A 459,759-nucleotide genomic window follows, 5' to 3' on the forward strand; every position below is an offset into this window, starting at 1 on the left:
CTACTAGATGCTGATGGAATCTCTGTAGATGTGTTTGTGATTTCGAAACAATTTGGTGTTATTCATTAATTTAGACAAAACTTCGGATAAAACAAATAATTTCAGAAAATTAAAAATTTAAGGTTATGCAAAATCATCGAAGTGGTACTGTCAACTGTCAACATTGAAGTGGCTAGAGTCACGTTTAAGAAAGTTAAAATTTACTACTCCAGAGCGTCCCGAAAGTGTTTTGCAGTACGGAACTGTCATGGAACACTAAAAACGCACTTTTCTGGATGTCAATGAATAAAAAACGAACAACTTTCAGATGGCGTCATCTAAAAAAGTAATTGTTCATCTAAACTTAGTATGAAATATTCTAAATTGTGAAGAAACAGTTCAGAATCTATTCTGAAACTTTTGAAATACAAGCGGTACTCAGAAAGTAAGTTTTCCTATTTCTCTGTCGCCTGTACATGGAACCATCGTGAGACAGAAAGTCTTCGTCGTTGCCAAACGCTCACCAGGGGACCGCCATCTCTAGTTCAGGTACTTCTGAAACCATCCCCGTACGAATTAATATTGAAATTGATTATATCTATCTAATCACATTCCCTCTCAATTTTCTTTTTGTCCTTACCCCACTCTTCATCATAAAAAATTAGTTACTTGTAATAGAACAATTGAATATAATAAAAATATTAATGATTTTTGACAAAAGCAAGCATGAAGGTAGCACATATTTATTATTTCCATTATCTACTCTACTTTGGTGTAAAGTAAGAAATTGCAAAAAACATAGAAAGAACATGCTGCATGGAGGAATTTGCGGAGTTTTCGTGTCATAAAAAACCTAAATAGAGGCACAAAATATCAAAAAAATGCATGATTTTTTTCATTGCGAGAAACCAAAAATCCTTTTTAGGTACAATCATCTATTATGTGAGTATCTGGTAATAATTTGAAGCCAATCGGTGGGTCCCTTTTCTCGGAAGTCCAGCCAGTGTTAACATCGAGAAGCCGCAAAGTCAACAAAATAAAAATTCTTATGAAATTTGTCAACTTCGTTCTATTTTATTAACATAATACAACTTGTGTACTCAAATTCAAATTGTAATTATTTCAAAGTAGTCTCAGCGCAGTATTCCTAAAGATTAATAAAGTTTTTGGATAGTTTTAAATTTTCGAAATCTATTAGTTTGTAGAAATTCTTTTTTGTAAATCACATCTTCAGTAAACGAAATTCTTTTGTTGTATTTTTTGTTTTTTAGAAATTAATACTTAATCAAACACGAGGAGAGAGTCTGAAGCACCCAAAATTAAAATTAACATCAAACTAAACTTCCTTCATGGTAATTATTTGGGTTATAAATTCCCTGTATGGGTTCTTCTTGTCATACAAAAGTGGAAAGCTCCTGAGACTGTCTATCATTGTTCCATCATCTCAGGGACATCGTTGACTTTCAGACATTGTTATTTCCTTTTTTTTATATCAGTAAAACATCACGGTGGAAATCAACGCAATTATTTGAATAATATTTTATAACCAAAGAACAAGTATGTTTTAAACAAAATAATGCCACCAATATAGACTGACCTAACCTAATCTAACCTATTTTTTGCTCATAACCTCACAAAATTAAGGAATTAAACTGAGAAGTTAGTTAGTTTAATTTTAATTTTACTGTTAATTTTCTGCATGAACTACAAGTACCATTTCGGTGGCTTTTAACTAGGTAGGAATTTAGTTTATTAGTTCAATAGAAATATTTAATTTTGGCTGTATAAAGTCTGATAATTAGACGTTGTGTTTAATATTTTCAATAAAAATACGTCTTCTTCTTATTGAAAGTTATTCTAAACATAAACATGATATGAAAAAAATTAAAAAAAAAATGCAATGATGTTTGCTTCTCACCTGAATTACTGATGAATACCATCTATTTAAAATTAAAATACTATGAATTCATCAAAAGTTTAAAAAACTTAACCTTGATTATATTCTCGTAAACAAAAAATTATATCCGGTTCTAATATCGCTATTAATTAATTTTTGCAAGACAAATTTACCCGTTTTATTATAACAAATTAACAAATTATATACATACTCGTATTTTTTACGTTTGAGTTAAGTAAACATGGAAATAATTCATACATGCAATTACAATATGTATTTAATTGAAGTTTACAGGATTTTTTCGCCAGTTTTTGTATTAATTTAAATGTATATTTTTCGCATGAAATTATGGACACCTTGGAGCCATTTCTATAGCACCAAAAGCATTGATATTTTATCAGCTGACAGTTTATTATCAAAAATTAGGGAAATTGCAATATTTATTGGTATATCAGTGGATATTGCTTGTCTGTCGCTGCTGCCAGAACAATCGAGGTATGAAGCAACGTTTATCAATCATTTATCAAAATTTTGTAAATAATACTCGTAATTCTAATAATTGTACCATTAATATTCATTTTTATATTTTTTAAATCATTGTAAATTGATGTTTTAGATCGTTTAATATAGCATGAATTATTACCATCCAAGCATGGTAAGTTGACTTACAACCTGACGCCAAGGACAATCGATACGTTTTGGTACTTTTGGTACATTATTCAAAACAATATCAAATTGCGTTGTTTATAATCTAGGGAGAAGAAAAAAAACTCTACATGTCGACTATAATATTTGGAATAGATATTTCTATGGAATTTTATATAAAATTTTATGATGAAGAAAAAATTTTTGGTTTAAACCCTCGCGCTTCGTATAGACCTGAACATTACGCCAGACAACGTACAGATCAAAACACTTATTTATATGGGCATACGACACCTACGTCGAGTCGTAAATATTCGTTTGAAGATTTGTTAGGTGTGTTCCTTACGTCTTTTTTTCGATTTTTTTTGTGTTCATTATATGTACATAATAACGAAATCGAATATTTTATACCACCAGTTTCGTTATTCAATAGCCACACCTTGTATATTAAATACAAATCATTGGAGAAAGAAGAATAATCCAACCAAATGTGAAGATATGCATTTGGTCATGGTCCAATATATTAGCCCCTTTAGAGTCATTAGAGGAAATGCTTGCAATCTCGTTTGCAGGTTTGAAAGAATCAAAACAACACAGCAACCTTGGATGCATCATCTTACCAATAAAAAAGGACGATTCATAAACTTGACTTTCCGTTTGCTGTTACCATTCACGGGTGACGTTTGCCGTTTGACGTTGGTAGCAAATTCTACATTGTATTCATGAATTTGACGTTGCTGTCAAACTAAAAATTTTGTTATTCTTTTTGACGTGTGTTCTGCTTTTTGTTCTCGTAATATTTTTGTGTTTTTGTTTGTAATAAATTATTTATGGGCGATATTATGGAAAATAAGGAAGAGAAAACAAGCAAAGCCAAAATATCGCCATAAACAAACAAACATCAACATCACGCTCTAACGTCATTTGTCAAAATCACGTGACAAACGGATGTGATTGGCTCTTTTCTTTTACTACCAAAAGTTGTTACGATTGGCAGATGGGAAAATATAAAATTCGTTTATGTTGAAAGTTACCAACGGCAGACTTATCGGCAATGGCAAACGGAAACTCAAGTATATGAATCGACATAAACAGTTTTATTGCATTGCAGGTACCATTTAAAGAAAATTCAATTGAAACAACTGATGAATTAAGAATTATATTTACCTTTTCCATTCAGATCATTTTGAAATAACTCCGATCCAATAATTATGTCTTTTTCAGTCCCAAATCATTATTAAAAATAAAATGACTCCAAGTTTAGAGTTTCCATATAAAAGACTGTATTGTAGTGTGCAAGGATTTTGAATGGCATTGGAAAGCACTTTACTATTCAACAATTAAAAATGGATTTACGATATACGTCCGTACGGTATTCGATTAGATATTCTTGACTCGGCTCCTTCGTCGCCTCGTCCATAAACATCTATCTCGTATCGTACTAAATCACTTCTCGGACTTATAACCATTTCAGTACGAATTATACTTTTGACATACTTCGTATAAGATTAAAAATACGATTTGTAATAGTTGTATTTTTAAGAATGCTTTTTGTTTATAAATTTAATATGTTTAGACCTTTTTGTAGTGCAGTATCAATTGATTTATGTAGAACCTATCGGACAAGCAGATATTCGGGATGTCAAAAACTTACATTTTAGGAAGACGTTTCCTGATCTAAGTTATTAGTAAATTAGTCCTACATCAAAAGCAAATATAAAATTATATAGTACAACACTTCGACTACTTAGTCAAAAAATAGGTAATAAAGTTTAAACTATAGATCCGATGAGGATATCATCTCGTATCTAAAGATCTGAGCAATACTTAAAAACACCGTGTACATGTTAATTTAAACACCCATTTTTTGCAATCAGTTTAACTTAAAATGCAAAACTTCCATGCTAATACATTTTAGAAGAATTTGGCGTGAAAATTATCAATAATTATGGTGAGGAAAAGTGCAATTCCACCCAAAAAAATTTGCTAAACGTCAAGATTGTGAATGTAGTGGTGTTTTGAAAAAGCTTGTGGATTATCCTCGCAGTTCGATTAAAAATAGACTTCATCGAAAAAAAATTTTTTTGTTTGGCTTCAAATCATGCACAAAGTGAATCTTGAAAGCTTTCAACCCAAGTTACTTTCGTAAAATATTTCCTAGTGGTCCTATTTACTCAGAACTACGAATTTGGATTTTCTCTAATCAATGCTTCCTTGTACAACTAATTTCTTCGTTTCGGTGTCTCACGAGATGTACATGATCAATAAGAGTCGGTAGTCGGAAAACTATCCAAACTGAACAAAAAGGGACGATCAGCTGGGTAATGGGTTGTTAAGTAAAGTAGTGTTACCAAATCAAAGTTCTGATCATCTTGTAGCTTATTAAAAAAATTACACCTATATCTCAAAATAACATTAGAATCCCATTTTGTTATTTTCCGATAAAATAGCTGTTGATTTAAATTTTGTTATTGTTTAAGCTCTAGTCGTTATCTCAACAACATCGCATGGAAAAAGTTAAATTACAAAAATATTTAGGATAATCAAAAAATTGACATAAAAAACGAAACTATTATTATATCTTCTTCATTTGCCGTGACTGTTTTAGATCGTTTTTGATTTCCGGAACCATTAACGAAGATTTGATTTATCGTCACAAACTATTTCTTAACTACGGCGATAAACCTACATCTCAAACTATTCTAAACGCATGAACAGATTTTTTTGTAAGATCATTGCTGCAAAGCTGCTCTCGCTTTGGCTGTTTATTTCGGTTCTCAGGTTTACTATTCCATTTCTGGTACATTTCGATATTTATTTATGATCTTCTTTAAGTTAAGCTTCAGTCCTTTATCCCGTCAGACTAAAACAAGTCTATGAGCCTCTTTAGTTCTTCAAACGAGCTGGTTATTGAAAGAATATCATCAGCCTAACGTATACTGCTGATATAAACCAAGATCTCGCCATCAGCGTTCTTAAAAACTTGAATACGTCTTCAGAGCACAAATTAAAAAGAATTGGAGGTAGAATGTACCCTTGTCTAACTCATATTCTTATTTCAACCCCATTTGGTGATCTACGCGAACGCTACCGGTGTCTTGTCAGAAGATATTAGTTTCTAATGCTTATACTTCTATATTCACTACATTTTGTTGATTTACGCTCCAAAGGATCTTGCTGCGATACTGGAGAACCCCGCTGATCCATTAATACCACTCCTTTTGAAAAGTATGGAATGTTGGATGGCTGTAGCTATCAGAGATCTTCGTCTTCTATATCAATGGGCTCCCAGGTGTAGTGCTCTGGAGTTTTCACACTTTGGTAGAATGTGTTTCGTCTTCTGTGCAACAAAATCCGCATGCCTGGAATGACAATCAGAAAAATCGACTTCAAATTCTCGATCAGCTTAATTGTTTCTGAGTTTCTTACTGCACTTTATCTATACTCTAATTGCTTATTTGTTATTGCGCAGTTTATAGCTCTGAACATTTCGTCTTCGGTGATAATAGTAATTGCAGTTGCTACTGATTCGAAGATAATTAATAATTAAAATTAATATATACATGATATGATGTATTAGCAAGGATCTGAACACGGCGTTTTGAAAACATACAGTCTGTGACTAATTTAGTCTATTTCTTAACAGTAACAATAATAGTCAACAATGATATGTACAAAGTGTTCTAGTAAAACCTAGTTATACATTAAATGATTTTATTTATGCACAGGGTGAAAACTCGATTTGTAGCTTTTTGATTTTGTCTATTTAATTATTTTTCATATCATAAACATCAAACAAACATTCTGTTAAAAGAACTATGTAATACTTTGAGTTTCTATTATTTTCCAAGTACTATTTAGTGGTTTTTTTTGCATCAGTCTACCGAAAACCACAAATAACCAATCAACATACAGTTTTTTGCTTTATAGCTCTATCAGAGATGGGACAGTCAGAATAGACACGAGCAGCATAATTAAAAAATAAAATAAATATTGGCATTAGCATACCAGTTGAAACAATGATCAGTAGTGATCAGCACGTGAACATCCCGGGCGAAACGCGGCGCGGCATCGTTATTGGTTCAAATCAGTGGGACCATAATATACCACAAAGAAAAAACCGCGTGGGAGGGGCGAGCGCCGCATCTCTAAAGATGCCGTTAGATCAGGCGTAACACAGGTACGGCATCGTACTGTGTGAGATCGTAGCATTCAAAGGGAGCTGAAAATTTAAAGCTCTGTCCATTCCAATACATGCTTAATGTTGACCAAGAGCAGTTACTTGATACTGATCGTGATGTAAGTACATCTATATTAAATGAGATACAAGAGGAGGCATCTACAGCAAAAAGTATATCAAACTTAGCACCAAATACAATCCTAAAATCCCGTTTATGTCGACTGATAAAACAAATCCAGAGTCAGCTATTGTCAATACTTCTACCACCTCGTCCACATCAAAATAAGAAACAACAGCAAAAGAAAATGTGAACTGACACAACAACGATGAGTCAGAATATTCAGAAGAAGAGTCATTGTGTTTGTTCCTTCTGACGCAGGAAAAAATAACGAAATGTGGTACCGAGAATGTTCTGGTTCTGACAACTCGGTTGATTTCGAGGTCTGGCTATTAAATAAAGACAGGAGCAAAGTATGAATCTCAAGTTTCTCGATAAATTGAAAAAAACATCGACTGAGTACTATAAATTGTTGCTAGAGGCCTTTCTCCAGCTCGTGCGCGTGTTTTTGAGTTGTGTAAGTGCTTTAGTGGAGCGGAGATAACAAATCAAAATTCAAAGGACAATGTTGATAATTTTTTTCGACAATAACGGTATCGTGATGACTGAATGGGTTCCAGAGGGTCAGACTGTCAACTAGACTTAATATTTGTCAGTTTTGGCAACACTGCGAAAACGAGTTCTGTGAAACAGTAATTGGCCAGAAAGCATATTCTGGTACTCGAACATCTCCCGTACTCACCAGATTTGGCACCGTGCGACTTTTTATTTGTTTCCGAAGATAAAACTTGCTTTGAAAGGGACCCAATTTGAGTCGATGGAAGCTGTAAAGGAAAAAACAGCAGGGCTCCTAAAGGCACTCACCCAAGAAGACTTCCAGTACTGCTTCGATCAATGGAGAAACCGAATGGAAAGGTGTGTGGCGAGTGGAAGGGGAGCATTCGAATATAGAATAATTTTTATAATGAAATCTTTTTCTGTAACCAGTCTCGTTATTTAATAGCCAGACCTTAAAGTTGATTGTTTATATGAAAATTTACGCGATTAAGTGGGATTTTATACTGACATAGAAGTTTTTGATCTCTAATAATTTAGTATATTCCATTATACCAATGGCTTTCATTTTCTGAGAGCGATTCTGCTTTATCTTTAATGATAGTCAAGTGAATAAGTATTTAGTTTCTAAAAAAAATGTTCTAAAGTATACATAAATTTGCCTTTTATTGAATTTTTTCTTTAGTCGACTCAAATTCCGACCATCTACTTATATCTTTAACAAACATTCAGTTTATACTGACATTTGTATAATTTTCATTGACCTAGGCTACTATCGACCGCTTTCACGCTGTTCATTAAAATACATCTGACATTAATTTATCCGCATATTTATAATGATATGTATACATATAATTATTTTAACATTTTCAGTCTTAATGTCACGATGGCGTTGATTGTATATATTGGAATATTTTAGTTAGTAGTACAGATAATATCAATATATGTGGTGTAAAAAAATATATCGCTGAAGATGATTTCGTTTCGATTGGGATTATTTCCACTTCCGCCATTTTGAATATTGATAGTAACAGATGCGAAACGAAATCTCTGTTTTTGGAATTGATCTTCTCGCTAACCGTTTCTAAAAGATCCACGCATTCCTCCTAAAAAGAAACAGAGTTTAAACATTTATTTGTCGTATCGACAGATCAAAGCAAGACTTGAGTCAAATATTTTCATTAATTTCCCTCAAAGAACCATGATTCAAACAATAGCTATGCCTCAAATAGTTTGTCTATTTTTAAAATTAGCAAACCGAGGTGGTTCTTCCCTAGGTAGAACAACCATCCTTAACTTAATGGTAAGTGAAAGTAAATGAAGCTGTAGAGCGCTGTTACTTAATGATCACGTCCAAAAAAAAAAAAACGCCAGCAAACATAAATAACTTTGAAAATCGTAATTGAAAAACGTGGGTGAATTTAAAATAGAGAGAAATGTTTCATTGTCAAAAAATTGTTACAATTTGTAAAGAAAAACTAAGTTGATTTCAATTGACAAGTGATTGTGCATTTTTTTGTATTGTAAAATATTGAGCCTTTAACTAATTCTGAACGTGGAGTAAGCAATTTAGTTTACCAATTAGGAAAAAGGAAGGAAGAGTCAGAATTTTTAATCTTTTAAAGAAGTCCCTGCAGTGAAATCCAGAAGGGAATGGTATATCAAAGAATTATCTACAACAAGCTCTAAGAATTTTATACATTCAACGACGTCAATGGTGGTGTTATTTAGTACAAAAGGCTGCAAAATTTTGGTTTTAGAAAAGTTGAGACAGAGAAAATTAGAATCGCACCATGATTTAAGGGTGTTTAGTTTAGTGTCGTGAGGTCAAGGTTGCTCCAAGAGAAACTAGTGTCTTCTGCAAATAGACATATCACTTAAAAGCATTTATACCAATTTTTAAAGCACTTGGTTGGTTGGTTACAATGTCGAATCAAAGCGCTGTTTGGAGGTGTTTAGATCAAATAAAAAATTATTTTGGATCGATTTGTGACTATGGATGAAACTTGTTTACTTCATTACATATTTGAGCTCATATCACTGTACATTATTGTAGATATTAAAGAAAAGAATCGTGAAGAACCGACTAAATTTGCAAGAAAAAACATCTTCCTCCAAGTCAAGTTAATATCTACCTCATTCTACCAGCAACTATCTTCAGAACTGAAAGAGAGCTCCACGAAAAGAAATATCAATAGAATCAGCAAAGGATCACAGTTACAGAAGTCTATTTTAACGCTATAGTTCTATGAAAATGACAAAGAAATGTTAAGAAAAAGCGTTAAACTGATTTTATCACAAACAGGACCTCATAAATAAAACAAAATTTGTGTGAAAAGTCTTAATATATTGTACTTTATTCTGAATACATGAAAAACCACTACAGTAAAAGCAAATTACGGAGCAAATTATTTTTTGAAAGCACATGGGAAGTCAAGTGATCCTTATAGTATTTTTTCGAATCAATTAAAGAGCTGCTGGAAAGGGAATGGAAAGTAATGTCGCTATATTTAATTAATGATGAAATAATCTTTATTATTAACAGCATATTGCCATGTAGAGGGCAAATTTTCATTGTTGAGCCGATAAGAATCGATTAGTTCTTGATTTAAATATAATAACATCTAAATTGTTTTAACAATAAAGATCTGTACTGAAAAAAACCCGTCCACGGTCGAAGCGATGCTATGAAATGCCACTGAGCTATAGAAATTTAACAATGAAAAACTTTACACCCTTCGTCAAGGATTTAATATTAATATAGAGGGCGCAAACTTTCAGGGAACAGAAAAACTTGTTAAAAAAAGCACCCTAATAAAAGTTAATAAAGTCTATGAAAATAAATAGCAAATATAAATAAAAAATAAGCACAATCACAAATATAAATCAAAGTCAAAATAAGTCAAACGAGGAAAATTTATTCGATCGGGATGATATTCTAATTTTTTATTAGATAACTATTAGATAATTTTTTTTGTACTCTAATAGTTCATCTTATATATTAAAAAAATTGATGATTTCCATTCCGAGTCCGTTCAGGCGTTCTACCCAACCGATTTGCTTAATTTTTTTTTTCAATGAAAGGTATTGATACACAGATCAGCCAGCAACCATCGGATTCCATCTAATTTTCACCATTCTCAAGTTATACTCAAATGCGATTTCCCCCTGTTCATTACTTATGGGAGTTTTTCACATACACACGTTCTATCCTTAATATCTCAGGTTCTATTCAAGATAGAGACTTCGTTTTGGTTTAAGAACACTCGCTGAAACACCTTCTTTCTTTTGAGTTGTTGAACACTTAAATCAGTTGAGTTGGAGAGGAGCTAGGCGCGGACATTCAATGTGGAGTTATGGATTTTTGTAGGTTTTTGGCAATTTTTCTACTTTCAAAGATCTATATCTCAAGTTCTAATACAGCTACAGAGTTTGTTTTGGTTTGAGAACACTCGCTGAAACACCCTCTTTCTTTTGAGTTTTTGAACACTTAAATCAGTTGAGGTGGAGAGGAGCTAGGCGCGGACATTCAATGTGGAGATATGGATTTTTGTAGGTTTTTGGCAATTTTTCTACTTTCAAAGATCTATATCTCAAGTTCTAATACAGCTACAGAGTTCGTTTTGGTTTAAGAACACTCGCTGAAACACCTTCGTTCTTTTGAGTTTTTGAACACTTAAATCGGTTGAGTTGGAGAGGAGCTAGGCGCGGACATTCAATGTGGAGTTATGGTTTTTTGTAGGTTTTTGCCAATTTTCCTATTATAATGATTTCTGATACTCATTTAATGGGTTCGATGCAAGCGAAGCCGCGGGTAAAAGCTAGTTTAATTATGAATTAACAAACCTTCTCCTTAGCAAGAATTTCTGGTGGAGACAATTTACTATAATCGATGTCTTCGGAGAGTTTTCCAGAAAGAATGACGTTTTCTTTAGTTGCATTAAAGAACTCCAAAGTACAAAGTGTCTGTAAACAATGAAATATAGTGAAGGATTAGAGATAATTACATTGGTAAAAATTTATTTACTAATCAAATAAGCATTTAAATTCGTAATGGATATCAAAATAATTTAGGTGGTTCTACAAATGGTGCTAGTTTAAAGTATGATTCAGTTCAACTCCTTATTATCTACGTATATATTTATCTATTAAAAGTAAGTTTGAAAAATAAACACAGTGAATCCATTCCTTAAATTTTCAGAAAATACCTCTAGAAACATTAACGTATTCATAGTATATTATAACATATAATTTTTGTTGTTGTATCATCAAAATAAAAAGATCTAAGAAATTAGAAACTAAAGACCGAATATCAAAATCACGTTTTATGTAGGTTCACTTTCCAATCATAGTAATGAAAAACAATTACTTCAATTTCAAAATTTATCAATTTGGTTTTTCATAACTATTCTAGTTGATTTAAATGAATATATCATGAATTTTTGCAGATATTAAAAGTTACATCAAGTGTGACAGAACTACGAAGAATTGTCCAGTATTTGAATTGAGATTTGGAAGTTTCAAAAAGTTCATTCCTAAGTTTTGTTTGGTGCGTTTTACGTTGACATAATCTATAAAATAAGAATTTATACAATTTTTTCGACGAATATTTATGTTATACTTCTTGCAGATTTTGTAATATTTTCCCGTAACGGGAAATTTTCGTGTTTTTTTTGTTTATTTGGTACTAAGTGGGTTATTTTGGAACCGTTTACATCGCCAAGTTTTAACTTGAACAGCTCATGCCTTCTACAAGCTCCCACAATTCATACTACTTACCAAAATGACTTTTTTATATTTAAATGCACATTACATTAAAAACACTCACAATTACACTGCCTGACGCGCGTTTCGATAACCAAGTTATCGTCTTCAGAGACTAAAAGTAAATAGTTTACCTTCAGTCTCTGAAGACGATAACTTGGTTATCGAAACGCGCGTCAGGCAGTGAAATAGTGAGTATTGGTGTAAACAGTGTGTTCATTATGAATATCGCCAACAGCTTAGTTAAGATTTTCTTACTTTAGAATATAAATATTTAGCATCGGGGGCTTTTCCAATGAATTGCTTTATTTAATTTGTTTACAGCTTTTTATGCTGAACCTTTTTCTTTCAAGTAAGGCCTATAATTAAGAATATTTGGATACGTCTATTTTATGTTTGATAGTGAAGATTTGGAAGTTGAATAATGTGTCCATAGACTTGAAGGTATCAATTTTTTAAATAAAAACAACTCATCAATATAAATTGTTACCACGTTTTCTGTAAAGCTGCTAGACTTTTTTTGTATTTCTAGACCATAAATTTAGAGTCAAATTTATCGTATCGAATTTTTTTAAATATTTTCGGCTCTTTTGTGACCTGGACATTAATAACTTTCAACAGCGGACATTTCCATTGGTTTAAAAAGCAAAAAAAAAGTTGAATGGGTAAATTTTGTTTAAATGGTAAATTTCAGTCAGGTAGCAATAGGTGATGTTTTCCATATATCGAATGTTGCATTTGTTTTTTTCATAAACTTGCACCTTGAAGTAGGTCCTAGACTATCAAGCGACTTGATCAAATTGATTGTATCAAGCCTGATTGATAGTTTAAAAACCCATTTGAAGCAACAATTGACGGTGATTGATAACCAGTCATTAAACCACCGTCTTTTTTTCTTTGTTTGGTTTCTCTCCTTCACAGCAACCTATGTTAAGGCCAGGAAGCCCAAATCTACATTTGATACCATCATACGCTCCACACTCCTCCACTTCTCATCTTCGTCTCAGAGTTTTGATCAAAAGATTGAATATTGAAGATTTAATCAAGCCGCTTGATAGTGCAGGACGTCCTCAATGAACAATCTGTATCATTAAAGTGATAGTAATACAAATTTGAAAAAATATAGGAGTGGAAAAATAACATTTTTTCACAGTAAAGTGAAATTATACCAATTATGTGAATGAAAATGAATGTAAAGAAATACTTTAATCATATTATCCAGCTTTGTAATTAATATTCTGTTCGTTTCAATTCCAAGTATTTTTGAATCCTCGTCTGGTTAGTTGCCTCGGATAAACGCCTGGCAACTAATCCTTAGCCTCGTGATAAAAAGTATGATTTTAGTGCTTCGATAAAGAAATAATTCGGTTGAATTATAATAACATCTTAAAACACCCTAGAAATTGAAAAATAAACTCAAACTTACCCCATTAACGGCCTCCTCTTCAATAATATTTTGTAAAACTCTAACAATATCTTGTACAACAATTACCGTGTGATTCTTGTTGAGCTCCTTCTCATCCACTTCGCTGTATCCCAAAAAGAGGAAAACACCCTGAGGTAATGAGTAATCGTTCGGCATGGGTTTCATGCAGATGAATCTACAATATATATTATACAACGTGGTTAGATAAGTGTTATTTTAGGTACGTACGACATTTCCATCTACTTGGATAAAGATTTAGGTTTGGTAATGGAATCCTAAGGCATCTAAATGAAATTAACCAAAATAAAAAATTTGAAAATACGAAAAAAAAAAAAAGAATTGATCGAGTTATTTCGCTGTAATAAAATATAAATTGTGAATGAAAATATATATCAAAGCTACAAATAACGAGTTTATTGATTAGATAGTTGATAGGAAGGTGTATACAAACCTTCCGGAATAGCATAGACACCTTCCCCGGAAAGCTTGAAACGCCGGAGCCGCATGATTGTAGTACGCAAATTCAGTCTTGCAGGGCATCCTGTCTATGCAAATGGTTCTACAAGTCAGTTTCTCGCCAATTTCACATTCACACACGTCTGAACATTCAAATTCATCTTCGTGGTAAATCTGAAACACAAATAAAATTTGTTATCTTTATACAATCGTTTGGTTGGATGGTTTTACACCATAAGTTGTTCTACTTATTATAAAGTTATGTTACAGTTTATATTTAATTAGAACATGGATTTTCGTTCTAAAAAATAGTTTATATAACATTATAAAGTTCTTCCTCATCCGTATATTGAGTTATACATTCACACGAGACCGTTGAAAAGGCAAAAAAAAATCCATTTATGTTTTATTGTCGGGTAGTAACCGGTGAAAATTCATTCGAATAATAGTAGGCATTCATACTATGAAATGAGAACAGGTTTTGTATGGAATAAAAGCAGAAATTACGTAGTTTTAGTAATAAGTTCACTCGTAACCAACAGACGGATAAATCTACTTAATTCGATTAAATTATACTGGATTTTCCATATCTGTGTTTTTGGGATACCTGGGCCGTTTCAAAGTCGTTTGTTTGTACACGTATATAAAGTTTCTAGGATTATTGTAACTGAAATTTATTCTGTTTAAAAAAAACGATATATTTTTGCTTTATTCACATTAAGTGAATATACGAGGGATTATCAGAAAACAACTACATACTGGATTTCCCATATCTGTGTTTTTGGGATACCTGGGCCGTTTCAAAGTCGTTTGTTTGTACACATTTATAAAGTTTGTAGGATTATTGTAACTGAAATCTATTCTGTTAAAAAAAACGGTATATTTTTGCTTTATTCACATTAAGTGAATATACGAGGGATTATCAGAAAACAACTACATACTGGATTTTCCATATCTGTGTTTTTGGGATAACTGGGCCGTTTCAAAGTCGTTTGTTTGTACACATATATAAAGTTTGTAGGATTATTGTAACTGAAATCTATTCTGTTAAAAAAAACGGTATATTTTTGCTTTATTCACATTAAGTGAATATACGAGGGATTATCAGAAAACAACTACATACTGGATTTTCCATATCTGTGTTTTTGGGATAACTGGGCCGTTTCAAAGTCGTTTGTTTGTACACATATATAAAGTTTGTAGGATTATTGTAGCTGAAATCTATTCTGTTTTAAAAAAACGGTATATTTTTGCTTTATTCACATTAAGTGAATATACGAGGGATTATCAGAAAACAACTACATACTGGATTTCCCATATCTGTGTTTTTGGGATACCTGGGCCGTTTCAAAGTCGTTTGTTTGTACACATATATAAAGTTTGTAGGATTATTGTAACTGAAATCTATTCTGTTAAAAAAAACGGTATATTTTTGCTTTATTCACATTAAGTGAATATACGAGGGATTATCAGAAAACAACTACATACTGGATTTTCCATATCTGTGTTTTTGGGATAACTGGGCCGTTTCAAAGTCGTTTGTTTGTACACATATATAAAGTTTGTAGGATTATTGTAGCTGAAATCTATTCTGTTAAAAAAAACGGTATATTTTTGCTTTATTCACATTAAGTGAATATACGAGGGATTATCAGAAAACAACTACATACTGGATTTCCCATATCTGTGTTTTTGGGATACCTGGGCCGTTTCAAAGTCGTTTGTTTGTACACATATATAAAGTTTCTAGGATTATTGTAACTGAAATCTATTCTGTTAAAAAAAACGGTATATTTTTGCTTTATTCACATTAAGTGAATATACGAGGGATTATCAGAAAACAACTACATACTGGATTTCCCATATCTGTGTTTTTGGGATAACTGGGCCGTTTCAAAGTCGTTTGTTTGTACACATATATAAAGTTTCTAGGATTATTGTAACTGAAATCTATTCTGTTTAAAAAAAACGGTATATTTTTGCTTTATTCACATTAAGTGAATATACGAGGGATTATCAGAAAACAACTACATACTGGATTTCCCATATCTGTGTTTTTGGGATACCTGGGCCGTTTCAAAGTCGTTTGTTTGTACACATATATAAAGTTTGTAGGATTATTGTAACTGAAATCTATTCTGTTTAAAAAAAACGGTATATTTTTGCTTTATTCACATTAAGTGAATATACGAGGGATTATCAGAAAACAACTACATACTGGATTTTCCATATCTGTGTTTTTGGGATAACTGGGCCGTTTCAAAGTCGTTTGTTTGTACACATATATAAAGTTTGTAGGATTATTGTAGCTGAAATCTATTCTGTTTTAAAAAAACGGTATATTTTTGCTTTATTCACATTAAGTGAATATACGAGGGATTATCAGAAAACAACTACATACTGGATTTCCCATATCTGTGTTTTTGGGATACCTGGGCCGTTTCAAAGTCGTTTGTTTGTACACATATATAAAGTTTCTAGGATTATTGTAACTGAAATCTATTCTGTCAAAAAAAACGGTATATTTTTGCTTTATTCACATTAAGTGAATATACGAGGGATTATCAGAAAACAACTACATACTGGATTTCCCATATCTGTGTTTTTGGGATACCTGGGCCGTTTCAAAGTCGTTTGTTTGTACACATATATAAAGTTTGTAGGATTATTGTAACTGAAATCTATTCTGTTAAAAAAAAACGGTATATTTTTGCTTTATTCACATTAAGTGAATATACGAGGGATTATCAGAAAACAACTACATACTGGATTTCCCATATCTGTGTTTTTGGGATACCTGGGCCGTTTCAAAGTCGTTTGTTTGTACACATATATAAAGTTTGTAGGATTATTGTAACTGAAATCTATTCTGTTAAAAAAAACGGTATATTTTTGCTTTATTCACATTAAGTGAATATACGAGGGATTATCAGAAAACAACTACATACTGGATTTCCCATATCTGTGTTTTTGGGATACCTGGGCCGTTTCAAAGTCGTTTGTTTGTACACATATATAAAGTTTGTAGGATTATTGTAGCTGAAATCAATTCTGTTTTAAAAAAACGGTATATTTTTGCTTTATTCACATTAAGTGAATATACGAGGGATTATCAGAAAACAACTACATACTGGATTTCCCATATCTGTGTTTTTGGGATACCTGGGCCGTTTCAAAGTCGTTTGTTTGTACACATATATAAAGTTTGTAGGATTATTGTAGCTGAAATCAATTCTGTTTTAAAAAAACGGTATATTTTTGCTTTATTCACATTAAGTGAATATACGAGGGATTATCAGAAAACAACTACATACTGGATTTCCCATATCTGTGTTTTTGGGATACCTGGGCCGTTTCAAAGTCGTTTGTTTGTACACATATATAAAGTTTGTAGGATTATTGTAGCTGAAATCTATTCTGTTTTAAAAAAACGGTATATTTTTGCTTTATTCACATTAAGTGAATATACGAGGGATTATCAGAAAACAACTACATACTGGATTTCCCATATCTGTGTTTTTGGGATACCTGGGCCGTTTCAAAGTCGTTTGTTTGTACACATATATAAAGTTTGTAGGATTATTGTAACTGAAATCTATTCTGTTAAAAAAAAACGGTATATTTTTGCTTTATTCACATTAAGTGAATATACGAGGGATTATCAGAAAACAACTACATACTGGATTTTCCATATCTGTGTTTTTGGGATAACTGGGCCGTTTCAAAGTCGTTTGTTTGTACACATATATAAAGTTTGTAGGATTATTGTAGCTGAAATCTATTCTGTTTTAAAAAAACGGCATATTTTTGCTTTATTCACATTAAGTGAATATACGAGGGATTATCAGAAAACAACTACATACTGGATTTCCCATATCTGTGTTTTTGGGATACCTGGGCCGTTTCAAAGTCGTTTGTTTGTACACATATATAAAGTTTCTAGGATTATTGTAACTGAAATCTATTCTGTTAAAAAAAACGGTATATTTTTGCTTTATTCACATTAAGTGAATATACGAGGGATTATCAGAAAACAACTACATACTGGATTTCCCATATCTGTGTTTTTGGGATACCTGGGCCGTTTCAAAGTCGTTTGTTTGTACACATATATAAAGTTTCTAGGATTATTGTAACTGAAATCTATTCTGTTAAAAAAAACGGTATATTTTTGCTTTATTCACATTAAGTGAATATACGAGGGATTATCAGAAAACAACTACATACTGGATTTCCCATATCTGTGTTTTTGGGATACCTGGGCCGTTTCAAAGTCGTTTGTTTGTACACATATATAAAGTTTCTAGGATTATTGTAACTGAAATCTATTCTGTTTAAAAAAAACGGTATATTTTTGCTTTATTCACATTAAGTGAATATACGAGGGATTATCAGAAAACAACTACATACTGGATTTCCCATATCTGTGTTTTTGGGATACCTGGGCCGTTTCAAAGTCGTTTGTTTGTACACATATATAAAGTTTGTAGGATTATTGTAACTGAAATCTATTCTGTTTAAAAAAAACGGTATATTTTTGCTTTATTCACATTAAGTGAATATACGAGGGATTATCAGAAAACAACTACATACTGGATTTTCCATATCTGTGTTTTTGGGATAACTGGGCCGTTTCAAAGTCGTTTGTTTGTACACATATATAAAGTTTGTAGGATTATTGTAGCTGAAATCTATTCTGTTTTAAAAAAACGGTATATTTTTGCTTTATTCACATTAAGTGAATATACGAGGGATTATCAGAAAACAACTACATACTGGATTTCCCATATCTGTGTTTTTGGGATACCTGGGCCGTTTCAAAGTCGTTTGTTTGTACACATATATAAAGTTTCTAGGATTATTGTAACTGAAATCTATTCTGTCAAAAAAAACGGTATATTTTTGCTTTATTCACATTAAGTGAATATACGAGGGATTATCAGAAAACAACTACATACTGGATTTCCCATATCTGTGTTTTTGGGATACCTGGGCCGTTTCAAAGTCGTTTGTTTGTACACATATATAAAGTTTGTAGGATTATTGTAACTGAAATCTATTCTGTTAAAAAAAAACGGTATATTTTTGCTTTATTCACATTAAGTGAATATACGAGGGATTATCAGAAAACAACTACATACTGGATTTCCCATATCTGTGTTTTTGGGATACCTGGGCCGTTTCAAAGTCGTTTGTTTGTACACATATATAAAGTTTGTAGGATTATTGTAACTGAAATCTATTCTGTTAAAAAAAACGGTATATTTTTGCTTTATTCACATTAAGTGAATATACGAGGGATTATCAGAAAACAACTACATACTGGATTTCCCATATCTGTGTTTTTGGGATACCTGGGCCGTTTCAAAGTCGTTTGTTTGTACACATATATAAAGTTTGTAGGATTATTGTAGCTGAAATCAATTCTGTTTTAAAAAAACGGTATATTTTTGCTTTATTCACATTAAGTGAATATACGAGGGATTATCAGAAAACAACTACATACTGGATTTCCCATATCTGTGTTTTTGGGATACCTGGGCCGTTTCAAAGTCGTTTGTTTGTACACATATATAAAGTTTGTAGGATTATTGTAGCTGAAATCAATTCTGTTTTAAAAAAACGGTATATTTTTGCTTTATTCACATTAAGTGAATATACGAGGGATTATCAGAAAACAACTACATACTGGATTTCCCATATCTGTGTTTTTGGGATACCTGGGCCGTTTCAAAGTCGTTTGTTTGTACACATATATAAAGTTTGTAGGATTATTGTAACTGAAATCTATTCTGTTAAAAAAAAACGGTATATTTTTGCTTTATTCACATTAAGTGAATATACGAGGGATTATCAGAAAACAACTACATACTGGATTTCCCATATCTGTGTTTTTGGGATACCTGGGCCGTTTCAAAGTCGTTTGTTTGTACACATTTATAAAGTTTGTAGGATTATTGTAACTGAAATCTATTCTGTTAAAAAAAACGGTATATTTTTGCTTTATTCACATTAAGTGAATATACGAGGGATTATCAGAAAACAACTACATACTGGATTTTCCATATCTGTGTTTTTGGGATAACTGGGCCGTTTCAAAGTCGTTTGTTTGTACACATATATAAAGTTTGTAGGATTATTGTAGCTGAAATCTATTCTGTTTTAAAAAAACGGCATATTTTTGCTTTATTCACATTAAGTGAATATACGAGGGATTATCAGAAAACAACTACATACTGGATTTCCCATATCTGTGTTTTTGGGATACCTGGGCCGTTTCAAAGTCGTTTGTTTGTACACATATATAAAGTTTGTAGGATTATTGTAACTGAAATCTATTCTGTTTAAAAAAAACGGTATATTTTTGCTTTATTCACATTAAGTGAATATACGAGGGATTATCAGAAAACAAATACATACTGGATTTCCCATATCTGTGTTTTTGGGATACCTGGGCCGTTTCAAAGTCGTTTGTTTGTACACATATATAAAGTTTCTAGGATTATTGTAACTGAAATCTATTCTGTTAAAAAAAACGGTATATTTTTGCTTTATTCACATTAAGTGAATATACGAGGGATTATCAGAAAACAACTACATACTGGATTTCCCATATCTGTGTTTTTGGGATACCTGGGCCGTTTCAAAGTCGTTTGTTTGTACACATATATAAAGTTTCTAGGATTATTGTAACTGAAATCTATTTTGTTTAAAAAAAACGGTATATTTTTGCTTTATTCACATTAAGTGAATATACGAGGGATTATCAGAAAACAAATACATACTGGATTTCCCATATCTGTGTTTTTGGGATACCTGGGCCGTTTCAAAGGCTTTTGTTTGTACACATATATAAAGTTTGTAGGATTATTGTAACTGAAATCTATTCTGTTAAAAAAAAACGGTATATTTTTGCTTTATTCACATTAAGTGAATATACGAGGGATTATCAGAAAACAACTACATACTGGATTTCCCATATCTGTGTTTTTGGGATACCTGGGCCGTTTCAAAGGCTTTTGTTTGTACACATATATAAAGTTTGTAGGATTATTGTAACTGAAATCTATTCTGTTAAAAAAAAACGGTATATTTTTGCTTTATTCACATTAAGTGAATATACGAGGGATTATCAGAAAACAACTACATACTGGATTTCCCATATCTGTGTTTTTGGGATACCTGGGCCGTTTCAAAGTCGTTTGTTTGTACACATATATAAAGTTTGTAGGATTATTGTAGCTGAAATCTATTCTGTTTTAAAAAAACGGTATATTTTTGCTTTATTCACATTAAGTGAATATACGAGGGATTATCAGAAAACAACTACATACTGGATTTCCCATATCTGTGTTTTTGGGATACCTGGGCCGTTTCAAAGTCGTTTGTTTGTACACATATATAAAGTTTGTAGGATTATTGTAACTGAAATCTATTCTGTTAAAAAAAACGGTATATTTTTGCTTTATTCACATTAAGTGAATATACGAGGGATTATCAGAAAACAACTACATACTGGATTTCCCATATCTGTGTTTTTGGGATACCTGGGCCGTTTCAAAGTCGTTTGTTTGTACACATATATAAAGTTTGTAGGATTATTGTAGCTGAAATCAATTCTGTTTTAAAAAAACGGTATATTTTTGCTTTATTCACATTAAGTGAATATACGAGGGATTATCAGAAAACAACTACATACTGGATTTCCCATATCTGTGTTTTTGGGATACCTGGGCCGTTTCAAAGTCGTTTGTTTGTACACATATATAAAGTTTGTAGGATTATTGTAGCTGAAATCAATTCTGTTTTAAAAAAACGGTATATTTTTGCTTTATTCACATTAAGTGAATATACGAGGGATTATCAGAAAACAACTACATACTGGATTTCCCATATCTGTGTTTTTGGGATACCTGGGCCGTTTCAAAGTCGTTTGTTTGTACACATATATAAAGTTTGTAGGATTATTGTAACTGAAATCTATTCTGTTAAAAAAAAACGGTATATTTTTGCTTTATTCACATTAAGTGAATATACGAGGGATTATCAGAAAACAACTACATACTGGATTTCCCATATCTGTGTTTTTGGGATACCTGGGCCGTTTCAAAGTCGTTTGTTTGTACACATTTATAAAGTTTGTAGGATTATTGTAACTGAAATCTATTCTGTTAAAAAAAACGGTATATTTTTGCTTTATTCACATTAAGTGAATATACGAGGGATTATCAGAAAACAACTACATACTGGATTTTCCATATCTGTGTTTTTGGGATAACTGGGCCGTTTCAAAGTCGTTTGTTTGTACACATATATAAAGTTTGTAGGATTATTGTAGCTGAAATCTATTCTGTTTTAAAAAAACGGCATATTTTTGCTTTATTCACATTAAGTGAATATACGAGGGATTATCAGAAAACAACTACATACTGGATTTCCCATATCTGTGTTTTTGGGATACCTGGGCCGTTTCAAAGTCGTTTGTTTGTACACATATATAAAGTTTGTAGGATTATTGTAACTGAAATCTATTCTGTTTAAAAAAAACGGTATATTTTTGCTTTATTCACATTAAGTGAATATACGAGGGATTATCAGAAAACAAATACATACTGGATTTCCCATATCTGTGTTTTTGGGATACCTGGGCCGTTTCAAAGTCGTTTGTTTGTACACATATATAAAGTTTCTAGGATTATTGTAACTGAAATCTATTCTGTTAAAAAAAACGGTATATTTTTGCTTTATTCACATTAAGTGAATATACGAGGGATTATCAGAAAACAACTACATACTGGATTTCCCATATCTGTGTTTTTGGGATACCTGGGCCGTTTCAAAGTCGTTTGTTTGTACACATATATAAAGTTTCTAGGATTATTGTAACTGAAATCTATTTTGTTTAAAAAAAACGGTATATTTTTGCTTTATTCACATTAAGTGAATATACGAGGGATTATCAGAAAACAAATACATACTGGATTTCCCATATCTGTGTTTTTGGGATACCTGGGCCGTTTCAAAGGCTTTTGTTTGTACACATATATAAAGTTTGTAGGATTATTGTAACTGAAATCTATTCTGTTAAAAAAAAACGGTATATTTTTGCTTTATTCACATTAAGTGAATATACGAGGGATTATCAGAAAACAACTACATACTGGATTTCCCATATCTGTGTTTTTGGGATACCTGGGCCGTTTCAAAGGCTTTTGTTTGTACACATATATAAAGTTTGTAGGATTATTGTAACTGAAATCTATTCTGTTAAAAAAAAACGGTATATTTTTGCTTTATTCACATTAAGTGAATATACGAGGGATTATCAGAAAACAACTACATACTGGATTTCCCATATCTGTGTTTTTGGGATACCTGGGCCGTTTCAAAGTCGTTTGTTTGTACACATATATAAAGTTTGTAGGATTATTGTAGCTGAAATCTATTCTGTTTTAAAAAAACGGTATATTTTTGCTTTATTCACATTAAGTGAATATACGAGGGATTATCAGAAAAAAAATACATATAGTTAACGTTCCCAAACTGTTTTTTATTATTTACATGATAAAATGCTTGGAAAATTGGTTTCTAGTAAACAGTGATTCTATTTAATGGTACTTTATAGTGAAAAAGCTGGTAACAGACAATAATAAACGAATCAATCAGGCAAATAGGTATCTAAAACTGCTATAAGGCAGAGAACGAAACCGAGTAATGCAATATATTTAGTATAAAGCTGTGTTAGCGTGCAAAATCTGGTTTCCGACATGTTGCCATACATTAAGATGTGCGTACATTAAGCCAAACAAATTATGTACAGTCCCATATATCATAATGTCTAGCAATTTTTCCATAAAGAACAACACTTGACCACATTGTTTCGTAACCACCAGCAAACACCTAGTCCACTAATGGCAAAAAACCCTCTACATTTCGAAACCCGAGGGATTATCCGGAACTTAGTTAGATCAAAAACTCACCATTGTGCAAGTTTGTAAGTGTTATATAAACGGCGAGGGAGGTTGCCATACTTTGATAGAGAAAGCTGAAGTTACCATTCACATAGAATATTTTTGACCAAGATCATTTCAGATTGTTCTGCATTTTGGTAAAGACTTGATGAGTACAATATGCAAACTTCTCCTTTTCCTCTTTTATTTTCTATCTGTTATCAACAAATACGTTTTTATTTGACTTTTGCATTAAATTATCTTCGTATCTTTTAGATGTACATTCAAAAAAATGTTTGATATAACAATTTGAACTAGAAACCGGTATCGAAAAAGCCTTAGAACTAATTTTAAAGCAATCAAAAGTAATCTGGTTGAAAATATTCTCAAAATAATGATAAACAGTGCGGAAGAACTATGAAAAAACCATAATTAGAGACGATGAAGAAGAAAATATGGTAAGCAGTTCATTCATACTTCTTTTTAATATCTTCACTGTTAGTAAAACGATTCTATAAAAGTAGAATAAAATGCTGAACATAAATTATATAGTCAATATTTCTAGTGTGAGCTAAAGTCGACTCTGTAACCTTTGTGTAGCGTTGAAATATGGATTATACTGTATAACCGCAAAGTCCTAATTGCTGGCATCAGTTAACCGTTGATGTAGTGAAATTGGAGGTCATAACTTCGAGTTAATTTAATCTTTTGTATATTTGACTTGGTGACGAAATTCGATTTAGCTATGCTTCATTTAGTTATAGATTTGAATATATTTGAGAGTAATATAGTTGATTGTATGACTTTGAAGAGAAAATTGTATGTTTGAAAGATAGATATCAAAAATACCCTACAAAGGAAATTTTTCGCGAAAACTTCTTGGAGTGATTCAAAATAGAATATATGAGGTTGGCAACTAAGTACTTTCACTTTTCATTGATAGAGAGCCTTGCTTTAGTTTTCGTAAAGGAAAGAAACCTGCTACTCAAAGTTGAGCAACGCTCTGGTCGGCATACCGATGATGACCAAATCGATGTCATAATTGAAAAGAATCGTTTTAGAGGTTGCATATGCACCTTAAACGAAATGAAACCCACCCTTTCTTAAAAAGAATCATCACTGGTGATGAAAAATGAATCGAGTACCGTAAAATCATGGAGCATACAAGATGAACCACCAAAACCACATCGAAAGCTGAAAAACAACAAAAAAGTGTTTTTGAGCTGCTTCCAAGAAACCAAACGATCAATTCTGATATTTACTGTCAACAATTAATGAAACTGGATGAAGCAACCAAAGAAAAACGGCCAGAATTGTCAAATCGGAGAGGTTTAGTGTTTCACCGTGATAATGCAAAGCTTCACACATTGGACCTTGGCTGGGGAGTGATGCCACATCCTCCATACAGACCTGATCTGATTACCATTTATTTCAAAGTTTCCAGAATTCTTTGAATGGTCAAACTTTCACAAATGACGATGACCTTTAATCGCACCTGGTTCAGATTTTTGCCGATAAGGAACAGAAATGTTATGATCGCGGAATCATGTAGCAGAAAGAATGATTGCAAAAGGTCATTGAGCAAAATGGAAAATATATAAATGATTAAAAACTATTCTTACATTACTTTGCTGCTAACCATAATACGACATTTAAAAGAAATACAGAAGATGGATGAAAATAAACCAAACATTCAGTGAAATGTTGACATCTTCTGTAATCAATTCCAAGTTTGGTAATGTTTAGACGTACCTAAGGAAATAGGCAGGAATACCTTAGTTTACCTATTTAATTAGAGAGTCAACACCGACACAATGATTGACGAAATTGATAGAAAAAGAAACGAAAATAAGATTGGACTACTGGGCACAAAAGTAGAGTTAAGACAAGAGAAAATATCACTAGAAAACTAGAAATAGAAGAGGTCATTAGCAAGAGATTTGCATTAAAAATTTGAGCTGAGATTCTGATAGAAAATTGCCTCTTGAATGGACATGTCGAGAAACTAAAACTGATGAAAAAATTAAAGATTCTGCGGGCTAGAACACATTTGTCAAATACTTATTGAGTGTACAGATTGAGGGCTCAACTGGGAGCATATTGGACCAAACGACTTACTTAAACTAAGCCCGGTAGATGTCCTTAATAGAGAGTCTTCCGAAACTGTGTGAAGGAATGGCGCAATGATCGAGTTTCAGTAAAATGTCATTCCAACAAGTATACAAAATCATAAATATATTATAGAATAAAATTATTTTTAAATAGATGTGCATTAAAACGTATTTGTTGTGAAGAAGGTAGATATTGGTTAGATAACTCACCCTTTTGAAAGTTCCTTCTGGTATATAATGATTGGGAAACTGTGGTCTCTGAACAACGCAAGATTCTGTAATAAAAAAATCAACGCCATATAAACATGATTTTTAAATAGCATACAGTGCTTCAATTTCATTTGTAGTAAATATAAGTTTAGAAACGCTGGAAAACCGAAGAATCATTTTGTGAAAACTGCTTATTTTGACTATTTTGAAGAACAAGTATGTAATTTATACTAGCCGTAATTGCCACTTTGATTATTGTTATTTTTACCTTGTTTGAATAAATGGAATAAATTTAATAACTCGAAATTAATTCATTCTAATTATCTGCTAAAGCAGGGGTCTCTAAACTTTGAAGCCTTCGGGCCAGGATAATTTTTTTCGTTACATCCCAAGGGCCAAAACAATAGTCGGTGAAAAATCACAATTCCATAAATCTCATTAGTGTTTTTTTGTTTTTGTTTCATTAGTTGGGATTAATTCTATATTTGTTATTTGTTAGTTAATAAATATGCTTAAGTTTAGATATTTTAGTTGAGTTTTCTACATCATCAAAGTTTTACCTTGCAATTAAATTAAGTAATTATTACTCTGTGTTTTCATTCTATTCCATTCAACTTATCACAGTATATAGTGACATATTAGTCTTAAGCTGTCGCGGGCCGGATCTGGCCCGCGAGCCGTAGTTTGGAGACCCCTGTGCTAAAGCACCAAATTTGTGGATCAAATTTGATAAAATAGACCAAGATAAATGATCTTCCCCACTTACCTGATAAAGAACAAGTTGAACGACTTAATAATGGACCTTAAATTGACAAAAACAGTCATTTCTAGAATTGAAATAAAATTTTCTAATCTCACATCTCTACAAATAGATTTACTTTGGCAAATTCATGATTCTACTTGTTTGAATTTTCATATATAGTAACAAAATGAAATTAAAATGTTTTTTACACACCTGAAATTAGTTTATTTCATACATACTTATTAATTTGCCTATGGGAGGAGTAAGGACTCAAAAACAGTGTCTTATTGAAGGACAATTAGTCCTTTAAAAACAAAATATAATACATGCTGCTCTCGTTAATAGTTACCACATTGTATTTTGTGAAGTCGTTAGGGTGAATTTATACCACAAAGAAATTAGAGGCTTGAATATTCGATGGACCTCAAATACAATAGCTCTAGCACTCTTCATATGACCCAGGAGGTAAACCTCGATATAACGTCATAAATGTTTGGAATAATTTGTTTCAAAATGAAATTTTTTGTTATCTTCCTATAATTAAGCGTTTTTTTGCTCAAAAAATTGAGTTGATAAATTATAGTTTGTTAAATTGAAATATCATAATTCTTAATATAAGAATAAAATTACTGATGAGAAAATTAATTCTTATATCGGCCTAAGCAACCATCACTTCACTGCAACAACTTTTTTTGATTTTTCTAAGGCTTTCCATTGTTTTAATCATAATAAATTAACAATTTACAGTACTGCAGTTGGAGAATGTGGAGTGCCTCAAGGCTCAGTATTATGGCCTATTTTGTTTTTTACTTGTTTATAAACGACATCGCCCATCTGGACCCACAGGTTTTAAGCTTAAACTTTGTTGTATATAATTCTTTGAAATGGACGTCACATATCTAAAAAAATTAACTCTACTTGTTTTGCGCTAAGATCAGTTTCTAAAGAACTAAATTTATCCACCTCTATAACAGTTTTTTATGCCCAATTTGATTCGTATCTTCGTTATATCCTTCCCTTTTGGAAAACGTGTTGTGCGACTCAATTTGAGTGAATCTTCAAACTACAAAAATAGTTTTTAATTTGAGACTGCGTCGAATACGTACAGTTGAGCTGTTTAACCTTCTAGTGAAAAATCTATGCAATTTTGTATGAATTGAATATGGTTACATTGTGTGGTCGCAATTATAAATGAATTTAGCTATACACACATTAATATCTTTCGCGAGAAAAAATTCTAAACGTAAAATTAAATGTCGACCGTGTTTGCATGCCACATAAATATATCATATATAACTATTTTCTACATATAGAATTTTGATTCGCATTGAAACCGTCGTTTGGTATAACAAAAAATGTGTTTATAGAATGATATTTCAGTTTACTTTGCTTGGGCACGCATTTCGAGCTTTTAACCTTGTAGAGGGAATATTTTTTTATTGCATAAATTGCCAAATGACATTTAAGATTGATCGCAAATAAATACTAATATCACGACATTCTTAAAATGGAATCGTTTAAAATCAAAGCCCAAATGATCAACTACAATTTTTTTGTAAATTATATATCGAATTTAAATTACTTTGATGTTTCGTTTATTTCAATATAACACAGTACCTCCAACTCATCTTACGACTATGTCTTTTTGCCTTTTATTTAAGCAGGATTCATTTAATCGAGCACTAAAATTGCCTATTACTGTTTGACAGGTATTTTCTGTAATAGCTACCTCTCCTGGAGATAAAACCATGAATAATTTCCAAAGCTCGTGGCAGAAATCTATTGGACGTGGTCGAACCATTTTATTTGGTTATAATCATTAAATTTATTCAGTTCAGACACCAAGAAGTCGTCTAACATCTGCACATAACGCTCTGAATTCACAGTAACTGTGCTTCCTCTTTCATATTCAAAAGGTAAGTGCCTACAATTCCTAGCTCTGACATCACATCCCCTACGGTCATTTTAGGCTAATGTGGGGGTTTCTTTTGTTTGTATTTTGGATTAGTTGCACTCCAGTGGCGGCAACATTGCTTGTTGGCGTGTCCATTAAGATGGAAATCAGCTTCATCCGAAATCAAAATATTGGTAAAAGTTGAAAAGAGCTCATTCATTTGGTTTACGAAGTCAAGCTTCTGATCAGCATCCTGAGGCTTTAATTCTTGCACCAATTGAATTTTGTAAGGGTACAACCCCAAATCTATGCACGTTTAATGTAACAGTACTGTCTACATCTTCGGCCATTAATGAATATCTTGGAGGCCCGGATTTTGATTTATCTAGTATTGATTCGGCTCTTCAAACTTTTCGATCAAATCAGTCGAGTGCCTGGCGCATCATTTAAGTGACGGACATTGCAAATATTGGAGAATTTCATGGGGGTTCAATTACCGAAATACCGTTTTCGCAAAACTCACGCACGCATAACACACGCCCGCCCCCCGATAAACGCTCTATAGAGACTGAATTCCTACCGATTAACGTACCTTCCGCATCCCTCCAAATAGCTCTTTTCACACAATAAGCAATACAAAAGTGAATCTTCTTTGTAGGCACTTTGAACAGAGAAATAATAAAGAAAATCTCTACAATTTTTTTTTATACGATACAAGAAAATGCAGTTTCCACTAGGTTAGATCCAGGTGTACTAGTAGATATAAAATTTGACCTTTGAAACTTCGTTATTACCATTACAAGAGTGTAAACTCATTACGTAGATAGTTAAACTTTCTTTTGTTTTTAATAAAAATGTAGCACACAAAAACTATCGATAAACATTCAATAGCAACAGTTTCTATTCATCAAGAAAATAGAAAACTATATAATGCGAACGAAATTCTGAAATTTGGAATTCAAACTATTAACTTACTTGGTGGCATTGTGGTAGTCGTAGTCGGAGGTTTGGTTCGCCTTGTCGTGGGTTTGGTCGTTGTAGTCGTGGCAGTGGTGGTCGTCGTAATGGTACTTGTACTCGTAGTACTAGTTGGTACAAAAGCCTGAGGAGGTGGAATAAATTCCGCAATTGTATTGAGTCTAGTATGCATAGACGTTTCCGTCGCCGAGATGAAAATTTTATTATGGTTATTGTATTGATGAATATGTGTAGGACGGTGGTGGACGAGAGGAACCGACGTACTTGGAACCGTGGTTGAATGCTTGGCCTGCTCCAAATTCTTAGCCATGTGAAAGTTTTTCTGCGATTCAACTATAGACAAAATGACGGAAATATTAATAATACACCGAAACTCTTACTTAAACCGTCTGACTCAATTTCTATAATCAAGTTTTCTGTTTGAAAATCAACAAATATAAAATATTTATATTCATTTATCTATGGGTACTAGCTTAAGTATCGATGGTAGTGAGGTAGTACAATAAACAAAGTTCGATAACTTAAACATACTATATATACATCAACAATATTTGCGACTAAATATTTTACTACGTCGCGCGAGCTGAGTCTCTAGAAACGGCGTAGCTTCGCTGAGATCTGAAATCAGAGCTCGAATGTCGAGGGGAGGATTAAGTGACATTGACGTGACTGGAAAAATAGAAATAAGTTCATAGGACATGTGATAAACACATCCCATACACATGGAATTGAGGAAGTCATAATCTAAATATAAAATTTTGTTTCTCACATCCAATGAAACAACCTTACATGAAAAAAGTTGTTTGTCATAGTTACTAAAGAGTAATTTATGACAAAAACCTTGATTGACTTCCACTTGGTTCGATCTAACATGTATTTCAAAGCTCTTCTTCTCTTTTTATTCATTGGTATCCTATACACAGCGACCTAAAAGATCTATTGAGTTCTCATTCTTGTTACGAAACTGGGAAACTCAGTTTTTACAGCTGATCTATTAAACCCACCTCTTTTAGAATATCTAGAATGTGAGCTGTAGCTTCCAGATATCTTCTATTTCATACGCTCCAAGGTGTGGTGCGTATCTTCTAGAGCAAGGAATAATTCACCTATCTGTACTTGGGGTTTTTTTGTTAGGTCCTTTCCTATTATACGTTCTATAGAACTGTAAATTTTCTTTTGCTATCCCGTTTTTGCATTTACGTCTCTGTTTTTCCGGAACAACGAGATTTCCTTAAGAACACTTTTCAGCCATTCAAGATGTCCAAAAACTAGTTAAACATACCAATTGTACAAATTTTATATGCAAAGTCCTATATTGGGTCATAGTTTTGAATTTTACATACAAAGTTAAACTTTCTTTGAACGAGATTTGATATACTTTGATCTTGCCAGCTTTGAGGTTTTGTGTGGAGTTGGCATATTTGACATAATTTGAAACATATGAAAAAGCCATGGAAACATCCTTAAGGATGTATGCTCAAAAATATCTTGACAGAGACCTTCTCCAAAAGAGAAATTTTGAAACGATACTGTCAAGATTTGATGGTGGTTAGTGGTTGTGAAAGAAGACGATGACAGTTACCACCGAAAAGAAAATGAATTCTTGGTTTTAGGACATAGTTTTCAGGCTTCTTAGTAAGTACAAATACCATGTATATCGAAAGAGTTGTACCAGTGTTTATACCACGATGACTTTTACCTCAGAATAGATTTTAGATTATGGATCCTAGATCGAGTAGTAGTTACTTTCCACAATAATGGTCTGGTGTAGTGAATTTCCACAACTCTCGCTATTATGACACTTAAAAAGGGTATTTCCTATATACGACGGATCGTTAAAGTCAATGTATCATGAATGTGTTCGGTGGGATCGTGGAAAATCAAGTGATTGATCCCTAATTTTTCAATAGTCACTTAATTGGACGAACATTCCTGAAATTTCTAAAAACGGTGTACTGGGATCTCTTGGGAAAATTATCTAAATCCAAAATATCCAAATATAATTAAAAGTTCCTAGAATCAATTTATGAAAATCTCATGTAAAATATGGTACCTTTTGCTAAATTGTCTCTATTTTAAGTATATATTGAATTAAAATTAGGTTTCATAACATATGAAAAATTGATGTTTCGGTTTTTCTGATAATATTTTTAAACGTCAATTTTTTACCTGTTATGAAACCTAATTTTGTTCAGAAGATAATTAAAGTCAAGACAATTTAGCAAGAGGTACTATATTTTACATGAGAGTTTTATAAATTGATTCTAGAAACTTTTAATTATATTTTTCTATCTATATATTTGGACATTTTGTATTTAGATAATTTCCCCAGGTGATTGCAAACGCCGTTTTTAGAAATTTCAGGAATAATCGCCCAATCAAGTGACTATTGAAAAATTAAGGATTAATTACTTGATTTTCCACAATCCCACCGAACACATTCATGATTCATCGACTTTAACGATTCACAGTATATAGAAAATTCCAATTATCTAAATTCAATATGTCCAAATATATTGATAGGAAAATATTATTAAAAGTTTCTAGAATCAATTTATGAAAATATAATACCTTTTGCTAAATTTTTTTGACTTTAAGTATCTTCTGAATTGAATTTAAGCTTCATAACATGTAAAAAATTGATGTTTCGATCTATCTGATAATATTTTTAAACGTCAATTTTTTACCTGTTATGAAACCTAATTTTATTCAGAAGATAATTAAAGTCAAGACAATTTAGCAAGAGTTACTATATTTTACATGAGAGTTTTATAAATTGATTCTAGAAACTATTAATTATATTTTTCTATCTATATATTTGGACATTTTGTATTTAGATAATTTCCCCAGGTGATTCCAAAACGCCGTTTTTAGGAATTTCAGGAATGTTCGCCCAATCAAGTGACTATTGAAAAATTAAGGATTAATCACTTGATTTTCCACAATCCCACCGAACACATTCATGATCCATCGACTTTAACGATCCACAGTATATAGAAAATTCCAATTATCTAAATTCAAAATGTCCAAATATATAGATAGAAAAATATTGTTAAAAGTTTCTAGAATCAATTTATGAAAATATAGTACCTTTTGCTAAATTGTTTTGACTTTAAGTATCTTCTGAATTAAAATTAGGCTTCATAATAAGTAAAAAAGTTGATGTTTCGGTCTTTCTGATAATATTTTTAAACGTCAATTTTTTACCTGTTATGAAAACTAATTCCAGACAATTTAGCAACAAATACAGGCGCTAATAAATACGAAAATTTGTAAAATATAGTCCATGTACAATGAGTTTTAACGTTTACATGTTTGGAATAACTGCTGCTGTTGCCATTAGTCATTTCTAACATGCAGATCGATTAATTGGTTAAACTGTGTGTTATACAATGTTAGATGTCAGTGATAAAACTTCCACCATTTTATTTTTAGATTTTCCTTAATCAATAATGTAGTATGTTTTCCGTCTTGAAGTGAAGTAATTATTTTTTCTAATGGGGGTAGGAAATTACATAGAACTGGAAACAATAAAACAATAAAAGGAAAATACTAATGCTACAGGTAATACGATAAAAAAATACACTTAATAATTGTTTCTAAAATAGAATTTTTTTCAAATGAAGCTATAGAGTAGGAAAATCGGCGTTTTTAATGCTATTCTAAGTAACATATATCAAGTTGCTACGTACCAAACTTTAAATATTTCAATAAAAATATTAGTTAACTGTTTGAAAATACCGCGCGGATTGATTGATGTAATTTTTATATGAAATTTTCTACTTTGCTTTTTTGTCAGTCTATAATAGTATTTTTAATTGAATTAACTTTATTTTACTACGATGTTTTGTAAAAATAATTGGTTTAAAATCTTACGGTTGGTAGATCGAATCTCATTAAGAAGTCAATTCTTCTTGAAAAATTTTTACTCAACTACTCAAAGTTTTTTTTTTAAATCGCACTCAAATAAAGTGCATAAAACATGAAATTGTTTTCAAGAATTATTTGAACAATAGATTGTGATAATGTTAGAATATATTTTGAACATATAAGGCTAGAAATGTTCAATGAAAGCTGGTGATATTACTTTCCAATACTTAGCTAAAATATCCGCTCTGTATAAAGTCAAAATTCATCGTCATCGATACAAAGTCGTATAAAGTGTGGGTTATACAGATGTCAAAACGCTTTCCAATAATCGGCATAACTCTGGCAACTCTGTCAAAAAGACACATGCTCGTCGAGTAAGCGCGTTTGCAGAATGAATAACCAATATCAAGTTCACGCTTCAAGAAAGAGTTTTTTTTGTATCTGTCTACGAGCTTGTATTACGAAACTATGACTAGCGATTTACAACAACAATTTTCGAGATCGTTCAAAAGTGTGGGAGGAGTACCAGAAATTCTTAAAAACGGGCTCCGTTGCCGACGCCCAGCGTTCTACACCACCGTTATTTGTACCAACTGACGAAAATATGGAAACGTTTTTTTTGAAGAAGAATTAAATCTGCCTGGGGTGTGTGTGTGTATGGGGAGGTTCGTGGATCCGTACTATTTTGATGGCTACCTGACGGGTTAAAGTTATCTGTAAATGCTCGAAGATTTACGTGGGAAAATTAACAACGATCTAACCCTCGCGATCATCTGTCATTTCATGTACCTTAATGCTCATTTTGGAGAATGCAGGTGAGGATTCGTTGAGTGGCCCACTAGGTAATGTGATCTGACACCTTCTCGTTTTTGCTTGAGAACTACGCACCCTTCCCGACCTCCGAAATCAAATTGAAAAATTTTAAACTCTTTGAAGACAGCTTGACATGCCTTGCCGGATGGCAAAATTCCGATTTTTCATTTTTTAGTACATTTTACATAGATTGCGTGATTTTTAAATCGTTTTTTGTTAATTTCATATTAATTAATTAACCACGTATTTCTCTTAATTCCTTTGACACTATAAAGCTTGTACTTGCTTTGAAACCTGTGTAAGGCTTTTATTTCAAATATAATTTTTGCTAAACTCTGCAAGCTAAAAGTTTTCTACAATTTAAAATTTGTTTTCGAACTTGTTCAGAAATTTTTGTTCTTATTTTTAAAATACGCATAAAAAGTGTCTGAACTTGGGTTTTTAAAGTTTGAAATATGTTGAACATTTTTGGATATTAGAGTTATACGTTGCTTTCACGAAAATTTTTCTATCCTTAATACATGTATCATAGTTTATTTCTCGTAAGTTATGTGCCCATTTAAGTTCTCAGTATCCGGGAAACTTCATCAGAACTAAGAAAAAAGTTATTTTTCATATAGTATACGTCTAAATAGAAAAAAATCTAAATATCAAATATTATATATTAAAAGTTGTATACAAGGTATTTTAAAAAATAAGTTTTCTTAATAGTAAACGATTCATATTTCTTTTAATATCGGCAAGTTATTTTTTAAGTATGCAGAAATTTTTATGAAGAATAACTTTTGATATTATTAATAATAAAAAAGTTCTCCATTGGTATATTACGAATTTATGTATGCATTTTAAAATGACGTGAAGTAAAATTCGTCTTCTTTTTCATCTCAAGTTTTATTAATTCTGACTAAGCTAGGATTTCAGACAGAGCTCGAACAACGTCAAATTGAATATTGATTTGTGAATTTGCTGAATTCAATAATTTTCTGAAAAGAAATAACAACACTCAACACACCGCAATTCTCAAGTAATCGATTCCCCGATGATGAACACATAAGTATTCGAAAGCTAGATATTCAATCATTGATTAATCGAGAATTGCGGTTGGTTATGGAATCTTCTCTTTTAAAAAACATTGAATTCATCTGATTTAAAAATCAAAATTCAAATTGACACTTGACATAAATGTAGAGTTTTGTTGATTCCTGTTGCGATTTAAATTGATGCTATGCTTTTATTGGTTAGACTCTACTAACCTAACTTTCTTTCTTCAATGAATGCAATGGTGACATCTATAAATTGCTTTATAAACATTTAGTTTCGTCTTTTCTGACATTTCGTTGTACGTACAGCTTTATCTATACATTAGGATTAAAATCACTTCAATATCTACAATTAACTGTGATTAACTGTGGGATGTAACATAAACTTGGCTTCACCTTAATTGTAATAAGAGGATCTGCATCTACCTTTTGCACAATCCCATCACGCTGCCAGGAGCATTTTCAGATCATTATGAGAATCGTTAATTCAACATTTTTCTGTAATCTTAACAATAATCCCAGTTATATATACTGTTACGAACTCATCTACTGACGTAGATTATGGTGCCGGTCCTGTTCTATTACGTTAATAGAATTTAATGTTTGGTGGATGCGGCGGGCTATTCTTACAAGGGCCATTCACATTTTTTTTAAATACGGCGGTAATTTATTTATATTGTTTTGATATCTTATTTACAGTATGTTATGGCCGTTTTTATAGAATCAATTTCCATGAAGGTCGTTTTGTATGCTTACAATCTAGAATTAGATATGTAGGATGTAATTAAATAAATAAGTATGTGAACAATAGGATAAGTGTTGAGTAATAAGTCTTAGGACATACTTTAGTGAATAGTTAAGTGTATTTAAATGAAGCAGAAAAGCATTACAGCACTTTTTCTACTGTATATATAGAGGATCGTTAAAAAGTAAATGTTGAGATTTAAACAGCAAACTCTTATGTTAAATACGTTAAAAATTAGTATTCATAAAAGTTGCTCGCACTGTGCATCTCTATCTAACAATAATGACATTCAGATGTCAAATGCAAAGGTGAACCAAATCTGAGTCGGAACGAATAAAACTTGAAACGACTTCAATTTAATTTTAGAGAACTATCTCGACGAGTTTGTCCACTGCTAGCTGAAGTTTTATACGAGAATTGTTATTTTTATATTCCAATGGACTACAAATGCTCTAAATTTATCGACGTTATGCTTATAGCAAACTAGAAGAGATTATGGTCGCTATAAAGTTTGATTAATTTCTCGTTTCGAATTTTGTAGCTACTTCAAAATTTAATAAAGATATCATGAGAGTTCTTATAAACCTGTATAATATATCTTCTGGTGCAGAAATGTTTGAAATTAATATTCATCTGCTTTTATATGTTTCAATAATTCTAAAAGTTCAGTATTTCACATTGAAAAGTATAAGTATTTTTAAAACGACAGGATATGATTTAAATTCATAAATTGTATGAAAAATATTAATATTTGATTATAGGTTTAGACCTAGCAAACGAATTAATATGGTAATAAAAAAGAAAGAATCATATCAACTATGCCCGTGCGACAAGTCGTATTAATGAGACCTCTTTTCTTTCGCTAGCAAGATCTAAACAACTAAACTATATTACCAAACTTGCTTTGACACGATATACCCATTCATCATCAATAAATATCGACCATCTTGTCTTATAATTTTATATATCTAATAATTATCTTGTCTTTATCTTGTCTTTATCTTGTCTTTATCTTGTCTTTATCTTGTCTTTATCTTGTCTTTATCTTGTCTTTATCTTGTCTTTATCTTGTCTTTATCTTGTCTTTATCTTGTCTTTATCTTGTCTTTATCTTGTCTTTATCTTGTCTTTATCTTGTCTTTATCTTGTCTTTATCTTATCTTTATCTTGTCTTATCTTGTCTTCATCTTGTCTTTGTCTTGTCTTTATCTTGTCTTTATCTTGTCTTTATCTTGTCTTTATCTTGTCTTTATCTTGTATTTATCTTGTCTTTATCTTGTCTTTATCTTGTCTTTATCTTGTCTTTATCTTGTCTTTATCTTGTCTTTATCTTGTCTTTATCTTGTCTTTATCTTGTCTTTATCTTGTCTTTATCTTGTCTTTATCTTATCTTTATCTTGTCTTATCTTGTCTTCATCTTGTCTTCATCTTGTCTTTATCTTGTCTTTATCTTGTCTTTATCTTGTCTTTATCTTGTCTTTATCTTGTCTTTATCTTGTCTTTATCTTGTCTTTATCTTGTCTTTATCTTGTCTTTATCTTGTCTTTATCTTGTCTTTATCTTGTCTTTATCTTGTCTTTATCTTGTCTTTATCTTGTCTTTATCTTGTCTTTATCTTATCTTTATCTTGTCTTATCTTGTCTTCATCTTGTATTTATCTTGTCTTTATCTTGTCTTTATCTTGTATTTATCTTGTCTTTATCTTGTCTTTATCTTGTCTTTATCTTGTCTTTATCTTGTCTTTATCTTGTCTTTATCTTGTCTTTATCTTGTCTTTATCTTGTCTTTATCTTGTCTTTATCTTGTCTTTATCTTGTCTTTATCTTGTCTTTATCTTGTCTTTATCTTGTCTTTATCTTGTCTTTATCTTGTCTTATCTTGTCCTCATCTAGTATTCATCTTGTCCTCATCTAGTATTCATCTTGTCTTCATCTTGTCTTTATCTTGTCTTTATCTTGTCTTTATCTTGTCTTTATCTTGTCTTTATCTTATCTTTATCTTGTCTTATCTTGTCTTCATCTTGTCTTCATCTTGTCTTTATCTTGTCTTTATCTTGTCTTATCTTGTCTTCATCTTGTCTTTATCTTGTCTTTATCTTGTCTTTATCTTGTCTTTATCTTGTCTTTATCTTGTCTTTATCTTGTCTTTATCTTGTCTTATCTTGTCTTCATCTTGTCTTCATCTTGTCTTTATCTTGTCTTTATCTTGTCTTATCTTGTCTTCATCTTGTCTTTATCTTGTCTTTATCTTGTCTTTATCTTGTCTTTATCTTGTCTTTATCTTGTCTTTATCTTGTCTTTATCTTGTCTTTATCTTGTCTTTATCTTGTCTTTATCTTGTCTTTATCTTGTCTTTATCTTGTCTTTATCTTGTCTTTATCTTGTCTTTATCTTGTCTTTATCTTGTCTTTATCTTGTCTTTATCTTGTCTTTATCTTGTCTTTATCTTGTCTTTATCTTGTCTTTATCTTGTCTTTATCTTGTCTTTATCTTGTCTTTATCTTGTCTTTATCTTGTCTTTATCTTGTCTTTATCTTGTCTTTATCTTGTCTTTATCTTGTCTTTATCTTGTCTTTATCTTGTCTTTATCTTGTCTTTATCTTGTCTTTATCTTGTCTTTATCTTGTCTTTATCTTGTCTTTATCTTGTCTTTATCTTGTCTTTATCTTGTCTTTATCTTGTCTTTATCTTGTCTTTATCTTGTCTTTATCTTGTCTTTATCTTGTCTTTATCTTGTCTTTATCTTGTCTTTATCTTGTCTTTATCTTGTCTTTATCTTGTCTTTATCTTGTCTTTATCTTGTCTTTATCTTGTCTTTATCTTGTCTTTATCTTGTCTTTATCTTGTCTTTATCTTGTCTTTATCTTGTCTTTATCTTGTCTTCATCTTGTCTTTATCTTGTCTTTATCTTGTCTTTATCTTATCTTTATCTTGTCTTATCTTGTTTTTATCTTGTCTTTATCTTGTCTTCATCTTGTCTTTATCTTGTCTTTATCTTGTCCTTATCTTGTCCTTATCTTGTCTTTATCTTGTCTTTATCTTGTCTTTATCTTGTCTTTATCTTGTCTTTATCATCTTGTCTTTATCATCTTGTCTTTATCATCTTGTCTTTATCATCTTGTCTTTATCATCTTGTCTTTATCATCTTGTCTTTATCATCTTGTCTTTATCATCTTGTCTTTATCTTATGCATCGCAGAAGAGGCTTCCCGAGGCACCTTTAAGTATGACACGGACGAGGGATCAGATCACTAACGCCTAGCTACGCTACTGAGTCGACATTCTAACTTTATAAGACGATAGTTACTGCTTATGGGTGGAATATTTAACAATCGAGAGTAAGAAAAGAGAAAGAAAGGGTAGGGTATTGTACACCCTATTAACAAAGTACGTTATGAATATTGCGAATTTTATCATCTCTATCGAGAACATAGAAACCGTCCTGAAAGATTTTTCGAATATTTGCGGATGTCTATTGGAAAATTTGATTTCCTTCAATCAAGAATCGAGAGAAATATAGACCGAAAAAGAACTTGTAAGATGCCAATCTCTTCTCACGAGAAGTTACATATAATATTTATTGGATAAAAAAGGAAAATAAACATAAGCTTTGATTATGTAAATATGTAGATATTTGTTGTAGGTATTTATTGATTTTGATTGATGTGTCTTGAGATGCTTCCAGAAACTGTTAAATTTGACAGATGCGGGTGACAACCAGTCGACACCTCGGCGCTATCGCCTGCCACCTATTCAAGTATAACAACTAAATGTCAAAATAATGTAGAATATATGCAGGTTAAAACTTGATAAAATCTTATAAACAATTTGTATTAGGTGACTTGAAAGTTGTTAAAAACCTTTTGTGATGACTTCAATATATTTACTTTGACTGAAATGCGCACGTGAAACGTAAAACAAAGCGTTCATATTGGTACAATTTTATTATATTTTTATTTTATTATGTATTTGTCGCAGCTTACTAAAAAATTCAGTCAGCGTAACTTACCTACACATGGATTGACCCAGAGGAGTCTCTGCCAACCGAGACATTCGTACAATTGTGTCATGTCCGTACCTTTGCAGGCACAAGTCGTCCTTAGATCCGTACCTAAAATTCCCAAAATAGCCGTTCGACATTCAATCGGCGATCCGGCACATTTTTTCGTCACGGCGTCAACAGCACAAGATTGCTCGTAATACTCCAACTTCGATCTGAAAGAAATAAAAACAAATGAAAACTTGATATAAGGAGTGATTTTCTTACAACTTTTCCTTCCAAGTTTTTCTCTTCAAAAAACTATAAATGTGTAAATTGATTTGTTAGGTGCACATTTGAATTTTATTTAACAGATGTTACGGGATTTTTATATTTATCGCACTCAAGTTATTTTCTCTTTTCTAACTCAGCTAAAGGTTGAACAGTAAGTAGCAGGCCAGGGGCGGCTCGTGCCAAATGGTCAATCATCTGTAATTACAAGATACAATAATTTTTCAATCGATTTATTAATAAAAAGATACTCTCGGTTTAACTCGATAAAATTTATGATTTACGAGATATGTAGATTTTTAAATTGTTATACATGGCAAGGAAACCGTAAAGAGACACAGTAATCATCCATTAAAAATTGATAATATTCCAACGTATAATTTAGAAAATAAACTAGAGTATTAGTTCTGATTTCGCAACTTCAAATGCTTATAACTATTAAATTAACTATTAAATTAAGAAAAGAGATTCTCGTGTCTTCTCACTTTAATGGATCCATATTTCTGTGAAATTTTGGAACATCCATGCTTCTGTGCAATATACAGTTTCTTATGGAGTATCTTAAGCCCGTTTTCAAAGTGGGCTGCCAATAATATATGTCCTTTAACTGATCCAGTGCTATTTTTAGTGGTTAGGTTAGGTTAGGTCGCTGATATTTATTACTCGGTCAATAAAAAGCTTAGTGGATGTAAACTCATTTTTAGGTTTCTTGCGAACGCCCCAGTCCTTCAACCGCCATTTTAGGTTTGTTTTTCATCTTTAAGAACGACCAGTCGTCCTGCTAGAATGACTAATTTCCACTAAATCATTCATATCACTTGTAAACAGTTTTCAAGTACTACCATGGACAAATTTGATAATTTATTGAGCTTTTTTGGCACTTAAGGACAGACTAAAAATTATCCGACTCTATAGACTATAGTAGAGGACTGAAAAGCTGTAATGTATTGAAACTTGTCACTGCTTATTTCAACACATAAGGGCGTTAGACAAACTAGTTTAAATATATGCAACATAAGTAATTAATACTAGAAAAAATCATGCACCGTATTTTTATTACATCTCGTATAAACCTAACTGAATTATCATTTTGATTATATTAGAATAGAGATTACGTGTTCCAAACAGGGCAGTTACCATTATACTAAGGATTATGTTTTGTATTCCAGCCGACTTAAGTATCGTTTGTGAACCATCTCCAGAAGGGTCCTTTTGGCTGATACAAGAACCGTATATAAGTGCGCAAAAATGTCATTTAAACATTTCCAATAACTGTTTAATGAGCGGTTCATATTAGCATTTGGAACAAACCTATTGAATCAGGACAATAGGAAAGATTGTGGAGTGAAGAATATTGTTAAACTAGATTCACAAATTCAATTGCGCTATTTATCCAAGCCAAAGTTTGTTTTCACGTTTATAACTAAAGTTTTTTTTTTAATTTAAAACCGGCTTTAATGTACAAATCAAACCGATTTAAGTTCTATAGAATGTTTTACAAAAAGATTCAATCAACAACGAAAACCGACAAAGTTAACAAAGCAATTTACCTTATTTATACCGAAAAGATAAACAGACACTTTCGATTTTAACACCTCACTTCATTCAAAGTTGGTTTGTTGTCGAAGATTGTGAACTAATCTCTAGATATTCGTGAGATTTAGAGTATTCGATTACTTTGTCGACTTAACTTTTGTGTTGAAGTTGAATTCTTACTATCCTCACTAAGAATAGCGTCGATAGGGATTTTGTAAGAATGCGGTACTGTCTCTATCCATTTTTGAAACGCAAAACATTTTAAACATTATAAATATTCATTCGGGATTGATGTACGATTTCATTATCTACTTAGATGTTATAAAATCAACCATAGAGTTGTTTAAAACTCATCAAATTGCAAATTTACTGGGTTATTTCTACTACGAGCCTTTGTTGGAGGTTCTGTTCTTGTTCACTTCTCTTCAAGGAGTTCCTAGTAACTGCCCTTCAGCAATAACTATTCTGTTGGACCTTAAATGGTTAAGGTAATAAAATAAGGACTGTTAGTCACTCCATAACAGGTAAAGCAGAACAGATCCGATCGTATGTGGTAGTATGCGTCGTTGACGTTAAATTTGTTACCTTTAAAATCGGCGTAGGACATTACATGTTATTCTAGTATTTTCTGGATATATCGTTGTGCCCTAAACAAGACCCAGATACGAACTGAAGATCAGTTTTTCTTTCTAAAACAATTCCGTTCTGAACAGCCCAGAAATTTCAACCAAAAGTTGTCAGTTTTCCAAGGAAAGTCAGCGCCAAGGATATTGGGCATAATTTTTTAATCAATTGCTAAAAACGTGAACGCAAGTGAAGTCAGTTGCACTTGGTGATATTTAGCACCACCATAGTTGATTATACAAGGAAATGACAGAGCAAATGCAGTTCGCGAATGTTTGGTAATAGTTGGATATCGAAAACTATTATACTTAGGTCATGACCTCAAAAGAAATCAAATTGTTTAAACTGGTTCAAAACGGGGATCAGCTCTTTGCCAACGTCAAGGTGACAATAATACATCGAGTATTAAAAGTAAATGTTGCACCTAAACACCAATGGAATGTCGATTTCGCATACTTCATCGTCTATGGAAGTTCTCAGTGTCTAAGTAATTGGGTAGACTTGCCTCTAGATAGTGAAACATTAATTTTTTTTCAATAAAACAAAAATAATCGAAGAAATTGGATTAACAATGAAACGACAGAAATTTATGTGAAATGAGAGTACCGGAAGATATTCCAGTATTATCAAAAAATGTGATATTGTTCATTGTAATTATATCTTCAGTTGTTTTCAATATACCTAATCGGTTTCGAACTTAAACTTGTGTGTTTCACACAATTTCAATTATAATGATTATCCGTGAGCGGCCCTAAAAAAAGTTTAAGTTTATATGAAATTCTAATGGAAATTATCAATTTTGGTACGCTACTGCTTATTTTTCAGCAACTTTCTAAAACTCTCTAATACAAAATTGTTTTAGTTTGAGCGCAAAGCATAATCTCAAAGTCTTTGTATTTGTTCTGTTTTCTCAAAGATTATGCCTTCCCTTCAATATCTCAAGTATTTTCAAAGTGAAATGTTGAGAGTTTACCTTTCACTAAAATGTAAGAATAAAAATTTAATTAGATATCGAGTAGATGCTTTAAATTATATTGAAATCGATATCAACTGTCGTTTCGATAGAATTTTTGGCAAAACTAAAACTAGAGAAAAAATGTGAACCAAAAACGTTACTAAGACCCATAGTCCAGTTCAATTGGCTTAAAAAAATATTGTTTTTGAGAAATGATTGAATTGAATAGTGTGACATGTCTTTGTTTTGAAGTAAATAGATAATGAAACATTAATGGATGTGGTTTAGTTCTTTAGAGTTGTTTAGTTCATATAATCACTTACCTACATTCTTTATTTTCTTTGCAAACTTCTGCTAAATGAAGACAAGATGGTTGAGGAGACTCTTCAGTTCTTTGTGCACACACCGGATGAAGTTTCTCTTGTGCAATCAAACAAGCATCTTGTTTGTTGTCAGTTTTCCTGGAAAAAAGGAAAATCTCTTTTTCACGTTCAATTTAATTTAACAACATGCTTTACATATATACGATTACTTATATAGGGTGAACCATAATTTATTATATTGATCTAGCGTATTTCTTGGGAGAACGCCCTTCTTATGTATATTACCATTTAGACAATAATAATTTGTGTCCGAGGGTAAATTTAATTCAATCAAGGGTTAAAATCTTCGAAGCAATTTGCACGACTATCAATAAAAAACAAAAAGGGTGGTTAGGGCGTTGGTTATCTTCAAGCAAAAGTTCAGATGCTTCAGCGATACTTCGAATAAGTTTGTTTCGAATATTGAAGTTGGACGTGAAACATTTCTTAGTGCAAAAATTGGAAGAACAGAACAAGCGTATATCTTGTCATAGTGCCAACGAGAGTTTACTCGTTGTTTAAAACAGGTTTCCAAGGAAATCCATCTTTCGCAGAAGAGATAATTCATGCCTTTCATATTTATGGTTTTTTTTTAAATGGGGATATGTGAGAACTTTCGTCCAATGGATAGGTGTTATATGTCGTAGAGTTTTTCAAAATCTAACAGCCACATACAAGGAATGCTAATGGCGAGATTATTTTTATTCCATTGTACGTTCCTTATTTTGAATGAATGTTTTTCATAACCTGTATATTACATTAGAAATATGAGTTACTGCACTCAGTTAATTAAACAAGAAAAATAAGTGATATTTTCAGGAAATAATGACCTGGTAGTACAGCTTCGCTTGTATTGATACATGTAAACATTTGATTACATAAATAACAAGTACAGATAAACAAAAAATATTTATTATACACAAATCTACAGTCTACAACTGTTGAACTAATTTTCTAAATAGCTTCCGAAATTTTGTAGATACTTGTTATAGAGTGGCACAAGTTTTTGTGTGTCTTCTCCATATAAAGTTGCGGCCTGTGTCTTCATCCATGTGTTGATATGCTTTTTCTGTTCGTCAATATTGTGTCAACTTTTGACCACCAAGACAAGATTTTAGGAGAGATAATAGTCGCTAATAGCAAGATCCAGGTTGTATGGAGATTATCAAAAACGTTCCAATCAAATTCCTGATGTTTAGTTTAGTCACATTCGAAATGTTCGAACTATGAAGTCGGACATTTTTATGGAGAAAAACCAGAAAATTTTGGCAGTAATCCTCAGAACTTGTTCTATATTTTGCAGCAGTGATCTCAAAGTGAACGTGTCCATAGATTGTGATGATTAATCAATTAACAAAATGCATTTTTAGGCACACTTCGTTGCCGACGAAGTGTGCCTAAACGCCTTCTCGTAGATTTGCCGATAAAGTTGGTTTTCTGTCTTTAGAAAACTTAATGTAACAATCAAGCACAAGAGATTAAACCATATTACATTCGAGTGCTGCCTGCAGTGTGGAGATGTCCGAGGATATTCATCTTGAATTTATTTAGGTTGTAATGTCCGGGAATTACGTGTCTTGGTAGTTGATTCCACAGGATTGCACTTCTTCAAAGGAAAATAAATTGACGTTCCGGGTGTCAGCTAGGCGAACCTGTCGAGTAAGTCTCGCGAAAACTGCTCTAGGTGGGTTGTCGTTGGGTAGCAAGGGAATAGCATCTGCCGTAATAGTATAGGTAAAACAGAGTGACGCCAGCGACAATTCTCCTATATTATTTTACATTGGACTGATTTCACAAGCGGCGGGATTTTTAATCAAGGCTGGCATAATAAAAAAGCACTTTAAAGAACAAACGGAACTTATATTTTGGATATACCTCGTAAAATGATATATTGTTCGATTCGATATAATATTGATTTTGAATATACAGGCAGTGAAGCGTAATAATAACAATTTCCAATAAAACTTACGAAATGTAGGTCACAACGGACGCAAATTATATTTATCAGTGGCAGAGACTGAGTGGAATGTAGAAAATATCAGCAGAGAAAAAATATTATAAATCAACAACTTATATATTTTCATCAATTTCAGTAATATAAAACTTTTCTTGTTTACTTTAATTAAAATATTGTAGGAGTCAAGTGACGATGTGATCCATGGAAATTTGTTATTTTGTATATTTCAGTAATACGAGTGGAAACTTTTTAAAAATAAATTCAGCTTTTGAAATCAGGTACGATTTATATAATTTATCTACTTCACTGGCAGCATTACCACGCCCCAACCTCTAATCATTTCAATATTGAAGCATTATGTTTAGGACATAATAGGCATACAAAAGACAGCCCATCAATCACTGTTACCGTTGAATCTTGTCTATAAAACACTTTTTAGTGTATATAATAGATGTTTTTTCAATCTACGTGCTTATACAATTATGCGTTCAACAGAAAAATAAGTGTGTTGAAAATAATTTTTTTCGAGAAGGATTCGATTAAATACATTTTTTTCTACGTCCGTTATAATATTCACGTTTTTTTTTCATTCATTCATTGCATTCTTAAAAAATGTATTTTCTGAATCGGTAAAAAAAGTGAAAAAAAGTACCGTAGCGGTTCATTTTTTCACGCTTTTGTGTTAAAAAAAAGTGCCACAACGGGTCATTTTTTAACGCAATTATAAAATTGTTTTATCTAAATAATGGGGTGTGAACGCTTTATTTCTCATTCTTCGATGAATTGTCACACTTTCATTTCTTGATATTAGTTCGAGAAAATCCGCTTTGTGTCTAATTAAAAGGAGTGTATTATTATTATTATTATTATTATTATTATTAGTGATGGAGAGTTTAAACTGCACACCAGAAGATGTTATTGAATCGGCAATTACAACGACTACGAATCTTCTCCCTGAGAAATCCAGGAAACAGTATTTAAAGGAACGTAATTCTTTTATGGAGTGGCGTAATAAAAAAGGTATAAACAGCTCCACAGAAAGAGTGTTACTAACTTATTTTGAAACTAAATCCAAAATGTGGAAGTCTTCAACACTTTGATCGACTTTAATTCAAAACTGAAAGACACCCTAATGGTAAATAACGACGTAGACATCAGTAAATACTCCTCGAAACTCATTGCATATTTGAAAAATGAATCAGTTGAATATAGACCTAAGAAATCTAAAACATTTGCCCGTGAAGAAATTAATAAGTTTCTGTTGTAAGCTCCAGACGTTCATTATCTCATGCATAAGGTTTGACAGTAAAAAATTTTAGTGTAAGCTTAGATATTATTTGTAACATCTTTCAGGTTGCTTTAATATCTCAGAAGCTCCGCGGAGGGAGGAATTATATAAAATGTAAGTGTAACGATATTAATAATACCGGAAATGCTTTAATTATCACAGTAAATTGATACAAAAACTCATGTTCAAAGTCGATTTACTGTTATGAGTGAAATATCTGACAATTTATTAAACTTGGTAAACATTTAAAAAAATATGAAAACCAACGACCCACAAATATCAAAGCAGATCATTTCTTTTTGCAGTATAGAAATGGAAAATGCAAAACCCAAGTTATAGGTATCAATACTTTTTCAAAAATTCCCTCGCTCATGACATCTCTTCGGCGTCTCTATTAGTGGATTCCGGTGGTGATATAATTCAACTAAAGAAGCGAGGTGGGTGGAAATCCAACACAGTTGCGGGGTTTACGTAGACGAATCAATAACAAACAAAATAGATTCGGCAGTGAAAATTTTAACGGAAACAACTAGTTCGACTTCAAGCAATATTGCAACAATCCATTAAGTACTAATACAACTATAGACGACGTAATTTCTTTGAACTCGTTAAATGTTGCCAATTCAAGTACCAATAATAATGTAATTTCTTCTTCAGTTCGAATTAATAATGCTCACAGTTGTACTTTTAATAATACTATTACAAAATAAAAATTGATAAAAGTTTTGTCGATTTTTTTTTGAGTCTACGTACGTAGAAAAATTTTTGTATGAAACTCATGAGTAAAGTAACTTTCCTTCACTCGTAGGAATTGCTGGTCAAACCATCCTACTCGTAAGAGAAAGTATTACTTTACTAACTTGTTGTATAAATAATTATTTATGCAAAATATCTGAGGTGTTTTATTCTATACAGGATGCCACTAGAAAGGTAATAAGTGAATCGGTACTTAGGTGGAGGTTATTTAAAACCTAAACGATCAATTATCCCGATTTTTGAATAATACAAATCATCTGCAAAAGTTGATTAGCATACAGGATGTATCCTTATTGCAAAATAACTATAAACTTTTTATTTAGTACACCCAGTATATATTTCAAGTTTTTCATCATTAAAATGGCTTTGTAAACTAAAAAAAAAACATTTTTTATATCAGTTATGTCCTAAATATTTTCCATACTATAGCCGAATGTGAATCTGCCAAAAAGTGGTAAACCAAGAATTTATACCCGAAAAACAGCAAAAAAACTGGTAAAAAGTTACGTTATTTTATACATTTACACATTTATGTACTGCTACAAATCTTATTTTAGCAATAGATTTAGTAGATTCAGGTAAAGATTAATTAATCCAGACTTTAGTAAGGTTACGTTCGACTAGATGTAGGTAAATCAAAGACCATTCAGGGGTCCAGTCTAGTCCAGATTAGCACTAATCAATTCAACTTAATCCAAACACGATAGATAAATTTGGTCTGGCTTATAATATTGATGGCTTTCTACGGCAACTTCATCATTTAAATAGATTAACTATGTTGTAATAAAATGTGGCCTTATGTGTGATAGTCGTTGAAGCTTTTGGCGATATATTGAAAGTAGTAACAATAATAGTAAAAAATGTATTAGAAAACACAATAAACAATGAAAGAACAACATTTGAAGATAAGCTTTGAATAATGTGACAGATGGTTCACTCAAAAAAACGATATGAAAGAGTCGAATAGTTCATTTTGAAATGATGTGTGCAATGTAATAACAATTTTATGAAAAATTTTGCTTGTTCTAAAACTCTATTAAGACTGATTTGGATATTTTTCACATATTTATGTAGGAAATACAAATGAAGGTAGATTAGCCAAGGAAAAGCGAAAAGGGAGACCAAGAAGGCAGTGGATCTGTCAAATAGAGGAAATAAGACAAAACAAACGCAAAACTTTTGGAGGAAATCAAAGAAGAAGAAATTAAAGTCTATGGAGGCGTAAAAATAAGACCTAAAGAAGAAGACAACTATTTTTCAAAGTATGCGCTTGTGATTTATATAGATATGAAAATAAATTTTGATATAGCCTTTGACCCATCAAATATCCATTGAGCTTAAACTGTTCAGAGACTCACAACAACTGTATTCATCGTGTTACTTAGTTGTTCTGTGAATGTTGGGAATTCTTCCAATATAAACTGACTTATCTAGAGTTATACGTCGCTCATTTTGAAATCCCATTTCAGTTATTGTTTAACAACGCTGCAGAAGAGCTCCGGTGCACAAATGGTTAGCTTGTTTGGTTATTTTAACTGGTTTGTCGTGCGTTAGTAGATGTCCAAAATGCTTTGTCGAGAAGAGCTTCAGGTTGAAAATAATTTTATGATATGTTATTTTTTATTAAAAAGTATGATCTTTTCAGTTATTATTAACAATTTTCGAATAAAACAGGCTTAAAAATACATTATACTTACTTGCAAAGACAGAATGCTATTTCAACATTCCAATGAAAATCTGGTTTGCTATAGAACTTCTGCAGAGCTTCCATGCATGAATTTCTGTTGCAGCGTGAGATGTCGCAATGGTGTAAAATTGGATTGAGAAGCATTCGGCAATGGTAATAATTATTACAACTTGTTAAGGCCGTATGACATGTACTTTGGAATACTATTTTTTCTACTTCGTTGAAATCATCTGCACCTGAAACCAGATTTTGGATCAAAATCGAAATCTGGGAATGCAAGGAAAAACACATAATAAGTTTATTTTGTGTTGTTTATGAAAACTTTGAAAGATCTAGTTTTCATGTAGAAAGATAAGTGATATTGAATTGTGTTTGAATAAATTTCAGTTTTCACGGAATTACTAACTTCGACTACTTTGTAAATGTGATTAACGTCAATCAAAATAATCGATAAAGGCATAAGATTGTGGACATTGATCAAAATTACAAATGGAAAGGTTTATTAACTTAACTAAAACTAAAGCAAATAGAAAACGGTAAAAATAAGAGAGGTATTTATTTTTCCTCTAAATATGAGCTATTGATGTTTTGTTCATCAATTTTGTACTTTACTTCATCTTCATCTATCAATTTTGAAGAATAAACAAGATGTCTATACATAACGTATTCTGTTTTTTTATTCCACAGCTTCACATATACAAACTTTCTAATTTGTATATTTGACATCAACTTTTCAAAAATTGCGAAATTAATTTATTACAAAAAAAAATATATTATACCCCATACCCTTTTGAAACCAATTTATAATCACGAAATGGTGATGGTGATGTTGTCTTCAGTGGTTGTAACCTACTTTTTCTATTTCTAAAATTTGAAATTCATCCTTTTCTGACTGCTCAGTTTTTGTATGAAAAACAAATCAATTGAAAATGATCCAGCAAAAAAAATTATGTATATTTATTTTACAGAAGCTTAATTTTCTATTAAAGTGGAACTATTTTCATTGTTTGTGACAAACTTTTCAGGAAATTAGACAATTGATAATTTCATTAATTACTGAAAGTATTCAATCGATTGCGATAGTGATGCAAAATTGATTTTCTGGTATTCATTTGATGTAATTGTAGATGCATACAACATATTTATTGAGCTTCAGTATGAGTGTCGTTGAATGTGAGGAATTCAAAAGAAACTAAACTACAGATCAAGTTCCAATTCCGCGTGAGTGAAAATTTCGCGTTTCCAAATAATCAAATCCCTTCACGTCTTTCACAGTATATAGTCCTCGAAGATTTAAAAATACATCTTGTTTTGCAATAAAACGAGAAAATATCAAATTGGTTTCATTCGACTCTTAGAAAACTGTTTGAAATTGATATAACTCAAATGCAGATTCTTCAGGCTTATTAAAAGAAACAAGTTATTGTCATTGTGTAGAAGATGAACAAGAGGAATGCTTTGAAATAAAAGAAAATCGAAAAAATTGAGTGGAATGAAACACAACAGAAGAATTGTGGTTCCGGTGAGAAAAATCGGGAGATAAAAACTAAAAATACCATAGATTATGATAAAAAATCATGGGTTATGAAGAAGATGTTTAAAGGATTGTCAATTGAAGGTCTGTGAAGATAATCTATATATTGTAGTATTCTACAGGTAACTACCGCCATCTCTAAGTCAGGTCAGGTACTTCTAGGACTAAAATGCTCAAACTAATAGCATTGTTAGGATTCTAATTTAGTTCATGTTGATTCGATTTTGTCCAACGTTCTATTTGATTGCCATGAAATGTTTGCTTCATAACCAAACTACAAATCAAATCGGCCACTTTATGCGGGGCGTTAGATCCATTGCCAAATAATTTGCTTCAATTTTTCAGCAGAAAATAATTTCTAGTTCATTTCTGGTATTATTTTTTCTAATAATTTCATTATAAACAATGTTATATCCTGGATTTTCTGTTATGATTGACTTTCCGTTCTATTTTTTTTGTTGTATACTCTTAATATGGAAAACGATGCTTCACCCGTTCGCATTACAAAATTGCATGTATTGATATTTTTTTCCGAGTTTGCAGCATATGTTTCCAATTTTTTCTAACACTGACTCATGACTAGTTTCTTACTCATTTTCCGGATTTTCTACAATAATTTTTAGTTATTGTGTTATTTCTATTAAATGAAATAACTTCCAACTCTAGACTTATTTACTTGAAAATAATACAAAATGTCGATTTTCATGGTTTTTTCTTTTGAATCTTCTGAGACTCCCAATAAATGTTGATTTTACTTGAAGTATAACTGAATATATTCTTTCTTTCGAGCTTTCTTGTTTTCATTGTTTTTTCATGTTGTGAATAGCTCGTTAGAAATTAAAACTCAACATAGGGGGGGAGACAAATACATCTTCTCGACATCATAATAAATATAATTATTTGAAAAAATGAAATTGCATCAAATATGTTAACAACTGTGTGTGTATTTCATTTTTGGGATTATTTTAGAATAGTTTGTTGAGTTAGTACAAATTTTGTGTAAAACAAATTTAGTATTTCTATTGGATAGAAAATTATAATGTAAAACACCGTGAATTAAAAAGTGCGTAATGGAAACAAGAACAGGTGAATGTCATTCTCAATTATTAGTATCAATTGGAATCAAATTTCAATAATAATTGCATTACCATTGCAAATTACAATTACATTTAATATTGATAACTGATAATGTTTGTTTTTATATGGGTGTCTACCAGTAAATTTATTTGCAAATCCTGGTAGTGGATTTTTCTAGATTTTCACGTATTTCAGATCTGTTTCAATGGAAGAAATAAATATTTTTGTTGTTAAATTATTATTATTATTACCGTATACACTTGTTGCAGACTAATTTATATATTGCTATAAATAAAACATTTTTAATACCTTTGAATTAATTTTTTTTATAGAATATGTTTAAGAAAGTTTGAAATAAAGAAATCGGATTGATGATACATTTTTAATTGTATATCTAACGTTGAGTTTGTCAGAAAAAGATGTGAGAATCCTACGGAATTACAAATTGCATGCAAAAAATGTTATTGGGTACCACAAACACAAACATGAGAGTTACAATACTAAAATAAAAAGGAGAGTATGGTTAAAAATATTTATGGATGTTACAGACCGTTTTTCAATATAAGGGTTTGAAAACTTATTATCAAAATAGAATACGTGGAAGAAACAGGAAATAATAAATAATATTAAGAAGAGGTTACAAAAATCTACTTCAAACTTTCATCCAGTACAAAAAAAGTCCACTTAATATTAATACTATTAATCAATTAACATATGCAATAATAATTAGAGATTTGGGATCACGAAAATGTTTTCCTTTAGAGAAACAATGCAACTATTTTAATGAAAATGACTTTGTCTTGTCACTGTTACATGAAAAAAAATATTTTATGTGGTATTGTCCATTGTAATTGTCTAAAAAAGGCAAATAGACTGAATACTGAACTAAAATTAGTGTTATAGTTGATATAGTTGATACATTTCATTTGATCTTCTATGGGTAGACCTTTTTTTATTTCTTATGTACGTTTTCTCAAATTAGTTTTATCTAGATTTTATTCAAATTGATATTTTATACAACACACGTATGATGATTGTGGTTATGAAGTTTTCTTTTATAACAGAAAATTTTTATTTCATTATATTGAGATACGAATATCAGAAAAGGACAAACTCAAGACTTTATCCACGATGTTAAATGGAAAGTTCAAGATCAATATAAAGATCAAAATAAAGTTCGCAAACTACAAATGGAGCTGCTTCAGGAGTATTTGGACCGACACCAAAAAATTTACCTTGGCGAGTACCTTGGAAAATGTAAGAGAGTGAATTTGGTACGAAATACCCCATAGTGGTCAATTCTATGTATCAATACAATGAAATCGAAGCTACAGGAATGTTTTACTCATAGAAAATATCAATTAGGTTTTTAGGATTTGGGTTTGGGTCCTTCAGAAATTAATGAAAATATTGGAACCAGAAAATTAGCCAAAACGTCTTTAGATGGCATAGGAAATTGCAGAATATACAGATAGCGGATTCTTCAAAGACTTAAAACTAGAAAATATCTGATTCTCGATAAAAATATGCCAAACCTTCTTATTTTTTCCCTCAAGACTTAGGATGATGAAGAAATTCAGAATCACATAGTTTCGAAATGCCGTACCATCACAAGTTAAAGTCTTGTAACTAGAAAACAGACAGAATTCATTTTAGAGGTTGCATTTTAACTTCCCTCTAGCTCTATATGTAGTCAAAATTTAAAGCAAGTCTGAGTAGATTAGAGGTATAAAGTATAAAGGTCGAATTAATGAGATTTTCGGAAAATCTGGAGAAGTAGATAAATTTTTAGAATAAAAAATCTATGAAGAGAAAGTCATTGAGATGAGCTTTTGATACTGGTACATGATTTGATTGTTGTAGATCTATATTATCTCTAGAATAAGTGGATTTTAGATTTTGAAAGATGTATTCCTATACGAAAAATGGCATAAAACACTTTTATTTTTATAATCAAAATAACAAATCTTGAATTAACAAATAATCATATACTTTCATACCCAGCTCAAGTTTTTATTGAAATAGTGACATGATTAACTTCACCTCACATTTAATTTTGTTAATAGTTTTCAAAACTCCCTTGTATTGTTCCCTAATAAATAAAATATTGTCTTATTATACATGTAACATCCGAGGGATTCTGTAATTAAATTATTTAAACTTTATAATCTCTCCTTTATATATTAGTAAAATTAAAGGGGATACATACTTGGTAATTTTTGATGATATATAAAGTTGTCTAAGGGTTGATCGTATTCGGTTTCTTCCGGGTATTTCCGCATGAGCGTAGACGTTCGTTCTTTGTTCTTTAAGACGCTCACGCTGATGTGGTCGTAGCCAGCGTGAGCCTCTTGACCGTTGACCGCGTCAACCAGCGGGTTTTCAACTATGGCAATGCCTAACTCGTCGTCAAAGGAAGAGCCGGATGCGAAGAAGGACGTATTGTCAGAGGAAGCTGTGAAATGACCTTTACTGAAATGTTCCGCCTGTTGTTTTGTTGTGTTTCTTTAATTTTGTATTATTTTTGTTTCAAGTTAGGCTAACATTAAAGGCAGTTTTCTGTTGTGTTTGTAGTTTGAACGGTGTACATCAATCGCTTTCAAATGATAAAAAAAACAATTAAATTCGACTCCGCATTGAATCGAATTTCGAGCTATAAAGTAGATTCAGTGTCTAAAGGTTTTATTTTCATTACAAAAACTCGAAAAAAGCTTTACAATGCCATTTCACACTGTAAATTTGCTACAGGATCTTTAGATGTTTAAATATTTGTGAAAAAAAATCATTTCACAAATCGAAGAATTTGATATTAACTGTACCATTTTATTTGAGTGTTTTTACTACACCAAAGTTTTATTGGAATAAATACCCATGTAAATAAAAGTCAAAAGAGAAAATTCTTTATTTGTGTTGTACTCTGCCAGCTCCGAACAAAAACCGGTTTAATTAATAAACACTGCATCTATACTAAACACCGAATGCAATTTATATTCATCAACTTAATTTTCTTGAAACGGGAGAAATTAGGGGAATCAAATTCATCATAATTAACAAACACAATAAGTTTCTCTTTTTCAGAAGTGAAAACTGACGTGCGTGATAATCACGAGGAGATTTTATAGATTTTTTCACGTTTTGTTTCCACAACACAACATAGTAGATTTATTAGTGTTAATGAGAACATTAAGAGTGATTAAGTTTTTGTAAATTTTGAGAACGATCGTTTGGAGTAAATGAAACTCCAGTCATCGATTACAATATTGGAAATTATACGAGCAAAAAAGCAATAAAAGATCCTTATCAATCTGGTAACCTAATTGATTAAAGGGGAGAAATTTACGGATGTTTATAGTTGTAAAAATTTTATATACAGAGCGAAATAGATAGTTTATAACAAAAATAATAGAAAACAGAAAAGTTTAGTAATAGACATCGAAAACTGAAGAAAAGTTTACCTAGGTAAAGCGAATAGGCAATAATAACAATTCAACTGAACTGGAAAGTTGATTAGATAAGTTCAACGATAACTTGATGAGTAGGAAATTGAATCAACTGAAACAGCGCAGGGAACATTCAAATGGAAAAATAAAAGAGGTTAGAATAGACTGTGCGAGTTGATCATTGTTAACAAGCAGAAATAACATTAACTGAAAAGTAGAAATACGAGATGGAACACAAAATTCTGAATTTGTAGACGGAGCTATTGAAATAACAAAGATAAATTTACTAAGAAAGGTGAACGAAGGCTCTTGATGCAACTGCGGTATACCAGCGGTTGCTGATGATAAATACACTCCAGTCGATATTTTTTCATAGTGTGGAGATGTGAGTCGAAACTCTAGGAATACAGAAGTATCAAAAATACTATCCTACATGTTTATGGAAGGTTTCGGAGCCAGCCATAATACTGATTGCTGGAGTTATTCTGGTGAAACTTCTCGCTTTAGAAAAAAGGGCAATATTCCTCAAAAAAGCAGAGATTAACACATGAAGAAACGACATAACACAATCGCAAAATATCAATGAGGAAGATAGATAGGAAGACAATAGGGCGAAGTTGGTATTTATAGTCTGAGAATCACAAGAACTTGAGAATATCCCCAACTTTTATCTATTTGTATTCTCCTTTTTCTTAATATAAGTTGAGTATTCTGTTTTCTTAAAACTCATTCACAATTCTATCTTTGTATATTCTTCATCTAAACTTTTTTGTTATAAATTATCTTTATCCTGGGCGATAACAACCCACTTATTTCAAATGAGCTGATTCACCCACATTGATCCTGGTAAAAATTATTTATTATTTAGTACATGAACGGTAAATTGGCGATAACTGGCACGATTGGTCATTTACCATTCGCTAGTGAAGTAACCTCATACCTAAATGAGGAGGAGAATGTTGATAGTACGCTCAATCAAAGTAGTATTCCACAAGGTTCAACTTCAGAGCTACTTGTACAAATGAAGTCGTTCGGATACCCTCACTGCGATGATGCTCTTCACACGTTATTCAACGATGGAACGATGGACAGTGAACAATGAGATATCGCAGTCGCAAATCAGCGAACTGTTTGCCGACAATATCGCGATGAGGCTGTTGAGAAATCTGGTTTCTCAATTTACTCAAAAGGGAACCTTACATGAAGTAATGTGTTAAAGTTTACTTTTAAAGAAGCAGCTAGTATTCCAAACCTGGAAGCCGTTGATGGATATAAATTAGTAGATAGTTTGTAAATTATAAATGAGATTTTTCTGTGGGTACTTGTACTTGTACACTTGTACAATTGGGAATAAGAATACATTCCAATATTGAATCTACACGTGTATCTATATGCTAATCACATATATATATAAGATTGAGTGCTGGAATTCTCAATTTATCTTGTAATGAGGAATTATTATCATTCTAATCTACACATCTACTATGATTGCAGCTTTATAAACTTATTTCATATTTTCTTTGGGGCTTTTATGAAAAATCATCCTATTATATCATCACATGATAAATATAATGAAAACGTGTGTTGAAATATAATCAAAAAATCATCATGGATAGAGTCGTATTTCACGTCTTTTTGCGCCACTCATCCTCATAAGAATATAAAGTGGAAAATGAGATAAGGAACGAGAAACAATTTGAATGCATAAGACGTTCTCTAAGTATATTATATTGGCATTTTTACGTCTAGACAGTTGCTGGACGTTTTGATCCAAAGAATAATTTCGTTGTTTGCTGGTTGCAATAAATGAAATATGCACGTTACTTTTCGAAAGCCGGAAAATGTACAATAAGAAAGAGAAATTGAGTAGCGGAATCATTCGGTTCTTGTAAGACAGCGCCAACAAGTTCTTTATATTACTTTTCATTTATGGTGGAATGAGCAAAATTAGCAAACAAAACATAATTATTATTTCGTACTGCGAAGAGCAAAATATCAAACATAGAGAAAGTACCATCAAAACCAATATAAAGCAACAAAAGGAAATAAATGTAACAGTGTGTAAATTCAACGGAGTATGACTGGAAATGACTCATACCTTGTTGTGATTCAATACACGTTCTAACAATTCGTTTCTTGAACTAAATGTTATGGTTTTTACACTATTTTTCTTTGTTTTTACCATCCTGGGTGTTAAGATCTTTTTTACTTAACTCTTTCATTGGCTTTTTGGTCTTTCTCTGTGCTGGTTTTGTAATGGCTTCCATTCTATTTTTTTTCAACTTTGCTCCAACTTTCAAACCTAGTAATAGTCTCTTCATTAAAAATTTCTTTCTTCTTTCTATCATTTTTTATTGTTAGATTCATTGTTTGTCCTCCACTGTTGTCCTTATCACTGTTCTATAGATATTCATTTTAGTACGTCTACTGATTTTTTTGTATAACATTAGAGTCCCGGATTCATGGTATGCTCGGAAGCCTGCTGGAGCCTGAGTAATTTCATTGTCCATTATGATTGTTAACTGTTTCTCCCAAGTAACTTCATATACTTAGTGTCCCCTTCATTTACTTGTATTTAGTTTTAACTTCAAGAATGTTTCCTTCGGGTTCTTTACTTCTTTGTCTTCATCTTCCATATGATGCGAATATACGAAAACAATTCTTCAATATTTTATATAAAAGAACCAAAAAAGAAAAGGTGAAGACAAGACAATGAACGGTAGAAATACGTGTCATTTAAATGTGTCAAATTTGAAAAATGTATGTACAAAGAACCATAGGTTTACCTTCCATCTCTGAAGACGATAACTTGGTTATCGAAACGCACTGTGTAATTTTTAGTGTTTTTTAATTGTAGTAAACAGTTTTAGACATCTTAACTCAAGATAGTTACCAAATTAACACAGAAAAGAGGTAAGGATCTGATTAATCACAAGTTATCAGGATTATATTTATAGAAAAAATAATTCAGTTGATTAAAACATTAGTGAAAAGTGAATATAAAATTTTGTAGATTCAGAAATAAAACGAGATATTGATCAGTTAAATATATTGTACATAAAAACCACGTTGATCTTTTCAAGTTTTTGAAATCGTGAGCATGCACAAAACAGTTTTACAATGAGTGTTATTTATCGATTGTTGTACACGTTGAGAAAAAATACTCTCACCAGTACTGTCCGTCTCATCGTCGATCTCTGAAGAGGTCTGCACATAAGGGACGAGAGATCCTTCTACCAAGTGAGAGTCAAACTCTACGTCTGCTACGCTTGCATGTGTGCCAAGGATCGAGCCTATGTCTGTGCCTGTGCTTGAGCCTGTGCCAGTGTCGCTTACACTATCTGTGCTAGTACATGCGGAAAGTTACTGACTATAGGAAAAGCTATGTTGATAGGCCAGGCCGCATTTTTAATTCGTGCCACATTAATCACCAGATTTAAACTAAGAAATGGGAACGTAAAATTGTGAAAACTAGATGAAATCCATTCTTTGGACACAAATACAAGAGCTCATCAATGAAATTTAATTTTTTTTCTATTACAATGATCTTATTTTTTTTATATACTTCAGGTTATTGTTTTTCAAGACAAGTTGTATCTATGAATTAAAAGATAACCTTTAATGACTTTTATATCTATTTTTCGAACAATAGGATGTCTGTCCTATGTTATCATAACATTATAATTATTAGATACAAGTGTCTCATTTATTTTTTGTTGTTTTGGTCTATTGGAATATACAGCCTGTATACAAACAATAACATAATGACTCTCAGTATAATTAAGGTGTGCGGACTGGCCTATTTGGCGTAGGGCCAAGAGATAAAGGGGGTTGAGACTTGTCGCCGGGCGATGAGAAACTCACAAAATAAACTTATCTAACGGTCAATATCAAAAGGTTATCTAAAGGCCTCGGTTTCTAAGGCAGGCGTGGACCGGACACAAGAAGTAAATCTCATTAGGATAGCAGGAAATCGCCGTTTTTGTTTTTTGGCCATTCGAGTCAGGTATATCGATTTCTTATCCAAACAGAGTTGGTTTTTACATATCTAAAACCTGCATCTAGTACTCAATCAATATTCATGAATATAGTTGAAGTTATTATAAGCCTTACACTTGATCGTGATAGTTGTATAAGTTCTAGGTAATATTCTAATTTTTATTCTGTGCCAATTTCTTACGAAAAAGTTCAATTTTCATGAAGCAATGTAATTAAAACGGGCCAACTGGAATGGAGATGTAATACTTGAGGAAGCTGAAGAGACAACACGTCAGTTATTGCCTGCTAAGTCTAGTGAACTTCATTGAAAAGTATCTGGATTGGAAACGAAGAATGAACACACTAATTGTACATCAACACTGATGCGCGTTTCGATAACCAAGTTATCGTCTTCAGAGACTGAAAGTAAACTGTCTTTTCAGTCTCTGAATACGATAACTTGGTTATAGAAACGAGTGGCAGACAGTGTAATTGTGTTGGTGTATTGAGAGTGTGAACAATGTGTTCAATATGAATATCACCAACGGTTCCAAACATTAATATTGAAGACAATAGATGAGGTAGTCCTGCTATCGGTTTTCTTGAAGACAAAGTATACGTTCAGTTGAACAAGTACTCTGTACTGAAGATTTCTAAAATGTAAACATTCATTGTGTGTAGAGATTCTTCCGATTGAGATAAGGGAATGAACAAATATCGTTCTTACAAATTTCACTACATTCTAGAGCGAATATTATTACGGTGAATGGCAGAAATAAAAACATATTTCATAAAATCAAAAAAGCTTCATGGTTGAAGCCGAACCTGTGAAAACAACTTTATTCTATTAGGTTTTATTATATTACTCGAGGTAATGCAGTCGACTATATGGGAATAGGCAAATTCAGATTCAGATAAGACGTGTTTATCATCGGACCCTTTTTTCGTTACCCTCAGCGCCATCTCTAAAATTAAACGATAACACCAATTGCCTGTTAATAAACTCTCGAAAATGTGTATGGAGAATAATAAAGGAAATTGATAGTATTGTAAGCTATAAAAGAAATGCGGTCTTCAATCTAAAGTGACCTAAGCTATAATTTCGGTAAATTGTTTTTGAGGTAGACTGTTAGGTATCGATTTAAATATTAGATACTCTTCGTGGTATTAAATTGATTCAAATTCAGTTATCCATGATTGAATCTACACTATTGCATTGACATTTAGCTACACAATATTCAAGTAGGTAATTTACCCTTTGTTTCCAAGACTTTTCTCTACAGAGTGGTCCCGTGTGGTTGTTGGTCTTTCTCCGAGCTTTTGTGATTTTTTGTGATTCCCAAACATTCTTGACATATCTTTCTTATTCATTATCCACTTCAGGTGGCCATACCATTATTTTTTCAATGTTTTCTTATATTGGTTTCATTCATTCATGTTAATTTCATATTTGATCCTTTCTTAGTTATTCTACATTCACTGAAATTATTTTGAGCCTCTCTTAAGACACAGGCTTGTACTACCAGAACAGAAGGATCTGTGTACCTATAAAGTTGTTTTTTATCCTCTTTGCCTTTATATATACCTTTCCTTCCCTTTGTATTCTACGAGGATATATTGAAAAATTCTTAGCCTACTATAGAACCAAAATTTCAATATTAAAATATTTTATTACTCAACATATTCTCCCCTTAATTGGATACATTTATTACAGCGAACATGCAACGTCTCTAGGATGTTTTATTACCTCCTCGTTGGAAGAAAATTTACGATCATTTAAACTTTTATTCAGTTTAGGAAAGAGATGATAGTCGGACGGAGCCAAATCTGGTGAATAAGGGGGTGTTCTAGTAATTGAAACCCTAAATCAGGAATTTTTTGCATGGCAATATGAGATTTGTGTGCAAGGGCATTGTCCTGCAAAGACAAAACACCTCTTTTCTCTTTAATTTTTCCCGTAGAGTGGTCAGTAATGTCGAATAGTAATCTCCAGATATTTTTCAACTCTTATCCAAAAAATCAATCATGATTACTCCATGGCAATGTCAAAAAACTGAAACAAGAACTTTTCCAGTAGATTTTTGGACACAAAACTTCTTAGGTCTTGGACCTTAGAAGACCCAAGTCTCATCGATAGTAACAATTCGGTTTAGGAAGTCTACATCGTTTTTAAATCGAGCACAGATCGAACGCGATGCTTCTATGCTTGCACGCTTGTGGTCAACATTCAAACATTTGGGGATCCATTGCAGCAATTTTTCCCATGTCCAAATTGACGTGAACTATATGATGAACGCGTTCGTATGAAATATTCAGTGCTTCAGATATCCGTTTTAGCCCAATCGACGGTCTGAGAAAATAATTTCATGAACTGCTTCGATATTTTTTGGGGCACTGATACAGAAACTGGCCTTCCCGATCGGTCATCATTTTCTGTAGAAAATTTACCTCTTTTGAAGCTTGAATTCCAATCTTTCACGGTCGCATCCGAAAGGCATTGATCATAAATGGAATTAAGCATATCTTCGTGAATCTGCTTACCTCTTAACCCTTTTAAATACAGGAACTTGATGATGGATCGATACTCCAATTTTTCGATTTTCACAATTTCAGTGATCTTTTTTTTTAATTTATTGCTGCGTAACTCTGGTTTACTTTTTTGACATCAAACTTTGCACTGGCACTTCTAATAATTTATTGTTCTTTGCTATGGTAACGCAACATTTTGTTTATGCATGGAACTGGTCTAGGCTAACTAGATATCAATACATCCTCGTAACATTTATTTCTATTAGTAATTCATTTCACTCCCTTTGATTTTATATTCTTAACTTTTCCTAAAGTAACCCTAGTCAGATTAATGTTTCATTGGGTTTCCTTATTACCAATATTTTTATTATCTCGTTATTAATGCTTATTATCATTTTATTTAATTTCATATCCAAGGATTTTGTTTTTTTTTTGCTTTTTGATAAACAGCACGACAATATGATTAATGTACTGCTTCTAGCTTCAATACCCAAGGTAAAATTTTGTTATTTTTCAATTTGCTTGCTTTAGCCTTTAGCTATTAATTACGATGATATATAGTAGTGAACTCAAAAGTTTTTCTTGTCTAAAACATTCATTGTTAAATAGTTTGATTACACTTTACACCTACTGTTATAATTTTTATTGAAGATAGGTTTGGATGAGTTTCTGTGGTATATTTTTGTTTCGTGAATCTTCTGTGTCTATTTCTTTTGATCCCCATTCAAAAACTTTTTCTAGATTTATAAATGAGTTCTTAGTTTGCTGTATAACTTGTTTTCTGGTAAAGATGTGGTCTTATATATTTTATTCTTCTCCAAACCCCACACTAAATTATTGTAACTGCGGTTATATTTATTTCCTTAGTTGTTTCCAATATTCCTTCATATGCTTCTAGCACATTACTCAGGAAAATTGTATTCCGCTACTGTTGTAATGAAATCTAATTATCAATATGCTATTCTGTATATCGTTGTCAGTAGTTGAGCTGCAATTCTTTCTATAGTATTCAACATTTCTTCCTCTTATTCACACGTTTTTACTAAATCTAATTTGCTTTCTACGAAATACACGGTGTGGAATTAAGAAAGGTCTCAACCTCAGCCCACCCGTTTCTGAGATATCACCATTAAAAAGTGATGACCAAAATTTCTAGATACTTGAAAGTATGGAATTTTCGTGCACTCGCAAAGGATTAACCACGGGTATTTTTTCATTAGTCCTTTGCGAAAATTACAGAATCTCAAGTTTCTAACATTACTATATTTTGAAGATGATATTTGGGAAAGTGGTGGGCTGTGGAAATTCTGTTATAGGGATGACCCATCTCAATTTCATACGAGCAATCACCTGAATTCTAACGCATGAATTTAGAAATTAGAAAGACTCTGTTTATTCTACTTAAATTCGGTGCATAATCAATTTGATTTCATGATTTTAGAAACCATTTTCTTCATGTTTCTAGGTAAGACATAATATGATGTAAATACCACTTGAATAGATGCCGAACTACAAAACTATATTATTATACTTTAATATACTTTGTATATTATTATTATTTCTATATTTGAAAGTATTTTATTTCTAGCGTTTAAAACTATCTCTTAAAGGATATTAAGACAAAGTTTAAAACCATAAACTAATGATTAAAGAGTCTTTGTTTCAAGTTATTAATCTAAATCAAAGAGATAGTTCATACTAAAACATAGAACTTGAAGTTAGACACATTTTGGGAGAATAGAAAATCGGTTTATCGACAAAATTTGAACTAGTTCTATTTTTGTTAAACTAATGCCGTTCTCCTGGAACAGAGATTTATTTCTTGTCAGAAATAGGATTTTGATTAATACTGACCAAAACCGTACAATACGGTTTTGATTAAATAAAATGAGGATTATTGAAAAATAGGTACTTTTTCGTAATAAAATTGAAATATGATTGAAAAGTAAACTCATAAGTGGAATAATAAATAATGAAGCTTTAATACAACTGAATCCATACCAAGTTTCTTAAAAAAAATGGATTTCAACAAGAAATATCGATTTTTGAGAAAAAGTAGCTACTTTTCATGGAAATTTAGTAAAGGAAAAGATGCAAAAATGCAGTAATTTGAATATTAAATTGATAAATTTGTTCAATTATCCTTTATATAATTTTAGTCTTTCATTTAATATTAATATACATAACAACTAATTTTCATAATATGAAATAAAAGTTTCGGACTGAGAATACGTCCATTTGTTGATAAATGATGTTTAAACATATCTAATGTCATCGTTAACTACATTTTGAATATTTCTTCTTCAATAAATGTGTAAATTTGTCTAATTACGATGATACCCATCAGCCATGAATATCTACTATCAGTTATTATGGGAAATTATACTTATCCAATTCATTATAACTGAAATTGAGACAGTCATTTAAAAAAATATCAGGGTTTATTCTTTGTTTCCAACTATTAGCTCTACCTTTTAGAAAATTATATCATTAGCCTAATGGAAAAATAATCTACTTAGATTATCATAGCGAGAGTACAATGTTTTGTATTTATATTGAATGGAAGAGGGATTCAAGTAAACAAATGGAATAAATAACACAACCGAAAAGATTTAGTCGGAAATGGAAATAAAGGGAACCGAAACAGAGTTTTTTTGCGTTAAGTTACTAGCGTCTAATCATCAAACTGTTCTATCCACCAATTTGAAATCAATGTGATTAGTTGCGATTTTTATATTTATAGGTTAGGTTAATTGATCGGCTATACAAGTTAGTCAAGTACTTCGATTCTTCAAACGTCACTGGGCAAAATGTAAAGCTCGCCCGTTTGTTCTCTCGCATGTGAGAGAATGAGGCATTCACCGATGACTGTACATGTACCAAACGCATTTCGAATTATCAATGATACCATGAAGATGGCGTCTTAGATTACCGTTCAAATACCAATCATCAGTCGAATTCTGCCTACGCTTAAATTGATTGCTTTAATAGACTTGTTATGTACGCTGTGGCTTGTCTCATGCCAGGTGTTCCCATCCCCGGAGAATTTGTCTTTCAAGCAGAATACTCAAGAGATGCAAAATCTACAATCACCAGTTCTTGTAGTATTCTAGCACAAGCCTACCTGTATAGCATACTTCGTATTGAAAAACGAAGGTCTGGCTATCAAATAACACGATTGGTTACGAAAAACGGTTTTATTATAAAAATTATTCTACAATCGAATGCTCCCCTTCAATATACCCCCATCCCTTCACCATACACCTTTCCATACGTTTATTCCATTAATCGAATCTGTGCTGGATGTCTTCTTTGGTGAGGGTCTTTAGGAGCTCTGCCGTTTTTTGCTTTACCGCTTCCATCGGCTCAAAACGGGTTCGTTTCAATGCAGATCGTTTTCTAACCTTTCAAGAAAATCTGAACAGACCAGTTTTGGTTTGGTCAGGAGTCAGGCACCAACTTCGCACAGACTTTTGTCATGTGTAATTCCTCGAGTAAAATTTTTATAACCGTTTTTTTATCGGCGTTTACAGCCTCGGTAATCGTTCGAATGTTCAATCGACGATCTACACGCACAATTTGGTTGATTCTGGTCAGCGTTTCCAGAGTTGAAACAGTCACTGGGCGACTTGGACGCTAGCCATCTTCAGTGCTCTCTCGGTCCTCACTAAAGCGCTTACATAGGCCATAGGCCTCTTGCAACGATTTATACCACTCAGTCAGTTATATATGTCTCAAAGTCTATTTTTATTGGCGGTCACAGACGTCATTTTGTCAGTGCCTGTTAAAATAAATGCATATTTACCAGATTTTTATACCGCAAGTTACACCAGCTTATAAATACTTGATTTTATACAGTCGTCCTCATGGTTTCGAATTGTATCTTCAAAAGGAAGATCCAGTAGGACTTCGAGGGTTCTTGTTGGAGCCGCACGTATTGACGCTGTGATACTAAGACACGTGAAGCGTTGAATTCTGCTCAGCTGATCTTCGTATTATGCTTACATCACATTGATGCAACTATAGATCTGATTGATTAATAAAATAAACAGGTTTATAATTCTCTATAAACAACTATAGACAGTGAGTTTTACAAACGCCTTCTATTTGCGAATTTGTGGCCGTTATATTCACCTGATTTAGCACCATGCAATTTACAGCTCTTTCCCAGAAAGTCAAGATAAAGTGTATCAAAGCTATAAGCCTTCAAAGGGGAAGAATATCAATTCAATTTTTATATCAACGTTTTCAATAAATGTTTCATCGTATCATTTGGTTGCGCCTCGTTGCACAAATGAATTCGGATCATTTTAGGCCAATGTTTAGGCACGATCGCGCTGGTGCTCGACCTGAATTTTATGATGAGATAAAGCACAGCCGCATCCTGATTATAAACTATGAGAATATTCAGAAAAGATACTTTTGCGAACCACTCAATAAACTGTTTAAAGAAAAATATTCTGCATCCAAATTCTTGATTTTCTTTAGCATTTCTATTGTTTGATGATTTTATTTCACATTAATGAATTGGATGATTAAAATATTTTGAATAACAGATTTTTTGAACAGCTTGAAATAAGAACGACTAGAGGTCAAGCATATTTATTTCGGAATGTTGTTTTATAATTTGCAATTGATTCGTTCCAGAATGTTTAATCACTTTGGGTCAATAATTTGAATGACGGATAGAGTTACTTTGAGTTATCTATACCATGTATTACAATGGGTAACAGTTGGATTGTATATTTAATTAAAGTTGAAATGGTTAGGGCATCATGTACAGCGGAAGCTCGTCAATATGTTATCCAATCATAATATTAGTAAAGCAAGAGAAAATAAAAGCGATTAACAATCGTAATTATTTGCAGCTTGTTTAAAATATGTTTTTTTATCAATTGTGGTTATAAGATATTATTAGTTTAGTTCTGATTTTTAATTCTCTTAGTATCGATTTATTTTTGAAAGAGAGAGTGGCTACTTGTGATGGAGAGTATTTTCTGGTTAATTTTGAATTTTCTCTTAGAGGATTATGACGAGAATTCACTTGTAATATGAGTTTTTCATGCATTTGTGACTCTTGAAATCAAATTTGACGTATTTCCCACCAAAAACTTATATTATTCAAAATTTTAGTACATTCAAGTAATTGTATATTTTTAAATTTGCATATTACAAGAAATCGTTTGAAGGATAATTGAATAAACTTACCTATAAGTAATTCTGCTTTTAGCTTATAAATAAATGAAATTTTTTTTTGTCAACATTTTATGGTAAGTTCAAAATTATACCGGGACAAATCCCTGTTGATTCAATCACAAACATTTTTTCATCACCTAAACCGATGATAAATAAAACTGGACAAGATATACTTGAATCCGGTTTTATGAAAAAAGTTAATTAATTCCTAAAAAAATTCACACAGAATTAAAATCACTCCGTACATAAATCCTTTATCGTTATATGTATAAATTGGATGGCTCATGCATAGTGCTTTGTGTACTTAATAAGGATATCTAACGAAAGTTTACAGAAGGGCTCTACTTTGAATTTTCGTTTCTGTCTATTCAATTTTTGAATAATAAATTTGTTTCCACCAATGTTTTCAAAACTAGAATGGACAATGAAAACAGTGGAAGCAATAATTTGTCCTTCGTATGCGAAGAAACTGAAACATTTAATATAATAAATTTTATATCAAAAACAGAGCCAAAAGCAAAAATGTCTAGTATGTGGTGGCTCACACATAAATGATCACCGAGGAGATATTCTTTCAGAGCGGGCCTCTGAACTGAACTTTGCAGTACTCAATACGGCCTCCAAGAGAGGCAGTAGCGACTCAGTATTTTCGTAACCAACGGATTTGCAGCAAAAAGTCTATATTGGAAAGTGTCCGATGCAGAAAACATGTCTGATCATAATTAGATTCTCATTGCACTAGGAGATCCAATAAAAAAGTGCGAGCGAAATCTAGGAAAAGCCGAAGACGGGGATTGGAAAATAGACGATTTGTAAGAAGAATGGGACACAGAATAGAAACTGAAGTTGACACAAACGAAGATAATATCCCCCTAGAAGTATGGATTGTGTTATCACTGATGCTTGTGTCAGGATTTTAAACCAAAAAAATTCACAATTGGTAACAAATAACTCGTTTACTGGTGGACATAAGAAATTCTCTTGTTCCGGAAAGAGTGTCTTAGAAAAAAAATAGATAGAATAAACAGTAGAGTTTATCAGATATAGAGAAAATAGAAGCTAGAACAAAACAAAGAAGAGAGAGCAATTTTAGAAAAAACCAACCTTAAAGCAAAACAAAATGCTTGGAAAAAAATAGTGGATGAGATTGAAAATTATATTTAGGGCTCAGGGTATAGAATAGCAACAAAATCTTTGAGACATAGACCACCTACTAGTTTATCGGATGAAATTGTGATTGAGAAGCTAATAAGCTTTTCGCAAAGCCCAGAACATAAATTGGAACCCAATAAGTATTCCGGTAAACTTCAGAAGAGTTAGAAAAGGTATGTAGCTTGATAAAACTTGAGAAGTAACTACAGATTTCCCAAAAATATGGGAGAAATCGAGGCTGATACCACCAAAAATCAGTAACAATATCCTACAGACCTCTGTGTTTGCTTGACTGTATGGGAAAGCTTCTTGAACATCTTATCAAGGCAAGAATTATAACGAATTCAGCTCCATGGTTGGGGTTTGTACAAGCGCTCCGAGACTAAATAATATAATCAAGTCTATAACATTTGGTAAAAAGCTACCTTCATAATAACAGCTCTTGATTTGGCAAGAACTTCACATGCAAATCATATGTGGAGTACCACAAGGATCCATCTTAAGTCTATTGGTGTATCTTGGAAATTGTATGATTAACGTTGAGGTAGGAGAAGCATTTTTCTTATTACTATTCGATCCTGAAAGGCAGTAGACGGCAGAAGTTTCACTGATGTTGACAGTAATTGAATTACCTACATAATCAAATCATAAATTGGGTTGACCATGTCACAAGATGGAGAATACTATACTAGAAAGGCGTCCCAGGGATGAAGCATACAGAAAAAGGAAATGACCACCGTCGCAATGGACTTACGATTTCAGTGCGAAAAATTTAAACTGAATCTGATCGCTTAAAAAAGTGCAACATAAAAGCTAAACATCAATACAAATATACAGGCGAATTTAGTAAAAATAATACTGTTATTAGTTGTAATATATTGATAGAAAAGCTTCATAATTTATATAAATGTAAGTAGAGCCACTCTATAAACATGAGAGTAACTGAGTGATGGTAATAAAGTTATTTCAGTAATAACTAGTTTGTATCTTTTAGTAATCCATGGATATACAATTTTAATAACAGAGATTACGAACGATGATTTTCCGATGAGAGAGCTAAAGCTGAATTCAAAGTTAACGAATTCCGAATCGAGTTTCGTAAATTAAGTACTTCATTAATCGCGAAAATATTTTACGGCCATATCAGGAAATAAGAATTCCGAGCTTAGTAGTCAACAAACAGAAAATTTTCGAGAACACTGGCAATTTTTCAGATGTAACGATAAATCTAACTCAGAAATTGAAAGATTGATCTCAGTTTTTGATCTACAAGGTACATTTTCAAAAGTTTTCAAAAGCTTAGGAAGGGGTCAACTTAGGAAAAAAAAACGAAAGCTGAAGTTGGTGTAAACCTACACTTTCGGTTAAAATGTTTCTGCCTACCCTACAATCCAATTATAAATTCCATAATAATACACTTCAACAACTGATTTCTTTATTATTCTTTAATTGTGATTCATTTCCTTGGTGTTTATGATTGCAGTTTAGTCTCAGTGAGACGGAAGAACATTCTGTGTTTATACTTATGGGACCAAGACATCTTTTTCACAACCGCTGAAGATAAGCGCATTCTATTGATGAGTAAACGTGATCGACGACTCAGGAGTCTAGAGATAAAAGCTCAGATCAACGAATCTGAAGATATTTCTCCGAGTACTGCCACAGCGAAAGTGAGTCTGGTTTTTTTGGAAGCGTAGCAGTATATCAAATAATATAAAAATTGGACGTTCGAAGAGGGGGAGAGAGTTTTATAGAGTGAAAAGTCGAAGTTTGAGGTATTTTGGTCTAAGAAAAGTTTATGCGCAGCTCAATAGAAGAACGGATGTTAGATCTGTGTGTAATCTCGACACAGCGGAAGCTCAGTGATGGTTTAGGGATGTTTTTGAGGAAAAGTGACTAGAGACCTGAGATAAATTGGACGGATACGTTCTGGTCAGCGTCTGAACGACAAAAAATTTATCTTCCATTTTGACAACGATTCCAAGCATTTCTTTCAAGCTGTGCAACGAGTATTTGACAAAATTGAAAAGGAAGAATCATTGAACTTGTTTAGTTAGTTCTTTAGCTTCTTTTTCAAGTTATCATGAACATGCATTAGAGTGAATATTCCGTCTCATCATTAATAATCTGTCATATATGTTAGAGACGACTCTTATTTACTCAAAGCAACATAATTTTAATTTAAAAACTACATTTATTTTTCTTTCATCTTTTAATTCTAAATGATGTTGTTGTTTTAATATACAATGTTTAATAATTTATAAATTCAAAAGCACATGAAGTGGTTTAAAACTGTACAAGAATATAGATGATTCTATGTTTATAACTACGTAGACAATAAAATAATTGGATCTTATACATAAGTAAAACATAGGAAATGAACTGATGCTTTAGTCGTTACTTTGTTTCTATTTGAAGCAAACTCATTACGGAGGGAATGCGGAAAAAGGAATTTGTTTCGAGAGTATGAGGTAGAAAGAGGAATTGTTATATCTATGGTATCCAATTGAAATACTTGTTGTAAATAAACAGAATGGAGTCGAAGTTCAAAAAACAGTGTAAAGTTATGGGTTTAATTTTGTACTTCAATGAAGAGAATATTACTATATAATTTGCACTTTAGTATGGGGTGTTATAACGTGAACCAGCTGGTATTTTTACAGATTTATTTTTGCATTTATGAAGACATTAGATCAATATGATATTGTTATAAAACTGTTGACCTAAATAACCAATTATAACTAATCAAAAGTTTTATTTCCTAAATTTTTCGCAATCGATTTTGGTTTCAATTCTATTTTAATTTTTCTGTATAGGATTCAAAGCAGATATCCTGTTTTCTAGACTGAGGCATGAAATTTTACCCTCAATTTCCTCGATAATTTTCTTTTTTGCAATGAAATTGATTGTTTTGATATGATTTGTGTTCTCAATTCTATATTCATCTATATTTATTTTAATCAGATCACATTACCTTGTTCGGTTTTTTTCTTTTTATTTTCTAAATAACGAAAAACTGCCAGTGGTATCCCAGATATGAATCAAACAATTATTGTAAGTATGCTTATATTGGAATTTCTACCGTTTTTTGACTTTGTTTATAGTAGTCTACGATTGTACCTAATATACGTTTTATTACTAACACATCTGGTATATATATTCATTTGATATCCTTGTGAAAAATGTGATACGATCCATGAAAAATCTGTTAAACCTTGCATGCATGTAACAGCGAATGGAAATATGTGAATAGATCGATGGTTTCAATTATAGGCTGGTCAAAGTTATACATAAATTGCATTTGAATTTTTATAAATATGTGTATAGAAAGTTCTAGTAACAACTTATTATTTTGCATGCCTTTCCTCCGTATTTAGGATCCAAAAAGGAATTGATAATGAATTTATGGTGGAATTTTTCATTTCATATCGTTATTTATTTGTAAAAGAATCCGTAATTTTTAGGTACTCAACAATCGGTTCCAGTAGGTTTGTTTTTATGTTTTAGTCACAATAATTAATTTAATTGAGTACGATAATTTTCATGTGAAACTTTTGAGCTTTAAATACCTTTTCGCTCGGCTAAATTTAATCAATTTTATTTTGACTAGAAAAAAATTATTGAGTATGCAATACTAGCATCCAATAAAGCTTTTTCATATCTGACTGTCGAAGATGTTGTCTGTGTTAGCTTTTTGCTGTCAAATCAATTATTCTTGGGTCCTTAACGAATTTAAATTTATGCGCTTGCTCAAAAAACATTGAAAGTACTAATCTGTTCGAGGTACTTTAGCTAGCGTCAATAACGAAGCATCCTGATAATTTTTGAAAAGAAGGCGCGGTTAGGTTGCAAGAAGTGCATATTTATTATCTGATATTTTAGCTTGAAATCGAATTTATAACCATAATTTCAATTTGTACCATGATTAGAATTATTCTGTTTAATTCTACAGAATCATCAAAAAAATTTGTAGCATTATCAAAAGCGAATTCAATTGACGTATCGAAAGAAAGAAATGTTTGAAAATAAATTTTTATATGGTTATTTATTGAATGCATTTGTGAGATAATTGAAAAGAGAGTCAAGTTTTGGAAATGTGGGAGAATATATTGCATTATAGTTTATTTATTGATATTTATGGAGGCTTTTTGTCTATTCACAAATTGTATACAATATTAATCAAGTCGAATATATCTTTGAAGCTTTAGGACACACCGGAGAGAGTTAAAATTGGTCGAGCATATAAATTAAGAATCTTTATGGATCTAATAATAATAAGAGAAACATATAAACAGGTTTTTATTAACTTATTTTCATTTTCTTCGAGTGAATTTGCCAAGTATTAGTAAGTAAGTGATATTTGTTTTTCTGAGTATCTTGGATCCTGTGTGGGAAGCAGATTGAGCGTCCTATTCTAGAAAACTAGTAATATATTAAATAATAACGATTTCTTACACATTCTTTTATTGTATATATCAAATGACCAGCCTATTATACAATGGTGATAGTACAAAATACAAAAAAATTGAACCATGCAATATTTTACGACCGAGAGGGCAAAATAGACGATTTAATAACACTTTTATACTAATCGCGAAAAAACGACTATCAAATTCGGATAAATCTGGATTTATAGTGGTTTTATAAATAGAACCGATGACGCTTCATTGATTTGTGATGTAACATTTTCAACTTGTGGATATCGAAAATTGAAATATACTGTTCGAAATGATGAAACAAAATATGATGTACTTTTTCACGAAAAATATTTTCAGAACTTCAAATCTCCATTCTATTCTTTCTATACAATGTTAATCTTAATAAAATATCCAGCACTGTTTGTATTAGTTTAAATTTCAGTCAAACAAGTTATGTGTATATTGCTCCAAACAGTTTATGATTCATATCTACTAGTATAAAAGTCTTGCTCAATTAGCTACCAGAAAGTTGACATACCAAGAACTTTTGTTGCAATTACTTATGATGTTTAATACAAAGAAAACGAAACAGATCCTGTTTTCTGCTGGAGCTTAAATTATAAAAATGTCTGTAGTGGCTCAAGGATCTGGAAACAACGCATTAACATCAAGTTTTATTTGAAAGAGCGGTCTCCCTACAGATCTTTTTGACTTTAAAAGTTTTAAAACATAGAAGCAAATAAAATGAGACAATCACATGGGACTTATCCACAATTATCAGAATATTTACAATGAAATTTTATCCAAATTAGAACCGGAAGCGCCAGAAACCAAGATTTATTTTCTGATTAACCAGTTCTTTATGCATATGTTATTATTATTTTATTATATATTTTAGCTTATGCTGCAAATATTCTGCGGACAGACACATGGACGGATTGCTGGAATCTCTACATAAGTTCTCTCCCCTGTAATATTAAGATATAAAAAAGTGCCAATGAAGTTAACGAAATATGAAAGTATGTCTATGGAGATAATGTAGTAATTCTCAAGACTGTGATGTAACTGGTTTAAAGGAAGTACGTTCAAAAAGTGGACGAATTTGTTTGGTGAATTAGACGATTAGTGTACGAAACGATATACGATGAAAGAGTCCTCACAATGGGACGGCGCTCTCTCTATACGATTTGTGGCTTCACCGTTCCTAGCATAGAAAGGGCACGAAAGTACAGATGAACGCCATTTCGAAACGAGCCTATCAGAGATGTTACCAGTCACGAATTCTCCAAATTTTATAATGTAACTTGTTTTGGATTACTGAGTTTTACTTCTTAAATGTCTGTTTATCTGTCACATTTGCCTGGCTCGCCAAATTAACATCTTGCGATTTGTGGCTTCAACGTTCCTAATATAGAGATGGCAACGACAGAGCAGTTGAAAGCCATTTCGAAACGAACCTATCAGAGATGATACTAGTCATCAATTCTCCAAATTTTATGATGTAACTCGTTTTTGATTAGCGAGTTTTACTTTTTGAAAATCTGTTTATCTGTCACATCTGCCTGGCTCGCCAAATTAACATCTTGCGATTTGTGGCTTCACCGTTCCTAATATAGAGATGGCAACGACAGAGCAGTTGAAAGCCATTTCGAAACGAACCTATCAGAGATGATACTAGTCATCAATTCTCCAAATTTTATGATGTAACTCGTTTTTGATTAGCGAGTTTTACTTTTTGAAAATCTGTTTATCTGTCACATCTGCCTGGCTCGCCAAATTAACATCTTGCGATTTGTGGCTTCACCGTTCCTAATATAGAGATGGCAACGACAGAGCAGTTGAAAGCCATTTCGAAACGAACCTATCAGAGATGATACTAGTCATCAATTCTCCAAATTTTATGATGTAACTCGTTTTTGATTAGCGAGTTTTACTTTTTGAAAATCTGTTTATCTGTCACATCTGCCTGGCTCGCCAAATTAACATCTTGCGATTTGTGGCTTCACCGTTCCTAATATAGAGATGGCAACGACAGAGCAGTTGAAAGCCATTTCGAAACGAACCTATCAGAGATGATACTAGTCATCAATTCTCCAAATTTTATGATGTAACTCGTTTTTGATTAGCGAGTTTTACTTTTTGAAAATCTGTTTATCTGTCACATCTGCCTGGCTCGCCAAATTAACATCTTGCGATTTGTGGCTTCAACGTTCCTAATATAGAGATGGCAACGACAGAGCAGTTGAAAGCCATTTCGAAACGAACCTATCAGAGATGATACTAGTCATCAATTCTCCAAATTTTATGATGTAACTCGTTTTTGATTAGCGAGTTTTACTTTTTGAAAATCTGTTTATCTGTCACATCTGCCTGGCTCGCCAAATTAACATCTTCCGATTTGTGGCTTCAACGTTCCTAATATAGAGATGGCAACGACAGAGCAGTTGAAAGCCATTTCGAAACGAACCTATCAGAGATGATACTAGTCATCAATTCTCCAAATTTTATGATGTAACTCGTTTTTGATTAGCGAGTTTTACTTTTTGAAAATCTGTTTATCTGTCACATCTGCCTGGCTCGCCAAATTAACATCTTGCGATTTGTGGCTTCACCGTTCCTAATATAGAGATGGCAACGACAGAGCAGTTGAAAGCCATTTCGAAACGAACCTATCAGAGATGATACTAGTCATCAATTCTCCAAATTTTATGATGTAACTCGTTTTTGATTAGCGAGTTTTACTTTTTGAAAATCTGTTTATCTGTCACATCTGCCTGGCTCGCCAAATTAACATCTTGCGATTTGTGGCTTCAACGTTCCTAATATAGAGATGGCAACGACAGAGCAGTTGAAAGCCATTTCGAAACGAACCTATCAGAGATGATACTAGTCATCAATTCTCCAAATTTTATGATGTAACTCGTTTTTGATTAGCGAGTTTTACTTTTTGAAAATCTGTTTATCTGTCACATCTGCCTGGCTCGCCAAATTAACATCTTCCGATTTGTGGCTTCAACGTTCCTAATATAGAGATGGCAACGACAGAGCAGTTGAAAGCCATTTCGAAACGAACCTATCAGAGATGATACTAGTCATCAATTCTCCAAATTTTATGATGTAACTCGTTTTTGATTAGCGAGTTTTACTTTTTGAAAATCTGTTTATCTGTCACATCTGCCTGGCTCGCCAAATTAACATCTTGCGATTTGTGGCTTCACCGTTCCTAATATAGAGATGGCAACGACAGAGCAGTTGAAAGCCATTTCGAAACGAACCTATCAGAGATGATACTAGTCATCAATTCTCCAAATTTTATGATGTAACTCGTTTTTGATTAGCGAGTTTTACTTTTTGAAAATCTGTTTATCTGTCACATCTGCCTGGCTCGCCAAATTAACATCTTGCGATTTGTGGCTTCACCGTTCCTAATATAGAGATGGCAACGACAGAGCAGTTGAAAGCCATTTCGAAACGAACCTATCAGAGATGATACTAGTCATCAATTCTCCAAATTTTATGATGTAACTCGTTTTTGATTAGCGAGTTTTACTTTTTGAAAATCTGTTTATCTGTCACATCTGCCTGGCTCGCCAAATTAACATCTTGCGATTTGTGGCTTCAACGTTCCTAATATAGAGATGGCAACGACAGAGCAGTTGAAAGCCATTTCGAAACGAACCTATCAGAGATGATACTAGTCATCAATTCTCCAAATTTTATGATGTAACTCGTTTTTGATTAGCGAGTTTTACTTCTTGAAAATCTGTTTATCTGTCACATCTGCCTGGCTCGCCAAATTAACATCTTGCGATTTGTGGCTTCAACGTTCCTAATATAGAGATGGCAACGACAGAGCAGTTGAAAGCCATTTCGAAACGAACCTATCAGAGATGATACTAGTCATCAATTCTCCAAATTTTATGATGTAACTCGTTTTTGATTAGCGAGTTTTACTTTTTGAAAATCTGTTTATCTGTCACATCTGCCTGGCTCGCCAAATTAACATCTTGCGATTTGTGGCTTCACCGTTCCTAATATAGAGATGGCAACGACAGAGCAGTTGAAAGCCATTTCGAAACGAACCTATCAGAGATGATACTAGTCATCAATTCTCCAAATTTTATGATGTAACTCGTTTTTGATTAGCGAGTTTTACTTTTTGAAAATCTGTTTATCTGTCACATCTGCCTGGCTCGCCAAATTAACATCTTGCGATTTGTGGCTTCACCGTTCCTAATATAGAGATGGCAACGACAGAGCAGTTGAAAGCCATTTCGAAACGAACCTATCAGAGATGATACTAGTCATCAATTCTCCAAATTTTATGATGTAACTCGTTTTTGATTAGCGAGTTTTACTTTTTGAAAATCTGTTTATCTGTCACATCTGCCTGGCTCGCCAAATTAACATCTTGCGATTTGTGGCTTCAACGTTCCTAATATAGAGATGGCAACGACAGAGCAGTTGAAAGCCATTTCGAAACGAACCTATCAGAGATGATACTAGTCATCAATTCTCCAAATTTTATGATGTAACTCGTTTTTGATTAGCGAGTTTTACTTCTTGAAAATCTGTTTATCTGTCACATCTGCCTGGCTCGCCAAATTAACATCTTGCGATTTGTGGCTTCAACGTTCCTAATATAGAGATGGCAACGACAGAGCAGTTGAAAGCCATTTCGAAACGAACCTATCAGAGATGATACTAGTCATCAATTCTCCAAATTTTATGATGTAACTCGTTTTTGATTAGCGAGTTTTACTTCTTGAAAATCTGTTTATCTGTCACATCTGCCTGGCTCGCCAAATTAACATCTTCCGATTTGTGGCTTCAACGTTCCTAATATAGAGATGGCAACGACAGAGCAGTTGAAAGCCATTTCGAAACGAACCTATCAGAGATGATACTAGTCATCAATTCTCCAAATTTTATGATGTAACTCGTTTTTGATTAGCGAGTTTTACTTTTTGAAAATCTGTTTATCTGTCACATCTGCCTGGCTCGCCAAATTAACATCTTGCGATTTGTGGCTTCAACGTTCCTAATATAGAGATGGCAACGACAGAGCAGTTGAAAGCCATTTCGAAACGAACCTATCAGAGATGATACTAGTCATCAATTCTCCAAATTTTATGATGTAACTCGTTTTTGATTAGCGAGTTTTACTTCTTGAAAATCTGTTTATCTGTCACATCTGCCTGGCTCGCCAAATTAACATTTTGCGATTTGCGGCTTCACCGTTCCTAATATAGAGATGGCAACGACAGAGCAGTTGAAAGCCATTTCGAAACGAACCTATCAGAGATGATACTAGTCATCAATTCTCCAAATTTTATGATGTAACTCGTTTTTGATTAGCGAGTTTTACTTCTTGAAAATCTGTTTATCTGTCACATCTGCCTGGCTCGCCAAATTAACATTTTGCGATTTGTGGCTTCACCGTTCCTAATATAGAGATGGCAACGACAGAGCAGTTGAAAGCCATTTCGAAACGAACCTATCAGAGATGATACTAGTCATCAATTCTCCAAATTTTATGATGTAACTCGTTTTTGATTAGCGAGTTTTACTTTTTGAAAATCTGTTTATCTGTCACATCTGCCTGGCTCGCCAAATTAACATCTTGCGATTTGTGGCTTCAACGTTCCTAATATAGAGATGGCAACGACAGAGCAGTTGAAAGCCATTTCGAAACGAACCTATCAGAGATGATACTAGTCATCAATTCTCCAAATTTTATGATGTAACTCGTTTTTGATTAGCGAGTTTTACTTCTTGAAAATCTGTTTATCTGTCACATCTGCCTGGCTCGCCAAATTAACATCTTGCGATTTGTGGCTTCAACGTTCCTAATATAGAGATGGCAACGACAGAGCAGTTGAAAGCCATTTCGAAACGAACCTATCAGAGATGATACTAGTCATCAATTCTCCAAATTTTATGATGTAACTCGTTTTTGATTAGCGAGTTTTACTTCTTGAAAATCTGTTTATCTGTCACATCTGCCTGGCTCGCCAAATTAACATCTTCCGATTTGTGGCTTCAACGTTCCTAATATAGAGATGGCAACGACAGAGCAGTTGAAAGCCATTTCGAAACGAACCTATCAGAGATGATACTAGTCATCAATTCTCCAAATTTTATGATGTAACTCGTTTTTGATTAGCGAGTTTTACTTTTTGAAAATCTGTTTATCTGTCACATCTGCCTGGCTCGCCAAATTAACATCTTGCGATTTGTGGCTTCACCGTTCCTAATATAGAGATGGCAACGACAGAGCAGTTGAAAGCCATTTCGAAACGAACCTATCAGAGATGATACTAGTCATCAATTCTCCAAATTTTATGATGTAACTCGTTTTTGATTAGCGAGTTTTACTTTTTGAAAATCTGTTTATCTGTCACATCTGCCTGGCTCGCCAAATTAACATCTTGCGATTTGTGGCTTCACCGTTCCTAATATAGAGATGGCAACGACAGAGCAGTTGAAAGCCATTTCGAAACGAACCTATCAGAGATGATACTAGTCATCAATTCTCCAAATTTTATGATGTAACTCGTTTTTGATTAGCGAGTTTTACTTTTTGAAAATCTGTTTATCTGTCACATCTGCCTGGCTCGCCAAATTAACATCTTGCGATTTGTGGCTTCAACGTTCCTAATATAGAGATGGCAACGACAGAGCAGTTGAAAGCCATTTCGAAACGAACCTATCAGAGATGATACTAGTCATCAATTCTCCAAATTTTATGATGTAACTCGTTTTTGATTAGCGAGTTTTACTTTTTGAAAATCTGTTTATCTGTCACATCTGCCTGGCTCGCCAAATTAACATCTTGCGATTTGTGGCTTCAACGTTCCTAATATAGAGATGGCAACGACAGAGCAGTTGAAAGCCATTTCGAAACGAACCTATCAGAGATGATACTAGTCATCAATTCTCCAAATTTTATGATGTAACTCGTTTTTGATTAGCGAGTTTTACTTCTTGAAAATCTGTTTATCTGTCACATCTGCCTGGCTCGCCAAATTAACATTTTGCGATTTGTGGCTTCACCGTTCCTAATATAGAGATGGCAACGACAGAGCAGTTGAAAGCCATTTCGAAACGAACCTATCAGAGATGATACTAGTCATCAATTCTCCAAATTTTATGATGTAACTCGTTTTTGATTAGCGAGTTTTACTTTTTGAAAATCTGTTTATCTGTCACATCTACCTGGCTCGCCAAATTAACATCTTGCGATTTGTGGCTTCAACGTTCCTAATATAGAGATGGCAACGACAGAGCAGTTGAAAGCCATTTCGAAACGAACCTATCAGAGATGATACTAGTCATCAATTCTCCAAATTTTATGATGTAACTCGTTTTTGATTAGCAAGTTTTACTTTTTGAAAATCTGTTTATCTGTCACATCTGCCTGGCTCGCCAAATTAACATCTTGCGATTTGTGGCTTCAACGTTCCTAATATAGAGATGGCAACGACAGAGCAGTTGAAAGCCATTTCGAAACGAACCTATCAGAGATGATACTAGTCATCAATTCTCCAAATTTTATGATGTAACTCGTTTTTGATTAGCGAGTTTTACTTCTTGAAAATCTGTTTATCTGTCACATCTGCCTGGCTCGCCAAATTAACATTTTGCGATTTGTGGCTTCACCGTTCCTAATATAGAGATGGCAACGACAGAGCAGTTGAAAGCCATTTCGAAACGAACCTATCAGAGATGATACTAGTCATCAATTCTCCAAATTTTATGATGTAACTCGTTTTTGATTAGCGAGTTTTACTTTTTGAAAATCTGTTTATCTGTCACATCTGCCTGGCTCGCCAAATTAACATCTTGCGATTTGTGGCTTCAACATTCCTAATATAGAGATGGCAACGACAGAGCAGTTGAAAGCCATTTCGAAACGAACCTATCAGAGATGATACTAGTCATCAATTCTCCAAATTTTATGATGTAACTCGTTTTTGATTAGCAAGTTTTACTTTTTGAAAATCTGTTTATCTGTCACATCTGCCTGGCTCGCCAAATTAACATCTTGCGATTTGTGGCTTCACCGTTCCTAATATAGAGATGGCAACGACAGAGCAGTTGAAAGCCATTTCGAAACGAACCTATCAGAGATGATACTAGTCATCAATTCTCCAAATTTTATGATGTAACTCGTTTTTGATTAGCAAGTTTTACTTTTTGAAAATCTGTTTATCTGTCACATCTGCCTGGCTCGCCAAATTAACATCTTGCGATTTGTGGCTTCAACGTTCCTAATATAGAGATGGCAACGACAGAGCAGTTGAAAGCCATTTCGAAACGAACCTATCAGAGATGATACTAGTCATCAATTCTCCAAATTTTATGATGTAACTCGTTTTTGATTAGCGAGTTTTACTTCTTGAAAATCTGTTTATCTGTCACATCTGCCTGGCTCGCCAAATTAACATTTTGCGATTTGTGGCTTCACCGTTCCTAATATAGAGATGGCAACGACAGAGCAGTTGAAAGCCATTTCGAAACGAACCTATCAGAGATGATACTAGTCATCAATTCTCCAAATTTTATGATGTAACTCGTTTTTGATTAGCGAGTTTTACTTTTTGAAAATCTGTTTATCTGTCACATCTGCCTGGCTCGCCAAATTAACATCTTGCGATTTGTGGCTTCAACGTTCCTAATATAGAGATGGCAACGACAGAGCAGTTGAAAGCCATTTCGAAACGAACCTATCAGAGATGATACTAGTCATCAATTCTCCAAATTTTATGATGTAACTCGTTTTTGATTAGCGAGTTTTACTTCTTGAAAATCTGTTTATCTGTCACATATGCCTGGCTCGCCAAATTAACATTTTGCGATTTGTGGCTTCACCGTTCCTAATATAGAGATGGCAACGACAGAGCAGTTGAAAGCCATTTCGAAACGAACCTATCAGAGATGATACTAGTCATCAATTCTCCAAATTTTATGATGTAACTCGTTTTTGATTAGCGAGTTTTACTTTTTGAAAATCTGTTTATCTGTCACATATGCCTGGCTCGCCAAATTAACATCTTGCGATTTGTGGCTTCAACGTTCCTAATATAGAGATGGCAACGACAGAGCAGTTGAAAGCCATTTCGAAACGAACCTATCAGAGATGATACTAGTCATCAATTCTCCAAATTTTATGATGTAACTCGTTTTTGATTAGCGAGTTTTACTTCTTGAAAATCTGTTTATCTGTCACATCTGCCTGGCTCGCCAAATTAACATCTTGCGATTTGTGGCTTCAACGTTCCTAATATAGAGATGGCAACGACAGAGCAGTTGAAAGCCATTTCGAAACGAACCTATTAGACTAGACAGTCACGAACTTTTCATATTCTATAATGAAATATATGTACGTTTAATGGAAATTTGAAGCGTTTCATTCTTTGTAGTTGATACAAATTAAAGTATAGTAGATCGTAATATAAAATGAATGCATTGTTTGGCCTGAAAATCGATATTGTCATCTTATATCCAGTCCGTAGTACAAATTGTGATTATTTGTGATGAAATATAATAGTTAGTTTTCTCAATTTGGACGGAGAATTATTAAGAAGCAAGCAATCGTCAGTTCTTTATCTGTCGATTAGAGCAACTATCCATCTTCTTAATCACAACTTTCCCATAATTTGGAAACAATGTTTGAATTACCTAAGAGAGTCATAAAATTATAAAGCATCACAGTATACCATTCATCAATATTTTTAGAAATGTCATCGGGTCTAATCTTAAAAAAGTGGAAAATCAGTATAAACATTTAGTAGTTCAAATTAGTTACAGAATAGTAATTAGAACGTTGTTTGTTACACTGATTTTTGTATTAAGAACCACTATAAATCGATATCTATGATATTATTTCGCACTTATATAAAATTAGGTACTCTTCAATGTTCGAAATATAATAATCGAATTGATGTAATTGAAAAAAACTCCCCAGGATAACAATGATAATCCTATTGTCATAGTGCCTATTGGTAAGTGATTATTATACTTTCGTTAAAGGTTACGGAACACAGTCAGTGAAACTTTGAACTCACCTACGCAAGGATTGTGATTAACCATACTAAAAATCCTGTCGCATCTCTTCTTCATTTGATTATTGGGACATATACAACCGAACATTGGAGATTTTCGGAGGTTGGTCCAAGCTTGGTAGCATGAATCTCTGAAATGGAATAAAAATAATTATAAGTGATTATCAAATAACAATGGGTTAACTATCACAAAGATGTGTCTTTTTTACAATAGGTGGCGTATAATGTATGGCACCACTGTGTTTGTGAACATGGACGTTTGTTATTATTATATTATTATATTTATATGGAAATCATGATTTCAAAAAAGGACTTACTCGTCAACAAAGACTGTTTACAATTGGTTAGCAGAATTTCGTCATGGTCAAGTGCCTGTTAGTGATGAATATCGAGAAATTCGGCCAAAAACAATTTTTATTCCGAGAAATGTCAATGCTCTGCGCAACATGATTTAAAATTAGGATATGACTTACAGATTGATAGTGGCGTTTCTAAAGATATCGCAGACTGCGAAATACAATCGATTTTTTATGACCATTTAGTTATGAAAAAGATATATTCTAGATGGATTCCGCATGCCATAAAGCACGTCGAACCACCGAATATTTGAAGGAAAAAAGCATCAAAGTGATTTCTCATAGCCCGTATTCACCCGACATATAACTTAATGACTTTTTCTTGTTTCTCACTGTTAAACAGAAGACGCGAAGACAGTGATATTAATAACGTCAAGAAGCTGTTCAATATTTTCAAAACCTTGTATCTACGATATGATTTTCAGAGAGGAAAAAATGTTTCCAGAATTGGTTTGATTGTATGCAATGTATATCTCAATTGAAAATTCGATTATTCAATCGTAATGTTAATGGTCACCTCAAAAATAGATCTTAATGCATTGCTTTGAAGCTATAGGGATGACATTTGTATCGACAAATATTAATTGTGCATTTTGTGCATTTGTATCTTGAGTTCTGTTTGTTTCGCATACTATGATTAATGCTTTGATGAAGTATAACTGCATACAAGTTCTTCTCCAAACATATAGAAGTTAGTTTCAGGCACAATAATTAATTTTTACTATAATATCTATCTTCCTTTCTCTAAATGGCAATCCAAATACCATTTACACACCGGAGGAATTGAATAAATTGCTTTAAGAAGATAAAATCACCTATTCTTCTGACCAAAGTGATTCCTATATAGAAATTTGAAAATATTTCAATAGTGTTTTGCATTAATCATATCATCTAGCCTTTTGACAAACCTCGCGCAAAACTTTATATCCAATTATATCCAACTGTCTTGTATATACAGCTGATATTTCCACATACAACAACATCTGCAGATGACCATGCTGGGATAGCATTTTATAAGAACACAGCTACCTTTTCTGCTCTGCATATATTTTTGTTATCAACGATAATAACAAGCTACCAGAAATAAGAAACACAATTGCAAAGGTTAAAGATACAATTGCCTTCGTGAATCGCAATATCGGAGGAAATTGCCACCAAATCTTTCAAGGATCTGTGAGACCAGATGGTCGGAAAAATATAAGAGCATAAACAATTATCAGAAAGCTTCACTGACATCGCTAAAGCACTAGAACATCTATCCGTGCAGTGACTAAACCAATATACGTCGTAGGCTTACACATAATCGCAAGATACTCTGCAATCTTGGAACTCGTTGTAAACGTTTTATAAGGAAAAAGTATGGATTCGGTTATGGTGAAGAAACATGTTGATAATATTCTAGATGTTATCAAAAAAGATCGACAAGATGTCGAAAATTCTTACTCTTACGATTTATTTAAAAAATCACTTGATATCGCAGAGAAAGTAGGGGTTGAGTTGTCAGTACCACGAGTCACTCCAAAGCAAATACACAGAAGTAATCCAACATCTGAGTCTGCAGTTGAATACTGGAAGCGGTCAATAATCATCGCCTATCTTGATTCCTTATCTTCGTCTTTGAATACACATGCTTTTGCTTTAACTTATCTTCATCCTTCAAGCATGCTCATGAGATTTCAAAAATAATGCAGAATCTTTCATAGCATTCTATGAGTTGGGTGATGTCTCTGCAGAATTAAATTTGTGTTTCAATATGTTCAAGAAAAAGAATTTAGCAGAAGACCAATTAAAGGAAATTGAAGTAGCTCCACTTTTAGAGGAAGCTAATGTTTTTTCCCTGCAACAAGGTAGGCACTGCTTATATTAAGTGCTTTCCCATCCACTACTGCTACTGTAGAAAGATCGTTCAGTACGAAAGGTGAAAACCTGGCTCAGGAGTACAATGGGTGATGATAGATTTACTGGATTGGGTTTGATGAGTGTACATCGAAAATTTTTGAAGGAAAATCATGCATAGTGAAGAAAATTTTGGATAAATTTAGTTTTAACCCAAGAAAAATGTTATTAGTCTAATTTAAGTATAATTAAAATCTCAAAGTTTTGTTTTTATTCGCCCTTTTTTTACAATGTGAAGGACCATGGACCATGACTTGACTTCCCTGTTATGAATCCTGACTACACCCATGTGCTATTTGTTTGTTCAACTGTGATATTAAACGAGCATCTTCTGCAGGAAAAATAAAATGGATTCATCTGGACTAACGACTAGCTTGGAGAACAAACATATTAATCAAGAGAAAGCAATTGGGCATAAAACTCAGTAAAATATTCTGGTTAATAGGTCTAAGATCAAGAGCGTGCTACTACTACAAAGTTACACTGAAACCCATCTGGAGCTATGGTATTCAACCATAGGGTAGTGTAACCAACTTAAATATAGTGATTATAGAAAGATTTCATTCAAAAGTACCCTTGTAAATGCTACATGGTATGTATCTTACAGGTTTTAACCTTCAAATTTAGTCAATTCCTCCAACCTTTAGTGAGTCCTCCCACCCAGCGAGGATCTAGAAGATATCTTCCGTGTTATCTGCCCGACAGATTTTAGTGTCATAGTAGTATGTTGTGTGGTTATTCCTCGATTAAACTATTGTCTAGATCTTAACGTATCGGGTTAATTTTATCGAATTATCAAAAAATATTCTAAACAGAAGTTGGCCTAAATATGTTTGATGCTATAGGTAAAAAATGGTACTAACGGGTCATTTATTTCGTCGTTCATCGGCACCATCGGCAGTTGCCGAAAGTTACCTCGAAGACAACGTAAATAACAAGTTATTACGAGGAAGAAAAATAGACTCATAATATATTCTTGTTTTTCCTTATCGTTGTAGATTAATATACTAGAAGTGAATTTCTCAGTTTTGAGCGTCTGACTAGTGATTTTCAAGTATACGTACGGTTAACATTAGTTTAGAGCTTAAGCTGAATAAGATAATCAGTATAAAAGTCAAGCACCGTTAGATGACATGATTACACAAGCATCTATTTTTCCGTTTTCTTTACTAGACTATAGTTCAGTACGTGTGTTTCCGAGATATAAAATTTTTAGATAACAATATGCTGATGTTGGCATTTTCGTTGTTTTAATGTGGGTAATCATTGTGAAACCACGTTGAGAGTACATGATGACGCCATTGTTGAAGTGCTGTGGGTTTCTGGACATAATGTGGTTATGTTTGAACGTAATTAAATCAAAACTTTACGCTTAATTTGCTTTCAGTTGAAATAATACTAATGTTATTGAGGAATATGTCTGTTAACTGGTATATTGATTCACAAATAATTTTATCATTCAACTATTTAGACAATATACAAAAAGTGATAAAAAATTATGTACCAGGTGTTCCAGTATAATATACTATTTCCTTTTATTATAAATGAATGTTGGTTAAAAATTTTTTTTCATTGTTTCTTTAAGTTGGGAATAGTATTCCCGTTGTTTTAATTCGTTTAATATTTATTTTTATATTCTTAACATTTCCATTATCATGAAAGTGGATTATTTTTTTATTAATGCGTTTAACGTTGTCGAATCCAAAGTAATTGATGGATTGATTATGATATAAGCAATCGAGACTTAGAATTGACCAACTAAATGTTCCTCGACATCCAATAAATAAACAATGTGCCTAAACGAAGACTTCAGCAGAAAGTAGATGCCGCTCCTCAGGCAGTACCGTTTTTAAATACGCTTTTTGTGATGATATATCAGCAAAAACGATGAGTCTTTATTTATAAACAATGCCAAACATAAACAGTTCTTATATGATTATAAATAATACCTCATAAAAAATTTCAAACTTTTAATACGTCAGTTGAAGAATTGAACTTTTCTCCTTTATATTGAGAATGAACAATTTATTGTAAGTTCTGTATTATTTTGGACATAGTACAAATAAAATTTAAGAGATTAATCTCCCATCCAAACATTACATTTCAGATTTTACTAAATAATTAATAGTTTTTCAGATAGTTTCTTATTGTAGGTTCATTAATAAAGGTGGTAGTTGATTCTTCTTTCTATTTCTTAAAGTTAATTGAGAGGTGCTTAATAAACTCATTGTTGCACATTTCGCACATTGCTTGATGTTTTTTCAGTTGTAGCTAATCACTTGTGATATGCGTATGACCGATTTGAGCTTCTAGTTGTGATAATTTGTACCAGCTTCGTGAAAGCCATGAGGTTTTTAAGGATTTTTGTTTTATTGCTTCTGCTAGAATATCTGATTCATTACGATTGGCAAGACTTTAGTCTAAGAATGGCAAAGATCCATGTCACAAATATTTCGCAATTGCAAATTAATATTGGAGAGATATGTATTGAATAGGATTATTTCCTTCATTGCCTAATGGTAGTTCTCCAATCTCTCCATGTGACATTTGGAGCGAATTCATACAATAGGCACCCAATCAGATTGTTATAGTTGTTTAACCAGAAGGTCGGTAGAAATTAAAATAATTAATTGTAACCCACGCTTAAAAAAATGTGTAATTCGAGGCAATTAAAAAACACGTCCCGTTAGAAACGCAACGCTATCAAATAAAAAACCTTGGTACTATAACTAAAGATTATGTAATGTCAAGGTACATCATATTTTGTAAGATATATACGAGAATCAGTTTTATTACATTTATTACATTTCCAAGCATTGGAATACTGGATACTTTCAATCAATACATGGTGACCATACCACAACAATGATGATATTGCATATATTTAGTGTTATGCATGGTAAATTTTGGAAATTGGCTGATCGAAATGGAAGGTATGATGAACAACAACTTTATGGAATTTCTACAAAACAGATTAATCGTGGCTTAAAATTAACCTTATCAATTTTTAACGACCTTTGGTAAAACAATAGTCTCAAGATGTATAGTGCTGAATTTTGTACAACTTTTCTGACATAATTGTAGACGTTTAACTGCTTAGTCAAGTTTACAATATAACCAATTGTGCAATCTATTGATGCCTTTGCAAGTACCTAGCTAAAGTACCTTTCACTAAATTTAAATTTAAGAATAACTGAAACAGAATTTTTGATAATCAGACATGAGAAAATTTCTTTGAATGTTTGATCAATGTGGATCCGAGATCTGGGATTCACCAAAAAACAACGAATCTAAGACGGGAATATGATAAAACGATAAAACTTAACAATATAGGGGTAGTTGGATGAATTTCGAGCGGTTTCACTCTTTTCGAAAGCAGATAATTCCGAAGTAACTATCAATGAACTAACGATTCAACTAATCAACGAAATGTATTGAATATTCACAAGTTCTGGTTCAGAGTTCTGGTTCAGAAGGTACAAACAAGTTTTCAAATATTCATAATTTGAAAGGATTACTATTTATGCTTAAAGTATTGGCAATAATGCATTGTATATTAGCTTTTATTGTTTAATCGATTAAACCTGGATTCTATAATAGATTAAATTTATTGTGGAAGTTGTATTTTGTTACATAAACTGTATATCCCATTTCCACTCGTCCTTTTTGTTTGTTCCACAAATTCGCTTATGTTTATTCTATTTCTATAGAACCGCCTAATGAGTAATAAATAGATGGTTCACCTGTCATCCATCCGGCATCTATTATCTCGCACTTTGCAGTTGGCTTTGAAGTCCTCGTACAATTTAATACATTTATGTTCTTGTTGGCAAACTGATAAAGCGTGATTACATGTTGGCAGGGCATCAACTGGATACGGATCTTTCTCTGCAACAAAACGAAACTTTATTTATGATTAAATCACTATAAAACTTTTCTTTGAATCGTTATAATATATAAGAAAAAGTTTAGTCATATTTTTCCCGATCAATCATTGAATATTATTCATTAACACTTAGAGTACTGTAGAATACATAAGAAGATTCCCAAAGAGAGTGGTTCAATTGAAGCGAAAATGATAATAATTTAAGGAATGGGGTGATATGTTTAATATTCTAGTTTACAATGTCAAAAAAATGAAAAATAGAAATAAAGGTCCTGAAAATATGAGCGAAAGCGGTTAGGAATTATGTCTAGAAAAATGGTTTTGAAGGATTTTCGAGCAGGTAAAGAATTGTTATTGTTATTAACAAAATAAGGTGAAAAGAAATGGTATTTAATATCTAGTTAATAACTCAAAAAATGTTGAAATCTAAACAATTTTTAAAAAAGGTCATTGAAGATGAGGAAATTTTCGAAAAAAAGTCTTAGCAACCGGAGCTCTATCTCCGCAGGGACTTTTTTAAAATATTAAAAACTGTTTCTACCTTATTCATCTTTGAATCAGCATTTCCAATTTCAAAAAAGACGTTGCACGGCTATCCACTTAGGAACGCGGAGCACGACCTTTACCTACTTACTCCACGTTCAGAATTAGTTGAGGGCTCAATGTTTTACAATGCAAAAACTGCATAGTCACTTGCTAATTGAAATCAAATCGATATCTTTTCCCGCTTTTCGCAATATTTTGAGGGCACATTTACCTTCTACTCTGTATGTCATGACATTTTACATATTGGTTTAATTTTTGCTATGGACTTATTTACGACTTATATACTAATTACTATCTAGTACTATAGCCTATAATTTTGTTACCCATTGTGGTTTTATTCTGTACTCGTATATTGAAATTTTATTTTAATCGTATCTTTATTCAGTTATTTTTAAGTTTGTTTCACAAGATTTTGTTTACAAATTGTAATAATTTTTTGACAATAAAGTATTTCTCTCTCGGTTCATTATTTATAATTTTAATTTACGGTTGAAAATAGGGCTCCGCGGGGCTGTTACGGTTTGCGCGCGCTGCCGCTACAAAGAGTTCATAAAAAATAATTTTCTTAATACATAAAATGTCATTCTTGAAATTTGAAAAATATTCTGTCATCTTCTTAACTATTTTTCAAAAAGTTATTCAATTGGTAAGATTCATAAGATCTTGGGATAAATGTTCATGAAGGTCTTTTAATTTGTTAACTATAATTTTTCATGATTATTGGAAAATTAAGTCTACGCCTGTTTTCACATTGAACAAGGGCAGTAAATAACGTAGAATATGAATTGTTCATGAAATTGTTTCAAGCAAATTGAAAGTCTTAATAAGTTTGAACTTTTTCTGTTTTTGTTTAGAGAAAATTATGATTCGAAAAAATGTTTTCTTATTGTTAAAAATGGTGTTTTCAATATTTCGATTATTCAAATAATTGGCCAAGAAATAAATTATAATTAACATTTTTAATTAGTTTAACAAAAACAATACTTTGTAAATTAGTCCAGTCGTTATAGCGGGTTGGCCTCGGAAAATCGACATACCCAGAATATTACATTGTAAAAAAATGAATTCAATCTAAAAGTTGATAAAAAACGATAATTAAACATTTAGCAATTATTTGAAACCTTAATATTATGATTTTTTTATCAGGACTACCAGCTGACCGCGCGCTCTATCTCGAAAACAGTTCAATGTATAAAAAATGTTAAATACAATAATATTATGATTAAATGATAATACAAAAGTTGTAGAGAATTGAATTATCTACAATATTGATATACAAATACCGAAAAACCCATAGAAATCGAGATATTTGTAAAATACGTAAAAATTTTTGTGACCTTTGAATCTTGCGACAATCCAATTATACATGAATTTTGAAAATAGTTTGAGGATGCCAAAAATACAAGGTATTACGTGGTAATAAACTGGGTATGTCGATTTTCCGAGATAGTTACCTAATTTGGCCTAAAACGACTCGACTAAAGTGTATTATAAAAATATAACTGAATCGATTCATTCAAAATTAATGATAACAATTGAAGATACTTTATTTTATTTGGAAGTATATTTATTAACTAACGAGTTTCTAGCTTGTTATTTTGGTTCAGTCTCAAGAACAAAGTGAAATATATTCTTTGTAACTCGTTATAGAAACTCTATCAATATTTCAGATGTACATGTTAAAGTTATGTATCTTTTGTATCGATAAGTTGAAACTTATTACCCTATTTATGAGTTTTTCACGTACAAAACGTGTTTTATACTTCAACGAAAAAATTTTCACTCCTTTTGTAGTTGCTATACGTAAAATTAGTCTTACTAGGTATGTAAAATAGAATAGAATAGAATATTTCGATTTGGAACTACTGGTTTACAAGTATAATTTTGTGCTAGTTCATTTTGTAGAACCATATCGTTGACATATTTATTTCCTTTTGCAATTCTTAAGATTTGGCAGATTATATTGTGTTAATCCACTTAGTGGAGCTAGTTCGTTATCATAATTTCTATTATTTGCAATTCCACACATATATTTCATAATTCTCTAAATATAGCACGTCCTTATATCAATTTTTCTATTTAAACAAATCTTTTTGCAGTCCCCCTTTTTTTCTCTTTTTCTAAGTGCTTTTCCTGGCAGTAAATATCCTGATTCCGAGTCAGGTCCTTGTCCCTATTAACACCCCACCAAGTGACAACATAAACAAAAGAGAACCTTCCTCTATTGCCTTTGTTACAAAGAAAAAGATCCTTATCTGGTCATCGACGACGCTACGTTGCTAAATTCATGAGGCGTACTTGTAGGGCGCGGATGTAGGAATATGATATTTATATAAATACGATTTTGTAGTATGGAACGATTGTTTTGAATCAATATCGATTATGATAACAGTCAGTTTTTTCGCAGATTTCACGAAAATACATAAATACATAAATTGAATCCTTTAAAACTTATTTTCCAGGAAATTATTCACCTAAAGGGCTGCAATTCTGTGAAAAACACTGAACGCAAATCCATGCTATCCATGGGATCAGAAACAAACCGTTCATAAAAAGACTTTTAGCTCAATTCTGATTCGCCAGACCTGTTCTTTATTATCCCAATTTTGAGTTCTTTTGATGTGGGTACCTGCAAATTAAACCAAAGTCGCAAATATTGGAAGCTATAATGACAAATTGCAATTAGAGTAGATCAGTTTCAATCCAAGCTATTGGAAATAACATTGTAAACTAGTCCATGAACAATATTATGGTGAATTACTTGTTAGAATAATTATTTTTTCACTGGTTTTTCATGATATTGTTAGGGGAAAATTCTTATAGTTCTTGGACGTCATCGAAAGTTGCAAACAAATCGTGTATTTTTGATAAAAGTGTATGAAATACCATCCATTGAGTGTCAGAAATTATTCATCATTCAATAGAGAATGAATGAGTACCCTAATTAGAACTAATGTATGAGTGAACAAGACGTAGATGTTCACACACAATTTGCAGTAGAAAAATCTTGATATAAATGGAGAAATGGAAAAACTAGCAGCGGAATTATGGAAGATATGAAAACCTTGGAATAAGTTATTGCAAATGAAAAAAGCAATCCAAAATTATGAATTGAAATTTATAGAAAGACATACGTAGACTAAATGAAGAATACCCATATGACAAAATAAGTTTTAAAGAGAGATGTTGACTTTAAATTATATATAGTGTTCTCAAGTTAAAAAAAATTGATTGAGAGTGAATTCTTGGGATCTTGAACTTAAAATAAAAGAAGAATTCAGTGTTTTTTGGATATTTCAACAATATTATATGAAGTAATACTAGGAGTTGATGTGTTCGAAGGAGGATTACCAGTTGATGACAATAATTATGAAAGATTTCGAAGTGATGTGCTTTGATAGTTGTATTAAATAATGTTTAAAGGGCTATTCCAGATTTACCAATTAATATTTTAACAATAATATATACCACGTAATTGTTTCTTATCATGTTTCATTATATTGCTTTTTATTTAATAACTCCACGGTTTCATAATTAATCTTTTTAAACAAATATATTCTAGTATTTTCACAAAATTTGAGCACCACTAATTTTTCAATTATGTCTTTGTGTTTGTACTCTTAATGAAATTTAAAGTTGATATAAAATGTATGAATGTAATTAGATAATTTCGTGAAAAAGAACATTCATTTTCAATTAAGTTCGATTAATTTAGTCTTTCCGATGCTTGTAAACGAATTTATCTTCTATAAATGGCAAAAATGACATAGCATACATTAATATATTCTTTCCAGAATCAATTTTTGCATCACAAATGAATGCCTCCTTTGGAGAGGCAGTATAATCAGAAGATTATTCCCCAGGTATGCGTAGATTTTAGATTTACATCATCATCTTTATATAAAACACTCTTCAAGTTACTATCTTTGATGTTAAGTGAGTATCAAGCCTTTGACTAATCAATTTGATTTTTTTATGGTGGATAGTAATGCTAGGAGGGTGACGTTTGAGAGAACGATTGGGATACGGTCCCGAAAATTCTGACCGAGTTTTTGGACTCAGTTGTCACTGGAGACGAGCCCTGAGTTCACCAACTGACATCAGAAACAAAATAATCTCGTCAGTGGACACTCCTAAGCTTGCCGAAGTCGCCCGTGTAACAACCGATCTCATCAAACTCCCTTATGGCCCAGACTTGACTCTCAGTGACTATTCTTCAGCTATCTTCGCAGCGCGGCGACAAATTTCCACGACTAAGACATATAAAAGATGGTACACGGCAGAAATGCATTGATTTAAACGACGATTATATCGAAAAATAGAGTGAAGTCGAAGTTTTCCAAAAATGTTTTAATCAATATCAATAAACATGTTTTTTTATTGTGAAAAGTCGTTGGGAAACTAATTTAATGGACAAGCATCGTAAATGAAATAGATTGAGTTGTAGCATCCACCCTATTTGTCAAAGATGTCTTCTTTGAACTTCCACCTTATTGTTCCAGCTTGATTAATTAGGAAATCCGCTGGAACGAGGGTTTTGGAAGTATATTGAATAATAATATCTCATTCAAATTATTAAATTGTATTTTTTCATAGGACTACAAAACTTATTGAACAATCAGGTATATCGGGTAGTAAAAATAGAATAAATATATGTTTCTACTACTCGCAAGATGATACTTTTATTCCAGTCTCGAGTAGCAAAACCAAATATATTACAGTTTCATACAAAAATAGATACTTCAGCAATGACAAAAAGTTTGTGTAAGTTGGAAAACGTTTATTTTCCAAATTTCCCATTTCAGCAAGAAAATTCCGTATATATATGCAAGTTTTACTATGTTAGGGAATAATAGATTGTTGTCTGGATCCCAAGCCTTGTATAAACGTGAAATTTCTTGGCATTCCAACCAGCGACAGCGGTGTCGTTAACAGTCTCTGTTCCAGTCACGTAAGAATTGGTTTATATGGTGATAATTTTAATTTAAAATACTTGTATGTATTCTGATTTGGGCGAAATATGTAAATTATGGATGCGAGTAAAAATAAAATAATAAAAAATAATCGAAAATAAATAAGTTCAGTTGTAATTAATACGTGGTGTGATTTGAAAATTAAAAGACTTCTTCAATTATCAGGTTTACCTAGAAAATCGACGCATTTCAAATTTTAGGTTAGAAATGGTTTTCATTGATATAAACCGTGAAACTGGTCCTGTTAACAAAATCCTGAAGTTTGGCGAACGCGCCTATATATTTCTTATCTAAATTATGGTTTTGTAATGTATTGTTTGTACAAGTTATTTACATAATATTTTTCTTGAAGGAAATTTCTGAAAAGTTCTTTTCGTTTGTTTACGATATACCAGAATCCGAATTATCTAGACAGCCGTTGGATATAAAGAAGCGATCGTTCAGTGAATAATTTGATGTTGTAGTGAACAGGATCACGATAAAAAAAACGGTAAATTTGAAAATTTATATAAGTGTTCCCAACTGAAAATTAATAAATACAATTTTGAAACAATATCTAGCTTTAATTATCTAGGAATAACGTTGGGACAAACAACCAGAGACAATATAAAGGAAAGGATACAAAAAGAATGTGGAATAAACAGAATATTAAAAAGCAAAAACATAACTAAACAAAACAAAATAAAAATGTACCAAACCCTGATAAGACCAGTAATCACGTATGCGATGGAAACAACAGTAGTTAACAAAAAGAAGAGCTTAGAAGAGAGGAGAGAAAGATAATGAGAACTATAACAGGCCCAAGCAAAGAAAAACGAGAAGGAGATGATGCTAGAGTTAGATACATAAAAGTACACAGTCTCAACTGGGCTGGGCATATAATGAGAAGAAAACCAATTGAAATGAGAGAAGAGACAGGCCGAGAAAGACTTGGAGAAACGAAATAGAGGAGAAGAAACCGAAAGAAATAGAAAATAATGACAAAAGCAGTTAAGACAAACGATGAACTATGAAGAAAACAAAAATAGAAAATGAAAAGTAAACGAAAAAGGATTTTTAAGCGATAAAAGCGATATCCATAATCCAAAGGATTGAAAGAGTTGATAACGATAATCGTGCCAGTGTTTAATAATAAGTTAGTGCATAGTTAAGTGTATCGTTAAGTGTTAGTAAAGAGTTTAGTGGATAGTGAACAGCTTAGTGTATTCGTGTTAGTGTATAAATACATTCCGTTAGTTTGTAATTTGTAATAAATTCACCGTTCCGTTTAAAAAATAAATAATATAAAATAATACAATAATTTACACAGGGTGTATAACAATAGAAAAAGGTTATGAAATATCGTCAAATTACTTTAAGATTATTCATGTTAGAGGGTAACGCTCAAAAAATATTCGTTTTATGTATTTGAGGCTAATACAACAACCATTAATTCAATTAAAAGCACTAAACTAGAAATAAGAAGTTAACAAAATGACATAAATGTATGGCAGCATACATAACTCACTCAAAGTTACTTTCTATTCTATTTAGGTTCTACTCTACTTTATCTTAACCACTTTGATTACGGCCTTCCTTTACATCTTTGATTGCATTGTAGCATGGATAAGGACACTATGTTTTCGTTTGCTTCCCACAATTGCCACAGTCATTTTATTTTTTGTGGTTTTATCCTCTCAACTATATTTTATCCTTCAAGTTAATATACTGTTTGTATTCATTTTAATCGTTTTGATTGTTTCTGTGCCATATCGAACTTTTCATTGTTTTGTGTATATATTCATTCACTTCTGAGTTTTATCACTCTCTTCGTCATTTTTTTTTAATTTTTCATACTTGATGTTAATCACTATAATTTTGATAATAAATATTTCCGTTCAATTTTTGTAATTTTTACTTATTTTAATTTTATTCTGGTAATATTTTCTGTTTGATTGAATATTTGAATTGACTCGATTCGATTTCTTGGTCAATTCGGAAAATATTATAAATTAATCTTGTAGATTTGGGCTTTTTTGTGATAATTTGGAAATAATCTTTTGAAATTACAGAAAATCACATTTCATTAAAAAATTATCGGTTATTTGGAAAGACTTCTTCCAACAATGTAAAGATTCTACACATTGTACTAAAACAGTGGCGATGGTCTACGAGTCGTTGTTCGAAGATTTTATCTATGAGAAAATTATTTTAGTCGTTCGACAATTGTCATTTGTCTCTGGTTTTTTGAACCCCAAAAATTATTTACCCCCCTTTAATGACTGTCTACAATCAATTCTCGTGCGCAGCGTAATTAATAGGTTACTGAGGTTTGCGGTTTCCACATTTTTAGACAATTCATCGCACAAAAAAGTAAATTTGAAATTTCCACCAAAAATTGAATGCGACTTTCGGAAACTGTGATCTATATCTCGTTCTGGATCAGAATCCGTAATCAGCCGATAGGTGATACACCTGAGATAGAGCTATAGTTTTCGAAAATTTTTAATATGTTCGTGATAAGGGAATATGAAAAATACATGGTATCAGTGATTCTAATATTTGGCGGAAGCCCATATTTTCAAAATTTTGGCGGAAGCGCAGATTTTAAGTTAAAAATAATTTATTATTCCCTGACAACTTAGAGTATGTGCTAGGAGATTGTCTTCTATCAAAACAAACCAAACAAACAAATTTATCGTTGAAGATTGTCTTTTATGAAATAACTTAATTGAAAAAACTCATTTTGATAGAAAATCTTTCTGGATCCATAATTAAATATGAATATTTTGGAAGGAGTTCACTTTGAAATCGATACGAGGTTTTTGATGACTGATGTATATTCCTACCAAAGTAACAAAAGATATCATAACATCTATGAGTTGTATTCTTAAAAAGCTCTATTGGAGCTCTTCAAAATTCGAAGCTAATATACTTTAAGTTTATTTAGATTGAGTAAAGGTCTTTAAGACAAAACCAATTATTAAAACAGTCATCCCGTGGTTGAAATTGGAATGAAAAGAAAAAAAATCGAGTCAGTTTATTTTCTAGACTAAAATAACTTGAGGATATGATGTAGGAAATTTTTATATTCATCAATAGATAGCCTTGTTCGAATTTTAGTTACCCTTCTCATACTTTTTTCAAGAGTATTGACCTTACGTATATAATTTATTCCACTTACCTTTTTTCATGACGAACACGCAAGGGTGATCGAAAAGAAAATCTCTAAAGGAGTTGCACTCCGGGTCCACGTGAGGCTCTCGACAAAGACACGTGGGCTTGAAGAACGGAAATGCCTGAAGAGTGCGAAGGGCTGCTTGGCATTTCGTTACGGTTACGGTCGAACATGCAACTGTAACAAAAAATAGGAAAAATTCATATACGAGGAAAACTATATAAATAAAAGATTTATTGCCTACTATGCAGAGTGAGTTTTATGTACGGAACGCCTCATTTATCTTGGAAACGGCCGGTATTATGGTGGTATTCAAGTTGTTGTCAGATCTTTCCTTTTTCCGGAAAAATAAGGAATTTTGTTATTTCAAATGGATCACCCTATATATTTTTCACTTCTCGAAGACCTTAAGAAATACTCATTATTTTTCATTTGATGTTTCCTATACCTAAATACCATAATTTCGGGGTTACATTTGCGTTATTTCCGCCGAAGTTAAAATAACAATAACAAATTTGACGTTTCAATAAATTATTATTGTTGAGTTTTATTGAAAGTCACAATGGATCGTTTATCTGAAAAAGAACGAATTGATATTTCAATAATATTAGGCGTATAAGTCAACCAGAAACGTATAATATCTTTAATGATTTATATCCTAACCGAAATCTCATAACAAGATCTACTGTCAATAAATTAGTAAAAAAGTTTAACGAAAATGATTCAGTAAAAGATTTATCCAAATCAGGGCACAGAAAAACTGCATCAACTTTTTCAAATTTTAAGATGTTTGTGTCCTGTTAGAAGACGATCCACACTTGAGTACTAGACAAATATCCAGGAAACTTGATATTTCGCAAACATCCGTAATGAAAATGATAATGAATTCCATCCATGCATAGTAACGTTGGTTTAAAATTTGTCAGATGACGATTTTGATAGACGTGAAGTTTGCTGACTTAATAATGGAAAAATGTTACAGTCAAAACGATCCAAATGTTTTAAGTAATGTTATGTTTTGCGATGAGGTAACTTTTTGTATTAATGACATAAATGTAGATACTGGTCACGTACCAATCCTCGTTGGATGCATGAATCCCATACTCAATATCCCTAAAAACTGAATCCATGAGCTGGAATAATAGCGACAAAATAATTGGTCCTTTTTCCATTTAGGGTAACTTAAATGGTCCGGAGTATTTATTCATTGGAAAAAAGTATTATACCTGAATTGGCTCGGATATTTCCAAAACCAAGTAAATATTTTTAATTACATTTGGAAAAAACTTCATTTTTAGAAATTTCCAGACAATAACAGTATCCCTAATGACAACAAGATGGTGAATCATCTCAGTATGCAAGTGTGGTGAGGTATTACCCACAAGATGAATCGTAAGGCGTGGTTTTATCGAATGGCCCCCGATATTACCATATATGAATCCTTCAGACTATTTCGTATGGGTCAAAACCTGCCAATATTCAGGAATTAAAAGATAGGATTACAACAGAAATAAGAAGAATTGAAGAATTGCAAAGTCTTAAAAATCGCATGGCTTGTTGTATCGAAGTAAATGGACAACATTTTGAGCACCTGCTATAATCCCCTTCACTGTATGTTTTCTAGAATTCGTAATTTTTCTACTTCACAAATGTGGATCTACTTCTAACATGACACAAACATTTAAAGTTGTTGCAGGTTTTCTGCACCATGATTTGGATAAATATTTAAATGCGCCAGTTTCGTTAAAAAAATAGTATTTTTGATAGTTTCCTCCTAACCAAGATACGTGCAGCGAGGCTACTGGAACGGAGCCTAGACTTATTCGTGATTGAATAATTGTTTTTATACATTGATGGATTTTTTTGCAGTGTTGATTCCCTAGACAATAGCCGATCTTTCTTACTCCTAAGCCAACTAACCTTTTGGCCAAGATATGCGCTCTTTGTTTTTTTTTAAATCGTAACAATCCCAGAAGGTCAATTTGTGTTGATTCAATGTTTATTTTAGCTCAGCTGTTTCAAAAATATCAGAAACAAAAATATTCTGTTTATAAACTTTGTCACCCAACTAAAAAATTCAACATTTCATAATCAACGTGAATTGCTCATTGGTTTAATTGTTTTCAAAACCTATGTAATGCTTTCATATTTATCTTTCATAGAAAAAAATCAACAGTGGCAATTGGATCGTGTTTAGGTCACCTGAACCATATACGATTTTAATCTGTTAATCATCTGAAGTTTGTTTTGTCAATTCTATTTCAACCAAGATTTCTTTTATATTGTTGTTACTTGCCGCCTCAAAAACCTTTTTTTCTTGACTGGATTGAGCTTGTCTGTGGTATAACAAAGTGCACCTTCATGAAAGTGTTTGTGGATAAAGAAAAATCAGAGAAAACTTCGGCGTGTATTTCTGGACTACTCTAAAAAGTTCTTTCTTCATATAATGAAAATATAAATATGGTACACTTTCTTCCTAATATATTCATTCATTGCTGTCCAAGAAAGTTCGCGATGGAATTTAACCAAGAAAGAATCTCCATTTCCTTCATCTTCATCTTCAGGAAACTAGCCTAGATACTCTACTATTGAAACTTGAGGTCAGCGTCTATGTAATTCGACAAAAGCCGCTCTGAGATTGAAACACGATAGACCTTGAGGTTGTAGTCGTTTCATATTGAAGATACTAACTGAAGATACCCTGGACGGACATAATCATCGACGAAATACTAAGACACATTGTTCGCAACAGAAAGCTGAGACAGAGACGCATTTCAAAACGTGGTCGCCAACCATTAATGAGAAGACGGCATCATATCAAAGCTATTAAAGATGGTAGGTAATTATGTTGAGCTCGAGGATCCAGATTCCTGACTTCTCTTGTTTTTGACAAGCTCATTGATGTCAGGTATCATATTCGTTGCAGTTATTTTAAGAATTGATTGGAGATGTTCGTTCGTCTTATGCGATGTTTGTTCTTATTTATTTTCATGACGGAAAACATCTGCTCACATAGATAGGTGCTACCAAATGTGCAGAGAATGCGAGCTTCATTCAAAATAGATTGAAGATCTATCAATTCCATTTGCAAATCAAATGTCGCCTGTGAAGCTTAAATATTGGATGGATCGTTGATAATTGGAAATTTTGTGAAAGTCTTCAAAACGATTGTTGAATTCCGTAATGAAATTTTGCAGAAGCTGAGAATATTCATCCAATTTTCTTTGGTTTACTGTACCAAATGATTTCAAATGGGGGAAATGGTCCAAAATTTGATTTTTTACAGCCTCAACTTTGTTTCAAATGATTGAATATATGAATACACTTGAGTGGCAATCAGATTTTTACCCTGTAACTTCCTATTCAGATCAGTCAAGTGTTTATTCATATCTACCAAAAAGGCGCGCAATCAATCCACCAGTCGTTGTCATAATCAATTGGTTTGCCTTTTTCTAACATAAAAACTTGAATAGGGTCACGTGATGCAAAAAATCTTTCTAAAACTACTCCTGGACTGAGCCAACGAACTTGTGAGTGAAATAAGGGACATCAGAAAACTTTTTGTCCAAATCTTGTGAAAATTGCTCGAACTGTCGGTGATTTAGTCCTCTGCTCCTTATGAAATTTGCAATTTTAACTATAGGTTTATGACATGTCTAGATTCCAATGATTCCTGATGAAATATACAGTGAAGTCCCACAATATTCCCTGATGTGTTTTGTTTTGATTTAGTTACAACTCTCGAATGTTTGCCAGCCATGGCAGGAGCGCCATCCGTAGTTGTGCTGCTAAGTATATTCCAGTCGAGTTCATATTCTGCTATTAAATGCTCAATCGCATAAATATCATTTGCTGTTGTAGTACCTGTCAATGGAACGCACGTTATTTCAAAGTTACTGTTAGTGCCTCGTATAGAAACAGCAAGTTTAGTTGTATCAACAGTATCAGTGCTCTCGTCCAGGGGCCGGAAGCGGCCCGCGGGCCGTATCTTTGACATGACTGATCTAATTGGTGCAAGTTGTTGAAACTTATTCGATTTCACTGCTGTTAACTAATGAATTTCTTGATTTCTGACCATCTTAGTAATATTTTTTTTTCTTTTTGGTACTATTATAAATAAAATCATTAAAGCTTCTCGTAATGATAATGATATGTTAATGGTTTAGTCTTTGTTCCAATAATTTATTCATCAAATTTTGTGATAGTTTCTATCTGCTTCTATCTGCATTGAGGCTATCTCCCCTTTAAAAATTAGTCCATATTTTATCTAGACGAAAACCCCTGAAATTGTGCGCTAATAGCCAAAAGCGGGTGAAGACTGATTCGTTTGGCATTTCGCAAGGTTCACGGACGTACATGTAAATAGAACAGACATTTGCTTCCGTGAAGGATAGTAACATATATCACGAAATGGGCTTTAGCTATTCCCGATTTTTACAAACCATTTCATTTGATAAAGAACAACCGCACCGGATAAATTTGGAATTTGTAATGCCAGATTTGTTTTATCACAGATTAATCACAGTAAAAGAAATGGGCTTAATACGATAGAGTGATAATTAGATTTTTCTGAATTTCAGAAATTATATGTAAATATAAATCTACTTGAGTGTAAGGATATAAATTTTAGAGTACAGAATATCACTAAAATTACGAGAACAGCTGTATCTGATTCGTAGCGCAATAAGTGTAGATGAAAATGTTCTGGAAATGAGCTACTGGGCAAGAATCTACAAAAACAGAAATGAATTAGAATTGGAGTAGGTAAGTTTAGCTTTGCACTAACAGAAGAAGTTTTCGGAGATTTACTTTGGTTCCTCGCAGAAACGACAAATGCTGATACTATCTTCAGATAATAATTCACCGGACAGATCTAGTGAGTATGTAACTCACTGAAAAAAGAAATCTCTTCGATTGTTTTAGACCTGGGGTATTACTTCAAGTTTACATAGGAAGCAAACTAGCGTAGACACCATCAATAGCAAATGGATTAAAGTATAGGCTTGTTTCAACCATGAGAAATTTGGTTTCTTGTTTAATTACAGATAACGGAATCATATTGAGGGTGAATTAGATTTTATTGACTTTTCTAATATTCAAATTTTCTGTCTCAAAAGCCAGCGATTCTTCTTGAATGGTCGGAATGTTTATGTGTCTTTGGAAGTCGTTTTCCAATTATCTTCAAATATATTTGATTGAAATCTTTGCTCAATCATATGCGATAGTGCTAAACTTCATTGAGAAAAGTTCTGACCTTCTCACTGTTTTTATTCCCAGTGACTGGCGTTATAAGAATAGATACCAGCTTCACTTGTTGGTCTAGAATTTGCTGTTACTTGTCTTGGTTTTGGCATGAGTTCTGATTGAAATGAAGAGTTTTAACAAAATAATGGAAATCATAGTAGTATTAGATAGTTTGTCTAAGAGAATTTTCAAGTAACAGCCTCAAGCAATCTCTGCAACACATGTTTCAAAATTGAAGACGCCACGTTGTTTAGTATTTGTTTGGCAGCCTTCAATAGTGAACGTTTTCAATGAAATTGTAAGCGTGGAAAAAAATTGGTCATAGTTATGTGATAGAAAACTTTTATTCAAAAGGCCTTAGCCCAACCAATATAAAAGCTGAACTAGATTCTACTCTGGGTGAGACTACTCCTTCATTATCAACGACTACAGAAAGAAAAAATTATCAACAGCGAGTATTATGCCATGTTTGAGCGAAGAAATCAAACAAAAACGGCCACATTTGGCTAAACAGAAAATGTTGTTTCATCAAGACAATGCACTTGCTCAAAAATCCGTTATTTCAATGGCGAAAATTGAGGAATTAAAATTTGAGTTACTACCTCATGCACCTCATTCACTAGATTTAGCTCCCTGGGATTATTTTCTGTTAACAGTTTAAAAAAAATGGTTCGGTGGTCATTGTTTTTTCTTTGTTGTGCCAGGTACACATGGGACCATCCTCGTAGTCATACAAACATTTTATTCCTTCCGGAAAAGAAGGATCCTACTCAGAATGACATCTCTGAAGGATGATAATATATTTAAAATAGATTTATTGTTATTTATTATTCACTCCATCCATATATTATCGGCTTACCTACCAGCTATTTATTTTCAATCAGATATTTAATTCGATCTACAGAGTTCGTTCGAACATATTTTAACTTTCAGAAGGAAAGGATTTATAGTGATCCAGAAAACCGTTATTTTCCAAGTAATGTACATGTATAATGCGAAGAGCTTGAGGCCCTGTTTTTGAGCTTTTTCAGATGTCGTAGGAGCTCTTCGGGGATTTGTAAAATTCAAGTGGAATGCATGGTCCGGGATTATTTTAATTTATTTCAGTTTTGAGTTTCTAACTTTGTGTAGGGATTCTGTACTTAATGGGAAGCCACATATTTTATCTTTCATTCATAAATATTACTTCGCGTGAATAGTTGTACCACAAAATTATTCTGGAAATAATGTTTTTACTGGAACAACAAATGAATTATTCAAAAGATTTTATTGATGTTTTTTTTATGCAAGACAATCCTCATCATATCTAGGTAACAGGTTTGTTCGATTCGAAAATTAACTATTTTGGGATAGTATTTGATTAGTTTTTCTGCTTTTGGAGAACATTATCTAGTAATATGTTTCTGTAAATTACGAGCGCATTCAATTTTCTCCTATTGATGGTTAATATTATTTAAGCTTAAATGGAAGATTTATAAGATATTAGCCAGAGAAAATAAGAAGCGGCTTTACATGTTTTAGATACATTTTAATAGAGAAACAAACTGAATATACAGTTTCCATTAATAAAAATATGAATATACAGTGCTTTTCAGATAAAAGTATCCACCTTTAATAACTTTTGTAATACTGGTATTTAGAAAAAATCCAAAAACACGTCAATTTATGTTGGAAGGGGCAAGCATTATGGCTTATTTAAACTTACTGGAAAAGCCACCCACTCACCCCTAGCAGCATCCCCTTTATATTTTAAATTACTTGTCATATTTTTTATGTAAAATTTGGATACTCCCCTTTGAGCTGATTTCAAAAATGTATAATACTTGTAGGTTAAAGTGGTTAGTTTATGAGATAAACAATTTTTCTTTTAAGAGCACAAATTTTACTTATTATTTACTTTCACCTTATTTGCCTGTACTAAAATGGGTTGTACAACAGTTCAAACTCTTTAATCTTTTTAACTGTGCTATTTATTCTACTTAAAAAATCCAAACAACAAAAAACTCTACTTTTTATCAAAGTTTGACATTGTCAACTAGAATTTGTAGTCACTATTGATAGTGTAATTTGATACATTATTTATTTTGTTTCTCTGAAATGGTTTACTTTTTGGAAGAAAGAATTGAAATTGTAGGTTTATACTACCAAAATAATAATTGTGCAAGAACTGCTGCTAGAATATTTAACGAATTACATGACGGAAGACATGCAACTCATAAGTATGTAATTCAACTGATGGAGAAATTTACCACAACAGGGTCTGTTTGCAATAAAGTGCATAAGCGAGAGGGACTCGTAAATAACGAAGCAATCCAAGTGGCAATTTTAGGGCAAGTCAGCTTAGATGCTCAACAACCCTAATCGTTGTCAACAATAAGTAGAGCGATCGGTGTTTCATCTTCTACAGTTTTCCGAGTTCTACATAAATTCAAGTACCACCCATACAAAGTTAAGTTGGTGCACGAGTTGAATGAAGATGATTTTGATCGTCGTCTATAGTTTTGCGAATCAATGACGCAAATTATTGGGCTGAAAGTGATCCACATATTATGCGTGAATTCCATACACAACATCCCCAAAAGTTAAACGTTTGGTGTGGTATCCTAGGTGACCACATTGTCGGACCTTTCTTCATCAACGGAAATTTAAATGATGAATCATATCTTGAGTTACTCAGGGAAGGGGTTGACCCACGTTTTACAACAATAATAGAAAATGATGATAACCTTTCCGAAGATTTACTGGTATTTCAATAAGACGGAGCTCCCCCACACTATGCTATGCCTGTCCGACAATTTTTAAACGAATCATTCCCCGCTCGTTGGATAGGTAGAAGGGGGCAGATGATGGAGTGGCCACCTAGGTCACCGGATTTAACACCCCTAGACTTCTTTTTATGAGGGTATTTAAAAACAAAAGTTTATGCTACCCAACCAGAATCTCTGGATGATTTACGAGAGAGGATAGAAAATGAATGTCGACAATTAAATCCAGCCGTATTAAGCAATGTCAGAGAGGCATTTCAAAATAGATTATACCATTGTATGGAAGTGAATGGTACTCATTTTGAACACTTATTGTAACTTCATAATAAATAGCACAGTTAAAAAGATTAAAGAGCTTGAACTGTTGTACAACCCATTTTAGTACAGGCAAATAAGGTGAAAGTAAATAATAAGTAAAATTTGTGCTCTTAAAAGAAAAATTGTTTATCTCATAAACTAACCACTTTAACTTACAAGTATTATACATTTTTGAAATCAGCTCAAAGAGGAGTATCCAAATTTTGCATAAAAAATATGTAAAGTAATTTAAAAAAATGAAGGGGATGCTGCTAGGGGTGAGGGGGTGGCTTTTCCAGTAAGTTTAAATAAGCCATAATGCTTGCCCCTTCCAACATAAATTGACGTGTTTTTGGATTTTTTCTAAATACCAGTATTACAAAAGTTATTAAAGGTGGATACTTTTATCTGAAAAGCACTGTAAAGCCAATTCTCTCGTAAATAGAAAGTTTGATATTCTACCATCTACCGATCTTATCATAATTAGTTGAGATCTGTGTCACTTTATCTGTTTGATAATGAAAAATATTTTTGTCGGAGCGGTCATGGAGAAGATTTCAAATTTTCAAAATTCATTGGAGTTTGATATTTTTGATATTTAAAAGAAAAACACCGATACATAATTCAGATAAATAACAAACCGTGAATATATGTATTCTAGAGAAATCTTTGAATTTCTTCACTTTAAAGGCTTTAGTTTTAGGTCGCTTGTAATTAGAAAAATTAATTTATGAGAGAAGTAGAGATATTATTTCCCGTTCCTTTATATCATATATTAGTTATATTTATTGCAGTTAATTTCTCAAATTTTTCTATCTCTGCTATGGTTTACCTTTTACGTTTTCACGAATATCTGTTAACTAATATTTTGACATTATTTTCTTCCACGTATTACACTCATTTCAGTTTTTGTGCTGTAACAAAACTTGTTATATTCGGTCTGCAATCTATACTTGTCTTGTTCTTTATTGGTTCTTCTTTCACACCCCTCTTCTGTGTCCATTTCGCAATATATTTTCCTAAAAATGTCCTTTTCCTATCGTTTTATCTGTAGTTAATTTGATTTCCTACCCACGTTTCATAAGTATCAGTCAGGCTCTGATTATTGTATTATTAATTTTTGAATCAAATTTTTTAGAAAGTATCATCCTTCAGTATTCTAGTTTATATACTATACTTTCTGTTTCTTCATACGTTCTATTAATTTTTTGTACTAACTCTAAAACTTCTTCTTCTAACCATATTGCTTAAAGAGTTATTTGTAAATGCGGGATATTGATTATAATTATTGAAAATGCTTTTCGTTGTCGTTATTCTTATTATTTGATTGATTGATTGATTCTAAATTTTTTGGTAGTTTGAACTTTCTACGCTATTTTGATTTTTGTCCATTTTCGCACTATAATATTATAAGCTTGCCTCAATTGAATTTATTGTAATTTAAAAATGAAATTCAGTCTTATATTTCGCAAACTTATCCGTGTGTATAATTCTCAAATTCCTTCATTTAATTCTCTAATTTTCAAAATTTCTTTTTCTTTTCTTGCTTTCATCATCCCTAAAACTACTTATTTCCTCGAGGCCAGTTTCATTTGATTTCTCTTTTAATGGGCTTTCTATAGTTTCATTTTCTAATTGCGTATTCTGCTTTTTGATGTTTATTTCGACTTGACCTTCACTTCCATTCAATAGCTTTTGAAAGTATGAAAAATCGTGATTTCAAATCGTTATCGAGTCAACTATAGTAATAATATAAATACTAATAGCTATACGAGTAATTTTTTATCGTTTTCAGTTGATCAAACAAAATTCGCAAATTTTGTAACTTTGAGGTATATATTTCGAGTCGTAACTTCTCGATTTATAACTCCATCGCTGGATTTACCTTTCTGTTTGGTGGAAAACCAAGTTAACGTTTTTAATTATGCATATTTTGAGAGTTTTAAAGTCTTTTAAACGAATTTCACGTTGGTAAGTTAAGACAAAAACAAATATTAAAATGAGAATTAAATTATTTGAATAAAATATTTTATGGAATAAGCTTTAGATAGATTTAGGCAAGATTATTTCTATTTTGAGATTATTCTGATAACGGATAAGTTCAAATACTATTCTTTAGTTATTATTAAAAAAGAGAGAACCAGTGAACGTTGTCATTTCGAAAACCATGAAGAGTTCTTCACTCTTCAATAATGCATCAACTCCACATAGTTTGAGGGCTGTTACTAAGTTTTGAGATATGGCGATGTTAAAACTGACATCGCCATTTTACAGTTTTTATACACCAGCTAAAAGTTATTAATTCTTATTTAGTTAGGAATTAGTTAGCCAGAAAATTTCTGCCCCATCTGGTTTTAGGAATACGTAGGTAACTTCGTATGAGCAATAACAAAATAATAAAAAATGACAACTTTTTTGCCTTCTTTAGTTTTTTTTCGTTAGTTTTTCTCATTTTAGATCAATAATAATCCCTTAACTTATTTTTATCCTAAAATCCTTGATGAAGTTCGGAAAAAGACTTGAAAACATGATAAAGACGTCGCCCTGTTAGGAAAACATTCATCTATGGAAAAAATCAATCTCCAGATATTCACATGTGTTGAAAAGTTTTTATTAAGTCCGTCACAACATATACATAATTTTTATACAAGGGGAACCAACAAATTTTGTCGATATTTTTAGAAAATACCGAATCGCATCACTATTTTTATTTAGTGCTTTCACAAAGTTTTTCATAAGTTCCAGTTTAATGTAAAAGGGAAGAGAATAATGTTTTTTGGATTTGTCGAGGCATTATATTTCTAGCAAGCCATTCATCTTCCACAGACACGAGTATTTGGTAAATATAATTTGTGAACCCAATAACAAACAATTTTTTCGTATTTATTTACACTATTTTTATTCGAGGGGTGCATTAATAAATAGTTACTCTTACGTTCTTAATTTATTACACATATATCTATATTATTTATAATAATTCACTTATAAATATCACTAATTCGTTCTAGTCACTACAACTAACTGTGCTCACCCAACTCCTTTTATATATCCTAAATAGAATTCTACAAACTTCTAGAACAAGAAAACATAACAAATGAATAAAGAGACTTTCCTAGGAATTATTTAAAAGAAATACTGTAAATAAACCGTCTGCTACAATGAAAAGTTCTAAAAAGAAACATCAAAGGCACATCCGTCAGTTATAAAAATATTAGGCACCGTGTAAATTTGCCGAATTTTAAAATTCCGTTGAAGCTGGACAGGATCCATTTCACAAATACGCGAATTATTCTTTTATGGACATACACATTGATTCCTCATAATTTACTATGAATCTATTTGATTAATTGCTTCTAAAACTCCCAGAATATCAAAGAATATCAACATTATTCTTTTCGGAAAAAATCCCAGTGAACGTTTTCAAACTGTCACACAATTTGAGAATGTGATTGTTGATTAGAATTTCTTTTAGATGTAGCATCAACTAAATTTATTGATTTGTATCCTGTAATGATCAGTAATCATAAAAACGCCCCTATTACATCATTTTAAGTAGAGAAGAGTTTTTCCATTCATACATTTTTATAACTAGATAAGAGGCAGAAACATTTAGTGGTTTAATGTTTTCATGAATAACAATTTGCTTTATGCAATATCATAAAAAATATAATAAATGCATGTTTAGGTTGAGTTTAGTACATACATATAAAAAATTAGAATATTTTCTTAGCATATTTTGTGTTTTTTTTCTATTTACATATTTGGATTTCCTTACTTATATTAATAGAGATTCCTGGGAACCAGTTCCGATTCTGATGCATTTTCATTTAATTTCTCTATATTATAAGAATAAAATGAATCATATAATGATTTTTTAATGACGTTGTGCTCAATTTATGGACAAAAAACTACAACTGCAATTAGTATTAAATGGCTCACGTAAGTGATTACGAAGTAAAAAACATATCTACGTTTTGTAAACGAGAATGATTGCTTGTCAAAAAATATATGTAGAATCTCATATTTTATCGCCTAACATCATCATTTTCATATTTTTACGATGTCGGATCTGACAATCATATTTTTAATGACATTTGACGCGACATCGTTAAAGTTGTCCCTACAGGGCGATACTCCAAATGCAAATACAGGGTGATGTCAAATGTTTGAAATGTTTTGTTGTAGTGTGTTACTCTTATGTGCAATTAGTGACATATATGGTACAAATCTAAGTGTAAAATGACAGTTGATAAAGAAGTATTAAGGGGAATATTCTTATGAAGATCCAAGTTTTTTCAATTACAAATAACCTATACAAGAGTTCCCTCTCGTTATATTTTGTTTATACTACTTTAGTATAATAATTTTTGATGATCTAAACTGTATACAAACTCACATTTATCAGAAAATACCGCAAAGAATAAAAAGTGTCACCTTCAATGTATTTCCTTGAATTATCGATTTAGTAAGTATTGTTAGAAAACGAGCTTGAAGAAAAAGACTTATTCGATTGCGGTTAAACCAATTTTCCTGACAGAATCAAAGAAGGTGTCCAGTTTGATTTAACTCAACCAGGAATGTAAACAAGAATTTAGCTGTTCAGTTGGAGATGTTCTCTTTTTATCGGGGTGAAATTGCATTACAGAAACAGCACTAAGAATTTATTTGTTAATAGATATTGGACTGCGACATAAGTGAGAAAAATAGTATTCTCTAATAAATTATTTCAATTCTCTGCTTTGATAGTATTTAATCAGAAAATGATAGACAGTATTGGAGTTGGCATCTACGAATTGAACAAGCTTCAGAAACAAAATGAGGATCATTCTGAATTGAAAGAAGTTCAAGCAGAATTATTTACTATAAAACAAGTTTCTGCACAAAAGATATACTAATCAAAGTTGTTGGTTGTGTAAAAAAAAGAAAACATAGAGAAAGAAGCTTAATCTTAGACTCTAGATCTGAAGAAAAAAATGTTAAGAAAACCGACCATTTGGATAATGGAAAAAAATGTTCAAATTCAATCATTATGATTGAACATCAAATTAATAATTGATTGGAAGGTTTTTTACTACAAATGCCGAATTGGGAGTGAAACAGAGCTGAACGTTCGAAAGTTATCAGCTGGAAAGATTTATTGTCATCTTTTGAACCGTTACAATCTAATTTACATGCATAAGGCAGTATAAAAGGATCTCCTTAAAGCGTTTTAAACGATTCTGACTCATAGACCAGGAGATTTGAGTGAATTTCATGATATGCAGACAATGATAACAAACTCAGTTATTTAAAAGATTTGATTCACTTGTAGAAAGCCTTTATCTAACGATTCACGAAAGTTGAAATAACTTTCTGAGCGTAAAATTTCGTACAAAAAGTATTTCTGAAGGAAATATCATTCTTTGGTTTGAGAAAAAAGTGGATTAAAAGCTCAAGCTGGCCTTGATTTGAAGATTGCCCAGGAACATGCGTCTTCAAGACACTTATTAAGCAAAATCAAAAATTACTTAAAATAAGCTCATTTAACTAACCTAACCAATTTCAGAAGATACTGTTTTAAAGAGAATAAACAAATGAGATAGATAATGATTATACAAGGTAAAATTTTACATCCTCAAACATCAAATTCATCATTTCACTTCAGGACTTCAGTGGTGTATCTAAATTTGAAGTCTGGTGATACACTGAGTAAAGTTATCGAAATATTTGGGGTATAAGTTTTCCCTAAAGAGAAGATTGAGTTGTCGGGATGTTGCATGGTCCGGGGCTGTATATCCTCACAAGGAGAACTGTCGAAGGCACTTTTAATGCTATGAAGCATGAGAGTATTCTACAAGAAGAAATTTAATCACTTAATGGTGGGTGAGTTGGAGATAATCATACTGAACATACTGTTTACTGCTAGCACTGTACCAACAATTACACTGTTCCACGACCGTTTCGATAATCAAGTTATCGTCTTCAGAGATCGAAAGTAGTTGGGGGTGGGGTGGTGTAGTGGTAGCTGTGATCAGTAAATTCAGTAGCTAAGACGATATCAGAATGAAAAACCTTCTGAACTTATATATATATATTATACCAAGGAATGTTGGCGTTGTGTGAATAGATGGTTCAATTAATATAAGTCGGAATTTATGATTATTGCAATCGATTCCGTAAACGGAAATATGCAAATTCCAATGCCTAGACTAGTCAAAGTTTGCTGAGAAATTTAGCTCTACCTCTTACTAATTCCTTTGGTGATATGTGGATTTCGAAGCGACATGGATGAAAATCTTCGTCGATAACCGAAAGATACACAAGAAAATCTTATTAGCATTTTATTTTTCATAGGATAATGAACAGAGAGGGTCTATTGCATCGACGTTCCATTTTACAGTTTTATATATGCATGAATCTTCAATTTCCGCCTCAAATGAAGTGCAAAAGATGCGTAGCTTTGACAAAGATATGATATCACTCAATAAGTCGTATGACTGACACACAGTTGGAGTCGTTGCCATTGTCAAATCCATATGACGTTTATGAAGTACCAACTTCCAAGAAACTATGTTTGAAATTTTATGACATTTCGATTAGTCAGAAAAAAATGACAACCATTTAAGTGAAGCTAATTTTGTTATTTCCAAAATGATAGATTCAAAACAATTTCATGCGTAATCTATCATTGCTTCTTGATGAAAAAAATTCAGTACAAACTCAGCAATGGCTTCAAAAGTGTTGTACGGCCTCAAGAAAAAGAACAATTTGTTAATGGTTTGCTAAATTTGAACATGGTCATGCAGACACTGATGATGTTGAATATTCTGATCGCCCAATTGAGGTGGTTACTCCAGAAAATCGTAAATTGAAATTGTGTGACATAGCTGAGACCGTAAAGATATCAAAAGGTAGTGTATTTACAATTATGCATGAACATTTCACCATGAGAAAGTTTTTTTTCGTAGTGTTGTTACAGTCGATCAAAAACAATAACGTGTTGATGAGTCAGAGCAGTGTTTGACCGTGTAACCACGTGATAAATCAGATTTTTACATCGATACGTCACAATGGATGAAGCATGGATCCATCACTTCATTCCAGAATCAAAACGATCATCAAATGTGTGGACTGAAGTCAGTAAACCACGTCTAAAGCGTCCAAAAACAAAATAGTCAGCTGAGAAAGTTATGGCTCCAGACTATATCCAAAAGGGAGAGACGAAATAGTAAATACTACATAAAGTTGTTGGAATTGTTCGAATGCGAAAATCAAGAACAACCGGCCTCATATGTCGAAGAAGAAACCATTGTTTCACCAAGACAACGCACCAGTTGATGGTAACGATGGTTAAATAGAGCGAATTACACTTCGAATTGCTTCCTCATCCACCATATAGTTCAGATCTAGCCTCTAGTGACTACTGGCTATTCGCTGGTCTCAAAAACATATTATTGAAATAATTGTACTGCTCTTGAAGGAGATCACATCGATGAATAAAATCAATTTTTGGCAAACAAAAATTATTTATCTCAGTTAATCACACGACTTATTGAGTGATGTTAAGTACGAAGAATTCTGAAAGTTTTCTGACTGGTTTTCCGTCGCTTAATATTTTATTCGTCTTGCTTTTACGTATCGTAATTGAAAAAGCACACGATAGCGTTATTAATTTGATCGATAATTCCATCTTGAGTTCTAGTGATTAAATAATAGGAAATAAAAGTTAATCGAATTCAGATTCTCGTGGCAGTAATTGCATAGAAGCGGGTCCCATTACTTGCTTCAGAAACTCCACAAGCATAAATCGTGTAACAAATAGCAGTGCATGTTTTGTTTGCAACGTACCTGATTGTATGTAAGCTAATTTAATTTCGAATGTTGGCCGAATGTATATTTGGATTATAATATTGATGTACACGTATATTTTGTTTTGATATTCATGGAACAAACCAGGAAACATCTTAACATTACATGGCGGCAATAATATTTATCATTGTTAGCTGTAGTTATGGGATCATATGTGAAAATATAATACCGGTGGACTACTGGATTGTATTTCCCTGATTAAACTTAACCTCAAATTTTTTCACTTTTGTATTCCGATTCAATATAGCCTTCGAGTTATGAAGCCCTATTCACTAATAAAACTTTTTGAAGACTAATTGCACTAATTACACCCATGGTCAATATATATCTAGGATTTAAATAATTATAAAATATGATTGTTATCCAGGATCAAGTTAATCACACTTATAACTATAAAAATAGTGTGATTGAGGATTCGAACACTCGGTCCGACAAATGCCGAAAGTGTCAGCAAATATCAAAGACAATTCAACATGTAATATTTACTTATAGTGTATTAGCTAATACCGACTATTTGTACCAACAATTTGCAATATCAGTCACCAGAAACTGGTCTTCTTAACATTTATGGGGATGGACCCAGAAGTACCTGGTCCGATCAAGGCGGTAGCTGCTTGAAACATACCACTGTAGGAGAAAGTACACAATATATATGTTTGGAATTTGAAGACGCCACGTTGTTTAGTATTTGTTTGGCAGCCATCAATAGTGAATTTGTAAACATGGTCATCGTTGTGGGATACAATAGTTTTATTTGAAAGAACTTAGCCTAACCATTATGGAACCTCGACTAGATTCTACTCTGGGTAAGACTGTTCCTTCGTTATCAACAGTAAAAATATTGGGTAGCAAAGTTTAAACGAGGCCGTACCAGCATTGCGGTGGTCGACCAAATGAGGTGACAACTCCAGAATTGTTGAAAAAATACATAAGCGGTACTGGATGATCGTCAACATAAACATAAGAACCATTAAAGTAATGGACTGAAAAGGTAGAATCGGATTCAAAGAAGGCAAGTACCGTTCCATCTGCAGGCGTGGGTTGATTGTCATTGACTATTGACAGGTGACAAATATTAGACCCGACATCGTGGTGGTGGATAGAAGAGTCAATTCAGTGGTTCTCGTCGACGTAATTATATCAAACATTAATAATATTATCAATAAACACTAGGAAATCAGTCAGGTAGATCAGATGTGGCACTGAGAAAATATGGAAATAGTCTCAGTCAAAAATACCTTCGCCGACATCCAGAAGGCTGCGATATTAGATATTTCACACACAGTGCGCATGTTCATTATGTGAATCGAGTCTAATGCTTTTGATAGTCTGTATCTGGGATTCGCGAATAATACCAGCGCTTAGCTAAGTAGTGCATAAGTACATGTTTTGTATGGAATGATTTCATTCATCTTCATCTATAATGAAGTGCTAAACTATGTATGGACGCAGAAAAAAGATGAACCTCTACCCCGATCTTTGTGACTACAATACAGTTTGTATGTTGATTCATTTCTTTTCCTCACATTTTTGCTTTTTCTTTCGCAATTTGCGTAGTATTGTATGAACCCATTTGATTTCTATGGCATATAAAGTATTGTTTTATTCATAGGATTGTAACTTTTTGAAGAAAAATTATGATCATTTACCGTTATTTTAGTTTCAATTATTTGTTCTGTTAGTTTTTATTTTCGTTACCATTCTCAAAGAAGTATGTAATAAAGCACATCCCACGTAATTTTCACAGTGTAATTTATCACCTTTCTTAAGATCAGAGTTAATACAACTTTTTAGCACTTTTGAGACATATCTCTTTTCTTCTATACTATATTCACGTATATAATTTAAACTTAAACTGGAAAAAGTTAGTTGTAATTTGAGCGTCTCTGATATATCGATCTAGATTTCATAATAATAAATTATTGGGGAAATTGCGAGAGGATCCCATTACAAGAAATATGGAAGACTTTTATACGTGGAAAATTACGACATAACGACAACGGGACCCAATTTTTCCACGTTGCCATAATTTTAGTTTTAGAGGAATCAATGACGTACCTTAAGGATATTCTAGTCGCTTTATGTTTGCCAGCAGACGCTATCAATTTTGATAAAAAATATAATATATTTAAAAATGAAATCAAAAACAATGTACAATAAACTAAAGGGAATATAATGAAATGTTCCGTTTTTATCAATACTTTTAATTGTAATAGTACGCCTTCTTGTGGAATATAATTTTACTGCTTATATCAAATCAAGTTTTGATAACACTATACAATCACAAAATTTGAAAAGAATCTTGTTCTAAAGTTGTAAAAAAAGGCTTACATAGAACGACTGTTGTATAAGGTACCACTTATACATTTTCTTACTCGACCTTAATAATACCCACTAATCACGGCATTGATTAATGAATTTATTAACCACCGCCGTCAGATTCTTTCTTGATTTCGCTATTTTGAAACAAAAAATCGGTTTTCATAATTTAAGCATGTAAAACACTACTAAATATTTCCAAAACTGTTCTATATACTTAAAAAATAATAATAAAATTGAAATTGCCAGAGCAGACTCGAACCCTAGACCTGCAGTTTGAATGCTGGGAGCATTAACACTGATTTATCAGCGACATTGAATGTGTTTATCGTATATCTCTTTCGTACCATGGGTTTAAGAACAATTTATGATTTTAAGTATCTCTAGAAACAATATAAGTTTGACTCAAACTTGTGGACATTATTTTTTGTGTGCGTATATTTCTTTATTTTTGATATTTTGTATTAAATTGTTTGTTAGAAAACAAAATAAAAAGGATATACCAGAAATTAGAGAAGTTGCCTCATTAAATTTATTTCCAGAAAAGTCAAGGAAAGTATATAATATGGCATATGAATTTTGGCAAAAGGAATTATTAATAACTATGAATAGATACGATACTCTTGCAACATTAGATATCCAAAATCAGTGAAACTACATGTAGTATTTTTAAATGAACAATGATATTTTGTATGAAGTATTTGTTAAAATAAAATTTGAGTAACAAAATTCTTCAGTAGTCGTGGATAAATTATATTAGTTTACTCGCGTATAATGAATTATTATTCTTCATTATACACTCGTCAATAGTATATAACTATTTTTGTCTTCAGGGTTATTAAGAAACTCTTAAATGCATTTTATTTTTGGTCAAAATATAGATTTTAATCGAAGTTTCTCATCAAGTTTTACAAAATTTTGTAATTTGGTAATAGCGTTGGTACTGGTATTTCTTCAGTTCCATTGTCAGAGTATTTGTTATTTATAAAAGGGGTTTCAGCGAGAGCTGGTAATAAAATTAGACTCTAGTAAATACTTACATCCCGCAGTTATTCTTGGATTTTCATTAATTCAATTCAATAATGGAAAAAGAAGCATCAGCAAATATTGCTTGTCTGTTGTTACTGATCCCATTAAAATCATGTGAGAGGTATGAAGAGCCGTATACTCCCAAATAAAGACTGATACTGCAGTTTGAGTAACCGTGCTTTTAGCAAAGTTTGTCGAAAAATCTGCTGTATTGAAGTTTCTATCAAGCTTATGATGTGGATATTCCGTGCTGGAATACATCCTTTTTATAGAAGAAATTGTAGATAATCCCAAACGTCCTAGATAAGAATAAATCATTGATAGTTTGATTTAATTCATGGTAATAATTTTCTATATTTGTGGTTGAATACAGGATATTTTTTTACTTGAATAAGATACACCGGCTTACATTTTAACCTCCCAAGGATCGTGAATTGACTTATAACTCAAAGGCACACCACTTTGATAATTGTTACAAGCATCCTTCGAAACAGTGTCAAAATGCATTGTTTCCAAGAATGAAAAATTTGCTTACTCCTAGCATTTAAGGATAATTTTTACGAAAAGTTTCGGAATCAAACTGCGGTCTATCCATCAAATCTTTGTGTACGTCTTACAACTGGAAGTAACATAGTTCGTATAAATGATATATTTTAAGGAATTACATGTTGACAAATAGAACTTAGTGAAGTTTTCATAGTTATGCAGTGTTTGAAGTTGTAGCTCTATACTGAGATCTTATGAAATTCTTAATAATAAAAATGAAGGCGAAGGTTACAAAGCAAAACAATATTTTCAATAAATGAAATTTTGTGGATACAAGGCTTGTGAGAATTGAGATATATATATTAAGAGCGATACAAGAGTGCTATATAAGTTTTGAGCTATGGAAACACTTTTAACGTGTCAATTCGCTTCGACTTTTGGTAATGAAGCTCTATCTTGAGCTACCATATTTCGTTGGTTCCCTAATTCAATCGTAGTCGGACTTTGCTGTTGTGCCAGAAAATATCGTCATGTGACATACCGTGAGATTGAGTCATACTTGACTGTCAAAAAGATCTGTTCAAAAGACTTCGAAACTAAAAAGGAATCGATTGTATGAGTCTTTGAAGACGAACCAAATCCAAGTTGTTCGTACACGAAGCATTTCGAAGGAAATTGTCGTCTGGTTTTTGGAAATAGCTGGACATTATTTATTTTTTTAAACCATCTTATATCCCAAGGGCCAATTAAAAGATAGGGAGAGATACATGAGAGTTAACAATTGAACAATGGTACATCTAAATAAAAAAATCAGGGAAACCAATCGCCGAAGACGAATCATTCTACACCACGACAATGCGAGTTCTCACACATTAGTTGAAATAAAAACGAACTTGAAACACTCTTTGTTTGATACCCAATAATTTCTTAATACAAAAGTGTATTCATCTGATAAAGCCATACCTAATTATGAATGTTTGTTTTTGTTTGTCCTTCTCAAAACTTGAGAAGCAACCCTCGTATAACAATCGATGATTATTAATAACTTAAGTTACTCAATTACTTATCGATTCATCGATTATTAAATACCAAATTGGTTACGATTATAATTTATAATTTTACTGTCTAAAGTCAATAAGATAAAATTTATTTCAATCAATATTTGAAAGTATATTCCCAACATGAAACTGTGAACGCCTAAAAAATGTCGTTGTATTTTGTTAATTCGAATTCATCCTATAGTGACAACTCAATCGAGTCCATTAAAGTCGAATGCAACATTTGAGCACGGAGCATCTCTCTATTTGACATCGGTCCCTTGGTCTCGAGCCTGATCACCCATAACGGAATTCGATTACTTCACCATAGGCTTCGGTTATGTTTGACCTACACGAACCGAACACGGTTTACTCAGTTGTCTATTGAATATATGTTGTTGTGTAGTTTGAGCATGAATTGTCCCTTTGATATCTCAGTTTAATGATATGTACAACTACGTACTATATATTTTATGCTGAATTATTCGTAAAAGGTAGAATGTAGAAGCACATCAATTTATCTGGAACACATAAATATCCCACGAGGAATTGAACAAAAATTATTCTACGATATTGAAATGAGGTTTACAAATGGAAAAATTGTTTGGCGTTTCTAATTACCTACTGCAAAAAACTTTTCGCTCAATTATCTTAAGATAGACCTTCAGAGTAGCGGAATAGCTATACATTAAGTTAAAAAAAAAATAATATAAATCACATGTGACTTTGTAAGAAAATAGCTGCTTACTTCAAATGTGTTGTACCACCTACTGTATAACTGTCAAAATTCAATATCTCAATTCAAATATATAAACAAAACTTTATGGGACAATGTGTATATTATAAAAAATTTGCCATTTGTTATTGGTTATAATCATTTTTAGACGAAAATCTGATTGGAGAATGTGATTTATTTCTTTTTATGCCCTGAAATGGAAAATTATGAAAACCTAGGAGCAAATTAACAGGAACTGCTGGAATTAACAAGAAATTGAGCTGTGGATTCAAAATACGAAATTACTAACTGGTAATCTCGATTACATTACTGGAGGCAGTGCTATTTCATGGATGTGAATCGTGTATCATTATTCTAGACATAAAACAAAGAAAATTGACTTTAAAAACGGACCAACTCAGATGGATTGAGACAGAGAGCCGATAAAAATGACGATTTTAGAGCTCAATTTCGTGAGAATGGATGAATACATATAGCTTTAAATTTTTTTCCATAGTATGCATCAAACATACAGAAAATGAATTGACAACGAAGATCGTGGTATAATATAATCCGGTAATTCTGGAATCCTTTGACAGAGTTTGTTGGAAGGTGGAAGGCTACAGAAAAGAGATAAAGTTCTTACGTACTGAGTAGTTGGCGTTAGTCAGCAATTTGAAGTTATAGTCCGGGCAAATTAGACTAAAAAATAAGAATGAATTTACCTAAATTCCCACCAAGCTGAAAATCGGTAAAATTATTTAAAGTATAATTAAAAATGAAATTTGACAGTTTTCCATCATTCCCGTGTATGGAAGAAATTTTGTTCATAGTCGAAGGTCAAAAAAAATAAAGTTTTTTGCGATTTTTAGTGAAACGGTAAGTTTCATCATAAAAATACTTCAGATAAAAATTATAGATCATAGAATTATCTACAAAAAAGGTGGAAATACTTTTTTCCTATAAGTCACTATTTCTGAGATATAATGATTCAAAAAGTTGTAAAAGTTGTGATCGTCGTTATATACATGATTACGCCACGTATGTACATAAAAACCAGGAAAAGTTCAACATCAATCGGAAATCAATTTATCAAAAGTTATCTACTTTTGCAAAGCGTCAAAATTATGTTCAATTTTTAAGCGCAATTTACTGGGGGGGGGAGGGGAATAACTAGATAAGATTTAGTCCAAATTCTGCAGTTTTTAAAAACAATAATTCAATTTGACAAGAAGTCATTACTAACCGCATTCGCTTTCTTCTTTCTAAGTACTTCTGAAAAAACTACCTGCTAAGATAAGTTTCGATATATATGTTTCGTTAAAAATACTGAAAGTGTTTAATATCGCACATGTTTAATTGGCTTGTCTTTCTCCAACCTCAGTTGCAACAAGAAGAAGAAAAAGAACAAGAAGAAGAACAAGAACAAGAAGAAGAACGATAAGATGAAGACTAAGAAGAAGAATTTGAGAGTTACTACTTGGACGATCAGATTTCACAACTTTTTTGAATTTAAATCACTTTAATCTTTTCAATCTGTGCTAATTTCCATTGCTTTGCAATAGTATCAAATTAATAATGATCACAACAGACCCGTGAAATAGTCTCACGAGGGAAACCACGTTAAAAACAACGCGCTAAGTAAACTACCTCATAGGTGGCGTGGAAACGTGTGCTTAGTATGAAGATTACAGCTTTTTGTTCATTATATCTCAGAAACAGGGGCTCGTAAGGAAAAAAGTATTTACACGTTTTTTGTAGATAATTTCATGATCTATAAATTTTGTTAAAAATATTTTTATGATATTTTTATTTTTTTGCTGAAAATCGCGATAAACTCATTTTTTTTAACTTTAACCTCGAATAAAATTTTGTTCATTCACGGGAATGATGAGGAACTTTTTTTTAATTACATTTCAAACAAATTTACTGATTTTCAGCTTGATCGGAATTTATGTAACTTCGAATGTCTAAATTGACCGGACTATTACTGCTTTTAGTGAGTCGCTAGACGGTGTTACTTAGGTTTGAGCAAAGTCCTCTAGATATTTATGTGAGTTTGATCAATAACATTGAGCATAAATTTAGTCTTATCACACATCAACAATGTATTGGACGAATGTGTATTACTTTATAGTCCAGAAGCCGATTTGTAATTTGATTGAAAGGAATAAGGAACAAATTAAAATCGAATAAACAATTTAAGATGAAAATATCAGAAAATGTGAATTTTTTTAGTGAACTTCGTAATAAATTTGCTCTAGTTTATTTTTACTCTCTATGCTCTGTCTTGGAATGATTTCTGTAACTTTCCTCTCTTATTAGTCTAATTACCCAGCTTTCGTCGAGAAAGGAATTTAGAGTTCGTTAATTTCTTTTCTTTTAGATAGTTTCTTGAGAGGGTTGCTCACTAAAGGTAACTTTATTAAGAATGTCTGTGCACAATTTCACTCCATTTTAATATTTTTTAGTCTCAGGTAAGATACGAAACGTAATATAACTAGTTTTAATAATTCTTACATTAAGTAAATTCTAGTTTGTTGCTAAAAATTTTTTTGTATTTGTTACGGAGAATATTTTAATCAATAAATAATCAGTATCACTTCAATTCGAGTATATGGGTGGTAAGTTGATTCAAAATCCGATGTCAAATGCAATCGATACTTTTTTGATAATTTCCACGTAAAATAAAATATTTTATACTTCAGATTTTACCATTTTTTTTTCAAATGGAACGTTAAATTTTTAGCAGGATAAATTTTCATTCACCAATGCGGAAAATGTCTCAAGATTATGGTCCTTATCGTGAAGATCCCTTATTCGAGTATTTCCTTCAAAATTTACTTTGGAAATTACGATAATCTAATTTTCAACATGAAGAAATGGTCTCAGTTTATAATTTCTCAAGTTCTACGACCCTTAACTTGTGGAAAAATATTAATATGAAAAGTTTTAACCAAGACACGTAAAATTAGCCAGAACGGTTTCATTACGTTTTTTTCTTTAAACAATTTCACTCTATTAAATTTATATAATAATAAATAACACTCCATAGAATAGGTTTGCAGGCTTAGTTAGTCCTTTTTGTCATTTTTATCTGTTATATCTACATACAGGATAAGAAAAACGTTAACATCAAAATCCATTACTCCAATTTAAGTTTCTAGTTAGCTCCCGAAGGGGAGAAATTTTCAGAAAAATTATTGGGATACTAAACTAAATAGTAACAGAAGATTTATGTAACGAAAAGAGTTGAAATAGGTAACTGAAAGTAGGAAGTGCACCATATTTTAGAAAATACTACAAATGAAAAATACAAGACAAAAAATAAGAATATTTAAAGCGTGAATTCATCAGTTATATATTTGTGAAGAAAACAAACAAATTCAAGCGCCAACAGCCAGTGAAACTATTGCTGTGTGTTACTAGAAATTATTTTATTGATATTTTGATAACCGATTGTGTTTCTCTACTAAAACAGTTTGGATATCTTTAGCCTTTGAATTCCAGTGCTTATAAAATTAGCGTGTACGGAGATGTATTGATATCTAGTTAGCCTAGACCAGTTTTATGCATAAACAAAATATTGCGTTACCATATATTACAATAAATTATTAGAAGTGTCAGTGTAAAGTTTGACGTCAAAAAAGTAAACCAGAGTTACGCAATAAATTAAAAGGAAAAAGATGTTCACCGAAATTGTGAGAATCAAGCCATCATCAAGTACCTGTTGTATTTAAAAGGGTTAAGAGGTAAGCAGATTTACGAAGATATGCTTAATACCCTTGGTGATCAATGTCCTTAATATGCGACCGTGAAAAATTGGACTGCAAGCTACAAAAGAGGTAAATTTTCCATTGAAGATGATGACCGATCGGGAAGGCCAGTTTCTGTGTCAGTCCCCGAAAATATCGATGCAGTTTATGACATGATTTTATCAGACCGTCGAATTGGGCTAAAACGAATACTGAAGCACTGAATATTTCAAACGAACGCGTTCATCATATAGTTCACGTCAATTTGGACGTGAGAAAAATTGCTGCAAAATGGATCCCCAAATTTTTGAATCGTGGAAAATGATCGCGAAAAATTGTGGAATGAAGACGACAATTTTTTGAAAAAAAGGCAACTAATTGAAGGATTTGTTATTGCTAGAAAGTATTGGCGGAGAGAAACAGGAAGACGGTTTCAGTCTAGGAATCATACGCTTAGCTATATCTGCTTAGCACAATAGGAAATCACAGTGAATAAAGTAAACGAAGTATTCGAGTAATGGTTTCTGAATGTTTATTAACAGGTTTTCAAGTAATAAACAAAATGAAATGGTTTATAGTATCTCATACAAAAAGTGGATTTTTGGAAACACGATCTTTGTATCAACGAAAACAATGATGTGGACATGAACCTAGATCTCTGTGGATTGTGCTTCAAGTCCGTCTTGCAGCTTGTGGAAGACCTTCACCTCGTTTCTCTTTTCTTAAGACAGCGTCGTCGACGTAGCATAATATATTTATTGATCTTTGTCCCATCTTGTATCCTCCAGAAACTTTTTTTACGTTATTAATTATTTTATCCATAATCAAATCGAACAAGAATGGGTTCAGACTGTTTCTCGTGGAACTCTCGTTAGTGTTGGAGCTTGTTCGGTAAACCCCTGCTGAGTTTTGATCTGTGTTTTGTTGAGCTCTCCTATTTTTTATCCAATTTACGGGTGCCATGTTTTCTAGGAGTATATTAATTATTGAACTCTATCAAATGGTTTTCTGGGATCGACAAAAGAAAGATACATTGGTTTGAGGATGAAAATTGCGTCTATTCTCGATGTATTTTTTCTAAAACCTTGTTGTTCTTTCCTTATAATTATTTTATTCATTACTTTTTTTGGTTGGCAGTTTAATCACGCTATTTAGCAAATATATTGTTTGCTGGATCCTTTTTTTCCTTTTTTGTATTTTGGGATTGTGGGAGATCATTCAATTGATCTTCGCTTTAAATGTCACAAATTTATCACAAATATTTGTGAAATATTCAATAAAGCAATGATAAATAATATATAATGAAACCAATATCTTGAATTACATATCTTATACAGTTAGAAATATATAATTTAGATAACTTGGAATCGAATGTTTCCATTTTTAGTTTATTAGGTTATGAATCATTCAGTTCATTTGAATTATGGGATGGAATGGAGATTCTGTAGTATTGATACTTCTAGTTATAAATCTACCAATTTTTACGGAACATTATAAATAATGAGTAGAACAGTATAAATAGAATACATAGAACATAAGGTATATATACTTACATTGAGCACTTCACTGTAAAGCTAACTCAAAAATTGCGATTGCAATTTAAATTGCAGATTCTCACTCAAGATAGCTTCAGCGTTTCCGCAAACATCATTATTTCACAGTTGATATTTCAATAATATTCAAGTTTGCAAAATTTTTATGGAACGAGAATCGTTCATGTTAACGATGGCACTCAACCCAGTTTCTATAGAAAATTTCATATTTGTCATTTTTGAGGTACTGCGATTTTAACTAGTGAAGAAAATATAGTTAATCTTTATAAACAAAAACTAGTAACTAAAGTGCGGAATGTGGTAAATGAATATGAATGGGAAGATTTCTGAGCCTCATAATAATAAGCAAATCAATTTTTTCTTGTACAGATCGAAAAATATACTTCTAATATTTCAAGAAGTATGAAGCATCAGTTTTCTTTGTTATTACTATAATTATGATATTTCATGAAACATTGTCCTAAATAGAATTCATACGAAGGATGAGTTACAGTACAGTATTGGTAATCACAAAAATTAATTACATTTTCTGCCAGTATGTACAAGTTTTCCTTCTTTAATGTGGAAAAACTTGGAAAAACCATGCAGCGTTGGACACGTTTATTCCACTCAGATATTGGGATAGTCTTCAGTCGTTTACAACCACCTGATTGTTTTCTTATGTCCCAAAAAACTTCTCTTCAGATGGGTTCACAATTTGAGCAATAAGAAAAGATAGGAGGACTCACTTCAGGTGGAAAAGGAGATTTAGTAAAAAAATCTTCAATTTAGCTAAAAGATGATTTATTGTAATTGTACAGATCTTTTTCATTCCTAGTACGTCAATTAAAATATTATGTTGACTCAAATTCAACTATTCTTATCGTTAATTGACATTTCCATCAGTCCTTGCAACGTTGGTTGTTGGTTCATTTTTCCATTGACCATCACACTTCTGAAAATGTCTTAAACTACTGAAACATCCGTTCTCTTACCGAAATAATTCACAGGTTTGCTAAGATGCCCAGTTTCAGTCAAAAAGAAGGTTTCGTAATCAAAGAAATGTTTAGTTTAGTCAAAAACTGGTTTATTACACTTGTAAGGACCTCTTTATTGATAAAAATTATTATATTGACTCAAATTGAAGTTTTCTTATCGTTATTTGACATTTCCATAAGTCCTTGCAATGTTAGTGGTTGGTTCATCTTTCCATTGACTATCACACTTCTGAAAAAGTCTTAAACTACTGGAACATCCGTTCTCTTACCGAAATAATTCACAGGATCGCTGATATGCCCAGTTTGAGTCAAAAAGGAGGTTTCCTAATCAAAGAAATGTTTAGTTTAGCCAAAAACTGGTTTATTACACTTGTAAGGACCTCTTTATTGATAAAAAATATTATATTGAGTCGAATTCAAGTCTTCTTCTCGTTAATTGACATTTCCATCAGTCCTTGCAATGTTGGTGGTTGGTTCATCTTTCCTATGGCTATCACACTTTTGAAAATGTTTTGAACTACTAGAACATCCGTTCTCTTACCGAAATAATTCACAGGATTGCTGAGATGCCCAGTTTGAGTCAAAAAGGAGGTTTCGTAATCAAAGAAATGTTTAGTTTAGCCAAAAACTGGTTTATTACACTTGTAAGGACCCCTTTATTGATAAAAATTATTATATTGACTCAAATTGAAGTTTTCTTATCGTTAATTGACATTTCCATAAGTCCTTGCAATGTTGGTGGTTGGTTCATCTTTCCTTTGCCTATCACACTTTTGAAAATGTTTTGAACTACTAGAACATCCGTTCTCTTACCGAAATAATTCACAGGATTGCTGAGATGCCCAGTTTGAGTCAAAAAGGAGGTTTCGTAATCAAAGAAATGTTTAGTTTAGCCAAAAACTGGTTTATTACACTTGTAAGGACCTCTTTATTGATAAAAAATATTATATTGACTCAAATTCAACTGTTCTTATCGTTAATTGACTTTTCCATCAGTCCTTGCAATGTTGGTGGTTGGTTCATCTTTCCTTTGCCTATCACACTTTTGAAAATGTTTTGAACTACTAGAACATCCGTTCTCTTACCGAAATAATTCACAGGATTGCTGAGATGCCCAGTTTGAGTCAAAAAGGAGGTTTCGTAATCAAAGAAATGTTTAGTTTAGCCAAAAACTGGTTTATTACACTTGTAAGGACCTCTTTATTGATAAAAAATATTATATTGACTCAAATTCAACTGTTCTTATCGTTAATTGACTTTTCCATCAGTCCTTGCAATGTTGGTGGTTGGTTCATCTTTCCTTTGACTATCACACTTTTGAAAATGTCTTAAATTACTGAAACATCCGTTCTCTTACCGAAATAATTCACAGGTTTGCTAAGATGCCCAGTTTCAGTCAAAAAGAAGGTTTCGTAATCAAAGAAATGTTTAGTTTAGACAAAAACTGGTTTATTACACTTGTAAGGACCTCTTTATTGATAAAAATTATTATATTGACTCAAATTGAAGTTTTCTTATCGTTAATTGACATTTCCATAAGTCCTTGCAACGTTGGTTGTTGGTTCATTTTTCCATTGACCATCACACTTCTGAAAATGTCTTAAACTACTGAAACATCCGTTCTCTTACCGAAATAATTCACAGGTTTGCTAAGATGCCCAGTTTCAGTCAAAAAGAAGGTTTCGTAATCAAAGAAATGTTTAGTTTAGTCAAAAACTGGTTTATTACACTTGTAAGGACCTCTTTATTGATAAAAATTATTATATTGACTCAAATTCAACTGTTCTTATCGTTAATTGACATTTCCATCAGTTCTTGCAATATTGCTGGTTGGTTCATCTTTCCTTTGGGTAACAATGGGTAAGATTGCTGAGGTGCTCAGTTTGAGGCAAAAACTGATAGCGTACGTTTGCTCTAAATTAACGTCACTCACCCAATAGCACTGACTAGGTGCAATCTTGCGAATCCGAAACGAAATTTTGAAGTTCGAATTTTATTCACTTTAAGTAATCAAATAGATTTAAATTCTACACACTTGTCAAGGATCAATGAAAATACAATAATTTAATAATTTTACCGTGAACAGCAACAAAACTTTCATTCCCGTTGAAAAAAACTCGGTGGCTGTATATAATTATGATTAAAAAATATTGACAATCTGTACCTTACTTCAACCGATATTTCCATACCAGATTATAATTAATGTTTTAATTACGATATCGAAAATTTTAGATCGCTGTAATTACTTAGGAAGTAATTTGTTCAAAGATAATTTACACTATAAACATTGGCGTGTACTTCATAGTTATGATCTAATAACATCAGGTATCTAATGAAAAACTGTATGGGCGACTTGTAGATTTATGATGCTGAAATATGAACTGATGATAATGACTATAAAAAGAAAATCTTGTAATCATTCTGATTAGATATAATAAATTTTCGGGTTTTCGAATCATTTATACATTTTTAGAGTTTACTCATAACCTACGTTCCTACCAATTTCGAACTCCTTTCTATTATATAACAAAGTGGTTTTTTATCGTTATAATTGATATTAAATTTGTAAAAATATGATATTGAATAGTAGTGATGTTCAGAACACCAAATAATTAAATTAGAAGATGCTGATACAAGATTGAGAAACAAGAGAAATGTGGAACGAGATGGAAAATGTGGTATAAAAAAAAAGGAAATTGGCAAAATTCTCCGTAAATCGTTTTTCGCCAAAAAAACTTTCCTCCTGTGGACATTCATTGCAACATGTGCGTACATTATGCAGAGAATTTAAAGACGCACTTACAGATTTGGATGGAATACATCCCCCTTACAGCCCAGACTCGGCCCCTAGTGATGACTATCTTCCCGGAACTAGAGAAAAATTTGGGAAGAACGCATTTCACAATCACAAAAAGATGGTAAGTAGCATGCCAAAATCTATTGAAAAATATCCAAAAATAGAGGAAAGTCAAAAATGTCTTATTCTTGGAAACCTTATCTTATGGTCAAACTTCGTAAATTTCTCCGTGTAGATGAGAAAATTTTGGAAAAATCAATTTAGGTTTAATAATTCCACGGTTGACATATACCTACATTTTGTTTTATTTAATATTTAAGTGAGAAATACTCAAAAATTTACGAAAATCATATAAAATAATCATTTTAGATACATTCTGCACTCAAAATCTGAATTTCCACATTACTAAGCAACAACAGACAGCAACTTCTTCAGGTGTGGATAGATTTTAGAAATCAGAGTGTAAAAATATACTTTTTTGTTTGAAGAAATATAAGTTTAGTTGCCCCTGATGGAATATCAAAAAAATAAGATGAATAAAGTCTTATAATAGTTTCAATAATTTTTGAGATTCCTTTTTGTATAATTGCCCATAATTTGCCCTTAGCTGGTAGGGTGCAGTTTTATGATTATATTTTTAAATTTTTCAATGTTTAAGACGGTTAGTTTGGAATCTATTTCTTGAATAGTGACTTCCAATATCTACCAAGTTGGGTTTTATAGCTGATTTTCAAGCACCTCCAACCCAAAATAAAGTTTTCTATTTTCTCTATTTATAATTCTGCTATTATCTTTTGCACCGCCTTCCAACATAAGACGTCGTTTCTATATCAAGACAGCGGCAGAGCATATGCTCGATCGTCTCTTCTTATCCGTTATACTCATAACAACAGTTGTCCGTTGTGTCTCCCCATTTCTGTGCCAAGAATGCAATGCCCATTGATCGCCCATTATTGATTCTTAGCCAAATCGCTTTTGATTTACTTATGTTTGATCATAGGTCTTAATGCTTGACTCTGATTCCTGGATCAATTGCATCTTCTAGCAATTCCATCGGTAGTAGCACTGTTGCTGTCTCTTCGGCATCCTCTTCCTTCGTTCTACCTTAAGCAAGGCTATCCACCCCATAGCTTCCTTCCTAGTACCCAGGTAGCCAGCAGATGCTTACTCTGGTGTCACGAATCCGACTACTCATTATCACTTTTGGTTTCATCATTTTCTACACCATTGTTTTTAAGGCTGCCTGGCTGTCTGAGTAAATTGCTGCTTCTATTTGATTCACCATTCCCTTATCACTATGGCAGCCTTCTCCATTGCGTAAAATTTCGGTTCAAGGAGATTCCATCCAATCTATTGTTAATACGACTTTTGGAAGTGAAAATACGTCGACATCTGTTCCATATTTTGATACTGTGGAAATTGAAATTAAATTATCCTTTATGATGGATTTTTCATCTCATTCTTCTCTTGTATGAATGTTTATTGTTATCCTTTTCTTGAAGTTCGTTTGGTATCATAACCTCAATCGAATAAATTTCCCCTTCGATATATTCTCTAAAGTAAAATCCTCTTATGTTTGTTTTAATTTTTCACGTATCTCGCACTAATGCTATACCCCGGGTATCATTTTACTTGCATGAAAATTTTCTCAAGAATATTCAGTGCAGCCTTTCCCCCGAAGCATAACTCTGTAACTCCGATGTGGACCGTTAAGCACTACTTGCAATGCAAAAGACATCAGCTAACTTAATGAATGGTATTTCTTATTCCTAACGGGCACACAGTAATCACCCGAAAACATGGTAAAGAATCTTTTTTATTTTTTCATTAAAACATCCTGGTCTCAATTAACAAAAAACTGGTTGAGAAAAAATTTAATGCTCTCGTGGAAACTTTTCATTTCATGCTCATATCATGAATGTGATATACAAATCTTCTATTCAATGATATAAAGAAAATTAAAAAAAAATGATTCATTTTGACTTTTGAATAAGGAATAATAGAAATAATTCACTAAAATTCCATCAATGATAGATTGAAGATTATGGGCATAATTTCAAAATCATTCATAATCTTACAAGGTTTTCCAGAATTATTTGCCATATCTAAGTTACATTTTTTAAATGTTTCATTGCATATTTGGAATCAGCTTGACAATAACAAGTTCAATACCCTGTACAATATAATAAAAATTCAAGAGTGAAGACTGTTGCAGCCAAAGCATCCGAATAGTTGTAAAAATTCTGCAAATTATTTATTTCGTCGATATTCATTGAATCTGATAGGAAGCGAATGAAAATGAAACTTTCATGTTTTTTTTTCAATGAATCATCTTGTAATTTTTGTGAGTATCCGAAAATACTATCAAGATATTTCTCTTTTTATCAAACATATCCTATAACTGCAATTAGTTTAAAATATTTTAAGCTAAATTAGAAGATACTCAAAATCAATATATATCATCACAAAAAAACATGTAAAAAGGTCTAGAAAGTGAAAAACTGAAGAAAATGCTATATATATATAGTTTTCTCTGTGGGATTGTGGTAAAATTAAATACCGAAGTGTACTGACTCTAATATATTTTCGAGCTCTCGAATACTTATGTATTCATCGTCTGGGATTGAAATTATGGTCAAGTTCAATAAAAGAAATATGTAAAAAATTATATTATTGTTATAAAATATGCATAGAAATATAACAATAATATACTTTTATACTTATATATTTACTTGGTCATAATTTCCGTCACAGCCTATGAATACGTAAGTTCATATAAGCTCGGAAATACATAAGAGTTAGTACACTTCGGTGTTTGACTTCCCGCTAACTAGTTTATGAGCTTTCTTTATTCCAAATTTTGGAATACGTTTTTATGATCAAAACACAATGTAAAAATATGTATAAGAATGCTTAGAACTTGTTATAAATACTAGAAATATTCTGAACACGAATAAATAACAATTTCACTCACCAACTTCCGGACCGCAAACTCTTGGTATAATTTCTAAGATGGCGGAACAAGAAGCATCTTCGAAGCAGAATTGTCTAGCTAGAAGACAATTCAATATGGCTACTGTAGTTTTTGTATTAGGCCCTGGAATAAAAAATATTATTTATTATAAATATATTTCATAATTTCATTTATGGATACAGGATATAACTCTCTTATTTATATAACTTTTCTGTTGCTATAATTATTACATTTTGGTTTTATTTCATCACGTCACGTTTATTTATGTTCTACTTGTTTATTTTCTTCCTTTTCCAATCAACCTAATCACGCGATTTTCATTGTATTTGTTATTGACCACTACGTATGACTAGAATTCATCAAAACTTTTTTCTACGTTTCTTTAATTGCCGCGTTGATTACCTTTATCCATTTCATATGACATGAGTTGTAATAACAATCAAGAACCGGTTAGAAACCAACAGTTTTACAAGTTTTTTTTTTTAGTTTTATAGTTAAAAATTTCATTCTTTTCGAACAAGTCGCTTTCATTTATCAATTTGTGACAAACCTTTAGATTGTTGAATACTCGGTTCTGGTCCTACGAAAGTTTTGGTCTTGTGTTCAAATTTTGAACTACTCAGTCTTATTTTGGTCTTACAGACCTAGAATGTAACACCGCAATAACAATATTTAGAAGATACCTTGTAGAAATTTTTTAAGGCCACGAGGTGACTATTTTCAAAAATGGTTATGGTTAATGCTCTGTCGGATGTTTTTAATATTTTATGCTTCCATCTCGTTGTTTTCCTCTTTATATACCTTTAAAAATTTGTTTGATTTATTTTTTTTTGTTGTTATTTTGAAGTCACATTCCTCGGACTAAAAGTCAAATTCACGTTTCTATTTTTAGTACGCTCTTGTAGGGTAAAATGTTTTATAAAAATTGATCTAATTTGACTTTTTATAACCAAAAAGATGGTGTTGGAAAAACTCAATTCCGTATATTTTTTTAGCTACTACATTTTCTCAACACAAAAGTTTCATTCCACTTCAATGGTTGAAAATATCGTGGAGAAATAGAAGAGTAAAAAGTCAACGTCTCAAAATTTTATCACTCCCAATATATTTTACACGTTCTCGTTGTGTTCTCGTAGCTTCAGATAAATTCATAAACAAACCAAGTCCATATTTCAAAATTTTTTTAGTTCAACAATAAAGCATCTTTCTGAGAATCAGTAGTTTATTTTATACAACAGAAAAATTTATATCGTTAATGAAGTTATTACTATAAATCTACGTAGCCAAGATATAAAACTTGATAAATAAAAAGTCGAAGTTAGTAATTGTTGCTTTCTTATTAATTATATTCATAATTTTTAACAAAAATAATGAGTTATAATATATATATATATATATATATATATATATATATATATATATATATATATATATATATATAATATAATTGTTTTAGAGCTTGCGGCCCATACAAGGGGTGATTCAATTTTTAAGGGGGGCATTTCTAAAATTGATTCGACCCTTTCGCTCTTTAAATGCAATGCTATATTCCAGTGCCAAATTTAATAATTAGGTAAAATTACAAACTGGTCAAATAAACTCTTCTACTGCAGATAAAAGGCTCTGCGGGAAACCCCGGACTTCTCCATATTTCATAGTTACTAAATATATTAAATCGAAAAGCAAATAAAACTCTTTTCGATGCAAAAACGATGATATTTTTTTTATTACCTTCAAAGAGTCCAGCAGTATTTTGGCTCCAAAAATGTGAAGTGACTCATATCATTATCAATCATTTGAATATTCTATCTTTTGGTTTAAAAGAAATCGAATACATCAATTCAATATAAGGGCTGTACCCCTTTATGTTAAGTTTCGAGACTGAAGCTAACCAACTTAAAACCTAATATAACAAGTACTTAGTGATTTTTTTTAAAACCTATTTCAAGTTTATAAATTTCGTATGTGTGTTAGATAGGAGGAGCTTAAGAAGAATCTTAAGCACAAAAGCGAGACACTAGCTTAGATAGAAATATCTGACAACAATACTAATACAAAACATAACAACCGGCATATCACAAAATTTCTAAACAACAGAATCAAAACTCTTCTGTAGCTTCTTGTGTATAAATTATATTCTGATTTTGATCATTGAGATAAGATTTTCTACATATTCACACATCTGTTTCACCGCTGGTTGAAGACAGTTCATAATAATTTCAGTTACTTTGGAAAGGTCAAACAAAAACATTGAGAATATAGATAATTCAAGCCCGACTGTCCATTTGAACGGCCATCAATTATAGATGAACCAATTAAATAGTGGTTTCCAGTTATCTCAAAGCAAATATTGACTATATATTTTTTCTGACGTCCGTCTCAATTGAGCCCGTGGTTTTACAAATACGAATTTGGAGTCCTAATTTATTATTTGTTATTATTCTTTGAATCACAAGACTACAAATATATATCCATTAGAAATTAGATTAGTAGATTAATCATTTTGTCGATATTGATATTAATCTAATATCTAATGTTTCGATCTTATTGGAACTCTTCAGAACTTTCTAATAACCTCTAGTTGTGCATTCCCTGGTGCATCCAATTTAGAACCGTTAGTCACGAATTTAGAGCTGTAATCGCCGATAATATGAAACAACCTCCTCTCTGATATTTGATATTTATATGAAAGATAGCAAAGAAATTAATTGTTTTCTCTTCCAACGAATGACTGACCAAGTTTTTCGGTTATTAACCTCAAAAATTACATCAGAGAAGAAGTTGTAATGAGTAGTTTCCATCTCTAAGATTACGAGATTTTGTAAAAATATGTACGTGAAGATAAAATTTGAGTTGACTCAAACGAGCTGATTCTATATTTCTACTAATAAATTTTCTATATGAATTTCTTATTTTATTATGAATTTTTTACTGTTTTCGCAGAATATTCACACGAATGTTTCCAGTTGATGATTGGTCTAGACTTCTTATCTTCTGCTTCTTTACTAAGTCCAAACTTATCAATAAGGTCTTTAATATGCATCATTTTCCAGTCACTTAACCATTCTTGAATCCGTTGCACTAATCATTCAATCTTGATTATGAAGAGGTAGCTTCCTCAAACAGGGCAAGTAGTCAGCTGTAAATTATATACTACAGTTGCTCGGATTAGCTTTCTCAAACATTCCTTTCCCTTTTTCTCCCTTAAAACCCATAAAATATATTATTTGCTCAAAATAAGAAAAAATATTTTCATCATAATTCAATGAATTCCATTTTCAATGGTAGCGAAACTATTTTCTTAAGAAACATAGATACTATAAATTTATATTGAGTGATTGGTGTGTTAATTTATGATCAAGTATGCAATTTATTCACCACGATCCTTATAATTAATTAACGCGTTAACCGTGTATATTTATTATAAATAATAGACCGCTTGTCTATAAACTTTTGCCTTATATTGTATTGTAGATTTATGTTGAGTTTATAGCTAATTAAACTTCTGAAACTTTCTATGAATTTAAATCAGAATGTTGCCGGAAAGAGGAATAATTCCATAATCCCATTTACTGGATTAACTTTCAAAATATTGCATAAGAAATATGAAAATCAGATTAACCAACCAAAAGTTTTTCTGCATTTCATTCATATATTCCAATCATTTATAGACAGTAATTGTTCCATTCCTAAAAAGTTGAAACATATGTTGCATATAAAAACAAAATAGAAGAAACACATTTAATAAATACCGAACTTCCTCCACCTGTCCCACCCTCAGTTCCAAGAGTTAAATTTTAGTCGATTAACTTTATTATCAACTTCTGGAAAATCCTATTCGTAGTGGTACGCGAATATAAACCAGCGCTAAAAGATGGTTACAGTACGAGTTGGTTAGACGTTAATTAGTATTTAAATTTCGTAGTACACATATAAAACTAGTTTATATTCCGGCAAATCAAATATATTTTACTTGAATGTATAAATGAAACTGAGAACTTCGCAAATACGTTATTGATTTTACCATTGGCTGAAAACATTTGGAAACAAACATTCATGTTGCAGTGGCAACGAACATGTTTTGGATTTTCTGTTATTCTCTTATTTTCCCAAGTCTAAGAACAGAAAATAATCCGAGGGGGCTAAATCTGGCGATTTGGGTGCATGAGGTAGCAATTCAAACTTTAATTCATAAATATTGGCCACTGCATTAGCAGATGTGTGAGTTGGTGCTTTGTCTTGATGTTCTCAACAAAATTCGGACGTTTTTGCTTGATTTCTTCGCTCAAACGTTGCAATAATACTCGCCGTTGATGGTTTTCTCTTTTTCAACATAGTCAATGAAAATAATTCCACGTGCATACCAAAAAACCGACGTCATGATCTTACTTGCAGATGGATCGGTCTTTGCCTTTTTTGGAACCGGTTCTCCCTCTTCTGTCCATTGTTTTAATTGTTCTTTGGTTTCGGGTGTTCCAACCATGGTTATGATGTGAAAAAATTCGGCTTAATTTGATTGATTACAAATTCACTGAAAACTTTCATTGATGGCTACCAAATTAATACTAAACAACGTGGCGTCTTCAAACTTGAAACATAGAGATTGTATAGATTGTATATTTGTTCTGTTAGTGATACATAACTAAGTAATTTTCTCCGAAATTCTGTTGTCTTATCCTCCCTTTTTACAGCTACTTGAAACCTTCCTAAAAATTCTCTAACTTTCCTCTATAGTCTATCTGCATGAAGGAAATGTCTACTTGTAGTTTTATTCATTTTATTTTGTCACTTAGTGTACTTGTTGATCTGTAAAATGAATTTTAGCGAAGTACATTGCAACTCTCTTATTAAAAAGTGGCCCGCGAGCCCATCCTAATAGCGCAAGAGGAAAATCTTGGTAAAGGGTCGAGTTCCCTTGCTCAGAATTTCCCGCAGATAATTATATTATTATACGGTAAATGGTTTTATTTTGGTGATGTTAATTTTTTTGGCACAATCTTGAGTTTGTGAGAATTTCGATCATACAACGGTCTCAAATACAAGGAAATAAAACGAAGAGACAATCGATTACCGTTGCTATTAATGTGGTTAAGGATGAGACAGTGAAATGAGAATTGAAATAAAGGCATCCCAATCGAAACATTGATAAAATTGTACGAAATATGACACAATCAGAAAGTAACACTTGAGAGAAATCAGTAAATCAAACAGTACAAAGTGACTTGAAAGACAGATATAAAAGTAGAGGAAGAGAAATATCAAATAGGTAGAATATTGAAATAAAGAAAAAGACGAAATAAAAGAAGATTAAAATACTTATTAGGAATAGAAGAGAAGGAAGTCCTAATTCGACAACAAAAATATTTTATTATCGATTATAGAAAATTGATATCAATCGATATATTTTTGCTAATATCCATTACGATTCCAAGAGTGGGTATAATATAAATTTACGGGAGTTTTAGGGATTCTATAGAACTCATCAATTAATGATCTGTGTAAATTCGAGTACAATAGGCAGCTGATGTTTAAAAGCACACGTGTTTATGGTTTACAATGACTCTTTGTTGCTGATTGTCCATAGCAATGCCATTAGATTGATTGAAGGTAGCATACGATTACGAAAATTGTGATTCTGGGTGATCATTTCAGTTAGAAAAACACTATGATTCATTTAATTATTGTTATCTCTCACTTTTTTCATAAAAAACTACGTTTTTCAGTTAAATCGAACCTAAAAACTTAAAACTACGATAGCATGTAGAATATTTATGTGAAAAATGTACTGCACAAAGATATAAGGATCAAAACTTCATTCAACTGGATAAGTTTAGTGTTATCTACAAGAATTTGCAAAACACTAGATCGTTTTCTTATTGTAAAGTCATTTCCAGTCATGATGAATGGAATAAGTTATGTGAGACGGGTTAAATAGCTCCCATAAAGCTAAATGGTTTCCTAACTTTCCTCTTTACTTTTTAATCAGCTCCTTCAAGCCATAGGCTCCATGTAATTCATAACTTAAATAAAATATACTAAATGAAATTCCGAGTTTTCAGTTATATGATTTATAAACATAACTTATATCAAGTTTTTTTTTCAAATTGAACTTTTTGAAATTTTATTGGAATTTATCTGAAATATTGCTGAAATATCGCAACGGACTATTCGTAGTTAGTTAAAAGAAGGTGATGTTATTAAGTCCATCTCCTTCGTACTTAGTGCAGACTCAAAAAAAAAGAGCTGACCGAATTTACAGACTAACTTACATCTAAAATTATCAATTTGTGAGTACAAATATTGCATTCATAATAATATAAAAAATTTTTTCATTAAACAAGCAGACAGATACTCGTATTTGCTAAAAGATTCCTATCAAAAAAACTTGAATGTCAGGAAAAAAAAAGCCAAAGAATGAACCCGGATAAAGAATGAAATTGAATCGCTTCATTGTTAATGATTATTCTTCAAAATTGGAGAAAATCTTAGACTGCACCAGATTTAATATATAAAAAATTATATATCTGCTCAAAAATCCAACTGTGTACCCCAAAAAAGACTGAAAAAGAATTAATTTGGTATCAAAAGAACATGGTGAGAGAGTAGCTATTATAAGCTGAAGTAATGCAACAAGAACAGTTATTCCCCAATGATTTCCTTCAACAGCAAACGCAAGGATCCATAATGGGATAATACTTCACCTACAGGCTCTATCATTGAGATGACACCGAAAAGCTCGATGAGAACTGCCACATTCGTAAAATGGATTCATAATTTTGCTGAATTGTACCATGTGGAATGTGCCTGCTTATTTTTGATGGCATGGAACTACACCTCGAATACGAGATTTTTGATGCTGTTAAAGAACATGACAACTCTCGATTCAGGCCATTTGAAGAGTATGGGATCAGGAGGTGCTCGTGTTTCCAAGCCAAACTAACAATAAAGATATCTTTTATGGGATCATGCAATGACTTCAAATATTTTTTTTGGTAATCAGCAATTACAATCAACACATTGTATATCTCAGTTTTACACAAATTTCTGTTTTGTTACTTAACTGCGAAGTCCTATTTCATCTCTTGGTTAATTCTATTCACTTGAAGAGTAATCATTTCCTAAATTCAGATTATACACCAATATCCATCCCCCTAAACTCTAGATGTTCCTTAATTTTTCTTTTAGTACATCCTCCCTCGTTTTGTTGCTGTCTGCATGGCAATATGGGTACTTATCCTAATGAGGGTGGTTTTTAATGAAGCGCGACTCTACGAGGGGTTGAAATGAAGGTTCTCTTCCAGTTCGAGGACTTCAAGTAGATTACGGAAGCAAATTCCAATACAGATATTGTTCAAAATCAATATTTAATAGAGAATATTGTATAATAATGAGGTGGATTTACGTAATGCTCTCCATTTTAGATCAATAAATTTTTAGATTAAGTTGTAATTAATGTATGAGAGATTTCAATTTATGTAAAGAACAATAAAAACAAGGCGAGAGGAAGAATATACGGCGTTGCATTCTGATCTACCTCAAAGTAATAATGAATCAAATATTTACAGCCCTTAGGGAATGAGAATAGAAATTCGACAAATTGCTCCGTTTTGGAGGTGGATGCAATTTAACTATTTCAAAATATAAAACAATCCCCCATTGAACTTGAAGTATATAGTTTGTGAGCACTGAAGTGACACCATATATTTGGATTGTGGATTATAGCCATCAATTAGTCTAGATTTAAGACCAATGGGTTCGAATTTGTCACCATTTATGAAGAAGAAATAAATAAATAAATTCAGGCTTTGTACATAACGAAGAATAGTTTTTATTGGGACATGACAAACGCAAACGGATGTGAATGGTTCTTTTCCATTCCTGTAAACGATCGATGGGAAAAGATAAAATTAGTTTAAGTTGAAGTCACCAACGGCGTCAAACGGCAACTATGAAGGGTCTTATGTGTTTAAATGCTTTTAATTTTGTCAAGGCAACGTCAAACCGAAAGTTAAGTTTATGAATCGGTCATTACTTCTTGTTAAAACCGCTCGAATGTATTTCATTTGGGGTTTCATAAATACATAAAGGAATATATAGTAACAATTTTATTCATTACATCAAACCGTTAAATTGGTTTTGAAATGGTAATAAATCACTGATAATCTGGTACATTAATTATAGTCCGAGAGGGAATACAGTTTAGCTTGAAAATCATTAAATGATATATGCGAAATTTGTTTGCTCTTAAAACAGATGAAACTATGAAACTTTAAAGCGAAAATCCTCCTGAAATAATCTCGAGGTTTCAACTTTTGAATTGACTTATAAAGAATTATAGAAAAAGTACAGTTATTGGCAAATTCTACCAGTTAATTCTTGTTGAAATGAATCTCTGTACAGTGGAAAATTCAGGTAGCAATCGTGGTATTCATAAGTTATTAGCATTATAATTCCAAAAGAGTTATACTTGTATATACCAACAAATGGATATGAATCATGATAACTTTTTTTATACCTATTTCAAAAACAAAAAACTCCGAAATCCTTTTTAAGATGAAAAGTCGAATATTAGTAAAAGAAAGCACGTACTTCATATATTGCCAAAGTTAACACAAACCTAAAATATATCTGTAAATCCCAGCTCAAAGCCGAAGCGCTTTTCTCTCTAGTCATTTCGACGCTTTTGAACCACTTCCAACTAATGCGATATATTTGATATAGCAATTTTTAAAACTATTTTATTTATTATATTAAGTATAAAAATACAGGTTTAGTTTAGAGAAATAGTTATACTAACTTATCGATAATTGTTGGGCCCATCGAAGAACTGTCCAAGGAAAGTACATAATTAAAAGACAGATTCTAACCCTGAAATATGATTGACTGAATATAGTTGCTTCTTCTAATTAGGTAATAGAAAAAATAATCAGCGTCAAAATGACTGTTGTGGGGTGAACAATCGATTCTCTCGTTTGTACTTGTGCTAGTTTTTCTTGATTTTTTCCGATCGTTCGGTTGTTTTGTATTTTTTTTTGTTTTATGATGCTGAGAGTTCATTATAGATACTATTTAGATCGATTTCAGCGACAACTGAGTATTTTTGCAGTTTTTTAGTCAGTCTACAAATAAGCTTCCAAGAAATTCAAACAATTTAGAACACTTTCTTTTGAAATTATTTTCCACTGCTGTTTTTTAGTTTATCTAACACGAGTAACTACTATTAAAGGGTTCAAAGTGGAAACCCAGTGACAGCTGAAAAGTGTAAGGTCAAACTTGAAACTTCAGGTGGAGTTCCTGAGGTTCCTGAAGTCCCTGTATTGAAAAGTCATTCACACCATTTGTTGGCTTTGAGCTAAGAGTTGTTGGTGGTTCCAATAAGAGAAGCGCTCGAAACAGTGGTCTGTTCAAATGATCTAAGACTGTTATTGACTATTTAGACAAACATGTTGGTATATATATTGAAATTATAAGAGTTTTATGAAGGAAATTCATTAATATATAGACATAAATAATGAAATTACAAAAAGAACGAGAACAAACAACAAATAACACAACACAAACAAACGAGAGACCGACGCCAAGTTTTTGAAAGGAGGGAATAGAAAAGGAAACAGAATTCTCCCTTACACAGGGCATTATAACTGGTGTCCAGACTTTCCAATATAGTGACTTCAGATGAAAAGAGTTTTAGTGTAAATCCTGTTCATTATCCACCAGTTTCCAGCATGCTTCTCCATTTTTCAATTCCTCAAGTAACATGACTTTAAGAAGGCATTCCGCCATGAAATACCTTACAAAAACTAACTTAATTATGTAAATGCAGAATGGCCATTTGAAATCCTACAATAATTTTTTGTTTTTCACATATTACAATGTTGAATATCATATAAAGATATATTATATAAAAGTTGAATATTAGGAAATGATTGTGACGTGACCAGGTATATATTTCAAACTTCAGAATGATGAAAAAGGCCCTACATTTTTGCGTGAACACGCGACCAGATTATAAATGCCACTTAGTAAAATAATTTTCATAACCGTGTTATTTTATTGCTGTTTTTCGTCCCTGGATCAAATTGAGAGTTGGTTAAATCGATTGGAGCATGTAAAGGTGTTTGAGTACTATGAATGATATAATTATCCGGAAATTGAATTGGTTCATCATTCGAAATTCATCAATTAACTTCACTGTAACTATTCTACAGTCACTTCCATTCTTTTTCTTATTTCTCAGTTCAATATTTGTTAATATAACTTCTGCTTCGTTCCATTATAAAGAGTGTTCCAGGACTTGATGCAAAAAATTCGTGAAAGAGTAGATGACGCGAGGGACAACCTGTACAATCTGAAGATAGCAAAAACAAATAGGTACTCTTTGTTTTATGGTTTAGAAGATACGTAGATTTTTAGATCGTTGTACATGCCACGGAAACCGTTCGCCATAAAGATACATTCTGAACAAAATGATCATAAATTGTAATTATTTATTGAAAATACTTAAGTATTAAAACAGAATCAAACATTTCTAATTGAACTGCATACTGTTACTTACATAAGGAAAAAATTTAAATGTAGAAAAATTTAGACTACAGTCTATTAAATGAAGAGAAACTAAAATAAAGGTTTGAAGTGGGCATCTTGCATTTCAACTCACTTCTGGAGTCTACGGATGATATTTCTTTGAACTTAGAAACATTCCAAGATTCTGTCTTATTTCGTTTGTTGACCGGTGTTTTGTATACACCAAGCTTTTAAGATATTCCCTAAAAAATAAATCCACTGTAATTAATTCAGGTAAACGTGGTGGTCATGCAAATGGACCTCTCCGAATGTTTAGCGGAATATCACATATCATGAGTGGGAAATCATTTTGAAGAAATTCTCAGTATCGCTGACCATTCAGTTTAGATATAAAAAAAACATTAAATCATTACACACTATTCCTGCCTACACCTTAACTCAAAATCGATGTTGATTCTTTGTTTGAATTGTATCGTAAGGATTTTCATCTGTCCACAAATGTGAATTATCGGAATTGGTTTCCAATTTATTATCAACTCGATGTTTATCTAAAAACCAACGAGCATAGGCCAATCTTCATCCACTTCCATGGTATAAACATTCTGGATATGAAAAACTCTACAAACTTATGGAAAATGGAAAATGGATCTGCAAATGCGATTTCTGAATAAATAAATGAAAATTTTTTGAATAGTTCATAAATTGTTCAACCTTTTTTGAAGGAAATGGAAACAAGGTTTTTATATAAAATTACGGAATTTGTAGCCCATAAAAATTGTAAGAGAGTTTTGTACCCCCAAAACCCCCAAACTTTACAATCAAATTTATATTGTGACATGATAGTTGAAGAAAATGGTTCTTCTGAGAATATTACGAGATTTTATACATATATAAGTTATACTTAATCACCCCTCGAGTAGAGATGAGAAATTTTATTATTGACAAAATGGAAGATGTCTTAAAAAACCTTCCAAATAAAGTAGATCTTCCAATTTTACAAAAAAATTGTTCTTTATGGATTTTTATTACTACTTATATTTGCAAAGTTAGGGTGATTAACACTAAAGGGATGAGATAATTACAACTGAAACATTTTTCCTAAAAAAATCGAACATGTTTAGAAAGTTATAAATTTTAATTTTAGAGAATTTGTTTCATTTGTTCACAACTTCGTTTCAACAAATTGTTAATTCGTTTAATGATTTTATTATTTTCTCAATTATGGTGAAATGCTTGTAAACATTACAAAAAAATTCCCTTTGTGCATTGGAGTGTAATGGAGAATTGAGAGTTGAGTAATCATGGAAGTGGTGTAGAATGATAGCTGCTCAATTAGATAATGGTCACATGATGGTTTGCAGAAAATTGAAGCAATGGCAGTATCATCCTTATCACCTATCATCAATTCCAGAATGAGTACAGGAAAATTATTGTAAAAGAATGGGATTTTGGTTCTAGTTGTTGACGGATAATAATCGAATTATCAATTTCATTAATCATAATTCCTTCACCGAAGATAATTTCAATCAAAATATTATTACAAATCATCATAATGCACTAATTTTTTTTTGTTAGTTCAAATTTCAAACGTATCGACTTTTTCTGTAGTTTTGTTAAAGGACGCATTGAAATCATCGACAAACAACAAGTGAGACTTCGGCTCATTTTAATTAGAAAATATTCATGAGCTCTTGAAACAAATATTAATTTCCCACTTTAAATAATGAACTCAATTTATGAACTACCTTTCCATTACACCTTGTATAAACTTCACTTTTTATTGTTCGAGACACATTTTTTGTGGAAAGTAATTCAGTAAGGAAATAACCTAAAGCTCGCCCCTTTAAATATCCACCTTCTTTTCATGCGAAAATATGAAAAATTAACATCTCAGGTCAACTACTCGCGTGACTGCGACATTGTGAATACGACGACGTGCCATTTTCTAGCAATTTCAGTTGCTGTTTGGTACATAACAAAAATACGCAGAATATTTTTAAACATATGCTTACTGGGTTTGTGAGCTTTTGAGGCAATCTCAAGACACTTCCTCTGAACGTTAAATGCACTCTATTAGTCAATATTGAATTTGGGGTTATGTAACTTCAAACAAGCGCACTGTCTACCACGTAACATTCAATAACTCAAAGTTGAAGCTTTTTGTCGATTGCTAAAAAGAAATGTTATAATTGTGGCTCATACTGATATTATTCGAATATTATTAAAATTTGAATTGTAGGCTATAGATTGCATTCAATTTTGGTGGTAATAGTGAATAAGTCACCAACTACCCCAACTTTCAATAGCGTCTAAATAAGTTATAGACACCAAAGTCAAATTAAATTTAGTCTTTGGTTAGTTATAAGTACATCAATTTTTCCCTTCAAACGATGTAAATAATTTCAGAAAATTAGTTGTATTATTTTTCGTTTTATTATGAATCAGATAGTACCAGTAGTTCTATTCCAAACTTAATTGGAGAACAATCTCGGACGTAACAACAAATATCTGCTCGATTCAAAAGTCATTCGCCAAACAACGTTAATTTTAGCTCGATTCGGTGTTTACTGAATGTGCCTTTGTACCACGATCAAAGAACGTATAGGTCAACTCCAAGAGGGAGATCAGTGGTTGTGATAAAGCTCAGGCAATTCACCGAAATCATGCTACATATACGCAATGCACGAAAGTAAATACTTAAAAAGGCTGAACACTCTCTTACAGATTTTCTTTAATATATTTGTCGCGTTTATTCTTCGTTGAATGATTACTTGGTAAATTACGAGGATCTTTGGACATTGCAAAACAGAAAAAGAAGATTTTAAATGTATTCCAAAACGATATTATTTATCTTTACAGTATCTTCAACTATATTCAGCTTACGGGACTTTATAATTCAAGTGAAACGATTTGTTTCTATATATGTTAAAGTAAAATGGATAAATCGGGGATTGTATAAAATTACCGTTTATTATACATAATTATGACTGAATTTGGTAAATATGAAAAATTATTTTATATTTATCAAATTTAGTTTATAAAATCCTCAACTCGTAATGGTGAATGTGATAAATATCATGAATCATTGGCAGTGTTCGTGATTTTTTTGATTTAAATCAGATTTTTTTCAACAAGCCTTAATAAAATATAATTGAAGTAAATTCCATGTCAGTAGCTACGCTAGTTATTACCTAACCTAAACTTTTATTGTTTCTTTTGTCCTTTGAAGTGGGATGGAAACTAATGTCTTCCTCATTGCAGGCTGTGGAATGCCGTGAATTCGTGTGGGGACTCTCAACTCACCAAACCACCCTCCTTCAATACGCAAGGAAGAGTCGGAATGGGGTTTTACCCCCTTACATGAGCTATCCCTTACTCACTCCTTATTACTGCTTTTTCCATCTCCCACGTTTTCTGTGTTCGTTTTCTTTTCTCATAACTAACCTAACCTAACCTAACCTAACCTAATCTAACCCTTTTTTTGGTTTGGTTGGAAAAAGTCCTCCAAAGACCTCTGGGAAGGTTTCCCAGTTGTACTGGATTTGTCCACTGACCGGACGCCTACCAGATAAAAACCCACCCCTTTCTCCACCGACGCATGTCCACGGGAATATTACTAAAAACCAGTTACCTAAAATCAAAAATTTGTAACAGCTTAATAAATAAATAAAGTAAATAAATAAAATCTAAACCCATGTGTATAAATAAAAAAATAAATTGAAAAAAAGTTAAGAAGTACCTAACCTAACCTAATCTAACCTAACCTAACCTAACCTAACCTAACCTTACTTAACCCAACCACTGTTTGTTTTCTTAGTATCTATGATATTAAGTAATTTGGAATTACAACGCTGAAGCATACCGGCCATTATTCAATGTTTTATATTTTACGAGAGGGTAGAGAAAAAATTTCTAGATGCAACAAAATTAGAACTATGTACTTCTGGAATCATGTGGTTGTCACGTGCCAAAGAGTTGCGCAAAGTGATCGAATTAGTTAGGGACTTTATCACATTTTCCATTACGAGTTGGGGATTATTTATAATCACCGGTAATTTTGTATAATCACCAAATTTATTACTATTACCTCTACGATCAGAATCTCAATTAGGTGCTAAGATATTTTTTCCATTTATATAAATTATATAACTTTCTGTTTATTTCCTGCTTTAAAGATAGCCTCGTGCCAATCAATTCTACGTTTGTCCAGTATTTCCGCTACTGCATCAACCCTGGTTTTTAAGTGAACTCTTGACCTTTACCTTGAAAGCATTATGTTTTAGTTTGGTATACCATTTTTGCTGCATGGCATGTTACACAGAGTCGACTTTCCAGTAGAAAGATATAAACCACTCTTAATTTCTTCAACTGATTTTTGAACTCCTCTCTCAGTCATTGAAATGTACACTTACAAGAACTATATAATGTTTTATGTTCATTATGCTTGAATAGAAACAAGGATAAATCAAAATAGAGTCTTATATAATTAACAGCTTTATGTTTGTGAAAAAATTTCTTATGTACGGTACTGGAATCGATGCTCTTCACATTCAAAATAAACATTATTGTATATGCCATTCTAGTAAAAACTCTTTTAGGTTTTAGTTACAAATACATGTATATTTTGTACCCAAATATAAGTTAGATAATAGAATACTGAATTGTTGATAACTATCGAATTTCCCCAGCGCTTTCATAACTTCCTTGCGTCTTGATATAAATCTTTTAAAGGTTGTTTATAAAACAACAGGACCGATCGGTGTAAGCTGTTGAAATGCCTCATACATATTTATATGTAGAGTTGGAGAATACAGAAAACAGACAGAAAATTTCGAAGATATATAGGTAATGTACTTTGGATTTTCTGAAAATTGACAACTTGTTTAAGGAAAAAAATTTGCAAGGGAAAGAGCTGTTACCATATAATTCCAAATTCAAAAATTCCATGTTTTATTTATTTGTTCTATAATTTTTTTCCAGTTTCCATTATCTCCGGTGATGGAGGAGTCAGATGTTTGCTTACTATTTTACTCAAAAATTATATATCAGTAAGGTTCTATTCTCTCATTCTATATCTTTTTGGGGTTGAAATCAAATGTATTGAGGAAACAATGTTCACAATCACATTTAGAACTAGTAAATTTACTTGTTTTCTTACATATACACCTGATTTTTTTTTCAATCTCTCTGTTATCAAATCATGAAGTTACATAATTTTACATCTACTCTGTTTTTTTAAGGAAATAAAGAGTTAAATATCTACAAATTACATATATAGAAACATTCTGCGGATTATTTGAGACAATTTTCTTTATTAGTATACGAGGTGTGGCTAGTTATATAAAACATTTTATTCTGATATTATGTATATTTATTCAAAAGACAAATTTCAATCTTTTTTCACCAGTTTCAGTTGCAATTCTTCCAAGTTTCATGGGAAATTTGGCAAAAATCCGCTGCTTTATTTTATTTACGGCAAAACAAAAAAACGGTCCTTATACAAACGAAGGCCTTGGCTACTTTAGTTTGTTTACATACTCGGTTGACATCGCATTCGAAGTAGTAGACTTCATGTTACACAACTGACAGTCGTTAAGTTTTGGCGCATTTGGCGCATTTGGCTATAGTGACGATAGTATCGTTTCTTAATAACCACACCTCGTATATTATTAGATGACATTATAGGTCAATACTCTTTCTATATACTCTATCAATAATATAATCACTTCCCATAGCTTTATTGTGGCTGTTACTGAATTTTTTCGATCCTTAGTTTATGCCCATTGTAAAGATTTTATTATACTTCCTCAGAACTCCTCCATCTTTCCAAATCTTTTGTCTCTTGCCTCATTATTTCAGTGGTACTATGTACACATAAAATAAATATTTAGAAGAATGTCGGTGGGAACTTTCTGAAGCAATACTACCACTCCCTCAAGACCAAACGCTTTTTACCAAAAAATTACCCATTTTCCCCAAAAGTGTTTATCGTAAATTGTGGTAAACACTAAAATCAATTAAATAAATATTTCTTGAGATCCTTCGCCCCTCCCAATCGTCATAACTTTCTTTCAAATCCTTTACGAAACACTTTCCTGGAAGAAGCAGAAAATTCAATGAATAACATTTTATTGTAACGAATTCCGACAGAGAGTTCAAAAGTAATGAATACGAAATCGGTATTATTTATCATAGAATGAAATGGCCGGAGGAAAGGAGCTGGAAAATGATGATAGATGACGGCAAACACTTTTGTTAAAGAAATTTTCAGCTACACAATTCGATTGAGAAATATTTATGGGGCTCTGTATCGGTTAGAGCTTTTTCCTTCACCGTTGAAGGCACTTATAAATTTTCTATAAGCTTACGTACTTTCCGCTTGTCTTAGGAGATTTTCATGTGTGCAACGATTCCTTCGATTCCAACTAGTGAGGACTTTTTTAGTAATACCATTGAATTTAATTTTGAATTTTCTCCTTAATCGTTCAGAATATTTAGTTTGTTCTAATATTTTGTACTCATTTACTATACGGGGTGTCCCACGACGAGTTAAAACTATCTGTATATGGCAAAATACTTATTCTAAAATCATGACAATTTCTACGTTTCGGTTTTCGAATACGATTTTTTAACCAAAATATTTTCCAAGAATTCTGACTCCTGGTTCTACCGTATACATGAATTTGCATTATTTTTTATCCCTGAATGTATTAAAATAGAAAAAACCGGGTGGTTCTATTTAAAAAAATGAAGAAATTTGATATGTATGAGGTTCAACTTTGAACACTTTTTATACAAGCCCTGTATAAATTTAAAAATTTCTCAATATAGATTCAAATAAGTCTAGCCTTGCTAAAAGCAACCGAATAGAAACAATTGTCATTTCTTTAAGGGTATACTCGTAAAAAAATAATTTATAAGGGTCTGCAATTTTTTCTGCAATCTGCAAATTTTTTACAAAAAAATTAATAACTCAAAAAGTATGCATTTTTCGAAAAAAGTTTTTAGACAAAAGTATACTGAAATTTCACGTAAATATCAAAAATGTTTTAATATACAGGGTGTTCTATTTAAAATAACAAAGTTAAGTCAACTTCCGGTAGAACTGAAAGTCGGCCATGAAGTATTTTGTCATATACGGATAGTTTTAACTCGTCTTGGTACACCCTGTATTTGCCAGGATCAGTATCTAATGGAATCAAGAGCTCAGAATCATTTTATCACATATACAAGCATAACAGTGGTATTTTTAAATCTCTTTCTCCACACTTCAAGTTTATACTTTTCTCACTTCTTTTCACCATAACAAATTAAAACTATCGCAATTCTATTATATAGTGAAATAATAATAAAAAACTACTGGCTAGTTTCGACGTTATAACGTCTCATCAGAGCAGTTTAACAACCCTAATTCGGCATTAAGACCCGAACTGACATCAAAGAGCGTCGCTATTTGGTTCTTGTAGTTAAACATTCCCCAGCGAACGCTAGCTGGTGCCATCCTCACTTCGAACTTCAAACCACTGGTCAGGTGGAAATCTAGCGTAGTCGGCAATTATTTATATCCTTTATTTTACACTATATTATCGGTGACTACTCTAGATTTATACCTGACCAGTGGTTCGCAATTTAAAATTAGTTTTTTTAATAATTTTTGATAGATAGATAAAAATTTTAACCTTTTTGACTACTTTCAGTCTTCATCTTGGTTAGTGTACGTACTCGTACCTTGAATATGCCCCCATCACTGACTGACTTAGCTGAAGCATTTGCAAGATTACATAACGTAGTGCATATATCTTTGTATTTTCTGGAGAAACCTCGTATACTTCAAAATATCAATACTGTGAAAAAAATCTTGTATCACAACCGTTTTCACGAACTAGTTTGATACGTAATGGGAGCTGAAATTAGTCTCTAAACGAGATATGAGTTTCTCTATTGGCTCCAATCGATTAGTTCTTATTAAGTAGGATTATGTGTTCCGGCTTCGGAGATTGCAGAAATTGTAATAAATAATTTATTGCATTAGAGACATTTTATAGATTCTGTACAATAAAAATGTTTGAAACCGATTATGATCAAAATGGAAAGTATCTGAATTGTGAAATGCTACTTGAAGAATATCCATTCTTGTTCCTTTCAGTTTCATTGCGTTCTTCAATATTCATTGATTGGAATTTATGAGCGAAAGAATAGAATAGACAGTTAAATGTTCTTATTTCTAGAAAGAAGAAGAAGAAATCTTCAGTAGACGTATGGATGCGAATATTGGAATCTTGTGGTTTTTACAGACATACAAATAAGTGAAGTGAAGCAGATGAAATGAAAGACTTTGATTAGGATATAACAGGAATAAATCTGTGGAGAATCAGAACATACGAAAAGGATAAAATATATTACGGTCTTTATAATTAGAAGGAAATTAAGTTGATATGGTGATATTACAGAATTGTTAGAAGATAATATTGACAGAAAAGAGGACGTTAAAACCTACCATGGGGTACAAAAATAGCCAGAAAAAATTCATGAGGTGATTGCTTGTATAAAATTACGATTGGTCGTTTCTATAACTAAGTTACATCAGCCTACCCACTTTACAGGTATAACCCATACAAAGGAATGTGTAATACTAAGTTTTTTTACTCAGCTCAGCTCTAAAGGTCTTCTGTCTTGAGTGTCCTCAAGTTCCTTCGGTCCTTCATTACTTATCTTCACTCAATCCTTCCTAACACATCTATATCCCTCTTGACTTCTTGTAATAAATTTTTCTTTGGATTTCTCTACCCTTCAGGACCATACTCACAATTCTTTTCTATTTTATTCTGTCAATTTATTCTCATCTCGCCGATATATCTGATTTGACTGCTCTTGGAAGGATTTTCATCTAGGTTCGTAAATAATGTTTTTACTACGAGATAATCAAATTGATCAACTATTTCAAAGTTATGTTATTTTAAATTTGTTTCCCTCCTGTAACTTCAAGGCTCATCTTCAGGTATTTTGTTTTCTCTTCAGTTATATGTCAGTCAAGCTTTTTTGCTTCATCGACAAATTTACTAAAAACATTTTCCATTTTTGTCTCTCCTATGACTAAATCATCGACCAATGCAATGCACTATGGCGAAAGATGTTACTTTGTCTTAATACTATTCTCTTTGGAGATATAAACCTCACAAAGTGATGTGGAATATAAGTTTTTTAACTAATTTATGGAAATTTAGAAACTTTGAAAATTTCATGCATTCGCAAATGCCTAAACATCAGGATTTATTCAACCATATGTATTACTATGAAGTTAGCAGCGCTTAGACTGAGTTACTTTCCTGATAAAACTTCAAGTAATCCCCTACGAAACGTCACTGGATTTATTATCAAATTTTTGGAACTTTATCGATAGGAAAAGGACCAAATACTAAAAATATTTGCTCTCATGACGTTTTGTGAGGGACTGAGTTACTTTCCTGATAAAACTTCAACGAAACGTCACTGGATTTTATGCAAATACTCTTTTTCTACATAGGTAACTAGTTCGAGTTCAAATGAACGGATAAAACTCTTTCCAATCAAGGTAAGGAGGAAAAGTACGTGTTCTAAAGCCTCTTTTGTTAGTTGCCGAAATATTCCAACGTAGACACCTCCTTTGGGAACGAACCGAACCAATCAAATTCTCAAAGAGATTACGAACACCTCGTAGAACGAGGAATCGGAAGTAATATTTATTGATCATTCGAACAAACATCACATTTATATTTTTTCGGAGTATATTTATACGTTTTCCTCTCACAATCAGACAAAATAAATAGAAATACTATTGTCTCAAATCCTGTGTCGATAAGTATGAGGAAATAATGAGGAATTGTGTATCTAGTTTAGTCAAAAAGAGTTTAATGTTAAAAATAGTTGGGAAAATCGGAAAATCTTGGATGATTATTCATTCGATCTGAGGAATTATCATATTAAGTGTTATAGCACAATCAGCAATATTAACATAAATATTTCATCCTTTTTTCATTATATACATGATCGCATTACTGCTGTAGCAAAAAATTTGAGAAAATAAATCAAATATCCAATTCTTATCATGAAAAAATGAAATTGATAACAGATTCTAAGGGACAAAATAAAAACTCAACATTTTTCCTTACCATATATGCGAGGAATATTCCAACAACTATCGAATTATTTCACTAAACTGAAATCTAAAATAATGTTACGAAATTTCGCGAGATGGGTCCTTACGCCAGCCCTGTCCAGCTACAATGAAATTTTAGAATTTGGTGAAGGCGGATATGGCGGGATTCGTTTGATGTTTGAGTGTAAATAATTTTTTATAGCAAGCGGTGTATTTACACCGTTTCTTTTGAATTAGTTCCAGGAACGTCTATTTATTTGTTTGTTTTATTTTTTTTTGTTGTAAATCTAGGGAATTCTTTTGGGATAAATATATAAGTACATAATGTAGCGCAATTAGTTAGTTTTAAATAAGTAGTCGTAGTGAAAAGAACGAATCAAAGTAAAAGTAATCGCAGAAATTATTTAAGTGAAATTTATAAGTAAATTAAAAATGTTAAGTGTATGTAAAGTGTGTAAATAAATTAAGAGCTTGAGAGACACTGTAATTCATCTCACGAAATGAAAGAGTGTAAATAAATACGAAAAACGTTAGGATAATCAAAAATAAGAGTATTATTATATATCAAATATATTATATATCAAAAATAGTTTGAAAGGTCATCAAAGCCATAGTAAAAATTGCTTAGAAAAACACAAAATATCTTAAGAAACTAATATTCAATTATAAAAGTTAGTAGTACCATTAGAAGTTATTTTTCGCACAGTGCGAATTATAGCGAATTAAAGTCGGAAATTCTATAAGATATTTATTAACGTATCTAGCTTTTTGAAGTACTGAAACATTTTAACCTATCTAATATTAGAGCTGTAACCTATTAAACAGAAACTCTCTATATAACGAAGATGTTTTTAAAAAGAATCCAATATCGACTTTGAATATCCGGATTCTAATAATACCTGCAGCCTGTGTAAAGAGTGGAATGCAGCAATGAAAGCGATAGGAAAAAATGTAGTTAATGGAAACTGGAATGCTGGAGAGTTAAAACGTCTTTATCTTTATAGAACGTAAACTACTCTTGTAAAAACATATTAAAGTATGCTTCGCTAATATTACGAATATTGTATATTATCGTAAATCATTCCTTAAATATTTATTATTCTTTATTCATATTTTGTTATTCCAGAATATATTACCAAAAACGTCTCCGATAAAGTAATGATTAGTTTATTTTTTTAGATTGAGATATTTCCTGATAGAAGTGTGAGTCCTAGTCCAAACCAGGTAGACAAAAAAGGGCAAAATTTCAGAAATTTGGATTATACAATTTTGATATCTACATCGTACGGATAAATATACAATTAAATTTAGTTAATCACATTTTGTTTCCATTGGGAACGTTCAAAAAATTAATATTCATTGGTAGCCATCAGTTGTTACATCTTCCTTTCATTTTCTTCCAATGTTGTCAAAGAGATCAAGCTCAAAATTCCAGAAATCTATTCAATAAATAAATTCAGTTTACTTGCCCCCCAATTTCTCGATTTTCTCTCAGTATCTTCATCTCGCCTGTACTAACTGTTGATTTTCCTCGTTTTTCTTTCAAGTTCATCCATTGAATTCAAATCGAATTCTCCATTGATCTCTTCCAGTGCACAGACCTTTTGCTAACGATTTTGGAAGTCATCATTTTTCGAGACCCAAAGTCTTAAGCTCTCCACTCTAAAATTTATGTTATTTTCTGATAGTTTACTGGTCTCCTCAGCGTAGATTATCCATTTTGCCCCGAGAACTTGTTTTAAAATAAGAATACAAAATAGAGACGCTTTGGTCTTTATCGAATCGAGTCAAAACAAAAATGTTGCAGTACATCTTTGTCGTCTTGTTATATTTGCTTGGTCTAGAGTCCGCAATCGAATTTCAGATTTTCAGCGACAAAACAAGAGGACTGAAGCTATAAATAAATATGAGGATATTTCAATGGCTTTTGATAGGGTTTGACGTGCCAACCTTCTTAATAAATTGAGATTGAACTGTTTCTCATTCTAACTTATCGGGTTCCTAGAACACACCTTAGAAAAGTTTGAGGTCAACGCTGGTTTTACCCATCATGTCACCAACTTTCTCCTGTACATCAACGATCTACTCGATAAAACTGCAAACCCGATCTATAACTTCTAATCCGTATCTAAATCCGTAGGGAGCAACAGATCATCACCATCAATATCGATCTTGAAAATATTTTGGGTGGGGTAGAAGCAATCTTCTTGGGATTAATTAAGCAAGGACCCAGGATAGGATGGCACTGCAGCTCAGAATTTGGTCCGGTCTGGACATAAAACATCACCATCACCGCAAACTCGCTTGTTGGGAGTTGAGCTATGTCCAAACCAAAAATAGTCACGTGATCGAAGCCACTTTCACAAAAATTTGAAGCCCTTGAAGCCCAGAAGTTAAAAACTCTTCTGCAAGTCCCAAATTAGTCCATCTTTGCAGTATTGCTCGCATACCCTCTGAGGATGCTCGACTCAATACAGAAGGGAGCAATTCGACTTATAAGCGACCAGATTTGACCAGAAGCTTGGACAGATTAGAACATAGGAGAAAGATCTACAGAAGCTCAAGATCATTATCATCAGGGTAGGCACTGCTCGAATTCCTCGTATATAATGGGGTTCGCCCTATTGTGCTCAATTTTTACTTAAAAAATGAAAACTACACCCTTATTTATTCACCAAATGGTACTAAAAGTGAAAAATCGTTGGCTCTTCATGGCACATTTCCAGTTACAACTCATTCGTACCTCGAGTGTGATATAATGATGGACTGTCTTCTTTTAATGTTACGTAGGTGGTTGGATTTAAATGGCAGACCATATTAATAAATGTTAATGTTAAGTAACTTATATTATCTACATTATGAAGAAATTTGCATACAATACTTTTTATACAAGCTTGTATATATGTTTTATCTAATATCTGTTACCATTGCTACTAAGTACTAGTCATTGCATTTATTTCAAAGTCAATATTTGAATTTGAAATTTATTTGAAGTACTAAAAGTATTTTGATGTATTAAATTCAGAATTAATTATCTCGTTATTTTGATTTTATTGTACAATTCCAATTCATGTAATCGATTCTGTTTACATGCGACTAACATTTACATTTTATTCCATTTTCCAATGTCTGTGACATTCATGGATTTACGCCGGGAAGATTCAATTGTTGTAAGGTTATCTTTTATACAGTTTGTCCACGTAAGTTGGCGGCATATTCATTCAAATTCATTCATCAGATGTTGAATTTTTTCAGTCATATAAGAGGTTTGTATAAAAATGTGATTTTTGTTCTAGAGTACATTTCTTTTTGACAATATCGAAAATTGTTATAGAGAAAAGATGTTTAGAATTAAAAATAGCTTTCAAATAATCACCATTGTTTATTTTCATTGAAAAAATATTTTTTTCTACATTTTCTCTGCGATTAGTTGGACATTTATGCATAATTAATTTAGGATGCACTGGATGATAATTGTTTTTAAAAGTTTATTTAGAATTGCTTAATCAAATTTATAATTAATAAATGCAATGCATTAATGTGCAAACTTAAATTTCCACCGTAATCGTAGAGAAAATGTAGAAAAAAATTATTTTTTCAATGAAAATAAACAATGTTGAATATTTGAAAGCTGTTTTCAATTCTAAACATCTTTTATTTATAACAATTTTCGATATTGTCAAAAAGGAAGTTACTTTACTCTAGAGCAAAAGTCACATTTTTTGACAAACCTCGTATACGACCGAAAAAATTCAACATCTGATGAATGAATTTTAGGATTTGTACCATGGCAGAACTTTTTATGAGATATAACTTTTTTTCGTAAAATTAATAAAAGTTTCCCATATGCCGCTAACTTACGTGGACACACTGTATGTTCCCTAGTTTCCAAAATATATTATGGGCGCTTATCATTTTTATTCAGAAAATGGTAATTTGATGACGACAAATACCCTCAATAAATATCATTTCAGACGACTCGTGTAATATAAATTGGAAACAATTTCTTCAACTTCGAAAAGTAATTATATTGAATGATGACTGATTCAAATTAATATTTTTGAATGAATTTCGGAAAGACGAATGATTGTTTTTGGTTTTCAAATAGGGAGTAAGCGCATCAAGAAAAATTTTATGTAATTTATCTTGATAATAGGATCGAAAATTGGAGATTCGTTTCAGGCTGTTACGTGAATCGAAGTTTTCTTATTAGATAAAAGGCTTTAGTTTTAGTTCAAGCGTTCAAAGTCTTAATGTGCTAGTAGCTCAAAAAAAGTTTTCATCCAAAACGCTATTGCCAAATCACATCCTCTTATTATAGTAGTTTCACAGTGTATAATCATTTTAGAGCTTATACAGGGTGTTCCAAGACTTGACTGAAATGAAATTGCAAATAAAAATTTTATTGAGTTTCAATACTATTTTTAGGGATGTTTCACGACAAAAAGTTCCTTGACACTTTTCTTTAGAATGTCTACTGTCATAAAATTTTGTAAATGCCCTAAATTCTTTTGGACACATAGTGTATATATCTAAGAGAGTTAAATCAAACGCATGAAATAAAGTTACGTTATATTTGTTCTAGGGTACAATATACAACAATTTGAAGTATGTTTAGATCAATTAATCACAAAAAATGAGAAATTTCGATGCATTGTATGTAGGCATCGACCATTAGAAAAAATATACAGGGCAGTTAAGAAAGGTGACTTTGAGAAAAAACTGTAAAAAATGCACATTTATTCAACCAGTAATAACAAGCTACTTGTAATGTGAACATTGTTCAAAATGAGCGATAAAAATGCCAAAACAATTCGAATTAGTTGCCGTTTTGATTAATATGTAGCCACAAACTACGTAAAACGAACTTATGGTCCTCTATGATGGCAATACTGATGGGTGTGTCATTAGGTCGCTTGTGGTTCTCATCCAAACTATATAAAGTGACTTAGTTATGGTCATAGAAGAAAAGAAATTTTAATTTACTAAGCAACTACCGGTATGTTCATTAAACACTGCCTGAATTACCATCTAAAAACTTGCAGCAACTGTTGTAGTTTCTAGAAATGCAGAGCACATCCTCTGCGAGTGCGAAGCTCTATATCCACAAAGACACGAGACTTAGATTCACTAATTGTAAATCCGTATAGTCCCCAGACAGGTAGCTAACTATGTGAAAACTGGTAATTAGCCCAAGACACATAATATATTAATAGTGTAGTCTTCAGGTCCTACTTGATCAAATCTCCTGATCTGTAGGAAGTAGATACTGCACACGTTGACTAAATAACTTCACATTGATGTTCGTTGGTCGGTGAAGATTCTTGACTTCATGCAACTATTTGGTTTGAAGAAAATCGAATTGTACAGACATGGTGTCTCATTTTGATAAATTTAATATGTAATTTCCGGGAATACAGCAGATTATTTTGGTAGAATTCACGAAAAAAGTTATGACGAAAAATAATTTTATATTTGTTCCAAGTTGTGAGGAACATTTTGTTGTAGAAGTAAAATCTATCTAGCAACTTTGAATTAATTAAAAGAGCGTTTATTTAACCTGGTTAATAAGTTAAATAGAACAGAATTTCAATTGGAATTATTTGATTTGCAATTGGACCCCTGGAATGGTTGTTGCCAGAAGAACGATATCCTAGCTTGTGGTAATTCACTGGTCTCGATGTTTGGTAGTATATATCTAAGCCAAAACAACTTTCCAAACATAACCAAAGTGTTAATAGTGAAAGAGAATCCTCATAGTTTCCTCATTTTTTTTTCATTTTTCAAATAAAACAGAGTAATAACGGAAAGCATTTTTTTGGTTGCCATATCCATTAATGTTGATGAAATTGCATATGAAGTATTTCATAATGTGGCCCTTGAGTGGTACTTGAAGTTTTAAGCCCTACTTTATATCACATCAAATTACGGATTATTAACACCAGGGCAAAAGCTGCTTCTGGAATTTGGTGTGTAGTAAGATACTTTAATATTTATAAATGTAATTATTAAAATGGTACTCTATTAGGCATTTTATATATTTCCAAAAAAATATAGAGGCTTATTATTTCTAACATTATTTCGACCTCTTTTGGCTTCCGAAATATTGGTGATTAAAAAGAAACTGATTTTGTGATTATTTCATATTGACTGAATACAATTTAAACGCCTAAATTCCTATCCTTTGATTTTGCTTCATAGTAATAGATTCTAATACCGAATTAGTTTTTTTTTCTATAATGTGTTTGCTTCGGTTGTAGCGGAAATGGCGTTCTTTGTTTTTGATGTGCTTTTCGATTCAAAAACAATAGAGCGGTTATTGAACATCAAAGATGGCGATTCAGTTCACTTTGATGTCGAATAATTCTATGAATTTTTTGCTCCTGGGCTTTTACCTCTGCTATTATCGATTATATCCGCAAAAAGTTCAAGGGATTTGTGATGTCTTATCTCCTTCTTAATGTTAACCAATCTTACGGGAATTTGTTAAAATGGAATTTTGTACTTTTATCGAAAGATGTAATGAAATCAGTAGAGAAATTTTGTTCAATTCATGGAAAGCGATTCTGATTTATAATGGAGTTGAACAAAATAAAAATTGATAAAAGTTTTGCCGAATTTTTTTGAAACTAGGTACGTAGAAAAATTTTTATATGAAACTCGTGAATAGAGTAACTTTTTTTTAGTCTTAGGAATTGCCAAACCGTCCTACTCGTGTTAAAAAAGTAGTACTTTACTCACTTGTTGCACAAATAACTATTATTCATTCTATATCGAATGTCAAAAAGCAAAAATTGTAAGAGCAATTGCAAACATTAAGTAAACAGTTTGAATGAATCAATGAATGGTGGTAGATTATTTTATTTAATTGAAATAAGAAGTTTCTTGAAGTTTGGTGTGGTAACAATAAGTTTATGAAGACAAGTCTTCAAAAAGAAGATGTTATTTCACAGAAACTTTACGTCTTTAAGGAACTTTAGAATCTTAGAAAAAATAATTCTGACAAAAGTTGTTTAGAAAAAAAAAATTTCCAACTTCCATCTGCTTTGCTGGTAGTTTGAGTTCGATATTTGAAACTCCATATTGTCTAATTTTTTGCAATATTTTGATACATTGAACAAATCCGATAAGTTTTCATTTCATTATTCGTTTTTTATCTTATTATGATCGTAGTCAGGACAATAGGAAAAAGTTTATCATATAATTTTGTGGAAAAGTTTCGTGGAAGTTCGGAAAGAATAATTCATAAGCCTGAGGGTGATTTTGAATGTTTACGTAAGAATTAAATTAAATATAAATTGAACAAGAAAAGAAAAACGATAAATCTCTTTAGTCCTTGTATACCTTACTATTTGTTAGTTACTTACTTTGGATAATCATGTAAAAGAAACTTTAACTCTCACAGTATTTACTTTTTATTTTCATTTTGCTGCTTTTATGATGGGCGAATTTCGCATTTTCTTTTGAGTGTGAACTCAGATTGGACAAAAACGTTTATATTTATCTAGGAACGGGTATACTACCACCAAAATAATAATTATTTGGTTCTATCTACACATGATGAGATAACTTTTGAAGTAAATAAAGATAATATAAAGGAATATAGAGAAAAATAGCATTTGTGATAGAACAAGACAAGATCAGTATCCTGATACAAGATATAGATGGAAGCGAAACAGTTTTATTGTAAAAAGACAGATACTTTTTACAAACTGATAGAGTTTATTCGAATGGATGATAGGTATCTCATGAAAAAATTCAAATTTCAAAAATCATTTATTATTGGTTGCAAAAATAGATGGTTTTCGAGTATTTGATTCAGAGCGGTCTAGTCTATTCATGGACATCTTGATGAATAGGTCGCGTGACTGTCATACAGATGGCGCTGCCATTGCGACATCTATTTACGTGAAGATCTTCTTTTAATGCTTATCCATTAATGGATGGTAGCGACCACATTTTTCATGGTTTCTCTATCTCTAGCGGTAAGGATGAATGTCTGAATATCGCAACCTTGACATCCTCTTCCGTCCCAATCTTCTCTTACCTTCAATCTTGCCCTCGACTATCAGCTGAAGGAATTGATATTTATGGCGATGACGATGTTGAAGAGTTCACGGTCTTTATTGATACGCCTGAGAATATCCTCATTCCTCACTTTGGCAGTCCATGGTATCTTCAGGATTCTAAGATATACCCACATTTCGAATGCCTCTAATTTGTTGATGTTTTTGACCTTAAGGGTCCAACCAAGTGAAGATACTTTTGTTATTTTGAAAACATTGGATTCAAAACAATTTCGTGTGTTAATTCATCATTGCTTCTTGATGAAAAAAATACTGTATAAGCTCAGCAGTAACCATCTAAAATAACAATTTGTTATTGGTTTGCAGAATTTAAACGGGCTCGTATAGACACCGATGATGGTGAATTCCTAGTCGTCCAATTGAGGTGGTTACTCCAGAAAACATTAAAAAAGTCCACAAATTGGTTATATCCAATCGTAAATTGAAATTGCTTGAGATAACTGAGGCCTGAGGATATTAGAAGCTTACAATTATGCATCAACATTTGTCTATGAGAAAGCTTTTTTCGAAGTGGGTGACGCGTTTACTCACAGTCCAGTGTTTGACCATGTTTATACGTGATAAATCATATTTTTTGCGTCGATATGTGACAATGAATCCACCACTTCACTCCGGAATCGAAACGATCATCATCTAAGTGGAATGCAGCCGGTGAACCACGTCCAGAGGCACAACAGTTAGCTGGGGAGGTCACGGCTTCTCCAAAAGGGAGAGACAATCAATAGGAACTATTCGAAGAAAAAGCCACTGTTTCAACAAGACAATCCATTTGATTCTTAAGTTAATGGCACTGATGGTTAAATTGTAAGAGTTACCCTCCGAATTGCTTCCTCATCCACCGTATAGCCCAGATCTAGCTCTCAGTGACTACTGGCTATTCCCTGATTTGAAAAAAAATGCTTGTCGGTAAGAAATTCACCTCAAATGAAGAAGCAATTGTTGAAACTGAAACCTATTTTGAGGTATTGCTTTTGAAGGAGATTAAATTGACGAATAAAATGGACTTTAGGCAAAAAACTGGGTTTTTCTAAGTTAGACACACGGTTATTTTAGTTATTTAGACATCAAAACTATATTTTTAAAATTGGGAAAGACAATCATGCCAATTAAGAGAGACATATTAGAATATACGGTAACAAAAAAGATGATCAATCAAGCAAACGTTTGGGAATTAATGGATGAATGTTTCTGCAAACGCTAATATTTAGACGATATCTGTTCAAATAATAATAGTAAGTCAAACAATTTGTGCAGTGAATCAATTTTCAACAGGAGTTTATATTTCCAATCTATTGCTTGCTTAACCGAAAATTTATTTAACAAACACCTTTGTTAGCATCGACCCCATTTCAAAGTTTAATATTCTTCCATATTTCCATAATATATGCGGAGAATTGAGCCCCGATATCATACATAGCCTAGTAAATAATTCTAGTATATTAAAATTTTCATAAAAAGTACGTGATCATTTTTATAAGTGAGTTGCTTTGTTCGGTAGACTATATCGATTATGAGTTATATTTAGAAATGTATAACCGAAAGTGGCAATTGTAGTTGACGTTGAATGAATTTAAAATGTTTTTATGTAACCATATTAAATGTAATATTGAATATCCACAGGGGCAATATTTATGAAAAGTTTCCTCAATATTTATTATTTTCTTTGCCAAATGGTTTCATTCAAATGTGTTGAGATTGTGGAATTTTTCTTGCGCTCCAGTAAAATTTTTTCATAGCAATCAACAACGTTTTTCTATGGATTTCCACAAATATGAAACAAAATTGGTATCACCGTCCGAAGTTTTCAGCATTTCTAGACTAGAATATCTTTTTGAAAGTACATCTTGGATTACACTTGATGATAACTCTGTCTCCATCATAAAAGCTTCTTCAATCACTTGTCTTATAGTATCTTGAACTCGCTGCTTGGTGTCTTTACCACATAAGGCGAAAAGTTTCACCAAACTTTGTTCATATAGCTCAGATTCACTTCATTCCAAACTGCGGTAATGCAGATTGTTGTTGTCTTTCTCCATTTTTTTCTCAAGTTTGGTGACAAAAACATCACCTCTACTTCCAATTCCCGCGGTGATTCCAATATTGGTGGATGATCAGGTGCATTGTCAAGAAGTAATAAAACTTTTGGAGGTAGTCCATTACGATTGCAGTACTCTTTGACATCTGACCAAAAGCTGTTCGTATACTAGTCGGAAAAAAACCAATTTGAAGTCGCCAGTGGCATTTTCACCCAAAAGAAGAGTCAATCGATCTATGGCTGTTTTAAAATCATTTGCCTGTCTCTCTTCTTTGGAAATAAAAGTTCAGGATGGCATATTTTTCCAATAGAGACCGATTTCATCTACATTAAAGACGGTGAAAGAAGGAATTTTCTTTCGCAGTAAAGAGTTGTATAGCTGGGTAGAAAATCCGGATGCAGCTGCTGTATCTGTGCTTGCTGCTTCGCCAGTTATACGAATGTTATACAAAATCAATCGCCTTTTTGATTTTTCCAACCAGCCATTGCTGGTAACAAAAGATGGAGCAGAACAGCTTTCACCTTCTTGCTGTTTATGGTTTAGATACCGGAGCATCTTTTTTATTTATATCTTCAATCTAAATAAAATAGCAGGTCACGTACGAGCTTGCCGCTGTTCTCTATCCTCATCTCCAAACTTAAACTTCCACGTTCTTTTCTTGAATAATAAATATAAGTACATTGATTAGCATATGTCTAGAAAATGAAAAAATCTTTAAAGATACGAGGTACTTATGGCGATCATGCCATGGGCGTCAAATACCAATCACTTGCGCTAAATAACCAATCAATGCGTTCGCGTCGAGATCAGTTAACGCGAGTTTTAAAAACCTTTTGAACAAGCTGTAATCCAAGAAGGCATCACCAGCTTAAAAAACGAGTCAAATAGGCATCTATTACATCTTTACCTCAATTTTACATAACAAAAATAGTACAAGATCGTAATAAAACAGAAAACTAGTAGTATAAAAAAGTTATAACGAAAACTTGAAGATAATTTAGATCTGGAAGTTGATTTTCAATAAAGAATACAGAATAAATGAAAAACGTTGGATGAAAAAAGTGAAACGCAGGCTTTAACAATAAAATATTTGAGGTAAATTAACAAATTCGACAAGATCTGGAAATCATGTCACTCATGGAATTCTGTGGCAAAGACAATTAATTTGATGAGGTGATTTACAAAGTATAGAAGATTCAAGACCACTGAAGAAAGTATGGGAAGCAAAATCAGACAAAAATAAAAAAATTGGAAAGACCTAAAGCAACATGGGACAAAGTAATTGGTTAGGATAGGATATTGTGTTTGCGGAAAAGTTAATCTGAAAATTTCTACGGAAGGTTTCACGCCACGTATCGCTTGAAAAACTTTGAAATTAAGTACTAACGACATAGCGATATCAATTATTAGAATTTAATCTAAAAGAAATGTTTAAAGTATAGTCGAAAATTTCTTGCAAATAAGCCAAAAAAATTGTTAAAGCCAAGGAATACGAAAGGCTATACTTCTAATAATGAGGATTTTTTTAGTGTGATTGTTGAATGGGTAGATTTGAAAACGAAATTTCTTTGTATCATTGGTGACAGTTATATAACAAAAGTTAATAATAGTTGTATCATACTTTCGATGATGGTATATATGAAATTGAATTTGAAAATCCTTATAAAGATAAATGAAAAGATTATACAACGGCATTTAACCGAAGTTCACCCCTAAAATCCAGGTTTGATTAAATAAACAACAAATCATTCATACGTACAGTCAGCTTAACACAGATGTGCGCGCTTTGTGTTTGTTAACGAATTTTTATCCGGTTTTACAAAAGAGGAATTATTGGTGTTGAGAATGAAATAAAACATTCCATTGAAATTGAATCTTGTTTTATCTAAACATCAATAGAAAAATTGGAAATTTAAAACAACTATAATCATTTTCTAAATTTATTCACACAATAATCAGTTTAAAACAATCGATTTGTCAACCCTACAGAAGTGTGAAATAATACCTTCTCTATTAAAAATGAGAAAATACTTCAGTTGATAATTTTTATTATACAAAAATGCTTATTTAGGACTATTTTGTATATTACTGAATTTTATAGTTTCTCATAGAACTCTAAACAAATCCCATGTTTTTTTTTATCTGTTCAACAGTGTTTTTAATTCAATTCAGATTCAGATTTTAACTTTTTAAATACAGAAAATCCATCACATCAAACAATATGCTTTAAACATCGGTAGTATATTAAATCTTTACTCGGATCAAGTGAAAAGCATTGTAGTGACGAACGTACAAATGAAATTTACACTCAAAAACATGGAAAAGAGAAATTATTATGGAATCACAACATAAACAACAATCATCTCACCGAAATGAAGAGGAGAATTTCAAACAACTCGTTTACGCACCAGTCCAGAAGAGAAATCAAGCCCGGGTTAAGTACTGATTATGAAAATAACATAACTTGAACCAATTTTCATTAAGTGAATTATTATTTATTCCATATTGAATCTTTACCACTTCAAACACCATTATTAAGTAATTTCTGATCTATTTTTATTTCAAATGTTGTATTACCTTGTATTGTATTCATTCCTTCGGCGATAATTTCATTGGATTTTGAGTTAATTGCAGATTATTCAAGCTAATAATCCATAAATTGGATTAAATGTATTCTTAACAAAATCCAAAATTACTAAATGTTGCCTTCCTGTTGTGGATCACTGTAAAAATCTGGTCCTAGCAGTCGACTCTCGATTTACTTGGAAACAGCAGGTCTGGCTATAAATTATTAAACATTATCACTGAGAATCTGATGCAAATTCTATTATCAAAGTATATAGAGTCCCAATTCCCCCAAAAATTGGATAAATCTCTGCTTCCAAATCAAACCTCAACCTTGCAAACTCGGTACATAATACAGCTTTAGGTTTTTGTCTAGGTGTTTTTCGATCTTGCCCCATAGAAATGAAATATGAGGATAATAAGCCTCCACTTTGGATTAAATGATAGCAATTTCTTCTTTCTTATGCTGCCATGAATATCTAATGTCTTCAACCGCCAGATCTATTTGTACCAGCAATTTAAGCACATTGTCATAAATCTGACTTCGAAAGATTACAGTTTCAATTTAAGCCTAATTACAAAGACATCCTGAATGACTTGGAGCAAATCTCTTTCGGACTTTAATTCCTTATGGAAGTTAAGCTTTATTATAAACTGTATATTGATAATGTGGGCGAGTTTCATCTTTGCGACATCGAATGGTCTGTCCTCAATGTAAAGTTACAGTTGATGCACAGATTGGTACATTCGAGGTCTGTTTTTTTGCAGCTACATGCTTATGCACAGGTCTCTACTGTGATCTGTTGAACTCCAATTCTAGGCATTTTTGTTAGGAGGAGTATTTAGACTATTTCTATGCAACAATATAAAACTGAGGGATATCAAAATCAAGCAAAGTAACTAAGATGAACCTTAATCTCTGTAGACTATAATGTTGTTATCGGAACACGCGACAAATAGTGAAATTATGAGTGTTGGTGAAGTGGATAGTGTAAACAGTGTTTTCAATACCAAAATTAAGTGGAAAAAGTAGAAGAGCTAACAATATTAAATGAAATTAATGAGAAGATACTGAAAGTAAACAAGTAATAAAACAAAAAACATGGGAGTAGAAAATCAAAGAGATTGATTACAGAATACAAAGCGCAACTTGTGCATATCATCTTTAAAACATATATAATTCCCTACTTTTGTTTAAAAAAGCTTAAAGTTGATGAAGACATGAGGTGGAGGCTGATTTTAGGAAACAATTTTTAAAAAATGGACACGTACAGTTTCTAAAGCTGCAGGAAAAAGTAGATGAATCAACAAAGTACAGGAGGTAATAAGACACGGGAAAATACTGTGAAGACCTTGGTAACGCATAAAAGAAAGGGCAAAAATGATCCACAGGGATAAATTGAAAGTAAAAATTGGTTGTGGTCAATCGTTTATGCGAGTATCCATAGATTCATTTCGAATATCAAGTTTCAATTACCATCTAATGCTCTATGATTAGTCTTTTTGTTAATTTTGAATAAATTCTTTAGCTTCATTCAATGAAATATCAACTAAATAATAAGTATTTGGTATATCTCAAAATATGTTTGTATAATTGGTACAATAATTCTTTGTTTAGATTCATACGGTTGAGATTATTCGTGTAAGAATGAATTTATTTTCGTCAATATTATCTACTGAATATAACATTGATATAATAGCATTGGGGCTCCTCAATTTCTATGAAATCTTATATTTTCGTCATTATCTGATCCAACCATTAAGTAAAGATACGTTATCATTAGTACCGTTGTCCAGTAAATAACATTATCGATCAAAATCTGTCCACAACGCAGAATCTTCGATATTTCTTAATATCATGATTATTACTGCACCGCATTTCATAACTAAGAGCTCTTATTGGATATAAGAACGTATACAAAGCAAATTAATAAAATTTGTCAAAGGAAACTAATAATATAAAGAATATTTTCATAATTGGAGTTAAAGCGGGCAGTAGTTCGCATAAATTTCCAACTCCCATAAAACTGTCTAGACAGGATATAACGTTCTAGGGGTAAATATTCACGAAGAAAACATTAATTACTGGAATTTCCCTCAATGCTGAGTGTACTAATTGATAGTTTTCAAAGCGAACCAAGTCATAAATTCCTGCTGACCGATCGATATTTATGTAGTCAGACGTTATAGGTACTTACTTTTGTTAAATGCATTAAAATATGATCCTCTACTTGTCGGAACAGAAATAACTAAATGAAGATAAATATAACAAATCATACTTTATTTTTGGTATCAATTATATACGATCACGGGGAAATTATTCCTTGATGTGTACTCTAAGTATATGTATATATTGATATTTTCATTGCAATGTTTCTCTTCTTTATTCATATGATTTCTATTCGTGGGTTCAATTGATAAACACCGTTTCTTACGCTCTTAATTTATATTAACACTATATACTACACTAATTTATAATAATTTACTTATCACTATCATTTAAGTAACCGAAATAATTTATTTCAATTTCTTCGATTACTTTGCTAATTCGTTCTATTCACTACGACTATTTATTATAAACTGCGCTGAACGAATTTACTTATATATCCAAACGATGTTCTTGAGAATTCTAGAAAAATAAAGAAACAAAACAAATAAATAAATAGGCCTTCCTATGAACTATCCCAAAAAAACAATGTGAATAAACCGCTTGCTATAAAACTGATATAAAAAAACATCAAACGGATTCCGCGGTTTATAAAAAGTGAGTCAAAGGGGACGCCCGCGTCTTCATCAAATTTTAGAATTCAAATACATCTAGGTAGGACTGACACAAGGGCGGAGACACGTTCGTAACATTATGTTTATAAAACGTCTTTACTTAACGTCTCTTATGATCTAAAATCATTTTTAAAGACAGGTGTTCATATTAATCATGTTATAGCCCAATTAGATTTTGAGGAAACTGTCCTAATCAAAATTGACATAAATATTTCATTATTTTTTTGTTATGTACATGATTCTTATCTAAACTATCAGATCCTGAATTAGATGCTTACCTATTCGAAAAGCAAAAATTGTATTGAAAGAAAATAATCATTCGGGAAAATCATAATGAACATATTCAGAAAAGGATAATCATCAAAACATCTCTCCTTACTATATGTTCAAGGACTTTCCCCCAGATACTTGTACTGATTGCGACGCTGTATACATAGGGCAGACATCTCAGTCATTAGAAAATAGACTGAAAGGTCATCAATATGATACAAAAAATAAAACTGCATTAAAGAACCCCGAAAAAAATAATAAATTCAATTATAAAGATTCAAAACTTATTGAACCGGAATCTAATACACGAAGAAGAGAATTTTTAGAAATGGTTCACATTAATAAGAACGAGAAAGGTATCAATGATAAAAAAGACTTTAATAATTAAAGTAAAATCTATAGCTCTATTTTGTAAATTTTGATATAACTACAAATAATTTAATTGATGGCTGAGGTCTATTGACTAATATTAATAAGCAAATTGTCCGTCAAATTTTTACCTATTTTTAAAAATAAAAGAAAACTAATTTTAAATCAGAAGAGATCAAGACGATTTAGAAAATAAAACACATCAGAAGGTCTAAGAAATATTAATGTATTTATTCATCTAAACGTCTCATTCAAAAATAAAATTGGTGTTTAGTGGAAGGGTTGCAGATAAATGAGAATTTGCAACTTAAATTTGTGACGTGAAAAGTCTCGCTTCGACCCGACATCAATTTGTCTTGTCACAATAATGTCTTGTCTTGAATATCAAGATGACAAGGGACAAAAATAAACGATGAGAATCCAAAAATGTCTAGTTCTATGTCAGCTTTTTCTGTGCGAGTCACCCGACTTGATTTTTTATTTGAGAATTGGTGAGGACTTTCGTCAGAATTTTTTTCCATAATTGATTTTTACTGATTTTTTTTAAAGTGTTTTTAAAAGCGCTTGAAAAAACAATCAATAAATAGTTGTAGCATTATTCATTTCACAGGAATCCGCGATGAATATTAGAAGGTTTTGAAAAATGCAAGGACGTTAAGCTAACATCTACATCAAATATAAACGCTACCTCCCATTATTCACAGTTTCAAAAGGAGACCTTTAGCATTGTTTACCTTTAACGCGCAATTAAAATGGTTGGGGAGCAATTTTATGTGTCAATATTTGTTCAATTAATTAGTTTCTAATGGTTTGGTCACGGAATAATGCTGCTGCTTGGCTTGGAATGTAAATTGAGGTTGGTATTTGGAGTAATTTCATTTTGCTCCATATCAAAAATTAATATTGGCACTTATTATCATTGGAGTATAAATATCATCAAATTAATAGTATGAATAATGAATTCCAATATTATTGACTCATTTATGAGGTTAAGTTGTACTGTTTAATTCTTACAAACTGTTTGAGACACTCAAAATTTGAGAAAACGTCGTTTTCAAAGATTAGCATGTACAGTAGAGAATGACTTCTTAGAATTCGCTTAAGCAGCATTTTTGGCCATCGTCTCCAAGTCGGGTTCCAACTTCAATTCGGTAGACGGTGAGGTACGTCTGATGAAAGACTGCCGACGTTTACAGCTGCTTTTATGTAAAAGTTTTTATTTGAGATGTCCGCAGATAATTACTTGAAAGTCAGACGGTGACCGGTGTCCGCCAAAGCTTGGCAGGAATTTCTTGTATCGGACACAGGTATCTGCTGTGGCGCTTAACCTGTTAATTATCCCTCAAAAAATTTAGAGTATGTTTCATAGTATTACTGTGGGATTTCAGTTATCTTGGTAGAAGCAATTGTCAATTTACAGTACCATTTATATTGGTTTCAAAGTTTCAAATTTTTTATAATTGAATATCCTCATCACCTCATATACTGCTTCAAGAAGTGGTATTACTGACAGATTTATGGGCTTTATCGGATTTGATAGACCAATTTTTTGATCGCTCTAATGAAGATGGAAGGTTGATTGAATTTGAGGACTTATTGAGGAGTTTGATTATTGTAAAATAGAAGTTGATACTTTTGTTTGAATAAACAATGAAAAAATTCAATTGCACATAATGTCCTGAATGATTTTTTAGATACTTTAACATTAGTAATGGCGTAGAATCAAACAGCAAGGACAGTAACTTTCCAGTATTAATGATTCGAGGTAATGTGTGAAAATTTATAGGATCATTGTAGTAGAAGTTTTGTTTATAGATATATCAAGTAGAATTCTTCTTCACTAGAATCCTTTATGCCTATATTAAGTATTGGCATTCCATTCCTTCGGATCAATTGATATCTCATTAATGTATTGTATGTTGTATGTTGTATTATTTTCTCCTTTCGTCCTACTTCTTGTACTATTTTTTGCAGTCAAATTTCTTCTTCGTCAAGTTTTGCTTCTGTTTTTTTTATTATGCTTTGTGGTATTTTTCTTTTCACGTGTCTATACCAGTTTAAACATTTTCCATCTATTTTGTTTTCAATTGGTTCCAATTTAAGCTCTTCTATAATCACATCATTTCTTATCCTATCCTTTGTTGTTTCATCTCTGTTGGTACTATTCTAGTCTATGTCTTTTCCCTTTCATGTTTTAATGTAGATACTGTTATATCGAATTCCATTTTCTTTTCATGTCTTCGCCTTTTGTTCCGAAAAGTGTCTTAGTGAAATCACAGTATATTTGATTGGCTTTTCTTTTTCTGTTCGTTATCTCTATATGTGGTCTATTCTTTGTCCTTTCATTATTAAATCTGCCTCATATTTTCTTTCTTCATTTAGTACAATTTTTGTACATTTATTATTTCCGTTCTTTTATATTTATCTATGTCTACTTTTTCTTCCAGTTTTTTAAATGTAGTTTTTATTACTATGATGGTTTTAGCTTCCTTTTAAGTAAAATTAAAGATTCATGAAACTGCTAGTTCATTGAAGTTAGACTATTAACAACAGAAGACTGCATATAAGAAATTAAAAAGGTTATTAGAAAGAGATTTTGGTTAAAAGAGATAGTCCAGGACTTCCGCTAGCCAAGCAAAGCAAGATCAAGGAAAACAACAAATTTTCCATAATGAAATGTGTGAATGAACGTGCATTGTTTAATATTTGCCTACTATAGCATCAACTTTGTCATGGCCACTACCTGCTTCAACTCTCTCGTCATCTGCTTCATTATCGCTTTTATCATTTTCATAATATCTTGATCTATGAAAAAATGTCACGCTAATACTTTAATATCTTATTTTATCGTGTTTCCAATTTATTTTTAGTATTAAGGTCGTTCCGGTTTCTGTTGAGAGAGGTTTTAATGTATTTCTTTAATATTACTAATTAAGAGTTCTCTTTACAACATTTTGCACGAACTCTCTCTTTCAAAACTTTTTCTCATAATTTTCCGGTTAGATTTTTCGAATATAATCCTCTTGCGACACTTTTGGGGTCACTCAATCAAACAAATTTAATATCTTGGAACGACATGAGAAATTTTAACATTCTGTTTCGCGAACCAACATTCTCAATTAAAATTCCTCCACCGCAGACCGAATTTCATAAATTCATTTTTGTGGATCATCGTGTTGTTTTTGAATTTTGTTGAAAGCCTCGAATTATTCATCAAATAATTTGCTTTTGATAATTAAATGACCCAATTCGTGGTTTTTGCTTTTTTGTTTGTATATTTTTCTCGGTATAATTGGTTGTAAAAGTTATGTTGTTTGAAACGGGAAAACACCGGACTTTGAGCTGAGAGAAATTAACAAATATTTCATACAAATATATCAGAATCATTTCCAGTACGGTCCAACTTTACGGATGATATGATACTAACGATTTTAAGTTGAAAGTTATATGCATTATTTTTAGGTTCAATTACCACAAAAATTTTTTCCTACGATCACTTATGAAAATGATAGATTGCACACTCATTTTTACCTAAGAAAGTAGCTTATTTCACACATGTACTAAAAAATAACAAAACATACATGTATTGAAATGCTTCTTTTCTTAATGTTATATATGGTCTCGAACTATAGAGGGAATACGCGAATATAATATGAATCTGGCTGAGTGCTGAAAGGCAAAAGGCCAAATTTAAAAAGATTGAAGAAGTAGACAATATGATTTTTTGAGGTTATGTTAGTGTTTATAATAAAAATTGAAAATTAGTTGTGATTTGTATTCAAATACGTACTAGTGTCTGCAAGATAATTTAAACAGTAAAAATTAAGTGTTATTACTATTTCTGGGTAATGTATAAAGTAGTTGAATGAAAATTTATTTTCCGTAGTGAAGGAAACAGGTAAGTTAAAAGATTAAAAATTATATTAAGAAGGCTGTAGTATTAATTATTAAACTTTTTCCGTTCTTTAGTTATAAAATATTTCAAAATCATTCTTTTCGTTTCTGCATCTCTACTATTACAAAATATTTTTAACTTTTAGCACACACTGATATTATTGATTTAAAAAATACATTGCGGAGAAAAATAGTGTACACAACTCGTTGGAAAGTGTATTTCGCACTCGTAACGTTTCAAAACAGTAACTAGTGTATCACTTTCCAAACTCGTTATTTATATTACTTAGAATTTTACAGTTTCTTTACTTGAATGATTGATGTTTGTTTCGTCATGGTAACTCAAAACCGTGATACATATAAGGTGAACTTCCGAATTCCCGAGGGAGGCATAATATGGGGGTGAGGTTAAATAATTGATACAAAGCTTATCACGCGACAACAACTTCAAATCCTCAGGATTGTACTTAGAGGAAATTATAATATTGCAGGACGACGACATTCCTCTATCTGTTATTGCAAAATTATTACAAAATTTATCAAATTTTTGAAATTTATACAAAAATGAACTTATCAATCATACAACCCGCAAAATTATATTCTCCTTGTTCCTTTTCAACCTCTTCTATCTTTATAATTGTGAACTAGACTCATAAACCACAGATAGATGAATATTTGACACCTATTTCCTCACATTAATTGCAATAGTACAGCTTCAATTGGCCAAAAAACATCTTGAAGAGGATCGGATGCGCCGCTGCAAGTTTCCATCTCCATTCTTCGGGAGACGTTTCGTATGCAAGCCAAATAAACCCAATATAAGAGTTGCTTTTCTGCTTCAGGTTCAGCGGTTGGTTACAATCTGTTAGTTTGATTGTGTTAGGCTTTGGAACCAATCGCTGAAGGTTTCAAACCGGAGAGCTTTGAGAGTTTCCTCATCTTTTGGTGTTATGAAAGTTCAATGGCGGTTTTATATGTGTAAATTCTTAGGCATCGATTTAATCATGTCGTAACTTTTAATACCAGTTTCTAATGATGACTGAAATTGCTTTACTTTTTTGTAATCATTCTCTCTTCATTTACTGATGACGCAATACGTTTCCTAAGTGCGATAAATATGAAAATCGTGGATTGTTGAGGCAATATTGGAAACAACAGTTTGAAGCAGCTCTGGTAGCAAAAATAATATATGAAGATAAAGATACAGTCAATGAGCTAACGATACAGCGTTAGCTCAATCGATTTAATAGTGGAGACTTGACTATTGAAGATTGTTAGACATTCCCATGCGTGGGATATTGAGGTTAAAAGGAAAGCAGTAGAAAACCAATTTAGTTTCAAGACTTGCCTATCATCGCACTTCCTTGAACCCTCATAGATACCATATATTTTGTCGTGTGAAATTATGAAGGTTCAGTGCACTTCGAAATCATTTCAGATGAACAAATTATCACTGCCGAGATTTATAGTGGACAGCTAATGCGAATGTATGAGGTTTTATTGGAGAAATATTTAGGTTTGAATAATTGAAAGCAGGTTCTCTTACAACAAAGCATTTCCAAATCAGATCGAAGTGCGAAATTTTGAATCCAAAAATGCAGTACGACATCATTTTACTAAGGTTTTCAAAGAGCTTCCTAAATGTTGGGTTAGATCTATAGAATTACAACAAACAAGTCTTCTTATCTGTTAATTATGTCCAACACATAGTCGATATTTGTGGTACAAGAATCAAATTTGGACGATCTTAGTTTCTGAGAGGGCTCTATATATGTTTAAACTGCCCATGTGAATTAAAATGTACTATTCTTTACTTTAATTAGAATGTTAATTGAACCTTATTCATAAATCGGCCTCGCATATGTTCTTTATAGTTCAGGAGTATTTTCAGAGAGAAACATTTATTCATAGACTATAATTTTACTTATCGAAAATGAGTTCGGAATCAATGGATTTTGAGCTGGTTTTTTGAATATTGCCGGCCGTTTCTGAGCTCGCAAATGAAGATAATCTTAAAGTAGACATTAAAACGAACAAAATAAAAAAATCATGTTACGTAATGAGGGAGAAATTTCCTCCTTCATCACTCACTTAAAAAAAGGCTTGCCTGACTCTGCCCGCCAAAAAAATATTGGTTTGCGTAAATTTTTTGTGAAACAGGATGAAATTTTCTGTCCAATACACTTTAGCCAAATCATTTCATAACATAAGAAAGAAATATTTTTGAACTATAAATTACATGCACGGTATGAGAGAACTTTTTAGATTGACAGCTCCTGAACTATTAGTTCTCTAAATCATTCATCAAATTTATTATTAACAGTTCAACGTTTTCTGATCTTATTATGGGGTTAAGTCCCATTTATTTTCCTGTTACATAGCTATATCATATGAGGTTTTTCATTATTAACGTCATCTGTTAATTGGTTTATCAGCTGAAGAATTCCCACCGAAAGCATATCAATTAATTACCAACCGGTGAGATAACCTCTAACTTCATACCTTTCGCACACCAAGGATCAAAGAGACTACTTTAGCATGATTACTTTTGACGTTATTTATTAGTCGAGAGGGTACACATGTCGATTAATTTTTAATGAACAACGACTGGCCGTAATTTTCAAAGTAACCTAGTTACATACGAAATAACACTCGATTTAACAAAGGGGTTTTAACACATGCTATGGTTTTACGAAATTGAACTATTGCAATTAATTTCGTCCTCCGGAGTACTTTGTAATGGTTATTGAATATGAAATTAACAAGCAAATCTGTCTGCCTTTATAGAGGCTCTATTAATAATCACTGGAACATTGCAGATTTCTCTACGAACGTTATGTTGTTACAGAGAGCAATCGATAAAGTTCGCGAATATACGAGTTCCGATAAGAAACACAGAAGACTAGGAAGATTCAAATAAAGAGATTTATAAAGATCTGTAAGAAGATTGGATGAAAAATAAAAGCAGTATCAGTAATATTTATACGAATAAGATCAAGGCATTTCATATATAACTTTGCGATCGAATAATCACTATACAACAAGACTTTTTGTCTTTCCATAATAATAACAGATCAATATTTTCGCTCATGTATACTTTAAATAGAAGCATTCATAGAATCCCGCGTAGATTTTATCTAAACAATTGAATATCAAAAAGAAAACAAAAAATTCTGCTCTTCGATTATAGATTATCAACTTTGTTTTCGAAATCATTTTTGTGTGAATAGTTTCTGATATATTTTTGAATGGAAAATAAGGTAAACGAGACAACGAACTTTCTAACCAAATGCAGCCGTTTTCTTTTCTTAAATCATCTAATTAAATGGAAATTCGCCATGGATTATTTCATATTTTTTAAGCCATTCGATGTGAATTATACCCAAAAATTGGTTGCTATGATTTTATTGACAGAAAAACTTTTTGGCGCAGATTTGTCTTTCAATATTTCAACTACTGTTTGGTCTGGGGTTTTTGATAGATCCAGATGGTCCATTTTAAAATTTCACAACACCAAACGCCAAAGATGGTATTAGTTGTCGTTTATAACTAGAAGCAGGAAGCTTTCACATACCAAAGTTGTCTTTTGAAATGGAATTCATTGAAGTGAATCTAGATCAAAGTGTCCTCTATGATTTCAAATCTCGTTCATTCTAAAATTTTACAACGCCAAATGCCAAAGATTTCATTTATTGTCGCTTATAACTACAGGTGGAAAGCTTTCTTATACTCAAGCAAACGTGGTTGTACAGACACCGATGATGGTGAACGTTCTGGTCACTCCAGAAAACATTTAAAACACTACTGGATATTCCCTGATCTCAAAATAAATGCTCGTTGGTAAGAAATTGAGGCCTATTTTGAGGCAAAAGGCAATCCTTCTGCAAGAATGTCATCGAGAAGCGTTGGAAAGATTGTGTTGATCTTGAAAGGGAATTTTTGGCAAAATCATCACCTTTTGGAAAACGAAAATTTTATCCCTTAAAATTTTATTCATCTTTATGAAAATTATATAAGAATGCTTCCAAACTAATTATTAAATGTGATGAAAATTTACTCCTTAAGTTCGATAGTCTAACCAGACGCAAAAAGAGTTTATTTAACATAAAAAAGATTGATACTGTATAAAAGGGTAAATTTGTTAATTAATGAAAATAATATACATATATAAATATATATTTATTCAATTTATTCATTTCATATACATTTATTATAACTAATCGACGAAATATTTTACATTAAACTTTTTACAATAGTCAATTTCAGATGTGCAACCACGTGTTTGTTAGATGTTCCGGCAATATCATCTACACCTCTTTCTGCCATAGTTATTTGAAAATACTTAGAGTTCACTTTAGCGGAACACAATGATAAAAATTAAAACTTCACAATAACAATATTAATTATTGATATTTATAATAAAAACAGCAATATAAATATGTCGACACTGACAAATTAGAAAGTTGCGCATCATAGGGTGCGCACCAAAAACGTAACGAGGTCATTCATCGATAGATTTTACTCCTCACATTTTTCTCATACCGGGCCCCTTATATATGCAAATCGATTCTTAAGGAGTAAACTCCAATAAGAATTTCACTATTTCTTGCTTTTTCTATCTACGACTGGCCGTTATTATATGAATTCTTTTGGGATAAAATTAACTGAACAAATTTGATACCATTGAAATTGATAGTGTAAATTTTTTATGGTATTTTTGAGGATTTTTTTGCTACCAATTGTTTCCAAATATAAGCTTAGTGTCATAGCTTTGTCAAATTTTGAAAAGATAATCTTTTCACACACGAAAAGATAGTACACGCAAGTTAGCGAGAGAAACAATGTACTTCCAGTAAGTAAATTGAAAAAATTCACTGATTTATTGACCTACTCTCGTATATATATACTCCATAGATCCATAGATGATCCAAAATTGAGGGCGAAATCGTATACCATGTAAGTAACCTTATAGTTATTGGGAAATTTCCCAATCCAAGTTCTCGTTAACGTATACATTGTTCGAGTAATTGGAAACTGTTACCCATAACAACAAACAAAGATGATGTATGAACTCTACTTGTGTCTTATCGGACATTCATTACCCAAAAAGTGGTTCTCAATTTTATTTGCTAATACCAAGACCCATTCTATAGATCGAAATAACCGCCACATAACTTTACTGGAAACTCTCAATTAGACATTTCTCATAACCGCTCCAATTGATATATGGTTAGGTTAGGATATAGGAAATAATAAACGAATTCAAAAACACATGTGTGCTAGAAATGGAATATGAAACAAATAGAAATAGTGGCCTTTTCACCCCTATCATCCAACTGGAAAGCATCCAGACAAGAAACCCAGGCTAGTAGCATAGCAACTGTTAATAATTAATCAAAAGTAAAATGAGAATGTATAAAATATAATTTGATAGTATATTATTCGTTTCTATTGAATACACTGTTAACACCACCATTACACCAACACTCACACCTTCAGTCTCTGAAGACGATAACTTGGTTATCGTAATGCGCGTCAGACAGCGTAATTGTGATTGTTGGAGTAGTAGTGGTGTAAACAGTTCCAGAAATTCCAACTTAGATATAATTGGTTTGGCGGAAGATTCATTTTGCATTGAAGAGCATTCGCTTTTGCTTGAAATCGCGTGACATTGATCTTTCAGTTTTAAAGAAAAGAATAATCGAAGGGACTCAAATCCGGTAAAAATGACGGGTGAAGCATCAAATCGTTAAGAACACAGCCGATGAATGGGCAGAAGTATACTGTCGTTTATACTCGTTTGAATAAATCTCCAAATTATTCAAATGTTCATCAAATATACCAGTCATGATAATCCTCTCAAGAATTTCCCATAGATCATTCAAACGTTGCAGAAGCTTGATAGAGCTAGAATTATAGGATATTTAATTGCTTTAATCCTGATCCTATGGGAAAAATACCATTTCTGTACCATCCGGGATTATGAATTCGTTTTCACTAACCAATAAACGAAGTTAAGATCAATCTGATTATTCTGAATATGTTAATTTTGATTTCTTCGTTCTAGTCTGTTGCATATTCTCTAAGCACTAGCATAAAGAGTGAGATGGTTGAGGCATACTACAAATATTCTGGAAAATGGATAGGGTCATTAGAAAATGGGAAGGAGGTAAAAAAATAAGAGGAAGCCAAAGGAGAAATGGTTGGATGCAGTGTTGGAAGACTTCAGAATGGTAGTTGCAAATCAAAATGCAAAAATCCAGAATCGCAGTCCATCGAGAAGAATGGTAAAAGCAGCTGAAGACTTATAAGGATAAGAAAATGAAGGATATGCCCTTGAAGGTCTGTCGATGGGAAATGTCTTGTTTTGATACTTGAACATTTTGTTACAATTGTGATTTTTTAGAAAACTGATTAACAGGTTTAACAAACTTGGATTTTTCTCACTCTGTATATTTAAATCCAAAAAAATATATCTCGATATTTGCTTTTATGTCAAAAGTAAGTAAGGGATAAATTAACCTCTGGAAGTTGATTAAAATTTCAATGCCAGCCCTAGGGAGCTACAGTCCCAGAAGCATCAAGTTAAACATATTCTCACTTGAACTATCAAATAGAGCCAGCGATCCGACAAACGTTTCAGCTTTACAGACTGAATCAAATTATGCAAAAATTGTGAAATGATACTAAGTGTTGGGACGGAGTGTCAATAAAAAAGTTGTTAGTTTAAAAATGAAAGTATAAGATGAATTAATAGAAATCATTTGAGACGTATAAAAAATTTATTTTCATCGTTACGATAAATTTCATCTTGGTTCAGATTTGAAGTTGGGGATGAATCTTTTTCCATCATCCTTTTTATTCATGACACTTTGCACTGCGACTCTAGTATTTACTAGAATGACTGGTTCTTTCCATAAAAAATTTTGGAAATTATGGACACACCATTAATCTATTAACAACGCAAATAATCAAACGTTAACGCTCTTCAACGAACAGAATTTCTAAATCAACAAAATCATGAATCTATAGTAAAGATCTGTCATCAATTGTCATAATGAAAGATTATATGAAAACAATTGTGCCCTTACAATATTGGGCCGACATTTTGTCCCAGAGAATTTCTAATAATTACTAAAATCATTCAAAATCCTTACATATATATTGGGATCTGGTATTTTAGTACGGTAATAGGCTCGTAAACATGTCTTGTTTGTTGCTGTTTACTGTTTGTTTTTTCCCTTTTCAGTGAAATTTTCTTAGTCTAGTTGTTTATAGCAAACATTAGTCACGTGTCTCAATAGTTTTAATTATTATGTCAGATAAATAGATACAAAATATTGTGGGTAACATTGATACATTGATTTTGAAGAAGAATTAGACCCATTTCAAGACAGTGATGATAGTGATATAGATAAAAATTATATACAACAATCTAGAAACGATGATTCTTCAAAATGAATTGAAGATACTGCATTGGAACAAAATTTAGATGCTGCGTTTACTTCTGCAGATGAAAAATTCAAAGAATACAAAGTTCCTAATAGTAATTTAGGAGTTGCGTTTGACTGGACTAGAAGAAAAACAAACAATTCTACTGTATAACATAACAAACAAGTCTTCAGAATTGGATACTGTGATCAAATTATTTCCTACAAGCTTGGGGGATGTTGGGATTATCTGCCTGTTCCAGAAAATTCGAGAAAACGATGTGTACGATGAGCTGGCTTCAAAAAAGAAAAGAGGATGAAGATTACTTTCCAAATTTGCTAAGTATAATTCTTGATTACGTTGTATATATGCAATAAAAAAGAAATGTTGAATTACAATGATTTATTTTGTTTTCTTTTTAGTGCTTCATTTGCAATAATCAATAGATAACATGATAATTTATTCGAATATATCTTCTTCCCGTCAAACTAAATCGTCAATAAATATTTTGTGCTGGAAAAATCGTATAGAAAGAGTTAAAAAGAGTGAAAAAAAGTCAATAACAAGGTAATGGGAATGAAGAAACTTTTAAGGGTATAGTCGTGGAAAGAATAGAATACATTGAAGAAAATCATGGAATCAGATAAACTAATTTATAAATAAGGGTTATTTTCAAATATTGATTTTTCAATTTTCGATTCACATTAGTTCACACAAATCGTTGTCGTTTCTAAGCATCTTTTTGAGTATCTTTTTAAAAGCCTATAATTTGACCTTCTTCTCGACACAGTGTCCATCAATATCAAGCAATTGTCATAATATTAGAAGAAGTCTGCCGCCTGCCTTGATAACTCCTCCAACAACAGTTGTAAAACGTCGACGTTGTAGTTGCAATCACCGCAAAAGAGACAATGGTAGTTGCTGAGTTTTATATCGGGGGTGTAAGTGAGATGATCATATCCTAAGTTCGATCATCATCGTCAAGCAAAATGCCCTTTTCTCAAAGTCTAGCAATTCGCTGAAGAATTTACCAACGAAAACCGATCAGCATCGTTACGTCTTACAGAAACTTTCCATTTCAGAGACTGTTGTCTGAGCCCTTTTGTCCCCCATTCTTCTTCGGTAGTCTTTTATCTGACGCAAATCTTTTCGCCATCGAACTATCCTTGACGATTCGGTTATTGCCGTCTGTTTATTCAGTTTTTTGTGTTTCAAACCACATCAAAAACGTTTTGTGAATGATTAACAGCAACCCCCCTTTCGTGACTACTCGATAAAAGGAAAATTGATTTACTCTGGTTAATTCAGCTATTCTTATTATGATTGCATTATCCGATTGCTGAATATTTTCCTTTTTTCAAACATTCTAATATATTTAAACCTGTCTTTATTATTTTTCTTCATTGTTCTCATTCGCTCATGGTCCAAAAACCGCCGTATTTGTATTTATTTAAAGAAATTTATGAATTAAATAAATATCATCTAAATATCATTTATCGCAGACTGTCTAGCAGGAATATTTCAAAGAAATTATGTACATACGCCTTCAGCTTTAGCCAATAGAAATGCATTTATGTTTACGATTCGATTTTCATTGGTAAACAGTAGAGATGATGAGTCCACGTGGACTGACGATTTGTTAGAGGTTAACCGAATTTTATACAGGGAGTAAACATTATTTTTCATTTCTTAATTTGGTATGAGTGACGTGCGTTTTTATAATTGTCTTCTACTATTGATATTGGAAGATCTATACTAATCACTATTCGGAAATATCATTCAACAGATTTTTTTATCAGGATCCGTATTTTTAATGGAATTTTAGAGAGATAGGAAGCAACACGAACAGAATTTTTTACGTCTTATTGACCTATGAACTTCTGTCAGTTATTTCAAACACATAACTATCCACTGACATTTCCACTCAATACTTTTCCGGTATGTACATAATTTTCCAGGTCGACGCTATTTTGATCAACGATGCGGATCAATTGATTTCCATAATTACGTTTAAAAAAATACCAGCCACGCCAACGGAATTGCTCCACCTTCAATAATAAGTAGAATATGTTCGGAAATCTACGATACTTTTCTTTTTATTGAGAAACTGCGTAATTCCAAATTTTTAAAATATATATTTGATTTAAGTGTTTAGAAAAACAATACGAATTTCTAGTTATATGAAATAAAAAAATCCATTCTTCCATTTCAAAATGAATAACATACATTCTTCATCATCTGGGAAACTTACTTCCTCTTATGATGAATAATATACGAGGTATATGAATAATAACAGTCATATTGTTCTAAAGGCGTCATGTGAGATCACATAAACGTTTTGTTATGAAATGTTGGGCCATAAAATTTTATTATAATAATTTTTTTTGATATTCAGCTGCCATTGTTTTCTTACATATATCGAAAAATTTTGAGTTCCTTGGAACTCAACTGAATAGAAAATGTTGAGGGAGATATAAAACACATTTATTGTACATTATTCAGAGTCCCAAATGGGTGCAATTAAATTATTAAACATACATTTGGTGGAATAGTATAGGACCTTCCTCGGTTTCCTGTATTTTTCACAACCTTTTTGTCGTAAATACTTAATTTTTGTCATAGCAATCTCATTTTTTTCCACATGATTAATTTTGTATCCTATGTCATATCAGTGGAGTATTGATTTCATGTTTTTCCAATCAAATCGATTTCATGTTTTTCCAATAAAATCGATCATTTCTTATTAGAGCGTCTATCAATAAGAAGAAAAGAAAATGTAAGAATCTTTAGAGGGGCAGATGCGGACAGTGACCACATTTTAGTAACCGCAAAAATAGCACTGAATATTAAACAAATAAAGAAAAATAAAAAAATTGGATATTAAAAAAGAACTTTCAGGCGAGAAGACTCATAGATAATACGGAAGAAATATGAATAAGAATTAGAGAGAACCCTAGTAGAATAACAGAGCTATAATGTAGATGACGAATGGAAACATTCGGAGAAAACTTTAACGAAAGAAGATATTAAAAATAAACCAAATAAACACCAAAAGCTAAAGACTGATGCAAATAAAGACAAATAACACTAGTCACCAAATATTAGATCGGGTTTGTAGGGAGGATGATCAAGTTTTTTCTCACCAAACGCTCTGATCAGATTTTGACGTGGATTAGACGCATATGGACAGGTATTATCTTCATGCCTTTTTTCATCATAACCAGCCATGTCGATCCAAGTGAAAGTACTGCTCAAAAGATAATTTTGAGAACAGGAAGCACAACTTCCAATAGCTTTAACGTTGTGATATAATTTATTTCATACACTTCATGAACATTGAGACTTAATGTCTGGCCAACCGACTTTCGATACATTCTAAAGTGTTTTCTCCATGTACCAATCTATAGCTCGACGATAATAATTTTCTATTCGAAATAGATGTTTAGAAGGAATGATGCTAATAACGACGACACAGTATTAATCCTAATATAACCATTTATGTACTAGATATATATTCTTATATGGTCTGAAGTTTCACCATTATATCAACTTGCGAGAGCACTTTCGCTGTTAGATGTTGAATAAACTCAAAATTACTGAACCATGGTAACTTTCCTACACAGGAAGTCTAGTTAACAGAGATAATGCTGTGTACCTCAATCTGCTTGCTTCCTGCATGTCCCTCAAGAGAAAAGACTACATCGTTAGTTAATTTACGATAAACTCCGTGAATATCTAACTAATAATAAATTGAGTATGTTGTTGGTAATATTCGTTTATTGTCCTCATTCCCAAGACACGTCAATGGATTAACGCGATTAGTTGACTTTACTACCAGTAGGTATACAATGGAATGTTACTGATGATACTCTCGAATGTACTTCTAATCTCCACGCCTCAGAAATTCATATTGTCGCTTATGAATAGTACATTGAATTTATTTCAAATGACTTTCTGTCCTTATACAAGGCTGGCCGATCGGGGATGAAATGGTAAGGCACGGAGCGAATGATTAAAAAAACTAACTACATATAAAATTAAAAGATAAAATAATGAACGAGTGATAGAAAAACATAATAGTAGAATAAAAAAATAATTGAATTATAATGGAGGAAGTGAAAAACCAGATACCAGAAGAAGATCAATAGTTAAAAAAGGTCTTCAACCAGTTTTCCAGTTTCGTTACTCTTCCTTCAGAGTAGTACAATCAATCCGAGGTTTCTCCATCTTTTGTTTGCCATTGCACGTTTTTTCTTTGGAATCATAGTAGCCTTCTGCTCCACCGACGTATTACTCATTTCTTTGATATTTCATTCTTTGAAACATTTCTAGCAACAATCAGTAGTCGTTTGGCTCCGTTTGGAGAATATGCTAAGAGAAAAGCAATTAGAAGTTCAATTGACTATCGTTTTTATCATATTAAGAGACAGTACAATACTTTTGAGGATACTCATTTCCTTGTCTAAATAGAGTCGTTTTTTCGTAATTTCATACATAAATTGGTACAATAATGTACAATAATAGACACTGTTGATTTATTTTCCTTCTTTCATATAATCTGTGGATGATGTTATGAAGTTTATTTAAGCAGTTTTCAATCACTAAACGGTAAATAACATAATTTACTCATACACTTACTATTCGCTAGCACTTAGACACTAATTTATTCAAATATACCATTTGGTTTACTTTTCACTATTTCGATGCGTTCAATATGACATCAAATTGTTTACTATCTAATTCTGCTGTTTAAGTCTTGTTTTATATACTATTATTACAAACAAGCAAACAAAAATGCCTTTTTAGGAATCGTTTCTGTAAAAACGCATTACAAAATATAAGCTGATTTTCCAAGAAACAGATAACCAACACTTCCACCAAACTCTAGCTTTCACGACAAATTGAATTTGCCTATATTATTGGCCAAGCTCATGACTATATGGAGTTTGTGACTCCAAAAATACAGACGACTTTAGACGGCTTTCTCTGATACCACCATACTTAGATAACATTCGTTTTGATTTAAGTTTGTTATTATGGATGCATAGTAATACAACAACAGTTTGTTGTTATTTTTGTTTTTGTTCTGATGAAGTGCAACAATCTTTAGATTTTTGATGATGAAATAATTATGTAGTATAGTTAAGATGTTTATAATCTTAAGCAATGTCATTCAGCAGTTTTCCATCACTCTCCTCATATTTTCTTGATAATTATCGGTGCTTCTACGGCTACGTTCAAATTACTTGATTGTTTTCTTGGGGCAGCTCCACCATAATACTTTTCAAACCAAGTTTCTGTAATTTTGGTTGACCAACAAATTCAACTTTTAATTATTTATAAATTCGAAAGTTGTTCAATTCAAAATATCCTAGTTAAGTAACTTTCGGAGCAAATCAGACAAATATTTCATAGTTATTGTTTGGAAAATAGTTGAAGGAAAAATATAACGATATATCCTTCAGACCGGAAATTTGAAATTACTATGGAATATGGGATTTTGAAGCAACAAAACTATCTTCGTTTCTCAGAATATTTGAATAGATTGTAATTAGCATATAACGACTCCACTACCACCAAACTAAATTGAAAAATGTGATAATCGATTAAAAAATGAGAAAAAAAATGTAACTCATCATCAGTTAACAGCAAAACCGCTCTCTCTTATTAATTAATTTTTTACGACATTAACAGAGGCCAGATACAATCCAGAAAACGAATAAAACTCTTTTTGTTCTTTCCATTTCCTCATCCTCGTCTTCTTACTAGTGTTCATGTATTGAACTGTCTACCAACGCAATTAATATTTTTTTTCTCTGCTGGTAATTAAAGGGATCAGTGCTGGAGTCAAAGGGACTACTCCAAAGTGTGAACTCAATCGATTTAAATTAATTCACGAATTCAAATATCAGAGTATTCGATTTCCTCTCTGTTTATATATCTCATTTGACACGGTTTTCATTGGTTTTCGATCTTTGAAGCGGATTGCCATGTAGAAGTGCGTAATACGTAATATCATATTTCAAAATACTCTTCAGTTCTATAATTACATTCTATATCTATCAAAAGCTACCATGCAATGCCTTTTATGTGAAGTTACAAAGAAAGAAAACGAGAAAAATGAATCCGGTCAAATAAGACCTTCGCTTTATTATAGATTTTCAAGAAAATAGATTTTTACATATATATGATAACATTGAAATTATAAAAAAGTCCTTATCGATCTCAATTATAATACAAAATAGATTTAAGAAGAGGAAGAAATATTTTGTACGAATAACAGAGTAATTTCACTACAATATATCAACAACAACAAAGTTGCCATTAATTTTGAAACTCACCATCATGAGAACTCTAAATGTATATATTTTATGTATATATATGTGTGTGTCTGATCAAAACAGACCTTTGCGTTTGTATAGATTCACAAGGAAGTGAAGTTTAAAATGTTTTCCAAGTATTCTATTACAATGAAATTATATATTACCTTATAAATCCTATGTACACAAAAACTTTTCGCAGAAATAACTAAGTTTCTAGAATTTTGTAGAGAAGCGATGACTCTCATGAGTTTAATTACATTTTCTACACCTTTAACTTGATTTCACGTTCCTCGCGGTCTGTTTTATACAATATTGTTAACTTTTCTCATTCAATTCCTTTTTTCTCCTCGTTTTTTCTTACTAGTCGTGTTAAATGGTGAAATAAGTCCACTTGTTTGCATTATACTTCTTGAAAGTACTTTGTAGATTGGTCAATTATTAGCTTCCAATATCGCTCTTCTGGGGCCAGTTCATCATCAATCCACACATTAACTTGATATGATAGAGATTGGAGGAAAAGAGGTTTGCGTACACAAAAAATATGGACTGACATAAAGATGATTTAATAGCAAACAGATTTTGCCATGCCTTTGAAATAAGGTTCCCAAGGAGCTGCGGACGCTAGAAACGCAGTTAGACAGGATTTGGCGAAACTACCGTGTAGTTTGGTCCCCCTTTTTCCCAGTTACTTCCCGACGAGCTCTCTACAACATTCATTCTTGTCTTGGTAGCCGTGAAAGATGGAGCTTCCATTTGATTCCTACTCCAGGTATGAATTAGGCTCTGTGATTCGTTTTTTGTGTGCAAAAAATATTCCTTCGGTGATATTTAATTTAATCTGCGTGATGAGTATGGGAAAAAATATAAGAGTGTGCAAATAGTGCAAAGAATTCAAATACGAATGTACGAATTCCATGAACAACAACTTTCTAGCCGGCCATCGTTTTCGTACGAAATGATTCTCAAAGTTGAAGAAGCAATGCTGAGAGATCGAATGGTGAAGGTTCTAATCCCTGTTGTGTCTTGCATTCACAACATTTTGAGACCGCTTAAGATATTTCAAGGTTTTGCAAGATTAATCCCGATACTGCTGACGGATGACAACAAACGGCAACGTGTGGAAGCTGCCTGCAAAGTTCTCTATAACTACGAAACCGATTGTGAGAAATTTTTGGACTTGGGTCTACTATCTGACACCTAGAATAATTGAGCATGGCTTGCCAAAGCCGAAGAAGTTTAAGCAAATTCTGTCTACTGGCAAAGTGGTGGCGAGTGTCTTTTTTGGAGAGGAAAGAGTTGTTGTTGTTCGAATTTCTGCCCACTACTATCAGACGTTGAAGCACTTTCGGAGTACGATTCAAAACAAGAGGAGGGACTTGCTCACAAATGGAGAGCCTTTGCAACAGGATAATGTCTGAAACATCTCTTTCAGCTCAGATCTGGTCTCTAGTGAATTGAAAACACTACTTGGGTGGGATGCATTTCATAACCGACGAAAAGCTACCAGAAGAGGGTTCAAGCTAACTCTCCGGAGCATCGGCAGACTTCTAAGACTCAACCATAAAGAATATGGCAAAGTTTCACGTAAAATGCAGATCTACTCAATTTCAATTCGCTTTTTCTTAGAAACGTTGAAGCTTGGAGGGAATTTTTGTGAATAATTGAATGATTCCATGATCTGTACTGTTTTTTTCAAATTCTTTTTGTCATTAAATTTGACGTTCTGCTTAAAAAATTGATATATACCCTTATCTTGCCCAGAATGTATAGCATTTATTATATGGTTTCATTTAAAAATCATTTTCTCAGGAATATATGCAAATTATTGAGAAATACATGGAAAGATTCTGATTCAAATTTCAAACAATAAATATTTCAAGCTTATCAAAAAATGGTAACATGATTTTCCATACTTGAGTACGACTAATATAATCGAAATTAAACTTGATAAGAACTTAAAAACACTAAGAATAGAAAAATACTCAGTATTGTCAACTGCATTCAACGTACGTCACTGTTTTCTTCGAACTTGTAATTAAACTGGAGCAATTTCTGTGTTGAAATTGCATCAGTGTTACAGTTTATTAGGATTTCGGCTGAAGGCAATCACAAACATTTTATTCCAATTGCGCAACTGGCAGCAGTAATTCAACCTTTTTTCATCGAAGTGATTCAATTATTGGTTTATTTTCATTCTTTGATCGACCGATTCGACTCGTCGCTTACTACGATATGGCTACCCTCAGATTTAATTATTTGAAGTGGTGAAGACAAACACAATCATATATAGTGTCAGATAATTTTTATTTACTTAAATTCAGAACAAATGAAAAGAAATATTCAATCAAAACTTATTTTCGAATGTGGTTTTTGATTTAAAACTCTTCACGTATACCTATGATTCCCTTTGTTGGTAACTTTAGAACCCAAGAAAAGTTATGAAAACATTTCTACGATTCTAACTATAGTTCCTTATGGAAGTAATAGATAACTTGATATTGAGTTAGAATAATTGCAGGATCTGTACACAAATTTGAATGTATTAAGAAATTCGTCGTATCAGGCATTGTCATTTTTGAATTGGTTCACGACATTGTTTAGCGAAACTCAAAAAGTACATTTATAAGTGTTGATTGGCCACCAACTAGCGAGAATGAAGGTCAAAACCCACTGGCAACATGCCACGCCACCCCTCATTTTATTCTATAATATTCTGATATTTATTATACAGTTTTTCTATAAACCTAATGCGATCAAACTTTTCCTTAGACTGTAATACAAAGGCAAAAAAAGAGTATGCAGACGTCTTAACAAGCGTCGATTACATCTGACAATTTTGAATCATCCTACCCGGAATGGCGTGGCGTGGCGTGGCGTAGGGTGGCATGTGGTGGACTGATACGCACACAATTCAATTGACTGGATATTCACATATTCGACACGTGGCGTCGGATTTCGACCTTTACGTCCTCTTTACCTTCTTTTCTTTTCTTTGCTTTTTTGTTGGTTTGTTTGTGATTCAATCTCTTACATAAAATTGATGTATATTTGTTAATAATATTTTATTATATCTAGTGTAAAAACATATATTATTTAAGCTGTGTAAACTTAATTTTTAAGCCGCCAAAAGAACTGGGTCAATTCACAACCTCTTCGAGTCGTACGACGCTCAATTTCAAGAGTAAAATCAATACCCGACTACAATATTCATTGTTTGTCATAAATAAAAAATGGGCCTTCACGAAAAAGTTGTCTCGTAAGAAATTTAATGAAAATAAATAGAGATAAAGTATGTATTATCTTATTTTTTAAAGGGAATTAAATAATTCCAAATTACTGTAAATTACAGTATCATTCTTGAAAGAACACAGCAAATTATTATTATATTACTATTATTATTGTTATTATTATCATTATTATTATTATTATGCACTACTGAGCTTAGAGCCAACAAATTATTAATTGCAAAATAAAAAAATATAAAGAATTTGGAATTTATTTTAATTTCGGGAACAGTAGCTAACTTGCCTAATACCATTTTAAATGAAATTAATGATCAACTATATGATAAAGATCCCATAGAAAATCACGGAATTAAATTGATTAAGCTTATCTTAAAAAAGTACTTTAAGGTGCGAATTCATCACGAAACGAATAAAAAAATCGAAAAAATTCCACGAATTCGTCAACACCTAAACAAAACTGTTCTTTTCAAAAACCAGTAACGTTTCTTTTAACTTTGTATTTCAATTTTGTTCATAGTTATTCCAAATTACAATGGTCTACAAATATTTGTTACTTTAAATTTTAAATTAAACTATTGTCAGACATCCAATATTATCCATTTACCATGAGAAAATAGATTTTGTTAGTTTTATACACTTCTGGTTAGCATTAGCATAATTTACGTCTACATTTAATTTAGGATATTATTTTTAAAACTACCCTAATACATATATTTTGAAATATTTAATTTTCTTTGAAACTAACTATAGTACATTCATGTGTTTAAATTATTTTTTTTAAATTTAATTTTTTACATTTCGCATGCTACGCCTATGTTCGAATAAGGACACAAACAAACTGTCCCTAAGTTGGCTTCATCGTTCTCCGCGTATTGTGTGTTATGATGCTAGGCCCATCTTTTATTATTCGTCCATGGTCTATAACATATCCCCCGACCATGCTATCCAAAACATATATAACATTTAGAAACGCTCATTGTCCATGATATAACATTATTTGTCTTCAATGGCACACTGAAATCACTAGTTCAGTTTGATAATGACTTCAAAACTTACTTCAGAAACCTTATCCAAGAATCTTGGCGCGGTATATGGAGCGAGAGTACGACACACAAAATCCATCGCTCTATTTCTCATCTGCCCCTACACTTTTTGAGTAGGAGAGAAGCTGTGATAATAAAAAAAATTTTAACCACACACAAACTTGCCGTTATTCGATATTGTCAGAGAGTCGTCCGTTTAATCTGAAACCTAAACTTAAGAGGACACTCTGTATGGGGCCATCCATAAATTACGTCACAGAAATTTCAGGACTTTTTAACCCCCCCCCCTTGTCACTGGTTGTCAAAATTTTAAAACCCCCTCCCCCCTGATGTGACGTCACACATTTTTCAAATTTATATATTTATTTAAAAATAATCAAAAGAAAACAGTTATTTTTATCTTTTTCTTACTTTTATTATATAATCTTTGATAAAATTAACATAAAGAAGTCAAATATTTTAGAGAACAGAAAAACAAACGACTAATTAAATTATGCGTGATGAATTTTGAATTTTAACATGTGATGTCACAAAGTTTTTGACCCCCCCTGCCCCTTGTCATACTATGTCACATTCCGATGATACCCTCCCCCCCCATTAACATGTGACGTAATTTATGAATGACCCCTATCAGGTAATATCAAAAAATATAATTTATGTATTGTGATATATTTTCTAGTAGTTTTTCAATCATATTTTGTTTGTTTTGTGTGATAACGCTGTCGAGGCACGTTAAACCGAAATAATAAAAAAATTTAATGGTATAAAAATAGGTCAGCTAATTTCAGAAGAACCCAAAATAATTAAAAAAGCAAGAAATTATGGAATCCATAGGTAAATTACATTTCATTGGTTTCTATTTAAACATAAATTGGGTCTTTCGAAGTTGTTACGTCTTTGTGTACGTCAAACACATCATCATTTTAACACGTTGGCTGCCAACTAGAAAATAACTCATAATTCACTTCTCCTGAAGAGTGTTTTTTACATAATTCAAATAAGAAATAAAAGTTTTTCTTTTAAATCGTACATTTTCTATACCTTTAAGTGATAACTTTTTGTTTTAATTATTATTTTTAATGATTTAATGCGATTAAATGGAATTGTGGAAATTGCCTTGGCAGTCAACGTGTTAATTTGAAATCTAACCTTAAGAAGACCTAACCAAAGTACCAGGCGGTATTAGATAGTCTTCTACGTTATCTTTATATTTTTTGTTAGTTTTGTGTGCCAATAAGTAGCGCTGTCGAGAAATGTTCAACTGAAATAAAAAATAGCAGGTTTTGAACCCGACGTGGACATTTGGTTGGTTAGTATAAGTTAGGTAACTATAGGTTTAAACCAAAACAAACAATTATACACGTTAAGAGATCTCCCAAAATTTAACAAACATCATTAGTGATTCTTTTGAGACTTTGGGGCTGCCTGATGAAGTTTTAAAAACATGGTAGGCGTACATTTCGATTTGCACCGATCGGACGATTTTTTGATGTTAGAATCTGGTGATCCTTTTAGCACAAAATTTTTAAGTTACGTTCTCAAGGTGACCAAATATTGAAAACCAAAAATTTGTACCGCAAAGTAATAAAACACATCTTATAAAGGTTTCTAATTACTGTACCATAATACAATAATTTTAAGCGATTTTTGGCTTCAGTGAACATGAAAGTCGGAAGAGAAAAGATATTAGATAGACAAACTTAGGTCAGTTGTATGGGAAAAAGAGAAATGTATCCTGTATGATAAAAAACTACACAAAAACGACGACTTCAATGAAAAAATATTTTTTAACAGGTACCTAACTGTGTGATCGAATTTCATTAGTTCTTTGAGTATTTGATCATGATTATTTCTTCAACTTTTCACTTTTTTCATATGTTTTTCTCGATAAATCGTCGTTTCGATCTGTTTCAGTCTTCACCAAACTATCTATTTATATATAAACAAATAAAAATATTTATTTCTTTTATTTCGTTTTTAAATTTCAAAACCTTCTTTGTTTTCCAAATAGCCCCCATATGAATTGAAATATATACATTTTATTGTATGGTTTTTACCAAAAGTATAGACACAACTGAATTATTTCCTGAATCACGTAACTTATTTTTTACGTTATTTGTAATTCAGACGTAATCGACACTTAACCAGAGCCACCCTTAAAACAGGACACGTCTCACACATTTTATCCAACATTATCTCAACCATGCGTTTTATTTGGAAAAAGAGAAAGAAGGGTTTCGACAAAATGGCAATTAGAGAACGATATGAACGTTATACGATTTGAAAATCGATTTTCTTTTTTTAACATTTGGTTAGCAAAGTTGGAATGATTGCTTACTGAATAATAATACCATCTTTTAGAAAGGAATAATACGCTTAATATTCAATTTGTGTTATGTGAATTTATTTTAATATTAATTTGGAAATCTTGCCGCACAAAGCAAAATTCTATGAATCCTAAAAACTCGAACGAGGTTAAAAGGTTTGTGGCATATCGTAATTATTACAAAGGATTAATTTCGTAATTCGCAGAAAGCTCTTTGCCATTAAATATATAATATCAATAAAGAATTCACAATTCGATTAGTCGAAAGATTATAACAACTCTTACATCAGCCTTAATTGCTTCTTCAATAAGTCTGAAAGTGATGTCGGATCTTTATTTTTAAATGATTAGGCCGTAACATAAATTTTGTAATTCACCGCACTCATAATTGCGCTGATATAAATTTTTATAAGAAATATTTTTACTTCGCTCTCATTTATTCTTACAAAGTGTTAATAGCTTGCTGACGTCACCAGCGCCGATCGAGTTTCGCACGCACATCACGTTGTTTTGTTTTACCATCCTCTCGTGTCGTGTCCTATCAGTCGTATTTTTTGTCAAGATGTCTTGATCGTCAAAGGTTCGTTATAGATTTTGTGAATGAAGTATTTTTAAGTATCCTTAAATGAAAAAATTACGGCAGTTACAGTAAAAGGAAAATTGTTGTATTAAGTACAAGGTTTGTTGTAAAGATCATTTCTAGATAGGTAGCTAATTCAAAACTTAAAACTTACAATACAGGATAGCTTGACGTATTATTGTAACAATAATGTGGTAGTTTTAAGGTTTTACTGATTCCCATGACATATTCTTTTTTTTTACCAAAAATTTTATTATCGAAGTCGAAATTCCTCAAATTAAATGCAATATATTTCTTTAAATTATAACAATTAGTATCTTAAAATTAATAGGTTAATGCAGCAGATTTTAACAATTATAAAATCTTTATTTGTGGCAAAATAACTAGTTTTGCGAGGGGATCTATTTGGGGTAAGTTGTTTAACGAGCCACGAAGCTCCATTTTATCAACAAATAAACCCTATTTCATAACTCTAGCTCTAGTCTTTTGTCAAACAGACCGGCCGCTCTTCTACACAATCGGCGCTGATGACGTAGTCCTATTTGGTACGGATCTCGGGCGGTCTTAAATATATCTTCGGAGCTTTGTAAATTTTCTAATATTAGTCCTATCGACTTAAAATAAACACCATTACTCTTGTAAAATGGAGATACCTTTATTTTCGTTAGAAAAAGAATATACTTTTTGTTTCTAATGTTCCAAGCCCATTATAAAGTATCCAAACTTCATTAAACAATTCATTTTAACCACAGATGCTTCCAATACAACATGTTCTTTAATAATAATGGTATTGATCTACACATAGCAATTGCAGCTTGAGCTTTCAATAAAAGTGAAATAAATAAACCAATTACGTTATAAGCTCCTAATAAATTTTCTATTTTTAATAATGGATGAATACAATTTTGTAATACAATATGTAACAGCAAACGTGAACTATGCAAATTGAAAACTCGAAGATTAATCTATAAACAACTCTTCTATCTTAAAAAGCTGAAGAATTGCCATCACGAAAACCTCTAGTTTTGAATCACTTGGAGGCATACAATCCTACATTTTGAAGATGAAGCTGTCTTACAGGATTAGAAACAGGTTGAAATTTAGCGTAGTCTTACACAACTTCGATTTAGGATCAACGTTGTAGAAGCTTGGTAAGTTCTTGATTGAATTTGAGATTCATTTGAAATATAAGTGGAAAACTGCATTTTTAAGAAGTTCACTGATTAAGAGTTTGCAATGTACCACAAAGGCTCGAGCAAGAAGAAGAAATACAAAAGATCTTAGAAAGTTATCATAATGATCACAAGTTCAATCATAAAAAATTGTCAAGAATGTTGAAGAAGCGAAACAAAACCATGTCACCAAAAGGAATTCGTCGTTACAGATACAGTAAAAAAACTATCGATACTTAGGATACTTAGACACAATAGGCGCTTTTGTCGAAAGTAATAGAGGAGTTGGTTACTTTATAACAATATTGTCAAATAGAGAGGGTCACAGACAATCGCTAGAGGAATACTCAACAAATTCTGCAACTACAAATATAATAAATCTCTTTGAGATGCGCCATTCATTCTTAACGTTCCCATATGACTTGGTAAATATTCAAACAGAATTCATACTTCACAAAATTGCTTTTTATTATCAACTTTTTATATTAAAGTCCTAGAATTCCGTATTGATCATTATCTGAACTAACCCCATCTATTTCCATTAAAGTTATTCACATTATCTAGCAATATCTGTAATGCTGAAAAGTTTAATCGGTTGTTAAAATTCTTGTTTTCTTGGAAAGCTTACCAAACGAAAAAGTTAAATTGCTATCATTAATTTGAATATTTTCACAAGTTGTGCAGACTTGGTATCATTAATGCCGTTTATTTCTGTAATATTCCATTATTAATCTCTTTGATCTATAAATTGATATCATTTTTGATATATTAATAAGACGAGAGATATTTCAACAAGTAGTGACTTTTCTCAAAAGTTATTTTAGGCTACTATCCGACTAAAGCAATTCAACAGCGATACGATATTACCAGCGTATACTTTGCGTGTTTAAACCACGATTTATATGAATTATATATCCACCAAGTTGGATTATCCAACTTGATCATTACTTCTGTTGAAGGCACATCCATAGAAATAAAACCACATTCGATTGGTTCCTTGAAAATGAATCACTCAAGTAAACATACTACTTGACCTGGGTATTCACAAGATATTCTTGGAAAATGACTGATGTATTAAAAGGCTAAAATTAGAACTATTGATGTAGAGTTTTGGGGTTAATCTTTATACTCGAATCTTTGTGGATGATTGAGTAGTGATTTCGCAAGACAAAACTAATGATATGACATTCGCTTAATATTGGATCTACCTATAAATATCTGATGATGAGTAATGGATTGTAGAGTGAAGCTCAAAGAAGAAGGGCAATAAAGTTCCCTAGCGGTATAATTTGGAGTAAGAACAATACAAAAAGATCTATAATATCATTGTGATGAATTCCTTAATATACAGTTTAGATTGGTGGCCATCGAAAATAAGAAGAGAAGAAAGAACGTTGCGGAAAAGATTTACATTAGAAAAAAACCTTCAATGGACGATATAAAAGATAAACAACGGGTTTTGAAAAGACATATACAGAAAATGATGGAAACCAAGTGATGAAGAAGCCGGGAGGAGGAATACATGACGAAATCAAAAAAAAGAAATTACAGGTGTGAACTAAAATGGTACAGAGGGCTGGAGATGATATTTCGAAAGACATATCATAGTAAAATATATACATTTGGTGATAAGGACTATAAGAAGTAACTGTTTTTCATAAATATCGGAGAGAATTTAATTTTATATACAAAATGATTACTGAAAAGTTCATGTATAAACTCCTTTACTAGATTTAAATGTTTTTATTCACACCAACCTACGTTATGTTATTTTCTCCCTTTGTTTGTTCCCATGTATTTCTCGATTATTTTCACAATTTTCGTAGTTATAGAATTGGAGTTATCTGTCGGATGTGCCGGAGGATTTTGAACTCATATCAGAAAAAATGTAATAACTTGGGATATTGAGTTATAAAAAAAGTTCTTTATGAAATTGGACAGTTTTTATATGATTTTTTTATTAAACCTACTTGACTGTAATATCGTGAATTATTTCTTTTAAGGCAGCTATAATAAAATTTTTAAACAACAATTAGAATAAGTTCAATAAAATAATATTGATTTGGGAATTGCAAAAAAGTTTTTCTATAATAGCTATTTGCCAAATAATACCAATGAAAAATTATCAAATAAGAATTGTGATACAACCAAATTGAAGGGGAAATGTTTGACAAAATCATGTATGTCTCTATGCTGAGCTGAATATTTTTCTCAAGTATGAGAACAAACTATGAATACTTGGATCTACTGCACTAATGGTACCTTATTGAGATGTTGGAGCACGTTGTGCCTAAACTATATGTGGCAGCTCAAGCTTTTAAATCACTTGAGGTAAGCAGTCTAACACTTATACACTCAAACTTTCAAGCAGTTGAGCACGTGCACTCGAGTGTCAAAGTACTCAAACAAAAACTGAACCTTTCAAACATTCATACACACAATCATTCAATCAATCTAATACTCATTCACCCAAGCAATCAAACAGTATATTACTGAAGCATTTCATTTCTGATTTATTCCACTTCCTGCATCTTAAAAACACTATTTCCATCTTTCCATTTACTTCTACGTGAAGCGATATTGTCCACTTCCTCGAATAGAGACTTGAAAATAATGTTATACGATGACCAAAATTTTCTTTTCCTTCTTATTCCATTCATTTAAAGATGCTAAATATCAAAAAACTTATCAATATCTTTCCAATACTGACTTTTTTCCAATGACAATCTCGTATTCCCATATCTTGTTCTTCCGTTCATTCTTAATAGTCCAGCAGTTACTTTCAAGTTTTTTAAGTTGCCCAGTCTACCATTTGACTCTATTTCTCTCTCAGATTGTGTTCTATAAGCACAAATACTATAAACAGTTTACTGGTGGTGTAAACAGTGTGTTCAGTATGAATATCGCCAACGGTTCCAGAAATTCCAAATTATATTGGTTGCAAAAATGTTCTCAAATCAAACAAAATTAAATTTACTGCGGTTCCAATCGCTTGATTACCCTCTCGTGAAAACTGGATATTCACAAACTTCAAAGGAATACCCTGGAGAAAAATTTTGAGGTCCAATTAAAAAGTGATTGCTGACAGTCTATTTTGAAATTAAACACAAATATTTCAATGGAAAACACATTTTTAGGAAAAAAATATTAGAGATAGAAACTTATTGATCATGGAGATAAATTTCATGTTATTATTTGGAAAAAATTGGGCTTCGTTAGAAAAAAGAAAACAATCGTTATTAATATACTTATACCTGATTCATGTTTTTCGGCATAAATCTTTTCATTGGAATCTATTTGTAACGCAATTAATTACCGCAACTAACAATGGCTTCATAGGGGGTCAAAAGCACGAGAAAGGTGAATTAAAAGAACTAATTTATGAAGGGCCTTGAAGATGAAAGCTGCAAAGCCCGAACATTAATCATGATAATAAGTTTAAGTGAAGTTGAACTAAAAGTATGTCAATTTACTCCTCGTTCATTCTATCTCTCGAAAGGGTCCATATTAATAATTATGAGAATGATTAGGATAGTAATTGCTGAAAGTATTACCAACTCAAGATTGAATAATAGTAAAGTAAAAAACTGTACTTGTTGAATTTCTTTTTCAAACTATTGAATTTGGTTTTAGTTTGGTCATTTTGCTGCGACATATGCAACCAACAACAAGTCCACAATCAGTTTTTTATATTTTTTACCTTCGATCTTCCACCGAGCTGGAACACTTTTGAATCGGAATCAGTTAATAGATTTCGTAGCTCACTCAAAACGTGCAAGTATTAATTTTCGATTTGCTACGATTTCGAGTTGTGAAAAAAGACTGCTAGTTGTTAACGAAGCTGTGTAGAAGAAGTCTTGGCAAACTGAATAAGATCCTTGAATAAATGTCCATTCATTAGCGGTCTTTTTTCATATATTCAAAACTAATTTAGCCTCTTACTAATTTCAAGCAAATTTTGATATATAAAACTTAACTTCTCCTTTAAGATCGTTAACACTGGATCGTACAGTACTACCCTTTGTTTATTTTCCTGAAGCAATTGCGTAAGAGTATTTTTCTTTTCAACTGCTTTGAAGTTTAAAATTCGAATTACGAGCTCACTCTTAAATCGACTTTTAATTTTGATTAAAAACCTTTCGGCAACAACGGGAACAGGCACGGGCTGAAAACCACGTTTATAACATTTCCTCTGTATCTGGCGGTTTCCGTTTATATTTATTGTTTCTACCTTAATAAAGTTTTAAATGTGAATATGTAACCAGTAGGGTGGAAAATTCATAGAGTTACGAACGGCTTTCTATTTTTAATGAGGTTTTTCCCTACTGAAATCCCATGTGTTTTAGGAAGTATATGAACGCGTATTCAATATTCATAAAAACATTTTTTGTGTATCGATTAACGTGATGAGAATCAGGAATGTGATGGGAATAGTTACTAAAAGGAAAGATCGAAATGATAGTCCAGTGGACATAGATTTTTACTTCAGATTTCCATCAAGATGCATCGATTTGCTTGAAATTTTACCAGTAGATGATAAATACCTTAAAAAACAAAAACTACCCTATGCCGATAAGTGGTTTTATTCTTGGGGTGGCAAGTTTTTCGTTAAAACTAACCATAGAAATCGACTGAAAAAGCATTCTAAGAACAAATCACTCTATATAGTTCTTTCCAAAAATCAATAATTTTTCTATTTGATTAAAATTTTGATTTTTTTACAAAAAAACCATGTCTCAGATTTTTTAAAATTGAAAATTAAATAACTAGAAAGCGGTCAATTTTACGAAAAAAATGTATTGAATGTTTTTCAGAGAATTTTAAAAAACCATTCAGATAAGACTTTATAAGTTTTTTTTTAACTTAAAATAAATGAGTTATGACTAAAATAATATAGAATCTACCTCTAATGTTGCCACCCTAATCGTAATAAAATGTTTTAAATTCAATTGAATATAAATAATAGCATTTCTAAATATTTTTTAAATATTGCCTTTCAAAAATAACTTGAGGCTCATTATAATCCATTAAAATGCAAAAAACCCTACGCCACAAGAACCCTTGCAAGTTATATTTTGCAATAGATAACAAGGATGCGGGGCATCATGTGGCTGCTGGAAAATTTAATTTTTTTCTAACTCAACTTGCAATAGATGGTCTGGTGAAGGTTGTCAGTACAGTGGTCCAATAACTGAAGCAGAAGAGGACGAAGACGGAAACACAGATAGAGATAATGGTGATTGTTAACTTTTCTTTATTTTGTACATAATTTTTTCAAATTCATATGTAAATACAATACATTACATTAAATACATGAAAAAATTATATTGAAATTTCTTTTCAAACAACAATCTTCACAAAATTTAAATTTTTTCCTATGTAAAGGATGAAAATATGCTAAATAATCATTTACAAATCAAGCACTACAAAAAATACCAATTTAAATTTGTGACAAAGGAATATTTGAGTTTAATACAATGAAAAAAATACTTTTAATATTAATTAAGTAAGATAAAGTACTATAATGGTTTTTTCTTCAATTGCCTCATAAGAGAGGTTGAGGACTGAACTTGCAAGGGATGTTCTAGTGAAAGTTCTCTGTACAGTGCTCCAATAACTGATGAAGAAGAGGACAAAGACGGAAATACAGATAGAAATAATGGTGATTGTTAACTTTTCTTTATTTTGTACATAATTTTTTCAAATTCATATGTAAATACAATACATTACATTAAATACATGAAAAAATTATATTGAAATTTCTTTTCAAACAACAATCTTCACAAAATTTAAATTTTTTCCTATGTAAAGGATGAAAATATGCTAAATAATCATTTACAAATCAAGCACTACAAAAAATACCAATTTAAAGAAATATTTGAGTTTAATACAATAAAAAAAAAATACTTTTAATATTAATTGAGTAAGATATTGGTTTTTTCTCCAATTGTGTCATAAGAGGGATTGGTTTTTAAGGGTTGAAATATATTGATTAGAGGTTGACAAACATAAATAGTATATATGTAATATAGTATGAAATTATAATAATTTGCATAGGATAGATTTTGAAGTGAAGGTTAAATAGAACTTAATTCCAAAATTTCACGTAAATCCAACGTTTTGGTGGAATTCTGAGGTGATACTATATTTTTACCGTTGTTTACTGGACTATAATGTCGAAGTTAATTATTTCAATTTCAATCTTCATGCGTAAAAATATTTGAATAGTTCTTCATGTAATTCGTGTTACATATCGATTGTTGCTAGTCATATTGACAGTCAAAGTCTCATTTCATCTTTCAATACCACAGACTTCATCCTTCCGCGATTTTGTTTAATATGGAATAAATAATATTTTTAGAAGTAACGCATTGGAAATACTATAATTCTTGTCGTTGAAAACATTATATTTAACACAATAAAACTATCTTTTTCCCCTAGTCCGCATATTACACTGAACATTTTATTCTAACCGGTAATTTTTCACAAGAGTCATACACGAAGTCATAATTAATTCCAGTGACGTCTTGACGTGAAATATTAGAGCTATTATACATTGAGGAATGTAACAATACATTCAAGAGTCGCAGATTAAGTTCATAAATAATTAGGAAAACTTGCAAGAAACTGTTAGACTTGACAAATACCAGAGTCATATCCATAAGTCAAAATATTCATGAAAGGTCACTGCACGAAGATCGTTAGAGAGAAAATGAACTCTCCTCTCTCGTTTATATAATTTTTATTCCTATTTGATCCTTTTTATATCAAAACACTTTGTTTCAAATATATAAATAGTACAAAAAAGCAAAAATTACTTTTGAAAGATTCTAGATGAATTGATTCACATTGATTTCGTTCAAATCTGGATACTATAGTGTCTAAACAGTGTTAGTGTCCTTCTAACTTAAGCATGTATACTTCCTGAAATTATCGCTGAAGGATTGGAAGGCTGAGTTTAGGACCAAGAGCTCAGCTCTCCTTGAAGACAATATTGCATGACCTTTGCAGATCCCTTGATCTGCAGTATCACCAGATGGATACAAGAATATGAAAATTCAGGAAAAGAGGTTGATCTGGATGTAACCATTTATAGGGAATAAAAGGACCTTCTGCTCAATAGTAGATAAAGGATAAAACAGTTAGAAATATCTGAAAATGAAACTATTAACTATTGTTCGTTGGATGGAGCTATACAAGACAAAGGTCTTCAATATACATGACGTAAACAAATATTTGGATTGTGCATATATAGAAAATGACGAATATGTGACTGTCGAAGAAGACATCGAATGAAAAATAGGATGAATATAGAAAGAAATCAAGAAGGTATAAATTAGAGTGGTTAAATTCATAATTAGAACCACCAGCATTTTCACAAAGTTTGCTTCTAGCTAAACACCTTATATCATAACCGTAAAGGAGATTCATAAGTGCCTGACCTGAAGACCTCTACAATTTGATCAGGCTTATCCCGAAGCTAGAGCCGAAGCTTTCACGTCATACTTTGCCGAAATTATCGTCACCATTGTTGCCTTTTTATCACCAAAAGGATGGATCAAAAGTACCTGGTCTGACCTAGATCTGGCGGTAACTGTATTGTTAAGTACACAATAAATATAGCATATATTTCAAGTTTGTAAACATGGGAAGAATTGGTCATCGTTATGTGATGCAATACTTTTATTTTAAAGGCATTACCTCAACAAAATAACAGCCGATCTAGATTCTACTCTGGTTAAGAGTGCTCCTTCGTTATCAACAGTGAAATATTTTGTAGCAGAGTTTAATCGAGGCCATACGACCTACGAAGACATACATTGCAATGTGGACCAAATGAGGGGACGACTCCAGAAATTTTGAATAAAATTCACAAACCGGTACTGGAAGATCGTCGACAGGAAGTGCGTGAGCTTGTAGACATAGTAGGTGCTACGTTTGCTCAGAATGGAACAAAAACAGCGTCCATCACTTCACACCCAAAGCAAAACAATAATCAAAACAAAGGGATGAAAAGGGAGAACCGGCTCCAAAGAAGGCAGATACCGTTCCATCTGCGGACAAGGTCGAGGCGTCGGTTTTTTGGAATGCCCGTGGGTTAATTTGCATTGACTATTTTGCAACTACTCACTACAACTATAATATTGCTCTACAAATATCCCTAGTTCTGAGGAAGTACTAAGGATTATGATGAATATAAAAGATTCAAATAAGACTAACACCAATATAAAGTATCAAATTCAATAGAAATAGATTCTAATATAATAAGTTTTTCATCACTAACACCAAAGTTTAAAAAAAAATAACGATTGTCGTGACAAAACTCCTTTAAATATATAACCTCTAAAAATCTGAAAACGACTTAAAACAACGGGAATTGTAAAGCTACAGCCCTAAATTAGATGTAAGAAAGACAAAACTGCAAGACGATCTTTCTCTCCATCAATCAAATTATTTCTGCCCTCTCGCATCCATCAAATTATTGAATTTGATATTTTTCTTAAAGAAGAAATGTGGTTCGTCGTCATTATTTTCATGTAATATTAAACCAGCCCGCTTTTAAATCTATAACAATGTAAATTTTAATAATAAATCATTCTCGTAAATCATTGTACTCTTTAATAGTGTAGCTAAAAACTTTAATATTGAATTTTCAATTGTATCGAGATGAAACATCCAATGTTTTTTCTAAGACAATTAATAAAATTAATCTCGGCAACAAGAATTCTGACTAGTTAACTTTTAAGAAATGTAAATCCTATCCAAAATAGTCAGTTATTGATTTAGACCATATTAAAATTTCGAAAGTACACTACTTACGACTTAATAATAATTATATGTTTTTGTCTTCAAATTGTAGAAATTTTAATATTAGAATACTCTTCATAACCATAATTAAACTAAGCGTACAAAGTGTGAGAACGGAAACCATCTATAATTATTCCAGAAAAACGTTAAACAATATTGGGACTTACATGATTTTTCTAACAAAAATACCCATCAATCTAGTTATCTGTCCAGTTTGTTTCCATATCATGTCATATAAAGAAACTTTGTGGTCCTTATTTACAGTTTCTACAAAAATAATATGTTCCAATGCAATCTAGGTTGAGTTCTTCCTTGGTACAAAAGGATCTGATTGCAAATCCAGTCGATGTCTCTGTTCACAACTGAAAGTATATTGAAGCTCCATCAAAACAGAAAAAAATTCATAGAATCCTTCGTTTTCGTCACCCTATTTATACAGTGAACAATATCTGTTACCTAGGTCCTATTCTAATGTTTGTCGTATTTCTCAATCCATTAAACTGTTTTTCAACAATGGGGTAAATTTATACACACTGTCTTCTACTTATTTAACTTATTCAAGCAATTAACTAGACTTAACTAACTTATATAATAATAATTATATTCTACATTTATAATTTACTATCCACTACTTTTCCAATTTATTTAAATTCATCGGTTACTTTTCTATTTTGTTCCGCTGCTAACAAGCTCGAATATATATAAGAAAGGAATTTCTAGATTTCTAGGAAGTAAAAAACTAACAAACAAATATAATAGCCTTGCTAGAATTCAAAATAAACAATGTAATCAAATCGCTGTTATGATAAAAAAACAATACAAACGTTAAAGAATCGGCCAAATTTTAGACTTAATTATAACCTAACAGTACCGGGCTCATGATACATGTCGTGGACGAAGTCGTAACATTACTATGGAGGATTACGAGGCTGTTTTTGATTTTAAAGCAATAAATCTCAGGACAATACGTCCGACGAATAAGGCAAGTCTGGTGAAAATCAATGAAACCTTTCAAGAAGCTAAAAACTGCATCAGTATGCATCAATAGTGATTGATATTTAGTTCGATCCTTTCATTCGAACGGTTAACCGACGATCTTGGAGGATTAAGGGGAGTACAAATATCAAGATCCTGCATGCCAAGGAAACATTTATTACGAATTATCACACATGTATAAAACATGGAACTGAATGAAAAAATATGTATGGATAGAACAGAGTTACCACACTAAGCTGTAGAATTGTTGTTGCTCAAAGGTTACCACAAGTACGATAAAAAATTAGATCAATACTAAGTGTTAGACTTTGCAGTACCAAACTTCCAATTAGTTTGGAATAGTTCCAAGGAATATGGATAATATCTGAGGAATGATAACTTTCATCAATTTTTTAATAATGCAGTTTTTGATGGTAATATAACATTAACCAAAATCGTACCTTCTTTTGCACGTTATGGTTTTATTAAAATCGATTTTATACTCACATACAGATAATCTTTGTTCTCCAATACCAATTCATTACATCAAAAACAAAAAACAGTGTTTTTATAAGTGATAATGATTGTGGATAGCATATAAAATGAGAAAAGCTAATTGATTGGATTGTTCACCGATTTCTAATATACCTTAATATCTCAAAACTCGAGATCTGCGAAATATAACCTAAATATGTCTCCCGATGCACTGCGTAAAATATATATCTAAAGTTTCTGCTGCTTTGGACAGTTCGGCTGAACCAACCTGCCTTTTAGCTATTCATCCTGCATTGATATAACAGAAAGTATAAAAGAGAAAAGTCGGAGTTTCTTAAGATGCGGCAATCCACCCCTCTGGCTCCTAAATAATCAGTCAAATTGAACTTCCAATGATAAAGCGATGTTCTACGTTTTCGGTGAAGTTTTTTGTTCATGTCATCCCTTAGGCTCTTTACAAACCGTTCTCCGGACTTTTTATTGTGAATCTAAGGTTATACATAGTTTTGAAAGCTGCCATTTCCTGAATTAATTGGAGAGCCACTTAAAAATGTTAAAAGTCTTCGTACGAATTTATTTTTTCTGTAATTTTTATTTGTACAGCGTACGCGTCTTTTGTACATTGTGTTTAGTTTATTTCAAAACATTGAACAAAATTCTCTGGAAAGTTCTTTTAATACTTGTAAAAACTGGTCCAAATAGTTATTGTTTATAACAAGTTTTACAAGGTGTGTAACCCGAAAATGAACGAATAGATATTAAAATTTCTAGAAGCAAAAAATTTCAGTGATAGATTATCCCAATCGCTTCAATTTATGGTTAATGCAGTTAAGAAAATAAGAATCAATGCATTCAATATACGATTATTTGCACAATCGTGATGAAAATGATTAAGACTTCCAACGATTTTATTTACTATTTACTCAGTTTTAGTGTGGAAAGTGGAGATCCTAATTTAAAAAAGAACCTGATCAATTTTAAAGCAGATATCGCGTATTTGACAGATTTGTTCAAAACATTTAATGACCTTAACATTTACATGGATACAGCCCCAATTTAATAAAAACTAATAGTGTTCAAAGAGGGTTCAAAAACTTGGTTGCAGGTATCAACAAAATAAAACGAGCAGATAGAATATCAAAGAACAGAACTGGCCATCAAGTACATCCCTCTCATTTAAATTATATATATTTTTTATTATATTACATTATATCATCAAATAATTAACCCTATCGAGCAATTAATTCTAGATTTTTTTTGGAAAACACTGAAACAACGCAAATTTCCATGGATAGATCTAATTTTCACTTTTCGAGATCTAGACATTGGTAGTTATGTAGTCTACCGGATTCAGTAAAGGTCCATGAAACAAACAAAATTGGGAACCAATGCTTTAGACCAGAGTTTCCCAAACTTTTTTGTACCACGCCCCCCTCTGGTTATTTGGAGTTTAAAGTTTAGACGGTAATATAAACAAATCCGCCAAAAGTTATGGCCTCCATTGGGATCCACATATTAACTTCCGAAAATCATGTTTTGCACCTAATTTGACAGTACTAAAAGACAACATTCACTTGCTCGTAATAGTCCCACATTATCTTAACTATATACGAAAGCTGTTTTTTTTCAACCTCCGATCGCTCCATGTAGAAGAAAGCGGGCATGCGATGTAGGCGAATGCGAAGTTATCGCACTACACACTCCGCTACTGTTAATATTCAGGCGTCAGTCGGCGTTGTGCTTCAGCCACATAAACATGTCAGCCACTATTGATGCTCCCGCCAATTGTGATTCGTTTTCTACAGGCTGAAGGTAATAGTGCAGCAGAAATCCATTGGTGAATGAGTCGTGTGTATGGGAAAGACTTCATGGTTGATGGTGTCGAAAGTTTAAGGAAAGCCTTGATGATCTGTACCAAAAAGTATTTTGGTGTATTTATGCAATAAATATATGGAATAAAATCAGTTTTGTATCGTTTCCAAAGGTTAAATTCCAACGAAAAACTTTCTCTGTAGTATGTTGCTTGATGATAAAATTATTTCCGTAATATCTAAACCTATCGTAAATAGGAAATTATGATACTTTTTATTTCCAATGATAATATTAATTTACTCGTTCTAAGTGTAATCCTCGCTTAGTTAATGGAAGGTACACGTAGCTAAATCGAGCATAAATAGATTAACCATTTGCTATTGTTAAATATTTAAGGAGCCTGAACGGTAGTGACTGACAGGCTCGGCGACGTCAAGGGGAGTATCAGTAGCATTGGCTCATTGACCAGATATACCGTCACATAAATTTTACACGGTTCACGTTTATTGTAAGGGATGAAATCGATCCCGGCGCCCCAATTCTTCTCTTTATCTACCATTTCGGTAAGTAGACAGAGATGCATTTAGCCAAGCAATCGATGAAAAATTGAACTTACTGTGAATACGGTTTGTTGAAATACGGAATATATTTGTTTTTGTTTTTAAACAATTACATCAACTAACTATTAACATTAAAATTATAGATCTTATAAGATAATCTTATAGATTAATTGTAAACTGATAGGAATCATTTAGAAGCAGAAAAAAAGAAGAGAAAAATGATTAACAGAAAGAGCCAGCTAGATTAGATTTGACTTATTAATTTATTGTGTATCCTGAACTGTTTACCAGTGAGGCAACGGTATTTCACCGTAAGCTGTTTGACTATGCGGCTTATCTCTTCTGGGTTTAAAAATCTTCAGTGTATGTCCTTCAACTTTTGTTTATGGATAACCCCGTATTTACAGAGAAAGTGGGTTTCTTGCAGAATAGACAAAAGCTGTCGGGAGTATTTCCAATGGTCTTCAGATGCTAGTTCACCAGACACTGTGAAGTTCATATTTGCTTAATTAAAAGGACTTTTCCCACTTTTTTATGACCACGAATTGATGGCTTTCTGGAAAACCCATAAACTATATCAAACTAACCTTGTTGTTTGCTCTCAGTAAGTTCGAAGATCGGATGCAGTACCATACTAACATTGACCAATTTATAAGAACCAAGTGCTTGAAGGGATAACTATAATTTGTAAAAAGGGCAATACGCTCGACATGACTAAATCAAATAACATATTATGTTAGTTCAAAATTTTATTATAGAGTAGTTGAGACAATTTCTTGTCAAGTTCTAATTGAACTTTGTAGTTTATCGACAGTAACTTATTTAAATGTAGATATCGTCAAATATCTACGAATCTGACTCAGAATATCGGAAAATAATAGTTTATCTACAAATATATATATAATAAATGCGTTATTATGAAGAATATTGACAATTCTCAGCTTTGTCAAAAGAATACTTTTCACAATTCTATGGAATAATGTTATTCAATCATCAAAGCTTGAAGTCACGAAAAAATCAAATCTAAATGCCTAATTCTGGCGCAAGTAGGTGTTGCATTATGTGAATTTCCATCTAAAGTTTTGTTAGTTTCACATATAAAATGAAAACTACGTTTGCTTCAAGTGCTTTACCTAGTACAAGTACTATTTTCAACATATTGGAGTAAGTCACATGCACAACAGAAAATCTGCTACCTCCAGAATCAAAGAGGAAATTTATGTGTTGGCAGTCGTCTCAAAAACCTACTTCTTATTCTGCAAGTTCTCATAATTCTGTTTACACGATGCTAAAAGCATCCTCAATATTCGCTATAACATCCATGATTGGAAACTTATTTGCAGCTGCAAGTTTTCCTAAAATAGCAAACCGAAGGCTATCGATTGATAAACAAGGACTTTTACACCAGAGAAACTGAATTTTTTAGAGAAGCACCAAAATATCCAGACCAAAGTAAGTTAACAATAATATTTTATCACTTCAGAGTAGATACCAAAATTAATTTCTTCGACCTTGATATCTAATATATTTTTTGTATGCTTGTAAGAAATTATTCTAGAACTATATAACACATAAAATTTTTGATTTTTGTAAGTACCTATGATAAGTTGTCATTCGTAAGAATTTCTTATGAGAATATTTTACAGCTTCAAGAATTTTTAGGCTCAATCAGCTGATTCTACTAATAGTGTCAAATATAAATACGAATCAATCATATCATTTTATTTATTCGTATAATTTTATGTTTATTCCACTCATATCCATATTTCATGACTGGTCTATATGGAAGTTTCCAATTAACTTCGTTTATCATCTCATTTCAAATCTACTCCAAGAGAAATCCAATTATACTACAATAATTTTTTGCCTCTTGGCATTTTCTGTACCACAATACTGAGATTTCCACTTTTTTATCTCGTTCCTGCGTTAAAATTCATCGATCACAATTAGAAAAGATGTCCTCGCTTTTGATCTCTATGGGGTTGCAATTCATCTTCTGCGTGTCTGTTTCTTCTAGTCCCAATCGATTAAACGTTCCAAGAGCGTAAAATACTGTTCCTTTCAAATTGGATATCATGATTGCATTTGAATGATTCACAAATAATAATATAATAATGAACATAGAATAGATTAGTTCATCTGACAAAACCATCATTTGTAGGGCTGATTTTCTATATATTCAAAAATATTTGCTATAACTTCACATGCAGATCTAATTGATAGACTGAATAACAGAAATCACACATGGTTAAATCAGGCGAATAGAATGGCTGTTACCTTATTTTCACTTGAAAACTCAACATTGCCTACAGTCTATGGCGATGGATTATCATAATTCAACATTGACCCGCAAATATTGACTAACTCAAGAACTGCAGGTAAACTGTGCTCAATTACTAGATAACTTTCATGGAATGTCTCTTGGGTAAATAATAAGTGATCTGGGTGAATGCGTAGACGAAGTTAGAAGAAGAGCCTTGTCCAAAAGTGCGTTGCTAAGAATAAAATATTGAAAAGTAAAACGAAAAACTCCGAAATGGATCTGGTCCTAACGTTGACCTTCCCACAGTTCTCTTAAGGCTCAGAATCTTAGACCTAAGGAGCGCAGATGTATCAATATATGGTGTTACAGGATATTGCTCAGAATTCCTTGGATTGCGATGAAAATTAGGAATTAATCACAATACTATCATCATTATGCATAAAAAAGTGATACAATGTTTTGGACACGTAGCCAAAAGACGAGGTGTCGATATAGATAGGATGAAATGGAGGTCGATCGCCCATGAGAAGATCTGATCAAATCAAACAAGTCATAGACCACTCCGTATATTGCAACAATAGGTTTAAAATAAGGAGTCATGACCCGCATGACTGAGAAAACGAGCTGAAAGAATGTGAGAGTCCATTATTATTTTTAACATTTCTAATGTTTCCTGCGCGATTCTTACTCACCCTGCCTTTTAGGAATCATTAAGCGCTTCTGGTTAGGTTAGGTTAGGTGACTTGTGACTTTTTATCACATAAATATGATAGCAGCGACTTATCTGCACTCAGAAATCATTGTTTAAGGATGTTGGTTTTCAAAAATGTACTATTTCTAGATGTAACTTCTCTATTTTCGTAGTATTTCAAAATATACAGAAGTAAATACCAAATTACAAGACAAAAGAAAATTGGAGGAAGGTTTCAGTGTTTTGGAATATGGAGGGTAGAGAGAAGAAGAAGTATATATTTTGGGAGAAAATATCTGTATATGCTAAGTACTGGTTTAAAAACCTTCAAGAATAGCTCTGGTGTATGATCCTATATAGGATTTTACGAGGAGCCCAGTATAGGTCCAGACTTGGGCCGAGTTTGTACAACTCTGGCCCTAGCTTGGAAGCCGTTATTGGGTTAGACTTGGTGGGACTCTGTGATGATAACATCGCTTGGTGTGCAAGCCTGGATCAAGCCTTAAACATTTTTTATTGTTTTTTATTCATAACAGGATTTTATTCATAAAAAATGATTACTTTTGATGTTAAGATATCTATTATGGATAATATATTAGAACAAAACCTTATATAGTTATTCAAAGTTCTGCCAAACCTGGCTGACTGTAGGATGGTCGAGGTCAGGTTATCCAGAGTTCAGCCAGGCTTGGGTGAATATGGAATGGCCAAGGATAAGTACCCAGACTTCAAACAGGCTTGGGCCATTATTGGTTTGCCAAGGCCGGGTTTCCCAGCGTTGGCCCAAGCTTAGCCCCGTCCTTCAAGTCTGATGGCTCCTACATTGGAAAAGGGTATGGTATGAATGTAACAGTTTTAAATGAATTAAAGTATGCCAAGCTAAACAATATGATATCAGCTTCGATTCCAGCAGTTCATTACTGCAAATTTCGATTTGCGATATACAAAATAATGGTAGTATCCGAAGAGACATTTTTCATATATCCAGATTGTTCTTTTCTCCTGTAATCTCCATTTTCTGAAGTAATTCCCAAGTGGAACATTTTTATCTGGTGAAAAAATAGAAAAATATTGCAGACTTTGAAATAGTAGTTTTTTCAGCGAGTTTAGATATGATGGCGGTATGAACAATAGACACGAGCTGTAGAGTTATTTTGATCTATAACCCAATTAAAAAAAACTGGATTTCATTTAATTATGACAATTTGTTTGTATTTGAAGGGTTTTGTGAGAAAAGTGCAGTTGTTGAATATACAATTTGATTTCGGTACGGTTCTTTTCTATGTTAATGTTCGAAATGGATTTAGACTTATTAAATTTGAATGAGTTCTTTTTGGCAATAAAGAAGGCATATTATATACTCTATATAGACTACATCGAACCAGGAAATTGAAACAACATAAAATAAGGAGAAATTTGTCATTTTGATATTTTTTCGTAATACATTTAATTAGTTTAATTAGTTAGTTCAATGTATCGGATATAAGTAATTTAAATACATATATTTCAAATTACTTTATTATAAATATAGCTTATCATAATCATTTTATTCAACTACGTATATTTGTAATGCGATATACAACTGTGCAGAGAATCGATATTTCATGAGGAACTAGTGAATTGACTCTTCCACTATTATGAAGTATGTATCCAATGCTGAAGAGGTAATTCGAGTACGACGAGACAAACGAACAGAAGTGGAGCACACCGAACCGAAAAATTGAATATTTTCCATGATATTGTTAGGAACTATCTATTGTGCGGTATGAATGAGAGTAGAAAATGTTTTTTTTTAGTATACAGTTCAAAATATGTCAGTTGAAATACTGATTAATTGGTATATATACTCGTATATTAAAGAAGTCGATCTATACAAGTATCTCGAGTCGGTGATATGCACGCCACCTCGTGAATGTTTTATTAAATTCTCGGATGAAACGGAGTCGTTGATCTGGAGGGTTATATCTTTGAAATTGAAAATTTAATACAACTTTATAATTACTTTATTATAACTGCATCGATATTTTCGGGGACTGAAAAAAAAACTGGCCTTCCCGATCGGTCATCATCTTTAATGAAAAATTTACCTCTTTTGAAGCTTGCAGTCCAATTTTTCACGGTCGCATATTAAGGACATTGATCATCAAGGGTATTAAGCATATCTTCGTAAATCTGGCTACCTCTTAACCCTTTTAAATACAGCTGGATACTCCAATTTTTCAATTCTCACAGTTTCGGTGGTTATCTTTTTTCTTTTAATTTATTGCGTAACTGTTTTACTTTTTTGACGTCAAAATTTACACTTACACTTCTAATAAGTTATTGTTCGATGCTATGGTAACGCAATATTTTGTTTATGCATGGAACTGGTCCATGTGAACCACGCCATGTGAAATAAGGAACATTTTACTTAGTTGTAATATGACGTTCAGAAATTTTACCTTTTTTCTGCTTTATATAAAGTAAATCCCGCTAATTTTGATTACATTTTTTATGATGATTTATTGAGCGAATAAAAGCTCTCTTTCCAGGAGTCATTAGAGTCAAAAGAGAACGGAAAGATTCACTATAAATCCAGAATGTAAGTTGGAATGGAAAATTAAAATATAATTTAAAAAAGAGACAATAAAACGGATTGAAATACCCGGCTCCTGAAGGCAGTTGATGTATTAATGGAGTTAAATATAATTTTTTGTAACCTTTAAAATCTCTCTTAATCCATTTTAAAAGGTGTGAGTACTTCCACGTGACTATAAGTTTACTTATTGTAAATTATTAATAATAAAATTCCACTCAATTCATTATTCCTATATATTAAAACGAAGATTTGGTAGGGAATTGATTTAAAATCTAAATTTAAACAATATATCACTTAAATTTCTATATTGCTACTAAACTATAATAAACTGAAATTGTGTGGTACATAATCCTGGATCGTTTATTTATTTTCCTGAAGTGGAGTAGATAACTATACCTACAGTCTACACTGCTAGTAAGTTCTGGTAGAAGAAAAACTCACGTCGTCTGTGAGTTTGTAATCAACCACCGTTAGAAATTACTTTGCGGATGTAGCATTAACAGATTTTCCCTTTTTTCTTGAATACTTTTTCTGAGACTCTCGATCGATACCAGTTAATATAGGATTATAAGTTGGCTCTTCTTGTTTTTATACTCAGTCGTCCCTGTATCAGTGTAGGAAGCTTGCTGTTCCATATCCTCGCCTCGCACTGTATATCATACTTCGCGTCACAGTTTCTGAAAAACTTTTTGGTGAAGTTTGTTATTAAGATGTTAAGAGCTAATCATTGTTTTGACCAAGGCGTCGGGTGTGATGCTTGATCCAGGATGGTAATTCAAGTCGGCATTCAAAAAAGAAATGGTCGTCTGCTCGACTCGACTCGACTCCTCTAGTCATGTAGTAGTCAACACTTCCATCTATGCGCTGCGTCCACTCATTTACGTTGGGAATCAAGCGGTAGATCTTTCATTATCGTTGTTTACTCGTACCAAAGGCACCGATCGTTCAGATTGTATTCAACCGGTATATTGATGTAAAATTTTTGCGCGTTTCCTTGGTTTTCAAGGCTTCGTTTATGTGACGACTAGCAGTTGTTACGAAAGTGTTAAGAAAATTAGTTTAATCAATAATTTTAACATACTTTTACTAGATAATACACTAATTTAGTCTTCGAAACTACCAATACCTTATAGAATACTGCGTGAGGTCAAAATTTCGACTAAATTTCGTATTTTTAGAAATAATAACTGAGGGTGGGATTTATATACAAAAAAATATTTGAAATATGCACATATATGAACGAATTTTTGTCAAAATATGAAATAAAATCTCGCAATATGCAAGAATGGATGTAAATGTGCAATTTAAATGAAACAAACAATTTTTATTTAACCATATAATATTTATATCAATTTATAAAATTTTTATTAGAATTTTGAAATACAATTTCAATACCACATATGCCTATATCATATTTCCAACAAATAGGCAAGTAGAAATTTCAAATTGTGCTACTTATTTTGTATTTCTTACCCAGTTCAAAATAAGGTTATTTTTCATATATCCTGTGTCATCAGTGTTGCCTTATTTGTTTTGAAAAATATTATCTCATTGAATCACTAAATAATTTTTCCAAATGGCATATGTATTTGTTAATAATATCATCATTTAACTGGATGGGATTTCGGATATTATCCATGAAAAACCATTTGGATTTCAAAAACATGATACTCTTCGTTCAATTGATGATGAAAAATCCTGTATTCTAGCTTTCAGATGAATTTTTGATAAAACAATATAATATTAGTGCTTTAAATGGAAAATATTTATTTTCATCGGATACTAGAATTGAATTTAATATAGTTTTGAAATTCATTATTGTATGAAATAAACAATGATATTTTTTGTTTATGAATTTTACTGTTTATTGATAAATAAACTACAAAGGATGAACTCAATTTTTCAATTCAATTACATACATAAAGATATGTTGCAATAATGCACAAAAATTATTAAACTTACAGCGCTCATTTCTGAGAAAAATACAAAGCACGTCACATTCGAAAAAACTAAGATAACCAATAAAAAAACTCAATTGCAGCATTTCTGGTTCCAAATAATAAGGAAGAGTTGGATCAAAGATTTGAGTTTTATCAAGATTCTACCCCACAACATTATGGTGTTAAAGTTCGAAGGTATCTGTATAACCGTTTCGATGGAAAGTGGATTGGAAGACGTAGATCAACGGAGTGGTTACTTCGGTTACTTGATTTTACCTTACTTCATTTTTTTCTCTAGTTTAGGGATATTTAGAAAGTTCAAACTACGTTACCAATTATTAGATATGAAATTCCGCAGATGATAAGGTTTACCATCGTTTTGGCTTATTTATAAACAATTGTTTATGAAGTCTTTGACACGAAACAAAATAAACTGGTGGACGTTTTTTTTTTCAAATAAACATCGTACTTCTTATGAATTTTCTGCGTGACTTCATTATAACTCCATATATTTATGATAACAGATCATCCCTCTCTCCTTCTGGTTTCTAATTTAAAAGAAAACTATTGCAAATACCACCCTGTTATCTGCTATTATAATATTAACCCAAAGTTGATCTATATATAGGAAAGGTAATTGACACTGGAACAATAAAGTTTTTGATTTATATTCTCGTTCAAACAGAAAAAAAATATTTTAACCTTTTATTGGGATGAAACCTTTGTTTCAGAAGAGAATGAAATATAAAAAAATACCTAAAAACCTTGAAAATATGCGGCTCTAGCTGACACTTGCAAAGAACACTACTAACTCAAGAATGCAGTTTCTTTGAGGGACCTAGAGTATAACTTTCTATCATGAGTTTAAAGTTTTTGTAAAAAAACTTGTTATACTTTTACTTCTAAGATTAGCTATAGCTGAGCAGACAGACCTTAGTGGTTACAAAAATAGTTGAAGACACGATCTAGGGTTTCAAAAATCAATTAGATCTCTAATTTGATGATAAACATCGTGGATAGAGAAAATATGTAGACCTGTAGTTTCAGAATAAACCAGCCACCCTCAATTTATAGACTAAAACAGACAAACAGATATTTATGTTTAGAAGGAATCGTAAAATGAGATTTTTTTGAAAATAGATGACATGATAATTCCTCAAAATCTTTCAACTATGATGATAATGGTCATTACACCAAATTCTCACATTTTTAACACGTTTTTGTCCATAAAATCTACTGCTTAGTTTGATATGGAAACCCTAATGACTCTCCAGTGACCACAAATTCATGAAACTTGTAGAAAATCCTCATATCATCCATAATAATAAATCAAATTAGACCGATATAACAAATCCGTGTAAGATCTTTTCTCTTCCTGACATAAAAAGTGTTTTATCTCATATCTAAAAAATCTACTTTTTCTTTCTCAGTATTCCCTAAAGAATCACCAATTAATATAGCGTCTAGCACTCAGCAAAATTCTCAACGAAAATCTATAAGGATCCACAGAAAAAAGACTAAATGTAGCGTGAAAAGGCATGCTCTTTATTATCTCCGAATGGTTGTTTAAATAAGTTTTCCGGCAACCCAAAAAACGATGAATGGAAAGCAGAAACAAAGTTAATACACGTTTTGAATGACAATGTTTTGACCCATACGAGGTGTGTGAATTAAGTAGAGACACAAGTAACCATACGAGCGATATGGTAGATCGGTTTAATGATCTGTAATTTGATAATCAACTACGCACAGCTAACGCATTAGATTTGACCTCAAAATAGATTTTTGTTGTTACTCAATACCTTTATTCACATACAAGTTCTTTTAAACATATGGAAAGTATTCAAAATATCTCAGTGTTTAGCTGCACTAGATTGGATAGCATTCATTAGGTTGGTTTTCTTAAACACCTCGGATTTCATCGAACTATAATACAATATGAAGTTATCCAAATTAGTATAAAACTTTAGTAGAATATTAAATTTAAATGGGAACATTTCCAAATATTACTTACAAAACTCCAACGATTTTAATGAGCTATAAACCCTGACTAAAATTAATAATAGATGCGGAAAGACTCGTTTAAATAAACGTATCCGACTTACCAGATTTTAGGGTAACTGGAGGGTCAGTAGGTGGTGGACTCACAGTAGTTGGTGATGGCGAAGGTAAGTCGCAGCATTCGCGATCAGGAAACTCGCTTCCATCGGCCCAATTCGACCAATTTGGTAAGGCTAATAGCCACAAAAATACACTAACACTACACATAACATTTGACACTTACAAGCAATCTTAAAGTGAATTTATTCACATATTAGATCTCTCCAAAATTATTAATTTGATCTTGTTCAATAACGAAAGCAATGCATTAGGTATGTGTTTACCTGGAAAATGAATAATTTTCTCTTTTTACATTAGAATTGAATACCAGTGCTGGATGTGGTTAGCGAGAGGGTTGAATGTATTGAATAACGTATGAAATGTTGTACAAGTGATTCTTGAGAGGTGGTTTGGCTTCCACACCCTCTTCGTGTCTTTGGAAGCAAGATTTTAACAAACATCTTAATATTTCTGAAGAATATCTGGAGGTTGATATGGGTTGACATCCATTGGTCAATCCAAATGTTTGATTTTTAGAACGGAATCTGGTTACTTTTGATTTTTTTACTGAAAGTACTTTATTATTTCGGTAAAAGGTGGTACCTGCAATTTACTTGATTCATACTAATGGTATTTACAGTGAAATAAATTATCGTTTCAAATTAAAACGCTAGGGAATTATTAGGACCGACTATTAGTACTAGTATTCCTGTGGATTAATTTTTCATTGTGAAACATATTTTTAATAAAGGCTCAAACTGCTGCGGAAATGCTTATGTAAGAGACTTTTGGTGGCCAAAAACTCATGGTCTAAAAACAGCTTGTAGCACGTCATGTTGTTATGTTGAGGAAGAAAGCAGTTGGTTTATTTTTGTTATTTTCTTTGACATGAAACTTTGCGAATTTCACAGTAGCATGACTTCTTGTTTGAACGAACAAGTTTGTTCACTTTTTGTACATTTTTATTGGTTCTTGAAATTGAAAGACGTCGGTCGTTTTTCACTTTTAAATATCTTTTGAATATCAGGACCAGTCTCACCCAAAAGAGAATCTAGTTCAGTTTTTATATTTGTTGGGCTAATGCCTTTCGAATAAAAGTGTCTGAGGACGGAAAATTATATTTTTAGACAACTTGGCAAGTAAAGTAGGCGTTGACTGGAAATATTGTTGCTTCTCGTGATTGGGCAATTCTCAAATGTTCCAACTAGAAACATTTCAAAGATGGAAAATCTAAAAGAAAAAGGACGACGTGAAATAATTGCCGAGTTTTATTAACAAATCTTTACGGTTAGTCCCGAATTGGAATAGCCAGACAAACAGTTCACGAAATCTGTCGGCATTTTGAGACAGGTATTTCGAGAGAAAAAGAAAAAAATATGAGGCTTTACGAGAGCGGCTCACGGAAAACTGGTAGTCAGTTCGCAAAAATTGGGCAGAAAATTTAAAATTGAAAAGAAATATATAAATAACATTCTAAATGAACAGATAGTAGTTGAAAAATCAAGAAAATCGGCGCCCAAATACTCTGAGAAGCAACAAATGGAACAATAATCAAAGCTTGAAAGTCTCAGTGACAAAATTTTTTCGCATGTTAAAGGTTTTGAATTCAATAAGACGATGAAGTGAATTTAAAAGTATAATTCAAATATGTGGAAAAGAGTTTTAGATCTAGAACCAAGCAGTTCATAAAGAAAAAGCATCCTGAAAGAAATTTTATGTATTGGCCAAATATTACAACTACTCTTTATACAAAGAACGTTTTGGGAGTTTTGGAGAGTTTATTATATTAATTGAGAAGTACCTAAGTAACCTCAATTGAGAACGTTTTTGGAAAAAATTGAAACTAAACGTTGGAGAGGTGGGGAAGCAGCCACACGTGGAGAATTTGAAAAGATAATTTTGGGCAAACTCCAACAAATGCTAGATTCAGTATTTCATATTTTAATGCAGCATTTCAAAACAAATCGAACCGACTGGGTTCTGATTCAGTTATAAAAAATGTGTGTAATTATAATGTAGTAACCATTGTTCCATAGAAGAAATTAGAAATAATTAAATTAGAACAAATAGTTTGTGAGGATTTTTTATCCCTTTACCCATCAAGGAACAAACAGCAAATGAAGGAGAAAGACCTAAACTTAAATTGAATTAGGGAAATCAGAGCAATTAGATGTAGTCAACATGAAACCTATTCAGCAAATTCATTTTATACCCTTCAAAAACCAAAATTGATAAAAAAAGTTGCGAACCTTTTTCGAGATAATTGATTCGTTTGAAACGTATAATTTTTGTGTGTTCGTTCCGTCAAAAATTAGAATAATGGTAAAGTAATCAACGAAATTCAACAAGCAGTTAAGTATAACGAGGTTAATTCCAGACCAAAAGCACATCTTTAAAAAAAATGTGAAAATGAAATCCAAACCATAGCGAAAATGTAAAAAAATAACATCGATTATAACCGTAATACAATTTCACGTTTGTTTGATTAAAAAAAAATAAAAAAAAATGGAAAAACTTCACTGTTAGAGGAACTCGGAAAACATATTTAATTCAGTATCAACAATTTTTAATGATATTAGTATGAGATAATTGTATACCGGTTTATTTATTTTGTGAACTAAGTACTTTTTGTGCTGTTTAATTATTAGTGAGGCCAATGTAGAACCATCCAAGGAAGAATAATGAATAGCAATAAAGTATGCTTGCCAACCTATAAAAGTTAATCTTCAAGGAATAAAATGAATGGTTGAATTAATTGTTATATATTTTATTTTTATCTTCGAAAATGATTAAGTTAATGAATTGTAGTTAACTTCTGATAACATTAAGTCATAAACTTACAACCTACACTTCTGCATCATTAACCTAGTAAAATTGCGTCTAAGTAATATTTCACTAACATGATACGGTCTCTAGTTACAACACATAATTCTAATTATTTCACATTGTAGTTTTTGCTCAAGTATATTTTAGTTTCTAGTGAACTTAGTCGCTCTATATTCATTTCCTCCAGTTTCTTTTCACACTCCTTATCGATCCATCCTTTCTTGCTTGTTTTCATCTCCAAACCCAGCGTTTGCTCCGTTACCTGTCCCATTAATTTCTTCATTTGCATCCACTTCATTTCCACATTGTCATCTATGTTCATTGTTCTTAAAATTGTGTGCAAAAAATGTTGAATAGCCTGTTTCGCCTCGTTTTTCTCTATCATTGATACATTGAAATTCATCCTTCTATTGATTACTTTCGTTATTCTTGATAGTTGTTGCTTGATGTTTCCTATTACTAAAAAGTGATCTGTACTTGCGTCCGCACCTCTATAATTTCTCAACATTTGTAATAATTGTGTTTGTGTGGTTGAATATCCAGTACAACATATCTACTCGAGAGAAATGATAAATGATAGATAAAGTTTATGTAAACGCTTGTAGCAGTAACAAGAAAAAACCATCAAGACGTGATAACGTTGGGCACGTAATAGGTTGATACATCAGAACGAAAAAGGAAGACGTTAATTGTACAAGAGCACAACTATTTGTTATTCTCAAAATTGTAACGTCCACTTGGATGGAAAGTTACATGAACGCAACATTTTGTTTATGTTATATCTCAATATAATTATTTGTGGGATATTCAGTTTTTTGAAGCAATTGAATGATAAAAATTAAAGTATCTACCTTATTTCAAAGTTTGGTTTTTAATGAATTTCCATACGTATACTTTGAAATCATTTACTTTATCAACAAACCGAAAGTCATGTAGTTATTACAAATTCGGTTGATTTATTAGAGAAAATATCATTATCTTTTCAAATATTTAACACCAACTCCAATGAAAAATAATGAAAAATTAACTAGGAATAAGGGTAGATCACCAATCGAGGTCACAAGATTATAAGACCCGAACACATCAAATATTTAAACCAAAATGACACACACACAAGGCACAAATAATTTTTCAAACATTCTTAAATAAATGAATAGGTTTTCTCTTAGATGTCTTTATTAGAAGAAGAATGCGTTAAGAAATTGTCAGTTGATTTATTAATATCGATAACTAGTTTTTTGTTTTGATTGATTCGCATTTTGATTTGAAATCCCATCGAGTGTACTATAGAGCAAAATGAAAAATTCAAATGCTTCACTTTCTTCCAATAATTTTCATTGTTTATTGTCTGTCTATAATTGGATATGGCTTCATTGTTTTTCAAAATATTCTCAATTTGAACCAATTGCGGGTTTCTTTTTTGGACTATTGTCAAACAAGTTTTTTACAGCCAAATGTTCTTGCAATATATATAAGAGTTTCCGTTCATCAGAGATATTTTTCTGGTGCAATAGGCGATTTTGGACGACCTTCATGAAATTCATTCTGTGCGACCACGATTTGATTCCAAAAACCAGACAAACATGATTGTTGGAGATGGTGCTTCATCACCAAAAGTTAAAGCGTTGAATTAGTCCACGTCGACTTCACAGACTTAATATATTTTGTAATACCTTTCTACCTGTCTATCGGTCTGAAAATATATTATTGAGTATATTTGTTTATTCACATCACATTTGGGATTCCATTATAGGGTATTTACTTGTTCTTGACTTGACTTGACATATATTACTTCTAGAAAGAGTTTATTACTTAACAATCATTGATTGAATTTGGTATATTCGATAAATCAAATTCAAATATATTGTTTAACTCCGCTTGTGCTCAAGGGATTGATTGCAGGATGCTATTTTATCAAATTAATGGCAAAGAAAGTCATTTATATCAATAAAATTAAATCAAATCTGGTTTGTTCTAGTAAAATCGAACGATCCTTTATTTCTAATCCTAGTATCATAATCATAGTCTTCTTTATTGTAAAATAAAATACTTTGATCAGGTTTTTGTAATCAGTTGGCTGATAATGATATATCACCGATTTCCAAATACTTCCTAGTGTAGCATTTTTGGTGTGGCTGTGTAAAATAAGTCCACATATATTGGAACCATTCATTATTAATTTTGCATGTTCTTACATTTGAAATATTATTTTCTTCAGTCGTTCACACGATCTGTCGAATAATATGGATTCCATCATTTCTGGAAAATTTCCTTAGGAACAGCTTATCCACAATCTTGAAACGACAAGTTTTACATAAAAATATTTAGTGCAATGACATACCGTACTATCTTGTTGGTACCGAATACTTTTGAAAGGATAGTTTTTCTTGGAATGACAAAAAGACTTCATAATCTATTCTCATAAATGCAACACGTCATAAACGAACACCACCTTAAGCCAGAAAGAAAATGTTGGGACGAGACAATTTGAAAAATATGTCGTTTCATCGGATAAAATTACGTACTATGAAAGTGCCTATAACAATATCTAGCTTCCAGTGTTTGACTCATTTATTTTTGTATCTAGTTATTTGGACTTATTTCTATCAATTAAAGTAAAAGTTTTGTCAAAGAGCTAAAAGACAAAAAGCATTCAGTAGGACTTTTCATGGACATACATTGTATACTTACTAACTTATCCTCTAACTTTGGAAATATTATAAAAAGACATAAATCTTTAAAAACCAACCATTTATCTTATTTCCTCATAACCAAAATTAAACGCTCATAGTTAGTTCTCCAAAAACACACCAAGGTAACCCAGAAAAGTCTCGAGCTCATATAGATAATGCATTATATCATCTCTAGTAATTTTATACGACCATCTCTATTAATAATATAGAAAAAAGTGACTCAACCACCCCCTACAATTTAACGTTTTTAAAAATTGGGTTTTCATTTTATTTTTTTTTTATAACTTTCACAATGAGATAAAACGAGGGGTTTAAATTAGTGCTTTACCTCAAACTATTTAAAATGTGGTTTTCGTCGCTTCATAACTTTTGGAAAACCCTGAATATACCCCACAGAATTCTTGAAATGTGAAATTTCATTTCATTTTATAGCAATCTCGAAAAGGAGTTTGTAGAATCGGTAGATGGTTACATACAAAATCTCCACAGAACAGATTTCACTGATCAATTAAATATGTCATCCAGGTTAAATCGCTATAATGAATGAAAGCTTTCCACTTTCCATGTATTTCCCTAATTACGAAATAATGAATGGAGACATATATATGTACTTATATTCCTCGGGTATCATATTTTATTATTATATTGATTTACACAAAAATTATAGTTTTGTAAGCAAAAAATGAATGTGAAAACTATTCTAATTTATTCGTTTCGGTAAAACTTTACTTCAGTAACTTAATTCAACCCTTTTCTCGCAACCCAACACTGGTCTTAAACTTTATGATACCCTTACCAAACGCCTTGAGAGAGATCGCTCCAAGAAAAAAAAATAAACATTAAACAACCCCGATCACATGTGCCGCGAGACGCGTTATTTTTCGCGATTTTGACACCACTGCACACTTCAGATACAACAGCGGCGAGTACAGTGAGTACACCATGGAGTAGCGACGAGGCAGGCAGCGTTGCGCGCCTTACGTCACGAGGTCGATGCCGGCGCCATGGCCGTCTTGTAGTCCAGCACCGCGACGCGCACCTGAGTGGACTTCTACGGTTGTTTTTAGATTATAGCTATGACTATTAGCTGCCAAGAAGAGATATTGTATTAAGTTTTACGGTTCCGTAGAGCAGAATCAAAAGGGCTATCGATGCAAAACGGTGAAACATATATATTCAGTATAACAGGATTATTCGTTTCAGTACAAATTAAGTACTTGTTTGGAAACAATAGTAATAAGGCGGCGAAGGGTTAAGTTGTGTTAAAAACCCTTTCATATAGTTTGATGAGTATTTCAGCCCCGGTCATCTTGTACCCTCATACATCGGCTATTTATTGGGGTACGTTAACAACGCAACCATAGAAGATAAACGGAAATTTGAAATAATATACATTATAGTATATAAAATAACCAAATATCAAAGATAAAAATTTCCTGGAAGGGTATTATGGACATTATCGTCATTTTACACCATAACGAAAAGCTGGGAATTGAAATAATCGAATTTCTATTCGTGGGGCGGAATAATAAACACTCTCAATTTTTTACACAGTTTATTATACACTATTTATGATAATTCACTAGCAAATAACACAACAAATAAATAAACAGATTTTCCACAAAAGTTATTTAAAAGAAATATTGTTAATAAACCGACTGCTATAATAAAAAGTTTTAAAAGGAAACGTATAAGGCGCGTCCGCCATTTATAAAAAGTAGATAAATTTAAAAATACCATTTTAGCTGAACAGGACCGGCTAAGGGCCCATTTCGCGAGCTTGTACGTAACAAGTGTTCGAAGATATCGACAGTTGTTTGATAGTTCAGGGAATTTAAGAAATATGAGTTATGTTGATAACATAGTTGGAAAATTGAATATATATTAGTGTGAAACTTAAGAAGAAAGAAAGTAAACAATCTCACATTGAAAACATACGTTGGACCAATTAGGCTGAGTTTGACGTTTAAGTTTTTGCTACGGTGTATGAATAACGGAAAAATCAATGGAAACATAAAAAGTTATTGGAAACTATAGAAAACTGTTGAAAACTATGAAAAAGTGTTGAAAAATATTCTGATATTGAGGAAAATGGTTAAAAAAATTTAAAACTCGTGGAAACTGTAGAAAATAGTTCAATATTGTGGAAAATACAAGGAAAATGCCGGAAATTGTAGAAAACGATACGATATTGTGGGAGGCACAAGAAAAATAGAGGAAACTAGAAAATTTTGGTATTGTGGAGAATTGATTAAAAATGCAGAAAGTTGGTGGAAACTGTAGAAAATACTCTGATATTGAGGAAAACACAAAGAAAGTTCTGGAAATAGTGGAAAGTACTCTTATATTGTGGAAAATAGATGAAAAACATAGAAAACTGTAGAAAAAGAACTGAAATTGTGGAAAACACAAATAAAATGCAGGAATCTGTAGAAAATACTCTGATATTATGGAAAATAGATGAAACATATGGAAAACTGTAGAAAATACTCTGATATTGAGGAAAACACAAAGAAAATTCTGGAAATAGTGGAAAGTACTCTTATATTGTGGAAAATAGATGAAAAACATAGAAAACTGTAGAAAAAGAACTGAAATTGTGGAAAACACAAGGAAAATGCAGGAATCTGTAGAAAATACTCTGATATTATGGAAAATAGATGAAACATATGGAAAACTGTAGAAAATACCCCGATATTGTGGAAAATAGATTAAAAATGCAGAAAACTGGTGGAAACTGTAGAAAATACTCTGATATTAAGGAAAACACAAGAAAAATGCTACAAAGAGTGAAAAGTACTCTGATATTGTGAAACATAGATAAAAAATTTGGAAAACTGTAGAAAATACCCCGATATTTTGGAAAATATATGGAAAATGTAAAAAATATTTTGATATTGCGGAAAATAGATGAAAGATAAGGCAAACTGTTAAGAATTTTAGTAAACCGAAGAAAATCGTTTCAAAATGTTACAAATTCCAAAAATATAATATCATGTAGCTCACCAATTATTTATCTAAATGTGTTTATGACTAGGGACTTATACAAATTCTTATATTAATATATAATTAGTCCTGGTTTTAAGATACCAGCAAATAATTATGCGTTACATTGTAATGGAAACTTTAACGTTTAGTTAAGACTGTTAAGCTCACTTTCTAAGGCAAGTCTATTGGCTAATAAAATTATATCTTAATATCATCAAGGATTCTAAATTGGCTACGAATAATTAAGTGAAGTTACTTGATACCACAATTTTTCTGTCATATTTTAATGTTGTTTAATGAACTAACGCGCATACAGAAAGGAGTGAATAACTAACAATAGTTAATGTGAACTAGCAAGACTTACACTCATCGATAACAAGAAAAAGATCTAACATCGATATATGTAAAGAACGATACTATAACTAGACAGGTGAAAACTTTGTTTAGAAGACAAACATTCAAATGATTCCAAGACATTTTCATGCTTGACATACAATTGATAAAAACAGAAATATACCTATAGCAAAACCATATTGAGAGACACCCTGGTCACAAATAATAAATATGCCATTCTGATAGAGAAAAACTTGTACACGTTCCAATCTAGTACGTAAAAACGACTAATTGGTATATAATACTAATTTATTAATAAAATAGTATTTCGCTACCACTACACACAAACCAAAAAAACTAGAAATACAACATATACTCGAACAAAATATTGGACAGACTCGACCAGAATCAAAATTATTTTATAATAAAAGAAATTTCGTAAGCAGAAACGCAGTAATGAAATTTTTGAATTTCTTTTGGATTCATTACCAGCGATTATATTTGAAGAAACCACTATGTCATTCAAATCTTTAAATATTTATAGAATTTTCGCTGAAAGATTCTGACAAAAAATAATTGTATTCGCCGATAGAATATGATTATATTATGTTGAACTTTCTTCTGTACTCGACTTGAAAGCAAATGAGAACACACAAAAACGCTGCCCTCAAGCCTCGCTCAGTAATGATCATGTGGAGATAAAAGCGGTATTAGTCGTTAGCACGAACAACTGATTTTTTTTTGTTGTTTTGTTCCTTCAGTGAATAGATTTTAATTCGCCATTATATTTGGATTATTTTATTATGAAAAATTTGGTTATATTACACGACAGTCATGATTTGCATGGATGAAAACGCATCATTTTTAGTTATCTTAATTATCCTTATCACTATATGATTTATATTTCATTTTATACTTAATCTATTCTGAAGAACCGTGAAAAGAAAGTTTCCGACCTCGAATCTGATATACCGGGGCAGGTATTAATTTCGGTACACAATGTAGCTATTTGATAGATTTCGACAATTAATCATCGTCTTTTTGGTATCATTCGTTTTTCAGGATACTCCAAAAATGTGGAGTTGAAGTAGAACACTACTTTCTTACTTCCTTGCCCAATTCGTCTCCCCAGCTTTGACTCATCACTTCTTAAAACCCTCTTCACTTGTCTAAATTTATGTTCTTCGGCCTATTGCAACTTTTAATCTCATGTTGAGACCTTAAAAGAAGTTTCTCACTGCCACCCTCCCAAAAAGTTTAGAAGTAGTCCATGGATTCGTTGATCTGACCTGCTGTCTCTGGTTCCGTCAGTCGTCTATCAAGTTTATTGATAAATACAATACGTTCATCTTCTGCGGTTGTGGTTTTTTGAGGCCACCCTGAACGTTTACTATGGCCAAAGCTTCTGGTAACATATACGTAGAACGAATTAAACATTAAAAGACCCTCAAAAAGGCATCAAAGTAAATATTAGATATGACGACGATACTGCGATATTAGCCGACGACGTAGAAGATCTACAAGAGCTAGTCAATTCTATCAACGAAATTGGAACCAAATATGGACTCACAATAAAGCAGAAAACAAAACGGCGAAGCTCAACTTAAATACCTTGAAAGTAAGATCCTTAAGCAGACTTAGAAGCAATGGAAATGTGGCTGTTGCGGATCCCATGGACCAAGCACATGACGAATGAAGAAATACTGTGGAGAGCGGGTGTGGAGAGAGAACTGATTACGATAATTAAACAACGAAAAGCATCTTATTTAGGACACATCCTGCGAGGACCGAGATATTCAACTCTCAAGCTCATACTGATGGGAAAGATCGATGAAAGGAGAGTACCAGGGCGTAAACAAAATTCCTGGCTACGGAATATAAGAGACTGGTGCAGAAGAGCGGTACCTTCAGATAATAGTAAGTTTTTGTACTTGAAGAAGAAGAAAGCTTCTGGTGGATGCATATTCATTCACGTTATAGTCCACAGTACGTCGATGTATTTGTAATTCGGTGGCAATGGTACGTTTACTTTTATCTAGACTATGAAGACTTGCAATTAAAGCACAAGCTTCAACTGATAGCTCCTTGATTTTACCCATTTCAAAACTTACAAGTCTGAATTTGCGAGAATGGGAACAATTCGTATACAAACTTTCTATCACCCTCAACATACTTTGCAATTTCGAATGGATAATCCACATTTTGTGTCACTTTTTTGAAGATCATCAACTACAACTCGGTATATCTGTATCTATTATTTCGTTTTTTAGTCCATTATTATTAGTACGTAATGATTCAGACGAGGTAACTCACCAAAAGTATAAATATTTGAAATTTCTACTCGGCTAACATGAAAGAAAACCTGAGTCATATTTATCCACAATATCTCGTCGGCTCGTAATATATTTGCTCCTTATTCACTTACCCAATGTCACATAAAGTATGATTTGAGTATGAGATGTGGTACGAAATATTCCTTTGGGTTCTGTGTCTAATTTTAGAACTATTCGAAGGAAATAAAGGTACCGCACAGTCCAACAAAAGAAAACAATAAATCAATCATAGCAAGGTCTTTCCCACAAGGAATAGGACAGTCTACTTCCTCTAACCCCACATAATCCAATGTTTCGACGTCCCAAAACTTCTGTTGATTTTTCTATACTTATTTGATTCAGTGTTTTGTGTCATAATTTTTTATTGTTTCTCTGTATACATTTATAATACATGAACAAGAGAGCTAGTGGTTCTGTTCAGGATATTGAAGGTAAGCATCATGTAGTTGACTGAACCAGTCTTTTTTAAATAATGTATCCAATACATACACTGGCATACATGTAAATATATGCACACATACGATCACACATAACCTCCGATCGCTCCGTGTAGCAGCTACGTGGCTATAAGAAAACGGGCATGCGCTTTATGCGACTGCGAAACTCTCCCACCACACACTCCGCCATTGTTTACATTCAGGCGTCAGTCGGCGTTGTGCTACAGCCACGTAAACATGTTCGCTATTATTGATACTTTCGCCAAGTGTGAATTGTGAACTGTGATTCGTTTCCTACAGGCTGAAGACAATAGTGCTGCAGAAATTCATCGGAGAATGAGTCGTGTGTATGGGGAAGACTTCATGGGTGATGGTGTCGAAAGTTTAAAGATGGCCTTGATCATGTGTACCAAAAAGTATTTTGGTGTATTTATGCAATAAATATATGGAATAAAATCAGTTTTGTATCGTTTCCAAAGGTTAATTTCCAATGAAAAAGTCGTGTGTATGGGAAAAAATTCATGAGTGATGGTGTCGGAAGTTTAAATATGGCCGTAATGATGTACATGATGAAGGGGGCCAAGGACCGGATGACCTGGTTGACAGAATGGTTGAAGAAAACCCCAGATTCACCATTACTTCTTTGTCTACGGAATTTCCAGAAGAACAATTTGATATTCATCGCCTCGTTTATAAATGTGTACAGTTTTTTTAATTGTGCTCTGTCTCTTGAGGTAAACAGTGAATCCAAATCATTGAATGGCCTCGAGGTGTAATGAAATACTCGTATACATTGGACACACTAAAACTATATGTTTAGGTGTTTACAGTACTAGTTTATGACAAATTGAGTACATCAAAGTAGTACTTATTTTGTGAGTATTATTTCAAACAGTACATAGGAGTGAGCAGTTCAAAGCTGGGCGACGAGCCTTTTATTTTATAATGGGGAGGCTTCTGTTCAATTTGGATTCTGCAAAAGGTATTTATAGGATGCCTGGTGTACACTTGGAAGTATTTTATTTAAATAATCATAAGAGTTTTTCTGAAGGTTATGTCCTAGAATTTGGTTGACAATCCAGTTATATTTTTTTGATAAAAGTTGTTAAAAGGGTTTTGGGGTTTTGATCTTTTATTCTTAGAAGGAGCTCTAAGGTCTGCTTCATCATAAAGTAGCTTGTTGTTCGTATTTGAAGAAATTAGAGGTTCTTCAAGAAACTTTTATTTTGTTTCAAGTATTTTAACACTAAAATTTCATTTCCATATATGGAAGTAGGTAGTACAACGCTATTATACAGCGTATTTATTGGGACGAGAAATGATATACCCACTGAGTTTATAAGTATATCTGAAAGTGGCTCCTTTGGCAGAGTCTAGTTTTTTTTGCAGTCTTGGGGTGTTTAAAAATATTCAATTGAATGTGAAGATGGTTCTCAAGTAGTCAAAGATATTCGATAATAGCTTCTTTATTACAAAATAGTGTCTGTAGACCAATATTGACATTACGACGGAAAACCACTATTTTAGTTATGCTGGGATTTAGTTTCAGTTTAAATTTTTCACAGTAGGACTCTAAATTCTGTTTTATATCATATTCGGTGTATAAACTTTGCATTGAACGTGAGTTACATGGCAAATTTTTTGTTTCTCATACTTACTAGATAAATAAAGCACCCCACTACCTCATCAAAGTTGTTTGCCTTTCGGATCTCCAGCCTTTCTGTTCTCTTAACACATTTGTGAATATGAAAATTCCAGTCCACTTTTGAGTTTGAGTTTTGCTTAGGTTACTTATCTTGTGCTTATCATTTCCATCAAAGTTAAATAACTACTTATGTTTCATAAGCTGTACATGTACATGTACATCACTTATTATTACGTTTACATTTTTATACAAAGTGATGTTGTGAAGACAGTCTGACAGATTTGGTCAGCCTTTTTCTAAAAAGTTAGATACTTTTTTAATCCTGAGCTCTGGCTGCACTGTGTACTCGATGTAATAAAAAATTCATATGAAAATATTCATTCCTATGTATATGTATTCAGCGCAACCTTTTTATAGAGTGTAAGTTTTGAAGTAACTTTCCGATACGTCTGACAACTGATTTCTATAATAAGACGTGAAACCGAATGTCCTAGACTAGCTTTTTCTCTATATATCTCTTTTCATGAATAATATATTGGGATAAATGAGAAAAAATAAATTTTCACTAAAAATCGATAATACGAGTTTATAGTAAAAAACTGAATCATTGTATTTCCTCAATGTACTATTGATGTGAAAAAAAAAGAAGTTTTATACATAGTCTGATCAAATGTTACCCGGAGATATCGTTAATAATGTCGAAAATACGTAACAAGATAGGGAATAGCTCTGCCAAAGAATCGAATGCGAAAAATTGAATTTAATTGAAGTTGAATATCCATATGTTTTAAATCATAACATTCCCTTCTTTTTGTTAGGGGCTGTTTTGTGCCGTTATATATTTATAATTAAGATAATAAAAGTTGGTCTATGTTTAAAGACCGAAACTATTACGATAGTATTAACTTGAAGGGAGCTTATTTTGAAAGCGAAAATTAAGAGTTGTGGTAAAATACGTAAAATTTTGTTTGCACCAGTCTAATTTCCTAATATTTCAAAGGGTATTTTACTTCAAATTAATTGACTTTTTCAATATCGAAACAAATCCTTGACGATTATTAAATTGCAGTACTCATTCTACATATCTTTTTCTTGAAACAAACGGTACATTTCCTGCTTTAAAATAAGGGTTAGGAAAAGTGGAAAAGGATTGACAAATTGGAGTCTGTATTGTAAAAATCTGTTCCTCTCATAAAACCAACGTGTTTTAGCATTAATTCTAAGTCATCAGAATGAATTAATGGCATAATTAAAAGTAGAATATTTCCATTACAGAATAATTTCTTCAATCTATTTAATTCCTCCATATATTCAGTTATACATATTTATAGTATTATGATTCGTTTTAAGCTTTATCTCGGTAAAATGAATAAAATGAAAATTGACAGTTACCTTTTTAATATTGCAACGTTTCGTGAATTGACTGATAGCTTTCTCATTTCATATTCAGTACCGTCTAAACTTTTCGGAAGTTTTGTTGTACTTCCTGCGATAAATCACAACTTAAATTCTTATGAAACTCAAAGGTATTGATTTCTGTCTCAAAACCGTTGTTTTTGCTACTATTGCGCCAAGTTCTTACAGCTACAGATATTAACGTTGGTTATTGGGGTCTCTACGGTGACATTATGATTTATTCCATATGAGATTAACTTCAAAATAAACATTTTTGTTCAATTTCGTCAGTGTCAATCAAAACAATACCAATAGGCGATGGAAAAGGTATCGAAATTTGAATAAGTCGCTTTGGGGTAGAAATCTAGTGACATGAATGTAGTATTCAAGTTGTCCGTAGGCCACAAGAGATTATACAAGCGTATATTTCGTCCAAATCGCGAGACAGTAGGCAACATATGACTTACGTCTCGTTCTCCAGCTCCAAGGTCTGATCCTTATCGAATCCCATTAACAGAGTAAAGCTACTAACGGTTACTATTAGATACTCTGTAGCCTATTCAAGTCCATCAGCGATAGTAAGCGTCCACGTGTCTTTAGAGTCAAACAAAATGTACTGATGAAGTAATTGTATTACACGCTCTCGTATCTATGATGTCCCTCTTTTTGTAAAGCTAAGAAAAAACATCTAGAAGTGAAGTACTACAACTTGTCCGACGAACTGAAGTAGAGAATTAGCCGTAGTGATTCTGGGACAGCGAATCTCTCAATGTCTTTTTGTACCTTCTTATTTGGAAACTATAACAATAACATGAGAAACAAATCTCAAATCTCAACGTTATTATTCAATATGGGCTTCTAATTAAGTTGTATGTCAGTCATCAGTCATAATAATAGCGCCTACTTAGAAGGATGTAGTTAATATTGACACTACAAATGTCTATCTCCTTTTCGGTGATTCTTTGATTAACTCTATATTGTGGAGCTTTTCTGAATTCTGAATTTTAATTGTAACTATTCAGAATTTAAACCGTTTTCGCTTCTATACCGTACAAAATAACTTTCAAAATTATTTCAAAGTGGTTTAATTAATCTGAAACTTTTTATCACAATAACAAACTCTATTAAAAATTCGTTAATTGCGTTTCAAATATGTTCGTCTCCAAGCTGGTTAAAGCCTCTAATAGTATAGGTCACTTGGAGCTACTATTTTAGAACTCATTACATTGTTGGTTGGACATTCTGATATTTAGATATTTATCTCGATTATCAACTAAAAACATTTGGTGAACTGAACTGAAACCAGTCTGTAGTTTGGAATGGATTTGAAAGCTCAATTCCTAATTTCTTCAATGAAAAATGCTATCAAATCAATCAAATGTTAATAATGTTGTTCAAACGTGATCAAAATATGAATTGAATATTTCTTATGATTTTGATGAATCTAATTTAGACTCATTTCCATTTCATGCTTTCAGTTTTTCAGTTTATTAATCAATGAATTGAGATTTGGTCACCGTTCTCTATATCTTTACAGGGTTAGAGACAAAATAGATAAATGTAGCACTAATCCTTAGTTAATTCCTGTCATAACATTTTATTTTGATTCATAATTGCCTCACCTGTTAATATAAAATTAAATTTTTGAGAAAAAACAATTAAGTCATCTATCAAGATCATGTTTCTGCATTTCATTCTAATACATTCATTGAGATATCTTCACTAGGGATGATGTTTTTCCTATTTTTTTTTCTTAATAGTACTTCACGATATGGTGATGTATATATTTTGTGCTCCAGTCATTTATAAAATTCCAATCTTGTGAATTTCAATTGAATGTAGAATATTTAGCAATATTTCTAGAAGGAACGTCTCTAAAGATCGATATTTTCAAACTTTAAAGCATTTGGTGACGACAACAAATCAGGTTTTTCAAAAAGTGAGGTACATATTAACTGAAAATTTGGACATGAGAAAGCTGTGCAAAATATGGGTGCTGACAATGGAATAAAAACAGCGTCGTGAAGATTTTTCCATCGAATCTTTATTTTACAGAAATAAAGCCTAATTTTTCCGACTTTTCATAACTATGGATGAAACCTGGGTTCATTACTTCACACCCGAAACGGAGGAACAATCAAAAAGATGGACTGATAAAGAAAAAACGGCTCCAAAGAATATAAAGACCGCTCCATTTGAAGGCAAGATCAAGGTGTCGGTTTTTTGGGACGCACGTTAGATAATTTTCATTGTAAAAGCAAAAACTATCAACGCCGAGTATTATGCGAACTTATTTCAACTAACGAGCGAAAAAATCATACAAAAACGACTGCATTTGGCTAATAGGTGTTGTTGCACCAAGAGAATCCACCAGCTCAGACAACTGTTATTGCATTGGCCAAAATTAACGAATTAAAGTTTGAATTGCTACTTTATGCACCCTATTCGCTAGATTTAGTTTCCTCGGACATTTTCTGTTCCCAGACTCAAACAAAAAGGCTTGGTGGTAAAAGATTTTCTAACAATTTAGTATAAAAAAGTATGTAACGTTGAAAAATAGATTTTTGTGTTTTTTTTTTGTTAGGCCAGGTACTTCTGTGACCATCATCGTATAAGAAAATTTGATCGACTGCAATGTCGATATATGAATAGGTGCTTACCCAGTTCAGATTGTAATCGGAACAAGCATTTTATTATTTAGTACCTATATTTCTGGTTTTTTATAAAATATTTTATATATTTGACAGCTCTGTACAAGTCTATAAAATGAGCCACCAAAATTACATTTCAAAATTATTAACGATGACGTTATATCACTAAACTGATACACGCTTTCCATTATTATTGTATTGTACGAAACGCGATTGGAAATAACTAATGGACGAGGTTGGGTACTTAAATTATTAATTGAACTATGAACTTTATTCTAATTTACATACTTATATTGTGTAATATTGGTTGGCGCGTTTCTGAAGCATTCAATAGAAGATTTTATAATTTACTTTGCATAATACCATTTCCTAACAAAAAGTACGTTTCACCGACAAAAAGGCAAATCAATCTAACCGCCGGGTAATCAATGCTCTTTGAAAGTCCAACGACATTTTTCCTGTCTTTTGATGGTTCAAGTTGAGAAAAAAAGTTTTACTTTGTATGCAGAGCCCACCGCTATATAAACTGACCTAACCAGTAGCGGAACAAATTAATTTCGAAACCCTAATAATGTTAACCGGGCGTTTCTCTGTAAACTGAGCACCTCATTGTCCCAGGTTAATTTTTATTGGAAAAATAGAAGATCGAAAATATTTCGTAGACGATTCCAGAAATCAATACTTCAATGTTCAACATTAAATATCCATTAAAATAAACTTTATTATAGTGAAAACGTTTTAATGGTTCTTTAAAACCTGTCCCCTGGAATGTCACCAAATCAATATAGTTACGTCAGACTAAATTAATCACAGTATCTATTGTATTATCAAATCAATATTGTTCAATTGTAAATGAGATTAATTTTACATAAAAATTATTTCACAATTTAAAAAAAAGGCAATGAATTTTTGTCTTCGCCTTTAGTGAACAGTCCCCTTGTCTAAATTTTAAATTACGTGTCATTTAGCCGAAAGGTTAAACAACGCCTTTTATGTATGGAACGAAAGGCAACAAGTCTGAAGTTTGCGCTGTTGCCGCCATGACAACCAGGACGCCATCTTATTTAGCAGTGTGCGAGCTTCCTTAGCTGGAAACCGTGTTGTATTTGAATGAATTGTTACCATAGATAGATGATTCCTTTGTACAGCAAAAGAACATAGATCAATTACATTTTGCAGTATCATCAATGAAATTAAATTAATCTGCCCCCGGTGTCTCTAGAGACCAGGGGACATCCGCATCCAGAAGACTATCTAAATTATATTTGCTATTGCTTTAGATTTGTGTTGAGTGGAGCGCCAAAGAAAAAAGCCACTGAAGATTAAGATACAAAGATTAAAAACGACCCTTAGAAAAAGGAAAAACGCTTTGAGTACCTTAATGAAAAAAAGGAATTAGAAAGCGTGTTGAAAATATAACTCCACGAGAACACCGAGATTCCAAAATCCATTTTTCAACGCTTTGTCACCTCAAATTAAACACAATTTTTTAGTGATGGACCAGTTACGTAGTACTGAAATAAAACCATGTTTCACACTAATGCGACGAAAATAACGAAAAAGATTTACACATTTATAAAATTTTACTTGAACCTATTCGTTGGTCATAATAAAGGCGCACCAGACGCCGTACCGTGGTCGATGCTGGAGACGATGTCGAAAATTTTGAACAATTTGTGGAAGCCATTAAAGATTAAAGGATTAAAGAATTGAGTGCTGATCATGAAGTAACCTCCAAAATCCAGTGGGAAATTATTCAATCTAACGAAAATAAATGATTGTTTATAATAATAATACACTTCAATATCAGAAAAATAATTTATGAAGACAAGCCAAAACATGATGTAGAAGATGTGTACACTGATTCAGAATCTGAGAAGCTGGATCCGGTTTTGCTGTAGTACAAGCATTCGAAACTGGACATTATATTGTTGACAAATTGATTGAGTGAGTATAATTGACAAGATTGATGAAGAAGATGGCGAGATCTGTGTTACATTCTTAAAGCTCTGTGATAATAACGGCAAATTATTTAGATACGATGATGATGAGGTGGTAGACATTACAATGAACAAAGTGGTAGAGATGCTATCCAATCCAAACAAAGTGTTATGTTTTTCTTATGTATTCATACTGGCGGGGTGAATTTATGAACACATTTTAATCAATTCATGCAAACGGACAGGTCCGACTTCATGTCGTGGACGAGTTTGTAACAATAGTTCAAACGGCAATAGAATTATTTACAGGTTTAAATCACCTGTACATGTTTTTGAGGAAAAATAAGACTTTAAATACTATTTTAGAAATAACTAATCATTTTTCGACACTGATTCTATATTGTAAGTTTCAAGGTACTGCAAGTCCTTTCAATATATGAGTAAATATTATAATTATACAGTGCTGATCACAATATTACATAGAGATAATTTATTATTCAATTTTTCATTGTTCACTTGCTTAATTATTTGGCTTCCAAGTTATAATGAAAAAAAAATTAATTTCGGTAGTTAAATTTTATTTTTCACTTACATTCACAGTCCCTTGGCTTTGGAAACAGTCCCTTGTATAAATTTCTCTTAGTTTCTAGATTGATGGGAATATTTTTTCCGAAATAAAGTTTGTTATATCATGAGCAAAAATTTGCCTAGACAGTTTCCTTACAACGAGTTGCCTTGTTTACAGAGAAACGCCCAACTAACAAAATAACATGCATCGTCATATTTCATTTCATACTACGTCTTTCACAAATTCATCATAAGAATTACTTTTCAGTTTGAATTGAAATTCAATCTCATAGTAGTTTTTGAGATTCTGAAGAATACATCTACATGCTGATATCCACGGGTTGTCACAGATTTTATTACATGAACGGCAGTATTTGAATTATTCATGGTATAATTTGAAAATATTGCTCCCTAGTTTTTCAAAGTAAATAGTATTCTGAGTAACTAGTTGCTTCAAATAAAACATGGCAATAATATTTCATGAAAAATGTAATAAAAGAAATTTGCATAGAATTGGCGTCTATTTGGGAAAATCTCACATCTAATTATATGTAAAAAGCATAGAGACGATAAATCCACTTCTACAGACAATATCAAGAACGTGACTGCTAAATAGATTGAATATCAGCAGAACATAATCCCTTTTCGATGATAATTTATGTAACAAAAATTTAAACTGCAACATAACACCAAAAGTGCTGCTAATTATGCCAAAAAGGCTCTAAACTTCCAACATGAACTGCTGTTAAAAACTCTATAATGAACTGTAGAGATATTCTTGCACGTGTTAAGCAGCAACCCAAATGGCAATTTCCATCTAACAAACTTTGAACAAGGTGCAGTGTCGTACCTCTCCGCTTTCAGGAAACTAATACTAATTTAAACTAATCATTTCAGTCAGAAATGTGTTAACTAATGTACTAATGTACAAACTAGCGACTAAATATAAACTATTTTCAAGGATTTAGAACGCTTGCGATTTCGCAGGATTCGTCCTAAATGAATTTAAAATCTTCACTGTACAGTTTTTCTAGTTCTAAGATCTATTTAAACCTAACGTTTTTCGAAAGATTTTTCGTTCGAATTTTCTAATCCTCCTCTGGTTAGATTCAGTAAATTACCATAATCCTGTCTCTTAGATAGAATTTTTCACGATCTAAGAAAGTAACTAGCCTCTAGTTAATATACGAGGGTGAATCAAATATAAACGAGACTTTTGGACCTGCGCGCGCAATAGTGATGGAAGAACGTTCCGCTGTTATTGGCTGTTAGGTTGGTTTGTCAGGAGTGGGGGAAGCACGTGACTCATCATCATAGACTCGCTCAGTGACCATCGTTACGATGTCCGAACAGGAGGTACGTCCTTCTATTGCGCAGCGTATTGTTATAAAGTTTTTAGCTGCAGAAGGTGTAAAACCGGCCGAAGATTGACTGCACAGTTCGGGGAAAAGACGCTGTCGCGAGCTAGAGTGTTTGCTTGGCATAAACAGTTCGTGGAAGGCCGTGAACGTGTTGAAAATGAGAGCCATGACCGCAGACCCCGCACCAGCATTACAGCGGGCAACATCGACAGTGTTCGTCAACTTGTTGAAGGTGATAGGCGTCTAACAACTTCGAATATTGCAATTAAGGTTGGAATAAGTTATGGGAGCATTTACTCTATACTCTCAGAGGAGCTAGGGTATCGCAAGGTGTGTGCCAGGTGGGTTCCTCGTCTTCTGACAGTTGACCAGAAACTGAATCGTTTTCAAGTGTGTGAGCGTCTTCTTGCTCGATTTCGGGAAGAAGGAGACCCATTTCTTTCTCACATTGTCACCTGTGATGAAACGTGGGTGCATCACTACACCCCTGAGTCGAAACAAGCGAGTATGGAGTGGAGGAAGAAAGGAGAAACCGGACCAGTGAAAGCCAAGTCACGATTATCGGCTGGCAAGGTTTTGGCTACCGTTTTTTTGACCAGTGTGGCCTGCTGCACCTTGATTTTTTGCATGAGCGCAGAACAATTAATGCGGCGTACTACTGCAAAATTTTGACTGAGGTCAGACTTGCATATCGCCGCAAAAGACGACACCTTCCAATGAGAAAAGTGATTCTCCTCCATGACAATGCTCGCCCCCATACGGCAGCCCTGACAGTACAAAAATTGGAGCAACTGGGTTGGGAGACACTGGAACACCCTCCATACAGTCCAGACCTGTCTCCCTGCGACTTCCATGTCTTTGGTCCTCTCAAGGAAGCTTTGGGAGGGCAAAAATTCCACAGCGATAATGAGCTTGAAGCATATGTGCGCAATTGGCTACAAACACGACCTGACTCTTTTTACCTGGAAGGAATTAAAAAATTACCTATACGCTGGGAAAAATGTGTTTCTAAATCAGGAGATTATGTAGAAAAATAAACTACGATTGTTTGTGCGTTTAAAATCGAAATAAATATTTTAAAAAATAAGTCTTGTTTATATTTGATTCACCCTCGTATGATACAATACAATAAATATACTTTATTCTCATATTTATACCTGAACAGGGTCGGATTATGTATAGTTGCAACGCCTTTGTCTGTGTCAGTTTATTTCGTGCCATAAACTAGTGTATTAAAATCAAATAAATTCAAATTTCTCTTAAAATTACTGCCCTGCACACAATGTCCTTCCAATAAATAACCATAAACTTACCACTTTTGGGTCTTATTAAATTTTATAGAGATATCGGTAGTGAAGGCACTAGATTGTGAAAAATACTATATCCATTGAGCCATTGTCTTGTACATCTTTATCTCGTTGTTTTCTTGAAATTAACATTGGTTTAGAAGATTATATTATATATTTTATGATCATGAAATGTTCTTTGAGTTTTTCCATAGCAATAATGCAAGTCCATGGTAGATTTGGTGTTTGAGTTTTGTTCGCATTTTCTTAAATCGTTCAAGGGTGATTCACATTACAGATATATAATCAGTTTCTAGAGGAATCGAAGTTATAATTGTAAAAATATGAGTATTTGGTTAGGCGGAGGGATTCAAAGAAGGACGTGAATAAGTAGAGAACGATTCACGATATGGAGCTTCTATTACCACTCGTACCGACGATAGAGTCGACAATTTGCATACGCTGATCACAATTGACCGGCACCTAAACTTTCGTGCTATGACTAAAGACTTCCATATTAACAAACTGTTCACAAATTTGAATATGCAAATAAAAGCGAATACGAATAGCGGTCAGCAAGGATTTGTTGTTCTGGAGCTCGTTAATCACTTTGATATTTGATGGATTACGTGAACCGTAAGCACATCAATGAGTTGAAATGGATGGGAACGTCTAACAAAAGCGGGTATTTTGTAATCGTGACTGAAGGAGATGTTGATGGTTTTTCTCGATATCGTCTTGCTCAATCAGTGACTGTTCTATGTTAGTGTCCTGTAGTTTTTTGTGTGCTAAATCTTCTCGCTAAATCTTGCACCATGACAAAGTACTAGTCTGCTTCTCATAGCAATAAATTCCAAAGATGCCGTATTCACACTATAACCTCAATATAGCTCCTTGTGACTAATATTTCATCAAAGGATTTAATCATGGTGACGTAGAGGGTTTGAAAGCAGCTATAACTGTTATTCTAAACGGGTTGACCATTACCTTTTGTAGAATTGTAGAATTGATTGGCGGTCTATAGCATACGTTGGACATTTACAAATAATTTTGAAGAATTAAATTTCTGTCGTCTAAACAATCGATATTATAAATTATTTACTTTCATGCTGTTCTTTCTAATCTAGTAACTCATTTTTTATTAATTATCAAGTTCTTTCGTAATTTCTGTTTGTACGTTTTTTATTCCAATGAAATGTCTACAAGCATAAATTCAGTGAGTAGTTAATTGTATTTTTTCAAATATTATGCCGTGTTCGTAATAACTAAGTATTATCGTCTAATCATCTAGCACATTTGCGACTCACGTGAAATAAGCTAACACCCACAATCTATCCTGAAAATATATCCAGACATAGCCTTGGAAATCGACGGTATATTTGGAATGCTTAAAATGACCTCAGTATTTATCGATTATGTTTAAATTATTCATAACGTCATTGGCGTCATTATACCTGCATAAAATCAATTTGTTCTCCAACGTTCGACTAGTACATTTAATTTATTTGGAGTAGACTTATATAATGCACTCATTAAAGCACAATTTATCCTTAATAAAAAGTGAAATTATTTTATAAATAACTAAAATGACATACTGGTTTGGACGTGCAGATATTTTGATGTAGTTCAAATGTAGTAAAACAAACTGAGTCATGAAAATATTTATTAATGTAACAAATCAAAAGTCTACACACGAACAATAAACACATTACAAAATTCATTTTCAATGTACGAAGTTACTCCCGAAAGGATTGATATGAATATTTAAATTTCAAATAAAGTCCCCTTGTTTATACAGTAACATCAATGTGATAATTTGAAATACTGCTGTGAAACAAATTGTAAACCATATTCTTATAATTGACTCGACAATTTTTAGTGAGAAATTACATCATCGTAATATACATTGAGATTTCGTGGCATAGTTAAAAGTTTTGAAACAAGAAGACTAGACGAAAATGTTGAGGCCCAATCACACACACCATCTTCATTATCGAGCTAAAAGTTTATAATTTTATGTTTATCTTTAACTCTTCCATTGTTCGTGATATGTTTCATGAAGAAATTTGTAATAAACAAAGATATGTGTCTCATTTTATATAGTAAATCAACTTATCGCTGGTAGCGCCACAAAACATAACAAATATGAAGGTTAACTTGCATGTAAATTTCGGCAACACAAATTTACTCCTTCCACTTGCCAATCGTGGCGCTAGTGTAATAAAAATGTCTCATTATTGTCAATTGTCGAAATAAATAAACATTTTTCCAATTTCCTATACGCTTTTCTGATGTATGTTCTAATTGGGAAGAATTTTGTAAAATTCAATCAACATCAAATTATAGCTTGTGTGAAAATCATTTTCTAATAAGTGATTTTACAAATTTCAATAGAAAACGCTTGAAGTATAGAACTATACCATCTATTATTACCTCTCAACTGTTTACTTCCATTTATTAAGATCACAGTTTCGCCAAAAATAATGAGTGTATAGTAAACCAAGCACATACATTATGCTGTAAAAACAGGTATAGTAGATACTGGTATTGAAAAACAGTTTGAAGAATAATAAAGAGCAGTTAGAGACATTGACGAATATGTGTGAAATTGAATATGTAGCAGAAAGTTTGAATAATATAACGAAAGAATTCATTAATTCATAATTAAGAAGGTACAGCAAAACGATGGACTGTACATGACAAAATTTTTGCTCCTTCTATGTACAAAAGAAATCTCTAAAACCTTTTGTTTGAACTGTGACGAATTGATATAGTTTAGTCATTCTAGAACTAAAGTGCTGTGATATTTTATGAATCTCTGGTATGAATATCGCTCATTTTTGATATTTGTTGATAGAAAGATCCATTTAAACCTTTTGACGTACCTCGATATATTTGTTACCAGATAGTATTATATCATTGTTTTATTTCTGGTTAGTATTTATGTACACATCACAAGTATTATTTTGTAATAATAAGCGTGTCCCAAAATTTCATTTGTTTTAATTGATTAGATTGAAATAATTGGAAGAAGCAACATCTTTTATACAAAAAATATGTACGATGTACCTTACAAAAGAAATGATGATTGATTTGCATCATAATAGAATGTACTTAATAGCAAATATTGTTTTGAATTTATATACGAGGACTATAAATAAAAGACAAGCTCATATAAAACAATAATTTTATTACCAAAAGATTGATACACATTTCGACATAATCACTGAAGAGACATTTGTCGTATCTATGGCACAAGCTTTTCAATACACTCTTCAAAGGCAGTTACCGCCAATGTAGCCTAACCGTTCAGTAATAGTAGAGTACAAAATAGACCTTGAACTTTCTGTACTTGCCGTAGACAAAGCAGTAATAGTGAATCTGAGGTTTTCTTTAACCATTCTGTTAACTTGTTGAACCAGGTCATCTGAAACGACTGATTTGCGTCCTTGGCTACCTTTAACTTTAACTTTAGACACCATTCAAGTTTTTCCCATATAGACGACTCATTCTCCGATGAATTTCTGCAGCACTATTGTCTTCAGCCTGTAGGAAACGAATCACAGTTCGGAATTCACACTTGGCAGAAGTATCAATAATGGCGAACATGTTAACTTGTTGAACCAGGTCATCTGAAACGACTGATTTGCGTCCTTGGCTACCTTTAACTTTAACTTTAGACACCATTCAAAATTTTCCCATATAGACGACTCATTCTCCGATGAATTTCTGCAGCACTATTGTCTTCAGCCTGTAGGAAACGAATCACAGTTCGGAATTCACACTTGGCAGAAGTATCAATAATGGCGAACATGTTAACTTGTTGAACCAGGTCATCTGAAACGACAGATTTGCGTCCTTGGCTACCTTTAACTTTAACTTTAGACACCATTCAAGTTTTTCCCATATAGTCGACTCATTCTCCGATGAATTTCTGCAGCACTATTGTCTTCAGCCTGTAGGAAACGAATCACAGTTCGGAATTCACACTTGGCAGAAGTATCAATAATGGCGAACATGTTAACTTGTTGAACCAGGTCATCTGAAACGACAGATTTGCGTCCTTGGCTACCTTTAACTTTAACTTTAGACACCATCAAGTTTTTCCCATATAGTCGACTCATTCTCCGATGAATTTCTGCAGCACTATTGTCTTCAGCCTGTAGGAAACGAATCACAGTTCGGAATTCACACTTGGCAGAAGTATCAATAATGGCGAACATGTTAACTTGTTGAACCAGGTCATCTGAAACGACAGATTTGCGTCCTTGGCTACCTTTAACTTTAACTTTAGACACCATTCAAGTTTTTCCCATATAGTCGACTCATTCTCCGATGAATTTCTGCAGCACTATTGTCTTCAGCCTGTAGGAAACGAATCACAGTTCGGAATTCACACTTGGCAGAAGTATTAATAATGGCGAACATGTTAACTTGTTGAACCAGGTCATCTGAAACGACTGATTTGCGTCCTTGGCTACCTTTAACTTTAACTTTAGACACCATTCAAAATTTTCCCATATAGACGACTCATTCTCCGATGAATTTCTGCAGCACTATTGTCTTCAGCCTGTAGGAAACGAATCACAGTTCGGAATTCACACTTGGCAGAAGTATCAATAATGGCGAACATGTTAACTTGTTGAACCAGGTCATCTGAAACGACTGATTTGCGTCCTTGGCTACCTTTAACTTTAACTTTAGACACCATTCAAGTTTTTCCCATATAGTCGACTCATTCTCCGATGAATTTCTGCAGCACTATTGTCTTCAGCCTGTAGGAAAGGAATCACAGTTCGGAATTCACACTTGGCAGAAGTATCAATAATGGCGAACATGTTAACTTGTTGAACCAGGTCATCTGAAACGACAGATTTGCGTCCTTGGCTACTTTTAACTTCAACTTTAGACACCATTCAAAATTTTCCCATATAGATGACTCATTCTCCGATGAATTTCTGCAGCACTATTGTCTTCAGCCTGTAGGAAACGAATCACAGTTCGCAATTCACACTTGGCAGAAGTATCAATAATGGCGAACATGTTTACGTGGCTGTAGCACAACGCCGACTGACGCCTGAATGTCCACAATGGCGGAGTGTGTAATGCCAGAGCGTCGCAGTTGCCTACAGCACTTGTCCTGTATGAAGCAAAGTGATGTACAATAAGATTTTTAAAACAAGTACTTTGAGTATCATTATTTTATTGATACCTGTAGCACTTCATCTAACTTCGGCACTACATTTAAAACATCTTGCATGTGTTAAGGTGCATTTTCAAAGGAACAAAAGCATTATGCAATCGTGGAAAAAAATTTTTATCAGATATAAAACAAAAGTTCAACTTATGGAGCCATGCAAACTCTAGCAGAGCTATACAACTAACTCTTGAAGCTGAAATATTATATGGAATTACCAGATATTTGGCTATAAAAATTGATTAGGAACGAAAACAATAGTAGGAGATCATTTTCTTTTTGTTTGTGGTTAGTTTCATCCAAAGTGTTGATTTGTTTCTTATCATTTATTATTTTGATAAATAAAATATTGAAGCAGTGCCTCATGGAATATTTTTTTCATAATAACATATAAATTCCTTATCAATAATGATTTAGATTTAGAAAATTAATAGATGCACGAAAATATATTAGTATGCACCATTTTCTTTAGTTGAAAATAGAATAGAAAAGAAAAATAATCATTGGTTTGATTGAAATTTAGTGACTAATTATTAATTCTACATTTTTAATCTATAAATTGAGTGAAATAATCAGTGTGGGAGTTGAAGGCTTCTTTAATCTGAGAAAATAGAACGTGAAAACTATTAAAATAATTATTATGAGAATACAAAGTATCTCAACTCGTGGAAGGATACACGAGACAGTTATGAAAGTGAAAAAATGGGGGTTATATATTGAGCTCATAAGGACTCAATTAATATAAGAGACAGAATACGTTAGAGAACTGATAAAATCAGAAAAAACACACTGTGATATGAAATTAATATTATAACAATGAAACCATTGAGTATCCTCTTATTATTTCAATTGATATACCTACAACCACACCTGGTATACAGGAAAAATCCAATCAAATATTTCTAATTTTCTTCAATTTAATTTCCAAAGAAGTCCACATTTTATTTTGGTTAGTTCGATAACTTAGAGAAATAAACAAGACTATCTATAAAAGGAAGTACTGTTAGTATTTAGTATTTGTTTATATAATTGTTTAATCGACAAAGACAACTATTAATTGCTTACATAGAAAAGTGTTGGGGAAATATATCTCAATCTCTGTTTTACTTTACTAGACTATGAAACCATGTCAACTTTATCAAGGGCGAATATCTTAAAATGTTCTTAAAATTGAAGCAGGCGAAATGTGCCATAAGTATACTTTCAAGTAAATTATATTCCACTTTTTATCGGCCATCAAACGCAATTTACGGTTATAAATTTACTTATCAAGCCTTTGCCTACTAACGAACAAAATATCGACTTTTTTTACTTTTTTCTTAAGAACTGAAAAGCTTTACGAATAACATATAATATTCAGGTCACGAAAATGTAATATGTACATATATTCAGTTTTATGGGACAGCGCTCAACGGAAGTTTCGAGAAACTTTAAGAATTCGATTTGCGAAGAAATCTTCTTTGAAACGTAAATATAAAGTTTCCTATTTTATTTCAGTAAACCTCGGATATGCTATTCCTACTTGCGGATAGGTGGCGCTCAAAATAACGGCAGAAATCGTTTGGGTAAAATTAGATTGTAAATCAATAATCTGAAATGATTTTAATTTACTGTAATTTTTTTGTATTTACGGTGATAGATGGCAACAGCTACAGGAAATGATGAAAAATTTATTTGAAAATTGAATTAGGAACATATAAAATTCAAAATAATGTTAAATATAGAAATTTATGAAAATTATAAATCACATTGTTTCGATTATTGAATTATTTTTGTTTGTAATGAATATTAAATTTGAACTAATCACCACGAATTGTTGACATTGTGCATTGCCAGGGTAAGCAATAGCTATTGTTTTAATTGATATTTCGCTGTAAATTAATTTTCTACTAATTACTATCTGTACGAAAATTAACTGTGTGAAAAATTGATATTTTAAAGCTATGATGCCCAGATTAAGATAGAAATATGTCGTTCAGATAAGGAGATTTATTCTTCAGAAATACGCTAGAAATAAAAGGCTCTAGTAGAAAAACTTATATCGTTCTTCTTCTGTTTTTTAAGCTTGTGTTCATTTAAAGCTGTTTGGGAATGGAATTATAAAATATGGAGCAAAAATAGTCGTTTAAAAAGCTGTTGCTCTCAAGAAACTCAAAACTTATAAACATGCTTTAGTTGTTAATTCTTGAAAATATACTATGGATATTTCAATCATTATGAACTTTTTCAGTCATTATTAAGATTGCTCTGGTTCAGACATGTGATGAGGATGGAGAAGTACAGAAAGCAATGATGTATCAACAGCAGAACAGAAGAAGTCGAGGAAGACCCTCAAGGATCTGGAAGGAAGGGGTTTAACAGGCGATAAAAGACAAAGCTATCCAGGAAAACGAATCGGTAGATAGAAAAGTGTGGAGTACGAAATGCGAGATGCGGCAAAGGATCTAGACTACCAGTACATAGGAAATTAACAAACACTGATTATTAGGATTTCGTTGGATAAAAATAATCATCAATAAGAAGATTTGTGAAAAAGATTTTAGATTGAATTATTTAAGACAAAAGAAACCTACGCCTCTCGGGCAACTGTTGTCCATTCTTTTCGATGTTATACTTTATTCCGCCAGTTTCGGACGCCGAGTTCGCTTAAGTTCTGTTCTAGATCGTCCTGCCATCTTATGCGCGGTGGTTCTGGTAGTCCGCGACCTTCCGGCTTTTGCCGGTATCTAAGTTTGACTCCGGTATCCATTCTAAGTGACCAAGTCATCATAGTCTCGCATTATTGATCTGTGCTACCAGGCTGAGCTTTCCCTACAAGGGATAAACATCAGCGTTAGTACGGATGCACCATACTCCTTGGTCTTTGATTGTGCCAGTAGATGCGCCGAAGTACTTTCCTCTCCCCGAGTTGAGTTTCAGTTCCTCTCAGATCCTGAATGACAACTGACCTTAGTACCTGTAAGCTACCTCATCTTTTGGGTTGTTTTCAGTTATGAGAGAACCAAGGTATTCAAAGTTGTCAACACGCTTGAAGGTGTAGTTATGTATCTTAAACGTTGCCGTGTCTGAGTGGTCTCGGATGCGCGACATTCGTTTTAGTCTCTGCTCGACTGGATTCTTCATTGAATATCGTCTGCGTGTACTACCTTCTGTCTTAATCGGTTGAGTAGGGGTCCTCCAGGTTTGGTCTGCAGCCTTCTAAATATTATTATAGGTTGAACAGAATACAAGCAAGTTTGTTAGAATTATCCTCTTATTCTAATCATGTTTTATCATTGCTTTTTATTTCCATAAACTTCAATAATATTAGGAGAGGTTTTGCAACGTTTTCCAAATTGCAGCTCTTACTTATTTTTGCAACATGATACCCCTGCATATGCTTATATTTTCAATTCATTTCAAATTTGGAACCATATACATTTACGCCGAGGAATGGGAATATTTCAAGGAAGTGTGATCACCTAGAATGACCTCTCTCTATAATTAGGTTAATAGAACATGAGGTACACTAGTAATGTTGCCAAACCTTATCGCCGCAACATGCGAATTCATAATATTTTGTTTAACAAAAAATGATTAGTTAAATGTACGTTACATAGCAATTTCAAATAGTAAATTATCGAATTCATTGTTGTCGTAATTCATCGTAGTAGATAAATTTAGAAATTTACGGCATTGCAGTTTCTTGATGTTGTGTTAGTCTCTTTTGAATTTCAACACTAAGAGGTATTTCGAGACAGAATAATAGACGTATTATTCGCGAGAAGCACGAAACAAGAGTATATTTGTTATATCCATAATTAATTTTATACGAAGACATGGGCGTCACATGATAATTGGATACTGATTTTCCTTCAAATTCTATTTTTTTTTAAATCAGATTATGAGTGAGATAGTGAGGAAATTTCATAAAAATTCAATACAAATAATGGTAGGTCATCTAAACCTTAAAAATAAATGGAATAGAAACTTCATGGAAGTGTTATTTTGTTTATATGTTAATACTAAATGTCAGTTATATGCCAAATAAAATCTTAAAATAACGAAACAGGCATTAATATGAATAACACCATATTATCGACCATATTACGAAATTATCACAAATCAAAAAGTATCATGCAAACCATGTCCGACAAAATCTCAAACTGAAAGTATATGAGGCTGGCCCTAGAAGTACCAGGCTCAATAAAAGAGACACAAAAATTTTGGAAAAATATACTTCTCCTAGCGATGTTCAATAAGTTCGAAACATTACTTTATTTATAATGTCCCAAAAATACGATTTGCTTCAATAAAAGGTCCTACATTTTTGTTTCTATTTTATTATTTTGAGGTTATTATAACAAAAACACGAAGTATTATAACTTTTAAATAGAAAAACTGGCAAAAATAACATGAACATTAAAAGAGCAACATGTTACGCGCAGTTTTACACATGGCATACACATTGTGACAAATAACATATAACTAGAATGCATGGTGCCATCTACAAGTTATGGTCCAAACCTAACTACTTCAGTTGTCGCATAATAATCTTATTTGATTGATTGATTTAATTAATTGAATTAGGATGGAATCTGTTTTTCTTTCAACAATTTTCAATGGGACATCCCGTATAGTTTCTTTTCTATTATAGGGCATAAAGGTCTCCCATACCTATCTCAAATCTTTCTGTAGTTATAAACATTTGATCAAAAATAATGGTACACCTTGTATATTTTTTAGTAGTTCCAATTTTTTGTCAAAATGACTTTTTTATGTCAAAAATCAATGTATTTGGATAAAAAGACAATAAACTGATTTTTAAATTTTTAATTTTGGTATTGTGTGATTTTCTTTCTATACAGGATGGTCTCAAATATAAGATTTGTTTAAATTAAACGATCTATATTCACATTGTTTATTTCTACGTGGTGAATTATCATAATTTCATTATTTTAAATGCATTTTCATTGCATTAGTTAGCAATATACGTTTTCTATCATAGGGCATAATGGTTGTTTATACCTATCTCAAATCTTCCTGGAATTATAAACATTTTATTTATTTATTTATATATTAAAAATAATGTAAAAATCAAAAGTATTGGATAGAATTCCTAATTTTCTCTCAAAAAGACTTTTTTATGTCAAAAATCAATTTATATTGATAAACAGGAAAATAATTCGAATTTTATATTTTTAATTTTGGTGTAAACCTCGTATATAGAGAATAATTGGATTATTTTTTTTCGTTTGGGGATGCGAAACTTTTAAATTTTAAATACGTCGAAAATTTATTTGCTCAAACGTTGCAATAATTATATAACGCGCTTTCCAAAAAACCGACGCCATGACTTTACAGATGGAACGGTTTTTGCCTTCTTTGGAGCCGTTTCTCCCTTTGGTTGTTTTTTTGTTACAGGTGTGAAGTGATCAACCCACGTTTCTTCCATTATTTCGGAACGGCGTAAAAATTCGGCTTTATTTCTGTGAAACACTCGATGGAAACATTTTCGATTTTCACAACGCAGTTTTTGTTCCATTGTGAGCAAACGCTGCACCCATCCTGCCCACAGCTTTCTAATGTCCAAATTTTCATTTAATATGCGATGTAACTCACTTTTTGAAATGCCCACTATGTCTGCTAGCTCGCGCACTTTCATTTGACGGTCATCCAGTACCGTTTTGTGGATTTTCTTCAACATCTTTGTAGTCGTCACCTCATTTGATCGACCACTGCGATGCTGGTCTTCGCAGGTCGTACGGCCCCGTTTAAACTCTGCTATCGAATATTTTACTGTTGATAACGAAGGAACAGTCTCACCCAGAGTAGAATCTAGTTCAGATTTTATATTGGATGTGCTATGGCCTTTCAAATAAAAGTATGATGATGACCAATCTTTTCAACGTTCACAAACTCAGTGAAACCCCTCACTCTGGCTGACAAACAAATACTAAACAACGTGGTGTCTACAAACTCTAAACATATGCTGTACAGATTGTGTACTTTCTAATAGCGAGATATCTCTCAAGCAACTACCGCAATCTCTTGGTCAGTCCAGGTAATACTGAGTACTTTACTTAGAATGTTGTCTATTCATGAGAACATTTTTCAAATATATTATTGCACTATTTTTAAATTTCTTAGCAACAAAAAATCATGACGTTAATTGAAAGTATAAGGTAACTTTATTTTCTAGTTAGAACTGAATTTGATTATACTCCAAGATTATCTCGACTCCTTAACTCTTGTAAACTTTTTATGAAGGAAAATTGCTTATTACAAACTTGCACTGCTAATGAGAAGACTACGAATTTGAGGCTCTTGTTTTTCAAACTTCTATACAATTATTATACTGAAACTGAAAATAATCAAATTTCTTTACATCCAAGCAAAAAGAATTTATATTCATTTCGTGGTGAAATTACCCGAAAATATGAAAACGACAACCAATAAAATTCCTACAAACGACGAAGCTCTGAAAAGTTTGATATTTGAGGCACTATTTGTAAAGATCTTATTACAAAACTTTCAGGTTTTGATTCAGCAATAATTGGAACTCTAGGTTTATATCTTATACCCATTATTTATCGAATCTAAAGCTAAATTAACTTGGATTCATACACATTTATTAGATACATAATATCAGCTAGAGAGACATATCTGAAGTCTTCCGCATAGTCCAACACATAGGACTGACCGAAATCTGATATACCAAATTGGTTGATCTTCATCGCAAACATACAAAGCGTATTTAGTTAAAAACCATTACTCTTTAACAATCTACCATTTGATCATTTGGGATCGGATCTCGGTTACTTTGACCTGACTGTTATCAACTTAACAGCTTTTTAAGAGACGTAACCACTATCAGAGCGAGTTCCTACATTCACAGCTCCAGAACTCTAACGAAATGAGGATCTTTGATCTAGTCCCCTTTTTGTTAATACATTACATCACTTTTGATATTTAGTAGTATAAAAGAACTTTTGGAGTGATGCTGAGAGGCTTTGGAAGATAGAAGCTTCTTTTTGTGCTATGAAAGACTCTGGGTTTATAAAAATGTGATGGTCTCTTCATTTATGTATGACAAAATACCCCCATTAAAGATACTCTCTGCATTCTTGCCAATTTCATTAAGTTTACTTCGAATCACTTGAAGTTAAAATCCTGATAATCCAGTACCTCATTAGTAGAATGACTTGATATGTCACATTTTTGCCCACAAGGCTGGTGCTTAGCGATGAGGAATATTTGATACTAGTTTTGAAGATGTAAAGATGTCCTTGCCTATTGTTATTTGCTATTATCACTTTGCATTTTGTCTAAATGCGTTGCAAAACAATTTTACTTGAAGGTATAAATGAAAGAATGAATAAAGTTTGTTCATTTGTCACAATAGAAGATCTAGAAAAAATAACTTTAGTTGCTGCTTTACATTACACAGTGATTAAGTGTTTGCAAAGCATTTTTGACAATTAATTAGTTTCGAGAAGTGACTAATATCGTTAAAGCTTGGGTAGTTTAGAAGAGATATAATCAATTTCTAGTTTCATCGTTCGGTAATGATTCATAAATATTTATTTAGACATAAAGAAGTTTGAAATACATAGATTAGAGATTTGAGTTGCAAAACTTGCATTCTTGTTATGAACACGAAGTTTGTAGCACGAAATTTAATTTAATCCAAAAGTTCATAACCGTCACGTGCTTAAGATAGCCCTCAAGTATAATTAAATCCTGTTCTGACTAGAGAAGGAAGTTGTAAAAGACGTGACTTGGTTCATATACCTACTATGAATGTTTTCATCTGCAACAAGTTCAACCAAAATTTTATTTGATCAAAGGGGGATAATGTGCGGTCTAAAGGTGTGCTACACGTCCTGGGGCCTTTAACGAACCTTACAAGTCCTATATTTACGTAAATGAATAATACAAATATAGATAATCTAGGATACAACTCCACGTAGAGTTTTAGTCCATTTTCAGCATAAAATTGTTACTGTCAATAAATAGTCGAGTGATTGAGAAAGTAACAGCAAAAATTTTCGTACAGGGTGAGGTTGTAGTGCTGAGAGACGCAAAATTTGGGACGAAGAGTCAATGAAAAACAGTAGGACACCAATTTCCAAGATATGGATCGAAAACTCAGACTTGGACACCAAATAGCAATCAAAACAATAGATTTGTCGTCGAAAAGAGATGATAAAATCACGATGAATATTTATTGACGTTGAAAGAATCGATGAAGGATAATATGAGAATTTATTGAGTTGATTTGATGGTATTTGTAACAATACCAACCACCTTTTAATATTAATTTTCTTTTCACCAGATATCCAGTCACCCGATCCTCAAACCATCACCAACCCTTCGCCATGTTTTACAATCGAGATTACACATAGATCTAGCATCCTTTCTTCCTTTGATCTGTGCACAAACTTCATCTTCCCATAGACACCAAAAATTAAACTCATCACTCCATAAAACCATTTTCCGCTCTTCATGCGTTTAATTTTGATGTTTTTCAGCCCAATGCAAGAACCTCTCAATTTTATTTTGACGTTTTTAAAGAGGTTTCTCTTTCGAAAATGCCATCTTTGATCCGTGCTACTATCTTCGGGCCTGGAAGTTTACTGATGAATACAATACGTTTGTCTTCAGCGGTTGTGGTTTTTCGAGGCCACCCTGAATATTTTTGAAAGATGTCTGGGTCTAACAAGTACGTTCTTGACTGAGACTAAGCTACACAAACACTTGAGAAATAATTCACACCCGAAGAATGATAAGCAAGGTTTAAATATTCAATAAAATTTCAGTGTTCTGAAGGACACGGAAACGTTAAGAGGAAATCACTTTCTGAGTTTCATGATGTTGAAAATATCTACTGAAATGGATACCATTGATAGGAATATTCAATGTTCAAAACTATTTAGATAGTAATAGTGTCAAGATTTTTGACATATCGTACAAAAAAGTATCCGGAGAAAGTATATAGTAGATTTGGAAGTATGCAACCAGTGAACATCAGAGATAGCAAATCTGTTAGAAGAATATGCGGAAAATATCCATAATGTTATCCAAAATGGATAAACTATGTGCTTATTTCTTGTCATATGTATCAATGTTGGAAATATTCACTTGCCCTCGTATGAAAATTCACCTACAACTCATGCAGCCAAGCAGTATATTTATGTTGCCATCTCTTAATTAATCAGTAGACATAAATAGCTCTGATTAGCTTAATAATTAATTAGCGCATGATACTGTTTGTTGTGTAATGTTTTAATTCATGAAGTAACCATTTTATTTGATTAACAACTGTTTACAACTGGTCGCATAAATTTTCTTTATATTGACATTCCTTATTAATGCAGGATGTGTCCGTCTGTGTTGAAAACTCCAATTCTCCCGTGTTTAATAAATATTTCAAAATGTTAATTCATGGGCAGAGTTATTCTCATGTGGTCACGATGCTTACAAATGGAATTAAAAAATTTTCTACCCGAAATTATATAGTGGCTGCGTTTTTTATAAAAGTTGGTTCGTATTCTAAATTAGATTTCAAAAATTGCGTCCACCTCTATCTTCTCGCCGCTATTAACTATACAAAGTGCAAAGTATAATTTGAGATAATATTGTTTGCATAGAAATGTCTGCAGCTTATTTTAAATCCTACTGTTTCGAAGAAGGTCTTTCTATTAATGTTATTTACACTGCTGATTTTTCTCTTCAGATGAGAATCGAATAAACAAAGGAAATAAATCTTTTCGATCGATGATAACTGCCATGTCGACACTATATTTAAAAAACTGTAATCAAAGGAGATTTGACGAAGTTATGTTGAGGTAACTGAAATTTATGAGAATTGAATAGTGTATAGTTCCTTCTTCTTCTTGTCATTCTTCCTTTTGAACCTTCTAAGGCATCGGAAGTGTATTCACTATATTTCAGTTTCTCCTGTCAGTATCATAATTTGATTTATCTTCTGTTGCCTTCGTTTTCTTATTATTTGTTCTGTTTTTCTTTGTCTTCCTCTTCTTCTTCCTAAAGTTCTTGCTTTCCATATCCTTTTGTCAAATTATCTTGTTTCGTCCTTGTTCAAACCAGTTTAAATTTTTGTAATTCATTTACTGTTTATTGTTGTTTCTAGTAATTTAATTTTTTACTTTTGTTAGGTGGTTCATCTTTGTGAAGAGTGAGTTACGAAATAATTTACGTCAATTTTTCGAGTTGAATATCTTGGTCAATTATCATGAAGACAACCACAAGCAAATCATAAATCCAAGGTACAACTAGGTGAAATTGTTGGTAATGATAATCAGAAACTTTTAGATTGGCCTATAGCTAAAGTCATTGAAATAATACCTGGAAAAGACGGAGAAATACGAGTTGTTAGATTGAAGACTGCGAATCATCAATTTTATCAACTGGAGGTACAGTCGCCTAATGAACACATGGTCCTTCAGAGATATATTGAAAAAGGAGTTAAATTGACTAAAGTTAAGAAAATAATATTGCCAGAGAAAGATCAAGACAAAGAAAATGATTCATTTAAGGAAATTATTTTCTTTGCGTTTGTTTGTATTGAAATATTAATTTTTTAAGTTGAAAATTAACTCAAAGGAGGGAGGATGTTTAGAGTCCCGCTATTTCAAAATTAAGAAAATAATGTCTTTTGTTTTTTTGTTTAATAAACAGTTTCAGTTTATTGAATTATTTGACATTGATGTAAGACTAATAATTGATTTCAAATAGAAGTATTTGTCTAAAAGTTTAATTAATTATAAATAACTAATTATTAATAATTTTTAATCTAATCAAAACAATCTCGATTACGATTACTTTACTTACTTGTTTATAACCTGTTCCCCCTTTAGGTTTTCCGTATAGTTAATTTTCACATATACGTCTTCAAAGGTAATTTCATTATTCACTGTAGTTTTCTTGTGTATATACTTTATAATTAGATTTCATTTTATTTGTGATTTTATGTTTGTTTTGTCTACAAATTATAAACAATTTTTTGACAATAAAGCACTTCTCCCTTTCTATATCTCTCCTCTATTATTACTGTTCCAAATATATCTTCTTTATTTCCGATTAGTCTGACTATTTTTCCATTATCCTCGGTTATTACTTTTGTTCGTCATTTTTCTCTTTTATCCAAATTTTTGCTAGTGCTTCTATTTTTCTGATCTTTGTTTATTCAGTTACGCTTCTGGTGATATTTAAAATATTTTTCAGTATTTCTAATTTTCTTAATTTCTTCCAACGTAACATCTATAGATTAAGTTGAATGTTGTTCTTAGGTCTACGAAGGTTAAGTGCTGTTTTTTAGTTCCTCTATATCGTCTCCTTATATCTTATATATTAAAAAAATTGATGATTTCCATTCCGAGGCCGTTCAGGCGTTCTACCCAACCGATTTGCTTATTTTTTTTTTCAATGAAAGGTATTGATGCACAGATCAGCCATCAACCATCGGATTTCATCTAATTTTCACCATTCTCAAGTTATACTCAAATGCGATTTCCCCCTGTACATTACTTATGGGAGTTTTTCACATACAAACGTTCTATCCTCAATATCTCAGATAGAGATAGAGACTTCGTTTTGGTTTAAGAACACTCGCTGAAACACCTTCTTTCTTTTGAATTTTTGAACACCTAAATCGGTTGAGTTGGAGAGGAGCTAGGCGCGGACATTCAATGTGGACTTATGGATTTTTGTAGGTTTTTGGCAATTTTTCTACATTCAAAGATCTATATCTCAGGTTCTAATATAACTACAGAATTCGTTTTGATTTGAGAACACTCGCTAAAACACCTTCTTTCTTTTGAGTTTTTGATCACTTGAATCGGTTGAGTTGGAGAGGAGCTAGGCGCGGACATTCAATGTGGAGTTATGGATTGTTGTAGGTTTTTGGCAATTTTTCTACATTCAAAGATCTATATCTCAGTTTATAATATAGCTACAGAGTTCGTTTTGGTTTAAGAACACTCGCTGAAACACCTTCTTTCTTTTGAATTTTTGAACACCTAAATCGGTTGAGTTGGAGAGGAGCTAGGCGCGGACATTCAATGTGGAGTTATGGATTGTTGTAGGTTTTTGGCAATTTTTCTACATTCAAAGATCTATATCTCAGGTTCTAATATAGCTACAGAGTTCGTTCTTTTCTATTATAATGATTTCTTCTACTTATTTAATGGATTCGATGCGAGCGAAGCCGCGGGTAAAAGCTAGTTTCTTATTATGAAGATAATATTTTCATGTTTTGTCTATATTATAAGAATAATTCTTCTTCATAACTTTTATTCAGATTTCTATCAACGCGTGAAATTCTTCGAGATTAACCGCAAAATAAAAATATATTTCATCATTCTCATTTTTCATCCTGGCATAACGTGTGTCTGTATTCGTGTGACATTTATCTGCGTACCATTCAAATTTTCCGGATTGCACAGATACGTTCTTTCTAGTTCTTTTTGTAACAATTTCCATGAGAGACGAAAAAATTGATGCGAAGAAACCCACATGACAGAATGCATCAATTATCCGAAAACTTTCGCTGTTTTATGATCTCGTTTTCGTGCAAATCTATTACGGCGCGTTGAAAATATGGTTGTGAAGGATAAAGAGGAATTGCGGAACAACGATTACCGACCCATTTGGGATTTATTCTGAATTCTAGCAAATATTTCAGATTAGTATTTGATTTAGATGTTTTGGGAAAGTTTAATCCCTTTCCTATTATAACATTTCACGGTCTACTAATTATCGCCAACTTTAGAATTTCCTGAAGTTTTTACTAGAAATTTAACTGGTAGACAAAAAAAACATAAAGCTGAATACCACATTATAGTAGAATGAATCTATCTAAATATAGATATGGAGCTGTAACACGGATAACTTTTTTGTTACATAAGAAAACGACTTTTTTCAGTTTATTTCAATACTTATTTGTCTTTCTATATCAGGAGTCTTATATTTCCTCTTCAAAAACCATCATAATCACTCATTATGTCTGGATCACATCGCCTTTAGTACTAAATTTTCTTTGATCTGATATTTTAGTGGAACCTTACGTCGCTAGCAGCTCTTGTAGTCTTAGAAGAAACTGGTGAATGAGAGTGGAGGAAATGGGTTTTCAAGAAAATCCGAAGCATTTCATGAACTAGCTGTTCGTATCTCCTATCCACTTACGAACTAGTTCTTTCTTTGTTTTTCTATAAAGCTTAACAAGTTTCTAATTTGTGTCCCTATCAAAATACCTTTCTTTATCTTGGCGTCAATCAGCTTCGTCTCTTCTTCTCCACAGCCTTAACAAAGTTTATCATCAGAACAACTTTGATGTGAAGCTAAAGTCCATGATTTTTGTAATATCTTTGAGACGTCTAAGATTTCTATAAACGCGTGAAATTCTTCGAGATAAACATTTTTCATCCTGGGATAACGTGTCCTGGATTGAACTGATCCGTTATCTCTAGTTCTTTTTGTAACAATTTTCATGAGAACGGAAAAATTGATGCGAAAAAACCCACAGGATATAAAGCACTTCCTCTCTTCTTCTCCATAGCCTTAACAAAATTTATCTCCAGAACAAGTTTGATGTGACGCTCACAAAAAATAAAATGTCTTGCAACTTTTTCTATTCTTTTGTGAAAAACCTTTTAGACGTCTAAGATCTTTCATGTCTGCACCTTGTAATGTACTTTTCTGTCTAATAGTGAAAGTCCATGTTTCACAGCTGTAAGTCAATATTGTACTACATATTGCCTTGTTAACATTTAGTTTCCTGTATCTTCAGACTTATTTTCTCATAGGTTAATTAGTTGTTTATGCTGTAATCTGTATTTAATTTTCTCGATAATATCTGCATCTTCATTTCTTGTTTCTGTTCGAATGTGCTTACTGTCTTAATCCTACGTCCTTCTATTTCCACTAGAATGTCATTACTCAAGTTATTTATTCGTATACAAAAATATTTTAGTGTATCGTACTAAATTTCGAAGTTTTTCTGCAGATTTTGAATGCAATAAGGACTATATCATTAACACATACTTAATATTTTGATATCCTGGTTGAAATTCGGGCCTTACCTATTTTGCGATATTGGATTAAGTATCTGTGTTGTCATATTAGTAAATTGTACCTAATATTTGTGAATAAGTATAATTTTAGTCGTTTGTTGACGTGTTAAACTTAATAAAAGCTGCACTTTCAACTTGCAACTAGCCATTAAGTATATTATTACAAAAATCTTGAGAATGCTTTAACTATGTTTCTTTTTGTGTTATATGAATACTGTTTAACTTTGTAATAATAATTTTTTACTAAATATCAAATTTTATTTATTTTAATTCATCAAAATGATATCACAATGTTTTTTTGATACTTAAAACTTGTTTACAGTTTACAGATTTCTCGCGACAGCTAGAGAAAGTCAAGTGCGTGGCTTATTTTAAAAAATAGGGTTGAATGATATTTAAAATAAGATATCAGTTAAATAGCTGTAAATGGATGGAGAAAATCCCTTAAAAATCAGTCTATAAACTGCCTTAAATCTTAAAAATAAGTTTTAATGACTGGACTTTACATGTTTCCATATTGAAATATTATATAAAATCATCATAAAGTATTCCACAGAATGTAAAAAACGTGTACGTTCGTTTTTGATTAAACATATGTTTATATAATTAATGAATTATGAATAATTAAAATGAATTAAAATTTAAGTAATCTAAAAAAACATTTACTTTTACAGAAGATACAAATTATAATGATGGTAGATTTCAAGGTCCTGAGGAAGCATTTGCTTCATTTAATGAAACATATTTCGAAAGACTTCCAATTGCTAGACACACAGTTAGCTAAATTGTGATAAATTTTAATAAACTCCGAAGCAAGAGAGATGCTCCAACATCTGGAAAGCCTGGAAAAAGCGACGATGCAAATCTGAATATTTTGCTGTCATTAGAAGACAAGCCTTAAGATATTACAACAGAAATTGCCTTACAACAAGAAATTAGTTAGTAGTAGAAAGAGAAATTGCACCCATACTAAATTCAACTTGTTTACGAACTCTCGGGAGATGATCCAGACAGAGGTTTGGAGTTTTTGTAACCTTCATGATGTTTGTGATGGAAATCGATATTTTCTTAATAGTGTAGTTTTGTATGAGTGCTACAGTATACTTCTGGATTGGGAAAAGTCTTCATTTACACAAAACTCAACAGCTCATTTTTGTATGAAAGTGTTTCCAGAACTAATTGTGGCATTTCTTGATCCTAATAATAGAGAAACCTTTGATATCAGTATTAGGTTCCCACAAGATGGTGCACTACCATATTGAAGTATCAATGCTCGCAGTTTTTGGATAACCAGTTTGAAGATAGGTCAATTGGAAGACGTTGATCAATATTCCTTAGGTCATCTGATCTCACCCCTTTTTTCTTTGCGGAAATTCGAAAATACATTAACCGAACAGATAGTTTAGACAGTTGGGATTTTTTTAGTTACTCTTATTGTTTTGTAATGCTATAAAACAAGATGTAGAATTTGATTTTTTTTTCACTTATATCAAAAGATGCTTGACTTGTTTTCAACTCTTCTCAAATGATCATAACCCTATATAGAACAATATTATTTACACGATATATCATATAGTGAATAATCAATTATTTCTATTTTCTCTTATGAAAGTAAAAAAATGTTCTGATATTTTTGTTTTATGTTAAATTATTTCAACCGTTACTGCTGAACAATAGTTGAAAAACAAGTTACATTCAGTTGTTCAAATATGTTAAAATGCAGAGAAAATTGAACTTGTTCGCATAAATTAAACAATAAACAATTTCTAACCGGCAGAAGAGCGCGTTGTTCGGGTTCAATAGACAATCATTCCATGTGATTAGTTCATCAATTTATTGAAAAATGAAGCAATGAAACGAATACAGTTTGCACTTTGTTAGACGAGTAAAAAAGTCTATTTTTAAATATAAACTCACAAAGGGATTGCTGGTTAAACAGAACCTATTTTTTATTCGGGATTTTAAATTGTTATAAACTTTAGAGCGATATTTGTGTTTTACAAAATAGTCAATTGAAAATAATAAAATGGATATAAAGTTAGTTTTCCAGTAAATATTATACCCATTTTTATACAGAGTGTAACGAGACTAATTTTCTCGTGATAATTTTCTTCAGAACGTCTCTTTATAGTGCAGAATTATTTATTTCCTCAAACACACCACGTAGACGTTTGTAATCATCCATTAAAAATTTATAATGTTCGAATGTATGATTTAGAAAATATACTTAAATATAAGTTTTTATTGCTCAACTTTGAAGGCCTGTAACTCAGAAACGAAGGGTCGTTTGGGAATTTTGTTCTGTCACAGCATTATTTTCACGTTATAACCTTAAACTCCCTGGCAAGCGACTCTTCCTTAGGAAGTATAAAAAACAAACTCAAACTATCTCCGGACACGATTATCCAAATTGATATTTATTGCTAAGAACGATAAAAAAAAGTTTCAGCAACAAATAAATTTATTGAAAAAATCGTAAATTTGCACAACTGCGTATCCAAAAGAGCACAACGAACAAAAGCTGATATAAATTGAAAAAAACTCAGATTTATTTATATATTCAAGATAAGGCTGCGACTTATCTATGGAAATCCGGGATGATTGTAGCCCTCAACTGGATTCCCAGATGTTGAATTTATAGTCTGGTGGTTGGATCCTTGGTCGTTGAAACTCACAACCTAGCAGCTGTAAAACTGCAAGAAGGAAACGGCAACAAAGATCTAAATTGGGAACAAAAGAACAAGAAGAAAGAACCGATTTGACTAAAGGAGCTTATGTTCTAATATATATGAGAACTGAATTTATATTTTTCAAAATATAACCAAACAGGAATCGTTCTGTTCCCCAAACAAATAGAAAATACGAATATATATGAAAACTATCAAATAAAATTTGCTTTAAACAAAAGTAATCCATGGGAATTTTTGCAAAAAAATAGCAAAGGAAAACTTGCCAGCGAATATAAAAAATAAAATCATCACAAATTTACTAAAATTTACTTTAATAGGTGTAGCGTAGATAGGTTGAGGAAGAACCTAAACCTACCAGATGAAGAAATACTCAACACAAAAAGTTTAAGGGAGAGAGGCCAGCACACAGAGCACAGAAAGCAGTGAAAAGGTTCTTCTTCTTCTTGTAGTAGGACGAGGTCCTGTCAGGTCTGTCATCTGCCCTCTTGTGACGCCGATGTCCAGCTATCGTACCAGCGTTTTGGGGGCCTACCGATTGAGCGTCTTGTGTCTGGTTTCTGTGTTTTGGCCCATTTGGCAATCCGTTCTGGAGCCATTCGGTCTACATGGTCTCTCCATTGTCGGCGTCTTGCTCTTACCCATCTAACGACATCTTGTACTCCCAGTTCTCTTAAGGTATCTGTGTTGGGTATTCTATCGTGGAGTGTGGTACCCTTTATTGTTCGTAATATCTTCATTTCTGCTGTTCTCATTTTTCTCTTTGTTTGTGTTGTGTCTGCCCTTGTTTCTGCGGCATAGGTTAGTATGGGTCTGATACAGGTCTTGTAGATTCGCGTCTTACTTTCTATGCTCATATATTTATTTCTCCATATAATGTCCCGTAAATATCCCGATATTCTAGTTGCTTTCTTGATCTGCTTATCTACCTCGTCCGTTATGTTTCTGCTGCTCGTTGTTTCTACGCCCATGTAGTTGAAACTCATTACTTGCTCTATAATGCGCTCATTTACTACCAACTTGCATCTTATTGGGTCTTTGGATATTACCATAATTTGTGTTTTCTCGCATGAGATTTGCATGTTAAGTCTCTGTGCCATCAGGTTAAATTTATGAAGGAGGCGTTGTAGATCGTCTTCATTTTCAGCTATAAGTATAGCGTCATCTGCGTAGCGAAGGATTCTCAGGCGACGGTTATTCATTTCGAATCCTGCATTAACTTTGTTTACGCTCTCAATTATTTGGTCCATTATTACATTGAAAAGGCATGGGCTGAGGCTATCTCCCTGGCTTATGCCGGATGAGGCTTTGAGTTCTCTTGTTAGCCCACAGTCTGTTTTTATTCTTGTTTAGGTGTTGATGTTAAGTTGCCTTACTAGATTTGTATAATGCTTCTTGACGCCTTTTTGGTGAAAAGGTTATTTTCTTCAAAAACTCGAAGCTTCTTCTTTTTCTTCCGAGTATTAGGCGATTCGTTTTTATCTTCGACATCCTTGCCTCCTATTCTGCTTCAAGGTTGGCGCTCCACCTTTTTCTTGGTCGGCCGGTACTCCTTCGGATGAGGATTTATTGGGTGCTATCTTAACCAATCTGTTCTTTTTTTCTTGATAGAACCCATTCGTTGACGTCATCTATTTTGCACAAACTTCTGTTGTTTATAAGAACTTTGAATTCGGCCAACGTGGGCAGTGAACATAGTCTGCTATTGAGAAAAATAAGAATGAAAATAAACAAACTCAAAGAAACGAAATTAGAACAAAAAGTAGAAAAAACCAATATTGAACTGCTATGAAAACCTTCCACTAAGAAAGATTGAAAGATGAAAACAACATTAACTCAATCGAGGCTGAGGAAAACATAAACACCAGTTGGAAAAGGATAGAAAACAAATTTGAATGTTAATAACAATAAATGACTGCTGTGTTATAATACGTGAACAAGGAATATTCAAAATTTTGAAGAAAAGACATAACAATACGAATCATGTAATCAATCCCGAATTTTCAAGTCCCGTAAAACACCTTGTATATCATGAAGAACTGAATAGAGCATTTTCTTACATTTTACACTACGATGTCAGAATCCAGTCCTGTATTTAATTCAATCAACGAACTAATTATAATTGGATGGATTCACTGCTCAAAGGAAATTTCTGTTCTTCATCAAAAAGTTTATATATGCAGTTTCTGTCAGGTTTCAACGGAATATTACGATTAAACAGTCATTTTACAAACGATTCTACCGCGTTCACCTAGGATTTATAGTTTCTCTGAGTCAAACAAAGCAATGTAACGTATTTAATTATTATGACATGCATGCTGTTTCCTCGGAAATCGTGAACGATCTTTATTGGACTATATACACCCTTCAACATGTTATAATCTGAGAAATTGAATGGAAATGTACATGTACATGGAAATTTGAACTGTATGATATTTGATATTGCAGCTTTACTAATTGAAAAATATTGCTTGATTATAAAAAAATCAAGAGGGAAATCTATAGTTGTAAACATGCTAGAATATTTATAATCTATTTTCATTTTTCCGGCGGTAAACTTTTTTTCCAATTTGAAAAAAAATTTCTTGGCTGTTTTATATGATTATGAAAGTGCAGCAGTTGTTCTTTGCTGTTGAATTGCTTTAATATTTTTGCTATAGTCCGAATATCCGAATATAACAATTGTTAAGCCGTAAAGTGAATATTTAATATATTTATCCAAAATAATGGATAAAGTAACGTCTTTGCTCCATACGATGCAGTGCAGAATATATAAAGGGTATTAGGAAGAAAGATGTAGGCATTTAAGGAGGTGATAAAGGAACTAATTTAAAGTGTTTTTAACCATACATGTCTTGCAATGTTTTTTGGATCTTGAAATATGGTCAATTTTGTATTTGTTTTATTTTATGAGGGATTTACTGCCGTTTCTATGAAATAAAACTAAAACAACAAGTTTTAAGAAGTTTCTTGCGCATAAGGAGTCTCTAGTCAATCAAATAAAAGCAGTAAAACATTAAAAAACATATTAATTATCAAGTTATGGTCTCAAAAATATCAGAAAGGTCTTTTTTTCGAGAACAAATTGGTTTTCGTATCAAAACAAAGAAAATACCAAAATGCTATTTTTATCCAAAATACTGTAAGATCATCTTCTTACTTTTATCTTTACAAAAAGATAAATCATTGGCCGAAAGTACCACAAACATAAAATTTACACGTTTCCAATGAAATGAATCAAAAATGTAGAGCTATAGGATTTCTGAGACAACCGGGTAGAAAAATCCCCTGCGGGTGACTTTATTATTGTGTTCCTCTATTTTTGTGTTATTCCTCCATGTTAAGTAGAGATCCGCTGGTAAAACGGCATTGAACTCCTTCACGTTGAATTGTTTTGGACTATTTTCTTCTTTGGTAGTTATTCGCACTGATTTCACGGAGACTACATTCGGAAATGCAGCTCGGGCGCGTGAACTCCATAGTGAACGCTATCCTCAAAGGAGATTACCCAATGCCCAAGTGTTTCTCGATACATTTAGAAGGCTTTCTGAATGGGGCACAGTGCAGCACAAAGAACCTCGTGTCTCTGCAGCAGACCTACCAGTAGAAGTCGATGAACAAATTTTGGATGCTTTTTTCGCTGACCCAACTACGAGTATTTCAAAAGTGGCCAATCAGCTTCATTTGACAACTTGGAAAGTATGGTCAGTGGTTCATTGTGATGGAAGACACCCATTCCATTACACACCCGTATAAGGCCTTGTAGAAGGTGATCCCGTACGATGATGTTTTGCCGTTTTTTTTTAAATCAAGAAATTGGGGATCGTGACTTTTTAAAAAAGATCCTACGGACAGACGAGTCCAAATTTGATAGAGAAGGTATGACAAACTTTAATAACCTTCACTACTGGGAACACAAGGGACAAAATTCCCAAAATAAGAAACAAACAACTAGTTGATAATTAGTACATAAATGATGGACGTAATTATATCTCAATTGAGAAATAGGAACCAAGATATTCGCAAAAAACCGATTTTGATGGCCTTTGACCTTCAATATCTTAAGACGTGGACACGATAGCATTGGTGACTTTTGCGACAATATTTAGAACGACAAAACAAAGGTTTATACCAATTTTCAGCTTATTATCTTTCATTCCGAGGTTGACCCCTTTTTTTACCTGAGTTTTAGCTTGTGAACCTTTTCCGGCAAAAAACACATCAATTTCTCACAATTGAAAACGACCAAGGGTCAACATTAATTCTTCATTGTAAGCCGCTTTCCGTTTTATATGATCTCCCTAAACTTTGCGAATGTAATTGTACCAAAATTCTTTATTTCACGTGAAACAATTGTTGCTTTGCGCTCGAAAAGTTTCCCATGTTCTATATTCGGAAAAATGTCAACATAATAAAATGGGCATATCATATCAAATTCAATATTTGAATATTAGTGAGTCAATAGCAATCAGTGTCACGTTCTTTTCAGTTATTCATTGATCGATGATATTACATAAAAAGCTTGATATTTACATTGAGTTTATATATGTTGATATTGTTTACAAACCATTTGATATCAGGCCAAAGATAGAAAGCCGGAATGCAGAAGCTTCCTTTGTGAGTAAATATATACGTATACATGCAGCAGTCATGTTTATTCAATTTCTAGTTTTATTAATTCAAACTGTAACAGTTAAATAGAAAATTTTGATTACATTTTTCGAAACAACTCACAAAATAGAGCAGTAATAACAGTTATACTTTCTGAATTTACAATGTTCTAGAAAAGCGATTGGGAAATATAAAATGAAACCATGACAACACTGCAAATACGACTAGAATGTAATTTTAAATTGTACGCAAATGTATACTATATTGCTGTAGGGGCGATAGGAAAGAACCGTTTATAAAAGCACAATCAGTTCCATTACTTAGACCAACGAAATGGAAATAAAAATGATGAACGAATTCTAACAACTGACTAAATATTTTTGATACGATGATTTCAGAAATACCTCTCATTTTCAATATATAAGTTAGTTGATACTGATACCAGCCAAAAATATTTCTTTTACAAAAATTCACTCCAAATTATAGCTTTTAGAATAGTTCCTCTGTTTTCTGCTCTGCTCTAAATCACTCTTGTTCTAAACCTGATTCATCAATACTAATTGAAAATCAGGAACATAGTCGTACCAAATTTTGTATATCAAGTTCGGTTTGAAATATTGGAATTCGGAAGCAGACTTGTGTAAATAAAAACTGTTTCTGTCTTTATAAAAAGGTAAATCTAGATAAATTTGATAAATTTGAACGATATTGAATAATTGAGAAAAGGAATTACCAAAAATTCGATATACTAATGGTTTGGAAAGAATCACAACTACTATTTTTATCTATTTAATATTAAAGCATACATAGATATAATCAAGAAGAAGTACAAACAATTTTCAAGTAGTACAACATTTTTTTTAGTAGTCAAAAAGCGGATAATTATGTAGACTCCTTGCTTCCAAATTATAGTATAAAAGTTCACTGTCTCTTCAATCGATCAGTTTTTTAGAAGACTTGAGTGATGGTAACGCAGGGAAACAATTTGTAGAAGATCAATATAAAGAACGATCCGAGGTAATACTCCATTGAACTCTATGCTAGAAAATTTTCACGTGATAAGTGACTAATTTATATATTTCTATGGATACTTAAATTCATGTTTTTTTAATAGTAAAAATTTTAGTAGTAACATGAAAGTTATCAATTTGGATTACAATGATTGCTTTAATTAGAAAGGAAATAAAAAAAAACTGTTTCAACGTGAATAAGGATTCTATGGAATGAATAAAGACTTTTAGTGGTAGAACCTCGTGGATCAACAGCGATTTGTGGCTTATTGGTTCATTTTTCAAGTATCTCTTTCTTCTAGTATCGTTTTGCGAATGTTCTAGTACACCATTGATATATTAGGGTACTGTATATAGGGTACATAGGCACTGGAAAAAATCTGTACATGTGAATTGTCATTTTAGACCACGTATATTAGAATGATTGAGCTCTTGTTTTCACGTCAATAATTAATATATCATATTTTGTCATGACTATGACCCATTTAAGCTAATTTAATCAATATATCAACATCGAGCACATAAACTGACATAGCAAAATGATGATTGTGGATAATTAATTCAATAGCTTTCTAATTACCATAGTTCTGGCGGAAATAATTCGTAAAATGAGATTTTATTTACCCCTGTAACTCGGAAACAATGATTTGTTTGAAGAAACTTTAAATTTTCCTGCTATACTTGCTGAATACAACATATACATTGAAATACATCAAAATAATTCAATTATTCATTTGAACGGATTCCTGGACTCAAATTAAATCAAGATAGGAAAACCTGGGGTGGACGCTATTAAATATTAGGCACAGGTATCATTATAATACCGATATCAACACGATAATGAAGTATTGTGATATCAGTCCAGTTCTTTCAACTCATTCAATTATTTACAACCTCAACCAGGATGTAATCAATAATTCCAGAAGACCTATCAATTTTTTTTCTTGGAAAAACAATTCTGAATTGTATTAGTTTATTAATGATCAATTGAATCTATGACCTTTTTCACATTTCCATTAATATTTTATCAGATTAGTTTTCTTTTTTTAGAACAAGAGATTTATTTGAGTGATATTAATGGAAAATAATCATTAAATTTGGAATCAAATCAAATTGGAGTAAATTACAATTTAATTAATCATGTCTAGCTTGTAACTATATTTACAAATTTACTTATTGTTGCTTCTGAGTAAAAATAAAACTGATTATTAGTATGAAAATAAACATCACTGAATTTTTAGTATTATCAGCTACATTTCATTTTTATCAAATACCTTCTCATTCTTTATTAATACACCGTTTAAATTAATTTTACACATTAGAAAATTTATTGATTCTGTATTGTCAAAAAGAATAATTCTGGACATTGTATTAGTTTTCAAGAAATCATTTTCTATCAAATCTAAAATATAAGGTACTAAGTATGAAATCACGTACAACTTTATATATCAAAATAATCAGTGCGCTTCACTATTTTTGCCTGGCGAACATAGTTTCTTCGATATTGGTTAATTTATTAATATGAAAACCCAGCTAGAAACTCTCCTAATCAGATTCGTCAAAGATAAAATATCCAATGAACACAATGAAGTGTATGATTGCCCCCGTTCCTATATTGGCCAGACAAATCGACGTCTTTCCGTCAGAGCTATGGAGCATGGAATATCTTGTCCATACCGGACATTCTATCTATTTCAATAGAACCAAAATTATTGCTCAACTCCGCTCCTTCAAGGCCAGGATTATTCGAGAAGCTATCGAAATATAGAAATGTTCAAACTGTCACTGTTCACAAGGGACGATAGACAAGATTGCCGGCAACTTTAAACACCTTCTTCATCTATCACGCTCCAATATCACTCTGGCTAACAAGAATATTTCCTCTATAACTCCTCGAGTAGCCGATCTCCATACATTTATTACACCTCCCGCCAATAATATACTTTCCATGCTATAATTACAAGGTCTATGCGACTAGCTCCCCAGTTAGCTCAATACCAGCAGTAAGTATGTTAGTGCCAACAGTGTTCTTGATGGTGAGCATATTATCAATGAATAAATAACCACCCTATCCCCATCATTCTCTCGATAATGGCTCTAAAGTGGGAGCCGAAACGTCGAGAATTCAATATTCCGAAAATGTATTTCTTCAAAGGAGAAAACAACTACTTTCCTGGCTAATGCCTCGACGAATATTGAATTTCATTTCCTCCGAAGAGCGTGTTTCAAATGTCAAATGCTTAATATCAAGCCTCAAAACTATATATTTGCACAAAAAAATATTCGTTTTCATTTTTGCGTGGAAATTATAGTGCTCATTGTAATCAACTGTTTTGACTAATAAAATTTTAATCAAAATAGAATATGAAGAACAAGAACTACGTCCAGTATATGTAAAGGTTTAGAGTTTGAGAAGAATTTGTGATATTTGAAAATTATGGAGACAATACGAGGTTTCATACATCAGTTCAAACAAAAACGTTTTATAAACAACCAAAACATCGAATTGATGGGTCATCCGCCGTATGGTCCTTGTTTGGCACCCAATGATTTCTTCTTATTCCCGTATATTAAAAATAAATTGCGAGGTCAACGTGTTTCTACACTAAGAAGATGTTGATACGTTCAAATCACATGTTTTGCAGACACTTCAATCGAAATTAATATTTTGAAAAACAATAAATACCAGATACAATTTTGAAACCACTGGTTATAATAAATTAATGAAATTTGTTAAGGAAACTTCTCTTTGGGTCAATTAGTGACAAATAAAAATAGGTTTCACTTAATCACTTTTGGTATACTCATTAAAAGCACACACTGAATGAATTCATTTCAGTGAAATTAGTGCGGAACGGAGTAGTAGAGAACTGAGGTATTATGTGATAAATGGTTACGCTATTTGTTGAGCCGTCGTTCCAGGTAACAATATCTCGGTAAGTTTCGGAGCATATCACATTAATACATACAAAGATTCGACGAGGAGAGGAAATTTGAGTAGTTTTTTCCAGCCCTCAAACTCGACTTCGAGTAAAATTATTTCACCGTAAAAATATTCACTATAACATAAATTATTGTAGGAAGCTAAAATATGCATAATTCATACCAGCTCCTGTTTCTTCCGGAATAAGAGGCTACGTTAATCTATTTATCAAACATTTTTTTTCTACGTCCATTATAATATTTACGTTCTTTTCATTCATTTGCATTCATGAAGTTGTAATTTCTAAATCGGTCAAAAAGCGTGAAAAAAGTACCGTAGCGGTTCATTTTTTCATTTTTTTGCGTTGAAAAAGGGCCGTAGCGGTTCATTTTTTCACGCAATTATAAAATTGTTTTATCAAAATCATGGACTGTGAACGCTTTCTTTCTCATGTCAATTCGTTTCGCTGATAAACTTCAACACTTCAATTTCTTGATATTCTTTCAAAAAAATCCGTTTTGTGTCTAATTAAAACGACTGTAGTATTATTATTAGTGATGGAGAGTAATAATGAAGAAAGTTTACTGTACACCAGAAGATGTTGAATCGGTAACTGCAGCGACTACGAATCTTCTACCTGAGAAATCCAGGGAACAGTATTTAAAGTAAGTTACTAATTTTCTTTGAATCTAAATCCAAAATGTGGAATTCTTCAACACTTTAGTCGACTTATTCGAAACAGAAAGGCACCCTAATGGTAAATAACGACATAGACATCACTATTTGAAAAATAAATCAGTTCGCTATAGACCCAAAAAATCTAAAACATTTGAAGAAATTTATAAGTTTCTATTGCAAGTTTTGTCGAATTTTTTCAAGTCTTCGGACGTAGAAAAGATTTTGTATGAAACTCGTGAGTGAAGTAACTTTTTTTCTCTCGTAAGAATTATCGGTCAAACCGACCTACTTCTGAAAAAAAGTATTAATTTACTCACTTGTTGCATAAATAACCATTAAAGCATTTTTTACGAAATCTGAAAATTATTAGTGATATTTCAGTTAAATCATTGACTTTACTTGCATCCACAGTAAATAATCGAGTCAAATTCTCAAATCTTTTAGACTAGGGATTCCCAAACAGGTCCAGATGCACCTCCAGTAAAACTAGTAATAAGTATTTTAAAAGTGGTTTAGGAGGAAAAAAGTTTGGGAGCTTCTGTTTTAGACCAATCGACATTTCTCGTAATCAATTTATTATCAAATTTTCATTACAATAAGTCGTTGGTTGATGATATTTTCACTTGAAATACTATTTATACTTTAAATCAAATTATAAAAAAATGTTACTATCAAGATATGAATATCCAAATTCTATTTATAGACATCAAACAAGCTTTCGACAGCCTGAAAAGAGACAAACTACTAAAAGACATGATGACAGTGATGATATCACTAGACTGAGTAATAAAATACTTTAGTTTGACAGGTATAATTATTAATAAAGACATCAAAATATTGGCATACGTCGATGGTCTATGGATTATATCCATAGACCATAGAATATACCCAGCAAGTGAAGGAGATGGACTGGAGTATTTTGACCACATATTGAGATACGAGAAAATTTTCGTCTTTTGAGTAAACAAGATAAAAATAGCCTTGTTGATAGCCAATGTTCGCAATAGGTAAGGCAATGGAAGAATGAAAAGTCTAAAGGAAACATTCTTGAAGATCGAGCAGGAAGCTAGTGGAAAGGGACTAGAATTAAATGGAGGGAAGATTAAGTATCTGGAGTTGAAAATAAAATAACATGACACTAGGCATAAGAACATAATGATAGGAATGTTTATATTCGAGGGAGTTAATAATTTTGAATACTTGGGAGTATCGATTAACCACCATAATGAACGAGGGGATAAAATTAGTTAAAGCATCCAAGTAGGCTACTAATCACACAATAAATTCTGGCTTCTAGGTCCATGCAAAAAAATAGTAACCTATGGAGGCCAAACGATGAATCTAACGAAAGCTGTTGAAGAAACAATCAACACTTTCGAAAGAAAACTGATATCAAGAATATATGGGCCAAACCTAAGAATCCTTATGAACGCTGAAATTGGAGAAATTCTCAATGGAGAGACTCGCAGCAAAAAAATAATAGAATGGAAGTCATCAGGAAATCGGCAGAGCAAAAAGCCAATGGGAAAGTCACTTAACAAATGATCTGAACAAAATTGGTGCACTTGGATGATGGAGAATTACCCAATGCAGAAAAAATGGAGAAAAATAACGGAGTGAACGAAAATATTCAGTTCCAAAAAAAAAAAGAAAAATTATTCAACTCACCACAAGAAATGAGTCAGAGCTCGTGACTGATCGGTTGAAATTTCTAACTATTATATTGGTTATAAATTCGTTATGGTTATGGTTATTGTGCCCTATTTAAACTACGTTTTGTATTAATTTCAATCATATTTTCCAGCAAAAAACATTAGTAACGAAATAAATAGTGAAGTAATGAGTTTTGATGAGTTTCTCAGCGCATTTTCAGAAAATTTATTTAAAAGCCAAAAACTGTGATATTTGCCTTCACCACAGTTAAATTTTTTGTAAGTTCAGTAAGGAAATTAGCGCGTGAGTACCATACTTCAGATTAACCTATCGAAGGAAATAGCAAAAAGACCGAAAATGACCGAAGTGTCTTTAATATTTCCCAAACCAATTAGTTCGGATATCAAGATTATACTAGAGTGGATACATTTTACGAATGAGAGAATCATTGTTATTGAGGATCATACTTCACACTTGCCGATTCGGAAAACAAAGCAAAAACAAAATTTACTTATAAAGTTTTAGTTTGATGTGCTATTTAGACAAGACGAATATCGAGAGTTAAGAAGGGAAGCTGTAGTATTAGCAATTGCCTTACTAAATCAATTGATTTTGTACGCCAAAAAATAATGTTTTGTCCGGACTTAGCCATTATGTAAGGACTACATCAAAATAACTTACCTTTTGTGCCACAACAAGAGAATCCTCCTAATTCACTTCAGGCCTGTTGAATTGAAAATTTTTGGGCACTTTTATCTTGCAATGTGTATGGAAGAATTACGTCGTATTATTAAACGGTTAATTAAGGAAGTTTGACATGGTGCAAGACAACGTGCGAGAAATTCCATGCAATTTTGTGTGAAGTCAAAATATTTCATAGATTAATACTGGACGTCGTCTCTTACCACTGAATGATGGCTGCCCCCAACTTCCATAACTTCCAGAAGTATATTAAACAAATTCCTAACGTTAAATATCATTGAATATTTTGTAACCAGTTTGAACCAATTTAGAAATAACAAAGCTAAGTGAAGTGAACAAGAAATAACTTCATCTGAACTGCACGTTGTATTGCATCATATCAAGCGGCCTTTATGGCTTAAGTTTCATTAAAGATACTTATGGTTGAATATTTTCTGCCATAACTATTGAAACATACGTTAACAAATGCATAAACTCTTTTCAGATGTGGTTTTTCTCTAATGAAGTCTTCTTATTTTAATTCATAAGTGAAACTAACTGCTGGAAAAGTGTTGCAATTATCTAGAATGAATAATTATTTTATTTCGACTGTTACCTGATTTCTGACGATGCCAGAAATTACATACATTATTCAAATTCAATTTTGTCGACAAGCTATTCTCGTGAGATGAACAAACTGTTTTTTCATTTGTAGCTAGAGGGTTCACATTATCTTTTCGAATTTCCTTTTTCTGATTATTTTGTTTTATGTGTGTCTTCTTGAAAATAAACCGACGAAAAGGAGCATAGTCGTAGATTCTTAATTAAGTTGGCAAATGACTGCAATGAAAAAATATTTGCTGCAGTAGTATTGACAGTAATGCGGTTGTTTTATGTAAGTTTCGCTTGCATCGTAGGTCTACGGGAAGGATAATAATTTCTTGTCGAAGTTTTCTCAAGTTTTCAGGAAAGTTGGACATGAAAGTGAAGTTTTTGTGGATTTCTATTAGGAGTTGGGCTTAAACGATTTGTTCTCATTCTAAGCTATACAAATTCGTGGCTTTATTTTGTCGACGTGGAGAACTTTCGCCGAAATGACGCCTGTTCTTTTGATTTAAAACAATTATTTTTCAGAAAAATCAATTTGAAGAGCATTTCCCCGAATTCTTCATTTTTATATCGACTTGCGACGAATGCACTTTTATTTTGGAAAATGGTTAAATTCAACCAAAGCCGTATTAGCAGAATACAAAGGTTTTTGATTAATTTTTAGCAAGAAACTTATTCACAATTATAATTGTTGTTAGTTGAAGCTAAAAGTGAAGGTAGAACGTAGCTAGATTAAAATTTTCTCATAAATTGCTTCATCTGATTTTCTGAGATCATCAATTATGTTAGAAGATTTACATTTTTGTGTACTTTGTATTTTTATAAGTTTAATATAGAAAATATCTGGAAAATAGGATTTCCCTCTGTTCATTTTTCTTCTTACGACGCCGTCTCATTTGGTGATCCAAATGGCTATTGTCGCACGAGAAACCTCAGCTCTGAAAATTTGTGTAAACTTCTGTCCGAGCACAAGTCTTTCAGCCATGAATTTTGTCTTCGGCCGACTGACCGTTTCCCTTCGATCCTCCATTCTATTATCACTCGCCTCTTATTATATTTCCTAGGTTCTGCAACTTTCTCTCCTTGATTGTCGTGAGAAGTTATCTATGTTTACCCATTTGCTGTAGGACCACTATGTTTGTCTTATGTCCAAGATATCCGCAGCATTCGTCTGTAGGCGTACGTAATTTTCTTCTCTGTGGCCGCATCCATGGCCCAACTTTCGAATCCATACAGAAGAACAGGAAAGATGTATCAGCGAAGCATTCTGGTCCGGAGTTCCATGCTGAGGTTGCGAGTTTGCTAAAAATATCCTCATGTTGTTCAGAGGTTTCCGCGCTTGCTCAATGCTTGATCTGATTTCGAGTTTTGCGTTGCATTGCTGATTGAAGAAATAAACGTTTTAGAGAGCGCTGATGGATGTGTCTTGGTTAATGACAAAACTAACTTCATATGGTCTGTCATGAATGGTGCCAGAAGCTTTTCATTTTAAAACATTCATGTTTGAGTAGAGCCAGAAGTGGCTAAATCTGGTATGTAACAAACGGGAAAACTTGATAATCCAGAGCAACTTGTACCTCGGCGCGATGAAAACGAAAGTAGTTCCAGTCTTTTTCATGTCTGCTTTGTCATATACCGAGTGGTATTCGTTTCAGTAATCTATTAAAATTTTAAATATTCCTTGTTTTCTCGGATTAAACTAACAGCGGTTTTAGTGTAAGAGAAGGTACTGATTGTTCTTTTCCCATTCTATAATCATATATATATATATCATTTTTCAATATTTCTTTAGCTACTTTAGATTCATACTTAGTTCTACCACTCGTATATCTGTTTGGCAGTGAAGCTTGAGGAATCAACGATATCAGAAATATTTTAAAGGCGGTTAATACATTTGTTAATTTGTTATTGAAAGTTTGCAAAGCAGTTTTCAGTCGATATTCACTCATTAATTGTATCGTGCACGAGGATGGTCCCAGAAGTACCTGGCCTGACGTAGAGATGGCGGTAGTTGCTTGAAAAATACCAATACAGTAAAATACACAATCTCTACAACATATGTTTCAAGCTTGAGGACGCCACGTTGCTTAATCTTTGTTTGGCAGCCATCAATAGTGAAAGTTTTCAGTTAATTTGTAAATAAGGAGAAATTTGTCGTCGTTTGTGATACAATACTTTTATTTGGAAAGCCTTAGTCCAACCAATATAAAAGTTGAACTAGTATTATGTGAACTTCTTGCAACGTTCTAGCGAAAAATCAAGTAAAAACGGACGCATTTGGCTAAGAAGAAAATGTTTTTTTATCAAGGTAATGCACCAGCTCACACATTCGTTGTTGTAATGGTCAAAATACATGAATTGAAGTTTGAATTTCTACCTCACATATCGTATTCGCCAGATTTAGCCCTCTCGGATTATTTTCTGTTCTAAGCAGTACTTACAATATAATATCAATTATTCCAGAAATTTCTACTTATTTATGAATTTATTTCTTTCTTAGTTATCATATTTCAGTTTTCAAAACTTCTTTCGTTATTTAGGAACTGTAGTTCTGAATGAATATTCACATTTCCCAAGAGTACAACACCTAAGAAGTAGATGCTTAGAGCAGTAATTAAAAATTGAAATCCAATCATAGTATCATTATTTAATACAAGGTGCAAGGCAAATCAATTTTCGTTAGGGATGCCAGACATATTTATAGTCTAATCCAAACAAAAAGAGAACTTCCATACTAAAATCCACATAAAACAATAATTAACAACAATTACACTATATATTTATAAAAGCTTGGAATTGTGTTTGTAGTCACGCTAACTATATGATACAGTGGCGTTTCCAAGAGATTTGGTATCGAATTGGAATAGATTTTCACGTAAAAAATGATAAACCACATAACGATATGAAACATAGAACACCAAGTATTGATGAATTGGTTTTGGCAATGCATTGAGTATGCTGTATGTCTATAAATCCGTCACGAAGACATGTGAAAAGTACCACATTAGTTTAAATTCACCGTCTTAGACTTTTTGTTCTACTAGACTTATTCGCATCCATAAAATCAGTTGTAGAAGAATAATTTAGACAGTTTGCTCTATCTCTAATTCTTACCAGAGAAGGGCTCAACTGATAATTGCTCGAAATAACATAATTTTTAGAGATAATGCGAAAGCAGGGTATTAAAAGACGAGATCACCACTAGTTACCAATTGGTATTGATCATAAGCAACACAACATCTAGAGGATAATGGAACCATGTTTAAATGTTATCCAATTCACTATTCCAGTAAAATAATTCACCAGTTGTATTGTCTCCATAGATCTCCTGATCTTTTATTCCAATACACGTTTGGGAAACTATGATTACGCTTATCGTTTGCTCCAATAGACTCTAACGATACTCGAAATTATTCCTCAAAAAAATTCACAATTTTTTTTGAATGAAAAAGGGGTTTCTTGAGTAGTTAATGAATAGAAGAGATATATTTTATGCTTGGACCTGATATAGGGAAAATTTTTCTCTCCATGGCTGAAATTGTGGTGGATTTTTAAGGATAATATGGTATAGAATGAAATGAATGTCTAAATGAACAAAATCATCTTATTTCTAAGTGAAATAATGAATCACGACTATAGCTAAGCAAGTTTTGAAACCCTTCCGATTCCACTAGCTTACATTGGACAGAAATTGCCAAACAAAGTATTCTAACTAGAAAACAATTCGACGATTCCATATGTGAATCACTAAAATTATACTTATCACTATTGAGTTATATAAATGTCAACAATGGTACTGCAGTATAATATTTGGTACAAAATTGAGTGAATCAATCATTCAAACGACAAACATTAGTAGTTATTAGTCTCTGTAATTCGTTACAAACAATTCAATTAAATTTGATATTCGTTGGTGGATTGAAACAAATTCGCGTCATTTCGATTTAATTATATGATTTAATGACAAAGGATTATGTGAAATCTGGGAATAGATGCCCTCAAATTGCCTTTTAATAGGACCCAACTAATTGTATAGCTACCGGCTACTGACGATTATGGATGTGTAGGTCCATAGGTCGAGAGTTTAGTAGATAATATTGAGTCAGTAATTACCTTTTGGTAAAACTATAGGCAGCATAATAAAACGGAAAAATAATCATGACTATTTACAAACAAATTCTGATTTTTATTGAGATTCGATATTAATGCTTCGGAAAATAAATTTATTTCTCAGTTTATTTTTTTTAATTTACGCTATAGCTTTGTATTTTCAATTTTGTCGCTGAGGATTTGTCGGTGAGCATGAGAGATTTTACTTTATTACGAAACATATTTTATTAACTGAATAGCACGAACCGAACTCGTTTTTATCTCTACTATTGGACTATTTGATTGAAAAATTGATCCATTGTAGGCCATATATATTCAGTTTTTAATATCACGAGGGCTGCTACTAAGTTTTAAGACAAATATTTTTAACTGAATATGGCTTTAGTGTTTTTCAAAATATTTTTCCATTGCGATTGAGGTACCTCCAGAACTTGTGATTTGATTGCATCAATCGCTTCTTCAAGTGTAGAAAAATGTTGACCTCACAATTTATTTTTGTTCTGCGGGAATAAGAAGAAATCATTGGGTGGCAAACAAAGACTGTTGACTGCTGATAACTCATCAATTTTATGTTTTGACTGTTCAAAAACGTTTTGTTGGTTATGACTCATCTTGGAGGACCCTTACAATCGATTGTTCATATGCGTAGATCCATGATTCGAGTTTTTTTCAAACTATGGCAAACTATGCGGTATCCAACGCGAAAAAATCTTTTTGGTACTCAAATGTTCATGCACTATTGAATGTATGCGAGTGGAATTGATTCCCAAGTAGGCCTCAATGTGGCGATTTCTAGGAAATTCACCCTGTAGCGAAGTGCGACCACGTTTGAATTTGGAAAACTAGCGAATTTCGCTCACCAAAAGTCGAAGCGAGTTGATGGGCATTTTGCTGTTGGTTTATTTCAAGTATTTGTACACAACTCAACACGTACTGAGTACGTTCATCATTAAAAATATTAAGGTGTTGCCATATCTCAAAACTTAAGTAGCATCTCTCGTATTAAAGCCGTTAATATGAAAGAGAAGTACAAATTGTTAGAAATTTTTGTTTACAATCTTAAAGAAAGATAAATATTTATATTAAAAGCAGAAAATACTTGTTGTCAAAACATTGTAGAACTCATAAATAACTATAAAACAAATACATACATAACATAAACACAAGAGTGAATAGAAAAATAAAATTATATCTAAATATAGAAAAAACAATCATTTCATAGTTATCCACAAGTTTATATTTACAAATTGTAAACCATTTTTTGCCAATAAAGCTTTTTTCTTTTTATTTTGTAGAGTAGATTTTGCAACCGTCCGTAATTCAATCTAGTAATTTTTCTAATGGGCTTTCGAGCTGAATACAAAAAATGCGTAATCTTAATGAAAAATTATATTTTTCTTGTGTAAACCAGAGCTTCACACGTGTTTATAAAGATAAAAACCACTATGATTGGGTTCCGCTTTTTGCTTTTTCCTATATTCATATAATTATTTCATGAGTTGTGTTATAATGATGTGATTATTGATATTAAACTATTTGTTTTGCTTCCAAAATAACACAATTACATGTTATGAATAGAAACTTATAGAACGTACAGCTGATGATACTCAATAACATACAAACATGCCGATGTCACAAAAGCTGTCGTGTAAATTCGAATGATTATTTTTTCCCAGAAAAATTATAGTCACAATAATATGATAAAATAATTATTTTAACATCAAATTTGTTTTTAATTGTATAAAAAAATGCAAAATAAGCGAGCGAAATTTAAATTTGATAAACGCATTTTTATTGGTCGTGAGGTCAAATGCCACGTCCTGTGTTTGTCGTAGTGAAAACAAAGTGTTGGTTGTCTTTGGAAGAAATATCCTGTTTATTTTTGTGTTCCTAAAGTGTTTTTATAATTATTATTTTGACATCGATAATCACTTATGAAGATGATTATCGAATCAGAAAATCTACCGAAAATAGATGCATATTTTGCATATAATCAAGATTACACATTGGCTGAGATCGAAGGAGCGAAAGCTGCAAGATAATGTAACGTTTTTCGTATTTATTTGCACTCTTTCTATTTGTGGAATGAATTAATAAAGACTGTTTCTTACGTTCTTAATCTATATACACACTATACAATACACTTAACTTATATTAATTTACTTATAAATATCACTCAAATGATTTCTACAATTCCTTTAACTAATTTGTTCTTTTCACTACGACTATTTATTTTGAAACTAATTTATATACCTAAATAAAATTCTACAGAGTTCTAGAAAAAAAGAAACAAAAGAAATAAATAAATAGACTTTCCTAGATATTATTTCAAATGAATACTATAGATAAATCTCTCGCTATAATAAAAAGTTCTAAAAGGAAACATCATTTATGAAAAATGTGAAAAGCGTCGCGCGAATTCGCCGAATTTTTAAAATTCCAGAGAATTCTTAACAACAAGATGAGGATAATCTGCAAAAACTGCTACACAGATTTGAAACAGTTGCAGGAAAATTCAATATGATCATATCGACACAAAAGACACAATCCTTGACAATAGCGAGAGAACCAAGAAGATGCAAACTGGCAATTTATAATAAAAGCGTAGAGCAGGTTATGTCTTTTAAATATTTAGGGGTTAACATCACGAGCAATAGGAACTTGAAACAAGAAGTCAAAACGCAAACAACAGCAGCATCTAGGATATCAGGATTCCTTCGAACCGTGATATGGAGGAATAAATTTTTAAGTATCGGAAGCAAAACACGGATATATAAAACTTGTGTCAGACCAGTAATGACATACGCCATAGAAACGAGGGCGGAGACTGCAACTACTAAGCGGATTCTTAGAACGACCGAGATGAAGACATTACGCTCAATCACAGGGAAAACACTAAGAGACAGAATAAGGAGCAATGAAATCAGAAGAATGTGTGACGTTCCGGATATAGTGAGATGGGCCAGAACTAGAAGAAGAGCATGGAGACGATCGACTGGCGAAAATCGCAAAGGAAGAGAGACCCAATACAAGTAGACCGCCTGGAAGACCACCAAAGCGCTGGTATGAGAGCTGGTCCTCGGAGTCACAACTTAGGCTGCCTCTTTGAAAACACAAGACATAGTCTAGTCTTAAAATAAGAAGAAGAAGAAGAAGAAGATTCTTAACAATAATTATTATTGTGCATTATGTGTTATAATACATTTCATAGTTTTTTATGTATTAATACCCACAGTCACAGCTTTAGTTGCTAAAACATAACCTATAAATTATTTTGAGATCTTCTGTTTTAATATTATTTATATTATGATGTCTTTTAAGTAATATTAGACTATATAATTGACAGTTTATTATGTATAAATTCATTTTCGTGAAATTAAATGACAAAAAAATTTTTGATGCGGAAGTAGATTTATATGTACTTGTTTATTATAGGCCATTTACACCATTGCATTCTTGTGTTTTTATATATACAGATTACAGTTTTTACACTCAGGTAAAATATTTATAAAATAGTGTTTTCCATGGCTATTATAACGTAAAATCTGTATAACTTAACTGTCATACTCAAATTGGACAAATACTGGACGTGGTTAATATTGTCATTCTAAAACGATGACCGAGACTTTAAATATTATTTTTATAACTCTCGGGACCTTTTCGACAGAAAACATATTTTTTATCGACTTATAACTAAGTAAAAAATTGATTAAACACATAAAAAATACATGCATATTACTTATTGTAAGAACAGGGATTATATATTTTCTAAATTACCTAAAAAAACTTTTTTAGCCCACTATGCTTATGAAATATGCAAAATTTCGAAAAAAGTATGCAGTTAACTCTATTTTCTCATAAATTAGATAATTTTTAATTATTCTTCTTTACCACGTCTCATTATATTCATAAATAGCTTTCGATTCCCCTGTGACGCACGAATAACTTTTAAAAATATTTTCCCAACCTGCCTTTCATTTCACCGTTCTCACGTTCTCTAGAAAACACTTTCGAGGATTATTAAACCAACTTAAACTGTCAAAGGATTAAATTTCGTGCCATTGTTTAATCTTAACATTAGTAGAAAGGTGCATTACAACAACTGAGGATGTTAAGCTTTGACGTCAAAGCATTAATTCAGAAACGTCGACTTATATTATTTAATATAATTGTTGATGTATTACGCTCATTAACTATTTTTATCCAATTTGTCGCCCATATTTGTCAACAGAATATAATTGACATACCCGTGGGATTCCGAGTTAGGGGTTAATATAAATATACAAATTTTCAATAAACTATTTTGAAATAGTCTGAAAAAATAAGTCGAAACGTTAGTAAAATATTAATAAACGACTTGGATAACTAAAAATCTGAGATTGTTTTACACATTTGGAACAAGCGAATACCAGGGTACGAAACTTAGCAATAATTCTTATGCAATCTATCAAAAAAGGGAAGAGCTACGAATAGAATATTTTGTTTTGAAGCCTACAATCTTATTTATGTTTATTTAACAAAATTTTGATATATTTCGCTCTATCAAATCCATACGAAAGATTAAGACGCAATAAAATTCGTATTTTGTAAGCATGGAACCAAACTACAACTACATGACAATACTGAAGCCATGTTATAGCTAGACAATCACCAAAGAGCTAAGCCATCAGACCTTGTACCATGTAACTTGCCAACAGAAGAACCCGTGACGTGAAATTTAAAGTTTAAGTACTTGGATTTGAAAAATTATTAAAATAATATTGATGACTGGTCTACTAACACCAATTTCAATAAGAAGATAGAAAAAATTTTAACAAATAGATAAGTTTTAAGATTAATATAGAGGAAACTGTTTTCGTTTTAGAGTAAATATAAAGAAAAGAATTTTAGAGCCGAAAAAATTTAAAAAGCCGAAAATGGAATGATTCAGTCATTGTTTTGGAGTAACATATCTCATGGGTGTTTTGTCGTTACCCATTTTTTTACCGTGTAATTCAGATATGAGTCTCTGCAATAAGGGTCTTTATTGTTATATTATATCTTTCTTCTCTTGTGAGATTTTTCTATTATTGATGATTGATTTGGTTGATTCCTATGGAAGAATTTTCAATATAAATAAATACTTTTATTGGGAAATTACAAGATTCAGGAACGTATAAACTTCCATCTCTATTCATCAGAAAGTTATATTAAAGCAAAATATAGCTGACACATGTATTATGTGTTGGGGAATTAGATATCGCTTGAATGAGAGCTATCAAAGGACTGTATATAGTATAGAGCAACTTTGAGTAGCTTTCATATAGGGATATTGTAGCGATATTAAAACCGCTCTTTCCTTCTACATAATGGGCAAAGTGAATGATATGATGTGGTATATTTGTTATCCAAGAACTACGACATCATTTTCTTTAATTACTTCCATAGTAAAGATATAGTGAAATATTCGACGGAGGAGTTTAATATATTAGTTGAAGATATCGATGTAGCTCAATAGTGTCATTGTCTCTAATTCTACGATAAAGGACGAAACTCTGAATTACTTCTTGTCATGAATATTCATTAGTCCAATTTGTGAATGAAAGTGACGCGGACCACTCGTCAGACTTCTTGTTTTTAGCTCAAATTAGAAGTATTGAACATTATAAAAGACTATGTACATATATATTATTTCATACAATGGTTGCATGTAAAGACAAAGCACAAACTTTTTCATTTAAATTCTCAATGTATACTTCGAAATGAAAAAAAATCTTGCTATGGCAGATTACCATGGAGAACACAACAGTAAGGGGTTAGAATCAAAAATAATTGTTTGGTTTCATAGGGGACAAACTAAATTGGAACCAACATGGGTTAAAGGGAAAACAGACGTGGGGTGCAGCAATTCAAAACTTTGAATTCGAATATTCGAATTCTATCAGTGAAAACCGAAGTGATTTGTAACTTATTTCTACTTATTCAGGTATAATCTTGAACAAATTAATATATGATTAGACACTTTTTACTCATTATTCGGACAGGTGGAAAGACTGAAAAAAGTGGGAAAAAACCTTGTTATCAGCTCGTTCGGGTTCTGTAGCTTTGTGCAGTTATTTGCTTAAGTTTAACGTTGGAAGTTACGTCATTTGTTGAAGCGAATATAATGGTGACAGTCAGAATTTCTTTTTCAATTAAATTATTCAAAATTCTAAGAAAATTTTAATTCAATCAAAATTAAATCTATATTTTCAAACATTTTTAGATATTTAGACACGATATTTGTGTCTCCAGATAAGTATTAATTCACCTGATATTTCAACTGTCCTGTTGTTAGATTAAAAAAATAAATTAATACAAAATTCCAATCTCTACGTTGTCGCGAAGTACTTCCATATATTTTCATGTTTTTTGAGATATCTAGCCTCACAAATATAGTTTTTTTCGAGAAAAATATATTCTTAATGTATATCAAATCAATTAATATTAAAAAAATGCAATCTTGTCTTTCGAATCACAATTCGAATATCAATTCTTTTAAGCTATTTATAATGGCAAGCAAGCAGATTTCGTTTTCTTTTTAGGATATTCTTTTTCTTAAAATATGTATTAAATTTATTATTGGATGTCTTCATGATATTTATCGTCGCTTTTGAGATATATGTCTAGATAATAAGAATACCAAATATAGAAGTGAATTAATGGAAAGAACTTTCAACTTTATTAAAAATGTTTGGACGAGAAAAGCCTCGTAAAATGTAGCGCTGAATATAAAATAACTGGGCTCGGCAGAAAAGACGTCAAATTTTACGTATTTTTAATATATATGAGAAATTATTAATTTTCTAAATAATTTATCGAGAAACAAGACAATATAACTTTATATCATTCTTGATATTATTTTCCTGCAGATTAAGGACTCAAGATAAAACTTTCTAAGAGTTTCTTAAATTGCCAACGTTTCGATCTTCCATTTGATTTTCATCAAGGCTAAAAATATATGGTACATTATAACTTAATTAATATTATGTATATAATGAATGTATTCTTCCTGGTGCTTTAGCTACCACAAAAATCATTGAAACAAACTCTCTTAGAGCACCATTCGATATTCAGTTCCCTTGGGTAGTGTTTCAAATGTTTTGTGGACTGACAAACTGAAGAAACAATCACTAATAGCGAAATAGCTTAATTTCTAAAAACTATATTAGAGTAACCGTAATATTCAATTGAAATAATTGTAATATAGTAGAAAACTTCGAAGAAGTTGAATCAGTATGCAATTATATGTACAGGGTTTGTCTCATAAGTACGCCTCGATTCAAATATGTCGTAGTACGTTTACATAACAAATACGAGGTTTGTCCATAAAATAATGGATGCTAGGAACACTGTTAGGCGGGTTTTAGAGAGACTGGGTCCTTCTCTTCTATTCCCGGATCAGCGAGCTGTCTACTGTGTAATCTGCACGTGGAAAAGTGTATGAGTGTGCTATGGTGCACAGGATTCAAAAACAACGGCCTAGCCGGCTACTGTTTTTGGCCGAAGTGATTAGGAACAATTTGAAATAATTAAGTAAGATCATTAGCACCAAACGAATTAACCGAGATTCAAGCGAAACGATGAAAGATGATCGTTTTATTAGACGCAGTGTTACTTGGGATCAAAATTATCTAAACAACCCGAACGTGGAAAATCCGTCGCAAAGAGAGATCGATTCGAGGGGAAATTCATATTGTGTGTATGGCGGAATTATGAGAACTCAGTATCAAAATCATTCCAGATGATCGAGCTATTAATTCTGAGGTGTACAATAGACACCTGATGCGAATTAATGAGGTTTTATCAGAGTAATATCCAAGTTAACCGAGAGCAGATTGTTTATCAACAAAACTACTCTAAAGTTCATACTGCGAAATTTACGTGAGATTGAAGAACTTGGTTGAATTGAACTTCTTCTCCAGTATTTAGTCCGGACTTCATGTGGAGAATGCAATGCGACAATTTTTGCATCTAAGCCTAAAGAGTGGTTTTTCCAAGATCTCAAAGAATTTGCTGAATGATGGGTTAAAACTTTAGAGTACTATGGGCTATATTTTGAATATTTAGGCTTTCTTATTATATTTCCCATCATAAATTTACTTTCTAAGTAAAACATGAAATTTCTATTCTGTCACGCAACTTTTAATAAACATTTAGTGATAACATTCATTACGGACCAAGATTAGTTGGTTTTTTCAACATTCTTTTCCGGAATCAATATATTATATGTAGCCAATATATTATATGTAGCATTTATTGAGTGAACCTAATAAAACTGAATATATTTTTGTAACTAAGTACATACTTAGTTGAATGAGTGCGAGACCGTCACTGAGTTATCCATATAAAATATTCGATCCTATCGTTTCAAAACATGATTTTATAGCCGGAAGTTTTTTTATATCGATCGAATTCTGTATCAGTCTACGCTGACTTAATAAAAATAAAAATTATTCACAATCTCCCACATTATATACATATACGAGGGTTGCTATTCCAGTTTTGAGACAAATAAAAATAAATATTCATAATTGGATATGGATTTATTGTGTTTCAAAATATTCACCATTAAGCTCAATAAACTTTTGCATGCATTTGAAACAATTTTCCATTCCAAATCGCATCAACCGCTTGTTCAACGTTGTCATCGCATTTTTTTTATCTGCGGGAATAAAAAGAAATCGTTGGGTGCCAAGTAAAGACAGTACGGTGGATGACCCATCAATTCGATGTTTGTTTGTTTGAATTGATGTGTGAGATGTCACATTGTCGTGGTGGATTTACGATTGGTTTCCCTAATGTTTTCAAACACTTCTGGCAAAAAAATTCCGGTGTACAATTCAGGCGACCATTTGCTCCGAAGTGCCTCATGTGCGAACAACTTTTATGAATTTGGTTCGCCTTGAATGATCTATACAGTCGATTAATGTTTAGTTTATGGTTCATATGCATAGATCCATGATTCGTCACCAGTTGACACCTAATAAACTTGTTTCAAAGCACCGCAATTGGATTTTTTTGAGAATTTTTCTGCACCAATCACCACGAGATTTTTTTAGCGATTGCTATCGAACGTGAACGAACTTTTTGATAGCCAAGTATGTCTCAATCTCACGGTATATCACGCGAATATCTTGCAATAAAACAAACGGAAAATTACCAGAATTTCAAATCTAGAGGGAAAAACCCTTTAGAGCGAATGTGCTTCATTTTCCTCAGGCTGCGAGTATGCATTCGGGGAAGGTAATTCTGTTTGAGATTGTGCATTTCAAAAATATCACATAAGCTCAATGGGTTCATATCTGTCGAATTTGCTAAACACGGTATTCAAATATTTTGAATCTTCAGTGTATTTTGTATTTTTTCGTGCGATAGTGCCTAGTGTTGTCATCTATGACTCAAATTCCATTTTGGGGATTTGGATAATGGGTTTAATGATGTTTCAAACATATCTCTTCCCCTACATAATGTCTTGAATGGATCCCTAAAATATAACTGCTTCTTCTGGATATGTGATGATTTCTCCGTCGTCGTCTATCACTAACTAAACCAGATCTGGTTTCGAGCTCGAACCCAGTTTCCTACGTCCACTGTAGATAAGTCTAGGATGTAACCTGGGTCTCTTCAAAAGTGATCGGTGTTGTACATAAAGAAATATCGTTCTTTCGTGTTCATAATATCTTTATAAAAGAATACATAGAATCATTTCATTTGACGATAAGTTCGGGATAATATTAACGTTACTTTTTGTTGTTTTTTTAATGATTTTCTCCAGAAAAAATAATTCCTAATCAAGACCGTATCAGTACTCTTCTTATAAGTTTTGAACTAATCTGCTGTCAGAATAATGGAAAAATTTGATAGAAAAATGGTGAAAACCGACCTTTGATGACTAGTAACTTTTGATAATTTCAATTTATGGTTAATCTCCACCGTTGAATTTATATTTTCTGCACCTGTAAAAAACAAACTCATCTCCGCCTTGGAGACGGTCCTACTTGGATATAGTAGAATTCTAAAATTCGGCGAAGGCATAACTTTTGATGAAATTCCCGGAATTTGTTTTATCTTTGTTTTTATATCAGTTTTATAGCAAGCTGTTTATTTACTTATTTTTGTTTCTTTATTTTTCTAAAACTTTTGAGATTTGTTTGGGATACATATCTAAGGAGTTTTTGTAGCACAGTTTAGTTTATAATAAATAATCGAAGTGAAGTGTCTAAGTGATAATAAATCATTATGAGTTAGTGTATTATGTAGTTTTTAAAAAAATTTAGAACGTAAGAGAACAATGTTTAACAATTTAACCTCATAAATTGAAAGAGTGTAAATAATATATGTCTATTTGCATTGATATTACAAGGTTTTTGAAATACTTCAATCAATATTGTTTGTATTTATTCCACATTCTTCTTTTAGATCATATTATGCTTTTTCGGTTGTATGAAAATTTTACTGCACTACATTATATTCTGGAATTTCGTAAAGCCAACAGAAAAATATATATTTTCATTTTTGCTGATTGTTCCTGTTCTATTTTTGTGATTGTCTCTGCATCTGTCTCGTATTTTTTCCTAAAATTCTTGAATGGTGGCAAACTAAAAACAACAGCTGTTTAATCCCCAGAAAAACTATAAAACACTGAAGTGTTTTTATCACCTAATAACTCGTTGAAAATTACATTCTTTTACGATACCCCTGAATGTTTCTTCTCGTTACGCGACCGATATAAACAGTGTTCGTAAGAATCTTCAGACCAATCCTACTCGTAGTTGTATGAAATAAATACAACCAAAGTTTGTTTTTATATTTATGAGTTTTTTCCTCATTATTCCTCTTTATGTCTTAATTTCAAAGAGATACTTCTTCTCAGAACAGTACTTTTTGTATTTATTTTGAGAGCTTAGTTATTGTTTTTTCCTACTTTTAAGGAACTTATTTGATGTAGAGATCGAAAAATTTAACAAACTGTTCAATCTATTCAGAGATTTCCCAATATACACTATATTTCAAAAGTACTTGCGAACCCTATAGATTGCGTGATATATAACAAACAAAAACAATTCCATCGATTTTGATATTTATATTGCGTAAGTTATAATGAAACTACAGTTTATAATTTTTACATATTAAAATTTTTGATTCAACGATGTAACCACATTTCAGTTTTATCAATTAGGTGTACAATTTTTTCATTCTATGTAACAATAAATAATCGTTGTCTATTTAGTTTTACTCGTTTTTAAGGATGCTCAGAGATGTGAATTGCTTTCCGACTTCCCTGTCTAATTTGTCCCACAACAATTCTCTCATATACTTTTTGTACAGCTTCGAGGAATGCTTGGGATAGTTGTCATGCTATAATTCCTCCTCTTTGATATTTTTTGTAACCTTTCAATCTTCTCTCTTCAAAATCCCTCCAATTTTTACTAGTTTTCCAGTCGCACGTCCACCAAATCATCACCGAGCCTCCACCATATTTCACAGTGACATGACTAATCATATGAGAGCTTATTGAGTCGATTTGATGAGATTGGAAACAATAACAATCACTATTTGACTCTAATCAGATAAACAAAGAAAGTGTGCATGAATTCACAGTTTTCACAAATCCAGAAATACTCTACTTGTCAACAATTTCTGCTCACCCTATAGTATACACAACAAATTAAAAAATTAAAACGATACGGTGGATTTTATTTAGATACTAATATAGTAGTAATCCTAGTTTTCTTTTATCATTTCAATACACAAAATTTGGGATCCTCTATAATAATTTCAGTATTTCAGGAAATTTCAAAGATATGAAGTGGACGTAGGACACTGCTTTCTGACTTCAATGTCCAATTCGTCCCATGGCAACTCAATCTGGTTGAGGTCGGGCAATTGTGACGGTCAAATTATTACTTTCAGTACATTTTTTCTTACCAATTCATTCAAATACTCTCTGTACAGCTTCGATAAATACTTGGGATCGTTGACATGTTCATAAAATAAATTTTCTGCCGATTAGGCGCTGGCCGGATCGTACTAAATTTTCCTTCTATATTTTTTATTTCATTTTTTCTTCAGAATTCCTCAAATTTTTACCAGGTCTCCAATCGAGTTAACACCAAAACAACCGTAGACCATCACTGACTCTTCGCTGTGTTTTACAGTCGGGATTAAAAATGGATCTAACATCTCAACAATTATAACTCATCACTTCATAAAACTCTCTTCATGCGTCTAATTTCTATGTTCTTTAGACCACTGGAACCTCGTTATTATACTTTGAAGGCTTAGAAGAGGTATTTTCACTGCCGCTCTTCCATAAAGACCAGATTCTCTCAATACCCATTTCACTGTAGATGTACTCAAAGGCAAATCTGTAGATTCATTGATCTGAGCTGCTATTTCTAGACCCGTGAGTAATCAATTAAGTGTACTGATCAATAAAATACTTTTATCTTTAGAGGTTTTGAGGTCAACCTGTACATTTTCTATCGCCAAAGCTCTCAGTGGAACGAACTGGAACTAACTGCCGGAATTTGCAAGTTTAAACTGGTCGCATTTTAATGAATGGATTATGAGATTGGCAAAAACTTTTGATCGGTATAGTGTATGTTCAATTATTCGTAATGGGGTCTAAATATGTCACCATGTGATTTGTAAAACCATACTGTGCCCGCCTCTAAACTAACCTGTATCTGAAAATATTATTTATAGTATTTGTGAAAATTATAACTTAAACACACATTTGCTACGATGTTTAGATGTACTATATATTCTTTTTCCCGTTGTAAGACTGCATATATATTGAATATCGAATTTTACTGGATATTACCCCAGAAATCTCGACTTATCGAAAGTTGTAGCGTTGTATCAATCTCAACAAGAACCAACATTATGTGTATTTATTTTTAGTGTAAAGTGTGTCGTATTTCCAAGATTATACTAACTTTTTTGAAAAATCCAAATTGTTACAATTGTCTAGCAACATCCCAATAAACCCGAAATATCCTGGGAAAAAATCTAATTAAAAAGTTGTCGGTATAACTTATTATTTGTTGGGTGTATACACACATGGGTAGAAAGTTAACCGAAAAACTTTCGGTTCAGTTTGTTTTGTGAACACGTTTCACTTGTATAAATGGAATTGTGAGAGGTTAGTTTGAAATAACAAGCCCCCCAACGGGTTCCAGGCTTCGTGAAATTATGCGTTGTTTGTTCAACAACTGATGTAAAAGGTAAATGATTTCTAGAATAAGTCACCTATGATTTACCATTGACATTCGGATTATTTATGGAACTCTTTCAATATTTATCATGGATAAAATTATGTAAATATGTTATGTCCCATCACTAAACACCAATTGGTTGAAATTTGAGACGATTCTCGTTATCTGTTCATATTTATTAGTATCTCCGCCGAGTTTTTTCAGATAAAATCTGGTGGCATTTATCTATACTACACTTCAATTTTCAAACACAGATAATGATATGTAACTCCAGTACCTTTCAGTCATGAAAACTACGTTTATATGAATCCATAATAATCATTCTATTACCAAGTTATTTATGTTCAAAATAAGCAAAGAAAAATAAATGAAAAAATCATAACATGAATTAACTTCAATGGCGCAAACCGACTCTTGGTCTGTGCATATAATTTTAATGTATGCAGTTTATCACATAATTTTTTCTGTCATTAACTATTACTAATACGTACAAACCTCGAAGCAGAATTAATTTTTCTTTGAACACTATCAAATCGCAAATTACCTCTTAATGAAACAACTAACTTAATGTCTAATTGTATCAACCATACGAATAAATTAATAATTTAAAAGAAGCTTCCAAAGAAAATGTTTCTAGTTAATATCGTCATCCATTATTCATATTATCATGTTTTTAATGACATTGTAATTAGAAATTGATCTGGAATGGTTGTGAATACCACGTGTTTATATTCTTTCCTGATAGAGTTAGCGACAAAGTTATTTCGGTTTAGTAGTATAAAATTAATCACTTTTCTTGATAAAGAATAGTTTTTAATCAATAATATATCTTCCATATTGCCCAATCATCTTTTACCATCTTTCTTTCAGCCTCATGATTTCGGGCTCATAAAATTTCTGATCCTTATCTGCAAAAAAACTGAACTAGGTGGGATTTAAGGTTATCGTCATTTGTGAACGTTCGACCAGTCAAAGAATTTTGCAAACTTCGAAATAATTGGTGATCAAATAGTGCCAGATCAGGGCTGTATGTGGGATGTGGCATCACTTCCCAGTCAAACTCCAATACTTTCCCACGAGTTTCCAAAGACGTGTGAGACATCCTTATCATGGTGGAAGAGTGAACCTTTTCGTTTTGACAATTCTGGCCATTTTTGTTTGATTGCTTCATCCAGTTTCATTAATTATTGAGAGTAAACATACGATACCTCTTTAATCCCACCAAACTGACAGCATGAGCTTTTTTGTTGTTTTTCAGCCTTCAATGTGGTTTGTGCTGGTTCATCGTGTTTGCTCAATGGTTGTTCTCGTACCATGTTACTGTACAGGGTCCATTCTTCATCACCAGTGATGATTCTCTTCAAGAAAGGTTCAGTTTTATTTTGTTTAAGATGCATATCGCAAATGTTGATTCTTTGTGTTAAATAAATTTCTTTCAATTCGTGAGGTACCTAAATTATCAATCTTCGTAACTAGCCAGACATTTTCAGTAAAATATGCGGAAAATTTTACTTTCTAAGTATGTGTTTCAAGTTTTAATGATACAACTCAAAATTTAAATCAAAAATGTGTTACTAGATTAAAGTTTCACTCCCAGCACACAGATAACAAAAGAAAATGAATAAAAAAATGAATTAGGAAAAAACTTATATTGACGAATCAAGTAATAAATACTGACTTTTTATATGACGTAAAATCTATTTCTACTTCGTGTATGTCCAAGATTGCCTTTAATAAATAATTATGTTTTAGACGTGTCTTTTGTACCTTTTACTTGGATATAAAGGCTTGTAAAATGTAACAATGGGATGTTGTTTGTCATTTTAACAAAAAGAAATAGTTTTAGATCCACCCTAAGGCTTGTAAATAACATTTTCCCAATAAAACATTCGCTGTGAGATTCACGAATAATTTCTAAATCAACAATAACAGTAAGCATTTACTTCGTATGTTTTCATTTGCAAATAGGAAGAATCAGTTATTTCCAGACAAAATATTTATACGGGGTATGATTTGTTAATACATTCGCTCAAATTATATGCAAATTGTTTTCTCCAACCACATCAAGTATCCAACAAGATGATTATAATGATGAAATATAAGATGATTTTCAAATTAATTGAAATAAACACATGTGTGTTGCTCTAAAAAATAAAGATTCTATTTTTATAACAAATGCACGACAAAAGTGACATTAATAAACTGTTATATCTCCTTCATTAAATTCATAAAATTTTCTATTTTTGTCAAATTGTTTCTTGTTATAATTGATTGATTGAATGGTATTACCTATAGCTATTTTTCTGTGTTAATGATTAACTTTTCCATTTTTAATTCATTTGGTAAAATCCTTCATCTTTTCCATGCGGTAAATAACTTGGTGCAAATCTAGTTACTGAGTGATTAGTTCCATTATATTTATTCATACATTCTTGAGCTATTGTTGTCCAAGCTGTTGTTTGTCCTTCTTCATTTATTGTGCATCTAATTTTATTTACTAAAGTTCGATTGAATCTTTCATTTAAGCCATTTGAAAATAGTGCATTTACTGCTGTAATTATCATAAGTGTTTCTTGATCTTTCAAAAATTCTTTAAATTCCTTTGAATTCATTCCTGGGTATTGATCAGTTAAAATCATACCAACATTTTCTGTTTGTGATACTTTCTCCATAAGTTTTATGAAATCACTAGCTGTTTGTGTCTTTGAAGTTAAAATGTAAGCATATCTTATAAAATGATAAATTTAAATATTTTTTTGTTGACCTTGATCCTCCAAATCCTACAAATTGTGTCTATTGACATTATTTCAAATGGTTCCATGGCCGAACCTAAATGTGACATCAATGTTCTTGATTTTAAATTCATATCAGCATAAACTTTGAAGAAACCAGAGTCAAGTAGAAACATCAGAAAATATAACAAACATTTTAAACCAGAGATCAAAAGATATGTCAATGGTAACTGAAGAAGAGGTCCTAAAGTCTAATTGGTAATTAATATCATCAAATCACAAGGACAAGATATTCATATTAATTATTTACCAAAATCATTACTGCTAACTAACAAACTTATATCATCCTAGAGAACAAACAGTCTTCCGAGCTGAATATGAAACAATCCATAGAAAAATGCGTATAATACAACAAGCGTCGACTATGAAAAGGCAATTGACAGTGAAGGCATCAACTTGAATGAAAAAAAGCTAAACCGTCTGCGTTCTGCCGACTATATTGTGCTGATTTCAGACCAAATTGACGAGGCAAATCAAATGATCTCAGAACTATCCACAGCTTTCCAAAAAGTAGGCTTGAATATAAACATTGCCAAGACCTAATTTATGACGAATTTAATCCCTAATCATGAGACACGTATTCAAGTCAGATATACCGATATGTCTGAAACTAAAGGCGTTTGACCTCTCTTATGGCCCGGCAACTAACATTGAGAGAAAAACTGTAAATAAAATAAGAATAACTCAACGAGCAATGGAGAGGTGTGCGCTAGGAGTGACATTACGAGATAAAATCCAAGGAAGAATTGCGCTGAGGAACAAAATTTGCGAATGAAACTGTATGAGTTTCACTTTTGAAACAGAACATATTGTGATTTAATAGATGGACGAAGAGAATACTAGAATGGCTTTTCAGGGATGGAGCATACGGAAACAGGGGACGACCACCTACGGGTTGGAAGGACGATATCTTCCAACAGGACCCAAGACCGAGCAAAATGGTCCAGGTTAAGGTTTATGTCTAACAGTAAAAGAAACAGGTTGCTATATGATGAGAATGATCATTGGAACTAATATTTTGATAGTCGTCCGTTTTGAACCAATTTATCCGATTTAATTTTCATACTTGCCATCCTTTGATTAAAATTTTATCAAAATATCTTAATACTTTTTGTCTTATCTCATATTAGCGCTCAACAAGATTAGATCTAGTTATGTTTCAACTAAACGAGCAACATACTAAAAATTTTATGTTATTGAGTTACCATTCTCATGCGATGAAATTTGAACTGTGCTCAATGTCACCTACCCCATACGATGCGGCAGTTGTAAAATTATCGTGGTTTATTCACGCCACCTTTCCATAAAATTCGTAACACGCAGCTTCTTTTACGTTTCGTGTCTACAGCTCTCAGTCGATGACTGTCTAAAAAGTCTTTCGTTTCCAATATTCTAGAAATTAAATTCTCAAGCACTACCACACAGACAATATACTATGTATTCGTTCGAATCCTTCAGAATCTTACTGGAATATATCAGAAGAAGTAAATTTCTACAAATACTTATGAGTAATTGTTTCCAGCTAAACAGTTGGCGTAGATGTTTGATACCTTGAAGTATTTATTGTGATATTTATTGTTTCATAAAAGAATGTTTTAGTCTCGAATTTAACCAAATTCAAACATCAATACTCCATTAATTTCACTAGAATACTCTGTATATTTTCAATGCATTGAATAGCTTTCTTAGTTTTCTATCATATCTAGTTCTAATCGCTGAGAAGTTATCAATTTATGGCATATAATGTATTTTTCTCATTAGTAATGTTACATTGTATAATATATTTGATAAATGTTACAAACTTAACAGTTGTTTATGCCTTAGCTTGTCGTTTTAGTTACGATATTGTTAAATTTAGCGAAATGATGTCAGTTCTATTTATTTTTATATTTTAATAGTGAAATTTTAGAAGTCAAAGCAATATTCTCCTTAAGACAGAAACAGAAGACTTCCTCAAATTTGAGTTATTCATAGACGAATCTATTTTCCACAATAATGTTCTAATGAATAGTTAGAATCGATGGAGGATGAATGTATTGTACATAATCATGAAATAGGTTAATTGTTGAAGCAAGATTTGGCTGCAGATGGACGATGGACAAAATAGTTGTGAGAAATTATTACCTAATTAGTGAATTTCCCCATAGATAGAAAAGTTTCATGTAATTATTCTTCGCCAGATCTGATTTTCATGAATTTCTTTGTAATTGTTGTTCATATAGCTACGAGGAGAGAATTTAAAGAAATATCTAAAAGGTGTATATCCAAATAGATGTATAGAAAGAGGAAATCCGTGCCGTTGACCACCCAAGCCACCCAGATCCCTCTTTGATGGATTTCTTTCCATGAAGACATGTAAAATATATTATATATAGAAGTTTATTTGACTTTATTTTCTAGGTAAAATTGAAGCATATTATCAATTATAGAGTGTTCCATTCAAAAAATCGATGTTTAAATTTTTAACTACCTTCGGGACATCCTGTAGTTGATGTTCATAAGATTAGGATATGAAAATTTTGGAAAATGTTTCCCAATAAACACCGTATAAATACAAGTATAACATATCACTCCATAATCCGTGTGAGTAACTAAGAAAAACACATTTTTTTGTCAAACATCGATTTTATTCATCAAGATAATCTCCTTCAAGAGCAATACTTCGAAATAGGTTGCAGTTTCAGCAATTGCTTCTTCATTTCAGCTTAATTTCTTACAGGCGATTATTTATTTTGAGATAAACGGATAGCCTAGTCACTGGGTACCAGATCTGGAGTATACTGTGGATGAGGAAGCGATTTAATGCGTTGAATTTAACCATCGTCGCAATCGACTTGTGAATCGGTGCATTGTATTGCATTGGTAAAACTTTGACATATGAGGCCTTTTTTTCTTGATTTTCGCATTCAAACGATCCAACAATTCTATGTAGTATCCGTTTTTGATTGTCTCTCGTGTTTCAACACAGTCCACTCAGATGATGACCGTTTTTATTCCGGAGTGTAGTGACGGATCCATGTTTCATCCATCGTCACATAACGATGCAAAAAATCTAATTTATTACATGTAAATATGACCAAATACTGCTCTAAAACATCAAGACGTTGTTGTTTTTGATCGATTGTGAGTAAACGCAGCACCCACTTTGGCAAGAGCTTTTTCATTATCAAATGTTCATTCATAATTGTAAACACACTGCCTTGATGATAAATTAACATACGAAATTATTTTGAAAATAACAAAAGTTACTTCACTTTATTAGCTGTCACTTCTCTCTGACAAATCTAAATGTCACAAAATTTTACACTTTTGAAAGTTGGTACTTCATAAACGTCATATGGATTTGACAATGGCTGCGCCATCTATGCGTTAGTCACACGAGTTATTGAGTGATGTCATACCTTCTACATAGATTTAGTCTTGTAAGTGAAAATTTTCGGAATCAAATTATAGACAATCACGTATTTTTTACCAAAATCCGACAAATAAAATCACACCTGATTTTTCTTTTTGAATTAGTATCACCCCAATAACAACATAATAATAATTTTCTGTGAAATGTTTTCTCTCTTCAGTTTTTTAGTATCTCTTCTCTATTTTCATTATCTATGAAAATTTTAAATAAAATTCACATGATCTTTGTGTTAAAATGAAAAGAGTGCTACTATATTTACAGCAAATAGAATGACTTACAACGTCTAACGAGGCGATATTAATACAAGGAAATAATATGTTATTTTGAAAACGAAAACACTAAACTAAGCTCAACGAACGAACGTTATGAAATGCCTAGAAGCAATTTTGATATATAAGAAATTGCCTAGAAAGTCAATTTTATGAGAACAACTAAAACAGACGGAAAGAATCCACGCAAATTCACTTAATAAAATATATACGCAAAGTTAAATAAAATGGCATAAAAGTCTACAAATTAACAGAAAGAATCAAGGCCGGTGCAAAGTATAAATAATAGGGGAAATTGCTCGGTCTCAAGCTTTAAAATTAACAGAAAGAATCAAGGCCGGTGCAAAGGATACAACTGCAGTACTTTTTTTAGATGAATTAGATTTCAGCAATTACTATTCAAGTCATGTATCAATTACATTCAAATATTATATTTTTTTGATTAAAATTAACGAGATTCAAATATTAGTCATCATAGTGATTTCGCTGATCTCTCCAAGCTAAATTTGAGACATTCGTCTAATATGCGCCGGAAAACCTTCGAGTACGTTGGAGAAACAAAAGTAAATTCAAAAATGCGGCAGCAGCTAAATACTTTTATGGCTCTCTCGACCGGTTGATGGGGAGGAACTTTGATTGGCCAATCCTTATTGTTAATTTGCGATTAATCAATGCGTTATAAACATGTGATTCTTTGGTGATTTTGGGAATTTTTTAGCACTTCTAGAAAAGCATGACGAACGTGATAGGTCGTCAGTTAGTTATGGAGGTCTGAGGAGTATTTCTACATGCTAAAGAAGTTTCTATTCGTGTTATAGTTTACTTCACTGCTGTTTCCAGGTATTCTTTCGTTTTAATCTTCCTTGGTATAGTTCTTCAATTTCATCAGCTTGATGCTGGAGTGAGTCAGCTCGTCGAATCTTCTTTATCATATCTTCAATCTTCTAGTCCAGCTCTCCTTAGATCTCCTGGGTCCTTATTGAACAAGGGGCGTTCATATGCTTGCATCAGGCTGATGTACTTGACTTACAGCTTTTGACGCTGGTTATTGGCAATGTACTCCCACGCCGTGGAGGCGAAGATCATGTTTAGAGTATAAGAGATCGTATTGAGTTCATGGAGCTCACTGCTAAGCTCCAGCATCAATAAAAAACAAATAAAAGAATAGAATAAGTTCTAAGCTAATAAATTTTTCAGTTTAAATATCATCTGATGATTTTATATATTCTGAAGAATAATCAAAATTGGGTAAAGTATTCCAAAGGAATGATAAACGTTGAAATATAGTTTTTTTTTGTTGAATGGTTAGAAATTTAGAGAATAACGTTATATACGATAACTACACTCATCACTATCATTCAAGTGATGAGAATTTACGCGCAAAAATTAAACCTGTAGGCAAAATACTCGAAAAATTGTTTGCATCTACTTCAAATGCATTCATGGAAACAATTTAATTGTCAGTGACTACCTAGGAATATGACACGGGAGCGAATTTTTTCAAATTTTTTAATTAAACATTCAGTTGTATTGCTATATTTTACTTTAATTGAAATTCTTCTTTCTTTCTGCATTTTTATGTGTGGATTGTTGTGCAAATCCAGGAAACAACTATCATATCCATTTTCCAATGATTTTTATGTCGGAGTATGCTTGTTGTCATCGTCATTTTGAAGTGAGATTTGTTCATGAAGCTTTCTGTGCGATGTTAGCACAATTATCCATAAATGTTTTGAAAATGAACTTCTTCGTTAATAATAGTCAATAAAGACTTTTCGGAGACTGTGATGTAGCATTATGTGAATCACCTCTGCCCCTAGCTCAAACAACTCACATGGAAAATCGTTCTTTTGATCGTACATGAACAGATTATTTTTTCTTGTGTTACTTTGCATATACTCAAACGTAGTTTTTTATTGTTCTTCATAAAAAGAGCTTCTGTAATTCTGAGTAACATCTTTTTGTGTTACTATTCACTCTCATCTCTCAGCTTGAGTAATTTTTTTATTTCAGTACGTAAAATGGTTTTCAGTCCCTAGACATATTTGAATCAACAACATTTTTGTACGTAGTTTTGCATAAGATGTGTCTAAACTCAGATATTTTCACTTGATGAACCATTGAAAAGTTATAAATATGGATTAAGTTTGCAACTCTCTACTCGCTAGAGTATTTGAGCAAGCATTATAATTTCAAACATGTGTAGCAGAAAAGGTGTACAGCTTGAAATTGAGAAACATATTTCCCAAGAGAGATACTGACCCTTTTGGCTAATGCTTCGTATATTGTAGTTTAAAATTCGATACGGAGTTTCCAATCCACTCGATTTGTTTTATCAATTATATTCAAGCTGGATTTAAAGATTGATTTCCATATAACATAAAATAAGTATGAAAAAACTTATCTTTTTCCCATTAACTCCCAGCAAGTAATGAATTGCACGATAGACATTCACTGTAATGTGGTTATTGAGTTGTAATGTGGTTATTGATCATTTATTCGACTGTCACTGCTGTCTAAAGTTCCAAAAGGGTTTTAATAAAAAATTGAATCAAATTTAATATCTCATCTTAATATTTACATACAGATCGGTTTGCGATACCACCCTCAACAATTAAGAAGTGAAAACACACTGAATACACATGAGGACGGATGTTCTGAAAAAAATCATGGCTCATACTTTGGTTCTGAGACTTCAGTCAAACAGTCTTTTATTCGTCAAAATGAACTCAAGGATTTGATGCGACACTGAAAATCTGTTGGCGGGTTGATAGAGTGTAAAATAATTTAGAAATTTGTTCAATAGAATGGAAAGTTTGGTTTATTTTTATTCTAATAATAGTGGGACTAGATTTCGAGTATGACCTATCATATTGAATCGCATCTCTGATATGCCCTTCCCTTTTGGAATACGTATGGTGCGACTTAATTTGCATGAATCTTCAAACTACAAAAGAGAGTTGTTAGATATTTCCTTGGACTAAACAGCAGGGCTCACTGTAGGGATTTTAAAAGATCAAAAATTCCGACTCTGCCTTGCTTATTCATGTTTGAATCCGTTTGCCTAATTCGTAAGCAGATTCAGAAAGGTGATTAGGACTCTAGAAACTCGATATCAAAGTAATTGAAAAACAGAGAGATTTCATGATACATGAAAGGAGGAATCTCTTCATTACTAATATTCAATAGTTTTATCTTTCATTGTCACTTTACTATTAGATCGCAAAATGAATTAGAAAAAATAGCGGATGAGTGGTAGAAGACAAAAATCATCTTAAGAGCTATGAAAAGATCATGCTGAAGGAAAATGAAGAATATATAAATGAACTGGAAGAAAATGAGGAGAAATTCACGGAAAATGATGCAATAGAAATCATTAAAAAATGTGAGGACAAAAACTAGCCTCGAAAAGATGTAATGAATATGATACTGATAAATTATAAGAGATGAAGCGGCATGTATGACTAAACATATTAATTAGGAGGAGGATTAACATAAGTGCTGAAAGTTTGAAGATATTTCACAAGGAAAGGGAAAACTGGATAATTCACAATTAATAATGAAAGAAATGGGCTTAAAAATAAAACAAAAATTTCCAGATACGACAATTATTTGATAAGAGGAGAGTTTGGGAAAACGAAGAAAAGTTCCTCGTCTCAAATAATCCCTATTATTTATCTATTTCTGAATATAATGTCATGTTCGTTTGACTTTTACTAGACTACAGAAAACATATTCAACCGACGTTCAACGTATCTGATTTGTACTCACTGTAAAGCCTCTCGGCTATTTTGAATTGCCATCGCTGTAATAAATTGCATCAGTGTACGAATATTCAGTTTAGAATTAAACGACTCATTCCGCTACAAGCCAACCCGATCCAATCGACAGCCCTCCAATTTATCAGTAATTAACTTGACATTATTTCGGTTCTATCTTCTCTCACTTCAGTCCTACGTTCCTTCTTTAATCTTACCACACACTTTCCGGTGCTTCACCGCCAATTTTCCAGCGGATACCCGCGGCGATCGCGTGATCCATGAAATATGAACCTTTAGCACGTCTGCGAACACGATTGATTCATATAGTTGCCGGAGAGTATATAGCGGAACAGATATTATCTGCATCTTGAATTTAGAAACGTTTGTTATCACTGTCACAGGAACTTTAACCACATAGGGTCAATTTTTACTCAAAGACCGGTCGATAGATTCGTTATTATAGGAATTATTTTTGAAACTACATTTTCAATTCAAAGGAGTAGCTTCTTCTAAATTTGTCCAATTTGAGGGAAACTGAATGTACAAATGAATAGATGGTGAATATTTTTGACGTCTATGAGTCACTGGAAGCTCTGAAGTTGGAGAAAAACTTTGATTATGATAAAAATGAGAATTGCTTACCTTCCATCTCTGAAGACTATCCCTTGATGAGAAGTTTTGAAACAAGTTTCGGAAGAAATACGAAACGCACTTTCTTCTTTTATATGTTAAAGGTGTTACGGTGTTAAGCTAACAACATTTCATCACTAATTCACCAAAAAAATAAGGAAAACTTCGTGAAAATAGGATGATAGGCTAACTACATTTCAAATGGTGCATTTTTGAGTTTTCTCTTTTCGATAATAATTGAATTTGATTTATTGCTCAACTGCTATAATAATCAAACATTGATGCATGTAATTGAAAATAGAAACTGAGAAAATATTCTGCTAAAGAAACTATTTAGATCATATTACATTAACATTAAATTCCTGAAGCGTCAACTGAGTGAACCTATTCTTTCACAAATGGAAAAACTTAAAAAATAATCTACAAAATTGGGGCAACTTCAGTGCGAGAGTTCCGTCCATTTTATGCTTACAAATTCTACAACCACAGTAATTCTGCTTATCCATAAAACATTGTTGACGACATTTTACTGTCAAGGGTATATACGGCTCTTTTAAGAATTTATCGTCTCTTCGAGATACTCTCCGACTGCACTTTGTTTGCATTAAAGTTAAAAAATTTACTTCAGGTTTATCAATATACATATAACTTTTTAGAAAACATTTTTTCAACTTTATTTTCGCTCGTTACTTTGTGATTTTTACAAGTATACACCTGAACTGAAATTGAAATTACTGAAAGCAGGGAAAGATTAATTGATAAAATGGTGGACAAAAATATCTGTAGGTATGAAAAAATTGTGCGTCAAGTGCTTTGAATATAATTTGCTACTTGATCTAAGAACGATATTTCAACTTCATTTATAAGAAATTCCCACTAATAAAATGTCTGTTTCAGAGTATAATTTATACATTTAAACACATAAACAAACAAATAATTAGTGTTAATTGAAACATCATAAGTTCTATATGTGTACGTATATGGAAAATGATTCATTGTGTAACAATTTTTTTCTTTAATTATGGAAATGGAAAACGGGATTTGCTTTGTCATACTACTATCATAAAAGCTTAATCTTGTTTTGTCGCTATCATTTAATGAAATTAATTTTGAGCTTAATGAAAAAAGATGTTGTTTTTTTATCAAGTAAAGAGAAACTAATATAGACAATCGTAAATTTTTTCAAATAACGATTTCAACAAATGTATATAGATTTTATGATCTGGAACCACTTCTTATTACAATAATTATTAGTTTTGGAAGATATTTCAACCCAATAGAAGCAGTGATTCTAGTCCAGGAGGCAGTAGCTTTTTCTTGGAAAAAAGTTTTTTGGGGTTATTTTATCCCTTGTCACATTGTTCTCATACAAAATTGATGTCCATTAGCAACAGAAAAGAAACGTCAGTCGTTTATTATTCGTCAAATTATTTTATTCCTGTTGAAATTTTCACACGACGACGATTTATCGCATAATTTTGTCAAAATGTTTAGTCTATATGAACATGAAACTGCTGGTTCCAATACTAAAAAGGGGAGACCTCAAGATCTGCGACCACTAAAACTCCCCAAACACAACTTTTGAAATTCTGACCACTCCTATAAGAGATTGGTGGCATACATTGAACAGGAACTGGAGATTATCAGCAAATCTACAGTACATATGATGTCACAAACAGTAAAAACCCACAATGTGGTTTTTGTAAATACTAGAAAGACTTTTGATAGCGTCAATTGGAAACGTTTAGAACAGCTGTAAGGCTCAAATTTTAACTAAGCAAAAACTAAACAAAGGTTATTCCAATAGAAAGATGTGTTATGCAAGGCGTCGCTCTATTAAGACTTTGTTCAAAATTACACTAAACAAAGTAATACACAAGATAGAGGTGGGAAGAAAGTTATACCAAAACAGTGTGCACATAATTGGATATACTGATGACCTGGCACCTCTGGAACAAAACAAGTCTAAAATAACTGATAATGTTGTGGATGGAAAAGGCTGGAGATGGAGATAAATGTTCAAAAAACAATGTACTTGTTGGTTACCAAGATAAGGACGAATAATGAGAGGAATAATGGGAGTAGACTAATTTCAAAATGTGATAGATTTGGTTGTAATAATACGCAAGGCAAATAACATAGAAGTAGCAGAGAGAATCAAAACGGTAAATGTAGTGACCTGGAGGTATTCAAGTTTCTGGAGATTAAAGAGATGAGAATGAATACAAAGCTGAGAATATACAGAGCAGGAATTGATCAGTCATTACATATGGAGTCGGAACTATGTGCCTGTCAGAAAAAGACGAAGAGGATGTTATAATATCAAAGAAAAAGATCTTAAGGAAAATATTGTTATACAGAGGCTATAGGTGAGAAGATGAATGAGTCACGAGATCCAGGATGAGGTGACAGTGATGAAGATTCAGATCCTTGAATGATTTTGACATATACTAAGAAGAGATCTTGAAGGCTTTCTATACAAACTGGTTTCAAAAACGTATAGTTTGCAAACGGTACTACGAACATATAAACCCAGATGCTCAAAAACTGAGCTCTAATCGATTGGGGAAAAAGTTTCAGATACTTCCAAATAGCTTCTGGATTTGTTTGTTTGTTTGAGCGATTTGTAAATACGAGTATAAGAAATATTTCATAAAATTCCAAACAAATATAAACTTATCTTACTAATCGATAAAAAAAGTTTAGTACACATTAATAATGGTCGTGACTATTATATTATTCTAATTCAAAACCTTCGAACTTGGTATTTACATTCGAATACTTTAATTACGTCAATGAATGATGAATAACTTCGCTGATGGTCAGAAATCACTTTGCTGAGAGCTTAATTTGTTCTCTAGTGAATATTCGGGAAACCTTTGAAGTAGAGAATTTGTGGGGTTTATTTTTATTTATTACTTCCAGAAAAGTTTCAAGTAGAGCCGAAGTTCAAATTTCCGATTTCGTTCGGAACACTCATTTTAATGGCAGAACTTATTTCGAGGCAGGCGTAAGTAATCACAAATCGGATGTTTAAAACGAAATTGGAAATGTTTATATTGGGCTTCGACATAAAATGTCCACGTTCTCAATATTAGTGAATTGAATTCTTAATAATAGTAGTTATTATGAGAGAAATAACATGAATAATAACTTGATAATGCAGCTTTTTAGAAAGCAAATTTTGAAGATTACATTATACGGCAATCTAAACAAAAAATCTGATCGATGACAAACTGGCGATCGTGGGGTAATCAATTGATCTTCTCGTATGTTCCCGTGTTAGCTTTTCTTGGTTGTCTCAGTAAAACTAATACATCTGAAACTAAGTATTTTAGTTATTCTACATGTAAACTCTCAAGCAATTTACAAAATTTAGAAAACTTATATCTTTAAGTGGAGTTAAACAAGTTCAATTACATGAAAAGAGCTTTAGTCAGAAAAAAACTACATTTTTAGGAGTGAATTTCTCACTTTTTTTTTAAATTGAACAAATAACAGCTAAATTTTCATCTCACAGTGGGTATTTTGATATGGACATCAGCTGATTTTTACAATTTGTTATGTTCTCAAATTAAAATAGATTTACAACGTCATAAGACTGTTTTATGAGAAAATTGATCATAATACCGACTTCAAAAACATATCTTGAGGTACTAAATAACATAAAAACAAATGAAAGAGTTCAATTTGATTCTCAAAATATCTTAAGTACAATCGATGTTGTTTTATCTCTAAATAAAGATGAGTGTTCATAAATTTTGTCTATCTAACTATCAGATACCGAAGTTAGATGCATAGCTTTTTTTGAATAATCAGGAACTACGAGGATGGTCATAGAAATACGTGACCCAACGAAGAAAACTAGCTATATACAGTTTTTTCAGAGATGTTCAATAAGTTTTATACCCTTTTTACAATAAGAATCGTCAAGCTCTTCAAAATAGCCATTAACTACCAATATCACCTCTCCATTTTTGGAAAATCTTTGACCACCGGGTCATTTTTTCAAGTGTGGGAAAAGAAAATTATCCAAATCTGGCGATTTAAATTTTAATTCAATAATTTTGGCCTTTGCAATAACGAATGTGTGAGCTGGTGCATTGTCTTGATGAAACAACACTTTCTTCTTAGCCAAATGCGGACGTTTTTGCTTGATTTCTTCGCACAAACTTTGCAATGAATTCGCATGATACTCGCCGTTGATAGTTTTTCCTTTTTCAAGATAGTGAATGAAAATTACACCACGAGCATTCCAAAAAAACAGACGCTATAACCTTGTCTGCACATGGAACGGTCTTTGCCCGCCTTGGGCGCTGGTTCTTCCTTTTCAGTCCATTGTTTTGATTGTTCTTTTGCTTCGGATGTGATGGACTCACGTTTCTTCTATAGTTATGAAGCCACCAAACATTCGATGGAAACATCCTCACGACGCTGTATGTGTTCCATTGTGAGCAAACGCTGCACCCATTTTACTGTTGTAGAATCTAGTTCACCTTTTATATTGGTAGTTTCGAGTGCTTCAAACTTTTGAATGATACAGAAAAGTGCAAAGGCTCCTCCTGTGGTCGTGCTTGATTCGTGCCAATGTTATTCTTCTGTGCTTTCTTACAAATTACAAAATTGGTTATCGAATCGCAATTCAAGCTAAGACTTAATATTTCTAAATCCAATAGACTCGTGAATGGCAATATAAGTTTTGTTAAGAGCTTTTAATAGTCTGTACTCACGAGAGATCAATTGGAGACTGTGTTCATAAAATAAATAAAACAATAAAGACTGTTGTGTAGCAATCTTACCTATTTTCAGTACAGTCCACATGCAAAGATAATATTCATTCATATTCTGAATACAAAATGCCATAACTGTCCACAAAATTCAATTTGGAACAATTAATGAAGCAGTTTTTTAAAAGAAGTATGCGAAATAGCAGATGCAGCTTCCAGTTATGTCAGAACTTTATTCAATTTGGATGCATATAAGCTTCTAAAATGCTTTTCAAATCGAATCAACTGTGGAAAACATTTTACAGAATTGTTAAATTTTATAATATTTTCAACCAGTAGGTGAACAGATGTGACATCTCCATACAAATACATAGAGTCCTCTCAATTTTTGACTTATTTTTAGTAGAATAAATATTGGAAGCAAAAAATTCTGCTTAGTTTAAATGTTTAGATTCTCGCCATTTTTTGAAGTTGTACATCAATTTTGATAAAATTTATGTAGAAATACCGGTAGTATGATCTATACGACCAAACAAAAAAATAATAATTAAAATCGATTCATAACCAACGGAATAATCTCGCAACATACCTTTTTTGAAGTTGAGAACACGTGTTCTTCATTATATTCAATAGATCATTTATTAATTAAAAATTGAAAGCATTCTGTTCTTACGTAATTATGTATTAATAATTGATATTTATCAAATACTTCTTCTGTCTTCCTGACTGTGTCCTTAATTCAATAGTCCAATTGCAATCATATTGTCAAGACATTGAATTATACTAATTGAGATAAGGGAAATTTATATTTATCCCATTAGGAAATTACTTAACTTCATCAATTATACAACGTTTCATTCTTCCTCATTTTCTATTATTGTTGTTATATTGTGTAATAAGTTGATTAGCTTATTGTGTTTGTATACATTTTTATACACATGAGGTAGGATAAGCTGTCGGAAATATCAATTATAATTTATTTTCAAACATATCGACTTTTTTTCAAATTACATTTAAGTCTGGTGAATTACCAGGCAATTCAAGCGCCTGTAATTCTTTGTTTTGGATAAAAATCTGTACCAGTTTCGAATCTTGACAAGGGGTCAAGTCATGTTGGAATACTTCTTTAAATCTATTGATAAATAGAACGATTCAATTCGTTGAAGCAAGCCAAAAAAAATTGTATTGAACCATCTGGGAGATGGAATCCCGTCGCAGGTGCTCATCTATATCAGTCCTTGTAGATGTGTTTCATCAATGGAAATTACGTTTTTTCAATCATCAAAAATCCATGATCTGTAATTTTTAACATCCGGCCCATTTGCAAAAGCCTTACAGTTGAATGCCATAATCCAACAAATACCTTCGAAAATCTGCGCTTGTATTATCTGCTATATCTAGTTTGCTGTTTCTTATAATTTCATTAATCCTTGAAGTGGTTTTTTGTTTGCGCCCACCTTCATCTCTTATTTTTAGAAGCAATGATCTGAAATCTTGAAATGTTACTGCAATTTTTGAAATTCCACCATATCCACTACTTTATCTGTATATTTAATAGTCTTCAATAATTATCTATTCTAGCACTCTTCTTATGAGAAATATCAATCTTTGGGCCAAAAATAGTAAAACGTGTTGCATGGTACATAAAAGGCTGTCAAAGGAGATTTTAACATTCAAGGTCAATGTAAGCAATCTGAAGCACGTGGTTCCTGAAGACCGAGTTTACCTGCAGACGCCCAGAACGTCAGTTTATCTTCCTTTGGAGGAGTGGAAGCCTGTAAAATCAGCTACCAAGTCACGTCATTCCCGAAAACTACAATCTAGTTCAAGATCAATATCTACAGCATCTCCACTCGAGTGTGAAAGCATTTAAACTCTTGTGCTTGCTTGTTACTTTAAACTGATAACCAACGCATTGCTGACTGGTTGGCTACCAGTTGCCCTGTATGTAGTTCCCCATTCGAATACAAAGGTTGTTACTCATTGCAAACTGGTTAGTGATTTGCGTCAGAAATGAGTTTCTTTTGAGTTGATCCGTGTGTATTCGGCCTTACGGTGATTTTAGTTGATTTAGTCAACGAAATTAGTGAATATAATAACAATGATGATAACAAACTAGACAATTCTGTGAATTTCGACTAGAATAAAGAAAAAAGTTAATTTCTGAGTAGATTTACTTGATAAAACTAACTCGGATTTCAAGGAGAGCTTTGATAAATAAAACAAACCCTACACCATCAATTCGAAGGGTTAAATAAGTTACGGACTTTCGCTGTGAAAGTGAAATGGAAAAAATACGGTTCATGGTAAATTGGAAGCAGCAAAACGAATATTAACTTCAAGTCACAGAATAAATAACGAAAAACAAAACTGGAGGCGAAACCAAATTGAATATTTTAATATCTGTCACCGGTTTCCAGGAATAATCATGTTAAAACAAACCTAGTATCAATTTAATTCAATAATAATTAAAATGCAAAGCAGGATTAATATGTACTTATTCAAAATGTTGAACATACAGGATTTGGTTGATATGTACACTGAAATATTGAAAGAGAAGGATGTTAACTTTAGCCATGAAGTATAAAATTTCAGTAGTAGCATTTAATAACACCATTTTGTGAACTCTTTTGATGTACCATACTTTCCAGGCTTTTTCTATTCGTATAAATAATAAAACAGATTTTAATGGATGTACATAAAATGGATTATATTTACGCACGGTTTCCATAACATTTAGAGTTTTGACATAGACAAAGAAAAAGGAATATTCATAATTATACATGGCTTCATTGTTTTTCGAAATATTTTCCATTAAGATCAATTTGAGGTACCTCCAAAACATGTGATTTGAACGTACCAAGCTCTTCTTCAGATCTAGAAAACTTTGAAATCGCAATTTATTATTGATCTGCGTGAATAAGAAGAAATAATTGGATACCAAACAAGGATTGTACGGTGGATGACCTATCAATTTGAACTGATGTATGAGAGCTCGCATTGTCGTGATGGAGAACGATTCATCTTCTGTGATTGGTTTCTCTGATTTTGTCGAACACTTCTGGCAAACCAATTCTGGTATACAATTCATAATTGACCGTTCTACGTTGCTTTTGTTGGATGTGGCTCGTCTTGAAAAACCCATACAGTTGATTCTTGTTTAATCCCATGTACAAAAAATTCAAGTGTCATAAAAAAATTAAGTCTTGGACAATGGAGATTAGACCTTCAGAGTCCCAAAACACTGTGACTATGATCTTATTGATCGGTAGCACAAGAGCAGGGATTTCATTGACCTTTTTTGGAATAGTTACAGTAAATGACGATCTCGGATGTTCAGAATAATATGTGATCTCAAAGGCACTATATAAGCAGAAAACCACTCGTAATTCATTCTACAACTATCACAATAATATTTACTAAACTTTGTTTAGGTTTTTTCGAATATTTTTTCACGAAAAATAATATTTAATCAACACTCTACACTTTTCTTTCGCTATATTTAACCAACGACGAAAACAGTTTGCTTTTTATGAATATAAAAACAAATCTATCTGTCAGATATATGGAAAGCTTTGATAATATCGTATATAAGGATTTGTTGTGGACCCTGGACATTCCTTCTTATTTACATAGTAATCACTTGCAACCAGAAGAATAAATATTCACATCAATTCACATCAAAACAATTAATTAGTTTCACCAGAATACATAATACTTATTTCTCTAGCTTATTAAGTCTCATGAGGTTTGTTGTCTATTTATGTATCACTTCGATTTTTTTAAACTCACGGTGAAAATTTTAGACCCTGCTAGCCCAATTTTACACCTCACACTTCGAATGAAACTACAAATACCGTTTTTTTCACGTTTTATAGTTGTAGTTTACTAACTTCAGTTTAAATGTTACCAGCGGTAGCTTAAACTTCAGTTTAACATGAAACGGAGTATTCCAACCCAAGTTTTTCATATTGTTTACATTACAATATTATAAAGGATTTTGGGAGAGTGATAGAAGATTTCGATGATGATGATGATGATGATGAGAGAATTAACATTGTCGATACGCTGAGAAAACAAAAAGTTACTCTTTCTAGAGTAAATCTTTAAATTGTTCCACATTTTTCGAATTTTTTGCAGCACTACCCACACCATGACCAGTTTCGTTATTTTCATCATCAAATTCCTCAACTATATCCTGTAAAATGAAGCAATCTTGTGCATTCTTGGTGTAAAATAGAGTTCAAACTTAAATTTGATCTCCAGTTTTATCCTAGATAAATAATAGTAACATAGCTAAGTAACGTTGCCTTTTTCCAAGAAAAAAAGACAATAGTTTGATTTATGAGTTCAAATCGTTATTAGTATTAATTCGACATATTATTATTAGAACTATGTGGATTAATCCATAAATAATTTGAAAAGGTATAGACAACAGTGTATCTTCAAAAAATAGTGTTCGATATTCCCTTATAATTTTATAAAGTATATATATTTTCAAATTTTTAAGAAAAGATCCTTAAGAAAGAGGAAATTTACTGAAGACAATTTCAATTTCCAAAACTTCTTTTTGATTATTTATAATTTACTACAAAAAACCTTGAAGAGTAAATTACGAGATAAAAAAATTGATATAAATAATACAATTCTCAATTAACAACATTTTCTTAGAGTTAAGAGCTTCAAGCAAAACCCAAACACTATTTTATGAAGGTGTTAAGATGTTTTCTTGTGTTTATCAACTTTTCCTATACAATTATCTGAACACAATTCCGCATCGAATTCACATGATTTTATTAAATCAAATTAACACCTTTGGGTACTTGAGGACTAGACAACAATGATTCTATCATTGATTATCTCTGTCCTTCAATTATTCAATGAGGGTTCCCTTGACTCCAATATGAGATAACCGCATTCGACGATTGAGATCATCCCCGTTCAATTGTTGATGTCGGTTTATTCTGTACATTTAATAAAAGATGTTTGTACTAATTTGAAAGCGCTCAGCATTAATAATTAGTGTACCGTACCCTGTTTAACTGAATTATCTTTCGATTTCTGTTCTGCTAAAAATCATTTAATCAATTATTCTTTTCTATTATTTTCAATTCTTTTATTTAGATATTCTTGTAACTAAATGTAATTGGAGTTTCATAACGCTCAATAAAGCACTGAGTATTATACCATGAAGTGTGGGCGTTTGATGTATACAGAAAACTCGAAAACAAAATTCAGAATTCATTATTTCTCGTTACATAATTAACTATTTTTTCTTTGAATCATATATTGTCACTTAAAACTAGAATGTATGCAAATCGAAAATGGACCGGACACGAGTTAATCCTTTTGCTCTGTACCATTTAGTTGCAATACTAGATTTCTGTGCCCAAATTGAATAAAAAAAGCAAATTCTCCTTTGACGACACAAAAATAGCAATGGGACGACAAGGGATGACCCCCGGATGTTTTGAAATCTCGCTAAGCAACCCAGTTGTTCGTAACTGAAACGAAGAACTTCAATTATTGAAGAAGGTAGACAGAGGCGACTGTGTGGTCTAATTTAACCAAATGAAAAATATTGTCACCGTTTCCATACTCATATTTACGTGAATGTGAATTTAGTGGTGTAAATGATTTACTGGTAAAAGAAGAAAACTGGATATAAACTTGAGATTGTAGCTAAACAAATTGGTATTTATCAAAAAGTCTATCCACTTAACATCAAGTGCAACTGAATTTAAAATATTTAGTTTTTGATTATATTAGAAAATTTACTTACTGTGTTTCGTTAATACTTCTTTCTAAAACCCATCAAGTTTCTCAATTGAACAACCAATGTTTTTAATAGAGGGTCGTAAGTATTTTAGAAGGGCTTGATCTAAACGGACAAACTAACAGAGTAAATTAAATAAAGTGTAGTGAGATAAAATTGATTTGTTTATTTCACCGTATATTAATAATTAGATAACATTCCTCAACTGAATCTATTATATCTTTATATTTTGGAAATTTAGAACATGAATGTTAATATCTGTTGGTGAATGACGTGAATAATCTCGTAAACAGGCACTCCATTAAGCAAATTGTCGCAATTAGGATAACTAGACGGAACAAATGAATTATGGTTTTCCATTAGTATGAAATAGTACGTATTTTTCATGTATGCTTCAAAAAGTTGTCAGTGTCAATTATTATCATTGATTCCACAGACTTCCATGGCCTCGTTATAAAAATTATATTACCCTCAATTCTCACGAGTAAAATTGTCGTGTCTTCAGGTAACTCGTTTTCTTTTATAGTAGCAATGGTTTGCTAATGTTCATACATTTTAAACGAAGTGAAGATTCTTCTTGAGCTAACAAACATTCTTTCACATGAATAATTCACGTGAAATTAGCACCAACAAATATATGAAGGTGATTCATAGTTGGATTTATTTGGATATAAAATGTATAAGTAAATGTACATTTTTGGTACTAAAATTTGTTACTTTTCTAACAACAGAATCAATATTTTCATGGGTTCTATTATTTTTGGATTTCATGAGTGATAAATCTTCCAAAAAATATCAGTGATTATTTCATTGGTTAATAGCGTGGATAGGATCTGTTGGATGATACTAAATTTAGACGCGCTAAATTTGATAAAGGAAAAAAACTTTGAAAGAATGTTATAAAACATAATCAAAAGCAGGATAAACAAATATATACGCGTATTTAAGTCTATAGCTAACTTTTTTCTATTTTTTACTTTTGTTTTGCAGTCCTGACTTTCTCTTTCCTAGGTCTTCCATAATCTTTCCTTTGATCTTCCATTTTTTCTTGTTTCATCTTGTTCTAGGTCAATAATTTTTTTGTTCTGGCATTTTTTGTAAGTGACCCACCGTTCTTTTGGATCTTATCTTTTTACTTAGTTCTGTTTCTCCAAATAAATTCATAATTTGTTTTTCTTGGACATTATTCCTTCTTATTTTACACTCTAGTATCCTCCTTATTATTTTCCTTTCGTCTGCTTTGTTAGGAAGCCACTTTCAACCTCCATAGCTCACTGTTGGTCTTATTATTGTTTGTACAGATGTAGATGTGTCTTTCTAGATACTTTTTGAATCTCTTCGAGTGCTTCTAATTGCCGCCATTGATAACCACTTCAAGATATACATCATAAGTTTGAAGTTGTACTGAGCTGTTCACTTTTTCTTCATTCTTCTTCGATCTATCTTCATTGACTGTTTCTGTGAAGACTCTGCAAATTTTCTTAAGCTAGTTTTCCGATGTTGATATACTACATCGTCTGCGTATGCCAGCAATTGTGTTGTCTCCGTTTTTAATGTCCTTGTTCTATTTAAACCGATTTTAGATACTATTGATTCCAATACTAGATTGAACAGCGTAATGGATAAAGGATCTCTATGTTTCAATTCCTGTGTTGGTCTGGAAATATTTTGATATTATTCCGTTTGCCAAGGAATAAAAGAAAAATTGATAAATGGCGTAATAACTTACACCAGAGGACAAAAAATTATGTCAAGACAATAAAAGCAGTAAAATAAGGATATTTACTGAGTCTATTATCATTTATTATAGTGCTGGATGGAATGATTAAAAAAACAAAGTAATAAATGAAAAAGTGTAAAGTCGGATACTGAAAAAGTTTCATAGATACTATGAGCAGATGATGAGAAAAGTTTAAACTCAAACTTAAATATATACAATGATAGTCTACCTATAAAATGAATGAATAATTTAAAATATAACATAAGTTTTGAATACCTTAACATAAGGTGGATGACTGGAACAAGAGATTATCGAGAGGACTGAAGCAACCAGAAGATGATTTAAGAATATTCAATTGGAATTGAAAGAGAACAAGACAGAATTCGTGGATTATGATAAAGTTAAGAAAAATATAACATCCATAAACTCCTCCGATCGAATTTAATAAAAATTAAGCGCACATAATTTTCTAAACCACAATGTATTTAAATTAACAATGAACGATCAAATTCTATTGAAATTCAAGCACTTGCGAGTTGAATTTATAAGCGACTTCACGGTTCACGTGGGGAAATACTATCTTTGGCTGTGAAAAATTTATTAACGATCCGACAAGAAATTTCATTCTGAGCACAGCTTTCTGAAAACTTTTCAGTTTCACAAAGATTTTCAATTTTGAAATCAGTTTTATAACGACAAAACTTTTGAAAGATTAATTTTGATTTTGCGGTTATTTATTCTTTTTGAATCATCATTTCTGAGATAAGTATCACACTAACGTAGTTAGATTTTGATTGTGAAATGATTTTCTTTAGTATTCATTCATCAGATCGCACTAATTTTGTTAATTCTCACTGGAACTGGTATTTTGTATTACTATTGATTCTTATCGTGTACTTTTCATCACACTTCAGTATAATCTAGTAGAAATTATATTAGCGGCTACACATGAAGCTCCGTAACCGTGAAGGTGGACGGTTTTTGTGAGGTTCATGTTTGTTCTCTGAATGGAGTCGGTAGACAAAGGGCTCGCGTCTCGTTCGCGCGTACAATCCACATTCCCGGGCGCTTGCTAGTATATTCCTGGTTACAAAGGCGTATGGACGATGTATTCAATCATTCACCATGTTTTCTTCCAACACTTCCGAATTTTGGACGTCTTTATAGTGATATGTAGTCACGAATGTTGAGAGCATGACTTGTGATGTGGATTCATGGTGTCCATTCACGTTAAGCCACCATATTTGTCAGTTGGTGTGAATTTATAAACTTTCTTTATAAGAACGGTTATTAAATAACTGCTACTTGTCTAATCTCTAAAAGAGGTATATCTTCGTTTTTATTTTGTTTTCATGACTAAATTATCAGAGTATTCGTAAAAATAAGTTTTCTGTTAACATTATTTGATGTTTCTAGCTTCACTTTGAGATTCATGTTTGTCGAAAAAGTAATTTCGTTTGGTTCGACGGCTTTGTATGTTTGAAATTTATCGATTCATGAAATAATGTTTAGGAATCGAAAAAAATCGACTTAATCTGCGATGAATATCTAGAAAGTACATCGAGCAGTTTTTTAGAATGCATTTATAATAATGATATAATTGGAATGAGTTTAATAATAGAATAGAAACTCTTCAAACATGCTAGTCACGATCGATATGGAAAATTGTCATAGCATGTTCAAAAGTTGATAACTTATCTATTACCATGGTAATACATAGGTTTCAATGAATTGAGCCTATGAAATACGAAATCATTAACAATATTACCCCATTGATTTCCGTATTAAAAATTCATAACGTCGACATAAAAGGAAACAGAAGATGATAGTCACCTACATTCTTAATCCGCAAACGGGATATAAATTATTACTCAACATAGTTTAGTTAGATCACTCTCGTTATGTTTTTTCCATCATAATACTGGTTATTTAGCGATTTGATTTTTTTTGGACACCACAAGTTTAATTTTGAAATTTCATTTACAGATATATGCTAATTGCAACTTGCCATACGGCTTGTTACGTTTTTGTTCAAACATTTTAAATATTCCTTTGTTTATTGTGATACAGTAGTCACTTCGGATTTACTCATTCTAACTTTCGAGTTTTTAAAGGAATCAATTGGTCCCGCTCCATTCGAGAAATTCATTAAAACCTCTAAATTCATTTGAATTCTTCCGCTACCTATCTACACTTCGAATCAAAGTAAATTTGTGGTTATTTTATTCTTTATCTTCAACAGTTGCCAAGTTGAGAGTTTCAACCACAAAAGATGCAACCACCAGACTACAAATTCAACTCACTCAAACATCTGGGAATCCAGTTGAGGGCTGCAACCATCCCGGTTTTTCATAAGTTCCAGCCTTAAATCTGAGTTGTTTCCAACTCCATTCTTTTGTATACGCAGTTGATGCGAATTTACGATTTTTTCAATAAATTTATTTGTTACTGAAACTTTGTTTATGTTTCTTAGCAATAATCGTGTTCTGATTTTTCTAGTTTTGCCGCATTTGCCTTTTTTGAATAATTAACTTCGTTCGTTAAAAAGCTGGTGGCGTCCAATTTAATATTAATTGTTCACCCCATCTGAGTACCAGTTGTACTCTAACTGAGGCCGAATACTACTTCCTGGGGAAGAGTCTTCTGCCGGGGAGTAAGATTATAAAGTTTAGGATCAAGATTTGTCTGAGGTAATTTTTGAGGTTAGATATTTTGGACTTAGGTTTAGCAAGTACCTATAGATTAGTCACTTAGACGAAGACGCGTTAGGGGAACTCCATAATTTTTCGGTATCAACGGTGTCACGGAGTCTTTCACTTCAAGAAGCTTGTTCTTCCATTACTTGATATTTTTTTGTGTTTTGATATTTGTTCCAATCAAATTTGACCTGTTGAAATTCTAAGTTAGTTTTTTAATGAGTTTATGTTTGAAAATAAAACTATTCTTGGCGCATTTTATAAACATATGAACCAAAGAAGAATACAGCTCAGTATTATCATTCTTAAGTAGTTCTGCGTTTAGACACTCTGATCCCGCTGCTTTGCCATTTTTTAGATTGCACTTTTTATTACATTTTATACTATATCAATTTCTTCACCTATGATTTGTAATTCGAAGCCCATTCTTTGCTTGTAATCGACTCTATTTTCTGTTTGACCCATCATTCGTCGGAATTAACTACATTTCTTTCATTATATCAGCGAACTTTTTGATATTTCTGATCCCATTGTTATCTTTTCCTTTCTTTTATTCTTTGTCTATTTGTTCACTGTAAATTCTCAAATATTCCTCGTTTTTAGTGTTCAGTCCCTTTCGATATAATCTCTTTTTTTTTAAGAAACCAAACTAGATACTTGTAGTACGCCAGAATTTTCGTCCGAAGATAATCCACTCTTTTATAAAATTAGTCGATAATTTGATTATATTCTTTAAAGACCGTACAAGGATGAAGAGTCGAAACTTTCAACTGTTTTAAATCCAATTTTCAATCGAAGAAAATCTAGGTCTAGACGTTTTATCAACAAACACATATGAAAAGCTAAGAAATTGAAGAAATTTCTAACAATTTTGTATTACTCATCTATTTCTTGAGATCATTTACATACAAATTTCGATAATCTTCTATAGATATCTAATAAATGTATGCCAAATTTCGAAATTATTCAATAAACAAAATACTAACCAATAAAATTACCTTTGCGGAACATTGCTCAAATTTTAATCCGGGGATAATCTATCAACTTCCATAAAATCTGCCAATAATTTGATTATATTCTATAAAGACTCCAATGGATCGAAACGTGGAGATTTATTTCAACATCAATTCTCCATCAAATAAGATCTAAGCATACGCCGATTTATCATCAAATATATATAGAAAAGATAAGAAATTGAATAAATTCATCTGTATATGAAAATTTGTTATTATTCGTTAAAAACCACTGTAAATATTCACTGCGGTGTGTTTATCACATACACCACCGATTTCTGTGAAAATTTGGATTCATATTGTACTTACCTTCTATTTCAAAATCTACCTTGAGTCCACGGTTGCTTTTTCATGGGGGTGGAGTGCAGAAATCGATAAATAGACTTATTCTAAGCTATCATTCTCCAAAAGTCGATCAACTTAGTCGCGATTGAAATTGTCGATTTTCAGGAAAAAAAACACGTTTTTAGATTGGAAAAAAGTGGAAAAATATGGACTTAATCGAAAAACCTGTAGAGACCAAAATTTTAGCTTATAAAAAAACAAAAAAAATCATGTATTTATGATTCATGCATACCCAATACAAACAGAATTGTTGTTTGTTGAAAGTTGATTGGTAATTTCAAATGCCAAAATTTATATGTATATGTATTCATCAATATATTACTATACATGTAATGATTTCTTCAAAAATGTGCTTTTGGTTTTTACTTCAAAACTTTTGAGCGATGAAGTCCCTCAAAAAAGCATTTTGTAGGTTTATTAATGAGCTACAAACGCAAATGGGCATATCTTACCCAAATTTCATCTTACAAAAAACGCCAAAATTTGCCGAAAAAAATCAAACAATTCTCTATTCTACAAAATGTTTCGTATCATTAATAGTTTTTGAGTTATTTTGAAGAAAATACGATTTTTAGTTAAACTACGAAAATAATTTTTCACTTCCAGCTCAATTTTTTACAAAAATTAGTACTTTAAAGGAGTCAAACACTCAGAGCATATTATTAGTACATGAATAAAGCAAGTTGTGAAGTGGCAATTAGTTTTTCAAATGGAGTGAAGGAGAGGGTGAAATTTTTGCAACGAAAAAATAGGAATCGACATTATTTTCTTCATAACTCGCTTAGTTTTAATGCTAGTAACTTTTTAAAGGACTTCAAGAAAGTTTTCATAAGTATTCTACGAAAAATGCGTTGGTTTCCGGTTATTGTACCCAGAAACTTTCCATTTTGGCGTTTGAAGATACCAATCATCTTTCAACAAGCAATAATTTCGTTTGTATTGGGTCTGCATGAATACACGATTTTTTTTTGTTTTTTATAAGCTACAATTTTTGTCTCCACAGATTTTTCGATTAAATACATATTTTTCCACTTATGCATTGATTGGACTAATAGAAATAGAAAAGTATTTCATAGCACTGCGGCCGTATGGAACCGTAGAGATCAGCATGGTTTGAATTTAATTCTTAATCATCAAACAGATATTTTATTTCAAAAACTTGAAAAAAATACGTTAGAATAATTTGTTAATAAAAATAACGATTTAATTTTATAATCATATTCATTCAAATTATCAGCATCAAAGGGTTCCGATCGTCAAATACAAAAGTAGTGAATTTTACTAGTTCAGGTGTTTTTGATAACCTTGATGAGATATCGAAGTGTCAGCAATGTCGGCACAGAATACGTACTCCTGGAAGCGTCTATTGGCTCACTCCACGGAAAAATCCGTGACTCTAGTTTCAACTATAGAGACACGGACATTTTTAAAGAAATGAGCCGAATAGAGCTTTATCCGTGTCTCTAATTTCAGCCGTAATTGTTACAATAGTAAGCTTTAACTCACGGATGGATACTGTCCACGGATGGATACTGTCCACGGATATATACCATCCACCTTCAGATGAAATCTCTCAATATATTTTTTTCATTCATTTGGAACGAATTATACGAAAAATTTATTAATAAATAATTAGATTGAAAGAATAACCTTACTAAGAACGTGGCAATTGGATACGGATGATTATTTTAGTTTAGTTTTAGAATTTCCATGTTTCTAAGATTGGAATTAGACCAGAGTTTTTTCCATGGAGAGTGGTGATGTTAGATCATATGGTAAATTTTAGAGACACGGAAAAAAGTTTCATTCTGATCCGTTTCTACAAAAATTTCCGGACCTATAAGTTAAAATGATGGAGGGTGGCGATTTCCGTGTCTTTAAGAGCCACGGATTTTTCCGTGGAGGGTGCCAATAGTTATCTTTCACTTTGCAATCCGTTTTAGATTGCAGTGGCTATACAACCGAAGTGACTATTAATTAATCACCGAATTGGAAGAAGAAGAAACGATTGGTATAATTCACTCTTAGCATATTGCGAAATGTTAATTTCGAATGTCGTAAAATTGATTTATTGCAGAAATTATCAACAATCTAAATACAAACGTCTCTAAGACGCAAAGCAGTAACTAATATTTGTGCTAATTCGTGTCGGCGGTGAGAATGTATTTGCCTTGGGAAATTAATTTGTAGAAAATTCGAAGAAAGGCTAATTGGATTGTTAGCAGCAGTGCCTAGCAAACGAAAGTCTGTGGTAAGAATGAAGGAACACCGCAAGAGTTTATTTTAATTTTGTTTGCAAGTAATCGGAATTGCTTGAAAGTAATCAGCACTTCGTTATACTAGCTGATTAGACGTCATTACCAGTTGATAAGTTCAATATTACAGCCAATCTGACAATTTAAATTTAATATATAACAAATTTCAATCGCCAAAAATATCCAGATCTTAGAAATATCATTTTTTTTAACAAATTGTGATTATAAAAGTTGATAATTATTTGGAATTATTCTACTGATTTGTAGATATGAAAAATATAGGGAATTAGCAAAGATATCTTTCTTATTTTGAAAAAATTATCATCTATTCAATAATTTATGGTCACTATAATCATGCATTCATAAGTTGGAATTTCTAGAACCATTGGTGATGTTTAAACAGACTATTTACTTCTAAACAACTACTAAAATAAATTCATGCTCATTATTTTTTTAACCCTGATCTAGAAGAGCAGAAGACACATATTTTTTGATACGTTAGGCTAGATTTCTCTCTACCCGCCTAAAAATATCTGCTTGTTAGAATGTTTTTCTCAGATTTGTGGTTTAGAAACAATATTGTGGCTTAACGGCTTATACGTTTAAAATTTGATTCCGTAATAATGAGAAAACATAATCCAGCTTTTCAAACATATATTTACATAAGTTTTTGGTATGAATGAATAAATACACAATCAGTAGATATCTGCGTTGATAGATGAAAGTCACTACAAGTTTTAATTCAGTATTTTCTATCAGAACCATATTTTGAATGACATCAAACTCTTCAATTATTCACTCATTATAATGTTTTTATAGAGATCAATCGCTAGGTTTTTTTAAAAAAATAGAATAACGGATTTTGTGTTTTGATTGATTTCAATCAGATATCATACTATTGAGTAAAATACTGTAAATAGAAAGTTTATTGTAATTACAAACTTTTTGGAATAAAACCGAGAACTTTTTGCCTATTTAGAGAAATGTTTTGAGTTTTTAAGTTGAGATAAAAAATATTTTTTGAGTTAAATTGTGATTAAGCATGAAACTTGGACTCACTACTACATACCTGAAGCAAAACAGTTGTCAACCAAGTCATATGAAAAGGACATAACGCAAGAAACAGCTGGCAACTTTATGAAGCATTTATTTTGACATACACACACACACACACACACACACGACGTACTGGTCATTGACTGAGAGGGAAACTTTTAAACTGACTACCACTGTACTGGATTGGACAGATTGAAAAAGAAAATCTCCTAGTAATAGATAGAAAACTATGATTTACAATGAACTGAAACTCTCCAGATTCAACTCCCAGTGACTATTCTATGTTTTAAATTTCGAAAAATGATTTTAGGATAGAATTAATCAGATTAGGAAAATATAGGTAAAACAAAAACTGCTTTTTAGACTTGAAAATGACACTGATAGGTTGAAAAAAGAATAAATTGATTTTGTAACGATCTTAATGAATAGAATAGAATTTAAATGATAGAGAAAAGTTACAAAACCGAAGAGGAATTGTCTTATGTATGAAACCTTAGATATATCTATAACTTCCTTAGAAGGGTAAATTTGAATCTATGTATTTTGAAATAACCGACATTTATTTTTTTACCGTTGAATTGGTTAGTCAGGGTAGAAGTAAATTCTGTTACCTGGTTCTTAATAATTGCAACGCTGCTAGAATTATACTGAACTTATCAATTTCCTCTGTCCTATACATAACAACTAGGGTTTCCAATGGTGAAAATCTTTAAGAAAATAGGAATTTCAAATATTAACCTTCCTTGGTGCACATCGCAAGATTTCCTTCATTCAGAATAATTTTCAAAAGTTTTATTATCACAGATCTCATGTTACTACATCTTATAATGATTATATATTACACATTAGGGTAGTTCATGGTGATATGGCCAGTCGTCTGCGCTTGACGTTAGTTTGAGATCGCAAATCAAGTATTTTATTGCTTTTATCTTAGACCTAATTCAAAAATTGTCATCACATATTGGTTTCTATGATGTTAACGTGATTTCATATTCTATTTTGTATTAATCTTACTTACTCGTCAAAATTATTTCACTTTGTTAGTGCTTTTGTTGTTTGTATGGCCATCTTATCCTAGAGGAATGGTTTATATGGCCATATTTTTAATGCTTGTATGGCTATACTATTTTTATTTGTCAACCAATTTATTTTTTGTTCTAAGATGCTAGAATAATTGGACACAAGGGCAGCTATCAAGTATCAAGCAGTAAATGGTATTAAAAATGAGAATGTCATGTAACAACTTAACATAATAATGATTTTGTGACTCGGTTTTTGGAAAGAAATCAAGATATTAAAATTGGTAGCTCCGAGGTAATATCAATTGCTCGCTTGAATGGTATGAATTATGTAAAATCATATTTCAACCTTTTAGAGATACTTGAAGGATAACGAATTGTTTACTAAGCTTTCCAACATCTTCAATATGGATAAAAAATGTCAGTACTTTTGTTTGTATGACCATTTTATCCTAAATATATGGTTCTTTGTGAATTATGTCCCATCCAAGGAGTTGGCGACCCTGCTAAAAAACGTGCAGAAAACAAGTAGTAGAAATACTGGTTTCAAAAGAAAATATTAAAAAAAAAAGAAAACAAAAAATAGAGAATAATATTAAAAATGCCAAGTTTCGTTTGTATAAAAAGAAAGCAGAATCAGCTTCTGAAGAAGAATGTGAAATATATTTGGATACTGAAGATCCAGTTGTAGAAGACTACAAATATGATTGTATAAGTTGTGGTAAAAACTAGTATAAAACTGAAAAAATCGAAGATTAGATTCAGTGTATTCACTTTAATAAATGGATGACCGAAAATTATACTTCGTTTGAATATACACACGACACATGTGGAAAAAGGTAAAGGAGAAGACTGAACACCAGGAAAATGAAAGCAAGGAGAGAGGAAAAGTAAAAAGGACGAGGAAATAATATCTGTCAAGGATGGGTCGGATAAGAAGGCCATTTACTTAGCTTAAGAAAAAGTTAATTACTAAAATGTCAATTGATAAATCGTTACCAAAGTCTGTAAAACTAAAGTTGATTAATAAAACATTAATAACAAGAATTTTCATTTCTTCTTGCTACTACTGTGAAAAAATACGACCGAATCACCTCGAATTACCCTTTTTTATATTGTTTCCTATAATTTATCTCTATAAAAAATATGAAAAGTGAGTTAACCAGAAGAATAAGATATCCAGAAATCCTTCTGAGCTCACTTCTTCCGGTATTGTTATAATTAAATCGATTATATTTAGCAGGAATAGCCATACACCTAACACACCCATGTTCTTTGATGAATAAGTTAATCTGAATAAATAGAGGCCATAAACACAGACATACCTTTAATTTGTAATCACTAGCATTTCGCTCTTAATTATCAAGAATTAGGACATTGTATTGCATGTGTTGAAGCGGTTTTCACACCAATTATTTAAGTGGCTACGAGAATTTGATCTATTAGCACAATTAGTGTCTACCACCTCGTTTAAAACAAAATTATATACATTGCAATGGTGCAGTTGTAGTGTTGAAGAAAATAAATAATTTACATAACTCTCCCTAGCAATTAACTGGAACAAAATGATTTCGATTCCTATACAGCTTCACTTAGAAAAATAATTATCTTTCGAATAGAAACTACCGGATTTATGGTTCACTTCGGTATAGTGAAATCAATTATTCAGGGAATTTTGTGAGGGAACGAATAGATTAGTTCTATATCATTCATTAAGGCTTGTTCGGCATCAGTCGATGCGGCAAAACCAGATTTGGGTAGTTTGTTTGAAAACATTTGTATATATTAATAAATTAGTTGAATAACTTATTTACAACACATACTATTTGAGAAGTTACGTATATACAGGGTATTCCACGACGAGTTAAAACTATTTATATATGGCAAAATATATATAGTAAAATCATGAAAATGTCTAGGTTTGGGTTTTTGGATACGAACTTTTTAACTTTTAAACCCTGTATATTGATTCATTTTTGAAATCTACGGAAAATTTTAGTATACTTTATTCTGAAAACTTCTTTCGAAAAATGCATACTTTTTGAGATATTCATTTTTTTGTAAAAAATTTGACCGTTGCAGACCCTTATAATTTTTTATTTTACGAGAATACCCTTAAAGATATGGAAATAGTTTTTATTTGGTTGCTGTAATCAAAATTGGACGTATTTGAATCTATGCTGAAAAATTTCTCATTTCATACAGGGTGTGTATGAAAAGTATTTAAAATTTAACTTCGTAAATATCAAATTTCTTTATTTTTATAAATAGAACCACCCGGTTTTTTCTATTCAAAGGCATTCAGGGGTACAAAATAAGGCAAATTTATGTTTACCTAAACCTTATTGTTATCCAGATATTAAATGGTTTATGTAAATTTTTAGAGATGCAGGTGTAGACTAAATTTTATTTTGACCCGTTGATACAAGCACTAAAAAATAAAAAAGTATTTTCCTTCATCTTGTAAAGATCTGTAAAAAAATCAAATCAAATTGTATTTACTAATCCTATACCAACTTTTATTCGCTTCCGAGATATTTGGGGTTGCAAACTATTATTGTATTTTTAACAAGTTTTAATTTCTTATGTATAGTTTTATTTGGCCTTGTAATTAATGACACTTATTTAACTGTCATTAGTCAATTGTTGATACTTTCCAAAACATTTAGCATCTGGATAAGGGTAAGGTTCAGTTATAGGAAAGTATATACCCCTTAATGTATTACAATAAAAAAACCGGGTGATTTTACTTATAAAGGCGAAGTTAAATTTTAAACACTTTTTATACACACCCTGTAAGAAATGGAAAATTTTATAACATGGATTCAAATAAGTCTGAACCTGCTTAAAGTAATCAAACAGAAATTATTTTCATATATTCAAGGGTATCCGCGAAAAAAAAAATAATTTATAAGGGTCTGCAACGGTCAAATTTCTCATAAAAAATTAGTAACTCAAAAAGTATGCGTTTTTCGAAAAAATGTACTAAATTTTTATGTGGATTTCAAAAATATATTAATATACAGGATTTATATTTGTAATAACAAAGTTACAAGCGACTTCTGGTAGTACCGGAAGTCTTTTTAGTCAAAAAGATTGTAGCCGAAAACCCAAACCTAGAAATTTTCATGATTCTAGTATAAGTATTTTGTCATATACAGATAGTTTTAACTCGTCATGGGACATCCTGTATAATAACAATGATTACATTAGAAAACCGCGATATTCATATGGGGTGAAATAAAATTTAATGTCGCTTCTAGGAAAAATTCTCATAACAATTTATGTGTAAACGGAAAACCATGAATGGGTTTATTTTCGAAGAATTGCCGGAATTTAGGTGTGATAAATATTTTGTTTTACTTCTAAAAGATATCATATTGGATTGTATTGCTTCACCATTTTATTGCATTTCGATCTATCTATATCTTTTCCAATAGATCACTAAGTCCATCGAAGATAAAGTTTTAGTATTTTGTTTTCTCAATAATTTTTACAGATTATTAAACCTTATTCGTTCCGACGCTTGAAAAAACGCTCAAAATAACCGTAAACACCCGCGGTTGTTGATTTCCAGCTAATTGATTTAATGTCGTTCATTTCATAAATTTGGACTAACTATTCATATATCAACTGCTGACCCCTCAGGGCCCTAAGGTAAGGCAAAAATTTGAGGCTCAATTTTCCATAAATTTCTATTTGCGGAAAGCGAACCGTGGCCGTGTCGTCAAAATGCATCATCGTAAACATTCGACTGTAACTACTTTTTATAAACTAAATATGATATTTTGGTATCAGTAATTCAAATTTTGTAACCTCATTTTCACAAGAAATATATATATATATATATATATTAATCGGGTTAAAACGTTCTTCGCCGTCTTCCGATTCCCAGTTTCCATTTTTCTCGATCTTCCCAAAGATCTTCTTTCAATCCTCTCTCTCGAATATCCTTCTCGATACCTTCTCTCCAACTTAATCTTGGTCTTCCTCTCTTTCTTCTTCCTTGTGGTGCCCAATTTAAAATTTATTTGGGTATGCGGTCTTCAGGCATTCTTTGGACATGTCCGTACCATCTTAACTGATTCACCCTAATGTCTTCCGTAATCGTGTGTTGCACCTTCATGATCTCCCTGATTCTGTCGTTTCTTATTTTTTCCAGTCTTGATATTCCTGCCGCGCGTCTCCAATAATCCATTTCTGTGGCTTCAAGCATTTTGACTGTTTCTTTTAGAGGCCAGACTTCGCTACTATATGTTGTTATACTTTTTATTATGCTATTGTATATTCGATGTTTGTTTTCCTTGGATATTTGTTTGTCCCACAATACACTATTTAGTTGTCTTATTGCTTGTCTTCCTTGGTTATTTCTTTGTGCTATTGCTTCATCTAATCTTCCATCATTAGTGATGACCATGCCTAGGTATTTGTATTTTGAACAATGACTTATTTTTTGTTGTGTTTCTTCAAGTATTAAATTTTTTTGTTCTCCTCCAATACACATATATTCCGTTTTACTGAAATTTACTTCTAGACCCCATTTCCTGTATTCCTCTACTAGCTTTCTTGTCATATATTCTAAGTCTTCGTAGTCCTGTGCCAAAATTATTTGGTCATCTGCAAAACACAGGGTATATAGTGTGGAATCGATTAGTGGAATGCCCATGTTCTTACATTTTCTTTTCCAGTGTGCTAGTGCGTGCTCCAGGTATATCTTGAAGAGTGTGGGCGACAGACAGCATCCTTGTTTTAACCCCTTATTGATGGAGAATCCTTTTGAGACCTTGTTTCCTATTTTTACTTGTGATTTACTGTTTTCATAAAGCTTTTGTACTGCTTTTATTAGGGCCGCATTTATATTTGTTCTTTCCAAGGCATCCCATAGTTTTGTTTGCGGTACGCTGTCATATGCTTTTTTAAGGTCAACATACAAAAGGTGGAGTTCTTGATTTTTGGCGGTTTTCTTATCAATTATTTGCGAAATCGTAAATAAATGATCAATAGTCGACCTCCCCGCTCTGAAGCCTGCCTGTTCTTCTGCCTACATGTTGCAATATTCCTGTTCTGTCCTATTTTATTTTTTATGATGAATTTATTTTTTATGATTTTTCCATAAATTCTGGATATTGTACACAGCTCTGTAAGTCCTCGGTAGTTGTCGCAATTTTCTCTGTCCCCTTTTTTATATACGGTAGTCATATAAGATGTTTTCCACTCTTGTGGTAGCGCTTCACCATTTATACACTTCTGGAAAAGCATTTCCAGATGAGAAAAAAGTTTTTCAGTGCCATTTTTAATTTACTCTGGTGCTATTTGACCCGGGCCTGGAGATTTTCGATTCTTTAGTGACTGACAAACGTCTTTTACTTCTTTAATTGTAATTCTACGCGGAGATGTGATGATGTTTATATTGTCCTGTTTATGATTTTTGAACTCTGATCTTGTTTCTGTAAACAATTTAGAGAAGTACTCATCCCATTTTTCTAATGTTATTGGCGATATAAGATTATTTGATCTATCTTCTCGAAGAGATTCTAAGGTTTTCTGTGTTTCTGCTGCCTCCTAGGTAGGTGTTTATTTGAGTGCAGGTCTTTTCCCATGTCTCGTTTTTCTTTCTTTTTCATTTTCACAAGAAAACCAACGACAAAAAAACCGCAGCCTTCATAGACGAGTTCATCAAAGAAAGAAGTAGTGGTACCAACACAACAAAAAAACTCATTTTCTACCTGATCAAGATTGTACTTCTTAGACCTTTTTATTTGATTTTCGTCATAAATTATCTTAATTTTAGATCTCTTCTGGTAGAAATTAGATTTTTATCAAAATATTCTAATATTTTACAGTTACTTGATAAAGCGACTATTCCAGCAGAAGATTTTTAAACTACTGATGAAGAAACTCGCTCCAATTAACCTGAAGTTGTGTCTAATTCGAGTGCGACTTCCACTAATCAACATGTTGTTTGCACAAAATGTTACTTTCGTTAATGAATAAATATTTCGTTCGCATTGTGATGCTTAAACTGTCTTCCACTGCAATTAATTCTTCATGTTTCAATACGTTAACTCAAATTAATGGAATCCTCAAGATTATCACTAAATACAAGTAGGGTGAACAACCTACTACCACGAACTACTTTTTTTATTCCATCAAATTTCAATAGTTAATATCGGTTTAAAAAATTATAATCATATTTTTTTGGTATACTTCGAAGTTGAATATGAATTATCATCGATAATATCATCAATTCGTTATCTACGCTGTGCAATATTTACTGATCCTTTTTCACTATTTTCTAATATTATAGGAATCAAATCGGGTGGACTGAAGGTCCATTTAACATAAAGTCTCCTAAGAATTATCATCATGGAAATATTAAATATTATATTCAGTTAAACTCTGATTGAAAAGTCTAATAATGTCCCATCATGTTGACAGATGATAGTCCTTCAATTCTGATGATAAATTAGAATGGAACCATGATTTTCTAATGAGTTTCGTAGTCAAGGAATTTATAGGAACCTGAATGTTCAACAATCCGTAGCTTGTAGCAACTATATTATTGACGAAAGCCCCACAACCACAATACTAAAGAAACTATCAGTTCTTGCGTTTTTTATTCTATGAAATTAATGTAGCCCAGCAGCTTTCTAGTCTGTAGCGCAATGAAAATATCCTGTTTCAACTTGGCATATATTCGTGTGTATTTAAATCCTTTGCCCACTTCGTTCATATTTTCTACAAAGATTTTTTTTAGTTCAAGATGGAATGGAATGTGGAATGGAGAGGAATGGGCATTTTTCAGTCTACAAGAGGCACATCTTATTATTCATTGATCCTGGTTGAACAAAAAGGACCAAATCAAGCTCTCCCAGAAGCCCCATTAAAATTTAAATCACCAAATATCTACCACTCGCAGCAGACCTGGATCATTTTATCTTGAAGGAGGCGTTTATTTTTGAATGTTTTTTTCTATGGCCATTGAATGAACAGCTGGTACAGAGGATTTCAAATTTCTTAACCAGTTTTCAATGACTCTACAGAAAACGACACTCAATAGAAAGAATACTTGATTTCGAGTTTATGGATCAAATAATCGATATAATAACAAGCCTATTATTAAATTTTCATATTTTAGAACGCGAAAAATGCCCATTTTGATGTAAAAAAGTTTGATTGTTGTTTTGACAATCCCAAATCAAATTCTGGATCATAAAATTCTTTTTACGCAATGAAATGTGGTTAGATGGAACCGGAAGTAGGCGTGATGGGGTAGATTCACATTCCTTGGAGCTTTCTAAAGATCGTTTTTTACATCTATTACTTCCTGAAACAATATTCTGACAATACAGAATCTCAATTGGTACTGGTCAATTAGCAAAATTGCACAATTGCACATTTTTAAAAAATACTCTGGCTTATCACCTAACCATAAATTCTCTATAAATATAATAAAAGTTTACGATTTATCATTCGTATTGTTAATAAAATATCAGGACTGCACAAAACCAAATTTACGAACGGAAATCAAGAATTCAAATTTAAACATACTCTGTATATTTGGAGGAATTGAAAATGGTTACTTATTCAAAAATGTCTCCAATACTAATAACAAGCAAATTCTGAAGAACGCTGCTACAATTGATGGTGTATAAAATTTGGTGTACGATTAGCGCTCTCGCCGTATAAATTTGCGTATCCGCCAAAATTAAAAAATTAGGTGTCGAATATGGGATTCAACTATTTTAAGCTTTTGTTTTGACACAAACATCATACAAATCAATAATTCGGTTTCTTTTTAGCCAAATTTGAACATGATGGTGAAGACAACATCAAGATACCACACTATAGTATCTAAAATAGAAGATTGTATCGAAATGGTGAAATGGGATTGACCTGACAATGTTAATTTTACATAATAGCGAGTAAGCTCTATTTAATAAAGAAAGTTGTCTTTGACATTAGTCCGAGTTAAATCGATTTTCATTATTGGTTGAAATAGGTTACTGGCACTATAGATGCTGGTAAACATGAAGGTGAATACCACAAATGCTATTAGAAGTTTATCTTTGATGTTGTTTTCCATGTAGTTGAAAGTAATTAAAAAAGAACTGACTCATAAGATATAAAAACTGTTTTATCATACTTTAGACTTCTGAAACATAATAGCATAATTAGTAATGGAAGATCTCGAGGAAAATGTCGAGAAAAATCCTAATAAAAATATTCTCTTTTCGTTATTTGTGTTTAAATTGTTTTACTGCTGTACCAAAAAATTCATAAGAAACTCCATCTCAAAATTGAACAAAATAATAAAATCTCACAATTTTCTGGATGTCAAATTATATAAATTTAACAATAACAAACTAAATGATCTATAAAATCAACGTCAAGATATTTAAAATTCAATTCATCTTATTCAAAAAAGCTCAGCGATATTGAATTTAGCTTATAGAGCTACCCAACTATCTTGAATCTTGCATTTAGATATATAGCAAGTGAAAAACCATTAACTACAATGTGAAAAAATAATTATACATATTCAATAGACTCATCTTTGCCATACGTGCAAGGACTACAACAAATACCAACTGTTAACATTGGACAGACAACACAATATTCTTAAAATAGATCACAAAATCATCAATTAATTATTGTTGCTGGTTTCATTCTTATTTCTGAGATATGACAAATAACGATAAAAAATAATTGAATGTATCTGAAAATAGTGTTTATTTTGATATTTATGTTGCAAGTGATCTATTGAAAATTGTCAATGTAAAATAATGTTTTGATATAAGCAGCAATAAGTTGTTTTTAAACCAATTATACCTAGAATCAAGAGAAACGGAATCAGATACAAAAAATTTAAGAACTTTTGAAAATATCTCATCAGCTTACCAACTAAGAGAAAGAACCAGAAGATATACGAACGCCAACTCGAAGCACCAGCTCCACACATCTGGCTACCAAACTTTCCAACCTCCAAAAACATTAAATTGAGTCACAGTCACCCACGATGGATTTGCACTCGAAGTTTGTTGGCAAAAAAATCGAGTTTACACACACTTCAAGTCCGAAAATACCGGAACGCGCTTCCGAAACTTTCGAAAAACAAACGCGTGATCCGCGCGCGAAAGCTGGAACTCCGATGCGAAGCGAGTGTTGGTGAAACAGAAGTCGAAAGCCCGATAGTGGCACATCGGCAGACAAACGGCAGTTGTAATGCGGATGCCGAGGATCGCATGGTACAGTTTGAGATGTCGTGCGGCACGAGAACCGAAGACGGACGCGCCAGCGCTACGGCCACCGCCGCATAAATGGTATATCAGTCTTTGACCGTAATTTGAACTTAGAGGTTGTTACTGATGAGTAAATGCCGAAACCATTTTACCGCATTTGAGAAATGGTATTAATTGAAATCCGATGTACTAGGCATATATCCAACAAATACTTTCGACATCAATGTTGACTTTTTTATAGCCAAGAGTGATTATCATTTCTTTATTACGATTGCTCAATAAATTTTATTTTTTGAGATAAGCGAAAAATCAGAGGTCAGAGGGAGCCAAGTGAGGTGATTAGGATCGATTTTGCTAAACTCAAACTTCATTTTACACTTTTCACGATTGTTTTTTGGAAGTTCGGTCAAAATATTTATCTTGACTGCATGATACACACAATGCCTCAACTTTTCTATGGGGTTAATGGAGAACTGATAGGAGAGAAAAGTTTGATGTCTTATCGTAGTATTGTGTCCAGTATACAAACGTTTTCCATATATACAGTGTGTCTACTTAAGTTGGAACCATATCTAAAACTTTTTTATTAAGAGTTTTATAAAAAAAAGTTATTCTTGATAAAAAGTTTTGAATGATCCCAAATCAAAAATACAATCATCAGATATCAATTTTTCGAAGCAGTATTGTCAAAAAATTTTAATTTCGTGCAAGAGTTAAGTATCTTTATTTTTCACAATTCAGCAAAATATTAAAAAGTAAAGTTGTTTGAATTAAAAGTTATATTTAAATATGCAATTACAGCCATTTGTTATGAAAATTCAGGTTAGCTTTGGTTACGCAGTCGCCTAGATCGCATGCGTGCTTTCTTCTGCCAGCGTAGCATCTGTACGGAGCAATCGGAGGTTGAAAAAAAAAACGGGCCTCGTGTATGTATGGGAATGCAATAAATGGTTGGTATAATTAAGTTTACTCATTATAGACCTCATTTTCAGCACTTTAGCGAAATATATTGTTTGAAAAGTGGATTATAACTCGTTTCCTGTTTCATATAGATAATAGCCTATGTAAGGATATTCTGATATCCTGTAATTCGAGCTGGAAACCCTATTTGAGCTTCGAGCTTCAGCATTTGATATTTTCACTTGTATATAGTAAATTGGTTAATCTTAGCAAAATATTGATACACGAATATTATTTAGGGATATAAATTCATACTACAATCAAACATAAAGTCGATGTATAATATTTTCATAATGATCGCAAATAATAAAGGTGTTATTCGATAAACGACAAATAAATAATCTTATAATCCATAAGATAAAAATTATTATGCTGGAATAGCTTCTAAATTAGTTCCCCGAAGATTTGCATCGATCACATACCCTGTATAATGAATGTTAAAGTATGCTAGAACTAAGAAAATTGTTCCGGTAAATTGAGATACATTCTCCAACAGTCTTTGATACATGAGACAGCTCCTGGGAATGAGTGTTCATCAGAATATTTATGAAGACAGGAAACTTCGAAGTTAAAAATGAGATAAGTAATTGGCCGCGTCATAGTCTTGTCAACACAACATTCATTTATTAATGATATGCGAAATTTGAGCGTATTCATCCTTTAGGCAATAAGTACTTTTATTCAAAGTAATTAAAGAAGGAATTTTACAGAGAATTCTATACTTATGAAGTCTAAACTCTCTTTGAAAACTTTTTCTACAAAATAATTAACAGATAAAAATTTACTCACAATTATTTAGTTGAAAAGTTTGAACTCTTTGTACAAAAGTATTTTATTCAACAATAAACAAAAGGTGTTTTGGACAAAATAAATTAAAACATGAATTGTTATGTGGATGTGCCGAATTGAATGCTTGATCTAGATACTTTGAACAAGTAATTATCCAAAAGTTTGTTTTCTGTTAGAAACAATGCCGAGAGGGTGGTCTACTGGATTCATCATACCAATAATGAAGAGAGGAAATCCCAACATATTTAGTAATTATGGATGTATTAGTTTGCTCAATACTGTATATAAAATGTTGGTTGTGGAACCAGAAATAGGTGGGTTTAAGATAAGGGAAAGCAACAGTAGAGGCCAGAAAAACTATGAAACAATGGGTCGAAAAAATCTATGAGCACAAAATTAGTATGCAAATGCTATTCATCGACTTCAAACAAGCATTCGACAGTAACCCAAAAGTTGATGCGATTGATGAAAATCATCTGAGAAATTCGAAATAAATGTTAAGTAAGGCAAGGACTTATTTTTCAAGAGTGGAAGGCATAGCGTATACTGATGGATTAACTCCAATAGAAGAGACCGAAAAAGTCTCGAAGACACGTTAGAAGAAAATATGAGAGCGATAGATGAATAAGTATTGGAAGTGGATCAGAAGAAGACGACATATATGGAAAGAAGGAAATTCACACACAAGGAACAGTAAATATAAATGACCTCATCTTTAAGTATTTTGGAACAATGATAAGCTGCAAAAATGACACAAAGAATCAGACAAGACAAATAATCCATGCAGAGAAAGAGAATAAACCGAGGAACCAAATTCTTAGTCTACAAGACTGCGGTAGAACCAGTAGTTACATAAGCCGCGGAAACTATGAAAATAACAAATAGGGACAAAGACCACTAACGATATTTGGAAGAAAAAAAATTAGGGAAATTCGTGGACCAGAATATACTTTCGTGTAATTAGACTGTAACGATTCTGATTACTCACATTTCAAACTTTAATTACGATAAAACGATAATAAAGAGAAAAAATAAATAGATAAAAGATAATTGAATCAAAAAGAATATAATGGTACAGATACATCAAAAGAATGGTAAAACGGCAGAGTTCCAGCCCAGAAAATGGACGGGAAGATAAGATTGTACAAGATATGCAACGTCTAGGTGTACGTGATTTAGACAAACAAATGCAGAACATAAAGAAATAGAAAACAATAGTCGATGCTTCAAAAACATATGTCAATTTTTAATTAAATAGTGATATAAGGTATGCTGACCATCCACAAAAACATAGGGTGGAAAGGGTTCAACAAGCTTCAGCTGAGAAGCTTTTTAAACATTAATTCCACAAAAATCATGGGACAATACATATCCGATTCTTCGGGAATTCTATGTACTTGAATTATCTCTATTCGTGAGAACCCTATTATTCCACAAAAATAAATTTTGGCTTAAGTTAGAAAGCGTAGAGCTCTCGTTTTAAAGATATTAACAGATATAATGAACAATTTTTTTTAACTATATATCAATATTTCAGCTATATTAGCGTCTTGACTAAATATATACCCCACGTGTTATACAAATTTCTCTGTTACAGACAAAAGCCGTTGACCGACATGTTAATTGAAACCACAGCGCATGAAAAAGGTGCTTGAATTAATGATGAAACGTGGGTCCACACAATATTAGCCGCATTATCCAAGATACGACGTAAACGAAAGCGGAACACAGGCTGCAGCCAATGCCATTCTGAAACAATGTTGAAGAGATGGTAGTTCTGTAACTGATATCTGTTATAGAAGAAAACTTGTTCCTAACGCAAGTTTTGCGTTAATACAGAATAACTTGATTGTTGATGTTGATGAAGAATTATTGTTTACATTAATATACAAAATAGATAATAAAGACTAAAATCTAATTAAAAAATGTTGTTGTAATAATAAGTATTACATTTGACAATTCTATGATAGCCCTTTCACACTTCTTTTCAAATTTCCTCTAGAGTTTCAAGAAAAAGACTTATTTGGAATACAAGTTGGAACATATTTGCTCTTTCTCTATAAATAACCCCGAAATAGTAATATAAATCTCATCAGCAGTATATAAGATGCAAATCAAAGAATGGAGAAGTTTAAAAATCATTTCCCGCACAATCCAACCAAGCTACGTTTTGAAATTATCATTTTGCAGCACACAAGCACACACTCGCACTACTCCACTGTAGTAAGGTTCACCCTCTTGTTTTTACTTTTTCCACAAAGTGGTGTGTAACGACAAGCTCCACCAAAATTAGTACAATAGTGCTAGTCCAGCATGGGATCCAGAATTATACATTCAACTTATCTTTTTCTAATTTCGTAACACGTCCTCAAAAAAGCACGAACTAAACAAATGACTTTCCAATAAACCCCACCACTCATTTATACCCAAAACTGGGTATTATTTCATGATATATATATACATCTATAGTTTCCTAGAGACCGCAATAGGTTAAAATAGCCAGATGTTATTTATTTTTAAACGAAGCTTCAATTAAAGAAGACCTAAAATCGAAATAATTATTCAACAAAACCGAAGAGGTTTTTAGCTACACGTGTCCATCATGAAGGACACAATATTAATTATGTATATGCCAAAGATTGACAACTAAGAAAAAATACGAAAAAAGTCTATTCGTGGAAACAACATATATTGCTCAAAATAATCAATGCATTAATGAAAAAACTGATTTAATTAACCTTAGTGTATGTAATCTATGCATATCTCATAGATTTTGGAAAAAGAAATTCTATAAAATAAATTCAACGTCATCGATTATTTATAAACCTTACCTAACCCATGAAATTCAATTTTACTCATAAAAATCTAACCTATAAACGTTGCAATTCTTACCTAATCAATGTGATTTTTATTATTGTTATACTTTTATACATATTTTTATATTATACTTGACTATAATTTCAGTCCCATACAGTATTCCAAAGGTCGGAAATATATTAGAGTTAGTACACTTTGTTGTTTAATTTTCCCAAATCCTACTACGAAAGCGCTCAAAATCTAGCTGGCAATGACTCCTGGAAAAGAAAAAACTTCTAATTTTTCCAAAGAAGTTATTCTGCAAGATATATGATAGATCTGACTTGGTTTTCAGAGGGCTATCTTTCTGATATTATTACTGAAAATTTAACGTAAATCTAGCTGACAAATTTGTGCTCATAACAAAAAAACTATTTTCTCTGTCGCTTAAATATAGAGAAAGGAAAATACTGAAAACCAATAGAATAACATAAAGAAAAAATACGTAAATAATTTACTGGAACTTATGCGTCCCCTGGATTTGTGAATAGTTTTCTCCTCTCGAAGAATGTACTATGAAAACGAAGGTTGTTGAACATCCCGAAGCATCTTTTAGTACAACTACTTCAGAAATTGTCAATGAAACCCTTAAACTTTGAGTAGAGTAAATGTATATTGAGCAGTTAATTAAGTAGAATAAATAATAAAATAATTATTCTCATCTACGTTGTGATATGAAATGCAAGAATTTTTTTTAGTGAAATATTAATCTGCTCCTATTCTATGAAGTTTTAAAAGATTGAAAGAAATTTTTTATTTTTATGAGGTCATGTTTTGATGCCAAGTTTTATTCAACATAGAATAGCGCGCAATTTTAGATGACAATATATAGATTATGCTATCAGGAAAATAACAAGTAAGGATCAATATTTTATTTCTCAATTATTTTAACTAGTGAGCGATATATTATAAACATGGTGCCTCTAAATTCATGCGAGAAGTTCAGGAAGTGATTCTTCTTCTTCTGTCTTCTGTCAGTCCTGGGTATCTTCAGGATGCGTTTATAGAACCGCATTTCAAATCACTCAAGTTTTTCAATCATTTGAGCTTTAAAAGTCCAAGTTCCCAGTCCGTGTAGCAGAATTGACCACACTAACATTCCATAAATCCTATTCTAACGTGGAGGCTTAGATTTCTGTTTGCTAACTTACCTTTCGAGCCATTTCAAATTTGATCTTGATTTCTTCATCTGAATCCATTAGAGCTAAACCAAGATACTTGTATTTTTGCACCCAATCTTTTTGTTTTCCATTCAGTGTGAGAATATGGTTAATATTAATATTACTCATGACCATGAATTCAGTTTTTCAAATATTTATAGCGAGCCCTACATTTCCATATTCTCGGTTGATTCTCTCTAATAGGATTTGAAGATCTTCTCTCTCAGCCATTAAAGCAGTATCATCGACGAATCATAAGTTGTTAATTAATGTTCCTCCGATGTTTAGCCCTCATGTCTTTTCTCCAGCACTTTCTGAAAATATAGATTGAATAGTTGTGGAGGAAAAACGCGTCCTTGGTGAACTATCTTTTGAATTTCGATTTCGTCTGTCTCCATGTCCTCGTATGAAATCAAGTTGAATCATTCCAATCACAAAATTTCCTCAGCACACCCTTTATCACTCTTAAAAGGTGGAAATTCTGAAACTAGAAATTCTGTAGCTTACGTGCACTCGCAAAGGACTATCAAAACTTTCGAATTCCCATGAAATAAAAGTATAAATTAAAATCCTTGTTTCATTGAAAAATATATTTGTATTCTCAAATTTTTCAGCGAAACACAATAAACTGAGTGGAAATTTTAGAAAAGAAATAAAACTCAATTTTAATCATCATATTTTAAGGGTAATATCTCGGAACGGGGTGGGCTGAGGAAATTTTGTTACAGGAAAGACCCATCTTAATTTCATAGGAATCGCCTCCTGAATTTTGTGGCATGAATATAGAAACACCCTGTATGTAGTTACGTAAGTCAATCCCACCTTTATAACGTGGTTGAATGGAGATAGATTATGTCATGGAGGTTATGGCTAGAGGCACTTGAGAGGGGTGTGTTTGGGGGAAGTGTAGAATTGCGTTTGTCTCCAATACTCGTGTTCGAGAAACGGTAATGTTTGGATTACCTGATCATATAGAGATTAAACCAGAAACTTAATATTAGGTATTTAACATCGTGGTTTTGAATATCAGCATATCACGTTTTGCGAATTCGTACAAGTTTATTATGCGTATAATAACAAGTTGAATGACCTCTCCTCGATATTAGAATTTTCACATTTAGGAATGTGAATCCGTCGAAATAGATCCACTAAAACTTTTTATTCAACATACTTTCAACATACTGAAAGCAATAATAAGTTGATGATAAAGTAATAAAATTATAATGAATAAAATACTGAAGATAGCACAGGAAAACTTCCATGATTATTCTAATGCGCAAGAATGGATAAATTATAAAAAAAATACACTACTAAGCACAGCTGAAAAAGTATGCAAGAGGGGATGAAAAAAACGTTAGAAGATACCCACGGCTCAAACTAAATAAAATTATAATGAATACGAACTTTATAATAAGAGTGATATCGGAAAAAAAACTAAATATCGATATCGGAGGACTTCTCTTATTGAAATTATTTGATTAAAGAAATTCTATAGCACATACTGTGATCCTAACAAAAAGAAATTGATTTTTTCGTCTTCTGTTATGGAATGAAAACATTTATTAATTGATTGATTTGTTTACATTCGTAAAACTATCACCACCGCACCGACACCATATCAGTAGTTTTTAGTAATAGTCTCGTCTAAATTTATAGAACATTGTGAGAGAAATGATTAATTTAACATGCGTGAAATAACAATCTCAAAATGATTTATTATGAAGATAACATACTGCTCGCTTGTTTTATGTGAAATTTCAAATTTCTCTCTAATATCCGAAGGGATATTCATTTGAATTGAAAATCTGTTACGCGAACTCACAACATAACTTCCCAAGAATTATTTTGCAGTTCATCTATTCTCAGACTGATTTATATTGAAATAAAAAGTTCTTTAGTTGAAGCAAAGCGAAACAACTTCCGCTTAAAGCATCCCATATTTCTTCTCACGAGGAAGGACTACAATTACGGACGTTCCTATCAAGATCATCTCATAAAAATTCAACGGGATCAAGAACCGGGCTCTGAGAATGCCAAACTAAGTTTATTAACAACCCTTGTGCCTCTTTCTCTGGAACTATGTTTAGGATCATTCCGACAAAGCAGATTTTTGTTTTAAAATTTTTTGTACTGTTCTTTTCTATAATTCCGCAAATTTCGATTAAACCACCGGTTCCATGGCTAGAAAAGCAGCCTCAGATCGTAATTAAGCCACCACCATGTTTGATTATTGATTACTATACAGTCTGACATCATTCTTTCGTGAGGACTGCGTCCAATGTAGATTCTTTGCTTTGAACCGAATAGCTCAAACTTGAGTCCAAAAAACTATGTCTTCAGTCTACGGGCAAAGATCAAATGCATCCGTTTTTTTTGTTTTGTGCAATAAACACAAATCTTTGATAAAATCATTTGTAAAGCAATATCTCGTTCAGATTTTCCTTCATTATGTAAAACAACGATGGCAGAACTCACTTCACTGCTAAATTAGCGAGCTTTTCCCATTGCAAAACGTCTTCACTGCAGAAATTAGTACTTTAGACTCATTTATATGGAGGAAACTCGGAAGCACGTAGTTTTAGAAGCTAAATAATCCTTATTATTGACTGATGGCAAACAAAACCAAAGCAATTAATTATTAGCACATCTTAAAGATATTGCGACTCTACCAAATCTACCAACTTTTGGCCAGCAGTGTATATCATGTAGTTTAACAATGACATTCTCTAAATGTAGGATCGAGGATCATTTATATTTATTAAAAGACGTGAAGCAAATTTGTCCAAATTCAAACTAATAAGAGGAGACTAGTTGCTTCGTTTTGGAAGATCTAGTCTTAAAATAAGTATTCTCAAGTAAATAGAATATTGTACATGTAATCGATATTTATCTTTCAATCCGCATCTTAAAATGTATTATTCTTCTGAGAAATTTTCTATAATTAAATCTAAGTGAATGACTCTATATATAGTTCACCTATATAAGTACTACAATTATTAATTCATCACGTAGATGAATTATCTTGCAATCTTAAGTGTTTTCAATTTATATTGAAGTTTATTATATTATGCATGATCTTACTAATTTTCTGATAAATTCATTGTTAAACATATAAAAGTCTATGTCTGGGATGTATTAACATTTATTTTTCCCGAGAAGTAGACAAATTCCGAATTAACTTTGAAAATGAAACTTTTAGTTCTTTTGGTTAGTTTGATGGTAGTCAGCGCATCAGACTATGAATTATGGCAAGAATTTAAAGTGAGTAAACATTTTTTCCCTATTGTTTAACATCAAAATTGAAGTTGCAACAAATTTAACTAAATAATTTTCCTTTAATACCTGTGGTTTGCTGTATTGATAATAGCAAAAACGATTAGTATTAGATTACTCCTCCTACTCCTCCATTTATCCTAAACTTTCCCAATTTTCAGATCTTCAGTTTCCACTTGCCATCTACATCATATTTCTATCACGTTACTAACTTTGTTCTCCATGTGTTCAACTCACATTTAATACTTTATTCTAGTCAAATTCTAATGTTTCCTCAAGTTTCTTCTTTTTACTATGAATTTTAAAGATTAGTTTTCCAACTGAAGTATTTTCAAAACTTGCCATGTCATGAAAAAGGGATTTTGAATAATATTTTTAGCGATAAAAGCTATATCTCAAAGAAAAACAGTCCCCCAAATCAAATATCAAGTGTTTTCAGATTTATTACCAAATCATAAAACAAAATTGTTTTATTTTACAAATTCACTACATTCTCAATATTAAAAAATCGAAATACTTGACTAATCTAATCCCAAGTTTAATTCGTCTTTTAAGTCTTTTAAATTAAAGGGTTTATTTATATACAATGCTTTTAACATCCCTGTAAAAAGAATTCTAGTAGCGCCAGATCAGGGGATACTGCTGGCCATTCTATTGATCGGCGCTGCAACTTGCTAAAACAATATCATATTGACAGCAACTTGTAGGTTTGCTGGGTTATGATATAAGTTTTTCAAAGTTGGCACGACATTATGTTGGAGCAGATCTAAATATTTATCTATATTTAATTTGCCATTAATTATTCAAGTTTTAATGATATTGCGTATTTTCTGATCTCATTCAGTGAATAGTGAATGTATTCTCATCAACATCATGAACATAACATTATCAAACAATTTTTAAATCATGGGGAAGCATTATGAGAGAATTGTTCTATTAATTTTTATACTATATCAAACTTTCGAACGACTTTGCGTACATTTACAAGGCTGTAATAAACACCAGAGAAATGTCATAAAAACTAATCATAGCTCGTATACTTTTAGAAAAACACAATTTACAACCGCCGCAATTCTTAACTAATCATTTTCCAAACGATGAACAAATAAGTATTCGAAAGCTCTGAATATATTAGAATTAGTACACTTTGGTGTTTAATTTTGCCACATTTGAAAACACTTGATATTTCCGAAACAGTTGAAGATTGGTATAAAACATTGTGGAGTGTACATGAATTTGCAATTGGCCATTGTCACATGACACAACTTAAGAAACTCCACATTGATTTGTAATGAATTAGATTATAGATTTTCAAACTTGTTGTTGACTCATTCAAAACTAGTTTCAGTTTCAGCAAGTTTACTTTTTTTCTGAAAAAAGTCTTTTTTGTTTTACGTACCAAATGAAAATTGCTTCATTTATTATTATAAAATATAACGCCATATCTTCAAATTGGTACATTGTACACATTATTATTATTTATTAAATCAGGACTGGAAATATTATTGGATTTATTACAAATTATTTGAAAATGATTTGAAAGTTTGTATAGAAGAACGATAATTGTTCGATATCTTCCAAGATGTATATTGTTTCAAGGTAAAATTTTCAAAGTCGCACTCATTAACTGAAGATAAGCTACGTTTCGAAATTTTTCAAAAAAACCTACGCAGAATCGAAAAACATAATGCCGTGTATGAAAAAGGAGAAGTATCATATTTTCTGAAGATAACTCAATTTGCCGATTGGACTTCAGAGGAATTTAAATCCATGTTGGGTGCTCAACTTAATGGAAAGCCAGAGATTAGTTCCATAGGCACATTTAAACCTGAATCTAACTATACCAGACCAGAGTCAATTGATTGGAGACAAAAAGGAGCCGTATTAGAAGTTAAGGATCAAGGATATTGTGGTTCATGCTGGGCTTTTAGTACTGTAAGTAATGTATTCATTCTTAATTCTAATATTGGTACTACATTTTTGAAGATACCAAGAAATACTCTTCAATTTTTGTTCAAATGCTGATCTAGACAAAAAATCTACTTCCATTTGATAGGAGGAGCTGATTCAATCATATTAATACAACAAATCTGCTTTTTATTCAATGAATGATGTTTAGAAATAAAAATACTAAGCAAACTTATATCTGACTTGAGTAGGAATAAATCAATCTTCAGGATATATTCTCTATTGAACTGATTTTTTTTTCTGAAACCAAGAATTGTGTAGTTTCTTAACTAATGATTTTCATAATTTACATTTGCTATTTCCAGACAGGTGCTCTTGAGGGTCAGCTTGCCATTCATCGCAACCAATACATTCCTTTAAGTGAACAAGAATTGGTATCTTGTGTTAAAGATAACTTTGCATGTGATGGTGGTTGGGTTGACGTTTCTTTCACGTACGTACAACAAAATGGTCTAAGTTCAGAAGAGCAGTATCCATACATTGGTAGAAAGGCCAATTGCCATAACAATATGGTCAACAAACCTCTTACTTCTACTCAAGGATTTGTCTTGGTTGGAACAAACGAAGAGTCGATGGCTGACGCCGTTGGTGAGTATTATTTATTTAATTCATAGTAGCAATCAATGCGATAAATAAACACAACAACTAAAGATATTGATCTACAATATGGAACGTTCGAAAATCCAAATCAAAATTTAGTCCTTTTTTCTTCGATATAGACGTTGAGGACGCTTATTGGAGATAGAAACTGCAAGTTTGGCGAAATATATATTCCTCTAGGTGAGGCTAAAGTATTAAATCTGCATTTTTTAGATGATCAAGTGGTACACATGATTAATATAAGTGAGTGTTGAACAATCTGTGTGGAATATACTGTAACTGTAAACGGTAATCTTAATAGTAAGTTTAGAAGCCAGTTTTGATATGTCAATAAATGATGATGTAAACCTAAATTAAGTTGAAAGCTTCCAAAATGGTAAAAATATGTCAATTTAGTGTTTAGTAATGGGTACTGAATACACTGTTTACAACACTACAGCACCAACACTCACAATTAGACTGTATGAAGCACGTTTCGATAACAAAGTTATCGTCTTCAGAGACTTGACTCACCTGTTGTATATTAAATGTTCTCACCAATAAACCTAAAATTAAATCCACCGGGAATCTTCACATTTATTCGTTGACTACTAAACAATAGAGTGGACTGTAAGGCATTGACCCTTTGTCCCTATTTAAGGTTTATTGGTGAGAAAATTTAGTATAAAACAGGTATATCAAGTCATTAGGTTTTACTTTCAGTATCTGAAGACGATAACTTGGTTATCGAAACGTTTAGTATTACTGTAGTGATGGGTAAACTGTGTACTCAGTATAAATATCACCAACGGTGCCAGATATTCTAGCCTAAAAAGAAAAGACATATCATTGATAGAGGCAGTGTTATGTTGTGGAAGTAAAATCTGAAAACAATAAGAACATGAACGAAGTTTATTTGGTACTATTTAAGACGAGCATATCAAAAAGAAACCAAAGTACCAAATGACATTGGAATCCAAATGTAGCAAATGATAGTATAGTAGACAGGGCGTGAAGAAAATGGTTTAAATAATTCGGAGACCTCGTGAGAATCGATAAAAATAGATGGCCAAAGTGATTGCCATCCAACAAGAAGAGGAAGACCACGAAGAATGAAGACAAATCGATAGAAAAAAGGCAATTAATTGAAGATTCTGATCAATGGGTTTAGCGAAGGCAAAATTAAAGCTGTTAAATGTATGAACAAAAATTATTACTATAAAAAAAGTGATATCTATAGGAACATACTTAAAATCAATCTCATTTAATCAAAAGAATAGATATAAAAAGAAACAACAAGTAAACCTGATTTATTTTTCGTTTTATTGACTTTTCTAATAATTCTTTGACTATATATTACTTTCCGATATATTGAAAATAATAATTTCGTGAATTGTGTGGTATGTATAATGAAATTTTTTATTTTACAGCAAGTGTAGGTCCAATTTCGATATATGTCAATGCCGATGATGATTGGGATTTATATGGAGGTGGTGTCTTCGATAACAAAGACTGTGACGATGATTATAATCATGCAGTTCTAATCACAGGCTACGATTCTCAATCCTGGACCATCAAAAACTCTTGGGGAACGGGATGGGGAGAAGAAGGATACATTAGACTTATTAGGGGTAAAAGTCAATGCGGTGTCACAGTATTTCCCATATACCCTGTACTGTAATTGATAAATAAAAAGCTTTGAAGTGAATAGAGTAATTATATTTCCGACTTAACCTGTAACATATACATAATGAACATTGGTAGCAGTTTATGTAAATTTTGAGCAAGCAGATTCTGACATGGGACTTTATTTAGATATTATATTGTGCGATATTCACTTTTGTCAGACTGATTTCAATTGATTAATTTATCTCTATCAGTACAACAACAATTTAGTTACCATCTAGATAAATAATCTTGCAATCTTGAGTATTTTTTTTTCATATACGTCAGAAATTTATAAAATTAATAATTATCTAACTAATCTTATAATGTAATGATTAATCAATCGTATAAAGAGTATTTCTCGATCGTAATCACATTATTATTCTCTGGGAAGCAGACAAATCCCAAATAAACTTTGAAAATGAAGTTTTTGGTTCTTTTGGTTGGTATTATTGTTGTCAAAGCTTCGGACTATGAACAATGGCAAGATTTCAAAGTGAGTAAACATTTTGTCATCCCATAATTTTTCTCTAATAGCTATGCAAACTTCATATATACAAACCACTACAATTCCGCCAAAAGATTATAGTACGAAATAAAAGTTATATAGGAACTAATGGGAGAGTATAGTGTGAGTAAAAATAATATTAGTTCTTCTTATAAACTTTTCTAATAACTTAATCAAATCGAAAAATTGGTTTTCCAACATTTTTATTCAGTAAATTTGAGACATAATTATTATCTAAATTATTGACTATTTAGATAGAAGTATTAATTAATTTAATGTAAAATACAAAAGTTCAGTACTTAGGGATTATATGTAGAAGTAGACATGTAAATTTTTATTCGCATTATTATTTTTTTACGAGGGGGAAATAAGAAATATGTCCATTTTAGTCATTTCTATTGAAAAGTCTTGTCTATCGCGTTCTTTGCAACCATAAAATGACAATTAAGAGAAAAATATGTCTGAACACATGATTTAACAAAATTATGTCAAAAATATATCTAAGCACTAAACAAATTGAAAAAATTTGGAAATAAGGTCAATTTTTGCATCGAATCCTTGAACATGAAACATAAAGAGATTGGACACCCATCATATAGCCGTGATCTGGCCCCGTCCGACTATTCTTTGTTCGAAAATCTGAAGGCAGAATTAAGTATAAAATTTAACAATGATGTTAAAATTGAACGAAAATATACTGAAAACTGATAGTTTTTTTGTTATATTTAGTTTTCCTATGTCTTCTACACAAAGATAGAGAAAAATAAAATTATGTAAATTATTTTTTTATGTCGTAAAAAAGTATTTTGAAGCTGACTCGCAGAAAAAATTTTTGCCTAGAGATTGGATAAGTTTGAATAGTCCATTCTCCCAAAAAAGAGTATGAATTTCCTGCAAAATAACTGAATTACCGACACATAATTTCAAAACATTTAAAACATTTGCTGATATGCAGCACTAACATATTTTTGTGCAGGTTTCAATAGAATCATTAATACGATTTCTGCAAGAACGAAGTAAGTAAGTTGTTACTTTTTTAAGGTGAAATTTTCAAAGTCGCACTCATTAACTGAAGATAAGCTACGTTTCGGAATTTTTCAAAATAACTTGCGCAAAATCGAAGTGCATAATGCTCTGTATGAAAAAGGAGAAGTTTCATATTTTCTCAAAGTAACTCAGTTTGCTGACTGGACTTCAGAGGAATTCAAATCCATGCTGGGTGCTCAACTTAATGGAAAGCCAGAAATCAGTCCCATAGGCAGATTTAAACCCGAAGCTAACTTCACCAGACCAGAGTCTATTGATTGGAGACAAAAAGGAGCAGTATTAGGAGTTAAGGCTCAAGGGGATTGTGGTTCATGTTGGGCTTTTAGTACTGTAAGTAAAATCTATTAATTCTTATTTTCATTACAGTCAATAAGCAGTGAGAAGAAAAACCATACATTCTCATTTAATTCAATAATATATCGGAATGTATCGTCTACTTTAGTAGTGTTGAAAGAGTGATATAAACATGATCGTATATTATTTATCCGTGCATATATTTTAATAACTTCGCTAACTATTGCTATGTTCAGTTTCCCATCCAGCATTCTGAATATAGTATGCTGCAATCATAATAATACAGAGTTTTAGAATGAGAAACGACCGATTGATATATCAAAAGCGAATAAATCGATATTCCTATGTCGTTATAATTTGTAGTTAATATTATTTCCAGACAGGTGCTCTTGAAGGTCAACTTGCCATTCATCGCAATCAATATATTCCTTTGAGTGAACAAGAATTAGTTTCTTGTGATAAAAATAACCATGCATGTGGTGGTGGTTGGATTGATGTTCCCTATACGTACTTAGAACAAAATGGTCTGAGTTCTGAAGAGCAGTATCCATATACTGGCAACGAGGATAGTTGTATCAACAATATCGGTAACAAACCTCTCACCACTGTTCAAGGATTTATCTCGATTAAAAAAGACGAAGAGTCAATGGCTGATGCCGTCGGTGAGTGTGATATATCTGAATATAAGACCAATTACTTCTTGTTTTTTGTTTTACTATGAGAAACTTCTTGTTCAATCTATTAATAAGGACTTCTTTACCAATATAAAAATATATGCTATCCCAATACATGAAAAAATTATACAATATTCTATTCCACAGCAACTGTAGGTCCAATTTCGATATATGTCAACGCCAATAATGGTTGGCAGTTATATGGAGGTGGAGTTTTCGATGACAAAGACTGTGCCGATTTCTTTAACCATGCTGTTATCATCACAGGCTACGATTCTCAATCTTGGACCATCAAAAACTCTTGGGGAACGGAATGGGGAGAAGAAGGCTACATGAGACTCATCAGAGGCAAAAATCAATGTGGTATTACAATCTTTCCCATTTATCCTGTATTGTAATTGATGAATAAACTAGTATGACTTGACTTATTATATTCCTGAGAATCTTCTGAGAAGATTACTTTTGACAAATGTGAAATTTAGACAAAACCAACTATATATGTAAGTACACAGTAAATACCAGAAGAATGTGTAATCATCTTCTTTTTTCTCGGCACATGATTCACAATCCGTGATAGAAATTGGTCGCAGTTTATGTGGATTCTGAATAAATAGATTCCGGTGTGAAATTTGATTCATAATTTCATATTCTATTATGAATTATTATACTGAAATATAACTGGCGCAGTCAATAGTATCGTGTAGTAGATACTTGTCTTTGTGAAACATTTATTAGCGAAAAGAACTCGTGAAAACCAAAAAAAGTGCTTGCCAGGATCGACAGCATTTCAAGTTCTGTATCAAATAGCTCTATAAACATTTCCGAAATGACAGCGCTTGAAGAATCAAATGAAACTTTTAATATTTCTTGCAATTAGTTATATTATCTGCTTTTTTATCATTTTCACTGGTTTATTTGCAGATAGTTTAAGTATTGAAGATAATAATTTAAACAAAAGTGAACACAAAATGATTTCTGCACAACTTGATATGTGGAAATTTGTATTTTACCAAATTTTTATAATTACGCGTGAACGACAGGCTATTGCTGAGACTTGTTGTCACGTCATGTCCACCTGAATCCAACAAATCCATGTTGGGCTATCAACTTAATGGAAAGCCAGAGATAAGGCCCATAGACACATTTAAATCCGAAGCTAACTTCACTAGACCAGAGTCAATTGACTGGAGAGAAAAAGGAGCAGTATTTGGAGTTAAGAATCAAGGACAATGCGGTTCATGCTGGGCTTTTAGTACTGTAAGTATTATGTATTCAATCTTATTTGATCACATAATATGTTGGTAGATACTTACATTTTTAAAGACCGGATTATACTTCTACTCACTTTTTTCATTCAAATACTGATCTAGGAAAGAATTCTTGACTCATTTGATGAGAAAAACAGTCCGATAATGTGTAGCAAATATCGTCGATTGTTCGGCTTCTTTTTGTATTCAATGAATTATCTTTAAATTTTCAGAACTACATCTACTGAACAGATTTATGCAGTAACATCAGAGGTATACTCGCTATTGAATATAATTGGTTCCAATCGGAGAGTATTGGGTGTTTTGGAGAGTTATCACATGTCAAACCAAAACATTTATTGCAAACTATAAGCTCCAAAGAGCGGAAGGAATTGTCGTATTTTGATAAGTTTTATTGGTACTGGTCGAAACTGACAAACCAGAATTTTGTATAACCTAAATTACATATACAATTTTTGGAACTGAATCATCATCCATTGGTGTCCCATATTTCTTATCTGAGAACTTCACTGTACTCCGCTTTCACATTAATTTTAAGGTTTCGCCTTCTGCAGTCTACTCATTAGCTTGTGTTTAACGAGTAGCTGGAGAAATTCAAAAATTCAAAATTTAAAACGCTGCAAATCGTAAGTTACTAATTTCCAGACGATGAAAACATAAGTATTCGAAAGCTCGGATATATATTAGGGTTAGTACATTAGAATGACATTATGATATACCAAAAGCATAAAACTTGACATTCCCACGTCATCATAGTCTAAATTGTAGTTATTTTCAGACAGGTGGTCTTGAGGGTCAACTTGCCATTCATCATAAACAATACATTCCTTTGAGTGAGCAAGAATTAGTGGCTTGTGATAAAGATAATTATGCTTGTGTATGTGGTTGGATTGACGTTTCCTATGCGTACGTACAACAAATTGGTCTTAGTTCAGAGGAGCAGTATCCATACCTTGGCCAGGGAAGTAGATGCCTCAACAATATCACCAACAAACCTCTCACTTCTATTCAAGGAATTTACGTAGTGTGATGTGCTTGAATATAAAATGGAAATTCATTTGTTTTAATAACTTGTTTCTTCCTTGTATTTACAATAATCACTACAATACTTTTTCTAGTGAATTCTGTCGCCTGATATATTCTTATATTTCACTTTTCCTGTCAATTTTAACCGTAAGAGTAAAAAGAACTCTATATCTATTTATTTATTTATTGATAACTTGCAGGATTGTTTGCCAATGTAGAAATGTATGCTATTTCAATACAATAATTATTTTATTAAGTATCTGATATATTAAATGGAATATTTTGTTCCACAGCAAGTGTAGGGCCAATTTCGATATATGTCAACGCTAATGATGATTGGCAGCTCTATGGAGGTGGTGTTTTCGATGACATAGACTGTGACGATCTATTTTTTCATGCGGTTCTAATCACAGGCTACGATTCTCAATCCTGGACCATCAAAAACTCTTGGGGAACGGGATGGGGAGAAGAAGGATACATTAGACTTATTAGGGGTAAAAGTCAATGCGATGTCACAGTATTTCCCATATACCTTGTACTGTAATTGATAAATAAAAAGCTTTGAAGTGAATAGAGTAATTATATTTCCGACTTAACCTGTAACATATACATAATGAACATTGGTAGCAGTTTATGTAACTTTTGAGCTAACACATTCTGACATGGACTTTATTTAGATATTATATTGTGCGATATTCACTTTTGTCAGACTGATTTCAATTGATTAATTTATCTCTATCAGTACAACAACGATTTAGTTACCATCTAGATAAATAATCTTGCAATCTTGAGTATTTTTTTTTGATATCCGTCAGAAATGTATGAAATTAATATTTATCTTAACTAATCTTATGATGTATTTAATATTAATCAATCGTATAAAAAGTATTTATCGATCGTATTCACATTATTATTCCCTGGGAAACAGACAAATCCCAAATAAACTTTGAAAATGAAGCTTTTGGTTCTTTTGGTTGGTTTTATTGTTGTCCAAGCTTCAGATTATGAACAATGGCAAGATTTCAAAGTGAGTAAACATTTTGTCATCCCATAATTTTTCTCTAATAGCTATGCGATTTTTATGTATACAAACTACTACATAGGGACTAATGGGAGTATATAGAGTGAGTCAAAATAATATTAGTTCTTCATATAAACTTTTAAAATAACTTATTCAAATCGAGAAATTCAATATTCATTCAATAAATTTGAAGGATAATGAGTTTTGGTGGAGAAGTAGCTCAAAAATAGCTACTTTTCCACCAAAACATTATAGTACGAAATGAAAGTTATATAGGGATGAATTAGTTCTCTATATAAACTTTTCTAATGATTAAATCGCTAAATTTTCTCATAAAAAGGTTTTGTGTGGAAGTTTTATTAGTCCATTCTCCCAAAACAGAGTTTACATTTCCTCCCTAATAACTGAATTACCGACAAATAATTTTAAAACATTTGCTGATTTATTATCAAAGATCACAGCAATACCATATTTTTGTGCAACCTTAGCTGGTTTCAAAAAAATCATTAAAGCCAATGGTGCAAGTACGAAGACATAACATCCTATATAAATTATCCATATAATTATTTGAATCAACGGAAACATGACACCGTATGCATTGTTATTTTTTTATAAAATCATGGCTAAGAAATGCTAATCGACAGTTCTAAGTGAAATTTGAGTTAAACTATTGATTATATTAGATACAAATTAAATAAAATCATTCCGTATGCTTAGTAAGTAGATCCACATTGTTTATAAAAATTATTCGATATTTTTTAAGTTGTTACTTTTTTAAGGTGAAATTTTCAAAGTCGCACTCATTAACTGAAGATAAGCTACGTTTTGAAATTTTCCAAAATAACCTACGCAGAATCGAAAAACATAATGCCATGTACGAAAAGGGAGAAGTATCATATTTTATGAAGATAACACAGTTTGCTGATTGGACCTTAGAAGAATACAAATCGATGTTAGGAGCTCAACTCAATGGAGAACCAAAGTTTAATCCCATAGGGACATTTAAACCTGAAGTTAACTTCACCAGACCAGAGTCAATTGACTGGAGACAAAAAGGGGCCGTATTGGCAGTTAAGACTCAAGGACAATGTGGTTCATGCTGGGCTTTTAGTACTGTAAGTACTGATATAACCTATTAAGACAGCAAGAGAGAAAACTTAACGTATACATTCTCATTTAATTCAATAATATATCGGAATGTATTCAGATTTTTCGTTTGAATTCTGATCTAGGATAGAATTATCCTAACACTGCTCTCCATTTTTACATAGATCTGAACGTTTCGTCCTCTTCAATCGACTATTTTAGTCGTGTTGAAAGAGTGATATCAACATGATCGTTCATTATTTATCCGTGCATATATTTTGATATTTTCCCTAACTATTGCTACGTTCAGTTTCCCATCTAGCATTCTGAATATAGTTAGCTTCAATCATAAAAATACAGAGTTTTGGATTGAAGAACGACCGATTGATATACCAAAATCGAATAAATCGATATTCCTATGTCGTTATAATTTGTAGTTAATATTATTTCCAGACAGGTGCTCTTGAAGGTCAACTTGCCATTCATCGCAATCAATATATTCCTTTGAGTGAACAGGAATTAGTGTCTTGTGATGAAAATAACCGTGCATGTAAGGGTGGTTGGATTGATGTTCCCTATACGTACATAAAACAAAATGGTCTGAGTTCTGAAGAGCAGTATCCATATACTGGCAACGAGAGTAGTTGTATTAACAATATCACTAACAAACCTCTCACCACTGTTCAAGGATTTATCTCGATAGAAAAAGACGAAGAGTCAATGGCTGATGCCGTCGGTAAGGGTGATATATCTGAATATAAATCAATTACTTCTTGTTTTCTGTTTTACTATGAGAAACTTTTCTTCCTATTTCACAGCAACTGTAGGTCCAATTTCGATATATGTCAACGCTATTGCTAATTGGCAGTTATATGGAGGTGGTATTTTCGATGACAAAGACTGTGTCCATGATTTTAATCACGCTGTTATCATCACAGGCTACGATTATCAATCCTGGACCATCAAAAACTCTTGGGGAACGGAATGGGGAGAAGAAGGCTACATGAGACTTATCAGAGGCAAAAGTCAATGTGGTATTACAATCCTTCCCATTTATCCTGTATTGTAATTGATGAATAAACTAGTATGAATTGACTTATTATATTCCCCTTTAAACATTTCTGAGAAGATTACTTTTGACACATGTGAAATTTAGACAAAATCAACTGTAACTGTAAGTACAAACTACATACTAGAAGAATATATGATCATCTTCTTTTTTTCTTAACACATGATTCACAATCCGTGATAGAAATTGGTCGCAGTTTATATGGATTCTAAATAAACATATTCCGGTGTAAAATTTGATTCAGATTCTATTATGAATTATTATACTGAAATATAACTGGCGCAGTCAGTAATATCGTATAGTAGAAACTTGTCGTTATCAAACATTCATTAGCGAAAAGAACTCGTGGAAAACAAAAAAACTGAATTCCAGGATCGACAGCATTTCAAGTTCGGTATCATATAACTTTGTAAACATTTCCGAAAGAACAGCGTTTGAAGAATCAAATTAAACTTTTAATTTTTCTTGCAATTAGTTATATTATCTGCTTTTTATCATTTTCACTGGTTCATTTGCAGATAGTTTCACAGCCCCTATTACGGATTTAAGTATTGGAGATAATAATGTAAATAAAAGGGAACACAAAATGATTTATGCACAACTTGATATGTGAAAATTTGTATTTTACCAAATTTTGATGATTATGCTTGAACGACAGGCTATTGCTGACACTTGTTGTCACGTCTTGTCCACGTGAATGAGTACTGTAAGGAAAAACAAGAAGTTTTTCGAGTACTGAGTACTTCAAAATAGAAGTTGTTATGAGTATCGATACTGACTACTTTAAATACTCGTCACTATATTGAGTATCATGTATTGAGTATTGCCCAGTTTTGTTCCTAAGTGAGTAGAGCATCACTCAATTTTTTTCTGTTAGTTCCAATCTTCATTGGATTGATCTCATTTTTCTGATAAACTCTCTGTATCAATACTACAATGATTAATTTATCATCTAGATAAATATTGTTACGATTTTGAGTGTTTTTTATATATTTGTATAAAATTCATCAAATTAAGATTCATCTGACTAATTTTTTCATGTATTCAATATCAATCAAACATATAAAAAGTCTATTTGTCGAACGTATTAACATTTATTTCTATTTGGAAGGAGACATTTAACGAGTAGCTGGAGAAATTCAAAAATTCAAATTTTAAAACGCTGCAATTCTTAACTTACTAATTTCCAGACGATGAAAACATAAGTATTCGAAAGGTTGGAAATATATTTCAACCGTAATAGTAAAAACGAGAAAACATTTAATATCTACTTGTTTATTGATTGTTGTAGGATTGTTTGCCAATAAAAAAATATATGCTATTTGGTGGAGTTTTCAAAGACTGTGATGATCTATTTAATCATGCAGTTCTCATCACAGGCTACGATTCTCAATCCTGGACCATCAAAAACTTTTGGGGAACGGGATGGGGAGAAGAAGGATACATCAGACTTATTAGGGGTAAAAGTCAATGCGGTGTCAAAGTATTTTCCATATATCCTGAACTGTAATTGATAAATAAAATGCTTCGAAGTGAATTGACTAATTATATTTCCGACTTAACCTGTAACATAGCATATAAGAGTTTACAATGAATACCAGAGGTGCGTGTGATTATTTACTTCTTTTGTCAACACATGATGAACAGCAGTTTGTGTAAACTTTTAGCTGCCATGGGATTATATTTAGATATTATATTGAGAGTTATTCACTTTTGTCAGACTGATTTCAATTGATTAATTTATCTCTATCAGTACAACAACGATTTAGTTACCATCTAGATAAATAATCTTGCAATCTTGAGTATTTTTTTTGATATCCGTCAGAAATATATGAAATTAATATTTATCTTAACTAATCTTATGATGTATTTAATATTAATCAATCGTATAAAAAGTATTTATCGATCGTATTCACATTATTATTCCCTGAGAAACAGACAAATTTCAAATAAACTTTGAAAATGAAGCTTTTGGTTCTTTTGGTTGGTATTATTGTTGTCCAAGCTTCAGATTATGAACAATGGCAAGAATTCAAAGTGAGTAAACATTTTGTCATCTCATCATTTTTTTCTAATAGCTATGCAGTTTTTATGTATATAAACCACTACTTTTCCACCAAAAGATTATAGTACGAAATAAAAGTTATATAGGGACTAATGGGAGAGTATAGTGTGAGTCAAAATAATGTTAACTCTTCATATAAACTTTTCTTATAACTCATTCATATCAAAAAATTGGTTTTCCAACATTTTTAATCAATAAATTTGAAACATAATAAGTTTTGGGGGAAAAGTAGCAATTTTTATGTATATAAACCACTACTTTTCCATCAAAAGATTATAGTATGGAATGAAAGTTATATAAAGACTAATTAGTTCCCCATATATAATAATCAAATCGCAAAATTTTCTCACAAAAAGGTTTTGTCTGGAAGTTTTAATAGTCCAATCTCGCAAAACAGAGTTTGTATTTCCTCCAAAATAACTGAAGTAGATCAACATTGTTTATAAAAACTATAATTATTCGATAATTTTTAAGTTGTTACTTTTTTAAGGTGAAATTTTCAAAGTCGCACTCATTAACTGAAGATAAGCTACGTTTCGAAATTTTCCAAAATAACCTACGCAGAATCGAAAAACATAATGCCATGTACGAAAAGGGAGAAGTATCATATTTTATGAAGATAACGCAGTTTGCTGATTGGACCTTAGAAGAATACAAATCGATGTTAGGAGCTCAACTCAATGGAGAACCAAAGTTTAATCCCATAGGGACATTTAAATCTGAAGTTAACTTCACCAGACCAGAGTCAATTGACTGGAGACAAAAAGGGGCCGTATTGGCAGTTAAGACTCAAGGACAATGTGGTTCATGCTGGGCTTTTAGTACTGTAAGTACTGATATAACCTATTAAGACAGCAAGAGAGAAAACTTAACGTATACATTCTCATTTAATTCAATAATATATCGGAATGTATTCAGATTTTTCGTTTGAATTCTTATCTAGGATAGAATTATCCCAATATTGCTCTCTATTTTTACATAGATCTGAAAGTTTCGTCCTCTTCAAGCGTCTACTTTAGTCGTGTTGAAAGAGTGATATAAACATGATCGTTTACTATTTATCCGTGCAAATATTTTGATTTCTTCCCTAACTATTTCTAAGTTCAGTTTCTCAACCAGTATTTTGAATATAGTATGCTGAATTCATTCCTATGTCATTATAATTTGTAGTTAACATAATTTCCAGACAGGTGCTCTTGAAGGTCAACTTGCCATTCATCGCAATCAATATATTCCTTTGAGTGAACAGGAATTAGTATCTTGTGATAAAAATAACCATGCATGTAGTGGTGGTTGGATTGATGTTCCCTATACATACGTAAAACAAAATGGTCTGAGTTCTGAAGAGCAGTATCCATATACTGGCAACGAGGGTAGTTGTATTAGCAATATCGCCAACAAACCTCTCACTTCTGTTCAAGGATTTGTCTCGGTTGAACCAGACGAAGAATCAATGGCTGATGCCGTTGGTAAGTGTGATTTATCTGCATATAAGATAAATTACTTCTTGTTTTCTGAGAGAAACTTTAATGCAATATTTTATTTCACAGCAACTGTAGGTCCAATTTCGATATATGTGAACGCTAATGGTAATTGGCAGTTATATGGAGGTGGTATTTTCGATGACAAAGACTGTGATGATTTTTATAATCATGCTGTTATCATCACAGGCTACGATTCTCAATCCTGGACCATCAAAAACTCTTGGGGAACGGGTTGGGGAGAAGAAGGCTACATGAGACTCATCAGAGGCAAAAGTCAATGCGGTATTACAGTCTTTCCTATTTATCCTGTACTATAATTGATGAATAAACTAGTATGAATTGACTTATTTTATTCCTGTTCAAACATTTCTGAAAAGATTACTTCTGACAAATGTAAAATTCAGACAAAACGAACTGTAACTGTGAGTACATACTAAATACCAGAATATATATGTAATAATTTTTTTTTGTTAGAACATGATTCACAATCCTTGATATAAATTGGTCGCAGTTCATGTGAATTCAAAACAAACAGATTCTGGCGTGAAATTTGATTCAGGATTTCATATTCTATTATGAGTTACTATACTGAAATATAACTGGCGCAGTCAGCAGAATCGTATAGTAGAAACTTGTCATTCTGAAATATTCATTAGCGAAAAGAACTCGTGGAAACCAAAAAAAAAAACTGATTTTCAGGATCGACAGCATTCCAAACCAGAATCACTTGTAGAATCAAATTAATATTTTCGATTTTATTGCAAGTAGCTATGTTGGATTAATCTGCTTTTCATCCTTTGAGTTTTTCGGAAAACAGAAAAATCTAAATTGAGATGTGAAAATGAAACTTTTTGTTCTTTTGGTTAGTTTTATGATGGTCAAAGCTTCAGACTATGAACAATGGCATGAATTTGAATTGAGTAAACATTTTGTCACAATTATTTAAAATAAAACTTATAACATGCTTAAAAAATATTTTTTTCTTGAATAGCTGAACTGAATTGATGATAACAAACTTCATAACTTGTACATTTTCCTTGAAATTACTTTCTTCACACTTGACGAGGTAAAAAAAATCTTGAGTCTGATTTAAAAAATTATTTTTTGTTCTGAAGAATTTCGTAAATTGTCTATGTTATAAGTAGGGTTGCCAACATTTTCTCAACGAAATACAGTATTTTCCTCAATACAGTACACTTCTAAATATAAAAATTTTTGTAGCTTTTGCAAAAATTAAAAAATAGACAAAGATACAAGTCCTTTTTGTAAAAACTATATTTCTTTGTTCTCCTTGCATTTTCTAACAATGTTATATGGAAAATGACTTATGGAATGTTAAAAATTTAAATTCAACTATTCCCATCATCAAAATAGTTTGAAAAACAGATCACTCAAACCCTTTAAATTCAATAGTATGTTGTTTACACAAGGAAGCAACGGAAGCCACCTAGTTTCAACAAGAAATAAGTTTGAAATCACTTGAAAAGACCCACAATGTGGCTTTAGGAATGAAATGAGCGCAAACGACTCAATATTTATATTCAATTATTCATATATGAAAAAAAGTTACTGACGAAAGAAACTACGGCTGCTGCTGATCAAAAGACGCCCCCACAAACAAAATCAATGCCTAGTGCAGAAAAAAAGAAGGTTCAAGTCACAAGATGAGAAGAGATTGTGTAGGGTTAAGTGAAAAAAATCATAAAAAATGGTAAGTGTAAGTGTAAGGTAATATTTTAAGGACCCAGGACGGTTCAACCAAACTATGAAACACATTTAAATACGGTTCCTTGAGCCGCGGAAAACGTTCGAATTAAAATACGTGATGCGTTGTTCTATAGGACTGCTCAGTTGCGAGCCTTTGGACCATACCGGGGCTCAACTTTCACATTTATATCAAACAAACTGTAGAAGTAAGTTCTTATAAGCTGGTTATATATGAAGCATGTATTTTTAATAGAATGATATGGTTATTATGCAGCTTAAGCATGGAAAAGTTCACTTGAGAAGGAAAACTTCTATTTGCTAAATGTTGCAACGAAGACGTTATGATATTTGTTATCTCTTTGAACACCGAAGATTTTGACCAATAGAAGAACATCATAATGTTATTTTCGATTTACATCGCAAATCTCTCCAAATTCTACTTATGCTTTTCTCATAATAGTATTATTCTATATTAAAGTGGTGAATTTTGTTGTCTCTGTGAAGTAATCTGATCTTATTTCATGAACAATTAGATAGATTAGGAACTTGATCTACTCGCTGAACTATTTGCTTAAGAATCTTATTGTTTAGGAAGGTTATACTTTTTTCGGCTAATTTAGCACAGTACTCTAATCATGAATACTTCACAGTGAGTAGTTTTAAAAGGTACTTGAAAGCTTTAGAGTACGAGTACGAAAAGTACTTTCACAAATTTCAGAGAATACTCACGAGTACTCATTCATTTTTTCATAATTTTGAATTTAGGCTCAAGTAATTTTCTTGAATCTGTTGTCTGGTGATTGATTGATAATCTGTGACAAAGTAGGTGACAAGACAAGTGAGGACAAGCTAAGATTGGCTGAAACTTCTTGTAGGGGTCTCTGTCTCGTTAGTTGTGAAATGTAGGTATTACAAGTACCGAGTATTGTAAAATAAAACGACTCGTAACTTTTCGAGTCCTGAGTACTTCAAAATAAAACTACGATTTACTGGAGTATTTCCCCGATCAGTTCTGAAACATTACTCAATATTTTCTTTTGTTGAAATCTACATTAGACAGACTTCATTTTTCTAAAAAAATTCTCTTCAACTACATGTGAACATAGTATTGATATCATTTATATCTATCGGTCTTTCGAAGATTATTTTATTATCTAGATACATAATCTTGCATCTTGAGTGTTTTTTATTTACTTAAAAAATTCATCAAAGAAATTATCTTAATCTTATAATATATTCAAAATAAAACATATAAAACGTATATTTCTCGAACGTATTCACATTATCTTACTTAAGAAGCAGGAAAAGTTACAAAATAACTTTGGAAATGAAACTTTTACTCCTTTTGGTTAGTTTGGTAGTAGTCAGCGCATCAGACTATGAATTATGGGAAGAATTCAAAGTGAGTAAATATTTTATTTATAACAAACCGATAACTTGTGTGTACCAACGACGTTTTCGTTGCAATTACTCCTCTTAGGCTCTTTACATACCATTTCTATCATATAGTTTCGTTTCCCCATTTCTTAACTTCTTCGTTTCTTCTACAAAAAGCTAATATGTTTCGCTGTCAAGAATTTTCTCATTCACTTGTGTTTTAAGAGAAGCATTCTGCAGAGAAGAGAAGCATATATTTGTTTCAAATTTCTATTAGCTTATTGTGCTGATATTACCATTAACAAGACCGCGAACAAAACTATTAAATATTCTCCGATAAAGCCGTAATGCAACTAGAATTCGAAACATTGCGAATGAAAGGACTGAAACAGAGCCGGAAATCACGTGTTAAGATAGTATGGCTCAAATTCATGCTCCTCAATCACAAGAGTAAAGTGAAACGGCTCAAACGGCAATGCGAAATTGTCGAGCAAATCTGAAGTACTGATTTGAATCGAGCAACGTTTTGATAGGATTGCAGTAGTGATTACTGTCTGTCTTGCATTGTCCATGACCACTAACAAATCACAAGGCCAATTTTCAAAAGTTTGTTGTCCGAATTTTGGAAATCCATGTTTGTCTCATGGTTGATTATATATGGCATATTCACGGGACGTTATTTGTTCTTTCGCCTGATAATAAAACATAAATGTCGTCTATCCCCTTCTGCTACACGGAAGAATGCAAAATATGCATCAAAATACCTGGTTAAAAACGAATTATCAGAATATTTTATTCATTTCATTTATATTTATTATCCTCTTAAAGCAATTGCATTTCATTGCATCCATTATCTGTTTATTTACTGCTTCTAAGACGGAATATTGTTCATAAAATCAGAATAGCAGAAACTAATCGAAAGGGCCGTTTATTTTTCGAAGAGAAATATTGAATTTATTACAAATTACATATGTTTCACAGGTTTGTAGATATTATTCACAAAAAACGATGATTGTTTGATATTTTCTAAGTTGTCACCTTTTTTTTAAGGTCAAATTCTCAAAATCGCACTCATTAACTGAAGATGAGCTACGTTTCGAAATTTTTCAAAATAACCTGCGCAAAATCGAAGAGCATAATGCCATGTATGAAAAAGGAGAAGTATCATATTTTCTCAAAGTAACTCAGTTTGCTGACTGGACTTCAGAGGAATTCAAATCCATGCTGGGTGCTCAACTTAATGGAAAGCCAGAAATCAGTCCCATAGGCACATTTAAACCCGAAGCTAACTTCACCAGACCAGAGTCTATTGATTGGAGACAAAAAGGAGCAGTATTAGGAGTTAAGAATCAAGGACTATGTGGTTCATGCTGGGCTTTTAGTACTGTAAGTATAACCTATTGAGGCAGCAAGAGAGAAAACTTAACGAAAAACTGATTTTATAATTTCTTACCCTGAACTTCGTATACAATCATCAAAACTGATGTGGCACAGTCCTTCCACATCTGTGAACTTCCACCTATCACTGTGCTCTGCTTAATCACTTCCAGTTAATATTTAGACCAGATCTGAAGGTTCCATCCTCTCTAACCTTTTCCTTAAATCTTATTAATGGAGTAGCTATAGCCACTCGATCTTAACATGATTGTGTATCCATATCTCTTGATTCCTTCTTTAATTATTGCTCAATTCAGGTCTGTATCCAGTACTTCGATTATAGTATGGAGCAGCTGTAAAAGTACAAAGTACTTTTAGTTTTAAATCAACAGAATAACATGTCCATACTTCATCATATCTATTTATTAGTTAATAAAATTTTCAGACAGGTACTCTTGAGGGTCAGCTTGCCATTCACCGCAATCAATACATTCCTTTAAGTGAACAGGAATTGGTATCTTGTGTTAAAGATAACTTTGCATGTGATGGTGGTTGGGTTGACGTTGCCTACAAGTACGTACAACAAAATGGTCTAAGTTCAGAAGAACAGTATCCATACTCTGGCATCAAGGTTAGTTGCACTAATAATATCGCCAACAAACCTCTCACTTCTATTCAAGGATATTCCTTAGTTGGAACGAACGAAGAAGCAATGGCCGATGCCGTTGGTAAGTGTATTTGATTTGAATATTAGATGATATATTTGTTTCAATTATTTCTTTAAGAGAAATATATGATATTTGAAATGCAATATTTTATTACACAGCAAGTGTAGGGCCAATTTCGATATATGTCAACGCTAATGATGATTGGCAGCTCTATGGAGGTGGTGTTTTCGATCACAATGACTGTGATGATGATTATAATCATGCTGTTATGATCATAGGCTACGATTCTCAATCCTGGACCATCAAAAATTCTTGGGGTACAAGCTGGGGAGAAGAAGGATACATTAGACTTATTAGGGGTAAAAGTCAATGCGGTGTTACAGTTTTTCCTATTTATCCTGTACTGTAATCGATAAATAAAGTGGTTTGAAAAATGTATTAATTTATTGCATTCCGATTAAACCTTGCTTCCGAAGCTTTTATCAACTAATCCTTGATTAACATTGATGGCAGCTTATGAGGATTTCAAGCAAAACAAAAACGCTGCTACATCATAGAAGTAGATGTACAGAAATTAACCCCTGAACAAGTCACAAAAAATGAAATTTCGGTTATACAGGAAAAATCTCAACAAATATTCTCGAAATGCCCAATTGAAACATTTCCGTTACTTCTCCATTCTTGATCAAAATTTCTGATTCCTGATTTGGATCAATGGAAAGAAATACATTACCCAAAATTCAAATAATGACGAAAACTTCTTCTAGAAATCATCTAATACCTAATATTACGAGAATTGACGAACTTCGAGAAATTAGTCAGAACAGTCAGAGTAAAGTTAGTGAAAATATTCAAGATAAATCCGATATAGAAGTTATGTCTCTGCTGGTATCAAGAGACATCTGCAAATCTGCAATTTAATCAAAATATGTTTATTATTTTTAGAAAACAAAATTTGTATTGTATCAATTCATTCTTTTTCTTCACTTGAACTGTTGTAGTTTTACTTAATGAATCATATTAAATTGTGTTTAAAAACGTTATTTCTAATAAGAAATATGAAACACTCAAAATTATTTATTATGGAGATAACACACGGCTTGCTTGTTTTATATAAAATTTCAAAAATTGTCTCTAAGATCAGAGTACAAAATCGATTTTTCGAACTTCTACATGATACATAACACTTAGAATTTCTTTTGCAGCTTCTTAAACTGATTCATATTAAAATAAACAGTTAGTTACGGCAAGAGCAATGACGAATTCTTTTAAAATCTCTACAAATTTCATTCTTGATATTATTGTCTTTCCTAGTATGAAATTTCGAATTATGTTGTGGCTTGAGGACTCAAAATAAAGCTTCTTTTAAATCCCAACGTTTCGATCCTTTATTTGATCTTTATCAACATCCAGTTACCTCTGTGCTATATGTGTTATCGATAGATTTGAAAAACCCAGGTGATGATGTTATTCTTGATATTATTGTCCTTTCTTTTATATTGTCCATTCGAAATGTTATACTAGGAAGGATGATAATATCAAGAATGACATCTTCACCTGTGTTTCTTTTTAATTTATTAACAGCACATATGGTACAGGAGTAATTCGAATGTTGAAGCCTTGATAAAGATCGAATAAAGGATCGAAACGTGGACATTTCAAAAAAACTCTTAGACAGTTTTATTATGAATCCTCAACCCTCAATCTCATTGGAAATTTGTACTACAAATTGTTATACGTTGTCCTAAAATAAGTAATTAGAACGAACATCCTCTAAAATCTTTATTGGACAGATATAAATTTTCTAATTAGTTTTTAATAATGATATCTGAAATCAGATCAAACTTTGCTATATTTATATTTATCAGTAAGTAATACAATTATCAACCTATCATCTAGAAAATTATCGATCGACGATCTTAAGTGGTTCTCATTTATTTTGGAAATTTATGAAATTGAAAATCATCTTATTAATCATATGATATATTCAAAATAAATCAAACATATATAAAGTCAATTTCTCGTATTTCTCGTATTAATATTAAGTTTTTCTGAGAAGCAAATAATTTTTTGAAAATGATATTTTTAATACTTTTGATTAGTTTGACAGTAGTGAGCGCATCTGATTATGAACTATGGCAAGAATTTAAAGTGAGTAAATATTTTTTTAAATTATTCAACATGAAATTTAAACGTATAACATACGTTTTGGTCAAATTAATGATACCAAACTTTCAAAATGTTATAATAAGCAATTATTTTCTTGGAATTACTCCTCGATTCCTTTATATCCTTCTTATACTTTTAGAATCCATGCTCACTTCTCCATTTATCTCAAAACCTAATTTTTTCCAAATCTGAGGTCTTTTATTTTTTCTATCCAGCTTTAGGAGTTTTGTTTTTGTGAATTTTCTTGATTGGTTAGTACGGATGAAATAAATAAAGATTGAACGTACAAAGAAGGTCCAAGATAAATTATTCGTTTTAAAATATAGTAGAGCTCCAATAATTTCGGTGATGTGAGTATCTAAAAAATATCGAAATAACTAGAATAACGTACTTAATACACTGTTCACACCACCACTACACCAACACTCACAATTACACTGTCTGACACACGTTTCGATAACCAAGTTATCATCTTCAAATACTGAAGGAAAACCTTCCCCAGTGGTAGTATAAATAGTGTATCATTATAACCAATTATTATTGGTTTACAAAAATACATCAAAAAGAAATTATTGTTGAAAAATTTGATTATATATCAACACTTGTTTCTATTGGAGTATGGAATCTGCTTCACTAATTCCCATCCACAAGAAAGATTTCTGAAGATACATGCAATGATAATTTTTCGTCATATTTCAAACATTTTAAGTTCTATTTGAATGCGGAATGATAAACTTTACGAATTCAAAATAAAACATGAATTCCAGTGAATATTACCTAACAGAATGATTTGTTTTTAGACGAGTCCGTTCAGGCGTTCTACCCAACCGATTTGCTTAATTTTTTTTTCAATGAAAGGTATTGATGCACAGATCAGCCATCAACCATCGGATTTCATATATATTATTATTCATTATCATTCATACATTACTTATGGGAGTTTTTCACATACACACGTTCTATACTCAATATCTCAGGTTCTATCTAAGATAGAGACTTCGTTTTGGTTTAAGAACACTCTCTGAAGCACCTCCTTTCTTTTGAGTTTTTGAACACTTAAATCGGTTGAGTTGGAGAGGAGCTAGGCGCGGACATTCAATGTGGAGTTATGGATTTTTGTAGGTTTTTGGCAATTTTTCTACATTCAAAGATCTATATCTCAGGTTTTAATATAGCTACATAGCTCGTTTTGGTTTCAGAACTCTCGCTGAAACACCTTCTTTCTTTTGTGTTTTTGAATACTTAAATCGGTTGAGTTGGAGAGGAGCTAAAGCGAGCTGAGTCAAAGCGATTTTTGAGTAAAATCAAAAGATACATTTGAAACTTCATTGTATGTAGTAATTTTCAAAAATCTATAATACTAGCAAAGCAATAAAATAAAGTTATCATATTGATATATTTCTATTATAATGATTTCTGATACTTATTTAATGTATTCGATGCGAGCGAAGCCGGGGGTAAAAGCTAGTTATTACTTAATTTATTTTTACGATCAAATCTACCCTAGTTCAACATACTGTAAAGAATAACCCCTCGTATATTTCACTAACCCGTTTTAATGATGAGAAGAGTTGAAAATAAAAAATATTAACATTAAACAACATTTTCAATTGTCCTTGCTGCACATGAAATAAACAAATTTGGCATGTGGTCCTCCTCGAAGCTTCGTGGATCGATTGGTCTTGAGGTGGGTACAGTTTAAGAACTACTAATAGAAGCCTTGATAGAGCGGTGCAAAGTTATCATTTGTCATATTTCATTGAAGGTTCCATCAGTTGTGGGCTTAGTTCTATAATAAAGTTCCTTCTACCATTAGGTGTTTGCGATATATGAATTGATGGTCGCAATATGTATCATGCCATAGAAGATACGTAGAAAAGAAGTCCAATAAGCGTCTTTTTGTACATGTTACATTTAGAAGATATAGTGGCTTTCTTGTCTTTGTAATTCTGGGATCTTAAAGTGATTTCAGCATTTGTGAGTTTTATAATGTTACTGATAATAATATCAGTAAACTAAATGCTTGTAAAGAATCTGATGCCTCTTTAATCATACCTGTGGATCCTAGGATAATATATACCTCGTTTTTCATCTTTTTCTCTGAGGTTGAATTGTGGTTTATTTCTGTTTTAGTCCACATCATTTAGATTTTGATTTTTTAACTCTTGATGCGCTTACTTTCATTGGGCAACATGTCTTCATCCTCTCTAGAGGGTACAAACTCACTCCCGAGTTTTCCAATCGTTCGTGTTCCACTTTACCATCTCTTCGGATCCGCTCGAATCACTTCCTTAGTCGTCATCGACTATTAACTGATGGAATTCCTTGTCAGACAATGGTCTCAGTCTATTCCTTTCGTAATTAGTTTTCCAGTCTGACATGATGCGTATGTCGAAAATAACCTCTCCTAAACCCAAGCACTGTAATCGTCAACAGCCCAGAGGAAATTACCGAGTCAAATAAATCCGTGTTTGACTTTAAGGTCATTAAATATTGGTTGTTGTTGTGTTGAATGAAAAAAACTACTAAGAAATATATTTTAGTAAAATTTTACACAAATTCGTAAATTATATCTACAGAATCGAATTGCTTCTTCGTGATAAATTAAATTAAAATTATTTTTTGATTATTTGTTTCAAATTGAATGATTAAATATTTTTATAATCACTTTTTAAGTAAGTCATCAGATTCAGTTCCTGACTCTAGTTAAGTTCCTTGGTTTCTTCAATTTTTTCTTTCTTACTATGAATTTCGAAAATATTTCTTTAGTCTAACGGATCTTTTCGATTGCTAACCACAGAAGAAGGATTTTTAATAATATTTTTTAAATACAAAAGCTTTATGTGAAACAAAATAAATTTATGTTATATTAATGTCATTTCTTATAATCGACGAGTCCTTTTTTCAAAAATGTATTGAATCCATATTGTATATGCTTTGTAAGTTTATAGATAATTGTTCAATATTTCGTTTATTACCCTTTTAAGGTAAAATTTTCAAAATCGCACTCATTAACTGAAGATAAAATACGTTTCGAAATTTTTCAAAATAACCTACGCAAAATCGAAGAGCATAATGCAATGTATGACAAAGGAGAAGTTTCATATTTTTTGAAAATCACTCAATTTGCCGACTGGACCTTAGAAGAATACCGATCGATGTTGGGGGTTCATCTGAACGGAAAACCAAAGGTTAAGCCTATAAAAACATTTAAACATGAAGCTAATTTCAACAGACCAGAGTCAATTGACTGGAGAGAAAAAGGAGCAGTCTTGCCAGTTAAGAACCAAAGACATTGTGGATCATGTTGGGCTTTTAGTACTGTAAGTATATAGTTTTTGTTTTCAATTGATCATGATCTTAAAGACCAAGATGTGCTATCGTTATTTACCCATATTTTTGTTGTTTGAAACTTGATCTAGTAAAAATTGTTAACTCGTTAAATAGCAGATTGAAAGATGATGATTCTATCATGAAAATTATCTTGGAATGATCGGTTTTTTTATTTAATGAATAAAAATACTGTAGAAACTAAGAAAAACTCATATAATATAATAAATATAAAAGAGAATGAAGGGAATATCACCACAGATAATTGAATGATGAGGGAATATATCGAGCAGCGAAAATTGATGAAGAAACCATAGAAATATGCATTAATGAAGAGTGGTAGAAACAATTAGAACAGAAAAGCTGGAGAACATGCCAGAAAATGACAGTATAACTGCTGAAGTGATGAAATATATGTATAGATGGAGAATTAATTAACAACACAATAATTAAATGGAATAATGCTTGTGAAAACTACCGAAGTATAATACTAACAACCACAAAATAATTATTATAATGAAGAGAAATGAAACGAAAATAGATCCGATGTATGGGACGGCGGAGTTCCTTCATGTTAAATAGATTAATGGATTAAATGTGAGAAATTTACCACAAAACTAAGAGTTTAACAAGAATATGTACTTATTACTCAATAGTAATAGATGAAATAGTAAAAATAGCAAAAAACCAGATAAAATTCAATATGAATCTTCTAGCAGACATTTTTTCATACAAATCTTCTGCTAAAATTGTCTCTTCAACCTAAATTTGATGTATTACTAGGTATAGTTCTCTTCCTCCTTCTCTATTGGGAGTTCTTACATATATTCTAAAGAATAATTATTGTCAGTGCTTCTCAAGACAGTATATGTACGTTGGAGCTACAACTGATTTAAATTAGCAGCTGTCTACTGCTCTTTCACTTTCACTGGCTCTGCTCTCGTCTCCAGCGAAGTAGGCAGATGGAATGTCGATGTGTTGATCAATAGCTCTAATGTTGAGGTAAATTTCAATGAAAACTCCCAAACCAAGTATTCTGAAACACATCTTATACACATGTTATATCTTCATAGCCAACAGAGTATATTATATAGTTCATAATATTTCCAGACGGGTGCTCTTGAGGGTCAGTTTGCCATTCTTCATAACGAACAAATTTCTTTGAGTGAGCAAGAATTAATCTCTTGTGTTGAAGAAAACAGAGGATGTGGCGGTGGTTGGGTTGACGTATCCCTAACGTACGTACAACAAAATGGACTAAGTTCAGAAAAGCAGTATCCATACCTAGGTGGATTTGATTATTGCAAAAACGATACTGGCAATAAACCTATTAATTCTACTCAAGGATATGCCTTAGTTGACAATAACGAAGAAGCAATGGCTGACGCCGTTGGTGAGTGTGATATCTATTTGAGTATATATTAATTTTCTCGTCTTCATAATCAACGTTTTTATAAAGTTAATTCTCGAATAATCGTTGCAATATTTTCATCAAATTAATTGTGGGAGATGGAAGTATCAAATACCTATGTCAGGCTAAAGAAACTAAGCACTGCACAACCTGGAGTTAAAACAGATGCAGAACTGGAATATAAAGATAATTATTAATAATATAATACTGCCTTTGAAGCTTTAGAAGTAGCAAATTGTGTCAAATTCATAATCACGGAAAAGTATTAATCTTACAATAAATATATAATAGATAATGATGGGTAATATCACAAAACTGAAACCCATTGAGTGAGAATATTTATCAAAGAAGAAAATAAAGTTTGCGATAAAAAATGCCTAGAAATATAAAATACAACAAGACGTGGGAGGCAGACATATTATGTGGCACATTTCTGATAAAAATGACCCGAATTTTATGAGGTTGTTACAAATAATGGAGGTAGTTACGAATTTATAATAATTATTGATAATAACGAAGTTAAAGAAGCATTTATCAAGATAAACAATTTACTCGTTCGATCGATATGTCCACAAACTTATTTGAATTTCATAAAGATAAATAAAAAAGTGGTGGCACCCTCGGCGCGAGAGACTAAAGCGCATTTTTTTACCGTTAACAATCAGTAAATATTAACAAAAATCTCAATCTATAAAAGGAAGTTTCCATAAAAAATACAACAAGAAAAATATCAATAATTTTGTCGTCAGTAATTCCTGACTATTCTTAAGCCGGGCTGTCACTGCGCGAAACTGTTTTCTGCTCAAAAAAAATGTTCAAATTCAGTGGTTGTTGAGAGATCTTAATTAAAATCTCCGCAAAGTATGATTTTATCGCGATATAACACATTTTTTTATTGATCTAGCAAGTTTAAATGAATCCATATTTGTTGAAGGATGTTTATTATTTCCATTTAGTGAGCTGGAAATCTTAGAACCGTTGGTGATATTCATACTGAAAACTGTAATTTTTCCTTCAGTCTCTGAAAACGATAACTTGATTATCGAAACGCACATCAGACAATGTAATTTTGAATATGGGAGTAGTTGTAGTGTGAACTGTGTTTTCAGAATTTCTATTTGGTGAATGGAAAGGTCGATGAGTCCGAGGGTTGATTATGAAGATTATCTTATCAATTTTAGAATACATTATTATTCTTTATTAATTAATTAAATGTAAAACACACGACCTGGCTACAGGCGGACAGACAAAACGCTTTTTTTGTTAAAATTTCACTGAAAACTCTTTGAATGAAATATTAAAGTGAATTGACAACCAGATCATGCGTTAAAAACTAATTGCTCTGGATGCGAAGCTCATTTGATTGAAAGACTCAAAGCATCAAAGCTCAGTTAGCGCTTTGATGCTTTGAGTCTCTGAGTCTTCACCTAACGATTCGATATACATGTGAGGGAACGAGGAAAAACAAATAGTGAAAGAGGCTACCATCTAACAGACGGAAAAAAGGGAAGACCACGAAGAACGTGGAATTGAAACATTAGGATATCTGACTAATTAATGCTGATGATCTATCAGTTCTGGCTCTTAAAACCAATCAAATTTCCTACATGTTTTGAATTGTGTAATTTATATCGTTAGCGGCAGTTGAATCCATATCTACGTTAGAGTTTGCAAGTGATAAAAAAACTAGTACCTCGGTAAATACCAGAATTTTGAATGTGAATGAAATATATGACACGCCGATTGAATCTAACTAAATATCAATATCATTTAGTCCAGAAAATTAATATCAAAGAGTTGTAATATGTAAATTATATTGTTCCAGTAGTTATTTAACAAAAAAATATATTCCTTTATAATATATTCAAAATAATTATTGGTATCTAATGAAATTTTCTATTTTACAGCAAGTGTAGGTCCAATTTCAATTTATGTCAATGCCGATAATGATTGGATGTTATATGGAGGTGGTATTTTCGATCACGAAGATTGTGGCGATCGTTTTAACCATGCGGTTCTCATCACAGGCTACGATTCACAATCTTGGACCATCAAAAATTCTTGGGGCACAAGCTGGGGAGAAGAGGGCTACATCAGATTAATCAGAGGAAAAGGTCAATGTGGTGTTACAGTTTTTCCTATTTATCCTGTACTTTAATTAATAAATAAAGTGGTTTGTAATGAATTAACTAATTATATTTCTTATTAAACCTTGTTTACAAAAGGATGAGTTCTGATGAACGCAAAATTAGGAGAAATATGACTGTAATACATGATTGATTGGCAAGAGCATTAATCGTATCTTATGTTAATTCTAGGCAAAAATATCTGCCATATCTCATCATATGTTCAATCGCAAATACAAACACGATGACGAAGTTTGGAAAGGTCAATAAAAACATGACAGTGGCAAATTAACAAAAGCACCGTTTATAATATAATGAAAAAACATTTATTTTGGAAAATTTATTCTGCATAGTGAATCTGAGACACAGATAAACAATTGTACCCTTGTAATTAATTGGAAAGAGAAATGACTTAAATGCCAATTAATTCCAAATTTACCTACCATCTTCTAATTCCAGTAAAATAACAAATACAAAGTGACCAGAGAAAGTGGATTGGATTAGATTTTATGAAAACATTATGAATATAATTCCTGTTAATGAATGAATTGGTTGTTCAAAGTGAATTAGACACAAGTCGTCTTAATTGTACCAATGAAACGGATTTGTAACTTTCGCTCTTCGAATAACAAAATAAAATTTGAGGAACTTGCAGATAATTGGTGAGCTGTTGTTGAAAGAGATATCATCTTCCGAGTATCTATTATTATTTTTGTTTATGTTTCTGAAACGTCTTGGTTTTAGGTCTCTTCTGATTTAAAATTAGTTTTTTCATAATTTTTGGAAAACAGATAAAAATTATAAAACGGAATCTAATCTTAAACTAAACGAAATGATTCTCAGAAATTCCTGTCCACACTTTTAAGAAGACGTTTTTTACGTGTTTTACGTGTAAGTAAAAACACTTGGATAGATTACTAATAAATATTCATTGAAACTTTAGTAATCATTTTATTAATCATTAACTCTGTAGTTAACTGTCTAGATAGTTTTGAAATTCATCTTATAAGAATGAAATTTATGTTTCGAAAGATTATGTTAGCGACCAAACCCGATTTCCGTACAAACTAGTTTTGCCTAGGCTAAACTAGCTCTAAAGTGTGAACTAAATAGATAAATTGAATAAAATACTATGTAATTGTGAAAATAATCATTTTTATTAAAATAATAATGATTCGTCGTTAAAAGCTATGTATAATTGGTAATATAAAAAATCATATTATAACAAATAATCAGTGATTTTTTAATAAAATCAATAATCATATCTCAATTTTTAAAATTGTTATTTATTTTGACATGGCGTGCTTTAGTGACACTTAGAAATGCAAATAACAAATTATAATAAGAAGATTTCTACTTTCACTTTGTAAAGTTTCTGTCAAAAACTTTTCCCTCCATTGTTTTTGATCTGTTTGTCGAATCAACGTAGGTCCATCCATATTGAAAAAAAAAGAGAACTTTTTACGCTGCAGTAATTAACCAAATACATACACAAGGCAAGCAACGTGTTTGCTCAAAAACTTTCGACTCTACTAAATTGGTTTGGACTAGACCGCACTGGTTTATTCTAGAGAGTGCGTATTTATATCAGAATCAACTGATCTAAACTGGATTATCCTTTCGCCCTATGACAAACTAGTTTGAACCAGGCTAAACTAGTTAATCCTATCGAGTGTAGAAAGAACTAGTTTGGCTTAGGTAAAACTAGTTTGTCCTGAAATCGGGTTTGGTCGGTAACAACTAGATTCTTGGGTTAAATTTCTTGTATTTATTGTAGGATCTAAATTCTGCTGCTTTACTATATATATTGAAGCTTTCTTATAGTTTACTAAGCACACTGTTACACCACCACTCACAATGAATATCACCAATGGTTCCAGATATTCCAACTTGTTAAAAAAAAGTCTTACCTTGAAATAATCTTTGCTTTGAATTGGTTCGGGTGTAAGAAAAATATTCTCCCTTCTGCATATGTGTTCCAGATATATTTTCTGATTATTAATCCTGTTAGCAAACTAGAAAAGTATTATCATCTTCTTACCTGGATTGTGACTTATTTAAACAATTGGGGGTAATATATCCCCCTTAAATCTAATACGTACGTGTGTGTGGAATTTTCTCAAAATTGGTATGTCAAATACTTCCACATGAAAACTACACATATACTTTTTCTATGATTGTTCTTTTTTCCCCATAATTTCTAATAAAATTATATCAAACATTCAGTTCATTATCTAATGAAATGATATTAATTGATTATTATGAAAAAAATTTATTTCATCTTAAACTTTCTGCTCAACTGAGCACTCACAACTATAATTTTCGTAAATGATTACATAAATCTTGTTTATTAACCTTGTATAATTGTATAATTATCAATAACAAACACTTCGGTTTTCTATTTGTTCAAAGTTCAAGGTTATAGAAAATTCTGAGAAAAGTAAATTTCCAGGTTCAGGTTCGAAGATGCTGAATCCGATTTTTAGAAAGATTCACTCATTATTTCAACTTCATTATCTCATTTTTCTTCATTTCTTTCAACAATCCCATTTTTCTTAATTTTTTTGGTTCTTCAATCTCTTGATTCGCTGATCTTGAGCCGCAGAAGAGAATGGAGAGACCATGTTGACAGAATGTCAAATGAACGGTTAGCAAAAATTGCAAAGGAAAAGAAATCAAACACAACTCCTGGACGACCATCTATAAGGTGGTATGAAAGCTGGTCCTCAGCATCCCAACTACTCCTGGCAAACCCTTGATGAAAATACAGGACCTAGTCCTAACGTAAGAAGAAGAAGAAGAAGCTCTTGATAATATTGCTGATATTTTTCACAATTATCGTCTTCTATTGTACCATATCCAGTATCAATTGATTGTATGCTTTATATTTCATAAAGACGTACGTAGTCCTAATAATCCAGAGCAAATTTTGAAATTCTACGCACGATATTATCCATGAGAAATGATGCAAAACTGTGGAACTGAACTAGAATGAAACCACATTAGTTTTATTCACCTGGCAGTATTAGAAATTACAAATCAATAATATCTCTATATCTCCAAAAAAAAAAACACAATAATCATAACGGTGTACAAAAGAAATCCAGATAAAAGATGTGGATATAGCTTTAGCAATGGTTCCAGGTCAAAATTGTGAGGCCAATCTTGTGGCAGATTAAATTAGAGGTACTATCAACGAAATGACACCTACAGTGAATAGAGTGTATCTGAATCAAAATTCTATGAAGACCTGTATAACTATAGCAAAGTAAGTCATCCTAGATCTAAATCTACTACCAACGACTCTAGCATCAAGAAAATGGAAAAAGGATTCTGAAAAGAAAGAACTATAAAGGATAATGAAATGAATTCTTTCCTTAAATTCACTCACACCAAAACCGATACAGGGGTGCAATTTAATTTTTAAAGGGGTCAAATTGAAAATTGAGTCGACACGAGCTTAACCTCCGGGTCATTTAGATGCAATGCTAGATTTCGATGCCAAATTTAATTATTAGATATAATCTGTCTGGACCAGTCCAAAATATCAACTATGTATTTGGGAATCGTCAAGTAAACTTCCCTGTGGCATACAACAAGCCCCGTGGTGAACCCGAACCTATATTATATATCATTTCACAGCTCACAGTTGGTTTTAATTTGAAATAGGTAACGCTTAAGAATTTTAGAAAGGCATGGGACATGGCATAAAAAAATTTGGGAAACTGGTATACATCGTTTTTGATCTTGTCTCTCATAGGTATATTTTCTTGAGGATTGCTCTTTTCCATTCGTAATTTACAGTGAATTGTATGATTCAATCAGTGATACTGGATCCGAAAATCCATAAAACCTTCTTAACCTTTAATGCTTCTAATAACAATATTGTCGCTGAAAAACAATAATGAAATTTCCTCAGATAATTAACAGTTTGTTCTTCCAATTGTATAAATTGGAGATGACAGTAAATCAATTGGAAATATACATTTCCGTAATTCTGATTGTTAGTACAATTTAAATCAATTGAGGTGCGATTCCGGTCCTGTTTACATCCGGGAATCACTAGAAGCAATTAAAAAAATAGGTATATATAGAGAAACTAAGCAATGTATTGATAATAATATTGTATACACATTTTCAAGTTAAAAGTTCGTATATCAACCCTTAAAAGAAAATTATGAATTACTTAACAGTGGTCCTAATTGTTGCAATTGTTTGTTTTGCAAATGTAAGTACAAAATCACGTTATTACAAATTTAACCCCTTATAACCCTCAACAATAACTTTTGGAATAAACAACATTTTGTGACTTATTTTTAAATAGAATAAAACACATTTCTAGGGAAATCGATATATTCGATATTCGAGCTAATATATTTTTTTGCCATATGGTGTGGAAATCCTTGAAGCAATTATTTTTTACATATGATTTTTTGAGACTTCTGTACACATAATGAATTTGCTCCTAATCCTTTTTTCTGACCAGTTTCTCACTTAATCTTGACCTACTCCAGTAGGAGAAAATGAATGTCACTTGCAATAGAATTACGGCTCTTGATTGACTTGTTCTGTCCATATTTACATCTTGTTTCAGCTATCTCGAGTCAGAAATCTATCTAAGACATAATCTTTTCATGGTTTCGTGATGTACTTTTTATTTACCGGTATAAAAGCCACTCTATTGGAATTTTCAGATCTAATAAATGGTAGAATACATGTACTTATCATCTTTTACTTCGTACTAAGATTTTATAGTATCCAATTATACTGTTAACTGAATCACCACCACACATTATTAATTATATTCACTAATTATCTTGGACAGATCAATGTTGAAGTTTTTCCTATTTTTTTTTTGTTATAACGTCGAATCTGGTCCATGGACATTTCACCTACGAAATTCGACATCATCGTAATAATTTTATTGTCTTCCTAAGTGATATTTGAACTTTTAATATCATCAATGTTCCAAAGTCGAAAACTATCACCTCGTTATCATCACAATCCATTTCCTCTTTACTATCTTGACCGATACGATGAAATAATTCCATTCTCACATCCTAGAAAATGTGATTTTGTATTATAAGCTATACAATGAATTTTTTTTAATTTCTTTTTTCTTAGACCTTTTGACACGTTTATGCTTCTTAATGTTATTGATTTTAGTTCTCTTCTGTTTTCGCTTATCAATTAAGTTGGAATTTCTAGATACGTTGGCGATATTCATACTGAACACACTGTTTAAATCACCACTACACCAACACTCACGATTACACTGTCTGACGCTCGTTTCGATAACCAAGTTACCGTCTTCAGAGACTGAAGGTAAACTAAAATCTAATGACTTGACTTACCTGTTTTATACAAAATTTTACCACAAACCTTCTCCCGCGAAAGGAAAAACACCCTACGTTCAGGTACATCCTGACTGATTATTTTAATTGTATCCAATATAAGATGGACAGTCTCCATTTCCTGGTACAATGGTGAATCCACTTTCCACTTACCATCGAGAGATACAATAAGGAATGTAGCTGTACTCAACGGTTATCATTAAAGGTCGTCATAGATCTATGTGAAACCACTTTTTTCCAAACCCAAAGTGAAAAACAGGAAAAATTTGCTCTAATACATTTATACAAAAGGATTGGAAGGAATATTTAGCCGAGTAGGTTTACAAATTGGTTTATAAATCCAACAAAACATTAAAAAAATTGATGGGCAATTCCAAGGATAAAATAACAAATTTGGAAAAGAGTGGTATATATGAAATAAGCTGTGGGGATTGTGACGGAAAGTATATTGGACAAACTAAGAGATCCGTTATTGTCCAGTTTCAAGAGCATAGAAGTCACAATCATGACATAAATATTAATAATGTACAATTGTTAAAAAATGTATCCAATAATAAATTGTTGGATGCATTTGAAAGCATTGAAATTGCTAGATGTAAGATTAGCTTAAACAGGGACAAAGGGCCAATTCCCCACAGCCCACTCTATAGTTTAGTAGTCAAGGAATGAATTTGAAGATTCCCGCCAAGGAGTTCTTTCGCAGGAGAAGGTTTATTGGTGGAAAAATTTAGTATAAAACAGGTAAGTCAAGTCATTAAATTTTAGTTTACCTTCAGACTCTGAAGTTGATAACTTGGTTATCGAAACGCGCGTCAGACGGTGTAATCGTGAGTGTTGGTGTAGTGGTAGTGTAAACAGTGTATTCAGTATTCATTATCCATGCTACATAAATGTCACAAACAAATATCATAAATCTTTCTAGAATACAAAAACAAAACCTACTATCAAATATCTAATTTTAGGCACTAATTATTTAACCGAAAACTAATCCCAAAAACTATATTTTTATAAATTTCAAACTATAAAACTTTTTTGTAACTTATAACAAAAAACGAACTATATTTCTCTATGATATACTAGTCATGTGTTGAGTTGTTTATTAATGGCACAGTGAGTTAAAGCGAAAACAATGGATTCTTTTTTAGTATGTTATAGAAATTTCACAAGGGTGAACAATGAGTTAAAGTTCTCCATTTCTGTTCGCAAACGTTCCTGTGAATTTTTATTTGTTATACTGTTTACCAATGAAATTTTAGACAATGCATTGTGAAGTAAGATGTCTCAAAAATCTATTTTTTCATGAGAAAGGTTTATGAAAAAGTTGCCTCAATGGAAATGCCGTATCTACATTATACTGTTTCTGGCTTAAACCCCAGTTTCCAAAGTACCATGATACTAAGTGTTCAACTAATGATTTCATACCAACCACTATTTTTTGTTAACTAAACAATGTCACCTCATGAATCCCTGGAAATGGTTCTATTTAACCATAAAATTGAGCTGTTGGAGAAACATTCCATCCTGAAAATTTCTAAAGATTTTCGAAATGGTACAATCTGCTTTAGCGAAAATTTAATGCACTCACAATTGAGAAAATCAGTAAATAATGAACTAGAACTTAAAGCTGTTCACGTATAGTGAGAATTTTTTTGGTCTTAACAATAGAAGAAATGTACTCTATTCCACTAACACTAAGTTGTTAAAAATATTTAGTTTTTATCTAACCAAAAACTGTTTGCTTTTGTTGTTAGGAAACAAATTCTCTGCTGAAATCCTTTAATATGAAGATATTATTATAATTTAGATTTTTTGTTCCATTTTTAGGCAGAATTAACAGCGGAACAACATGAGAGACTCAAAGAGTACAACAGAGAATGCTCTGCTAAGTCCGGTGTTGGTCACGATGTTATTGCGCAAATAAAGGAAGGACAATTTCCGGACGATGAAAAGTTCGAAAATCACATTATATGCCTTGCCAAAAAAATCGGTTTCATAAATGACAGTGAAGAACTACAAACTCAAGTTATTCGTGAAAAAATGAAATCAGTTTTTGATGATCATGAGCTCACCGAAATAATTAAAACTTGTACAGAAGACATGGAGACAGATGATGGAACGACTTTCGAAAAAATTAAATGTTTCCTTAAAAAAGCACCAAAAGATTTCCTCGCCCCTTAAAAATTTGAATGATTATGTTTCCTACCATTTTATTTCGTATATTTTATATTAATAAATATTAGATTAATAGTATCTTATCTTATCACTAACATCTTCAACCATAATTAACGTCATATGATATTATATTCTTGCTTTAATACTAATACTTCAGCTCTTGAATCGATTATTGTCAACCCCCAACTTCTTTTTCAATAAGTTTAAGTTTCTCGTCGATTTACAATCGGAGCTGATTCAAGTACTTTGAAGATTGATTTTGATGAAAAGATAACATATTTTTCCGTCAGTAAGAGTTGAATTAATAATTATGAAATATTTCTGATATTAAAAAACTAATTCTGAACTATTGATTTAAAACAACAGATACCAAAGTATGTATTAAAAATATTGCATAAGTTGCTTCGTCTTTCTTCTTATTAATAATTTTCGAATCCCTCATTTCTTATATACGAGGCTTGTTCTTAAATTAGAAAACCTCAAGCTAAAGATGTCGTACATCTACACGAATGAACGAAGAGTTGATCATCACTATGTTCGGAGACAATGAACCATCATTTACGACAATTAAATTTTGAGAATTTGAATTCAAACGTTAAAGTTTGATTGATGATCAAAAACTATCACAACCAGCGATCTTATCGAACAAACAGTCAGATTAAGATTAGGGAGATAGAAGAAGCTATCGGCATATATATAGATCGAATTTATTATATAATAACTCGTAAAATTATACATGCGAAGTTATTTACGAGTTAGGTGCGGTATTTGCTCAGTTTAGAGAAAAAGCGCATTCGAATGAACATTTTTTAGGACTTATTAACGCAGTTTTAGCAAAATGAGTGTGATTTTCTCGCTTCCTTACATAAGATGGAACCTGCATTAAACACTACATTTCTATTATGAAAAAACATGACAATGGATTACAAAAAGCGAATCTACTTAGGAAACGGCAAAGACGCTTTCTTAGGATTGTGTTCATCGATTGTCACGTATCATTGCTACATAAGATAAAAAGAAAAATTGTGAAAAATCTGCACAATCAATAGAAAAGAAAGTTTCGATAACTCACCATCTCATTCCTTGATCCGTTTCACCAGGTCTTAACCTCATAGTAAGCTAGAAAAACTTTTCGACAACTTCCGTATATACTTTTTAAAATAATTCACATTATGCCTGAAAATTTTCTCTTGTGCACTCGCATCTTGATCTTAATATATGGAAGAATATTTGCATTACAATAATCAGAATCTTGGATTTTGTTCATGATTTTTTACGAATTTCAAAATCCTTTCTTGATGTGCTCTCTCTAATAATTGCCAATGAGTATTTGTTGATCCAGATTCTCATTCCGATTATCTGTTTCTCCAGCTACTATTTTTTTCAATCTATCTTTAGCAAGTTTTGGTATAGTTATTTGCTAGAGTTAATATTCATTAGTTAACTTGCGGTTTTTGAAGACGTTAACTTAATTATCTAAACGCACATCAGGTAGTGTAATTGTGATTGTTGGTGTAGTAATCGATTTAATATACAGTCGTGAGAAAAAAATCAACGCTCGCGGTCAAAAAACTCTAAAAAAAATCTGCAGCTTTCGTTCTTTTTGATTTTAACATCTCAAAGCCATTAGTTTTAGTTTTATAATGAGTGATCTGTGTTGTTATTGAGTTATTTTTTTGGTGACGACAAAATATCAAACTGAAAAGGTTATAATTAACAGGAAAGATAATAAAACCCCTAATTCACAGTCCATACTTTTCTCTTGAGGTCATCCCATAAATGCTCGATAGGATTCAAGAACGGGCAACGCGTTGGCCAATCCATAGCGGCAATTTCGACATCCTGAAAATACTGCCGCACGGAAACTACAGTGTGTGGTCTGGTATTGTCCTGCATTTGGATGTAGTTTTAGCCGATGAAACTAGCGATACACCAACTCAATTTTGGTTCCGTTGAAATGCCCCTCAAATCATCTTGGATTTCTGTCGAAAAGCCATGTTTTCTTGCTTCCAGCACTACGTGAATCTTTCACCAGATCTTTTGTACTCTCGTCTTCTTCTATCGCTACCATGCAGACACACTGCTTTCGTCTGCTCTATTGTTCGTCAGTCCAATTAACGTGTTCTCTGGAAAATCGTAGACTGGGTGGACTGGAAGCAAGTATGTGGCATTTTTGGCTCAATTTTAGCTGTCTTAAGTCTTCTTCTGACTGTCTAGCCACTCATAGCTACTCCTCGCGTTTTTTTGAGATCGTATTGGACACCAGTGAGGGTGTGACTATTCATGAATCGAATGTGCATCTTTGTCTTCCGGATCGCGTCCTCGATTAAAGTTACCAGTCTCTTGGCAATGACGGTAAACTCTGGAAACTGCAGATTGAGTTATGATCAGCCCACGTTAACTGATAGTATTGGGTCAGGTAGTCAATTACCCCTAATTAGCACTATGTAAACAAGCATAAAAAGGTGATTACTGATCATAAAATATTGTTTTACTGTGAGATAAAGAAACATTATAATATTTTATATCGTTATTGTTTTGTAAAGGATCCTATAAATGATAGACTACGATCTATGTAGCTGTCGGTCATCCAGATTCTTACTGAACCTTCCGACGTTGCAGTACTGCTTTAGTACTCGTGGAAAAAAACAATTTTGAAACTCATACTATTAGATTTGAGGAAATACAATTGAGGGCTCAGTTTTTCAACCACCGATTGGAGGGCTGTCGCCTGAGTCAATTTTTTCCCCACAAGTGTATATCACTAACTAATTAATATTTTCATTGAGATTTCATTTGATATATTTTTTAAATTTTGATCTCTTCTTGGATAATAATTTAGTAGTTTGAATACGCAATATTTTTATTAAAAATATGCTTTGGATTCCTCGTAATATTGCATGAATACATAACAAAAAATGTTTTTGTATTTCGGCTGCGTCAACAGTGTTTACTTATAAATAAACAGCATTAACTGATCGGCATATATTAATAGGTATCTCATTGACCTTGTTGCCAAGACGCATGTTATAAGTAACTTGATTTTTATGTTGGTATTACGGTTTTGTGGAGGGAGCAGCAATAGTTGGATTTGAATCCGTCGACGTAAAGTGTTTTATCAGTGAGCAACATTCAACGACCGTGAAAGATCAAACATTGTTTCTGAATTCAATAAAATGATTGTAGAAGATGACAATTTTGTAATCAGTGGTCCTACACCGACTGTTCCTATACCGGAAGGACTGCTAGGAAACTTTATGTATCATAGTTTGTTAGAAAATGATAATAAATTCGATTGTATGGTACGTGATTAATTTCATTATATTTATTTTGAACTTTTTATCACGAGTAACCTTTTGATGTAAATGATTTGGTTTATTCCTATTAGAAAACACGAATTTATTAATAAAATGTATCACAAATATACCATGTGAAATGAAAGTTTCTTCAAAGATCCTAAAGGGTCATGTTTTAGTTCCACTAAACATGTCGCGGACGTGAATTTTGTTTCTTTCATGAGTCAAAAATCAATTTTTCTCTTTTTACACAAAAGCACCTTGCTAAACAATTAATACAGTGTAATAAAAAAGACGGAGAACTAAATTTTTCTAGCAACAATTAATTTGAATCTATTTCAGTATATCTTTATGAAATAAGCATTGACATATTTTAAATTGTATCGACTTCTAGCTTTTCTTTCATCTCCTTTACAAGCTCATCATTTAAAGTCATAGTTTAACTCCAAAATTTGGAAGTATTTGATGATTTTTTATGATATCGCATGTTAAAATTTGATTAACAGAATCTAAGTTCAGTTCCCAATATTTCATAACAATAAAAAAGCATTTTAAAAGTGGAAAATCAAAAAATTTGCATGGCATCGATCATCATTCGTTGATATTCTTTTTCATCAATGTTTATTACTTTCAAAATTTATAAAATGCGGTAAATGAATCACATTTTCATTTATTTTTTCTTCTAGGTTAATGCTTTCACTGGAGAAACTCGTTCGTGTGAAAATATATTGAAAGATACCTGCACGCTTGCTCAAGCATTACATAATTTTGGTGTCCGTCCCAATACTATAGTTTCCATAAGTAGTGAAAACAGCTTGAGATTTTGCGATGGTCTTATAGCTTCTTTATATTTGGGAGCTACAGTAGCACCAATAAATCATTTATACACTGAAAACGAATTAACGTATATTCTCAACTTGTATCAACCGAAAATTATATTTTGTTCCAGATTAACTGTAGGAAAATATTTAGATATGAAAAAGAAACTCAAATTTATAGAAAAAGTTTTACTCATTGAAGGTTAGTACCTAAAATAAGTAAGATGTAGATAGTTACGTAATTAATCGATATTACCCAGTGGTTGTGTCAACTATTTGGAACAAAACCTCAACTTTGTAAGGACGAATATACCCAATGTTCAATTAATTCGATATTCAATGACGCTGTACAAAGTACAATCATACGAACATATGATGAAGATAAGATATTTTGAGGAATGATTCTATTTTTAATTTTAATTTTTATCGTTTTTTGAAAAGAACGTTTTCGAGTGTCCATTATTTCAAACCTCTTTCATTCTATTTAGTGAGGTAGAACTATTTTAGTGTATGATAAGTCAAAATTTCGTGGAGATCAGTGGAAATAACCACATATTATATAACAAAGATCTATGCTGCTTATGCAGTTTTGTATATTCAACTTAACTCAAGAACTACTAAACGGATTTCCGCGTAGTTTACACCAATCGATAACGTGATTCATGAAGAATATTTTAGTTTTTGATAAGTTAAGGTTTCATGAAGATTAGTGAAAATAACCACAGAATAAAACAAAGATCTGTGTTACTTATGCGGTTCGGTATATTTATGCTTAACTCTAAAATTACTTCCACGCAGTTTGCATCAATCTATAGAGTGATCCATGGGGAAAATTTTAATGCATTATAAGTCAAGAATTCGTGGAGATCAGTGGAAATAACGACACAATATGAAACAAAGATCTAAGCTGCTTCTGCGGTTGTTGTATATTTTTGTTTAACTTGAAAACTACTGGACGGATTTTGATGCAATTTGCTAAATGAAATTGTTAGTTTTTTAGGTATCTCACTAGTATCGAGAGAGAAATAACTAAAAATTGATACAAAACCTATAAAAGAAATACAAATTGATACTGGTCGTCTTATCAATAATGATTTAATGGCAAAACATTGAGGCTTTGAAATTTAACATCTCAACACTAACAAACTAAAACTTCTTCCGTTGACCAAATTGTATTTTTCTCTAAATTTCAATATGTTGTTGAGAAAAGTGTTTTTACTAAATTTTAAACATAATACTTTCGCTGTAATTTTTAAGAGTTTAAGTTAGAGATTAAGTAAGAGTTTAAGAGAGAATTTTTTTTTATATTTCTGTCACCATGATCTCTTCACTAACTCGCAAGAATAAGCCCTATAAACCGTTCTTTCATACATAAAAAGAAGGTAACAGTAATAAAATATCATTACTACTGCGAAACTGTAGATACTAGTTCACAAATAGTCCTCATTGGGTTGTAAATTATCCTCTCAGAAAGTAAAAGTCTGGGATTTTAGGAGGTACAATGAATTCGTTCCTTTTCCTTTAACTTACACGTTGATTACTTGTTAATCTCTTTCGAAGGTGAATTATCGATTCAAAATTTCAATAAATATTTATCGTCAATCATCTCCCGAATTTACACTACTCGATTTTCATATTTAGATTATGTAGATACAGTTTATAAAATTAGACTCAGGAATCTTTAAGAACTTTACACCAAAACAAGATAAATATGTTATTAAAATATAATATAATTTCTTCATGTTTTTTACCAAAAATTTAAATACATGTCATAAAATCAAAATATCGATAATCAATTGAAATAATTTGGAGACAAATAATAAACTATCAATGAAGATTGGGGATATAATTTACCTATCAAAGTTTCTTCTATTATACTCATTAATTCTGCTACATGCAGCACTCTAAACACAACTGATGATTTTCTTGTTTTATCTAAATTTATGCTGGCTTTTCGTAAATAATTTCCATATTAGAAATAATTCTTTTTTGTATATATACAATTATAATCAATTCCTTCAAAGTTTATTTACATTCATTGTTAATGTAATTTTTTAAGATGATGAATCCTCTGGTATTGAAAGTATAGGTTCGTTTATTCAAAGCAACTTGGGATCTGTTCATATTGATCCTAAAAATTTCCGACCTTTCAATGAAGCGGATCCAATAGATCATGTAGCACTAGTGATGAGTTCATCAGGTACGACTGGTCTCGCTAAAGGTGTGATGCTTACAGATAGAAATATTTTAGTCCGGATATCTCAAAGTAGGTTAGTACTCTAAAATTATTTTTCCGCATTGATTAAAAAGTTAATAAATCGAGAAATACGATATCCATCCATTCTAGCAGCAACGATTGTGTTCAATTATTGAGCTCCCAGGTGATTCAAAATCACGACTCTGCCATATGTTACTATAGATGAGATAAAAATTGCAATAAATGGTGTGAAAAAACAACAATTCAACTGGTGGATGACGGTTTAGTTATTTAATGGTTGCGTAGAAAAAGAAATAACACCTTTCCAATGGGAGCAAACAATGATAGTGATAACAGGGTGATATCACGAATCACAGACCCATAAGTTTGTTTTCGAATATGTATTGTTGTACGTATTATCACGAACAGGTTAAGGTCTAAATTATTCTTTATCGACGCCGAAAACAAGCTGGCTTTAGAGCAAAGTATAAAACACATGTAATCCTAACGTTCATAGACAGCGTAGATTATAATATATAATTATAATATCCTGGTATTTGTATACCATAAAAAGGCATTTGATATGGTAAACCTGTAGAATAGACTACAGGTGGCTTCTGTTCACGTTCATAAGATATGAAATGAAAAGTGCAGGTCAATATATTTGCTACGTATGGAACGCAAATACATTTTACTGACTAGGAATCTTTCAATAGTTTCGAAAAAAGTAATTATGAAAAATAGTTCTACAACAAGGAAGAATATGGAATCAAAACTACCCCTGTAGATTCTCCCATCGAAAATCGAAAAAATTCCTTAGTATCTTCAATACTGGAAGATATGGATTCTAGAAACATGCTTCTTAGTGTATTTTTTACAGGACACTGCGATCTCAGAACATTTTATAAGACTAGATCTACCTGAAAATAACTGGTTCAAAGAGAAAAGGAAGAGACTCCGGATCACCTAGATACAGAATTATCTGCGTCACAAGCCAACTATTTGGAAGAGAAACTTATGGAAAAAAAATCTTTGAAGACATTTCAGATACTGGAGATCATTACAATTAGGAAACTAGAGGAAAAATATATTCACCAAATATTTATATGCTTAACTGTTATTTTCTACTTCAATCCTTTCATCTTTGTTCATCACCACATCTTTCATCATTTTTCTATTTTCTATGAACTGTCCGTTTCTCAGGACAACAAGATCACTTGAATGACTGCATCTTCTCGTGAACTATTCCGTAATTATTGGTAATATTTCTTCTAGCTTTTTTCAACCACCTGAGCTCCACTTTCAATTAATTGACATTCAATATTAGTAGTTGGTTCTGAATGTGAATTATGTCCAGTTTCAGATCCGTAACATTCATTCCGATAATTGTTAGTTTCCAATAATGCGGAAGTTATACAAATTTTAAAATCAAGAATATCTATGTTCGTAAACTTGAATCCAAGTTATTATATCGATAATCAATCTGAACAATTTTCCAGAGAACCATTATATACCACCGGACCCACCAATGGAAAATATTCATTGGGATTAATGCCGTTCTTCCATGGGTTTGGACTAAATTTGTTGATAGCCGCTATCTTGAATAAAGACACACTGGTAGTATTCAAACAATTTGACGAAGATGTATTTTTGAAAGCAATACAAGACTATAAGATATCAAGTATTGCTGTAGCTCCACCATTAGCTGTATTTTTAGCTAAAAGTCCAAAAGTTGATAAATATGACTTGCATTGTATTGAAGAAGTCATATGTGGAGCAGCTCCTTTATCTAAAGAAACAGAAAATGTGCTCCAAAAAAGGTAAGTATTTCTATTGTATTCGCTATTTTGAAATGATACGCTTGCACGGAACATTGAATTTTGAAAAACATTCTCGACCCCACATAGCTGCAGAATTTCCAGTTTCAAATCTAAGCGGTTTGCCTCAAGGTAATTCATGTCCCTTTCTTTTTCTCCTCTGTTACAGCTCAAGGTCCCTCCACAAATAATGGATTTCCACTGCAGTCTTATCAGCAGTTGATAGGCTCCAAACTTAATTTTCCAAAGACACCGACCTTTTGCTAGCCAAGTTTTCTCTGTAGAAGTGATTATCTTATTGCAGTGAAGTGGGGAGATCTGATTATGATCACCATCTCAGCATAACAAAAGGATATGTATTTCTCCCCGTTTGCGCTTGTATACTCCTGCTTTTGCCAATTATACTCCTTTAGATCAATACGTGCAGTAGATGATAGCAAGTGGACCTCATTTTGATACCATTACTCCCTGCTGGGAGGTTTATCTTAAATTTCCTAAAATGCAGCATTGAATTTGTTAAAAGTACGTGTTAATTCAACAGTTTTATCCGGTAGGATACCATGGCAGCCGGCACACTGATGCTCTTGAAGTTTTTATACCACCAGAGCAATTTATTTGCAGACCTTTTATTCCAAACGAGGCTTATCATTTAAGAAATAAATGTACTGATACAAATAATTTCGCAGACTCAATCTACAGATGATTCGACAAGGTTATGGTTTAACGGAAGCCAACTTAGCCGTAATTCTTGTTGGGAAAAATAAGAATAAACCCAGAAAACCTGGTTCAAGTGGAACTGTAATAACTTATATGACTGTAAAAGTTCGTGATCCTGAAACTGGGAGATCTTTGGGACCAAATAAATTGGGAGAAATTTGTATTAAAGGTCCGTTGATAATGAAAGGATATATACGAAACCCTCAGGCTACAAGAGATACTTTTACATCGGATGGGTGGCTAAAAACTGGTGACTTGGGATATTATGACAATGATAAAGATTTTTTTATTGTGGACAGACTCAAGGAATTGATCAAATATAAAGGATTCCAGGTACTTAAACTTTTATTTCCACTTTTGGTTACAAATATTGACTGGAGAAATAGCAATTAGTTGTAGATCGGATAGTATCAAATATATTTTGTTTCAGGTAGCACCAGCTGAACTTGAAGCTATACTATTGAATCATCCGAAAGTTCTGGATGTTGGAGTTGTAGGAGTTCCCGATGAATTAGCTGGTGAACTACCGTTAGCTTTTGTTGTAAAAAAACCAGGGGTTGATGTAACCGAAAAAGAGCTAGTTGAATATGTCGAAGGTCAGTGTTCTTGGATTTGATATCATATTTTATTAATTCTCAATAATTATGTAAGAAAAAAATTAAACCAAAGATTTAAATCATTTTTTTTTTAATATCGGGAAGAGTACTAGCTAGATGTACTGGTTCCTCCTTGACAAACTTGATAAGATTCAGATTTTCATTCAGTGTCTTCCACCTGAATAGAATTGATAATTCTATTTTGTTTGTGTATTGTTGTTTTAAGTTTCTATTTGATTTTTTTGTAAATAAATAATTTTCTCTATTAATATGTGAAGTCTAATAAATTATGAGAGCTCTTGATTTACAGGAAAAGTCTCCCCGCATAAAAGACTGAGAGGAGGAGTTCATTTTATCAATGCTATTCCGAAAAATCCAAGTGGAAAGATTTTGAGACGAACGTTAAGAACACTAATCACGACAACTAACGTTAAATTGGGGTCAAAGTTATAAATAATTTGTTATCCAATGATTGTTGTTATTCAATTTGAATGTTAATCACTATTCTATGTGAAATTTATATTATTTGTTATAAATAAAGTTTATCGGTAAAATATAAATTAGTTTCATTACATATATGTATGGAAATAAAACAAAAACACTATTGAATCATTTTATATCACATTTGGAAAGCAAATTTGTATTTGAATTTGAGGAATAAAAAATAAAGATAAAAAAATGATATATTATCATCTGTTGTTACCAAATACTGAGGTTAGGACTTTCGTAGTTAAAAAGAAGTACAAGTTAAATAAATCAAGACAAAATGTGACTATAACAAAACTGGAAAACTCACCAATGAGATTTAAACAATATTTTCATATACATCATTGAGAACTTATCCAGTTTCGTCTTTTCAATTTCTCTCAATCAGCCTAAGTGAAAGTTTCAGGAAACTCGAAGTTCATTGCACAAAAATATACGAGGGTAGCTTTTTTCTTCTTCTTCTTCCGATCACCGTTGGCCCCAAAAATGCAGCAGGTAATTGGTTTTTCATAGTAGCGAATTTTCCCGGTTGAAAAGATCTGTTACTGGCGGTTCCAACAGGTCATTTCTCATTGAGTTTCAGTCATACAAACATAGCTCTCCAGGAAGTATTAATTGCGAGTTCTTATTCGTTTCTTGTAGAGAGAAGGGGAAAATGTAGCGGAAATTCCTCGAAGAGTCAAGTTTATATCGACACCTTTATGAGTGATGGCGTTGATCATGAATCTTGTCGAAATTTTAAAGAACTGATTTTCATGCCATGTATATTGTTACTAAACAATTGCGCCACAGAAAATTTTGCGCTCTCTGGGTCACGACTATGTTGACTGATAACCACAGAACTCGCCAAACGGGGGGTGCAGTTTAGTAGTTTCCTGACTGTATCACTACTGATAGAGATTTTTTGAAATCCATTGTGATAGGTGATGAGAAATGTATTTTGTATGACACGTCCGAAACGAAACGATAAGCACAACAATGGATGTACGGAAATTTTCTAACGAGACCCACAAAATTATAAGAAACCTTCGACAGCCGTATGATAATGGTAACTGTTTTTTGGGACCTAAAAGAGGTATTCCTTATGGAGTTTATGCAGCCTGGAGCAACAATCAATGAAGATTCATATTGTGAAACTTTACGACGCTTATGGAGAGCTATTCAAACGGAACGAACAGGTATGCTGACTTTTGGACAATGACCATACCGTAGCCTTCGTGCAACCTAACAATTCCTTTAGCAATTTGAATGAGACATTTTCGAATAACCGCCAACATTTTTTTCATTCTTAAGTTTATTTTTATGTTTAAACTGGACCGTAGAATTAGATGTGCAAATTTTTATGGCAAATAGTTCATGGGTTTGTTTCTACAAGACTTTGTTGGTAAGTTAGGTTAGATAATCTACCTAATGGACGGTCCATAATCTGAAGTTTTACCATTTTTATTTCTCTTAGCTATTATAGATTCTGCTATTTTTTATTTATTATGCATTGAACTGAACTGATATGAGATTTTTTTATTTTAAAATGTACCTAATTTTTGTTTGATTCGATACATAGTATAATTTACTAATAAATTGAAAGAAATTAATTTAAATATATATTAACTTTATTAGTCATCATCGTTAGTAATATTCAAGGTTAACCAACATTTTTATCCACTAGAGGTGTTCGAAAACCTAATTATGTATTCATTTTGAATCCACAGTAAAATAATATAGAAACCAAAATAAACAAACGCAACGTAAATAATTATTACAATAACGGCGGCCATCCAGTACCACAATCACAAGTACCCCTCTACAAAATACCTTAACAGCGGTACCTCCGCGTCTCAAGCGAAAATAACCCATATCGGACAATGATATACCGATGTTAACCGTAAGTTTCTCTTGAAAATGACTCACACAGGTAAAACGCAACAAGTCGGATAGTCAGGTCACCGAAAGATACCTAGTTACACCTGTTACGTGGAACCCTTATCGTACTCAATATTTGACATGTGAGGTGCTAAAATTAATTTTTAATTTCTTTAGTTTTTAACATCACACGAAAATGTGGCGGTATTGTACGTTATTATTGTGTTTTTTTGTTGTTTCTATTGAAAGTCAAGGATTGGCGGCTACGACAACTGTTAAATGCGGTGAAAAAGTATGTAACTTGTATGAATACTGTTCGAAATTTGACGGATCGTGTCAATTATGTAGTGATATTTGCAATAGTACCCATCATAATTTCGATAAGTATCAATGCGAAGAAAGATGTCAAAGTAAGTAAAGAAATTTCTTAATCATTTGAAATCAATATAAGATGGATAATAATAATAAGCTATGAATTACGAAATATGTTAATGTGAAAATAATTGCGATACGTTAATAGTAAACCATTAAAAAATTGAAAAGTTTCGAAATATTTAGAACTAAGATAAAATAAAACTCAATAGAGATTTTCTCCTCTCCAGTATCACTATTTTTTCTTCACTCATTATAGAACTGATTTTAAAACATTTTAATCATTTAGTCATTTATCCATCTGTGATTTGATACCTTTATAGTGACGGACGCTAGTTACTTAATTCGGCCAAATAATCGATAGATGACCTTTTGGTGAAGTATATTCGGCCAGAGAAATTTGGAATACAATATTTGTACGTGTAAACTTTCCCTAGTCAGCATAAGTGAACCCACCAGTGCACAACCGACTATTTTCAACTCTTCTTTGATTTAACTCCTTGGTCTCGTCTCTTTCGGTCTCGAAAAAAGAGACCTGGGCGAGTTCCTTCACCAGCTTCAAGATCTTAGAGCTCCCAGGAATGGAACCTAACCTAATTAAGAATTTCCTAATAGTATAAATCAAAATGTACCGATTTAGTGAAACCCATTGTGTCTTATTCGTTTTCGGATACTTACCTGCCCCCTGTACTCATGTAGCTGGGACACTTTTTGGCCGAATTTACCAATGAATTAAGAGTGACCTTTGTGAAACTGTATGTCAGGTGATAACTTTGGTCGAATTTAAATCACTAGTTACTTAATTCGGCCAGATAATCGATAGATAACCTTTTGGTGAAGTATATTCGGCCAGAGAAATTTGGAATGCAATATTTGTACATGTAAACTTTCCCTAGTCAGCATAAGTGAATCCATAGTGCATCAACGACCATTTTGATCTCTTCTTTAACTTAACTCCTGGGTTTCGTCCCTTTCGGTCTCGAAAAAAGAGACCTGGGCGAGTTCCTTCGCCAGCTTCAAGATCTTAGAGCTCCCAGGAATGGAACCTAATCTAATTGAGAATTTCCTAATGGTATAAATTAAAGTGTACCGATTTAGTGAAACCCATTGTGTCTTATTCGTTTTCGGATACTTACCTGCCCCCTGTACTCATGTAGCTGGGACACTTTTTGACCGAATTTACCAATGAATTTAGAGTGACCTTTGTGAAACTGTATGTCAGATGATAACTTTGGTTGAATTTACATCGCTAGTTACTTAATTCGGCCAGATAATCGATAGATGACCTTTTGGTGAAGTATATTCGGCCAGAGAAATTTGGAATGCAATATTTGTACATGTAAACTTTCCCTAGTCAGCATAAGTGAATCCATAGTGCATCAACGACCATTTTGATCTCTTCTTTAACTTAACTCCTGGGTTTCGTCCCTTTCGGTCTCGAAAAAAGAGACCTGGGCGAGTTCCTTCGCCAGCTTCAAGATCTTAGAGCTCCCAGGAATGGAACCTAATCTAATTGAGAATTTCCTAATGGTATAAATTAAAGTGTACCGATTTAGTGAAACCCATTGTGTCTTATTCGTTTTCGGATACTTACCTGCCCCCTGTACTCATGTAGCTGGGACACTTTTTGACCGAATTTACCAATGAATTTAGAGTGACCTTTGTGAAACTGTATGTCAGATGATAACTTTGGTTGAATTTACATCGCTAGTTACTTAATTCGGCCAGATAATCGATAGATGACCTTTTGGTGAAGTATATTCGGCCAGAGAAATTTGGAATGCAATATTTGTACATGTAAACTTTCCCTAGTCAGCATAAGTGAATCCATAGTGCATCAACGACCATTTTGATCTCTTCTTTAACTTAACTCCTGGGTTTCGTCCCTTTCGGTCTCGAAAAAAGAGACCTGGGCGAGTTCCTTCACCAGCTTCAAGATCTTAGAGCTCCCAGGAATGGAACCTAATCTAATTGAGAATTTCCTAATGGTATAAATTAAAGTGTACCGATTTAGTGAAACCCATTGTGTCTTATTCGTTTTCGGATACTTACCTGCCCCCTGTACTCATGTAGCTGGGACACTTTCCGACCGAATTTACCAATGAATTAAGAGTGACCTTTGTGAAACTGTATGTCAGGTGATAACTTTGGTCGAATTTACATCACTAGTTACTTAATTCGGCCAGATAATCGATAGATAACCTTTTGGTGAAGTATATTCGGCCAGAGAAATTTGGAATGCAATATTTGTACATGTAAACTTTCCCTAGTCAGCATAAGTGAATCCATAGTGCATCAACGACCATTTTGATCTCTTCTTTAACTTAACTCCTGGGTTTCGTCCCTTTCGGTCTCGAAAAAAGAGACCTGGGCGAGTTCCTTCACCAGCTTCAAGATCTCAGAGCTCCCAGGAATGGAACCTAACCTAATTAAGAATTTCCTAATAGTATAAATCAAAATGTACCGATTTAGTGAAACCCATTGTGTCTTATTCATTTTCGGATACTTACCTGCCCCCTGTACTCATGTAGCTGGGACACTTTTTGGCCGAATTTACCAATGAATTAAGAGTGACCTTTGTGAAACTGTATGTCAGGTGATAACTTTGGTCGAATTTAAATCACTAGTTACTTAATTCGGCCAGATAATCGATAGATAACCTTTTGGTGAAGTATATTCGGCCAGAGAAATTTGGAATGCAATATTTGTACATGTAAACTTTCCCTAGTCAGCATAAGTGAATCCATAGTGCATCAACGACCATTTTGATCTCTTCTTTAACTTAACTCCTGGGTTTCGTCCCTTTCGGTCTCGAGAAAAGAGACCTACTGGGTCTCTCCACCAGCTTCAAGATTTTAGAGATACCAGGAATGGAACCTAACCTAACTTAACTAGTTCTTCTTGAGAATTCCCTAATGGTATAAATTAAAGTGTACCGATTTAGTAAAACCCATTGTATCTTATTCGTTTTCGGATACTTTTGCTTTATAAGATGCATAGAAATAAGATTTATCTCACTATTTTCTATGAAGTAATTCTACTAGAAGCTATAATGAGATTGAGACATGTTGAAATTGTATTTTGGGAAAATAAAATATGTTATGGCATATGTAATAACTAAGTAAGAAGCTAGAAGAAACTGATAAAACATACGAGAGTAAAAGGGAAGACAAAGCAGACGCTAAAGAAGATCTTACTTGAAACTGTTTTATGCGACACGAAGCGATTGGTAACAGATTACTTTCTGTGAATTTAAAAAAATAAAGAGTTTACCGATACCGTTCACCACATTACAACATCTTCCGACACTTATGGTTGGCAGAACCGAAATATTAATCTGGCTATAATATTATTCATTATTCATAGAAGACAGCAATTAAGGTAACTGACCAGAAACTCCCTGGACATACGCGTTTGAAATATAACAGTTATCATGCAAAAATTGCAGGATCCAACAAATTGATGGAAGTTAGAAAATTATGTTTCTACATGACTGGTTTCAATTCGTTTGGATGTTTTGCATTTTCAACATTACTAAAAAATATTTTAGTGAAAAGAACTTCTGACACTAGTCAGTTGAGTTAAGGCTTGATATAAAGTGGATGATATTCACAAAAGAGTTTGAAACGGCACGATAAGCAGCTATTTATACACTTCTGCTCGAATTTCCCATAGATCTTAACTAATGATTTTGAATGGGGATCAATGGTATCTCATAAGACACCCATCTAGACTATTTATAATATTTGAGTTTACTAAACCGGAGTCCATTACAATTTTTTCAAAGTTTGAGTATTGAATTTGAAACTCGTATGCGGTAATATATAAATTGAATATATTTCCTATTTCTACATACCCAATCTATATATAGAATAACAGTTTCAGCATTTACAATATCAGTTATAGATCGCATCTAATTGTGAGAGAAAGTTGATAAGAATATTCGTTGTTTTAAATAGACAATCTATTTTATTACATGGAATGTTCCTAGTAAATCCTCCCTGTCGACGAATTCTGCAAACGCCCACTATATTTCATAATCAAAAATTACTTCTCATGTATGTCAGCATTTGTTGTGTCCATTAGTTTTATCGAAGGTAAACAGATAATATGTAAAAGATGTTAAAAATTTTTTGATGTCAATGGTGTTTTCTATTCTTAGTACCATACTTATCAACATGTTATTGTTGTTACTTCGATATCACCTGTAAAGAATTACCGGCAAAAGTGTCATTGATGATCTTAATTATATTTTCAAGACAAGGATCACAATTAATGTTTTTATTTTTTAATTACTTATTGATTGTTCTCTAATAATAATAACAAGAAAACGCACCTAAGAAAAATAATAACAAATTATTAATAATGAATAAAATGGAGAAATATTTTATAATACTAAGGTCTGGGTTTATTTGAAATGATTACTAGTGGTACGCGTGGTCAGTTAAAGCAGCTTGGGATTCTCTTAACCAAAATTACTAGACATAAACGATGATTCATTTAGATGTACGATCAAATAGATTTTATAAGAATCTGAAATCCTTGGAACGGAGTCGAATAGAAGAAAGTTTACAGATAAAAATGGGAAATCCATCTATTATATAGAAGATCTAGACATTTTGAGCAATATAGATTTAATAGTACTCTGTTTAGTTTAATAACATCTAGCCCATTTTTTTGGTAGTCTATCTAATGACTTCTGTGAGTTTGATTTTTGATTTTTTGTCCAGCATTATTTGAACATTATTTTTCCAATCTCGTTCATGTTCTCTAATACATGTCACTCTTTTCAGCTTACTTACACGATATTCGATATGTGAAACTAGATGGTGGTGTATCTGGAAACGAAGACCTCAAAGGTTTGTATTTTTATTTTTAATATTATTAGATACTTTAGAACACATTAAGCATCAACAATCAGAGCTGCTTTCTCATTCTTATAACTGAAACTATCACCAATTCCTTTTATTATTCGTTAAAATCACTTTGAATAAATGAAATTATCGTTTTAGCCTCGTGAGTATTAAAATTTGAAGTACGGACTTTTCCTAGTAAATTAATTATGTTTATCCTTTTCCGGGAAAATGTATTTTTTATGTTTTCAAAACATTCCTTCAATAAAAAAAATTCTTCTTGTAAGAATATGTTCATGTTCTGCTCGCAAAAGAAAACAATTTCCAGTCAGAACATCGATTTACATTTAGTTATAAGAACTAAGAGCAATAACAATAAAAGCTGCTTTATCGTTCTTATAACCATTACTAATTACTTTTCTATTCATCAAAAACCACTTATAATTCATCTAATTATTGATTCATCCTTGTAAGTATTTAAATTTGAACTATGTATTTTCCTATTAAATTAATTATGTTTATTCATTTGCGAGGAAAAGAAGTTTTTTGAATGTTCTCAACAAATTCCTTCAATATGATAAATTCTTCTTCTAAGAACATGTTTTCATGTTCTTCTTGCAGTAAAAAACAATTTCCAGCCGCTAGATATTTATTGGGTCTTGTCAGAACATTGATTTGCACTTTTTTATAAGAACTAAAAGCAATAACAATAAGAGCTGCTTCATCGTTCTTATAACCATTACTAATTACTTTTCTATCCATCAAAAACCACACCAAATGAATTATTTATATAACCTCGTAATTCTTATGGAGTTTCTTTTATACATCAACAACTTACACCTCTTTTAACTCTCCAATCCATTCGCGACAAACGGTAGGAAAAAAACATAGCAACCCCAGTCGTGCAAGAAAATTATTCCTATATCAGAGCCATGCACAAAAGACTTATCCCCCACGTCAAATTCCAATACAAACCAATACCACAGTTTCAGCTGAACATTTTGAACCGTTCAGTTGGAGCTGAACGTGTGGAGCTGCCCTAAAACTTTCCTAAATTTTCTCTTCGTAAAATATTTGTTTACTTTGTTTGGGGAGATTACGTCATTAATGAAATATTTTGTTCGTTGAATATTCTATTTTTTTTTTTTTTTTGATTGGATCTATATGAGATTAATTGTGAATCTATTTTAGCAACCGTAAAGCAGCTTTCGAATATGGTAACAGTAACTCTGACATTAGTATGTCTTCTGCTAGTGGTTCTTGCGTTTTTCCTCTGTTTCCAGTTCTACAGATGGAAAGAAAAAAAGAACATAACATTCGCATCTCTAAAGGATAAACTTTTTGGAAAAAAGGTACGTATTGTTAGACGAGAATACAATATTTATATTTCCATTTATAAAAAAACAAATAATATTTATCTCTCTAGTTAGAATGTTATCTCATGATTTGAATATTTGTATTGAACTTAGTAGATACTACTTACGAGGTGCCATCGATTATTGTATAAATGATTTATCAAAAATAAAGTGGAGAAGCTACATTCGTTATTGGTACTCTATCGTGTCCCTCTCAGTGTCAGCAATCATCTAAAACTGATTCTACATTTTTTATAATAGAGAAAAGGCAAAAAAAAACTTGATAGAAAATCTGGTAAATTAGACGAATGTTAATAGCCAAGAAAAAGAAAAACATTCGGGACTTGTAGCACGTTGTTTCCATAATGAAAATTGTTAGATCATTTTCCATGTGTCTTTCTTCACACATCATTTCGCAAATTCTCTACTACATCCTTGTGATATTTGTTGGCTAATATTTTTCCACTTGCAAGTACCTTGTTGCACATTTTCATCTGTTTTTGATATCTAAAAACGACTCAACCGATCCTGAACTAACTCATTCCTACTCTATTTGCAGCGATCTCGTTGCGCGTCTGCAACGAATTCGCTGCGCGCCTGCTGAGCCTTGAAGGCGCTCGCAATCCGCTAGCATTTTATAAGGCTCTAAATATGAGTTTTCAATTCGGCATCTAGCACTAATAATTTTATGTGAAATACAGATTATTTTCTAACGAAAAATTAACCTTCGTTTCATATCCAACAGTTACATAATATTCAATACAATGATGGCATTTCTACACTTAAATCGAATTCCACAGATTGAATTGAAAAATTACCGAATACCAGAAAAAAATTTCATCCTGCGGTGAATCTAACGGCGAAAAACGATAAATCTGATAACAACGACACCAATTCCCTGAAAAAAATTCAAAATATTCAACCTTCTACATTGTCTTTTATGAATATAAATGATGAATCGGTGGTTTTGTTGGGAAATTGTTCCAGAAATGAGTGGGAAAATCCAGGTGAAAGCTTTAGAGACAGAGGTGGAATCGACCTAATGTGCTGTGTTGTCTAATTGGTTAATTCAATAGGCAATATCGTACACGATTAAGTTGTACGTAAATAATACTTTCCTTATATGAAATATTCAGAATATTCATGAAGAATAAATTTAATTCTTTCGCCTTTTTATCTGTTTTTCGTAAATATTCTTGATTTTAGGTCCCTATTGATAAAAAATCAATTCAAAATAACAGGTAAAAATTGACGTTTTGACATATTTCGGTCATTATCAAAATATTTTCTAACTGGGACGAAAGTAGGATGAACAATTAATATTAAAATAAAAGCCACAAGCTTTTAACGAAACAAAATGAAATTTAAAAGGGAAAAAAGAGTTTTTAGCCTAATATATATAGGAAAGTCATAAAAAAAGAACTGTGACTATTTTTTAATATATTCTCCATTCATTTCCACACAGAACGTCTGAGTAAACCTTCTAAACCACTATGAGAAAATATGATACATCTTTGGAGTAAAAATTTTCGTACATGTTTAATTTCATCGTCGCTTTTCCCCATAACTCGGTCTTCAGCTCTGCGAACCAAAAATAGTCGGATGGGACCAGGTCTGAGCTATATGGTGGGTGTTTAATCTCAGAGGAACCATATTCGTATACAGTAAGTGAAGCAATGAAATGTATTGAAGCAGCAAGTTGATACTTTGTGTAAAGATTGTTGAGACTTCTCATTGAAGCCAAGACTTCTACCTTTCATTTGGACCGCACTACGTACATATAAAAGACAAGGACTGGAGGTTATCTGAGGAAACAGTGCAAGAGTTGCAGATACCAAAGATAAACTAACAAAATTAGCTATCAAATCAAATCCCTGGTGTTTCAGCTTCTAATACCAAATACACCGATAGTAAAGTTCATTCAGAGCGACATGATCATAATTTCTAGCCTTAAAAAAATAATTTATCACATTTGGATCGGTTAAATGTGATTCAATTAATTTTACCACAGCTGTGTGACATTGGCTGAAAGAATAATTGGTTAAATAACTTCAGATTTGTCATAAGTGTTTCTAGATCCTAATGCAGACCTGTTAAAACTACTGCTCTTTGTTGGGGCAATTTTTCATTCCCAAAGCACAATGGAATATTGGAAGATTTATGGTTGAATAGATTAAATTGCAATGTACATATGACATATTTTGTTAAGTGTAATTAGAATTTAATTAAATCTGCTAAAGATCTTAAATTACCATTTGAAATTGCTCGCTGTTTCCATTTCAAACTTTACGAATATTCGTAAACATAGATAAAAACTTAATTCATTGAATATATTGAAATAATGCATCAAAAAACAAATAGTAAAAAAAAATGAATAACTTACCTACGCGCTCTTAGTATTTGGAGAATAAATAGATCCAAAATGAGTTTGAAGAAAGAACCAATCTAACTTTCGCCTATCTCCCTTTCCTGGCATTAAAACATCAGTCCCTTCGGGGATTTTTTGCTCTCAACACTCGCGAGATTAGAAGAATGCTTTGTTACACTGATTTTCATGTTCGCTTTTTTTGAACGCATTTGCATACTGTTAGATTGATGACACATTTAGATGAAAATCGTACGAAATTTTGAAATTATTTTAGAATAATATGAAGTGATAATTATATGATGAGGAAAGTTGCTAAGAAAATCATTATTAGAATCTAAAGGGAGAAAGACATGGCTAAGCAAATGTGGAAAGTGCAAAAATATTGATGATACTGTATGGTTGTTTCCACTTTGAGCTGTTTCATGATCTGGTAATAAAAATTTACCATAATTCGGCAATCTTTCTTATATGAAAATTATACAACTAATTCGCTTATAATAGAACATCTTTGCTTTTCATTTATAACTATTGTTGTCAATTATTTCCACTAGTTTATTGCTAAAAATATAATGAATTTTGGAATTCACAGACTAAAGGTAAACTGTTTACCTTCAGTAGAGACTGAAGAGGATACCTTAGTTATCGAAACGCGCGTCAGACAGTGTAATTGTGAGTGTTGGTTTAGTGGTGGTGTAAACAGTCTATTCAGTTTGAAATTTCTTAGACAAAATTTCAAGAAGTTTCTCAGGTACAAACAGTGATAGTTTGGCTCCTTCTCTGAACCAATTGCAATAAAATATTGAGTAAAATGACTCTTTTTAGGTTGACACATTTTTCCAAATTCTTGAATTCTTGAAGACCGTCATTACCAAATGCTTTGCCGCGCAAGTGTTTTTTAAATAATCACTACTGGCCAAATCTGAACAATAGGGCGGATTGTGATTCTCAAATAATCTAATAAACTTACGCTTCAATATCCCAAAATAACTTTAGGATCAATTTTCCTGCTGAAGGTTGCATTTTCAATAGTCGGTTGTGAATCTCGCTTTGAACTCATTAATCTGTTTATTGCTCTTTGTATCATAGTGTTGGAATAATGACTAATCAATTGTTTCTAATTCTTATTTACTGCGTTAACAGGCTTAGATGCAACTTTTCTTAGATGTTCTCATGTTTATTTACCTTTCCAATGTTTATCTTGAATGAACCAAGCTTTGGATTCTAAAATTACTACATTTGTAAATTTTCAAATATAATAAAGAAAATATTATCTTTTTATATAAAAATACCAGAGATTTAGTTGATGGTCATATTATTATTTATCATATTATTTATTGGTGAAAATTTTCAAATAAAATGACAATGTAAAAGAAGAAAATGCAATTTATTGAATTACATATTACACGCTATAAATTTTATAGATAAAAATATGAATATAAATAAGTTTAAAGTAAACCAGGTAACACAAACAAAACCCTAAAACTTCAGCGTTGATTAAATCCTAATAATTACAATTTTCTAACACCAATTTGGATAAAGAATACTTTTTAGTTAGAATAGAAATATTACAATATTTCCAGGTATGAAATTTGGAACATAATTTATGCAATGCTTATAAAAGGTACGCATACTTTGACCTTGGCATAATTCTGTAAATATTTTCGACAACCGACAATTCAAAGTTATCTCAAATATTTAATTACATAGTCACATATTAAATCAGAGTACACTGTTTGTGGAACTTAAATTTACGAAGCGAACTAGTCGAAAAATTAAGTTGAAAATATACCAAGAAATAATAAATCTGTAACGCCATCACTATATATTCAATAAAATTTTGAAAAACTAAGAAATCTTTGTATACGAGGGTAATTTTTCAAGAAAAAAACCTTTTAAAATAAAGAATCACATTTTTTTCATTATTGTCATCATTTTTCAAGAGATTTTCATAAATTTTTCAAATTTTGGAAAGTCTAATAGCGTTGAGTGAGACTTATATGCAAGTATCGTCATAAATTCTATGTCTTTAGTCTTCATTCATAACATCAATCTGTAAAGATTGTTCTCCATAATTAGAATTTTTCCTTTCTTCGTTAAAAAGTCTACAGCATTTACACACCATCATTCATTTCATATTCAACTTTAACATCGACGAGTAACTAGTGCCCACCAACAATAAGAGAATTTTTTGAATCTAAAAAACGAATTCACTCACGTTCTTTCTCATAAAACGACTCTGAGATACTGAGAAAATTGTAAACGTTCTCACTACAACGACACTTACAATAATTACGCTGTCTGACGCGCGTTTCGATAACTAAGTCATCATCTTCAGAGATTGGAGGTAAACTATGAATATCATGAACGGTTCCAGAATTTCCAGCTTACTTGTGTATTGGGTTTCCCAAGAATCCTGGAATAGGTTCAAAATGAAGCTCGGAAGGAAATCTTAAAATTCTGATGTTTCTTATTTCTCAAAAGCAAGCAAGTTTGAAATTTAAAACTCTGAACTCGATTGAAACTTATGTTTTTGTTCTGTTTTAAAATTTGGTGTACAGATTATTGATGCAAAACGACATATTTCAACATTACGAAGTTAAATGGATCACTATGTATAAATAGAAACTGTTATTAAAGCCATTGATCAATAAATCCAAGAATCTGGTGTAAAAAAAAAACAGAATAGACAAATTTCGTTTCCTGAAATAGCTGGTTATCTTAAAATTATTCTTATTTCTCAAAAGAAAAGCACTGTTCATGAAACTTCCAAATTTACAAACTTTCCTCTAAAACTTATGTTTTTATTATATTTTCAATACTATTAATCAGATAATTGATGAGAATCGACATATTTTGACATTCCTAAATCAGATGGCACGGATTTTTTTCTATAAATCACTCTATATAAACAGAAACTCTTTAATGAAAGGTCTATTGAAAAAAAAAACAAATTTAATAGACAAATTTCATTTTAGTCGTCGTTATAAATTTGATTAATATTTCTTGTCTGGAGCATTATAGACAAAAGTCATTAGGGGACAGTTTTGGAAAATAAAGTGTACAAAATTAGAATGCTATTTGCAGGGCCGGATTAAGATTTATAAGGCCCGGGGCTAAAATAATGACGGGGCCCCCTTAAGGAATTCGAAAACCCGGAAAAATTCACAAAATAATATCAATACGTTAGATTTGTGGTATCAACACATCAAAAAATACAGAATGATTTCCAAATGATGGGGCCTTCTTTGACCTGGGGCCCGATGCTATAGCCCCCCCAAGCCCCTAGCTTAATCCGGCCCTGGGTATTTGATTTTTTTCAAATAAATCTATCGATCGATGGTATATGAGTCTACATAAAGTGCAAAAATAGGTTTTTCTATTAAAATTTCAACATTCTAAGAGTACAAATGACTAAAAAATCTTCTATAATCTCAAGAATTTGAGTATTGAAACTGACATATAGTAAATTCATTTAAACAACAATGACCCAGTTGTAAAATATTTATTTGTACAAAATATTATATCACCATGAGTGTATGAGTTAAGAATTGATTGTGTAGGTGGTTTTCACAAGCATAATAAATAATTTTAATCTATTCAGGAAGACAAAGCTGCATTTTTATATTTATATGAGTTGATTTTACACTTAAAGCTATGAAAAATAATATTAAATAAAATATGTAGTTATTAAAATTTTCTGTTACATCATTTTTGACATTTGCAATAAACGTTGGAAATTTTGAATCCAACGAATCTCGTAGAATTTATAAAAAAACGAAAAATATCAGTTTCTTATTTTTGTAAATCATATCTGCAAGCTGTAAGGTGAAAATTGTATTTCTGAGATATTATTCTGTAGATCTACTGAAACTAAAAGTGTGTCTAATAATTTGACTTCGAGTATAGCTGCTACATATTTTTATATATTTTATATTAATCAGATTATAAAGAAAATATATACACCTACGAACTTATGATTTATTTATAAATATCATAACTGTTCAAAATATATGTATTTTTTCAATTTTTCAGACCGGTGACGTGAATACAGCAGCAACAAACAACGTACCTGAACCGTCGTTTAAGAAGGGGGGAGATCTAAGACTGGACATCACGTCCAACGCATCACATTCAGATCATAGTCCTGTCACTTTATCCACATCTATCAGCAGACGTCCAGCTGAAGACAGCACACTTGATTACGCTTACGACAACCACGGTATGACTCCTGCATCACGGTGAAACAGTCCATAGTTTCTAAATCTTAAAATATACGTTAAGAAGCCGAACGGGAACTCCTTCGATATGGATTCACCTAAATTTATAAGCAATAACAATGATGATATTAATCTCAAAATAATTTTGAACTGTTGACGCAATCCTTTGTAATTTTTTTTTGTATAAATCCATATTAAAACATTGCGCATTTTATACCTCTACGAAGAAAACGAATTCGCCCGTGAAAAGGCGGCGGTAGTTGTGGTGAAATATCTCACAATATCCATGCAGACCCGACCTGTTCGAACCATCACATGTAGGTTTCAGTTGTTTTAATATCGAACTTTCTTTCAAAGGTTTTATTCTATTTTTTGTTTCCGCTTTTATGAAATGAACCCTTTTTATAGTGTGCTCCTTCTCCTCTTGTGAAAACTTTTTCCTATGTACTGGTAAAGTTGCTGGTGGTCGCCGTGCAGAAAGCAGGTCGGAGCTGTAGTAGTTTTTTCCTGGTCCGTTCAAGAGTATAATATGCGCGATCCTTAATGTAATGTCACTTATAAATTATTCATTTTTTTATAAAAAATTAATTTTTGTTGATGGAGATTTATTGATAATTTCGTATTTATATCATAGTAAATGAATAAAACAGAATCAAGACAAATTCATACGTACCCTGCACACCAGAGAGCGTTGGTAGTTCGATTTCGATAAAATCTCCTAGTCAGCGACTGTAGATTGTTGTTATAAAAATTTGATGAAAACCGCCCATATATATGTTCAAAATAAGCACAAAATTCAAAAAATATTCAATTTTGTATTTAAAAGAATACAATTTATCTACATTTATTTAAAAAGATCCACTACAAAAGTGGAATTTTTGCTCAGGTGCTTTCCAAAGTTATTTATGCAAAAATTTTGACTTTTAACTCTTTTAAAAATCTATCGAGGTAACTGGATTACATTTAAAGTTATTTAAATTTGAAAATTCTATACCTATATCAATTTCGAAGTTTTTATTCAAAATTTTCGGAAATTTTCTGGGGCTGCTGTTTTTTATAAAACGGATAATATTAAGTATAATATTTAGTTATGGTGTATTTCATAAGAAAATATTTCTAGCAATAAATACTTTGGACAGTATTTAAAAGTGCCATTCATGTAAAATGTTTTTAACACAATTAAAATTTATTTCATAAAAAATAAATAGAATAAATAATATTCTTGTTGATCAGTATTTTAAAGATCTGTATAATTTATAAAATTGTAGATTTATGTTAAGTAATCTAACCGAATCTTATTCAAAAGATTTAGAACAGTTTAAACCTTCGTATTTTCCAACATAATGAATTCATCACGAGTTTTATGTACTCGAGCTACCTTTTCGTTTACCTAAAATATCCCCGTCCCGAGTTGGCGCATCTTCATCTCAACGGATTAAAAATCAAATTGTAGCGCACCTATTTTGATAAATGTTTGAGCCTTTGCAATAGCAGTACTGTCTTCGACATTAAACTGAAAGCAATTTCTTAATCGCTCCTAAATATTCAGCATTAAAGATTGCCACTTCTAACCAAGTCAACACTGGTTCGGGAGGTGGAGGTACATTCGGCAATTCTTCCCTGTAGAAATGAATCCGTAAAGAACTTTTGAAAAATACATTTTTTATGCTGCTGTTCAGTACATTTACATAAAAAAATTCACATCTAATATGTTCAATTACTCTGTTGCGTTCAAGAGACCCACCTTGACTACATGGAAAATTCTACCTGGTTAAGCCAGAAATCGCATTGAGAAAATTTCGAAACAATGACAACACTACTAAATATGCATGCAATATGCATTTAGCATAGAATCCGTTCCCCAGTAATTACATTGAATGTCACTTTGGAACTACCACCTTTCTCGGGTGTTCAGGATAAGTACTAAACATATACAAGTACCTAAAATCGTACTATTTTCATCCAGAGTAATCAGCTGGCAATAAACTGTGGTACAAAACTCGAAATATCTTTAAAATAAGACTATATATTTACATTGAAGTTAAAAAGAATACATTAGTTCTTATATATTCCATCTTAAGGGAAAACTTTTCCACTATTCTGAACTTATTCTATTAGTTTCCAAAATAGAGACAACACTTTTTTATTTGTATGCTATAGTTTGGTAGATATACGAAAAACTATCATATATTTAGTTGAGAACCGAATACCTGCTCTAAGTTTTACATTTTACTCCAGAAATCTACATTATTTTAGTCCTAATTATTATTTCAGTAAGTGAAATATTTACAAAAAATAGTCGAAATATCCTTGTTTGTAAAAGTGTTTCAAATTATTATAAAAGTTCTGTTATTTCATGTGTACTTCCAAGTTAGATGTATTCTTTGATATAAGATTTTGTACAAGTTAATAGAAAGCCTCGTTGTTGTATCTTTCTAAATTGTTTCTTTCAAGACCTCACTTGTAATATAAAAAATTGATTCGAGTAATCCAAAGTGAGATACACAAAAATGTTATCAATTCAATTAATTCCCATATTTTTCGCTAGTTTATATCCTTAATTTTGTCTGATTTGTCTATAGGTAGAAAAATTTCATTTCAATCGATGTTCCAGATTGCTCGCATTCGATTTCTATTCTTAGTTTCCACTTTACGCATTGTCGCGATCCGATGTAATTCGGATACGGCATACCAAAAAGGCGTTCAAAGAAAATGATTCCATGATAGGAAAAGATTTAGTTTCTAAGGTTTTCAGACGCCCCGCTTCGAATTGGAAATTCAATATGTGTGATATATACGCCTCGGAAGTGTTTCCTTATGAGACATATAATACCATCCCCAAGGAGTGGTTTTGTCTTTTTTATGAATAAAACTGTCGTTTATATTACAAACAAAACATATATGAATATACTACCTTTTTGATTTTAGAAAAACATAGATTTCAGTTGGTAATTAATAATTCTAGGGAAGCACTAGCCAGCTTATCAATACTCTTCCAGAAATGTCGAGACATGAGGAAATATTTCTATGCCTGTGTCATAGATTAAAAGAAAGCTTTCGATCGAGTTAATCATACCATCCTTCTGACATTACTACAGAAAAAAGGTTTGGACAAACAAGACATCGAGTTTATTAGAAATATTTATTGGAACCAAGAAGCAACGGTTAGATATGGACAAACGACATCAGAACTGGTGTGTATAGAAAAGGGTGTACGACAAGGTTGTGTTTTGTCACGTACATATTGAACCAAGCAATAGGCGATGACGAGGATGGAATAAAAATTAACGGCAGGACATTAAGCAACATACGTTATGCGGATGACACGGTTATCATTGTAGACAAGAAACCCTTCAACACCTAATCAACAACCTTTTATGTAACGCAACCTTGAATTTAAACTTAAGCAGAAACATGGAAATTAAAAGTGGATACCATGACCTGATTCGAGGCTTTTGAAATATGGATCTACCGTAAGACTACTAAAAAATCATGGACTCAAGATATACCTAACGAAGTGCTTAGACGTATGGGAAAGGAAAGAGAGTTACTTACAACAATAAAGAGAAGAAAGACCGCTTATCTGGTCCACATATACCGTAAAAACAAGTATGACATACTGAAATAAATAATAGGAGGAAAAATCGTAGGAAAATGTAGTCGCAAACAACATTCATGGTTAAAAACCATACGCGATTAGCCTGGTATGAACACATCATCATTAATTCACACGCAGATGGCACCTGAAGAAGAGAAGAATCAGTCGATATTACGATATTTTGGCGACTAAACTGACTGTATATTTCAAAGACTTATCTCACATACTTAAACAAGCAAATTTAGGTATATATACAGAGTTTTTCCAATTTTTTGCGACCTTCAAAATGATTCAAACCTAAGTAAACAAAATTTATACATGAACAAGCCTGTTAATATCTGGAATACTTCCAGTTTTATCACGTCTCTTTTCACTTAACTAAAGAATAGCTTCTTATTCAGAATCCGATTATGCTATTCTCAGTTTGTCCCGAGTCAAAACTGTCTGTAAAAAAAGTGTATATAAAAACTTCCTCAACATTTCAAAGGACCTTCCAACAGTATCAGGACATCTTCATCCGTGAATAGTGGGAGAATAGAAATTTATCATCTAGAGATAATGTTCGTCTATACTAAAAATATAATCGATGAAAATACTTATTTTCCAAAAATCAATGTCCTTACACGGGGATGTCAAAACTGAACATTTACCAAAGAGAACGTCGATAAAAGGATCATATTCATGAAAAACAAATGTAAAACAAGAAAGTGGTTAAGTGAAAGAGGAAATATCCTTAAACAAAAAACTAACGAAAGAAAAACACATTAATAGAGTGGAGACCGTGGATGTACAAAATGAAGTGGAGGAAACCATAGATATCTTGAAGAGAATTTGAAGATCGCTGAACCAAAATTCTGCCAAATAGAGAATCGTGAAGAATGAAAAGGAAGTTCTGTATTCCAAAACGGATTTTTATATGAAAAAACAACTTGGGTTATTTGGAGACTACTAAAACTTTTCTCCGTTCAAATACGTTTTCCACTGAAATTTTTTAAAAACAAAATGTGAACCGTATTAGTCCAGCAAATAACGTCCCGAACATAACATAGAAATATGAAAATTTTTAGTTTTCCTTGTTGTTTTTCAAATTTAAAGCTGTAGTTAGTTCTATAAATTTACAATATCAGTTTCTGATATTTAGTAGTACTACAGTTTACTTGTGTGAGTGTGAATGTCACAGTTATTTAAATACCAGTAATGTCAATTTTTGGTTGTACTACCTCGTTTAAGCTCTGCCAACCAATATTTCACTATTGTGAACGACGGAGCAGTTATTAGAAAAATCCAATGCATATGTTTTTATGCTCAATCAGAAGTATTGTATCATACAGAATTATCTAAATTTGATATCTTGTGATTCAAATCAATTTTGTACTTAATATTGGAATATAGGAATACACTATTTAATTGATACCACATTGGGATTGATTGGTCAGGCTGTAAACATCAATAATTTTTTAACAACATGCCTTTAAGTAAGATACAGTGTTAATAGTCAGGCTCCGACATAAACAATAATTGTAACATGTCATTAGGCCTGTTATGTTCTTCCTCCCATATTTTAATATTCCTTAGTTCACTTATTGTGGTACAGTAGTCACTTCAGACTTATTTATTCTAACTTCCTACTCCATTCGAAGAATTTATTAAAACCTCAGTGTCGTTGCTAAAACGTCCTATAACTACATTTACCACAAAGTTTACTATATTTACTCTGATTTATTTAATTTTATATGTCTTTTTCTCTTCAATTATCGATAGTAAATAGAGGATGTTTTAGCAACGACTCTGGGGTTTTATTGAATTCTTTGAATAGAGTGAGAGGTCGATAACAAAATAATAATAAATAAGGAATATTTAAGTATTTGAAGAACACAACAGGGTTATTTTGATATGTTTCGTAATAATCTGTAATATTTAGTTAATAATTATTGAAAAAATGTTTTAATTAGTACTTTGACGTTATGTAAAACGTAATTATGTAAGGTAGAAATAAGTATTTTCTAAAATAATTGCCCAATTGGTAGCTCAAATATATCATATTCGATAAATGTTTATCTCAAATAGTTTTTCAATGTTATTAATTAGAATAATAGAATATAGAATAATTGTGACTTCAAACACTCACTTACTCAAAATACAGTCTAATGAAGTTTAAAGTTCAGTAAAATTGAACATTTTGGTGAAAATTGGTATTATTTTTCAATTATATATTATCTTAGAGCGTACCTATGTACTTAATAATTATAATAGAATATATAACTTTCAATAATAAATAACATAACCTTGAAACAATTAGAAATTTACAAATCGTAGTTTCTACATTAAGAACGTGTTATTGACAAATTTTTCTGCTGTTACATACATCAAAATCAATTTTAAAAAATGTATAGCAGTTACTTAGTGTCCAGGCAAAACACAGTATTTATGATAAAGAAATTTTGAAGAAAAATTAGCGATTCAATTGGACTCACAATTACGTTAATATTAATCAAGAATTTATTTCCATACATTACATTCCATTGTTTAATATTTAGGTAATTTCATTGGGAAAAAGCATAACTTAACATGTAGATTATCGTGACATATCTTTGGATAACATTCGAAAAGTTTTTCATACATTTATTAGTATTATTTGTAGAAAAAATCTGACAGCAAATAAGACTAAGTTTTCCAACAGAATTATGATCAATCGATTAGTTTATACTTACATTACATGTCTAAAACTATTCATTATAAAAAATACTGATCCTATCAAGAAGAAAAATGAAGCCAACATTTTGGATTCCTTTAAACTTGGCAGGTAATTCTGGAAACAAGAAAAATATTCAAAACCTGGTTTTTGGACCCAATTTTTATATTCGGAGTAGTAGATTCAGTCATTTGTCGAAATAGTCATCACAAATTACCTTTTTCATTATCAGAATAAACCTTTTGGTCCCAGTTTTCACATGCATAAAACTGGATCCAATTTCCGTCGAAAGAAATTCGAAATAATATTTTTCAAGAAAAATGATCTCATTTTCAAAATTCAGACCTTTAGATATAGTTTTTGTCTAAATATTCACATCACAAATTACCTTATTAACACTTGGACTCAGTTTTAAGAATCACAACTCTGGATCGAGTCTTCCATCACCTTTATCAACATCAGAACAAGCCTCATGATCCCATTTATTTAAATTTAGACCACTGAATCCAATCATTGTCAAAATATTAACCACAAACTACTTTAATTAACACTTAAAAGTCTTTTGGATCCAATGATGACAATCTTCGTCGTATATTTTTTAGAAATGACATATAATAGGATTTTCAAATTGAATGAAAATTACTGTATTTTGTACTTGTTCTTGAAACAATTCTAGGTTCAGTAGCAATGAAGAAATTCTTATAGATTATAGCTTATTTTATATAAATTATATTCCAGACAAAAATATTTGAATCTGATAATGATCCACCACCTGTGGTAGGATTTATTTGTTAATTAGAATCTAAATTGGGAAGTTTAGGGTTTATAAGAATCATTTAACGTTCCCAGATGTACCTGCAACTTTTTTTGAAATATTAATTTCATTTTTATCAATTCTTTCTTTGTTAAACTTGAGTGTATTTTTCTAACATCATCAATATTCTAGTCATAAATATATAATTTTATTATTTGAAAAAAAATCTATTAAATGAATGAATAAAACCTTTTTCTTAGTAAAAACATATAGATCAAGTTTCTCTCATATTTTATTCAATAATATAGCGAGTCCTGGAGAAAACATGAAAATGAATTTCATTTAATTGAATTTAATAAGAATGTCATTCTGTAATCCCTGAGAGAATATAACTTTCGAATGTATGGGAATCAAATTCCCAAAACCACTATTCACAGATAGTGCTCTATTTGTTAAATTCGATAAATATTAAATTAAAGTATATTGGCTATAAAAGCAAATATAATTACAAGCCGCTTGACAAGATGCGATACAACGTGCAATGCAATGCAAGATGTTTCATGTAAGATCTTGATATTATCGGTTTTGTATAGTTTTTAATGCACGTAAGCTGCAATCTAGTTACTTTTGGCATAACAGATTCGTTATTTTCATTGTTAAACTATCTATAAAATATTAGTAAAAATTTGTTTACTTTAACTGTTTAAAGAGACTTGCATGCAACTTCTTGCACGTTGTATTGCATTATGTTTTAACGTTCTAATCGTAGTTAGGCATCTTCCCAATGAAAATTGATATTATTTAAATCTATTATAGTGATAGTTAGCTTAGTTTCCAGTTATTCTCTTCTATTATATAGAAATAATAATATTTGATAATAGTGATTCCTTTATAGTTTGGAAGGATGTTAACATATTTCAGATTTTAGTTGTTTCTTATATAATTATTAACATAACCATCTTCTTCTACTGTAATTTGACAATGCAAGTGTTTTCTCAGTTCAGTTACGAATATTATTATTATTAATATCCAATGAAAGTTGTAGCACTTTCATTTTTTTTATTATATATTAGAGTATTGCAATATATGCTTTAGGCTTAAGTTATGTGATATATCTATTCACTATTTATGAGCTATATATACTATTTAGAAATATTGTTAGTCTTAATTTATCTACTTAGAGACTATAGCCCTTATCGTGACGTCCACTAGCTATTAATTTTTATCTTAATATTATTAACAAGTACTTTTAATCCAATATTTCGTATCATTGTTTTAACTAATATTTTTATGTTGATTTTTTGTGTTTAAATAAACTTTGTTATACTCAATCAGCGTTTAATTACTAATTGCCGATGTCCTCTGATTAGTTAATAAGGCATCTTCAAAGCACTCTAAAATCAGTAGGTAAACTGTAAGGTTTGCCCAAGTGATCCAATGCGTCTGTATCCGGTTAGAAATCCATTGACCAGTCGAATTTCGCACCTATTTGGATAGATAGATTGATTAGCTTGATTAGTGAAGTCCCATCGAACGAGCGGACAATCAAAAATGTAATAGCTACAGGAAAAGTGGGTTTGGGCCCATCAGTCAGTCGTCGTTGTCCAAGTGACCGTGTTACTACTGCCTAAACGTTGATAAGTATCGCCTCTCCACATTCCAAGCGAGAAAAATCAGCCTATTCTGGAATATCCTATGCTGGTACTAGATTTTATTATTTTCAGTTCTCTATGACACCTAAACAAAAATTATCGACTGATATTCACACATATTTGTATTGAATAAGCGTAAACTATTAAAATGTTGTTCAAATGCCAAACAAAACTTCAGCAAATAATGAAAAAAATGATAAAAATCAAAGGATCAAATAACAATTTCATTAAAATTTTTATTTACAATAAATTTGCAGTTCTAGAATTTCCTTGAAATATATCTTTCCAAAGTTGGATTCGTTCTGTTTCTGGTTTATTTCCCAATACCAAATTAGCGTCTATATCCAAAAAATATTCATGAATCTCTTCAAATGGTTTCCAAATTATATCCAAATCGTTTCCTTCTGGAGTGGGATTTCCATATTTTGCAAAATTGGTCCACAATTTTACGAATCTTCTAACAGAAATATCCTCTAGTGTATCTTTTTTAGGGCGTGGTAAAACATAGTTAGTGAAGAGATAACCACAATCATCTACGTGCGCGGCTCCTAAAAACATACATTCCTTACCAAGCCATACGATTTATATAACAAATTAAAGTATAACGTAATCGCCGGTGTAGAGGTGGATTTATGCATCCATCTTTGTGACACATAGAAAATGCTAGGAAAAGTTTGAAAAGTCGACGTTTATACATATTCAATTTAGTTCTTCAATACCAGTCAAGAAAGCTAATTCAAAACATCAAGAAATTGGTATTGATAACAAATTAATTACATTACAAACCAAGATATAATAACTAAAAAGCTGACTTTGATACCAAAAACAAATTACAGTTAATCAGAATTACAACATACCTTTGAAATTATCAATCTTGAGAATGCGCTTGAACAAATTGAGTTCCGCGTCTAAGGACATCCTATACAAAAATACTGGTTCATTAGATGTTTTGGAATGTAGTCTTGCAGTACTGATAACTGCCATAATAAAATACAAATCTGACAGTATCTGAAAATAAATTTATTTTAGAAATATATTGAATGACGAACCTAACCACTGATGATGCTATAGAAGATAAACGCGTTAGCTTCTCGCTACTATAAACAAACCAGTACAGCTGTCGCCTCTATTTTTATCAAGTTGTTTTCAGTGTACCTTAATCCTGATGGTTTTCTAGCTATTAAGTACAAGACTTGTTGAATCATTGCGTGGTCTCTTTTTTCAACAGCTGTTTCCTGTTCTGTATCTCTTATTTCATTTCCTGTCACCATATTCCTCGTTTTACAATTGCCATGTTTATTTTTTTCGTCCATTTCCCCGTCGATCTTCCTATTCTATTTTTCTTGTTTCTTCTCTCATGTTTATGACGTGGTCATACCATCCCAGAAGTCTTTCCACGATTTTGTTTTGGTATTATATTCAAACTTTCTTATCTTATATCTGAAATCCGTATGTTCCTTTTTTGTTTTCGTATATCCTGACATTTCCTTTTTAGCAGAAAACTGCATCTTCCAGTTGGTCTAATCAACACGTTCATACTATGCTTCAGTCTTTCATCTTGTTTTAAGTTTATGCTAAAACTTTTGTTTTGCTGTATTTTTTATTCTTCTTGTTTTATTCTATGTTTCCTTTCATTTCGATTTATCGTCGCCTTAGTTTTATCTTCCACTATTTTTATATTCATTATCAGTGAATTGATAAGAGTTGGAAGTAATATTTAGTGAAATCAAAAATATTCCCTGCAGTGATTGATTCATATCAAACGATTTTTATAATACTAAACTTATAAAAAATACTTTACCAAATAGTAATCCTCAGGATTTGGATAAACCTTTTTTATTTTTTCATCAAGTTTAACAATATCCTGGTGTATTAATTGAATATTTAGAATACGCGAAATCATTTCAGCTGCACTCGATTCATTCATTGGTATTTCATGTTTTATAGCCTCTGTAGAAAATATCATACATTCGTTCGAATTGTATCCTAATAAAATCGGCATTTTTTTGTAATTTCCGGAAATCATATTTTCAAACGGAGATTTTGTGAGAAATGCTCCATCATTAGGTTCCTCCACAATTGGTCCTACCACCTTCAAAGATTTTATAGCCAACGACTGAAAAAAAAATTAAATGATACTTCTAATATCAACATTTACAACACCAATTTCATAATCAAGCTGATGCTACAGAAAAGCTGTAGCAGTCAAATTTTGGGATATTCCTGGTAAATTATTAATCGTTTTGTAAAATCCCTGATATTCGCTAAATTTTCCATCGAGTTGATACTTTTAATTTGTGAAACTATTCTCTAAATATTTTCCAAATTGAATTAACGACTTTTCAGAACTGTGAATTTACGTTTGAAGTTAAAAATGATTTCAATTTCTATCTGATTTATAATTTTTTCTAATAATTCATAATATTTTTGTTGTATTAAAAATGTTGTATACCCATTCACTTACGTTTGTAAAATTATAATGAGACGCAAACAATTCCTCGATTGGTAAAGCTCTCAGATAATTCAACTGTTCTTTCTTTGTCAAATCTCCCTTTCCAATAAATTCCATAAATTCTTGAGCATAAGTCCTACCTTCAGCCCAAAAAGCCGTTGCTGTTCCACTTTGCATAATAGCTTTGTGAAAAAGCCCTTCAGATAACGAACTCATCATGTGGTAGTGAACTGAAGACCCTCCTGCACTTTCCCCAAATATTGTTATATTATTTGGATTCCCACCAAAATTCTGTATATTTTTTTTAATCCATTTCAGTGCTTGAACCTGATCCTTCATACCTGTTCGGAAAATACATATTCATTGGTTACAATTATTCAAATCAAATTTGAGGCGACTAACCAGCATTTCCATAAATTTCCAATGAAGGATCTTCAAAACACAGAAAACCTAGGATTCCCAAACGGTAGTTAATAGATACCAGAACAATATTTTCAGTCATAAGGTAATCTGGACCGTATAATGTAGTGCTATTACGTCCTTCTGTATAACCTCCACCGTGTATCCAAACCATTACAGGATTTAGATTAGAAGCATCTGGAATAGGCTGTAAATCAAATATCATCGAAATATTAACGTTTCAAAATTTGATTTTCACACATTATGGTATTGAAACTAGAGCTCAACAAAACCAATGAAGCTACGATCACCAGTATCACACCAATTGTATTGAGATATGATCATTCTGAGATGAATCGTTAGTTTATCTAAAAAAATTGTCCAAAACACTCTTTATTGGTTACCCACAGTTACAAATGCAATTATGTTACCCATGTCTCTTTCCTGTTTTTTTTTTTAAACTGAAAGTACTTTTTATATGATTAGGAATAGGATAGTCGCATCGCAGTGCCGCAGTGCTTCAATTCAATCCAAAATAGATGAATTTTACTTGGAAAGAGGATACAGGAAGAGCCAAAAACAAAAGGTGAAAATTATGATGAATCGATCAATTACCAGAGAGGAATTTATTGAATTCAGTCGTATTGAATACAACAAGAGTTGTCCAAGAACCGTTTCTGAGACCTATGGTTTAAGCGGAGCATATTTCTAAGAAAACCCCTATAGAGTGAAGTAACTATTATTCATATTTACAAATAAATAAATATATCAGGTTGATATTACCTTTTTCGTGAAAATATTAAGATGCAAAGCATCCTCACTTCCTACAATACTTTTTGCGACGAAGTCTTTTTGGATAAACGGTTCTCCTTCTTGTGAAGCATCACGAATTCCAGTCCAATGTTCAAGTGGTTGTGGTTCCTTGAAAAATATTATCAATATACTTGATATGCATAAGTGTTCTTCAAAATTTGTTCATTTTGAATTTGCTATATAAGATAGTTAGAATATGATGTAAGAGCTGATGTAGATCTTTTTCACATTTCACTGATTTGGAGTGACTAGAGCTTGAGAGTGGGTAATTATAGTTCGAAGAATTCGTAGATCATCTCTAAAAATTACGACATGTTCAAAAATTATGAATTAAAAAAAATTAAAAGTCTGAAATCCTATTTTCGACTATTTTGCGTACTGGAAAGTTGCGGATTTTTGAATTTTTTCAAGTATTTTATAATAGAATTGAAAAACAAACTTCAGAAAAAAGGAACACTTCAAAAAATCATATTGAAAATTCATTGCCCAGAAATTTGGGCTTAAGAACAAATTGCCTCGAACTACATTGTTAAGATTCAAGAATAGGAATCGACAATATAAGATTAATTTCTGAAAAAATTGAGATTTCTTACACGACTACAATTCTGAGCTAGCTAAAAAATTATAATTTTACAACTAAAACGAATGAACTAACTTTAATCCAACGATTGACTTAACTATTCCGCAACATTCCTATTTATATTAAAATTATTTTTTTCCAGATGTAACTTCCCCATCTTGATTAATTTCTTCCAGTTCGATGTCTTCTTTCATCTTATCTGCTATTTTCTTGTATGTAGTTTCAAATGTGAAACAATACTGAAGTAATTGTGCTGTACTTGAGCAAATTTACACATATGTGAATTTTTTCTCATAAAAATTTAATGTGCTTCACGTAGGCCTTCAAGGCACATAACATGCAAGTGATTCCCTTCCATTCTTTCGTATTTTTTGCTTTCGTTTTCCAGTCCCAAATTCCTCTCTCTCTCTCTAGGTCTTCCATCACCTCTGGATACCATCTTTTTTTCTTGTTCCTCTATGTTCTATGTCCATCATTTAGAACAAGGAGGAACAAAATCAATAAACTCACATATTTCTTTGCTTTGTAAAGTTTTCTAGCCTCTTCAATTATTAGTTTATAACGATATATATACACAATTAACATTCCGAAAGTCTATTTATCGAAGAAAAATAGTTAGCCAAAACAATGATCACTGCGGAATCAGGCCGTGAACATCACAGACGAAAGGCAGCGCGGCATCGATATTAATCGAAATCATATTTCAACAAAGGCTTCTGTAGTGAAATTGTTTATATTTGTCTGTTGCACAATTTTCTTAAACATGTCTAACACGGAGACAGATGATGAAGTTGTTAATGTTTACTATACTATATAAGAGAACTAAAAAGTTTTATTTTAATGCTAGAGGAAAATAAATGATTATGGATATTTATGAATATTAAATGCAAGAAAACGATGACAAGACTATTGATGACGTTATTTCTAAAACGTCAAACGTTTTCTTGCCAAGATCTCAAAATCTCCCTTAGATATCATCAGAAATGAGACAAACTTTTCACAACAGAATTTCCTCCGTGGAAATATTATAACAAGTTACAATCAATATATATATAGGTGCTTCACACAGGCTTTCTCTGTAAAGCTTTGTAAAGCTTTATAGCCTTTTTAAGTGTGAAAAAGTATCACAGTGTAAAACGTTTATAAACAAAAACTATCACAAAAATCGCCTCAAATTCCACTAATAAAAAGAGTATCAAGTTGATTGAAGTGGTTCTTGACATACTGCCACCAACACTGTTGACTGTACAAATCCAAAAATGCTGTTTCGATAATTTATCATTACGTTAGAAGGTCTTGGTAGAAGTACGCAAAAAATTTATACGACAAAAGACAACAGGACTCAATTTTCTTCCAAACAATAAACATATTAGTACCGTCCGTATCAAGTTAATGACAGAATTTGAAACTGAACTTAATATCTTGAAGTGCTAAACTTGAGTAGTGATCGCTGAAATATAAGAATATGTGAAAGAAGAAAAAACGGATTAAGTTGAGAGACGATTTTGCGTACAAAGAACTCCTAGATTATGACACCAATGCGACGTTTAGTTCTTTTGCCATTGCTGATCAGAACTTGAAATTATTGTCATTGTACCTAATATTTTTGAAATCATAAAGAGCCGTTTTTGCCTAACCAGTTTAATCAGCTTCTCGTCATTCATTTTCAAATCACTCCATATAATAAATTGTATAGAACTGAAACGCATTTATGTTCACACTAACGATACCACACGTTTCAGCCTGTCCGGTAAAAATACGTTTCGAATAATATTAAACGTAAAGGATTCGAAAAGGAATGTATATGGAAGGAGGATGAGTATGCACACATTAATTTTCATTTAATATTATTTTATGTGAAAGGAAAGGAAGTGATAAGAGACGAAAATGGAACGTACCTAAAATAAGAATCAACCTTTATGCAGATAGCAACGTATTGCGTAATGCAATATTAAACATTAAAAAAAGTTCATAGAAATAGAATACACAGGTGAAACTAATATTTATTAGGACGTACTTAAGTAAATAGCTTTTCGTTGAGGGAGAACAAAAACTAGTAGAAAAGTTTTAATGGAAAAACGTGACCACTGTTTTCTGAAAATGTCTTATTCACGTTCAACAAAACTTACGGAAATGATATATCAATAAATGATTAATCTGTATAACGATTCTGAATCGGAAAGTTGAAAGTATATATTAAGTTACTTTTTTGAAAGGATTCGTTATCTTTCTTTTTGAGATACTAAGCTCCACTTTTCGTAGCTCAGCCTAGTGTATTTAGGTCTCAGTTTTTTGCCCATTTGATTATCTCTAACCTCGTTTACGTTTGTCCTATCTTATTGATTCCTAATTTTCTAGTTCTCTAATATTCTGCCTTCTCAACCTATCTCTGAGGCTTATTCCTTCATATGTTCTTTCCATTATTATATCTGTCTGCCACATTATTCTATTGGTTGTTAATTTTTCTTGTTTCATTTACATACTTGAGAAAGGGTCTTGCGCATGTTTTATATCGCATCATACTGTTTTTCCATATTATTTTTCTCGATTACTACGTTATCCTTAATGCTTTTATCGCTTAAATTCATGTTTCCTCTATTTAATTCTTCGCACTTTATATTGATAACACATAGTAACTCAGTTTAATCTACAGCTAGTTTACATCTAATGGGATTTTTCACTTTAACTTTAACTTCTTGATTTGTTTAAAACGAAATATATACACAATTAATATTCCTAAAGTCTATTTATCGTAGAAAAATAGTAATCCAAAACAATGATCAGTGCGGGATCACCACGTGAACATCCCAAACGAAACGCAGCGCGTCATCGATATTCATTGAAATCAATGGGTACATAATATACCATAAATAAAAAGTCGCTGCATCGCTGAAGAAGCCGTTAGATCGGGTATAGTACAGGGACGGCATGGTATTATCGTACTGTAGTGAGATTACTTATATTTGTCTGTTGCACAATTTTCTTAAACATGTCTAACACGAAGACCGAAGACAGATGATGGAGTTGTTAACTAAAAAGCTTTATTTTAAAAATAGATAAAAATAAATGATTAAGGATATTTATGAATATTAAACGCAAGAAAATGATGACAAGACTATTGATGACGTTATTTCTAAAACGTCGAATATTTCGTGAATATCTTCTTCAAGCGTTTACCGAAGTAAAACATTCAAATTTTCTGTCCACTTTATTAGTATTAGTTTATAAATTGACAAACAAACGACACAACTTCCATTCCTATCTTCGAAAACGTTTTCTTTATTACACACACCTATGTTATTCAATTGTCCCCAAATACCCTGATCAATTCTCTTTGATAAAATACAACTTTAAACAGTAAAATCCAAAACTAGAATTGATAATGAACAAAAACATACATAAGAGAAGGTGATTCATAAATTGCTATTATTCTGAAATTAGTGTTTATTATTTATTGACTTCCTTAAATTCTGTTTATGATTACTTTATAACAACAACTGCTTTTTTAGGCGAGATATATTTCAACATAATTTTTGTGAGAATGTTTTTGACACACCTGCGCTATAATTTCATGACATACAATTGACAACGCTGTAACTTATGCAAGGATCAAAATGGAGGCTCCACAGCGTCACTAGAAATTTAGATATACACTCGTCGAAGCTTGATTTCCCCACCATATTCAATTCCATTTGAAGAGACAAATAAACAAACAGAATAATTTGAATAAACTGCTGTGAATTCTATTAACGAATGAAAAATGAACTGAATTTAAGAGAAAACTCTGAAGTGTTATAATGAATGTAATGCGCTAATCATCATTTTTGAAAATAATGAGTTTTATGTAAGAAATGGTAGGAATACAATATTTTATCGATTATAAGTTATTCCAAAGTAGAATACTCTAATACAATGGAAAGATATATACAAATCGACTTCGGAACTTATAACCAAATTTCTATTTAAACTTTGATTTCATGTACTCGCTACAGTTCGAATTTACATAATTAAATTTACAAGTTGATAAGAGAGAGCTTGTTATCTATAGATAGCAATCAACTATTCTTAGTATTGAATGGAAATTATATAGAAAATGATTTAAAATCTTTTGGAATTTTTTTACTAATACTAATTTGTTCAATCTCAACAGTGGTCTTAAATTAAAAACTAACATTATTTAAAAAATATTACCTGGAATCTGAAGTCCCCTAAAGGGGCCTTCGCATATTTAACTCCTAGAAAACAATAAAATTCTTCATCATCAAAATTTTTTTTTATACATCCTCTCAATTTGCCTTGTTCGGTCTCCACGACTGGGCTCTCAATATCTGACATGGGGCTAATTTTTTCAAGAAATATAGTGTATTATAGTGTAAGGAAAGTAATCATTGACTCATTATGAATTTTATTTATAGAAAAATATGAAATTCCTACTTACGATTATCAGTAATTTATTTCTTATACTCAAGGTTTTCTAATTTTGTTGTACAGGTTGAACGTCAAGATCCTTAATATTGAAAACACTTCACCGTAGTGCAATGCACTTCGACTCTTCAGCAAACTGAAGCAATAACTAATAAAATTTTATCTGTCCAAGGTTAAAGATTATTTAACACGCTCTGTTTAAACAGGGTATAGTCTAAAAGACATTAGATAATTGATTATAACCAATATGCAATATTAAAAACTTTGAATTGAATGTTCCTCATTCATTAATATCATGAAATTATCAGGTTTTTTCAAATATATATCGATTGTACATTCCAATAGAAGTAGTAACCGCTCAATCGAGAGCTCTTTGACTCGATTTTTATGGTGAGTCGATCCTATGGCCAGACTAATTGAACGGATTGATTTCTTACTAGGTCAAAATATTCCACCTGATGATCCTGCACGTGCTTTGACCTTAGGGTCATTTTCATTGTATAGTAACCACTGAACAAAACTAATATTTTCTATACATAGTTTACGTAGAGTACTTCTTCTATCCTTTGACATAATAAAATAAAACGAATCGAATTTCTAAATATATTCCAGTAACGAGAATCAAGAAACAATGGATAGTTTAGATTCATCGTAGAAAAAGAAACAGTTGATTTTACAGATTTTTTCCAAAATTGAAACTAGCATTTAAGTTGTATGCAATACTTTGCATGAATCTAGCTTCATCTGTACATACTTTTGATCATTATTTATTCCATTTTGCATTACATTGCACTCCGTCTTGTTCCATATCAATTCAATCTTCACAACATTGAGTAAATAATTCTTCCAAAATCTTGGAAAATACTTAAACACGATATGAAAGAATCTACCGCGATAGATCATCTCTACATTCAACTTTAATTTTTAAAATTACCAAAATAGTTGTATAGGATACGCCGTAATTAAATTTTTTTCTCAGTGTATCACAAACGCCATTTATACACTTGTACACAGGTTCGGATTGGGACCATTCGGGTCCTCGGCTAAAACCTGGGGGATATGGATTAGCACTATCAAAAATCAAAATAGGGGTTTAGGGTCCCTCTCTCGGAAGATTTTTAAAAATCAAGTACCTGAAAAAGTGTTTTGGCACTTACGAAGAAGAAGAAATTCAGTTAGATTTTTATGCAAATACATATTATGATTTTCGACCGAGGGAAATGTTTCGAATTTCAAGACAGAGTCAATATTTTTCGGGTCCGAAGAAAAGCTTATGTTTGCGTAAAATATTTCTTCATAACTCATCCTCGGATAGTCTAAAATAGAGAATTTTTTGGACAAAGCGACACAATTTTAAATTAGATAATATGAAATAACAATTTGGCTTGATAATAATTATATTAAAATATTAATATCTTATTAAATATTGAATTATGCCAGTCTAATGTAGATTATAGAATTCTGCCACAAAATCATTTTTGCGCATTGAAGTTAATGAAATTTTTTAACAGATTAGAGGTGGGTAGATGTCCAGATTTTTTCTTCTGGTAGGACAACTATGGATAGGTCTCTCAGTTGAATTGAATTCCATTATCAATTCAATAGAAGGCCTTAGCGAAATCACGAAAAATCGTTCTCATTGAGAACAAAAAACATAGCGTCATAAGGGCATTTATTATATAGGGAAAGAAATTTTTGAGCTATCAAGATTTTATGTTTGAAAAGAAAGAGTAATAGACAGTTTTTCATTAGTCTTTCGATTATCTTCGATAAGATTAGTAATAATGGTATAAAAATATACAATTTTATAATGTTGAAATAGAGTCAGCTTTATCTTTTGATGTTTCACCAGACATCAGTCCACATCTACATCCACATCTTTCCCTGCATTTTTGTTTAGCTTAAAATTAATAGCACATGTAAAGGTTTTTCTTTTTGCCTACAATACTTTAAATGCGCATTATTCCCTCTGTCTTCAACTTGCTAGAGCAGTGTTTATACTAAGCTTCAAGCTAAAGCATAGTCAATTCGAAATTTGCTATCAAAGCTTTCATAAGAGATTTTTTCAAAATCAGAATGAGAAAATTAAATAACTGAATTTCTTCACTAATTGAGAATTCCGTATCAATAATTGATGAAAGAACCTTCGAGGCCCCTTCGTATCTGGCCTGTCCGGACCTGCTTGTTCACGTTTTATGAGTTTTCTCCAAGCAACAATTACCATAACTGTCGATTGGAATTTGACCCCGACGACATAAAACGTATGCTTACACTTTCAGGATACATTCACACTATAATGTTGATTACGGTTAGCTCTAGGTCTGATCTCGGTACGGTAAAATATTATCAAATAAAAACGGGGTGTTTATTCATATTATAAGAAACATTCAAAAAAAGATCGGAAGAAACTTGCGAAAATTGAAGATAAGAATGACTTCAGACAGATAATTTGAAAAAGTGATTTATCTCCAGACCAGGTCGTAGAAAATTCTTTTTATAGAAAATCCCATATTTTTAACGAGAGCAAAAGTCCTTGCAAATCAAGTGAGGGAGAAATATATCATTTTCTGACATTGTAGTTTTTTCTAAACATTCGTTTTTTTAAATATTTAAAATGAGTTTCATACTTAAAATGCGTAATATATATTACGTCAATTAGGTTTCAAATTATAGCAATTACACGCCATCTACCGAAGATGCTCATAACTTGACGTAGACAGCTACTCGCCAACTAACTGCGCTGCGGGTGGCGCCATCTATTAATGAGTAGCTATAAATTATATTCTAGATATTTCTAAAAAAGAAGTTAACTGTAACTGCACAAAACAAAAGTTTCTAGACTAAAATTGTCCAATACTAAACACTTTAAAACATTATTTAATTATTGCTGGAGCACATATAAGGCAGAAGCTGATAGTAGTGTGCGTCTCGTCTGTAACCTGGTGATCCGGTTCACCAACCAAATTTCTTACGATAGAGAATAATGCAGCCGCCCGCCCCCTATTTAACTATTTCAAAAATAGAAAAAATACAAACGGAAAAACTCCCTGATTTAACCAAGAGCCGTTTTTACTGACTAAATCTCTCTTTGTTCGTTTTCTTCTAGCCAATGGTCATTCGCTTATTCTTCTTTCCGGCCTGGTGAGCAAACACAACCCCCCGCAACTTTCAGAGTCCCAGTCCTACAGAGGAGCAACTCCTATATTAGGGCAAACTCCAACAAACCTTTCAAACAAACCCCTATAACAAATTTTCCTTATCCTACCTAAAAATTTTCCAACGAATCTCTCTCTCTCTCTCTCTCTCCCACTAGTAATGTGGGTCATTTGACAACTGAAGATACGCGGCGAATAATTCAAGTTATACGGGGGGTGAAGAAGTGATTTATAGGATGTAATTAGTGTTAGTTAATTGAAATATTATCGGTCCAAGTTGAAATTGATGGAAATTGTATTTAAGTTCTAGTGGCGCTGTAAGCTTGTTCGTCTGTACCTTTTCATATTTTTTTTTCAAGCATTAACTAAAATGGTCGTAGAAGAAATCTGTTATTTTCTTTATCACACCTATAATGATTGAGCTAAGTGTACAGATAGACGGATACATATAGAAACAGATAGAACCCTCAAAATACAGAAAATAAATTCTCTAAAAGATATTGTTGCTCAATGACAATCATTTGGATGAGATTAAGATTAATTAAAATTATAAGCTGCTTTTTCGATTTTGTTTTCAATAAAATAATTTACTCTATTTTTTGTACACACCTCGTACTTTATCTTTTATAAAATATAGATGTCCTCGCAATCTTTTATCGAATTATTTTGATAGCTCACGGTAAACAACACATTAGTATATTAACATTTCTACTGTCAAGTTACATAACGTACGTCAGAATCATGCAATTTCCAGTTGTTACTGTTGTGGAAGGTCAACTACGAGGATGCCAAAAAACAAACTTACTCGGAGATAAATTCTACTCCTTTTTGGGTATACCATTTGGAAAACCACCAGTAGGAGATTTGAGATTTAAGGTAGATTCATTATTCATTATAATCCATAGAATATTTTAAAATTTGCTCGATCTTGGCAATATTTGAGCGTATGTTTAGTTTATTTTTATATTATTTTTATAACATCTGTAAGTTAATATTTAGAATTTAAAATAAACTACTTACTCTATGAAAATTATTTCAATTGGCTATCAACAATCAATTATAGCCACGTGTACGTGTTTGCTTTGGCTCTGCATATGACATATTTTAAACCATAACGAATAAAGTTATATTAGATCTGTATAGATTAATCTGTTCATTGTAATCTTGGTACTTTTTTGCCTATTCGTCGCAATACATACTTAATTTAATCTGATTTCGACTGAGCTATTCGGAATTGCTCACATGCCGAATATATGTCGGCAAACTATTATTTTAGTTTCGAATTCCGCCAATCAAACGAAATGGAAATGCCCAATTGCCAAACGGCCTCAACTTTGTCATTCAATACATAAGTTTGATACGAAAATATGTGCCTTTATGACTCATTTTGTATTGAAATTAGTCTTAAGTTTTAAGCATGAATTCAATGAACGAACAAGAAGGAAATAGTGAAGAAATATGTTTCATTAGATACAGTAGATAGCTTTTTGGGGAAGAAATCTAGGTATTATACGTTGTATTGCAGAAAAGAATGCCGAAATATAATTTGTTGCAAGCTAAATAAAACGCAACAGTTAACGACCCAGTGGTTCTTACTACAATAAATTGATAATATCAAGTTTTATCAATTTTTCGAACTTTTTGTTTCTTATACCCTTTTAAATGTATTTGTTGCTAAACTGTTTCAGGTTTCTTCTGAAAATTAGGTTAAAAAAAAAGGAAAAAAATTAACTTTTTGATCTATTTCGGTCTTTATCGAGAGAAAGATAAATTAATAACAAATATTAATATCTATTGGAATATTGAGCTGTTCTTATTATTAATAAATGACATTTCTTCAAATCATTAATATTGTAATCGACGTGCTAAATGTCTCTACGTTGCCCAATCAACTGAATGCTGAATCAGAAATGATAATTCACCAAAATACATTTAAGGGTATCGGGAAAAAAATTCGTAGTAACCTTCAAAATATTCGCCAAAAACGTTGAAAATGCTTCAATAGAGGCACATTAAGAACATTCCTAGACTTCTCAATCAACTTTGCAAAAGTTGCCACAACTTCCTTTGCATAATGAGCAAAAAACACAAAATTTCCTTCGGGATGCTCTTTCTTTATGAACAGCATTAATCTAGATCTAATATACTCTTTTTTTACGTATTATGACGGTTACAGAATTCCCAGAAGGACAAATGTATGATGAAGAACAACCACGAAAAGATATCGCGAACTATACTAAAACTTTCGAATTGAACTTTTTGTTTATTTTGAAATAAACTTCTGAAGGTACTTCCTCGCCTTTCTGACAATAACAACTAGGTGTCTTGATACTCTCCGTTCATTCCCGTCAAAAGTAAAATATAACTCATCGTCGATAACTATTTCCAAAGTTTTAACAAGCGAAAACTCGTTATTACTAGTTTTTATTTTTGTTTCATTTGGAAATATTTGGATGCTGATTTTCTTAATTTTTAAACTACATTTTGTCGCTAACTAACTCCCAGTTTACCGTAAGACATTTCTCTTCTATTTTGGCTTTTTTGCCTAATCCTGGCTTTATATGTCTGCCTATTCCCAGTGATGAATCGTGAACGATTTCTTCGTATCATGATTTTGTTAATAAAACTTGTCAATTATTTTACGTCTTTCTTTTTCTTTTAGAATTTCCTTACTTGAAACTAAACTTCCAACAGAGACGTACGGTTTATACTTGAGAAATTTGATATACAAATATCAAAATATCCAAAATAGATATTGATTCCAAATAACGAGAAGCAATAACATTCCCACTCGGCGACTACTTGTTAAGTTCATTTTATATTTTCAACTATAGATCCTTTTATGAACTGAGTATTTATTTCGGTCAAGTCGGTATATGAGTTTAACATATAGAGCCAAATTCTGATATAAAACTTCTATGTCAAATACCCGTATGCTTCTTATCTGAATAAATTTCGAATGAAATTCGCAGGTGTAAAATTTGTCGACGTTTCACAACAATATATTATGTTATCTAGAATTGTCAATAATAAAATAATGTACAAGTAAAATCAATTTTAATCACGAAATTCACATATTTTACACCTAGAAAACAATGTACATTTAAAACAAAAATAGCCGAATATCATAAAAAGATCCAGGCTTCAAAAAACTAATAACACCTGTTCTTTATAGTAGATCATACACCATTTTGATAAAAATGTATTTTCAAATTTCATATAACCATATTAATATCCTTAATGTTTAAACAAATATTCTACAGCAGATGAGAATATCTAGTACAAATTGACATTAACCCAGTGCACAAACATTGATCAATTTTCATAATTGAGTAATTCCAATCTCACCCAATTTAATAGTTTAATTCCCTATCTACCAATATCAATCACTAGGAGTTCGATGAACTGAACAAAATAAACATTATTGAGATAACTCACAATCTTAACAACTATTATATTAACCATTTGTCGCTTATCCTACTGTATTTTTCTGTTATCGAAATTATAAAATGTTTTTAAATGCAAAGGAGGAAACCAAACCGGATAATTGAAGAAAATGTGGGCACCAAAAAAGTATCGAATTTGTTCACATATACACGTACTCAAGCATGGTTGAGATTTTATTCTCACTTACACTTTTAATTTGTCTATTAGTTCATTTGTATGATTGTTTGTGTGTTTGTTTGCTCGTCTATTTGTTAATCTGTTCGTTTGTCTGTTTGCTTGTCTGTTTGCTTGTCTGTTTGCTTGTCTGTTTGCTTGTCTGTTTGCTTGTCTGTTTGCTTGTCTGTTTGCTTGTCTGTTTGCTTGTCTGTTTGCTTGTCTGTTTGCTTGTCTGTTTGCTTGTCTGTTTGCTTGTCTGTTTGCTTGTCTGTTTGCTTGTCTGTTTGCTTGTCTGTTTGCTTGTCTGTTTGCTTGTCTGTTTGCTTGTCTGTTTGCTTGTCTGTTTGCTTGTCTGTTTGCTTGTCTGTTTGCTTGTCTGTTTGCTTGTCTGTTTGCTTGTCTGTTTGCTTGTCTGTTTGCTTGTCTGTTTGCTTGTCTGTTTGCTTGTCTGTTTGCTTGTCTGTTTGCTTGTCTGTTTGCTTGTCTGTTTGCTTGTCTGTTTGCTTGTCTGTTTGCTTGTCTGTTTGCTTGTCTGTTTGCTTGTCTGTTTGCTTGTCTGTTTGCTTGTCTGTTTGCTTGTCTGTTTGCTTGTCTGTTTGCTTGTCTGTTTGCTTGTCTGTTTGCTTGTCTGTTTGCTTGTCTGTTTGCTTGTCTGTTTGCTTGTCTGTTTGCTTGTCTGTTTGCTTGTCTGTTTGCTTGTCTGTTTGCTTGTCTGTTTGCTTGTCTGTTTGCTTGTCTGTTTGCTTGTCTGTTTGCTTGTCTGTTTGCTTGTCTGTTTGCTTGTCTGTTTGCTTGTCTGTTTGCTTGTCTGTTTGCTTGTCTGTTTGCTTGTCTGTTTGCTTGTCTGTTTGCTTGTCTGTTTGCTTGTCTGTTTGCTTGTCTGTTTGCTTGTCTGTTTGCTTGTCTGTTTGCTTGTCTGTTTGCTTGTCTGTTTGCTTGTCTGTTTGCTTGTCTGTTTGCTTGTCTGTTTGCTTGTCTGTTTGCTTGTCTGTTTGCTTGTCTGTTTGCTTGTCTGTTTGCTTGTCTGTTTGCTTGTCTGTTTGCTTGTCTGTTTGCTTGTCTGTTTGCTTGTCTGTTTGCTTGTCTGTTTGCTTGTCTGTTTGCTTGTCTGTTTGCTTGTCTGTTTGCTTGTCTGTTTGCTTGTCTGTTTGCTTGTCTGTTTGCTTGTCTGTTTGCTTGTCTGTTTGCTTGTCTGTTTGCTTGTCTGTTTGCTTGTCTGTTTGCTTGTCTGTTTGCTTGTCTGTTTGCTTGTCTGTTTGCTTGTCTGTTTGCTTGTCTGTTTGCTTGTCTGTTTGCTTGTCTGTTTGCTTGTCTGTTTGCTTGTCTGTTTGCTTGTCTGTTTGCTTGTCTGTTTGCTTGTCTGTTTGCTTGTCTGTTTGCTTGTCTGTTTGCTTGTCTGTTTGCTTGTCTGTTTCGTTGTTTATTTTTTGTCTGTTTGTTGGTCTGTGTGCCTGTTTGTTCGTCTGTTTGTTGGTCTGTGCGTCTGTTTGTTCGTCTGTTTGTTCATCCGGTTGTCCCTTTTTTTCTTGTCTGCTTCTCATTCGTCTGTTTCTTTTTCTGTTTGTTGGTCTGTTGCTTGGTTAGGTCGTCGTCTTGCAGTCGAATGATCGCGAGTTCAAGTCTGGCTAAGGAAATATGCAATTTTGAACATATATGTAGTAAGTTCAGGAGGAATGGGATAAAATTTGGAACGTTCAGACTTCTTGGCACAACTATGTTCATTAAATCTTTTTTTTTTTCACACATCAATATCTCTGTAGTACTTACTCAATAATAGCAGATTTTCAGCTTATTATTAATTATTACTTAATGTTAATCAAATAACCTCAGGGTGTGAATTATTTTATTTATCTTCCATTTTATGATGACCTTTTCATTTTTCAGCTTACGAGTAAATATTAATTATAATGAGTGGTACTAATTTTATAATTCTTGTATCATCATACATATCATTGAGATAAATAAAATTTGTTTTGATTTGATCATTATGTCATCAAATTCTACTAATAATTATGTAATAAGCGGATCTATGAGGAAAAAATACGTTGAATTATTTTATTATAACTGAAGCTAAGAGGTTAACTAAAATTTGAATTAATCTGGAATATCTGGAATAATTTCTATTTACACTCTTCATTTAAGATGGCTGGCTTTCTTCTGCTCCTAATCTTCACAATATCAAGAATGATATCAGAACTTTTCCCTCGTTTGACTTATAAAAAAATTATTAGTGGCCTATCAAAAGCAACTTGTAGAATATACCGTCGCCATGATGAAGAGTTTTCCTTTAAACACGTTCGCCATTCTCGAAAAAAACAGAATTCGCGGGGTATCGTATCTGGTGAATAAATTGGATATGGACAGATAAGAAGTTTGTTAGTAATCAGAAACGTATGAATCAAAATAAATTTGTAACACATATCATCGTCATCATTATAAAGTCGCTGGCCTTTCTCCGTACTCAATACTCCGGCTCAATAGCATCCCAGTTTATTAATTACCTGTTTGAAAAAACAATTTTACTACCCTTTGCTAGTCATATACTTATTTCATCAATGAATATATAAATATTTTTTTTGTCGCAAAGATCTAGAAGTCTTAGAGTGCGAAATCAGGTGGGTACGGTGGATACGTTACCAAGAAAATAGAAACTGTTTGATCATTTTTCAAGTCTCTGTAAGTGCACAACGGTTCGCAAATGCTCTAATACCTCTTGTAAAAGTCATTTACAACTGAGCTTGAGCTTTTTTGGCACCTTTTGATAAAAATCTAGATGTTTTCTTGTTCAAGATCTATGTTTCTGATAGACACGATCTCATTCGAAAGACATATCACTGTTTGTATGAATTCATGAGGGTGTGGCACATTTTTCATCACACCTCGTACCTTTTGGGGAATGATCAGAAGTATGCGATGTTATTTTAGAAACTTCTTGTAATAATAATACGTAATAATTACAATAAAATGTATTCTGTCTATTTTTTACAGGCTCCAGTACCAATCGAACCATGGAATACCATAAAAGAAGCAACCGTAGATGGTGATGCTTGTTATCAAAGAAATGATTTGACGAATATAGTTGAGGGATCAGAAAATTGTTTACATCTCAATGTATATACGAAGAATGTAAGGAAATTATTATAGATATTTGAATGTTAAAGAAACTAGAATCATCTTACTATACGTGTTCCGATTCGATTGTAGATTATATTCATTTTTTTAGTAGTTAAAACTCGGTCAAATCATAAATCGTGAGGTTTGTTCAGATTAGAACCTAAACATAATATTGAGTATTAGATATACATATGTAAACTATGCCAATAATATATTGCCTTATACACTTGATATGATGCTTGATTTGATGCAGGGCAACGTCCAATGAATCACATTTAGAATAAAAAGAATAAGATAAAAATATTATATAGACAAATATCACTCGTCGCTTGACATTACGCAAATCTCTTGCCATTGGCAAACTTGAGTTTAGCTGTATAACTAGACGAGAAAAAATCCTTGGCGAGAGACGTTAAATCAATATATCAAAAACTCATTTCTTCCTAAAACTGCAGCTTGCACGCAATATCAATGGAACCAATATCAGCTGACCTTCATCTGCGCATGATTGTTATCAAGAAATATTCTTGTCTCGCATTAGGTTTCTTCCAATCCATCATTCTTGGTACAGTACAGTACAATAGAGATTTCTTGTTCCAACCAGACAGTTACCGTTTTACGAACCGTGCATAGACAAGATTGCGCAAAAAATAACCGTTCCAAGAACTGTCCAAATTAGCAGGTTGGAACAACAAGATATGGTTTTGATTTCAGTCAGTTGAACTTGCATAAAGTATAATTTTGATTATATACTAACAGACGTCAAATTAACCGGTCGAATTCAAAAATACATTAGAAGTTTCGATCCCTTTGTTAGTAGAAAAATTATCTGGGTGATCAAATGACTGCAATCAGATTATCAAACTTGTTACATCTAATTTATAATTAATGTCATGAAGTCCGATCATCATTTATTGAAGAAAATGTGGTCTACTTCTTTCTTATTACTTGTATTATATATATATAAATCAATAGAATTAGATAAAACGTTATATTATATAAGCTGAACGAAATGTGCCTTCCAAATATTAATAGTATAACAAAAGACTTGTGATATAATATATCTCATCTTGATATTATGTATATTTACTTATTATCACCTCCAATACTCATCTTCTATACCTTTTTATTCCACAGCTTCAAAAAACTTAAATATTGTTCATTTTAATGCAGATTTCACCTTAGGAAGATTCAATCGTAATCGAAGTGTCAATATAAATATTTTTACGAGCTTCTTGTTCAAATGTAAGGATTTTAAACAGCAGTTTTAATTTTCGTCAATTCTCATATATTCAGCAAAGACGACGGCTACTCTGATTTGTCTACAGACACGGCAGACATTGTCTTCGAAAAAGTAGACTTCCGATTAAATAGCTGATTAAACTATCTTAACTTTTAAACTATCCATCCATTAATTAGTGATAATATACATTCTCTTTGGAATACTAAAATAAAACAGTGAATTTATACATTTTTTTATGTTTAAGTTGCCTGAAGAGTCCAAGGAACTAAAGCCTGTAATGGTCTGGTTCTACGGCGGAGCATTTGTTCGAGGTTCCAATAGTTCAAAGTTATATGGCCCCGAATTCCTAATGACCGAAGACATCGTTTTAGTAGCTGTCAATTACCGTGTTGGATTTTTGGGCTTTTTGCAAACAAACGATGTATCCTTAGATGTTTTTGGTAACGCAGGATTAAAAGATCAACAACTAGGTCTTAAATGGGTTCAAAGGAATATCAGGAACTTCAATGGAGATCCACAGAACGTAACCATTTTCGGAGAAAGTGCTGGAAGTGCAAGCGTTCACTATCATGTTTTAAGTCCGACATCTAAAGGGTTATTCCACAAAGCTATTCTACAAAGTGGGTGTATACTGAATCCCTGGTCTTCTGCTAATAATTATACATTAGAATTTGCCAAATCTATAAAAGAAGATATCAAAACAGAAAGAGAAGCTTTAGAACTTTTGAGAAATTTATCGGTAGAGGATCTGTTTGAAGCCCAGAACAAGTTTCGCAGTGTGAGTAATTTGTAATCTACTAAAACTGTATTTAATACTTTTATACTCGTTTATAACATTATAAAAGGACTCTATGATATTACCAATAAATAAATTCCTTGTTCGTTTCAACTATCTAATTGGAGAATCCTCCGTGCATCATTGAGCAGAGCTCTTTTACTATGTTAAATCCTAGTATTTCTTCTGTTTGTGAATAAGAGCTTGAGTCTGAGTCTGAGTTGTTTGTCGTACCTATGAAGATTTCATCTGAGGTGTTCCATAATCCAAAAGTAAGGGATTTCAACTCCAAACTCGGTCTAATCGTCGGTAATATCATAACTACTGAGTCCTCTATGTACAAGGATTCAAGGAACTGTGCCATTCTTTTGGATTTTTTTTGAGACAATGTAGTGAAACGTCAATTTCTTCGTCCATATTATTTGAATAATAGTGGATAAATATTCCAATTAAACGTTCTTCCTAGATTCAAATTAACTTTCTAAGCATTGAAGCTTTGAATACAGACGACAGAGAATTCTACACCTTTAAAGAATCAGTATGCTTATAAATTCAACTATATTTTGCTGGAAGAGTCTAAACTCTCAAAATAATTGCGTTCTCACGAAATCGTTCTTTATCCATATTTTAAACTGTAAAGGCTCTCCACAAATAGTAGAAAAATAAAATACTCCATCTAATTTTTTATTAATATCTATCATTTTCGTAAAAACATTTGTTTTTAATTTATATAGCCGATAAGAGTGATAGCGCCATGTATTGAGAAGCCTAATCCAACTTCTATCCTCACATCTCCGCCAGCAGAAGTTCTATCTTCCAGTCAATATAATAGAGTACCAATCATGATGGGATTTTGTGACAGAGAAGGTCTATTGTTCGAATTCTATAGAAAAATTGCATCAGCTACTGGAAAAAATGAGTTTGAATTGAAAAAACCAGATAAATCTATGCTGCTTCCACCTGGTTTGAACGGTGAAGATCCCCAAATCAAAAGTATATTACATTCTTTGGAAGATATATATTCACGAGAACCTATTTCCAAGGATGTATACGCGGTAAGACATTGAATATATGTTACAGTTAAAATCATTTTTCAGTTAATTTTAATTTTGACAAAGGAAGATTAGTTTTCACAAATCCATTCCGTCAAAACTAGGATTGACTAGTACCTTTGGCGGTAAAACTAGTTTTTTCACATTTGTCACTAGGAAATAATAGAATTTTCTAGATTTTTCTCATATAATAGAATTTTCAGTTGAAACCAGCTTTACTAGTGAAAAATGGTGTTTCCAGTTGAATAGTTTATTGTTTTAAAATTTTAATTTAGTATCCACCTTAGCCGTGGCACTGGCTAAGGTGGATACAAAGAGATAAAATCTTATCTGGGACTCCATTCAATGGTAGAAATACCTCCGTACATGCAGTCAATTTAGGGCTACACAACAATTACCATACAAACTGTAAAATTTTATTTTAATTGATACTAGTTTCCACTACCCAATAAAAAGATGTAGTTAACTATAATTTAATTAGTAAAAACTAGTTTCAACTGAAGAGGCTTGTGAGAACTAGTTTTTCCTAGTCTAAAAATTTCGAAATTAATCGTTCAAAATGAGAAGTAATATTTTATGTATCTTTTTTCGAGTAGTAGTATTAAGATGTAGTAAAAGTCGAGTCTTCCATATAACAAGGAAGATGTGGTAAAGAAGTTCAAAGACAAAAAAACGAAAATCGATTATACAAGAGAATATCAAAAATTATTTTATTTATTTCTTGATGTTTTAAAGCAATAAGAGAAAGTCGTTTCACTTTTACATAAAGAATGAAATGTAACGAAGGATTTTGCAATTTTCAGTGGCACCCCACTGTTGAAATAATTGAGTTGTATTATATTATAGTAGATAATGTTATAATAGAATGTTTTTATTGGAATTCTATGAAAGTATATTATTAAATCCCTATCGAGGACTATTTAAGATGCAATTTTTAGAATCACCAACGCAAGAAAAAGCTAAAAGATTTTATTGTGCGAGGTCAGGTGGATTTGATGAGTTTTCAATCTACATCCGATGGAAATTATAATTGGCTTCTCAATTATCAAGACGACGCTACCAAATTTTTGCATCTGGGGCCCTGACGTTCAAAGAAGTAGCAATTATACATGGGAGTAGTTGTTACCCTCAAAGTCAAGGTAGCGATGTCCATAGGTTGTTACTTTGTACAGCAAAAGAAATCTTCTAAATATCGTTCTACATTTGATCATCCCATCTACGTTTTATTAATTATTTTTTGAAATACTGATATAATTTCACTTTTTATATATTCAGTCAAAAGTTCTTACCATTCTAATGCTACAAATGAATATTTTCATAGTTTTCCGAAAAAAGTAATTATTATAGTTCATCTCTTAAGAGAGGGAATCATATTTCATACGAAATTTTGAGTTTATCGGGGTCTGGATTCATTTGAACGATTACAAACCTGCTAAATAGTTATGTTTTCGTTTAAAATTTTAGTGTTTTTATACTTTTTTAGTTGCACACAGATTATAACTTTGTAGCAGGCATAATTGCAGCAGCTAAGATTCATGCCAAAACGTCAGATAATCCTGTTTATTGCTACAGAGTCTCACTGGACGCGGGGTTGAATCTACTGAAGCATATCGGCAAGGTAACTGAACCAGGTAATTTTTATCATACATATGTACATGTAGTTGATTTTCAATATATTCTTCGGAACTAGATTCGCCTATGAATAATAGAATTTGAACAGGCGGATAAGATTTTTGTTTTATCGTATTCATCACAACTACAAATTAATTTGTAATAGAATTTACAAAATTCGTAATGGAAAACTTAAATAATTCAGATGTGTTAGTTTTTGAATGGTTCTATCTGGCCTAGTAAGATTTTTTTTTTCGTTTTTCAATACATTTTGAACCAATTTATCTAAATACTTGTGGACCTAAACGCAAATAATGTTAAATACTTTTTTGCAAAGTATCTTGTTTTGGTATTGTAATTATTGAAATATATGTTTACTCATTGAGGAGTGTTTTTTTAAAGTAAGTGTAATTTCAATGATGACAAACGCCCTCCAATTGGATCTATTTATGTTTTATATATTCGAAGATCATTAGGAAAAAATTACTTAAAAAAAGCACAATTTATTTGGAATGAGTTGAAGTCATAGCAAAAGCATAATATCAGTTTAAATATTGTTAATTCTTCTATTTATTCCCCTTGTAGTTATAATGCTTTAACTACGATTAATGGTCTGGATTTTTAAGGTACTTGCCACGGGGATGAGTTGGGCTACATATTCGATATACACATAGCAGCTGGTGTCCTGAAAAGAGGCGATATCGAGGAAAAAGCAATCAAGAATTTCGTGAAGTTATGGACAAATTTCGCGAAAACTGGTAACCCCACACCGCAAGGAAATGATTTGAATATAATATGGAAACCAGTTAGTGGAAACGAACTAAATTTATTAGACATCGGAACCGAATTAAGACCATTAACAGAATCAGAACCTGAACAAATGAAATTATGGAAACAATTATTTAAATTGAATCCTCTTTTTACCGATTTGTTGTAAATATAGATACTATAATAAAAGTTTTTGAAGAAAGAATAGTTTCTTTACCAAAAACAGTGTGTTCAGTAGGGCCAACACCGTTCTTGGACTCAGTATTCAGTACAATCAATTAACTTTAAAAATCGGACGAGATTCCTATACAATCTTTGAAATGCTTTGGGATCAATTAAAAGAAATAATGATTTGAAACTTCCATAAATGTGGTGAAAAAATAAAGTTTAGAAAAACTGAAAAACACGTTTTCAAATCACATCAATCTATAAAGTTTTAAATAATGTTTTTTTAAAATAGCTTCATTACTTTTTAGTTTTTTAATTGATACCACCCTCTTATAATGGCTTCGTTGCTTATATATCTACATCTCGTCGAAACTTATACCGAGCTTTAATGGTAAGGTTGTCGAATTATTTGATTTCTAACACGGAAATCGGAAATTGATAAGCGTCTTCTAGACTATCTTTGTTTTTATAACAACTACGTACGTACGTAAAGATATTTGCGGATCAGTTCTGATGACCATTTTTAGCCATACGAAAATCAAACTGTAAACTAGCAAATGAGTGCCGATGACTTGCACGTATTTGTTTACACTTACAAGTTTTGATTTTTTATTCCAATTTGTCGCTACTGATAAGGCTGCAGACTTTTTTAGTCTAAGCAAGCACAAATCCAATTTTTATACGTTCATAAGTTGCTGTTCACTTTCTTAAGTTAGTGCCGCTCCAGTTTTGATTAGTTTTGATATTATTGATAAAATCCATGTAATTACTGAAAATATGTGTAGAATTTGAGCTACAATATTGTGCAATGAATCTTCCAAACAAATTTTGATTAACGCACAATGTTTTGAATCTAAATAAATAAAATTAAAAACTTCAATTTTGATAATTATAATCAAATATACACGATATATCTATTACATAACATATGACCTCTTATCATGTACAAACAATCTTTGGTACGTGGTGAAATTTAATACTAAAATCTTGTTCACCTAGTGTGGGGACCGTATGTTTGATTTCATACTTTAAGAAGTAAAAAAGGTAGGTACGAGATGTGTTAAAATAGTAATTGAATGTTTATAACAATAATTACTTGTACAACAGGTATTTTAACAAGTATACATGTGTTAAGACGACCAGTCACAAGTTAAAACGAAAGTTATTTATATTGTTGATATATTTTTTGCATTTTTATAAGCAAAACATCAGTTCGATATACCAATTGTTACAATAAAGTGAGGAAACAGCTAATCAATTGAAATCTGAAAAATTAATTCTTCCAAATAGGTAAATAATTATTTTCTTTCTTAGTAATAAGATTAGACTTGTAGTCAATGAAACTTAGTTTGATTTTATGAAAGTAGCATATTTATTATATGGATTTACAGAATAATAACAAATAATCTCAAATACTAATAAACTTGATTTACTATTCATTTTTAGAAAATTTCAAAATCATTTTTACTTAGATTAATCAAACATATATAAATTAAAAAACTATGAAGTTGTGGAAGGTACTAATATCAAAAATATTTATTTTCTTACATTATCATAATTGTAGTTAAAACAATACAATATCATTTAATTGAGGACAAAATGATTTTTGAATTTTTATTATTAACACTTCTAGTTCTAATAATAAAACAAAGTTTGTACATTCAATTTAATTGCATTTGAACTTTTGAGTTTAATAACATTTATTTAAAATTGATACAAATAATCAGGTGCTGAACAGAATTGTTTCAAAAACATTGGCGTGTAAGAAAATTTACTCCAGTGGCCTAAAAAATAGCGGGATAAAAGTGACAATTAAACCTGACAGCGCGCCACTGGTTAAATTTTGTTTATGTCATAATATTACTTTATTAAGGAGCATATTGGTTATCAAATTTGAAAAAAAATCTAAAGGCGTTCTTGATTTATGGAAAATTTTTGATTATAATGTAATAATTTGAATACCTTATATCTCAGCAACTAGGCCCCGTAAGGGTTCGTAATTTGTAGGGGTAGAAAAAAACTATTTTAGCTAGAAACAATTAGAAATAAAGAAGATATGTAACATTATTTGGTGCTGGCTTCACTTTTATCAAGTTTTTGGAAAAGCTTTACGGAACGATATGCAGCAAATTAATTCCTTCCTGCTGTGTATAGGCATCATTGCCTGTTTTTCTTCACATCATTGCCTCTGCTCAGTCACCTGGGAGGTTGTCACTCCTAGGTCTTCCAAGTCTTCTTTGTCCCGCTGGTGATTTGTCCCTTGATATTTTCACAATTCGTTCTTCCGTCATGCGGTCAATGTGCTCATTCCATTTTATCTTTCTATCCAGTACCCAGTCATTGATGTTATCTATCTCGCATGTTCGTCTTATGTTTTCACTCCTTTCTCTATCCATTAGCGTTCTTCCCAATATTCTTCGAACTATTTTCTTTTCTGTAGTCTCCAATATCCGTTTCGTTGTAGAGGTCTCGGGTCGGGTCTCTGCTGCATAGGATAATATAGGCCTGATTGCGGTCTTATATATGCGGGCTTTTGCTTCAGTTCGAATGTATTTATTTCGCCAGATTGTGTCATTTAGGTATGTTGCTGCTCTTGAGACTCTTGTAGCATGGTTTCTTACTTCCGTCTCCACGTCCCCGTGCCCAGATATTTCGTTTCCCAGATATTTAAATTTCATTTCCTGGTGTATTATTTTGTTATCCACCACAAGCTTACATCTGATCGGTGTCTTGGAAGTAAGCATTGATTTTGTCTTTGCCGCTGATATTATCATATTAAACTTTTTTGCTGTTTTGTTAAATTGGTACAGTAGCTTTTGCAGATCGTCCTCGTTCTCTGCCAACAGTACTGCATCGTCTGCATAGCACAGGATTTTGACTTCTTTATTTCCCATTTTGTATCCTCTTAGTTTGGGTACTTGTTTTATGATTTCATCCATCACTATGTTGAATTGAAGCGGACTGAGAAAGTCCCCTTGCCTAATGCCCCTATTTGCAGGTATCTGTTCAGTTAGGTCATCATTTATTTTTGCTTGGATCGTATTTTTTGAGTATATATTTTCGATTATTTTAATGACATTATATGGTATCTGTCTATCATAGATTAAATTATGAATAAATAAACGAATTATTATAAGATATTTGAAATTACGTTGAAAGCGACAATGATGAACCAAAATAAGTCAAAAGTTGTATACTGACGTTCTTGGCTCATAAGCTATGGAAAAAGTTTGATTCTAAAATTCCCTTTTATATAATAGGTAAATTGCAGACTACGGTAATGAATCGGGGTATTAAAAAATATAACTTTAGTCACATAATGATAACAATCTATGCAAATATACATATAAAGATAACCAAAACAAAAAAATATATATAGATTTGATTTGTGTGGTATATTAAATAATTTTATTATTATATGATTTATTAATTTTTCAATAATCTATACATATTAATATATCAATTAGATGTAGTCGCAAAATATTAATTTTTAATTCTAGATATAAATGGAGTCTCCTGTTGTAACTATAGCCGAAGGTAAACTACGAGGAAATCAAAGAACAAATTTGGATGGAGAAGCGTTCTATGCGTTCCTAGGCATACCTTATGGGAAACCTCCTGTAGGAAACCTCAGATTTAAGGTAAAATTAATAATTGTATAGAAATGAATCGAGCGTACACTATAAATATTGTACATTATGATTTTATCCTCTTTCTTTTAATAGAACCGTGTCTAATTAATTTCGAATATTCAGCTGTCCTGTGCTTTTCTTGAGATGCTGCACTCATACCGTTTTTTATGGTTTGCCCAGTGCTCTCCGTATTATATTTTTGGCGTTTTATCTATTTCTCCCATCTGGTTTTTGGTATTCTTTTCACATTAGCTGCACAAATTTGTTCCCATTATGTAACCCATTCCACCTTATTCTGATTTCTAAATCTTTCCAAGTATCTTGATTCCAATTCTATCTCTCAGGCTCATTTCCTCAATTGTTCTCAACGTTTTCATTTTATTCATTTTCTGAGTGAGTCGGTGGACTTATTGCACTGTCGAATGCTTTTGTCGGAACCCAAATTGATGCCAAGTGATCCAATCCTGTGGAAGTAAGTCTTCAGTTACTCTAGGTAGGAGTTTGGACATTGTAGGTAGAAGGCTTATTGAACGATAAGATGACACGTTGGTTGGGTCTTTGCCTAGTTCACCAATCAATATGGTTTGTACAGCTTTATATGATTTTCACCAGTATCCGAGTCCCTGGAAAACAAAGAATACTGCTCTGCTGTTTTTCTTGATATTGGACAGACTTTTGACAGAGTGTGGCATCAAGGACTGCTATACAAAATTAAAAGAGCTCTTCTCCCAAACTACTACCTACTTCTGAAACTTTCCAAACAAAGTTAATGTAGCGTACTAGGCCCGCTATTTTATATACTATATACATCAGACATACCAGGACAACAGGAACTTTTGCTGACGACACAATCATCCTCTCTACTGATCAAGAACCACAACCAGCAGCAAAAAATGTCCAGGCTCATCTTGATCAATTACAGGAGTAGCTACAAAAATGGAAGATTGAAGTTAATGAGACCAAATCAATAGATGTAACATTCACGGTAAGGGTACATGTCAGCCAGTTAAGTTAAACAATACGGAAATACCACAAGCAGATAGTGCCAAATACTTAGGAATCCACCTAGCAAAAAACGAAAAGAAAATAACTTAATATATAGAAAAAGTCGTTATCTACAAATCTGTCATGAAGCCTATAAGGACATATGGAATAGAGCTGTGGGGCTACGCTTCCAAATCTAATACAAATATTATAAAGAGATCCCAATCTAAAATACTCCGTCAACTAGTAGATGCTCCATAGTATGTAACAAATCACACCATTCACGTGGACCTGAGAGTGCCCATTGTTCAAGAAGTTACCTAAAAAAGGATTATCAAAGATCATAAAACTATAGAAACCCACCCAAATCCACTACTAAAGGAGTTGTTAACGCCACGAAACGCGAAAATGGCCAACAGATCTAATATGAGGTGTAAGAGGTTGCATCGCTGGATGTAAGCCTCACCAAGACATTATAGATTATAGATATAAATTAACCCATAGAATGTGAAAAATATTCTGATTATTAATCAAAACTTTTAATTAAAAAAAACGTTTTCATTTCAGTTGTCCTTATTCTAGTTGCTGTTGATATTTTGAAGATTTTCATCTGATTTTGTATATTCATTATATCGCTTTTCCATATTATTTCTCTCATATAATAAAATTTTGCTTATTTTTCTATGTTGTTATCGGCATCTGGTTTGCATCTTTGATTATGACCATTGATTGAATATTTTTATTCAAAATACTGATATTATATTCAACTACCGTTGTCTTCATCCTGCAGAGTAGGCCTTATCCATTTTCGATCTCCGATCCTGTATTGAATAGTGTATGTTGTCTCCCTATTGTATCCTGGTTATGAACCGTAGTCCTTTGAACAATCCCTATCTGATTTCACTTACATTTCCGGTATTCGGTTCTTCAAGAATGTTAAATACATCCTTCAATCGTACTTTCTCAAAGGCTTTAGTGGGGTCAACAAAACATAAAAATATGGACTTGTTGAGCTCTATTTATTGACGTATTGCGCCCATCGTTGAAACTACAAATATTATGAGGCTCAGTTTATATTATGCTGCTATACTACTATTTTGACTGGTTCTTGTATGTGTGTTTACAGTTATTGACTACTCAATATCGAATCTTCTGGAGTTCTGGAGACATTCATATATATTTTTTCTTTCATTAATAGAATCACGGTACATGCACATAAAACTGATAGAAGCTCATAGAGTCGTTAATTAAAGATAGTAGAGGTAAATATAAGTGTTAAAATTATTGTTGAAAACATAATAAATAATACAACCTGATTCTAATATTCATTGGTCTAATTAAGAACTTGTCTTGAATCATTTTCATAATATTTTCAATCTTATTGTGTGGCAAATGTATAATCAAAGTAGAAAAAACTTGTACGAGATGTAGTTACTTTATAACGAGACTGATATTTATTATCACCACTTTCATGTCAAATTTTACAATAATCCGTTGCTCTGTTTTTAATACGGCAAAATGAAAATACCAACCTACATAAACGAAGGCAACGGCTACACTAGTTTGACTACAGACACGGTAGACATCCCATTGGAAAGAGTAGGTTTCAGACTTAACAGTCAGCTCTAAACTTTGGCGGAGGTCTAATTTTTCTGTAGCATATAGCCACACCTCTTATATTCTCGTTAATATGTTCTTGAATAATATACAGATTACCTAACAATTGGTAATTATATAACATTCTAGGCACCCGAACCAGCTGAACAATGGACTGGAATAAGAGATGCTACTAAACAAGGTTCCTGCAGTATTCACTGTAGCGAAATAACAAGAAAAGTTGATGGTGCTGAGGATTGTTTGAACCTTAATGTCTTTTCAAAACAAGTGAGTACGAATTATCGTACCAAGCAAATTTATTTATTGTTCATCTGAGTAGAAACCTCTATTCAACTTTTATTAACTATTTGAGCTACTTCATACTTTCATCCTAGATGCTTTTTATAACTATTTTAGTCTATTACTTTAACATTTTATTTTATTTTTAATCTCATAATAGCTTTAATATCTCATTTTTTATTCTGTTACTCATTCTACCGCAATCTATAAACTACGAATTTTTTTTATCAATTTTTTTATACTCCAGCTGCCTTCAGAAGATTCCTCGTTGAAGCCAGTTATGATATGGATTCATGGAGGCGGTTTCATTATAGGATCGAATAATGTCCAGCATTATGGTCCAGAACATTTGATGCTCGAAGACATAGTCCTCGTAACAATAAATTATCGATTGGGATTTCTAGGTTTTCTTAAGGTAGACGATCCTTCATTAGAAATACCAAATAATGCAGGAATATGCGACCAAAGATTGGCCATGCAATGGGTTCAAAAGAATATAAAATACTTTAATGGAGATCCTAATAATGTAACAATTTTTGGGGAAAGTGCAGGGGGTATGAGTGTACACTTCCATGTTCTATCGCAAGCATCAAAGGGACTTTTTCACAAAGCAATTATGCAGAGCGGTTGTCTGTTCACTAAATTAGAATCACAGAGTGTTGTAGTAAAAATGGCGCAACTGATTAATAAAAATGCGAAGACGGAACGTGAAGCGTTGGAGGTTCTGAGAAAAGTGCCAGAGGAAAAATTTTTCGAATTGCAAACAAAGTTTTTGGAGGTAAGTTAAAATATTACTCGATGTTTTGCTTTTGTTATGAATAGATCACGCCATTTTAACGAGAATTTTCCATTTCACTCATAATATTATATAACATTTTTTTGCGTGCTTCTTTCAGTTTTATTTCAAATGAAATTGACCATGTTTTATCATAACCTTGTTAAATTTTAGGTTTTAAATACTAAAATACATGATGTTGTCAAATTCCAATTGCTACATTTATTTCTCGGCGATGCGTATACGAGGATGGTCCCAGAAGTACTTTTTAAACGAGTGCGATAAGAATCGTTAAACTCCTCAAAATAAACATTAACTGTCGATATCCCCTCGTTATTTTTGGAAAATCTTTGACCACCGAGCCATTTTTTCAAGTCTGGGAACAGAACATGTTCTCAAAGTGCCAAATTTGGTGAATAGGGTGCATGAGATATCAATTCATTAATTTTAGCCATTACAATAAAAGTGTCTGAGATGGTGCATTGCAAATGCGACTGTTTTTGCTTGTTTTCTTCGCTCAAACGTTGTAATAAGTTGTAATAATAACGCATAATACTCGCCGTTACTTTTTTTCCTTTTTCAAGATAGTTAATAAAAATGATCCCGCGCAAGGTGTTTGCCTTCTTAGATCATTTCATATCCGCCAGATTTAGACCCCTCAGATTATTTTCCAAAATTCTTGTATTTTCTTTGTAAGGTCAGGTATAATTTCATCAATCTATCGTGTAACACAAACTGTTGACCGGTCAACTAATAAGAATTTTGTAAAGTGGGATACTTGATTGGCTGCTTCCTTTGGTTCCTTGCAGAAACTTTAAGAGCAGTCAGGAGTTTCTCCGATGTTCTTCAGATGGTATTTCATCGAACAAGGTCCAGTGAACGTACCAGTAATTCTTCTTAGCTCATATTTGCTTATTGAAAGTGTCTTTTGGGGCGAATTTGTAGAAGTTAGATTAGTTAAATATAGAGTTTTTCATTGCAGAAATAATATTGTTATCAATTTGTTGAAGAAATGGAAATATAAATTATCTACAAAGGATGCTTGAACCAAAATAACTAATTTATTATTTTAGAAATTTCCTAGAAATAAACCTTTTCTCGTTTGGGAGGAATCAAGCTCTACGCAAACTATACCAGTGGAACAAAAAATATTGTCCGAACAATATAATAAAGTTCCTTTGCTAGCAGGATTCACAAATAATGAAGGAATACTTGAAGATATTTTATATACAACTAATGTTATCGGTTCTGGCTGGGAATATTTCTTCGAATTCTCACGTTCTGTTGGTTTGAAAGAGGATCATCCAAAAAGGCAAATTATCCTTGATAAATTGAGTAAGTTTTATTCGCAAGGGAAATATGCCAGCGAAAAATATATGGTAAGTTTCTATTTATTCCGCAATATAATAAGGTCATTCCTAACTATTTTTTTTTTTTCAGTGGACGACCGACTCTTTATTTATAATACCTACCGTAATTACATCCAAGCTACATGCTAAAACATCGTCGGAACCTGTATATCTTTACAACATGTCTTTGGATGCTGGTCTCAATTTCTGGAAAAAGCTATTCGACAAAAATCATTATTCAGGTAAGCCTTCCAAACAAAAGAAAAGTTATGAGTTTCGTGCTGTTATAGCTCGCCTAGCAGTTTAATTTGTAAAGTTTGGTATGTAATATTTTAATGAAGTAATAAAATTGACATCTGATTTTAATGATACTTATAGTAAATTGTAAATAATCTAAGCAATTATACACAACCAGACGACATTTTTTACAAAAATTGCAGTTCTATAATTGTATAATCTTTGGCATAAAAGTGATGAGGAATTTATGAAGCAAACATTATCTAATAAATAAATACTGGTCCAGATTATAGATTCACTGGCATCAGCGCGAACTATTGAGATTTACTGAAATGGTATAAAATGTACGGAGCAGATGCCATTAAATGAAATATCTTTTTCAGTTTTAGTATAGACGCATCGCGTTCGATCTTTGCTCGATTTGAAAACGTTGCAGACTTCTTAAATCGAATTCTTACTATCGATGAGACATTTCTACAATCCAGAAACAAAGCAACAATCGATGGAATGGCGACATTCTGGTTCTCCAAGACCTAAGAAGTTTCGTGTCCAAAAATCTGCTGGAAAAGATCTTGCTTCAGTTTTTTGAGATTGCCATGGAGTAATCATTATTGATTTTTTGGATAAGGGTAGAACAATAACTGGAGATCACTGTTCGACATTACTGACCACTCGACGGGAAAAAATTAAAGAGAAAGATGCGGACAGCTATCTAAAGATGTTTTGTTTTTGCAGGACAACACCTCTGCACACAAATCTTATGTTGCAATGCAAAAAATTCGTGATTTAGGGTTTGAATTACTAGAACACCTCCTCTATTCACTAGATTTGGCTCCGTTCGACTACCATCTCTTTCCTCAATTGAAAAAAAGTTCAAAAGGTCGTAAATTTTCTTGCAACGAGGAGGTAATAAAAGTTGTGGAGGTCTGGTTTGCAGAGCAAGAAGAAACATTTTTTTCGAAAGGTCTAGAGACGTTGCAGGTTCGCTGTAATGAATGTATCCAATTAAGAGGAGAATATGTTGTATGACCCCTGTATTATATCACGTAATAAATATGAATAAACATTTCAGGTGCCTCCCATTGTGATGAATTGGGATATTTATTCAACACTGCGTTTGCTGCGCATAAACTACACAAAGGTCAATTAGAAATTTCAGCAATTAGACGCTTTGTTAAACTGTGGACTAATTTTGCCAAATATGGTAACCCTACTCCCACTGGAAATGATTTGAACATCACATGGAAACCGGTTGATAAGAATGAGGTTCATTACTTGGATATTGGAGAGGAGCTTGTACCATGCACTAACCCCATACCCGATAGATTCAAAGTTTGGAGCGAGGTTTTAGAGCTTATTAATGCAAGCTCATAATTTTCATTTCGAAAAATGATTTTTGTAGTCGTAAATATACTTATGCATAAATAAAATTTGTTGAAAAAAATTCACAGTTTTTCTATATTTCATTTATGTAACACTCTACACCTAAACACCTAACCTAACCTAACCTAACCGAACTCTCGATCAAAATAATCAGTTTTATTTAACATAGTAATGAAATCTTGAGTAAGTACAAATCGATGATGGATAATAAAAGTGTGAAATAAATCTACAATAACCTAACACAGATGAAATATTTCAAATAGTAGTGAAAGAATGTATTTAAGCCCAGCTCTGATGTTTTAAAATGTGAAACATATATCAAAATAAACGGGTACACAATAGGAACTTTCAGTACTTTGGATAAGCGAATGAATAAGTATATGCGAAAGTGAAAAGGGCAGAGAGAATATATATAATTAGACGAAGTTTAAACAAAGAGAAATACGAAGGCTAGTGAGACGTTAATCGACAAGGCTAAAAATGCAGCATTAATGCTTCAAATCTGGGAATTCCTGAAAATCAAGCATAAAACAGAATCAATATAACCAGGAATTAAGTCTTCAGGACTTTATAGTAGACCCAAATACTGAAATGAGTTTTAAAAATACCAAAAGGCTCATGTCAGGATTGCCATTACATCAATAAAAGTAAACTTTTATTCAATATTTTGGATGTGGAATAAACAAGAAAAAAGTGGCCATTGCATCACTGGCAATAATTATATCTGCTGCTGCCTTGCTTTTGAAGTCTGATCGACGGAAAAAAACCACCCAGGCGGTGGTAGGCCAGACCCTGACTAGTTAGAACAAGGGAAAGTGTTTATCCATAGAATTAGATTAGGAAACATACAAAAATTATTTGAGAATGGATTGAAAAACTCCTTTAAGAAAATAAATCAGAATATAACTGAGAAACCCTAGGCGAGAGACGTAATATCAACAAATCACAAACTCATTTTTCCCTAGAATTGCTGCTTGCGCGCGTTAAAAATTTCACTAAATCGAAAATGTTGCACGTGCAAGATCATCTGCGCATGATTTTGATCATGCATTTTGCATTGCGTTGCACGCGTTCTTGCATCATGTCAAAGGGTCTTAAATGAAGGTTTGATACAGAAACAAAAAATGTCTAGTAGGTACCTAAGTGAGATATGGAAAGCATCGAGGATGGATAGGATAGTAAAATAAAATAAAAATGACGCAGGTTACCTTAGAAGAGCTGGGAATCTAGTAAGTAGACTAATTGATATTTTATCTCACCTAATATTTAAATTTTCCTCGTTTTGAAAATCAAATTCATAATCAAAGATATACACAGTTATCTAAGAAAGATAACGACATGTAATAAAAATCAACACTTTATATCATTTGTAATCCAACTATGGATTCTCCAGTTGTTACCGTATCAGAAGGTAGATTGAGAGGTCGTCAAAGTGATAATCTAGATGGTGAAAAATTTTATTCTTTTCTTGGTATTCCGTACGCCCAGCCACCTATTGGAGAACTTAGATTCAAGGTAAATCAAAAAATACATAATATCAATATTTAATTGAGGTTTCAATTGTTTCCACAGATAAAGTGAGGTGCGTAATATACAAGGTAGTCTCCATAATTATCTTCTATACTTTATATTTAAATCAATGATTATTCTAAAATATCCGTGATAATAACAACCTGTATAAAATTGTCAATATTTCACTTATTAATTTGGAATTATTTTATAAATTCTGTTCAATTCCTGATAGTCTCCGCATGTCTTCAAAAATTTACTACCCCTTGCCTTATAATCCGCTAAATAAAGTTGCTCTTCAAATATAAGGAACATACAAGGTGAATTATTTGATTAAAAACAAAGTAGAACGGTAAAATAAAATTTGAATCAATCTTTTTCAAAGCACTAACCTCTTAAAGCACTTACTGAATGCTGGATTTATTAATAAAAATATTTCTGAAAGTTCTCTTTCAAAATAGCTTTCTTCTACTCTATAGTTATACGGCTCGTGTTGAAAAAGAAAGTTGTTGCTATTTTTTTTTCGCATAGCGGTTTTCGATTCGCCAATAGCGTGTTTGAATGAATAGGTTTGTCGAATGATACTCCAACTGTGCCTATCCAACCAATTTCTACTTTTTAATCGGTTCTACCACTTGTAAGAAGTCTTTATAGATAGATTGTCACATTTCGTGAGCTTTTTGGGTACTTTTTTCAACTAAAATTCAAAGTTAATACGTGAAGTGGCAGCAATAAGTTAAAGGCTAATATGAAACCTAACAATCTAAAGTAAAAATACAAAATTTACTGGAATATGAATATGCTAATAGACATAATATAATCCTATACTAGATCGAACATTTTAATTGTCGCTAGTTTTTTAGTTTGAAAATGGAAATGCCCAGATTCATTATAACCAATGAACAATTATGCGTTTTATAAAAAACAATATTCGATAGGATGTTTTTCGACATAATAAAGTATATTTAAAGATTTTTTTTACAAAAATAATGAAAAATAACGAAGTTATGTGCTGTCTTCAGAGGTGCTAAAAAAAGTTCCTCAACTGCTGACATGATTCCGAATAAGTAGATGAAACAAAAAGGTTATTAAAAGTTGAAGATATTTCCTTTTCAATGACCTACGTTTTTTGGAAAATATCAAATATTAACAAAATGTCGTAGTTCTGAAAAGTGTCGTTTATGGGGGTAAAAAAATGATTTTTTTGAAAGAGAATTTTCAACCAATCAAAAAGATGATAGTTCCTTGTATGGTAAATATATTCAAGAATACTCAGTCTAAATTTGAAGTCGATCGCTCAAATTTCTCTTTGAGCTATGATGGCAGCATTTTTCAAAAATGTCGTTTAGAGAAAATAGTTTAAACTATTGATTTTTACTACATAAAATTATATTTCCCATAAAAATGGTAAATTTCGTATGCCGGACCCATACAATACACCTTCTTCTTCTTCGAAAAATGCCTGCTGAGAGGTTAATGTTTGTCGGGGCTGTTCATACCTCTTTTAAGGACACCGCGTGACGTATCTCCGCCTGCTTAATTTGGCTGTCTTCGCTTTGAACGGCATATTCTTCCGCAATAGGACCGACAAACATACCAATTACTTTCATCACCTTTAAAATTTAAAAAACCATAATTAAATATTGAAATCGCTACTAAATTAACGAGCTCAATCGTTTTCATCCCGCTGTGAAGGTACTTTGTTGCAAAGTGTCCCATTGTAACTTTCGTTGTTGTTTGGATTTATTTCTGATGGAGACAAGTGAAAAAATGTTGCCCAAATTTCTTTGTACATTTCATCGACATTATCTTGATGCCTGGTAATTGTTAATCCGCAATATTTCTGTAGTTTATTGATAACTTGATCAGTCAACTTCTTCGTATTCTTACTCCTTCCTCCTGATCCTTTAGTTTGTTTTCTTAGATTACGGCATCGCGTTCCCATTATTTTTTTTTCACGTACAAGTAACATTCTAATTTTTTTACACGTACTGTTTAGAATACTACAGATTCAAGTAAGTGCACGCTAACGCCGAAACTTAGCTCATAGGCAGATGGAGCGATATCTCTTTAGAACGCTGCTATTCAAAAACTTTTTAAGATACGACCTTGTCGCTTGCACAATATATTTTTGAAGGTATAGACTATTAGTCAAAAAATGTTTTGAAATTGACACACTGGTACAGCGCCTTCATCAATATTTCTTTTTTAACCAAAAGTTTGTATTCTACGTGTCATCTAGTTTGAAACGAGTTGAAACCACCTCTTTATTATGACCATAAACAAAGTACTGTTTACAAGCGCATCACTGTATTTTACATTACTCTCCACATATATGACTGAAAAATTGATTCTCCAAGACGTTTCTCCAACCTGTAATATCTCTAGACCTTTCGAAAAAAATGTTTCTTCTTGCTCTGCAAACCAGACCTCCACAGCTTTTATTACCTCCTCGTTGCAAGAAAATTTACGACCTTTTGAACTTTTTTTCAATTGAGGAAAGAGATGTTAGTCGGACGGAGCCAAATCTAGTGAATAGGAGGGTGTTCTAGTAATTCAAACCCTTAATCACGAATTTTTGTTGTTCTGCAAAAACAAAATACCTTTGGATAAGCTTTCCGCGTCTTTCCTCTTTAATTTTTTCCCTTAAAGTGGTCAGTAATGTCGAATAGTAATCTCCAGTTATTGTTCTACCCTTATCCAAAAAATCAATCATGAATATTCCATGTCAATCCCAAAAAACTGAAGCAAGATCTTTTCCAGCAGATTTTTGGACACGAAACTTCTTAGGTGTTGGAGAACCAGAGTGTCGCCATTCCATAGATTGTTGCTTTGTTTCTGGATCATAGAAATGTACCCAAGTTTCATCCATAGTAACAATTCGGCTTAAGAAATCTACATCGTTTTCAGATCGAGCTCAGATCGAACGCGGTTTGGGGGTCCATTTTGCAGCAATTTCTATCACGTCCAAATTGACATGAACTATATGATGAAGGCATTCGTATGAAATATTCAGTGCTTCAGATATTCGTTTTAGCCCAATTCGACGGTCTGATAAAATCATGTCATGAACTGCATCGATATTTTCGGAGACTGACACAGAAACTGGCCTTCCCGATCGGTCATCATCTTCAATGGAAAATTTACCTCTTTTGAAGCTTGCAGTCCAATTTTTCACGGTCGCATACGAAGGACATTGATCACCAAAGTTATTAAGCTTAACTCTGGTTTACTTCTTTGACGTCAAACTTTACACTTACACTTCTAATAAGTTATTGTTCGTTGCTATGGTAACGCAATATTTTGTTTATGCATGGAACTGGTCTAGGCTAACTAGATATCAATACATCCTCGTTCATATAATCAAAGATATAATTTTATTCTACCTAATCACAAAATTATCCCATGCCGTAATCATGTCATACTGGAACCTAGTTGGAAAATTAAGTATCCACAAATTACTGTACAGAATATTCGTGGTAGAGAACCTGAATAGTGAACATGTTCTGTCATCAGATTCATACGCATTTTGTGCGTTCGCGGAACTTATAAAACTCGTTCGGAATGTTCGTGGAACACAGATTTCTAATGTATCCTTGAACTTAAATATTTTTAATACGGCACATGTGCAATCTTCCTACTTAATTAAGAGAAATATCGTAGTTGACTTTGTATTTATCATTATAATATACATGCTTTTCAGATAAAAGAATCCACCTTTAATAACTTTTGTAATACTGGTATTTAGAAAAAATCCAAAAACACGTCAATTTATGTTGGAAGGGGCAAGCATTATGGCTTATTTAAACTTACTGGAAAAGCCACCCCCTCACCCCTAGCAGCATCCCCTTTATTTTTTTAAATTACTTTTCATATTTTTTATGTAAAATTTGGATACTCCTCTTTGAGCTGATTTCAAAAATGTATAATACTTGTAGGTTAAAGTGGTTAGTTTATGAGATAAACAATTTTTCTTTTAAGAGCACAAATTTTACTTATTATTTACTTTCACCTTATTTGCCTGTACTAAAATGGGTTGTACAACAGTTCAAACTCTTTAATCTTTTTAACTGTGCTATTTATTCTACTTAAAAAATCCAAAGAACAAAAAACTCTACTTTTTATTAAAGTTTGACATTGTCAACTAGAATTTGTAGTCACTATTGATAGTGTAATTTGATACATTATTTATTTTGTTTCTATGAAATGGTTTACTCTTTGCAAGAAAGAATTGAAATTGTAGCTTTATACTACTAAAATAATAATTGTGCAAGAGCTGCTGATAGAATATTTAACGAATTACATGACGGAAGACATGCAACTCATAAGTATGTAATTCAACTGATGGAGAAATTTACCACAACAGGGTCTGTTTGCAATAAAGTGCATAAGCTCGTAAATAACGAAGCAATCAAAGTGGCAATTTTAGGGCAAGTCAGCTTAGAGGCTTCCCCAATCGTTGTCAACAATAAGTAGAGCGATCGGTGTTTCATATTCTACAGTTTTCCGAGTTCTGCATAAATTCAAGTACCACCCATACAAAGTTAAGTTGGTGCACGAGTTGAATGAAGATGATTTTGATCGTCGTCTAGAGTTTTGCGAATCAATGACGCAAATTATCAATAACAATCCACAATTGTTAAACAATATTTGCTTTTCTGATGAATGCTAATGGTCATTAAATGGCTTAGTAAGTAGGCATAATTGTAGATATTGGGCTGAAAGTGATCCACCTATTATGCGTGAATTCCATACACAACATCCCCAAAAATTAAACGTTTGGTGTGGTATCCTAGGTGACCACATTGTCGGACCTTTCTTCATCAACGGAAATTTAAATGGTGAATCATATCTTGAGTTACCCAGGGAAGGGGTTGACCCACGTATTACAACAATAATAGAAAATGATGATAACCTTTCCGAAGATTTACTGGTATTTCAACAAGACGGAGCTCCCCCACACTATGCTATGCCTGTCCGACAATTTTTAAACGAAACATTCCCCGCTCGTTGGATAGGTAGAAGGGGGCAGATGATGGAGTGGCCACCTAGGTCACCGGATTTAACACCCCTAGACTTCTTTTTATGGGGGTATTTAAAAACAAAAGTTTATGCTACCCAACCAGAATCTCTGGATGATTTACGAGAGAGGATAGAAAATGAATGTCGACAATTAAATCCAGCCGTATTAAGCAATGTCAGAGAGGCATTTCAAAATAGATTATACCATTGTATGGAAGTGAATGGTACTCATTTTGAACACTTATTGTAACTTCATAATAAATAGCACAGTTAAAAAGATTAAAGAGTTTGAACTGTTGTACAACCCATTTTAGTACAGGCAAATAAGGTGAAAGTAAATAATAAGTAAAATTTGTGCTCTTAAAAGAAAAATTGTTTATCTCATAAACTAACCACTTTAACCTACAAGTATTATACATTTTTGAAATCAGCTCAAAGAGGAGTATCCAAATTTTACATAAAAAATATGAAAAGTAATTTAAAAAAATAAAGGGGATGCTGCTAGGGGTGAGGGGGTGGCTTTTCCAGTAAGTTTAAATAAGCCATAATGCTTGCCCCTTCCAACATAAATTGACGTGTTTTTGGATTTTTTCTAAATACCAGTATTACAAAAATTATTAAAGGTGGATACTTTTATCTGAAAAGCACTGTATAATGTATATTGCATCATATTTTCAGGCTCCGGAAGCTGTTAAAGCATGGAACGATATAAAGGATGCAACTAGGAATCCAAATCAATGTATTCAAAGAAATGATGTTACTAATATCATCGAAGGCTCAGAAGATTGTTTATACTTAAATGTCTATACGAAGTCAGTAAGTATCAACAAATAACTGTATTTTTTGGATTGATAAAATATAATAATAATGTATATTTTTAGTAAAAATAACCTGTAAATTGTACTAGATTACTAATAATAAATAATTGCTTGATATAAATCAATATTCTCAGCTGGAATATAAGATTCTATCTTATATAGGTTCCAATTAGGTAATCTAGAAAATAGCTGATTTACGACAAAATGGCGGCCGTGGGGTAAACAATCGATTTTCTCGGATGTACACGTCTTAGCTGTCAAGTAATATACCAAATTTACAATCCTTGTGTCTATGATGTGCCCAAATTATGGATTATTATGGACATTAGCTTCCACTGGTACGTTCAAGTTTATCAAACATGAGTGACTTTTTAGTTAAGTGAAAAGTATAAAGTATAACTTATAGATTTAAACGGAAGTAACCCCTTTTCATAAGAAGAAAAGAGTTTCAGTTAGAATCCTGTTCATTTTCAATAGGGATATTGTCGCGAACTTGGTATGAACACCTAGTTTCTACAACCAGATACAAATAAAAGCATTCAATGAATACTTATAAGATGGATTTGTAAACAATTGCTGTTTAAATTTATATGAGACTGGATTTGAATAGTAAATAAGATGTTATATAAAATATAAATAACCAGAAAAAATTCGCATATCTGTAATCAATCAACAGCTGTTTAAAACCAGCCTAAACGATAATTACAATAAATAGTCGATATAACAAAAGTACTCAATTCAATCGGAATCGAGTAGTTCCGGGCATTAATTCAACGGGTACAGGAATCTGCTGTGAATCCTTTGCCTCTGATAAACCAGAAAATTTAAAATCATCTGTTGAAACTCGCTTTTCGGACCTTCGGAGCACTACATAGAAAAAAACAAGAAATTCACGTTTCCGAGAGGAATTTTCGTTTTGAGAAGGTATTTCGCAATAAAACTGATAATATTGAGGTCTAGAAACCAACAAATAAATTTGCACAATTTGCAGCATACCGCAAAAGCATTAGTTTACCCCACAACGGCCATTTGTAGATGGGCTGATTTTGACAATTCGTTAAAGACGTATGACATCAAGGCGTGTCTTATAAATGCATTTTTTATAATCCTTTGAAATTGTTAAATGATATTGTCATTAAAAATGTTCACATTCCTTGAATTCATTTTTACCGAAAACGGATGTCCCGAAGGATAAATTAAGTCTTGGGAATAGAACTCGTATATATACAGTCGCTATAGATTTGTTGAACTTTGAAAAGAAATATATTTACGTGTTAGTACGTTATCGTTAAATTGAATCCACAAGTTATTTCCCACCGCATCTCAAGTACACAACACCGTTCGAATCGAAATAATCTGTCAACATCACCTACATTTTTAAACGACTTTTAGACACTTTTTATCGATTTGGTTTGGTGGAAAGACGCCGTTACATTGATTGATTGGTGTATTTATCAAACTTTTGAAAAATTTATCATCAGAATTGAGTCTTTTAGTGATCATTACGTTATACAATATTCGGTCTTTCAGCACAAATCGAGTGAAAACGCATTTCTTTATTATCCAACCCTCCACATCTCTTTCAGCTTCAAATCCATTCTACCACAACCCCACGTAACTTGTTAATACAGAGTCTATTCAATGTAGTTAAATTTTAAATTTCAATTTAATCAGTATTCAAATTGAAAGATGATTAATATGGTCTTGCAGTTGCCTTCAGATAACTCTGATCTCAAACCTGTTATGGTATGGATACATGGTGGGGGTTTTATCATGGGAAGCAATAATACGAAACTCTACGGTCCCGAGCACCTTATGATTGAAGATATAGTTCTAGTTTGTGTTAACTTCCGCTTGGGTTTCCTAGGACACTTATTTTTCAATGACACGTCCTTGAATATTCATGGAAATGCAGGACTCAAAGACCAACAATTGGCACTTGAATGGATACAGAGAAATATTAAGAATTTTAACGGCGATCCTGATAATGTAACTATTTTTGGCGAAAGTTCTGGTAGCGCTAGTGTTCATTATCATATAACGTCGTCTAGAGCTAGAGGACTTTTTCATAAAGCTATATTGCAAAGTGGTTGTTCATTTTGTCCTTGGGCTAGGGTGGATGAGAAGAAATATAATAATTTTGCTGTTCAACTTGCTCAAATAATGAACAATAATGTTAAAACAGAAGAAGAAGCGATGGAAGTCTTGATGAAACTTTCCGCCGAAGATTTATATGTCACCCAAGAGAAGTTCATTCTAGTGAGTATAAATATGAATTTATTTCTCATTACCCACAATCAATTTTCATATTCATACTACAATAACGAATATATACGGGGTGTGATCTAAAAATACAGTAAACGAAAATGTTGTTTGTCTATTTACTATCTATAGCCACTTCGGTATGACCGTCGTGAAACATGAAAAGAAAATTAAGTTGAAAAAGCAACAAGCAAACTCATAAAATATTAACTTGTATTTATGGTGGTAATATGTGACAATCTACATCGGTTTAGAGAGGCAACAATCTGCTGATGAAAAGATCTGGAAGATTTACCGACACTTTAAGAGGTTATCAAATAATGCGACGTGCAGATTCTGTTGCGCAGAGAACGAAACCTCTATCTACATTCTCTTGAAGTGTGGGACACTCCGTAATTCCAGATAACTACGCCTAGGAGCGTATAAAATAGAAGACGAAGATCTCTGGCAGCTAGAGCCATCCCACATTCTGAATTTTCTAAGAAGACTGGGATTAATAGATCAGCTGTACTCTGAATAGTACCAAGTACCAAAGCAAGAAATGTAGACATAATATATACTTAATGTCACTATGTACATGACCAATTTACAAATGAAAATGACTCAGCAAAAGCCGAGGAACGTTCTACCTCAAACATAGATGAAAATGTGTAAAAAGTAGAGAAATATGTCCAATAAAACAAACTGCTGACTACTCGAGGCGAAAAATTTTTAGTGTATCCCTTAAAATTTGCTAAAAGAGATACGTTTGATACTTTTTCTGATATGAGAAAAGTCACAACAACGTAGATGGAAGCCACTTCATAAAAAACCTTCCAAAGATGTGTTTACTTTAGAATCAATCCTTGAGGTAACCAAGGATTGTTTTCAATTAAATAATTCCATCATATTTGTTGATAAAAATTCTTAATTTTTCCATTTCAATCCTCATAATAATCTATACGAACATTTTCGTATCGCACTAGTGAGTAAAAAAAAGTGTAGTGGCTAGGATCACATGTAGGAGGTCCCAGGTTCAAGTCGCGCTCATACCATATCATATACATGCCGAAGAGAAGAATTGACACATTTGATAACACAATTTCAATATATCTAAAAATCATAGATATGAATAATCGCAATTGAGGTTTATTTTAAATTCTTTCGATATCGAAACGTTGGTACGATTTGTCTATTTAGAGCATTTTTCTATAATTTGATAAATTGTGATTTATATTTGATAATAACCTATTTGCATCTTCATTTATGTAACCAGTTCGCATGATATTTCACTAGAAAGTAGTTGAAATTTTAAAATGTTTTTTTTGAATAACAAAGAACGGATGAGAGTTTTATTTATTAATATTATCCCACGTTTCATTCGATTTGCAATTTGTTTAAATCAATACGAAGCATTATAAATTTATTTTCGTGATAATCACACTTTTGTAAGATTCAAATTACTATATTACTTTACAATTTATAATTTTCTTTAGAAATATGGAAGAATTGGTAAAATTTGCCCGAATATAGAAAAACCAAACCCGACCGCAATAATACCGAATTCGCCTGATGAATTGATTGTGTCTGGTAAATACAATCAGGTACCTATGTTAATAGGATTCACAAATTCAGAAGGTTTATTATATGAAATTTACCAACAAAAAGAACTGCGAAAGGGATTAACACCAATAAATTATTTTGGAGTAGAAAATTGTATACATCCACATCTACAACTTACGGAAAGTGATCCGAAAAGACAAGTTATTATTGATAAATTGAAAAAAACTTATTTTGATAAAGCAAATATTAATAAGTATATGGTAAGTTTATACTCTACGATGATAATTCTTATGCAGATCTCAATCACAGTTTCTTCGGATGCAGTAATCATATTCATAAAACAGACAATTTGTTACAGTTACTTATTACACAAAACTACTTCTTACCTTTGAACCCCACACATCTTTTAAGCATAAATAACCCACATACTTTAGATCTGTTAGTAAATTGTATCAAGGATACTAAAATTAATATTCAGGTAGAATTATTGAAGATTTATTTGGCTTTCAAACCATTTTCTTTCACACGCACTCACAAGTTTATTTTATAGATAAATTCAGATTGTAAAGTTTCTTTTTCAGCTCAAATATTTTTTAGTTAACTACAGATTATTACTATATCGCCCCGATAATGGGTGCAGCCAAATTGCATGCTAAAACTTCGCCTGAACCTGTCTATTTATTCAACATATCTCTAGATGCTGGACTTAACTACTGCAAAAGATTGAATAATTTAACGCATTTAGCAGGTATAGTAGTGCTATCTTTACTTTACAGTAAAAATAAAATATTATTATGGATTCTATCGCCTACAATGGTGTTTCTTTGTTAAAATAACTAAGTTGTACGCGCTAGTTTAAAAAAAATTATTTTTCTGCCCACAACTCGCTTTCGTTATAAAGAGATGAAATGAGTCAGAGTTCTTTCACGAGAGTTACCTTATAAGTTTTCCCAATGGAACAATAGGTGGCGATAAAAATTTGTGGAACCACTGGCACACGTTTGTTATTGCGAAGCCAATGGCAATTCAGAAATTGACCGAGTAAAAAAGGCTTTAATCAACAACAATGAATAGAATGGCTTCGCGCTACTTTTGGTAATAGAAAAATCGACAACATGATTAGAAAAGATAGAGGCGTCTTCTCTTAAGATATCACAAACTGCTATACAGTCTAGTTATCATGAACATTTAGGTGCAAGACTCCAGATGGATAAATATTTGAAGGAGAAAACATCGAATCTATGTCTTATTGTGTATATTCAACTGATTTATCGCCTAATGCCTTTTTCTTTTCCCCAAAATTAATAACACCTTGTGTAATTCGTGAGGGAAGAATCTCTTAATATTGAGGTGTTAAGCTCAGTATGTTTTAGGTACTTGCCATGCTGACGAGCTAGGATATCTTTTCAACATATCCTCTGCAGATGACTACCTCCAAAAAGGACCAACTGAAATTTTAGCAGTAAGACGTCTTGTTAAATTATGGACTAATTTTGCAAAATATGGTAACCCAACACCTGAAGGAAACGATCTAAATGTTACGTGGAAACCAATCGATGAAGAAAATCTATATTTTCTAGATATAGGAGAGGAGCTCGCTTTAGATAATAACCCGGTACCAGAAAGGATGAAAATTTGGAAAGAAATATTCCAATTGAGCCCCGATACAAAATATTATTTACAATAGTTTGTTTTTAAATGATTATAATCACTTTTAACTGTTTCTATCCATGATTTTCTTTGTTATTATATTAGTATAAAGACCACTTCGTGTAATAAACTTGAAGAGCCATTATAAAAAAAACTAATTTAGTTAATTTCTTCAACATCCATCTAATGAGACTTATTTAGCCTAAAGGCGTCATGGTATATATTATTATCTCTTTTTAACTCACTCCACCTGGTTCAGACGAGTCAACCACGAATTCCACGAATTATTTCAGGTGTTAAAAATTAAATTTCAACAATTCAAGTCTTCGTAATATAACTGAAACAAGTTGTATATCTACACACAAACATCGTCAATGTCAAATTATATTTCTCTCTACAACTTTTCGTAAACACATGATCAAAATTAATTATGCTTCAAATTGACCCCATTAATAAGTATGTTGACCTTTCGGTAAGCAGACAAACGACGTTCCCTTCTAGACGCCTATACCACATTCAACTGAAACTCACAAATTGACCAAATTCCGGTGTGGAGAAAGCTACAACACCCAAAGGAAAATTTATTATCGTAAGAAACGGAACAGAAAATCCTAATAACAACCAATTAGGATTACAATGAATTATTACTACTTTCTACATCGTTTTTAATGTGAAGATGATGTTAAACAGGAATATTGTAACGTCATATGTGTTTTATGCATTTGAAATTTAGTACGAGGTCGAAATAGAGCTGGTATTAAGAGAAATTTTCAAGGTCATACTTAGAGGTTAATATAAAATAGGTTATAAACACCACTCACTTATTTTTTCAATCCACATTATATTTAAAAGCTGCATGAAGTGTTCTTTTCAAAATACAATACTATAGTTTTATAATACTGTTAAGGCGCGTGGTTAATCAAACAAATAACTCGTAATAAAAAATTCTTCATTGTCTGTTAATAAGCACATCTGTACAATAGAACGTATTACATGTCAAGGCACCCATCGTGCG

At 32.0% G+C, this 459,759-nt stretch overlaps 15 protein-coding genes and 1 long non-coding RNA gene across 23 annotated transcripts; 14 read left to right on the forward strand and 2 right to left on the reverse strand.

Moving 5' to 3' along the window:
• Nucleotides 1-7,521: 7,521 nt before the first annotated feature.
• Nucleotides 7,522-331,406, reverse strand: LOC130450215 (uncharacterized). Its single transcript, XM_056788487.1, has 16 exons — nt 331,056-331,406; nt 131,748-131,870; nt 97,958-98,128; nt 90,974-90,976; nt 89,133-89,277; nt 83,111-83,268; nt 49,757-49,961; nt 44,020-44,157; nt 40,321-40,526; nt 30,135-30,178; nt 29,843-29,969; nt 26,232-26,296; nt 13,956-14,134; nt 13,505-13,679; nt 11,161-11,280; nt 7,522-8,420 (listed from the first exon to the last, which is right to left on the reverse strand). The coding sequence occupies exons 1-16, from the start codon at nt 331,147-331,149 to the stop codon at nt 8,196-8,198; spliced, it is 2,178 nt and encodes a 725-aa protein (XP_056644465.1). The 5' UTR covers nt 331,150-331,406; the 3' UTR covers nt 7,522-8,195.
• On the forward strand, nt 46,220-48,028 carry LOC130450216 (uncharacterized). Its single transcript, XR_008910558.1, has 4 exons — nt 46,220-46,293; nt 46,898-47,312; nt 47,369-47,417; nt 47,609-48,028. It is a non-coding gene; the product is annotated as an uncharacterized LOC130450216 (long non-coding RNA).
• An 8,763-nt stretch (nt 331,407-340,169) lies between the features above and the next one.
• Nucleotides 340,170-344,689, forward strand: LOC130450217 (cathepsin L-like proteinase). The gene is made up of 4 exons (XM_056788489.1): nt 340,170-340,422; nt 342,034-342,369; nt 342,708-342,990; nt 344,412-344,689. The coding sequence occupies exons 1-4, from the start codon at nt 340,348-340,350 to the stop codon at nt 344,660-344,662; spliced, it is 945 nt and encodes a 314-aa protein (XP_056644467.1). The 5' UTR covers nt 340,170-340,347; the 3' UTR covers nt 344,663-344,689.
• Nucleotides 344,690-344,969: 280 nt separating this feature from the next.
• Nucleotides 344,970-350,034, forward strand: LOC130450218 (cathepsin L-like proteinase). 3 transcript variants are annotated; one of them, XR_008910560.1, is made up of 5 exons: nt 345,025-345,142; nt 346,196-346,531; nt 346,875-347,157; nt 347,317-348,426; nt 348,650-350,034. XR_008910560.1 is itself a non-coding variant. In XM_056788490.1 (4 exons), the coding sequence occupies exons 1-4, from the start codon at nt 345,068-345,070 to the stop codon at nt 347,565-347,567; spliced, it is 945 nt and encodes a 314-aa protein (XP_056644468.1). In that variant the 5' UTR covers nt 344,970-345,067; the 3' UTR covers nt 347,568-350,034. The 3 variants fall into 3 exon arrangements, 1 of the variants encoding a protein (XP_056644468.1); XR_008910559.1 differs by having other exon boundaries at nt 349,757-350,034; XM_056788490.1 differs by having other exon boundaries at nt 344,970-345,142; nt 347,317-350,034.
• LOC130450426 (cathepsin K-like) lies at nt 348,262-350,007 on the forward strand. Its single transcript, XM_056788798.1, has 3 exons — nt 348,262-348,426; nt 349,216-349,402; nt 349,757-350,007. The coding sequence occupies exons 1-3, from the start codon at nt 348,262-348,264 to the stop codon at nt 350,005-350,007; spliced, it is 603 nt and encodes a 200-aa protein (XP_056644776.1).
• Nucleotides 350,035-350,308: 274 nt separating the features above from the next.
• Nucleotides 350,309-354,176, forward strand: LOC130450220 (cathepsin L-like proteinase). Of its 2 annotated transcripts, XR_008910561.1 has the most exons (5): nt 350,331-350,490; nt 351,264-351,599; nt 352,024-352,306; nt 352,389-352,744; nt 353,931-354,176. XR_008910561.1 is itself a non-coding variant. In XM_056788492.1 (4 exons), exons 1-4 carry the CDS (start codon nt 350,416-350,418, stop codon nt 352,637-352,639), a joined length of 945 nt encoding a protein of 314 aa, XP_056644470.1. In that variant the 5' UTR covers nt 350,309-350,415; the 3' UTR covers nt 352,640-354,176. The 2 variants fall into 2 exon arrangements, 1 of the variants encoding a protein (XP_056644470.1); XM_056788492.1 differs by having other exon boundaries at nt 350,309-350,490; nt 352,389-354,176.
• Nucleotides 354,177-354,499: 323 nt separating this feature from the next.
• On the forward strand, nt 354,500-356,531 carry LOC130450219 (cathepsin L-like proteinase). The gene is made up of 4 exons (XM_056788491.1): nt 354,500-354,676; nt 355,195-355,530; nt 355,891-356,173; nt 356,255-356,531. The coding sequence occupies exons 1-4, from the start codon at nt 354,602-354,604 to the stop codon at nt 356,503-356,505; spliced, it is 945 nt and encodes a 314-aa protein (XP_056644469.1). The 5' UTR covers nt 354,500-354,601; the 3' UTR covers nt 356,506-356,531.
• A 2,434-nt stretch (nt 356,532-358,965) lies between these two features.
• On the forward strand, nt 358,966-361,753 carry LOC130450221 (cathepsin L-like proteinase). Its single transcript, XM_056788493.1, has 4 exons — nt 358,966-359,297; nt 360,323-360,658; nt 361,095-361,377; nt 361,476-361,753. Exons 1-4 carry the CDS (start codon nt 359,223-359,225, stop codon nt 361,724-361,726), a joined length of 945 nt encoding a protein of 314 aa, XP_056644471.1. The 5' UTR covers nt 358,966-359,222; the 3' UTR covers nt 361,727-361,753.
• A 1,485-nt stretch (nt 361,754-363,238) lies between these two features.
• LOC130450222 (cathepsin L-like proteinase) lies at nt 363,239-370,416 on the forward strand. Its single transcript, XM_056788494.1, has 4 exons — nt 363,239-363,468; nt 366,474-366,809; nt 367,927-368,209; nt 370,135-370,416. The coding sequence occupies exons 1-4, from the start codon at nt 363,394-363,396 to the stop codon at nt 370,383-370,385; spliced, it is 945 nt and encodes a 314-aa protein (XP_056644472.1). The 5' UTR covers nt 363,239-363,393; the 3' UTR covers nt 370,386-370,416.
• Nucleotides 370,417-374,463: 4,047 nt separating this feature from the next.
• LOC130450224 (uncharacterized) lies at nt 374,464-378,280 on the forward strand. The gene is made up of 2 exons (XM_056788497.1): nt 374,464-374,581; nt 377,532-378,280. The coding sequence occupies exons 1-2, from the start codon at nt 374,531-374,533 to the stop codon at nt 377,883-377,885; spliced, it is 405 nt and encodes a 134-aa protein (XP_056644475.1). The 5' UTR covers nt 374,464-374,530; the 3' UTR covers nt 377,886-378,280.
• Nucleotides 378,281-379,152: 872 nt separating this feature from the next.
• LOC130450223 (uncharacterized) lies at nt 379,153-387,880 on the forward strand. The gene is made up of 7 exons (XM_056788496.1): nt 379,153-381,181; nt 381,862-382,195; nt 384,053-384,263; nt 385,690-386,010; nt 386,694-387,057; nt 387,155-387,320; nt 387,631-387,880. The coding sequence occupies exons 1-7, from the start codon at nt 381,056-381,058 to the stop codon at nt 387,771-387,773; spliced, it is 1,665 nt and encodes a 554-aa protein (XP_056644474.1). The 5' UTR covers nt 379,153-381,055; the 3' UTR covers nt 387,774-387,880.
• A 1,855-nt stretch (nt 387,881-389,735) lies between these two features.
• Nucleotides 389,736-411,206, forward strand: LOC130450275 (protein grindelwald). Its single transcript, XM_056788593.1, has 4 exons — nt 389,736-390,076; nt 394,832-394,897; nt 396,083-396,243; nt 402,647-411,206. Exons 1-4 carry the CDS (start codon nt 389,863-389,865, stop codon nt 402,854-402,856), a joined length of 651 nt encoding a protein of 216 aa, XP_056644571.1. The 5' UTR covers nt 389,736-389,862; the 3' UTR covers nt 402,857-411,206.
• A 426-nt stretch (nt 411,207-411,632) lies between these two features.
• On the reverse strand, nt 411,633-420,346 carry LOC130450499 (esterase B1-like). 3 transcript variants are annotated; one of them, XM_056788914.1, is made up of 8 exons: nt 420,210-420,346; nt 419,963-420,110; nt 415,162-415,299; nt 414,382-414,586; nt 413,992-414,320; nt 413,329-413,643; nt 412,385-412,535; nt 411,633-412,075 (listed from the first exon to the last, which is right to left on the reverse strand). In XM_056788914.1, the coding sequence occupies exons 2-8, from the start codon at nt 420,104-420,106 to the stop codon at nt 411,768-411,770; spliced, it is 1,590 nt and encodes a 529-aa protein (XP_056644892.1). In that variant the 5' UTR covers nt 420,107-420,110; nt 420,210-420,346; the 3' UTR covers nt 411,633-411,767. The 3 variants fall into 3 exon arrangements, with proteins under 3 accessions (XP_056644892.1, XP_056644894.1, XP_056644893.1); XM_056788916.1 differs by lacking the exon at nt 419,963-420,110 and having other exon boundaries at nt 411,744-412,075; nt 414,382-414,576; nt 420,210-420,333; XM_056788915.1 differs by lacking the exon at nt 419,963-420,110 and having other exon boundaries at nt 411,744-412,075; nt 420,210-420,333.
• Nucleotides 420,347-423,504: 3,158 nt separating this feature from the next.
• LOC130450500 (esterase FE4-like) lies at nt 423,505-435,719 on the forward strand. Its single transcript, XM_056788918.1, has 6 exons — nt 423,505-424,227; nt 429,943-430,080; nt 431,556-432,089; nt 432,821-433,141; nt 434,622-434,769; nt 435,376-435,719. The coding sequence occupies exons 1-6, from the start codon at nt 424,093-424,095 to the stop codon at nt 435,684-435,686; spliced, it is 1,587 nt and encodes a 528-aa protein (XP_056644896.1). The 5' UTR covers nt 423,505-424,092; the 3' UTR covers nt 435,687-435,719.
• An 882-nt stretch (nt 435,720-436,601) lies between these two features.
• Nucleotides 436,602-446,010, forward strand: LOC130450501 (juvenile hormone esterase-like). Of its 2 annotated transcripts, none has more exons than XM_056788919.1 (7): nt 436,602-436,729; nt 439,186-439,326; nt 442,048-442,185; nt 442,445-442,975; nt 444,046-444,351; nt 444,413-444,563; nt 445,631-446,006. In XM_056788919.1, the coding sequence occupies exons 2-7, from the start codon at nt 439,192-439,194 to the stop codon at nt 445,930-445,932; spliced, it is 1,563 nt and encodes a 520-aa protein (XP_056644897.1). In that variant the 5' UTR covers nt 436,602-436,729; nt 439,186-439,191; the 3' UTR covers nt 445,933-446,006. The 2 variants fall into 2 exon arrangements, with proteins under 2 accessions (XP_056644897.1, XP_056644898.1); XM_056788920.1 differs by having other exon boundaries at nt 436,661-436,975; nt 445,631-446,010.
• A 1,240-nt stretch (nt 446,011-447,250) lies between these two features.
• On the forward strand, nt 447,251-458,898 carry LOC130450502 (juvenile hormone esterase-like). Of its 2 annotated transcripts, XM_056788922.1 has the most exons (7): nt 447,300-447,456; nt 453,151-453,288; nt 455,001-455,179; nt 455,348-455,549; nt 457,028-457,354; nt 457,692-457,842; nt 458,468-458,898. In XM_056788922.1, exons 1-7 carry the CDS (start codon nt 447,322-447,324, stop codon nt 458,779-458,781), a joined length of 1,446 nt encoding a protein of 481 aa, XP_056644900.1. In that variant the 5' UTR covers nt 447,300-447,321; the 3' UTR covers nt 458,782-458,898. The 2 variants fall into 2 exon arrangements, with proteins under 2 accessions (XP_056644899.1, XP_056644900.1); XM_056788921.1 differs by having other exon boundaries at nt 447,251-447,456; nt 455,001-455,549.
• The last annotated feature ends 861 nt before the right edge of the window (nt 458,899-459,759 follow it).

The sequence above is a fragment of the Diorhabda sublineata genome, chromosome 11 (assembly GCF_026230105.1).
Source record: "Diorhabda sublineata isolate icDioSubl1.1 chromosome 11, icDioSubl1.1, whole genome shotgun sequence".
Taxonomy (NCBI): Eukaryota; Metazoa; Arthropoda; class Insecta; order Coleoptera; family Chrysomelidae; genus Diorhabda; species Diorhabda sublineata.

Bases quoted from the DNA above. Each gene is read 5' to 3' on its own strand.
- LOC130450215 (XM_056788487.1), bottom strand. From the start codon at position 331,149: ATGTTTTTGGAGGTTGGAAAGTTTGGTAGCCAGATGTGTGGAGCTGGT. The intron at 26,297-29,842 runs GTAAGTTAATAG...TTTTTATTACAG, and splicing joins GACTACCACAATGCCACCAA to AATCTTGCGTTGTTCAGAGA. The intron at 13,680-13,955 runs GTTTGTATACAC...TATATATTGTAG, and splicing joins TGTCTATGCTATTCCGGAAG to ATTCATCTGCATGAAACCCA.
- LOC130450217 (XM_056788489.1), top strand. From the start codon at position 340,348: ATGAAACTTTTAGTTCTTTTGGTTAGTTTGATGGTAGTCAGCGCATCA. The intron at 340,423-342,033 runs GTGAGTAAACAT...TATTGTTTCAAG, and splicing joins AATTATGGCAAGAATTTAAA to GTAAAATTTTCAAAGTCGCA. The intron at 342,370-342,707 runs GTAAGTAATGTA...TGCTATTTCCAG, and splicing joins CATGCTGGGCTTTTAGTACT to ACAGGTGCTCTTGAGGGTCA.
- LOC130450218 (XM_056788490.1), top strand. From the start codon at position 345,068: ATGAAGTTTTTGGTTCTTTTGGTTGGTATTATTGTTGTCAAAGCTTCG. The intron at 345,143-346,195 runs GTGAGTAAACAT...TACTTTTTTAAG, and splicing joins AACAATGGCAAGATTTCAAA to GTGAAATTTTCAAAGTCGCA. The intron at 347,158-347,316 runs GTGAGTGTGATA...TCTATTCCACAG, and splicing joins GTCAATGGCTGATGCCGTCG to CAACTGTAGGTCCAATTTCG.
- LOC130450426 (XM_056788798.1), top strand. From the start codon at position 348,262: ATGTTGGGCTATCAACTTAATGGAAAGCCAGAGATAAGGCCCATAGAC. The intron at 348,427-349,215 runs GTAAGTATTATG...AGTTATTTTCAG, and splicing joins CATGCTGGGCTTTTAGTACT to ACAGGTGGTCTTGAGGGTCA. The intron at 349,403-349,756 runs GTAGATGCCTCA...TTTGTTCCACAG, and splicing joins TCCATACCTTGGCCAGGGAA to CAAGTGTAGGGCCAATTTCG.
- LOC130450220 (XM_056788492.1), top strand. From the start codon at position 350,416: ATGAAGCTTTTGGTTCTTTTGGTTGGTTTTATTGTTGTCCAAGCTTCA. The intron at 350,491-351,263 runs GTGAGTAAACAT...TACTTTTTTAAG, and splicing joins AACAATGGCAAGATTTCAAA to GTGAAATTTTCAAAGTCGCA. The intron at 352,307-352,388 runs GTAAGGGTGATA...CCTATTTCACAG, and splicing joins GTCAATGGCTGATGCCGTCG to CAACTGTAGGTCCAATTTCG.
- LOC130450219 (XM_056788491.1), top strand. From the start codon at position 354,602: ATGAAGCTTTTGGTTCTTTTGGTTGGTATTATTGTTGTCCAAGCTTCA. The intron at 354,677-355,194 runs GTGAGTAAACAT...TACTTTTTTAAG, and splicing joins AACAATGGCAAGAATTCAAA to GTGAAATTTTCAAAGTCGCA. The intron at 356,174-356,254 runs GTAAGTGTGATT...TTTATTTCACAG, and splicing joins ATCAATGGCTGATGCCGTTG to CAACTGTAGGTCCAATTTCG.
- LOC130450221 (XM_056788493.1), top strand. From the start codon at position 359,223: ATGAAACTTTTACTCCTTTTGGTTAGTTTGGTAGTAGTCAGCGCATCA. The intron at 359,298-360,322 runs GTGAGTAAATAT...CTTTTTTTTAAG, and splicing joins AATTATGGGAAGAATTCAAA to GTCAAATTCTCAAAATCGCA. The intron at 360,659-361,094 runs GTAAGTATAACC...TAAAATTTTCAG, and splicing joins CATGCTGGGCTTTTAGTACT to ACAGGTACTCTTGAGGGTCA.
- LOC130450222 (XM_056788494.1), top strand. From the start codon at position 363,394: ATGATATTTTTAATACTTTTGATTAGTTTGACAGTAGTGAGCGCATCT. The intron at 366,810-367,926 runs GTAAGTATATAG...TAATATTTCCAG, and splicing joins CATGTTGGGCTTTTAGTACT to ACGGGTGCTCTTGAGGGTCA. The intron at 368,210-370,134 runs GTGAGTGTGATA...TCTATTTTACAG, and splicing joins AGCAATGGCTGACGCCGTTG to CAAGTGTAGGTCCAATTTCA.
- LOC130450224 (XM_056788497.1), top strand. From the start codon at position 374,531: ATGAATTACTTAACAGTGGTCCTAATTGTTGCAATTGTTTGTTTTGCA. The intron at 374,582-377,531 runs GTAAGTACAAAA...TTCCATTTTTAG, and splicing joins CAATTGTTTGTTTTGCAAAT to GCAGAATTAACAGCGGAACA.
- LOC130450223 (XM_056788496.1), top strand. From the start codon at position 381,056: ATGATTGTAGAAGATGACAATTTTGTAATCAGTGGTCCTACACCGACT. The intron at 381,182-381,861 runs GTACGTGATTAA...TTTTTCTTCTAG, and splicing joins ATAATAAATTCGATTGTATG to GTTAATGCTTTCACTGGAGA. The intron at 387,321-387,630 runs GTCAGTGTTCTT...CTTGATTTACAG, and splicing joins GCTAGTTGAATATGTCGAAG to GAAAAGTCTCCCCGCATAAA.
- LOC130450275 (XM_056788593.1), top strand. From the start codon at position 389,863: ATGTGGCGGTATTGTACGTTATTATTGTGTTTTTTTGTTGTTTCTATT. The intron at 394,898-396,082 runs GTTTGTATTTTT...AATCTATTTTAG, and splicing joins TGGAAACGAAGACCTCAAAG to CAACCGTAAAGCAGCTTTCG. The intron at 396,244-402,646 runs GTACGTATTGTT...TCAATTTTTCAG, and splicing joins ATAAACTTTTTGGAAAAAAG to ACCGGTGACGTGAATACAGC.
- LOC130450499 (XM_056788914.1), bottom strand. From the start codon at position 420,106: ATGTCAGATATTGAGAGCCCAGTCGTGGAGACCGAACAAGGCAAATTG. The intron at 414,587-415,161 runs GTAATATCAACC...TTTGATTTACAG, and splicing joins TTAATATTTTCACGAAAAAG to CCTATTCCAGATGCTTCTAA. The intron at 414,321-414,381 runs GTTAGTCGCCTC...TTTTCCGAACAG, and splicing joins GGAAATTTATGGAAATGCTG to GTATGAAGGATCAGGTTCAA.
- LOC130450500 (XM_056788918.1), top strand. From the start codon at position 424,093: ATGCAATTTCCAGTTGTTACTGTTGTGGAAGGTCAACTACGAGGATGC. The intron at 424,228-429,942 runs GTAGATTCATTA...TATTTTTTACAG, and splicing joins TAGGAGATTTGAGATTTAAG to GCTCCAGTACCAATCGAACC. The intron at 433,142-434,621 runs GTAAGACATTGA...ATACTTTTTTAG, and splicing joins TTTCCAAGGATGTATACGCG to TTGCACACAGATTATAACTT.
- LOC130450501 (XM_056788919.1), top strand. From the start codon at position 439,192: ATGGAGTCTCCTGTTGTAACTATAGCCGAAGGTAAACTACGAGGAAAT. The intron at 442,186-442,444 runs GTGAGTACGAAT...TTTATACTCCAG, and splicing joins TTAATGTCTTTTCAAAACAA to CTGCCTTCAGAAGATTCCTC. The intron at 442,976-444,045 runs GTAAGTTAAAAT...TTATTATTTTAG, and splicing joins TGCAAACAAAGTTTTTGGAG to AAATTTCCTAGAAATAAACC.
- LOC130450502 (XM_056788921.1), top strand. From the start codon at position 447,322: ATGGATTCTCCAGTTGTTACCGTATCAGAAGGTAGATTGAGAGGTCGT. The intron at 455,550-457,027 runs GTGAGTATAAAT...AATTTTCTTTAG, and splicing joins CCCAAGAGAAGTTCATTCTA to AAATATGGAAGAATTGGTAA. The intron at 457,355-457,691 runs GTAAGTTTATAC...AATATTTTTTAG, and splicing joins CAAATATTAATAAGTATATG to TTAACTACAGATTATTACTA.